At 39.0% G+C, this 576716-nt stretch overlaps 11 protein-coding genes and 3 pseudogenes across 24 annotated transcripts; 8 read left to right on the top strand and 6 right to left on the bottom strand.

Annotated features, from left to right (window-relative positions):
- Positions 1–7855: 7855 nt before the first annotated feature.
- LOC308508542 (uncharacterized protein) lies at positions 7856–60571 on the top strand (the record flags this gene model as incomplete). Its single annotated transcript, XM_081075419.1, has 19 exons — positions 7856–7960; positions 9901–10015; positions 11654–11852; positions 13141–13250; positions 14187–14323; positions 14912–15058; positions 16918–16989; positions 19395–19466; positions 22915–23140; positions 38695–38819; positions 41411–41659; positions 44558–44675; positions 50581–50779; positions 51632–51741; positions 54026–54162; positions 54302–54448; positions 55846–55917; positions 56988–57059; positions 60302–60571. 19 exons carry the CDS (start codon positions 7856–7858, stop codon positions 60569–60571), a joined length of 2682 nt encoding a protein of 893 aa, XP_080931545.1.
- Positions 60572–62387: 1816 nt separating this feature from the next.
- Positions 62388–84332, bottom strand: ANKRD22 (ankyrin repeat domain 22). The gene is made up of 6 exons (XM_081074211.1): positions 84070–84332; positions 71904–72095; positions 68911–69018; positions 66160–66237; positions 63664–63762; positions 62388–63389 (listed from the first exon to the last, which is right to left on the bottom strand). Exons 1-6 carry the CDS (start codon positions 84088–84090, stop codon positions 63312–63314), a joined length of 576 nt encoding a protein of 191 aa, XP_080930337.1. The 5' UTR covers positions 84091–84332; the 3' UTR covers positions 62388–63311.
- Positions 84333–115430: 31098 nt separating this feature from the next.
- On the top strand, positions 115431–160244 carry STAMBPL1 (STAM binding protein like 1). Of its 4 annotated transcripts, none has more exons than XM_081074294.1 (12): positions 115431–115871; positions 135449–135492; positions 139085–139167; positions 142966–143183; positions 145415–145490; positions 147177–147272; positions 149378–149531; positions 150841–150965; positions 154306–154443; positions 158100–158212; positions 159102–159201; positions 159910–160244. In XM_081074294.1, exons 3-12 carry the CDS (start codon positions 139138–139140, stop codon positions 159964–159966), a joined length of 1107 nt encoding a protein of 368 aa, XP_080930420.1. In that variant the 5' UTR covers positions 115431–115871; positions 135449–135492; positions 139085–139137; the 3' UTR covers positions 159967–160244. The 4 variants fall into 4 exon arrangements, with proteins under 4 accessions (XP_080930420.1, XP_080930418.1, XP_080930421.1 ...); XM_081074292.1 differs by having other exon boundaries at positions 149378–149735; XM_081074295.1 differs by lacking the exon at positions 147177–147272.
- A 13576-nt stretch (positions 160245–173820) lies between these two features.
- Positions 173821–405722, bottom strand: ACTA2 (actin alpha 2, smooth muscle). Of its 4 annotated transcripts, XM_081074814.1 has the most exons (12): positions 405674–405722; positions 401301–401388; positions 331800–331918; positions 203300–203419; positions 184800–184954; positions 183258–183386; positions 182345–182455; positions 180703–180787; positions 180184–180345; positions 178314–178505; positions 177144–177325; positions 174312–174600 (listed from the first exon to the last, which is right to left on the bottom strand). In XM_081074814.1, exons 5-12 carry the CDS (start codon positions 184926–184928, stop codon positions 174457–174459), a joined length of 1134 nt encoding a protein of 377 aa, XP_080930940.1. In that variant the 5' UTR covers positions 184929–184954; positions 203300–203419; positions 331800–331918; positions 401301–401388; positions 405674–405722; the 3' UTR covers positions 174312–174456. The 4 variants fall into 4 exon arrangements, with proteins under 4 accessions (XP_080930939.1, XP_080930940.1, XP_080930941.1 ...); XM_081074815.1 differs by lacking the exons at positions 331800–331918; positions 401301–401388; positions 405674–405722 and adding exons at positions 225047–225135; positions 225742–225861; XM_081074816.1 differs by lacking the exons at positions 203300–203419; positions 331800–331918; positions 401301–401388; positions 405674–405722 and adding exons at positions 186970–187111; positions 188675–188716.
- Positions 225491–253298, top strand: FAS (Fas cell surface death receptor). The gene is made up of 9 exons (XM_081074817.1): positions 225491–226210; positions 238908–239073; positions 243107–243244; positions 244311–244419; positions 246124–246182; positions 246332–246400; positions 247629–247684; positions 248897–248921; positions 249664–253298. Exons 1-9 carry the CDS (start codon positions 226181–226183, stop codon positions 249996–249998), a joined length of 987 nt encoding a protein of 328 aa, XP_080930943.1. The 5' UTR covers positions 225491–226180; the 3' UTR covers positions 249999–253298.
- Positions 384213–384595, bottom strand: LOC308507982 (cytochrome c oxidase subunit 5B, mitochondrial-like; annotated as a pseudogene). Its single transcript has one exon. The product of its transcript is annotated as a cytochrome c oxidase subunit 5B, mitochondrial-like (transcript).
- A 2614-nt stretch (positions 405723–408336) lies between the features above and the next one.
- CH25H (cholesterol 25-hydroxylase) lies at positions 408337–411795 on the bottom strand. Its single transcript, XM_081074812.1, has one exon. It carries the CDS (start codon positions 410036–410038, stop codon positions 409226–409228), a length of 813 nt encoding a protein of 270 aa, XP_080930938.1. The 5' UTR covers positions 410039–411795; the 3' UTR covers positions 408337–409225.
- A 1608-nt stretch (positions 411796–413403) lies between these two features.
- Positions 413404–451769, bottom strand: LOC308508345 (lysosomal acid lipase/cholesteryl ester hydrolase). 2 transcript variants are annotated; one of them, XM_081074810.1, is made up of 10 exons: positions 451574–451769; positions 448572–448680; positions 447104–447221; positions 434193–434391; positions 432933–433042; positions 431440–431576; positions 427317–427463; positions 426357–426428; positions 418962–419033; positions 413404–418101 (listed from the first exon to the last, which is right to left on the bottom strand). In XM_081074810.1, exons 2-10 carry the CDS (start codon positions 448677–448679, stop codon positions 417868–417870), a joined length of 1197 nt encoding a protein of 398 aa, XP_080930936.1. In that variant the 5' UTR covers position 448680; positions 451574–451769; the 3' UTR covers positions 413404–417867. The 2 variants fall into 2 exon arrangements, with proteins under 2 accessions (XP_080930936.1, XP_080930937.1); XM_081074811.1 differs by having other exon boundaries at positions 415877–418101; positions 447104–447189; positions 451574–451658.
- Positions 440017–444253, bottom strand: LOC308508196 (large ribosomal subunit protein eL42-like; annotated as a pseudogene). The gene is made up of 2 exons: positions 444222–444253; positions 440017–440347 (listed from the first exon to the last, which is right to left on the bottom strand). The product of its transcript is annotated as a large ribosomal subunit protein eL42-like (transcript).
- A 20692-nt stretch (positions 451770–472461) lies between the features above and the next one.
- On the top strand, positions 472462–494664 carry IFIT2 (interferon induced protein with tetratricopeptide repeats 2). 2 transcript variants are annotated; one of them, XM_081074809.1, is made up of 4 exons: positions 472462–472776; positions 486470–486597; positions 487532–487618; positions 491388–494664. In XM_081074809.1, exons 3-4 carry the CDS (start codon positions 487614–487616, stop codon positions 492796–492798), a joined length of 1416 nt encoding a protein of 471 aa, XP_080930935.1. In that variant the 5' UTR covers positions 472462–472776; positions 486470–486597; positions 487532–487613; the 3' UTR covers positions 492799–494664. The 2 variants fall into 2 exon arrangements, with proteins under 2 accessions (XP_080930935.1, XP_080930934.1); XM_081074808.1 differs by lacking the exons at positions 472462–472776; positions 486470–486597 and having other exon boundaries at positions 487424–487618.
- Positions 480555–482640, top strand: LOC308508541 (interferon-induced protein with tetratricopeptide repeats 2-like; annotated as a pseudogene). The gene is made up of 2 exons: positions 480555–480875; positions 481634–482640. The product of its transcript is annotated as an interferon-induced protein with tetratricopeptide repeats 2-like (transcript).
- A 961-nt stretch (positions 494665–495625) lies between the features above and the next one.
- Positions 495626–509632, top strand: IFIT3 (interferon induced protein with tetratricopeptide repeats 3). 3 transcript variants are annotated; one of them, XM_081074806.1, is made up of 3 exons: positions 497772–497852; positions 501896–502000; positions 506349–509626. In XM_081074806.1, exon 3 carries the CDS (start codon positions 506500–506502, stop codon positions 507802–507804), a length of 1305 nt encoding a protein of 434 aa, XP_080930932.1. In that variant the 5' UTR covers positions 497772–497852; positions 501896–502000; positions 506349–506499; the 3' UTR covers positions 507805–509626. The 3 variants fall into 3 exon arrangements, with proteins under 3 accessions (XP_080930930.1, XP_080930932.1, XP_080930931.1); XM_081074805.1 differs by lacking the exon at positions 501896–502000 and adding an exon at positions 499489–499535 and having other exon boundaries at positions 497778–497852; XM_081074804.1 differs by lacking the exon at positions 501896–502000 and having other exon boundaries at positions 495626–497852; positions 506349–509632.
- Positions 497683–524042, top strand: IFIT1B (interferon induced protein with tetratricopeptide repeats 1B). The gene is made up of 2 exons (XM_081074807.1): positions 497683–497852; positions 519159–524042. Exons 1-2 carry the CDS (start codon positions 497848–497850, stop codon positions 520588–520590), a joined length of 1437 nt encoding a protein of 478 aa, XP_080930933.1. The 5' UTR covers positions 497683–497847; the 3' UTR covers positions 520591–524042.
- A 23537-nt stretch (positions 524043–547579) lies between these two features.
- On the top strand, positions 547580–565982 carry IFIT5 (interferon induced protein with tetratricopeptide repeats 5; the record flags this gene model as incomplete). Its single annotated transcript, XM_081075418.1, has 4 exons — positions 547580–548919; positions 554009–554339; positions 554757–554821; positions 562975–565982. The coding sequence occupies 4 exons, from the start codon at positions 547580–547582 to the stop codon at positions 564416–564418; spliced, it is 3180 nt and encodes a 1059-aa protein (XP_080931544.1). The 3' UTR covers positions 564419–565982.
- Positions 565983–576716: the final 10734 nt, after the last annotated feature.

Below are 576716 nucleotides of genomic sequence, written 5' to 3'. Positions count from 1 at the left end.
TTGAAAAGATTTTCCTTTCCTCATTGAACTGCATTGGAGCCTATATCAAAAGTTATAAGATTACATAAAATTTGGTCAACTTCGGTACTATATTCTTTTCATGGATCTTTTTCAATCTTTTTGTCTTAATTACAGTAGCTTTAGAGTAAATCCTAAAATCATGTGTCTTCCAACTTTATTATTCTTTTTCAAGATAGTTTAGTGTGAAGATCTTGCTGGTCTTTTGTTTAATTTATTTCTTATTATTTTTTTATTTTTATACTATTTAACTCATGTTTTAAAAATTTTGTTCTGTCAGAATTTTTTGTTAGCATAAGTCAAACACTTGTGTTTCATATTGGCCTTATAACCTGATACTTTCCTGCATTCACTTATAACAAATCCTTCCACTGACTGAGGAAATTTCTATCTACTTGTAATTTACTGAGAATTTTTTTTGTTAGGAAAAGGTAGTGAGTTTCATCAAATATATTTTCCAGTTTCAAAACTTATTAGCTTCTATTTGCTAATTTAATTTCCAATTCTAAGAATCTTGGCTACCCAATTATCCACGAGAAAATTAACAGCAATTTTTCAGAAAGAAGAATACTCCATCAGCTCTGAGGGACACAGGAACAACTGCAGTGTTACAGCTCAGTAAAAATGTGTGTGAATGTAATTATGACCTGAAAACATTCACTTAAAATTGTATTTTTTGCAATTTTTAAATAGATAATAAATGGACAGTTTAGTAATATTTTCAGCTAAAAAGATTTAAAACCAGCAATGACAACAGCAAAAGTGTTTGGTAACAAAGCAAGTCTTATCTATCTACTTACCATTCTCAAATTTATTCAGCAAATCCATATTGTGGACCTACCATGTGTCTTTTGTTAATGGCCTACATTTCTATAAATGGTGAACGAAGAAAGTGTTTGCTATAAGTACAGTACCGTTCCTCAGATAATCTTTGTAGCACCCATATTCTGATTAGTCCAGACTTTGTGTTTTTATTATTCTAGGCTCCACACACTGAGTCATTTGAGCCAAAGTTTGTTTTCCTCTTCTCATTAACACAAAGCACCTTCTCAGCCTAATTGAAGCCTTTGTTGGTATCTAAAACTGATTAATCTGTGCTGTTTCCACTTACTCTTCTGTTCATTTACCTCAGAGAGAATAGTCTTATTTAGAAGCCCTTTAAAACTAAAGTGCTGATGTGGTTCTTCCTGCCACATCAGAAGGAAGGGGAGGAAGAAGGAAGCCGGGAAGAGGAAGATAGATGGAAAAAGGAGTAAGGAAGGAGGGTAAAAAGAAAAAAAGGGAGGAAGAGATTAAGAGAGAAGAAACTTTTTAGATGATGTACTACTATGGTCAGTAATTTCTCTTTCTCTTGAGTAAAGAAGTTTATCCCATTTTTTTAAATCTGAGGGTCAGAAATGAGGAATCCGGAAAGATGGCAACTTCTTTTGAATAAGAGTTTCAGTCTGTAACTTTTAATGTTAAATTATTGAAAATTCCATGAAACGTTGTCATGCTGATAGTCATTAAAAGAAGTGAAATGATACCAGGAATGCTCCACCACCTATATCAAATATTCACCTGGAGGGTACTGGTTAAAAATGCAGCCCTTGAGTTTTACTCTTTATCTTAGAATCTCAGAGATAGAGTTGAAGATTCGAGTATTTTTAACAATTATCCCAGGGATTCTGAGGTTTGAGAAAAGGAGTGAATGGAAATAACATATAAGGATCTTGGACCACTGTGGTTGCTTCTTCTTTTTATTTTCAATAATTTTGTTGAGGTCATAACTTGCATATTGTAACGTAATTACCCATTATAAGTGTACAATTTATAAGTTTTGACAAATAAATAAACCCATGTAGTAACCATAAGATCAATCTTGATGTTAAACATTTCTGTCACCATGTTTCTTTGCACCTAGCCCCAGCTCCCTTGATCCAATTTCTATTACTATATATTAGCACTTATTTTTTTCCTAATATTTCATATAAATATAATCATACTACATGTACTCTTTTGTGTATGACTTTTTTCTTTTGCTCAGAATAATGTTTTTGAGGTTAACCCATGTGGTATGGATAATAGTTTGTTCCTCTTTTATTGTTGAATAGTATTTCATTGGGTGGATATATCACTATCTGTTTATCCATTCCATTATTGACAGACATTTGAGTTATGTCTAATTGGAACCAATTATGAATAAAGGTGCTATGAATATTTGTTTAAAAATCTTATAGACTTATGTTTTCATTTCTCTTGGTAAATACCTAAGATTGTAAAATCTGAATCGTGTGGTTATTGTATATTGCATATTTAATTCTATGAGACTCTAAGTTGATAGCTAATTGTTTTATCTAGTGTTTACCATTTTGCACTTCTACCAGCAATGCATGAGAGTTCTAGTTGTACGACTTCCTTGCCAACAATTGGTTTTTTTAAACTGTATCTATTATAGTGACTGGGAAGAGCTATCTCATTATAGTTTTAATTTGCATTTTCCTATGACCAAAGATATGGAACACCTTTTCGTGTACTTATTAGTCACTTGCATATATTCTTTTGTAAAGTGTTCACAGCTTTTGTCCATTTTATTATTGGCCATCTGACTTCTTATTGAATTGTAAGAGATCTCATATATTCTGGACAAAATTTCTTTGTCAGATACTTCTTTTATAAATACTTTCTCTAAGTCTATGTCTTCACTTTTAAATTTCTAAATGTCTTTTCAGCAATATACATTTTTATTTTTGATGAAGGCAAATGTGTCATTTTTTCCTTTTATGATTTTTATGCCCTAATATATATTCGCCTACTCCAAAATGACAAGGACTTTTTTTGTGTTTTTTCCAAACTTTTATAGTTTTAGTTTTTACATTGAGATCAATGATTTACTTTTGACTTTCATGAATGGTGTGAATTAGGGTTTGAGATTGATTTTTTTTTTTTTGCATGATTCTAGCACCATTTTTGAACATATGAGTCTTTTCCATTTAATTACCTTGGAAGCTTTGCCCCACATCAATTGACCATTTATGTATGTGTCTATTTGTGGACTAATTATTGTATTTCGTTGAAGTCTATGTTTATCTTCATGACACTAACACACAGTCATTCTTGATTACTGTAGCTTTATACTGACTTTTGAAATCACGTAGTGTAAGTTATGCAACTTTGTTTGTTTTGAAATATATTTTGGCTATTTAGGTTATTTTAAATAAGATTAGTTGGGAAAATGTTCTTTTCTGTTTCTGAGGGATTGTTTTCTTTTAATAATTTCTTCCTTAAATGTTAAATAAAATATTTGCCAATGAAACCACCATGGCCTAGAATTTTTGTTTGTGTGTGTGTAAATTTATATAATTGCTCTTTTTCCTCCTATTCACTCTCTCTTCCTACATTTATTTTTTCATCCTCTGAGCTCATTAGTGAATAAAAGATGAAACAAAAAAATATTCATCACAGACAGGGAAGATATGATTATATATCTCTTACTAAAATTGTACTTGGCTTTCGTAGATGTAATTTTCATCCCAATCGTCATATCTCTTACCAGCTCTGAGAACATTATACACTTTATTTACAATTTATTGTGCGTGTTTATACTCGCTCTGTCTTGTATCTTTTATTTAGTGGTCAAGCAACCTGCATACATAGCATGGCTTTGTATTTCTAGGCTCTCTCCCATTTTCAATTTTGTCACTGATAAGAATTTTATACTAAAATCTTTTAAAGCAAAATCACTCATCTATTCTGATCTTTTACTGAGTTACATTCTGTCCAAACTTTCTAATGTCTATCAATACTTTGAGAAAATTTCATTATAGAATAATTTTGCAAAAAGAAGCAAAACTCAGTGAAAAGAATATGGAGTACAATGAGTCTTGTTCACTTCTTAAACTGACACTTTCTACCTGTGGAGAAATAATAATTGTGATGATTAAGCATATGGATGCTCAATCCATGGTATAAGAATTATAGATTAAGTAGGCAAGGTACTTTATGTAGTAAAAAATGAGAATTCATGGGAGAAGTTAGAAGCAAACAGAAATTCTTAACTGTTCTTATATGTTCCTATTTGAGAAGAGATGTTATTGTAAAATAGCCTGTCATTTATTCACAATTTAATTCAAAGAATTGTACCATATCTAGCCAAAGAAGTGAGAGAAATGAAAGTTGTAAACACAGGCAGAGTATAAAATGTGGTTCTTGTCTTTAAGAAGCTTATGGAGCAGTCAGGTGGCCAAAGCATACATATCTGAAATAATCCCTGACTAATAAAAGGTATGCTATAACAATAGCTTCCATTTGTTGAGTACCAAGCATTGTTGGATGTTTTATAAACATTATTTATCATTTTATTTATCTGAAGCCAACCCCACAGGTAAGTGTTATTATGAGCTCTTCTTACAAATGGCATCTTATAAGAGTCATGTTTTATAGGAAAACAGTGTGAATTGTTGATTTAGAGTGATAAACCAATATAACCTATATAGATTTCGTCTGGGTACTTTAGGCTAAAGGCCTCACCATGAAGAACTGAGAGTCTCTTGGAATTTATGTCTGTTCTCTTCTTAGTCTAACATCCTTACATCCGTAATGTGAAACAGCAGGATATCAATGTGGGGCACATTCATCAGGGAGCTATCATAGAAACAGATCAATGAAATAAGAGGATGTCGGAGTATCATTAAGGAGCGATACCTGAATCAGGCGGCCTTACCCAACAATTACAGTTAATAATGTGAGACTCAGATAGGGCAGAGCAGGTAAACACACCCCTGATGAGAAGTGCCTAAAGAAAGGCTATTTGCTTAGGACCTTCCACTCTTTACAAAATGGAACGCAGATTCCTCTTGCCTATGTGTGTCACCCTTCCATATTCAGATCCATTACACAGAAGAATGAAACCAAAGCAGCCGAGTGGGCTCTATGTCATGTCTACAAAACATGCCCTGTAATGACTAGTGCACTCTTGTGCCATCCATTGGGATTAGACTCCAGCTCTTTGTAAAAGCAGCACGTGATGCTAGCCACCTAGCCCTCCTCCCCTGCACCAGTACAAGCCCCACAGGCTCTCCAGTTCTTCCGTTTCAGAAGAGAGCTGGATCTGCTCAAACACAGGGGCTCCAGGTTCACTTGCCAGTGACTGTAACTCAAGAGGCCTCAAATGCCAATCACTCAGCAGAATTTGGAGCATCTAAGTGTCTTAAGAGAAAAAACCAATCTTGAAGAATTGCTCTATTTACTGCCTTCCCATAAGATAGTCCTGACCTGAGGACATAATCAACTCTCAAAGCCTGCTGTCAGAGAGGACCAATGAAGTGGGAGGAAATGAAACCAGGCAAGAAAGATATGATACAAAATAGTGAGTCAATTTGGGACAGTCTTTAAGATTAAATGATATTCTCATTCATTCTTTCTCTCATCTATTTACTTGACAAACACTTATAGGAACCTCCATGCTAGATCTCAGAGAGACAAATGAAAATGAAACAGTTTCTCTTCTTGTGGAATCTTGTCAGTCAGCTATTTTTCACAAATTGGAATGCATACAAACCACTTGAGATAATGGTTTAATTTGCAGATCCATAGTCACGCCCCCATAGATTCCCTTTTGGTTTCGCTGGCTGGGTTCTAAGAGTTCATTGTTTCTTACGGTGATTATGATGCCTGAGGTCTATGGGTCATAGGTAATACAAATCAGGCACAGAGCAGCCAGAGGGCCCTAGTAAGTCTATTCTGAATGGACTAAGACCATGTGCTTAGGAACTGTTCCTTTAGAGTCAGGCAACCTGAATTCAGATTCTAGTTCCGTCACTATCTGACCTCAGTCAAATGAATTGACCTCTTTAAGACCCAGTTTCATCTGAAATAAAATGGGGATAATATTTCTTATCCCTTGGGATTATTTTGAGAGTAAAATGAGATAACGTATATCTGCCACATTACTTGGCACATAGTAGGTGTTCAATACATAGTTGTAATAATAATAATTATTGTTGTTGTTGTTGTTGTTGTCACTACCATAGTGATTTACCAGAATTAAGCTATATCAATATTATATATAATCAATATTAGTTATATAAATATATTAATATAAAATTATATATTTACTACATAATTTATAATTATTATTCATATTAATTATGGTATAGATTATTTATATTGATACATATAGTTAACAAAAATTCAAGAGAAGAATTCATAGAATTTTCTATAATAGAATAGTGAAGGCATACATTTCCTGCAGGGTAAGTTTTGTCATCTCTTTTATAAGTTAACTTGATATAAAAATCCTATTCACAGTGGAGAATTGGAACAATTTGAGTAAGAAAGGGTGAAAAAAAAGAAAGAAATGGAGGAAGTGGTATTAAAAACAGAGGAGAGAAGAGTGACTGCTCTGCTTTATATAGCCCCACTGTATATAGGGGGTGCCAAAAAAATGTACACATTTTAAGAGATATTTCTATGTATTACTTTTTGAAGTTGAATTATATCAGCAATGTGTAGAATGACATTTGCTCAAAAAATAGCGTTAATCAAATGAATGCTAGTGTCATTCATTGTATTACAATTTTAATAGTTTTCCTTAAAATGTGTATACATTTTTTTTGGCACCCTATATATATAGTGTGTGGCTGGCATAGGCAAATGCATAATTCTGTAATAAGGGCATATGCTTTGGAGCTAAATTTGCTTTGGCTTAAATTTTGTCTTTATCTCTTCCTAGAAGAAAACAGAACAGATTAGCAGAGAGAGTGTTTTCTGACCTAATTTAAAGATCTTCATTTTGTAAAGATAATAGTAAATGGGAGGTCTCCTGCAAAATGCTCACTTCTGTTATTTTTGCAGTTGTTTGTTGTTTGTTATTAAACCTAGTTTCAAAGCCAAATGGGGACTATGCATAATATTTTTAACCTCCATAATTTTCACAATTTTCATCATTTCTGTTTGAAAATAACTTCTTTCTTATGATAAAGAAATACTGGATACAGAAAATTTAGAAAGTATGGAAAATCCTCTAAAATGAAAAAACAGTCAACCAAATATTCACCATTTAGATATAATCATAATTAAAATTCGGTACTTAGTCTTTTTTTCTTTGTAATTTGTCTTATCATTGAGCTCAAAATATATGCATAATTTACATTGTTTTTTTCCTTAATATTATATAATAGGAATTTCACATATCACATATAAACATTACTTGGTGTCTAAATAATTCAATTCTTCCTCACCTATAATTTATTTTACCAATTTCTTATTTTGGCAAATTTTACTATCCTAAGATATATAAAATAATTTTATACATAATACTTATACGTTATTTTCTTTTTGGATAGACTCCTGGAATTAGAATGACTGAGTAGAGGGTATGAATATATTTAAATTTGCAATACGTATTAATAAATTTCTTTCTATGAAGGCTGTACCAATGGCTCATTCCCACCAACAGAAGAAAAATATTAATTTACCTGATGACTAAAATTATCAAGTGTGATTTCATTAATATATTGGCCATTATATTTATTTTTCTGCAGATTATAAATTCCTTTCTTTTGTCCAATTATCTATTGGACACTTAATTGATGTTGGTTTCTTCCTTTCTTCTTTTCTTCCTTCTTTCTTTCCTTCCTTTCTTTCTTGTTTCTTTTCTTACTAAAAGGTCACCATTTCAGATTTTTCATGGGATGAGTCTTGAATAATCAAGTATGTTACTTGTTAAAGTACAAACTAGAAACATGTTTCTGCTCCCTCCTACAGTAGTATTATAGAAAGATTATACCAACTTTCAGTTTTAGAATTCTCTTTGATGATAAATATATTAAAATTTCCTTTCCCAGGCAGACCCAAAATGTGGCAGCTTTTAGCAGCAGCATGCTGGATGCTTCTTCTTGGACCTCTATATGGTTTTCACAAGAAAGGAAAAGTCACAAATCCTGAGGCTAATATGAATATTGTAAGTCATTCATTAAGAAAAAAATTAAGATAAAGAATTATTCATTTCACATCATTCAGATGTAATTGGTGTATCTGTCCAGTTTTCAACAAATCTAAATCGTTGTCTCCTACCTTGTTCCTTGGCATGGCTAACTAAGAGTTGAAAGACCTGACCCAAGTTGGGGCAGTAACATTCCCTTTCTTGGTAGTTTGAGCTGCCATCTGATGTGGCTTCCTGAAGACAAAGTTTATGAGTCAGAGTCTTACTGATGATCTCTATAGAGTATCCTTGAGTTCTTCCTGAGACTTTTTCTAGGGCGGGTTCTGTGATTTGTGAGCTATATGAGTGTACTCTTTTAGTTTAGTGAACTAGAGTTAGTTCCTGTTACTTTTAACCCAAAGTATCTTAACACGTAAGAATTCATACTAGAGGTGGATTGGAACAGAACAGAATGAAATACAGTGGAATGGAAGAGTGTTAGGCAAAAAAAAACAAACACACACACACACACAAAGAAAAAACAGGACAAATGACAAATGTCCACTATAAGCTTCATTCTAAATGGTATGCTCCATATTCCTGTATACATTGTTCACCACTGATGTCCTCACCCACTCCCATTTGTATTAGAACTTTAATAATCTTTAATAATAGAACTGTCAAAGTTTTCCAATTAGTGTCTCTTCTTCTTTGTCTTTAAAGTATCCAGCAGGAATCCCTAACCTCCTACCACACTGCTAAACTCACAGTCTGAATATATGCCTTCACATCCAAATTTTCCTCTTTCTCCCATATTCACACACATTTTCTTCTCCCTTAAGAACTTTTGGCTCTTAATTATTCTACAATGATAAGAATAATAAACATAATACAGCACTTACTTTGTGCCAGTCATTGTTCTAGATTCTTTATGTATAATCATCATAACAAATCTGTGAAAACATACTATTATTATCTTTATTTTACAGCTGAGAGAAATGAGGCACAAAAAGGTATAGTAACTTTCCCAAAGTTAATATGTAGCTAAGAAGAGGAAGAGCTGGAAGTCATGCTGTTTGTTTCTAGAGTCTGGGCTCATAACCACTGCTTTATATAGCCCCATAATGTATACACACCTCTTCTGTGCCTGGCATGGGCAAATGCATAATATTGCAGCAAGGGCATGTGCTTTGGAACTAAACTTATTTTGACTTTAATTTTGTCTTTATCTCTTCCTGGTTGTACAATCTCAGACAGATTATTAAATTCAGTTTTCTCAACTGGGAAAAGGTTGTAATTTTATCTGAAAGGCCATTTGTAAAGATGAATAAAACAGGAGATATAAACCATCTTCTATGCAGAAAGTGACCAATAAACAGTACTTCTCCTCTTCCTTATATGTCTGTGGTTGGAATGTCTTCTGTTTATCCCCCTAGATCCACTATGTATTGTTTTACACCTTAATTTCTCTCCAAGAGGTTGAGCTATGAGAACCAGATCAACACACTCCCTTGATCTTTGGTTTTCAGTTCAGTTCAACAAATGGAAATATTGAGCAAGAGATCAGAAGGAGGGAGGAGAATGACATCAGCTGATATATTGCTCTGACTCCCTCCATAAGGTCACCTTAGGCAGGCTATCTCTCTCTGCTAAAGGTTACAGCTCCTCTCAATGTGGCCCTGTCTCCTTGACTTTCTTCTTTTGGTTCTGGTGAGCACTCCCTCTCATCTCCCTTCAGGTAGAAGTTTGGTAGCAGCTCACTTGTTACCAGCCACAGAGTACTGCAACATTGCCCCTGGTTTCCCCCATTGGATGAGCAGATAACTTTTTATCTTAAGATTCCTGTTTTTCCTGCTATATTTTGTCCCGAAACATAGACAAAGAGTAGGTTGTGACTTAAAGTATTATGTTGCAATGCTGTATAAAAATCAAGAGTACATACATCATGAAGGTAGATATTTTCCTTTCCTCTTTTTCAGAGCCAGATTATTGCCTACTGGGGTTATCCTTATGAAGAGTATGATATTGTGACCAAAGATGAGTATGTCCTCAGAACTTACAGGATTCCTCATGGAAGAAGATGTCTGAGAAACGGTAGGACGTATTTTGTTATAAAAGGAATGTTGCCTAAAATTGAGATTCCTAGATGTACTGACAACAGCAAGGCAGCTTTTGTTCTGAAACAGAGCCCAGTGCCTTTTGGTAAAGGAGGGAAATCCTCTGCCACTGCTACTCCACTTCATTTGTATTATAACCCTTTGGAATTTTTAAAGCACTTTCATGTACACTGTTTATTTAGTCCATTCTCTTCTCCATCACTTGTCATTAGTTCTCCACCCAAGTCAGTGGAATATTTTTTAAGTAAATCTAACCCTATTAGTTCTATATTTAAACTTAGTTAAGGATCTGTTTCTAGCTCCCTATGACACAGGTTGATATCTGTAGAGAAAAGAGGGATCCACTTGGCAAAAACTCTTTACTCCTCTGATTTCATAGCTCCTTTTATTCTTTGGAGTATTGTATAACAAACTTCCCAATATAGAAAGGTTAATTATTTAAAGAGAAAACCTAGACTTCTAAAAAGAGAGGGGGACGAATTGGTGTTGACTTAATAGAACCTTTCTACTCCACCCAAATAAACCATTAGCTTTGTAAATATTCATGAGAATTTTGTTTCCATAAACTTTTATCTCATGATTTCTGCCAAGTAACTGACAAAATGCATGACAGGGAAAGCTGACTCTATGATGAGAAGCAGCTTGAGGGCTCAGATCAGAGGGGCTGAGGGCTATGACTGCCACGGCATTTGCCAGTACTTAACTTTAGCAGATTAGTAGTACCTCTGCTTTCTGTGCTCTGAAAAGGTGCATAAATGGAGATAGATCATAGTTCCTCGCTTCCAGATGGCTGAAGAACCAAAAGTGAACTGAGGGAGAGTCCTGAGATATGAACGCAGCATCACAAATGATAGAAGACAAAAATACTAGTCACTTCTCTTTTGTCTGTGTTTTCAAACCATTTCCCCACTTCCTTCATTTTATTTTCTGTTTCTTAGTCAAATTTTTCCAGTTCTACATTATGAATAGGATTTTTATATCAAATTAACAATTTTACATTGCATAACATTTCATTTAAAACTGTGCATTTTGCTTTCTGAAAATGCAAATTAAATTAAGCAATGTGTGTAAAACCTAGCATAGTTCCTGGCATTCAACAAATAGTATTTTCATGGTTTTTGTTATTGTTTTGAGAAAGACTTAGTTTTGCTATCAGATACTTCTTGAGAAATAAAGTGTTATTAATATGAATAATAATAGGGCCAATATTTATTGTGCTAGACTGTCTTTTATGTGTTTTAATTCTAATTTAATTTTTATGAACTACACTATGAGATAATGTGTTATTATTACCCATTATACAGATAAGTTAACTGAGGCACAAAGGGGTCAAGACATAGTAGAATAGATTTTGAACCAGGACAATCTGACTTCAGCACCTACAGAACAACACAATACATTAAATAATACAAATTTTACAAAGAGAAAAATAAGACATAGAGAAGATAAATAACTTGCCCAAGTAAGTAGTTCAGAAAGGAGGAGAACCTAGGTTTGCCTAGTGCCAAATATTATCTCTTAACCTCTCCTCTATACTACAGGAAGTGAGGAAAAAGAATTTTCTTGTTGATACAGAGTAAGCTGACATTAAATTCTTGTTGCCTGTGTTTTGCAGCTTCAAGACCTGTTGTATATTTGCAACATGGCTTAGTTGCATCTGCCAGTAACTGGATTTGCAACCCACCCAACAGCAGCTTGGCTTTCCTTCTCGCCGATAATGGTTATGATGTGTGGATGGGGAACAGCCGGGGAAATACTTGGTCCAGAAAACACTTGAAATTTTCAACCAAATCACCAGAATTCTGGGCCTTCAGGTAAGGAGATACGTAGTGATGAATAAAGTATGTACTTTGCTTATTTATATAGATGAACACCCTGTGATTTTTCCCTTTCTATCCAAGTGCTTTTAGTGGAATCCCCAAGAAGGAAACAAACATTTCCTCTTTTACCCAGGCTTTCTTCACAGAAATGCCCTTATTGCATTGATGTTTGTTTAAAAAACCCCACTTGGTGGTGGTGGTGATGGTGGTGTGTGTGTGCAAAGTATATATGCCAAAAAAAAAAAAAATCAAAATGCAAAGGTCAACTGTAGAAAGGTTAATTCCAGAACTAACACTTTGTCCATGTGGACCCCAAGGGAAGTTGACATGGGACTCTTATTAAAGAGGAAAACTGAAAGCGATCGAGAAATGGGACCAGAAACAAAGCTCCAGTTGAAAATCCTGAGAATCGGGCATTCATGATAAGCCAAGAGTGAGCCTAGTCCTTGTGCATAGATGACATGCAAATGTTTACTCACTGAGTGGCAAGGGAACTCTGCCCTCCATAGACTGGCAGTGCTAGAACCTGTCCCTGGCATCAGGTCTTGGGGATGTAAAGAGAAAGCCTGATGATAGAAGTATAAAAAAGCAGACTTTGCCAGCCCCAGCCCCTGGGATGCTGTTGGCTCTAGGAGCCAGGCCTGCTTGGGCACAGGGGCAAACCTCTGCACTTGTATAGGAGCTAAGAATTATATCTTGAATGTCACTGAAGCCATCTGTTCCTTGGCCTCATTTTTGCCTTATTCCTAGAAGCCATTTGCATGTCCTAATTCCACACCCCAGTGCAGGTGTATCATTGCTCTATTGGAAATAACATGATTCCCTAGGTGAGTATTTTCCCAAAAAGGAGCACCTGAGGTGATTGGTAAATATGCAAATGACCAGGCATCTTTTTTGGAAAGTCTGATTCAGTCTGGGCTAATGTCTGCAAATCTGTTTACGTTATTTTGTGTTTTTTTTTAAAAATAACATTCCAGGTAATTGTTCCTTTAAGGAAATTTGGTAAATCTGTTATATAATCAAGTGAAATATGACTAGCCTTAGAGGAAAAGCCTTTGCAGACCTTTGCAAGTCAGATTTTTCTGATTCCAGTTTCCTAACACTGTTACTCTCGCAATCAAGGTAACATCCTCAAAAGCTACAGAGATGCATAATAGCACATATTGACTCTCGTCTTATATTTTAAAAACTAGGTATCTATGTCTACAATGAATGTGTTTAAATATTGCAGGCCTAGCAAGGAGATATTTTTTCAAATTTTATTATTCTTTTTCTTTGGCAGTTTAGATGAAATGGCTAAATACGACCTCCCAGCCACAATCAATTTCATTGTAGAGAAAACTGGACAAGAGAGACTCTACTATGTGGGCCACTCTCAAGGAACCACCATCGGTGTGTTTGGGGCAAGTGTGATCTGAGAGTGTCAGAGAATCTTCTTCCATGTTCATGAAAGGGGTCAGGATTTCTTCCCTCTGTCCAGTCTCTATCTAGGGCATTTGAGGCGGGAAACCATTTCCTATGGCCGGTTCCTGAAAAGTAAATAAAATGAGGATGACAACACAGAGATTTTTTTTTTCCCCCTAGGGCTGAATTTGGAGACTGATTGATAAACCTGAAGGAGAGAGAATTATTCATTTGTGTACACAACAAACATTTGTCAGACACTGGGTTAGACGCTGGGGAAGCAGAGACAAATATGGTATTTATCTCTGAAATACCAAAAAAATTTATGGTATTTCCATTAAAGAGCTTGCAATCTAGTCAGGACATTAAAAACAAACAAACAAAAAAAAAAAAGCAAAGAATTGCAAATCCTGATGATTATGTGCCACAATCAGTGTGACTTTTAGTTCCTGGAATGCGTCGGGGGTAGCCTGGATGTGGGTGGGACCATGTTGACAGTGCCATGCGACACTTCACTCCCTTCACTGCTCCCCATTCATCTAGAGACCTCATCAATACCAACAGCATTTCCACCAGTCTTTTTTCTGTATCTTAATCCTAAACAGGTTTCTGGTATAAATTAGGTCTTTATGTGCCTGTACTATACTATGCGTCTTACAGATGTTCTCTCATTAGAAACTATAAACATTTGAAATCAGTATCATCCATATTTTACAAATGGCTGGATGTAGAAATCCTTTGTAACGGTGATAATGTCAAAGAATACCTTAAGTTATATATATACATAGAAAATCCTTCCCTACAAATAGTACTTACTCTGAGTTGTTGTTTTGTTTTTAATATAACTATAATACTTTTTGCTATCATTGAAAATACATTAAGAATTGTTTTCAATCTATAAACTAGTGTCATCTTCCCTTTCAGCTTTCATAGCATTCTCTACAAATCCAGAGCTGGCTAAAAGGATTAAAATATTTTTTGCATTGGCTCCAGTCACTACGGTGAAATACACCCGAAGTCCTATGAGAAAATTAACAAATCTTTCCAGAGCAGCCGTCAAGGTATGTGACGTCCCAAGTTTAAACCAGTAATAACTAAAACTAGCTCTATTTCCACTGATTTCAACCGCAGGAAACCCGAGACAAATGGCATTCTACAAACCTTTGAGACTATAGCAGGTGATTCAGGTTATCCGTGTAGGTTTACTGATGATGAGCAGTTTTACCCACAGCATCCAGGGAGCTCACGCTGATGCCACTAACCCTGTTGTCTTCGTGAGTGTCTTCTCTCCCATGTATTCTCTCCTCAGTTATAGATAAATCAAATGCTAATTTGATCAACTGATTTGTTTAATTTAGTAGGTTACATTTCTCTCCAGTGGCCCCTAGTTTCTCAGGAGCAGTACTGAGTAGTAGCTGAGATCACAACTTGAAGCCAGATGGCATGCATGGGGTTGTATCCTAGCTAGCTTGGTAAATTTTGGTCAAGAATGACAAAAGACAAAATTTAACAAACCTCCTGGTTTCACTGAGGACTAAGTACTAAGCAGATTTTACCTTCTGTCTAGTCCTTGTCTGAATTGCTGCTTATTTTCTATTCTTGACATGCACATCCATGAAGTTTGATGGTGTCTTAAATTGATCTTGCAGGTGTTATTTGGTGACAAGATGTTCTCTCCTCATACATTTGTTGACCAATTCATTGCCACCAAGGTGTGCAACCGGAAGCTATTTCATCATATTTGCAGCAACTTCCTATTTTCTTTTTGTGGATTTGACCCAAAAAACTTAAACATGGTATGTGTAAGTAGTCAGATCCGGGAAAACAATTGTTTTGTTGCACAGAGGTGAGGAGAGTTCATTCTGAATTGCAGGGAAACTACATTTCAAGGTCTTCCTTTTTGTCTCCTGGAACATAGTTTAGCCTGTTCATGGCTTCCAATCAAAGCTGAGAGTCTACCTACTTTAACGGGAAGACTTGAGAAGAAGGTTTTATTGCTGAAAATTCTCACCAAGTTTTGCTGTTGTCCAAAGTGCCACCATTGAAAATTCCTTCACTTTGATTAAAGCTATGGTTGTGAAATGTATTTTTCTGTGCCTGAGCCTTATCTCAGACCTACTGCAGTAGAATTTCAGGGAGTAAGCACAAGCATCTGTGTTTTTTAAATCCATTTTCTACTTTCATAGGTGATGTGGAAATAGCCATTTTGTGAACCTCTTATTTTTTTAATCCAAAGGGGTAAAGGGATGGCTCTTCAATGACAGCTACAGATTCACTGTTCAAGGGATACTGACAGGAATGCATTGGGGTTTTTCCGAGTCCTTTCCAACCTGAGATCCTTTCCTTTCTTAGTTACCACCAGCTGATCCACAAAATGGGAAGGGGAAAGAAGGGAAGTTATACTCTTTCCTCCCTAGCTACAGAGGAGGAATGTTTGAAACCAGAGGTGGAACAAAGCTGAAGTTGGTCACCATCTCTCTCACAGATTCTGCCCAGAGACTTGTAGCCTTCTGTCAGTGGAAGCACTGATTAACACTTTTCTCAGTTTTAGTCGAGATTTATAAAAAGCTGTTTAGCCTTAGCCACTGCCTTTTCACATTCTTTCCTACTTTCTCAATTTACTAGGGAAACTATGCTTGCCTATCACTTACAGGGAAGCATGTTATGTAGGCACAGCTAAGTAAAAAGGCCTTGAAGCAAACTCAGTAGAGATAACTTCAAAACTACCTTCTCAATATGGCCTAAGAGTTTGCTAAAGAAAGACTTCACAAAATGATACACTTGAATATTCACTGGGGGCCCTCATAGTACATTTATATAGACAGATTGCCCTTTTCTTTCTCACTGTGAGGGACTGGACTATGGAATACTATTACAATACCTGTAAGAACATTTCTTTTAATGGAGTATACCCAGGGATGCAGAAGTAAAAATAACACATGTCCAGAACTCAACTCTAGAGATTTTTGATACTGACTTAAAGGCATGGGTAGCTCATCAGTAGTTGTATTTTTTTTTTTTTTAAAGCTGCAAGATGTTTCTGATGCTCACTTTGGGAGAAAAGCAACTCTTTTTTGACCTCAAAAACAAAATGCAATTGAAAATCTGAAAAAGTCGAGGTGTTTTTGTTGTTGTTTTATCCAGAATAAATCTAAATGTTAACGGAGGTTAAAATACTGGATGGATTATGTGTGTCCCACAAACTTTCAAAGAGCCCTGTAGAATATTTGCCACATTTTAAAAATCAGAAAGTAAAAGGGAGCATTCAGATCTGTTTTCAACATCTTACAGTGAACAACTTTCTCTGAATGTTCTTTGGGACTTAGCACAAGGTGAAGAAGGTCCATGGGGCTTTTATCCCTTGTCCTCTTCTCCTCTTGACCTGTCTGAGATGAGACTGGAGAGACAGGTATATTACCTTCTGTCTTTGACCAGGGGGATGTCCTCTGTAGGCTTTATGAAGACACTGCTCAGGAAAGAAGAACAGAGCTAAGGGAGGGGAAAATTCTTAAGATGGGTTTCTTTGGTTAATGTATCTTCAGAGGATATAGTACATGTTTATTCCTAAAAGAGTAAAGGAAAAAATATTCAAATTTATTTGTGGTGTGATTAAATGTTTAGTCCCCAGTTGAGAAACAATGTCTTTACTTTGCAGAGTCGCTTGGATGTGTATTTGGCACAAAGTCCGGCAGGAACATCTGTTCAGAATATGCTGCACTGGGCCCAGGTAGGCGCTTCCTGTTCCTCAGGTGACACACACGTGTCTTTGCAAGATCCCCAAAAAGCCATCTCAGAGATCTTGCTTCCGAGTTTTGCAGGTACCTGCCACTGTCCGATTGATGTTTCTAGAATCAGCATTCAACTCACGTTGATTTCCTTTATTCCCTTCTATTCTTCATTTCCTCAGTGTCTGGTGTTTGGGTCTGGTTCCCAGATGTTCTGACTGAATTCTGATTCTTAAGATTACTCCAAACTGCCTTTTCTAGGGAAAGCTTGTATTTCTTCTTTGGGGAAATCATCAGCTCTAGTACAGCTTTATATAACATGATATAAGCTATTCCAGAAAGATCTGCTCATCCTCCAATGGGCAATGTGGGCCATTTCATAGAGTGGAAATAATGCTTTGTTCAGAGCAAATTTAATATTAGGGAGAGATTAAAATAGATTGATGGTTTCTGTTTTTTATCCTCAGTTTAAGTTTTTTTTTTGTTGTTTTTGTTTTAGTGTTAATGTATTACTCAATATTTGACAAGCTCAGACATAAGTCAAATTCAATTGATACAGTTTTCTGAGTCGTGTGTGTGTGTGTGTGTGTGTGTGTGTGTGTAGAGAAAGAGAAAGAGAGGTCTTGCCAAAGTTTTAATATATCTGAGATCCCTAGGAATTTGCATTTTAACTGATACCCTGATAAATCTGTTCCTTGCTTTAAAGTTGAGAATCACTGCTATAGATAGCCTGAAATACTAATTGAGGGTTTCTGAAATTCTTTAAGAGTTCCACCCCCAGGAGATAAGCCTTCAAATTCCTATAAGAAAAAAAAAAATGTTTAGGGCCTCCTACTGGTGAGGAGACAGACTCTATAATGGCCATGGCCTTCCAGACAATGTAACTTCAATTTCATATTTGAGCACTTAAACTATTCATTTAAATGATTTCATTCAGTCTCATTGAATTCATTCTCATGACAATCTTTCAATGAAGGCATTGGTATCCCCAGACTACAAATGTCACAGCCAATCTCTTAGGCATCTCACAGCTGACTTCTCCTTTTTTTTTTTAAGTATTAAGCAATTAATATCTTTATTAATAATTTTATACAACTGACTCCTCATAAAGAGCACTGATCTTTGATAGAAAGTCCTCTTCAGGATAGAAATAAGGTGGGAATAAAATATTTGGTCATAAGTTATATAGACAGCTAAAGCAAGGATGGTGATGACAATGATGGTAGTGATATTAGGAAAAGGAGAGATTTGTTGAGCATTCTTAGGTGCTGTTCATTTTTTATGCATTGCCCTACTGAATTTCACAACACTATGAAAAGAATGTTATTGTTGTTCCTATTTCACAGATGAAAAAAAATAGGTTTAGAGAAGATAAATATCTTGTCGTGGATCACAGATTCAATATTTTGTTAAGCCTGGATTCCAACCAGGTTTCTTAGATGCTAGAATCCAAGTTCCTAACTAGTATATTCTATTGCTTCCCATGGCCAAAAACTTGCAGAATTTCAGTAACAGCAGAGTACTGCCTCTGTCAGTATAAATCAGGTGGACATAATTGAAAACTAAAAATCAGGATTAAATGAATGAGTGTGGAAAAAAATACTTGAGATTCAAGTTAAGGAAAAAAAAAAAAACCCTTAGAGTAGTCCGAGAATAATTTAATGAAGTGTTTGTAGTAAAGGTAAAAATTATGTCTCTTCTATCCACATGGGTGGCAAAACAACAGAAAAAGGGACCCCAGGTGTGTGAATGTTTCTATTCTGATGTATGAAGTCTAAAAATTAAAATGCAGAAATGGGCATGCGCTGCATCTGAGACGCGCAGACATTGACCATGTTACTGACAACATGGCCACATGCTTAGTCCTGCAGATAGGAGACAGACAGCAGTGCTGCCTCTCCCACAGGAAGTGCTGAGGGCGTTCTGTGAATGCACATCCCTTTCAATAGTAACACAGCTGTTTAAGACTAGAGAGTATAATCATAATATCCTGGACCACCTAACAAGGATAATATAATAGCAGTCATTTTTTTTAATGTAGGAGATGTATAGCTAGTGTCTTTAAAAAAAAACATAAAAATGCCTAAAGCCAAGATATTTAAGAATCATTCAATTCAGCATCCTTAAAAAAATTTCTCTGTCTAGCATTGTAACATTTAAAGGTATCACTGCCTGAGGATTTTCATTGGAAAAGTATAGGGGGGAATAAAAGATGGCTCGTCAGTTCCAAAAATTAGTGTCAATTTCTATCATTTTTTATTATTTGGCTTCTTAATCTATTGAATTTTATCTAATGTGCTAAAGACTGAGACATAATGCCAATCTTTGTATATTTCTTATTTACTGTCTTTAAATGTATTTTTGTATAAATATTTTTAATGTGTGTATTATTTTTATTTTGTTATAGGCAGTTAATTCTGGTCTGTTCCAAGCTTTTGACTGGGGAAACCCTTATCAGAACATGATACACTTCCACCAGGTATAGCCATAACAGTTGTCCTCAGTTGCATACAGCAAATGAACTAATAAATATAGTATCCACTCATTAAGCACTTAGTAGGTCCCGTTCAAACTATGCCCTATATTTTATACCAATCGGATGCTATTTATTGGGATTTTACTGTGTATCATATCATTATTTTTGATCTTCACAATGACCTTGCAGGGTAAATATTATTGTCTTCATTTTTCCAGATGCTCAAGAGGTTAGGTAAATTGTCAAAATTATTTAGCTAGTAAAGAACCAGAATATGACCCAGGGATTTCTGGATCTAAAGTCCATTCTTCTCCCACTGTACTTATTTCTTCTCAAAAAATAGAAAATCTCAGCACTTAAGACCATAAAGATATATATTTTTTGTTTCTAGAGCATATTCTCTGATTTCTTACCCATCTCATAAAATGAGCTAACATTGTCCTATTAGTTCTTTGGAAAGTTGTTTACTACTCATTTAAAAATAACAACAATATAGGATCATTAAAGATACACCAAACAGAAATATCACCTTTAGGAGGAAGCAGTGCTTTCTGACAAAGAATGGTATGTCAAGATATTTCTTGACATTACCTATGAAAACTTTGGAGCAACATTTTCATATTAAAGGGAAATGTGTATTTGTGTTGTTGTTATTTTTTCCAGTAAAAAAAAAAGAAATTTAATAGAGATTTTGGCTTCTTGCTGATAGACTGAGCTCATATTAAACAAGTAGTCATCAAAGGTACACAGGTTTCACAAATCAGGGATGTGGAAATTTGAACATTTAAAAAAATTTTCAGTGCCATCATAGTAACTACAATACTGAAAATGCGTTAAGTTCAACTGGTGTGAAAATCTGATTTTTCTACTCAGCTGCTATAGTTACATGTTTGTGTGCCCCCACACACAAACATGCTATGTCAAAGTACTATTTACTCTTGTAATTAACCATTTGTCTTTGCAAGAGTATATAGCTGCTTTAGGAAAACCTTTTTAAAAGATGGCCTTACATGCTTGGATGAGAATCGAGTCACAGTTGTTGGCTTTATCATTATGCTTGTGGGTTCTAGTTTTAAAAAATGGTGATTCAGTTTCAACTATGCACCTTTTGTTTAGAGTTTTGGGCATAAAAAGAAAAACCCAAACAAACTGAGGGTGAACTGCATACATGTTTAAAAAGCAATAAACTTAGTCACAACTGTAAGTAATAACATTATAAATTAGACAATGTAAATAGCAATGTAATCACCAATCTCTTATTACTGAGAAAGTAAAAAATAAATAAATAAATAAAAATCATTGGCCAAAAGATACCATGTACCGCTTGGATCCTAATCTTAATCTTTTTTGCTTTGCTATCTTCTTCGCCCACACATCCCCCAGGGTATTAAATCATTGCAGTAAAAGTATTCTGATTTCAGGGGCTCCTTAGATCCCCCTTCCCCTTCTATCTTAAAGCTTGCTAATATTTGTTGTTGCCTCTGTGTTGTGTTGTCTTGTATCTTTCATCTCTATCTCTGCATTTAAATACTTATGCTTTATATTATTCTTTTGGGAAAACTATAGAGTGAGGAAAAGCATGTCTCTTCTGCCATCGGTTGCATTTTGCACTCGGGGCCCTGCTGCAGGTTTCCTGAGTGCATCTCCCCTTTCATGTCCTACTGGTCAGTGCCAGTCTGCACTCATTCCCTTCTCTGCCCTTCGCAGTGCCTTCTCATAGCTACACATTCTCATTTACCACTTGATCCTAAGCTCAGGTCCAATGCCTCCTAGTATTAGAGGGTACGGTGATCAGTGCTTCAAATATGTAGTAATGCAAAGACTCAGGCACCAACCCATCAACTGGCAGTAACACCTGGAAGGACTAGACCAGTGTGCTCTGCCTGAATATCACCCTGCTAAGGAAACTCGATGTGCACAGTCACCAAGTCAGGTCTGCCCCAGCCACATTTCTAGTCCTCTTAGAAACCTCTCCCTGGCCAAGGTCACAGCTTCCTAAGGCTCTATACCTTTGTCCATGTTACCTTTTCTTATTAATCTTGATGCCAAAATTGACTACAGTATATTAATCTGCTCAGGCTGCCATAAAAAAAATACTATAGACTAAGTAGCTTAAACAACAGAAATTTATTTCTTACAGTTCTGGAAGGTGGAAGCCTGAGATCAGGGTGGCTGCATAGCTGGGTTCTGGGGAGGCTTGCAGAGAGCCAGAAAGTGTCCTCACATTACCTTTCCTTAATTTTCTTCTCCTTCTTATAAGGCCACTGTTCCCATTAGATGTGGACCCAAACTTTACGAAATCCTTTAACCACATTACCTCCTAAAAGTCTTTTCTCCAAATACAATCATGATGGAGGTTAGGGTTTCAACATATGAATTTGGGAGGAATACAATTCAGTCCATAACATATGGTAATAGTTAAGACTCAGTGCCAGTAGCAGAAACCAACTTTTTTTTATCTATCTATCTATCTATCTATCTATCTATCTATCTATCTATCTATCTATCTATCTATCTATCTATCTATCCATCCTCCTTTACTAAACTTCACAAGAGCCAGGAACTTAAACACTGTCATCAGGACCCTCTTCCTCCCTCTCTCAGTTCTGCCTGCATACGGTATTTCCATTCTTAGGCTCTTTTCAAGACAGTAGTAGGATGGTGACTGGATGTACCTAGCTCATATAGTTCTTACAACCACAAACCCAAAGAAAAAGTCACTATTTTTCTTAATAGGGCTGGCAAAAAATTCCAGAGAGAATATGGGCCCAGTTTTAGTCATCTCTCATGAAGCAGTGTGGCCAGAGGAAGGAAGGACTAACTGGCCAGGCCTAGTCACCCTGGACCACTCTTGAACTGAGGGACTGCATTTGTTGAATCGGCACAGGAAAGGTGTTCACAGAAAGAAGTGGGGAGGGAAAACTTGGCCAGGAGATCAGCACCACAGACACAATTTCTCTACAGCAGGCTGGCTTTTTAACATCATATTTGAAATGTCTGTTTTCATGTATGGGTCTCAGTGCTCCCTGAAGAGTCTGCTCAAATGTCAGTAATTTCTCTGAACCCCGATTTCTGCATTTGAGAGGCATATTTATATTTATCCTATCCAATATTTTGTTTAAAAAGAACAAAGTCCCAGGCCACGCTACTATAAAGATGATTCCCCACAGAAATAAGAGCCCCTTTTCTCTAGGATCCTTTTCTATTTTCCCAAAAGGTGCAAATCAGGAATTAAATGGTTGTCTTTTAAAATTCACAATTCATTTTACTACACTAAAGTGCTTTCAAGTATTTCTAACATTTTAATGTTTGCATATCATTAAGTGTATCCTAATTGCACATTTTTAAAAATTGAAGAACTTGCTTAACAATGGATAGTTAATGTTACTTTTATAATGTTGTTTTTCCATGAAAACTCTTTTTTTTCCTGTCTCTCTTTAATTGAATTTAGCTTACACCTCCATTATACGACGTTACTAAGATGGAAGTTCCAACAGCAATGTGGAGTGGTGGTGAGGACCGTGTGGCTGACCTAAGGGACATTGAGAATTTACTTCCTAAAATCACCAGACTTATTTATTACAAATTTATTCCGCACTACAATCATGTGGACTTTTACCTTGGACAGGATGCACCCCAGGAAATATACCAAGACCTAATTAGAATGATGGAACAATGTTTCTAAAATTAAATACACCTTCCTTTCTCTAAGCAAGCAAGCGTTCCTAATAGTAATGTGGCACACATAGCCGAAGGTGACCCCTCCAATGATTTCCACCTCCTCGTGTCCATGCATTTGTGTAATCCTCACTCTTTGAGTCAGGGAGGGACCTGAGAGAGACTTGCTTCTAGCCTACAGAACTGGCAAAGGTGATGGGATGTCACACCCTCGATTAGATTATGTTTATGGCAAAGGTGATGGGATGTCACTCCCTGGTTATATTATATAAGAATCCATCTTAGCACACTGGAGCAAGAGATTCTCCTTGTTGGATTGGTGAAGCAAACACATATATTGAGGAAGCCCACACAGGAAGGGACTGTGTGTGGCTTCTAGGCCCTGCACATGGCCTTCAGCCGAAAACCTGCAAAGAGCCGGGCCTCTCAGTCCTACAGCTATAAGGAAATGAATTCTGCCTAAAACCTGAATGAGCTTGGAAGCCCATTTCCCCCAGTAAAGCCTCCAATTGAGAAAGAGCCTAGCCAGCACTTGGATGGCAGCCTTATGAGACCTTGAGCAGAGGAGGACTTAGCTATGTTATGCCCTGACTACTGACCCACAGAAACAGTGAACTAATAAATGTGTATTGTTCTCAACTGCTAAGCTTGTGGTAATTTGTTATTAGCAACAGCAAACGACTACTACTATTAATGATAATAAATTATTTTTGTTGTTATTGTTATTATTATTTTGTCTCTTTGGTAAAAAGCTTGAGAGACCCTGTCCTTGTTTCCCTTTGTCTTATTTCCTTCGTTGGATGAACTCCCTTGAACATTTCTTGTTTTGTAGATATGCTAGTGATGGATTCTCTCAGTGTTTGTCTGAAAAAGTCTTTATTTTGCCTCCATTTCTTCATTTTTTTTAATTGTTTATCGGTCATTTAGCGTGAGATCTGCCCTCATAATGGATTTTTAAGTGTACAGTCCAGCACTGTTAACTATAGGCACGATGTGGTGCAGAAGACCTCTAGAACATTTTCTTCTTGCACCACTGAAACATTATACATGTTGAACAACTCCCCATTTCCCCTTCCCGCAGCCGCTGGCAACCACCATTCTACTCTCTGCTTCTATGAGTTTAATTGCTTTACATACTTCATACAAATGGAATCATGCAATGTTTGTCCTTCTGTGACTGGCTTATTTCACTCAGCATAATGTCCTTTAGGTCCATCTACATTGTTGCATATGGCAGGATGTCTTTCTTTTTTATAGAATGGTATTCCATTGTGTGTGTGTGTGTGTGTGTGTGCACAGAGGGTGCAAAAAAAAGTATACACATTTTAAGAAATGAAAAAACTATTAAAATTATGCTGATGGTAACCACTTGAGCAACTCTTGTAGTTGCAGAAGTCAAATGTGACTTTTATTCATCTTTTGTTATCAGTATTATTATAATTTTAATACAGTTTTTTCCTTTCTTAAAATGTGTATACATTTTTGGTACTCTCTTTATACATATATATCATATACACACATATACATATATATCACATATATAAATTACACACACACACACACACACACACACATCTTACATTTTTCTTATCCATTTGTCCATCAATGAACATTTAGATTGCTTTCATATCTTGGCTATTGTGACTAATGTTGAAATGAACCAAGAGTACATATGTCTTTTCAAGGTCTTGATTTCAATTATTTGGGATATATCTATATATATAGATATATCCAGAAATGGGATTGCTGGATCATATGGTAATTCTATTTTTTGAGGAAACTCCATGTTGTTTTCCATAGCAGCAGCACCCTTTTGTATTCCCACCAACAGTGTATAAAGTTTCCAATTTTTCCACATCCTTGCCAACACTTGTCTTTTGATTTTTAAATAAAAGTCATCCTAACGGATGTGAGGTCATATCTCACCGTGATTTTGATTTCCATTTCTCTGATGATTGGTGATGATTAAGAGAAAGCACACAACCCTGAGACTTCTCCCACAGGAGGGAAGGAAAAAAGTGCATATCCATAGAAAAGGTTTGAGAGACTCCTAGAATCTTTAGTTGGGCTGATTAGTAAAGGTATTTTGCCTTCATTTCTGAAAGATATTTTTTTCTGACAATAGAATTTTAGATTGATCTGATTCATATTTTGTTGTTATTCTTTCAGTGCTTTAAAAATGTTGTTCATTGGCTTTTGGCATACATAATTTTTAGTAAGTATGTAATTTCTTATCTCTGTTTCTTGATACTTAAGGTAACTTTCTAAATTTGTTTTTAAATTTTCTTTTTATCACTGACTTTCAGCAGTTTGATTTGGGTGATTCTTATTGTGGTTTTGTATGTATCTTACTTGGAACTCTACAGGCTTCTTGGGTCTATGGATATGTAGTTTTCATCAAATTTTTGTCCATAATTTCTTCAAATATCTTCTGTGCCTTTACTTTTTCTGGGTTTCTAGTTACATATGTATTAAATCACTTGCAATTGACTCACAAATCACGGAGTCTGTCTTTTTCCCCTGTGTTTTTCTCTGTGTGCTTCATTTGAGATAGTTTCTGTTCCTATGGCTTTACATTGACAGATTTTTTTTTTTTGCACTGTCTAATGTGTTGTGACTATATCTCATGCATTTTTTATTGTGACTGCTGTACTCTTCATCTCTAGAAATCCCATTTAGGTCTTTTTTGGGTATCTCTCCTCCTTATTTTCATGTTTTTCTTTAACTCCTCTAACATCATAAGCATATTTTAATATCTAGCTCAACATACTTTCTGCTTATTTAATTATCTCTGTCCTTTGTGAGTTTGTTCTATAAATTGACTTTCTCCTGGTTAAGGGTTATATTTTCATGGATGCTTTAAAAATATTTATTGGATGCCAGACATTGACTTTTGCATTACTGAGTGATGAATTTTATTGTGTTTTTTTTTTAAATAGAGTTGGAAAATTTGAGGCATTCAGTTAATTTACTTGCAGCTATGTTTGGTTGTTTTGAGGCTTTTTTAAATGTCCCAAGCACAGGTCTAGAGTAATCTCTCCTCTAAGGAAGTTTTGCCCTACTACTGAGGTATGCATTTTCTGAGGTCTCTAGTGAATTTCCATGTGTTCAGAAAGGTCCCTTCCTGCTGGTTGGTGGGAACTCAAATTAATCCCTATGTACGCTCTAGAAATGTTTTACTTAGAGTTCTTTGGCAATTGTTTTTTCTGAAAGTCTTATTTTGTCTACTCTTGTGGAATTTTACCCTTTGCATGGGTAGATTATTATTTAGCCATAGGCTCGGGGGATGCCTTTCCACATTTCAAGAGCTCTTTCTCTTGACTGCTCCTCTTTGTTATTCTGGCCCACAGATTTTATTTTCCTTATCCTCCCTGTATTCCAGTGTCTGTCTCCTTACGTCAACTAAACCACTGACCTTTCTTTGGGTTCCCCTACCTTTGCTGTAATATGGAAATTGCTGGTAGGCAGAACACTAAGGTTTTCATGGGACTCCCCGTACTTGTTTTCTTCCCATTAGTGATCACAGTCCTTCCTGATCACCAGTGTCTGAAAACTGTTGCTTATGAATTTGGTTCCAATTTTCTAGTTTTTATGTTAAGATGATAATTCCAGACATTGCTATTTTCTCATGGTTGGAAGCAAAAAAAAAACAAGGTTCTTTTTAAAATTTGTATCATCCTGTTATGTGTAGCCAGTATAACTTGACATAAAGAAGGTAATTGTAAAATACTACTACTACTACGAAGAATACATAACTTGAAGTGTTTAAGTTGTTCTATATTCCATTTAAAATTGTCTATCTTGCCATCAGTATGTTGCAGGAAACTGTGATGGAATCCAACCCTCTGACTTTAGATAGGAATAAGCACAGTCATAGAGAATTTAAGTGACTTGCCCAAGGTGTATGAATTTGAGAGTAAAATAAGGTTAGAACCATATTTTCAGAATGCTGATCCAATGTAGTATTTCTACATTAATTTTTCCCAAAAAAAAGCTTTATTGCTTCCTCCCTAATATATTTGATTACAAGCCTTTCCACTGACCTATCTTCCCTATTACTTTTTAAAGGGTGTTTTCAACACAAAATTCCACTATACCAGAATTTACATTGACTCTCTGCTTTTTATTTTATTCCATCAAATCCTAACTCCTCCATCTATCCTTCAGAGTTTCCCATAATTTGATTTCACTTGCTTTTCCAGTTACATTTGCCTCTGCTTTCTTACCCAGATACACACCTTTTATTCAAAAAAGATTTGTATACTTAAATGTTCCCACACATCTTTCTCATTCTCTTTGACAGGATTTGTCCAGACTGTTTGCCTTAAACTGGAGTATAATTGAGATTAAATCACAACATTGCATTTCTTAATAAATGGGATTTTCTTGTTTTTATTGCTCTATCTTAAAAATATTCTTTTTTGATTTATAAGTTATTTTCAGTAGGAGTCTCGAGGTACATCACCATCACTCTCATCAGTTATATCAATTTAATATTTTTAGGGTGATTTTGTACTACATGTTCAGGATTCTGAACATTGGCAGCTTCTAGAAGGGAGAAAACTGTAACACAGAATCATTTTTCTGTTCAACCGTAAGCCTACTTTGTGCAGGACTTGGGATGTGGGCGGTCTCCTTAGTGATAAGTGGTCTTTGTAATCCCTGCCAAAGAAGTATTTGAACAACTCTTCAAAGTTACAAGTCATTAATTTAGAATTTTACCCTGCATCTCTTATATCTTAGAGGCTGGGGCTATGGTATGAAAGGAGAAAAACATGATTCCTACCCTTATAATTTATATATTGAGTTTAAACTACCATGTTTCCCCCAAAATAAGACCTGGCGGGACCATCAGCTCTAATGCATCTTTTGGAGCAAAAATTAATATAAGACCCAGTATTATATTATATTATGTTATATTATATTATGTTACATTATATTATTATATTATATGAGACCCGGTCTTATAGTAAAATGAGACTGGGTCTTATATTAATTTTTGCTCCAAAAGATGTATTAGAGATGGTCCAGCTAGGTCATATTCTTGGGGAAACACAGTATGATGGTGAATTTCAACCCTGTGAGGCTAGTAATTTAAATAACTAACATTATTTAGCACTTATTTTGCACTTATTAACTTATGTAGCTTTTGTTAAAGACACAGTGTAAGTCATTTATCCTTGTCCGTGTCTTTGTGATACAAGTACTATGCTTATCTATTTCTAGAAGAACACTGAGGCTCAGAAAACTTAAATACTAGCTCAGGTCAAATATTGAAGAATTAGAAGCAAATCTGAGTCTTGATTCTAGAGTTTTTCAATCCAAATCCTGTGCTTGTACCATTTCTTTGTTTTGTCTCCCAATAGGAAGCCCCGGATAGATTGTCTAGTCAGGAAAACTCCTGCTTATTAGAGAATTCTTAGGGCTCCATACAGTGGATAAGACCAGAAATTAGTACAGACTTAAAGTAAATAGACTAAATCAAAATCTATGTCAACAGCCTGCAAACCACACGGAGGCCCAAAGCATCTCTTACAATCATCTGTTTAGACAGACAGAAAAACAAACACCTTAGCTCTTTTAATATTGAAAAGACTCAGTGTTTCTAACTAATAAAAGACCTGAGAAAGACAATGTGAAGTACAGGAAATATTTAATAAGACATAGAGTTTTTGCTTCCTTGGCAGATTACATCAAAGGTAAAGAAAAATCTTTTAAAATCTTTTATAAAGAGAAAACCAATCATCTAAGATATCATCTAACAGTGAGAAAATTAAAATCTAGTGTTTTTTTTAATGAATTGAAACACTTTTTTTTTTAAAGATTTTATTGGGGAAGGGAACAGGACTTTATTGGGGAACAGTGTGTACTTCCAGGGCTTTTTTCTTTTCCAAGTCAAGTTTTTGTCCTTTCAATCTTAGTTGTGGAGGGTGCCATTCAGCTTCAAGTTGTTGTCCCTTCAGTCTTAGTTGTGGAGGGCGCAGCTCAGCTCCAGATCCAGTTGCCCTTGCTAGTTGTAGGGGGCGCAGCCCACCATCCCTTGCGGGAGTGGAGGAATCGATTGGCAACCTAGTGGTTGAGAGGATGCGCTCCAACCAACAGAACCATTTGGGAGGCAGCTCAGCTCAAGGTGCCGTGTTCAATCTTAGATGCAGGAGGCGCTGCCCACCATTCCTTGCAGGGACTCAAGGAATTGAACTGGCAACTTTGTGGTTGAGAGCCCACTGGCTAATGTGGGAATCGAACCGGCAGCCTTCCGAGTTAGGAGCACTAACCGCCTGAGCCACCAGGTTGGCCCTCAAATCTAGTTTTGTACCAGCACATTATTACGCAAGTCTGGCAAGTAGTTGGTACTCAGGAAACCTTCCAAAGGTTGAGTGAGGATGGCATCAAGGGAAAACCTAAATTGTAGGCAGTGACGAAGCTCCCACCCTAAATGCTTGGGGAATTTCCTGGTAAAGTCCCTGAATTAAAATTTACCTTCATTGTAAATAGTTCCTTGATCCTCCCCATTCTCCCTGTATTCCATCCTCACCCATTCCTCTCTACCTTCAAGCTGATAGGAACAGCTCCCTGTTTGAACCCTGTAGCTTTTTATCATCCTTTTCCCTATGGACCTAGCCTTTTCCTACCTTACAATGCCCTGATTTCTAGTCGTCTCCCAGAGAGAGACCACTTCAGTGCATGAACTTACTTTACCTCTCAGCAAGTCTGCAAGGAGATTCGTACATTTCTGATGCCCAATAAATGGTATCCCATAGATTTTCCATTGCTGATTTGCAGTCTTCATGAATGAGAAGAAAAGCCTTTCTCCCTGTCTTGATGGTTCACCCTTCTACCCATGTACAGAACCAACTGCCAGAAGGGGCAGATAGGAAATCGTGTCAATTCTTCAAGGGATGCCTCATGCAGAGCTAAGCAAGGAGCAGAAACGTCCCTGAACATCCTACTTCTTCCCTAATTGTAAGCAGGGTGGTGTTCTAAGGCAATATTTCCCAAACTTTAGTCATTCACATTCTTCATTTACAACATTTGCCATACCTGCATGCCATTTATAATACCGCTTATTTAAAAATCTCAAAAATTTGCCTATTAAAAGTCCTTATTAAAAAGGGATTAAAAGTCCCCTTTTAAAAGAAACTTTGTGTAGCTACTGTAAATGGGAAGAAAAGTATTATTTGCCAAAAGTTGAAGATAACCATAAACATAATAACAAAACCCAGATAATTGATAATAAAATGGACCAGTCACAGCACTTGAGTTTTAGAACTGCCTACCTTTTGTTAAATTTGTTCTCTTAATTTGAAAGGGAGAATTAGCAATTCTAGAAACGGAAATATAAACCAAAGACTTTCTCCTTGATGCACTCAGAGGTTGAAAGACATTTAATAGGGAGGCTATAGTGGGATGAATTATGGACCCCAAAGATGTCCATTTCCTAATCCCAGAAACCTGTGAATATATTACCTTATATGACAAAAAAAGAGTTTTTGCAGATGTAATTAAGTTAAGATGATTAAGAAACTTGAGGTGGGGAGTTGATTCTGGGATATCTGGGTGGGCCCAATGTATTGACAAGGGTCTTTATAAGGGACCTATAAAGGGAGGCAAAGTCAGAAAAAGGAAATATGACAATGAAGCACCCAGAAGGTGAAGTTATGCTCTACAGGTCAAAGAATGTAGGCAGCCTCTAGAATCTAGAAAAGGCAAGAAAACAGATATTCCCCCTCAAGTCTCCAGAAAGAATGCAGCCCTACCATCAACTTGATCTTAGATTTCTGATTTTCAGAGCTATGAGAGAATAAACTCATCTGATTTCAAGCCACAAAGTTTGTGCTAATTTGTTACAGTGGCAATAGGAAACTAATACAGAGTCTAACTCTCATGTGATTCAGGGTTATTTACTACCATGCCATGTATTGGCTAAAATCTTCCATAGGCCCAGTGGTGGGTGAATAGCCTACATTTGGGAATCACTGCCTAATCAACTTGAGTGGGTCATGAAGGGAAATGGTAGCAGAAAGCAACTGCTAAAGAATTTAGACCCAAGGCAGTGAAGCTAGTTGCTAAGATGATGACTGATTATAGGGGAAGCTCTGTGTGGTTGGTGTCCAGCTTCCTTCTCTACTTTGACCTCCATTTATACAATAGCATCTGAGCTGAGGACACACATTCCTGAATCAGCCCCCCTTCAGAAAATGAACTGTGCACTGAGGTAGGTCATAGCTATGGTTCTTTCTGCTCCTAAATCGCACTGCCTTTCTTTTCAATTAAAATGGGCGTGAGAATGTTCTTGTAAGTTAAATAAAAAGGTTTATTTTGGTTTTGTTCCATTGCAAAAGTAAAATCTGTTTTTTATAGACATTTTAGAAAATAGAGAGAAACTCTCAAAGAAAAGGATAAACAATGTCCTCTCCACTCAGAGCAAACTACTTGGTTAATATTTTGATAGATTTCGCTCTGGTCCATTTCTATCCATGTCCGTTTATAACTTTAAAAATATTCAATAAGTCCTGTTTAGTCGCTTTCATTTTCCCCATATATTATGAATGTTTTTGCATTACATGTAATATATTTTTAATGGCTTTGTCAGGATGAACCAAATTAAGCCATTTCTTTCAATGGCTATTTTTGCTGTTTACAGTTTTCCACTCTGTTCCTTAGAAATAATGTTGTTTAGCACTGATGGCTTCCAGAAATAAATTTCTGAATTAAGAATATTTAACTTTTTATACATATTGCCAAATTTCCCATCAGAGAGTTTACACTGAAAAAAAAATGAACATTTTTAAAGGGATTTACTTGCAAATTTGAGTGAATAAAAGAAAAGGGGAAATAAGTGTTAGTAACTTATTTTGGGAAAGAAAGAGAAGAATCTTTTTATTTCATATTTGATGAGAAAGAGAATATATTTGCCTTCCCCTTGACTTGACCACCAGTTGGAGAAAGAAGAAGGTGGAAAGAGGTATTCTGGAAATGGACTAACTTCTTAAAGGGGAAAAAAGGGAGACTAATTTTTCCTAGGGGTGTTTAGATGAATGCATAAACTCTTCTAGTGTCAGTGTTTGCAAAACGTGTAGCGGATAGACATTCCTCATTATGGCAAAATGGGAAAGGTCTTTTCAGCCTTTGCCTATTTCGGAAAAGTCTCATGGTACATGCTCAGCCTACAACAGATTTGCCAGTTTAATCAATAAAGACAATCACATCGTGTAGCCTTAAAGGAAATTTCTGCTTTGGCTGACTACACAGATTATTAGATGCAGAACTTCCAAATTACTCTCTTGCTAAGTGTTGCCGTGGCAAAACCCACAGTGGCCAGAGCAGCCCAGCACCCAGCCAGGCAGCTTTGCCTAACCATGCCTGCAAACGAGAACTACTAAAGGGCATGGTCTGTTGTCAGGATTGCCTGTTGCACGTTTCTTGTGCATTTTAACTGAAATATGAGGTATACAATTTCCAGCTTTGTTTTTAGTCTTCTCTACCTCCAGCCTACATAGTGATGTTAATTATAATAATAAGAATGGGGACACTAACTAGCAACCACACATTAAGTAGCTTCTACCATAGGTGGCAGGCACGATGCTATGCACCTCACACATATATTTTAATTAGGCTACACAGTAATGCTACAAGGAAGGTATAATTATTAGTATCCATTTGTAGGTAAAAAAAGGGAAAATCAGAAAATTGTCCAAGGGCCTATAGCTGGTGAATGGCAGAGTTGGGCTTTTGAACCCAGGTCTGTCAGATTTTACTATTCTCTATAGTGTCTTGTAGGCGGGATTCTATGCTAGGGATCGCTGTGGCTGGAAGCTTCACCTGGCATTTCCGGGCTCTATAAATAAACCTACACATCCTCATGCTTGCCCCTTTAATGGCGCTGGGAAAAAATTTAAAGAAACACAGTGACAGCTGAAGTCTTTTATGATCCTCAGTTTTTCTATCCTTCATTAGGTATATTACAGCTTTGAAAGAGCAGGAAAAAAATGTGTTTTTTTTCTTCCGCATATTTAAGGGCATTGTTTTAAATTGTTTATAAAGTTTCTGGATATTTTGTTGGTTGTTTTGATCTATTTTGTTTGTTTGTAATAATGTGTTTAAGAATCAGCTGCATACTCCTTGTTGGAAAGATTTACCAGGCATATCACAGACAATCAAATAAACAGTTCACGGCAGGAATACTTGGGGACAATCTTCTGGAAATAATGTCATTTGTCAGCATTAGTGACAAGAGGAAGTAGATGACCTGCTGCTGTGTTCTGGAAATGGGAAAAGGAGAGGCAGTTTCTGATTAGAGACACTTAGCATTTTATTCTTTTAAATGGTTGTTGGCTGGATGTCCCCTGGATGCTAATAAAGCTATAGAAGGGCCTCTATTGATTCTACTTTCTTTTTACTCTTTATTCCCTACTGCCCTTTGTTGCCTTAGCCTTGATCATGCTGAAGCTGAACTTAAACATTTGGGCAAGCTGTTTCTTCTGAGCCTGTTTTTCTTTTTCCTTTTAATTTTTCAATTAAGTTGGCATACAATATTATTAGTTTCAGGTGTACAACATAGTGATTAGCATTTATATAACTTACAATGTAATCACCCTGATAAGCCTGGTACCCACCTGACATCACACATAGTTATTACAATATTATTGACTATATTCCCTGCGCTGTACTTTACATCTCTGTGACTGTTTTTACAACTGGCAAGTTGTACTTCTTAATCGCTTCCCCTTTTTCACCCACCCAACCCCAATCAGGCAACCCTCAAAATGTTCTCTGTATCAATGAGTTTGTTTCTGTTTTGTTTGATTGTTTATTTCATTTTTTACATTCCACATATAAGTGAAATCATATAGTATTTGTATTTCTCTGTCTGACTTATTTCACGTAGCATAATACCCTCTAGGTTCATCCATATTGTCGCAAATGGCAAGATTTCATTCTTTTTTATGGCCAAGTACCATTCCACTCTATATATGTACCACATCTTCATTATCTAATCACCTATTGATGGACACTTTGGTTGTTTCCATATCTTGGCTATTGTAAACAATGCAGCAATGAACATAGGGGTGCTTTTCAAATTAGTGTTTTGGATTTCTCAGTTAAATATCTTCTGGGCCTGTTTTATCTGTAAAATAAACTAACTGATCTGCCAGGTCTTTGTCAACCTCAATATATTAGTCTCCTATAAATTCAATTATTTCCAAAATCAGAGTTGAACAACCATGTACTGCTGCACCCTAGAAGGGAAATCCAGGGAAATTGTAACCTCTGTGACTTTTGTGCCTTTGGTGACCCCTCCCATGATTTAGTTCCCCTCTCCTTTCATAAAGGTTTGTGGTGCTTCATGCGGCTCTCTGTCTGACCCTAAACCCTAAATTTGAATGCACCCAAGCCTGACTTCCCCTCAAGTGCTCCAGGACTGAAATAATCCCCAGCCATTTCTCTACTACTTACATCAAAATTTTCAAAATCTGAAAGGGTGACAACGTAAGTAGATATTTTCTAATTTTTTTAAGGGGACCCAGATATAATGTCAGAGGAGAGAGAGATTATAGAAACCATTTTGCCTAGTGATTTAAAAACAGTTTAGAGGTAACAGATCTTTTCCAAAAAAAAAAAAAAAAAAATTCAACAAGACTCCAAATATATAAAATAAACAGTAGATGGTTAATACATGTTTATCATATAAAATTCAAATTTATAACTTTGACCCATTATGAAGTAAAGTGATAAGGATGAAGCTACTTTGATGACCCCCAGATTAGAAATTATTACACGCAACAGTGCTCTAGTTCTATCAGTCTTGACTTACACATTTATGCTCTATTTTGTTGACTATATGATATGATAAAATCTGCACAGAAAAGTAGTTGAAGTCATAATTGTTGCTGAACTATTTCATTTCTCTTCAATTATATAAGATAGCAGAGGAAGTTTTGCTCTAAACTGCTAGCTTGATAATACAACATATACATTTGAGATTACATGTGAAATAAAGTTGTTTAAATAGGTAAAATTATACTTGAAAACAAAATTTAATTCATACTTTGGCAGACTATTTGGAGCCTTCTACTGAAACGAGGCTTCTACAAAATACTGCTTCAAAATTACGAATCTGGTTCCAACTGAAATTTACAGATTCCAAGATCTGGATGGGAAAAGTGACCTCCCTACAGTCACGCATCTTGCTAGCAAGAGACCCTAGACCCTCACTCCTATGCCAGCGCTCCTTCCACTTCACTTAAATGACTTGTTAACCAATTCTTTTTTTATGAGTAGAGTCTCAGGCCTTATGTCAAAACAAAATAAATATTTCATAGTTAGGAGAAGAAATATGTTTGGGAACAAGGGAATTGACTTAGGTAGTTCCTAAATTACTTGTCTATTTTGTTGGATAAATTAACCCTGCATCAGATTAATATTAGGTCTATTTATCAACATAAATTGACTCGCAAGTCTTATGTTGTTTTAAATTCAACATTTACACTTCTCTAGCTGGTTTATAACAGGTGTAAAAATTCTAAGGCCCTCTTTCTAATTCTGTTCTCAAACTTCTATAAGCCTGCCCTCACTAGCCAAATTTCCTGCTCCAGAAACCATGAACTCTAGAGTTAGGCCTCAAAAGGAGTCAGTGATTTGATACTCAATCCAGGGCTATTTGATGCCCTAATTTTTCTCTTTGAGTAATGTGTACTTGAAGAAATATTCCTCCTTGGCCCACAGTCACATTTCCAGCCAGGTTTCACATCACGCAAATGACAAATTGGTATACAGATATCAACAAGTCCCTAGGGTTAGAAGGGACCTCAGAGACACTCTGATTTCTGCTCTTCCCTTTCTTTCACCAAAAATGCACTCCACTAGAGAGGAGCTATGTCTAGCTGGCCCTCTGATTTTTCTTTTTCTTTTTTGACTAATTCTTTCATCACAAATATCTTCCTTCATGATTTGTAAGCATATATTCAATTTTCGTCAATTGATTTCAAATTTTCTTTCTTTTTTGGCATTTGGGAAACCATTTTGATGATAAAGATAATGAATCTATTTAAAGCTAAACAATTTGGAGTGCCATGATCTAAAGACTCCCAAATAACCTTTTTACCCCCTAACTGTTAAGTGTACTTAAGAAAATTATTTTGCTGTCATTGAAGCAATTTTGTAAGTTGAGGCCGTTCACTGCTGTTTTCATACCTCTGTTATCTTTGGATTTAAGTGACCTGGATGTTAAACATCTCTATAAACCATGGAAAGTTCAGTTTATCAGAGTATTTGCAAAATACTTCTATGGGTGGCATTAAGTGATTGACAGCATTTTCCACTTGGCATCATGCAGCCCAAACCCACGTCATCCTATTCTCTAGGCTTTGCTATATTTGTTTGTTAAATGCAACCCATTTTTATGATACTTAATTGATGCTTACGTCCATGTTGAGATAAAAGAAAACTGAACCAACATACAGCATCATTAACAGTTACAGAAATTAGTAACCTGTATGTTTTGTTTCTTCAACCCCTATAGTTTCTCCTTATACATTTTTAAAACCTCAAAGAGGTTGTGGTTATTATAAATCATCATTTTACTACATTTTTTTTTATGCTGGTGGATACAGGGCAAACTTTAACCCTAAAAGCTCCAGGCTTATTTCACTGTCTGTGACCAAATTCCTCTCTGGGAAAGGGGCCAAGCTGAAACAATTAGCTTTACAGGGATTAGAGCTTCTCGCCCTGCAGACAGGATGTCTGTAAGTGCTGCAAGGCCATGGCCTCCAAACCCAGCTCTTCCTCAGAGCCACTCGGTTCACTTGGTAAAAATATAAATTCCTGGGCCCCAAACCTGGAGACTGCTTCAGTGGGTCTGGGGTCTGGAACCACATTTCGGTTCCAGTGGGTCTGGAACTGAAATCAGCATCATCAGATGATCTCCAGTCAAGATTTTCTTGGATATAAGAGGTAAAGTCAAGTTTGAAAACTTTGTCCCTACGTGGTCTTATTAAAACCAGTGCTTTGAAGAAAATCACACAATGAGTATATGTATTTGTTGTCCAGAGGATCAAACAGTGTGTTCTACAGTTGGTGAAATTAAAATATTTCATTTGTGGAGAATAGGGAGCATCTTATAGAAATGACAATGAGGAAAGGTCACATTTTTCCTCACCTGAAAAACAGACAGCTGTTAGTTAAATCATGATGACAAGCTCATAGGCAAAGGTTTTGTCAACAGATAGAAAAAGCCAATAATTTTAAATACTGATTTTTTAAAAATGTGCATATACCTTCTCTAGGTAGGATTTGTTTTTCAGACCTATATCCATATATTGTGACTAAAGCCAAGATTTCTCAACCTCAGCATTCCTGACATTTTGGTTCAGTAAATTCAGTTTTGGTATCTATACTGTGCATTGTACTTAGGATGTTTAGCAGCATGCCTCGCCTCTGCCACTAGATGCCAGTAGCATTCCCTTATGGTGACAACCAAAGGTGTCTCCAGACATGGCCAAAAGTCCTCTGGGATACAAAATCACTCCCTGTTGAGAAGCATGCTCGAGAAAAATCAAGTAAGCTCTCTGGGGCTTCAAGATTTTGTAAAGGTGACGTTCATAGCAGTGTAATCAGGAAAGGCTACATAAGTGATACTGGCAAAATTAAATCATTACTTAGAAAACAATAATCCAGATTCAATACTGAAAAGCACAATTTAAATCATCCAGAGTTCTAAATGAAAAAAATTGGTGAAAATATAGAATACGTTTTTATAAACAGGAATTAAAGAAAATCTGTCAGGAAAAAAAAACACCTCAGAAAACCCAGAAACCAAAAATGAAAATGTCAAGACACTTAACTTCACAACATTTTAACACTTTTTAATGATAAATTCAATAGAAAAGATTGATGAAAGTAAGAGCTCATATTTTGAGAAGATAAACAAAATAGAGAAACTTTCAGCTAGACTAAGAAAGTGAGATGGCTCAAATAAAAATAAATCATAGATGAAAGAGGAGACATTACAATTGATACCACAGAAATACAAAAAGGATTATGAGAAACTGCTATGAACCATTATATTTCAACAAATTAGATAGCCTAGAAGAAATGGATAAATTTCTAGAAAAATCTGATGTTAATAGAAGAGTACTATACATTCTTGAATTTTCTAGAATTTTCTAAAGTGAATGTAGGGCATGAATATTTGTGTTTTCAGAAATTAACTCGCCTAAAAAAAAGTATACCTTCTATAATCCCAGCAACCACAATATTGCACAATTGTCATTTTAAAATTCTGTAGGTTTCCGCGTACCTAAACATAAACATAAGTACATTCTGTTAACTTGTACATTGTTTTGCAATAATGTACATTGTTTTTCAATGTTTAAAATATTTCCCAAAACTTCTAAGGTTTTAAATTTAGCAACTTATTTTAGGTTTTTGTAACTTTATTCTATGAGTAAAATAAAAGAATTTTACATTTTCTTTAAAAATAGAACCATCACATGTTGATTAACATAGCTAAGAGATATTGATTGGTGTCAAAATGAGATTTCTATATTTTCAGGCTTGTCTGAGAAACTGGGAGGGCAGATAAACCACGAGGCCATTTACATGAAGGCCTGGAGTCTCCTGGAAGACAACTTGTGTTGGGAGGAGTGGGGCATGAGCTTGATCACCACAGAAGTTTCGGTCATTTGATCATGGACTGATTCTGACAAGACCATTGACTTGGACTTTCAGACAGATTTTATGGCACAGCCCCGACTGGCTCCGGGCTTCAGTGTATAAAACCTGAAAAAATTGTTTTAATAAAATTCAATTCAACATTGGGGGAAAGGAACACTAACTTGAGTTGTCTTTACTGGCAACTCAAACAGAGGAGAAATTCTCTCCCAGTTTCAGGGTTTTTTGTTTTGTTTTGTTTTCTTTTGTTTTTAACTCTATATTACTGGTGTTGTTTGTTTGTTTTGTCCTGTTCACTTGTTGTAACTGTTTCAATTTTTATAGTGTTTACACACATTACATTTATTTGTAAGTTTTAATGTTGATTCTCTGTTCCCTTTTTCTTAGAACGTTTTTCCTCAATCTCTTTCCCATTTGACCTGTTGTTTTTAAGTAGTTTTGATATTTAATTGATTTATAGACAGTCCACATTAGGGAGGACCCATTTCCTTAGTTTCAAGATGTTGAGGTGTTTCAGATCCTTCTTTTTGTATATTGAGATGGTTAAAAAGCCATTTTAAAAGATCACACATTTCCTTGATAGAAACCTCTTTTTAAAAATCTCTCAGATAAACAATTCCAAGTTGGAGGTCACATTGGCACATTTGGGTCCCCCATCTCTCTTTATAGTACTGCTGATGCTTTCCATGGGTTATCGCTTTATTGCTGAGGTCATTGTTAAAATTCTGCAATGGGGAAAACTGTACTTATTTAACATTTGTTCAAAATTTAGTTCTTTGAGTTGGATTTAGGATATCACTTTCCTGCTTCCAAAATGACAGTTGTGAGCTCATAAAGTTACCTAAGAATTTGAGAGCCAAATCGTATTTAATTTTCTCTGCATTATGCTTGTACCCAGGGAGGACACAGTTTCTAAAGGCTGAAAAAAAAAAGAGAGGGTTGTGCACAGTGAGAAGTAGTCCTACTACCAAAAACGTGGGATTGTTTCTGAACTAATCAGTTTATTGGCATCAATGCTTTCATTAATAAATCTGTACAGTATTCACAAGTATATTAATCCAATGTAGGAGTTGATCTTACCTGAATATATTGGAGCAAATGTGAGTAGATTTTATTGGAGTAAATGTGAGTAGATTATAATGAAATTATTAAGAACTATTTTGAATTTTAAATCCAGAAGAGAACTTTAAAAGAGACAATTCACAGAGATTGATGTAATTGTTTTTACTAGCATGTGAAGTTTCTGTTCTTGAATGGGGAAGAGGATATGGAAGCATTACGTTTTTTCCCCATGTGGTAATACTACTAAACAATTAATTTAAATACCTGAATTTTAGTTCTGACCTTGCCACTATGAACCTAGGTAATGTTGGATAAGTCATTTAACATGTCTTCACATTTCTAAAAATGAAAGAGCAGAATGTGATTTTCTTTCCATCTAGCTATATAGCATCTTAAAATCCTAAAATGTCAACAGTAGGCTCCAAAGTTCTTTTCTAAAATTTCATTTTGTGTAACTTCAGATATATTCAGTGGATACTGAGGATATGAGGCTCTGCAGTGTGGGATAAATGCTCTCTCTGCTCTTCTAAATTAGGTCAACTCACTCCTCCTTAGCATGCATCAGATCAACAATGGTGGGAATGTTGAAATTGGTCCAGAGAAGAGCTGCAGGCTTACCTCATCATAGGTGCAGCCTGCCTGGAGTGGGTGAGGCTGAGACTGTGGGCAGATACTTTCTCACAGACTCGCCATTCCTGTTCCAGCTTGGGCTCCTTCTCCAACCACATTCCAACATTCCATTCTAATGTGGCCGCTGTTAGTTCAGCTCTAAAGAGTTGATGTAAAAATAAAGAAATATTTTACTTTAAGTAATATTTTTTCTTAAATTCTAACACATTCTTTACTTAAAATGACGATAATTCTATCCTCCTGGCTAAGGAATCGCTCACTTTGCCACACAGTTGATTGAACTGGGACATTTAGTTCACGAAAAATAACTGAGCTGCAACTCATTTTAGTTATCGAAGACAATTTAACTGGCAGGTATCCCTTAAACTAATCTCTCAGCAATTAACTAGTAAGTACAAACCAAAATGAAACATTTCATACAAGTCAATTTAGTTGAGCTAAATAGAAATGGCCTAAACATGGAAGATTCATTTTCTTCCAATATTCTCAACCATTACTAAAAATAGAAAATGTCCTAAAACTTTTTGACATTTTCAATAAAAATACTTATTACTACCTTGATCTTCAACCAAAGGACAGATCACCGGAGCCTTAGCACGTGACTATAGAAACTTGTAGTATTTCTGTAGACTCCGTATCTTTCTACCTATCAAAGAAGGATAAAAACTAAGAAAAAAAGAAAAGATGATCCTTATGGCCCTTATTACCTGCTAATGAAAAAAACGGGCTTTATGGGCTGCATCATATGCACATAACTCCAGGTTGCATCAAATTTACATATTTACAAGCTGAAGGATTGGTGACTGCAAGTTGTGTGAGGGTGTGGGAGGAGCCAGATAGTGTTGTTCCCATTGTACTTTGTGTTCTTTCATCTCTGTCAACCAAGCTTATTGAATTTGCTCCAGAATTTGGGGAAAGAATTACCTGAATTTTTAAACCTACAGATCCGTCTGACTTTAGAATTAGTTGTTATATCACCAGGAAAACATAAATGCAGATGTTGGACCATGTCAAAAATCTTGTCAAGAGAGTGGATTGTTTCACACAGAACTGAGATGTGGCTTCTGATTCTGGTGGCGTATTTGTTCCAAAGAAATGTGAATTCAGGACGTATGCCAACAAAAGATGTGGACCCAGAAGCATTCATGAATATTGTAAGTTGGGATTTTTCATAATGTTTTGGGGGAGATGAAGTGCCTTACAGGTTAATGTTTGTATCTGTGTATTATCTGCATTATATTTATATATGGTGGTAATTTTTGCTAGAAGAGCATAGTAATAAATTAGCATATTGTAAATGGAAAGTGCTAAACTAATAAATTGGGTGTGAGTAAACTGGGTTTTCCTCCAACAAATTCAGTCAGGCTAATCACTTAATCCCTTTGGGATTCAAACACAATTTAACATTTTCTTGAATTTTTTTATTTGTCCTATGAGCAGAGACATCATTGAAGTATCTGGATCTAGCCCAGACCCTCAATTATTTCCATTTTATCTGTGCTTTGATTCTTTTCCTACTTTCTTCCATATTACAGAGGTGTTAGCCCTCACTTATTATTAGGGCACTCACTTCTAATAGCATCCTGCATCATTCTAATCTATTCTTGTTATCCTATTTTGGACTGGTCACTTTGTTGACTGGCAGTAAAAGGACCCTAATGAATGCTAGAGAGAGCTTCTGGTGAGTGAAATTCATGAATGATGTGATAACTCTTTAGGTATCCCGGAGGATTTTTTTTTTTTTTGGCTTACTTTAAAATTCTTAGTTGAGTTTTAATGTCCACCATATACTAACACTTATCCAACAGCAGAATTGTGATGAAAACTAATTTCATTTCATCTTCACTGTCCTATACAGTAGGTAGGATAATCCCCATTTTTCAAATGAAGGAGCTGGGATTAAAGAGGTTAAACAACTTAAATTAGGCCACATCACTGGTAGGTGGTAGTGCTACAATTTATAAGCAGGCCTGTCTGAACACATCATTGTAACCACTATGCAGTACATCCTCCGGGGTGAGTAGGACTGTGTGTAGTGTTTGTGATCCATAGATTTGTCATAGATTTAGCATGCCTTCCTTTATACAGATTTAAGACCCTTTTCACAGTAGCCTTCTTTGAATGGATTCTAAAACTCTGACAAGTCATAGAAATAGTTTAAATCCTCATCATGCCAACTATCAGGTTTCATTTGATTATCCCAAAGAGTGACTATCTTTTGATGGTTTATCCAGTTTATTAGCACATTGGCGTAGATCCTCAGGAACCATCCTCTGGCCCTGAGAAGTTCCCACACAAGTTCCTCTGGGTTACTGGGTGGAGGGAATCTCTTCAGCTGTAGGCAGAGCCAACCTCCCTGGGCCTCACCCACTGGATGTGCCCAGCACCTACACACTCTTGACGCATCAGGAGCCTTAAAATGAAAATCCTTTGAATTGGATTCTGGCATTGACCTGTTATGCATGGAGAGATGAAGTAAACTAGAAAGTTCATATGATTACTGGTATAAATTAAATGATATAGAATAAAAATGGTTCAGAGTGTGAATGGGCCTCCTTCTATATGCTGATTTAGATGGACATAATCTGCTGTATATTTTGGTATACAGTTGGCTTCATTTATGTATTTTTCTAGTAAGTGTTAATTGAATACCTATTAGGCCCCTGATACTGTGTTATGCACTAAAGTTACAGAGAGATCTAAGAATATCAAAAGTCTGACTTCATGGAGCTTACAGTCCAGCAGGAAAGAGAGACGCTCAAATACTAATTACAAGAACAGTGAAATCAAAGAAGAAAACATGAAATAAAAGGACCTAATCCAGGAAATTTAGGAAAATTTTTCTGAAGAAAGGTTTCTTAACCTGAAGTCTGAAAGATGAAGAGGAATTACTTGAAAGGGTGGAGTGGTTTTAATTATAGTATTAGCTAATGCTCCTTCAGTACCTATTATATACCAGGTAACCCAGTTAGTATTATATGTGCATTATCTTTTTGCATTCTTTGCACTAATTTTGTGGAGTACAAACCATTGGTATATCTAACATACAAATGAATAAACTGAGCAATAAGGACAGGTTAAGTAAATTTCCCCAAATCACATAGCTAGTTTGTGTATTAGTGTTAGAGGCAGGATTAAAACTCAAGCAGTGAGACCTTAGGGCCTTTCTCTTGACTACTGTGCCCTTTTGCCCTGTATACTACATTGGGCATTTGGCACCTGATTTTCTCCTCTTTTGTTCCTTTTAAAGCAACTGATAGAAATAATCCCCTCCTTCTTTAAGTGATGACAATGGGCAAGAACGGTAAGAATACTTAGGAGATCTCTGCAGCTTCATATTTTAGACTTCCTACATGTAACAACTGCATAGAATAAGGATCCTTAACCAGGGCTCTATATATAGGCAACAAGAAACCTGAAACCCCTCAAATTCACTGAGGTATGGTTGACCTAAAAATGTTAAGAACTGCTGCTCTTGATGAGTCTGTGGTTTTAAAGCTGGAAAGAAATTTAGGGAATGCATGGTCCAGGGGTTCTCATAAGACGAGCGCCCCATTGGTTGCATTAGAATTACCTGATTCTTAACTCAAAGAGAGCCCAGGAACCCGTATGTTTAAATGCCCCAGATGATTCTGATGCACACCCAGGGTTGGAATCAGGATTGTGGTCCAGTGGTTCCCAAACATTAGAGTGCATCAGAATTGTCTAAGGAGCCTGTTAAAGCACAGATTGCTAGGCCTCATCCTCAGTAGGTTTGGGTAGAAACTGATCATTTGTATTTCTAACCAGTGTCCAAGTGATACTGATGATTTTAGTCCAGGGTCCACACTTAGAGGACCATCATTTTAGTCCAGTCTCCACATTAAAGGTAAAGAAAATGAGAACTGCGAAGAACTGACTGATTTTTCTAAGATAACATGATTAGCTAGAGAAAAGCAAGGAATGTCTTGTCTATTTCTTTTAATATCAAGGCATCTACTTTTTAACTTTTGGATCATTGAGGATATAGTCATACAGAACTTAACTCAAAAGAAATTGTGCTTTTTCCTTAGAGTGAAATCATCCAACATAAAGGCTATCCCTGTGAGGAGTATGAAGTCACAACAATAGATGGGTATATCCTTTCTGTTAACAGAATTCCTGAAGGCCTAGTGCAATTTAAAAAGACAGGTATGTTGTACACTATGTCACCCCAACATGGCAGTCTTCCCTACAGTAATGACTTCCTCGTGGTTTGAATGTGTCAAAGAGAGTCTGGGTTCTTAGTATAGACTGGGGCCAATTGTTCAGGCCAAAAGATGGCTTCGAGTACCCTCATAATACCCATTATCACCCCCATCCCCAATGATCTCAAATAAGCATAGTGTTTATTTTCAAAAAAGATCTTCGAGAAAAGTCCATTTCTTGACTTTTTCTAGCACTTTACCGATTCCCTAAACCTCTCCTATATAGATATCTAGAATATCCCACTAATGATCTCTTGAACAGACTGTACCAACCACTGCTCATGAAGAATGCAAACTCCAATAGGGTACCTGGTACTCACCCCTGAACACTCTATTTTCCCCATCCAAATTGCACTTTAAATATTTAAAGTGTTGGCCAGGTTTTCACTAAATATTTAAGATGTTGCCCAGATTCTTTTTAAGAATCAGACACTATATGTATGTTTTAATTTTTTTACTACGTTTCCATAGTTTATATAATCCCTTCTTTTTGCATACGGGATTTTCAGCTATTGCTGGCTTTTCAAAAATTCACTTTCATTACCCATTAAATTGTGCCTATCCATCATCTCTCTTTGGTTCTATTCCTTTTAATACTCTAGCTCTATGTTTATAGTAGCAGCCACGTTATCTGTCATGAGTACAGATAGTATAATTTCTTATTAAGTTCCATCTATATGCCAGGTACAATACTAAGTGCTTTATTTGCGTTAGTCTTATTTAACTTTCACAATAATCCTAAGAACTGCCACTCACAGAGGTTAAATAACTTGCCCAGAAAGTCTATGAGTACTTTGATAGTATGTTGCATGAGTAGCTCTCAAATCTAGATGTCTGACACCACAGCCCATATTGTGAACTAGGACCAGAAAATACTGAGGAAATGCCACTGGCCTTTGGTGTAAAGAAGCAAACCAGCTTTTTTTTTTTTTTTTTTTTTTTTTTTTAACACCAGCTGCACAGCTGTATATATGTGTTGAGTATACCCCTCCTCAGTGCCTTTGAACTTCAGAGTTCTCCCTCTGGACCACTATTTCATCAGATATGGACACAGTTTGTCCTGGCCTGTCTTTCACTTTCTTTCCCAGACCATCCTATTCAAAATAGCAACCGTTTGTCACCTATTGAGATCTAGCCCCTTATCCCGCTTACTTTTTCTTATAGTGCTTAACACCACCTGATATGTAGATACTTGCTTGTTATGTATACTTGCTCAGCCTCACCACAATATCAACTCAGCGGGAGCAGGGACTTTATTTTGTTCAAGGCTAGCACTAATGCCTAAAACAGTGCCAACCATATTGTAGATGCCAATAAATATACGTGGAATGAACAAATTAATTTTATATAAATAAATGAATAGGTTGGAGACAAAGAACTTTTCACTAAGCCCCACAAATTCTAGAGGGTAATCAATCAAGGCATGGATCTGCCAAGTAATCAAGTGACTGTAGCATTTCCTAGGGTCAGGGGAGACCCCTACAGCTCCTATTCGTGGGCGTTTGTTTTCTTATCCCGGGTTTGTTTACATTGTCCACTCATTGCCCAGGAGTTTGCAGTTCCGGGTGTCAGTCGGTGCAGAATACTCCCCTCTAGTGGCTGATGTTGTTCCTGCAGCTCCCATTGGCCTCTTCAAGGAGGAAATAACCCAGCTCTGAAGGAAAATAAAATTTCTCGACATCTCTTCAAAATGAGGGCCAATGAAAACGACTGAAAGATATCTATGAGCTTGTGACAAAAGCCTTTTAAAAATCTTCATCAGATAATCATTGTTCGTGTCAAATATTTACATCAAGAGAGAAAATAAGCTGGGCCATCCTCAAAAATGACAGCTTTTTAAAGAGTAGCTCTTACATATTCACCTGTTGGCTCTAATGTAAATGAAAGTCCATAACTCTAACGGATACTTGAAATGATACCAATCATGTATAAGCCAGTTCTCTCACTAGGTGAACCACAAGTACAAACTACTGCTAAAAGGGCCAACCTGGCCCCAGCCATGGAAACTGCCGTAGAACTCCAAAAGGGGAGCATTGATTCACCTTGGTTTGATCACATAGTATTGAGGTCATCTCCTCAATAAGAGGATGAACTCAATGACCAGATATAAAGGAAGATATAAAATAATTCAATTCCATTCTCTCTGTCCTTCATTAGCAGCCCTCATGTTTTCTCACCAGAGGGATAGAATGAGACAAATGGACTTCGTAAAGATTGCCCAGATGCTGGATGAATTTGTTGTAGAAAGACCTCAGTGTTATAAGGAGATTGCATATGGACTCAGTTCACTGAATAACAGGACCTACCATCTTCTAAGCTCTTAGGGAGCATGCTGAATGCTTAATGCACGGTATCTCAATTAACCCTCAAAACCCCGCGAGGTGGGCGATTATACCCTTGTATTGTTAATGAGGACATTGAAGCTCAGAGAATCACTGCCTTTGAAAATTACAGCACTAATAACAGCAGCAATAAAGCTTCTCTTTACTGCAGGCTTCTTGTAAGCCAGGTACTGTGATCTGGACATCACATTCTTGATCTGATCTAATTCTCATGTTTCTCCTCCTAAAGGTACAGCATTTTATTAATCATTCAGTGTTACTTGCTAATGTAAAAAATGATGTTCATCTTAATTTATTTAACGTTAGAATTCCTAAAAACCTTAATCCTTCTTTATCCCCTACTGATGTTTTTTTATAAATTTTATTTTAATATAATTTCAAATTTACAGAAAGTTTCCAAGAATCCTACAAGGAAAAAACCAACATATACCCTTTACCCTAATTCACCAGTTGTGAATTACCATTTGCCCCCATTTACTCTCTTTTTCTCTCTCTCTCATATTATTTTTTCAAAAATCTTTGACAGTAAGTTTGAGACATCATGCCTATTAATCCCTAAATACTTCAGTATGTATTTCCTAATGTCAAGGAGGAAAAAACGACTTTTTTTCCCCTACTCATTTTAGGTTCTCCAACTGGTGCCCTGTAAATTAGACTAACAAAAGACAGATTAAGAAGAGAAAAACAAGCGGAGGTTTATTAACAGGGGCATCACACATACACATAGGAGCACTCAGAGATGAGTAACTAAAAATGGTGTTTAGATTTGGGGGTCTATATGCCTAACTTAGTAGGGAAAAGAGAGTTCAAAAAAGAGCACTTATGGAAAAGCAAATGACTTTTTGAAAAGACAAATGGCCCTTAGGAAAATAGAGGGAGATATGATAGTTTCTGACAATGTCTCTCTGTTTGTGGTGCCAACATCTCATATCCAAGAAGAGAAGATTACAGTTGCTTCCAGGGAATTTAGGACAATTGAGTTTTTTGGGAGGTCCTGCTTTTAGGCAGACAAGGGATTTCAGGAACTCAAATGCCTTCAGCGTGAAATAATTCTTATGCCAAAGTGACATATTTGGAGGGGGTGGGGACAATATCCTGACATCCTTTACTGAGAATAAGGATATTCTATAATCATAATACATTTATCAAAGTTACAAAACTAACACTGATTGATATTAATATCTAACTCATAGTCCACATTCAAATTTTGCCAATTGTGCCCATGTGCTTTATAGATTTTAAAAATCCTGGTCAATAATCTAATTCATGGTCATATACCATATTTGGTTGTCACGCCTCTTTGTCTCTTTTCTAAATTGAAAAAATTCTTCAGTTTTCTTTGTCTTTTTTCACCATGACATTTTTGAAAAGTTTTGAACAGTTATTTTATACAATGCCCTTCAATATGGTTTGTCTGATGTTTCTTCATGATGAGATTCAGGTTATATATTTTGGCAGGAATACCACAGAAATGAAGTTGTGTCTTACCCAGTGCATTATACTCTTAAGCACATGATGATGGCTTGTTTTAGAATTGGCAATATCAGCTTAATTGTTCCTCAACTTTATTGATGTATAATTGACAAAATTATATATATTTAAAGTGTACAATATGATGACTTGATATATGTATATCTTGAGCAGTAATTACCACATTCAGGTTAATTAATACATCCATCACCTCACATAGTTACTGTGTGTTTTGTGTGCACACGCTCGCACACAAAAGAGAAAGGGAGAATGCTCTCAGCAAATTCCAAGTATACAATACAATATTATTTGCTATAGTCAGCATTAGGTCTCCAGAACTTACTCATCTTATAACTGAAGACTTGTACCTTGGACCAGCAAGCATCTCCCTGTTTTCCCTACTCATCAGCTCCTGATAACCACTATTCTAATCTCTGTTTCTATGAGTTCAACTTTAGATGTACCGATTTACTTTCCCACTCATAGTGTACAAGGGTTCCCTTTACTCCGTATCCTCACCAACACTGGCTATCCCTTCCTTTTGCTAAAATTCATTCTAACAAGTGTGTGAGGTGATTTCTCATTGTGGTTTTGATTTGCTTTTCCCTGATGATTAGCTCATGTACCAATTGTCCATCTGTACGTTTTCTTTGGCAAAATGTCCATCCATTCAGATCCTTTGCCCTTTTTTAAATTGGATGAGCTGTTGAGTTGTATGAGTGCCTTGTATATTTTGAATATTAACCCCTTATCAGAAATATAGTTTGCAAACATTTTCTCCCATTCCACAGGTAGCCTTTTCACTCTGTTGACTGTTTCATTTGTTGTACAGAAGCTTTTTAGTTTGATGTAGTCCCGCATGTCTATTTTTGCTTTTGTTGCATGTGCTTTTGGTGTCCTATCCAAAAAATCATTGCAAAGACCAATGTCGAGGAGCTTTTTCACTATGTTTTCTTCTAGGTTTTACATTTAAGCTTTTAATCCATTATGAGTTAATTTTTATGGGCGGTATAAATTAGGGGTTCAGTTCCATTTGGTGATATTTGCTTTGATCACTTTTTTGAGATGGTGTCTGCCAAGTTTTTCTGTTGTAAAGTTAGTATTCTTCCCTTTGTAATTAATAAATATTTGTGAGGAGACACTTTCAGGATATGTAAATATCCTGCATCTCTTCAAACTTTTACCCACTAATTTTAACATCTGTTGATGATTTTATAATGCCATCGATCTTTCTGTATTTATTAATTGGCATTATATTGTAAATAAGAGCTTTTCCTTCTCTCCTAATTGCTTGTTTGTTTATTTTTATTGATATAAATATTGACTCATGCATTCTTAATTTATACATTGGTATATAAGTTATTACTGTCATTATTTATTTTGATGCACAAATTTTCCCATATTTGAACAATGGGAAATACTTCAAGCTGACTTGGGGTCCTTTTGACATATTTATTGTATACATATTTATGTATGTAAATGTGTATATTAATATTATAATTCAATAATTATATATATAGCATTTATATAATTATTGATATTATAACATTAACATATACACATAGTTATATATTTATGTTTTATTGTATAGTAATATATTGTATTATATATTATAGACATACTGTAAATAATATAGTTTCTTATTCTTATTAAAATATATAATAGTTTTGATTATTATATATAATTATCTTACTCATTATATTATACTATCTCCTGGGGTGCCCAGACAAATGTAGTAATAATAATTAACTACACAAAAACAACAATGAAATAAGAATTTTGATTCTTTCTCTTTGCCAGATTTTGTGCTACCTGCTGCTCTTTGTGCACTATTTCATTTAGTCATAAGAAAAGTTCTATTTTTCTGATGCAGAAATCAAGACACAGAAAAGTTAAGTAACTGACCGAGATAATCAAACTAGCAAGCAGCTGAATCAACAATTGAATGCAAATTTGTTTAGTTTGAAAGCCTTTGCACATTAGGAGCTAACAAGAAAGGTGGATATTCCTTCCCACAGTTGAAATACTGTTTTGTAGGTTCCAGGCCTGTGGTGTTACTGCAGCACGGGCTGCTTGGAGATGCCAGCAACTGGATTTCCAACCTGCCCAACAATAGCCTGGGCTTCATTCTGGCAGATGCTGGGTTCGACGTGTGGATGGGGAACAGCAGGGGAAACACCTGGTCTCAGAAACACAAGACCCTCTCCGTAGACCAAGATGAGTTCTGGGCTTTCAGGTATATGAAAAGATTTCGAGTGGAGGTGAACATGGATGTCTTTGGAAGCACTGGGTAAAAAATTATGGCTTCTGGTATTTGGGTGATTTACTTTGATTGGCTCATCGGTATCCTAATACGGTATCCCCCCAATTATCTTAATTGACTAATGATTCTTTTGAGGAAGTAGTGGGGAAAAATGAGTTTCCCAAATAGATGGTTGGGTCTGGTGAATGGGGTGAGACCGGTGGTTGGTGTCAGGGAATCAAGACTGGAATGAGAGAAGCATACATCAACTTCCTTCTAAGATGGATATCCTGGGACCAACTCTTCTGTGAGTTATGACAACGACTACTACCCCCGGGAGGAGATGAGACCAAGCAACATTAAAGATTTTAAAGAAACTAGTAAGCCTTAGGGACTATCAATTTGACTAACATACCTCTCACACTCTTACAAAATATTTTTATTTAAATTACCTATTGACATTCAACCTGCTCTTTATCCCTTTCATCCTAGAAGGGTCCCTGTAGTGACTTTAATATTTTTCATAGAAATGAGTCTGCACGACCCTGTTCTGTTCTGCTGAGAGAATAACGGGACACCTCGGCTAAGAGGTGGATCATGTGCTCAGTAAATATTCACTGAAGATGATTATCCCTCTATGATAACATCTGCATGAAACAGCAGTTTGCTAACAGTCTGTGACCCCAGAGAAACTCATTTGAAACAAGTCCATTCTGAGTGTTGGGAGGGGCACATTAACCATCTGTTGGGGATCATAAGTCAAGGGCTTGTTTGTAAAACCCGGGGGCTGTTTTTGTTTATTTCTGATTATGACTTTTCATATAACTTTGTCTTTTCCTCCTGTAGTTTTGATGAGATGGCTAGGTTTGACCTTCCTGCAGTCATAAACTTTATTTTGCAGAAAACGGGCCAGGAAAAGATCTATTATGTCGGCTATTCACAGGGCACCACCATGGGTAGGTTCAAAGGAAAGCAGGTTTGTATACCCAGACGAAATGTGAGCATGTGGTATACAGCTATGCCTGGAATCAGTCATCTCACACTTCACTCATTCTCTTCAGTGACTCTAAAGGTTATAGGAAATGGAAATGGAATTGAGGGAGGCTTCTGGTATGGTAGGTAGAACAGAGGCTTTGGAGTCAGACAGACTGTGGATTTAAATAGTGGCTCTCCCACCTCTTAGGTAAATGTCATTGAGCAAATGACACCGCTGTGAGAGCGGTTCCTGGCACATAGTATGCACTCAATAAACGCATTGAATGAATGAAATCCTGAGTTCAGTGTCTAGCACATAATAAGCAAGCAATAAACAGTAAGCACTGTCATCATACTATAGATACAACTGATGGGGAGTTTATTCAAATCTCTTTTTTTCCCCTTCTAATGCCAGTGTCTGCAATTATGTGCTGGTGCCCTTTTGCTATTGATGAATTTATAAGAAACCTTAACTCATGGCCCCTGCAGGATACAGATCACATACTTGGGAAGATGGGAGCAAAGACTGGCTATTCTGGACCTCTATCAGACCAAAGTCAACAGGAAAAATGTGCTTGGTTTAGATTAGGCTGAAGGAAGATCAGGAGAGGCACAGCGTGTGCCATAAGGAGAAGGCTCTGTAGAGGGAGCTGAGAAGAGCTCTTTACCTTCACCCTGAGCCAAACTCAAAGTTGAAGTCCAGGGTGAGGGATTCTAAGGAGACAGGTAACTCAGGGTACAAGTTCAGTTGGTTCATTTTTAATTGATGCTCTCTAGTGAATAAAAAGTGTTTGATTTTCACATTTTCCTTTCTGGGTTTTTCAGTAACATTAACTGATTCCAGTGATGTTATGTCTCACCCTGCACTTCATACAAAGAAAGATTAAGTGTTATGCTTGCTCCAACTCTACTATCCAAAGGCCTTAAAAATTTGTTTTTCTCTATACTCAAATTGCTCCACTTGACATGAAGACACAGGTGCTAATGATGAAGTTAAATGCTATTTTGAGAAAGAAGAGGGGACAAGAAAGCATAGGATTATTCTATTAGTCAATCATGGAGCTATTAATGTAGAGAACTTGAATTTGCTTTGCATAAAGAGAAGTATTGCTGGGAGAAGTCATGTAGAGTTCTTACATCTTGATATTTGAGGGAAGTTGTATATAGTCAGGATTAAGCTGGAATATAGTAATGTATTTTCAACCCAGTCTGACTGAAGGTGTTGTTGAGAGAGCAAGAGCTACTACCTGGTCACTCTTGTGCTTGCCTTTGCACGTAGCTGGCAAACATAATCACATGGAGAGAAAAGAAGGGAAGGAATCGGTCTTGTTTAATACTTACTCACCTTCTCGGAACTAGACAGAAGTCGTGTGATTCCAGATGTTTTTGTTTTTCTTTTTGTTTTCCCAGCCTCCCTCCTCCCAACCTGCCACTATCAGCCTAAACAGAGAGAGTACAAGCTCTTTTGAAATAGACACATAGTATTTAAAATATAATGACCATGTCCTTGCTTTATACAATAGACGTTTTCTCTCAAAAGTTCCACAGAGATTGTCTCTATACAGTGCTAATTCAGGGAATTTGACCCTATTTTATAGGTATTGAAACTAAGGCACAAACTAACTTAATCAGCATCCCATACTTATCCTAAGGTAAAAGTAAGAGTTGGAATCCAGTTCATTAGACAACTTGTCTACATAATGTTATAGTTTGGGTTCCAAAAAAATTAGGGATCGAGGAAAATCAGCAAGACCCTGCTATCTCAATACCCATTATGTTACAGAACATGGTTATTATCAATAAACAAGGCAATTTCTCTTATTCTCATTTTTTTAACTGTAGAGATTTATTAAAAATACCTCATAAGTATTTGAAAATTAAATGAGGTGAAAACCATGAAGTCTCCAACAAAACGTCTAGCACATAGTTACCTCTCGGTCTCTCTGTCTCTCTATTATCTATCTATCCATCTTATATATTTATATATGTATTCTCAAAGTTCATATTTTCATATTATTGGACTCAATAATTTAATTCAACAATTCAATGAGAACGTACTACTGGATATCAAATAACCTAGAGATCAGAGGGAACACAAAGCAGTTTTTACTGCTGTTGTTTTTCCCTCACCTCAAAGAGCTTAAAATTTCATGAGTTAAGACTCAATCACATGTAATTACTGAAATATCTTGACAAAAGTAAAATATATATTTTATGAGTTTTGGGGTATTCAATATCCACACTGACATATTTCTTCTCTTGCAGGCTTTATTGCATTTTCCACCATGCCAGAGCTGGCTCAGAAAATAAAAATGTATTTTGCCTTAGCACCCATAGCTACTGTTAAACATGCGAAAAGCCCTGGGACCAAATTTTTGTTGCTGCCAGATATGATGATCAAGGTATGTGATTCCTCAGAAAATTTCTTGTCTACGTACAAGAGTCTTCCAGCCCAATATGCTAAAATGTACACTTTTCAATTAGAGTCACTTTTTTTTGACTCTAATGTAATCGCTACTATTTTGTTTCATATTTTTACAGGGATTGTTTGGCAGGAAAGAATTTCTGTACCAGACCAGATTTCTCCGTCAGTTTTATATTTACCTTTGTGGCCAAATAATTATTGATCAGATTTGCAGCAATATCATTTTACTTCTGGGAGGATTTAACACAAACAATATGAATATGGTAAGTGGGAGCCTAGAAAATTCTCAGTTTTCCGAAGCAAAGCTAGGAGTTATTAGTCTCACTCCTTGAGAATAAGCTATTGCCAGTGAAAATTTAGAGAAACCTAATCCTAGTAATTCAGTTTTCTCTGAGTCATACTAATATGCAGGAACTGCTTTAACATGGGCTAAGACCAGGTTAACGTAAGGGCACTGCTAGATATTAACTTCAGAGATTACAGATGGAAGAGATCTGAAAGCAGCTTTATACAGTGAATCAACAGATGGGGGAAAAAATGTGATTAGAACCTAGTAGTCAAAGGAGATTACTTCCATGTATCATCCACCTCTTCTTTCTTCTTGGGTCCTCCTGGTTTGTAGTTTAAGTCCTTTGATAGGATGTCTGGGAGTTTCCACTTGGCTTAGGCATAGCTACTAGTTGGTGGGTGTCACAGTGTGGGTTCCCAGGAAGCATACTCTGAGATGGAAATTAGTAGGCAGAGTAATTTTGGGTCATGCCCTTGGAATAACACCTAGAGAAGGGAAGAAACAGGATTGGGTAGACGAAAAGTCAAGCTGTGATGCAGTCTCAATAGGAGCCTCAGTTGATCCTACAGAAATCTGTGAAAACAGGATGACCCTTCAGAGCTGTCCTAAGGTAGTGTGGGAGGCCTGGGTCTTTATACCCCCACACCAACCAGTCATTTAATGCAGGTGATGCCAGTAATGGGTGGTGACACACTGGGCAAGGCAGTTCTATACACCTGGGACAATACCCCCAAAACACCCAACAGTAGAGGGCTATCTGCCAGCAGCATTCCCAGAAGCTGGAGGAATACATCTTTATTTCCAAGAGATTCTTTCTCTTTTCTTATATTATTATATTAATATGTATTAAATTATATTAATTATAATTATATTAATATATATTAAATCATTATATTATCAATATAATTAATAGCTGCCATTCATGAGCATTTATTACGTGCCATACTAAGTCATTCCCTGTAAGAATCCTATGTGATAGGTATTAGCAATATCCCTACTACACAGATTAGTATCCTGAGATTTAGTGGATTAAATAACTCACTTAAATCCACCAAAAAATTAAATGGCAGATCTTGGATTTGAATACAGGCCAATTCTATAGCCGTCATCCTTAATGACTCTAGTAAAGTTTTTTTTTTTTTAGAGGTCAGATCTCTAATGAGAAGCTATTCTCAGATGAAAAATATAGGTTCCAGAAACACATTCAGTAGCATTTTTTATTTATGTGCATGTGTATGTTTTTGTTTCATGGATAATTGTTGATAATTTAATGATGTTCCCATTTCTTAGTCTGACACCCTGGAGATTTGGTCTTGACAAGGTGTTTGTCTTATGAGTTTTTCCATGTCCCACAATCATACTTTGTTACAGAGCCGAGCAAATGTATATGTCGCTCATACTCCTGCTGGAACATCTGTGCAAAATATCCTACACTGGAGCCAGGTAAGAAATGTTGAATTTGTAGTTTTCCCTAAGTAAAGGTCTTTGCGCATTTTGCTGAAATAGCCACAGGATGTCCTTTTGACAGTCTGGCATCATTTCACGTTTATTCCAAGATGAAATGTGATCTAGAGCATTGAAACTTTTCAAGAGGGGTGGAGAAGTATTGGCCCACAGACCTCTTTAGTGGACCTTAAAAGTGTGAATTCAGATGGGCCCAGTGAGACCTTTCTCTGTCTCTTGCCACCTCAAACTGAGGCTGGAGGAAATCATTTTTGGCTCCTCCAACAGCATGATCAAGTAGTAACAAACAAGCTAAGGCAGGACTTAATTACCCAAAGGGGTTTCACAGGAGTCCTTTGTGCTACAGACTATCCCTGCAACACAGGAGGGAAAGTGATTACCAGTCACATGAAGTAGGGGCAGATCCGAGGTAAGACATTCAGATTGATTCAAGGACAATGTGAATGCTAATTATTATTTCTCACATATGAAGTGTTAGGGTCCGGAGTCAACCCCTCCTCAAGTGAACAGAAGTCACACGATAATGCAAGTCACACAGCGAGGTTTATTTCCAGCTAGCTGGGGTCCGAGTATCTGCCCGATGCAGCGGGTTTCAACAAGGACCCTAAACACTTAAAACCCAGGGTTTATATAGCATCTTCAAGGCACAGAGTAATTAAACTACAGGAATTACATAGCTTTAAGGAGTATGTGATAAACTGCAGGCCTTAAAGGCACACAGCAATTAAACTACAGGACTTACACAGCTTTAAGGAGTGTATGATAAACTACAGGATTTACACAGCTTCAAAGAGTATAAGATAAGCTACAGGGCCACTTGTCTCCTCGCTGTCACTGCCCACATCTTGGAATTTACAGTCAGGTTGTGTTTACACTTAGGTTGTGTTTCAAGCCAGGGGCCGTTAACCCTGACCTTAAGATAGCAGTTCTCACGCTAACAATCTCTTACATCCTCACCGGTTGCAGACTTGGTACCACAATTCCACTCCTTCTCCCACCCTTACCCAGTGATACATTTGAATGCCATGTAAATTTTTCTTTCCTTTTAGGCAGTGAATTCTGGGGAACTCCGGGGGTTTGACTGGGGGAGCGAGACCAAAAACCTGGAGAAAAGCAATCAGGTAAGAAAATCAATACCATTGACCGCATCTATGCACCCTTTGGAAGTACATAAGAGGGAAGTTGTAACGGCAGCTTGTTGTAGAGACGGGAATAAAATACAAGAATGCAAGTGGAAAATAGCAGTTCGAATTTGACTCCATTGGAAAATGGCAGTGTTCGCCGTTTAGCCGAGAGGTCTCTTGCTTTTATAATGAACGAGGAGAACTCTTTTTGATGATGCCGCCTTCATGGAGGAGGCACTGGGTTTCTTAGGAAAAAGATGGGGTAGGTTTGGTGAAGAAGAGTGTATAGTCTGTCGTGGCTACTACTAGAAGGATCCTTTTTAGGATCAGCAAATAAACAAACACCAGTGAGAAAGGCAGGGGTTTTTCATGGTACAGTAACAAGAGTATTAATTGGCAAGTGAGGATTACTGTGTTAGTCTTGCCTCTACACTGTAAACTTGCGTGGTCCTGGATGGGCTGATTTGATTGTGCAGGCCTTCATTTATTTTTTAAAATTATTGGATTAGATACTTTTTGAGAGTTCAGCCTGGTCCCACTTATAATGAACTTGTAATTTGCAAGTGAAAATTGTGGAAAAAGTGTTATCACATTACCTGAAAAATGTGTTGTCAGTACTACAGCATAATATTAAAAATAAATGCTGTGGCAAATCAGAAGTGGATATTAAACTCCTCTGAGCATAAAATCTGCACTGGAGATGATCAGTTAGGTTGTGTGTGAATGTAAACAAACGTTGACCATGCAAATTTAAAGCTGGGGGGAGCTGGATAGACAGGCAAACTTTTGAGAGTCTCATGGCGTACTTAACAACCATTCCTGTACATCAATCTCAATAGAAAAAGCTAGGAAGTTGGACAGACTGTGTAGTTCCCCTGAATAGCAAACTCTCCACAGGTATCAGCTACTCTTTTTTTTTTTTTAAGATCCATCTTCACTGTTTCCTAAAATATGTCTTTAAAGAAAGCATTCCAGTTCCAAGATAGTTTTAATTTATCAACATGTAATGTCTTGAGTTCTAGAGAAAGTGACTCATGCAGAGTAGGTGCCAGAAAATGGTCATGGAAAGGAAGAGAAAACATGCATATAAAAAGGTGTCACAGAACCTTAGCACTAGACCTGAATTCAGTTCAGTCTTCTCACCTGTAACACAAGGAAAAATATTACTGTCTCCATAGAGTAGTCTAAACTTTTATATCTAAGTTAGGTTATAAAAGCTGGTTCTCATCACCAAATCCTGATGTGTATGCGGCGGGGGGCGGTGGGGGGGAGGGTGAGGTTTCCCACATCAACAAGCAATTCTCTGAACACCAGCTAGGAGTCCTACAACTTAACTCAATTCTGACACTGTCCAGAGACAGCATCAGATCCCACAGGTTAAGACTCAGTCCCAGAAGACTGCCCTCCCTCACCACCTTCAGACACAACTCACAAGTCCAGGTTGTTACCTTTGTTTCTGATGGACTGGCTATAAATCAGACGTTCCAATGACCTCCTCCTTGGCACACAGATAAAAGATTCTATCCTATAAGATGTAGCCCCCCACCTCCACCCCACTTCAGATGCCAATCCCAAGTCCAAGTTATAACCTGTACTTCTGACCGACTGGCTATAAATCAGAGGTTCCCATGACCCCCTCCTCTGGTTCGATTAATTTGCTAGATTGGCTCACAGAACTCAGTGAAACATTTTGCTTACTATAGATTACCAGTTGATGACAAGCGGACAAATGGAAGAAACACATAGGGCAAGATATCTGTGAAGCGGCGCAGAGCTTCCATGCCCTCTCCAGGCGCACAATTCTTCACACATTTCCACTTGTTTACCAAACTTGGAAGCTCTCTGAACTCTGTTGCTTTGGGGTTTTTATGTAGGCTTCATTACACACACGATGGATTAAAACATTAGCCATTAGCGATTGAACCCAATCTCCAGCCCCTCTCCCCTCCCTGGAGGTTTGGGGGTGTGGGATTGAAAGTTCTAACCCTCTAATCACATGCTTGACTCCACTAGCAACAAGTCTCCATCTGGTTCCAAGTCACCTCAGTAACATTACAAAAGACATTTTTATGGTTCTCATCACTTACTGTGTTTCCCCAAAATGAGACCTAGCCAGACAATCAACTCTAATAGGTCTTTTGGAATAAAAATTAATATAAGACCCAGTATTATATTATGTTATATTATATATTATTATTATTATTATTATTATTATTATAAAGATCCGGTCTTATAGTAAAATAAGACTGGTTCTTATATTCATTTTTGCTCCAAAAGATGCAAAAGCTGATTGTCTGATTGTCTGGCTAGGTCTCTTTTTCAGGGAAACACGGTAATAAATTCCAAGGGTTTTAGGAACTCTGTGCCAGAAACGGGGATGAGGACCAAATATATATTTCTTATTATCATTATCAACTACAATATCACAAGCTATAACTCTAAATTCTTAGAAAGTCACAAAGTAGAACAAGGATTGCCTGGATTGGAACCTCAGCTCCAGGGTGATTTTCTGACTAAGAAATGGGCCTCATCCTTTCTATATAAAGTTCTGGGTGCTGATTAACTTCCAGGGCTCAGCGAGGCACTCTGATGTAGTAGCACTGCTTGAATAAGACTAGGTTTCAAGAACCGAGACACCCTTCTTTGGGCGATGGAGGGCTAGAGCAGGGACCTAAATTCTACCTTCCCTTGCTTCAAACTACCTGAGTTCCAGTGCTGTTGACTTCCCATGTTTTTGAAGACACAGGCAAGCTGGGCCAGGTTCAAGAGCTTTCTGTTATCATAGAAAGTCTCTGTGAAAACCCAGAGGCCTTCCTAGTAGGTTCCATGCTGTTGTCTTACTCTGGAGAGTGTCTCTAACTCTGGCCTCATGAAACATTTGTGAACTTATCTTTTAAAGGTGACTTATGTGTGAAATATTTACTAATAGGAAGAAAAATAATTGAAAATTAATGTTTAAAGTGCCAGGCAATTTACATGTTTTCTTATCTAACCTAGTAAGTGATTACAGATATTATCCCCATTTCACAGATGAAGAAACTGAGGTTCAGTGAGGATAAGTAATTTTTACCTTCAAGTAGAGGCTGGAACAAATATATAATGCAGGTCTGTTTGGCTCCAATGCCCATGCACTTTGCATCACAACACATGGCATTATTTAGTATGTTTACTTGAATTGTAAATTATGAGCTTGGAAGTCCAAATATTATCTACAGTTATAAACTAATCCTTTTTTCTAGCCAACTCCTGTAAGGTACAATGTTAGAGATGTGACAGTCCCTACAGCAATGTGGACTGGAGGTCAGGACTGGCTTTCAAATCCAGATGACGTGAAAACACTGCTCGCCGAAATGAACAACCTTATCTACCATAAGAACATTCCCGAATGGGCCCACGTGGATTTCATCTGGGGTTTGGATGCCCCTCACCGTATGTACAATGAAATCATACATCTGATGAAGCAGGAGGAGACCAGCCGTTCCCAGGAAAAATGTGAGGTCAGATTGTGAAGCATCTGATACTAACAAGTTTTAGGAAAAACCTCATGGAAGATGGGGCTGCGGTCCATGAACTGATGATTTTAAGGATTTCCAGAATGGGAAACCTATCATAAGTAGAAGGGAGATGGAGGAAGCAGGGCAGACATTTAGTATATATTCCTGTAGAATTCCTACATTTGGCACTAAAATTAGCATTTAAGTTTTTTTTCAGTTAATTAAACTACTCATTGGGTGAACATAGGTTTCATGTGCTACTATATATTCTACTACCGTGTTTCCCCGAAAATAAGACCTAGCCTGACAATCAGCTCTAATGCGTCTTTTGGAGCAAAAATTAATATAAGACCCGGTCTTATTTTACTATAATATAAGACCAGGACTTATATAATATAAGATCCGGTCCTATATTAATTCTTGCTGCAAAAGACGCATTAGAGCTGATTGTCTGGCTAGGTCTTATTTTCAGGGAAACATGGGACCTTGAAGGGTTGGTTGTACCTGAGAGCTTGAAATTATCTATGTCATTCAGGTAAACCCCCATAAAACATTTATTTTTTTCTATAAACCATATTTTTGAAGCAATAAAGTAAAATGACAAATTGGGACAGAAGTCTTGAATCTCTGGATCATTGTTGACTTTCACAAAATAAGCTAGATGTTTTCACCTTATTTCCATAAAAATATAACACTACCTCAGGAAGCCAAGTTGCTTTGAACATCCCCACACCAAAAAAAAACAGTGTACAGTATAATGAAATATATTTTAAATATTTTAAAAAAGAGCCAAGTTTTATATTTGCGTCTCAGAGAAGACAATTTTTTTAGGATTTTTGAGTTTTCCAATGAATGTATTATGCATTGCATATGGCATATATGTGTCTTTCAGTACCTAGATCCTAGTCCAAACTTGTGTGAGAGTTGCTAGAGGACTTACTGTCTGACCCAGCTTTCTGCCTCCCAAAATTAAAAGCTAGGGAAAAAATTTTATAATGTTATGAACATAATAAAACAAATAGTTATGTATTTTATCCTTTGATCTTAACAAAGTTACTGTTAGTCACCCCAGCTCATTCACAAATCTGGATTTATTTCTTTTAAAAATTGTTCAATTTTCATACAGTTTTAAAGATGACATAAATTACATGAGTAATAATACAATTTTGTAAAACTCTGAATTAAAGGTATACTGGTGTGTGTCAAAAGCATACTGATGTGTGAAATTCATTTTTTTTAAACTCTCATAGACACCTGGTCATTTAATTCAGTGTGCATGAATCTTCAACAATTTATTAAAAGACAGTTAAGGGCTTCAGACACTATATCTACACACCACACTACTACTTCACACACAATATATGGCCGTGTACATAGCTCAGTAAATATTTCTGGATTTGATTTTTATTAGAACTCTGTTCAAAAATGGTAAATCTTTGATGCTTTGATACATTTGTTATCACACATAGTGTGGCTTAGTCTATCTAAAGATATTCATGATTCAGTCTTGCTTTGCAGAATTCAGTTATTTTTTTAAAAAAAGTTTATTTCCACTCTGTCTCATTGACAAAGGAGTTAGACAGATATTTTGATATTCTATCTCTCATCTAGAAGTACAATCCAGATACCACCTCATCATATAGCTCCATTTCTTGTACAACAAATACTTTATCCAAATAAATCAAATTATCGATGAAAATAAACAGAACTAAGAAGTTTAGTATCTGCGTTGCATTCACAAGAGAATCAAAGGTATATATATATATATATATATATATATATATATATATATATATATATACATATATATTTTTTAACTTTTATTTATTTTAAGTGTGTTTTTCCAGGACCCATCAGCTTCAAGTCAAGTAGTTGTTTCAATCTAGTTGTGAAGGGCGCAGCTCGCACTGGCCTATGTAAGGATTGAATTGGCAGCCCTGGTGTTATGAGCATTGCGTTCTAACTAACTGAGCTAAACCAGCCTCCCCTAAAGATGTTTTTGAACAAACATCTTGATAGTTACATAGTGTTCAAAATCAAGATGGTTTTATTTGTAAACTGATACCAAAATGTCTAGCAGTGTGCTGGTAAACTGGCTCTCCAGAAACAAAACGAAAACCTTGATTTTAGCATTTGCCATTTCTGAGGTGTAAAACTGCCACCACTGACAACTGGTAAATATTTTCGTTGAAGTTGTTTTGCCAAAGGAACATTTACATATAAATCTCTAAAACCACACACATACACACACTATTCTGTACAAACGTACATAGTAGATTGGTGCAAAGGTAATTGCAGTTTTTTGCAATTATTTTTAACCTTTTAAACCACAATTATTTTTGCACCAATCTAATACTTCCATTCTTCCTCTTACTACTTAAAGGGGCCTGAGAGGAACAGTCTATCTCCTGGGGCATGATAAAGACAGGTAGCCTCTTTGTAAGAGCAATACAACTGAGAAACTGAGAAGGGAGAACACAATATGAGATAACACTGATCTTCAGGAGAGACTGAATGCGAAGCATCACCTCTTTATGATCGAAATGGAGAATCCGACAGCTTTAGTGTTTCCCCTAGAAGGATTATGGCCATGGTGAAGTCCATTGAGTAAAAACAAATATAAAGCTCTTGGAAAATATTACCCACGGCAACCATTATTATCCCCATAAGATTGTGGCCCACAGACCAACAGTCCAAGATGGAGATAGAATCCAGTCCTTCAGCTTTTCCACTTCTCCATCTGAGGCCACAATGATTATGATGCTTTCCTTAGCATTAGTTCAATCTGGGAAAATTTTAATCTCCCTGCAATATCCAGGGAACTCTCACCATGCTGAGGAGAAAAAGAAATTACAGTTACTTATCTCCAATAGAGTCAAATGTCCATTGCAATGGTCCAGTAAATAGTTTAGACTGACTGAAGCTTAGGCTTGGCAAGAGATCTACATGTCATTTAGTTCTAACAGTAATCAGTTAATTTTCTCATAAGGATGATTTTGCTGTTAACAACATCAGAGACAATTAATTTACTTGTACTCCAACACAATGCCAAAGTTAAAAGATTATGCAGACATAGGTACCTCAGACTATGGTCCACAGATTCTTACCTTATTTCTTATCGTGGGGTCTGCATGGGCTTCCAGGAGCAGAGGGATAAGACTCTGGTTTTTCATTTCGCAGGCATAGTGTAACGCAGTGCAGCCATACTGAAACAAAAGGACCAACACTGCAGCTCATCAGTGCAGCTCCTTTAGCCCTTCACATTCTGTACTGTACAGCTAAGCAAAACAGTCTGCAAACCGTCTATGTACAACTGTATTTCTTGTACTTAAAAAGTCTTTTTATAACTAGATCTTTTTCCCCAGAAGCTCTTGTAAGATCATAAGAAATAATGCTGCAATCACTCATTTTTATTAAGTGATGGCATGATGAAGTGAGATCTGGCTCTGAGTATATTATTAATGTCCTATTAATGTCCTATAAACCATTAATCTCTTCCTTTATCATGTTCAGTTCCAAACTAAGAAAAATGTAGTTTAAACGCTGATGCTGAATTATTCCAAAGTTTCTTTGTAGAATTCTCTCTGTCTGGGCAATCACCACCTTGATCATGTTACCATCTTTTTGCTTGCAAAGTCTCCACGTGGGCCTTTTTGTAAATATCAGCCTCTATCGTTCTTGATTAGAATCCCCACAGTCTGAAGAAGGGGCCAGTGCTCATGTTGCTAGAGCACACCTACAAGGTCAGTGCAGTTGGATGTGGAAATCTCCCATAATTGATCTGTTGTAGTTTACAGTATATATTATAAGACAATGGATCTACTCTGTCAGCACTAATTTAAAACATTAACTATAGGTCAAAGAAATTTATATTTGGGGCATTTGTGCTCAGAATGTTGCCTTTCAAAAAGCAGTCAAACAACCATGGTTTTGGTAAGTGAAGAAATAATACCCTTGACTAAGACTAACAGAATTAACTCTGGATCTTTTCCCCCAGAAGCTCTTCTAAGATCATAGGAAATAATGCTGCAATCACTCATTTTTATTAAGTGATGGTATGATGAAGGGAAGATCTGGCTCTGAATTTTTCCATGTGAAATAATGGCAGTCCTAATTACCTAAAAATACAGTCCACTGCATTACTTACAGTTGGAAAATGGATGTTAATATATAGATAGTATTTGAAAAATGGTGGGAAAAATATGTGTTTGTGTATACATGTATGTGCACATGTCTGAGCATGCACAGGAATATAATTCTCTATCTAGAGATGGAGATAGATGTAGATAATTAGAAAAATATCCTAGAGACATTTTTTATTCACAAGCAAAGTTTTAAACCTTCGAATTACCTTTTACTTAATTTTTAATGACATCTTACTTAATACATTTCAAAGTTATTTAAGAAAATAATGATTCATTGTAGTTACCCAAATTAATCCAAAAATCTTATTTGAAATAAAAGGAAAAACATACATTTTATAAACATATTCTCTTGTGTGAGTTCTCTCTCCTCTCTCTCTCTCTCTCTCTCTCTCTCTCTCTCTCTCTCTCTCTCTCTCTCTCACACACACACACACACACACACACACACACACACAGAGCTACCTCCATTTAAACATATGATATCAATGTAACCCAAACTAAAATGATGTAAATAATTAATACAAACAGGGATGGGGGCATTTTCCCTATCACAGAACATGGAATGGTAACACACATGCAGATGTTAGGAATCACAAACAGAATATTAGTTTTTTTGGAATCAAACTTCAGCTGGCCTACTTTTTCAGTAAAAAACTAGAAATCCAAACTTTCATTCAATCAATATAATCAAATAAAACTCCTTACAAGTAAACTTTTGACCCATTTGTGATCATATAAAGAAGGAGGATGAGTTCAAGTGTGTGCAGTTGTAAAAGATGGAAACCAAACCTTATGCTTATAAATAGGAAGAAGTTATCTGATGCTACTCCTGCTGTTATTACTACTCTGACCATCATTTGGGTTTTTCTTTGAACTTTGTCCTTATCTTTCTCTAGCTTACTTATGGGGACTCTCTTAGCAGTGGGTTGGGATCTTGGCTGCAGTAATAGATGCTAATGTTCATTGAGCACTTACTATGTGCCAGGCTCTCCACTAAGTGCTTTACCTGAATCAGCCCTGTAAGTTACCGATTTTCTTCATTTTACAGATGAAGAAACTGGTGAGTCAAATAATTATAACTTGCCCAAACGCACATAGGTATAAAGTGGCAAGCCTTGGTTTATACTTAGGCATTCTGACTCCAGCTTCTTAACTACCGAGGATGAATTTTGTTACCAGAGCCTCCATGTTCCTTAATTTCTCACCAATGGTGGAATAGTTATTTTTAAAATGTTCAATATTCAATAAATATTTTATTCCCACGAATAAAATGGTGGCAGTATATAAGCAACCTCAAGTTTGCCTGACTGGCACTGAAAAGAAAAATGAAAAAGAAAAAGAAATACGTAAGTGTCTAGGAATATAAAGCAAGCAACTGTATAGATGACAAGGACTTGTAGATTACCTACAAATACCATTTTGAACATTGTTTTAAAATGACTAAAAATTAAAACTTACACGGTCTGTAGCATTAACTTCAACGCCAGCATTAAGTAGCATTCGGACAAGATTCTCATTCTGCTTTGTCTTTGATACCTATTACAAATAGCAAGTACAGGAGAGGTTTATTTACAAACATTTTCTCCATCGTATGTCTGGATTACTGTAATCAGTAGGCTTCATTTTAATCTCAATACCTTTATGTGTCCGTGCATCTTTCTTAAAATTTCCCTCTCCTTCACACCCCACTCCAATGCCAATGAGTAAAGCCAGGGTTCTGAGAGAGTGACCCTGGAGTAGCAGTATCAGTGCCTCCGCATTTATAAATGCAAATTATGGAGCCCCACCCCACATCTACCAAATCCCTTTGAGGATGAGGTCCAGTGACCTGTCTCCCTTCCTAGCTCCAAACCTTTCAATGATGTCCCATTACTCTGAGGTCAAAGCAAACTATTCAGCCTGGCCTGTAAGGCCCCACAATTCGGCCCCCACTTAGGGCTCCAGCAGGCTACACCTCCTGGCTTTAGATGCAATGGCCTTTAGTTTTTCATTCCCACCAGACTCCCTAGTGTCATAGAATACCATGTTTCCCCAAAAATAAGACCTAGCCTGACAATCAGCTCTAATGCATCTTTTGGAGCAAAAATTAATATAAGACCGGGTCTCATATTATATTATGTTAGATAAGACCTGGTCTTATATTCTATTATGTTAGATAAGACCTGGTCTTACATTATAGTAAAATAAGACTGGGTCTTATATTAATTTTTGCTCCAAAAGATGCATTAGAGCTGATTGTCCGGCTAGGTCTTATTTTCGGGGAAACACGGTAGTTGCACTGAATATTCCTTCTGTCTAAAAGCCTCCTCCCTCCTTTCTTTACCTGGTAAGTTAATCTTCACTATGTCAGTCCAAACCCCTCTTCCTCCAGGAGACTTTCCCTGACCTAGCTGGCCAGGTGACATCCCTGTCTTCCGGGCTGTCATAACACTGATGATCTCTCTGTACCACCTACTTCTTGGTAATTTTGCATGTGTTTCTGTCATGATTTGATTAATGACTCAGTCTTCACTACCCTCTAATTCCCATGAGAACAAGGACTACTTGTTGGGTTCATCATTGTGTCCCTAACACCCAGCACAGTGCTTGGCTTATTCGGGGGGCCATAATAAGTTTGTGCTAAATGACTGAACAAAAGAATGAAATTAACTAGGTTCCTCAGAAATCCACTTTTCCTGCCTAGTCCCCTGAGATTCTGACAGGTTGAGTGTCCCCCCCCAACATCCCATTGCTTGCGAGGGTACAGCTCTCCTTGCTCAGGTGGGCCTGTCCTGGAGTTCAGCCCCTTTATCAACTAGGAAGCTCCATCCAGTTGTGTTCTTTCTTTGTACTTCCCTCCTGCGTCAGCTTCTAAACTGACTTTCTCTTCCTACCCTTCTCTGAAGTAGCACAGTCCTTTCTTGTCTCTTTACCTATAATTTCTTCTCCTGTCACTTATCCCATATACATCATAAATTAAGCATTTCAGACCTCATTAATAAATAGGGTATTTGTGCAGAGCTGGGTTATTCATTACAATTAGTAATTTTGCCTAAGCCTTCAGCTTTTAAACATTGGACTGTCTTATAAAGCAGTGTTTTGTGTCAACAAATTCTGAATGAGCCTTGCTAATCATCGTTGTGATGTTTTCTTCATAATCTCTAAAAAGGTTTGCAAATAATCAACAGATTCCCCCAGCCCCAAAACTACAAATATTCAAATTCTACATACTAAATACACAATTTTTAAAGAACTTTTTAAGTATATAAGCAGATTATGTGTTTATCAGTGAGTTATAGTTTTCTCTCTCTCCCATAAATCCTAGCATCAAAATCAACATGATCATATGTAGTTGTAGTTTCTCAAGTTCTGTAACATTTAACACCCAAGGAGGTAATAAAATTTCCAATTGGCAGACTTTGTTCTGGAGCTTCTGTTAACAGGAATAATTAAGATATATGGTCTATTAGCTACAAAGAGAAGGGAGATCTGACATTTAACTGGAGTAAATTACACATTTGTTGAGTCATCTCTCAAAAATGAAACTGGCCCCAAGCAGAACCAGATGGAAAAGAGTGAGTCAGGGCAAATCTGTCATTCTATTTGAAAAACAACAACAACAAAAGGAAACTCAAGCTGCATCTTCTACTCATAATATGACTGTATTCCTATACCAACTATATTTTTTCTTTATTCAAGAAAATTATAGCATGCCAAGGATTCATTCAAGTATGAATAAATTCATCAAGGTGACAGATGGACTGCAAATTCTCTATAAAAATCTGTGTTTGTCAGGTGCTAGCTGCAAATCTCTTGGGATCTGTCTTTAAAATCACAACCAGGATGGGTTCTTAACAATCAGAAACTCAGAAAAATATGTACAAAGACATAATCTCCTCTTACGAAAAAGGGAGAAAAAATAGTATAAGGGAGAATTATTTTTCCCAATATTAAGGAAGTTTGTGCTTCCTAATGATGATTCTTAAACAAGAATAATGTATTTTTCTAAATAAATATAGCACAGATTATTTTACCATTGGTTAACTTATTTGGCTACCTTTCTTCTTCAATCATAGCATTGCATGTGTTGGAAATGTCATTTATAGAATACAAACCAAGAACTTGTTTTCTTACTATTTCTCTACATCTCTGTGGCCCAGTAAAATTTGATGGGTCATGACACTGATCTCCTACTCATTGACCCTTTGCTCTCACAAGTGTTGTACTCACCATGAGGAAATACCCAATAAGCAGGACAGGCATTAGGAGGATAATAAGTAGATAGTCAAAGAAGGTAAATTTTTTCTTCACAGCATAATGCAAGCAGGTTCTCTCTTTCTAAAATATTAAGAAAGGAATCCTATTAAGAAAATATTTAATTTCAAATTTTGTGTTTTCAGATTAGCCTATCAAAAATTCAGTTTGTGCTTTTTATTTTTATGGTACTCATGCCTCCTTTTTCTGTAGAGTATGTCTGATTAATAAACCCACGTTTCCAATGATTAGGATATTAAACACAATACAGTCTGAAGAAAAAGCTGAGGGGAGGACCACAGAAAGACAACAGTTGAAATGTACATTTTACAAATCATCAACAACAGATGGATTCTCAGGCTCATTTTAGTTTTCGGGGGAAAAAATGCATTGAAACATAAATATAAAACTAAATTCAGTATGGAAATCTATAGTTCTCCCTTAATCACCAAGGGTATACAATTATTCATTTTGTGCTTCCTTCATAGGAAAATCTTAACTACATGGCAATTTTTCCATGTTCCTACATGCATACAGGCAGTGCTAGAAGAATAGGAATAACCCAATTTAATTATTCAAATATGTGAATATTTATCAGGTTTCTAGAGACTGTGGGGGATATAATGCTTCAGGGCTTCAGAAAGGGAAGCAGAAACATGCACAAATAAGTATAATGCAAAAGGCTGTCGTGATTGGAATACCAACCAAGTCAATGAGAAGAGGTAAAGCCAGAGGACAAAGAGAGGTTAATTTCCACTGTGGGAGGCATTGTTCTTAAATAAGACTTTATTTCTCTAATGTCAAGATGGATATGTTCTCTGTAAAAATTTTGTAAACTAGACAAAATTATGATAAAATGAATTTAAACTCACCCGTTATCAAATAGCCCATAGTTAATTGTTGACATTTTGTGGTATTTTCTTTCAATTTTTAAAAATGCATATATGTGGCATATTTAAATGTAGGTTCATACTGCATATGCAAAATCATATCTGCTTTTTTCAATTAACATTTAGAATATGTGTATCTTTCCATACCATTTAAAATTTTTAAACACATGACTGTAATGGCTATATGGCTTTCTAATGAATGGAACTATTCTAAATTATTTAGCTAAACCCTACATGTTGTACATTTGACTTTTTAACTTTTCATTTTTATAAATACTGCTTGAACATCCTCATTCATAAAGGTTAGTCAACATTTCTAAATTTATCTTTAACATAAGTTTCTAAAAATATAATTCCTGGCATAAAAGGTATTAATGCTTTTCATATTGTGCTACTGAATTATGCTCCAGTTAAATGATAATTACTTAAACTTCCTTTCTGATCAACATTTGGTTTTAGTTCTTAATCCTGGTCAATTTGACACACCAAAATATATCTATATATCTGTATCTATATCTATCTATCTAATTCATATTTATGTTTTAATTTGCTTTCCATAGAATCAATGCTCTCTATTCGACATGTACATCTGAATCACCACCAGCAGAGCTTTTTGTTTGTTTTTAAGGCCTTTTGTTCATTTGTACTTCTGAAAATAACTTATAAATATAGATTGAAGAGAAGAGAAAGCAGTGGCTCAAATGACTATTATAAAGATGAGCATTTAGGAGAAATGAAAAAGATTAAACATTTAAACAACATTTTAATGTATTAATGTAATTTCCTAATTTTAATAGGAAATGTAAACCAAACACTTATTCTAATAATATTCCTATTAATCTCAAGTATTCACTAAAGTCCTTTCCACTATTTTCTTAATAGGAGAGGATCCCAGCAGTCTGGCTCAGGTTCTCTGCAAAACAAAGATAAGGCCCCTTCTCAGCCTTGTCCCTATGGTGGCAAACATCTCCCACCTGCAGCTGCCTCATAGTAAAGTCTCTTGAGAGAGGATATGGATCCTTCAACATCTCTCTTCACCACAACTCCACACACATGATCCTCAGCCGTATGCTGGGAGATCGTGTTATATTCTGCTAAGCTACATATCTTTTAGATTCAGTACAGGCATGACTTGTTTTTAAACCCAATCAGACAACAACAACAACAGTAACAAAAATAGTAGCACAAATAAGAAAGTCCAGTAGTGATCCATTGTCTGATAATACATCTTTACTCCAAATGAGCTGGTCTTTAAACTGACTTAGAAGGGGCAAGTGGGGCCCTACAGGCTGTTGTTCCCCATTGAATAAGTAGATACAAGGCATTCATAACTATTACAAATAGTGACTTTTTATATTTACTCAGTGGACTTTATAGGTTGCCTTAACTATGAAGCAGACCCTGGAAGTTCCAAAGGGGTTCTGAAAGGATGTTCGCAGCAATCACACATATTCTGCTCTTCTTTCATCCTGAAGACTCCACATCAGCTGATCTTTGATCTTTAAGTACATTCTTTATGCCTTTCTGTGTGGCTTCAAGTAGCCTCTGGTTCATGAGCTTATTTGTCATTGGTAAATTTCTCATGAGACTTCTTTTATTCTATAAGCAAACTATAGGATCTTCTGGAGATCAGAACAGTGACATAGTAGGTAAAAATCCAACTAATGAAATAGCACCACCAGGTTAATATTTTCTTTCCAGGAAATATTTCCCATTACTTCTGTAATAGTGAGGAGGAGGAGCTGGGAGAGAAGAGAGAGAAGTCAAGGAAAAGCATAGAAAGGAGAAGAAGAAAGGAAGAAGTGCTATCCAGTCAAACGAGGGAACCATTCTCTTCCTTTTCAGAAGTAGAAGAACATAACTAACCACAAAATATGCCTGTTGACTGAACTGTGTTTTATTTTGCTTTCTAGCCTATTTAAATGTCCTCAGTATGTGGCAGTCTAAAATAAGGCCAAAAAAAGTTGGTATTAGGAGATATAAGCAATGAAAAAATGACATTCACTGCTTTCATTGATGCTAGGAGAAAGGTATTAACCATGATCAATTACTTTCTCCGCTCATGTGTCAGGGCCTCACCTGGTTTTTGAGGTTCACATCAGCATTTCTTCTTAAAAGGAAGGAAACGATTCTCAGGTGCCCTCGCCTGCAAGCACAGATCAGGGGAGTGTCTCCGTTAAAGCCATCTTGAACGTTGATACAGTTGCTGTCTTCCCTCACCCACCGCCACACTTGACCAAAGTCGTTCTGATAGGCTGCCTGGCAGATGGGCTGAGGAGAGAAAAACAAATGCAGATTTGGAAATGCAGGTTTAATTAAACCGTAAGAAGAAGAGAAAAATCATTACTCAATAACTTAAAATTCAAGTGTTTCCATATGGTATTGTATTACCGTATTGATGAGATCTCTGGTTTCAATTATGCCTAAAGTCTAGAACACGCCTAAGCTCATGAGGGACTTCTTAAGATGTCCTAAGAGGACATCTGTGTGCTAGCATGAGCACACAGAAGTGTTTATCGAATGGATGAAAGAGTGAAGAGATGGATGCAATACTGCAGATTTGACACAGTAAGGAAATTGTGTGTTGCGTTCAAGGATAGATGATGCCTGCCAGAAAAGCAGGATTTTACTGAAGATTAAATAGGCATAACAGAGGAGTTTAGGGCAGCACTAGGTGATAGGAAAAAGATGCATGGCCCCGGGAATCAAGGAACTGAGCAAAGTGGGAAAAGACCTATTTTAGATTAAAAATATACAAATAACAAATTATGTCATTAACTGCAATTGGATGCTTTTTATTTTAGAAAGCATGATAAGGAGCTTTGCAAAGCATGATGGGAGTTTAACAGCAAGACCCAAACAGATCTCATCTTGCCCAGTTTCCCCCTTCCTCTGCTTTTCTTCTGGACTTCTCTCCTTTTTTCAATAACTCATGTTTAGTTACTTCCATCCGGGCCTCTGCCCTTACGCTCTCTCTACATAAAACACGTTTTCTTCTCTCTCCTCACCTGGCTCACTGCAAATTCATCCTTCATGTCATAGCTTAATTTTCATTGTTTCTAAGTCTTTCCTGACTCCAGCACTCCTTCACAGCAAATGACATAAATGTAAATTTTTTTTCATTATTTATAATCATGCGTTTCAGGCTAGCATGAGTCAGGAGGGATTGCAGCAGTAGTGAGTGAGGGAAAGTCTTGAAGTTCAGCCTATAAACTCCATGTGCATAGATGCTGCATCATTCAATTCACCGCCATATCGCCAGCACATAACACAGTGCTGGGCACATGTAGCAAACACTAAACATTTTTAGATTGATTTTTAATTTGATAGTGTAATAAAAGGCACTTAGAATAATACCTGGCACGTGAATGGCATTCAATTGATGGAACGTAATATTATTGCTTATTAAGTCATTCTTTAATTTGATAACAAAGTCAAACCTCTACTGTGTGTCAGCCATAGTGGCTAGGGAGGAAAAGTATAAACTGTATTATTCTTAACGATGTGTAATTTATTTACTGGTTGAGGATATAGGGAGCATATGTACACACACACAGCCTAAATAATTTTAAAGGAGTATAGACTTGGGTATGCAAGAACCTGCAGCAGCTGGGACAGACCAATGAGAAAGTCAAGTGGTACATTTGCTAATCAACTCATGTTCCAATATAGCCAAATATCATAACCAGTGAGCTTTTAAAAGTAAAATACTTTTAAACCCAAAAATCTACTCACGGAAAAAACATCCTAAAGGAAAATCAACTCAATAGCAGATAAGAGGCAAACTTCTGTACCCCAAAATGAAGTAAGCATGACACAGGGGTTCCAACTTACAGTAAAAATGCACAATTACACAAATCACCCTTTCTATTACCCTATAATCTTCCTTTCACCAGGCCTTATCACCAGCTGGGCTCAGCAGTGTCTCAAGGTACCACCTGGATGACATAGAAATGACCAGGGCAGTTGAAAGAATAAGTATGTGATGTCAGAAAACTGGGTTGTAGTAGTAGTTCTGCTACCAACTCCTGGGTGACTGCAGACAATTTTCTTTCCCTCAGCATGTCTCAGTGTCCTCAGCCACAAAAGAAATGAGTGAAGCAGAATTTCCTTTGGGTTGTCACACTCATATGACCATCACTCTTCTGGTCATAGACCTCAAGTCTCTCCCCAACGAACACATCTTCCACATGAATTGCCATGGTCTAGAGCTCTAGCGTTACTGCTATTTAAACACAAAATTGTCGTTGTCTTAGCAGTGATGCCCAGACACTTAGGTTTAAAGAACAAGTAAAACAAAATTAAATACAACAAGATAACGTAAAGTCACCAGCTCTTAATTGTGTCAAACACATTAAAAGCAATAGCATCATTTCATAAATTAAAAGATATTTTAACATAAATAAAAGTTCAAAACAAGAATATTTTAACAATATATATAAGGATATAATCACCTGGGGGAAAGCGGTCCTTTATATTAGACAGATTTAACCATGTGGAAAAAATTATGTCGTTGTCCTTTTTTATTTTTTTTAAATTTTAGTATAAACCAGGGAAAATTTGCCGCTGATCACTAGTAATCATGGACCACTATTTGGAAATTGATGGTCTACTGTGCAGAACTTGAAAACAAGTGGCTATAGAGTTCATTTCTCTTTTCTTAAAATTTTAAATTACATTTAAAAAGCTTGAATATTTCATGTAGTAATTGGCTTTCCAGCTTCTCTTTAAAAATTGAAAGATTTGACAACACTGGGTCCACATTCCCATAAAACATCAAATAAAGCCCCTTCTGCTTGGGCTTCTCAAAATCTTTGCTGAGACTTAACTAGAAAAAGAAAAGAAAAGGTGGATAGTTTTCCTGCAAAAAGTCACTTGATGTCTTTGAGTGCTTTCTCAATCCTACTTGAGCGATACTACTTAAAATATTAACCTGATATTATCTTTCAATATTTTCTAAGATTCCTGTATCCTAGACACAGAGTTTCTGTTTTTGAAAAGTAAAGTGTATGCCTGGCTCAGTTAGACATAGATTTGTTGCATGAATTTTAAAAACCGCAGATTCTATGCTGTTATAAACCCTGTCTCCACTAGGGGGCAGCTCAACGTCATGAAAGCACTGGCAAGAGAAAGAAGGGAAGAACAATAGAAAAGTGCTGGTTGACAAGCTAGGAATGAGAAAGAGGAGGCGGGTGTCCATTTGAGTTGAGACAAGAGTTATTCTGAATTCTGTTGGCCTCTGAAGTTTCTGAAACTTGGGGGAACTCTGGGTGGAGAGGAAACCAGTGGAGAACTTGGAAAACAACCATGATCATTGTGTCCCCTAATACCGTACTCAGAATTCTTTCATCCAAACTTAATGCCAAAGTAGTAGTTCAGATCTTCATCATTCCCAACCGGACTATTGCAAAACTTGCCATTAATTGGCCTTACTTCTTCCTGTCTCACCCATTCACCTCCAACTCATCCTCCAAAAACAGCAGCTTCATATCACTTCCCTGGTGAAAATCTTCTGTGGTGACCAATCCGATTAGGATGTTGTCCCCAAACTGGTACACATGATTCTTCAAATATCACAAATCCTGTCTTTCCAACCTCGTCTCCTACCACTCCCTTGTCCATACCCTTGAGCTAAGTAAATAAAGATGTTAAGTGTTATTAACAGCTATCTCCCCAACTAGACTATAGGCTACATGAGAGCAGGTATTGTGTCTGTACTTGTACAACATTGTACGCCCAACATCTACCACATGCCTGACACAAAGTGGACATTCAATATATATTTAATAAGTAAATAAGTAAATGAATAAATTATAATATGACGTTTTATTGAGCACCTCATTTATTTCATTTTACTCACGACAACCCTGTGGGCTAAGTGGTATTATTATACCTGTTTTCTACAGGTGAAACTGAGGGAAGTTGTCTTCTTTGCCAAAGTCACACAGCTCATAACTGGCAGTGCCAGGAAACATGTCAAGGGGAATGACTGCAGAATTCGTACATTCTGGTTCTAATTACTTCAGACAGTTTGAAAAACAGCCTTCAAAATATCTTTAGACTTTGTGTTTGAGACTTTTGGTCATACTTGCACCCTTAATTAAGCTACAGCATACAGTCTCAGGAGATTGATCAGGTTTCTTCAATTCTGGTGTGCTGGTGGCCAAGGCTTCTTGGTTATAAATCCAGATTCTTTCTCCAAACTGACCTACAATTAGCAATATCTGCCAAGAGGTAAATAAACAGGTGGAGCAGCAGAGATCACCAGGCCAATCAGATTCAGGTTTGGTTGTGTGGGGGCGGGCTCAACACTAGAAAGATGGTGCCCACCTGTAGGCTGCACGGGAGCAGGACCTCACACAGGGAAAATGCCAACTCTCCTCCAGTCTTTCCCCCGAAGCCACACACCTCAGTCTGCAACCCCATATGTTTTTGACACCCGCTGAGTCACTGTTCCTCCACCGGAGATCACAGTGAGTGCCTGCGAGGAAGTGAGTCTGTGCATGAGCCTTTTAAGAGTATGTCTGGGGTGGGGGGGGGGGGCTGATATGTCTGGGGTGGGGGGGGGCTAGTTAGAGCACGGTGCTAATAACACCAAGAACACCAAGGTTGCTGGTGCGATCCCCGCATAGGCCACTGTAAGCTGTGCCATCCTTAAAAAAAAAAAAAAAAATGAGGACATCTGGGTTTCCTGCAGCCTTCCATCCCACCAGATGGTCAGAATCCCCACTGTTTTTCACAGCCAAATGTTGTTGCTGCTTCTTTGCCTGGCACCAGTACTCCAGGCTGGGGAGCCTGGTGTGGAGGGGCTGGGGTCTCTTGCTCCTCTGGGGACAATCTCAGCTGCTGAGATATCTATCTCTTCTAATTCTCAAGTGCCACACAGAGTTTGGGCCCCTTCTGCATCTCTGCCCCTCCTAGCAGATGTTGCTTCTTTATTTTAGTCATAGGACTGCTGTTCAGCTAGACTTCAGACTGTTCTCCAGGTTGATTGTTCTATAGTTTAGTTGTAATTTTAATATGTTCATGGAAGGATGCAGGCACAGTGTTTATCTACTCCACCATCTTGGATTGCTTGGAGCTTCTTTTAGAAGAGCACTAATCCCATTCATGAGGGCTCTACCCTATGACCTAACCACTGCTCAAAGGCCCCACCTTCTAATGCCATCACCTTAGGGGTAAGGTATTAATTTGGGGGGGAACACAAACATTCAAACCATAGCAAATTGTTTAACTACATATTGCATCCACAGGTTTGAAAGTTGAAACCACTTAAAAGATATGTAATAAAAAGCTTCTCTATTACTCTTATCTTCTTACTAATAAGACTTTCTTGTTTATTGTTCCAGAATCTCTTTATGTAATAAGGCATATTATAAACAAATATGACTATATAGTTTTATCTACTTCATTCTCATTTTTCTCTAATGACAACATACTCTAAGCATTTTTTAAGTTGTTTTTCAGCTAACAAAATATTTTGGTACATAAAATGCATCCTAAATATTGTTTTATAGCTATACCATATTGCATTATATTCATGTAACCTAACTTGTTTAACCAAAACACATCCTTTTATCATTTTTTGATAGGCATTTAAGTGTGCCCCATATTCGCTATTATAATGAATTCTGCAAATCTGTTAGCTTTCCTAAAATTAGAATTGGTGGGGCAAAAGGGATATGTATTTGTGACCTTCACAGATGTTGCCCTTCCTCATTCCTTGTACCATTTTATTCTCCCATCAGCAATGTACAAAGGGCCTATTTTCCCACCCCCACAGAATATGTGCTCAACCTTTTGGATTCTTTCCAACCTGAAAGATGAAAGATGGTCCCTATGTCCTATTTAAGATCTGAGAAACCATTCCCAGGAGCTACTCCAGCAGACTTCTCCTAGGTTAATAGGCCCATGCTTCAATTCTCCATACATACATTTCCTGTGTCTGGGACACTCTTTTGCCAAAACTACCAAGACTATATTCTCATTTCTCAGAGCTCAGCTCAAATGTCACTATCTAAGAGGAGTCTTTCAGATCAAATTTAATGATATATACACACCCCTCCATACCTCTCTTAGGTTTTTCTTCTCACTATTTATAATTATTTTTTTAATTTGTACATTCATTTTTTACATTAGTAGTTCCAAGAGGTCAGGGTCCACTTTTCTTTATATGTATCACTATATACCAGGGTCAGGGAGTACCTAACATGTAGTATAAGATTAACAAATATTGTTGATTAAATAAATGGCTGCGTGACTGAATGAATAAATGTTTACAAATTATCAATCTGGCTTCTGTTCATACATTATAGCTATCATTTCCTTTTTGAAATGTCACTTAGTAACACATTATAATTTGTAAAATCACGTATACTATACAAGGAAAGACTTAAGAAACCAATTGGGGTGGAAGCCCCCTGGTGCTTTTTTTGAATATAGAATGCCAAAAATTTGTTGGAGGTTCAATATCCAAAGTAGAGAGAGAGCACGAGACTATAAGGGAGGCAATTCTTTTTTCCAATTATCGTTGCCTTTTCTCTTCCCCTATCATTGAATAATACAATATTAAGTACTAGACCGGATCTCACCCAGCTCTCTTTTATAGATATTGAAACTGTGACTCAGAGAGATTAAGTGATTTCTCCCCAGATCCCACAGAGTTCCTGGAACAATCAGGACTAAATTCTAGGTTTTCTTGATTTCCAGTCCAATGGCCTTCCCATTATTCATGACTCTATTCCTGTCTTCCCTGAGTTCTCCTTCTCAACTGTACCAGCTCCCCCAGTAAGCACTGCTCAGCCTAAATTGCTTTGTCTGGAAACTGTACATTTCAAAATGATCCCTCTCCTCTTTGAGCCATGTGCCCTTTTGCTATAGTAATGTCTACTTCTCTGAAAAATAGACCCATTCCCAAAGGATTAATATTAAGGGTATCTGTGCTATGTGTATGCTCTATGTATGCACATATATGTTGTGTATCCCTGCTCTTAGATAACCTTGTCATTATGTCTTCCCAAATTTTAAGGGGATACATCATTATGATATAATTTTCAAGATATTCCTTTTAAAGCCTGTTTCCCCAGATGACTGTTTCACACATCTACAGAAGATTCTATAGGTCTGCTAAGCACAAATTTCTAACTTCTTTGAGTTAAGTTCTTATACATCTTCCTTCTTTCCAGATTTTGCATTACTTTGCAGTACCATGTTTCTTCTCTACAAAGCAGGAGTAGAATGTACTACATTGGATCCTGGATTTAGTTTACTCCATTCATTTCCCTATAGGAAAAGAGCAATAGTATATCCTAGTGGAGAGGAGTACTGGAAAAATAGTAGAGTGATTAAGACCAACTCCATTTTGGAGTATGACACCCCTGTTGAGATAGTAAGTAGATAAAAAACTTAGTATGCTCATCAGTGATATAAGCAGAATTTCCCTGAAAGTACATAAGTACATCTCATATCCCAACCCCTGGTCTCTAGCCAGTAAGTACTTTTTAGCTGCATAACTCTGAGCAAATTGCTTAAACTATCTTTGCCTCAGTTATTTCATTTTTAGAATAAGGATAATAATAGTGACTAACTTGCATGGTTGATGGATGAAGTGCATTAATACACATAAACTGTTTAGAAAATGGCCAGATATATAACGCCTTAATTAAATGTTTGTTATTGTAAATAGTGTGAACAAATATGTTTGATACAAGTTTAAATGAATCAGCCCTGTTTAAAAGACCAGCTTACATAGCTAGGGTTGATTATTCCAAGTTAGGTTCTCTCACCGAGCTCTAAGCATATCTTCTATCGCAGGTGTTAGAACTGACTCTGAGATGCTCCCGCATTCTCTCCTACTTTATTAAAAATATATTGGAGACAGTATAAATGCCCATTGACAGATGAATGGATAAAGAAAATGTCACACACACACACACACACACACACACACACACACACACACACACACACACATCCCTTGCCATTTGGTCCAGACAGGATGGCTGGACCTTGAGGGTATTAAGCTAAGTGAAATAAATCAGTCAGATAAAGATAAATACCATATGATCTCCCCTACTGTGTTTCCCCGAAAATAAGACCAGGTCTTGTATTAATTTTTGCTCCAAAAGATGCATTAAGGCTTATGTTCAGGGAATGTCATCCTGAAAAATCATGCTAGGGCTTATTTTCCGGTTAGGTCTTAGTTTTGGGGAAACACGGTATATGTGGAATATAAATAAAAAAAACGAAACAAACAAATAACTGGAGCACATGAATATACAGAAAAGCTTGGTGATTGACAGAGGCGAGGGGAAATCGGGGGTGGGGCAGGTGTTTGAAATGGGTGAAGGGCGTCAAAGGTAAAAATTTCCAATTATAAAATGAATAAGTCATAGGGATGTAACATACAGCATAATAGCTATAGTTATTAATACTGTATTGCCTATTTGAAAATAGCTAGGAGAATGGATCTTGGAAGTTCTTGTCATAAGAAAAAAAATTGTAACTATGTATGGTGATAGATGTTAACTGGATTTATTATGGTAATCACTTTGCAATATATACAAATATTTAATCATTACATTATACACCTGAAATTAATATAATGCTATGTCAATTATACCTCAATGTTTAAAAAATACCAGTGGCGCCAAAAAAAATGTATACACATGACTTGTATTCATCTTTTGTTATCAGTACATATCGAGTATTATAATTTTAATACAGTTTTTCTTTCTTAAAATGTGTATACATTTTTGGGCAACCTCTGTATATATATCATATATATCATAGCTATGAGCAATGTAAAGTTCTGAAGGGTAGCAGAATATTCACCCTAAAACATGCCTCTCAGCACAAAGATTATTCTTAGATGATGGCAACGGAGAAGAAGCAGATACAAGGAAAGTTCTCTGACCTACTCCCATTTAGCTAAAAGCAGGACAAAAATTTGTGAAGGTGTTCTCCCTTTTCTCTTTAACAGGAAGCACAAAAGTTACCCTTGTCAGCACAAAGAAGGCACCAAAGGAATTTACATAATAAAATTTATCAACTAGCCATTACTTTCCATCAGATCCTCCACATATTTGCCTTTTCATAATTTGCCACCCCTAGAAACTTAAAGTCTATTTCCTTTGTTTTGCCACTTCTCTAAAAATATATTGTTCTTTTGTTAAGATGCTATATGAACCTGAGTTCTAACCACCCCTTTGAGTTACTCATCCCTGTTTACTCCCATGTGAATGCATGAAGCAAGTGGTAATAAATGTCTGTTGTTTTTTCTCATGTTAATCTTTCTGTTGTCAGTCTAATTTACCAGCCAATGAACCTAAGATGAGTAGAGCAAAGAGAATGTTTTCCTTCCCTACAGCTCTAAGGAAAAATGATAAGCCTGTGTCCCCAATCTAGAGGAGCTTCCCACACTCTAAATGGGAAGTAGAACTTTATTAAAAGTTTAAATAAGAATAGATGCTTCAAGGCAGTCTAGGACCAGGGAATGGGACAGGACTGGCGGGCTTTTGCTCTGCTCGTATTTAGTGGTTCACATTCTTTACACCTAAGAAGAGCAGAAGGACCTGTACAGGACAAATGAGAGACTGACACATGAAAGATGAGTGGGATGTTTAAATATTTGAGAAATTACTCCAGAGCTTCTCAATCTCTTTAAAATTATAGATGGGAGAGTGTCACAGACAGTTCCACCCCAGGCCTTCTGTATCAGAACACCAAAGGGTAAAGCTAAGCTTTTTCTTTTTCTTTTTTTCTCCATTCACATGTAACTCCCAAATGTAACCGTAAGGAGCAGCCTAAGCTTTCTTCCAATGTAAAAAAACCCATTTCTCTTCAGCAGTTTTCATGCATTGCTCAAAGTCAGATTATTCTAATTCTAGACATTTAACAGCGTGTTGTTAGTCCAGGTATCAAGAAGTTGATGTCTGGGGATATTAAGGATTTTCAAAAATCTTCGGCAGAATCAGTGTAGCTCTGAAATCCATCACTCTGGGACACCATCAATTCTGTCAACTGAAAACGAGAAATGTCTAAACCTAGCAGCCAAACTGAAAAATCTCTGCGGGGAGTTCAGTGAAAACACCCCTCCCCTCACAGTAGTGGAATATCCCCTGGGTTCAGGGCTGATGGAGAGTGAAACAGCAGAATAAGCACACACAAACACATCCACTCCACAAACAGCATCCCTGCCATAGCTGTCACTCTGAAAGATTAAATATTTATTTCTAAAGCAAACCTGCTATTTTAACTAGTTTTGCAAGTACCTTTATATACCTTCGTTGATGGCTATTTTAGGAGAAAGAGGAAGAGGAGGGGTGGAGGGGGAAGATGAAAAAGTTGATATCAAGGGGGACATCCTGAAAATTAAGAAATTATTGGCCAAAAAGTTGGACAACAATCTTCTTTGCAGAAATGACTGTGTTTTCAAGTGTTTTGTGTTTCATACAGCTGATACAAGAGTAAGTAGACAAGTGAGCAGAATTAAATGGAAGAGCCTAGAATTTGCCTCCACTCGTGATACTGAGATGTATGGCAACAACATTTATTTCAACATTACCTTAGACTGTTTTTGATTCAATATTAATTATGAGCTTTGAATAATCACCTACGAACTTCTAAGTAAGTTAGGGTTTTCTGTGTATGTATGTGTGTGTGAGTGTGTGTGTGTGTTATTTGTTTGTGAATACCATAGTAAATTGCAAGTTGCTTTGCCCTCAATATAGCTGAAAAGTGAAACATATACTCCACTTCTGGGCATATTCTCATTGATACTTATAAGTAATTCAACAAGTCTTGCCTTGCCTTACTTTGACTCAAACACTTGCCAAATCAACACCCAACCAACAAACAACTGCACTGCTCAGGCAGAGACTTTTTTGGTAATGTAATTATACCTAGAGCCTCACTACAGCCTGCATAGTTACCTACTGGCTACTCACAGTGTGGTGTGTGGACCAAAGGCATAAACATCGGGGAGCCCGTATACATGATCTTAGGCCCCATCCAGACCTACAGAATAAAAACCTACATTTGAAAGAGATCCTGGAGTGATCTGTGTACACATTAAAATTTGAAAAGCACTAGTCTCTAGCAGTGTGTCTCTCCCATGGGTGGTAAACTGATCACCTGAACGCTCTTTTAAAAGTAGGTTTTTGAACAACTACCGTAAACAGGCTCTCTGGGGTGGGGCTACTTGAAACTGCATTTTAAATAATTTTCTCCCACTGACACTTAGGCAGTCTAAAGTTTGAGGATTACTAGAGAAGAGTTTTAGAACACATGTTTTGTTATTTTCATATATATATGAGCTCTTCACCATACCAAAGTCACTGGATAAGACATACCTAGAATTATAAACTAATCAAAGGACACACTGACTATAGAAAGACACACACACACACACACACACACACACACACACAACTGGCATCGGAAATAACTGCAAATGGGGAGAAACTGCTTTTAGTACTAGAAAAACCACCTAATGAGGTTCTGTTGAGCATTTGAAATGCAATGCAGACTAACCGGTTGTTACATAGGAGAGGGGAAAAAACAGTGTGTAATAATGTCATTACACCTCTTGTACTTGATTAAACATTACTCACTTGGACTCCTTTGAAACATTATTAAAAATTTATTTGATTCTAGTAGGTTACTTTCAAGACAGGAAAAAGCATTTTTTTTTTATCCATCAGATGTGAAAAGAAAAAACAAAAAATAAATCAAATATATTGCTTTTATTTCTCTTCTATGCAGGGAAAGTCTTTATTAATAATTACTAAAGGTGAGTTTCCTTTCAAATACCAAACTAAAAGGTATTACTTTATACATGTGTTTCCATAAAAAACAAACAAACAAAACAAAAAACAGTCTATCTTTTGTATGTTTATAAAATCCAGTTAGGTACTATTTTCACTTTTCCTCTGGATGTTTGATAGTAGAAAGTTCCATTTTGCAAAGTCCAAATTACCCCTGCAAACATCTGCACATCATGAAATGTGTGTCATATTCTTCTCTACTTATATCTAGCTAACATTTTAGAATTGCAAAATAATTTGCCTTAAAATATTAAAAATATCAAAAAGATTAACACACGGGACTTTGTTTTGACCCGATGCTCTCACAGAAAGTTAAACAGAAGAAAAGGAGGCACATTCACAGGGATAGGAAATTACATTTGAAAAACACGAGCGACTTGTAACTCTTTTGGAATCGTACTTTCAGAAAGGTTACATACCTCAGAGTAGAGGATTCCCATATTGGTGCCTCACAGACTTGCTTCACCTCCACAGCTTCTAGAATCTTCTGGAGATATTTCTGATTAACATCAAAATGCTTCCCAGCAGAGAGAAAGGTCTCTAGAAGCCCAGGTCGCAGGCAAACCCTTTCTTTCCACACCTGTGAGTGCTTTTCCAGTAGCATGGGCAGCAACACCACCTTCTAGGAGGCCCAACCCAGTGAAACAAAGGCATTAGTTTACTGTGTAATGACCCACGCTGTATCATCTAATATTACAACCCTGAGAAACCGGTTTCTGAGTCACATCTGCTCTACCAGTGGGAGCAAGTGGAAAGAAGGAAACCCAGTAGAGGAGGAAAGAAATGTTCTCACTTTGACAGGAAGGACTAAGGGTTCAAAGTAAGGTACCGTGTTTAGGACATTGCCTAACTGAAACCTGTTCTTCACTGGTTATTGAGAAAGGCGGAAAACCAACAAACCTTTAGAATCATATATGTCTGCCATAGGGCTTAACTTTCATGAAAAAGAATCTTCAGGACTGTTGCTGTGGCTATTTTCTGTCTTTAAGGATGGATAAGCTCATTATTCTTTGATGTTTTTGATTAATATAAACTAAAATAGCAAATTTAATAAATTAGGTCAATGTATAAGCTATTATACATATTTATTTATATACATAAATTATTATTTTGTTTTTTATAAAAATATAAATAAATAAATATATATATACATATATATATATATATATAAATGTGTTCATAATCACTTTCAAGGGCATCTTTGAGTGACGTTTGAGCAACTCAAACTGGAAAAACTAAACACTTTGAAGAATCATTCCCATTAATATCCTAGTTAAATTATCTTAAAAGGTTCAAATTACTTACAGCACTACTATATTTAATTTTCCTTTTTAAGCACTTCAATTCTGATCCTAATAAGTAATTATTTCCTAGCTAATTAAATGGTCTTATAATTTAATAAATTATACTAATATAATAAACATTAAGTTGTTTTAAACACTCTAATACTGTTACAAATTTAGCCAAATTATTTTATAATATTCCATTTAAAAATTGTAAGTCTAAAATCAATTACTCTTGCACATTTTAAATGGAACCACCGGGCCATTCGGTCAAACATGCTAATATGCTAAATCTCTTACACATTGTAAGCATTTTATACACTAAATATGATGCTAGATATTCTCACATTTTCTCTGAACTTAACGCCATCATAGCAGAATGTTAAATTTTCTCAGAATTGAAATACCTATACACCCATGAAAGAAACAGTTCAATCATTCCAAACAAATTGATGTGATTGTTTCCATCAAGGTTCTTTATTGGTCAAGATTAGGGGCCAGGATTCAAGTTCTCAGCCTATTCAGGGAAATTCTTCCTACTCCAGTGATGGACGTCAAGGGTCATTTTTATAATTGTTATAACAAGAATTACATACTTTACTGTGGACTTGAACTTGGGGCCAACCTTGCAGGAGTTTCAAAATTTGCTAATTCTGTTGGAGACGGAAGTCTGCAATGGCCTCTAAGATTGCAGCTGACTTCCTCTTTGGCTTGCTTTGATTTTGCAGTTCTTCAGTTTCTTGAGACATTTGAGCGGTTTTCCCATTGACTTAAACATTGTTATTTCCATTGGGTCCATCACTCTCTTATGTAAATCTTTTGTAACCTCTTTTAGCTTCTTTTGTAACGTTTTCAAAACTAACTTGTGTGGACAGAACTCTTCATTCTCATTACCTCTCTGCTAAATTGCTGCTAGCTTCCTTGTCCAAGCTCTTTCCTCCCTGACTGAATTTGAAGATTTCTTTAATTTCCTATCAGGGCAACAACTCATCTATTTGGATTCTGCATCTCTCTCTCTTCACTGCATCGTGAAGGGTAGCATATATGCCACTCTAAAATATGCATCTTTGGCATAAAGATTATTTTGAATTCATTATTTTTGAGCCACTGAAGACACACAGGAGAGTCTCTGAAAAAAGAGTAGCGTTTAACCTTTTGTAAGGAGTATTTAAATTTATTAATGAAATTACCATTTGTAAAGGTGTCTCCCAGTCTCTATTAGGAGGAGAAAGATGACTCTAAATCTCTGGAAACTCATCAGTGGAGGAAGCATAGACCCTGCATAACAAACCTTACTCATGTTTGCTATATGCTTTTCCTGGTAACCTCACATAACTGCCACTCCCCACCATCTTTCTTTTGTTTTTAGCTCAAGGTGGTATTTAAAGTGGCGGCGTAGGCCATTTCAGGGAGTTTTATTCAGTTTTCCTGGGTGTCTCTCAGGTATACATGAATTACATATATTATTAAACTCTTCTTTGTTTTTTTTCTGTTAATCAGTCTTTTATGATGGAGGTGGGGAAGTACCAGCCAAGAATCTAGAAGGGTAGACACAATGATTATGAAAGTTGAACTCTTTCAATGTAAAGTGGACTTTAAACCAATTAAAAAAAACTCATTGCAATTGGTAAAACACTTATATTTAACTCTAGGCCAGTGAATCTCAACCCAGGCATGATTTTGCCTTCAGGTAGGACTGTCAGATTTAGCAAATAAAAATATAGGATGTTTGGTTAAATTTGAATTTTAGAGACATTTCTGAAATAGTGCATGGATACACTTATACTGAAAAGTTATGTGTTATTTAACTGAAATTGGTATTTAACTGAAAATTTAAAATATTTGGCAATGTCTGGAGAAATTTCTGGTTGTCACACCCAGAAGTGGAGGCACGCTGTTAGCATCTAGAAAGTAGAAGCCACCAGAGATGCTGCAAAACATCCTACAGTGTACAGGACAGCCTCCGACAGCTAAGAGTAATTCTGCCAAAAATAGTGCTAAAGTAGAGGAAACCTAGTTTAGACCACTAGGGCAATTAAAGGTGAAGGAAGAGAACTTGATCAATTATAGTGTTAGAATGGAATATGGTTGTAGAGGAGGAAAAAATATTTTTCCTTCTACCTTTCTAGGTTCTTGGGGCTCTGTAACAAAAGACAGATCAACAAGAGAAAAACGAAAGTTTGTTAACAAGTATATTTCATATACACATGGGAGAAACTCAGGCATGTCTACCTCAAAAAGGTGTTTAGAATTTGGGGTTATATGAGTGTATCATCTTAGGAGCTAAAGGAAAAAAGGGTCTGGAGATTCTGGGGAGGGAAAGAAGGCAAGTTATTAAAAGGTGACCGGGAAAAGTATGGTAAAGAAGGGAAGATTTAGGTTAGTGCCTGTTCTATTGATAAGAGTTGCTGAGTCATCTACAAATGGAAATGTCCTTTTTTCCTTCTTCCCTTCTGGGAAGGTTCTTTGGCTGGCCTAATAATTAAATTGATAAAAGACAGATTAACAGGAGAAAAACAAATTTAATGATGTACCTATGGGAGCCCCATAACGATATGAAGACTAAAAGGAAACATACAATATCCTGAGCTAAGGAAAGGATAGAGGTTAGGGGTACAAAAGTCTGAAAGGCCGTTCCCAGGAAGGCTAGAGAAGCTGTTCAGAAAACAAAGGTCAGCATTTTATGTAGATGGATTTCTTAGGTAAAAAGGTATCTCTGGTAATAGCTCACTTTCTCATACAGGTCCATTTCCCAGTGTAAATTTAGGCAGTTGAGGAGGAGATAAAGAACTTTTCCTGAGTATGCTAGGTCTCGATTGCCTGTAGCTCAATATAACCCTCCAGCCAAAGTGACATATATTGGGGTGGGAAATTTGCTCCCCTTTACACTCACTCTTGCCATTGTCTGCAGAGTGGATGTGAGGCAGGCCAGAGAGAAAACAGCAAGCCCAGTTAGGAGGCTCCTGCATTGGGTCATCTGAGAGGTGATGGTCCCTCAGACAGGACAGCAGCAGTGAGGATAGAGAGAAAGGAGGAACTCTAGAGGAGTTTAGGAGGACTTTGTTGAATATGCATTGTTAGGCTATGTTGAAAAAAATTTGTAGGCCCAAGATAGAGCTTCTCCTGCCCTGGGGGGCCAATCAGCAAACTGAAACTTCTACAACTTTCAGGCCCCAGTAAATGCTGATTGACCAGAAACAGCCTATCCCCAACTGCCAAGAAGCTGTAATGGTTTCCTTATTTTAAATAAATTCACATATGTAACCCTAGCCAATCCATTTAAACAAAATATTCTTTCCAAATTCCCTGACTGACCTGCTAGCCTTACCAGGAAATTCCCGACCTCCTAGCCAATCAGGCAGCTTTGTGCCAGTCTCAGCCTATCTATCTATGTGTTGTGGCTGAATAAGCCCTGTGGTTCTTACTATGGTTGCAAGATGCTATTCAGCAATAAGCATCAGGCAACTGAATAAAATTAAGGTTATTACTTACAAGACCTGGAAATTACACAGCATACCTGGGGCCACAAAGTGAGGTGTGTGTGTGTGTGTGTGTGTGTGTGTGTGTGTGTGTGTGTGTGTGTTGGGGGGAAGGTTGGAGTGCACAGGCCTGAGTTTCTATTTTTATTGGGGTTAAGGGTGGGGCCTAGGGTTTCTTGGGCACACTCTTTATTGGTGAATTTAAAACATAAGAGAGAGAATTTAAAGTGTGGGAAGAGACAAAAACAAGTGGCCCAAATGGACAGTTATTGAAATCAACCAAGATCCCTAAAACACAGGGTCTCAGTGGGGGGACGCAGCTTGGTTCTCTGTCTAGTTGTGTGGCTGTCACTGTGTTTCTTCCAGAGAGCCATCTTTGAAGTAAATGCCTCTTTGAACTGGATTCCTCTTTTACAGGAAAATAATGTGCTTGGCCTCACATAGGAAAGAATTCAAATGTTGAGCCGATATAGAGTTTAAAGTAAAAGTAAGTTTATTTAGCAGAGAGTAAGAAAAGAACGGCCATTGCTCAGATAGAGTGGCGGTCTCTAATTGTTAGTGGAAGAGACCACCCTCCATCCCTGGGGCTAGGGTTTATGTGTGTTTTCTGTTTCCATGGAAAAATGTATTAGTATGAAGGAAAGGAGGACAGATGAATGATGGTAAGTTTATCTTTAACGTCTGTAAGATGTAAGAAGAATAGGGGCAGGTTTGCTTTTTCACTTTTGTAAGGAGCAGCCTGTGTTTTATTTGCAGTGGGCTTTACTACAGGAATGGCCATAATGGAATCTCTAGTCTTTGGGTAGTTTGTGCTATTTGATTGATTAACATCTGCCTGAGTTTTGTGTCTTACATCATGTAGGCAGCAGGCTTGGAATCCAACTTCCAAGTTTCTTCTTCTGTAAAAATAGTTCGCACACTCCTTCCCTATATCACCTCCACAATGAAAGCTTAAATCAGGCACTTAACATTACAAAGAGAAAAAAAAACAAAAACAAACATGCCCTGTTTCCTTCTTGCCTCTTCTAAAATACTCGCTTACTAGCTGTTGCCCAAATACCCTGTGGAAGACCCACTATGCTCCCCTTTGTGAGACGCTATACTCCCCTTCGATCCACGGATTGCTTTCCCTTGAATAAAGGACATCAAACCAATTACTAAGTTGTTTTAGTTTTATCATTTGACAGCTATGATCTATGGGCTCCAAGCACACTTCTCTATATTTTGTTCTGTGATGCTCACAGCAGCACTCCGAAAGCTGTACTTCTCCACCTCCCTCCCCACTGGTCTTTGGTTAGGTTCTCCCAATGGGAAACATTCAAGGGAGACCCCAAAGCTAGGGAGGGTGAAGGAGACCTGCTCACTTCTACATGTTTGCTGATTCTATCAGCAGAAGCCTAACATAGAGCTTCATCCTAGAAACAATAATTGTTCTTTTTTGTTTTTTCTGCACTCCCTGAACCAGCCTCATCATATCCTTCCAGAGGTGCCATCGCCAGCTATCTCCTTCCCACAACCCAACTTGATACAACCCCTGCTCTGAGCTTCTGAAGTAGCACCAACCAGACAACGGCCCCTCCTCAAGGCCTGGGTCCCAAGAATTTCAGGGTCCTTCCTCAAGCTCCTGAATTCTGATAACCCCAATCTTTGCTGTTTATTCCCCCAGTCCAAGTGGTGGTAGCTGCTCCTGCAATTCTCTGTTACCTCAGTGTTCCCTCTTACCTATTGAGTTCTCCAATACCCTCTTAACCTAATTAAATTGTTTCTGTTAAAATAACATGTATGGTTTTTGTTACTGGACCCCAACCATTATAGTACTTTAGAGATGTATAGAAACTAGAAATAGCAGGGATTCTCAATCTGATATAAGACACATGAGAGATGGCAAATCAGGAATAACATTCTTCTGGCTTAGGAAATCTGGTCGATTTTGATAACTTTGTCAACCAAAATTAATTTTAGATCATAATGAAAAATAAAAACATTTATTTGAGCAAAAATAGATGCAGCCCAGGAGACACAGATTCTGGTAGCAACCAAAAGTGAGTTCCACTGAGGCAAAGGAGCTTTCACCTTTTGTAGAGAATTTTCCCACCCACAGTTCCCATTTTGGTCTATATTATGTTAATGAGGTTTCCAAATTGTACAGTTCTGATTGACCTAAATTGTGCAGTTCTGATTGGTCTGTATAGAGGCAAATGAGGACAACATTTGCACAGTTCTGATTGGAGGGGGCAGATCTCAGTTCATTGGTCAAAGGACAAAACCAGGGCTTCCCTGTAGTGGTTGACTCAGACAGTGTAAACAAGCAGGGAATAGTGGGGGAAGCTGAGAGTTCAGTCTGAAGTTCTTCTCACTATACAGAGTATGTGAAGAGCCATTGTAAGCAAATGGCTGCTAGACTCTATTACTCGTAACATTTGGGAGCTTGGTTGACCATGGGGAGTCCACCTCAGCAGATAAATTCTTTCTCGGGGTTTACGTCAAATGAATCTTTCTTCTAGGGGTCCACACCTTTCACTAAAAGGCAGAACCCTGGAAGAGAAGTAAGATTAGGGAAGGGTCGGGGAGAGATGATCTCTTCCGGTTTGCATCAGTTGTGTTTAAGGGACACATCTGTAGCACATGTATGTGGAGATATCAAACAGGATGTGTGTTATGTGGTGCTGGAATTTTCGAGTAAAAGCAGTTCTAGAGATAAAGATTTTGAGAGTCATTAGCATATAGACCAGTCATCTTCAACGTAAGAAATGAGAGAGTTTAGGTACCTTATTAAAGTTTTCTATTTCCTTCTATGACCTGTATAAAGTCCTTGATTGTATTGAGTGATTACTTCTTTAAATAACACGAGGAGTTTTTCTTTTCACTTTACACCTTTAATGTTGACAATTGCTATCTAATCAAATAAGTATTTTTGCTAATCAGAATATTTGAGTTTCTGAACTTTATGCATTGGAGCCTTGTCATCCTTTTCTGAAACTCTCTGGCATGTTTACTTTTCTCATATAGTTTGTTCACTTAAAATTAAGTCCAGGATTCAGAGGCCGCATTGTAACCATTATTGTTTTGTACTAACATAGGGTCTTTATTCTCAAGAACAGAAAATCTTGTCAAATTCAAAATCAATTTTGAATTTTCCAGTCAATAGGAAATTTATGGTAATGGAGGAGGAAATGGGGTCAGCCAGCTCTTAAAATTAAATATATATATGTGCATTGTAATTTTAAATTTAAAATAGGTCGTTTAATTGTTTAGCACTTACGCAATGCTTAATTCCATGGTACATTCTGTTTCTGTGTCATGTACTCACAGAAATAGTTATTACTATGCCGCATTAATGGAAACACAAAGGGTAAATTAAGTATCATGCTCACAGTCTTAGTTGTTGGAATGTTATGATTTAGGTTTTCTAGTTTTTGAGACATTTGAACATGTCTGAGACAAGGGAGTTTATTTACATTTCTTAGTAAAAACAGAAAAGTAGCTAGGAAGTAACTATATTTACTGACAAATACGGTTACATTGGATGACTGTTTCAGAATATAACCACCTACTTCTGCAAATTGTCCACTATCTCTCCAGTGACTCAGGAATCTGCCAGATGACTTACATTATGAGTCTCTTGATTTTGCAATAAAACCAGTTTCACAGTATGAGACAAGCTACAGGGTGTAGGGTGTAAGTGTACTTGTCTGACCTAGGATGGAGGATGCTGTCTGCTTTACACCTTAAAATACAATTTTCTCTTACTCCTGGTGCCTTTTAGGAGTTAAAAAAAAAAGTGATGATTTATGTCTACTTCCTTGTGGGGCTTAAATGTTCATTGTAGTACATTCTACTCTGAGCCTATGAAATATAGTCTCAAGTTTTATAGGGTTTTGCTTATTTTGTTCTATTTCATAAAAAAGGGTTTTTTAATTTTTGTTTTTCTTAAATTAAGCTGTTGTTAAGTTCAAGGCTGTCAGCCTTTTGTTGGCCAGATTCCAATCCTTCCTCTTTAGAAGTTGATTTACCTCCCCAGTTCTTGGTAATGCCCAGACATTTTCAACCAACCATTTCTCATAGAATAAGGCAGGGTCCCAAGGCCATAGTGTCATATACCACTCTATCAAATCAAAACATTCTTTCTTTTTTTCTATCAATCACAAATCCACTAAAATAAGTGAACAGAACTATTCACTGACCTAAAATAAAACATCCTATCATGATAATGTTTTAAAATTGCTTTAAAAGTATTAAGAGTGACAGAATCTAAAAAGACTTCAAAACCGTAAGCCAATACTACATTGATGGCCAATCATTTTAGCACTCAGCCCACTAACTTATGGAAGATTTTTCCCCATGTTCTTAGCCTCTGTGCCCCTTCCCCATTTTATATTCTCCCCTCCCACAATTATGTTATGAGCCAGCTGTGTGATGTGGTGTTTAAAAAGACTAATGAAACTGTGACTGATAGGAATTCTGCATGACTTTTAGAGTGTAAGAAACATCACACATCTTAATTTTTTTAAATCAAATTATAAGTGGTTTAAACCTACTTTTAAAGGTTTTAAAGAAATTCAATGTTGATTCACTTCCCTGGGTTTTCCCTTTCCTTGGGATATAGCAGAAGTCTTGAAATATGGCTCAGAGTAATCACTCCGTGCATTTTTAGCTATCATTATCATTAGCATTCTTATTATATAATGTGTCTACTAAAATCTTGGGAACTTGTTAAAACATAAATTCCCCATATGCACATCACAGGTAATGACTCAGAATGTCTAGGTGAGGACCTGGGAACCTGAATTTTAATCAGCATTCCAGATGATTCTGAAGTTTGGGGTCAGGGGTCACTTTGAGAAATCATGATGTTCGATCTTTGTGATTCAGAAGCCTGAAGAGGATGTAGCAGAGTGACAAATTTAGCATTCTATCTGGCTTCAAATGCAGTTTTGCACTTACATCTAAATGTGTTTGAGTTTGAGGTTCTAAAAACTCTTCACATAAAATTAATGAAGCTGTATAGTGAATAATACTCCTTACCTTAATGCCTCTACTCTCTCAACAGCTACACTCACTTCTCAATGGGCATTTTTGGAGGCCGGGTTGCCTGCTTATTTCTATTCTAAGTATAAAACCTAAAACAGCCTCGATGGTGAATAACTCATGAAATAAGAATAGGTTCGTGCATGTGAATTGCTGGGGCCAGGCTTTTGACCTAAATTTCCTGCACACTAGCTCTTTCTTCCTTGACCATCAATATTTAGTTGTTTTTCTTATTTTAACTCATGTATTCTCAATGAGAATGATGTCACTCCCCACCCTCCCAATCCCCCCAACCTCCCCACACTCCCACCCCACCCCCTGCACTCCCAGAGACAAAATTGTTTCTTGGAAGGAGAAAAAAAAAAACTTACAATTTTTATGACTATAGCACAGATATACATGCAGTACATAAATGCATGTACAATATATGTGTGGTGTTAAAATTTCATGGAAGAGGGGCAATTATGGGGAAAAAAGGCTACAAAGTTGCTTTAGGGAGAAACAATGAAAAAAAGCTTGAGAAACACTGCTTCAACAGAGTTCAACCTTGATTTTTTTACTTTTTAAAATTAACAAATTTCAAATTCAGAAAATAGAGAAGAAACAAATTCCCAATAATCTTGCCAATACACACTAATATACACACGTAGCACTATCAAAACTAGAGATAGTCTTATTGTGTCTAAGTACTGTCCTTGTCAAAGGAACTCAGAAAGAGTCTGGAGGCTTTGCTAGAAATAAACAGTAGCGATTCATTCAAGGTTCTTGGAGTTTGCAAACTGGGAACACAGCTAGGCAAAAACCCAAGAAGTGTTCCAAAGAAGGAAGAAAAGTTAAAAGTTCTTATAGTAAGAAGTACATTCTTCAGAAATATCAGTCCTGCGTTCTTAGCCCTAGGACTGGCCCAGAACAATTATCAATCAGATGTCAGGTAGTCAGGATATGGTTGCCAGGTTGTCTGGAAAATAGATGCCGGGAGAGCTGGTCAGGCCCCAATGGTCTGAATAATGGATGTATACATGAGTCCATTACGGGGTAGTTAGGTGTCCTGGGTATGTGAGTCCTTCCGGGGATACTTAGAGGGTTACCTAGAGGTCCATATGTATATCCAGTCATTGATACAGGTCTGGGAATTTCAAAAAAGTTAAGTTCCGGCTAGTTAGAACAAGAATGGAGTCTTTCCTCATGCTTCAACCTTCATAATGTCGATAATTTTAGCAGCTTAGTTAAAATGACTTCATTTTATATATTCCCTATCTTCACTCTCTACTCACTCTTTACCTGTATTAATGTTAATACAGTATGGTCAACGGCCATATGATTAAATAGATTTAACAGATGAAGAGGCGAAGCACAGAGACAATAAATAACTTGCCTAGGGTAACACAGCTAATAAATGGTAATATGAGGATTAAGGCCTAAGACATTTAACTCCAGAATCTACAAGTTTAACCATTATAGCATATGGCCTCTCTTTTGGTATATATTTTTCTAGTCTTCTTCCTATAGATTTATAGGCACACTTTATTTATTTATTTGCAGAAAATGAGTTTTTCTGCACATGTTTTTGCATCTCATGGTTGCCCTTTAACATTACGTAGTGATATACTTCCATGTTATAAAATAATCTTCTATATCATTTTTAGTGACTCCCTATTCTTTCCTTGATATTGAGAGTAACAGCCCTCATTTATTTAGCTCTTACCATGTGCCAAGTCTTAGTCAGGTGCTTAACTCGTATGGTCTAGTTCAATCCTCATAGTAGTCCCTTGAGATGATCATTAAAAAAAAATAATAATGGCTACCATTTATTGCATGCTTACTATTCACTGGATACAAACTCATCCACATGACCTCATTTAGTGCTCTTTTACAATGGTTCTATGAGGTTGGTACTATTATTATCCCCATATTTACCAATGAGGAAACTAAGACTCTGAGAGGTAAAATTATCTGCTCAAAATCAGCAGTCAGCAGGTGGCAGAAACATAATCAAAAGCCTAGCTTTCCTGTGAACTGCTCTACGAGTATGCCCCTCCTACCTCTAAGAGACCATAGTGTATTTGGGTCTTAATGTGCTTTATAGACCTTAGAGGCAAGTAGACTTCCTGCTGCTGTGATGGTTCCTTGGTTTCCAGACCATGGGTCACTTCGGCTCCCCAGACATTACTACAACACTGAAACTCCACATTGTTATAAAAATTGTGAGCTCAGATTTTCTGCAGTTTTAAGATCTAACTTTACCAGCTATTGTTCTGTTGCATTACAACACGGGAATTATTAATGCTGACCAAACCAAATAAATGGTATGAAAGATACATCCATAATTCTTAGACTGTTCCCCTCTCAGAGACGGTTGTCCTGACACAAGCCCAGAGGCAAACAGCATTATTCACAAGTGATTAAAAAAGAAGGCTGAATTAGCCAGGCGCTAGTGTCACTTTTCCTGTATAGATTCTCAGCCTGTCACCTCAGGATTCCCCTTCTCCCTCTAGCTCCTGATCACACAGGGCAGGTAAAAAAAAAAATATATATATATATATATTTGTTGGTTTACCTCTGTCTCCTAGATGACTGAGCGTGCCCAAAGGGTCCAGCAGTAGGCAGGTCCTAACACTCAGAAGAGAGAATGGGAAAGTGCTGCAGACACAGCCCTGCAAGCTCAGCTGGATTGCATGGATGAGCTCAAGTGGCAATGATTTCTATGAGCCTTCCAACTCCTAAGGCTAGTATTGGACCTTGGCTTGGACTGTGGTATGAAAGGTTAGCCCCCTAACACCAGAACAGACACTGGACTTCCTGTGTAAATTTAAACTTACTTAGGCTACTATCCTTTTTTCATCTGTGAGATGAAGGGGCTGAACAAGATTATTTCTAAAGGCTTTGAACTCAAAAGTTTAAGTTTACCACTAAACAGCCAAATATTGCAAATATGGCTAACAAAACATTGCAGAAATGAGAGCTGCGGTGGCATAATTGAACCGAACACAGGCTTTGCAATCTAAGGGACAGAGATTCTATTCCTGGCTTTGTGACTAACAGGCTGTTGATGATTTTGGACAACTTCTCTGAGCACTAGTTTCCTCAGCTGAGAACTGGAAAGATAGTCATCAAAATTAACATGAGCTAATGATTTGAAGTACCACGTTATAGCAAATGTGGGAAGTTGTGTGCAAAGAAGCCACCAATTCCCCCATTCCTGCGCATGCCATCCGTATGGGATAGCCTTGTGAGTTGCTTTGACCGACAGGATGTGACAGTAGGGATGCCGTGCCAGTTCTGCACCGAGGTGTTTCTTTGTCACCTTCTCTTGAGATCCAGCCACGTTAGGAAGCATAGGCTAGACAAGAGATACCCATTTGGGTACCTGCAGTGGCTTCAGCCACCAGCTGATGCACCAGACATGTGAGTGACACTGTCTTGGGCGTTCCAGCTCCCGGAGATCCCAGTAGAACACAGTAGAACACCACATGTGTGATCCCACTTGACACAATGGCAATCACGAGCTCCTTCTAGCAGAGTCCACCCAACCCTCAGAATCAGGAGAGAAGTGTTTTTAATCCACTAAATAAATGTTGGAGTGGTTTGTTACACTGCAATAGAAAATAATTTGTCTTGATATGAATATTACTTAATGCATTTTGATCTCTAATTCCTTGCTACTAGCTCTTGGTTCCCTTATGTTTTCACTGGAAATTTATGCTTGTCAAGCTGACTGCTTCCCCTGACCAGTTTTCCCTGTCTTTTCATTTCTCCCCATATAGTCAGACTATATAACATCTGGATATGACTGTGGTATATATATTCACAGTTTCTTTACAGATACAATTTCTCCTAGAAACAGATGGAAAAGCCAAGATGACAAAAATGCACTTAGTATGAACTCTCTGGACTCCAGAAGAAGCTAAGTCTGGCTTGGTGTAGAAGGAACCAGCTTTGGACAGAGTCACTCACTGACCCTTAACGTTCCTTCCAGGTCCTGATTCTTTCATTCCTTAGGCCAAGAGCTGGGGTATTTATGTGGTGTAACCAGGATCTGAAATGTAGGGTCAGATATGCTTGTTCGGAATGGTGATAATACATTTGCATCACAGCATTGGGGAGAGATCCAAGAAATCATTTGGATTCCCCTTTTGATATATCTCATCTCCCTCCCCCTCCATTCCTCTCTGGTCTCAATGGCTCTTTTTGCATTTTCCTGTTGGTGGAACCTCATCGATGGTGTGCAGTTACTGTGAGGACTGAATGAAGCCATCTCTTTTCAGTGGTACCGCATACAGAATAAGGGCACGTGTTCGGGCTCAGAGCTGAATCCACTTACAATAAAACCTTGGACAAGTTACTTTCATGTATTAATTAATTCAGTAAATATATATTGAGTACCTATTATGTGCAAAACACTATTTTAAATGCTCAGAATACAGCAGCGAATAAGACTGACAATGTCTCTGACTTCATGGAATATATATAGTACGCTTCTCTTCTCACACCTGTAAAATGGAGATTTTAATAGTTCATAGCTCAGTGTTGTCCTGGGATTAAGAAAACATTATGTATAGAACTAAGCACAGTACAACAACTCAACAAATATTGTCTTATGAGTAATATTATCCAGTCTAGTACAATCAGAAATATATCAAAGAAACTTGTAATTTTTGTCTTGCTTGCTTTATTTTATGTAGATATATTTTATAAAGAAAATTTTTAAAGTAACCATTTCAATAGGAAAACTATTACACGTATGAAATTCAATATTTTTCCATATGTTATGTTTAAAATATTAGAAAAACAGAAACAATTGCAAAAGTTTCCATATTTACCTGTGAATTACTTTATGTCTCTAAGGAGAAGATAATAAAAAGTGCTATTTTTCAACTGTCATCACCTATATTTCAATGTCTCAAAAACTACAAAAAAGAGACAAATATGCAAATTTATTCCCTAAAAATTTATGATGTGGCAAACTTAGCGAGTTGAATTCTCCATGAGCTTTTAAACCTGGTTTGAACCTAATATTCACTTTTAGTTTATAATTCTGAGTCACTGGAAGTGACTCAGAAAGAAATCAAGCATGGGAAAAGGACAGAGCTCTCTGACAAAGAAGGGGGTGACTTAGCTGGGGCTAAGAAATATGAGATTTCCTGTATATACTTTCAGTCCACAAATTCAGTTAACCACACAAAGAAGTTTGATGATTCAAGATAGAAGATTACATACATCTTCAGAGGCTTAACATCCCTCAAAGTTTAACTCCAGTATGGATGGGAGTATAAATTGCTACAGCCTCTCTGGAAAATTGTTTGGAAGTATCTACTAAAATTCTACACGATTGTCCTGTGAACAAGAAATTATACTCTTAGGTATAAACTCAACCAAAATGTAAATATCAAAGACATACAAAAATGTTCAGCAGCATTATTTCCAATAGACAAAAGTTGGACTCAACCTAGATTCCATCAACTGTGGAATGGATAAATAAAAGTTGATATATTAATATAATGGAATACCACACAACAATAAAAATGAACACACTGTTGTTACCTGCAAAAATATGAATACATTGTACAAACATAATGTTGAGCAAAGAAGTCAGGCACAATAGAGTATACACTTATGAGTCCATTTTTATAAGATTCAAAAGAGCAAACTAATATATGATGTTAGAATCAGAGTAGTGGTTACCCTTGGAGAAGACAAGGAAATAGTAATTGCAAGTGCACTTGAGAGAGGTCCTGGGGTATTGGCAGTGTTCTAGTTCTTGATCTGGGTTACGATTTCACAGGTATTAATATATTGACTTTAGAATAATTAATTGAGCTTATGAGGTGCACATGTTCCTACATGTATGCTACTCTTGAAAGTAAAACACACACACACACACACACACACACACACACACACACACACACACACAGACTCACTTCAAGGCTTCTAACAGATGAATGGACTAAAACCTCTAACAAATATGATTTTCTAGGAACCTCTCTCCCAGTGCTGCTTCCTCATTCCTAGCAGCTGACCATCCTCTTAGAGCATCTTCCCAATTTTAGTCTTGCCCTTGCATTGTTATCCCAGGTGGTGGTGACTGAGTTCTACATCTGGTATGGCAGGCCTAACACATGCCTCATCCAGCCCTGAATTATCCTGGGCTCCATAGGAAACACTCTTATTTGAGAAATATGATAGGAAAAACTGGAATCTGGCAATGTCTTTCTTCTTTTCCTGGAAGAATTCTGGTGTGCCCTGACTTGCCTTTCTATCAACAGGCCATGAAAACACAAAAACAACTCAACCAATGGAGTTAGAAGAAAGCAGAAGTGTAATTACCACTTAGAGTGCCATCTGCTGTATTTTTTTGCCAAATGCCACAAACATTTCTGCTAAGAGCCATAGAGTTTAAAGCCTTTCCCTGAAGGATATTACACACCTCTTTCTTTGGATCTAACCTTCGACAGAGCTCTAAAAATTTCTGTTATGTGTCAGTTGGGGAAATATTGAATAACTACTGATGGAGTGCACATTTTTGCCTGTGGTCCTGAACGAGCTATGTTTGGAGACTTTCCCACAATGGAAACTGTGGAAAAACAAATGTTGAATCTCCCAGACTCCTTTCACATCAGACATGGGCACATGACCTAGGGTTCACCAATTAGGAGCACCTACCACCTGAGCTTAGAACTGGAGGCTCCAAAGAGAAAAGGCTGCTATTGCCATTTCCATTCTAATAACCACCTCCGGTTTCTACAGACAACAATGGGAACAATTCCAGCAGCAAGGTGCAAAAAGAGTGAGGGTCTGAGATTCTGCCCTACTTGTAAGCTACCAAGTGCACCTCCCACAGTTTCATGGAAGCTGGTAGAAGACACTAAACCCTTGGGTCAAAGATGAAGAATTGCATTACACATGGCACATCAAGCTGCATGACATCAGCATATGTACTAGTTCCCCTTGTCCCTAATTCTCATGGGAGCAATACAGATAGGCCCGGATAGATACCCGAACACACCGTGGTTATGTTACAGGAGAGGAACTTTCCATAGCCTGTTGATAGGACAGCAAGTCAGGACACACCAGAATTCCTCCAGGAAAAGAAGAAAGATATTGCCAGATTCCAGTTTTTCCTATCATATTTGTCTGAATCTTTTATAATGGGTACCTTCCCTTTACTCTAGAGGGAAATACTATCTCTACCTTCCAAGGCTTCTGCTCTGCTAATGACCTTGAAAAATAATCTGGAACAAAGCCAATCAGTGCTTCTGCTTACAAGACATGCAGAAATGCAAGATATCAATGGCGAATTGTCTCCTAGACCAGTGTTGATGGCATTGGAGGCATTCATTGCAGTGACTCAATTGAACAACGGTGCTAGTGGTATCTTCACCAGCCCAGTTTTGCAGCATTATTTCCAGCATTGGCCCTGGCTGCATTGTCTCTAAACCTAATTCTTGGACCCATCTGGAGTGACTGCGCTCTGACCAATATCTTCTGTTTGGTTTCTTTCACTCATTCATACCAATCCTGACTGATATATTAAAAGAAGTGGTGGTCCTTCACTGGAAAATACCTATACATACCCATTTCGTGTCCTTTATTTATTTGGTTCATTTAGTCTCTTAGATGTTGGGTAAATCATCGGCCTTCTCATCCACTAAAGCCAGGTGTAAGAGCTCTCCTGGGTCCAATCTTAAAGAAAAAAGAAGTGGTATCTGTATCACCCAGAGCTCCTCTACGTGAGGTCAAATCCCCAGAAAATATAGTTTCGAAAGGTGTCAGATCCTTGGCCTGCAAGGTACTGGAACTCTGGAGATTTTGTCTAAATCTAAGACAAAAAAAAAAAAAAAAGAAAAAGAAACGCAGCTTCACGAGACCACTGGTACGTTTAATCATTTGTTGATTGCTTACTCCACAGCAATGCTTTCTAGGATAGTGTTTCACAGTTCTTGCAAGATAGAATTGTTGTTTATTTATTTTTGGGTAATGATCTGAATTTTAATTTCTTCATTAGCATACGCTTTCATTGCTGAGAATCATTTTTTAAAAATGTTATCTTGAAAGATTTCCTCTCAAACAGCTCACACTTTAATATTGACTTTATCTAAAAATGTTTGTTATTCATCGTTTTTGCATTGTCCTGACAATAAAACAGATTTCCAAAATGGATTATATATATTGCATCATCTTCTCTCTAACACCAGCTACTTTGATTGTATTCCAACTCTACATTTCAAGTTAATGAAATATCATGTCTTATTCTCTTAATTTAAAGAATAATAAACTGTTAGCGTGGGAAGGGGTCTTAGAGGTTATCTCTGGTTTATTGCTCAATTTTAACAGAAGGAGAGAATCATACATGCTATAAATTCCAACATTCTTTCTGTTTCTTTTTAACACATACTATTTGTCAGATTTCATTTGAAGGAATAAAGTAATACTTATTTCTTTTAATTGGAAAATAAGGGAACCTGTTTTTAAAAAGTTATTCAAAAATAATTCACTGTTATGAGGGGGAAAGAAACTTTCCTCTACCCTTAAGGTTCTTTCCACTGGTTTAACAATCAAATAGACATGAGACAGATTAGCAAAGAAAATGATCAAGTTTAGTTACATACATATGTATGGGAATCCCATATACATGAAAGGTTCAGAAACAGAAAAGGAAATCGAGGTATATATGACATTAAGAAGCTAATTTCAGGGAGAAGGTAATGCTCAGTAATTATTAATTTGCCCTGCCGTATAGATAGATAAAAAGTCGTAACTCTTACCACAGGCCAGACCTCTAACTTAAATCCTAGATAGTTAAATGGGGAGGCAGAAGTTTCTCTTGAGCTTACAGGGTCTCAGTTGCTTTTTTATTTTTTAAATTATTTCTTTTTTTTTTTCAGTTACAGTTGACATTCAATTATTTTACATTAGTTTCAGGTGTACAGCATAGTGGTTAGACATTTATATAATTTATGCAGTGATTCCTCCCGAGTAGTCCAGTACCACCTGGCACTATATATAGTTGTTGCAACATTATTGACTATATTCTGTATGCTGTGCTTTACATCCCCATGACTATTTTGTTCAGTTGCTTTTAACTCAAAATAATCTGCATATCACTGGGGCACATCTTAGGGTGGCTCCTTCTGAACCCCTACCCTATCAACGTCTACATGCATTTTTCCTCAAGCACTTTATTTCTTATTGTGTGTATAGTTCACATACTTTAGATTAAAATGTATATTTTATTTACATCTCGGTTATTTTCCCACTTGTTGCATATCATTCTTTCTCTTAAAGTGCTAGTGCTTTTTTCCAAACTGGTGAAGAAAGTTAACAGTTTTATGAAGCAGTTTTCAGATATCAAGTTGCTTTCAAATTTGTTCCCCCATTTTATCTGTACAATCTGTTGTTAAAAATAATCTCTTCCTAAAAGTAATTTTAAATTGAAGTAGAGTGTAGATGGCTGTGATACAATGGAAAGTTAGATTTATATGTCTAACTGATGTGACTAGTTCTTTCTAGACCAACATGGTCACTAATGTGCCCTGGAACTATATGACTTCTGAGAAGAGAAAAGGGTATGGGAATTCCTGCTGGGACATGGAACAGCCATGTAGGATAAGGATGACAGATATCATTGGAAAGTGTGGTCATGACAAGCTTAATAACGTTATTAGTAATGGTAACGATGTTATTTAATATGATCTGAGTGTTTACCATATGCCAGGAACCAAACCTTAAATGCATTGTCTTATTTAATCATCACACCAACATTAAAGTAGATACTATTATCATTACTATTTTAGTATCGTTATTATTGATACTATCGTTACTATTTTAGAGATCTGGAAATTGAGGCTTAGAAAGGTTTCGCAACTTACCTCAGGGCAAAGAGCTTGTAAGTGATAAAAGCAGGACTCTAGTAGCGTCTACTCAGTGCTAGGCAATTAGATATCATCTAGCTACAATTTGCTGAGCTGACATAGTTGGATGTAAAAATTATGCTGTAGAAATATATTTAAAGATGTCCGAAAATGTTCACCATACATTAAAGGAAAACAAATGTTCACCATGCATTTTGTCTCCTTAGTCTAGCCGGCATTGCAAATATCTCTTATTGAGGAGCACGTATATTCTAATACTAATTTGGTAAAATAAACATATAGAGTGATATATGGTGTGTGTGTGTGTGTGTGTGTGTGTGTGTTTGCATATGTAGATGAATCTAAGAGCAAATAACACCAAGTTGTTAATTCTTTCTGGGTTATAGGATCCTTTTCTAGATCTCTATTTAGAAACGTTCTAGTTTTGTAGTTATAATAAAATAGTTGGCTGTTTGGTCCAAAAAGTTGGTTGGGTAACTAGTTCAATGGTGTAATTGGGTTCTCCAGAGAAACAGAACCGGCAGGGTAAAGACAGAGAGATTTACTATGAGGGATTGGCTCTCACGAATTTGGAGGCTGAGAAGCCCCACGCAATCTGCAAGCTGGAGGCCCAGGAAAGCTGACGGTGTAGTTTCAGTCTAAGCCTAACGGCCTGAGAAGCAGGAGAGACTAAGTGTGAGGGCAGGGGAAAATCGATGTCCCAGCTCAAATAGAAAGAGTGAATTTGCCCTTCCTCTACCTTTTTGTTCTGTTCAGGCCTTCAACAGATTTGAATGGTGCTCACTTACGTTGGTGAGAGTGATTTTTACTCAGTCCACCAATTCAAATTCCAACCTCTTCCAGAAATATCCTCACAGACACAAACAGACATAATGTTTTACCAACTATCTGGGCATCCTTTAGGCCAGTCAACCTGATACATAAAATTAACCATCACAGATGGTATCCTACAACACCTAAAGTGAGAGGAGAAGAATGTTTGTATCACCATAAAGAGGGTGGTACGCAAAGCAGATGTGAATACCAACTGTTTTTAAGCCAGCGTCTCAGTTTACATTTACTCTGCAAATTTCCACTGCGGCTTCTTAGTTTAAGGCAGGGCCTCAGAGACATATCCTACATCCCTCATTAGAAGACTTACTGGAGGGCCCTAGCTTTTATAAAACCTTCAGAACAATCAGGCCTATCTCCTAAAGCAAAGGCTTTAACCCGGCATCAGATATCTCTATCCTTTAGTGCCAGATTTTTTTTCCAGTGAGTAGGAAGACCCCCAAAACAGAACACATTAAGGATAAATCCAAACTTTTACCATCTTATGCCCAGACGCGTGCCTCCAGATTCTCTCTTCTCCAAATCATCTTGAACACAGTGGCTAGGTTTCCCTTTTGAACTGGCTTTTCACACTGGTGTGTTAGTAAGAGAGGCAATGTATTTCTTCTATAACGTAAAAATATTTTATTATACGAGTAACAGATTTTTTTTCAGAAAGATTGGAAAAATAAAGCATTTAGAAAAATGATGCAAAGAAGAAGAAACTCAAGATCACACATACATCCATCCCCTATTACCAAGAGCTTCCAGAATTCAGATTATTCTTGAGGCACTGACATAATGCCAGAGTAAGTTATTTCTATTGCAACAGTTTCCTTAGGCCAAGTCAATATAGATTGTAATCAAGCTAAATCAGATCTTAATGAAACATCTGCTGACAAATGCATTTTGTCTCCTTAGTCTAGCCTGCATTGCAAATATCTTTTTTTGGCTGTGACAAGTAGAGCACACCATTTTCCAGGAAAGTAAATGTAGATATTTGCACGCTAAATGGCCTGTAAGGACATAGATAGACTCTGTCTCCCCCTACGCCCCTGCCACACACACACAGCCTCATATTACTGTGTGGCTAATGATCTCGCAGGATAGCTCAGGAATCTCTCTCCATCTTACCTTGACTGAGCTGCTAATGGGAAATTCTCTTTCACCACTAACAGTAATAATGACTGTTTATTGAGTGCCCACATGGTACACTGATCCGTGTGCTAAATAAGCACTTTAGTATGCCAGCTCGGTAAATATTTACAGACTCCCTTTTAAGTATTGTTATTCCTGTTTTACAGATGGGAAAACTAAAATTCAGAGAAGTTTATTTACTGGCTCAAAGGTCACACAGCTGCAAAGTGAGCCAAGATTCAAACCCAGGTCTGTCCGATGCCAAAGCCCGTTCTCTTAAGCGTTGCAGCTAACAGCCTCACTTTCTGCAGACATGGCTCACGTTCGTGGTTCTAATGATCCAAATACAGAGGGAAATGCCAAACCAAGATAGTGTAAAGGGTCACCCTTTCAAAACTTAACTCCCTAAAGATTCCACCATGAGATTTAAAATTCAACACTCTGGGGTTAGTAATTGCTGCTTGGTTGCGTACAGGTGCTCGTTGAATTTTTATATTGGGTAAGACAGTCCACGTTTCTCAGAAGCACCTCTACCTGTAGGATTTCAAGTAAAAGGACTTCATATTAGGATGGATACCCCATATCTTTGGCTCTGTACTTTCCAACCTTTCCTTCTGCCTCAGATGATTGTTTGTGACAAGGAGACATGTTCATATATATTCTCAGTTTTCTACTCTTCTTTGACTTGGGGTGGTAATAGGAGGCAGTGAGAAGCTTCTTGCTGGCTGCGTTAATTCCTGAGCTCCTTTTCTTTGTAGGGAATCTAATCATGTGAGAATAAGTCATTGGAAAAAGTCTAGAAGGCTATATAGATTTACATAATAAAGAGAAGGGGCTTAGAGTAGAAGAGGAACACAGCAAAAACCTTAGAGTAACTGCCACTTATACAATACTAAAAATGAGGGGGGGGGGCAAATTTAACATTGCAAAAAGAATTCCTTTGGAATCTTTGTGACACACAGCAAAGTTTTAAATTGCTACCTAAAGTTTGGATGCAGAATGGATATTTCTTTGAAAACAAAAGTGTTCTGAGAGTTACAAGGTAGCAGAACATGACTCAAGTTTGTTTCTTTTCCTTCTGGAAACAAATTCTCACAACTACATTATTGATCCCATCCTGTCCTGCCTCCTTCAGGATCTTACTCTCTTTATGATCTCATTCCATGTTCCAGTCTTCCATCTCCCTCTTTCTACCAGGTCCTTCCCTCTGCTTCCCTACTTGGAGGAAGAAGCTCCTAGGCCCTGATGACACCCTGATTACCAATCAAGTTCTTGTTTTGCTGTGGGATAATGGGCTCACTCCATGACCAGTGACTTGTAAATGGTAAAATCAATCTACCTTTCTTTTAGACTTTGATCTTCTCCCCATCTCCACAGCATGTGGCCCTGTTTTTCATCCATTCCTTCTTGATATCCTTTCCTCCCCATAGTTCAAAGAGTCAGCTCTCATCATGGCTGCATCGCTCTATTTTCTCTGTAAAATAACGAAGGTGATGAAATGAGCTACCTCATTGGGTTGTGTGAGATAATGCCAGCAAATCACTCAGCAAAGTGCCTGGCATGGATATAAGTCAAGAAAGCTTAGCCACACTCAATCACACCTGAATCCCTTCTAAAAGATCATCCTTTCTTGATTTTTCTTCCTTCTGCTACCCCAGTACACATGGACATTTGGTGAGGTTCAATCTTTGGTGCTCAGGCCTTCTCTATTCTGTCCTTGAGACTTTCTCCTGTTCTCTGGGTTTTACTTACCACAACTCAGCAGATGATCCCCAAATCTATACCTCAAGATTAATTTCTTGGGGTTACTAGGCATTTCTATTTGGCTATTCTGCATTCATTTCAAATACATCATCATCTTATTATAGTCTATAATCTATATTGCTTTTTTTCATTTCTAGCAATGGTAACACCACTAGTTTCTAGGCCCGGCTCAAAAACCTCCTTATACCCTTTCCTGTCTTAGACATAGTGCTAGATGCTTTACAGATGCAATTTCATTTAATCTTTGTAAGAGTTCTATGATATTTACTCATTAAGAAACTGAGACTTGGAGGAATTAATCAATTTGCTTTAGAAGTCCAATCTGCCAACTAAAAGTACCTACTTTTTGTGTTTAACTACCTTGTCACTTAATACCCAACTTTCACAAATTCACTTATCCTTTTATAATATGCAACAGAGGCCCATTTGTTTCTATTTGGCATTTGAGTTCCACTTTAATAGTGACCTTCATTGTCATGTGTTTTGTAGATTTGCAGTCTTTCTCTCCTCTATTCCTTTCTGTGCACCACTTCTAGAAACATAACCCTTCATCTTTTCGCCTAAAACATGGCCTTCCTGTTTCACGGGGTTGTTCAGAGAACCACTTGACATCATGCATGGGAAGATAACATACACTCAGTAAAGGTAAAATCTAATAATAGCTAGTGGCAAGCTAATCAAGTTTCCTGACTGGAATGGAATAGACAAATGACTGTTCTGTAATGCAGTCTTTCAATGACCTTGGTAAGTCACCACCACTTGCAAGATCTCAGTTTCCTCTTCTGTGAAGTAAGGAAGTTGGACTAGATAATATCTTGTTACCTTGTGATTCTAAAACTTGAAGTTTCTGCTTGTTCAAAATATACCTTATTTTCCACCTCACGTAATGATTAAGATTCCTTTGATTACAAAATGATTAAGTCAGAGAAAGGCAATGTCAACAACTTCTTAGAATTTCCCCCTGCTCATTTTTTTTTTGCGGGGGGAGGGCGTGGGTCTTTGAATTTGAGTCTCTGAAAACTTAAGTAATATATTATGACAAAGTGATCTATGATGGCAAAGTTTGTTATTTAATCAGAGAAACTGAATAAATTAATGTGTACAATAACAAATTCATGATTATTTTGTCCCTGGGGTACAAAGAATGTAGTTTCTAAGAGACTCCTACAAAACTGTGTGGTTTCATTCCAGGTGAATGAATGTACTTACTTTCTATTTTGTAATTTCTTTCAAATGGCAAATAAGTTGCAATGGACTGAATTGCCCCCTCCCGCCCCACCCCCACCCCCGACTCCGCAGCCTCCCCCCCTCCCCCCCCAACACCGCACCAAAATTCTTGTTGACAGCTAACCCCCAATGTGACTGTATGTGGGATTTTTAGGAGTAAATGATGTTAAATGAGGTCATAAATGGAATCCTAATCCTATACGATTGGTAGCCTTATGAGAAGAGAAAGAGAGAGACACTTCTCTCCTCCCCTCCACCCCTTATTAGGACAGGCGAGAAGGTGGGAGGGCGTTTACAATCCAGGAAGAAAGCTCTCACCAACAGAAACAGCCAGCACCTTATCATGGACTTTTAGTCTCCAGAATTGTGAGAAAAAAAACTATGTTGTTCAAGCCATCAGTCTGTGGTATTTTGTTATGGCAGCCTGAGCAGACAAACACATAAGCGTTTTCTACATTATGAGCATTCAGCAGCGCATGGCTAAATGTATATTTAGAGATCTGCTATTTTTACTATTTGTCCTTGGAAAAGGTCATGTCTTTGCTTATATAGCCATAGATAAATTTAAGAGTTGTATTTTAAGGCCATTGTATTTAAAAAACTTGAGTGAGCACATTTTTTTCTACAAACAGTAGATTCTTTTTCTGCTGACCAAAGAAATTTTAAATAAGCAATAGAATGCTATCTTATGTGTTTTGCATTTTTTTCTTTTAAAAGGAAGCTGTTCAAACCTACTGAATAGCTGTTAAATAATGGCCAGGGCCTACCACGGAAGGATTCCCACTGCATTGAAGCAGCCTCAGGGGAGATGCCACTGTCACAGGACCTGTTCTGACAGGGGGGGTCAGAGGCTGCTCTATCACCTCCCTTCCCGCATTCCCTCCACCTTTCTGTCCTTCAACATACAGCCTTTGTATCTGTAAATAAGCACGCAAAAAAGAGTATTTCGAAAAAAATTGAACACCCCAAACACTACAGGCATAACTTGGAGACACTGTGGGTTCAGTTCCAGACCACTGCAATAAATCAAACATCACAGTAAAGTGAGTCACAGACTTTTTTGGTTTCCTAGTGCATGTAAAAGTTATGTTTAAACTATACTATCATCTATTAAGTGTGCAATAGCATTACATCTAAAAAACACCAAAAGGTGCACACCTTATTAAAAAAAACCACTTGATTGCTAAAAAAACACTAACCATCATCTGAGCCTTCAGTGAGTCATAATCTTTTTGCTGGTGGAGGGTCTGGCGTCAATGTTGATGAAAACGCAGTATCTGCGAAACGTGATAAGGTGAAGTGCAATAAAACGAGGAATACCTGTATTCATATTTGTTCCACACTTACCAACCTTTTATGTACCTTAATCTAAAGGATCAAATAATATCAGCTGAAGAGAGAATTTGCATTTTCATTAAATGTCTGCCGGGATATTGAAAAGTTTAATAGTAAGTTTTATATCTGCAAAGCACATTATAGTTTTCAAAATGCTTTCATACTCGTTAGCTTCGTAACTACTTTAAGTGTGATCTAGCGCCATCATCCACTGTTTCCAGTGGAAAAACTAGGGTCAGGGTGATGTGGCCCAGGCCAGTTTGTAAGTGGTAGGAGAGGAAAGTTTCCAGGAATTCTGAAACCTCGTCGAGCATATTGGCTCCAGGAAACATAATGGACACAGAATTCTCCAGGCCTAAAGTAACTCACAGGAAGAGAGCACCAAAACAAATCACATGAGTGGAAAAAGTCAAGTGTTCCTGCAGTTTCCACTCTTGAAGCACATGCTTCCTGCACTTACTGACATAGGTTAGTTGCCATAGTTATAATTTAATTTCTCAAATAAGAAGTAGGTTCTTCAAAACTTATTAGCTCCTGGATAGCATAGACCCAGTGGTTTTCAAATTTTTTTGGCCTCAGGATTTTTTTACACTCCTAAAAGTGACTGTAAACACTATTGAAGCCTCTAAAGAGCATTTTGTTTATGTGGGATATATCTATTCATTTTTACTGTATTAGAAAATACAACAGAATTTTTAAAATATTTTGTTAATTTATTTAAAAAATAATAGATTATGTGCTAAACTAAGTATCATACTTTTATTACAGTATAACTATATTTTCCAAAACAAAACAAAAATTAGTGAGAAAATTGCATTGTTTTATATTTTCACAAATCTCTATCACATCTGCTTTAATACGTGCCTGAATTCTTGTAAGTGTGTCTGCATTGTAGCTGTGGCAATGTCATTCATGTAGCTCTTTAAAACACCACTGTAAATCCATGAGAAAATAAGGGTTAAAAAGACAAATAATGGATTTGTGAAAGTTTTGACCTTGCAAACATGCAAGATTGAGAAGATTTCCAAGGTCACTGGGCCATACTTCGAGAAACTTTGTTACAAATAATAGTAATACCCCAAAACCAGAATTTTAGGAATACATGTTTTTAACAATATAATTCCAGAGGTACATGCTTTTAAGTACATAATAATCTCTGAGATAAGCATTTCTTCCAATAGAATCAGTTATGTATTTTAGTTCTTGTCTTTCCCTTGAATTTAAAGATAATCCAGAGCCATGAAATTCTAAGTCTGTGAAAACAAAGAACAAGGACTCCAGGCCATCTAGTCTCAGAAGGGATCCCAGTGAGGGCGGTTATTACCCCAGGTACCACCACTTTATGTGCAACCACCAAACAATTGTAGGAGTGCGTGAATGTAACTTTGGTTTCCTGATTAATGTAAATTCAACCTTGCACACTTGCTCTTTGTATTGTCAATTCCAACAAGAAAGACTAAAATGGGATGTGGACAGAGTAGGAGAGTAGAGTCTATTTCTAACTCTTGGACTCTTGGGTTAGTCAGAAAGTGGCAGACCTTCATTTGATGGCCAATCAGAGGCCAATCAGAAGGGGCCTCTTTGTCTTGAATACCAACACCCATGGGCTTTTTCAGCTTCTCAGAACAGATCTATCTCTGATGTTGTGAGACAGGAAAAAAGTCCGAGTGCTGGTTCCATGCTACTCATCCAGTGAAAAAAGTATTAATGTTTTACCACTTGTCACAGCTGGAAAATACTCAAATGCAGCACTACTTAATAAAGCAATTTAACATGTAATGTCCTGTTTTCTATATACTCGTATACCATCAACTGAGCAGATGGGGTGGTGGTGGTGGTGGTGGTGTCACAATCCCTTAACTCATCACTCTTTGTGGAAAGTGTGATCTCCCATCCTTCATTCCTTCCTTATTTATCCCTACCTTTGTTCTTTCCTCAAATATTTATTATGTACCTAGTAGGAATGAGGCACTGGGATAGATACAACCTCAAATTTTCTTGGTTACCAATTCCATTTATTTTTAATTATTGAATATTATTTTTCCTAAATGAGAGGAAAGCATGTCCATCAAGAAAAATTTAAATTATAGTGAAATATAAAGAAGGCAATTATAATTCCCCATAACTAATCTCTAGGGTATAATTTTAATAAATTCTCCTAGATTTTTTCCCTGTGTTTTTACCTATTTGAGATGACATGTATCATCAATTTTTTATCTTTCTTATTTGTTTAACATTGTGTCACAAGCCGCTCCAGTGATATTTAAAATTCATTATAACTTTAATGTCCAAATTTGGTGATAAATATCTCGATGGAGAAATCTTATTTCTCATTTTAGATTTCTTTAGGATAAATTGCTTCCTGGAAGTAGAATTACTTGGGGTGAAAGGGATGTGTACATTTCATAGCTTCTGTTAACATACAGACAAATTCCTTTCCTGCAGTGTATCAGAATTATACCACCAGGTGAAGGGACTCATTTCATTGTGAAGGGAAGCAAAGTTTGCCACCCTGAAATATGCCGTTTGGGATATGGATTATTTTAAGCTGGTTATTTTTAAGGAACAAAAGACTCAGAGAGAATCTTTGACCCTGCCTAAAGGAATTCAGATAGAAAAACCTGATTCAGGAAGAGAACCTTAGCATATTCACCTTAGCATATATGAATTAAGTGTGGCAGACAAGAAGGACCCAAGCAAAGGTCTTTTTTGCAGACTCCCCTCTGTGTCTCATTGTTGCTGGGTGGCCTGGCAAGAATTAATTTACCATGTGTTTGCTCATTCTCATCTACCTGTGAATTGCCACTTTCCCTCTGAAGTTCCAGACCTCTGCCACTCTCTCCTTAGGCCAGAGTGGCATATAAGTCTCAACTGCCCAGTGTGTCCTCAGGTACCATATTCTTAGGGAACTCCTATATGTACATCCATAATAAATTTGGTCATTATCTCCTGTTAATTTGTCCAATGTTAATTTGATTATGAGTCCAGTCAGAAGAACTTAGAAGGGTAGAAGGAAAATTATTTTTCCTCCCCCACAGTTTCACCCTCAACAGTACTGAGGATGAAATATTTATTTATATGCTATCTTTGCTAATACGATTGGTAAGAACAAAAAAAAAAACAATCCTGTCTTTAAAAAAATTTGCATTTGGGGTAAATATTGACGTAGAATCTTTAACAGTGCAGTAAAATCTTTAAGATCTTTAAGATAAAGGTTTTATAATACACTTGTGCCCACTTTTCATTCATTCAATTAATGAAAAGGAGGCAGAGTTTGCCTCACCCCAAAAGTCACTGACTCAGAGTTCTGGTGGCAAACACTGAAATCTATTTTGGAACTTAATCAGAAGGGAAATGCCTTGGAAGGCCATCAGGTAGCATACCAAACAGGAAGGCTGGAGAATCACGCTCATCAAACAGGCAAGGTAGCTTGGTAGCTGGAATCAGAACAGGTCATACCACCCAGCCTCTTAGGACACCACTGGTAGTGCCATTGGACACTCCCACCTCTCACCTCTGGCACTGCTGTCTATGGGCACAAAAACCACTTTACAGATAATGGAATTATTTATAAAATGTCTTCTTCTTTGAATCACAGACTCCAGTTGCAAAGACCTTGATAGGAGCCTCCAGTTGGCTGAACTTAGGTCACATGATGAGTCCCTAGTTGCTAGGGGGCGGAGACAGTGGGTACTGGGCTATTCTGGCTTTTAGGAGAGTTTGGATTTGTCCATTGAGCATAAATGAATCTTTGCATACATGAATCAGAGTGTAAATGAGGCTTTGGCTAGAAATAAAAGATAAAAATGTATTCAAGTCTTAGGGTTTGCACCCAGAAATACAACTAGGCAATACCCTAGTTTCAAGAGTGTTTCAAGAAAGGCAAGCTGGGGGTTTTTATAGTAAAAAGCATGTTCCTGAGAAGAATCAATCCTGCATTCTTAGCCTCTAGATTGGTCTGAGTTGGTAATCCTCTAGATAACCAGTGGTTTGATAATGGATGTCAGGTGATCTAGATATACGAACATTCTTTCCTTACTCCTTCAGGGGGTAACCAGAGGATTATCTGGAGGTTTAATGTAGTATATCCAGGCATTGACCCAGGACTGGAAAGTTCAAAAGTTTAAGTTCCCAGGCTAGTTAAAGCAAGAATCAAATCGTTTCCTCATACCTCAATCTACTTGATTTCGGTAATTTAGCAGCTTGACTTACAGTGACTTCATTTTATGTTTCACTCTATTCCTCAGATTCTAGACAGCAAGAGCATGATTAGTAACCACGATATTTATGTGGAATTCTCAGTTTCATAATACATTTTAGGAATCTGGTTAATCTCCTTAATTATCACGGAATTTTAGATTCTGTGGTACCTCACGAGATGATCTAGTCCAGAAGTGCAAACACCAATGTCTACCACATCCTCAAATGTGGTGGGACACATAGGGGGGTGGGGACTGTTGAAAATGGAAAGGCATCTCCCAGTCTAAAGGCAACACCTACTACTTGCATCTGGCTGATGGCTGCTAGAACCGACCATGGACCAAAGTTGCCAGTGCGTCCAACTGTTTAGAATATACCCAAAGTCTGAATTTTTGTGATTTTAAAACTTGGAACCAAATTCAAAAAAATTTTTGTAACATTCCTTTAATTCGTTTCAGGTGCACAAAACAATGTCATAGTTAGACATTTATCATTTATATACCTCACACAGTGACAAGCCCCCTCCATCCATCCACTACCCCTCTGACATCACACACAGCCATTACATTTCCACTGTCTCTATTCCTAATGCTGTACTCCCCGTCTTGTAAATATATATATGTATATGTGTGTGTGTGTGTATATATATATATATATATATATATATACATTTATATATTCAAAGTTAGAAAAACAGTGACACCATTGCTTCTTAAAACTCAAGTGCAGGCTGCTTCCAATAGTCAGAGCTCCCCATTTTAAAAACCAATGCAGGGAGATGAGGCCCAACCAGTTTAGCCTGAGGCTAAACAGCTCATTTGGTGTCAGAGCCAGGGCTGAAGGTTTGGTCTCCGGAGAAAAATTAGATTAGGAAAAACTGATGTTCCTCTCTCTGCAGTCACTTTTCTCACTTGGAAGTTACCTCCCAACCAAACTCAGGAAAGGTGGGAAAATGCCAGTGTCTCATCCAGCAGCAGCAGAGTTTGTAAAATGTTTATAAATTAACAGAATCTGCCAAGCTATTTCTATAGCTTTTGATGTCAGATCAGATTTTAAATCTTAACTTCCACTGTGTCTCAGTCACGGGGAAAAAATAAGAGTACCATTTAGAAAGCTATGGAGAGGATGAAATAACATTTCATGTTTGGAGTGTCTGGCACGGTACCAGGACCATACTAAAGACTCTCCACGTGCTAAGTATAATCACATCTAGAGGAAATCATAATAGTTTTCATTACCCATGGGGATGGGGAGAAATAGGACTAAAGTGTTTCATGGTGGGAGTAAGATATGGATAAATCTCAAGAGGGAACTCCTCCTAGGAGGGATAAGTGGCACTTTCGCCAAAACCTATCCTGGCCCGGACTCCAATGCGAGTTCATGGTCAAATCCAGCTATATCATGGCGTGTGTACACCGCAGTCTTAAAAGGCACCCATTCCTGTCCACTTGGGCACAACTGATCGTGGAGCAAAACGGGAGTCCAGGTGGTTCGGGGTTGAGGAGGGGACGCGCAAGTTTTCAGCTGAGAAGTCTCACCCTAACGTTTTACTCTCGCTCTGGGCCAACCGCAGAGACCCGCTTCCACCTGCGAGCTTTTTCTGCAGAATGCGGGAAGCCGCAGCCGCGGAAAAGGGGGCGGAGGCAGAGACGGAGGCGGCACCCAGGGGCCGGGGCCGGGGAGGCCAGGACCATCGCAGTGGCAATTTCTTTTCCTGCAGCGGCCGCGGGGACGGCGGCTGCAGGCTCGGGATCCACCGGCCTGCGCGTGGGTGTGAGAGCGCGGTGTTGTCACCCTGCGCTAGAAAGCCACGCGAAGAAGGGAAGAAGGAGAAGAACAACGCACGCAGCCGGAGCGAGTGGAACTGGCAAAGCTCCATCGGTCCATAGAGGAGCGGGGGAGGAGGCACGGCCCAAGCAAGTGAGCGGGCGCCTCCAAGCTGGGTGCCGGAGCTCCCGGCTGCAGTGCCTCCGAGCCAAAGCCAGTGCGGCCGGAGCTGCAGCGGCCTGACGGATGCCAAGGCCACACGGCGGGCGCAGGGACAGCCGCCGCAGTCGCCGTCCCCCGCGGACATCAGGGGTTGCTGGTGAGTGGGCGCGCGCGTGGATGCGTGAGTGTGAGCGCGCACCGGCACAGGCGAGGGTGCACGCTGGAGCCGTGTGCCTGGTGGCCTGGCGCGCCGCCGGTTCCTCTTCCGCTGGCGGCGTCGGTTCTCAGGCTTGTTCCGCGGGAAGAAAATGCGCTTTGCTGGCTGTTCACTTCCTTCCAGCCAGTCCCGCGATCGGCCCGCTCCGCCCGCGCTGCCTCTGCGCCCTCAGCCTGCCCCGAGGGGTGAGTTTCACCTCCGCGGGAAAGGCAGGAAGCCGTTGCTCTTGGTGGAAGAGCTCAAGGCGGAACCCCAGCAGTGACCTCTACGTGGGTTTCTGGTTCGGCGAGGATGTAGGCATTCAGAGAGACCACCGCCCTTTTTTGGGGGGTGCGTGTTATGGAGAAGGGAGGGGCGAGGGTTGGAGAAACAGCCCCTTACCCCTGCGGGACGTGTGGCGAGCCTCTGTACATGATGTTTATTTTATGCCATTTGTGAGCGAATCTTAAGACATTTCCCTCTCCAGAGTCATTTAAGCCTTTACAGAAGCCTTTAGTGAAATGCACAAAGAAGTGGAAATGTCACTGGAACAATTTTCCAGAACTCTATCAAACAACCCACACTGCTGATATCCAAGAGCCTAAGGTGCTATAATTACTGGGGGGGGGGGGGGAAATACGTAATTAGTGATTCAGGAGACAGAAGCTGATCTAGAGGATTGAAACAAATCTTAAGTGTTTGGGTGGCGTGGAGATGGGGGGGGTGCACCATCTGGAAATCAGTGTTTGGTAGTAAGTGAAACAGACATCTTTCAACGTAAGCTCCAGTGAGCACACTGCTTTCCCAACATCCTGCAAATCACTGAGAAGAATATGAAGTCCTAGGTTTTAAAGGGGTTTCCAAATTTATAATGAGTATCAGTAGGATGTTGATTTATGATTTCGTGATTCAAGGCCTTGTCAAGGTCAATATGGCAGATTTGTTCCAGCAGATAAATTATATCTGAATGTTTGAATTCCTATGGGAAGTTTTTGGTGGTAGTTTTCTGTGGTTGTTTTATAGAGATTAGCCACTGGGTTCTCCCTCCCCGCCCTCCCCCACCGTGTTGTAATGGACAATCTTATGTTTGGGATGGATGCTCAGTTGAACTTCAAAAATGTGCTCTATGACAGCATTATAGTAGGCATGTTGTAGCTAAAAGTATGTTCGTTTTTAATTCAAGTTATGTCTTTGAGAAATAGGTTCCTCCTGTTTACCATTTGCTCCATTACAGTTTCTCCATCCAAAGGCATGAAATGCTATTGGCGATCTACTTGGAGAAAGAACTGGCTGCTTGTCTTCTGTTCAAACACATATCTAGCACATTGTTGGCCACTTGGGAATATCAGCTGGGATTTATATATCAACTGGTTCTTGGAATTTTTGAAAGAAACTTGTTTTCTTATACTCTTTTATAAAGCAAGCACCATTTTAATTATCAGGCAGCAACTCCTAGTCCTTTACCCATACTGTGGTCTTCAGGGCCGGTTTTTTTGCCGTTTCATAGGATTCATTCATTGCCAGTGAAAGGCTAGGAGAGAGAAATGAGAGGAGCATGTCTGGAGGGTATCCTCAGCAGAGAGATTTACTCCTGGAGAAGAGAACGTCTCTGGGGTTGGCTCCTGAGAAGGACTGATAAAAATAGTTAAAAGAATTATTAGTAATAGTTACCTCTGTTTACTTTCAGCACCTAGGACTTAACTAAACCAGTTTGATCGTATTCCTCTTTCAAGGACTCTTCCCAAGCCTATTTATAACTACAATCCAGGGAGTGAGGTTGCTTTTTACAGAGAAGAAAAGCCTGGGAATTCTTGCTCAAAATGTGAGGAGTACAAGAAATATGTAAACACTGCTCAGGAAATGCCAGGTGCCTTTATGGAGATGTGTTTACCAGGCACATTTTAATCCACTGGATTTGTGATGCTCTCTATTGCTAGCGTTTCTTCATCAATGCTGTGAAAGATTTGTAAGTAACTTCAAATGATACTATGAGAAATGAGTCGTAGTCAGCCCTGAAAATATTAAGAGACAGCTTTCCATCCCTTAGGGCTAATGAATCACAGATGCTCAATAAATATTTGTTAAATGAAGTAACAATTCTAGGATGTCTTTACTTCCCAACCTAAGCACATCATGCCTTTTGGTATTGATTGTCTTTAGCCATAACTTCATACCAACCCTTTCATCATATTGAAGTCCAGTTGATATAGTCAACTAAGAAGACCAACTTCCTCCACTGAAGCAAAAATAAAAATCCCTCCAAAATAAAACAAAAACAAACAAAAAACACTGTATTAGTACCAATGGACTTGCTTGTTCTAGCTCTGTGAACATGTGAATTTTCTAGTTGGATGTGTGATTGTGCATTCAGAAACCCTGAGTTGACATCAGAATGTTCAACTCAGGAATAATCTCGATGTTGCTACATCTGGATGTGCCTTTTGTCAGAAATTATTTGCATTTCTAAGCAAATCACATGAACTTCTAGTGCAATCCTACATCTCCTCAGACAAAGTGGAAAAGCCAATTAAACCTTTGTCAAATTGCTAAATCTGCAAAGCACATGGTGTTTTATTTTCTTTCTAAATTTTAAATTAAGCCCATGTTGTGTTTGTCCATTGATGTGGCTGGCGTAGAGACTAATTCAGACTGGAGGTTACTTAGTAACTTGTGTTGATTAAAAGCAGCTCCTTTATATAAGCACCAGTAATTCATATGTTTTAATTTGCTCTAGTTAGCCATTTAAGGTCCTCTTGGAAATGGTTGATCTTGAGTATTAAGGGTGCTATGACTTCCCTTTTCTTTTTTTTTTTAAATAATTCTCACTTTCTATTCTCAAGTTTATCCTATGATTCATAATCTAATTTCAGATACAAAACTTAAACAGCTGTCTGGAGTTTGCCTGGATATTAACATTATAGTGCATATTAATAATGCAAATTTTCTGCCTGATATTCTTTCCTTTTTGTCTTCCAATCAAGCTTGTTTTCTTCTCACTAAAAATCAAATGAGATCCTTAGACATTTAAGAATTTTTTTCTAATGGGCTAGGTCCAAAATAAATAAATAAAATAAAAAAATTGCTTATCACTGTTTGGAAGTAATACGAACACTGCTGTTCTCTGCATAATGAAACATGGCATTCTTATCAAGTATTTATTTAAAAAGTAGGTACTTGAGCACTTGAACTAGAGTTAAAGGCATGTTCCTTCCATGCAGAAGGGAAAATTTCAGGCAGTCAGATATCAGGATTCTTTGTTTTATGTGGAGGAGAGATAGTAAACCTATGGCACGTATTCCACATCCATGGAAGACATCACCAATTGATCACAGCATTCTTTCCTGCTGAGCCCGGGTGTAACCTCAGAAGCTTGCAAACATTTGACAAATATTTAGTAATACTAGTTATTAAACAGGTGCTGTATGTCAGGCACTGTACAAAGCCTTAACGTGCGTGGTATCTCAAGGATGATGGAGTGGTTAGGAACATGAATTCTTTTTGCCATTTACTAGTTGTGTGTCTGTGGGTACGTTACTGACTTCTTGAGCCTCAGTTTCCTCATCTTTCAACTGGGACATTAGTTTCTATCTCATAAGGTTTGGGGGAGGGTTAAATGAATAAGCAGGTATAAATGAAAAGTGATTCGAAGTGTGTGGCAAAAAGTTAAGTGCTGTATGTGTTTATTTCTGCTATTATTATTGATTCCTAAACAACTTTATACAACAGGTACTATTTTACATACTAAGAAATTGAGGTACAGAGACCTAGATAAATTAATCAGGGCCATAGGCTGGTAGGTGATAAAGCTGTGAGTCAAACCCAGACAATCTGACTCTAATGCCTGCTTTCCGAATTGTCTCCTATACTACATGCCAGGTGCTGGGGATACTAATTAGAGCAAAGAAAGTGGGGGCTTGTCCTCATGGAGATTCAGGGTTCCAATCATCTACATTGTAGCATATGCCGTGTCCAGGCCTAGGTTGTCGTACAAAAGGTTTGCTATTTTTTCTTGATGTTTTGGTATTTTGTAAATAGCATTTTTCATTAAATTCTTTAATAAGAAGTGTTCCAATTTCTGTTTTCACATCAGTTTTAAAATACATTACTTTTTGTTTTTGCCTAGCAGTTGACATATCTATGCACTACTTATTCATTTGTAACATCTTTCCTTCTGTCCAGTGATTCTTTGCTGGAGGCAGGGAGGATATGTCTCCCTAGTATATAATATGTATCTCATGTGTTACATAAATAATGTGTAATATTATGTAATTATATATTATATACATTTTATATAATGTAGATATTACATGCATTATGCTAGGTATGCATTACATACATGTATATGCCTATAGGTATACATGGCATAATGTATGCATTACATATAATACAATATATAGTATATAGTACATTATATTAGGGAGACATTTCCATTATATATAAAGAACCACTGGGTATAAGGAGAGATGTTACAAATAATTATGTGTGCATTAAATTATTAAACATATATCAGTATTCTGAAAAACCTCTATGCCATCCACCTCTCTTCACACTCCCAGAGTCTCATATATCTTCCAGCCATGACTGATGGTGGAGTTATGATGACATTTTATAATTATTTTTATTCAGAATTATTTTATAGAGTAAATTTTAGCTGTTCTTTGACTTGTTGAAGTAATTATGTCTAATTATAAGAAGCCAGATTTTAATTATAGGTGGGAAGACTGCTGTAGCAATAAAGAATAAGAAATTCTTAATTCCCCCAGAGCTTCTTTAAAATGGAATATGCCATCACTGATTTCAGTATTTTAACATTACATTAGTCCTTATATAATTTCTTTTTCTCTTAAATAACTCAGAAATCTGTAACCAGTATTGTTTTTTTCTAAGGAGGCAAAAGCTTTTCTTGGTCTTGTATAAATTTTATGGGTAAAACATGACTATTTTAGTTGAGGAAAAAAAATTTTAAATCTCATCTTTAAAACTATAGTCTGCATCCTTTGACTTACCCTTGTGTGTCAATTACGTGTCATTTTTTAACTAAAGTTCAGTCCCTTTTTAAAGGAACTGTTTTTAAATTTTGTGAGTTTAAATTCGATTAAGGATGACAGAATTTGAGTTCTAGTGAATTTGTTTTCTGAACTTTTGCTATACTACGTTTCAGTGACATCGCAGTAACTGACCCACAGATTCTGTAAGGGCATATCTAAGAGAGAACTGTCTAGGGACCCATTACGTATTATTCATCTTGATTGATTTGATGACTCTGGGTGAATTTGGAAACAGGAAGCCAGTGATGACTCACTTTCAACCCTCCCTGGCACCAGGTGAGGGCTGCCTTTCCTGTGCTCAGTGAAAAACTCCAATGTGGGTCCACATTGAGAATGCTGCATTTCAACCTTGAGTGGCAGGGACAATATCAACTGTGTACCTTTTAATTAAAGGTGGAAGGAAAACTGCAATCAGTAATGATGATGATGGTTAAATTCAGCTCAGTTAAGAACCGTGTGATTGTATTTATCCCACGGCTAGAGCCATATCTTTTAACACTGGAAATACGCTTTTCAACCTCTGAGAAGAAATAGAGGGAGGGCTTTATGTACATGGGCTCATGCTTCCATATTCTGGTGGATTGACTCCAGTTCTTTTTCCAATCTGTTTTGTCCTTGAAAGGTTGGTTTATAAACTGTTCCACAAGGTACGTTTTCTTTAACAGGAGGAACAAATGGACATAGTGGATGGAATGAGATTAGAAAAGAAAGGCCTGGAATAAGTCCTTCATATGTTCGTGGTTTTGTTCAGTGGGACAACGGCTTATGGAATCCACATAGTACTTTAAGAAAAATAAATAAAAAGATGAAAATCATTTGGAATTATTAGTGGGTATGGAACTTTGGTTTTGCAATTAATGAAAAACTCAAGAAATTAAAATGCAGATTTCGAAATGTAACGACCACGTTCTTACAACATAAAGGTTGTTTTTCTTTGGCAAGTACAATATTGAAAAACTTAGAAAGGTAACTAGGGTAGTGCTTCTCAAACTAGTCTCAAAAAAACAAAGGGTCTTCCATCCATCCTACCCCCATAGATTATTATTCAGTAAGGTTGTATGGGTCCTGGGAACCTTCATTTTAACAATCTTCTCAAGGGATTTTGATGCAGGTGGTCAGTTAAACCACACTGAGAAAAACCTACTTATGTGCAAAAATCTAATTTTATATTCAGATTTGTGATCTTTTAAGTTTTATGTATTTATCCTCTTGATTTCCATAAATATTTTCATGCAGTGACATATACATCAAGGCTGCCTTGGAGTTTTCATAATGGCACTCTATACTGGTTTCATTATCTTATTAATGTCGGTTTTCTTGATGGACAAAATCAGGAAACCACAGGGTTGGAGGAAATATTTTAGGGAGGATGTTACAATCCTTCTGAATGGCAGATGTTAGGATAGGGCAGAGAGGGTTTGACCAAAAAGGGAAGTGGGGTAGATATATATTGGGGAGCAGTGGAAAACAAAGTCTAATGATGCATGAGAAGAAAAAAGGGTCAGTTCTCTGTCTGTAAAGGGCAGGTGAGGGTGTTTACCTCTTCTGGTAGGCACTAGGTTACAGCATGCATTTTGAGCAGAGGACTAACCTGCATTACATTGGAGCTGGGGACACACAGTACCTGGTCCAGAACAGAGAATTAAAGAACAAGTGGATTAAAGAACAACTTGTCTGTCACCCTAAAGGCAGGAGGGAGCAAGGGTGAGCATCTGGGCCCTTGTATTTGGTAAGACTGACATTGAAGGATTTGTTCAACAGAGTTCTCCAGCTCTGGGTTCCAGAAGATCTGTAGACAGTAAATTTGTCTTTCCAGACAACTGTCTTTCCGGACAAATTTTAGTTGTCTAGACACTAAGGCCACTCAGCTCATCCGTCAGGCCTCACCAGCCCCTCTGGATTTAAAAAGCCCTTGAATAACTACCACTACCTTAGTAATATGATGTGGCAAGGAGGGCACAGTTATTCTCACTTTAGACTGGAGAGACACATTCAGAGAGTAATTTAGCAAAGTTCACACATCTGGAAGCACAGATGTGGTAGGGCTAGGATTCAAATCTGAAGCCAGCTACTCAAAACTTACAGGCTTTAAAAAAAAGTATGATTTGTCTGATTACGAAGTGATACATACTTGTAACACTGTACAGAAGTGTAACATTGTACAGAAATGAATGAACGTGAAATTCTTCCTTGTCCCATCCTTGAGAGAACAGGTGAGAAAAATTCAGTGAATGTTCATACTTTTTTCTTGCAATACCAAGATACATTAATTAAGATACATTAATATATATGTGTTAGTATTCTTGCAATACCAAGATACATTAATTAAGATACATTAATAATATGTGTTAGTATTACAAAGATGTAATCATACTTTATATGTTATTCTACAACTTGCTTTTTTTTCGCTTAATGCTGTAACTTGAACACATTCCTGGTTCGGTGCATATAGATGTCTTTTCTAATGCCTTTCTCCACTATAGATTTCTTTATTTTAAATAACCCCCATTTGATGGCTATTTATTTTTAGTTCCAAAATTTAAAAACCATGCATGCTACAGTGGGAGTGTGTGTGTGTGTGTGTGTGTGTGTGTGTGTGTGTATGTGTGTGTTGTATTTGGGCAGGACAATCTATGGGCAAATCATCTTAGAATTGGAATTGCTTGGTCAACAGGAATGCATTATTTTTTAAAAATGGAAATTTTTTTTCCCAGTCTTCATCAATATTCTGTATGATTAACCATGTAAATGTTATCAAATAAATGAAAAAAAAACTGTTCAAATTCATAGTTTCTTAAGTACTAGGTGAAATTAAGCTTTTTTTTACATTACTCAGCCATTTATATTTCTCTTATGACTTGTTCATTCCATTTGTCCATTTTCATTTAACTCTTTACCTTTTTCTAACTGTTCTGCAAATGTTCCCTATGGTTTAGAGATAATACATGTTATAACTGTCACAAATGTTGCAAACTTCTTTTTTCCTTTTGTTGTCCTTTCTCTTGTTGAAGGGATTTTTAAGGTACTAATTGAACATTAAAAAATACTTTTATTTAAAATAATTTCAGACTTCCCAAGATTGCAAAAAGGGTATGCAGAGTTTCTGTATATCCCTTATCCATTTCCCCCAAATAGTAACACCTTACATAGAAACAAGTAGTTATCAAAATCAGGAAATTAACACCATTACAGTACTATTGTCTAATCTACAGATCTTATTCACATCTCATCAGTATCCTTCTTTTGGTCCAGGATCACACACTGCATTTAGTTGTCATGTCTCCTTAGTCTCTTTTAATGTGAAACCGTACCTCAGCCTTTCTCTGTCTTTCATCATTTTGACACTTTTGAAGAGCACTGGCCAATTGTTTAGTAGAAAAATCTCTCCATAATGGGTGTGTCTGATGTTTCCTCAGGAGGACGAGGTAATTAAGAGTGTAACCTAGTCTGGAGGTCGTCAAAAATATCTTGCCTGAGGAAGAGATGCTGACAGGCACCCTGGGACAATGCAGAGGAAGTAGAAGTGTGAAATGAGGGTGGGGCTCATTTGCATACAGCTTGCTTAGTCCATCTCAAAACTGCAAGGTGCCAGTGCGTGGAGGATGCAAAAGCAGGCTGGTGAGTTGGCATCTGGGTCAGACCCAGTTTTGCAGGACCTATTAAGGACATGTGACATTAACAGTGATTGAAAGTTATTATGGGGCGGCCGGTTAGCTCAGTTGGTTAGAGCGCAGTGCTCTTAAGAACAAAGTTGCTGGTTCGATCCCCACATGGGCCACTGCGAGCTGCGCCCTCCACAACTAGATTGAAACAACTACTTGACTTGGAGCTGATGGGTCCTGGAAAAACACACTTAAAATACATAAAAGTGTTTTTTAAAGTTATTAAAAGTTTTTAAGCGAAGGACAAACATTGTCTAATGACATACCTGTTATATGTAGAAATCATCAGAGGGGAGCCTGATGAAAAGTAGACCAGTTTGAAGGCTATCCCAGCAATGCAGACAGGAAAAGGTGGCATTGAATAGGGCGCTGTGAGAAAAGATGGTGAGCAGATACAGATCTGAGGGAGGTTTTGGAGTGTGAATCTGCAAATGTAAGTGGTACATTGGATGTGGACTTGAGGCAGGGAGCAGATGGGGGGCGGGTATTTCTAGGTTTTGCCAGGTGTTGCGTAACCGATTGGATGTTGGTACCATTCATTGAGAGGAAGGGGTTTTCTGTGTCAGTCAGAAGTGTCATTATCTCCAGTTCCCTTAAATGACAACATTTACAATATTTTTGCCTACGTATGCTCTTCTATCTCACTATGTCACTTAACTTCCAAGTCCTTTGTTGTTTCTTTCGTCAGAAATCTCCCCCAATGACTATTTATCTTTCTCCATTCTTTTTACCTCTCTCAATCCAGACCTGGGGTACCTCATCCCAGTTGCCTAATTGCCTCCTCTCTGGGCTGCCAATTCCTCTTCTCTCAGTAACTTTATCCATTGCTGCCAGACTCATTTTTTTTTCCAATTTTATTGAGGTACAATTGACAGAGACTATTTCAGTTTAATAAATATATATTAAGTGCCTAGTTTGGGAGCATCACCTTGTTGGGCAGAGTTGAGAATTAAATAAGAAGCGTCATTGAGGACACTCGGGGTCATTTTGCCTAGTGGTAAAAAACAAAACAAAACAAAACTGCATTCCTGTCTTACTCCTTACATACACATAAATTCCACACAGATCAAAGGTATTTATCCAAAATATCTAACCATAACATTACTGAAAGAAAAGATTGATGGAGATATTTAAAAAACATTTTTAGCATCAGTGAGATTGAAGACCTTTTGAAGACTGATGGAAAACCCAGATACCATAAAAAAAAAAAAGAAAGATCCTTTTGACAACCTAAAATTTAAAAATGTTCTACAAAAATTAAACAACCATCAAACAAAAACTTCAACTAATAAATGTAGAAGAAAGGCTGGGAATAGAAAAGTCACCATTTTAAAACACCACAGTAATAATTATTTCAGGTAAGAATCATCTTTGGATGCTGCTAAAATGAATGGGCAGAAGTAGATTTGCGTATGCTCAAAATCACTCCCTACAACATACGTTGTAATTAATTGCAAAGAACAAAACAGTAGCTTTACAGGGGAGAAACCAGGCCCACATAACTTAAACAAATGATCAAGGTTAACATTGCTGATAATGGGGCCAACCAGTGTCTCCTGATGCGCTAAGAAGGAAACGCCCTCTCCTCTGAGGTACTTTTGCCAAAAAAGGCATAATTCTGGCTGTTTCCTATAGTTCGTGTTTATAGCAGTTACTGCAGTTTTAATGATATAATTGTGCACATAATCGTTTAATATCTTTACACCTCTCTGCCCCTAGTAGAATGTAAGTTTGGTAAAATCAGATACTGTGTTTCTTTGCTCACTGTTGTATCACTAGCTCCTAGCACAAAATAGGAACTTAATTAATAATTTTGGATAAATGAATGAATTAATTTAATTGGCACTAACAGTATTTGTGAGTAAGATGTGTTTAGTCTTGGAACATCGTGAGTGAGAAATCACAGTTGGATGTCCCAGTGGAAATGGATGGAGGTCATTTGAAGACACAATGCTAAAGCTCAGGTTAAGCTTTAGTTGAAACCATGAAAAAAAAATGTATCTTATGGAATAAAAGTATGTTAAGAGTAAAGACAGAAAATGAATAGTTGAGGTGCAGGGTGAGGGAAGTAGGTGGGAAAAGCAAACATCTCTGCTTCACTGAGGCCAAGGCAGCCATTTGTTCTAAAATAGGGAATGTTCAAGTGATCAAGGCCAGGTATTTGGGGGTTATTTGTAACTGTCTGAGAGAAGTGTTATCTGATACAGTCAGTCTCAAGTTTTAACGTGCATAACGAGTTCCTGGGCTGCTTGATAAAATTAGAGATCCGTGGGGCACCCTTCTCAGAAATTTTGACTCGATGGGGCCTAGAAATCTGTTTCTTGTAATGGCCAATCCCTCCTCCACCAAATAATTATGATGCAGGTTGCCCAGGAACTACACTCAGGAAACTTGACATCCAAGTAGAGGGATGTCAGCTATGGGGAAGGAATATAGAGAGGGAGTGAGCGGTGAGCAAAGAGGAACAGCAGATGGCCTCACTACCAGCCTTGGCAGCCTAAGGGGTTCTCTATGCATTTTAACATGGATGTTGGGAAAAGTTATGGAGGGACACAGACTGTTTTGCTTATGTCCACTGCATTGAAGAGATTATCTACGGCAAAACCAAAAATGTGAATGCAGCTGTCTACTGGAGCGTGTTGAACAGTCAGGATTCCTGTGGTGGGGGAAAATTAGAGGAGCGGTAAATAAGTATTCTAGGATAGCTTTTGCTTTTCAGTAGTAGTGCTGGACTACATTCATCTTGTGGAAGCACTGTCCTTAGAAAATTGTTGAAAATTAAATAAAATTGATTAATAATGCCCAAGAACTGACTTCATCTCTGAACTTCAGACAGCTGGCAGGCAAGAAAATGATATTATTTTGAAAATTTATGTCTGACTCACTATGCTTCATTGAATTAGATAACTTCTGGATAGTATTTTCTTAAAAGCAAATTGCAATAAAAAGGGAAGTATGTACATTAGAGTTTAGCAGCTAATAGGTGACTTATCTTTAGAATGCATAATTTCCAGGAAATTTCAGTATTTCAACAGCAGGATAACAAAATTAACGTGCTCCTATGGCTGTATGAGGACAAAATAATTGTGTACAAATATGAATTTCTCCTTCACACCTCAAATTCATTTTCCAAATGTTTTTATGATGCATATTAATTTAATCATCTCATTAAAACAGAGAACAGAATTCTAAATTAGCGCATTTATGAGCATAGGAAATGCCTTTTGAATACCACAACTTAGAATTTATATTCAAAACCACCAAATATTTTGAACTGAACTGTATCATAGAATAATTATGCGTTTGAATTTCTTAACTACATATTCCAGGTGGTCAGTCCACAGACATGGAGTCATTCTGCTTTAGAAACAAGTGAAGAAAATGAATGCCCTTTTATTTCTTTGTCAGGGAGAAGGTTATGAATCAGAGATTTGTAATACTGAACTGAAATTTCATTTCTGCAGTAAATCCTATCCTTCTTGTCCATGGCCCATGGATTTGACCTTCCCCTGATTTGACCTTCAACTATTAAAATTAGTTGCCAGTATTGCTGTGTGACTAAGAGTATGAAGTCTGGAAACCTATGCACCTCATTTTGAGTCCTGCTCCACCATTTACTCAAGTTACTCATTTGAGGCTCTAGTTTCCTCATCTGCAAAATGGAGATAACTGTCATTTTTTGAGTGCTTATGACACCAAGCGTTGTGCTGCATGTTTTACAGGCATTATCTCACTTCACCTTATCAACAGCTCTTTCCTTCGTTACCATTACCCACCTCACTCTGCAGTTTGGGAAGCTGTGATTTTGCAGTTAGCGGTTGGAGGCAGAATTTCAACCCAGGTGGTCTGACCCCAAAGGTTCCATGTCTCATCTCTTGGCTCCACTACCTCCTCTGTGAGAAGGCTGTTGTGAGGGCTGAGATAATGTGTGTTAATGCAGTATTTCAGTTAACCAGGGAGGGACACCTTTCTGTCAGTATTAGGTCGGTACAAAACTCATTGCAGTTTAAAAGGTTAAAAACAGTTGCAAAAACCGCAATTACTTTTGCACCAACCTAATATTATGATAGCTCTTTTGCTTCGTTAAAAGTGATGTGTTGTCCTACAGTAATACCTCACCTGTCCAGAACTCAGCTTGCTCTTAGTGGAGAAAAACAGGTAAGACAAAATGCTTTCTGAGGAGGCAAGTTAGAAATCATGTAGCACATTCATTGCAATCTGCATATAGTTTACTCACAGGAGATCTCTTCAGATCCATGTCCAGTCACCACTTTAACTTTACATATAAATTTAAAGTATTTTATCAGTGATCTAAGATTGACTAAATGGGGATGGGGGGAGATTGAAATTAGAGAAGTTTAGTAAAGAAGTTGCTTTTTAATTGATTTTCTAAATGACAGCAATTAGAAATGGAAAGAAGGGTTGGTGTTAGCAGATACATTAAAATAAGATTGTGCATCACCAAGAAAGAGTTAAATAATATTTATATTTTAATCAAAGAAGAATGTAATATTATCTTAGAAGTATTTCTTTTGAAAATTGTTAAATCTCACAATATTATTATTATTAATTATTATTATTTTAGCTATTCAGAATCACCACATTTGAATTCACATAGCTAAAGATTTTCTTATATTGCCAGAGGAACCCAATATCAATCAGGAAGCATACTACGTAATCGCAAGAGTGCCTTAAACAATGGCATTTGTATCTTACACACCAGCAGTTCAGAGGAGAATGGTTGCAGGATAAGTTCAGCTGCTCAGCACTGTCAGCAAGGAGCTAGACCCATTGCACCATGCTTTGCACACCAACTGCTTCTTAGGCTTGACCCATCTGTGTTGCAAGATGGATGTTGCATTTAGTGTCTTACATGAAGACACATGTCCCACCGATGAAAAAGGCCCGTATTCTTCAGAATATCTGTTTGCATTAGAGATGAAAATCTCACAGAATCCTCCCAACAGATTTCCCCCTTCTGGTCCCATTGTCCAGGATTTGGTTACTTGCCAACTCACCACGTCCTGAGCGCAAGGGAGTCTGCAAAAGTGAATATCCCTGAGATTGGCAAGAAGTGGTGATGCGGAAAGTGGGTAGTTGTCAGATAGACAACTGACAATGTCTATCAAAAAAAAAGCAATTGCTGAAGCAAGTAGTTAAACATTAACCGTCTCCGATAGCTATAATAGAAATCAATGTTTTATTTTAGGAGAGGTAATTAACCTCATTTTTCTATAATCCTTTGATGTGAAAAGGGACTGATTTTCTTTGAGTTTCCTTCTGCCTGCCAGGAACTATAGTAGAACTTCTATATGTTACCTTTACATATTAACATATATATAATTTATATAACTTTTATATATTAATATAATTTATATAATTTATATTATACATTATAATTTATATATAATTATAATTTGCGTATTACCTTTAATATATTAACATATAAAGATGCTTCAGTTGAGTTCTTCTGGAAAGGTGTTATTTTCTCCCATTTAATGAAGATACAGTACACAAAAAGGTTAAATGAAATGCCGTAGCATTCCCAACTCTTAAGTGGTGGATGCTGGATTCTCCTATGGGTAGATACGGCCCCAGAGCCTGAGCTGTGGTGCCGAGGGTGCTCAACTGCTCTTCCTTGTGTCAGGATGAAAATTGTATTGCAACTATGAGAAATAATTATTTCATGACTTAAAGTGCGACTTGATTGCCGTTAGGATAGCCTAGACTTACCTCAAAGTAACTTAAAACATACATTGGGAGGGCTGATTTATTTAATAATCTTTCCTGTAGCCACTGCATGCTTGCTGATTGATCTAATCTAAGCCACTGTCATGGTGTGTTTAACCTGGAATATTCCTTTAGGGGTAAGAGACAAGCACCAGACACCTAGTAGGTACCCACATATAGTACTTATGAGTATACACAAAATGCAATAAAAGCTATTTTTAATATTCTGATCATGTTTCATATTTTGCATAGTAATATTTTAGTACATATCTTCTGGGTTACAGTATATTTCAGTTATTTGCAGTTATTACGGATGAGTATAAATAATCAAAGTAATCATTAGTTTTAATGTCTGAATTTTTATTTATTTTATTTGTTTTATCTTCAGACTTTATTTGTTGCTCAGATTTTTCTTATGTAGTATTTTTATTTCTCCACTATCTTTTAAAATTATTTTTATTTTTCACTTATAGTTCACATTCAATATTATTTTTAATTAGTTTCAGGTGTACTTATCTGAATTTTTAAATCTTTAAAAATGAACAGCAAGGGTAGCCTAGGTGGTTATTTTATTTTCTCTAAACTGGGTCCCAATCTGTATGGAGTGTCACTCAGGAGACTCAGGAGATCCTTTTTTTTGCCTCTGTCGTTTAAGGCTGGGGGGATGACCCTTTACCTCCCTTTATCTAAATCAGGTTAGGTCACTGCAGCCCACAGTCAGGTTATGATAATTTCCTTTATTTATCTCCAGCTAAGTACATTGTGCCATGTTTTCCCTTGAAAACACGAACTTTGACCCAGTGGGAGAAAGAAAGGCTGCTGGTTGGCCAACTAGAAATGAGACTCCAGGTGGTGGTGTGCAGTGTTTGGCCTCTCTTATCTGCTTATTATTTCAGTACAGCATTCAGGTTGGAAGGAGTGCCAGAGAGACACTTTTGGTGATGGCTCACAGGCTCTTCTCTGTGTACTTCCTCTCTGAGAAGGTTGTTCACTGTCTGGAAGGATCCTCTCTGTATTTAGGGACATACGGCTTTGTGTATGAAAGTGGGTCAGGATTCTGAGCTTAGCCACCAAAAAAGTATTTAGAAAAAAAAAAAAAAAGAAGAAGAAGAAGAAAAGGAAAGTTAAGGGAATTAAGGCTAAAACGGTGACAAAATAAACACTATGCTAGGTCAGATAGTTTTCTCTCTGTTCACCCTCCGTATTATTTGCTGCTGGTTTTAAAAGGCAGAATTGTAGAGCTGCTTCCACATTTCCTTGGAGGAAGTTGAGACTGGAGACATCAAATTGGGACCCCCAAATCAAAAGGATTCTGCTCTTGACTGTAAAATTGTGAGGGCGTAGGGAGAGTCAGCCTTTATAAACTCTGAGCTGTGAAATGTCAGTTCCTGCCCCTCCCAAAAATACTCATGGAAGACACTCCATTTTTGCCACATGCCCTCTGGGCACTATTGGGAACTGCTCAGTTGGTTCCAGGAGCTGCTTGTTAGGTTAGCTGAACCCGTGGGACAGGGGTTGTCTTCTGTGCTCATTGTCAACATGTGTTTTAGTAGTAGTAGTAGTAACAGTAGTAGTAGTAACAGTAGTAGTAGTCATAGTAGTTTCAGGTGTACAAAACAATGTAATAGTTAGACATTTACACCCCTCACAAAGTGATAACCCCCCCTCTCCCAATCTACTACCCCTCTGACATTGTACATAGCTGTTACAGTTCCACTGACTCTATTCCCTATGATGTACTCCACATCCTGTGACTATGTACATATATTAAATTATAGTTGACATTCATTATTATTCAGCTTCAGCTTCAGGTGTACAGTGCAGTGATCAGGCATCTACACCGTCCCTGAAGTGGTCTCCCGAACAAGACATGTGCCCATCTGACACCGTACAAAATCTTTACAACATTATTGATTATATTCCCCAAACTGTTTTTCATATCCCCGTGGCAAAATCTCACTTATATATGGAATCTAAAGAATAGAATAAATGAACAAACTAATCAGAAACAATCTCAGAGATAGAGGAAAACCTAAGGGTTGCTAGATGGGAGGGGTGTGGGGATGAGGGAGAAGGTGAGGGGATTAGAAAGCACAGTTGTCAACATGTGGTTTTGATACCTCTTTGGTGCCTGGTGTGAGAGGATTAACAGGAAGCAGACACTACCTTACTCCTCTTGGAAAGGTCATTCAAGAGGAAAATGGTTGTGTCTTTGGAAGCAACCATTTCTTCACTGTAGTGAGGAAAAGAGGCTAGAGGTAAAGGCGAGAAGACAGAAGCTCTAAAGCAAAAAGAGCTCTCAAGAGGTATATGACAGGTTAAATGTGTCACCAGGTTGTAGTTCAGATGTTATCACACCACAGGAATGCAGGCTCTACTGGGGGTGGAGAGTAGGGAGCAGGTTGAGATTAAATCAGTCATTCCTAATGAATGTTTTCAACAAGTTGTAAGCCACTCTCAAGTGATGAAGTGGGGCCATGATGAGCCCAGTGGTGAATGAGGAAAGTGAGCCTGGGAGGGTCTACAGGATGACTAGCAAAGGCTCATGGACCCACAACTCGCACCCAGGTTGACTCCAAAGACTGCCTTTGTACTGTGTGCCCCAGAGAACATTGAGCCTCCACTTTGAAAAGAAAATTTGTATTTTATTTGTGTCTGATGTTGAATATTTTCCATCTGCCTTTGGCATTCTCTGGGTATCTTGTTTCAGTATATTTCTGAACCTTCAAATTGCAATGTGTATCTTATCTTTAGCACTTGAGGTCATCTTCTACCTGTCTTCCCGCCATAGCTGCTGCAGTGTGAGCAACTAGAGAAGTGGGCCCTGCCAGCATCGTGCCAGCTCTCCTGTGCTGTTCAAGTTACACGGATTACTTCCTTCCTTGAAGTTCCATTTGCTTATAATCGTGGCACTTAATTCATTTTCCTTTCCTCCTGTTGGAAATGGAGAACCCACATGAAAATGGATTCAATTTCCTCAGCAGACACTAAACATTTAATCCTCTTGACCCACTGCTGTCACCACCTCCCTGTACCACCCAAGACACCATTACCTCTCCCCACTGATATCCTGCCTCCTCCCTTCCCCCTCAACAACACACCCAAAGGACTCTTTTTAAATTATACCATTTACATCACACCTTTGTTCAACACCCTAAATGGCGCCCCATTTCACTCCATGTAGAAGCCGGAGTCTCTGTGGTGGTCTGTGGTGGTCTGGAAGGCCTCCTCACCTTCTCTGATTTCTTTTGTCACCGCTCTCCTCTCTGCTCATCCTGCTCCAGCCACACCACCCTTCTTGTTTTTTCTCAGACACACAGATGTATTTCCACTTTAGAGCCTCTGCACTAACTCTTTCCTCATCCCTCACTTCCTTCAAGTCCTTGTTTCATTTTTGGTTTCAAAATGAGACCTACCTTGAAAACTCCCATTTAATACTGTAATCAGCTGCCCAGCCTCCACTGCACAGCTGGTTCCCTTACTTTGCTCTTTTTCTTTTTTTTTTAAGAGGATGTACTACCTTCTAACTTACTATGCAGTTTATTTATTTAAAAGGTTTATTGTTAATCTATCTCTCCTGACTAGAATGTAAACTCTAAAAGGCTAGGAATCTTTGCCAATTTTATTCATGTTCCACATACCTCGGTGTTCAGTTGATGTTTGTTGAGTGAATTTATGATTCAATTAATGAATAGACCTGTTCTAAGAGAATTAAATGAGTTACCTATAAGTTCTTGAAGACTGGTGCATTTGGGGACATATTTTAGCACAGATCTAGAGACAAATATTTACTAAGCTTCTGTTATATGCCTGGGAATGTGATGGGGAGTATACTCTAGACTTTAAGGGAATTACTTCATTCATTCATTCAATAAATCTATGTTGAGCCCTTCTTCAGTACCGTGTTTCCCCGAAAATAAGACCTAACCGGAAAATAAGCCCTAGCATGATTTTTTCAGGAGGACATCCCCTGAACAGAAGCCCTAATGCGTCTTTTGGAGCAAAACTTCATATAAGACCTGGTCTTATTTTCGAGGAAACATGGTAGCAGGCATTGTTCTACGCTCAGGATAGAACATAAATAATAACAAACGTACTGGGCCCAGTGGTGCTAGGTCCTCTGATTTTTTTTTTTTTTTAAGAAGCTGAAATCTGAATTTTTGTATGACTCTCCCAATTTTTAAATGTTGATAACTAACTTAATTTTTAAAAAAATCTATCATAACAGCCAAATTAAACATTTATAACCCAACCAAATGTTGCCTTTTGAGATGTATCTTCTATGTTTGAGGGATTATGTGGTATAGATTCCAAAGAAGTCTGAAATTTCTGGATGGATAACTGGCATGTCACAGTCGGGGCTGGATTTAGGTGAGCTGTGGGAAGAAAGGAGGATATTTGCGTTCCTCCCTGTACCTGGGCCAAAGGTGTGGAGGCAGCACAGGCCGAGTGTGAGGCAGGTGGGGTGATGGAGGATGTGTATTTCCTTATTGGTACTGGCAATAGTCTGCCCGGGCTACACTGAGTCCTTTCTAGGTTGAACTTACTGCATTTGTCAGGATACGGGTCCAGCTGCCTAAACAAAGACAAGGTATTAGACAAGATAGCATTTGTCTCTGTCATAGGGATCTGAGTGTAAGCAAACTAGACTGCTCCTCTTCTCTTCTTGCTTTGCCATGGTTCCTCCTTGTGACTGAAGATGGCTCACATGTGTGGCACCATTGCAAACGGTAGGAAGGGCAGAGGGGTAGGTAGAGAAGGCCGTGTCCTGTTCTTTAAAGGGTAGGATCCACAGTACTTCTATTCACACCCCATTGGCCAGAGCTTGGTGACATGGCCACACCTAACTCGAAGAAAGGCTGGAAAATGTAGGCTTTTACCTGGGTGGCTTTGTATCAGCTAAAACTTATATTTTTATGTTAGAAAAAGAGAATGGGTATTGCAGAATATACAGCAGTCTGCTGTATTTGCTTTCATGAGTCTCAGGTTGTATCAGGTAAGGTACCTCTTACTGTCCCCTCAGTTTTCTAATTATTTTGTCAGATCCTAGTAGGGCAAATGGAAGGTGATACTTGACATTTATTTCTTCTTATTTCAGATTCTTCTGAACCACTGGGTTTCTGGTTAGACTGAAATAGCATGGTAAGTTTTTGTTTTGTTTTGTATGTTTATTTGTATAGTTTATCAGGAGCAGAGGTTCTCAAATGTTTTGGACTTAGGACCTCTTTGCACTCTTAAAAATTACTAAGGACAATAAAAAGCTTTGTTTATGTCGACTATATATATTTATATATACCATATTAGAAAATAAAACAGACATTCACAAGAATATTCAAGTAAGAAAGAGTCCATGAACTTAGACCCCTGGAAATCTCCACTATACAGTTATGAGAGATTGATGGTAAAAAAGCAAAGAATGTTGTAGCGATATTATGAAAATAATATTGACCTCACACACCCTTTAAAAGGATCTGTACCACACTTTGACAGCTACTGATAGAACATAACCTGTTTATGTTAACTTTGGTAATTATTTATGTTGTAACTGATAAATGCGAGGACTAGGGATTAAAAAATAAAGAAATTTAAGACAGGACCACTGCCATTGAGTAGCTAATGGTACCCCCCCCCAAAAAAAAATAATAAACTGACCAACCTATAAACTTCTTTCATCTTAGATTTTTTTTATTAGTTTCAGGTGCACAAAACAATGTAATAGTTAGATATTTATCATTTATATCCCTCACACTGTGTCAACCCCCTCCCCCATCCACTACCCCTCTGACATCGCACACAGCCCTTACATTTTCACTGTCTCTATTCCTAATGCCGTACTCCGCTTCTTGTAACTATATACATAATACATATATGTATATGTATTATGTATATGTGTATATGTGTGTATATATATATTTATACACACATATACACATATAAACTTGTAGTTGACATTCATTATTGTTCAGCTTCAGCTTCAGGTGTACAGTGCAGTGATCAGACATCTACATCATTCCTGAGGTGGTCTCCCTAATGAGACAAGTGTCCATCGGATACCCTACAAAATCTTTACAACATTATTGATTACATTCCCCAAATTAACTTTTGTAACTCCGTGGCAATTTCATCTTAGATTTGAGGGGAGTTAGTTTCTATTTCTGAATTATAAATTTACATGTGGGAGTTAATAGTGATTGGCAATTTTTGCAATTTAATAAATCCTGATATTTAAGATATATTGAATTAAACATTTCATACATTTAGAAGCTCATTACAGAGAAGTTTGATTTTTGTGCAAACGTACCACTGTGTTTGCCCACCCAGCCCTGAATTTGCCTTTTCATTCCACCACCTTTTATGGAAGTGTAAAGTGCTAGATATTTGCATTTTCAGCCACTGTTGCAGCCAGGCTGCAGGCATGTGACCTAGGCTCTGCCAATCAGACACCTCTATCTCATACTTTGAAATAGAAACTAGTGACACGAAGAAATGTGAGGTTACTCCACATGGTTCCCAGGGCAGCAGCTGGTGGTGGTGGTGGAAGCTGCAGGCTCCCCTACCCATCAGACCAGTGGTGCTGTGTGATTTGGGGTGATGTTCCTGGATCTGTAGTCTCCAAGCCCGATTTCTCCGTCCCTCTGGAAATTTGTAATGTTTCCATTATCCTATGAATTCAGGAGTTGGTGCCTTTGCTTGCAACTAAGAATCATTCTTGATACCTTCACAAATGCAGTGCCTTTCAAAGTAGTGTTTGGAAACCTCATCTAATGGATTCAGAATCCTTGTGGGTGAGTTCCAGGAGTCTGCATTTTAAACAAGTTCTAGGTTTTGTAATTTTTATTTGAAGTCAAATTTAAGAACTGCTGTTCTAATGTTTCCAACTTTTTAAATTGCTCTTTTTAAAGATTTGAGTAACCCCCCAAAATTTTGCAAGACCCTAATCAATGACTAGTATTTCCTTGTTCCTTTCTCTTCCCACCCGCTCCAAACTCCCCATAAGCCTCTTTGTTCAGTCTCTTTAACTCTTGTAATGTCCATTTTTTTTCCTGCTTTATTTCTTTTCACTGAGAAGTGGTCATTCCCCAAATGGCATTGCCTATATTCAGTGGTGCCAGAATTAATTTGGGTTTTAAACTACACTGTGACTGTGGCTGTCTCTGGGTCATATTTCTCTTGTGCATTTCTGCAACCTGCAAGCTTAGATCTCCAGGGATCACGGGAGAGAATGAAGGGGAAAGGCTACAACATGCCAAGTAACTTTCCTTGAAGGGTTTTTCGGTCATGGATTCAGGCCAAAAAATAACACAGAAAGGTTGAATGATCTACTTCTGAGATTTCTAGAATCACGGAACACGACAACTTGAAAGAATTTAGCTTAACCCCCTCATTTCGTAAATGAGGAACTGAGGAGAAGATATATGCCCATCATGACATAAGTGATTGATGGAGTATAAAGCCTAACATAATTTTAGAAGTGGGAAGTGGTGATGCAAAGCTTGACCTAAACTAGTATAAAGAAGTGGGAGACTAACATTTATTGAGTGATTATTTAAACTTGGATATATTCACTTAATATCGCTGAGTCTCAACTGAAAGATAAAGATTCTAATACTAGCTAACATTTATATCATGTTGACTGTGCTAAAACCTATTCTAAGCACTTTATATGCTAACTCATTGAGTCCTTATCACAACTGCATAACTAGGTACTATTATTGCCCCCATTTTTCAGGTAAACAGAAAGGATAGATAACTTACCTGCAGACACACAGCTAACGTATTTGTTTTCTATTGTTGATTTACCAATCACCACCAGCTTCATGGCTTAAGACAACATCCATTTATTATCTCACAGTTTTGTGGGTGAGGAGTCTAGGTCCTCCACTCAGTGTCTTCACAAGGCAGCAATGGAGGTGTCGACCAGGGTAAGGGTCTCATCTGAGGCTTGGGGTCCTCTTCCAAGCTCACATGCTTATTGGCAGAATTCATTTCCCTACAACAGTAGAACTCATGTTGTCCAAGTCTTCAAGGCCAGTAGCAGAGTGTCTCCCTCTTTGAAAGGGCTCACCCGATTATTCCAGGCCCATCCAGGGTAATCTCCCTTTTCTTAACATTAAAAGGTTAAGGGCCTCAATACATCTGCAAAATCTCTTTGTCTTTGTCATATGACATACATAATATGGCATGAGAGCAATACCCCATCACCTTTGCTATGTTCTATTGATTTGGAAGCCAGTTACAGGTCTCGTCCACACTCAATGGGAGGGGTGTCCACAAACCCGTGGATACCAAGGGGCAGGAATCACAGAGTCATTTTAGAATTCTACCTCCCATAGCCGGTAGGGCTTAAACTAAGCCCAGACTGACTCCAGGTCTGAGTCTAGGGCCTTAGAGTCCATGCTCTTAACCACTATGATCTTTCTCCCTTTGAAGAAAGTAAAAACCACTCTATAACTTCGCATAGAATTCTAAGGAAGATAACGTCCAGCAGACTCTGCATGCAAGGCAATGAGTCTTCCACATCTCCACTTTTAAAGAACTGCTTCAAGAAACCATAACCACCTGCAGCTTTGTATTTTCAGGAAGTGATTTCCAAGGGTCTCTCTAAAAACTGAGATTATTGAAGTAATTTCAATATGTTCATATTCTTCTGAAGCAGAAATAATCCTGCGGTTTAAGATTTGACATTGGAATTCTTACAAAATAACCCTAACTCTGCTTTTTGTCTTTGAAACAGATGAAATAATTGAGAAGAAAGAGTGAACACCTTCATTTTGTAGACAGGACAACATGGATCAGCCATTTACTGTGAATTCTCTGGTAGGTAGCAGCAAATGATATTTTACATATGGTCAGAAAACCCAAAAAAGAAGAACAGAAACATACCAAATGTGAAATGAATCGCAATTACTATAAGAAGTTTAGCATTTGTTGTTTTTTTCATCCATCTGTGTGGTCCTCTCCTTTGAGGAAGTGACTAATGAAGCCATCTTTGCTGGAATTAAAAATAATTTTTCCCCCAAAAGTGTGAAATGTTAATTTATCTGGTTAGATTTCAGGGGTATAATCCTTTAGTAGAACACTGGAGAGAAGAACTTTGCTGCAGGTATAGGTCCCTCTTTGTGCCTCAGCTTCTTTACAGATAAAAATTAGAGGCTTGCCTTGTGTGGTAATGACCAAGGAAACCGTTTTATATTTAACACTTAAATGTTGCTTTGGGATCTTGTGTAAGTGTCTGCATACTTGGAACTCTTGTTCTTTTCACTTTTCCCCTTTCAGCCCAACATGGTGCACATTTTCTCTAGCAACATCTTAGAAAAAGTATTGTGCTGGAAAGGAAATAACAGGAGCCTTGGGATCACATGGGCAGATTCTGTGTCCCAGATCAGCCTCCAAGTGTGAATATAGGCACATTATATAATCTCCATGGCCCTGTTTTTGTACTTTGTGCCTTATGACAATTGGAAACAATATTTTTAATGTTCCCAGCCTATCATGGGGGCTTGACAAATGAAAACTGTCGTTATCACTACTTTCCTCCTGATGACCCTCCCCCACCCTCTCACTGTGGGTAGCCCTGAGAGCAGTATACTGAATACCCTCTACATACAAAGCTTAGCACCAAAACATGAAGAAGTAGAGGGCCTGGTTCTTGCTCTGAAATAGGTTATGACCAATGTCCTCTCTGTGCCAAGAAAGTCCTTCACAGAAGCTCAGTTACTTTGAGAATATGTTTGGAGGGTGGACAATTGTAGGAACTTTTCCATTTCCTGATGTTGTAGGATAATAAAATCTGCTCCATTTCCTCTCCTCTGTGCAGAGGAAAGAATCATTCCTATGGAGCGTCTTGTGTGGTTTTCTAGAACATTATTTAGGAGTAATTAAAATTTTAGTGGACACATCAGTGTAAAAAAGAACACTAAGGCTTTTTCATCTGGAAATTTTGTATTTTCACCCAAGAACCTCACGTGCAAATTAAATTCTTATAATTTGATGAAGAATTTAGGCTATTTCCCAGTTTATCTCTGAAATCAATTTTAAATTTTGGAAGGGAAGGACTATTTAATAAAGGAAAGATAAATCTTATTTTTATTTTCAGGTAAAAAGATAATCTATAATAATGTTGGTCCCTTTTCTCTTTTTCTCCTTTACTTGGTAAATTTATTGATTACTATCTGTGTTGCCTGAAGTATGATATTTCCTAGAGAACAGGAATAAATGGAAAATTATTCCTTTCCCTCAAGGAGTTCATAAGGAATGGAAAACACTTGTGCATAAGTAGTTACAATTCAGTGTGGACTGTATAGTAATAACAAATGGGCAAATTACTTTTGTACATACAGGAGCCTGGAAGCCCCCTTTAGAAAATGTCCAATTTCCATAGACTTTCCCCCCTCCCAGTCATTTTCTGATGTCATTGAAGCATTTATCTGTGATCGAATAACAATATCTTCATGTAACTCTGTTGAGCTCCATAGGTGAGTGTGATTGGAGAAACCTGGATATGTTGCTGTGGTGCCTGAGACTTCTCAGTTGGAAAAGGTAGTGTACACCCAGGCCTGAGGCTCAGAGTTCTCAGGCTTGGATACCTGCCTTTGCCGTGGGGAAGGCTCCAACAGCGTCTCTGAAATTAGAAAGCCTTTCCGAGAATTGGAAGAGCAGCATGACAGGGTTTGGTTCGATGGAAGTGTGAGTTAATTTAAAATGAAGTCCCTTAGGAAGGGTCTGAGCATTGGTGTTGGTGCCAGTCACACCTCTCTGATCACAGCATTCTGGACTAAGTAAACATAGGGTTAAGCTGCAAGGTGCAGATCAAAATCAAGCGCACCCTTTAGTCCTCGAAACTTGCACCTGGAGAACATGGAAGACTGATAAGTCTTCTTATCCCTTCTGTTCTAAACTGAACTAGTTACAGCAGGGATAGCTGGAGAACTTCAGTGTGACGAAGCCCAGGCTCTGAGAGCTTCCTCAGGGAGAAAGAAACAGGGAAGAGGACTTGCCCACATTGCTTCAGGCAAGGTCAAAAGAGTAATAGAAGGTATCAGAGGCATGATCTGCTTTTCACTTCTTGGGGCCTTGAGAAACGCATTTATGGCTGTCTGGTTATGTATTAAACCTTTTGAAGCAAGAATCATTCCAGGTCTGTTCAGGTTCTATCTGCTATAAAATTACCACCAACGTAGACCAGATAGCATGAGAAAAGCTGCAGATATCTAATTCACCATCCACATCCTGTTCCTGAAGGTTGGTTCAGTAATTCATGGCCAGACTAAAACTATGTCAACCTTGATTTCTTTTTTTAATTTTTCTATAGACCTTAATCAAATGCTCTGCCCACACTGTAGTCAGACTTTCAACCTATGCTGACTGACTGAGGGGGATTTGGGAAGCTAAATTTGCTCTGGGCTAACTCCATTCTTGGACCATCAAAGGATGGTAGAGTTGTCTAAGGCCGTGCTTCTCAAACCATAACATGCATAAGTGCTTCTGGGAAACTAGGTAAAACTCCAAGCCCACCTGTAGAGATTCTGAGTCTGTCCATCAGAGGCAGGGCCTGTTAAGAATTTGCATTTTAGAGACACCCAGGTAGGGATGGTACTGCTGCTGATACAGGGTCCTCACATTGAGAAGCACTGGTTGGAAGTAGGAGTCCATAAACTATGGTCTGAGGGTCAAATTCACCTGCTTGTTTTTGTGAATAAAAATTTGGAACACAGCCAGGGTCATTTGGTCACATATTGTTTGTGCCATCAGAGGTGAATGGCTACTGTGTGACCTGGCAAAGCCTAAAATTTTATGCTGTATAGTCTTTAAACAGAAAAAAGAAAAAGTGTTGATTTGTTTGCCTTTCTGAAACACTTTTTACTGAATAATTATCTTGAATGTATATGTTCTGTGTTTTTCTAAATGTGTACAGATGCTGTTTTTATTAACAAAATACATGTGTATTAATATCACTGACTTTTTTTCTTAGTAATAATTATCATTATTTTTCAGTCAGTGTAATTAGCAGTGTAATTACTATTATGTGAAGGTTTAAGTGTTTTTTCATGTTTAAAAAGGGGGGCGGGAGGTGTCCATATGCTTGAAAAGGCTTCTCTAGGACTTACTGGTTGAGTTTTATTCACTTTGTGAAGATGCAGGTAGGCCCTGAAACTTCTTATTAAACTAGATACATTCTGGAGAAGAGCTGAATCCTTATAGTAACCTCGAATCCAAGCTCTCTCTTAGAGACCCTTCAAAGTAGAGTGACATGAACCTTACCCTGGCAGGAATCCCTCTCTTGGCCTGCTTCACATGGCCCAGGAGGGAAATGTCCAGGAGGAAATAAGAGCCAGTGATATATTACTTAAAATGACTTACAACATTTGCATACTCAGGAACTGCTACCCAACAGAGGTCTTACCCCAATAAAAATGTATGCTTACCCTGGAGATGTGTGTGTTTTTGGTGTGTGGATCACATGTGGAAGCTAAAACACCTTGCTTTTATCATGTGAACTCTTACGAAAAGCTTTCCTGATGTATTGTTGTCAGGTATTTAGTACAGAAACTACACCCATAATTTTCGTCATATTCATTTCTTCTTCTAATCAGAGATTCACATTTTGCTTTGCAGAAAAAGTTAGCTGCCATGCCTGACCATACGGATGTTTCCCTCAGCCCAGAGGAGCGCGTCCGTGCCCTCAGCAAGCTTGGCTGTAATATTACCGTCAGTGAGGATATCACTCCACGCCGCTACTTCAGATCCGGAGTAGAAATGGAGAGGATGGCCTCAGTGTATCTGGAAGAAGGAAACTTGGAAAATGCCTTTGTTCTTTATAATAAATTTATAACGTAAGTCTTGTGTTTTGGAGGTCTCTGAAATGAGATAATTGGGAAAATAATTTACGTGATATCTTGATGAGGCAGTTTGGGTGCCAGGAATGTTTTCATGTTTAGACCAATTTTACAATCTCCAAAAACATTCAATGTGTAGGGTTTTAAATTACCAAGTAAATGTCCTCAAAGGCATCTCCACACCCTCTGAGGCTGAGGAATGGGAAGAATGTCAGGGATGCGATGAGCGATGAGCTCTGGGATATAAGATACCCTCTCAAAAGGCCAACATGCTCACCTGCGTGTCCCTGTCTTTAATACTCTGCAAATAAAATGTCTTGTTTCATGCCATTCCTCCCCCACAGGAAGGTAAGCTTTATGAGAGCAGGAACCATATTGCAGCTCCATCCCCAGCACCGGGAACATGCCATGAACATTTTAAACATTTGATTTGATGGGTTTGAGACTAGGGGGTAAGTTGGCAATCACAGGCAGGATCTGATTCAGGGATAGAGTGTAGCAGCCAGTTTCACATTGTAGTTTTGTGTTTTTTGTTTTTCTAAATTTATTTAGCTGTGTAATAATACTATGTATAAAATAGCTTCCAAAATGTTGAGTGAAGACGACTACCTCAAAACAGCCATGTGAAAAGATACTTCCCACAAGATAGATATTGTTAGTAACACATCCTAGTTTAAGCATTAACAGAAAAGAGATTTAGATTTTCCTTACCAATTTGCCAACTTACTGGTTGGGAAGATCTATTACCAATAATTATTTATTCTAAGCTGAAACTTTTCTTTTTGGTTTAGTTGAAAATCACGTGTTGATTAATTTCACTAGTTCAGCTGGGAACTTAACCTGAGAACTTTGGAAAAGCTGATGTTTGGCAACATTTGGCATACCTAGGAAAATCACTTGTTTCTAGAAAGTTAAGCAATAAATATGAAATTTGAGGTTATTAATTGTCATTGATAGCACACGTTTTCCAAAAATTTTAATTTCTGAACTATTGTAAGTTAGTTACCAATCGATATGTTTCTTCTTCACCTTCTGCTCGAGTTTTGCACACAGTCTTCTGGAATTCTTAGGTATAATAAGGTTAAAGGCCACTATACTCTCTGAGTTACTGAGTAATCAGAATATTTAATTCTCATCTGTCATTAACCATGTGATAATTTGTAATTCACTTATCTTCCTTGGGCCTCAATTCCTTATCTACAAATCAAAGACTTATGGGTGAATATCTCTGAGGTCTCTTCAACTAAATGTTTTTGACTTTAATCCTTAGGCAACCAACAATTCGTGTAGCCTTTTTAAGTCTTAATTATCTCATTTGAGAAATGAGAGTTATGGTACCATTCCAGTGTATCCTATAGGTGAGATGATGAACGCTTGTGTGATTTGTGAACAGCAGAGTGCCAGTAATTATAAGGTATCACATATGAGTTGATCAACACTAGTATTTACAGCCCATCATGATCTATCAAAGAAGGGCTATTCATTTATTTATCAAATATTTATTAAGCACTTATTATGATCTGGACACTATTCTGCGGGCTGGGGAGACATGAATAATAAAAGGTATGGAAGCATTATCTTATGGAAGCAGTATCTTCACTTTATCTGGAGGTGATACACCTGGTTTGCTCTAGGGATTTCCCTTTATTTCTGCTTCCCTTGTTCTTCAAAACGATGATGAAAAATAAGTCCTAATTAGCACCACCTAGGAATTCTGGCTGTCATTTCTCTTAGTTATGAATTTTCAGTTAAGAGCTCTTGATATACACACTATGGCACTACAGATTCATCAGTGGTCTTTTGAGTCTTTTTCAATGGTGAGAAGGGATTACGTCAATCTTTCCAAACTCATATTTTTAACCGATCCTCTGTGTTGCCCGCTGCACACTTAAGTAAAAAGGAAAATCCCACTAATCGATATGTATGTATATTTCATTTCTGGGGGGACTAAGTACCCAGGACCTGAGAAAGACCAAAGCGATGTGGTCTATTTAGGCCACCTCCTGACCCTCTTAACCTCAGTGCTTAGTGTGCTGAGCTTAACTACGCTGTAACACCCAAACCATACTCAATGTCAACATTTGATGGAAAGGCAGGTGAAATGAGTAAAGGTTAAATAATTTATTAAACATCTCCTTTTTGAAAAGGAGGCTCATTCTCATATTAGAAACCATAATTGAGCTCTTTCTGTCATATATTGCTAAGAACATGTGTTTTTTCTTCTCTAGCTTGTTTGTGGAAAAGCTTCCTGGCCATCGAGATTACCAGCAATGTGCAGTACCCGAAAAGCAGGACATTATGAAGGTATTGTGGGGTCGATTCTCCCTTGTGGGATCAAATGCTCCACAAGTATCCATTATTGATTCACCACCCCCCTTCCTTTCCTCCTGCATCTCATCCTCTTGAGAGCTTAAGCACAACAACTTCATTCCATTAGCCATGATGTTTCGATTTCTTCTTAGACGTTTAATCATCATTACTGAGCCAGTGTGGGATATCTAATCGAAACTGGGAGGCGGAAAAAAAAAATATCAGGAATGTACTCTCAGTTTATGGCATGAAGAAAGAATTATCTCACCATTCCTCCCAGACATTGAGAGAATGGTTATATTTCCCTGTACTTGTTTGAGACAGTCATTTTGTCTGGTTTTGATCATTCCAAGAAGTCCTGAACTACAAAACTATTTGAAAATCACTGTTGATTATTAAGGCAGCCACAGAGTTCTAGTTATTTTCTTTCTAATAGATAATAAAGTGCCTAGGGGGTGGCCTGGAATATTCTCAGATAAGCAACATAGATAGTTTCAAATATCTTTAGCTGAGAATATATCCTGTTAAATAATATTTAAAAATGTGTTTGTCTTAAATAGTTTGAGTTGATCTTATATGAAGGAAGGTAAATAATATATACAAAGCTAATCACAGTATGAAATTTTAAATAACTCTCGAAGGATATTTTACCATGTAATGGAATAAAGGCTCTCTTACCCGTTATGTCAGGCCTGAGGCTGCTTGTAAACAGAACTCAAATTTTGTCAAATGGTTATCTACATTTTTTTAAAATTTCTGTACACACATATCTGAAGGGTCATTCATTTCCATGCCTCTGTGTAGCATTTCCCCTCAATTCTGTTATTCGTTCAACTTCAGAGAGTTCTGTTTGGAAACCACAGGTCCCAGCCTGTCAACGTGACTCTTTTAATCTAACTTAGAGTTAGTTTTAGTTTTACTTGTAGGAAAAAAAATCACCCAAAGCATGTACATTTTCTTTGTTTATGCTTGTTGGATGAATGGATGGATGACAAAAGAGTAAGAGAACAGAAATTTTAGTGGAAGAGCCTAGCTAGAGTCAGGAGTTTTTGATTCTAGTCATAACGGGACCACTAGTTAGTTCTATGATACTAATCTCTCTAGGCCTCTGTTTTTCTCATCTCTAAAAAGGGGGAGGAAGTAAGGTGGTGCTTGGAGTAGATCAGAATTCCCAGCCATTAAGAATCCCTGGGAAGTTGTTTGAGATCCAGATTCCCCAACCCCTTCCCTTCTTATAAACATGTTGATTCAGTAGATCTGGAATTAGGTCTGGGAAGGTATAGTTTTATGAAAAGCACCTCGGTACTTTTTATAGTCTGTCAAGCCTAGGAGTCCCTATCTACCATGTTATTCGGTATCCCTTCTAACTATGATGACATATCATATACATGCTGTGGAATGTGCAGTTACAAACCCACTACCTAAAAATGGGGTACCTATCTAATCAAACTAGCCAATGGAATCAATAAAGGTATTACAAAGGGCATAACTTTTCCCCTTCCCTACTGACAAGTTATATTTTGGAACCCTAGAAAAGAGAGATTTATTTTTCCACCATCATCTTTGGTTACTTGTGTCTTGATTTCTAATACACATACCAGCTGTTTTTTTTCTCAGCTGGTGATGTGAAAGACTATACTGAAAATCCCACTAATCAATATGTATATATATTTTTAAAAGAAACTGAAGGAGATTGCCTTCCCAAGGACAGATGAATTGAAAAAGGACCTTTTAAAGAAATATAACGTAGAATACCAAGAATATTTGCAAAGCAAAGTAAGTTCAATTGGTACCTTTCTTTCGTGACTGTTTTCTGTGCAAATATTTTTTGAATTTCATTTCCACATGAGTTTTCCAAAGGTCTATGCATTCAAATTAAAAATTAAAGATGCAGTGATGTAACACCAATAAAAAATTCATGTTGATGTCCAGGTTAAGCACTTGCACCAAAGATGTGGTATTTTTATTTCCCTACAACATCTAATAAAGTGATGCCTTAGAAAAATGGATTTCCCACAATGATTTAAATAGAGCTTTTTGACCAACTCTTGTCAATGTAACCTTGAGCCGGGTGACTGCTCTTTGCTGATGAAAGGAGGCAGTAGGAGGTAGGCGAACAGCATGTGGTTTCTGATGTATCTAATTATGTAGCCCTTGGAAATGTGAATTCGATTCTTGAATATTACAGTCAGTATTACATGGAGATGGAATAGTAGATAACCATATGAGTGAAATGTAATTGTATCACCAAAGGGTGGTGGCTTCTGCTTTCTTATCTCATAGTGAAAACGATAAGATTGAAAGACATTGAAAGGAGAAATTGACCAGTCAGTCTATAGGATACTCAAGATCAAGTCATGAATTCTTAATGTTTACAGCATTACTATAAAGGTTGTTTTACTTTTTTTTGTCTAAATATGATTTTATGTGCCCTGGAAATTGTCACCTTGACCAACTCTCACTTCCATTCACTTTCATAAACTCTGAACATGGTCACAGAACTCAGCTTTTCTTTGGCCATAGCCAGAAGCCGGGTTTGAGTGAGGTGTTTTGGCTAAGTGACAGACGGAATGTTGAATTCAGAAGATTCCCTCAAGTGTGCGTATTGGTTTGATTTGAACTATGACAAATAAAAATGATTTGGGAAGCTCAGACAAAGCAACAGCAAGGGAGAGAAAAACCCAGTTGTCTCCCTGCCATGCTCAGCAATATGTCTGGTCGTCCCCTCAGGACCTCCCTGAGGGAACGGCCTGAGCAGCTAGCTGTTTCACGGTCTGCCTTTGGTGATACCAATCACTTCACAGTCCACAGTAGTATTCCACATATATGATATGTGGAAATCTCGGGGGAGAGAGCGTGGCAGCTTTTATGCCTTGGAGAGATGAACAGACACACCTCAAGCCCTTGCTACAGGCAGCACCAGTATTACCTGGGAGCTTGTTGGAACTGCAGAATCTCAGGCCCCACCCCAAACCTGCTAAATCAGAATCTGCCCTCCAAAACCCAGGGTGGTCCGTGTGCTTATCCAAGTGCAGCTGTAAGCCTTGCCCCCTCCCCCCACTACCTTACCATAGCTCCCCAAATCTAGTATGCCTCAAAATCATTTGAGGAGCTTATTAAAAATCTGTATTTTCTCACCTAATAATGCTTGGATATTTTTGTGAAGACTGGGGAGCTTGGGAATCTTCATTTTTAACAAAATTCCTGATTGGTTCTGCTGGAGGTGATTGGACCACATTTTGAGAACTGTTTCTTAATCATCTTCCTTCTCCATAAAGTTCCAGCAGTATGAGGTCTAGAGTCAAATGAAAAGGATTCTAGAGCAGCACTGTCCAATGGGACTTTCTGTGATGATGAGATGTGCTATGTGGCGGTACTCTCTGGGATGGGAGCCAGTAGCCACGTGGTATTTAAAATGAAGCTAGCAGGATTGAGGAACTGAATTTCTAATTATTTAATTTGAATATATTTAAATGTAAATAGCCACATATGACTAGTGGCTACTATATGGAACAGGGAAGTCTAGGATGAATCAACTATTTCTGAGACATTTTGTTCCATGTGGTTTGGCCGGTCAGGCTGAGCAGACCAGCCTGACCTTGATTTTCTGATATTTAAAAGCGCAGGGGGATAGAGGGAACATGATTGTCATGGCCTGTCTCTGGTAAACTATGAGTGGATTCAGAACTGCTGCCTGCATCAGATGAAGGGGCTTTTACCATGATGTTATATATGTTCCTCACTGTCCCCTCAGTGTCCCTGGGGGCAGATTGGGTATCTGGCTGTGTCTCGCTGTCTGCTAGAAGATTGAGTGTCTAATCCCAGTTGGATGTTTGTGCCTTGGAAACTAACCTTTTATTTTGACAACCACATTTTTTTAGAACAAATATAAAGCCGAAATTCTCAAAAAACTGGAGCATCAGAGATTGATAGAGGCAGAAAGGAAGCGGATCGCTCAGATGCGCCAACAGCAGCTAGAAACAGAGCAGTTTCTGTTTTTTGAAGATCAGCTCAAGAAGCAAGAATTAGCCCGAGGTCAGATGCGAAGCCAGGAAACCCCAGCGCTGTCTGAGCAGATTGATGGGAGTGCTTTGTCCTGCTTTTCCACACACCAGAACAATTCCTTGCTGAATGTATTTGCCGATCAACCTAGTAAAAGTGATGCTACTAATTATGCTAGTCACTCTCCTCCCGTGAACAGGGCCTTAAAGCCAGCTGCTACCCTAAGTGCTGTTCAGAGTAAGTGAATGAACGTGCCCCTGCAAGACATTGACTCTCTTCTAATGGAACCATATTTCTGTAACATCTGGGAGGGTTCTTCTCCTCATTTCATAATCAGTTGTGGTAGGACACATCATGTGTCCTCCGTGATGTGTACATGTAGACAGAACGCATCTTCCAATCTCTTATGGTTTTTACTATATGTCCCTTAAAATTCAGAAAACATCATGTGTCCCCCGAGAGAGCAGAGACTCTAATAAATGGGACTGTACTAGGTCGTGGTACAGAGATTTTAAGTGAGAAGAATTCCAAGCATTTTTTTTCTTTCATGTTATTTTAACAGAGAAACACATGGATCTTAAAGGTAAACACTTACGCCAGCGAGGAAAACAGATGTTGAGAAACTTGTTTGTCCAGAACTTGCTCAGCAATTTGAATTTAAAGGGTTATCCTTTCCCCAGGCCAGGAGGATCTCATACACCTGGGTAGTTAACCTCCAAATGGATTCCTTACTTTTGCCAACAGTTAGTGCTGTTTGCTACTGTCATCAGTGCTGGCAAAGTTTTCAAAGTCAAATGGGGAATTCTTCCCAGCAGACACTGTCAGATGGAGTTTGTGTTCCCGTTTATGTTAAAAGACATGATAAGCAACCATTTTATAAATTTACTGCTAATTATTTCTGAAAACATTATCCTTTTATTTATTACCAACTTTCATAAAGATGTAAGTAATATATGGGAAACACAATGAAGAATATTCATCCCATGTCTTCTAGGATATGAGATATGTTTTTTGCAGCCTATGCACTTAATAGTATATTTGCTTTGTGCCAAAAGAAAACTCACACATACCTGGAAATCGTCCATCTAGGGCATGAAGATATAAAAGTGCTGGCATTTTGCCACTTGTTTATAAAATAATTTATATGCAAAAGGTAATTTTACCTTCCTCCTAGTCAATATTTACATTTAAGAATATTAAACTAACTAACACGTGGAAAGTAGAGCACTGGATAATTTCATTTTGGGTATTTGTATTTACTTGTAGTTGCTTGCCAAGAACATTTTTGAAGGATGGGATGTAAATTTGTTTTTTAGCTGCTGCTTCCTTTTCTGTTTCTTAGATTTAGTGGTTGAAGGACTGCGATGTGTAGTTTTATCAAGAGATCTTTGCCACAAATTTCTGCTACTGGCAGAATCGAATACAGTGAGAGGAATAGAAACCTGTGGAATACTCTGTGGAAAACTGGTATGGTCTTTGTTTTATATCTCTCTGCACAGGATACTTTTAAAAGTAATGACACTCTCATGCTAAGCAGAACAGAATAAAAGCAATCTGAAATTTGTAAATATTATGAAATTAAATTGGCGTAGATTGACTTCATAAAACTATTGTCACTATTCATGGAATTATCTTTCTAGAAAATATATCATAAATGTATCATAAAATTTTGGGGATACTATAAATGCTTGTTGTAAAGAATTAATCAAAGTGTAAATTAAATTTTTGTTGAGAAAAATGGTAGGTTATATGTCTTCAGATTTCCAAAGCCATCTAGTTCCTAAATCAAATTTTTGTTGCAATTGTTAGTTTCACATACATTCATTAATTAACTGCACTTGCTTTTATCTGTGGCAGGTATCATTTTGCCACTCTTTTTCAGGCACACGTGGAATAAAACTAGGGTTTTGTTGTTTTCTTTAAGACTATAGTTTCAACAAACTGAAATCTTGCATATATAGCCATATATAAGTATGGAAGTTTTTTTAACAATTTTTATTGAGATACAGTGTGTTTTTTCAGGACCCTTCAGCTCCAAGTCAAGTTGTCCTTCAATCGAGTTGTGGCAGGCGCAGCTCAGCTCTGTTTAGTTGCCATTTTCTTGTTTTTTTCTTTTTTTTTAATGTCTTTTTTCTAGCTTTATTGAGATATAATTGACGTATAACATTGTGCAAGTTGAAGGTGTACAGCACTGAGACATTTGTATATTGCAAAAATTATCACCATAGTGTTAGCTGATACCTTTATCATGCCACATAATTATTACCATTTATTTATTTATTTATTTATTTATTTATTTATTTATTTATTTTTATTAGTTTTAGGTGCACAAAACAAAGTAATAATTAGACGTTTATCATTTATATCCCTCACACTGTGTCAACCCCCGTTGCCCCATCCACTATCCCTCTGACATTGCACACAGCCAATACATTTCCACTGTCTCTATTCCTAATGCTGTACTCTGCTTCTTGTAAGTATATATATATATATATATATATATATATATATATATATATATATATAAACTTGTAGTTGACATTTATTATTGTTCAGCTTCAGCTTCAGGTGTACAGTGCAGTGATCAGGCATCTACACCTTCCCTGAGGTGGTCTCCCTAACAAGACAAATACCATATGATCTCACTTACATGTGGAATCTAAAGAAAAGAATAAGTGAATGAACTAATCAGAAATAGTTTCGGAGACACAGAGGCAAAACTGAGGGTTGCTAGATGGGAGGGGGGTGGGGATAAGGGGGAAAGTGAGGGGTTTAGAAAGCATAGTCAGTAAGCACAAGATTGCCATGAGATTATGAAAGTTAATTTGGGGAATGTAATCAATAATGTTGTAAAGATTTTGTAGGGTATCCAATAGTCACCATTTTCAATCTTAGTTGCAGGGGGTGCAGCCCACCATCCCATGCGGGAATTGAACCAGCAACCTTGGTGTTAAGAGCGTAAAAAGCTCGCCCTCTAACCCACTGAGCCATCCATCCGCCCCACTGGCAGCTCGTTGTCTTCAATCTGGATGTGGAGGGCGCAGCTCACTGGCCCATGTGGGACTCAAACCGGCAACCCTGTTGTTCAGAGCTCGCACTCTAACCGGCTGAGCCATCCAGCCGCCCCTTAAGTATGGAAGGTTTTATCAGGAATGTCTGATGAAAGACAATGCCAAAGTAGAAGGAAATAAGAGGGAAGATGCGTTTAATTTCCCACCTGCAAGAAAGATGAATAGTTTCTTTGGAAGTTCCCTTTCATAGTCTCTTTTAGGTTTACAGTCTGTATTTCTGGGTCCATGCACATTTTCAGTACTAAACATTTAGCTTGGGAACTGTTGTTTAATTGAATATATAATGTGTTTTATTCCACACACATCCTCCTGCTGTATTCCAGTGTTGCGTCATCATTTTTCCTGCAGGAGAGAGGTAGTACAGTTACAAGCACAGGAGAATGACCTGCCATCTCCTCTCCACAGCTACCTTATTTATTCAGGGGACAGCGTACAATGGATGCTCCTTCCTAAGGACCATATGTTGTCCTTAGTTTCCTTCCTTCTTTCCTTTCTTCCTTCCTTCTTTCCTTTCTTCCTTCCTTCCTTCCTTTTTTCCTTCCTTCCTTCCTTCCTTCCTTCCTTCCTTCCTTCCTTCCTTCCTTCCTTCCTTCCTTCCTTCCTTCCTTCCTTTCTTCCTTGATCAGACAAACATTTACTGAGTACCTGTATGTACCAGGCACTGTGCTAGGTGTTGTAGTAGCCTACAATAGCCACAGTTTTTGCCACATGACGCATACACAGTGCTTGGTGATCAAATGGGGCTGGGTATACTCAGTGGAAGTGCAGGGTATCATGGGACGTATAACTAGGAAACTAACCTTGTCTGGAGGGTCAAGAAAGGCTTCCCTGAGAAATGATGTTTACACTAGGCCTGAAGAATACATCCAGTTAAGCATGAAGGAGGAGGATGGGATGGGGGAAGATTTGTAATGAAGGCTGAAGGAAGAGTGCCCAGTTTGCAAGAAAGCCCTGGGACTAGAGAGAAGCCTTAGGGCTTTTAAGCCCTAAACGAGAGTGCTGTGGAGAGATGGGCAGCTACTCACAGCACACATATCTTTTACCTAAGGATCCTACCACCACTTCACACCCTCTTCCTTTCAACTCTTATCTTTTACCTGAGGTCGGTAATTTGTTTTTCCTTTCTCTTGCCCTAAGTGCAAATCCAAAAGATTACCTTAATTTGGGGAAAATCCCAGGAAGTACCTCCAGTAGTAGAAAAAAGCCGTAAGTTTTGACATAAAATTAAACATAATAAAATAAAAACAAGACCATCAACCTTCAGAAAGCTTATAAAAAAGTGCTCACTTCGGCAGCACATATACTAGAAAGCTTATAAATGTCCTTCAGTAACACCATAAAATTATTTAACTGGGATCTCCCTCTCCAAATAAACCTGCTGTTATTTTGTTCTGATTTTTCCATTACAGATGTAAAATATCAAAGCATTATGTGTTAACTAAACTTCCATGGGGCCAGCCTGGGATGCTAAATTCCTATTTATGGTACATTTCCTATCATGAAAATGGGTTTCAACATCCAAACAGCTGACTCAACATTTTGATGACAAATCCATTTTCCAGTTTGGGACTTTGTTTTTGAAATGCGATGGGAGTGGGAGGGTGATGATGCAAGAGATAGGACACTGTAGTTTTGGACGAAAACATTGCACTTCCTGTTTAGGTTTTTTTCCCTGTCAAATGCTTGTTTCCCCCTCCGTCAGTAGATGTCATTCTTTTTGCTAATTGTTTTTTTAGACACATAATGAATTTACTATTACCCACGTGATCGTGCCAAAACAGTCTGCAGGACCAGACTATTGTGATGTGGAGAATGTAGAAGAATTATTCAGGGTTCAAGATCAACACGATCTCCTCACGCTGGGATGGATCCATGTACGTTTGACCTTTTGGGTCTCAGTTTATTTTGTGTGTGTGTGTGTGTGTGTGGTGCTGTTTTCTTCCTTGAGGAAGTTCAGTGTAATTTAAATAGTTTCTTACTTTTCAATTTCTTCGCGTGTAATAAATGTCATCGTAGTAAAGCATTTTCTTCAATGTTAGGCCGTGTCTAAATCCATCAAATCTGAATTTGGAGAGGGAAATACTACACTTTTTTCTACCACGTAAAGGAAAAAGAGGGAGAGATGTCTAGAAATTAGTGACTCGTTTTGATGATTTTACACAGTGTAATGGAGGCCTAGTCAGATTTTTAACTAATTTGACTAGACGATTACTAATGTTCTCTTTCCCTTTGCCATGGGGCTAAACGAGATTAAGAAAATTTTGGAAAACTTTTCTTTTCAACAGGTGTTTGTACATATCAAACAGGGGCCATGCACTCCACTGCACCTCCCCTACAGACCAGGGACATATACACTGTATAAAGAGCCACAGAGTAGGACCAAAAGGATGGGGCCCAAACCATTCAGTTCTGACATCCACCAGGCCATCATAGAAGCAAGAAAGGAATTAAAAGACAGGATTTTAAGTCGCAGCACTGCTAAGAATTCACTGTAAGAGTGCTGGCAAGTTATTTAAGCAATGGGAGCATCAGCTGTACCATCAATAAAACAGGGATCATAATAATTGACTTCAGGTAATGGCGCGTGTTAAATGAGATAATGTCAGTGAATTGCTTAGCACATTTTTCTAGGGACTCAGAAATTTGTGGCTGTTGGTTTTGGTGATAATACTCAATTTTTCCTATCCTTGGTTTAATCTATCTGGGGGACAGTTTTCCATTCAGTCTCACACATCTGTTGTAGGGACAAGTCATCCCACTGTCACGGGATGCTGGCCAAGATATCCAGGATACATTGTGGGGAACTTCAAGAACCCCTGACGAATGATAAGTGACCATTTTTTTTTATTTTACTTGCTTTATCGAGAAGTACTGGGTAAGGGCAGGACACACCCCCACATCGATACACACACACACACACACACACACTCACTCACCAAGCATTTGGTGTTCTCTAATTTAAGAGGGTGGAGGAGACTTAACTTTCAGCTCCATCTGTAAATTACCATGTGCCCTTGGTCAGGACTCCTACACTTCCATGTCCAGGTTCCCTCATTGACCAGATGAGGCTAATGCAAACCTTCTCTCCCTCACGAGCTTTGTGTGAGCTATAAACAAGATACCAGATTTGAAAGCCTTTTAAAAATTATAAACTGTCTCTCACATACAAGAAATTATTTATAAGGAAGAGTTTACAAGCTTTTCCATCTCTCTCTATTTGTTTTACTTAACAGTAAGTAATGTGCCTTACTGTTTGCTTAGAGGTTGCTGAATTTTAAAGGCATAATTTAGTTTAACCTAATTTTCTGTAATAAGAATGCATTTTAAAGCAAAAAAAGAAATTTTAGCAAAGAAATTGTAACATAAACTTAGATAGAATGACAGTCCGTTAAATCCACTTACATTGAAAAGTCAATGTTAATTTAAAGTTTTTCCCTAATGACCTGTATATATAATGTGTGCAATAATGACAGTAAGTCGTTTAAATAATGACTTTGGCATAATTCTAGAATTCCAGGATTTTACTTTTTGTTTATTTCACCATATCAAATGTTGTGGTTCAATGATAACATTAAAATGTTACATGTCTAAACTTCAATGGTTGTAATGACTTTTTGTGATGATTTTTACTGACATAGTAATAGCAGCAAATTCCAGAGCTAATTTTTTTTTTCGATATAAATCAGTCATAGAAAAGACAGGCTCAAACAGAAACAGACAGATCCAGATTTGAGTTTAAACTTCCAGCTTAACTAGCTTTATGACTCTTAGCTCAGTTTCCTCATCTGCAAAGCGGGGATAATAATAGTGGGGATGATATAATAATTATCTCATCTTGTTGTTATAAGAATTAAATGAGATAATTCATGGGAAGTGATTAGTTCAGTGCCTGACACATGATTTAGTTGCTATAAATGACATCTGCTAAAATCATCACCATCATCATTATCATCATCATCTCTATTTCCTTAGAGGAGGTTGGGGGGAAGTACCATTCTCCCATGGGAGATTTGCCCTCGTGGACTAGAAGTGATTCCTCTTGGCAGAAATGAAGGGCTCAGAATGTCTTGCGGTGTGTGTTCCGTCTGAAAAGACATTGACGGGCAGAGTGATTTGTCTGTTTCACAATCCGCTTGCAGCACCCACAGCACTAGAGTTCCTTTGGATACTCCTTATTTTCTCACCACAACATAGGAGGCTCTATGTATTAAGAGACAGTTTCCGCTGAATCAGATAACAGGCAATCAGACCCTCCCACTCATGCCTTCTCTAAAGGTTTGGGTTCTAAAGATTAGGATATTTTCCATTCTTCAGTTGATCTACGTCTTTGTAGACCAAGAGTTATGTTTTCCTTGCAGGGCACTTATCTTTCTGTAAATAGATATTAACAGATTTTATCTTATTCTAGTAAATAAAGTAGAAAAGAGTTTTAAAATCTTACATTTCTTCAACAAACCATGGTTGTATGTAAAGGTGTGAAGCCATTTCTATGGGCTTGTGGCCTTTAATTAATAAAAACGACACGAAAATAACAACAGCAATAAGAGCAACTAATGGTTTTGATCTTAATATGTGCTAAGCACTGTTCTAAGAATTTTATATTTTCATAATAATCCCATGAAGAAATAATTATCCCTATTTTACATTTGATGAAATGGGCATGAGTTGGTTAGGGAATCTTCACAGTGTCATAAAGCTAGTGAGTGATGGAGGCAGGACCCAGACAGAGCTTGCCTGGGACCTTGGCTTCATGATTTAAATAGTCACGTTCCTTGTTCAGGGATAATCAGGGTTGACTGAATTTTAAAATCACGGGTGCATGTATTTTTCATACGCAGGTATGAGCCTCTGTTGAGTCTCTCATAAACACAAGTTTGTATATAGCCCAAAACCTGGAAGATAATTCTTTTAACGTATAATCTCCTCTCCCTGCTCATCATGTGGGTATTTACTTGTCATGCAAGATGAGTCCCAAACACCTTCAACAACTTGGAGACTTTGATTCTCTCATTTGTAGGGGATGGTGATCCACGAAAAGTTACACAGCACCTTGTGGTAAATTTAGTGAAAACTTTCTTTTTTGACCATGGTTTTGTATAAAGAATCTCTGGGTTTCTAGTCCCAGCTCTGCTCCTGACCCGCTATGTGGCAAGTTACTTAAAGGAACCTGAGGATCCTTGTAGGTAAAATTGAGATACTAATATAAATATGTCCTAGATGAGGTGGGATGATTAAATGGGGATCTAATTAAAGCCTCTGACAAATTGATTTCCAGTTCTGTCTTTCTCAAGAAAGGACATGAACACTCCCAAGAACCTCTTCTCAAAGTCATCGTTACTCCAAAGATGCAAAGAGAGAAGGAGTTTTTTAGCAAGAGATTTTTAAAAACCCATATTTGATTAATGATGGTAAAAAAAAAAAAAAGAAAGGAAAAGGAAAAGCAAATAACAAGAGTTTTCTCTTAGAGTGGGCTGTGGTCTTGGCTAAGACTCAGCTACCCCAATAAGATTGTTCTCTTTTCTTTTTATAGACACATCCAACCCAAACTGCGTTCTTATCCAGTGTTGATCTTCACACGCACTGTTCCTATCAGCTCATGTTGCCAGAGGCCATTGCCATTGTGTGTTCACCAAAGCATAAAGAGTAAGTGTAACTTGAGGGGATTCAAGTAGGGCTTGGTCTGGGGCATCTGGGTTCAAGGGTGTGCACACTCCAGGTTGTGGCCCTCAGGCAGACACACCATACCCTTGGGAAAAAGAGATTGTGACAGCCAGCTCCAGTTGTAGCCCTTCTGTCTTGCTTTTTAAGGCCCATTGGGTGGTAGAATAGTTGGTTCCCTTTCTTCAGTTAGCATGACCTTGAAGTGGATGAACTGGACATTATTCCAGTTTGCCATTTGAGATCTTACTTCTACTGTATAATTTCCTGTTGTAGGAAAATTTCCAACCTTAGCATAATTACCTCCAAAACCTTTCTAGGTTTGGGAGACAATGATTATTGTGGAGGGATCAGAAGCAGAGGAGTCAGATAAACATCTGTAGGAATCCCGTCTCCACCCTCAAGTGGTGCGTTTAGCAGGATAACCACAAGACGCGCAGCCTCTTCAATCCCACAAATTGATATGAGGATGACACTCGATGATAGTCTTTGTAAAGGGCTTAACATAGTACCTGACATTGCAGCCAGCACTCCATAAATTTTTGCTGTTGCTCTCACCACTATTAGCATTATTAGAAAAATCAGAAATATCTGCCACCTGTAATTTCCTCCATGGGACCTCAGCTTCTCCTCTGTGGTCTCACACAGCAGTTCAGCTGCCTATTTCCCATTATGGTCCTGCAGGTGCTTGGAACAGCACTGGCCCCTTTAGTGTTTCTCTCCTCTAGGCCAGTCATCACCAGATTGGTTTAGAAAGTCACCACAGAATTTCTAGTTTGTGGTTAAGGAATATGTATGCTTGTGCCATTCAAATAAAACATCTGGAAAACCCAAAGGATCCTTAATTTCATACTTTTATTTCACCCTGAAACAGCACTGGCATCTTCAGGCTCACCAATGCTGGCATGCTAGAGGTCTCCACTTGTAAAAAGAAGGGCTTTCATCCACACACCAAGGACCCCAGGCTGTTCAGTGTGAGTAGACAGCGTTGGTTATTTTTCACAGATATGTTTTTCACCTCCTCTTTTTTTTTTTTTTTTAATCAGTGTAATATGGTATAAAACATGGTACTGTTTAGTTTGGAGTTTTCTTATCCAGAAAATTAATCAATCTTTGTAATTCTGATTTCTTCTCATTATTGGTTTATTTACAAGGGAATACCAGCATTTCTATAGGAGAGTTGATTGTTCCTTAAGTTACCTTTCCATGTATGTATCTTGATGATATTTAAATACAGTTTTCTTCAGACTCCAAGTAAGCAAACAATTATTAAAGAAAATGATATTAAATATCTCAGGAATGATTTCTACTTGATGTGGCCACATTACCTTTTCATAGCAGTTTAATGAAAACTATAATCAGACTTCTTGATTAGCTTTGTATAGCCCCAAAGAAACATTATTTAACTACATTTTTTTTCTTTCTAACTACTTCCTGGTGGTTCTTTGGCTGTAACATGTGAGAAACATTATTTTGAAGTTAGTATTTATTTCAAATGAAAGTTACTTGGCAACCTCTGTAAATATTTTCTTGTTGTTGAAAATGAAGAAACATGATCCTATTTGTTGTGATTAGAAGTATTTTCAAAATTAGGTACATTCCTAAATTAGCTAATTCATATTCCCTTTCTAAAGAGAGTTATGTGAAACATTATGATGTAAAGACAATTTTTTCTTTCCTAGATATGCAAACATGTGTTGGTAAAAGACATAAAAATAACCGTGCTGGATCTGAGGTGATATGTTCTGAAGATTAGCACCATCAATACCAGATGTCTACTTATGGACTCGTGGTTGCTGGATTTTCTTAAAATGTTTCCAGAAATGACTGATATTTTATATTTATACATTTTAGATCAGAAAGTTTGATATTTATTGCTCTTGCACATTTTGAAGTTTTCTTTTTGGGTTGTTCTGTCTCAAAAGTGGTCACACTGGTGTTAAATCAATACCTATTAATGTACCCAAATACTATGACCAGATAATAAATTGTGCTGCAAACAGTAACATGACCAGTATTTATAGAAGCCTCTGCATATGTTTTCAGAGCTTTAGATGTTTTGCTGTGTTTATTTCTTATTCCTATAAAATGTAATTCCAAACAAGAAATTCTGAGCACGAAGTGCTCTCCAAGAAGGCCATCTGTTTCTTCAGCCTTTTCCTATGGTAGAAGATGAGCAGTTTCCATATGTGAAAACAAGCATAGCTGCAGATGGCAGAGCCAGTCCTGTATTTTCAATGTCGTCATGTCCCAGGCTCAGAGATTGTGTCTGCAGTAAATCTTAGTTTGGGATGCCAGAATATCTACTCAGGGATCAGGTGTCAGAGGGTTTGGGTAGCAGACAGTTCATTAACTTGATTGAGAGGGCTAAAAGTAGAGATGCATGGGAGAATAATTAAAAAAAAAAAAGACTCAGATAAAAGTGTAAAGCCTGTTAGTCAACAGCGGTGACAGGGAAGAGAAATGAGGCATAGGAAATAACTGGTAATTCTCAGCCAAAAGGGAAAAATAAGAAAATAATTTGGAAAGAGCACTTGTAATTTAAAGTATCTATATATATATCGTGTTTCCCTGAAAATAAGATTTAGCTGGACCATTAGCTATAATACGTCTTTTGGAGCAAAAATAAATATAAGACCCTGTCTTGTCTTATATAATATAATATTTTACTATAAGACCGGGTCTTATACAATATAAGACAAGACCGGTCTTCTAGTAAAATAAGACTGGGTCTTATATTAACTTTTGCTCCAAAAGAAGCATTAGAGCTGATGGTCCAGCTAGGTCTTATTTTCTGGGAAACACGGTAAATCAATGCACAGGGAATAGCAAGAAAATTACATTTAAACTGGGGCAACATAAATACAATGTTATGGTATTACTAAGGGCTTAGAGTGGGATTTGTGATTGTACTCAGATAATAAAAGTATTTGCCTGGATCAAAAGATATGGATTAACTAAAAGGAGTGGAAGACTTACGTGCTATGTCGGCAAGTTGAATTGGTAGGAACAATCTGAGGGTGGAAACACTGTAGAGACATTTACCTGCAAATATAAGGAGGGAAAGATGAAATGATATTGTTGAAGGAGCAAAGTCCAGCCATTGCAAGGAGGTGGATACTTTCTTCTGAGAACCTACAGAAGATTGACGGTGATGACACTGAACTATCCCATGAACAAGTGAACATCATTTTTAGCTAAAAGCAGATCATGATAAACCCTGGACTTGCCTAACTGATTGTTTAATTTCTCTGTAGAGGATTTAAATGTTAACCAAAAAGGAAATACAAATGGATGTTGCGTTGACAGAAACGTTGGAGAAAAAGGAATACATCGAGAGGTGTCTATAAAGGAATTGTTTTGGGAATACAACATTTCCAACGACTCTATGGGGGTAACTTAAAAGGGACTAATGAGTGAAGCATATAGGGAAGTCCTTAAGAAATCAAATACAGGCTATGGCACCCTAGCAGTCCCAGTGAGGTGAGCACAGAAAGGCAACACAGAAACCAGCCTGGCAACCCAACGAACTCATTGTTATGCCTGGGTTTCAAAGGAGCCTGTGTAAAAGCTGGAATGCTCAAATAAAGCCCAAGAACAATTCTGAAAGTGATAGATAAAAATTGGCAAGTAGAAAAACAACACAGGATAACAAAACTAAAACACTTAGTAACAAGTTTCATGTTCTATATTCAAAAGAGAACAATCCATGGATTGGGGGAGTACAGTGCCTCACAGAGGGGGAGCTCTACCCAGGGGATATTTGGGTGAGGGCAAGTTTATGGAGCTTTAGAAGAGGCAACCCAGAAACAGAGGTTGGCAAGGAGGTTGATTGGCAAGGAGGTTGGGGATTTCCTTATAAGGCCGGCGGGTCCTGTTTTTTAGAGTAAGGTGAGCCAGCTAACGCTGAGTTGGATGACCGTGATTGGGGTAGGTTTGGTTTCCTTGACAGGTGTTTTCTGTAAGTGCGGACTGACTTAGGTTTGGATTTGTGATGTGGGCCACTTGGGTCAGCCTCCATTTGTGGGTCCTGACATATGAATTGACTTTATCAGAATTAACATATCTTCTCTGAGAACAATTTATTCCACACATTTCTATTTCATTAATAAGTAGGGGTATTATTCTACAGATCAGGAAGGGGTGCAGATGTGCACAAAAGCAGGACAGCAGAGTTTTATGTTCTACAGTCAGAGCACTTGGGTTCAAGTTCTAATTCTGCCATATATAAGACAATGCTTTATGACAGTGTGAAAACTAGAATACAAGAAGCTAGTAGGCAGGGCAACTTCTGGGATATGGGCCAACCATGTAGCCCACCTTTCCTAGTTTTAAGTGTCCCGCTTACTGGGGTATTTGCTCTATCTCACTTTGCCCTTGTTTCTAACTCTTATACAAGGTAAGCCCCTGAGATACTGTGATTTATAAGAAAAATGTATTTGGTCATTCAGATGACCAAAATATATTTCTCATATATAATTTGTCTTCCTTCACAGTTCCTGGCTCTTAGCTCCCAAAACCTTTAGAATTTTCTGAGCTTATATGAGTGATGGGAGTATCTTTAGTTATAATATTTGGTTTCTTTGTCCTCAGTTCCTGAAAATACTTCAGAGTGATAAAGGCGAAATGGGTATTTTTTTATTCACGACAAGCCCCTTTCCACCACAACTGGATTTATGTTAGTAAGGTGACTTTCGGAAATCACCTAAGCATGGGGCTGGTTGCCAGGGGAACCAACCATGTGATTAAAGAGTTGGAACTTGCAGTTTCCACTCCCTGATTTCCTGGGATGGGGAGAAAAGCTAGCTGTTGATTTGATCACCAGTGACCAATGATTTAGTCAATCACACCTATGTAATAAAACTTTCATAAAAACCGAAAAAGAGGAGTACAGAGAGCTTTCGGATTGGTGAACCAGACTGTTTCCACATGCTACTGAGCCCCAAACTCCATAAGGACAAAATTTCTTTTGTTCGGGACCTCACACTATGTATCTCTTCATGTGGTTGTTGATTCATATCCTTTAATATCCTTTGCAATAAACTGTTAATCTAATGAGTAAACTGGTTTTCTGAGTCTTGTGAGCTGCTCTAGCAAATTAATCGACCCCAAGAAGGGGTCGTGGGAATCTGATTTATAGCCAGTCGGTCAGAAGCACAGGTAACAACCTGGACTTGCAGTAGCCATCTCAAGTGCGGTTGTGGGGGCACTCTTGTGGGATGGAGACCTTAATCTGTGGGATCTGAGACTGTCTCCGGGTAGATAGTGTCAGAATTGAGCTGAATTGTAGGACATCCAGCTGGTGTCCAAGAATTGCTTGGTGGTGTGGGAAAACCCCATACACGTTGGAACTGGGGTGCAGAATCCTTTACTCCTGTCTTTGAATTCTCAGCATTCTCTTGATTACTCAGAACATTTGTGGAGGGGGTAACTTTCTATTGCAATATAATTTTAAATGTGTAGAAAAGTTGATAGAATTGTATAAATAACTATCCTTTCCCCTATTCTCAGATCATCAGGTCTCCCACTATATACATGTTGCTCCATTTACTTTACCATTTCCTCTCTCTCTCTCTCTCTCTCTCTCTCTCTCTCTCTCTCTCTCTCTCCATATATATATATAGAAATATATATATATGTATACTTTTTTTAAAAATTTCTTTTTTCCCCGAAACCATTTGAATAAGCTGGCTGGATATATTAGGTGTTTCTTTACCACTAAATACTTCAATGTATATTTTCTAAGAAAAAATGATTGAACCACAGTAAAATGATCAAAATCAGGAATTTAATATTAATATATTAATACAATACTATTATCAAATCCATAATCCTTACATAATTGTCATTATTTCTCCCAATAATGTCCTTTGTTGCTCTTTTCTTTCTGGCCAGAGTCCATCTGGAATCATACATCACGTTTAGTTGTCATATTCCTTTAACTTTCTTTCATCTGGAACAGTTCTTCAGCCTTTCTTTCTTTTTTCTTTTACTTTTTTTTTTTTTTTACTGTGAAATTTCTAAAGAGTAAAGGACATTTATTTTGTAGAATTATTGTTAATTTATGGTCAGCTCATGTTAGTTCATAACTAGATTGTAGTTATACAGCTATGGCAGAAATACCACAGAGGTAATGTTGTATCCTTCTCAATACATCATATAAGGGCCACGTAATGTTGGTTTGTCCCAATTTGGGTCGTGTTAACTTAGATTATTGGTGAAAGTGGAGTCACCAGATTTCTCTTGTATAAAGTTACTATTCCCCTTTGTAATTAATAAGTAATTTGTGGGGAAATATTTTGAGAACATGTAAATATTCTTCGGGACACTGGAGACTGGTTCACCGGGCACACCCTTATCTCAGCAGGTATTTTTCCCAGGCACCTCAGGAATTCCTGAGTTTGGTGGCTGTCCTTTTCCTTGATCAGCAGTCTTCTGGTCATCTCTTAGTCTCCCTACTCATCCTTCATTGTCTTACCTAAGTCTAGCCCACCTTTCTGATTTCTTTCCAATGTTTGAATTTCCTTCTCCTTCCATTTTTTCCCTGGATCTCCAGTTTTTTCCTTGACAGGGTCAAGCTAATCCCATCTAACCTTCACTCTTCCCTATGTCTTCCATGCCAACCACAGTTTTTTCTCAGACTTTGCTTTCTTCCTGGCATTATATCTGAGTTGCCTAAACAACCTTGTTTGCATGTAGCAGCATCCACTTTTTAGCTCAATGATGTCTGCAGGCCAAGGAGAGGTATTCCCTATAATCTGTGCGTGGATGAGGTAACAGTCCTCCCCCACTTATCTATTCCCTAATACTGGTGTCCTATCATGCAGATGCTGCTCCAGTTCTCATTCATGAAGAGCCTATTACAGGCAACTCAGTTATTTCTTTCTGCCTTCTGACATCTTGTTAGCTTGGAAAGTTCAGATCTCAGGTTCTGGATGTAGAGAGTGGCTTGCCTTATACATGAGGACTTGAGTCTACAACTACCACCAGCTACAGGCAGAGGAACTCTGCAAGGCTGGCTCCACAGGTAACCCACTCTTCCCTGAGCGTTGCTGTCCTCAACTTCTTAGCTTCTGAGGACACCGTGACATTCTGACATACTTGATCAAAGAAAAAGGTGATTTCATTTATCCAAGTAAAAATGACTGCTGGAACTAGGGATAGTTGAGAAATGAGTGAGTCCTCATAGCATAAATTGAAGATATAGTAGTAGACCAAGAAGATGCAAAATAAGAGGAATCTGATGAAAAAACTAAGGCTATTAAATTGTTCCTAGAGATAGGCTCGGTGGAAAGCCAAGAACATTTAGTTTCTTAGATTTCTGGAAAGAACAGAAAAAGCAGCTATGAGTATGCAAAGAAAATTGTATCCCTTCTGAATAGCAAATTACAAGAGGACCCATTTTTTACTAAAAGGATAATATGTTGTATCCACTGAAGCCTGGGGCATTATTGGCGTTTTCATTTTCTTGCAAGGAGAAGCAAAATCTCAGGCCTGAGGTGAATTTTGAAAAGTCATTCGTGAAGGGGATGTGGTTTTTTTACTGACAAGTACAAAGCTAATTAACCAGATTTCCCTTCCCACAAGGACCTTGTCACAGAACTAAAGGATTCTGGGAAGCAGCAAACGAGTACCATGACCTTGCCTGGCAGAATGAGTCCCTGACCTCTGTGTCTGAAAGAAGAACCATCAGAAATGTGGTCACACCACTGAGGGATGGGCTGACCAGGTGGTAAAACCCATGTGAACCACCCTGGAAGTCCAGGGTGTGTATCCATGTGTGGGTGTGTGCAAGTGGGTGTGTGCATAGAGTGTGTGCATGTGTGTGAGGGGGTGAGTGCATGACCACCATGTTCCTTGGATGAGCTTCCTTTGGAAGACCTCATTCACAGTAAGCTGTGCAGCTCCCTCATTTGAGTATGAATCAATCCCAGAGCCCTGTTTGCCACTCCCTTGCCTCCTAAGGGAAAGATAATTCATTTCCTTTTGGATTTGTGTTGCTGTAGAAAATGAACCCATGAAGCCTGAGATTCCTTCTGTTTTTAATGCCAATCTGTTCTCAGTGCCTGGCACCTAGTATGTACTGGTCATGGGCTGAATTGTGTCCCCTCAGAAACTCATATATCGAAGTCCTAACCCCCAGTACCATCAGAATGTGACTGTATTTGGAGATAGAACCTTTAAAGAAGTAATGAAGTTAAAATGAGGCCATTAGCATGGCCCCTAATCCAATATGACTGGTGTCCTTATCAGAAGAACAGATTAGGACACAGAGAGAGGGAAGACCATGTGAAAATACAAGGAGAGAGGCCTCAGAAGAAACCAAACTTGCCAATAACTAGATCTGTGACTTCTACCCTCCAGAACTGGGGAAAAATTAACTTCTGTTGTTTAAGCCATCTAGTCTGTGGTATTTTGTTATGGCAGCCTGAGCAAACTAATACAATACTTAATAGTTACTGAGGTTGTTTTCTTCTTTCTCACAGTCTGAATGGAAATGACATTCTTCGTCTTCGTGCAGAAAAAATTCTCTTCTCTTCTCTCACAGACCTTGTCAATTATTGAAGAGCGAAGCAGGATGTTTGTGGGTTATGCCCAGCTACTGAAATTTGTTTCTGTATTTTTTTTTCGTAGAATTCTGTTTGAGGAAAAATTGGCATTACATTTGAGATACAATGTCAGTTAACACTGAAACTAGTGTTGGTTTCAGTGTCTCCCCCTCCAATTTATTCCATGCGGCAACCACATCAGTCACGCTGGGGGCTGTATTTATTACAGTGGTTTGGATTTAGACTGAGGTTTCTGTTGCAAAATTAGTGGCATTGGTCCCAAAAGTAGAAAGCAGATATTTCTCTCTAGGCATGTCTTGCAGAGTTATCTAGCAAGAGAACGTATTCTGTGATGCTTGAGAAATGTCATGTATTTGGTAATGATAAAAACAGAAAAGTAAACTTATAGCTCCTTGTTCTTAGAAGAATTTAGCTTGCTATTTATTGTGAAGATAACAGATATGCAAAGAACTCTCTGTTTCTTTAAGAAACGCATTTCCTCTTCTAGTATTTTGGCTCTTCAAGAGACAAGGATATATTTTCCTTGGGTACAGCTGACAACATTATTTAGTGGCTCTTAGAGAATCGTTATAGTGATGTCAAAGGAGACTTTTTTTTAATTATCCAAAGGCATGTCTTCATTGGTTTGACAAAAATACTGTAAACCAAGTGGTTTAAACAACAAACATTTATTTCTTACAGCTCTGGAGGCTGGAAGCTCAAGACCAGAATGCAGCTTCTTGCTGTGCCCTCACATGGTAGTGGAGAGAGAGCGCATCTCTTGTGTCTCTTCTCATAAGGCACTAATTCCATCATCGGGGTTCCACCCTCATTACCAAATCACCTCCCGCTGGCCCCATCTTCAAATACCGTCACATTGGGGGTTAGGTTTCAACATGAATTTTGGGGGGTGAGGGACACAAATATTCAGTCCACAGCAAGGCAAGTGCCAAAAAGTTTTTTTTTCCTACCTGTTTTTCAATGCTGTATGGAAGCTCTGCTGTACATATGAGATCCCACAGTTATATTACAAAGCACCATTCAGGTGAGTATTTGAATAGCTGTTATTGTATTCCTTCTGATCTAGTGTTAAAATACCTTCAAATAGATTTATGGAATTACTCTTTAAGAAGATGGTGTTCAGAAAGAATTGCCAATTGATTAAGTCATACTAGATAGTAGATTCTAACTCATAGAAAAACAAACTTCTTGAAGAGAAAGAGTTTAATTCAAGCAATATATTTTCATGTTAATGCTGTTCTATAATTATGCTTTTAATTTCATACAATTTTTATAATTAAAGGAGTTTAATAAAATTCACATTGATGTTTATGTTTGAATAATCAAAGAAGAGGTGGTGGTGGGGAAAAAAAATGCAGAGAGCCAGAAAGAGGACATTAGTTAGAAAGGAAACTAAGATCTTGAGATCTGTCACTGTGGTTGCCAGAATTCTGGACGTGGTTGAGGGATGTGGCAGAGGATGAGGGAGAGAAAACCGAGAAGGACCGTAGAGGAGGGAGGGTAGAATAAGAGTACTGCAGACTCGCTTTATTTAATTTGTTTGTTTGCAGTAAATGTCTTGGGCATTTTCTAGACCAAAAGACTTTCTAAAACTAAATGGAGATAATCAGTTTAGGTGTTTTTTGTTTGTTTTGTTTTTGTTTTTAGCCTCCATCAAGGATGATTAACTATATATCTGCTTCTTACTCAAATTAGTCATTGTCCGGGTGGGTCCTGGATATACTAATGGAATGAGTGGAGAATCTGTTCTTGATTCTGAAGAGGAGTTTAAAGTTCCTCTCTGCAGTTTTTCCAGAACACAAAGCATTTACAGATTGTTCAAGAAATAAGCTCCATTATTACCTCCTAATACAAAGTCTGATGAACAAGGAATAGAAAACAACCAAGTAGATGACATTTGTTCTATTCTTGACTTTGGGCAAGATTTCCTTACCTATAGAAATGAGGTGTGTGAATTACTGATTTAGCAGGTTCCTTTCAGCAATACAATTTTTTATTGTATCATTTTTTTTCCAGGGAAATACATTATTTTTGATTGTTTTATTTTTAAAACATAACTTCTTGAGGTGAAATTCACATAACAGAAAATTAACTATTTTAAAGTGAAAAATTCAGTGACATTTAGTACGTCCGCAATGTTGCATAGCCACCACCTATATCTAGCTCCAAAACAAGTCTGTCACTCCAAAGTGAAATCCTGTACCTGTTAAGATATTTCTCCCTATTCCCGTCCTTCACCTCCTGGCAATCTGTATTTTGTCTCTGGATTTGTCCATTCTGAATATCTCATATAATTGGAGTTATGCAAATATATGACTAAGTGACTTCTTTCACTTAGCATAACATTTTGAAGGCTCCTCTACATTATACCATGTATCAGTCCTTCATTCCTTTTTATGGCTCATTAATATTCCATTGTATATACATATACAAATTGTTTATCCATTCATGCAGTGGTTGAGGTTTTTGGGCTATTTTTACCTTTTGGCTATTGTGAATAGTGCTGTTATGAACATGCGTGTACATATACTATTTGAGTATCTGTTTTCAATCCTTTTGGGTATATGTTTATAGATTTATATATATATATATATATATATATATATATATATATATATATGTATATCTCCAAATATATTTATATTTGCAAGGTCATATGGTAATTCTATGTTAACATTTTGAGGGACCACCAAACTGACTTCCATTGCTGCTGAACCATTTTATGTTCCTGCCATCAATGTAGTAATATACAAGGGTTCCAATTTCTTCACATCCTTGCCAACACTAATTTTTAAAAACTGTATAGTTATCCTAGGAGGTGTAAAGTGGTGTCTCATTTTGGTTTAGACAACAATACATTATGAAGTTAATTTTTTTTGAAGTTAAATTTTTCAAGTTAAATTTTAATAATAAAATCAGAGTTAATGAAGATGCCTGAAGCTTCTAGAACCCCCTCTCATCGCACTCTTATTGTTGTGGAACACCAGTTCCGCAGACCTTAATTAAGTTCACTAGAATCATGTTTAAAAACAAAATTTTATTTTATCACAGATGGTCAACTCTTTTGACTGGGTAGAATTAGAAATACAAAAGGGAACAACCAACAAGAGCCACCAGTAAATAGCACTCTAAAATACTACTTTTGCTTTCCACTGAGCTCAGTGCTTTATGCATTCATAAGGGAGAAGACTGACTAAAATGGAACATCTGAAATTATAAGCTTTTTCTTTTTTTAAGAACAGGGGCTAGTCATACATTTGTAGGATAGGTTTCACCTGCTTAACATATGTTTGCCTGAGTAGATGATGACATTTTGTAAAGGAAGACTGAAGTTAAATGATTTTAGACCATTTCTTAAAGAGTTTCAGGTTATAGCATATGCAGAGAGGTCTAAAAAGAGAAAAAAGTAATTGATCCAATGAAAGCACATAGCTTAAAAACTATGAAAAGCTTAAAAACTAAACATGGAGGGGAAAAAATAGAAAGCATGATCTAAGATTATGAAAAGAACATGTTTAGATTTGATCTGTCCACAGCATCACATATTTCTCTCCAAGGATAGGAAATCTACTTAAGGGCACCTGACCTTTAAGTCTCTGAAAAACTATTATTAACTACACGGTGTAGGAACTTGTTTTATCATTGGTTTTCCTTGAAGATAACTGTCGTGTGGGGGACCCTGCTCACTGAGCCATTTGTCGTGCAGAGTGGCCTGTGGGCTCTCTGGTCCCGCTCCCTACATAAGAATGCAGGATGTGGTGAGGCCAAAAAGGAACACCCACGGAGCCATAGATAGGGGAGTCATACCACTATATTCTCACTGGCGGCTGGGTTGGAGACACAGGAAGCAGGAGCCACTCTGTCCGCAACCTGCCATCCTAACAGCACTCCGCGCTTGCCAGCCACCGTCTTCTTGCTAGCCCCCATTTTCTGCTAGCATAGCCACAGCAGTTATATTAGAGGTCAATAGCTCACTGGTTACAGCTGACGGCCAACTAGCCACAGTTGATGGCCATGCAATCACAGTTGATGGCCATTTACTACCTGAGCCAGCACCTTTCCACGTGAGGCCGAGAACCTGGAAACTGCTCTCTGGGGCTCTGTCCCCACAATAACATATGTTTACAAACCCAATCAGGCAATCTGTGATCATTTATATTCCCTTTAATCTTTAAGGGGCATGAAGTTACTACAGGAAGAATATTCTGGAATAGCTGTAGCCATTAGGAACAAATTAGAGTGAGAGGTGGTAGCATTGGGTGTTCATTTCTGAGATATATTTCTCAAAATGAGATGAAGAATTTAAACTGCAAGAGGAAACACTTGGAATCACAAATGAATCAGAGGTACCAAATTTTTCACTCAAAATTGCCTTAATTGCTTGTAATTGGTGTCTGATTTCAAGACAGACATTTCACAGAGAAAATGTTATGAACTCTACTTTGGAAAATCATAGTCATCATAGTCACATTTTTAAAGTCTACGTGTGGTCAAATTCTTTGAGGTTCTCTTTTCAGTTCCACATCTGCAGCACACTCTCCCATTTCTGGGCCTCTGCCTGGAGTATGCTCCATGTACCACAACCTCAACTCGTTGCTTTCCCCCTTTTCTTGGTTATCTCTTATTCTTTAAGGCTCTGCTTAAGCACTTGCTCCTTAGGGAGGCCTCCTGTGGAGATGGAGTCCCAGAGAGCAGTTTGCAGGCTCTCAGGCTCATGTGGAAAAGTGCTGGCTTGGGTGTGACTAGTTGGCCATCCGCTGTAACCAGTTAGCCAATTAGCCACTGATACAACTTCTGTGGCTACACTGGTTGGTTGGTTAGTTAGTTGGTTGGCAGGCAGAAAAGCGGACAGCGGATTGTACCTAGCAAGTGGGGTTGGTTGGCAGGCAGAGAAGTGGCTGGCAGGCTGCAGATCGTGTGTATCCTGCTTCCTGTGTCTCCAACTCAGCTGTCACTGAGATTATAGTGGGATGAATCCCCCGTTCATGATTCCGTTGGTGTTCCTTTTTGGCCTCGCCATATCCTGCATTCTTATGTGGGGAGCAGGACCAGAGACCCCGCATGACACCTCCCTTGAGCCCCTGGTTATATAAGAGATGGCATTCCATATATTTCCACTTTTGTAATCCTCACAGTACCCCCTAGCTACTGTTTTAATGCCCATCTTCCACAATAGGCTGTCATTCCACCCAGGCAGAATCTTTCCTTGTTCTTTTTATGTCATTCACATGTATCCCTGTCATAGTTCAAATTCTGTGTGATGTGGATCAGTGTTATTAGAAATCCATGTTGTCTTCTGGGGTTGCATACATCGGTTGTGGGAAAATTGGTGGCCATAGAAGGATATTAGAGTCTGGGTTGCCATTTTTAGGGGAAAGAAAAGGATTAAGGAGATTGCCAAACCTCTATTTTGCTGGTTTTATCTCCTGGAGATTGACGGGAGGGTCGTCAATGAGATTTTGCCTCTTGACCAGCCCCCTTCAAGTCACTGGGCATCTTGTGGAATCCAGGGGAGCAGTTATTGGTCTTTGTCTGGGAGAAGGTGCCTAGGCACTGCAGCTGGGTGCTCACAAGGACCGAACGTTTCACTGAGGCACATTCAGTGAGTGGTGTTGGATTTCCTGATTTTTGCCTGTTTCAGATTCTTTGAGATTATTCCTAGCACTCATTCCTTTATCAGAGAGCTTACGCCCTCTAGTGGTAAATGAAGTACAACAGTACCCATAGTACTCGTAGTATTATTACATTATGTAAACCCTGTAGTGATGACGGGAGTGGTTGGTGCTTTTTGCCTAAATTCTGAAAGTGATCTGTTGCAAGTATCTATACACTAATCCTTAAATTTAAGTCTAATGTTTATGGGGTTCCCTTGCCTGATAAGCATAAATTTGCAACGGGAAAATTTCCTTCAATCATAGCTTGTTACAGTGGTTCTCAAATTTTGACGTGCAAGAGTCACCAGAGAAATTTGATTAAAATTCAAGTTCCCAGCCTCAGCTCCAAAAGCTCTAGTTCAGCAGACTTTGTATATGGCTCAGGAATCTGCCCATTTAAAATGATCCTCTGGTGAAGTTGATCTGTGTGGCCTGTTCTTTGAGAAATACTAACCTAATGGCTAAGAGTATGGGGTTTAGAACCAAGCTCAAGTCCCACCTTTGCAGTAGTATGATGTTGGGTAGATTCCTTAACCACTCACAGCCTCAGCTGCTCCATCTGTAAATAGGCAGTAAGAATACCAAGTCCATAGGGCTGCTGTGAGGTAAAATGAGATCCTAATACAAAGGGTTTTGTACAGAATTTGGTCATGACGCGTGCCAGCACATGCCAGCTCTTATTGTCTGTAGTATTAATTCTAATTTGCTGAAACAACAAGGCTAGAGAAGACCAGGAGAAGCTGGGGTTTTCTGGACCAAACAGGCATTACATCTTAGGCTCCAAGATCTCTGCAGTGACATCCTTTCATGGACAAAGACCTCTCACACCCAAGGACATCCAGCAGCTGACCCCCACTCAGATGTTTAGACACAAGAGGACCAGCATCTCCCAGCTGGAGAGCTGCCAAGGATGCTGAACAGCCTGGGTTGCAAGGTGCTTTGAGACCAGGACCCTTAAGAGCAGGGAAGGTGTTTTCATACATCTTATTACCTCCCAGGTCAGATGGGGAAAAGAGAAGTTGAAGTTGGCAGTTCCTCTATATAATGGTATTAAGGGAACAACTTCTGTTTCTTCATCTATAAACTGAGCATGATAATATTTTCCACCATATAGCTCCGAAGAACAAGTGAGTGAGGTTGTGTGTAAACCCCTTAGTATGATGATTGACACCAGTGGTCCTTGGAACGTGTTGTTATCTGTCTCACCCCTTCTGGTGTGAATATATCTGTAGTATCCTTTTCAGAGACAGACGTTAATCAGGAGAAGGGAAATAAATGATCCAGATGTATAGTGAGATGTTAGAGCTGTGTTTCTTAATTTAAAAATAAAATCTATTCCCTCTGATAAACTTAAAAGTCATACCTTTTATATGTTAATATATGTTTATTAAGCTTAGTATGTTATATATGTTAAAAGTTATATATAGGGGTCAGACGTGTGGCTCAGTTGGTTAGAGCGCGAGCTCTGGGCAATGGGGCCGGTTCGATTCCCACATGGGCCAGCGAGCTGTGCCCTATGCAACTAGAATGAAGTCAATGAGCTGCCACTAAGCTCCAGGGTGGCCAGGTGGCTCAGATGGTTGGAGCATGGGCTCTCAACCACAAGGTTGCCGCTGCCGAGCTCCCGGATGGCTCAGTTCAATTGTATGAATGTCCTGTGTATTTTTTAATTCTTTCCACTGACATTTAGTTGGAATTTCCCATGTTCATGTGATTCTACCCTTTCCTGGGAATCATATCCATCTTAGGTGTGTCATGACCTCAGCTTCACCACTAGAGAGAGCCATTCTGTAACAGGTGAGGTCAACCTAATGGAAATACGTGACAGCTAGGTGCTGATCAGAGCCCAAGCTTACAGGTTACAGGTAATATATTTCAGATTTATTAAAAAACACATAGGCAACAAGTCAGAGCTTTGGCTAGGAATGATTTGGAAAAGAACTGAAGGCATTATTCCACAAAACATTCACAGTTGTGTGCTAGAGGCAGAGAGCAGGGAAGTGTTCTAGAAGCATTTGCGGTGGACAATGGATGGCCCGGCTTCGTCGTACTCCTGTTTGCTGATCCACATCTGCTGGAAGGTGGACAGAGAGGCCAGGATGGAGCCGCCGATCCAGACAGAGTATTTGCGCTCTGGAGGGGCAATAATCTGTCGGTCAGGATGAGAAAGAAGGGCCGTTAGTGCACTGGGGCAGGGCCTGGATGTCCCACCATGGTCTAGATTTGGTGCAGCTGACTGGGGGTTCAGCCTGGGCTGTTAGTGCCCTAACCTGAACTCTAACCTTAACCCTGACCCAAGGGGTTGGGAATAGACTCTAGATTTAGAGATTCTTTAAGGAGCACGTTTGTTTTTCTGGCTTCCTTTACAGAACCTATTCCAAAGCATCTGTGACACCTGCATTGCAATCAGTCTACTGTTGCACAAGCCGAAAAGTTCCCTCCCAGTCCTGCACGGCCCCCCCCTCAGAGCCTTGATGATGTCTCTGATTTCCGTAAGTGGGGCCTCAGAACTCAGCCCAACATACTTTCTATACAAACAACCGCCAGCATCTCCAATGAGAAGTATTGATTGGGCCAGAACTTACTGTACAAGTTTCTTCCAGCTGATTAAGTCTACTGAGATGCACTGTTTAACAGTGAGGGGCTCAGGGTCCCTTGCTGGGACGACCATTTCCCTCGGGTAGATCCCAGTTAGCTGCCCTGACTGGCCTTTCCCACTGCACAGGCCTGACATGCAAGGGCATGCTAATTCTTCTTCGATAAATGAATGATTTAGGCACAGAGAACAGTGAATTAGGCCAGGTTTCTTCTCTACCTTCAGCAACCCCCAAAATAGGCACAGTTGGGCATTTTCAAATTCCTCTCCAGACTTGGATATTTCAACCCACATACAAGGTGTTTCTGAAGCACCTTGGTGAAAGGGTTTAATTTCTGTTTATCCCTCAAGTTCTGATTGAATATTTATTTTTAATACAAGTAGTTAACATTTACTTACTATGTGCCAGGCACTATGCTAAGCATTTATAGTAATCTGTATTATTTAATTCTCATAACCACTTTGAAGAATAAGTATTAAATTACTCCCAGATTGCATATGAGGAAACAGACTGAGAGGTTAAGAAACTGGCTAGCTCACACTTGTTATGTACATGTCAGACCCTGTATTCAAACCCAGACCTCTCCCAGGTGTTTTGTTGTGATGGCTGCTTAGTTTTATTATGATTTAGATGTAACCTTTTTGTTTGGGGATAATTTTAGATTTACAGAAAAGTTGTAAAGATAGTGCATAGAGTTCCCGTAGATACCTCATCCATTTTCAGTTTCGCTTCATATCATCCTCGTAGTGTCTCAGATGTCTAATGGTTTTTCTCTTACCACACTGGAGCCCGAAATTACACATTCATTTCTATTCAAGAAGCCAAGTTTGGAGAACTAGGAACTACCGAACTCGAGCTACACCCTCTCTCTATAATATAACCCCAACTTAGGTTGGCTTTGTCAGTGAGCCCAGCAGCTGGTTTCACCTTCCTCCCTTCAGTGTGAGAGGAAGAGGGGGAAAGGCAGATCAAAGGGGTATCTAGGAAAGAGTCCTCAGAAAAGAGTCTCTCCTCTCACCCTGCGGTCCTTTAGAACCTATAATGCAGAGAGACAGCATGCTTCAGTCTAGCACTCTTACGTGACCTGCATACTCTTTCCGGGGGAAAAAAAAAGAAAGAAAAAGAGAGAGAGAAAGGAAGGCGGATATCAGAGAACTTGTTCAAATACTTCTTACTTGTGTGAACTGCACCTGGCGTGCCCCTTCTCCTGCTCCCTGTGATGGGTCAGAGGGCCCCAGCATGGCCTTCTGATTTCCCAGAGTGATAATAGTGTTTGAGAAGTCACCCGACATATGTAAGGTTGCCTCCAAAAAATGATCTCCATTTAATCTGAGTTCCCTTGACTGGAACTCAAAACTCACACAATACAGGGGTCCTGGGTGGCTCAGGGACTGAGCTTAGTCCTCTCTGAATCATTCTGTGCTTTTGAACACCTGTATCAAAAGGTGTGCCAGACAGAGAGCTGAAGATAAAATTCTCCTTCCTGGCCACTGAGCTGTGATCACGTTTAGTAGTGGAAGAAGAGTACACACTGTTGAATCTACAGGTTTAAACCTCATCAGAAATACGTTTGGCTTTTCGGTCTTTTTTTTTTTTTATGTTTTACACGAGATGCACTATTTTTATGATGAAGGAGAACATCAGAATATATATTTTAAATAGATATGGACACCTGGGCAGCTTTGTTGACCTCTGTTGCAGCTTCTAGAAATAGCCGATAGACAAGGATACTTATACCGTGCTTCCCCAAAAATAAGACCTCACCGGAAAATAAACCCTAACATGATTTTTCAGGAAGACATCCCCTGAACATAAGCCCTAATGCATCTTTTGGAGCAAAAATTAATATAAAATCCAGTCTTATTTTTGGCGAAAGGTGGTAGATCAGATTTTGGACAAAATAATTCAGTTTCTGTTGTAAGGTGGATTGATTTATATCCTGTAAAGTCTGGAACTTGTGCACTTGGACACACTGCCTACACTTAGAACCTGTGAGCATGTGTGACCCAGATGTGGCCTCTGAAGAGTCCTTCAAGTCTGGTGATCGGCTTGGCCCACCAGCAGCATAGCCATAGGGTCTGTCACGGAACTGTACCTTGATCTTCATGGTGCTGGGTGCTAGGGCTGTGATCTCCTTCTGCATGCGGTCAGCAATGCCAGGGTACATGGTGGTGCCCCCGGAGAGGACATTGTTAGCGTAGAGGTCCTTCCTGATGTCAATATCACACTTCATGATGCTGTTGTAGGTGGTTTCATGGATGCCAGCAGACTCCATCCCTGGGAAAGAGACACAGGCCATGATCCTTGGGTGGTGAGTAAAACCCAGGTCAGATATGGAAAACCTGTGTGAGCAACTGGGAGGTCATACACTGAACTGAAGTTAGGGAGGCAAAATACTCTAGAAACCACCCATCTCAGAGACCAAAAGGTCCTTGTATGGAGGGAGGACCTCCTTATGTCCTCCCACCTCTTGTCTAGTGAGGATGCCCTGCTGTAGCATCTCCAGGGCGTGGGGAGCAACAACATCACATCCCTGATTTTTAACAGATTCACTACTATGTATCATTCAAATCAGGGGCAAAGCCTTCGGACACCCTGTAGAAGGTCTCACGCTGAGCCAATGTCATAGCCATTGCTCAGAACTCTCCCAAGTCTCTCCCTGGCTGCTGCCTTGTTCTCACCCCTCAAAGCTTAATGGTGCTGAATCATCAGAAAAGTGCTTCATGCTATTTGGACAAAGACTCATTTTTCTTCATTCTTAATACTTTGTTGTCTGAACTCAGGAAAGTAGAACTAAGACTCAAACCCAGGCTCATCCGTCCCAGAACCTGCACTCTAAACAACTATACTAACCCTTCTCCCAAGGTCAGTGCTAAGGTCGGAACAGACTCTTCCACTTTTCTCTCCCTTGCCATTCCCAAACTCTCCGCATTAGCACACCCGTCCCATCCATCCGGTGGCTCCAGTGTGTCCTGAGCACACAATATTTGCCTCACCATATATGAAGAATGCTTCTGGCTTGACTACAACGTCATATCATAGATAGTGTTTTCTTAGCACAAAAAACTTCTTTCCTGGCCTCCTTATTAAGTCTTTTCACCTTTAATATGTGACCCTCTTTCCCTTGCCCTGGTTTAGAAATGTGTTTGGCCATGTGTCCCCATCACATATCCCCACATGCAGAATGGTGTTGGTGGCCAAGGGCTGGCTGGATAGGGGAGGACAGGGTGATCTCCCCTTCCCAGGACGTGACGCTGTTGCCTACCGATGAAGGATGGCTGGAACAGGGTCTCCGGGCAGCGGAAGCGCTCATTCCCAATGGTGATCACCTGCCCATCAGGCAGCTCATAGCTCTTCTCAAGGGAGGAGGAGGACGCGGCAGTGGCCATCTCATTTTCAAAGTCCAGAGCTACATAACACAGTTTCTCCTTGATGTCCCTGACAATCTCACGCTCAGCTGTCAAGATACAAACATTCAGGTTTTCACAGGTGGTAAAACTCCCATCCACCTGCCCCAGTTTAGTCTCTCTCACAATATGGGTTCCTTCCAAAAAGTAAGTTCAATATTCTGCAACCAGCATGATGGTAATTAAATTAGGGGTCCATGAAAGAACCACTTCTCTTCCTAACAGAACGCCTCACATATAGTAGACCTGGAGTAATTATTGCCTGGAAAAAACATGACAGGGATAAAATGAGCTAGCCAGAGAAAAGCACAGAGCAGGAAATCCTTGTGAACATTTTGTTTTGCAGGATTAACTGATCACTCTCTGTTATAATTGTTTTATAGTAGTTTTATATTGGATTTTCAGTTGACCTGGAAGTCTTATACCGAAGCAGCCCCTTTTGGGCCCCACAGTTTTCAAAAAGCTCCAGAGATCCATGTTGCCTGGCCCAGATAGATTCCAGTTCAAACCGTTGGCATATTCATTGCCTTCCAGAGAGAGGCAGGCGCTGGCTCGTGACCAGTCCTAGCCTAGGAGGTTCCAGTGCAGGAAGGAAGTCCTGCTGAAGGAAGGAATGAAGGAAGTCCGGAAGAATGGGCGGGCAGATACCTTTCAGTCTCCTGCACTCTCAACCTCTAAACTATTGGTTCCATCAGAGTCTCTGGGAACCGTTTCGAGTATCTGGGGTTCTTTATGGGGAGCAGAGACAGGAACAGAATTAATTCAACTCTCTACTCCAAAAAGAGACTTCAACATCTTCAGGGCTCAAATTTGGAGTCTAGAACAGGGGTGTCCAAACTGTGGCCCAAGGGCCAACTGCGGCCCGCAATCCATTTTTAATTGGCCTGCAGCAAATTCCAAAAATATATTTAGTAACCCAGGTGAGGCAATATGTACTTCACCTTGAGTGAGTGACCTGGCTGTTTGTGTATTTTACTGCATATGGACCTTGGTAAGAAACTTTGAAAAAAGTTTGGACACCCCTGGTCTAGAACATTAGCCTCAGGCATTTCCAGAAACCTAAACATTTGGATGATACCAAACTGGTGACGGGAAAGCAGACATGAGGGCCAAGGGCACTGAGGACATCCCAATGTCTCTAGTAATAGCTGACCCTGCCTCTTGTGGGTGAAAGTCCAAAGACATACCACTTCCTGCTGGATTGGTATTAATACTGGCTAGTAATTATTGCATGCTTACTCTGTGCTGGATATTCTATGCACCTTATTTAATACAACAGTCATTTAAGACATGGCCCATGATTACACCCATTTTACAGATGAAGAGACTATGGCTAGCAAGGTAGGAAAACTTGTCCAAGGTCACACAGCTAGTGAGTGGCAGTACTGGGAACCTACTATCTGGATGTCTATCTGGATGTCTCCAAAGTCTCTGCACTCTCTTTTCTATTTGGGAATGGAGGAAATTAAAAATGTTCAAATACTAACTCTGACTAGCTCATCATACTATATGGTTATAACTGATCTTCTTCCGGAAACAGTATCATCATTTGGCACTTTCACATAGCAAAATTAGCTGTGCTTTGCTCTGGACACTGGAGTCAACAGGGCTTGCTATGTGCAAGGCTCCCTCCCATCATTTATTTGGATAATTACTGTGGTCCTGTAAGTTACTGTAAAGAACACACCGTCCCTACACCCTCTTCCCTTTATCTCCTGCTGGCCTCACCGGTAGTCACGAAGGAATATCCACGCTCCGTCAGGATCTTCATGAGGTAGTCGGTGAGATCTCGGCCAGCCAGATCCAGACGCATAATGGCGTGGGGCAGGGCATAGCCCTCGTAGATAGGCACGTTGTGGGTGACACCATCACCAGAGTCCAGCACAATGCCTGGGGGACAATGAGGCAGGAAACAAGTCACCACGGCAGCTGGCATGTGGTTAGTTGCGGGTCTAGTAGAAGGGGAATTCCTAAGCCTCTTATTTGAAAGGAAATAAGGCATTTGGTAGGATAGGAGAGGGCTTTGGGAAAAGAAAACAGGAAGAGAGAAATAATAGGACAAGTCCTGCTGGAAATACAAGTGGAAGGGCTCATTTTTAAAGGTGAGAAGAAGACCTTTCAGGGCTGGGATTAGCTCTGTCATTTCTAAGTAAGCCCCAATCAGTCACAACCCGTGTGTTTATAACCATCGACTCCTATAACTGATGGTATATACAGTTCAGGCTCCCATTCCTCCAAGGTACCTACCAGTTGTACGTCCAGAGGCGTAGAGGGACAGCACCGCCTGAATAGCCACATACATGGCTGGGACATTGAATGTCTCAAACATAATCTGCAAAGCAATCCAAAGAGCTAAGTTAGTGATGCTGCCAGTCTTACCAAGACAGTTCAAGAAAGTGCCCTCTTCTTGAGGAGAACAGATTTTTGACCTCTCCGGTATAAAGAAAGAGACCTTTTAAACCTGAAGTTCAGACTAGTTGGAATTAGCCCAGTTCTGTGGTGTGTCTGAGGTTTCATTTAATTGGGTCCACTTTTTTTATGTAGTTTTTGGGTCAATCCCAGCTCCAGAATCTGAGGCCACTTTAGCGACAGTGAAAGGAGCCCTGATTCCTGGGAAATGACAACTTCCAGCAGGTAACAGAGGACCACGTACGATTGCCAATACCCTAGCTCATGTAGTCCAGGGAAAAGATTAGAGCCAGAGCCCCTCCAGGTCACTTGTGAGAAGTTTTTGCACAACGAGATACCCGTGGGCCTCCATTTCTCCATCTGCAAAACCCTCTTGGGGCTATCTATTCACCAGAATGTCTGACATCATTTGTTAGAGAGCCGTAATTCCCAACTATATTGCTTGCCTTCATACCATTTACAGGAACAATAATGCCCATCAGAGACATTTCTTGCTACATGGAGCAACTCCTAGGTACACACATGTTCACCCTTAGAGAATAAATGCTTGTGTGTTGGTGTCAGGACCAAGAGCTCTTCTGAGGAAAAGACCCTGCATTTATTATTCTCCAAGGCCGAAAGATCATGGGTAAAGACCAGGCTCTGCCACTTCTAGCTGTGGGACCTTGGCAGAATCACCTAATGGATTTAAGCTTTGATTTCTTCGTTTACATAACCTAGCTAATAATAGGTCCTGCTTCACATTTTTAAGATTTAAAGAGACAGTGCATGTAAAGTGCTTGGCATAGTGCTTAACCACAGCAAGCATGAAATTGATATTGGATGTTTTTATTGGAATGCTCATCCAAACCGGAAACCTCGTCTGGCTGGTGGAAGGATGATTTCCTGCTAGAAGATCTTTGAGCGCCAGACAAGTCACAGTAACAACAATAATAGCTATTATTTATTTGTTGAATGTTTATTATACCAGGCACTATGACACGTATGTAATATTTTGCCACATTAATCTTCACATCAATCATTTGAAAAATGATAGTACTAATATTATTCCCGAGATAGAGACAGGGACACTGAGGCTGTAAGACATTAAGTGGATTATGTAAGGTCATATAGCTAATAAGTGACAGATCCAGTTTTCAAACCTAGATCTGTCAGACTTCAGAACCAAAATTACCCACTGTATATTATCCTGCGTTTTGAAATGACTTCTCCTTAGTAGTTCTAACCTCAACACATTGCTTTTTCAATTTAATCTTTTAAATGCCCTATTTGCTCATGGAGGTCAAAGGAGGTAGTTCCTGCGGCAAGAATATGAGTACCATTGGGATGTTCCTGTCCTGTGGACGCCCCGAGTTCCTGAAAAGTTGTCAGTCTGCGAGTGGACTGCTGGGGTGGGCCATCTCTCTACTCTCCTGCACAGCCTCATCCAAACAGGACTTGCCCCAAACCCGAAGTCCTGGGTCCTGGAGTGGGTATTTACCTGGGTCATTTTCTCCCGGTTGGCTTTGGGGTTCAGGGGTGCCTCGGTGAGCAGGGTTGGATGCTCTTCGGGGGCAACACGAAGCTCATTGTAGAAAGAGTGGTGCCAGATCTAGCGGGGGTGGGGGTGGAGAAGAAACACAATGATGTCATGGGGACACTGCCAACCCCAAAAAAGGACCAGAATGAGCTAAATGAAACTAGGAGAAAATAAAATGTGTCTACATTTTTACTGATGCAGAGACTGAAGTTCTAAGACTGTTAGTAACTTACCCAAGGATTCTTATCTAGTAGATGAATGAACAAAAACCCAGAGCCAGCTCAGTGAGGCACGATGGTGTAGTGGTTAATAGCAGAGGCTCTGGAGTCAAATGAGTTTGACTGAGTTCAAATCCCACCTCAACCAGTTCTTGGCTGTGTGGGCTTAGGGGAATTTTGACACTTCTCAGCTTGAATCTCACCATGGATAATAAGAAGGTAATTAGTATGTCTTTGTGAGAATTAAAGTAACCCTGGAGTCACTATTTAGCCCAGTGCCTAATCCAGAGTAAATATTATTCAAGTATGATTTAGTTAAGTAAAAGAACAAATGAAAACATGAATGCATGAATGAAACTGACCTGAAAACCTAGTTCCCGTTTTTCATACTTTTAAGGAAATTTCCCTTGGCACTGTATGTTAAGAAGAGGACAGGTCACCCTGCTTCCGGCCTCCATTCCCTCCATCCCCTTCTTTTCTCACCAGGGCTGGGAGAAGCCTGTTTCCATCAGCTCACTCTAGCTCTTCCATTCATGCACACACATTTGGCCTTCAGGTGAGCCAGTTATTTTCCCTAGTAGTACCATGATGTTTTGAATCAGTGGCCACGGGAATTATGCCGCCTGAGGGCTCAGTCTACAGTGAACCTCCCGTACCTTTTCCATGTCGTCCCAGTTGGTGATGATGCCGTGTTCTATTGGGTACTTCAAGGTCAGAATGCCTCTTTTGCTTTGTGCTTCGTCACCCACGTAGCTGTCTTTTTGTCCCATTCCCACCATGACTCCCTAAAAAGATCCAACACATAACAAGTCAACTTCTTCCAGACCTTATGAATTGATTACAGTCCAATCACAAAGGGTTACATTATTGCAAGACAGAGTTCCTCTTTTGGTACCAAAAGCTATATGCTGAGTCTTATGGTCACTATGCTCTTAAGCAATGCCCCTCAGATGATTGGAAATAGGCCCAAATTGGCCTCCAGATGACAGAGGACCCTGTGGGTAATGCACCTTCACATGTGTGTTGTATTTTCTGTGTTCCTAGGTGATCTCTGTTAGGGCAGAGATTGTGTTGGTCTGGTTCTCCACTATAACAAATTGCCTGGCACATATTTGTCACTCAATAATTATTTGTTGAATGAATGTATGAAATTTTACATGTAAGTTAAATGGCATTTTACCTCTTATAAATCCCTTAAACTATACTTGGAAAGCTCTTGTCTCCTCAAGAGTGTGTGAATATGATTTTCTAACCATTATGAGCAAAAGCATTATATCAACAAATGACCACTCAGTGCTTAATTTGTGATGGATACATCCATACCAATCAACATCAAGGTATCTGTCACATGTATTTTTTTAATCATTAAGGTGAAACTTAAAAGAAAAGAAAGAATTCTCATTACTGGAATTTTAATTTTAATTGCATTAGAGTGACTGTTCTAGAATTGCAGACCAGTCACGGCTACAATGAGCTGTATGTAAATAGTGGTTTGTGCAAAATTGTACACAGTTCAACGAAGAAACAGAGTTCATTCATTGGGCAAGTATTTTATTATTTGTTCTTATGAATATATGCCAAGCTGAGAGCCGTAAATATTAATCAGATAGGCTCAATGAGCAAAATACATTTCTGATGTGAAGGAGAATTTCTGAGATGAAATTCTCAGTTTTTACCACATAGCTGCCACCAAGACTTTGTTTATACATAAAGTTCTGTAAAATTATCATGCAGCTGTCCAGATATATCTCGTTGACAGCTAGCAGTAAGTAAAATTACATTTGGTAAAAATGCTTACTCTCATCTAACATCAAGCTCTTTGGGAATGACTGATGTGGGAATGACTGATGTGGGTTTTCAGTTTCATTTCTCTCCAAAGAGTAGGTATGACATACATCAGGTAACTCATAGTGTTTCTGATGATGATCATGACAATGATTACATTTAGATGAAAAGAACTCACGAAAAAGGGACAGATATATCTGATAGACACCCACCAGATAATCTGTCTACAATGTATATGAAATTGGCACTTATCCCTTGACATTAATCATCAGAGATGTATTTTTAGCAAGGTTACATAATTTCTGGACAGAGAGAGAGCAGTAGCCAGTCTTTGGATAACTATAGACACACAGACATAGAGGTACCTAGCCCATAGCCCTGTTTCTCTCTGTTCCAAACAGAATTTTGCTCACCTGGTGTCTGGGACGTCCCACAATTGATGGGAAAACAGCCCGGGGAGCATCATCCCCAGCAAAGCCAGCCTTACAGAGCCCAGAGCCATTGTCACACACCAGGGCAGTGCTGTCCTCTTCTTCACACATCTTGGCTGGAGCTACTTCACAAGGTCCTGCATGGAACAGGGAGGAAGCCACCCCAGCTGTAATCCAGCAATCATAACACTTACCTGACCACTCTCACCTTCCAGGCTGGGTTTGGGACCCCAGAGCTCTCTCAGCTGACCCTTGTCTAGCACAGCATTTATTTCCAAGTACTTTAACTAAACTGGAAGCTTTTTATAAGCCCAAAGTCTGACTTCCATGTTTATACAACTGGCCTCTAGCACAGTGGCTGGCATATCACATGTGCTCATAAGCATTTTCAAGATTGACTAAGTGAGCAAATGAATGAACAACTGAAGAGCACAAATGAAAATATCAGACAATGAGATCAGATTTTCACACGCACAGGTCACTTGTCATAGGTTAAAGAACTGTCTGGAATTTGCAGTCAGTATCCACCCAACCTCACATTTTTCTACATATGTTATAACTTTAAAAAATTTTTTCAACCAGTAGATTTTGAGCATGTAAAAATATGGAAATGTTGAAAGGCTGAAAGGTTTAATGCAACATGCTTACAAGAAAAATCTCTTTTGGATCCTGAGAACTTTTATTTTACCCTTGGTAAAACATTAGAACCAATCAAACTTTCTAAGACAATGCTTTAAATTTCAGTGGCTGTAGTTATTCTTCATTAATGAACATCACTGCTAATCTGTAAATCCAACAAGCCAGGGTAAGTCAGATAAATTACACATCATGAAGTAGAATCCTTTGCTGCCATTGAGAAAGATAAGTAAAAGGACAAGCCACAGGTATATTCTTATGTAAGAGTAACAGGTTTAGAGAAAGTCACATTGTATGGTCTCATTAAAATGCATTTTTATACATTATAAAAAGAGTAGTAATATTTACCAAGATGCTAATGGGGGTTATTTTGAAATGGTGGGTTTTGTAGTTGTTTTTACTTATCTTCCCTGGGGTTTGTAATGTTTTCTAAGCCAAGTATCTATTCTTTTACTAATAAAACAACATTTAAATATCCCACTCTTAAGCTTGGATTCTGTAACAAAATTTGAAAGGCTAGAGCAAAAGTAACAACTTATAGATTTGCGAAATTGAAGTCCTATTAGAAAATATTTTCACCCAATACTCGTATTTTTAAAAATGAGGACGAAGTGATGTGCTCAAAGGCACATAGGGAATTAGAGGGAGAGTTGCATCAGGGATCAGATCCCCTTGGCTACCCCCTTGGTTTTCCATCCAGATTCCCATCCATTGCCCGAAGCAGAATTAGGAGGAAATAATTCTGTAAAGAGAGGGACACCCAGAGTTCTCTGCCTGACTTTGAGATCTTAGAATTTTAAGTTGAGGAAGATTCTTCTAAATTGGTGAACCCATTGCACACAGAGACATAGATATAAAAGGCAACTCTGTTAAAGAAATTTCTGGGAAGTAAGAAAGGAAAACAAAGCTATTGCAGTTGGAGTTCTGTCAGACGATTCCCATGAAACCAACGCTGCATCTTTCCAAATGCCTAGAACTTCCAGAGCAGGGCCTCATGTTGCATGACCCTCTATAAAGAACATGAACGTCAATTGAGATGATATATTTTTAAATCCAGGGCATGTACTATTATCCCCAACTGACAAAAATGGAAACCAAGACTCAAGGAGTTGAAGCGACTAGTCCAGGATTGCAAAACTGGTAGAGTTAGGACAATGGAGATTACAGAGCACGGTGATCAGAAGCTTGGACTCAAGTCAGACTGCCTGGTTATAGATCCAGGTATCACCACTTAGAAGCTGTGTGACATTGTAAATTATTTAACTTCTCTAAATCACCGTTTCTTTATCCATAAAACAGCAATGATATTAGTACATAGAGTTCTTATGGGGATTAGATTTTTTTAAAACATTTAAAATAATTTATGGAGGCATATACATTTTGAGTTCTCCATAAACATTTGTTTTTAAATGATTATGATGAATATAATGATGTGCTTATCATTATGCAGATCTTTTTATTGCTGGTCTTTGCTTTCTTTCCATACCGCCTCCAGGTTTGGGATGGCAGCCCTCACCTTGTGGATTCCACTTGTGAGAATGGAACTGGGTCTTGTAAATGGCTTGCCCTGTCCTTTCTCATCCTTTCCTTCCTTTTCCAGATACTGCATTATGTGGGCCATTTCTGTGATTTGGCTTCCGTCCTAGCAGCATAAGAAGCTAGAAGAGAGGTGAGATTTGAAAGCAAGGGAGACAAGACAGAGTAGCAATAAGAGTCCAAGGCATGTGTCAGAGGCAGCTGGCACGAGGATCACAGGCTCTCTGTAGATTTGCTAAGCAGATTTTCCAAACCAAAACTAAGAGCTGAAAACAGGATAAAATATTTGGAATAGGACACTCGGAAAATGTGCCGGGATGTTCACCATAAACGTCCTTAACAACTCTTGTGTTGGGCAGGGAGGATTTAGGGGAGTATTTGAATATACTGCAGAAAAAGTAGGCATAAGCTAGCATGCAGAAAAAAAAATCTCAAAATTCAGTAAGTCTACTTTTATTTGGCAAAAAAAAAAAATATATATATATATATCCAGGAGGGATTTTGTCATCTCTAAAATAAGCACTGTCATTATAGAAGAAGTCTGTGTCCCCGGAAAGGAGTTGGTTCAGTGGTTCACAACTGTTATCTAACCTGCATGAGCAGCGCAGTTTGGAGCAAAGCATTTCCTAATTAGGTAAAACACACTCAAATGTCTGCTTTTGGAACTGCACCCGGGTCAGGGGTTTTGCTCCAACAGACTAGAGTGCATCTTGTGCCAAAAATGAGTCGTTAGTGGGAGGAGAGGGGGGAGAAGAATGCTGTAGTTTCCAGTTCCATCGGTCTTGAAACGCAAACCATATTTAGTCATGAATCACAAAATAGAAGGAAAAATCTCTGCGTGAAAACTCTAGTTTTGGGCTGAAGCTGCCAAGCCCTGATTTACAGCGAAGTTCAGCCTGGGGTGGCAGGGCTGGCTCCACAGTACCACTGGCCTCATCAGGCTGAGAGAAATGCAAACCAGACACCCAGTAGGCTGAGACACAAACAGCTGTCAGATCCTCGCTCAGCTCCCTCCCTCTTTGTTCTCAGAGAAAGATTCAGTTGGTTTCCAGCTGCAGTCTGCTGCACACGACCCAGTGACCAACCGCAACACACATCCTAAAGCACAAGCTCACCGAGGCACTCACACGACATGCCTTTCCCACAGAAGACACTACCAATTAGAGCCAGAGGAACCCAGAAGCAAATATACAACTAGCCAATACTAAAGACTTGGTGTGTTCTCTTCTAAAATCCACTGCCAGACACCTTCACTGCACCAAAAATATACTCCAATGAAGAACCTCCACACCAAATCTGAACCCCAAATACTGGAGTTTCCAGTGTCTAAATATTTTTTAAAAAGTCTAACTTAGCAAATTATAACAGTGCAAACAACTAGACTGCATCCTTAGAGTATGCTACAAGATCTGGGCTGTTGGTTTCGTATAAAAAGATTTTACAGGTAACGCAGATTTCATTCCATCTTCCTCTCCCTCGCCTCCCCCACACCAAGCTGCTTCCTAGCTGTCTTTTTAATGTTAGATAATTCAAGCCAAATGCTACAATCATTTTAGTAGTACAATTTTCATTCAAAAATTTCAGAGTGCATGAGCCCAGGCAAATCCCTTCAGACATCTGATGATACTGGGTAAAATCAGAGCCTCTGGAATCTGTAAGTCACATCCCTGGGCAGTGCTACTTACTCTGACAGTGCTGGCTGGGCTTCTCCACTCTAGGTGGTGTTCAGGGAAGCTGAAAGCTGAAGGGTTGGTTATATAGCCCCTTGGCCTGCTCCCCTCCCACTTGCTTCCCAAACAAGGAACAAAGACAGACTTGAGCCCTGCGTTCAGTCTAACACAACCATATAGGGACCTCAGCACAAAACTCTCTAATCTGGGTGGCCAGAGGCCTGGGTCTCTTCCACTGCATTCCACAGCTCTGCTCATGAAACGGGAGGCAGTTCAGCTGCCCGTGGGAGATAAACACCCCAAGCCTTCAGAACAACTGCAGAACCCGCCCAGAGATACTGCCGGGGTGTAAGGGGTCAGAGAGAGGCACGGATTTGCACATTCCTCAGAAGATGCCAACCTGTTGTCCCTGCGGCATTTCAAGGCAGTTTCTAATGAGCCAAGAACAGAAAGGAGCAGCCTTTTAAGAACTCTCCAACAAAGGTGGCCTACAATAAATTGGCCTTCAATTGTCCAAAAATAAATTGAGGGAGTGACAATTTTACGGTAGTCACGGTTGTGTTTATAAATCGAGTCCATGAGCGCTGTTAATGGAATAGGCACGGAAGTGGAGACAGGGTTGACAGGCTGTGTTTCACAGAGGAACTCGGCACTCAGCATTATCATAACTACTTTAATCTTTTGGTCTATTAAATATGCCTACTAATTTCAGCAATGTAGCAGCATGATTAGGGGCTATCCTTTGAGCAGAGAGCCTCTGTCCCAGAAGCAGTTTGAGAGAGAAAAGAGCATGCTCAAGGGAAGTCTCTCTGGACCTCCTTCCTCTCCAGTGACCCATTTGACAGGTGATAGAGAGACCAGGTGATCCAGGCAGTTCTCAGAGATAGGTAATGAATGAACGAACACACACCTGGCCTGAAGCTCTCACTACCAAGTGTCAACAGAGAGCTTCAGTGATTTTCCATTTGTCTACTCCCCTCCTCCAAGCCAAGGTTCTAACTAAATTCATGATTGAAATACTCTTGATGGATACCATGAGTATTTCTAGACTGCTGACCTCTGAGAAAAATCCCAGAATGAATGACTTTATTTTATAGTTGTGGCCAGTTATTCACTCATGTTACTATGTCTGATCTGTTTGACATGTGGTATATATACACATACACATATATTTCTCTTGTAGAAATTGCACTCTTGATTATTTAAAAATTTCGAATAGCTGAAGACTACATGATCGCAGATTTCTCTGTGTTTTTCAGGAATTTCTCAACTGTGTCTAGTTTTTATCAACTAGAAAACCCAACTGTCTGAATGTTCAAATATGAAGACAAGACAGTACAACATAAAATTGAGTATTTGGGATTAATTCAACGGTTTTTCTCACAGGGATCATGTGAAGTAAAAATTCCGTATTTTTCTCGTGAAGGGGATGCCATTTGAGTAGAAGTGGGATCCTTCCTCCCCCAACTTCTGTTTCAAACAGTGCCTATGGAGTTCTTGGTAATTTTACAAAGTGAATGTTCCTTTAAACACCAACAAAAGAGTTGGGTATTTACCTTGATGTTTCTTACGTCATTTCTGCCTTGATTATAGTAGTGTATATCCACCACCGTGACAGTAATCAGGTGACATAAACAGACATACAAAAACATGACTTGGGGCTGGCCCAGTGGCTCAGGCGGTTAGAGCTCCATGCTCCTAACTCTGAAGGCTGCCCGTTCGATTCCCATATGGGCCAGTGGGCTCTCAACCACAAGGTTGTCTGTCTGGATTGACTCCTGCAAGGGATGGTGGGCTCCGCCCCCTGCAACTAGCAACGGAAACTGGACCTGGAGCTGAGCTATGCCCTCCACAACTAAGACTGAAAGGACAACAACTTGACTTGGAAAAAAGTCCTGGAAGTACACACTGTTCCCCAATAAAAGTCCTGTTCCCCTTCCCCAATAAAATCTTAAAAAAAAACAACCAACAAACAAACAAAAACATAACTCAAGGTTTAGTTTTTCTTACAAGCTTTCTTCCTTTTTCTTTTCTTCCTTCTTCCTTTCCTCCCTCTTCTTCCCTCCCTCCTCTCTCCTCTCTCTCTCTAATCTATGACACTAACCAGGGAGGACCTGTAACTGAAAATAAATTTCTGAGCAAGAGATTAAATGGTCTCATTGTCTGGGTTTGAGATTTATACTTTCATACCCCATCCAAGTCTCTTCAGTGAGAAAAAGCAGCACTGGATGAGTATGTGTATGTATAAAATAATCTTCAGTTGAGTGGCCAGATAGCTTCTGGGGCTCTGAGCCATGTATCCAAGGAGTTATGGGCAATCATAAAAATAGTAGTGTCTGATGACTTAGTTGCAGTTCAGGAAAACTATAAAATAAATTTTAAACTATAAGCACATAGTCAAGAATCATCTCCAGACATGTTGTTCTGCAAACATCATACACCATTTTTTTAACATTATTTAGTGATGATTTATTATAAATTCCTCGAGATCTGGGACAATTTTAAAACTCTGGAGCCCAGTCCAGAGCTGAGCAAGAAGTAAGTGCTTAACAATTTCTTGATTACTCTTTATCTCCAGTTCTTTGTAGATTTCAACCAGGCCATGTCAATACTGGCTAATACCCTTATAATACCATGTTTTCCTGAAAATAAGACCTAAACAGAAAATAAGCCCTAGCATGATTTTTCAGGATGACATTCCCTGAACATAAGCCATAAGGAATAGCATTATTCCTTTTTATAGGTGAAGAAATGGAGGCACAGATAAGCTAATATCTTGCAAAAGGTTTTATAGCTAGTAAGTGGTAGAGCAGGGACTCAGACCACTCTGGTCAACATCTCAGTTGACCAGAGACGGAATTGGAGCACATGCACCGAGGTGGAGGTAATGGCCAGTGCCACCATCCACCAAGCTAGCTGGTAGCAAGAGGTTAAATCATTATGCAAAGGCAGGTGACTTCACTGTTTAACATCCCTGTCTCATGAAATTCTGGGCACACAGGACACTATTGGCACCAGCTGGCTTCAGTTAGGGACAATGTCCCCAGCATCAGCTCCTCCCTCCTATCCTGACTAGACCCAAAACTCCCAGTTCCCTACTGCTTGAAGCTCTTCTTCACAAAAGCCCTGGGTCTCTAGGGTGACTGTCATGGTTTGCCCATGACGGAGGGGTTTCCTGGGACATGGGACTCTCAGTGCTTGAGAAAGTCTCGGGCAAACCAGGACAAATTGATTAATCTTCAGCAATGATTAAAGTGCCTTCTCTTGTGTATTATTATTAGTAATCTTTAGGGACTCTTCCTGTCAGAGGCTTTTGGAAAAGGCCACAAATATCCCCTCTATACCAGTGATATAGGCCGGCCCTGTCCGACAGAACCTTCTAAAATAATGGAAATGTTCAGTATCTGCACTGTCCAATGCAGGAGCTGCTAGCCACATGTAAGTACTGACCACTGAAATGCGGGTGGGTAGGAATTGAGTTTTTTATTTTGTTTTATTGTAACTAAATTTAAGTAGCCATATGTGGCTTGTGACTGACTACCGTATTGGACAGCACAGGTATAGAAGTGATTTTTAAACTTGAGTGCATCTAAAACCACCTAAAAGTGATTTAAAAAAATTCCAATGCCCAAGCCACACTCCAGATCAATTAAATCAGAGCATCTGGAATGGGACGCAGGCATCAAAAGTGCAGCCATGGATGAAAACCTTCAGAACAGAGTTTCTCAAAACATGGTCTGTGAATTGCTTGCATTGGAATCAACAAGAGAGTGTGTTAATAATACAGAACCCTGAACCCTTTCCCACCCAAACACACCTCCTAAATAAAAATCCCTGGGAGAGATCCCAGAATAATTTTTTAAAATAAACTTTTCATTTTAGAATTGATCTAGGTTTGTTGAAATGTTGTTAAGATAGTATTTTCCATATACCCCATACCCAGTTTCCCGTGTTATTAACTTCTTACAGCAGTATGGTATATTTGTCATAATTAAGGAACCAATAATGATATCTTTTTATTAACTAAAGTCCATACTTTATTCAGATTTCCTTAGTTTTTAACCTAATGCCCCCCTTTTTTTCGTTCCAGGATCTCACCCAGTATACCACGTTACATTTAGTTGTCATGTCTCCTTAAGTTCCTCTTGGCTGTGACTTTCTTAGACTTAGAAAGTTTCTTAGACTTTCCTCATTTTTAACGACCTTGACATTTTTGAGGAGTACTGGTAAGGTAGTTTGTAAAATGGTCCTCAGTTGGGAATTGTCTGATGTTTTTCTCATGATTAGACTGAAGTTATATGTTTTCAGGATGGAGACCTCAGAGGTAAAGTGTCATTCTCATCATTCATGCTATCAAGTTAAAGTACACTGTGATGTTAATCTTAACCACCTGGCTGGAGTTTGTCAGCTTTCTCTCCTGTAAAGCTACTCTTCTCTCAAGCCCTTCCATGTTCCACTCTTTGGAAGGCAGTCACTAGGTACAGCCCACACTTAAATGGGGAGTTACACTCCTCCTCCTTGAGGACAGAGTATCCACATAAGTTATCTGGAATGGAATCTATTTTTGAAGGAATCCTCAATGACTCTTATCCATACCGAAATTCGGGAATCACTGGGCTGAAGGGGCAGAATCACATGATGTCCTGGGGTTCCTTCCAATGTGATGACACTCTGATTCTGAGTGTGGATGACATGGTGAATGGGTAGATTTGCTGTGTTTCTGTGGAGACTGATAGGCACTTATTTAGTCTAGAAACCAAGCCGCGGATCTTCTAGACAAATTAGTGAATAAATATAGAATTGTTGATATTACTACCATGGAGTGTTTTGGAATTGGAACTCAGCATGTCAGAGGAGAAAAAAGCCATATCAAGGAGGATATCTATAATGCTTTGGACTGGAGTCATGGACACCGTTGAGGATTCAGCTAAAGAAGAGAAAGTTATCAGCTATATCAACTAGAGAAGTGGTGCTATGGTGGAGCAAAGGATCCTGGGAAATATAAGGTCATGTGAAGTGGGTCACATGGCACACAAGCAGTATAGGACACTGCAGAACTATAATGGCATCATTAACAATAACAGCAAACATTTATTAAGCCATTCGCATGTATCAGATATCAATCGTACTATTGATATATTTATTCATTCTTTAAATTAGAAAACTGAGGCTGAGTTTAAGTAGCTTATCCAAGGTCACACCATTACTGAGTGATAGAGTTAGGATTCAAACTGAGGTCTGCATGACTTTGAAGCTAAGGTTAAGGCAAAGGATTAGACTAGCTGTATTCTTAGAGGGAAAGGATATTCCCCCAAATACGCGAAGGATATACTGCACGTACAACAGTCAAGAAGCAACCGTGTTCCCACTCAGGAAGGTGGAAAAAAGAAGTATCCTTATTAAAGTCACAGACTTCAAAGAAACATTATAAGAATATATATATATATATATATATATATATATATATATATATACACATATATATACATATATATATACACATATATATACACATATATATACATACATATATATATATGTATATATATATATAGGAAATGATATAGGAAAAGCAAGCTGAAGATGAAACCGTCAGCAAGAGTTTTGGCACATGAACTGTGGAAAGAGGTGACGGTGTACAAGGTAATTCAAAACTCATTTGTCACTAATGGAAGCCTTGAACTAGCAACAAAGCCATTGCGCCAAGAGGAAAGTGTCTTATAATTGTCATTTACAAGCCACAGAACTTTTCTTCAACCTGGATGCCTTTTTGGCTTCAGAAGCCTGCAGTTAGAGACTGGACCTCTATGTTTCTCAAGGCATCAATCCGCAAAGTGGCACATTTTAATAATCAAGGAAATGGCCAGTGATGTGTGGTGAGGACTGTGAGAGGCCCAGAAACCTGGCCACACACAGGAACAGCTCTGAGTAACTGAGAAAGTTTAGTCAGAAGTAAGGACTCTAGGGGAAACACTGCTTACGCACTAAAGTGCTGTGAGGGAGGAGAGTGGGCATCTGTCATATCCTTTGTGAAAGTACAACAGGACCATGGGTTACATCTGCCAGGAAACCGATTTCAATCACTTTCACCTAGAAACTCAGGTTAAAGTTTCTAACGAGGCAATACAGGACAGATTGCCATATGGGGTAGAGAGTACCTTGTCAATTAAATTATTTCACTGGAAGCAAGATAGTTTCAGGGCTATTACAGAATGCAATTCCTGCACTATGTGGGAAATTTGAAGAGACTTTTATGTAGCCTTTAACTGTTTGACTCTCCAACCTTTTGATACAGTATAAGTGTCTTGGGTGAGTGTCTCTGCCTATCTCTGTTCCTTAAAAGATGAGAGATCAATATTTGCTGTTACAAATATGCAATATACAGCTATAACAGTATGTTGCTTTTGCCAATCTGGCTGATTTACACACATCAGACGAAAACTTAGTACAGGCAAGCAGAGAACAGCCACAGTGTAAAAGAAAGACACCTGGTGTGGAAATTCCACAGTCCTGACTCTCCCACCAAGAGGCAATTGTAACTTGGGACAAGATGTTTACATTTTTGGATCTCTAACTTATTTCTAAAATGAAAGTTTCAGCCATTTTGCCTCTCAATCTTTTTCCTCTGGTTCTAACATGCTATGTGATCTTCCCTTTGTCCTTTTTTTCAAATAGTTTGCTAAATCTCAGTGAGACAGTACTAGGCATTACCATTCAGTGAAAATCACCAAGACTTGAGGCTAGGGTTTGCTGATGATGCTCCAGAAAATATAAAAGACAGGATCACTACAACTAGATTGACTGACTATTCTGTGTCTTAATGTCTTTAAATGTGCACAGCCTACGTATGACATTTTTGCCATGTGTCAGTCATCTATGTCCCAAAGTCTAGGGCAGGTTTTGCAAATCCACATACGTATAGAGGCAGAAATGACTGAAAAGGCCATGCGATACCTCTGATGAGCGGGGACCCAGGTATCCCATAAAGGGATCAGCCACCACTCAGCTCTTGTCCATTGTTGATATGTTAGTTCAGAGTTAAGAATTTCCACTATTTGGATACCTGATCATGGCATTGTACACCAGAAGCTAAACATTAATGAATGCCAACTATAATTTTATATATATAACGTGATGGTTCAGTGTGAGGTCGGAGGGATAGTGGATGGGGGGAGGGGGGTTCACAGTGTGAGGGATATAAATGATGAACGTCTAAGTATTACCTTGTCTTGTACACCTGAAACTAATAAATAAATAAATAAATAAATAAATAAAAGAATTTCCACTATTTAAGAGAAGGCAGAAATTGCCATTTTTATGAGTAATTTTTATGTGCGTCAGTTTTAAATGATGGTAATTAGCACATTATAAAAAAAATAAAGCTAAAGAGGCTAAATCAATCCTTTCTGTAGGCCTTCTGTGGGCCTTCAGTTCATAAACTCAGACGTACAAAGGATAATAGTGACCAAGCCAAGCACAACTCCAGTGGTCCCGGGCTCTGTACCCTACAGCATTTCAATGAATCATTCATTTGAAACCAGGAGGGAGCAGAAGTATCAAGTGCTATAGAGGGTTAGTTTAAAGAAAATGCTTTACATGATATAACAGAATAGGGGCTAAAGTGCAACAAATTCGATGACGAGGAAGTCTCAATTAAGAATATTTCAGATAGGCATCCTCCCGACTGCTCTGTTATCAGCTTTTGAGATTTGATTTTGAAACTTTTCTTTAGGAAGGAAGCAGTAATAAAAACTCTGAGGTCAGTGTCACTGACGATAATATCACAGATGGTGGATATCCTGAATATGTAAACATAAAAGTGCCACACGCTATTTCAGTGTCTAAAAAAAATGAAAAATGACCATCTAACCAGCAAGTAGAATCAATTGCATAAGGAAATCTGGGGAAATATCCAGGAGGTTTATCCTCTGGGCTGTTTTTTAGGAGCACAGGATTTACAGTAAATGCCCCATAATGTCTTAGGTGGTTTGAATTTAATTCCAAAGAGTCACAGGGGAACAGAACTCATGTTTAGTGCCTGGCATGTCCCCAAGCATCAAACATACGTATGACATAGGTAATAAGATGTATGAAATAGTTTCTTACCCTTCTGAAGTAAGGGATTAAACAGCAAGTCTGATTTACAAGGAGAGGTATGATTAGAACCTAATGAGAATTTTTATTTAACGCTCGCCAGAGTTTACATAAGCAGGCACTTTTTGCCCCTGTCCTAGAAGCCACCTTGGGAGGTTAAACTACTTTACAATGCCCACCATTGCTCAGCTCTTCCAGACCTATAAACCAAACCCGTAGCAAATTCTTTTGGATCACTCTAGTGTTGTCAAATTTCTGTCCTTTGAGCGTGGATTTCACTTTTGTCTGTAGCCAAGTGTCATTCTCATCAAAGACTGGAAAAGGTGGTGAGTGGGCAAGCTTAGGTATTACCATTTTGGGTCGAAGCAGAGATAGGTTCTGGAGCAATCAGACTGATATCCTTGTGTGGCTTATAAAAAACCTGGATGTACAATATACATTTAGCTATATGAGTACATTTTTGCAGGTTTTCTTAAAGGTCTCTTTTCTCCGTGCCCATACTTGACTACAATGCTACAGTCTTTAAATATCTTCTAGCTAAACAACACTTTCTTACTCTGCCATCTCGTTCCCGATTTCTGCGTTTTTTCACAGGCCCTATGTAAGTTTAGACTATGCATCTATGTATTTTGCATATAGTAGCTACATAGTTTGTACCAACTGGTCTCTTCCCCACCGTGCAGTTACAAGAATTCAACCTTAGGAGAACAAAAATATTCAAAGAAGATTCCCTTCCACCCCTCCCTTTTGTCGCCCCCTTGCAATTATTTTCACTCCAAGATTCACAAATTATTTAATGCCCTAACTGTCCCTTTCCCCACAGCACACAAATTCATACAGCCCAGCCTCTAAGCCCTCATGCATCCCATTTCCAAAGCCTGAGAGACCTTCCTACCTATTATTCTGCTAAGTCACGTTCCTGTCTTATTTCAAAAGCCTGTTCAAATAAACCTTCTTAGGTTAATTTCTCCATATGGAGAATGTTCTGTCACCCCAGTGATACCCTTATGATATTTAAGCTCTTGTATTTTTTCATGGGTGCTCTACACTAACCATTAGATTGCAAACTTTGGGAGGCAGCTGGTGTGTTGATATTTCCGTAGGGTATACTGCCCTTTCACATATAGTAGGAAGTCAGGAGTGCAGTTAACTAAGCAACTTCCCATTTCCCCCAAACCTTAAAAGAGCTGCAGTGACCATCTCAGACATTATTATTTTAAGTTTGCCTAGCTTACTTTAAGAAAAGAACAGATGCAATGCACAAGATAAGGAAGTTCTCTGGCTCTAGGCTTCTTCAGCACATTTCAGGATTATTACAACATGACAGCTTTGCCTTTTCCTTAAACGGAGTGTGTCTGTCTAGTATTCTAGCCTCAGGAGGTCAAGCACACTAGGTCTGTCAATACACATCAACTGCCAAAAGCCAATGCACAGAACAGAGCCCTTGGCCAAACCGGCTGGACCAGTTTGGGAGATTAGGTCATTAGGCAAAGCAGCCAAGGGTGGCCATCATGCTTCTCTTTGTACTTCTACAAAGGGCAGATTTTCCCAGAGATTGCTGAGTGGAGGGGTCCCTTACTAAAAGAATAGCAAACTCACTAGACGAGTGTCTGTTTTATGATCCACTATTCAGGCTGATATACTGCTAAACAATTACTGATCACCATTATAGCCAGTCTCCAGGACAGCCTTACAAATAGCAAATTGTTCCTTAAATGAAGTTAACCATGTTTTCCCACCTCAGTCCTTGAAACTAGTGAGTTACAGCAGTTTCTTAAAACATAGCCTAAACTTATAGAACCATAGTCATTAGGTCACGCGCACAGTTTGTCAGATGTGCATTCCTGGGGCTCTCCTGAGCCACATTCTCTGTTGTGTGGGCTGAAGATGTATGTTTAAACAAGAGCCACCCAGAAGCACTGGAACAGAAGGTAGGGGGATAATCTGACAGAACTCTTGTAAGTGTAGAAAACGAGTGACAGTTGGTTCATCATTACTATTATTATCTTCTCTTGTTAGATTGTGGGTCCCAAGTATATATCTTCAGAGAGCTGAGTGGATAGCAGGTATATACACAGGAGAAGGTGATTGGACAAGACCAGACACCTTTGTTCTAGTTTAGGCTCTGCCACTAATTGTATGTATGGCTTTGAACAGTTAACTAACCTTTCTGGCCTTGGTGTTGTCATCCATAACTATAAAGTGTGTGGGCCTATATATTTTAATGTCCTTTTAATCTCTACCTATCTCTGATATAAATATTAAACGCTCCCAATGGCATCTATGAGGTCCTAGGATGAAGAGGTGATAGTTTTCACAAAAGTAAAGTATGACTCAGATACAGTGGCTGTAATTTTGCCCCAGGAGTCAACACCTTATCATTGACTGGCTGTGTGTATGACTTACACCTCAGTTTCCTTATATGCAAAATGACAATGACACCTGCTCAACTACTTCACAGGGTTCTTGAGCTTATAGAATTTATAGAAAGACATAAACTGCTCAAGTGTTTGGAAAACTATAAAGTGCCAACCAAGGGGACATAGTATTAGTTGTCACCTAAATTAGGGTTAATTCAGGTGAATATCAGGTGTCTGGGAGATGCTTAAATGGTTCTTGTCCAGAGTAATGTAGAAAGCACTGGTAATGTACATTTCCATTAGAAGATCCTGGGGGTTGAGTGAGAAGATGCCATAAAGAGCAAAGTGTCCTGAACAGTGCCAAGGGAGGGCAGGCTGTGTGCCAAAATCAGCCCCGGAGTTTACACAACACTGTTTTTAGCATCAGACATACTTTAGCCCCAAGAAAAGAAAGTGAACAGGAAGGACCCTGCAAGATATCTTTGGATGCTTCAAGAATTCTAAAAGCTGCAACTTGGAATTTGAGGCATTCACTTCCTCTTCAACAAAATTGAGACCCTATAGGGTAATTTCATACTGAGGAGCTCCCACTTCTTTGAAACCTGATTAGAATTTGAGGTCTTTAGAACAGGCCAAGACTCATTCATTCTCTATGAAGAAAGTAAACATATAGGGTCGGAGCAAGCGTGTCAGGTTTAGAATCAGGTTGTTCAGGTGGGATTTAACTGCCAGTTTTCCAACAACTTATTTTGAGTCATTGGGCAAATCATCCAGCATCTCAGCCCCTCAGTTTTCTCATCTGTAAAACGGGAACGAGGTCACATCTGCATCACCAGATTGTCGTGAGGACTGACGGGAGAACACAGTGGAACACTGAATTCTGGTGACTTTCCGTATAATCTTCCTCAGTATTACTCCATTCTTACCTGCATTTTATCATATTACGTGCTACCTAAACACAAATTGCTAAAGGCAGCACTTCCTGGCAACCTTCAAACAAACACAAATAAGCATAAGAACCCTTGTTTCTTGAACTTTCAAAGAAGAAAGGTAAACATATAAAGTAGAACATAATATTTTATAATTTTCTTACTATAAGCTATGTCCTGTCAAGACCAATTAAAAACAAAACAAAACAAAACAGGCTGAATCTCTCTGAATTACTACAGCCAGTTCAGAAGCAATAAAGGTTCACACACCTGAATCCATTTTAATCATCGCTAAATTAAAAATAGGAAGATGGTTGACAAAGGTTTTCTTCCCCCAGCCCCAAGTTTGGGTCACAATTTGAAATAAATATAAATTTGAGTTTTTTAAATGAATGCTATCTCAAGATTTTGTTGGTATGATCATCGTACTGCAAGCTTATATTTATCAAACAACTATAATGTCCAGACAACAATTGCTTTTTTTGCTATAACATTGTCGTGCAGGGACTCTGGTCCCACTCCCCGCATAAGAACTCAGGACATGGTGAGGCCAGAAAGGAACACCCACGGAGCCATAGATAGGGGAGTCACACCACTATATTCTCGCTGGTGGCTGGGTTGGAGACACAGGAGGCAGGAGCCACACAACCCACAATCCGCTGTCCACTTCTCTGCCAAACGACCCCGCTTGCTAACGGCAATCCACCCTTGCGAGCTTAGCCATGGCAGTATATCAGTGGCTAATGGCTAACCAGTAACAGCTGATGGCCAACTAGTCATAGCTGATGGCCATCCACCAGCCGAGCCAGCACCTTTCCATGTGAGGCCGAGAGCCTGGAAACTGCTCTCCTGGCTCTGTCCCCACACTCTACCCCCAGGGTCTCGCCTCACAATCTACATGACAAGTGTCTTCTGCAAGGGGCCCTGTGCCGTATTAGCCTATAGGCACCTACGGGCAGAAAGAAATTGTAGTTTTAGGATCCATTAATAGCAAATCCCTTCCATCTGGGAGGATACTTGCTAGCTTTTTGTCCTGGGAAAGGAAGGTTGCTGCTACTGGCACCTTTCCCGGTTTGTGGTACCAGACTTTTATGGCAGTGCTTGGGGTCCCTTGCATGGTTTCAACATGTAACAGAACAGGGGATCCCATAATAGGCCATAGTGAGAGCACATAGGTTCCCTGCAAAATTGTCCCGGCATCGGGACCTCCATATACCACAGTCACTCGCTGTGGCCACTCGGCCTCTGGCGTCACTTGCAAAGCATGGGTCAAACCAGCCCCCCTCATGGAGCTATCAGGCCCAACCACTGACAGTGGGGGTTTTTGACCCACCAGGACCAAGTCCACTGCTGCCATTCCCTTGCTTTCAAGCATGTGGGTGCTGGCAGCAAAATGTTTCCATTTCTGCTATAGCCTGGCTTTAACAGAGACTCACTTGTGGTAACCTGTAACTGAATGGGAGCAGCCATTCAATGTAGCAGAGCTTCTACTGGTGTGGGCCCTACCTTCTGTGGTCTCTCATTCAGGACTCTCAAGACGTCCCACAGACGCGGCCCAGTTGCGCATCATGGGAAGGTGTTTTGACACTTGGAGGCCTTGCTTCAAAAGGCTATTGTAGCGTTCAATTATGCCAGCTGCTTGTGGATTGTACAGGGTATGAAACAACCATTGTATGTCCATCCTGGCAGCCCAGTGCTGCAATGCTTGCCCCTTAAAATGAGTACCCCTGTTACTTTCAATGACTTGGGGGCTCCCATAGAGGGTGCACAGCCATGTAAGATCCACCGCTGTATGCTGCTGGTCCGCAGCCAGACTCTGCCAAGCAAACATCAACCCCGTAGCAGTGTCCACTGCTGTAAACGCGTGTATTGCATTGTGGGCCTTAGGCAGGGGTCCAATGTAATCCACTTGCCAGTGTGTGAGGGGCCCTCTCCCTCGCGTAGTCTGCTGTGTCTCCCAGGGGAGCCTCTGCCTTTGGGGACTGTCCTGGGCACAGACGGCACAGTCATAGCAGGCATCTGCTGTCTCGCAGACACCAGCACCTGCTCGCCTGCCACAGGTTTGGCTTCTAGCGTGCTGCAATTTCCTATGGAGCCAATGGGCCACATCAGTGGCAGGAGCCCGTTCTAACCATCAGACCCGTGCTAGGGCATCTGCTTCATCATTACCTGGGGACACTAAGGGGGAGTGACCTGTGGCATGCATTAGGGTCACCTCCTTTCTCTGTCCTAGGTCCCAGAGGTCCTGCCACATGGCTTGACCCCACAGTGGACGGTGTCCTACCAACCAGTTTTGGTGTTTCCATGTAGGGAGCCACAACGTTAGGCCCCGGAACACCAACCAGCTGTCAGTACAAATAACTAGGGGCCCAGGCTCATGGCTGATTATCATCCACACAACCCGTAGCTCAGCCCACTGGCTACTCTGGCCTGTCCCAGTATCAAACCAAATAGTGTCTGTTTTGGGCTGCACCCAAACGGACGCAGCCCAAATGGACGCAGCTCCCCGGCTAGAACCATCAGTAAACCAGGCATCCTCAGGTACTGGGAGCTGTCCTTCTCTGTAGGGTGAGGTCTCCAAGTCCTCCCCATTAAGCAGAACCCAGACTCAGCCTGAGCTACAAGCTCCACAGGCCCCAGGACCTGTTGCAGCTCTGTGCTCAAAGGACTTGAACTAATTGTGCTACATTACTCCCAGTAGGCACCCCACTTGTTGAAGGTGGTGGTCTGTGCCACCCCGTTTTAGGTCCCTGGGTCCACGTACGGACCCACCCCAGGACAGGATAGGTTGTTCGAACCAACACCTGTGCCGTTCCTGTGATGGCTTCTGTGGCCACTAGGGCTGCGTACAGCTGTTTCTGTATTAGAGAGTAGCAGACTTTCGCTCCTTTCCACAATTGGGACCAAAATCCCACTGGCAACTGGAGACGTTGCCAGAGGCCCCAACCATGTCCCTCTTGGGTTACGTGAACATCAAGTTCAAACCGGGCGACTAGGGTGTGCCACTTGCAGAGCCTGTGCCTGCTGCACTGCCCGTTTTTTGGCAATGAAGCCTTGCTCTATAGCCTCTGTCCCATCCCATGAGGCCCCCTTTTTTATCATGTTATACAAGGGCCTTGCCATTTATGCTAAATGGGGTACAAACACCTGCTAATACCCCAGCAGGCCCAAATACGTCTGCAGTTGGGAGACCTTGGTCAGCCGGGGAAAGGCTTGTATTTTGTCAATAATCGCCTCAGGTATGACCTTTGCCTTACCTGACCACACAACACCCAAAAACTTGACAGATAAGCCAGGGCCTTGGACCTTTTCCTCGTTCACCACCCAGCCACGTGACTTCAGGTGGCATAGAAGAGAGGGAACTGCTTGCTCTAAATCTGAAAGAGAATCAGATGTTAGTAATATGTCATCAACATAGTGAAACAAGATCACAGAGGACGGGTGATCCCACTGTGCCAGTCCTGGGCTGCAAGCCCATGGCAGACAGTGGGGCTGTGCAAGTATCCTTGCGGAAGGACTTGAAAAGTGCACTGCCACCCGTCCCAATTAAAAGCAAACTGCTCTTGACACTCGGGTGCAATGTCAATGGAGAGAAAAGCATTGGCCAAGTCCACTACATAGTGATACGTTCCCAGGTGGATAGTCAGATGGTCCATCAAATCATGAATTGAAGGCACCACAGCGTGCAAAGGTGGTGTCACCTTATTTAACTCCCTATAATCCATAGTCATTCGCCAGGTCCCATCTGGCTTCTTGACAGGCCATACTGGGGAGTTAAAAGGACTGTGCGTCGGCCTCACAATATGTGTCTTCTCCAATTCCAATATTGTAAGACCAATCTCCTGGCAGACGGTACTGTCACACTGTAATCACGCGCTGGGGCTGCAGCAACACTTGAGGAGGGTGGTGAGCAAGCCCGCGTGTCATCGCTTTCACTACCTGGATCCGGAGACGGAACTCTAACCGATATCTGTAAACTGAGGCCATGTAGCACGTCCACCTCTAGAATATATTCCGGAATGGGGGAGACATACACCTTGTAGGTACGGGGAGGGGTGGATCCTTCCTATACCCAGTGGTAAGGAAATAGCTTTTACGGTCATAAACATATACTAATAATTGAGATTTTCCAGTTGTGACCTTAAAGTGTGTCATGGTCCTGACATTTCTTCAGAAGTAAAATATTCAATTCACAGTGTTTTACGTATATAATTATTGGTATTTAACTTGTATGCTGTATATTAAATTTTTATTTAAGTCTTGGAAAACTTATAAGTCAGGTATGTTAGATTTGGCAACTCTCATCTATCTAGAATATCTAACCACAATATTTAATTATGTTTTTGCGTGTTGCATCTCTGCATTTAACAAACTTCCTTATTTTGCAGCAATTGTCTTACATGTATTCCTTAACATACAGGGTCTTTGGTCACCTTGAATTTAAAATTCATAACAGAACAATTGAAAACATGTTTGTTTCCCTTTATCCATGACAACGAACTTCGTCCAAAACCCAGCTGTGGATTCTGGTAACCAGGCACACCATGGATCTGAAAGAATGCATGCTAGGTCTGCACTTGGCATGCGTATTTGTCGATGGAGTCCTTTTTTTGGAATAGAGGAACAGAAAATCCTGGCTTCTTTGGAGAACTGGAGGCAGGCAATCCCTCCTCCAAAAGTCATCAAAATACCACTCCAGAGAACCTTGACTTTATAAGGGAAGGCAGCTTCTGAGTCAGAGAAGCCTTTTCCTGCTTAATTCTCACTGGCTAGCCTGGAATGAGGCTCTGCTAAAAATGTTGCAGGCAATTGTTGACTTAGGAATTTCTGTTCTCTTTTCTAGTAACAGAATGTATGTATTATGGAGCTTCTGCAGGTCTCTATATCTCACTGACCCCTTTTAAAGCCTTCTTCTTGGGAAGGGCTTGTGGATGGAAGAATTCCCACGTTTTGAGAAGGAAAAGGTTCTTTCTGTCAGAACCCTTTGTATGGGTTTGGTATTTGGGGTAAAACATTACATTATGGTGTTTTTTTTTTCTGACAACATACAAATGGAAAAATGTGTCTGGGTGGAAGATCCTTCTGAATAAGGAGAAACATCCCAGAAACCATAAAGTGGTAAGGGTTTGGAAACTATTATCTGTGTTGTATTAGGACTATTTTTTCTCCCACATCAAATAGTACTCAAGACAATTTTATAAATGGGATCTTGATTATTTTTTTTCTATTTTTCTATACTTTAGTTGTATTTTCTTTTTTTTTACTTTAGTTTTACTTTCTTAAATAAATTAAAATATGGTATAGCTCATACTTTTAAAAGTCTCTCACAAAACTCAGAGGGCAAAATTTTTATTTTTTTCTTGGCAAATATTTAAGTGATTAAATGAAGTGATTGTATGGATTCTATTATTTATTTATTTATTTATTTATTTATTTATTTATTTATTTATTTATTTAATCTTGATTATTGAACCAAGAAGTAGAACCTTACATGGTGAGAGTGCTGGAAATTGAAACATGCTATTGTTTCCATAAGGTTAAAATAGATTTTTCTAATGCCCTGTTTGCCTTGCCATTTCTTTCATTTGCCCCCCAAATTTATTGACTTTCGTATGACGATTCCATCTTTAAAAAACTGCTTTGGAAAAACTGAATATGTCCACACTCTGGTATGTTTGGAGCATCAGCTGCACCTGAACCCATGTTGTGACCTGAGCAGTCACCCTGCCTCAGTGTGCCTTTGGTGTCTCTCTTTGAAAGGAAAAATGATGCTGAGAATAGCATATTGCGTGTTGTGCAAAGGTGACTTTCAAAGTTCAGGTTTCATCTGCCATGACCATTTTTTGGTTAGTTTACTTCTAACTCAAACTTTTCAGATCTCTGAGATGATCAATTTCTCAAGGATGCCTTCCCTGACCACCACACACTCTCACAACTGGATCTTGTTATTTGATTTAATAGCTCTCAACGTTGCCCTCGTAGTACTCATCAGTGTTGGTAATAGCATACTATATACGGTTATTTCGTTACTATCTACCTTTCTAACTAGGCTAGGGCAGACAGCTGATTGTTCATCATTGTATCTCCAGTGTGTATGCCTAGGGCATAACAAGTGCTCAATAAATGTCACTCATATGGATGGTGGAAATTACAAATTTTGCCTGGGCCTTTATGAGAAATAAATGTCTCTAATCCTTCAGGAAGTAGGCACTTTTTGAAAAATATGCTGATAGCAGACCACACTGATAACTGGAAAGAAAGATGAATTCAGTTAAGCTTTTAGAGATAAAACAATGTTCCCAATACTCAGGCAATCCATGAATTCCTTATGTTTAGTATTAAAATAGTGGATACGATGCATACTTTTCTTCTTTTTTTTTTTTTATAACGTTTATGTAACTGGATCAAAGAGCCTACCAACTCTTTCTCCACTCACAGGCAAAGTCACCACTCCATTCAAGTAGACCTATTTCTCCAAGAAGAGTCCCTCCAAACTCTACCTTCTATTCCACTCTGCAGAAACACCTGGGAATCCCAGTAGTCTTGTTGACCTGATTGTCCTCTCCACTGAGTTCCCTTTAACTTCCATCACTACTTTTATCCCAAGGTTTCCTTGGAGCTCGGGCCCCTGCTTGTCAGAGAAAGTATTCAGAGAAAGTATACTGGGAACATCTCAATAGACTTAGTTCTAACTAAACACAACTCAGACCAGCAGTGAGTGGTAGGAGGTGGGAAGAACATTGTAACAGAACATTAAAATTGCATTTGGACACTCCGGAAATGAGATAGTCTGCACAGGTCCAGAATGAAATAAGTACAGATAAGAACAAATACAAACACAAAATGAGCAAACCCTATACAGGGTGTTTTGTAAAGGGTGTCAGTAGGACGGGAGTTACATCATTCTGTTTCAATCTTTGTCAACATAAACCACTACATTCAAATGAGGATTTGAGTGTTTGGAAATGTAGAATAAGCTAAGAAGGAGTGGGAGATAGATTTCCTTAAATCCCATCTGCTAAAGTTTTAGGTCCAAATCTCATTATCTGACTAGTTCCTTCCTCTCTAGACAATTTGGATTTGATTTTTTTTCTGATCGGTTTGCCAGAAGCAGATGCAATAATGCTAAGCCTTTGAAGAGTTGTTTGTTTGTTTGTTTGCTTTTACTAATAGGGCATTTGTAAAAGCAGGACTATAATACAGACAGGAACCTCAGCATGTAGTCTTTAGTAACTTGTGCAATCTCTCTCTTCTCACCCTCACCCATTTTTTCCTAGAAAATAGCCAAGAATGGGTGTTCAAAGGGTGGCACTCACATGGAAAGCTTCCCCAACAGTTTAAGCCAGACTTAATTATTTCTGGAGAGCTAGAAAGCTCTTGCCCAATGGAACCACTTATTAATTATCAATTTCTAGTGAAAAAGACAAAATTGTCCATTGCTAACAATTAAGAGGTGTTTAAATTCAGCTATTGGCTGGTCTTCAGGCAGCAGAAAAATAAGCGATTGGCTACTATTATTTTTAATAGTGACTAATGTCACTATTATTGCTCTAGAGCTTACAATATACACCCTTAAATAGTCACAGGCAACTTAGACTTAATATTGTAAAATGTTGAAACCTGACAAGTATATAAGTATACTTACTACCTCTTTTTTTTTTTACAAGGTACATTGTAAATCCCATACAATAGCATAAATTTTGCTTTTATAGTCTCTGCATTATTTCTATTTTAGTATAAGTGTTGTCAAAATGAGTACCCCCCCCATCTTTTGATCTATGTCCCCAATATCTATTTGAACTGAGAATCCTAAAGGCAGTTTTGTAGCATTATAGGTGTTTTAGATGGCAGATATGAAAAGAGAAAGAGAGAGAGAGAGAGAGAGAGAGAGAGAGAGAGAGAGAGAGAGAGAGAGAGAGAGAGCTAAGTCATTGAAAAGAGCCATTGCAGAATACAAAAGCAGATTGAACCCACACAGAGTTTGTGGTTGTTTTATTTTAAAAGCTAACTTTGTAAGTCTTTAATCTTTCCAAAAATAAATTTGAACTTCCAAGCTGCATTTTTCTATTTTCATTTTGCCTGAATCTTCCCTTCCATCCCCCTCCTCCTATACTCCGCGTGACCCACAGAGTCAGAAACTCCTTTCTGTTGGGCTAATTTCTGGCATTGCTTTAGAGACAGAGCCCATGAAGACTAAGCCTGGAGATAGATCCCTGCTGGACCTAATGGATTCCCACCCTCAGGGATCTCCTGGTCATCATTACCATCTAACCAGCTTTAAGAAACACAGGAAATGGAAGTCCTAATGGGGAGAGTTATAAGGCAGTCCCAGAGACTGACGGAAAAATTAAGAAATCTTTTCACAGAGTTCACAATAAAGAGAACACTTTCTTATTAGAAATTTTGTCTTCCTCTTCCTTTCTAAAGAAAATGTATTGTTTTATCCTGATTCATCAATTTATCAAGTACCCATGGATATGAGGCAATGAGCCCTGTGTAGGACTGTTTGAAATGCAATGCTGTGCTTATCCCCCATCTCTGTGCCCCAAAACCCTCTTTAAAATGGACCATTCTTTCTTCAGGTACAAAGTGCTTAACTGAACAAATCCCAAAGGTCCTCATTAACTTACAGACACTTGAATACAATCTATATTCATTTTTGCAATTGAACCAAAGTGATCTGGCAAACTAGTTTTTGGTAGCCCAAATATTCAAAAGCATATATACACATGCATGCATAATTACCTGATATTGCATATTTACATAAACATATGCCCTCAGAGCTATAGATTTGCATTACATTTACAAACTAGGACTAAACCTGGCATTGAGATGAACTAAATAGAGCCTGACTAAAGGGATATTTCATTTGGCTTGACTCTTTGGTTCAAAGCCCAGGCTCTAGAGACCCTTATTTAGGAACCCAACAGCAAATAGAAGAATGCTCTTGGCATTTCTGAAAATAGATGTGCAAAGAGTTTGCACTTTAAATTGGATGCTTTATGTATTACAAGCGAGATTGAAGCTAAAGCCCTACCCGATTAATTTGAAAATATGAGAAAAACAATTGCCATAGCATTTAGTAATTTAGTAATTTACTTAAACATTTAGTAATTTACTTAAATGTTGGTGGTCTTTTCCAAAACAAATTCCTCTGGTAGTCACTAGATCAGTTCATGGTTATTAAGTTAATAAAAACTTTTTTTGTGAATTCCACCTGACCATTGACCTTGGCATAACTCACTTAAGACTCTGGTAAAATAAATCTCTTTCCTTCTAATTTGGATGCAATTTTGGGAACTTAACTAATGCTCTATTATTGTGGGTCAAAAAATATGTGGAATGCGGGCCTTCTTTTCAATAATATTCTCAGTGATTAGCAGGTGCAGGGCAACCTTCTGGGACAAACAGCAGAGGGTATAATGATCTGGAGCTCAGTCTCAGGAGTTAGCTGAGCTGGTTTCAAACCCCAGATCTGAGACTTGCTGGCATTGTGGCCCTGGGCAATTTACTTGATCTCTCAAAACTGCATCTTTAAAGTGGGGAAAATGCTGAGGTTCTTTTGACAATTAAATAAGATCATGCAAGTTGTTTAGCTCAAGGTTCAGCGTGTAATTAGTACTCATGTATTTAACTATCATTACAGATTATATTAGTATCACATTAAATTACCAACTGAAGTCAAAGTGAAACCAGTGTTTCAAGTCACCAATTAAACAAACAAATAAACAAATAAAACTCTCAAGCAAGAGCAAACAATGACATAACCACTGCATTTTCTAAATCTTTGAACATTGGGGTATTTTAAGGTCTGTGAAGAAGATTGCTAAATCTATAATAAGGGAGGTGATAAATCAGAGGCAGAAGAAGACTCCTGCAGATCAGCGTCTACATTTCAGTGAGATGAGAAATCAGGTAAGGACAATCGTTCTGTGATTTTTCTTTTTCCTTTCTAGGAAACTGAAAATATTGAAAGTGATTTTTTGCTTGTTGTAGATTAAGCATAACAGAAATCTTTCTGTCATTCCTTGTTTTCCAGAACTCTGTTAAGTCAAGAATCTCAGGTGGAAAAGCAGGGAGACTAAAAAAAGCAGCATGGAAAGAAAGAGATAGGAGCCATTAGAAAACACATTTGTGGATTCTGAACTCTGTAAAATGGGGACAGGCCTGATTTTCCCCTGAATTTTAAGCTGTATGAGGATAGGAAGATTTTTTTTTCAATGTAGCATCTCCAGGACATAAAATAGTGCCTGGCACACAGTGAACTCTCAATAAAAAATTCTAGAGTAAAAGCAAGGACCCAAACTGGGAGAAACTAAACTGTAAGGTAGTAAGAGCCTGTCTTCTTCCCTTAGATTTGGGGAATGTTTACTGTAGTATTACTGTATAGTACTAGTACTATAGTACTAATTCTATAGTGTTACACCACAGTACTATACAGCTATAATTCAATGAGTTTAATTTAGAATCAAAATTTGTGACAGAGACCTCATCTGGCTCCTTTTCATGAGATTCTTTAATTAATTGTTGCCAAAATCTGAGGTTCCTCTCCATTTTGAAGCCAAAGTTAAATGGTCCAGTTACTGAATTTTATGAGTTCTGACAATTAAGTTTGCGAACTCGTCCTAGAAAAAGTGCTACATACCTCATTGCTGAATATCACCTTTGAAGTACTCCCCTTGGGGAACTATGAACCGATGTCAGCACCTAGTCTACCCTTCAAAGCAAGTTTGGAACTCTTTTTCTGGAATGGCCATCAGAGCTATCGTCATATTACCCTTGATGTCCTGAATGTCATCAAAATGTCTTCCTTTCAGTATTTCCTTTATCTTCAGGTAGAGAAAGAAGTCATTGGGGGGCAGATTGTAATTTTAAATTAGTATCATTATATTTTATTAACATTTCAAAATGTCTAGTTATAATTAAGAAGGCTATGATAGTAAGAAAATGTTGAACAGAATTTCTTAAAAACATTTAATTAAATAAAGCAAAATGTAAATGTCCAGGCACTTGGATAGAGTTGAGGTTTGAAACTTCAATGATTAATTTTTTATTAAACATTACTAGACCCTCTTAAAGGCTTAAACCAATACCAATGTTTGTAGAAGATGTTTACACTGTTTCAGATGCTGAACTCTGTTTTCTGAATGTTGCCTATGTCCCCCAGATTCCTTGGGATAAACAGCAAAATGTATTCCTATGGATTCCAAAGGAGAAACTTATTCCTTGAATCTTTGGTCTCCAGTGAATTAATACTTTTGTGGATTTATTAAAAAGCTCAAAAAACGCCCCTACTCGCCCTTTTACATAAATAACTGAAGCTGAGAAAACATTAACTGTCGATACAATTGTTTTAACTCTACAAATCTGCACAATCTTGTTTTCTGTGGACACTGAGAGAGCTTCTCTCACACCTGCTCTGACCTGTCAGCAAGTGGTAGGAGAGAGAAAAGATGCTGTTCTATTGGAGCTCAATCATGGAGGAAAGAAGAACCGACAGCCAGTCAGGCTCATGCTGAGAGCTGGGTCTAGGCATCAGCCGAGCTCAGTCTGTTTGCACTGCAGCACCAGTTCCCGCTACTGCTGGGAACCTGAGGATCCCCCTAAGAGGGGGAATTTATTAAAGTGAGTCTTCTCTCCCACGAGTGCATGCTAAATTGTTCCACCCCTAGCAGAAGGTTCTCCACCAAGACTTCTATAATATCTGAAGCTAAAAGAGGTATCACCCTTTTGGGTCTCCTAGCAATTTTGGCCTCTCCTATATTAATAATAACACTAATAGTAACTAATATTCATCAAGAAATTACTGTGTGCAACACCCTCTCCGTGAATTACCTATACCCTCCTAACAAGCCTATAAAGCACATTCTGTTATCATCTTATTTATACAAATCAGAAAACTAAATGCTCAGAAAAACTAAGTAACTGCTCTCTATCTACATAATAAATGCGGATGGAATCAGAATGATTTTCAAAGTCCATGCTATTAGCCCGTAGATTATACTGGCCTGCCTGTGTTCTTCTAGGGGACAGGACCCCTATCCTGTTCATCTCTGTATCCAAAATCTTCCTTTTCCCCTGTTACTGCAAAGGGGACTTGCCAGAAATTCAACAAATATTGTTGGAAGTAAAGCCCGGAAGTGACTTGGTCTTCAGGTTTACTCCTGGGCCAGGACAGACTGGCCTCTTGTTGATTCCTCACTGAGGAATATAAAAGTGGTATGTAGCAAAGTGAGTTATTTGGATACAAAACTGAATATGAAAAATTTGTCTCCATATATCATATACCTTCAGAGAAGTGAACCAAGTAAAAGCCAAACCATGGTTGGTTTTCAGGGTAACCTAGAATGTTCCTCTTCTCCCTCATCCTGTCTAATAAGCTGAATCTATTTTCACTGCATACACCCGGAATCCCACCATCTCCCCTAAGATAACAGCAGAGAAAGACCCTTTTCTACAAGTGGGCCTTTGGAAGCAGTAAATGAGGGGAGAAATGGCTCCTACAGTTGGAAGGTTTAGTCCTTGGAGGATGCCAGCCCCAGACAACCTCCCATATCTGAGCACACTGTTCTTTCTTTCCCTGTCCTGATCTACACCCACACTAAACAAGCTGTCCCTCTGGCTCCTCTGTTTACTGGAGGAAAAATGGGATGACCGGAGGCAAGAGAACGGAGAGGGAAAGAATAAATGTGAATCAAAACATGGGCATTAGTGAGAAAGAAAATCAATACCAGGTTGTTTCATGTTTTATGTTCCATGGCCCACTGCTATTACATTTTATGTTCCATGGTCAACTGCCATGGTCCACTGGTTCTAATGGGCTACACCGGCGTGTGTGTATGTGTGTGTGTGTGTGTGTGTGTGTAGGGGAGCAGAGGGAAGGAGGTGTGAGCTAAGATAAAGGAAAGAAAAAACGGGGTCAGCCACTTTCCAGACTCTGCAGCAGAGTGCTTTGGCAGCCCAGGCTGCTAAGGAAGCCAGGCCTTGTGATTCATCACAGACCAGATTCTTACTAACTGCAAAGAGAGATGTTCACAAGAAGATGCCAGCATTCAGGAGGGAAGAGAGTCTGGCCAAATAATTGTCAGGAACTCTTAAAATGTAGGCTAGTCATCTTGGGATGATCTTAACCTCTGGTTAGTATAGGTGGCAATAACCCTAAAAAGAATGGGAAAGAGAGCATGATGGTTATAACCTGGGGCTAAAATCTCTCTCCATCTCTCTCTCTCTCTCTCACTTTCCATTATTGATCATGTGATGATGACATTGTTATTGTTGTTCTTAACATGCCTGCAAATCTTGAGAGATAGGGAAGGATGTCATGGATGTAATTGTTTTGATTTTTCTGTCACAAATCAGTATGACATTCAAATTCCTTTCAATCAGAAAAAGTAAAGGCGCTTGACCTTATAGTTTGCTTCGCTAGCCATCCAGTTCTGACTCCACAGTCAAATGCTGAGTAAGTCCATACAGAAACAGAAAGGCTATTTTCAGGGTCTGGGTCCTCATCACACACCTCCTCACACGTGCAGAAAGCTCCTGTAAGACTTTGGAGCAGACCCTGGCAATCTGAAACAGTAGATGATACACTTCTTACGTTGAAGGAGCTTCCAATCTAATTAATGAGATTGACAGACACAGAAGAAGGAAAGTGCAGTTAAAAGTCTGTGGGTTCAGAACATGGCCAGATGGGCCTAAAGTGGACTTCTTCTCACTTGAAATTTTATTTTATTTTTTATTTTGTTCACTGCTTCCAACTTCCTCACCCTTCTGGTCTGGATGAAAATAAAGGAGCTCAGTTTTAGACACAAACATGTTTGAGGTGTTATGTGGAAAATGAGAAGGAATTAAAAATAGTGCACTGGAAACTTAAACCTCCATCAGAGCATGAGGTAGAGATTTGAAAGTCATCTAGGAAAAGGTGATGGTCAGAGCTTTAGGGCATCTTTGAAGAAGTGAGGGGAACAGAGCGTGCTGAAATAATGATGCTTAGTGTAACCAGTGTGAAGACCACAACAGTGGTGTCTGGTGAACCAAAGAGAAGCATTTCTCAAGGCAAGGAGAGGTCAGGGCTGATTATTAGAGTCACCTGAATGTGTTGTCCCCATTGGTCTTTCAAGTCCACGAAGACAGGGACCACGCTTGTCTTTCTCACAGCTATTCCCAGGGTACACACAGTCTGAGCCACAAAGTAGGTACTCATAAATATTCATTTAATTAAAGAAGATTGTTGGGATCCAGACTTCAGCTCAAAGCCTCCATTCAAAGACAGTGCAAAAGAATGCCCTCCTCTCCAGCAAACTGCTTTCTGATTGGCAATGTATCTCCTGCCATATAAAGTCAAGTACAGTTACAAGGCAATGATACATAAGAATGCAGTAGTTCAATTCCAAATTGATAAGGATTTAGCTGAAGTGTAAATTTTTTAAAAGAGATAGTTTTCACATACTCCAAATACGAAATCAGTCTCACTCACTTGTCCAGTGCGCTGAGAGAGTTCTCAGTTTGGAAAGGTCACAATGGGATGAAGTGAGTCAGGGAAGGCTCTGAGTTTTTGACTCTGCCTTATATGAAAAGTGGGATTGAGATTGTCAAAGTGGAAGAAAGGATTCCTTCCAGAGAGGGGCGGTTTGGATGATGAGATGGGGACAGAGTGTTGGGAGGCCGATTGCAAGGAAGCGGGCCTAAGAAAGGGCACAGACAACACACCACCAAAGAGAGAGTGGGGTCCGTTTGCGAAAGGGTAAATTAGGAGCCCCAAGACCTGTGTCTACCCCAGCTCTACCACACATTGGTGTGCGATCTCAGGCAAGTTACTTCAATTCACCAAACCTGAGGTTCTTAATCTTTAAAATGAGGATAATGTTAACTATAAAGATAATGCGAGGGTCAAATGAGATTGTGTGTGCATAAGCACTTTTGTAAGGCGGTGACACGCTTGATAAATGTTAGCAATGTGTTAATCTTTGGGCTGTGAGAGGGATGACTTTTTTTTTTTTTTTTTTTTTAAGAAAAGGCCCACTGCTTCACCCTTCATCATTGTGGTTTATGGACTTTCACTGTATTCACAACATGGAAAAGAAGATAGCAAATTTTATTTTAGGTAAGGGCCAGAGTAGTATCCAAGGAAAGGAAAGCAAAATGAAGAAATGTGATCCCAGGGCATGGATCGCTCCAAGGGAAGGCAAGAGAAGGGCATTTTCCAATTTCATCCAATGTCTAATGTGTTAGGATGTCACAGGAAGAGGAAACCATGAGAGATGTGGAAAAGACAAGATGGGGAAAAGGGTGGGAAAAGGTTAGGCAAGGTGTTTCAGACCCTTCCAGAAAGTGGTCCAGTGTAGATAATACGTATTCTAGTCTGTGCCCGGGTATATGCAAAGGTTTCAGATTGGCCCTCTATAAAAAGAAGGGCAAGGCAAACTGTCTTACTCACTAAAATGGTGGGGGATATCAAGATATTGTGCAAAGAAAACAGGCTTTAGTGTCAGACCTGGGTCCCTTGCCTTGGGAACTTAATCAAAATATCAGTTTATGTGAATAAGAAAAGTTGTGGGTATGATAATTAAATGACATAATGTATGTAAAGGGGCCTGATGCATAATGAATGCTCAATTAACTAGTATGTGCTGTCTCAGGAAGAGGGTAGCACTTTGTTAAAGTCAAGAAGCAATTGTTTGGTTCATATCCCAGCTCTGTAACTTACCTTCTGTGTGACTACTGCAAGATCTTTAATTGCTTGGAGCCTCAGTTACTCACGCCTATATATTGGGTATAAGACCTAACTTACAGGATTTTTATGAGCATTAAATGAAATCCTATTTATAAAGCCCTTAGAATAGTACCCAGATCATACTAAGTGTTCTAAATGTGTCAGATATTATTATTAAAAGATAATCAAAAGTTGTATGTGTACTAAGTTAATAGCTTTTAACATAAACGAATAGATTTATAGATTTTTGCATGAGACATCCCACCAAGCTTTTTTTTTTTTTTTTTTTTTGAGAAGAGGAAAGTAAGACATAAAAGGCAGAATATGTGGCACAGAACTGTATGATACATGTCCCCACGACGGAAATAAAGAAGGCAGAGATTCACTGAGGGGGGAATTCACGGACATTTATGGTCACATTATTCTGATTGGCTGAGGGAATAAGCAGGCTTCTAGCCAGTTTTCTTTCTGTTCATGGAAATAAAAGCTCAGTGTGCTTGAAATGAACTTTCTTCTTCTTTTTTTCTTGCTAGGAAGAATTTATTTATGTAGTCAAAGCAGACTTGTTTCTGCTAAGTGAAAATTTGGTCTAAATAGTGAAACAAATAGTAAGTTAAATGGCAACTGGGTAGAAATATGTTTATCGTGACATTATTTAGTTTGTTGATTTTTCCTACATTTTCCTCCTAATACCACAAAAGAATTAATCAGATAATAACGCCACTGGCCAAAATGTTAAAAGCAGAGTCAGCTTGTTTTCACCTGTATGAGATAAAAGTGGATTGATGGATGGTTTCCATGAGCTGACTAGACACTTGCCAACACAAGTGTCCTTTCAGGTACCATCAACGTCATGTGAGAGCCTATGAGAAACACAGAATCTCACGCTCCTCTTCAGACCTACTGAATTAGAACATGAATTTTAATAATGTTACCCAGTGATTTATCTCCATAGTAAGGTTTGGAAAGCACTGACTTAGAGTGTGGAGATACAGCCACACAATCTTAATTATTACAGTCTTTATTTCAATCCAATTTGCATGCGCAAGATTCTTAGAAGGGAGAATGAATATAAACAGCAAAATTTATTACTCTATAGAATTACTCAGTGCAATAAAGAATCCCTTAGCTCCCAAAATTACGATCAAAGTAAATAAAGCCTGACATTAAAAAAAATAAAATGATGAAAGTATGGCATTAATCAACAGAAAATCCTGTGTTCAACAGCACCACAAAATACTCAGGTTTTGTACTTCCTGGGGAAGTTTGTGACTTTATTATAAGGCGATTGTTGTAACTTTTTTGAAGAGGAAGTGGATTCATCATGGATTTCAGAAATTAACCCTTGCTACCTAGTAAACAAGTGGCATCAAACTAGTTACTACATATTTCTCATATATAAGCATTAGATATTACTATTAATGGTACTTTATTTTTGTTTGATTTCACAATTCCTATTTCCTTAAATGATTTGTCCCAACATATTTTCATGGCTTAAGTAAAAATAAATTTGAAGAAAATTTTAGAAGAATGTTGATAAACGCTTCGGATAACTTGGAAATTCCAAGGGGATTTCAAGCCAGAGCGGAGTGAGGAATGGCTGCTTCACATTGTTCCTCAGTGTGGAGGCTACTATTAAAGTTTCAATTCCCTTCCTGACTCAAGGAGTCAAGATGACTCATTTTCCTTGTTGCCTGGATTAAAAAACTCTTAAGCTGTGGGTTTGAGAAGGGCTTGTGGGGAGGTTTCAGATGGCAAAATTGCCTCTTCCAACTTGGAATTGAGGGGATAGTTACTATCACTGGTTTTCACAGGTTTACTATCGCTCGTTTTTCAAATTGTTACCTATAAAATATGTTCTTTGCATAGTGCCTGTTGAGCAAACACTTGTCAAACTATAGAAAGTTATGACATCAGGAAGAACCTCAAATCATTGGAAAATGTTCTGAAATGGAATGAACTGCCTTGGGAGGTATTGGGAGCCAGCCCTGGAAAGATTCAAGCTAAGGCTGGCGCTTGGTTCCTAGGGCTGTGTAGAGTAGTCTGGTTTAAAGTGGAAGGGGTCGACCTGGTGGTCCCAAAGGTGTCCCGCACCCCAAGATTTGTGACTGTAGGTCAGAGGCTATCAGGAGTGGGTCACAATGGCCCAGGCCTCACATATACCAGGGTGCCAAAAAAATGTACATAAGTGGACACTGATCAACGTTGCTCAAGCAGTAGTTTGCCATAATCAGAAGTGTCTGGATGCTGATGGTAACCACTTTGAGCACCTCTTGTAATTGCAGAAGTCAAACGTGACTTGTATTCATCTTTTGTTATCGGTATATATTGAGTATTACAATTTTAATAGTTTTTTTCCTTTCTTAAAAGGTGTATACAATTTTTTGGCACCCTCTGTAGATCTTTGACATAGCCCCACATGAGAGTCTGCATTGAAGTTTTAGTGTTAAAAGCATCAATTTACTAAATGGAAACACTTGAGACATTCCACAATTTTTGTCAACCCATTTCCATATTTGTGTTGATTTTTGTTTGGTTTTATTCAACATATTAGGAGAACTTCAAAAGGCAGATCTAGCCCAAGTTCTCTGAGTCAGGTCTCTCTTGATCTCTGACAGGTCTTGTTCTAAGTGTACATAAATTTCTGGGGTCCACTGTCCCCTCACTCCATACTTCTGTTGGGTCCCTTCAATGTTCTATAAAAATCCAATCCAACCAAGCATATTTTGTCCACAGAGAGAGGACCCTTCAAACAGGATACAACGCAAAGCATTTCTTTTGAGAAAAAAATCCCATCAGAGAGGTCTTTCCCCAAGTCGTTCCTCCTGACCCCACATTGACATCACCTCTGGTTCCTGCCTCTCCCCACCCTTACCCCACCCACTGACCCACACTCCCACTCTAAATCTCCCACTCCTTTCTCATTCAAGGTCATTTTGTTCAGTCCCAGTCTTTCCAAACTCGCAGGCTCATACCCACTGTGACACTTACGAGAGTCTTCTAGAGACCCATCCTTCCTAGAAGGTAATGTGTGTATGAGAGGCGGGAGTGCTTAGAAATTTAAAACAATTTATAATCATATGTCTATGCCACTCTCCTTTTTGGAGGCATTTCTCATTAGTTTTGAAAAATGCAGTTTGCATTTAGTTATTCATGAAACCATTGGGCCTTTCTAAATGGTCAAGCCATATATATACATATATATATATGGAGAGAGAGAGAGAGAGAGAGAGAGAGAGAGAGAGACAGCTCCTCACCTTCAGACTACAACAGATTGGAGGCAACAACGGATAATCATGGGAACAAAAAGCCTGATTCAATGATTCATTTTTAGTTCTTTTCCAGAAACTTTAGAAAATACTGTTTTCTTTGTGGAGAAGTCAAGATGGTGGGCTGCAGGCAATGCTTACTCTCTCTAACCTAGTGAAAGAGGAAAGCAGTACAGGTATGTAAAAGGGCACTGATGTTGGTAGCTATAGGCAGGGCCCACCTAAATTGTCACCTGTAAAAGGTGTCAGTGATCCACATGGCCTTGAGAGGACAATTTGCAAAGTGCAAAAATAAAATAAAATAAAATTACAAAATGCAAGACCAATTCCCAGCCAATCATTATTACTAAAAGGGCTGATGTTTACCACGTGAGAAAATTGAGTCTGCGGGAGCTTAAATATTATGCAAAGCTTCTCACAGCTACTGAAGTAACTGAACTAGGATTGAAATTCATGTGTCTATTCTTTGCACTATTATGTATTAGTTGACTAAGGCCATCTTCTGCAGAAAACCATCTACTTCTTCCTTCTATCCAAGTACTCTATGCTCTAAATTAGCCTCCAGCTCCTACTCTGTCGCTTCCACCATCCGACTCCACATTCTCTATTTCTCTATTTAGCAGGACTTGCTGTAGCCGTCCCCTCTTCCCCATCTGTCATCTTCCTAAAGCTGTCATTCAGCCTATTCTAATAGGGAAAGGCTGGTGTCCTGGTAGTGGGCACCCCCCAGTCTCACTCCTCCAGCACTTCATGAGGCTTGAGAGATAATGACCACTCTGACATCTTCTCCTTCCCCTGCAGTCTCCTGGGGGGAGGTTCTGGGGCCCAGGTTTGTTGGTCTTATCTCTAGCAATCAGTTGAGGGCAGGGAGGAAGGCTAAAATGGAGAGAAGACTACCATGCCTTAAGTCAATTTTTACAGAAGTATAGTTCCCTTACCACTGGTGGTTTGGGAAACAATTTTTTGAGGTATGTAGGCTAATATTTTGTTTCAACAGTTGTGCATTTATTTTTATGGATACCACTTTTCTTTGGTAAGGAATGCTGATTTTCCATTTATGGTTATAATGTAATGTTTTATTTTAAACATAACATTGCTTAAGCAACAAAGTAAGTTGATTTAAAAATATGTATTAGTTAAATGAAAGTACAAGCAGACCACAGAAATGGCAAAAGGTGTAGTGAGGTTTAAGAAACATTGCCCTTGGGAAAGGATATTTGCCAATGATATATCTGATAAGGGATTAATATCACAAATCTATAAAAAACTTACTCAACTCAACTCCAAAAAAATAAACAACCCAATTAAAAAATGGGCAGAGGACTTGAGGAGACATTTTTCTAAAAAGGACATACAGAAGGCAAGAAGACATATGAAGAAATGCTCAACCTCACTAACCATCAGAGAAATGCAAATAAAAACCACAATGAGATACCACCTTACCCCAGTCAAAATGGCTATCATCAATAAATCAACAAACAACAAAATGCTGGCACGGATGTGGAGAAAACGGAACGCTAGTGCACTGTTGGTGGGATTGCAGATTAGTGCAGCCACTATGGAAAACAGTATGGAGGTATCTCAGGAATCCGAAAATGGAACTACCCTATGATCCAGTAATTGCACTCCTAGGCATCTATCCGGAGAAATCCAAAACTCCAATTCAAAAATCTGTATGCACTCCTATGTTTATTGCAGCACTTTACACAATAGCCAAGACATGGAAACAACCGAAATGCCCATCGGTAGATGACTGGATTAAGAAACTGTGGTACATTTATACAATGGAGTATTACGCAGCCATAAAGAAGAAAGAAATCTTATCATTTGCAACAACATGGATGGATCTAGAGAACATTATGTTAAGTGAAATAAGTCAGAAAGAGAAAGACAAGTACCATATGATCTCACTTATTTGCGGAATCTAAAGAAAAGAATAAGTGAATGAACTAATCAGAAACAGTTTTGGGGACAAAAAGGAAAAACTGAGAGTTGTTAGATGGGCGGGGGGGGGGGGATAAGGGGAAAGGTGAAGGGATTAGGAAACAGTCAGTAACCACAAGATGGCCTCAGGGTTTTTGTAAATTAATTTGGGGAACGTAATCAATAATGTTGTAAAGATTTTGTTGGGTATCCGATGGACACGTGTCCTATTTGGGAGACCACCTCAGGGATACTGTAGATGCCTTATCATGGCACCGTACACCAGAAGCTAAACAATAATGAATGCTAACTATAATTTTATATATATATATAATGTGATGGCTCGGTGCGAGGGTGGAGGGATAGTGGATGGGGGGAGGAGGGTTCACAGTGTGAGGGATATAAATGATGAACGTCTAAAAGTCTCTTGTACTTCAGATCAACACTTCATGAAAAGTGGTCCTTATCTTTTTACATGTCAGTTCTGAACATTTGGAGTGAGCAAACTTCTCATGTGTGGATTCATAGAATATCTGCTTTCAGAGCTCTCAGGGGGTAGTGCCCAATTGAATTATGAAACCTGGGCCTACAGAAGAGCAATTTCTCTAAACATTTGCTGCCCAGAATGTTTTGCATCCTAGCTGCTCTGGTCTAAATGCTCTTTCATTCATTCTGTTCTCCAGGTTCTTGCTCAAGAGGTAGATTAGTACACTGGGTTTCACAGTGGGAGAAACTGGGAAATTGAATAACATGCTCCACATCTCAGTGGCCAAGCATTGTGGCCCTGGTCAGCCAGGCTCCAAGCACTTTTCCTTGGGCAGGACCTCCCAGCCTATGAACAGTCATATAGGAAGTGGTACAGGAAAGGAGTTGTACACTACTTCACTTGTCTTTCTTTCCATCTGTACTGTGACCCCAAATTAGCAACCTGTCCTGTGAAGGCACCTCATGTAGGATGAGCAATGCAAAATAGTAACTAGTATTTATTGAGTGTGTTAAGCGCTTTGCATATATCATTTCCTTAACCCTGAAAGACATAATACCTTCTCAGGAAAATGACAATGTCTATGTGATCAGATTCTCAGATTATCTAGCTAAATCACAGCTCTCCCTCCTCTCTTTTCACTCTCGCAAGAACTGAAATAGATTCCTATTAATTGACAGAAACTCAATGCATTTTTTTTTTCTTCTCACTTGGCTGAGGTGGTTTCTGGCACCCTCTAGTGACAGAAAAATTCTCTGGCAGAAGTAATGTCTAGATCTTGCGCCATCTCCAGACAGTTATCCTTGCTTGAGGCTAAAACTGTAATAGTTAACTTGTAACAACTTAATTTTGGGAACAGGATTTCTTATGCTGATCATAAGCTTTGATGATATATCAGTTAGGATTCTTTTAGTTCTAAGAATCTGATGTAAGCAAAAATTGATAGTATATCGAGTTGGGTAACTGGATAGTCCAGGGTTCGATTTCAGAACTAAATCAATCCAGGAGTCAGGTGACACTACCAGGCCCTCCCTGCCTCTCAGCGTGAGTTGACCCTGCTTTCAGCTCTGGCAGGTCCACAAGCTCTCTTCATGACCACAGCAGTTTCATACTTCACATATTCCCACTATAAATCCAGTGGAGAAGAAAGAGCTGTGTCCTACTGTTTCCAGCAAAGGCCACAAAGTTTACTCCAGTTGAATGGGATATGCTGGCTGCCTTCACCAAATGGAGTTCCCTGTCCCCTTCCTCCTCCCACCTACATACACACACAGGCCCTGGGATTGGTGTCAATGCCACTGTAATGGTTAATTTTATGTACCAAGTTCGCTAGGCCACACTACCCAAGTATTTGGTACTATTCTAGATGTTTCTGTGAAGTATTTTTAGATAGGATTAATATTTAAATCAGTAGATTTTGAGTAAAATAGTTGCCCTCCATAATGTGGATGGGCCTCATCCAATCAGTTGCAGTTCTTAAGAAAGACTTCCCTTGAGAAAGGGAATTCTGCCAGCAAACAGTCTTTGGACTCAAACTTCAATTCTTTTTCTTTTTTTAAATTAAAATTTATTGGGGTGACAATGGTTAGTAAAGTTGCATAGGTTTCAAGTGTACATTTCTATAATACATCATATATAAATCCCATTGTGTGTTCACCACCCAGAGTCAGTTCTCCTTCCATCAGCATTTTATTTGATCCCATTTACCCTCATCTACCACCCTCCCACCTCCTTACCTCAGGTAACCACTAAACTATTATTTATTTCTATCCGTTTTTGTTTCTTTGTTTCAAACTGTAATTCTTCCCTGGGTCTGCCAGCTACCTTGAAGATTTTGGACTTTCTAGGTTCCACAATCACATAAACCAGTTCCTTCAAATCCACCCCCCTCCCTCTGTTTTCCTTACAAACCCTGAATAATAAAGCCACCCACAGCAAATAATTAAAAAGAGGGAACAGGGGCAATTCTTCCAAAGGCGACTTGGAAGTGCTGTTACCAGAAAGGAGAAAAGATGTAGGATTAACAGTCATAGATGTTCACTACAGTTGGGAATCATTAAAATCAACTTATTGCTATAGCAATTTGGTGGAGAACAATTTTTAAAACATTAGGTCCATAGGGAGAAGGAATAAAAATACTCTTGATGGTAAAAAGGTGTTGAAGGTTTTCTTCCCCCCAGCTTTTTACATAGTCAGCTATGTGTTTAAGTGTTATTCAGAAGGAGATGTTCCGTGGCAAGGGTATCTTTAGAGTAGAAGAAACAAGCTTTATCTTACCTGGTGTGTTTGAGTAAAATCAGGATGGTTGGGTCCAAAATATCTCCCACATCTGGTAAAGTGCCTGAAATTCTATTATTAAAATTGTATTTCTTTGTTCTTGAAGGATTGGAGGTCCTTAGGAATGTGTTGTTAACATAAAAATGCCCAAACTATTTTCCCCAGAACACCAGCATTCATGAGGTTGATGATTAAATAGGTGATTTTCAAAGGACTACATAAAGAAGACAAAGAAGTTTGGGGAACAGTATATATCAGTCTCCTCTTAGATATTCACAATGCACATTAGCATATTAAAAGTTCTGAGGATTTTTGGATTAAGAGGCCTGTTTAGAATAAATTAACTCTGGGATGGCCGGTTAGTTCAGTTGGTTAGAGTGTAGTGCTAATAACACCAAGGTTGCCAGTTAGAACCCCACATGGGCCACTGTGAGCTGTGCCCTCCTTTAAAAAAAAAAATTAACCCCAAATGTTCTAAAATCCTTTGACCATGAAACATGTCTCCCCACAAAGCACCTATTACTACCTATTACTATCTCATTAAACTTGAGGATAATTAGGTGTTGATGAGGGTGAGGGCTGTGTGTGGGGGGGAGAGGGGGATGGTTAGAAAGGGCAGGGCCTCAGGAGCAAAAATACCTAAGTTTAATTCCTGGCTCTGCTATTTATTAACTAACCAACTTTGCCAATGTTGCCTTAACTTTTTTTGGCTACAATTCTTTATTTGTAAAGTATGCTTAATAGTCATTCATCTCACTGGGCTAAAAAGATAATTATTAAGATGCTGGCTCATAATTCACTCTCAAGAGATGTTGATTTTGTCAATTCTCTCTCTCTCTCTCTCTCTCTCTCTCTCTCTCTCTCTCTCTCCCCTCCTCTCTTCCCTTCTTCCCTTCCATTCACTCCTTTCATATATATATTTCAATGAACTTTTTATATTAGAATAGTTTTAGAGTTACAGAAACATTGTAGAGATAATACACAGAATGCCCGTATACCATAACCCTGATAAATTGAACTGGCATCTTAAGATGCTTAACCATAGAGCTGGGAGGACTATAGGGGTGGAGCTGGGCCCTTTCTTAACTCTCTAGTCTTGACTTCCTGTTGACCTTTGTGGTAACTTCCGGGGTGAGGGATGCCAATAATGGGCGGAAGACATGTTGGGCTTGGCCCGTTTTTTTGTTTTTTGGCACTGTGGGCAGCCGTTTGGGACCAGTGGGCGAGTGTGTATAGACACACTCCTTGGTGGCTTTTTTGTTTCTTTTTCTTTTCCCAAATAAACCGTTCTTTCGGTGGCTTTTCTGGAGTTATTATTTTTCTGGTGGACATCCCCTACCTCCATTCACTTTTTGGCTCTATTGCGAGGTGGAAACTGTAGGCACAGGACAGGCGTGGGCAGGGTCTTCCTCACAGCGCTAATAATTACTGGGAGGCGAAGCAGAGAGAAGCCTATCAACACCAAGTCTGGGCAACAAGTGCCGTGCAAAACACAAGTCGTCATACAATCTGCCCTGTTGTAAAATGTTTGCCAACTAAACAGAAAGAGCTACTTTTCCAAACCAGTAGTGACTTTGAGCGGTGTTAACCACAGTACTGAAACATTACATTTTTTGATAAAGGAAATTGGCCAGGAAATAATGAGTAACAAAGGAGGGGAAGTAATTGTGAACGTGTAATACAGCTGGCGCTGTGTGATTTGTCACACGTAGTTGAGTGCGTTCCCTTGAGAAGTACAAGCGAAGGGGTCCTCCCTTTTTAGAGTCCCCGTAGCACAATATCTGCCCCCTTTCGGGTGATAACTGTCACTTGGTGCACTCGTCAGGGCCCCTGTGAGCCTCTCGGGTCGCAGCCACAGCGCCGGGATCCGAGCCCAGGACAGGTCCCCCTCGGTCGTTCCCGGCCAAGGCTCCTGTGCGCAGGCAGGACGTGGGCACTCAGCGCTCCCATCCCTGCTGAGGTCCTCCCCGGCCTCCCCAGTTTGAATCACAGAGGAGTTTCGGAAGGACAGCCAGCCGCTGCCCGGGGCCTCACCTGAACGGGACACACCGGAATGCTGCGGGAACGCCCCAGAAGACGGAAAGCCAATTTGTGCACCGAGCCCCGATCTCTTTCCTTATCTCTTTCCTTTCCCCCCGCTCTTGCCCCCCCCCCCCCCGCAGGCCGAGGAGCTGAATCAAAGTCGCCCTCCCCACCCCGGGCGTTCCCCGGCTTCCTCCCCTCCCAACTGGCCCCGGGCCATATCTTTAAATCGCCTCAGGGGATTCAGAGGAGCCACACACAGGTGCTCAGAGACACTTCTGGAGGGAGAGGAAAGAAGCTTGACAGCCACCCTGCGTGAGCGCCTGGGGCGGGCCCTCGTGAGAAACACCCATCCCGGCTCGGGAGGGGCCTGTCACTCCTCCCGGGGTGGCAGCCCTATTCGGCTGCAACTTTGAGAGGCTCTTTCACTTCGGGGGACTGCGCCCCAGCCATGTCCAGGATCGGGATTCTCTTGGCTCTGGTGAGTCCCTTGCTGCCTGAATGGGGCTCCAACGGGCCGGCCCGGGGCGGGCGCTGTGTGTGGGGCCGGCGGCGCCCGCCCCGGGGGGTGGCGGCCAGGGGATGCCCGAGCTTGGGTCGCTGCACGCGGCGGGCGGCGCGGCGGTCATTGGACAGATGGCCCCTCCGGGTTGCTAGGACTTGACCTCCGGGCGGGGACTCAGGAAACCGGGCACGTCGCTTTTCTTTAGGCTTGCTTCGGAACTGCCACCCCGCAGGGCAGATGGAGCCGCTCCCGGGGCTCCCTGGGGGTGGCTGTGAGCCACCGAGAGAGCAGGCGTGGACAGGGACCTGGAAGGTTTGGGGTCGCTGGAGGGGCCGCCGGGCCAGAGAGAGGACGGAATCTTCTGGACGAGTCCTTACAAGTCAGCCCAAAGGTCCGCCTCTGGGCGGGGGGTGTGTGCGCGCCGGGAAGTGCGCGCTCCGGGAGCTACTATTGCACTTTTCCCCGCAGTTCTCAAAAGGAGGGAATAAATCAGCGCGCGACAGCGGTTAAACCGGAGGCTTCGGACCGCACTGTCTGTTACTCGAGAAAAGTTAGCTTGGTGCTGAACGCGCCTCGGGAGGCTTGTTTACCTTCTTGTCACGACTTAGCAAAAGAAACTTTTTTTTTTTTTCTCCTTTCCGGGAAGACCTCTCCTTACAAACTGTAAATCACGGTCTCCGTTTGTTTGTTTTGCTGTGTTTTGTGTGTTTTCCTCCTTTTCTTCCTGCCCTTCGTTTTTCGCCTTGGAATCTTTCCTAGCTTGCACTCCTACGGTAGTTCCTGAAGCCCGGGGCCCGAGGGCACCTCCGCCTCCCTGTGGAGGAGGTGGCACCGCTCTCACGGCGCACGCGCCCTGCTGCCTGCACTTGGCCCAGAAGCTAGAGCAGCAACGGCCACCTCGTTGGGAGAGTCCCTGTCTCAGAAGAACCGGCTTGAGGATGGCTAATCCAACAGATTTGGCCTCGAGAGCGTCATTTGAGTTCCGAAGCCTCTGACAGCCAATGGATTCTTTATTTTATTGGGCCCCACCAAAGTTCCAGGCATGTGATCTCAGTCAAGTCTCATGGAAGCTGTGTAGTGAGAAAGATGCCCTCATCTCCATTTTACAGATGGCGAAATGGGGTTCTGGAAGTAATTAAGTAATTCAACCGAGATCGGACAGCTAGTAAGTGGATCTGGGATTTAATGTAGATCTAATTCCAAAGCCCAGCAGTTTGATTGTTGATTGCACCAGATATCCAGACTACATCAACAACGGGAAGGGAAAAGAAAAACCAGTAATGACTGGCATCACCTTCATGGGAAAAAGAAAGAAAAATTCTCCCTGGTCCCTTCAGAAATAATATGAAATGTTTGGGCTCCTTTAAAAACTTCCACAGAGAAAATTTAATATTCAAAATTGGGAAACCATTTACATAACCTCAGACCTCCCTCTTCTCTTCCTCATCATTAACTACTACATTATTCCAGTGTTAATCACTTTGAAAATCTTAGTTAGTGGGACAGCAATACTAATATGTGTAGCAAAATTATCAAAGCCCAGAGCTATGCTTATTTAACTTTTATACCATCTTAACCAGAGATGTATATTTAAGGCACAAAGGAAACTTTGTTTTTCTGAAAGAATGTATGCACATGCATACAGACACATTCATATATACACATACATTGATATATATGAAATATTTATAATATAAATTAAACATAATTTGTTACATTTATATATGACATGGTCTAGGAAATTAAGGTTTATTAAATAAAATTTATAAATGCAGATGAGTATAAGAAGATAAAAGTCTGACATAACCCTATCACCTAGATAATCATTGTTTACATTTTCTGATATATTCTCCATTTCTCCCATCTAATGTGACTTAAATTTAGTTACACAGAATCCTGCCTCCTGCTTTGCACCTACCACTTGCCCAATATCACACCTCTTTTCTTGAAGGCGTTTCCACACTGTATGTCATCTCGTGTGTCTTCAGAAAATGCTTGCGTTTATGCTCTGCTTCTATTCCCTTCCTTTTACCATCTTGGAGTTAATTTTCTTTCCCCTGATTTCTGGGTGTTGTTTCCATGGCAATTACAATAAATAAGTTTGAAACTTCAAAACAATTCACAAGTGTCTGAAGGAGACAGGAAGAGTCAACCTTACTTTAAAAATGTGTGTGAGAAATAGCTGTGGGCATTGCTTCTTTTTTTTTTAATAGCACATGGCCTTTAAAGATTTTGTCTTGTACTATTTAGGTCAGGCAATTACTAGTTAGCCAGTTTCTTCTCCGTTTCTTGAAGCAGTCGTCGCAAAATATAGTTGAGGAAAAAGAGGGCATTTGAAAAAGAAACCTAAGAAACAAAATGGGTTGCAATGTGTTTCTATTTATTTTCATTTTTAACAGGTTTCACTTATATAACAAAGCACTTGAAAATTTTTATGAGTAAAATAAAATTATGAAATGTAATTTAAAACATTAACAACCAGGATGGAAAAATAAACATTTATAAATGAAGGCAAGATTGCAAAGCAAAAATAAAATTAATATATAAGAACTTCAGGGCCCCCTACTAGCTATAATTAGATGAGATGAATGAAAAGTCGTCTATTTTGACATCCCTGAAATATAATTACCACCCTTAATGAGATTAATTTAGAAAAATAAGTTTAACTTCTTGCACTGAGTTTAGAGATAGGAAAAGGTAAATACAGAAACAGAACCAGTATTTAGATGCTGTTTGTTAGTAAATCTCTTTGGGACACTAGCCAAGTAATTTCCTTCTAAACAGTTTTTATAGTGAAAGTGTCAGTGTTTTAAAAGAATCTCTCTGAAGGCTACTACTACACTTTAGGGGAGCCATATCACTATAGCACAACTGCCAGTTGGAGAGAATAACTGTTTTCTAAGAAATGATAAAAAACCTGAGTAAGGGAATCCCCCACTTGAAAACCCCTAATGAGTTAAATACCTTTTCATAAATTGTCTTGGGTTCCAAAAGTCCCTTAATGAGCACATGTTTTGTAATAGGAAGTAAGGACTATTTATTTACGGTGAAAAATAACAAAAGGGCATAATTTAAAACTTGATCCACATAATAAAAAACAAGTTAAACCAAATTTAGAACAGTGATTCCATCTCTTCTTCTCTTGAAATAAGTAAATATAGACAAATTGATCATTGATGGGAAACAAAAAGTAATTCTTAAAAAAAATAAAGTCTCATTATTTCACCACCTAATACAATAATTTTTTATTTTACTTGTAGCCTCCTAGCCTTGTCTACACATACACATAATTACATATTTATTCAGTGCTATGTATAGTCTGCCTTTTGTCACTTTATGTATACACAAATTTTTTTCTTTCCACAAAATTTTCATCCTATATATTTTTTGGATGCCTTGTAGAGAAGGCATTTATTAAATGAACTTGGATTACTACAATTTCTACTATTTATTATTTTTTATTAACTATTTATTATAATTTATTATTACAGAGGAAACATTCCTTAAATATACTAGAATATATATGTGTATATATATATATATATATATATATTTACCAATACCTTATAGATATTTAAAAATATAGAACCATTGTAAATGCCTTACAAAAACTTTTTTAATCCTAGTAGACTGTTTATTCACATGTCTATGGATTTAGGCCTGATTACCAAAATTGGGCCCACACTGCCCCAGTCTGTGTTTTGGTTAGCCCACATGGCATTGATACATATAGTATATAGTATATATGTATGTATGTATATATGTATGAATTGTATTGTTTTTGGTATGTGTGTGTATCTGTTCACAAATGTGGAAAAACGATATTTAACTACATAAGTTATTTTCATTTCCTGGAAGACCCTTGCTTTAAAAAGAAAAATGAAGTATCTTTAGCTTTTTATCTTGTTGGATTCCTAACACCAATTAAGTATCTTTGATTCAGTCTTAAACAGGAACAAATAATTCAATTTACTAGCCTACCTTATTTTCTTTGAAGTGAGAGTACGTGTAGTGAAGCCCAAATTAGAAAGAAGTGGATCATTGTAGATTGGAAAATTCACCTTCCCCGGAAGGAAATGAACTAGTTCTCCCCCTGGATCACAGCTCCCTTCTTGATTTGGAGTGAACTTTTGCGTAACCAAGCCAGCTCCTGTCTGTGGGCCTTTAGAAACAGCAATCACAGCTATATCGGACAACTGGTACGAGTTCCACTAAGTGGGGATGATCGTGAATTTAGTATGAAGTTATGAATTTTGAGCAAAACAATCTTGTAAATTAGCAAATCTACTACAAATTCAATTGGCAGATATACTCAGTCCGGCAAGGCAAGCAAGACTACTGTAGGTTTTGTTAAGCTCCGAACCGGGATAAACTGGCAAAATTACAATCAACTTGTCATTGGATTCATTAAGGACAGGCTGTCCTTTAGTCAACTTATGCAGCATTATAACATTATAACACAGAGCATAGAACCTCTGTGTTCTGAGAGGCCATAAAAATATAAGATATGAGAAACATCAATACTTTTGATTTTTGAGGGCAAAGATGTGTGTGTGTGTGTGTGTGTGTGTGTGTGTGTGTGTGTGTGTGTGTGTGAGACAGAGAGAGAGAGAGAGAGAGAGAGAGAGAGAGAGAGAGAGAGAGAGAGAGAGGATGAGATCGAGAATCAACTTAGTGCAGGTAGGTTAAAGCTTTTGCCCTTTGCTGAAATTGAGCTTTTGTTTTTAGCCATCCTCACAAGTTTCCCTGATGTTAGTAGACTGTTTTTTCACACGAGTGTAGAATTTAGGCCTAATTTCAAAAATAAAACACAGGGCAGACTGTGTTTTGTCTGGCCTGTATGGTATTGATACATATGTATGTATGTGTACGTATGTATTTTTAACATTAGGTGCCACCATTTAAATGTTGGAGGATTTTGTTTTCTCTTAAAAAACGGAAGATCTGGGCCTACATGCCACATAGCCACCACTTCCCTGACCAAAATGGCTGCCCCTTTCTTCCAGGAAGACCTTGCCACTTCGACAAGTCCCTCCTACTCTAAGTTTTCTATTCCACCTGAATGTTTTATGCCTATGTTACCACTGTGGCTCCTGTAAGCATGAGGATTCTGGTTTAGGATTTCGTAGTCCTCCCATTATCCATTTCCTTCACCAAAGATGACTTCTTTTCTGGCGTATTTTTGGAAGGGTCATTATTTCTCCATGAAAAATCAAATTCTGATTTGCAAGTGCAGAACACAGATGCTTTTAGTTTATAAAGCTCTTATCTTCTCACATTTAAATGTGGTAGCTTGCTAACCACCGATTTTGCTTCCTCTAGCCCAGTTGTTCTCCAACTATGGAGAGCATCAAAATAACAGGGGTATTTGTTAAAGATAATTACAAGGAGAGCCTCATTCTCAGAGCTGCTGATTCTTTAGGTCTGTGGTACAACTTAAGCATTTTTTGTTTTACTGCCACACTACCTGATTCTGATAGCTGTCAGGGTTTTGAGAACTATTTTTCGAATGCTAGCACTAAACTCAAAATCTAATTCCACATGGAAATTTCTAGATTCTCTCGTTTTATTTTATTTATTGCTTGATCAGTCAGGTGTCTAACCAGTCACTTCCTCCCACTGCCTCAACTGTCTCTTTCCTGGTCTTCCCAGAAACTAAATTTGAGAAAGAAAGAAGACATTACTGGGATAAGATTACCTTGCATTTTTATTTACACATTTTGAAAAAATAAGAAAGAATGAAATCTTTACTGATCTCTTTCATGTAGAATTTTTTATTTGTTTTTTTCAATAATGTACCTACTACAGAATGTCATTACTATTTTTTTACACAAATATATTAGAGATGCATTATATAATTAGAAATGGTGAACAATTAGTGGTCTTTTTAGCATTTTATTTTCCTTGAGTGTTGATAAGCAAACATGGTAACTTTCTGGAGTACTGGGGGTTAGGACTTCAATTTAAGAATTTGGAGGTGTAGGAGAGAAGATTCAGCTCATCGGAGAGCCCTTAATCTATTGAGTTAGCAGTATGCCGTGGACAAGTCACTATACTAGTTTGGGGCATAGCTTCCTCTGTCAGATAAGGGGCTTGGGTTGGGTCATCCCTAAAGCTTTTTCTGCTTTAAAATTTTAAATATAATGAGATACCAAATTTCAGGTTATCTGATCTTAGGAATTAGCTGGAGGCTGCTGGTGTCAACACTAAAAAAAAATTCTCACTTTCTGTTTCTACCATTCTCCCAAGTGCCCCATTGCTTTTTGTTACCTCTTAGATGAAATCTGAGAGAGGATTTGCATGGTGGAGGGAATGAGGAATCTTCCCTAGAACCCCATAATCCATCTATTCTCATTAATCTGTTTGAAATTCAGAGCGAGGGGTTAAAAATATCCACTATAAATTTGAGATATCTAACTTTTAAATCACTCTATTAACATGCATTTTAAAATGATTATTTAACTCAGTGTTTTATTATACTTGTATATTGGGATAAATATTACTCTTGTATTATAAGATACAGTTTTAAAAACACTGGGTTAAATTACAAAGTGATATTCCTGATCTTTTAAAATAAACTTTCTAGAATTTATACATACCCTGTTTCCCCAAAAATAAGACCTAGCCGGACAATCAGCTCTAATGTGTCTTTTGGAGCAAAAATTAATATAAGACCCAGTCTTATTTTACTATAACACTATATTTTACTACTATTTACTATATTTACTACAAGACTGGGTATAATATAGTATAATGTAATATAATACCCAGTTTTATATATAATATATATTAAATGAATGTCTTCCTCCCACCCCAGAGTGATCTCTACGGGTGACTAAACAATCAATACAGTAGTCCCTGTTTTCTTCAGTTTCAGTTACCACAGCCAACCACAGTCCAAAAATATTAAATGGAAAATTCCAGAAATAAACAATACATAAGTTTTAAATTGAATGCTGTTCTGGATAGTGTGATGAAATCTTGTGCCATCCCATTCCAACTCACCCAGGACATGAATCATCTCTTTCTCCAGCATGTGCTACCTTCCTGTTAGTCACTTGGTAGCCATCTTGATTTTCAGACAGACTATCAAGTAACTGTTATTTTACTTAACAATGCCGCCGAAGCACAGAAGTAGCCTAATGATATGTCAGTGTCCACATCATTCATCTTACTTCATCTCATCACACAGACATTATATCATCTCACATCATCACAGAAAAAGGGTGAGTACAGTACAACAAAATATTCTGAGAGAGACCACATTCATATGATTTTTATTACAGTATATTTTTATAATTGTTTTATTTTACTATTAGTTATTGTTAATTTCTTACTGTGCCTAATTTAGAAATTAAACTTTAGGGTAGGTACTTATATATAGGAAAAAGCACAGTTTATATAGGGTTCTGTGCTATTCTCAGTTTTAGGCATCCACTGGGGGTCTTGCAACTTTACCCCCTCACATAAAGGGGGACAACTATACTGCCTTATTCATTTTTTTAGTCAGTTTATTAGCCTTACAAGAAAGTCAGTCCATGCACTCTCTAGATGTGTATAAATCAACATTATTCTGAGAACTATATCTATTTATTCATAGTTCAGCATTAGCACATAGTTCAGCTAAAGTATGAGATACTTTTTATTTGTTTTTGTGTTTAATCATCTCACTGACGGCACAGAAATTCAAGCGTTGCATTCTCACCATAAGAATCTATCACAGTGTGCTGCATAAGGCATACTTCTCTGTTAAGTATTCCTTAAGAAAACAAACCAAGATTTAATCAGGGAGACCACTGCAAACTATAGTTACCAGTTTGTGGGGATATATAACCAAGCTTTCAATTACATAAATTAAGTTCATTTAGTGTGACATGTCTCTTCATACAGTTTTATTTTAAAAATAAAACGAAATTTCCTCATCATCAAACAACTCTGCCATTATGACTGGTGATATACTTAGTCTCAGTTGACCAAAGGTAAATAAAATAATCCTGATACCACTAGTTTAAGGAAATACATACAAGTAAAGGTGACTGTTTATGTTTGATTTAGTAAAATTATAGGACTACTACAGAAACCTAGAAGAGCAAAAGATAGAACATTTATACAAAGGAGTAAATGCTAATAATTCAAAGATTTAGAATATGTTCCACCTTCCAAATACGAGGCTGCTATTATAGATTCACTACTATTATCCAGATTTTCTAATCTTATTGAAAAAGAATAGCACAAATGATAGATAAATCAATAAAGATATTTAGGTTTAACACAGTCTTGCTCCTCTAAAATTGTCCCTTTTGATTTTTTTTATTACACAACTAACACATATCCGTTGTAGAAAAAAAGAGATGAGTTAAGCAAAAATGTAAATAAATAAAAATGTCACTCATAGTCTTGCCAACCAGATATAAATACTGTTAATATTTTGTTGTGTAAAAAATAATGTCCTGCTGAAACCTTTTTCTTGAAATGTCCTCCTTTTATTCTCCTTTCTGTTTTCTTCATCCCTAACCTTCCAGAACTGAACCGTCTGTATCCCCATTATACTCCCTGATCAACAGAGCATGTTTCTGCAATATCTGAGCACAATGGCTGTATTGAATAGACTCCCTTCTGGGCTTTGGTTAGAAATACAACACTCTTCCCCATGATTACTGTAGAGCTTGTAGTCAGAGTGAACTTTGCGGTCAGTTTGCAGGCTATGCTCAGTAGTGAAAAATCTCACAGTTCCAGGCATCTGTCTGCTCATTCTTGCCATGTTAAGGGCTGCCGGGCCTCCCTCCACCACTGCTTTTAAAATTCATTTTCCTATTTGCTTTGAATTTCACTAAGAACAGAATATAGATGACTTTTTTTTAAAATTCTTTTTCAAATCCTACCTCATCTCTCACAGCCAATTGCTTCACTGATTTTTTGGAATAATCCTAAATGGGAGTTTCATGTTTTCCAAGTAGTTGTTTAATTCAATCACTGAGATGTTACTTTATTTGTAACTGCCATGTTAGATCTTGAGTGTTTCTGGAAAGTGGGGGGTGGTCATCAATTTCTAGGACTGGCCATGCCTGCTTCATTTCTTCTATTTAGTAACCTGGTTGGCTATGAAAAGTGATTTATCACTGATGCAAAGAATTAATGAATATTCAATTGTTCTCTCTGTTTCTCATCATCTCATACAAGGGAAAAACTCACGTAGCCCTGTTTCTGAGTGTTTCAAATGGAGCAAATGCAAAGATTCTAATGTTGGAGGACTTCCGGTTCCTAATTATTTTTGCATTTCAGATCCCCACCCCTGCAAGAGACTGCACTCAGTGAGCACCATGGCTGTTCTCAGATGCTTAGCATACACACTGGTTGGAGGGAAGCTCTGTTTTTCCTCAAGCTACAGACCAAGGCTGGGATGTTCTGCCTTCTTGCCAACCAGAAGCCCAGCCTCGAAGGTTCTGCTACAGTTTTCTCAGACTAGAGGGCTGGGGGATGACTTCTGGTTTTTAGAGAATTCCTGCCAGATCCCCCCACACATACACATACATGCACACACACACCACCCCCAACATGCATTTGCTTTGAAGGTCCATTGTATAACTAACACTCAGGCTTCTTGCCAACCATTGTCTGAAAACAAACTGAGTTGTTTGTGTGCCTAAATGTAGGAAAAGTAATTAGTATATTAATTTACCAATCTGAAACAGAGTTCAGATTTGGAACAAAAGTACCAAGTCCTCCCTTAGCTACTCCTAATTGTGGGTTCTTGGACAAATCAGTTCATATACTCTGACCAACTTCCTCAACTATAAAATAAGACAGTATTAATTCTCATGCATAGGTTTACTGTAACTTCCACAAAGTGATATATGTGGATGAACTTTGTAAAAGGCCAGGCAAATGTCATGAGGAAATGGGCAAATGACCCTGTAGGAACTGTTGCTATTCCTTAACATTTTTTTCATGAATGATTCAGAAGGAGAGAGAAGCAAATTTTCTGATTTGCAGAAAATCCTGTAGATACTGAAAAACTCAAGGAGATTCATTTGAAAATCTATCTTGAAGCTGAGCAAACACCAGGATTCTAGATCACAGCATGTATGGTTATGGTTGGCCGTATGATCCCACGATGGCATCCACCGTTAAAATCTTAATTACCTGTGTGGTTCAGGAGACATTAATCTCTGTTTATGTTAATAGCAAGCTGCTAATGATGTTTTTGCTGACTTTAGATACTTTCACACTTGGCCAAGCCAAGCTCCTCTAGGTGTGACCTATTTGGGAAGGCCTTCCCGGATATTCATCCACATAGCTAGCTACCACCTGTATTTCCATCAGGTCACTGCCCAAATGGCCTTTCCAGATCATTCTTTCTACAACAGCAGTGCCCCACCCCTCATACTCTCCATGACTTCAAGCTTGCTTTATTTCTGTAAATAGCACTTATCCCTCTCTAACATATTGCATATTTCTTTGTTTATTCATCATCTCCCCCTATGTGATGCTTAATTTTATGTATCAATGTGACTGGACCATGGTGCTCAGAACATTATTCTGGATGTTTCTGTGAAGTGTTTTTTTTTTTTTTTTATAAGATTAACATTTAAATTGGTAGACTTGAGTAACGTAGATTACTCTCCCTAATGTGGGGTGAGCCTCATCCAATCAGTAAAGGCATTAATAGAACAACTGAAGAAGGAATTCCTTCTTCCCCCAAGGAATTCTGCCTCCAGACTGCCCTTGGACTAGAACTGTAACTTTTGCATGACTCCCCAGCTTGCAGGCCTACCCCATCTGATTTTGCACTTGCCAAGCCTCCACTATTGCATGAGCCAATTCTTTAAAATCAATCTCTCTCTTTCTCTCTTCACACACACGCGCGCGCTCTATTGGTCCTGTTTCTATGGAGAACCCTAACTAATACATTTCACTAACATATAAGGCCTGCAAGTGCAGAGTCTTCATATGTTTATGGCTCTGTTCTAAGGCATCTGTTTGTCACAGAGTACTTAACTTTTAAATTGGTACTTAACAAAGTATTTGTTCAATTAATTAATTGCTTAATGGAGTAGCTAATATTATTCTCAGCAGAATAGGCAATGGAGGTTTCTCTGCCTTTTAAATCTATGTTATGACGTAGATTTAAAATTCTTCTTCCTCATTTTTTTTCCATTTGGTTATCATTTGCCTTAGTTTATCCCTATTTCAAAGCTTTGATTTAACTTATTTTCTGGCCTTTTCAAAATGTTTTCTGTAAAACATTTTTGAGCATTTGGATCATTTAGTTCTTTGTGGGTTTCCTGCCTTGTCACAGTCAGTGTGCCCGTTTCTGCCGGGAAGGTTTGGGTTAAATCTTTGCATACTGCAATCTTGAGTTAATGCAAAATTTTTTAAAAATACAAGCTATATGTAGCACGGCTTACATCTCATCATGTGATAGTCACAGCATGCTCTTTAGAACCATCTTTCTTTTTTAATTCTTGATACAATTCTTTGATGCTGAGCTAAATAAGGAATGTTTTCAGAAATCCAACTCCGTGAAGCAGGTGTGAGTAAAACGACATGAGGTTGGTGCTGGTATCTGAGTGTCTCGACCATGATATTTGTGTCTCTTCACTGTTCCAGGTTTCACATTTCTCAAATTCTGAATGTATTTTGGACAGTGGATTTCGATTTTCAATAAAAAACTTCAAAATAAAAACAAAGTGAATTAGAAAGTACATTTCTTTTAGACAGCTTCAGAAAGTGGAGTATATGCACAGGTTTTCAGAAATAGCACTAAGGTAACAATCCATAAATGTAATATATGCTACTCCCTTGAGCACGAGAGACAAAAATTAAATACTAGGAAACTCGAGAAAAGAATCAATTGGAAATTAGCCCAAATGCTCTCAAACATGTTGCGGTGATCATTTTTCTAAGGAACTCTTGTCTATAACTGACTAAAATAAATTTAACACAATGTCACTTAGACTTAAGTGCTTTTATCTCCAGAAGTAAGGACCCAAAAATAGATTAAAGATTGGTCCTCTATTAAGTGAAGTTCATTTTTTCTGAGTAAAGGTGAAGGAAATCTTATTGGATTTATTGTATGACTGGATAACCAGGAAGGATTCATCAAAACTGTTGATGCTGTGGCTCTGTGTAAGAAGGGAAGAAATAGAACATGCTGTTGTTTTGAAATGTCTTGTTGCTTTCTACTCCATTAAGTTGCCCCTCACTGGAACTTTATGATAATAATAATTAATAATACCACATACTGGGCATCTATTTATTATGAGCCTTGAATTGTACTAAGATCTTTAAGTGCATTATTCCATTTGATTATCACAACAAACCTGTGGAGAAGAGATTATTTCTACCTTATAGATAAAGAAAGGAAGACTCAGAATTTAAGTGACTTTATCCACAGTCATGGGGGTAGTAAATGGGAGCCAGTCTTCACTTCTGAGCCTAGAGCCCTTTCTCCTACCATCCATGGTGCTGTTTCTTGGGCAGTTTGGAGAATCCAAGATCTGGACTGTCATTCAATTGGTCTGCTCCTTTTTTAGAGATGAGTGGGCAGGAGGGTGGAGCCCCACATTATGTGCACTGTGGCAAATACAGTCGTTTTGGGCAGCTTATCCTTGCTTACCAAGTAGCTTAGTTCAGAAGTCAATAAAATTTTCTTCATGCTTTTCTTTTGCAGATACTTACCTTTATTGCTAGACTATTGTCTCAAGGTGATGATGCCCAAGTGACTGCTATCAGCCCTGAGGTGTTGAGATTGCATAAGAACATTACTAAAATGGAATCTGAGTGCCCAAAAGGCCAACACCGTGAGGGCGAATTCTGCTGTCAGCCCTGTCCTCCTGGTATGTTACACAATCCATCCAGCAATTTGAGTGAAAATCAGGGTGAGGAGTAGCATGTAGTAACAATGAAGAAAATAGTTTTACAGTGTTTGGTTGTCCTGCATAGTAACATTACTGAGGGGGAAAAAACTATGAAATTATTTTTCCAAGACCAGTTTATCACACTTGTTTGATGTGGACATAAATGAATATAATTTACAAGTGATATATACCTATGAAAATGAGAGGATTTATCTATTTAGTTCCATTTTTCAGTTGCAAAAGAAGATTCATTTGTGGATATTAAAGCTTATCACATCAGAACTGATTAGACTATGTCATAATAATTGAGGCACTCTGAAAGCAAGTCTCTCAGTACTTCCCCTCAATCAGAGGCACAGAAGCCTGCAAAATACATTTGCATTTTGCAGCTTAATAACTAGCTGAGCTAGAAAAATAACAGACAAAAACCAACAGTTTTTTAAAATCAGTATTTTGAAATGCAAACCAGTTTCAGATCGGAAATCCTTCGAGTAGGAAGCTAAGCAAAATGTGATTGTGCAGAGTTGTTATCAACATGGAGTAAGCTGACTACTGTTTTGTACAGATCTGAATCTCTCTCTGCTGCATTGTGAAGTAAGACAGGAAGATAAAGGAAAACAACACATGGGTGTATGCAATAGATTACTAGAATCATAAAGTATTGGATTGGAGGAGGGTTTCATGGTCCACCTCCCAGGTTCCCAGCACTCAAGCTGCTAAACAGGCCTGGATCCTGTTTATGAAAAGATGCTGTCATTCTCCGTTGGCCTCCTGTCCAGGTTTTAATAACCCTTATGGAAAAATCTCCCTTATAATCCAACCCTTTTATACTTCAGCCCATTTACACTTACTCTTCTCCAAATGGGAATAAAGAATGGCTTTCTGACTTTTTATAACTTGTTAAACACAATCAATTTGTCCTGTGAATTCAGGTCTTTACTCATATTTTTCAAACCTAAAATGTAAAACAAAGATGATATGCTTTACATATCAAACTGTCAAGGATTTTGTCTGTTTGCTTTTTTTATTTTGCTTCATTTTACAGTCATTTAAGGAGTGATCTCAGTTCTGGTGAGTTTGTGAGATAAGAACTTTCATATACCACTATTTCTTTTTAAGAAAGAAATTTGGATATGTGGGTCAAAAACTTGAAAATGTTTTTACCTACTGATACAGTAATCAATTCATAGGAAAATGTCTTAAGAAAATAGTCAAAATAAAGGAAACTACTGTACATGTGACATTTCATTATGATACCCAATGATGTGGAATTAAGTAAATTTTGGAGTACTAAAGGCTGGAATATTATGTTCAATCAAAGTCTTGTTTTCTGATATATTTCCAATATAATCCTCAATGTACATAAATTCCCTTATGGGATTTCTAACTGATCTGCTAGCTGAATTAATTGATTCTCTGCTCCATCTCTAAAATAGCCTGGATGGTGCCCAACAAATGATGAACACTTTCCACTTCTTTTCCCTCTTGTTAAATTTTAGGCTTATCAGTATTCAAATATTCAAATGGCTTCCAAATCTGTTTATTCTTATTGGTGTTATGATATAAATATATGATTTAATTAAATATTATATAATCCATGGTACATGGATACAGAGAAAAGACAGATTTTATTTCTGTGAAAACTAGTTTGAATGCTTTAGAGAATTTCAGTAAATGTGAATTGCTAAATTGAGTTGACGAATTAGGTGAGGGCAAAATCAATGGGAAAATCACAAAAATCTTGAAAGCCTTTCATACAGGTTATTGGTGTCTAAGTTTTCTTTCTATCAAAAAGGAAAGAAGGAAGGGAGGGAAGGAAGGAAGGAAGGAAGGAAGGAAGGAAGGAAGGAAGGAAGGAAGGAAGGAAGGAAGGAAGGAAGGAAGGAAGGAAGGAAAGGTGTGTGTGTGGGAGAGAGAGAGAGAAAGAAAGGGAAGGGGGAAAGGTGATGTATTTTGCATGTGACTGAAGTGAGAAAGAATCTGGAATTCTAATAACTTGGTTCTACATTACAAGATTGGCAAATAATTATATAGCTATACTTCATAAATTAAAATAAAATAGTTATAGTATTTTTTCAGTGATTTGCTATGTAAACTGACATTTTTGATTAACTGACCAAAAAAGTCATTACCACATCACTATATCCAATAAGAACGATTTTACAATGTACTGCATATATCATATATATAAACACCTGTACTTATTACATATACATATACTCACATGTATATATGTGTATATTGGTATGCAGAAGAGTACACCAAAATGATAACAATGAATGATAACAAAATGATAACAATGAGTACTTGATGTATAGGTGCTATTTATACTTTTCTGCCTTTTCCAAATTTTCTACAATGAGCATAGTACTATGATACTCAGGAAAAAAAATGTATTTTAAAAATCTTTCATTTTCATGAAAATACCACTCATTCTTTATATTTTGATAAAGTTTGGTTGTGTATGCTGGAAGAACAAAAGAACCTGTGATTTCTTGTATCCCTGTCATGCTATAGGCATTGTGCTAGGCACGTTCTGCCAGATATTTTATTAAAGAGGCCAATTTGTTTAGAAACCAGGATAAGGCTACTGGCAAGCAAATAAAATTGTACTTTGGCTTGGTTTTATTTAAATCTTGCCACAATGTTATAGAGCCATAATGCACACTGTATTTGAATTAGATTCTAGGTTTCCATGGGTGGCTTATTTTTTCTATTGATGGAATATTGTCTTTGATTACTAAAATATCATATGTTTAAATAAATTTGATTATGTAATAAGTATTTTGTTTTATCAAAGAATCCTCTGAGGTTATTAAGAAGGTCATAGACCTAAGAAAGACAGCATAAATTATTTTTTGCTGTACATACGAGTGAGGCAGATTAGACTTTGCCTATTCTTAATTAGTTATACCATTAAAAATTAAGAGTGACTAATCATGCTTTTCTCTTAGATTTCCTTTTACATTTTCTCTTTCTTCTTCACTCTCTGTCCCTATGCCCTAATCTAGTGTGTCCCAAAGCACTTACCACCACTTGACATCATGTATTTGTTTGTGTGGGTGTTGCCCTGCTTCCATCCTGAGAATATGAAGTCCTTTAAGTCTTATTCCCTGCAATACCTCTAGCTCCTAGAAAATTCCTGGCATTTAATAAACACTTGCTAAATAAAGGAATTTTCCAGAAGACATTGTTGTATAATGTTTACTAATAGCAATATCATGACTCACTTTATTTTTAAAGTAAAAAGCAACTGTGAATATGTTTTAAAATTGTGCATATTAAGAAACCTGGTAATAAATATGTTCATGCCTGCCCATCAAAACGTACTCTGACCCTTAGTGGTAAAGGAATAGAAATAAAGAGGAGGGAAAAGGGACTGTGAGTGCTTACTAGGCAGGTCCTATGCAGCTCTGGTAGCAATGCAAGAGAAGTATTATCTCCATCCTATGGGTGAAGAAATGTAAGCCTGGAGAGATTAAGCATTTTGTTAAAGATCATGGGGCTACTAAAGATTTGACTGAGGTCATTAGAACTTCCAATGTTCTTTTCCTTATACTATACTATCTCTTAGGATCTGTGGACTTTGGAAAATAAAATAAGAAGCCAGAACAAGGTGAATTCTTTAGGTCATCTCAGTGGCTAGTGGCAGCCATCTCCACCATGAATATATAGCTACCAGCTTCTTTCCTCTCCCCCAAGAAGTTGGTAAGGCATATTTTCCAGTGCATTTGGTCATTCTAGCTTCTTTTGTTTTCTTTCACGTCTTCCTCTTGTTAATCATCCTATTTCTGTAGGCCTATTCCTTCAGTCACTTTCTTAGCTTTTTGTCTTGGGAAACTTTCTGTCTCTTGACATGATGTTTACAATAATCTTCTCCCCTATTGTCTTCATAGATCATTAGCCTAATCCTCCCTGTTTTAGCAGTGTTTTATTACCATCCCTGTATAGGTCCTATGCTGTTGTATGACCACCTTTTGTTCAAACACTTGCTCCATTTTTTCCTTGGCAGGCACACGGAAAGCTACTGACTGCACAACTGAGGGGGGTAAACTAGTCTGCGAGCCCTGCCCAGAAGGGGAGGAGTACACAGACAGCAAACATTATTCTTCTGAATGCAGAAGATGTTCACATTGTGATGAAGGACACGGTAAGTGTCTTAAAAAACAATTGAAAGAGACCAATCGTGGTACTCCCTGTAGAACCATTTATAATACAATTTGAAATTGGGGCCTACTGTGGTGCTATACTGGCATACAGAAAGGGACGGAATGGGGCTGACCGGGGTGAAGCAAGACCAGTTAATGAACTAATCGCTGGTCTAGACATTTACAGGTCATGTGTAGGCAATTTTCCCAAAGGTAGGAGACTAATTAATATGAACCCTATGAAGAGGGTTCATCAGTTCCAATCAAAACTGCAGAAAAAAAATTGTTTGCCTTGATTTATGCTTGTGTAATGGCTCTTGTTCACGGCCAGAAAGAGTTCAGAAACCTTCAGATCCAAGGACAAAGGATCTCGAGAGGTGGATGGAATGCTTCACTTTCTTTGGGGATCTGGTTTGTCCTGAGTATTCCAACTGGGGCCCTGAATTTTCATGGATATCTCAACCTATTTGGAGGGCCCAGATGAAAATATAACCAAAGTACTCCCAGTTTTGTTTGACATCAAGAAATCTCTGAATATAAGCTTTTCCTTCTCCCTATTCAGGCTCGAAAGCAATGTTTCTCAACCATGGCTGCATATTAGAATCACATACGGAGCAATGAAAAATGCTAACGTTCAGGTTCCACCTTAGAGCTATTAAATCAGAATCTCTAAGTGAGGGCTTTGACATTGGTCTGATTGACTAGGTCTATGGTAGGCCCTGACAATCTGCAGTTCTCACACGTTCCCAGGTGATGTTAATGCTGCTGGTCCACAAGCCACACTAGTAGCCAGGTGTTAGACGATAGGAACGGGAGCCATTTAAGCGAAGGTGGGGTTGCCTTGGTTGGTAGATTGTCCACTTAAAACTCTGCCAAATGATTTCAACCATTTCAACTTAGGGTTGCCTGTTTTGCATTTAAACATTAGTTGTGTTACTAAAGGCGTAATGGTGTGGCCGCTGATAATAAGCAGTGGATCTCAAAAATCTAAGCAGCTCCTGCCCATCCTTTTCATAGTCCATTTATAACTAGCCGCTATAACTAATAGTCTGCACATTGGTTTTCTAGGTTTCGAAGTGGAAAAAAACTGTACCAAGACCCAGAATACCCAGTGCAGATGTAAATCAAACTTTTTTTGTGACAGCCCTCCATGCGAACACTGTAACCCTTGCATGAGGTACGTTTTAGTCTTTTTCTCATTAAAACACCTTGAGAGATAATGTTTTCTAGGGGGAAGCAACACAGGCTGAGAGTCAAGAATTTGGGTTCTAGTCTTACTTTGCCTCTAAACTGCTAGATAACCATTTGTTCACTCAGACATCCAGTCTCCAAACATGTATTGAACACCTCCTGTGTGCTTGACACCGCTGGCTGTTTAAACTAACAGTATGGGCAAGACACATTCCTGGCATCAGCGCTCTCAGAGTCAAAAAAGGCGTGGTTATTGTGTCAACACCATGTGGCAAGCATCAGAAGAGATGTGTGTGTGTCTAGGGTGTTATGAGTTACGTAGGAGAACTTTCACCCTGCCTGAGAGATGCAGTGAAGATACAACGCATGGCTTGAGTCTTGAAGGAAGGTGTACATGGATTTAAAGGACATTTCAGTTAGGGAAACTGCAGCTGCAAAGAGACAGAAGAAACTCTGGAGAACACGGTACCTCGCTGGAGTGTAGGAAAGACTGACAAGGAGCCAGAGCCGGATCATGAAGGGCCTTGTCTTTCATGCTAAAGAGCTTGGATTTGACCCAAAGATAGAAAACTTGATTGTGCATCTCGCTTTTCTGCTGATTAACTGAGGGAGTCTGAGCAGATCACTTAACCTCTCTGAGCTTCAGTTTCCTTTCTCATTAGGATGCAGGTAATAGTCACTTGTCCTATCAGCCTCATTTCTGTGAAAGTCAGATTGGGTAATATGTGTTATAAAAATAGCGATTGTTTTGTAAGGCATTGTTTTAAATACATGTAAATATAATTAAGATTACATTAATGTGACTCTCTTTATACTTGTAATTCAGCTTAGGAAACATTTAGGAGTTCACCTAATAGGCTTGAAAAGTAGGGGCATGATGCCTTATGTCTCTTATTTACTGGAAAAAATTAAGGTATATGCATTTAACCTAGCTTCGTCTTTCTAGCCCCAAGTATCTAAGAAAGCCCTTGCCATGACGGTAAGTAGGGACTGGGGGAGAGACAAACTTAAATAAGTAGTTCTGAATACTTCATAATTTTGATTTAATTTTCTTCTCACCATAACCTCTTTAAGCAGATAATATTATCTCCTGGTTATTGGTGAGAAAACAGGCTCATGGTGGTTAAGCGACTTGCTCAAACTCACGTAGTTAGATCATGGGCAGAGCCAAGCTGTAACTCAAACAACTGGACTGTCAGTGTTTGGCTGTCTGAAGAAAACCCACAGGAACCTCTTGAGTGTCCTCATCACAACTTGATGCTAAAAGGGGAAACCTCTAAGGAACCTCCCTAGGTAGCATCATGGCTGTTGTCTGGCCATTTTACTGTTCTATGAGACTGCTTTGAAGTTGTTCTTGGCAGTTTATGATTGTCTCCAAGTTTTTTAAGAGTACCGTTTGTTACCAATTTTAAGTTTATTTGGGGGTCTATTTCATCCTTTTCCTTATTTATCAATATTTTATTACCTTTCTTTAACTCTAGACATTTTGAAACATAGTCATTCTTTATTCATCCAAATTCTGTTATGAATTTGTACCAGCTTTACATGCTAATCTAGAAATATTTGAGGCAGTGTGTTTGTCAGAGATGGAAAGCTGAATAAAATGGCCCCAGATTTAGGATGTGTCATTGAAAATGATCAAGGAAACAATCCACCAGTCTTTTTCAATGTCCTCTCTCTTTTTTTCTAGGTGTGAACATGGAATCATAGAGAACTGCACACCAACCACTGACACCAAATGTAAAGAAGGTTAATATTATTATTTTTTTAATTGAATATACTCTCCATTCTCCCATTCCCACAGTAAAATATGAAGAAAAGCTAATCCCTCGGTTCTTTGAGAGGACCTTCTTAATCTTAAAGACTGCTAGTTTTCATATAAAATGTCCAATTTACAGGACCCAGACGTGAATTGCTGTGGTTGTGCAGCCTGATCCTGATTCCAGCAGTTGGCCTAACACTTTGCTGTAAGTTCTTAATTTTTGCTCAAAGCGCAGATTGAAATCACTTGGAAAGTACTTGTTCAAAGAAGTTCTCTCTGTCTCCTACCTATAAAAAAATGTTCTACCAGATAGGTAGCTCTGTTATATATTTAATTTCTGCCACTAAATGCACACCTGACAGCTGGCGAGAATAGATGACATTAGCCCTCAGCTACTGCTTTGGAACAACCATTTTGGGGCACTGAGTGGGTCGTCCCATCCTCCCTATGAACAAGGTTATTTTCATCCAGGCAGCAGCTGAGTTCACCAAGAATCATAAGTAATCCTTCACTGATCATCAAGATTGACCCCTGAACTAAGAGAACACAAGAAGCAAAGGCCTTCCTGGGAAAGGTATTGCAGGAGACACTTGATACATTCTGCCCCCTCTGTGCCTCCTCACCCCTGTCTAAACTTCATGATTGTTTGTTATTTTTTCACCGTAATTTAAAATACTGTACAATACATTTTATGCAAGGGTTACCTAATAAAGTCAGCAGATAAGCCAAAATTGGGTATAATCATAATTACTCCAGAAAACCCCTTTAAATCATTCATAAAACAAAGGGTGGTGCAGCTTTCAATAACTCTGAAGCATTCAATTTTTCCTTGTCTGTTGGAATAAGACTGTGTTTCTCCAGTTCAGCTGAAGATAAAAAGGCCGTCTTGCCTTTAGAGGTTGTTTAGCTAAAAATACATACTCAATGTTTTAACACTATCACTGTGCTTGGAGACTGACAAATTCCTTTCTTCCATCTCATATTGACTTCAAAGCATATACTCATTGAGTATGTCTACTTGAGCTATTTGTGAGTGCATTTACTTGAATTTCTGGGCATTAAATGGCACTCCATGGCAAGTTGGTGTCAATTTTCCATATCCTGTGCTTCTTCTGTGCCTTGCTGTAGCCATGCCGTCTAGCTCCAAGCTGGTGAGAGGGAATGCAGATGCCCTACAATAAGTCAAAAGCCAGCTTCAGGCTGGCCAGTGTGTGGTGACTGTATGTTTCCATGAAGGTTTGGCATATCTCTAGAACACTTGACCTGGTGGAGTGGGATTGTCCAAAATCAGGACAATGCTGTGTCTTGGGGTGTTTGGTCACTAAATTTCAATGAATTTCTTCTTTGTTACACTTCTCTTTGTGTGAGACTAGTTCTCACGTGCTTTCTAAGACTGAGACCTGAGTCTGATAGAAATTTCTTTGATCTTTTAGTGGTGAAAAGAAAGTGCAAGAAGAATGATCATCGTATATTTACACCTTCAAATACTGTAAGTGTTGAAACATGTATCTGCTTTCTTAAAAACATAGAGAAAGTAGTAATTGAACTTTTTGTTACTTTTATTTTTTGTTAAACAAACATTTATTGTGTTTGTGTGTGCATGGGTTTGAAAGCATCAGAAAGGAATTAAGATGTGGTGCCCAGTTGATAAGTAAGTTCCACACCACAGAAGTTAACAAAGGACCTAAGTAGGAGTGTGCTCAGTGTGAGTTAGAAAAAGGATGTGGCCAAGCTCCGAGTTCCACGTTGGTGTCATCCCTACAGAGGACGTGCAAGGCATCCTTTACCAGATGGAGTCAGTGTCCAAGCCCAGGCACAGATATAGCTCTTAAAACACATTACAAAGGCACAGTTCAACTTTCTCCAGCCAATTGTTATCATAGCTCTCACCATATTTTTTTCCAACATGGGATCGAAGAATTTCAAATAGCAAAGGATACACTGGGAAGAAAAACCAATTCACAACATAAAAAATGACTTTCTCATTTGGGGCCAGAGCTCAGGGAGTTAGGGTTCTTTAAATCATGAGGGTACAAAAGAATTTCATTTTAAACCATTTTCTCATGTCAAAAATAAGAATAGTTACAGTAAAGAGAGTTTTAGAATGTTTTGTTGGTTTTCACTAGTCCACATGAAAAATAATCTCAGCACATTCCATGAATTCCCTAGGTTCCTTGGCTATGTGAAAAATAAGCCAATATTCCTTAGTTTCTGGCAAGGCTGGAATCTTTCAGAATAAAAATTTGAACAATGAAAGAATCCTTCTTAATCGCTTAGTCTAGTTAGTTTTATGCATCAAGCAACTGACTGTACTCCCTTCAGTAGTAAGGAAGAATTGAAAGATTACATTTAGATGACTCTAAATGTATTTTTATATTTTCTCTTCTCCATCCATATTATTATTTTTTTCAATTGACAAAATTGAAATATGGATCTAGATTAGGAAAATTATTATTTTTTTAATTAAAGTTTATTGGGGTGACAATGGTTAGTAAAGTTTACCAATGGTTATTAAACCTACCATACATAGGTTTCAGGTGTATAATTCTGTAATACATCATCTATATATATCACATTGTGTGTTCATCACCCAGAATCAGTTCCACATAGTTGATCCCTTTTACTCTTATTTACCACCTCCCTCTCCGCTTATCCTCTGGTAACCACTAAACTATTTCCATCCATATTTTTTTCTATCCAGGAAATGGTCCCAATGAATTTACCAGGTAAGGCTTTTATCATTTTACTTCAATAGGGATGTCTTCCTTAGGACCAACAGGCCAATTTTAGAGTAAAATAATGTTGCTAATTTCAGTGACACATTGCAGGGTCTTGCTGTTCCTTGAGTTTACCATCACCATCTTCCTGCTCACCATCAAGTTTATCATGCAGTTTGTTTGAATTTATAACTAATTCCTAGTTAAAAATAAATCAGGTAAGAATAGGACACTGTATTCTGAGGCTTAGGAAAATTTTCCTTTATAAACATTTAGGTATATTATAGAACTCCTGCTTCAGCTGACGTAGAAGTTAATCTGAATTGTAGATTTAGTTATAGGTGTATTTCAATTCTGTAACAACATTCATGATACTACTCAGTTGTCTTCTTTGACCTGTGATTCAGATAAGATGATCATAAACTCCTTGCCTGTCTTTTCGGTCATTGAACATCAGATCCATAAGGGATGTTAAAAGTGATCCTTTCCAACCCTTTTATAGAAGAGAAAAAGGAGATACAGGGATGTTATGTATCTTGCTGAGGTTGTAGAGCAAATTACTAGGGACATAGGAGGAGTTAGGTCTAGAACTCAAGATTGTTTCTGTTTTCGTGTTTCCCTATCATCTCTTTAGATCTTAAGGTTTTACCTGTATTCTCAACTACTGTAAGAGGAGAAGTAAACATGGTTTGCAGTCATAAAAATTTCATTTAGAAGAATAAATTTTCAGACACTATTCTCTTTCTTTCAGACATTGACTTATGTAAATATATTACCAACATTGCTGAGCAAATGACGATAACTCAAGTTAGAGAATTCGTTCGGAAGAATGGTATCAATGAAGCCAAAATCGATGAAATAAAAAATGACAATCTCCAAGACACAGCTGAACAGAAGGTCCAACTGCTCCGTAATTGGTATCAACTTCACGGGAAGAAAGACGCATATGACACTTTGATTAAAAGTCTCAGAAAAGCCAATCTTTGTGCTCTTGCAGAGAAAATTCAAGATATAGTCCAAAAGGACATTAGCGAACAAGAAAATACTAACTTCAGAAATGAAAATGAAAGCCAAAGATTGGTCTAAAGTGAAAAACAACTAACTCAGTTCTGAGTATAGACAACCAATAGAAAGAATTAGTGTTTGAATGTTTTTAATAGGGGGAGGCTGTAAATATTGTTTGACTTTTTACTGGGTGTGTTTTCTTTTTTTCATTTATTAGATTTGTGGAGCTAATATAAGTTTCCCATGATTCTGCCTTTAAGGATGTTTGAAATCTACTTCATAAGGCAGACATAGTTAAGAATAAATGCAGTGACATGTTAAGTATGCAAATAGGAGTGTTTGCAAAGACAAAAGATTGGGATCACACTTTACTATTTAACATGATTCTGTAGCTATGAATGTAATTCATGTATGTGAATACAAAGGTCTGTTTACAGGCTAACTGCATCTATGAATCAATAGATGCTATTACCTCTTGTTGCAATGTCACAATTATTGGAAAAACGACTACCTGTAAATTACCTCCCTTGCTCCATGATGATTCTAGAGATTTTACTGTGTTTGTAAACTTTGTTTGCAACTCTGAGAGGAGCATATTCAGGGGAAGCTTACATATAACTCTGAAAGCAGAGTTTAAATGGTTCTACCTCAAAAATCTTTGCATCAGTTGTTGCATTTGTGAAATATTTCAATTTTGAATTCACACAGAAAATGCAGACTCAATTAAAATGCTTTAATATTTTATATTTGTATAGCAGTTTACTTGATCAAAATAATCAACTACTTTCTCAGGTTTCAAAACATTTCGATCAGAAAAGTAGTACTAGAGTATTGCTACCCCTTCATTTTCTCCTTGATGTACATCTAGAAAGCCTCTACACCCACAAACCTGGAAGTACTGCCTGTGAAACACAATGAGCCAGTAAAAACTATTGCTGCTCTTAGAAACTTCTAGCCTGCTTTGGTGAGATTTGTTGCTCTTACGTAAGGTAGCTACGTGGCATATTATGAACCTATATCTACCACCAAAACTGATAAGGTCGATTCTTATTTTGCCTTGTTTCCCGTAAAAAGTTCTCTTGCTACAAATGGAGCAAAGATGAAATCATCAGCTTTTAGGAATTGCTCTTGTTATTTCCTGCAGCTTCTTAGACAAACAAGCCTCTCTCCCCATTGCAACTTCCCTACTTTTACATTTAAACACTTCTGAAATTTTGCATTAATATAAATTTTAATATTTATGTTTATATCGATGTAAGCTAAAGATAGTTATAAAGTAGATAGAGCTACCTAAAAAGCCTCCATTAATGGAAGGGTTTTTTTTCTTATGTTTGGAAATATATAGGTAAAAATATTTAATTCAAATCATGTTTTTGGTATTTCTGGCTATCTCTTTGTTGGTGGGGCCTTGGCTTTTTTGTTTTATTTTCATTTTCTCTAACTACTACTAAGTGTTACCTATTTATAAGTCTTTAAGGCTTCCTTGGTCTCTCAGGAGGTATTTCCTTTTTAAAGTCTTTTCAGTAGCTACAAAATTCCCTTCATAGGCCATTACTGTCAGGAAAATCCCTCCCAAACAACACATTATTATTTATTATGTGAGAATGTATTATGACAGGATTATATGCTGGGCACTGGAAATATGGATAAAAAAGTAAATATTTCAAAGGGCAGGTTTTATTCATAAGAAAGCTAAATGGAGATTTTGAAATATTCTTTCCTGCATATTTTCTATTCTGGCTACTTGCTGACTGCTGGACTATCTCTCTTTTTTCTAAATTTAATTTTAATAATATATCTTATTTAACCCGTTGTTCCCAAAGTATTGTCATTTTAACATGCAATCAATATGAAAACTATTAATGATATCATGTGGTGTTTTTTTTCTGTACTAAAGTCTTCACCATCTGCTTTGTATTTTAATTACACTTACAAGCACATCTCAGTTTGGGCTGGCCACATTTCAAATGTTCAATAGCCACCCGTAGCTAGTGGCTAGTGCGTTAGATGGTTCAGGCCTATGTCTTTGTTAGGACAGGCTTAGCAGCCTTAACTCTATGGTAGCCAGTTGAGCCTAGCTACTAAAGTCCAGCACTTCCTGGGTCTGTTCAACCAGGTCTCTTCACTCTGGTTGGTTGGAAAGTCAAAATCTTCCCGTCCCATGTCAACTGTGGGCATTGTTTGTCTTATATTGCCCCGTAGTTGTTTTTTGCCTGGTTCTTGGCATCTTACCTCCATATGTGCACCCAGTTTTCAGCCAAAGTCTCCAGAGAACCTCTGTACAGACTCCTGGAGCTCTTTTTCTGCATAGCTTTTATCTTTTCAGTACACTTTTCTGGCAAGTCTCGCCGTCTCCATCTCCTGAACCTCTGCTACACTCAACAAGTTGACGGCTCTGCTTAGGGTCCCCACCTGTGCCAGGGTCTGGAGGGTGCCTCTGGACAGAAAGTCTGAGAGCTCATAGGGCTCGTCACATTGGTTTCTCTTCTCTGAAGGGTCACAGTCCGTGCTAACCTATGTCCCATTTTCTAACTGTAGACAGCAGGAGGGCAAGTCTGGCACTAGTTCTTCTTCCTAGCCAGAAGCAGAAGTCCTACTTTGCATAGTGAAAGCGAGTCAGAGAACATCCCTTGCCCACTCTCTGCGTTTCCGGCAAGAACTTCACATTCCTTTGAGAGGAGGCACATTGAGAAGGTCTTTGGACTTGATGGTATGGCTCTTCCCCTCATAGTTTCATCTGAGCAGCACTGCTTTCGTGTCAACTATCATAGTCGTGTTCCCGAGTTTGAGGCTTTTAACTAATCATTCTTTTACTCTTTCCCCTCCATTTCATCCTGCAAACAGCAGCCACCATGATCTTTCTAAATGGTAAATTTCATTATGTTGCCTCCTTGCTTAAAGTTCTCCATGGTTTCTCATTGCTCTTGAATAGAGTCTATACTTGATTGACGAAGCCCAGTGAGCCCTGGGCATATGTACCTTTCTAGTATCCTTTCTCAATACTTTCCCCTCTTCCGGGCTAAAGCCATGTCAAACCACTTTTTGTTCCTCAAAGCTGCTGTGCTGTTTGTTCTTCCCTGCCTCGGAGTTTTTGCTTTCTTGCTTCTTCCCCCATTTTGCCTCACTACTTCCAATTTATCCCTCAAATCTTGGCTTTAAATGCCATTTCCTATGGGAATTCCACCCTAATGTTGTCTAAACCATGCACCTCTGACATGTTGATGTATAATGCTATTTTGTACATAGTTATTTGTCTCTCCTTTGCTAGGCCATAAACCACCTGAGGGAAGAAATCAGGATTAACACAGAGTATTGGGTATTCATTCAATCAATATTTCTTGAATGAATCAGCTAATAAAGGAATAAATGTATGCACTAGTCATTTGTGTTGACTTGTGACTGCCTTTGGTAGGGAAGTTAATAGTGAGTGGCTAATCATTCGCTATATGGGGAGCCTGACCTTTTTTCTTAAAAAATGATCATGTCATTAAATTATCACCTGTATTCAAGGCCCTTTAAGATGCTTCCCCTCCCTCTATGTCATTCTAGCCTATTTCCCACTGCTTCCTCAATGCCCATATCTTCTTGTTTCTCACTCTATATACTGTCCTTGACTACTTGCACCCTGTGCTCCCTCCCTCCCAAAAAACCATGTAGCCAAATTCCACCCCATCTCAAAGGCCCAGAGAAAGCACTCGTTCCCCCAAGAAGTCATCAGCAACTCTCTGAAAGCCTGGAGTCTCTTCTGAAGTTATTTGTAACTGTCTTCAGGACCTCCCCTGGCATTTCAGCAAGCACCCTGTACTATTTGATTTGTTGTGTATTTGTGTGTTCATGTGTGTGTGTATACATATTTTTGGCACCCTCTGTATATATGGAAATCCACATGGAATTCCATATATACAGAGGGTGCCAAAAATATGTATACACATTTTAAGAAAGGAATAAACTATTAAAATTGTTATACTCTATATATATTGATAACAAAAGATGAATGCAAGTCATTTTGACTTCAGACATTTTTGATGATTACTACTGCTTGAGCAACGTTGATCAAAGCGTATACAATTTTTTGGCACCCTCGGTATATGTATATATATACATATATATACACATTCCCCTGATATAAGGTCCTTCAAGGCAGGAAAGAAGCCATAAAGAAAAGGTTAAAAGGGCTGCTTCTGAAGATAGTATATTTGGTCTCTGCCATTCTGAGACATGGGACCTTGCCACCATGGGCAAATCACTTAACCTCACTAGGCCTCAGTTCCTTCACTTCTAAGAAAGGGATAATAATTGTAGCTGCCATGTAGTGCTGCTCTGAGTTTGAATGAGATACCCACTTAGAGCCCATGGAATAGTGTCTGGCACATGGTAAGTGCTAAATCTAGATTTTCTGTAATTACACTAATCTCTGGTGTTCCATAGGCAAGTGAGTAATAATAACATGTGATTCATGAAGTTGGATGCTTGAAAACACCACACGGCTAGTAGTGATGTCTTTCAAAACTTTGAGGAGACCACGCAAACAGCTACAAGTGATATACATCGTCTTTCATGCAAAGCTTTGGACTTAACAGAATTTTTCAGGCTATTTGCTTTGGAAATAAAATATATGAGCCGGCAGTAGAATGCATTGAAATGGCCACGAGGGGGCAGTCAAAGACTATAACAAATGAAATGGTCACAAGTGAAAGGTTAACACTGCCCTCATTTCATGAGGCTGTGGCAGATGGAAACAGATTGTTTCCACATTACTCAGTGCTGGCCAACCAGATAACGAGGTCATTATAAGGAAAGAAAGACCATCAGTGCAAGAAACTTGGTCTAGCCACCCAAATGAATGAATGAAATGAGAGTAGCCAGGAACTATTTCTTTTCCTATGAGGCGTGCTCCTACCACCCATCACAAACCCTGCTTTCTGAAGTATACAGCTTGGATTATGGATGGCAGGAACTTTAGATTCGTCTCAAATCTGGCATCAAAAGCTTTCTCCTCAGTGGGCTCCCAATCAAGCATATCTCATTTGAAATTCTCTCCAACAATTCTAACAAATGGTCCAGCCACCAGACCTAAGGATTACCTCTTCTCTGCACTTTTTCTTTTATTATTTTTAACCTGGAATTTTCTTTTCCCACCTACAAAGGACCAATGCCACTCCTGTATCAAGACTTAGCTGAAGGCCGCCTTTTTATGAAGACTTCTCTAGTATCTCAGGCCAGAGACACCTTACTCCAGCATTCATGGAGCTTGGGCCCCATCTCCATATCAGGGCTCATATGCCTCCATCACTTTTTGTAGCATGGATTAGAGATGATTGTGTGAAGTGCCTAGCTGAGTGCCTGGCTCATGCAAACATGGAACCTGTTACTGTATTATAATTATCACTCTCTTTGTAAAAAATCACATACGAATATAAAGCTTATCACCCTAAGAAAAGAGTAGGAGTTATGTCAGACTAATCTTGCATGTGTAAGCATTCAAGAAAAGTTTGCTGCACAAATGGCCACAGAAATTAATGAGCCAACCAATTCCTAATTCATTCCTGAAACAACATAAGGAGCAAATGACTCCTGTGTTTTTGTGATGATGATTCTGAAGTACAACCCAGCAAATGCATTCATTGTTTTTCTTCCTGGATTATGAAGCCAACACATAGTCATTTAGAAAATTTAAGTAATATAGAAAAGTGTAAAGAAGAAAGTGTAAATTCACCCAATCTCATGGAGCAAAAGTAACCACTAGTGAATTTCCAGATATTTACACACACACACACACACACACACACACACACGCAGGGTTAAATAAAAGTGATCATATTATATATGCTTATATTTTGCATTTACTCAATGATAAGTCATGGCTGCTTTTCTATATTAATAAATGTAGCTACTTCCTTTACAGTATAATGTCCTTTCTGGATACATAGTATCCTATCATTTTGAGGTATCATGCTTTATTAAAATAAAAATGTTATAATTTATTTTACAAAAAATAAATGTTACAAAGGAATGTAAAGACATTTAACCACCATGGCCATTAATACTTTAGTTCTTACTTGACTTGTTTAACCTTAAACTGAATACTTGGTGGAGAAGTGCAAGGGGGCAATGACCCAGAACGTGGGCACTGCTAGGGCAGCAGGCCCAGGTAAACATGGCATCTCGACGAAGCTGAGGAATGGGGAGACCCTGGACAAGGTCTGAAGGAGAAAAGGATGGTGCTGAAAATGGACTTTTCTAAGTAACCATGTTTGGGTCAGCCCTACCTAAAGGTTTGGGCCTCTTTCACTCGCAACTCCCAATGCAAGCCTCTGCCAAGTTCAAAGACGCCAGACCTGGAGCTGCCCTGAGCAGAAGGAGAGTGTTTCCATATTGCTCAACGCTGGCCAACCAGCTAATGAGGAAGTTACAAGGAGGAAGAAAATAAAAAGAAAATAGACAAGGCGGAACTAACTCTATTGAGTGCTTACTATGTACCATGTTATACGCTTATGTGAAAAAGCATTTGACAAAATTCAACACCTATTCATGACGAAATTTTCACAAAACTAGGCAAAGAAGGGAGCTTCTTCCATCTAGTGAGGGAGGCCTAGGAAAAACCTGTGACTAACATCATACTTAATGGGGAAGGATTAAATGTACATTATCTGGCAACTCCTTCCAATGGTCCTGTATCCCCATTTTACAGATGAAGGAGGTGAGGGTTTAAAAGGCCAATGAATGCATCCACAGTCACACAACCAGTAACAGACAGAGTATTTTCAGAAATTATCACGTTGTTGTCAAGGAAAATTGCAATTTTTCAAGGTCTTGCTAGGACTCTAAAATTGGTATCTAACTTCTTCCTACCTTGAAGTTTGTGTTTAGATAAATAGGGTTTAAGCAGCAATTTTGAGATACCTGGCACTAAACAATCTCACAAATATATAATTTGGGAGATACGATTTGAGGAGTGTAAGGATAGACTGTTTAATCAGAATTAACCTCACTTATTCATTCATTCATTCGTTCATTCAATAAATGCTTGTTGCACATTTACTCTGTGCCAGACACTGTGCTTGGCTCTGGTCTATAAACACCGTTACCTCCTAGAGACTCCAGTTCAGAAGCAGACATTAACAAGATAGTGACACAACCAAATGCTAAGTCACAACTTTGACCGATGCCATTAGAAGGAAAAGTAAAGGGGTAGCATGATGACAGGAGGATTTGCCCTATAGTGTATGAGGTCAGGAAAATGACTGATCTGAAATATGAAGGAAAAAATAGCATGCATAAGGCTCCTGTGGCAGGAATGAGCAAGAGTAGTGGAGCGATTCAAGAAAAAGCAGTGTTGTGGAGCAGGGGGACCAAGAGAGGCCTGGAGCCTTGGGGGTGGGGGAAGGATGAGGGAGCGCAGTGGCGGGCAGCAGTAGGGGGATACTGGCTGTAGTTCTTCTATGCAGCAGTTTGGAAAGTTTGCCTTTGAAGGCAGGGGAAGCACGGGTGAAGATTTCTAAAACAGGACTGAGCAGTGATTGACAATTTAAACGGATGCCTGGGGCGGCTTAAGCAGATTTTTGGTCATCTGGGAGGCTGATTGTTTCATGTCTACCTGACCAGATAACACTGGCTGTTTGGGGGCTGTCTGGATAGTCCTGTGGTCTGTATGATGTATCTGCCCCATGACCACCCCCTACGATGATTTGCATATGAGTTTGCCCAGGTCAGTGTGAGGGAATTGAAGGGAGGAGAGGAGTGGCAGATGGGGGAGCCCTACACCCCAACACTAGATCACCTTGGTTTCATTGGAAGATTTTGTAACCATGACAAAATAAAATTTAAACCAGTAATTAGAATTTAAAAATAATAAAAAAAGACTAGAGACTTAGAAATCTAGGATATTTGGGGTCCAGAAAGTATTTCACCCAGGGTGCTTTGGATCTGCTGGTTATTGTACAGCATTAATACTGATCCTGTGGTCCCCGCCCTAGATGAGGAAATTAACTTCAGCCAGGGAAAAAAGTCTCAGCTACCAAATCCAAATGACCATTCAGCTGTATCAGAGGAGAATGACGACGGCTCAACACAAACCCATCGCAGATGAACCAAGGTGAGCAAGAGGAAATGACCCCCCTGTTCAATAACAAGGCTACTATGTTTTCAGGCAGCCACAAACAAGATGACAGTGTTTCTCTTAGTACTAGCTTTTTTTTCCGTTGCTTGTCTATAACAGTTATCCCTATGAACATATACCCCAGTCATATCATATTTTGATTTTTTTTTTTTCCTAGTAGAGGAGCAGCACAGTTGGGGAAGGTCAAGGATTGGCTCTGGATTCATGCAAATCCTGGTTCAGATTCTAGCTCTGCTACAAATTAACTGTATGGCTTGATTTAACATCTCTGAGTTTTCATTTCCCACTCTATAAAATGAAAGCATATCTCACCTGCCCTTCTTATAATTGTGAGGAACAAGACAAAAAATACCTGTGCAAGTGTAATAAGTCATAATGTATGATGACACTGGTCCTTAACCATGAATGTGCATAGAAACCACCAGAGGAGATTTTTTAAATGCATATTCCCAGGTCCTGCTCCTAGAGATGTTTCAGTAAGTTCAGGGCTGTGCCTGGGAATCTGCCTGTTACCAAACACCCTTGACAATTGTGATGCTGAAGGCCCTTGGACCACAATTTGAGAAACTGCACCATGCAAATACATTTCAGTGCAAGGAGAGAAGTTATTCTTAGCAGAAGTTAGAATAACAGAAGTTATTCTTAGCTTCCCTTATAATGGAATTTATTATATTCTATTTTTGAATAAAAATTTTACAAAATCTCCACTACACATAGTTTAACTAATAAAGGCAGAAATCTGTATTCTGGTCATCTTTGTATGTTCATAACAAGTACTTGGAAATAGTTCTCGGGTGACAGTCCGACCTGGGACATCTGGAGAGCATTCCTAGACGTTTCACCTCACTTGTGGGAACATTTGGGTAACAGGACTTGGCAGCCTCAACAGAATTGTCCTGATCTTCCTCTTTGGACTCTAATGGGCTTATCTTTGCTTCCAAATTCATTCTGGCAATGGCTGAATCATGGGCTTCACCCTGCTGAGACAGGTAGGTGGGCAGGAATAACAATGAAGTTCCACAAACCTCCAGGAGCTCACCATCATGGCTATCACAGACCACCAGGGTGTCTTGGACCAGTTCTGGCAGGGTTTTCACAATTTCTAAGCAAAGACTCGGCCCCTTACTCCTCAGAGGATGCTCTCCCACTGGGCTGTTGCCCCAACATGGGCGGTTGCCCCAACATGGGCGGTCTGATTCAAAGGGTGAATATCACAGGAGAAACACGTGTCTGGCCCCTTGGACCCATGGCCAGGATGCAATAGGTTGGGTGTGATAACGCTAGCACCTGAGCCTAGGTGTCATGCTCTTGTCTTAGGTAACAGCAAATAGGGCTTTTAGCAAAGTTTTCAGAAACTTGCTTCATGTGGAGCAACTTGCTGTGTTCAAACTTCACACTGATTGAGAAAAGAAGGTATTTAAATGGAACTGCGGGATTATTAGTCTTTCTGCAAATATTTACTGAACAACTGCTATTTTTGAGCTAGGCACCATTCTAGGCTTTTCATTGAAATGTTAATAAAATGTCCAGACTGCCACAGTGGAGCTGAGATTCTAGCAGCGGGAGACAGACAATAAACAATATGGACTTGATTGCCCTTTGGAGGGTCTACAAAGACCATTTGTTGAAAAATCTGAAGACGGCATCAGTACATGGGAAGAGTCTCAGTGCAGTGCTTGCTACACCCCATCCTGCCACGTCTTTGTACACAGCACGCTCTGCCTATCAGCATTTTCTCCACTTCTCCAGCACTCAGCTTTTCAGTGATTGACCTATGCATCACACCTTACTCATCCTTTCTCTAAGAAAGGACTTTCTTAAGAACTTGGAATTTGGAAAGTCCCTTTCTGGTTTGAATGGGAATGAAATTTACATAACATAAAATGACCCATTTTAAAATGTACAGTTCAGTGGCATTTCGTACACTCACAATGTTATGCAACTATCATCTCTATCTAGTTCCAAAACATTGTCATCACTCCCAAGGAAAACCCTGGATCCATTGACAGTCACTTTTCACTCTCCCCTCCCTCCTGCCCCTGGAAACCACCAATCTGCTCTCTGTCTCTTGGAGTTTAACTATTCTAGATATTTCATATAAATCGAATCATAAAACATGTGGTCTTACCTGTCTGGCTTCTTTCATGAAAGTGTATTTCTTGGCACTAAAAACATTCACATGAAGCTGCAGACTTTAATTACTGTACAGTCAGAAAAGGAAATGCAATGGCTTACTGCCTGACAGTAGCAACCAAAGGCTTTCCTGATTTCTTCTGCTTCAGCAGGTGACAAAATGAAGAAAATGAAACATATATAATGCTTGCCAGTGTCTATTTTCTAGGACTAGTTTTCTCTGGATAAAGATTCAGAACACAGATGACAATAGTAATAGCTTCAATAGATGACCTTACACCCTTACCTCAATCTCTGCCCTTACTGTAAACAAGAGCAAGGGTTTGAAAAGGAAATTTTACTGAGATGGTTTCCTGCGGGGAGTGAGGATGGGGGGTCTCAGATATGGAAAGGTGTGAACTGGTCTTACTCTTCCACTTATGGCGTATTATCATTGGTCCATGCAAGAACCCTTTTTAATTTTATTTTCACCAATGTATTTTATTCCCAGATTTTATGGCAGGTATCATTAACCCCATTTTAAAGATGAAGAAACTGAGGCTCCAAGAAGATAAAATTTGTACAAATTCATACGTCTTTCTACTGACAAGTCAGACTGAGGTTTTGTACTCTAAAGAGATTCCAAAAATAAGGAGTGATGGCATTTTTAAGAAAACTTTGTCATACCTTCACTAGAAGCCTAATGAACTTTCATTGAAAACCAACATGAGTCTGGCATGAGCTCTAGAGTTATCTGAGGTGTGTGCCTGCCCCTACCTACAGAAGGTTCTCAACTGACACTTAATAAGATGACCCAGAACAGGCTCAAGTCAGCCATGTATCTTCTATGCCTCATATCGCTTTTCATAAAGTGTGTGTGTGTGTGTGTGTGTGAATTCTCTATTCTGTTTCAAGTTTACAAAATGCAGTGATTCCTAATAAGAGCTATTATGGCATTCTTTGTTTCCCCACGATTCTTTCAGGATTGCACTTGACAAAATGATTGAGATAGCAGCTAAGTAGCTTTAGAAACACACCAACATAGACCATTAAAACTAAATTTTCTTAACCCAAGAAATATGTATTGAATATTTATCCAACTATATCCCTGCGCTAGGAATACAGCATTGAGTTTATCTCATGGTAGAAATAACACAGCAGAAAATATCTACAGTAATTAAATAATTTCTTCTCTAATAAGAGATATCAAGAAAAGTATGAACTGGTACAACAGGGAAATCTAATCTAGACTGGAGTGGGGGGAGGAAGTCAGGAAAGGTCTGCTTGAGGATATGACCCCAAACTGTATACCTACCAATATCTAAAGGTATCTCTATATAGATATGAACAGACATTCATGAAAACTTAAAGATGATTATCTCCAGGCTGTGGACATTAGAATTATGTGGGATTATTCATATATATATATATATATATATATACATATATATATATATATATATATATATATATATATATATAAAATTTCCACAAAAGTTATTCTTCAAAGGCATTTTCTAGGCAGATAAGGTGTGTACCCATTTTTTGAAAGCTGGATTTTAGCACAATCAAATCAAATCTATAAGTGGGTTAAACTTTGCCAATTTTGTATCTTTGAACTTGTAGCTTTGACTCAGTAAGGAGCCATCTGATATTCACAGAGGGACTTGGGAAATCTCAAATGTTTCATGTTTCTGAGTAATGGATTGCAAAATAGTCATTACAAACTCAAATACAGACAGTGTCTGCTGGACCCTGATTGAAACCATCATACGGGGTGAATTTTCCTGTAACGCCAGGCAGTGACGCTCCTTTTTGAAGTACCCACTCAGGTCCAAGCAGCTTCGCTGTGCAGGTACACAAAGGAAGACGCTGGGCAGAGCTTCCACCACTTGGGGGCTTGCTGTCTAGTGGGAAAGACAAGCCCAGCACAGAAAAGCACATCCTTCCTGATGCACATGGGCTATATTCACTCATTCCTGTAAATAATCCCGAATGTCAGAGCATTTTAACAGGTCATTTAACCTCTGCGGTAGAGAGTGCACACAAGGCAACAGGCAGGGTAAGTCTAAAATGTAGAGGACTGTTTTCATGCCCAGAGGTTTACATACAGAGGTGCAGCACAGAAATCTGAATTCCTAGTATCTTTTTCCAGTAATAAATTCCAGTGATGACCCTTTGGGAAACACTGACGGATCTAATGGACCTGTGGATGGTCTTTAAGGGGCCTTGAATCTTTTAAAATTATATATTAAATCGAGCTTGCATGTAAACTTGTCTAGAACATGGTCCATTCTGTTCATCAGCTTATCTAAAATTCATGTTGAAAATGGTTAAAAATCATCATCTCTGTGGAGAGTAAATATTGCTGGATAGTTCCTGGGTGCCAGGTCTTCACCTAGGCACATACATGCACTGTCACTCCAACAAAAACCTGTGAACTAAGTATTTTACAAAGGATGAAACTGAACTCAAAGAAGTTAAATATTTCCTCCTCCCCCTCAACACCCCCATACAATTCACCCATTTAAAGCGCACAGTTCAATGGTTTTTAGTATATTCATAGAATTGTGCAGCCATCACCATTATCTAAATTTAAAACATTTTCATCACCATACCTGTTAGCAGTGAGTCCCCATTTCCCCACGCCCCGCCCAAGGCAACCATTAATCTGCTGTCTGTCTGTATATTCTGGACATTGCCAATCAATGGAATCATGCAATATGCTGCCTTTTGTGACTGGCTTTTCTCATTCAGCATATTTTTAAGGTTCATCCATGTTGTATTAAGTAACAGTACTTCATTTCTTTTTCTGGGCAAATAATATTCCATTGTATGGATATATCATATTTTCTTTGTCAGCTGATGACATTCTCGTTGTTTATGCTTCATGATGTTATGAATAATGCTGCTATGAACATCTGTGTACTCATTTTTGTGTGGACATATGTTTTCATTCCTCTTGGCTCTATACCTAGGCGTAAATAGAATTTCTGGATCATACGGGAACTCTGTGCTTCACATTTTAAGTGTCAAACTTTGTTTCAAAGTGGCTGTACCACTTTACATTTTCAGCAGCAATGAATGTGGGTTCTAATTTCTCCACATTCTGCCTAACGCGTTACTGTTTGTCTTTATGTATTATAGTCATCCTAAGTGGAAACAGGTGGTACCTCACTGTGGTTTTGATTTGCATTTCCCTAATGACTAACGGCACTGGACATCTTTTTACGTTTATTGGCCATTTGTATATCTTCTTTGGAAAAATGTCTGTTCAAGTCCATTGCCCATATTTTAATGGGATTATTTGTCTTTTTATTATTGTATTGTAAGGTTCTTTGTGTATTCCGGATACAAGTCACTTACCAGATATATCATTTGCAATATTTCTCCTACTCTGTGGGTTGTCTTTCATTTTATTAATGATATCATTTGCAGCTTTTAATTTAATGTAGTCCTCTTAATTTTTTAATGTAATGTAAGGGCTTATGTATGAACACTTAATTCTATTCTATCAATCTATATATCTATCTTTGTGTCAGTACTACACTGTCTTAATTATAGTACATTTTGAAATAGGGAAATGTAAGTCCTCTAGCTTTATTCTTCTTTTTCAAGGTTGTTTTGGCAACTCGGTGGTCCTTTTCATTTTTATATAAATTTTAGGATCAGCTTGCCTATTTCTGAAAAAAAAAAAACGTGCAGCTGTAAAATGAATTTTATACTTTACTTCCCTCTTCTTGGTTAGACTCAAAATATACATAATTGGCAAACATGTTTTTCAAGATGTTGTGTTATTAAATAATGATGCCATATTCAATTCTCATCAAACAAAAACCTAATTATAGCAGTCAAAGATGAAAAAAACATAATATCTATAATATTATTCAAAGCTTTTGGAGCTTAACAATTTACATTGGTATGGATTTTAATAAGTGTTATTCTTCAAAGGCTGTTATACTGTCTTGCTAATTGATTACTGTATAGTAGTTTAGGTTACATGCTTAGAGTTTAACGTTTGAGATTAAGAAGTCAGCTGGTTTATTGTTAAACTCTTAATGATTTGGTTTTAAATGATGAGGTGGGGATTCAAGTCTGCTCTAAGTGAGTACCTTTTCACAAATAATAGAGTGTAGGTGAGAAAAGTATTCATACCAATGAAATATCAGGTTGCGTATAATTGAGACTCCCTTTTTTTTTCTTTTAGACTAAATTTTTTCAACATTCAGGTGCCTAGAGTCCTGTGTTGTTTTTTTTTTTTTTGAATAATTACACAGTAAAAAAGTTGAGGAGAAAGAATTGCATGTATAACATTTTTTCCCGTAATGGAGCATCTTATTTAGTAAATTCATTTAAGTAATACTAATTGAACACATACAATGAGACAGACACTGTATCTGTCTTTGGCAATGGAGGGGGAGTAGAGCAGACAGGGCTTCTGAACTCCATGACGCTGACAGTCAAGTGGAGGAGACTGTCCTCCCAGCCTGCCAATTTAGTTCAGTGACCTGTAAGTTCCTTCCAAATTTCTGCATTCCTTCAATGTGGCTTTGGCCAACACATGTACCTTCTCATTTCTTTGCCTGTAAAATGTGTGTAGGGTTGTGAAGATTAGATAATGTGAACGTACACCTAGTATGCAGCAATGACATAGAAAAGAAGAATGGATTATGCACGGGGCACAAATCTTAGGTACCCCTTCAAATTCCTTCAACTCCACCTAGCTCCCAGGACCCCAAATACTAGCCCACCTGTCAGTACAGTGCCCTATACTCTGCTTAGCCCTATCGTTTTGCTGCCTAAGGCAACCCAGTAACTTGCGCTGAGTGCATTATGTCTGCTTTGGCTGCCCACCTACACACTTGGAGTTTCTGGTTTTAATCTCCATTTTGTGGTTTATATAAAATTCCACAAGGGCTTGGGATTTAGAATACTTAGAGGTCACTGAAGGGACTGGATAATATAACCCAGAAGCGCAAGGCATTACCTTCTTGTGCAGAAAAAAATTGACCATTGGGAAACATCACTTGGGGGGAATCTGGGCAGATGAATTCTCTCTCCTTCCTCTTTTCTCAAAGGATAGCTTCTCCTTGCCATTCAAGTGGAAAAATTCCCAGGAAGATATGCCTGTTAACCAACCCTCTGTGTCTTTTCATGGCTTGTTATGGAGCAGTAAACATTTCAGATGACTTTACATCCATCCTTGCCAGGAATTCTCAGACACATTTCAGCAGAGTTCAGGTCTAAATTTGATTACCATCACTTCCTTTCTTGGTCAAAATCTTTTCTCATGTTCATTTTGGGTAAGAAATTGCTAAGACCTTTAACATATTACAGCAGTTAGTTGGTACATTAATAGGAAATTCATGCCTTACACATGTTCCTGGAAGCCTCTTCTGCAGAATATCAGGCCCTCTGGAAAATTAGAAATGATAACACAAGAAACATGTCAGCTGTTTGTTCCATCTGTCGTGCGGGGTGTCCGGCGGGGCAGCCTGCGGGGTCTCTGTTCCTGCTCCCCACATAAGAACGCAGGACATGGTGAGGCCAAAAAGGAACACCCACGGAGCCATAGGTAGGGAAGTCATACCACTATGGTCTCACTGGAGGCTGGGTTTACACGACGTGCGATCTGCTGTCCGCTTTGCTGCCAACCGACCAACTGTCCTCGACTCTCCTTACTCTTCTTCAGTCTCCTCCTTCACTCTCCTCGGCTCCCCTCTGTAACCGTGGCAGTTATATCAGTGACCAATGGCATAATGGCTACAGCTGATGGCCAACCAGCCACAGCCGATGGCCATCCACCATCTGAGCCAGCACCTCTCCACATGAGGCTGAGAGCCTGGAAACTGCTTTCTGGGGCTCTGTCCCCACACCATCTTAGTGAGGAATCGTTGAAGCTAGAAAACGCAAGCATCCCTGCCTTCCTTTTCTTCCTCACTTTCCACATTCTATCACCCATGCTGGTCAATGAAACTTATTAATATTTTTAATCACTTCCTTGCTCTTTGTCCCATTATCAACTTATTCAGACTCTACTTACACTCTTCTAAATAAAACCTTAGAACTCCTGTCAGCCAGCCGCATTCTCACCCTACTTGAATCCATTCTCCAGGTTGTTACCAGAACAGTTTTTCTAAAATATAAGGCAGGTTGCTATGTTCCTATGCTCACAAATCCTTTGTAACACCTCACTGCCTTTTAGAGAAAGCCTTCAGGTTAAACTCATTCTGTGACCATCTGCCCTTCCTCCACCAAGAAAGTACTGAAAGTCCTCACTTCACATCATTGATAGGTTGTTGGAAACTACGACTTTAAGTGAAATGATGTCTAATGGAACCAATTTTGCCACAGGCTAATTGATATGAACAAGAGTTAAGTTCCTACAACTTATTTCTGGTCACAAAAACATCACCAAACTTCTAATGAAAGTCCCAAAACACTTATAATATTAAACATTGAAATAAATGTGAGCTATACAGACATTTGAGAAACATGAAAAAAGCAAGTAAAATAATTCTTTCTTAACCCACTTATTCCAGTTCAAGGTTGCGGGAGCCAGAGCCTATCCCCACAGCTCACGGCACAAGGCAGAACCTAACCCTTAAAGGACTCCCTTCCATTACAGGGCACACTCACACCCACAACCACACTCAGACTGGGACAGTGTGGACACACCACCTCACCTCACATGCTCCTGTCTGGGGTGAGGGAGGACACCAGAGTACCCAGAGAGAATCACAGACCGGGGAGCATGTGCAAACTCCACGTAGACAGTGGCCCCGGCTGGAAATTAATTTTTTTTTCTTCATCAACATTATAATGAAAAAATATTGAATGAAATGACATTAGTCGAGGACCTGCTGTCATTACAAAAGTATGATACATATTGAGGAGGGAAATGCTAAGTGTTACGAGAACAGAAGAAGAATTTTACACTCTGGCTGGGATAGTGGGCAACATTTAAGAGGTGTTGATATGTGAGCAATGTTTTTTCTGAACCTAGATTTTAGAAATGTCCAAACCATTGACTCTTTACTGTTCTTCCTCCATACAGGATGCTCACTTTAGCAGATCAAAATATTGCTTAGATTTCGCAGATCAAAATATTCCTCCCCACTCCCTCCTGTGAGAGAGTTATGCATGCACACCTTGGAGACCTGTGCTCCTCCTTAGAGCAGGGTTATGTTCCTGCCCAGATTGAATTGAAGTATGAGTGGCAAGGTGAGCCTCTTCTGAGTAGAAGCTGTAAAAGCCATAGTGTGGTTCCTTCATTTCCTTTTTTTCCTTTACTATGAGGTCACGTATGAGGTCAGGTAGAGTCTGCTCTTTCGTCCTGGGTCCAGAGCAAAGACTATTTAGAGGAGAAGTGCTGTTGACCCATAATGGACAAGTGATTTGAGTGAGAAATAAACATTTGCTGTTGTAAGTTTCTGAGAGTTGGAAGTTGATTGTCACCCTAGTAAAACATTCTAAGCTGATCCATATATTTATTTACAAAATGTTTCAGTTATCTATTGCTTACAATCCACCCCAAAATTAATGGCTTAACACAACAACAATTATTTAGTTTGCTTAAAAATCTTCAACTTGGGCAGGTTTGGGGACTTGGCAGAGTTGCAAATAGCTTCTCTCTGATCCATGTGGTATAAACCAGTGCAGTTTAGTGGCCAAAGGGTGGAAACCTAAGATGGCTCACTCAGTCACCTCCCAACCTTTCTTTTCCTTCCTTCCTTCCATTTGTATTGATTGTTTGTTTTTACAGATCTTGCCTCAGGTTTATTTGTACAAATAGCATAGGAGGACACTAACGGCATGCAGACAGCTGCCCAGGGGGCACACCAGTCCTTCTGCTTTCACAACAGCAGACAGAGACTTCTACTCATGAGCCTTGATGGGCGTCCAGGCACCTTTGGGTGCCTGAGCGGGAGCTGCAACTTGGGCTGAAGGCTGGGTCTTGATTTGAGCCTTGGCCTTACTTAGCCTTTGGTTGGCAGCGCCTGAGACCCTTGGCAATGTGAACAGAAGCACGTTTCCTGAGCTTGAGGTGGGTGATGTAGGCAAGTTGACTGACAGCCTTTGGATCCTGGGCTTGACCTGTATGAGCTTTACAAGATCTTGGTAGCCTCAGCTCGTGTATCACGGCTTCAGCGTTATTGGTCTGCATCTTCTTCAGGCATTTCTTCTGCAGCCTCTGTTTTTGTTTTTGTTTTTAACGTAAATGATTTTTCATCCCTGGAAAATTAATACTAAAATATAAATTGAAATTTCAGATTTACCATTTGGGTGCTAGGTTTAAGAATAAGCTTTGTAATCAATGGAGTAACTTCCCAATATTTGAATTTAAAGGGTTTGCAGTGGCTAAGAGATTTTGACCTATAAGCCTAAATAGATTTCTAATCATGTAATTGATTTCAGAGTTCTGGAAGTGAGTTAAATGTAATAAAATAATATGTCAAAAATATGTAAATTATACTGGGATGTTTAAGGTAATTTGAGATTAACTATATTTGTAAGTTAATTTATTAGGTATATGATTGTTTAAGTATTTGGGGAAAACTTGATATTTGGGGTGGCAAATTTTAAAGTAACATGAAAATTAAACAATAATTATAAATGCATTTAAAATATTTAAATAATTTATTAAATTTGTGAATAGTTTAATATGTTTAAAATTAGATTATCAAACATTAATCACTTTCCAAGAAATAATAATTCTTATTTTCTATAACACATACTCAATTAGTAAACTTACAAGGTTGACAAAATATGTAAAGGCTTATAGAAAACTAAGTTTCTACATTTTTACTAATAAATTGAATATTAATTTAAAACCCAAGTAGATTTAAGTAGGTTATTTAAATATGAAGACAAAATTGACATTGATAATCTGGAAGTCAGAGACTAGATTTCCAAATTAATAAGTAGAGGTATTCCACGTCAGAAACCATTATAATTGGATTCAAAGTAACATTGCATATGACGGAATTAAAATTTTTCAAGTTGGATAAATAGCTGAAATGTATGACTAGTAGTGTTCAGAGGTTTCTCTTGTATTTCTACTTTATTCTCAGTACTGAAAATGTGTTTCTGGCACCACATTCTTTATTCCATTAATTGGTTGGAATCCATGGCCATTTTCTGAGTATACCTTATAAATATTCTACTGGTAATAATCTATTAAATAGTTCTACATTGTTCTCAACAGAAAAAGTTGAGAAGCATATGATTTCACTGATATGTGGAATGTAAAACTGAAAACAAAGGAACAAGACAAACAAATACAGATACAAAAACTGATAGATACAGACAATAGTTTAGTGGTTATCAGAAGGTAAGGGGGGAGGGGCATGGTAGAAGAGGGTAAATGGGATCAAATATATGGTGATGGAAGGACTCTGGGTGGTAAATACACAATGTGATATATAGATGATGTATTACACAATTGTACATCTGAAACCTATGTAACTTTACTAACCCCATTGTCACCCCAATAAACTTTAATAAAAACATAGTTCTATATCAACAATGGTTTAGCTCTATACATAACTTCAGCTACTAGTCTGTATGAATTACAAAGAAGAGATTCATAATTTTAATTACCAAGGAACTTGCAAAATTATTTTTATAACAAACAAAATTATATTGGTTTAAGTCATTGATCACCCTATTTCCTTTTTTAATTGGGAAAAACTAATAACCCATTCAGAGACAAATATTCTCTTTCATCAAGACATTTTCCATATTCTATTTCTTTGAAGACCAAAGAATGTGTTAAGTAAGCTTAAATTATCAGTAAGATCTCTAAATATGCATATAAAAATATAAAGTAATATGCTAAAACGTTAATTCTGAGTGATGTACTTTATGTGAATTTTACTTCTTATGCATTTTGTATTACTATTGAAATTATGTCTCATAAGTATATATTAGTTGTATAATCTGAACAAATTAAAACATTTTAAATTGATGTATATAATATTCTAATTGCCACATAAGATAGTCATACTTATACAATACATGACCAGCAAGAACCAACTGAAAGAGCTCTCAATGGCCAAAGCTGAAACAATTTGAGCAACAAAATAACATAGTATTAGATTATAACCCAAAGCATAAAAAAAATATTCGGAAGTCCATACTGACATAAAAAAAACAACGGAATTAATTAATAAATGAAAGAGACATTTTCCTATGTAGAAAAATAGTTCCAAATAATTGATGTAGATACTCCTCACTCCTTAAGTGTAAACTGTGTATGGTGACTTTTTTCCAAAGAGTAGGGTATGGAAATGGAGTGGGGAAAAGAACTTTACAGTGGAGAAACTAGATAAATACTATCTCAGCCAGGAGATCAAGGTCAACATCAAAGTCATTAATTAAGCATGCTGATAGTATGTAACCTTGATATCATCTGGTAAAAATGGCACATTACCTATGTGATGTTCCTTCCCCAACTCATAACCCCTGTTTAATCATGAGACAACATCCGACAAATCTTAACTGAGAAACGCCTTACAAAATACCTAACTAGTAGTCCTCAAAACTGTCAAGGTCATTAAAGAATAAAGAAATTCTGAGAACTTCCACAGCCAAGAGGAGCCCTTGGAGTTATATGGCTAAACGTAATGCGGTATCTTGGATGGGATCCTGGAACAGAAAAAAGATATTAGGTAAAAACTAAAGAAATCTGAATAAAGTAGACTTCAGTTAATAATAACATATGAAATATTGCTTCTTTAACATCTCAATTTTTCTGTAAATCTATAATTCATTCTAAAAGCATGAAGTCTAGTTTTTAAAAAGGTCCCATTGTCCTCCAAACACAAAACCAAAAATGGACATACTTCCATCAACTATTCTGATGGGAATCCAGGTCCAGCTCCTGAAAGAGGAGGAGAACCTACATGCTGTGATGTGGGAGTGACTCCCACAGAGTCCATGCCCCCAAACTATTATTCTGAGAGCCAGTCACTCTATTTCTTGAGTTCCTAAAGGCTTTTCTGAACTTGAAATATAAACGTCTCCTTGAAGATCTATGCCTTATGTGTTTGGAAGCCTTAGAGAGAAGTAGGAAAGAGGAACAGTGAAAAGTGTGCAATTATACTATTGCTTCTTTTTGTCCTCTGGGTGGTGCGTTTTACTGGTACAGCAATCTGATTTTGTTCAACTGCAGTTAGAGCTTTGCCTTCCCTTTTATAGTGAAACAATTTTGTCAAGCTGACAGATGAGCTTGTCAGCCCAAGCTCATCTTTTTCACCTTACTCTTTCTTGCTGGGTTGGATTTAAGTTATCCTGGGGTTTGCCTCAAATGTTGATGTTGGATGCTGGGTTGTAACTGAATAGTGTTCCTGGTGCCAAGAATTTGGGAGTACGGCAAAATGTTTGTTTTAATTTTGAAAATGTTAAATATAATACAATACTATATATAGTTTATATATATTATATATCTGGTACATATAAATATGACATAACATTACACAATACAACACAATAAAACATTCATGTACATACTATCCAAGTGTAAAATATATCAGCAGTCTGTCATATGTGTTTCAGATATTTTAATAAAAGAAAATATGTAAATATATGCCCAGAAAAAAAAGCACTATAAAAATACACACACACACAAAATTCCATTCTAAGTATTTTTCACTGTGCTTTGAATCGAGTAGGAAGTTAAGATATCTAGCCTCAGGAAAAGAAAAAGAAAAATTAAAGTATGAAGCTCAGAGAAATAAGAAATTAATAGAAATCTGTACTTTTAAGAGGAGGGGAAAATATCACGAGTTTCCTCTTATTGTGTCAGGAAGTAATTTACTTCAAAAAAATATGGAAAGACAAAACCACACCTTGAGTCTATGCTTCCTGGAAAATTACAACCACACACACACACACACACACACACACACACACACACACACACACTCATTTGCCCCAGTGTTTTTTCGTCCTGGAATTTCCAAAATTACCAAGAGGCCAATTTAGTTTGCTTCTGATTTCTTTGGCTCTTACTGTCTAAACAATCGTCACTTTATCATTTACTATCATATTCCTTAATTTAGACAGTTGACTGGTCTATTACACAACTCTATAGCGCTGTTGGGTCTTATCACTAACTATTTTATAATATCATATCTTAATTCTACAACTGGATTGTAAAGTCTTTAATAAGAGTTTGGGTGTTACTATGATTTTGGAGCTCCATAGCTCAGTGATTCAAGAAGTTGTACACATTATATAATCTTCAGCAAATATATATTGCTTGATTGAATTAACTGATATTTTTAATGTATATAATCAGTGATTGGTTTGTATTTTTAAACTTCCTGTGCTAACTCAGAACAAATATCCTCTATTCTTGAGAACATCACTAAATTCTATTAATATGTCAAAGGCCATCACAAGTCCATACTTCCGTAATAAGACTTTGCAGGCATTCCAAACCATAGGCATTGACATTTTTAATCCATACAGTACATTTGGAAACTTTGGGGATAACTTTTACTTTTTCACTTATGTAATGCATTGTACTTACATTTAAGTAACATTGTAACTTACATTTTCACATTTTTACCTTTTGTGATGATACTATGAGAAAGTTGACAGCAGAGATCACAGAAAGTCTGCATCTGGAAGACAGAGGCCAGCCACTAACTGCTTATCAGACCCTGATGCCATGCATGCTTGGTGCTCCATAAAGGTTTATGAAATAAATGAATAAATAACTTATATCCTCCTACTCTGTTTCTTTATCTCTTAAAGAGGTATAACTGCATCTAACCTAAAGGAATACTGGGAGCACTAAAAGACAATGTGCTAAACGTAATCATGTATAACGTATAATGTTAATTTCAGGACATATCATTGGCATGTGCCTGTGTTTTTGTCTCTCTCAGATTTAGTGTGTTTTCTTGGATTCCCAAGACATCATTCTCTTTGCCTTCGAAGGAAAATAAAACCAGTTCATCTATTCCTTCTCTTGCTGGGTACCTCATTTACTTCCTTTAGGCCACCTGTTGTGATGCATACTTTCTGATGTGCCATCACTTTATTGTTAGTATCTTTCTCTAGACATCCAAGCACGGTGTGTATTGTTCACTTCTATGACCCACTTGCACTTTGCCCTGAGCCTGACAACCCATTTGGACTTTCTTCTGAGGATTGTCACATTCCAGCTGTATAAATGTAGACTGTGCTCCTGGGTCACTTGTGTGAGTCAACTCAGAACAAAAGGAAACAGCTCTCATCCCACTCAGTTCTCATCCCACTCCTAATGGTGAGATAAGGAGAATGGACTATCCTTTCCTCTGAGGGATGTCAGAGGAACGCTGGCAGGAATAGGTGGGAAATTCTTCCCATGGGCTGGCAAATGCTGTGACTCCCAGGAAGGTCTATTAACTCCTTTAGGATAAAAGGACTCATTTCTTAAGGACTTTATTAAACAGGAGTTGTCTCATATTTGAGTGCATGAAAATATTTGATTGCATAAAAATCACAGAAGTTTGTTAAAAATGCAGATTTCCCAGGCCCTACCTGGGAAACTAATTTGTTGGGAGACTAATTTGTTATGCGTAGTACCCAGAAATCTGCATTTAACAGTCACAACTCTCCTCCTCCCCGTTATGCAGATGGTACTGTAGCCCCAATTCAGGAAGAATTGTTAGGCTACCAAGAATTCTTTTCTCCAAAATTTTCAGTACCTTCCTTGGCAGGGCCAGGTCCATCCAAAAGCCACGTATAACACTGACTGGGCTGATTGAATGATAACTTTCCTGCTCAATTGGTTGCTTTGACAACATAAATTCTAGAACCAGAAGCAATCAATAGATTTAATCATTCAGATCCTCAGCCATTTAAAAGATGAACTCAAGACCCCCAAATACTGTCCCGTTCTAGATAATACACTTTTAGAGTGTTCTAGCATAAGTCCAGAAAAACAACATCGAGATGGTGAAGGATTTAAAAACTGTGATGCATGTGGAGTGTCTGAAAGACCTGAAGCCATAGGAAATGGAATGGTCTTCACAGAGTTGTAGTTTTGTTGTCATAATTTGGGGTAGGTAGAGGGGCATTCATTCTGTGTGTCTCCAGAAGGCAAAACACATTCATTTCAGTAGATTTGATCCTAATCTATTATACCTCACCAGTGAATTCAACTCAATAATTTGTGTCACAAACATCACTGTGATCATGATGACATGAATTATAGCAAAAATAAATTCAAATAATGATCAAAATGTGGTTAAATCTTTGAAGCTGAGAACAATACTTTACAATGCAGTAATTCAAACTTTTCCTTCTGTTTTCCTCATTCCATCTCCAGGTCTTTGCTCACTCAGTTTCCACTCTCTAAAGTAGATTTCCTCCTACTTCTCTACCGGTGGCCCATTTGTTCTTAAAATTCAGCAGCTCTTCTAGAAGGCCCTTCTTGATTTCCCAGCAGAGCCCTTGTGATTCTGCATGTCTTATGAGTGAGGCACTAACAATCCTTTTGCTTCTGGCTGTCTTTTCAAGGATGTTTATAAAGACAGCAGACTTTGAAGATATATATAATGCCTCCCTCTGAAGAAAATGGCAAATTTCCTATCTGTGTAGTATGAGAGATTCAGGTTCTCTAAACTCAGGGGACCTCAGCAGTGAAGCAAGCCCATTGCTTGTGCCGCATCCATCCTGCTCCCTCATGTCACCCTGTGGGAATGGCTAGGCAACGGGAAGTGATTCTAACATGATATTCATGTTGTGTCATAAGTAATAGAGTTCCTTGTCATTGATCCAGGACTGTGGTATCTTCTGCCAGTTTCCATGAAACTGTTAGATTAGTTCATGAGTTTACAAGGAGGATAAAAATCTCACATCCTTCACAGATCCTGATAAATGATCTCCCTGTGACTTCTTTTATCATAGGATCATTTGCTTCTTATATTGAAATGATGAGCTTATATTGTGATAGCCTCAAGGGAAATGACTGTCCCTGATTCATCTTTGCTTTCCCATTATCTAGCAAGTGGCAAGTACTTTCACTATAGATAGAGGAGTTTCTACTTAAGAACATGTGGAGTTTCAAAAGCCTATATACCTAAGGCTATTTGCTTCAAAGTTTAACGTGACACTGTTGATTGAATGATAACAGTATGTGTTAGTAGTGGAAAGAGTTGCTGTGTGTTTGCTTGTATGTGTAAATTGTGTGAATCAATGAAAGTTTATAAATTTAAAAAAATCTATAATTAGAGGAATTTGGTTGACCTTAACTGAACTGAAAACTCAATAAGTTGCATTGAATTAGATTAAATAATTATTATTTACAATTCCTCTCTTTAAATGCACTTGTTGAAAGTAAAGAAACTTCTTAGAAGAGAGAAGAGCAGTAGGGGTGAAAGTGAGGATGAAGTTAAAAAAAAAAAAATCAGCAGCAATTTAAGGACTCATATTTAGGCCTAAGATAAAGGTCCCTCAGGGAATGAAAAATGGGTTGGTTCAAGGGAACATTATTAGATCCAACCAGCTAAGATGCCAATGAGAAACTCTCTGCTAATAGTTTCCAACTAATTTTTACCTCTAGTTATTTCCTAATGGTCATTATCATCAAGCTCCCATACCTTCCTTAATTTACACCATAAGCAATAAGAACATATGATCCTGGGTGGCCGGTTTGCTCAGTGGTTAGAGTGCAGAGCTCATAACACCAAATTCGCCAGTTAGATTCCCACATGGGCCAGTGAGCTGCATCCTCCACAACTAGATTGAAAACAATGACTTCACCTGGAGTTGAGCTGCATCCCCCCACTACTAGATTGAAAACAACAACTTGACATGGAGCTGATGGTTCCTGGAAAAAACACACTGTTCCCCAATTAAAAAAAAAAAAAAAAGAACATATGATCCAGAATCAGAAGTATACTTTCCCCAACATCATTAATGAATATAGACAAACTATCCTGATATTTTTATTTCTAAGTCATGAAAAAGAATGAAACTAGACTGCTACTTGTCACCATACAAAAAAATTAACTCAAAATGGATCGAAGACCTAAATATAAAATTTGAAACAATAAAATACATAGAAGAAAACATAGGTACTAAACTTATGGACCTTGATTTTAAAAAAGATTATATGAATTCTATCTCAAAGACAAGGGAAGTAAAAGCAAAAGTAAAGGAATGGGAATATATCAAACTAAAATGCTTCTGGACAGCAAAGGAAACCATCAAATGAAACCAACTGAATGGAAGAAGATATTTGCAAACAACACCTTTGATAAGGGACAAATATTAATAATATATAAAGAACTCATACAACTCAACAACAAAAAACAACCAATTCAAATAAAAAAATGGGCAGAGGACCTTAACAGACACTTCTCCCAAGAAGACATACAAACAGTCAATAGATAAATGAAAAGATGCTCAACTTCACTAGCCAATAGGAAAATGCAAATTAAAATCACAGTGAGATATCACCTCACACATGTTAGAATGGTTATCATCAACAAGACAAGTAATAACAAGAGTTGGAGAGGCTGTGGAGAAAAAGGAATCCTCATACATTGATGGTAGGAATGTAAATTGGTACAGCCACTATGGAAGACAGTGTGGAGGTTCCTAAAAAAATTAAAAATAGAATTACAAAAAATAGCAATCCCTCTTCAGGGTGTCTACCCAAAAATTTTGAAGATGTTTATTCGTAAAGATATATGTACCCCTATGTTCATTGAAGCATCATTCATGGTGGCCAAGACATGGAAACAACTGAAATGTCCTTTGATAGATTATTGGATAAAGAAGATGTGGCACATATACACAATGAAAGACTACTCAGCCATAAGATGAAATACTGCCATTTGTAACAACATGGATAGCTCTTGAGGTTATGATGTTAAGTGAAACAGGTCAGCCAGAAAAAGCTGAAAACCATATGATCTCACTTTTATGTGGGATAAAAAAATGAAACTAACAAACAAGAGAAACAAACAAACAACTCATAGATACAGAGAATAGTATAATAGTTACCAGAAGGAAAAGGGGGGAGGGGGAAGATAAGAAAGGGTAAAGGAATCAAACATAAGGTGACGGAAGGAGATTTGATTCTGGATGGTGAATACACAATGCACTATACAGATAACATATTATAAAATTGTATACTTTAAATCTATACAATTTTATTAACCAATGTTACCCCAATAAATTTAATAAAATTAAAAAATAAACCAGGAATCTGTTTCTCCACTTAGTTGTCCAACTGCCCATTAGCAAGAGGAGTTGATACATGCATTAAACCTATACGCCATCCCAGAAAAATCCCTCTGGAATAACTTTTTTTTGAATGAGATAGAAACAAATGATAAATCCCCGTAGAAGAGCAGTCCTGAACAAATAGTAAATCTAGTCACCCTGGACCTAATCAGACAAGTAAATTTTAGGATGAAGAACTAAACTCCTACAGAGGCCGGATTTCCTACACAGTGAGACGCACTTGACCCCAACAGGTCAACATCTCTTTGGCTCATGCACTTTCTTTGCTTTTCCTACTGCTTTTTCCTCACCGAGAGAAGAGGCAGAAAGAAGAATGTGACAGGGGAGAATTTCCCATAATATGAGAAACACACTAAAGGAAACTCACTGAGAAGCAATGTCTCCTAAATGGCCTCTGTGGCACTGTACACACCACTTCTGAAGCTACTGAGGTCCTTAGGGAAATGCATTGTATATCACTAGGGAAAACTATCAAATGTGGTTTAACCACCATTTGGTGTTAGTGAGGACAGGAGAAATGGGGGAGCTGGGTTGTTTTCCAGATGTCCTCAACAGCCTTGTACATCATGGTGTTCTTGCCCATCAGACCTATAGCCTTCCCATGGAGGGATAGGTGGACCTGCTGCCATCTGCTTGCAGCCCACATCGTCTGCTCCAACAATGAAGCATTTTGGGTAATCATCCAGCAGTCAGATGATCTTAAGGAAGTAGCTGGACTTTCAGGTCACCCTGTCCGCCCTGGGCATCCTCGTGGTGTGTCAGGGATGGCCATGGAAGGTTTAAAGATGTTATTCTCACAAGGGTACCTGGTGAGAGGAGTCCCAACATTTTCAACCAACCCGATACTCAAGCATAAAAAAAGATATTTATTTACAAGAATCTTTGCTCCAGCATTACTCAGAACAGAAAAAAATTTTTTTGAAAAAAGTCCTAAATTACCAATAAGAGGGGTTTTGTGAAATAGTTTATCTGATGCCAATACATTGGAATAGTACTATGTATTTTAAAAGTCATGTTCAACTGCAAATTTATTCAAGTGAGAAAATATCTCTGAAATATTGTTAAGAGACAAAGAAAGATACGTAAGAATATGTATAATTGAGCTCCATTTATGGAAGAGGTGGAAGATATTTACACCAAAATATTTATTGTGATTATACAAGATGATTGAGATCATGAATTAATTTTTATTATATTCTCTTTTCTTTTTTGTAGCTTAGAAATTTTTGTACATTAAATAATTATTACTTATGCATTCAGAAAAAACAGGCATTAAGAAAATAGTGATACTTAAAAATTAAAATAGTATTGATCTACTTTTTAACCTGCTGGGAAGAATGCCTAATAAAACAGTTACTAAAATCATGTTAATGGCTAAAAAGACTCTATATTGTAAAAATATCCCTTCTCCTCAAATTGATCTATAAACGTAATGCAAATCTAATCAAATTCCAAGCAAGTTTGTGTGTGTGTGTGTGTGTGTACCTGTAGAAATTAATAAGATACCTTTATAATTTATGTGAGAAATGCAAGAAACCAAGAACAACTAAGACAGTATTGCAGAAGAAAAACAAACCACAAGATCTGACACTATTGGATATCAAGACTAGTTATAGAGCAGTTAAGCAGTGTGGTAGTGGTTCAAGTATAGACAAATAGACAAAGGAGAGCCCAGAAACAGAAAGGAGAGCCTAGAAACAGACCCACTCTTCTGCAGTTACTTGATTACTGCAGTGCAGTGAGGCAAGGGAAAGGATGGTCTTAATAAGGCATGCAGGATTAAATGGATATTCACATAAAAAATGAATTTTCACCCCTACTGCTCACTGTAAACAAAATTAACCCCAGATGGACAGCTAGTATTACAGATAAAATAATAAAATTTCTAGGTTAAAATACAGAATGTCTCTATAACCTTGACGTAGGCAAAAATTATATAAATAAAATACACTAAAAAGCACTATTCATAAAGAGAAACAAAGATAGGTTGGACTACATTTTAATCAAGAATGTCAGTTCATCAGAAGACATCATTAAGGCAGTGGAAAAGACAAGCTAAAGAATGGGAGAAGATATTTACAAAACAGATAGCCCCACAGGGGTTATATGCAATATATATTCATATAAATGAAGGGGAAACATCAGATAATGCAATAGAAAAAAGTGGGCAAAGGTCATGAAAAGATATTTTACAAAAGGAGATATTCAAATGCCCAATCGACATAGAAAAAGGTACTCAACTTTATAGGTTATTATGGAAATGCCAATTTAAAACAATTTCAATATCATTTCACAATTGCATGACTGGCTCCAAGGAAAAGACAGGTAACCCCAAGTGTTAGTGATATTGCAGATGAAGCAGCACTCTCCTGTACGTTCACGGTGGGAGTGCATGGTGGTGTAAGCACTTTGGCATACATTTGGTGGCATCTAGTAAAACTGAACATGAATATTCTTTATGACCCAGCAATTTCATTTGTGAAAATATGCCCAGAAGTAATGCATACAGGTTACTACCATAAAAATATGTACAAAAAATGTACAAGACACAATCATTTGTAATAGCTCCAAATTACAATAGCTCCAAATTTACAATAGCAGTAAAACAATATTATATGCAACAATGTGGATGATTGCCGTGCGGGAGACCCTGCTCGCTGTGCCCTTTGTCATGCGGGGCGGCCTGCAGGGTCTCTAGTCCCGCTCCCCACATAAGAATGCAGGATATGGCTAGGCCAAAAAGGAACATGCACAGAGCCATAGATAGGGGAGTCATACCACTATAGTTTCACTGGTGGCTGGAGCCACACGACCTGCAACCTGCCATCCACTTCTCTCTGCCAACCAACCGACAGACTTGCTAGCTGCAATCCGTCGTGCTAATTGCAATCCACTCTCACTAGCTTAGCCACCATCTTCTTGCTAGCCCCCATTTGCTGCTAGCGTAGCCACAGCAGTTATATTAGTGGCCAATGGCTCACTGGTTACAGCTGAGGGCCAACGAGCCACAGCTGATGGTCATCCAATCACAGTTGATGGCCATTTACTACCTGAGCCAGCACCTTTCCACGTGAGGCTGAGAGCCTGGAAACTGCACTCCTGGCTCTGTCCCCACAATGATTTTCACAAATGTTATATTGAAACAAAAAAGCCGTTATACCGTACTATTCCATTTATATAAAATTAAACAAACAAGAAAATGTAATCTATGTGTTATACACCAGGATAGTAGTTATCCTTAGAAGGGTAATGTCTGCTAAAGGGGAATGAAAGTGTTGGCAATGTTTTATTTTTTGATTTGGGTGCTCGTTACATGGTATGTTCACCTGTGAAAAACTCATTCAGTTGAATACCTGCACATGTGTTACACTTTAATAAAATGTATATTTTAAGAAAACTTGCAAAAGAAACTATTTGCATGTTACATTAAGCTATCTGGTGGAACAGTGAGTTTGACTATAACTAAAAAGAAAGATTAAAAGTAAATCTAGTTGCCAAAAAAACCCAAGTTGACCTGAAGCCTCTATGTGTGTTGAAGTCTTGAAACCTAGGCAGGACACAGGCTCCAAACAGTTTTTTCCTCTTCAAATTTCCTGAACTCTGACTTGGCCCTTCCAGTAAGTTCTTGACTTGGCCCCTCTTGGTAGCTATGTGATCCTGGAGCTCCAACCCTCAGCTTCCTGCCTCACCTCAGCTTGGCTCAGTCCCATGTGTAACCCCAGGTCCCTGCCCCATGGGTTGACATCACATCCAGCCTATGGCTTCATCTCCTCCATTTTTGCCTTCACATCAGCAGTTTCTGCTGAGCTTACAATCTGAGTTGATGAATTACTATTCAGATAAATAATAATATTAAAGAAGCTTTATTTTTCAGACCACAAGGGTTCTCTCTCTCCATTCTGGCTTTTGCAAAGCTACCAGAAACAAAAAGCATAGGATCTCCATCACAGAAAAAAAGGCAGTAAGGCAAGTGTTGTGAATTCAAATGCCCAAAGAATCCAGGCAGATTAAAAAAATGATAAAATTTTTGCAAAAATGTATTTTCCTAGTAAAAGGAAAATATATGATCATTTTCATCTTTTAAAAAAAATTATACAGCTCTCAGCGTAAACTTGTTATACAGAGAAATACCTGTTTACCATACATATGAAGAGTAACAGTGTAAATAAAATCATTAATGACAACTTTTCTTAAGGCAAACACGTACCGTAGTAAAGTGTAGGGCTCATGCCTTGTCTACAATAAGTAATTTATATTCTGTTCCACCCATGTGATACTGTGGAGAAATACAGACCTAGTGAACTAAGAGACAGAACCTATATTTTCAGGTAAAATCTCCTGCCTCATCAATTTTAATTTAAAAAACTTAAAACACTGTGAAAGTCAATTAAAAATGCTTGGGACTGGATGTCCTGCGGTGCGGCCTGTGGGGTCTCAGCTCCCGCTCCCCACATAAGAACGCAGGACATGGTGAGGCCAAAAGTGAACACCCACGGAGCCATAGATAGGGGAGTCATACCACTATAGTCTCACTGGCAGCTGGGTTGGAGAAACAGGAAGCAGGAGCCACACGATCCGCAACCCTCACTCCGCCGCTTGCTGGCTTAGCCACCATCTTCTTGCTAGCCCCCATTTTTCTGCTAGCGTAGCCACGGCAGTTATATAAGTGGCCAGTGGCTCACTGGTTACAGCTGACCGCCAACTAGCCACAGCTGATGGCCATCCAATCACAGTTGATGGCCATTTACTACCTGAGCCAGCACTTTTCTATGTGAGGCCGAGAGCCAGGAAACTGCACTCCTGGCTCTGTCCCCACACTGGATTTAGCCCATGGATCATTATTTTTTAACCCCTTTATGAACCAGTTACATATTCATTAACTTCATCCCTTCATTAAAGAAATTCATGATGAAAATAGCTAGACATCCTGGTGCTGCATACAAGTTTGGAAAGGAAGGAAGAGTTGTGTCAACCACTTTTTCTGAGATTCAGAAACAGAACCAAGTTCAGAAAGGTGAGCCAATTCACTCATTTATTCATTCACTCCATGAACATTCATTGGGCAGCTGCTTTCCAGATGGACTTCACTTTGGTTCAGTCTGAATTATTTAATTATTTTCAAATGAGCAACCCAATGTAAGCAAATTTACAAACCAAGTAAGGTTTTGGTTGAATGACGGGCCTGGACTTAAGATTCAGGAACCAAGGTCCCTCTCTGGGAAAACTTTTTGGCGTCAGCTTTTATGGTGGTTACTCAAGGGTTAGTCATGGAATCTAAAAGTTAAAAGTGTCTGAAAGCTGACCTTTGAAATTAAAGTCTTGGCATTGCTCAATTCAAATTCAAGACAGAGAAACAAAAGATAGAGAAAAGGCTCACAAGACACAGTTAAATAAGTGAATCACGTGAAATCATATTTGGAAGTGAAAATAGCAGTTAGGGCTAAGATTCTAACCGCTAAGGAGAGAGATCCAAGAGCAAAATTTCATGTATCGCTAAGAGGTTCCCCTAGTGCACTACCCAGTTTATTTTTGTTTTAAAGGGAAAACTACACAGAATAAAATATCTGTTATCTCAATAGCCTTTTCTTTCTTTCCCCTAATAGGAGGAGAGTTGAGGTCACTACTCTGTTGTTATTGTTGTTACTGTCTCTGGGGTCTAGTTTTTCCTTACATATACAGGCCAATCTTAAATATTTTTTTCTCACAATATCACTCAAAGAACCCAAACATTAATTTTTCAAGTGACAGCAATTACCGTTTTATGTAACATCAGTTCTCTAAGCTACTTGGGGGCTTCCCAGAGAAGATGTGGAGGCTGCCAACTCAACCCATATTGAATTCAGAATACTTTACTGGAACCAAAGTGTGTTTTTCTGAACTTTGTTTACAGAATTAATTTCTTCTCTTTTCAGTTCCAACAGAGCTTGTGACAAAGACATATGAACACATTCTTTAGCAAGTCCAAGGTCAAGATCATAGGATTAAAGGTCCCTGTGGTTTGTTCCTTCTTATCAACATTTGTGCAGATGAAAAAGGATTGCTAAATTTCCCTGTATTAAGGTAGTCAAAATCATGTCTAATTCAGAAGAAAAAAAAAATATTGGAATGGATTTTGTTTGCCTAGCCCTCATCCTCATACAAAGAAATGGAAATGTTTGGCAAACTTTCCCTGTCTGCCCGTAATCTTCCCAGGCCCATATTCCTTTCTCCATACCTGCTTCTTCTAGCCCAACATCTGCTGATTTATGAGCACAAGATGGTGCCTTGGTGAGCATAGTCTCCCTGTCTCCTAGACTTCTCAGCAATGACATTATCTAGAAGCAGATGGTCTCTGAGGGTCACTAGTATGATGGAAAAAACCTTAGATTTGTAGTCAAAAGTCTAGCTGGACAAGTCAATTGCAATAGTGTCAGTTTCTTTATCTGTTTAATGGGGATAAGTATCTATATCACATAGACATAGTAAAAATTAAATGAGGTATATGAAATACCAGAATAGTACTCTGTGCAAAAAAAGTTCCCAATAAATGAAGGTTGAATTTGAATGCCTAAGAGAACTGGCATCTTGAACAGTGATTACAATGTTGTGTATGATTCACAAAATTCCAAGAGAACAGGCAACCTGAATTATTTATCAATATGTCTCTTTTCTTGGTTTGAAAAAGCCTGAATGTTCTAGAATTTTACTAAGGTATATATTATTTTTTCAAAACAGACAGTCTCCAAGTTGTGCTGCTAGGAATACCATCACAGAACTCAAACACATTCCACGCCGCCCCCCACACCGCCCCCCCCAGTGAATACATAAAAGTTTTGAAATTCCAAATCCAACTACCCAGAAAATTAATTTAAAGGTCAAAACAGGACAATTTTTTGCTAGTTGAAAGTCCTGTTTATTTTTAATCCAAACATTTTGTAAATCTGAAAAAAATGGGTTGATTATATTTTAAATATTCACTTTGGTCTATTTGGTTTTTATTTGGTTAAAGGATTATGGGATCTGGACAGGCTTTCCCCCCAGAATCAAGGGTCACTCTCTGTAGAAGATCAAGTCCACTAACTGTCTTGACAGACTGACAGTCTGTACTGTTCACTGAGACCCTGCAGGAAAAACTGCACGTGTGTACTTTATGTTTAAAAATAATTTATTAACATATAACATACCTGTAGAAAAGTGTGCACATCATAAGTATAATGCTCAAATAAATTCTACAATCTGATCACACCCATGTAATGAGTACCCAAACCAAGACACAGAACAACAGCAGCATCTCACAAACCCCCTGGGGCCCCCTCCCCAGCACTGCCCATCCCAGGGTAACCTGATAGCATAGAGGAGTTTTTACATGTTACATAAAGTGACTCATACAGTAGGAAATCTTGTTTGCTCTGCCTTCTAGCTTAACATTACCATGGTGAGACTGATCCATATTTTTAGGCATATCTGTAGATTAATGTAGCATTTCATTATGTGAATATATCATAATATGTTTACCTATTGTGCTGATGGATATTTGGGGGTTTTTTCTTCCAATTTTTAGCTTTTACAAATAGTGCTGTAATGAGCATTTTAATACTTGTCTATTGGTAAGCATATATACATTTCTGTTGGTTATATACCTAGAAAACATATTTAAAGTTGTTTTAAAAATCATGTCTTTCACTTTACTAGATGATGCCTAACAGCTTTCCTAGGTGGCTCTGCCAAAATATACTCCTCCCTGAAGAATATGAGAATTCTCATTGATCAACATCCTCATCAATACTTGGTATTATCAGTCTTTTTCATATTAGCCAGTCCTCTGAGTTTGTAGTGTTATTATGCGGAAAACACATGTGTATTTTGAAGCAAATTTATTTGTATAAAGACAAAAATGATACATCATCTGGCCCTGAAGAAATATTGGCAGAGAAGTGACTTTCAGCATCAGGAATCAAACTCCCACAGAGATGAGCTTTCTACATATTCTTCACAAAGTACAGACACAAAGCTTAGAGGTTTTTGAGACCAAGCCTCTAAGACCCAAATGAGCTGGTTAGCTTCATAAAGTAAAACTCTTCCTGCCCAGAAGTGGCACACCTAATGTTTTCTAGCAACCTTGTAAACAGAGGTTGGTCATTCCCAAGGCCTGCGGAATAAAGTGGGTGGATGGATCACCACAAAATCATCAGGGAGATCAGAAAAACTCAAATTTGTGGACTTTTCCAATGGTACCTCTATAAAATTCATCATTATATACTTGATATAAGAACTACTTTTACTATATTGGGGTACTGCATCAGCATAGAATCTGGAACCAGTCTGCCAGGATCTGACTCCTGGGTCTACTACTTACTAGTTGTCTGATCTTGCCCACGTTTCTAAGCCTCTCTGTGTCCAGTTTCCTTGTCCATAAAATGTGGATAACAATAATACCTATCAAAAGGGTTGTCATGGAGGCTAAATGTGAATAAAATGAATTTATGTAAAGTGATTAGAATAGTGCCTAGCTCATGGCAGGCATTATATAAACATTTGCCATTATGCCATGAAACTGTGCTCCCTCACCTCAGATAACCCTTCAAAAGTCCTTAAAATCTGTCATCATAAGTGGACAGATTCTCCTTCCAGAGAAGTCCATGGGCAAAAGAAGAGTAGGTACTTGCCTTAAACCAAGTTAGGACTCATGAATTACTGAGTCAATCAGTACGACTTCTGAAATCTCTTGCATCTGTGAGATTCTTCAATCCTGAGGTGGGTGGGGCCAGGAAGTGAGTCTTAGAACAAGAGATGTGGCTTAATATCTGGGCTTGCCTATTTCCTGAATGAAATAGATACCTTGATGAAATAAAGACCTATTCTTGGGAACTTTTCCAGAAGTCAATCAAGAAATAATGGTTAGTCTAGATCAGCAATTGTATCTGTTAGGATGTATTGATGAAAATACTAATAGAAAACTCAACTCAAGAATGCCAAATACCAGGGAAATTTAGTGTTTGTGGATAATTAGGCGTCAGGTACATTTTGATCAATGCTCTAACCTCATTTCTCTGAAATTCTTTTTGTAATGCCTTTCTCCATGCCTCCAGACGGCATGGAGAAGAATCATAAATTCAAGGAGGCTACATGTCTCCTTGTTCACATCCAAAGACAGAGAGCATCTCTTCCTGCAATCATTAACCCAAAGTCCTAGGCAGTATCACAACTGAACCTGCAAGGTTGACACTGAGGCAAGAGCTATGGTGAAAAGGATAGAAATAATCTAATACATCCAGGGCACACTCTGTAACTCGGTGTAGGGTAAATCACACCAAAGTCTCATTGTTGCTATGTTTGGGGAAGTGTGAAATAAATATGGAGGTGGTGGGGACAAAAATGATGTTTACATTATCAGAGAAGGTCACATCATTAATTTGGATGTGGGAAACTGAGCAGGGAAAGTTAAGATGGAATCAAATTATAAAAGGGCAAGGAAATGTTTTAGAGATAAAAAGAGAAGGGTAAAGATCAGAATCCCATAGAGATCATACCTGAGGCCAGTTTTATTTTACCTGTTCATAAAATGTTTTGGAGGAGAGAACCAAGATTAGAGATTGCAGGAACCCTCCAATTTGCTGATTAGTAACTTATTCTTGTACCAAAACACGTATGTGGAAAGTAAACTGTATATAGGGAGACTGCTACATTGATGAGTGGGCAGAAACATTACAGATTTGTTTCAAAATGGTCAAGGGCTTTCGGAGTTAAATAAATACAAGTCAAATTGTTTTGAGTATGCTCGACTCTTCCTAGGCTCTGGGTATGTGTACACACGGAGTTAGTTCTCTGTGTCCTGAATGCCCTCTCCTCTACCTTTCCGCTCGGAAAACTCTCACACATCCTTTAACACCCAATTTAACTGTCATCACTTATATGACTTTTTTGATTTTCCCAAGGTAAATAGTCACTTCAGCTTCTGTGTTTTGTAGCAATCACTGTATGCCTCTACTATAACATTTCATTTACTCTATTAAAATTATTTATATAATTGTCTCCATGGCCTAGATTCGCATTAACTACTAGCCACGTGAGGCTACTTAAGTTAATTAAAATGAAAACTTCTATTCTTTAACCCGGCTGGTCACATTTCATATGTTCAAAAGCCACATATGTCAGGTGACTATTACATTGGACAGTACAAATATACACGGTTTCCTTCATTGCAGATTCATTGCAGAAAATTCTATTGAACGGTACTTCTAGACTATAAACTCCGCAAGGATGTTAACATTATTTTATTCATCTTTGCATACATAGGGCTTAGCTCCACATCTTGCACATAGTACATCCCAAGTACATATTTGATTGATTGTTGACGTACAAAAATAATACTAGTAATACTGTTAAGTATTACTATTAGGTTGGTGCAAAAGTAATTGCGGCTTAAAAGGTTAACAATAATTGCAAAAACCGAAATGATTTTTGCCCCAGCCTAATATATGTTAGGCACTGTGATAAGCACTTTACAGAAGCCACAATTACCATAGAAGGTAAGTACTACTTTTATTTCTACTTTATAGATGAGGTAATAAACTCAAAATCTATCCATATTTCACAGCCCAATTAATAAAAGAATAGCCTAAAAAAAAAAAACACAGAAATTTCTATTTGGGAAAGGTAAAGCCTAGAGCAATATGACCTTGGTTTAAGGAAACCACAAAGGGAATGAATAATGTAGAGAGAATCTAGTTCATGAAATAAATCCTCAAATATTAGCCCAGGGCAGTATTGACACTTATTAGAACTTTAAAATACTTGCCGTGGACAGTGCTGTGCACCCAAAAAGCCAAATGAAAGAATATGAATGACTCAGTTGAAAGTAACCACATAGTTAGAAAAATCAAGACCTTGTCAAAGAGGAGAGTTAGACATCTTTTACAAGATATACTAATTAGTCATTTGGAACAAATGTGACAGATAAAATAATAGACAAGTTGTCATCATAGGTAGTATATATAAGAAATTACCACACTCAAAGAATAAAAAGTAAAAAAAAAGAAAGAAAGAATAAATTACTGAATGAATAAATAAATAGGTTTAACAGTATAAATATATTCAGAAATCACCCTTGGGGAATTGGAAGGTCTGGGAGTCATCCCTTATTCTAAGTATCTGGTCTACATTTAGCACTGGATAAATCACAGCCTGGAACTATTGTGGCGTTCCGTTTCATTAGTTCCAGTTTGATCATTTAGAAGCAGTATGAACCTTGTCCCCTTGCCTGTAAAATAATGGCTATACTGTCTGCTCCATTGGGCTGTGAGGATTAAATATAAATATTACAAATGATGAAACCAACACCTTTTTCAGTTTTGTAGGTAAGGAAAACACAACGGTCTGTGTGGACTGGTTCCATTTGACACTGTGTAGAAATAACATAGCTAAAGTCTGCTGTGAATCTAAGCCTCAAAAGAGGCAATTTACACTAGGAAAACCTCTTTCAAATGGTCAGAGAATGCAGCTTCAACACCTACATGGGACTATAAAGTGCTCAACTTTAGACAGGTGGTGTCCAGATGATAGAAAGCAGATGAATTAGCACAAATCCACTCCCAGTCTAACAAAGACTGATCTGTTTTCCATCAGACATTGTTGTTTAACTAAAAGAGAATATGTCTTTTGGCGGACACTTCAGGTTGGACTGACAAAATTTAGAGACCTTAGGGGGCCAAGGAATCATCTGAGATGTGAGAAGGCAGAGGTTTTAGCCCTGATCTCTACAGGCTTTCTCCTTAATACATTTGCTTTATTTTGAAGTTGCCTGTGGAATAAGGTTAAGAAGTGAAAGAGAAAACCTCCAAAAACCAGCGAGGTATTTGGGCAGTTCCCAAGTTTTGACAAAACAACTGGAATGTGGGATCCAGCAGTGGGATGTGTCCCCAGAGGCTTCCAGTTAGAACACTGGAGGGCCACACTGTGGGATCAGGGTCTCTGAGTCCTGGAGAATAAGCCTCTTTTCTACCTGGCACTTAGTCTCAGAGGTTACGAGGTAGCCTGATTATTTAGGGTCTTAGGCTAAAGACTTTACTTAGGCTAAACAGTTTCCTTATTATTTAGGGTCTTAGTTCTATTGGCAACTTGGCTAGGTTATGGTGTCCAGCTAGTTGGCCAAACACTAGTCTAGATGTTGCTATGAAGGTATTTTGTAGACGTGATTAACGTTTATAATCAGTTGACTTTAAGTAAAGGAAATTAACCTCGATAATGATAATGGGCCTTATCCAATGAGTTGAAGACTTTAAGAGCAAAAGCTGAGGTTTCCTGGAGAAGAAATTTGACCTCAAGACTGTAGCGTAGAAATCCTACCTGAATTTCCAGGTTACTGGTCTAATCTACAGATTTTGGACTCAGTATTACAACCTCAACTCTTACCTGAGTTTCTATCTGCCAGCCCTGTAGATTTCAGACTTGTCAGTCCCCACAACTGCATAAGCCAGTTCCTTAAAATCTTTCCTCTCTTCTCTCGCGACACGCACAGTTCTGTTCACGTTTTTTTCTCCAAGAAACCCTGGCTTATACACCCAGTCATCAAACCTAAGATGGCCCTCACACAAAGAAGATGCCTTTAAATATGTCTGAATTCTTAAGGTGCACAAAAAATAGGACCTCGTTGTGGGAAACTCAATATATCACGATTTACAAACTCACTGAAGGTAAGTTTGCTGAATGAGACTGGAAATGCCACCGTTTCAGTAGGAGGCTATTTCAGATTAATTTAGTAAATTTAAAGTTGAGTTACTTAACCAATCCATTTATAGCAGAAATGAAAGGACCAGGTGATGACTCCATCTAACATAGCTGCTTATACAGCTGCACTACTGAAATGGTTATTTTCAGACCAAATTGCTTACATTTTAGCCTCATTTATAAACCATTTTTAAGGTTTCAGTTTGTATTATAGACAACATTTATTTTATTTAGTGTCACCGCCCACAAAGAGTATTGCTGGGGTAGATTCAATTTAAGTTAAAAAACTCTTTAATTACTATATAAGGTATGACCATGTTGAGTGTGGGAAATTAAGCTTGCATTTTGTAGCCTAATTTCCGCAAAAACGATGAATAATATAAAAGCTGTATATAAATGCTGATATTCCTTTATTGAGCCAATATGTAAAATTTGTTTTGAAGGTATCCATTTTTTGTTTAAACATCCCTTCTTCTGTTTTTGCAGCTGTTATACAAGTTTGTTATTCATGGCAAGGCCCCTTTGGATTACTGCTCCTTCCACCCTTTCTCTCCATCTTTTTCTCCCACTGTCTCCCTCACCAGTCTCTTATAGTCTTTCTCATCTTCAATATGTGGGATGGATCCTTCTTAATACCATTTTGAAATCAATTAAAATAAAAGCTACCCATATTTCAAAAAACACACTATGTTATGAACTATCCACCCTGAAAGACTACGTTCAGGAAATGGAATGTTAGCTAAAAAATATTTTTCATTAATATGCTGTCTATTCTTCACAGTTAGAATAAAAGCTGGAGTTCTGATCAACATGTAAGCTCTCACGAAAACAAAGAGTTGTTATATTTTACTATTTAATGGATATTTGAGTTTCCCCCTGCAACTCAAATATAACTTCATTATGGACTTTAATGACTGCACAAAAAACATTTTTACATTTATCAACATTAACAAGTCATTCTAGAATGTTCTATGTGTCAGGCAATGCACATTACATTTGTGATATTACATTTATGAATGGAGGGACGACTCCATAAGATTGGGGAGGGGCTGGCATGTATGGAAAGAAAGCAAATCTCGGGGGGATACTGTGGCCTATGTAAAGTGGATAAATATTTTTAAATTCATGGAGGAGAAAATGGAACAGCCATGAAGGGCTAATGCAAATGTGAACTATTTGAATTCATCAGAGATAACATAACGTGGCTCCAAGCAGTGGGCAACTTCAAGTTAGACCGGGTAAGACAGGTTCTGAACCTGGGGATTGCAGTTTAAAGAACCAGTAAGATATAGTGGAGTGGAAGAGCTATAAGGTGGCAGCTTAGGTAAATGCTATGCCTCGTGCCTCCCAGGATCATCAGAATTACAAATAAATTATAGAATAATCTACCTCAAGAATCATCTGAAGACCAGGTGAACAGAACCCTGATAACTAAGACTATAGAGAAGAGGCCACACTGAGACTGGTAGGAGGGGTGGAGATGTGAAATGGGCTGATCCAAATCTACAGATAGTGATTGAGCACCGGGAGGGACACCTCGATGGCGGAGGAGCCCCCAGAAGAGGGAGGGGTCCCAGCATCACACTGGGCTCCCCAGCCCAGGGGTCCTGTACCAGGGGGGAAAATTTCCCACAAAATCTGGCAGTGAAAATCAGTGAGGACTCTGTCTGCCCATCCTGTGAGACGGAAGGCAGCTGAAAACCCAGACTCCCCCTTGAAGGGCCCGCATACAGACTCACTAACTTGCAAATCCTGACCCTGGCCCTGGTGGAGGGGCGGCAACTCGAGAGACATATTGGGATAGACTGAATTGTGTGGCTGTTTGGCAAGGACTGAAGGGACAGAAGCCGTTATCCCTGTGTGGGATCTGCCTCACAATATGGCCGTCCCCATACATAGTTTTCTGTACTCAGAAAATTGTAAGATGCTGAAGAGAGAAATTAAAGAAGATACAAATAAATGGAAACATACACAATGCTCATGGATAGGAAGAATTAATATAGTTATAATGCCCACACTACCCAAAGCAATCTGTAGTTTCAATGCAATCCCTGTCAAAATACCAATCGCTTTTTTTCACAGAACTAAAACAAATAATCATAAAAGGTATATGAAACCATAAAAGACCCCGAATAGCCATGGCAATCCTAAGAATGAAAATCAAAGCTGGAGGGATCACGCCACTTGATATCAAATTGTACTACAGGGCCATAGTAATCAAAACAGCATGGTACTGGCATAAAAACAGACACATAGATCAGTACTGTGAAGGAGATACAATTAGTAGCCACACTTAATGGTTGAGGAAACTAAGGCAAAGAGAGGTTAAGTAACCTTATGAAAGTGCCACAATTAGTGTATAGCATCCTCAGGCTTCAAAACATGATAATCTGACCCCAGGACCATGGTCTTCACCTCAGCGCTAAACTTCCTCTCAGAGAACAATTCAATAAATGGTAGCTGTTGTCATTAAATGCAAGGACAAGTGTTTCAGAATATTCAAAGAGCAGATTAGGCAGAAAGAACCCAGGAGATGGGTAGCTCGACTCAAAAACCTGAGAAAGCAGCTGAAATTTCACATTCAGGAGAAAACACAGAAATTTCCTGTGGGTTATGTACAGGGATTAGAGCCATTAGGAGAGCATCTTGGACGTTAAAAGTCGTGAGTCTGACTCAGAAAGGGAAGACCCTCGTTAAAGACGGCATTGTAGCCTTTTGATGTGGGACCACCTCCTAGGCATGATGCCTGGGCAAGATTTTTAAACACTTGACACAATATTGTGACTTTTTACTCAAACATGAGGGCTTTCAGGGTAAGTTTTGGCCTGGGACTCGCAAAGTAAGGTATTGTTTTTGGCTAGAGAAAAAAAAAAAAGAGCACTTACCAAAATGACATATACCCTTCTCTCTGTTTCTCTACATTTAAAAATTTTGTTTCAAGAAAAGATCCATGACTTGAAAACAAGTCAAAAGAGCCAAGCTTGCATCATATCCCTGGAAAGGAAAGAACAGCTCTCTCTGCACATGACACCTGGAAAACTGTCCCACCACTCAGGGCCTTGGGAACACTTACTATGAGTCAAGCAAAAATAAGTTATGAAGGAGTGAAATAGTAGCCCATCCCTTCTAAGGTAAACAAATGGTCAGAACATTTGGTTAGAGGACAGGAAACAGCAGATAAAGGTAATTTTGTTTGGACTCATGCTTCGTAGTTACATCCAAAAAGAGTTTCAAAGGAAGCCACAGCTGATGTTCAGATAATCCGCCAATAGTGCTAGCTAAGACTTAACAGGAAGTGACATGAAACTGTGAATTTTTCAAGGAAAGAGAAAAAATGGATCCCTTGACCACTCCCTCGCTCTGGGCCAGAACATGGAGTGAAAGAGTATAAATAATATGTAGCAAGCTCTTTTCTTCAAAAGGTAGGACTCACTTTAAAAAAAAAGCAGTGAGAATTTTTTAAATTGGAGAACGAATTATTTTAAGGGTGACTATAGAGCATTCGTAAGTTTTATTTAATTTCAGAAAGGATTCTGTTAAGACATCAGAGGTCCCATTCATCAGAAGTTTGCTTGGAATCATGGCATTGCAACTTTTTGGAGCTGGAGAAGACATTGGGGGCCAGAACAGATCTGGGAAGTGTGGCTTGGGGATTAGGGACCGGGGAAGGAGGTCACGCTGTTGTTAGTAAAATAAAGTTTTCCTTGATCATATTTCTGACTGGACAGGAATAATATTGGGACAAAAAGTACACTACATATGTCATGAATTTGCTTCTTTCCCTAACTAATGGTTGTGGTTTGGAAGAAAAGTGCACTAGAAAATCCTGTTCCTGAAATCCTCACAATGTATTTATCAAATTTCCCTCGTCCCAAAGCAGATCGGAGGAAGCTCTTTATATCTGAAGAGAGACTACATCAAAGTCCTGGTAAAGAAGTGGGGATCGCAGAGGTGTTGAAAACTTGGCATTTTATGATTTTCTTTGAGTACTATTATATCGGGAGTTCACACTTCCCCACCTGAATCACTATAAAACATCTAAACATAAACTCTTTGAGGGCAGAGTCCAGTCTGCCAACTTCGCATCCCTGGCTCTGTACAAGGTGCTCACCCAGCTGCCAAAAATACTGAATGGTAATTGATAACACTTTCTAGGATGTCAGCTGTGAAGGCTCAGATCAGCACATCCACAGCCTGCACTTCTCACAACCTGAGCAAATCGTACCCTCATCAGGGGTCAAAAGCATCCAAGGAAGGTTCTTTTGGAGTCCTGGTCGATTCATGAAAGCATGCACCCATCAGTTAACTAATTGATTTATTTAGTGGGCACCGTCATTTAGTGAGCACGGCCCTGTCCCACATGCTCAGGATGAAAAGATAAAACAGTGTCCCAAAAAGGGCATTTTTTTCAACAAGAAAACATGAATCAATTTATAAAATTTCTGTGTACGTTTTACTTACCAGAAATACATCTGTTGCCTACAGCTATGGACATCTCTAGTCAAACACACACACAAACAACAAACTACAAGCTCTCAAAGTCTATCACTTACCTATGTGAAGAGAATATCTCTCATCTTTGCAAAGGAAGTAAAACACACATAAATGGCCAACCACAGCACAACTGAAACAATAAATATAGACACTGTTCAAAAATGGTTCTCAGACTAAAGGCTGGGGTTCCAGGCTTATTTTCTCACTCACTGGGCACAACAGCGTGGGCAAGTAATCTGTAAAATGAGTAAATGAAAACTGCCCCACTATACTATAATCTTAGCACTTAGCCGACAGTAAATAAACAATAAATATTTCTTAAATAAATCACTGAATTAAATACTTATCTCATCTGCACTACAAAATGTCTTATTTTCTTAGACTACGAAGAGCCTGAATCATTATCCTTTGGAATATGCATATGAAATCACTCATTCATTCAACAAATACTTTTTGAGCACCTATTACGTGCTAGACCTTGCACTGGGTTCTGTGGATCTAGGGGTAAGCAGCCATGGACTCACTCTGAAGGGAGGCAAATTATGAGATTATTACGGAAATCAAGGTGATATCTGGAGCATTATCGCTTATTTCAAAAAGACTTCAAATAATATGCAGTCTGTCCCTGGAGTTGCTTCATCATTTTCCCTCATGAGTGGGAAATGGTGAAGACTACGATTTCGAGAAATGATCCTATAATAATTTTAATATAATAATTTTACTTCTCTTTTTCTAATCCTCTTTGTATCTTCTGTATGTTTTTTGTTCAAGCCTTCTGCATTGGAATAATTTTTTTTAAGGATAATATTCAAATATATTTTAAATGGTATCAAACATATGGTGATGGAAGGAGAACTGACTCTGGGGGGTGAACACACAATGTGATATATACAGAGGATGTATTATAGAATTGTGCACTTGAAACCTATGTAACTTTACTAACCATTGTCACCCCAATAAACTTTAATTTAAAAAAATTCAAATATATTTTACAATCAGCATAGTTGAGGCAACAACCTGACGCAGGCAGTGGGCTAAAGCCTCGTCCTGGACATCTTTTGCTTTTCTGGATGTATCTCTTTAGACACCGGATTAGGAGGAGGTTCTGAGAAAGGTCCTGGGGAGGGAGCTGCAGCAGCAGGGTAAAGGGAGGTTCATGCTCAAGACAGCCTCTACCTACCCCAGCTCGAAGGTAGTATTTCAACACTTCCACAATTGGCACAACCAAGCCAGATGTCAAATAAAGCATCTGCATAGCTAGTCTCTGGCTACTACAGAGCTCCTGGTAATGCTAAGCTTTAGGAACGTTTGCTCTGCTTCCTATACTTTGCAAAATGAAACTGGCCACCACTGCAACCCACATTTCAAAGTAGCTGTGTATGGACTTGTATACAAGATCTTGGCTTTTTGTTAAAATGACAATTTCTAGTTTGTGTCAAACCTATGATTGGATAGCAATAGAAACTCTTTGCTCTTTCCCTGGAAACGGTGGTTGAAAACTTTTATGCCTTTTGTACTGATTACACCCATGGACTTAGTTACGTGGATTTCCCAAAATGGCAAGGCATGCACTGAAAGTTCTAAGAAGCTGATATTTCAGTTATTGTTATACCTTGTTTATGTAGATAGTTTTTAATTTTATTTTTAAAATATTTAAACATTTTTCAATTATAGTTGACATACAATATTATATTAGATTCAGATGTACAAAACAGTGATTAGACATTTATACAACATTACAATGTGATCGCCCTGATGAAGCCAGTACTCATCTGACACCATACATAGTTATTAGAATACTACTGACTATATTTCCCATGCTATGCTCTACATCCTCATGACTATTTTGTAACTACCAGTTTGTACCTCTTAGTCCCCTCTCCCCTCACGTATCCTCCCATTGCCCCCACATCTGGTAAACATCAACATGTTCTCTGTATCTAATGAGCTTGTTTTGTTTTGATTGTCCATTTATCGTGTTCTCTAGATTCCGTATGTAAGTGAAATCATGTGACATTTGTCTTTCTCTGTCTGACTTACTACACTCAGCACAATACCCTCTAGAGCAGGAGTGAAAAAACGTTTTACAACGTTTTTTACCAAGGGCCATATGCGGTAAAATACACAAACAGCCGGGCCACTCACTCGAGGTGAGGTACGTATTGCCTCACCTGGTTTATTTAAGTAAACTAAATATATTTTTAGAATTTGCTGTGGGCCAATAAAAAATGGATCATGGGCCGCAGTTGGCCCCTGGGCCGCAGTTTGGACACCCCTGCTCTAGGGCCATGCAGATTGTTGCAGATGGAAAAATTGTATTCTTTTTTATGGATGAATAATGTTCCATTTTATATAGATAGATAGATAGATAGATAGATAGATAGATAGATAGATAGATAGAGATATATAGATATGGATAAAGAAGATATATATATATCTTCTTTATCCATTCATCCATCGATGGATTGCCAATTTGGCTTCATATCTTGTAAATAATGCTGCAGTGACGTGTGGATACATCTGTGGTTACATATGTCCCTTCAAATTCGAAGTAGTTCTTTGGATTTCTTTAGATAAATACCCAGAAGTGGGATTACTGGGTCCCTCCTTGTTTCTTGGTATTGCCTTTGTTTTAAAGCCTATTTTGTCTGGTACAAATATTACTACCTCATCTGGTTTTTTCCTTTCCATTTTCATGAAATATCTTTTTCCATTCCTTTCCTTTCAGTCTCTGTGCATTGTTCAGTCTGAAGTGAGTCTGTTGTAAGCAACATATGAAAGGATTTTTTTCTTCTTATCCATTCAACCACCCTATGTTTTTTATTGGAATATTTAATCCATTTAATTTAAAGTAATTGTTGGAGATCCAAGATAGTGGAGTATTTACCTGAAGGAACCCAAAACACTAATTCAAAGGGTTATGTGCGTCTGTGTGTTCATTGCAGCATTATTTACCATAGCCAAGATATAGGGACAACTTGGGTATTCATAAATGGATGAATGGATAATATACAATGGAACCTTACTCAGCCATAAAAAAGAATGAAATCTTGCCATCAGCAATAACATGGGTGAACCTAGAGGGTATTATGCTGAGTGAAATAAATCAGACAAAGAAAGACAAATGATTTGACATATGATATCACTTATGTGTGGAATCTAAAAACCAAAATAAATGAACCAACAAAATAGAAACAAACTCATAGGTACAGAACATTTTGATGATTGCCAATGGGAAGGGGGTTGAGGAGATGGGTAAAGAGGGGGGAGAGATTAAAAGGTACAAATTGGTAGTTACAAAATAGTCATGGGGATGTAAAGTATAGAATAGGGAACATAGTAACATTATAATAACTATGTATGGTATCAGGTGGGTACTTGACTTATTGGGGATCACTTCATAAATTATATAAATGTTCAACCACTATATTGTACACCTTAAACTAATGTAATATTGCATGTCAACTATAATTGAAAATTTTTTAAAAATATATTTAAAAAAAAAGAAAGAAACAAGTTTTCTGGGCAGTTTCATAACAAGAGTTAGTTGCTTTTATCAAGTTTTATCTCTCACCCCATGGCCACTTTCACAACAGATTGTTTATTAGTTGACAAGACTTGACATAGTGATGAGCAGTGAACAGAAAAGTCAGATTTATTCATTTTTTTCAGCAAACATTTATCATGTCAAACACTGTGTTGGGTACCAGGGATTCAACTGTGAACAAAATAGGAATAATTTGTGCCCTGGCAGAATTTACTGTCCATTGGATACTTAAGCTGCTCAGATTGTCAAATGGGTCAGACTCTCCAAAGTTGAGTGATTCCTCCAGGATCTGATTCAAAACTTTAATTACGACATGTCATGGAAAGCCACTGTCTCTGGCTGAAAACTATAGAAGTTAAGGTTATGATTTCTAATGTATACTTCATGGACATTTAAATCTAAGCAGTTAGTACATCCAAAGCATTTAGGAAGATGGCCTTTTCTTCTAGAATCAATGTAACTTCCTTATATTGGAGAGGTGCTTTTATATGCAGCTTAACTTTTTAGCCCATAAAAAATAATTTAGATGTTATAATTTTCTCTGTTCATTTCTGTAATAACAATTAAAGAGAACCCCCCAGGCTCAGACAACTGACCTATATATATTTAGTAGAGTATGTGGTAGGACTTATTTTTTCTAAGAGGACATAAATTTGCATTGTTTGTACCACACTCGTTGGTCCAGTTTTCTCTGTGGACAATAGCTAACATGTGGAAGTCAGCTCATGGTGTGGCTTATGGTCACATAGCTGCCCACACAGGGCTGGAAGCAACTTGTGGTGTGTCTGGAGCCACTGTACAGTTTGTTCCTGAGCTCACTACAGGGTGGTTCTTGCCCATTGAACTGCCTGTATGCAGGACACTCAAGGAGCAATGGCTTCGGGCATGACCAAAACAAACAAAAATCATTTATTATAACATAACATTGTTCATGAAATTATTGAACCAAAAAGGAGATCCAAGGTGAAGACTCTGGGAACATTGAAGCCAAAAAGAAAAAAGGGGTGTGGGAGCAGAAGGGGATAACAGAAAGTCAACAACCCAATATCAGAACCAGAAAGCCATCCAGGAGAAGTCTGCCACAGAAAGGGAGGCAGACTGCATTTGTGCAGAGCCAGAAGTACAAAGGTCCAAGGATGGGTTTGCGAACACCAAGCATTTGTAAAAATTCTTGTGCCTTGACACAAAATGGCAGACCATAACAGTACATAGAAACAGTGGAAACAAGCTAGAAAACAACTGAGCTAATCCATAGGGATAATATGACTTGCTCTGGGAAAAATTTTGCATTTAGTATCCCATTCTCAATTTCTGAACTTCCAGTTCCTGTTTTCTCCCCTTCCTAAGGCACGTTATACCCGTTGTAATCATGAGGAGAAAGTTCTTAACCATTTTTTGTCCCTTTATTTGAGCTCCTGAATGTAATTTGAAATAGTGGTAAAAGGACAGAATAATCTCAATAATTGTGATCATCCAAGGGATGGAGATCAATAATGCTCTCAACCTAGATACTCGAAGAATAAATCATAGAATTTTGTCTCTATGCCAAGAAAACATCAAGAAGATTGAGTGCACTTTCCATTTCTCCAAGTTCCCAAGGAGAATTCTCTTCTAAACATTTTTTTTCCAAAAAAGCAAAACAAAATGGTCTGACATTTTATCTATTTAGAGAGGCTTGTGAGGAAGTTTGATGAACAAGTTTTAAATAGACCAAGACATCTTCATTGTCTGACGAAGACCTAAACCAATCAACCAACAAATAAATAAATAAAAGCTGCATTAGGTGAATCAGTGGTCCCTAGCCTCATATTTGAATATACTGTTAATGTCAAATAGCAAAGCTTGACCTAATATGTAGCAGAGGCTGGGCATTAGGAGACTCAAGTAAAACACCAAGGTTGCATTTCCTGGCTCTCTCAGTAATATTCTAATTGAGTTTCTTGCATGCCTGTTACAGCACATGTCACCTAGTCTTATATTTACACATGTGGCAGGAGTATATTCCAAAGTACTAATAGATGTATCCCCCACTCCTTTATGCTTCCTTTTACTCAGGAGTTGGAGGTTGATCCAAGCCCTTTATTTGTTCAGGAAATCATTTATGTATCACCTATTGCCTTAGGGTAAGATCTCAGAGCAAAACCACAGAAGAAGCATCTTTGGAATGTGAATTTAAAAAACTGAGAGGAAGCAGTAAAATGGAAAGATCTGGAAGATAGAGGAACTGTTTTCTCCTTTACCTAACATTTCCAAGACCAAGGAAAGTATTCCATGGACTGGGGGAGAAAGAGAAGAGATTCGAGGAAAAGGGGAAGGTATAAATGGAGAAGAGTGAAGTTAACGTGAAGAGACAATCCACCTTCATGAGATTAAATATTGCTTGTTGATGGCACCAGGGGCAACCTTCATGGGGGTTGAGTCCCAAGCTGCCAAAGTTAGGATCTACATTTGAAGACATTGCATGTGTAGAGTTGGGAGCTACATGAATTTTCCTTTTATTGTACTCCTCTGAAAAGCATTCATAGATAGCAGCCAGCACCTCATCTGATGCTCATCCTAAAGGATACGTGCCCACCAGTGTTCCAAAATTTTTCTTAGGACCTACTTCCGGATCTTCTCACTTCGTGTGGACAGCTTTTCATGTGATGGCTCAACTCATTCATAAATCATCTATCCTTCGCTTCCCTGGACACTTAGATTGGAGTTCACATTGTGGAAAGAAAACCCCTCTCACAGCTGAATAATCTGGGAAGAGATGGACATTAGATTTTATCGTGAGTTATTTCTGGTATAATTTCTAGTGACTTCTTCATTTCACTGAAGTTTTCGGTTATTCACTTGTAATTATTAATATTACCTTATTATCTTCTTAACTCTCTGCTTTATTTGGAGTTACATACTCCTTTCTTTCATAATATTACTAACGTGTGGTTTATCTAGAGTATGGTCTATTTTGTTAGCTACTTAAAAATAAATAAATAAACAAGCTTTTGCTGTGTTGTTCTTCTCTATTGCATCTTTATTTTCTATTTCATTGATTTCTAATCCTATTTTATTATATCTTTCTCTCTACTTTTGGGGCTTTATTTTGTTTTTGTTTTTTCTTTTCTTTCTTCTTAATGTGCACAGTTAACTCATTACTTTTCAGTCTTTCTTTTTTTTTTTAATACAATTATTTATGGCTACATATTTGCCTCAAAGAACCATTTTTTTCTACACCCCATAAATTTTGCCAGTCTTTTAAAATTATCATTCAGTACTTAGTGTTTTAAAAACTTTTTTATGATTTTTTTAGACCATAAATCATATAGAAGTTTATTTTCTGAATATATGGGGTTTTTATATTAGTATATTTTAAGTGAATTTGTAACTTACATTTATTTATACTGTGGTTAAATATCATTGTCTGTATGATACCTATTCTTAGAAATTTGTTGTAGCTTTCTTGGCCACCTGGTATATGACCAATTTTTAAATGTGTTCTATGTGTGCTTGAGAAAAATCTGTATGTTCCCATTAGGTTAAGAATGTTTTCAGCATTATTTTAGATATTCTACATCTTTGCTGATTAATGTGCATAACATTAATAATGAAGAGATTTGTATTGAAGTTACCTACTATTATGGTGGGTTGATCATTTTGTTCCTGTAGTTTTATCCATTTTGCTTTATGTCTTTCAAGGCTATTTTATTAGATACATACATGTTTAAGATTTCTGTATATTCTTAGTGACTTCAAACTTTTGTTTTTATATAGTGATGGTCTTCATCACTAATAATATCTTTGTTCTGTTTTAAAAATCTATTTCATCTGATACAAATAGAGCTATATCAGCTTTTGTGGCTCCTATACCAGCTTAAGCTCTTACTATTACCCCCCACCCTTGGAAGGAACTGTTGTGGAAATAACCCCCAACAAGTGCCTGTACACACACACACGCACGTGCGCGCTCACATACACTCTTGTACACAGACACAAACCTCCCCAGTGAATTCACTGGAGAAATGAATTTTAACTTTGGAAAACTAAAAGAACATTTGGGGTGACTTGCACCAGGCAGATTTACGTTGTGCTATTAGTGTGCTTTTTTTTGTCCCTCTAAGTCCTCTTCCTTGTCTAGAAATGAAATGCTTTTAGCGTTGTGGTGTGCTATTATCTACTCTAGTATTGCTGTTTAACTCTCACATGTACATGTTCCAATTCTCCAACTAGACTTTTTGTTAGAAATTCTAGATAGGACTTCTATGACCTCATGTTTCCCATAAATTCTGGTGTAATAATATGAGGATTTGTCCCCTTCTCTAACCACGCTCATGGCTGCCAGTATCCTATTTTCAACTTGAAATTGCTCTAAACTCTTTCTTTTTGAATTGTTCTCCTTTTTAAAAGTTTTCTCTTCTTTCCATCCTATTGACTTTTTTGAAAAGAAACTCACCTTCTGGATTTTTTCCCTTTATTATATTTTTTTCCCTTGGTTAATGGAGTTTCTTTTTTTTTAATTTATTGGGGTGACAATTAGTAAAATTACATAGATTTCAGGTGTACAATTCCGTATTACATCACCTATAAATCCCATTGTATGTTCACCACTCAGAGTCAGTCTCCTTCCATCACCATATATTTGTCCTTTATGACATTTTTAAAGGTTTTTGTTCTATTTTAAAATTATATAAATAATGAATAAAATAAATAGAATATTTTAAGTACAGAAAAAAGAATACTAATATTAGCAGCCATCACACCTCGAGAGACCACCATTACTAATATTTTGCAATATCCCTCCTAGTGATTTTCTTTTTTTACAAAACTGCCATTACTTTCTGCATTCTGTCTTATGACTTCCTTTCAAAGATTATATTCTAAGTTTTTTTCTGATGGCAATAATACTCTTAAGGACATGTTTTTACGTTAGCATTTGGTTGCAATTCCTATTCAATCATATGACTGGACAAGAAGTTATTGAGTCTCTGTCCTATTCTTGGATATTTGGGCTGTTTCCATTTCTTGCTATTGGGGGAAAAATGTTGATATGAACATTCTTACTCATAAATTCTTGCATGCATCTCTGATTGGTTCCTTATGATAAAAAGTAGATTTCTGCCACCTTGTTTTTTTTTTTTTTTCACTTCACTGATATTCTCTGGTTTTGATTACTTCTTTTGAGAAATAAAAACCAACTCAGGCTTCTGCAATATTGTGTTCCAACTAGAGTCCATGATCTCATCAGGCCTCTGTCTGGGAAGGAAGAAGGGAGGAAAAAGTCATAGCAGATGCTCCTTTAGATTTCATTCATGTGTAAGTCCTTTTTTGATTACAGATGTTGACTGTTCTTTTATAACACCAAGTTTTTAGTGAGAAATAGTGAAAAGAGGTCCTCTATAAATCTCCTTGCCTAACACCCAATGAGGTGCGAGTGTTGCCCATGTTAACTGCTGTGATCCTGTGCCTGGTTATGAAAGCCATGGCTAACCATCATGACTTCATGATCATTTGAACCATTTGCATCCCACATTTTTTTACCTAGACACAACAGCCAGAACTTCCTAGTGTCCTTTCTATCTATAGTTAAAATTTGGGCTGAGCCTTATCAGGAAATTAAGGAAAGACTATATTCACCTTTTGACCCTTCCACTGGTCTGATATGCAGGTTTGAATAGCTAGACAGTATACTTCATGTTTTCCCATTTGGGGTCAGAATTGGGGCCTATAAACAGTCCACTGAAACCAATTAATGTCTAGGGCAGGGGTCTCTGACCATCCAGTTATACTGCCCTTCTGCATCATACCCTGAAGGTTCTGTTGTCCATGTTAAGGAAAATCTATGGATATAATGTACGTGTTAAACTACAGAACAATAGTAATAACAATAGTTTCCATTTATCACACTCTTTCTTGTGTCAGAAGCTGCATTCTATACTTTACGAGCCATCTCCATCAATCCTCTCAACATCCCAAAACACCTATGGGGTAAATATTATTGTTACCTCTATTTTACAAGTGAGAAGACTGAGGACAAATTAGGTAGGTTATCTGGTATAAGACTAACTCAGGAGAGGTACTATGGTTTAAAATAGAAGTTTGGGAACTGTCAACCACAGATGATTGTGGATACCCCAGATGCACAAGATAACAAATGAAATAGAAATTGAGAGAACTAAAGACCAAAATTTGCATAATATTTAAAATGCAGGAAGAGAAAGACGAGTCAATGAAGGTAAATGCAAAGGAATGGTTAGATTAGTGGAGTACCTGAAGAAAATGGCAAAGGAGAAATGATTTTCAAATATCAAATGACAGAGTAATAATATAAGGCCTAAAATATAGCTATTACTCAAAGACAAAGTATTGTCAAGTGGAGATGAATATCCAGCTCAAATCAAAACCAAACAATTATAACAGTACCAATTTGCATTTTGTGTGTGTGTGTGTGTGTGTGTGTGTGTTGCAGTAAGTGGTTGTAGGAGTAGAGAAAGCAGATAGTTGGATGATGCCAAGGTTTGATGTTTGCAGATACATAGGGAGGGAAAGAGCACTGGAATGCTGGAGATTCTGACATGAGGATAAAAGGATGCGGCATCAGTACAGCCAGTATAAACAGAAGAAAAACCAGAAGAGGGGTAGAGTGTGGAGAAGAAAAGGTAGTTGCAGAGCAACTAGAAATCTTGATTAGATAAAAGCGATGTGTGAGTTGGGGAGTAGAAGGGAGAAACTATGATCAGAGAATGGTATACTAGTTTCTGCCATAGAACATTTCCAGTTGGTACAAAGAACAGGTATGGCCATAAGTAAATATAGCAAAATGGAAACAGAGGTCACTGCAATACAGAATATCAAGGAATTTTTAAATGAAGGGGCTGCCATCTTATCTACACACAGCAAAGGGGTCTCCATACTATCTACCAGCAGGGTGCAAGCGAACTGTTGGTGGCAGCAGCAAGGCAGAATGGACTTGCTTCATTAAACCAGATACTTTCTGCCTTAAAAAACAACGTGGTGATGTAATCTAAAGAAAGTGGAGTGGGAGCTGAGAGTCTGATGAATCTTCAAGCCTCATGAATGAGGCAAGTTAATGATGTAAACCAAGGATTTGGGTGGAGTAGCTGGAGGACAGCTAACAGCCCAGCAGTGAATCATGGTAGCTCTTCATAACAGGCCACCAGGATTTTACCACCCAACCTCAGCCCTGACTGGCGGAAGTTCTAAATATATTCAAGAAGGAGACAGCACTACTTGTGGCAGACTGTATTCCTCTCTTCCTAAGTGTTTCTGGAAATATGGGAACAAATATCTTGTAGATGCTTGATCAATGTACTGTACACCTGAAGCTGAACAATAATGAATGCCAACTATAATTTTATATATATAACGTGATGGCTCGGTGCAATGTCGGAGGGATAGTGGAAGGGGGGAAGGGGGAGGGAGGTCCACAGTGTGAGGGATATAAATGATGAACGTCGAAGTGTTACTTTGTCTTGTGCACCTGAAACTAATAAAAATAAGTAAATAAATATAAAATTAAAAAGAAAGAAAAAAAATATCTTGTCTGGCCTCCGGAAGAATGTTCTAAGTCTAAGCTGCTTCCTGTCTTGGGAGATGCTAATATCAAAGACTCATTTTCTCCAGTCTTTGGAATCTATTTAAGTTTGTACAAGCTTTGTTTTTAAGCTTTTCCAATTTCCTCAAACGTAAGAGATCAAATCTCTTCCATTTGCCTGTCTCCACCCAGCTACACGAGGCAGCCCTCAGGGGAAGATACTGTCAGTTCCCGTTTGTTAATAATATCAGTAATAAGTAACTCTGTTCTTCTTAAAGACACAGCTTGTTACTGCAGAGCACACAGACTGTACACCCAGAATAGATACAGGAGAGAGGATGGAGAGGAAGGACCATGTGGTATGGCTTTGTGCAATGGAAAAGATATGAATCCCAGAGACAGATCAATTGGAATTTGAATTCTGGCTTTGCCACTGATAGTTTTACCATCTTCAGAAATTAACCTTTTTTGAGCCTAAATTTCTTCATCTGGGAAAAGGAGACAATAATATTCACTTTACAAAGTCCATGGCAGGATTAATCATGATAACGTGTAAAATGCCTGGCGAGTAACAGCAGATGATCAGATAATAAGTCCATTTGTCCTCATCCCATCACTTCTTTTTTTGCTTATATAAGTGCCATGTCCTAGAGTCTGTGACAGTATAGAATATGTCACCTTATATTCTACTAATAAATTCCTAAGACTACAATAAACTCATAATTTTTCTCCTGTGAATTGATTTTTTAAAATATATTTTCAACTGTTACTTTTTTTCCAGGTTTACTTCCACCTCCTTGCATCTTTCTGGATTCCATGTCCTGCTGTTAAATGGTGTGTATCATGGAAAGACAAATTCTTTGGACTACTAGCTTCTGGAACCCATAATAAGATTGCTAGATATTATGTCACAGTCAAACACATACACTGCATACCCAACGGTTTTTGAACCATCCATTCTTTTGGAATTACCCTTTACACATATAAATTAATGCAATACAAATGCAGATAGCTATGACTGGTTCCTTAAAGCATATATGTAATCTTGTTCCTTTAGAAATCCAAGCATTATATACCCCCAAATATTTACTTATTATGAATAATTATCCTCCAGATATTCTTCAATCATGCATCAAAAAAAAAAAATCTACTTTTGAGGACAGCAGTTCTCAAATTTTGCTGCACATGGAATTACTTGGGAATCTTTAAAAAATCCAAAATTTTCTTTGCCATTCCCAGACTTTGCAACTTAATTGATATAGGATTTGACCTGGGCATCAGGATTTTCCCAGATGATTCTAATGCACAGGAAAGACTGGGAACTGATGTTTGAGGCTAGTATCTACCCCAAGGGCCATCACAGAAAAGATGCTTACGTTGGTACATGCATGTTTATGTTAATGTTACTCAGCTTGAGTTCACCGATTCGTTCAATAAATATTCATAGAAGATACTGGGAGATAACACTGTTAAAATATATTGTTTTTAATAGTACTAATTATCTGTAGTTTCTTTTATAATTAGGGAGAGCACCTCAATGCAAGATGAAGCATAGAATTTGTTAGTCAAATGGAACCAATTTTGGTTTTGTTTTTTCAGTGAAAAGTAAACCTCACAAATTATATGATAGAGTAACCTACATCACTTTCTCTTTTATTTTTTTCTCTCTCAGGATACTCTGCTTCTAGCCACATAAAAAAGTACAAAAGCAAGCCAAGTAGAAGGCTGTGTGTGTGTGTGTGTGTGTGTGTGTGTGTGTGTGTGTGTGTGTACATATTTTTGTCTAGGGACAGCCAGGCTTACTATGGTTTATAAAAAGTCACAATGACAAAATTCTCAATCTCCTTATACTTTACTCCTCTCTACATTCTTCTCATCTTCTACTTATCCAAACCCTTTTTTTATCTTCTATTTCTCTCTTCCTAATCTCTACTCTTTGTAGAAATGGCAAAGCATTCATCACGCAGGGGATTGTGGAATGAGCCCTCATGTTTCAGACTTAGGTATTTGACTGGGTGTGGTGGCAGAATAAAGTGTTGGAATAAATTTAACATGGGCTTTGGAGCCAAAAGGTCCTGTTACCTTCAATATTCGCCTTAAGCATTAGCTGTCTACCTGGCTACTTAAGGGAATTATTTGAAAAACCTTAAAAAAAAAAAAAAAAGTGCCAGGGCTCCACCTCTATAGAGTCTGATTCAGTTGGTCTTGGTGGAGTCCAGACTTAAGGCATTTTTGTTTTGTTTTGTTTTGTTTTGTTTTTCTTCTTTTTTAAAGCTCCTTAGGTAATTGTAATGTGGAACTTAACACGAGTGCTGGAAGGAAAAGGTAATATATTGCCAGGCAGAGATGGATCAAGGAAGGAAACAACACTGGGAAATATACATGAATGCAAGTACCTTCACAGATGTAGCTATAACACAAAAGAAAGTGCATTTGTTTGATTAAATAATATGAAATCATTGCTTTTGTGTATAATCAATTCAAATCATTGGCTATGGGGTCAGCACCTTGGTGATACTACATGCTCTTTGTTACTCCTCCATCACAGCTGCCTACGTGGGTCAGTTGTCATTCTTTCCCAACTGTGAATCTTTGATTTGAGTTGTCCTCAGCTTTCTTTGTGCCCTCAGGGTCTGGCCAATAGAGTCTCACACAGAGTTGGAGCTCACCGTTTGTAGTTTGAATGCAGAAGTGAGCAAGTAAATGAAAATGCTGAGTACCTTGAAACTTGCAGAAAAAGACACAGCTGGTTCCTACTTTCATAGAATTTAGAATCTAATGTGAGAGTCATGGACCATATATCCATGACACAACGATAAAACAATATGGGACATCCTCTCTCTCTCAAAAAATAAATGTAATGACTAAGGCAATTGCTGAAGAAATCAAGAGGAGATATCTTTGTGTGGTCAAGAAGGGGAAAAGTAAACATAAGACTAAGAAGTTAAGGAAGAAAGCTTTGTGAAGGCAACGAAACTTAAAGTGGATCTGGAAATTGTGGCAGAATTTGAAGGGTGAGACTAGGCATTTCGTAAAATGAGTATTAAACATGTGAAGATAATAATGATGGATGCTAATTGGTAACATCTGAATAAGGAACTTGAGGTCTATGCAACTGGTAATAGTAACAGAGTTTCGAAGAAATCAGGTGACATTAAACTCTGGATGAGTGGGATTCATTCGTCACTGTATTTCTAGTTTCCAGAAGAATGTCTGGCTTATAGTAGTTTCTTCATAAGAACTTGTTGAATAAATGACTAAATAAAAAAAAAAAAATGAAGGAAGGAATGAAGAATGCAGTATCCATCAGGCATTTACGCACTGCTCAACATTTTTTAAGCACCAACAAAATACTTGGTTACATGCTAGAAACTAGGGACACAAAGATGAATAAAAATGTAGGCTTTATTGGTCTTATTTATATATTTTATTGGTAGTATATTGCTGTGGTTCTCAAATTTTTATTTGTAAGAATCATCTAAGGAACTTCATAAAAATTCAGATTCTTAGGATTCACTCCCTAGAAAATCCCAGAGATTCTAACTGAGAATGAGGGGAGTGGGGCTTGGGGATATGCATTTTAATAATTCCTTCCACTGCTACCAGGTATTCTGATGCCACTGACCCAAGGATTATATTTTGAGAAAACTTCGCCTAGTAGAAAAGAGCCAACCACCACCACACCAAAGAAATTCCCCCAAATTGTGGCTATCGGGTAGTAGTAGGTGCTACAACTTAGGCTCCCTCAGGTAATGAATGATAAGATGCTGTCACTTGAACGGAGTCCTGAGGAATGAGTTGGAGCTTCCCAGAGAGTCAGGAGAAGAGATAAGATACTCCTGGTAGAAGGAACAGCAGGGAGGTGGGAAAAAACATAGAATATTCAGGAAATGGCAGTTGGTTTGGTACAAGGATTTGATGTATTTTGGAATTCACAATTTCTCTCAACACCACAAAATATTTCGGCAGCTTGGTTTGGTGTTGTTAGGACAGAAAGGACAAACAATATTTAATTTTTGTCAGCTCAGATGAACCAGGTCAGAACTGAAGAATGTTATGAAACAGAAACCTGTTCCTGAATGTTATGAAACAGAAAGCTATGGTTATGTTTCTAAGAATCTAACTCTTTTACTGCCTGCATTTGGGTTCACACATTAGTACAATCCATTAAATATTTAGTTTCCTGATTACAGGACCTTCCGTTCCCCAGTTGTGAGGACACTGGGCTGAAAAAGGCAGAACAAAACATTTTCTTAGCACGACTTCCTCTGTACCAAGAATAATTTTTTGTTGTTTAAAGACAATATGCCCTTTCACCTCAATTTTTAAGAAAAGAGCAAGTGATTTTTCCAACTAAATACAGATCACTTTGATATACTTTCTAAAGGTGGATTTGGGGCTATTTACAAAAGCAGTTGAACACATCCACAGATAACTTTTCGTCACCCACACAAATCGGTTAGGCTAATTTCTAACTTTATTGTCTAAAAAGAACACACAGAACATGATCCCAACAACAATACTAACTGGTTTTTCATACTGATGTTCCTAATTCTCCCTTTGACATGAAACCTATGGAAGGTGATTTGTGTGAATTATGCAAGGAGAAAGAACCTAGTTGACAGAACACTACCTTTCAGCGTGAGAGTCTTCTCTCCTCATCCTCTTGAATAATTCGGCTATTTCAGCTCAAGCAGCCTTAGTGATTACTCAAACATGAGACACATTTGGGAAAAAGACTGTCAACCATAAATGTGGGGCATCCTGAGGACATAAGTTCCTAGTCTACCCATCTGTGAAAACAGTTATTAATTTAAAACTCAGAACTATTCTAAGGCTTCTATGCCTGCAGAACATTTGGAGGGCTTGTTTTCTTTCTCAGCCCAGCACCTCAGATGTGGGGACAGTACCTCCTCAGCTTCCTAGAGTCGATAACCACCTTTCTAATCCAGTCATGCAAGGGGCTGGCAGTACCAGTGTGTGTTAACAGGGCCCCTGGGAGGCTAGGGAAGGGGAACTTTTATTACCCCAATTGTGGCAGAATAGATTCCCAAGTGACCTCAAGGCAGGTTGAAGTTCTTCTGCCACATTTGTACTCTGAAAGCAAAAGCCCTGCCCTCTATCACTGACCCTCCTATCTGGGAAGAAGCAACATTTAGTGATGGCTGTCCCACCTCAACTTCTCCCTCCAAGCTTTCTGTCTTGTGGGGCTGCAGCAGCCCATCCCTCCAGCCCCCTGTAGCATTCCATCCCTTTTTAAGGGACAAAATAGTTTCCTTCACATGTACAACCTGCCATACCAAAACCAAAACAGTTGTTTCTACCTCATAGAGTGTTTTCACATTTTTTTTAACTTTTTAATTTATTTATTCAGGTATGTTTTTCCAGGACCCATGAGCTCCAAGTCAAGCAGTTGTTTCAATCTAGTTGTGGAGGGCGCAGCTCTCGGTGGCCCATGTGGGGATCGAACCGGCACCCTTGTTGTTAAGAGCACCACGCTCTAACCAACTGAGCTAACTGGCCGCCCCTACACATTTTTTTTTTTTAAACCGTCTCCTATTTCCACACCAAACGTACTGGGTTGTACTGTGTGGCAGAGATGGCACTGTTCATTTGTATCCCTTTAAATTTGGAAGCGAATTAGAAGACATAAGTTCCAACTTATTTGGGGGAGGCTGAGCAAAAGTGAGGTCTGCACCCCGGTCCCTAGGACCCAGTTTGTGGGCTCTACCTCGAGGAGCTGAGTCACGTACATGAAATAGACATTTCTGAATGTGACTTCCCTTTTTGGTCTTGTTCCCTATCATTGCTTCATCTTTCCTCTCTTCTTCCACTTGAAGTGTTTTTATTCATAGCGAAATCATGGGAACATGGAGGGTGAAGCAATCATTTGATCCTTTCAAGTCCCAGTGGGGTCTGATTTCCCAAACTGTGCTTCACAATATTTTGTGGTCTATTTCTCTGCAGGAGTCTTACGAATCATATAAAAGTCTTTTCCCTTCATGTGGTTGTTTGGTCGGCAACCTGGCATACATGTCGCAGTGATACATCACCAACAACCTTTGAAATGCTATCAGGTTTTTCTCCCCAAAAGGCACAGCCATGAAGACTCATAATTCTCAAGGTTGGACCTTAAAAGCCTAGAGTAATGGGCAGCCTTTGTTTCTCAATCTCCAAGGCCCGGGACCACATAGCAAATGCTATATGTATACTGCTCGCCCTGAAGAACATCTGCAGACAGTTTTATTCAGGGTGATGGATTCCTGCAGCTCTTGACCCAGGAACATTCATTCACTTATATTCAGCCGGTGCATAGGACAGGCAGGAAGGGCCAGGAAGTAAGGTCTCAGGAATGGCCCTCAGCTATTGAAGAAGAGTCAGCAGTGAAGTGTGAGCAGACAGTACAAGGTGAAAACTACATTCATTGAAAAACCTTTCTTCTGTAGGTGACTGATTTTTATTGAGCTCTTTTTTTTAATGTCATTTTGTGGTTGAACCAAAGTAGACTACAATTATAGTACAGAGCGATTACATGAAATAGGACCTGGCTTGCTATTTGATATGGTTGATTGAAGGCCATTTGTTGCCCCTGAATCATAAGATAAATTATCCTCTTGAATGGTATTTAATCGCTTTATTATCAGCTGCCACAACCTGAGCACAATGAAGGGAGAATTCAAGCTGTTTTTGCTATCATTTGTCATGCATTTGGTCAGAACTTTAACTTTCTTACTAGCATTACTAAATCATTGCCTCAATTCGTTTCTATGGTTTGCATATGTTCACAAAATGAAAAAGAGGACTTCAAGAAGACTAAAGAGGTCCTTTAGATAAAATAGGCCTATGAATTTATCAACTGCAGGACATCTTGTAATTTCCATAAAATGTATTAATATACCTCCAACAATATTATAAGAATGGCAACAGAGAAACAAGCAGAGCTAACTTACATACCAATGATATATGAACTCTCCCTCATTATTTGGAACACTTCCCTCCCATATAACAACAACAATCTCTCACACAAATAGTGAATTTACCACTTACATCTTGAAACTACTTGATTTTTATAGTCCTGAGAACAACACAATGATAGAATAAATGTAGGAAGGGCAGGGAATACATTAGGAAGGGAGACCTGGCCAGAAGAATTTATACAACAAAAGTCAAGATTGGATCATATTGATGAAACTATCATTCCAGAACAAAACAAAATCTGAAATATCCAGACCGGTTTTCAACTGAGGTCTGAATTGACTCATTCAGTCTGAAGATTTTCTCACTGTCATAAATTTATACTGTGAAAATAGTTGTTCCTAAAGATCCTATCTTTTCATCTCAAGCATCATTGATTCATAGTTAAATCGGCATTTGGAAAGTTTTGCTCAAGGCATATTTTTGCCCTTCAGGCATATTGTGAAAAATATGGGAAAGATACACTCCTTTTCAGTCAAATGTATTAATTACTGTGAAGAGATGAATTAGTACCCAAGATGACTAAAATGATAAGAGAGGAATTCTATAGGATAACTTCCTTGGCAGCCGGCCTATGTAGCTCGTAACCACCTTCGCAGCAGGCCCTGGAACTACTCACCTGGTCTTTCATTTTGAAAACTTTTCCTTAAATGGACCTTCCTTGTGTTCTCCAAAGAGGTACTTTTCCTCTCAGAGCTTTTAGTCTCTTTCTTATCCCGATTATTAGGACACTGGGTTCTGTTAGCTTTGCCTGGTGTTCTTTTCCTGATTACAATGCATCAACAGAGGGCACCTGGCTACTGAGTGATGAGAAAGCTCTCTGACCCCGGCTCTAAGCAGCTTCAATTTCTCACATACCAATACCTCAGAAGATGCCATTGGAATCACTCCTTAAGTTAATTTTCACCTGTTTCCACCTGACTTCAAAGGGTCAACTCAAGAAGTCTTATTTTTCTCATTCCACTGTGATAGAAAACTCAGAATAGGTGAGATTATGACTTGAGAATGGGGACCATCGCATTCATTTCCATACTCATATACCCAATAGGTTGCCTGATGTGGGAGGGGTTCAGTAAAAGTTCAGTGGAATAAAAATAAATAAAATGACAATATTTGATAATGCTAAAATGGAAAGGAGAAAATGTCTAGAAAGTAGAGACCAGGAATGCACCTTCTCTACCTTTTTGCTAAAGCTGGTACTTTAGGTTCAAACTCACTTACTAGACACCTCCATCTACCTTCTGGTAACATGCTTCCAAGAGTAAACTGCCCTGCTTTCTAGGCACCATTCCTCCATCCTCTCTAGTAGATATTCTTGATAATTGAGATGTTTCTCCAGGAACTTGGATCTGCAAAGATTTGCATAAGCAGAAAGTAAATTCTGGGAGCAAGAAGGAACAGCTCATCTTACAGGGCATTAGAAGGATGCCCTGCAATCTTTCTAATCTTCCTTTTAGAAAGGTAAAAGGAAAGGAGTCAGAAGTATGGCTGGCAGAGTCACTACATATCTCCGGGGGCATTTGTAACTTCGCAAAGAATAAAGCACTTTTAAGGAAATCAAAGCCCAGATCCTTGGATGTTTCTACCAACTTTAAATTTTTTTAAGCTTCAAAAATACAAAATAAATTCCCATATGCACTTCACCTAGATTCAGCAATTGTTAACATTGCCACATTTCCTCTCCCTCTCTTTCCTCTACACACACACACACACACACACACACACACACTTTTTGTTTGTTTGTTTTGTTGTTCAAAGTTTGGTCAAAAGGTAGAAACTTCCAGTTATAAAATAAATAAGTCCTGGGCATGTAATGTACAGCATGGTGATTATAGTTAATAATACTGCATTCTATATTTGAAAGGAGCTAAGAGAGTGGATCATAAAAGTTCTCATCACAAGAAATGTGTATCTATATATATGGTGATGGATGTTAACTAGACATTGTGGTAATCATTTTGCAATATATACAAATATTGAATAATTATATTCTACACCTGACACTAATGTAGTGTTATATGCCAATTATATCTTTTTTAAAAAAAGCTAAATTGAATTCTAGTATACTCAATAATCCAATGAGTATCTTTGCTTGGGGAAATATGACACATAGAGTTTAGAGAATTTTGACTCCTGAGGAGAAATTTAAATGCTGATGAACCAAGTATGTGTAATAGCTAATGGCAGTAAATCAGGCATATTCCACTGAGGAGCAGTTATGCTTTCCTGTTTGGTTTATTTAGAAATCATTTCAACCTATTAGAAACTAAGAATATGAATGAATTAAACATGACTTGTAATCTCAAGCTTATTAGAGAAAAAATGATATCACAGTTGTTATTTCAATACAGGCTATTAGAATGCTTTAATAGACTGTTAAACCCTAGTGACCAGGAAGGAGAAAGCAAGACAAGTATAACTATTCTTGACAGTATATATTCAGTCTGGGGCAATAAGAGGGTCAATTCTAATATAAGGTTTACAAGGTTTCAGTGGTAGCTGGAATCAGAAAAAAGATTAAATTAAATTTGTAGGAGTAGAGTTTGATGGAAAGTTTGATCTTAATAATCATGCCATTCCCTTCTCTGGGTCTGATTTCCTTTTCTGTAAAATACAGCTTAAAACATGAATTCACAGAATTGTAGAGGATATGCTCACCAAGAATATGCTCACCAAGCAATAAATATAGTAGACCTTTATTTAATTTAGCTACCAAGTATCCCATGAGAAAGAGTGCTAAGTGGAAGGATTCAGGCAAACCTTAGTTTAACCTTAATCTGTAACACCTAAATTAATTTTTTAAATGATTTTATTAAAAATATACCTAACATACAATATTATGTTCGTTTCAGGAATATATCATAGTTAGTCAACATTTATGTACCTAAAGAAGTGGTCATCATGATAAATCCAGAAACCATGTGAAACCATGCCATGGTATCACAATATTATTGACTATATTCCTTGTGCTGTATATTACATCCCTATGACTTATTTGTTTTATACCTGGTCATCCCTATGGCTTATTTGTTTTATACCTGGAAATTTGGACCTCTTATTCTCCTTCACTTTTTCACCCTTTATTATTTCAATTACAGTTGAAATGCATCTTTATTTCAATTACAGTTGAAATTTGAGGTGTACAGCACAGTGGTTACACATTTTTATAATTTAAGAAGTGACCTCCCTGACCAATCTAGTACTCACCTGGCACTATACATAGTTATAACTATATCACTGACTATATTCCCTATGCTTTACATCACCATGACTGTTTTGTAACTATTAATTTGTGCTTCTTCATCCATTCACCTTTTTTACTCTGCCTCCCATTCCCCTCCCATCTATCAGCCCGATAAATCTAGAACCCATGTGACACCATACACAGTTAGTACAAGATTATTGACTATATTCCTTATGCTATACCCTACATCCCCATAACTACTATTTAACAACCAATTTGTACTTCTTAATCCATTCTCCTTTTTCGACCCACACCCTCAACCCGCCTCCCATCTGGCAACCATTAAAATATTTTCTGTATCTATGAGTTTGTTTGTTTTGTTTGTTTATTTTGTTCTTTAGATTCCATATATAAGCGAAATCACATTGCATCTGTCTTTCTTTGTCTGACACCCCACTCAGCACAATGCCCTCTAGGTCTATCTATGCCACCACAGACAGCAAGAATCCATTCTCTTTTATAGCTGAATAATATTCCATTGTATATACAAGCTGTGATCAAACAATATGGTGAATGTTTAAATAAAAAATATTTTTTATAGTAAAAGATACATTGCCATTAATCCCCCTCAAAATATTGTCCCTCACTTTCAACACACTTATCCCATCATTCTTGCCACTTTCTGATGCAGTTCTGGAAGTCTTCTCTCATGAGTGTCTTTAGTTACACTGTCATGGCTGCCTCAATGTCCTAAATCACTTTGACTGGGGAAGAATCAGAAGTCACATGGTGCCAGATCTGGTGAATAAGGTGGATGAGGACACCCCATAATGTTTTAATTTGACAGAAATTGCTGGACCAGAAGTGATATGTGACACGGAGTGTTGTCATGATGGGGGATGATTTACAGCACATTTTAAAACACACCTTCTCTCAACTGTGTCTCACACCCAACTGACTGCACCGACAAGTTGAAACTTGTCACACACTGTTACTAAGGTTCTACGTGACGCTTCCCATATTGAAGATCTCTACCTTTCTGTTGGATGGCACTCGGCAGCAGCATTCACCCTATTCTGTGATCACAACAGAAAGGCTCTATGTCACACATCGCTTCTGATACAGCAATTTCTGTCAAATAAAAACTTCATGGTGTATCTTCATCCATCTTATTCACCGGATCTGGCACCATGAGACTTCTGTGTCTTCCCCAAAGTTACAATGATTCAGGACATCAAGGCAGCCATGGCAGCACAACTAAAGACACTCATGAAAAAGGACTTCCAGAACTGCTTCAGAAAGTGGCAAGAATGGTGGGATAAGTGTGTTCGAAGTGAGGGACAGTATTTTGAGGGGAATTAATGGCAATGTGTCTTTTACTGTAATAAATTTTTGTTTATTTAAACATTCACTGTATTGTTTGGTCACACCTACTATGTACCACCTGCTCTTTCTCCATTCTTCCACGCAGAGACACCCAGGCTGCCTCCATGGATGCTCATGTCCCTTTGAAGAAGCATTTTGGGTTTCTTCAGATAAATACCCCAAAGTAAGATTACTGGGTCTTTTTTTCTCTCTTCCTATAGCCTTTTGGAAAAAGTCTATTTTGTCTGATGTAAGTAATGCTGCCCTAGCTTTCTTTGTTGTTTTTTTTTTAATTTCCATTTTCATAAACTATACTTTTGCATCCTTTTGCTTTCTATCTGTGTGTGTGTCTTTCAATTTGAAGTGGATTTCTTGTAGGCAGCATATGTAAGGGTCTTTTTTTCTTATCCATTCAGCCCATCTACGTCTTTGGATTGGAGCATTTAATTCATTTACATTGATAGTAATTGTTGATAGATATGTAGCTATTGTCGTTTTATTATTTGTAACCTTGATTTTTTTTTTCTATCTTAAAGAAGTCCCTCTAACTTTCCTAGTAATACGGGTTTGGTGGTGATGAACTCCTTCAGCTCTTTCTTGTCTGGGAAGCTCTTTATCTGTTCTTTGATTTTGAATGTTAGTCTTGTCAAATATATGGTGATAGAAGGAAAACTGACTCTAAGTGGTGAGCACACAATGTGATATATAGATGATGTATTATAGAATTGTACACTTGACCTATGTAATTTTATTAACCATTGTCACCTCAACAAATTTAATTCAAAGAAGTTAATCTCAGAAGAAACGCAATTTCAATGGTATGAGATTTTAAAATTCCCAAAGAAGATAACTTTTATAAAAACATACAGGAAATGAAAATTTTGTCTTCGGTAATGAAAATTCAAATGAAGTAATTCATGCATGTGTCTGATGCAGTAGCTGGAATGTGATAGACATTCAATAAACTTTCATTTTTAACCCTCTACCTGAAATTGACTTAGATAATATCTAATAATTACTGGGTAATTACACAGTGCCAATTACTGTTCCATCCTTTTTATATAAATTGTCTAATTCAATCATTAACCAAACTGCACAAAGTGAGTACTAGGTTATTTCTATTTTAGGGATGTGAAAATTGAAACAGGAAGATATTTATAATTTGCCAATGGTCACACAACTACTAAGTAAGTGGTAGAGCAAGATTGAAAGTCTGGCTACCTCCAGAATGTGTGCTCTTAATCTGTATATTGTGTCTCCCATCCTGCAAAGTTATCACTCTAGCTTGCAGTAGACAGGTAAGAGCTTCATAGAAGAAAGAGTATAAGTTGGGTCTGTCCACCAACCTTGTGGCTACACCAAACATTGATATGAACGTTAGAAAATTCAACCAGTAGGGCATGATGGATAGCATTCAGCTACCTGTCAGACACTCAGGCTTCGGCTACACTGCCAAGCATTAAATAGATATTACTTAAATTTCCAAATTAGAGTGTAAAATTTTGGTTAATGGATCTCTGACAGAGTCATACCTGAAGAAATAAAATAGACTTTTTAAGCGATATATATGTGTATATATATGTAGTATATATATGTGATGTATATATGTGATATATATGTGTAACATATATTATTATCTACAGAAAATCAAAGGGTAAGAGAAAACTTAAGCGCTCCTCAAATTCAACACTGCTTTTCCTCTGGAAGCAATATCATAGGTATAATTGCCTAAGGTACAATTGGTAACAAAACAAATATAGTTAGATGATACTTTTTCAGCAAACATCTAGTCTTCACTAACTTAGGTCAAAGCATTCTGTTTGGGGAGACACACGATAAAAATTTAAATTAAATAGATTTCTATGCTACACAAGAAGTTTAGAATCTTTAGTTTATAATAAAATGAGTTCACTGATGGCAGGAATCCAGGGCAGTATGCTAGATTCATTGATATATTGGTAATTATCGCAAAAGTAGTACAAGGAGCAATATAACTTCAAAGAAGGGAGAGAGATCACCTATAATAGGCGAGATCAAAGAATAATCAAGGTCCCTTTGAGCTGAGCACTGAAGAAATGAATAATATTTGGAGAGAAGCTTTCAGAATAAAAATCCAAGCATTAAGGGATAATGCAAACAAAGGCATTCTGGTAAATAAGTACTGTAACTTAACGAAACCCTAATGTGCCCATATTAAAGTTTTACCACTTATTTCACTAATTTATTTCATCAATTTTTTAACAAATCTAACAAGTAGATTTCTACTGACTGTTTATGGAATTCATTCATTCAATTAACTCTTCTTATTCTGTATCAGGAAATGTGGTAGGCCTTAGAGATAAGGAGATAAAAGTCCATCTCCTGTCCTCAAGGAAATTGATTTGTTTAGTGGGGAAGATATATAAGTAAACATTGCTAATCAAACATATAGTAGCAAAACAGCATAATTTAAACATTTCTGGACTTGGGAATAAAAGGTCTGAAAGGAAATAATTCTTAATGTTCTCCCTCAAAAAATCTATTAATCTTCAAGGTTTTTAATTGTTATTATTATAATTTTTTTTTTTTGGCCTAGAATAGAGAACAATGGGCATGAAGGTCAAAGGAACTCAAATGTCTAGAGTTCGAGGAAAAGGAAAATGAGTCAGAAAAAATCATTAAAAGAATTTGGGGTGAGTTTTTGTTTGAGAAGAATAACAATTAAGAATAAAAAAGAATTCCTGGGATCCAGATAAAAGACTTTATCCAAAGAAAATATTGTAGTGTCCAGAAAGCGGGAAAGAGTCAAATCAAATGAAATAACTAGCAAGATTATGTATTCCAGGAACTGGTGTGCATGTATCACCTTGTAATGTGATTTGTGGGGTAGAAAATTAAACCTAAATAATATGAACTCTATATGATTATGATCATACATTCAGATCAATATTTCTTTATTCATATTATACTTATTTTATTGTAATTTTTCACATAGTAATACATCTTGGAGATCTAGGTCAGTACCCTATTTTGAAATATATTTAATTTATTTTGATTTAATTTTTTTATTAGTTTCAGGTGTATAAAACAACATATCAGATTAATATTTCTGATGAATATAATTTGCATGTTAGAAAAAATTTATTTTGACTACAGAAAAAATATTAAGTAGATCGAAAACAGGGAGAGAACCTTGAAAATAGAATAATTCAGTTAAGAATTCAACTGATGGTAGAAGCTGTGAATATGATTGAAATCACCAAGGCACAAAATGTAGACTGATCTTTTAAAAAAGCAAATCCAGAAATAAGCTCTGAGAAAGAAAAACTTCAGAAAGAGGGAAGTTAAAGATAGAGAACCTTTTATAAAACGTTTTTAAATCATAAAAAACATTTTTAATCATAAAAAAGTTCAGATATTCCCAAAAGTAAAGAGAACAGTAAAATGAATCTTCATGTATTCATCACCAAGATCCAAAACTTATCAACTTTCTGATGCTTTATTTTATCTATTCTTCCATCAAATGTTTTTTTCTTTTGCTGGAGTATTTAAAATCAAACCCACTGAAAACTATAAAACATTGATGAAATTGAAGAAGACATAAATAAATGGAAAGATATTTTGTGCTCATGTATTAGAGGAAATAATATTATTAAAATGTCCATACCAAAAAAAATCCAAAAACCCTACAGATTCAAAGCAATCTCTATCAAAATTCCAATGGAATTTTTCACAGAAATAAAACTAACAATTCTGAAATTTGTATGGAACCACAAAAAAAAAAACCCTGAATAGCCAAGGCAATCTTGAGAAAGAAGAACAAAGATGGAGGCATCATGCTTCCTGATTTCAAACTATATTACGAAGCTATAGTAATTAAAACAGGAAAGCACTGGCATAAAAACAGACATATAGATCAACAGAACAAAATAGCACAGAAATAAACCCAGGCATATGGTATATGGTCAGTTCATTTATGACAAAGAACATACAATGGAGAAAGGACAATCCCTTCTATAAATGATGTTGGGAAAACTGGATAGCCACATGTGAAAACATGAAACTGGATCACTAATTTACACCATACACAAAAATTAACTCAAAATGGATTAAAGACTTGAAAATAAGAACTGAAACCGTAAAACTCATAAAATAAATACAGGTGGTAAGCTCTTTGACATCAGACTTGGCAATGATTTTTTTTGGATTTGACACAAAAAGCAAAGGCAACAAAAGTAAAAATAAACAAGTGGGACTACTTCACACTAAAAAGCTTCTGCACAGCAATGGAGACAATCATTAAAATGAAAAGGCAACCTACAGAATGGGAGGAAATAGTTGCAAATCATATATTCTATGAAGGGTTAATAGCTAAAATATATAAAGAACTCATACAACTCAATAGAAAACAAAACAGAAATCCGATTTAAAAAATGGGTTTAGTGCTCGCTTCAGCAGCACATATACTAAAAAATGGGTTTAGGGTCTGAATAGACATATTTCCAAAGAAGATATATAAATGGCCAACAGGTATATGAAAAGGTACTCAACATTAGTAATTGTCAGGAAAATGCAAATCAAAACCAGTGAGATATCACCTCATACCTGTGAGAATGGCTATTATCAAAAAGACAAGAAATAACAAGTGTTGACAAGGATGTAGAGAAAAGGGAACACTTGTACACTGTTGGTGGAAATGTAAATTAGTGTAGCCACTATGGAAAACAGTATGGAGGTTCCTCACAACATTGAAAATAGAAATACCATATACTCTAGTAATTCTACTTCTGGGTATTTATCCAAAACACAAACAAAAAAACACTAACTCGAAAAGATATGCACTCCCATGTTCATTGCACCAGTATTTACAATAGCCAAGACATGAAAATAATTTAAGTGTCCAAGAGTGGATGAATGGACAAAGAAAATATTATATATATATATATATATATATACACACACACACACACATATATATACATATATATGTATATATATGTATATATGTATATATGTATGTATATATATACATATACATATATATACATATGTGAAAATATACATTCATTTTACATATTATATGTGCATATTATTCAGCCTTAAAAAAAAGAAATTCTTGCCATTTGTGACAACATGGATGGCCCTTGAGAGAATTATGCTAAGAGAAATAAATTAGACAGAGAAAGACAAAACCATATGGTCTCACTTAATGTGGAATCTAAACAAACAAAAAAAACCCCACAGAGGTCAGAATTATTCTAATTAATTAAGATCAGTTTTTTCTTGCTTTTTGAAGATGAGTGATCTAATCAGGCCAGAGCTGGAAACTTTTGTTCCATCATAAGAGGCAAATGTCTGCAGTCATTTCTCTTTTCAGAAATAGTAAGATGCCAAATGGTGATAGACGAAGTCGAGCAAAAAGACTCTGTGTGTCACATTGAGGAAGTGGTTCCTATAATAATTTTAGTGTAGTCAGCGGGGAAAGAGTGTTATCATTTCCTCCCCTTCATTTGTTTTCACTCTGTTGAAACATAATTCTAATACCAAGATTTATCTATGAATAGTAAAACATTAGGTTCATGTCTCTGATCTGCAAAAGTGAGATTTCAAAGAAATGTAAAAAGTACAAAACATACTTTAATAAGGGGCGGTGGGGGAGAGAGAGAGAGAAACAGCTGTGCAAGCATATTCCGAGCATCATTCCAAATAGTTGGTACTATTTTGCAAGTCAACTCTAAACCAGACTAGGATTACCCATCAATTTTAGAGAGATAGCAAGGCCAATGCAATCAATTTAGACAGCACAGAGAGCAAATATTTTTGATGACAGTCTGTACAGAATTGGTGCATGACTTTGGACTTCCCATGGTATCAAGCAACTAACTCTGCAGCTTGTTGTGTATAGGTCTGTCACTAGCCAGAAACTCAGAGCCTGGGCAACCACTCAGGATTATATACAAGAATTAAAGTCTTTTAGAAATAATACACTAGCTTTGTGATCTGATATATTTAGAAACCACAATACTTAGTTTTATGACACTTGGAAATTGTAGACATTTAATAGGCTCTGAGGTTTGACAAGGAACCCAAGACCAAAGTTTGACAACTCGCTTATTCAGAAGAATGATTAAGGCAGTAGGTGTTTTTTGAGTCTGATTATTTATTTTGAGTCTGATTATTTATCTAGCTCTGTACAATGGAGTTTTAAGAAAAAAATAAGGTATGCGTCTTATTCTTCTCACATATATTTAGCTATCAAATACTAAACTGCATAGAACTGGTTATAAATGTTTAGTAACAGAAGAGGTCAATGAGGGTAAAATAGTCAGGGAAATCTTTTTGGAAGAGATATGAGGCTAGAAGAACTGGTAGAATTTGGTTATTTGGATGTGTGGAGAGAAGGAAACTGACTATTCTGGCATGATGTGTGTGTGTGTGTGCGTGTGTGTGTGCCTGTGTGTGTATGTGATGTTCACATGTGTTCTTGGGGTTTTAGAGGGATAGTAATGGCACTAATTTGATGAGAAGAAATAAATAGTGCTCTGGTGCTTACAGAGAGGTAAGTTCAGACAGAGGCCCCGGAATATAAGGCATAAAGGTGGGGCTTTGTAGGTCAGTCATTATAATTCACTGAGTAGGAGCAAAATATGTGTATTACTTTTCTATGGCTGCTGTAACAAGTTACCACAAACTTAGTGGCTTAAAAACAACTCAAATTTATTATCTTACAGTTCTTGAAATTAGGAATCCAAAATGGGTCATACTGGGCTAAAATCAAGGTTTAGGCAAGTCTGTATTCTTTCTGGAGGCTTTAAGAAAGAATTTGTTTATTGGCTTGTTGCCTCTTCTTTCATCTTCAAAACTATCAATCACATAACTCCAGCCTCTACTTCCTTCTTTACATCTTTTCTGGCTCTTCTGCCACTCTCTTTCATCTTTTAAGGACCGTTGTGATTACATGGGGCTCACCTCGATAATCCAGGGTAATTCCTATATTAAGATCCTTAACTTTATCACATCTGCAAAATCCCTTTTGCCATGTAAGGTGACATATTTGCAGGTTCTGGGGATAGGATATGGACACTTTTGGGGAGGGACCATTATTCTGCTTACCACACATAGTATGGTGGCTTAATCTTAGTCCTGAACCAGTAAATTGTTGCCAGTTTTTAAAAGTTGATGCCAATGTAAAGATATGAAGCAGGAATATAGAGCAAGCTTCATTCCTTGTAATGACTGCTCTTGGCACCTCTCTGTGTTTCTGATGTACGTATCAATTCTAGAAAGCACCAGCAGAGAAGAGAATACTGTGGGCCTATGACATACCCTTTCCTTTATCCCTCACCGCAGACAATTCAGATTGGCCTAGCACTACAAAATTCTGCAGGCGTAAATAACTTGGGAGGGACAGGATCTCTAGTGAATGGAAAACTGAAGGACATTAAGACTTTAGGAAATAACACAGACGTATCTAATGTGAATGACCACAGGAAGGAACTGCGTCATGTTAACCAATTCAGTGAGTGCTTAATTTTACTTCTCCATTTACATTAGGTTGTTTTTTGTTTTTTTTTCACTTCATAAGTTATCAGTGTAAGTTGTTATTTTGGTCACATGGATGGAGAAAATGTCCATGGATCTATTTTATTGCAACGAGAAGTAGTAATATTTCTAAATGATTTCATAGCAGTAACAGAGCTGACTCATTTTTTTATCAAATATATATTGCAAGTCAATTTAGTATCAGGCTAAAGACAGAAAAATGGCATTTAGTCTATAATCTCAAGGATTTCTAGTAATCCTCACAATAGTCATGTGAGATAGATGTACCATTCCCCACTTCCAGGTCAAAGACAATGTCTCAAAAAGGTTAAATAACTCATCCAAGGTCACACGCTAAGAAATGACTGGGCAGGAATTTGAATGCACCTCCACTTGAGAGTAAGGCCTATCATGTTTTCACTATGCTATGTGGCTTTCTTCTGGATTCAAACCCTTTTATAAAAAACACTTTATATCCTGACATTTTGGTTCATATTCTATCAAATGCTTATATTCACTAAAACAGAGTGCATGACTTTGCAAAAATTTTCAAGCTTTTTTATTCGATCAGTTTCATGTAACATGGCCCTATAATTGTGAAATTAACTAAGTTGCCTGTCAACTGTGGTTATGGTATGTTCATTCCAACTTACACTAATGTACATTGTTAACAATTTTAAAAATAGTGAAGAAAATTTTACAGTCAGTAAATGTTACAGGAGCTCAGAGGGGGCAGATAGAACCATGGCCTGGAAGGAGGTCAGTGAAAACTCCTAGAAGGAGGTCAGATTTGAACCGAGTCTTAATAGGTGGTTGGGATTTAGATAGGCAGACAAGGTAAGAAAAGTCACCTCAACTAAAGGATAAAAGGCATGAAAGAAAAGAAGCACATAGGATTTCCAGAGGTAATGACACAACCAGTTTAGAAAGAAATATTGTTAATGCAAATGTGGAATGTACTCTTAAGAGTTCTGTGGAAGTTCGTTCCATTCCTTCCAGACAGGATTAATCCTTTTCTTTTCTGTGTTCCTATAACTTTTAAAAATTATATTGACATTGTGTCATTTAACACTTTCATCAAAATTGTTTGTGTGTGATATCTTATTGTCTATTAATTACGGGGCTCACAGTAGGAGATCAAGAAATTATTGATTGACTACTGAATGAATGAATACCTCTTCCATTGGTTGTGAACTCTATTGATAAGGCTTGTGTCTTCCTCATCTCTGTATCTTCAGCCCTGAGCCAACACCATAGGTTCTCAGTAAATGTTTATAAAAATGATGTGCTCAGTCAAACTCCAACTCACTCTTCAAGGGCCCCCCATTCTATATTTTCCCCCTCCCCCTTATGTAGTCTTTCCTGATAACTAGCCAGACAATTGTAGAACACACACACAAAACTAGGCACTGCTCCCCTCTGCACCAGCAGCTCCTCATGCACTATATATAATAGTGAGCCAGAGCCATCCATACCAGATTCCTGACAGCCAGCCAATTATAAAATATGGAGGAACTTTGCAAGTCAGCTGTTAAACCTGAATGAATTATGTAAACTTAAAATTGAATAAATTATGTTAAAAACATAGATGATAAATACTCAAAAGTCATCACTTCCTAATGTGACAACCCTTGGTCTAGATTTAAGAAAGCAATGGAGAAATGTTAACAATGCAGATTAAACTTAAAAGTGTGCCATAATTGTTATATTGTTAATAGCACCAAAAATTGAGAATTAGTTTTCTATTGTTCTAAAACTATTATCCAATTCAACAAGAGAGTCACTCATATAATTGATGAATGAATGAGATTCCAATACATGTCTTTGTTGTTTCACTTTGATCTTATTCATTAATGTATGTGAAAATATGAATAAGCATTTCTATCAGAACTACATCCCTTTGTAATTATAACTACAAGTTAATTACAGATATAAGAGTTCAGCCAAAATCAGTGAAAGCATTTTTTGAGAATTAATTGGTTATATGGAATTTACCATAGAGAGTATGTATATTTAATTACTTATTATTTTATTATTATAAATTGTGTGCTATACATTCTTCATACCATTAAGATTTATATTAAATGCATATCCATTCAAGTGCTATCTTGCCTTTTCTTATCCTTGGTCCTCAGCTGTAATTCAATCTCTGTTACTTAGATGGTAGGATTTAGTCATACCTGAGTTCTGTGGTCAAATGACACCACAGGGACCTCAATCCCAAATCAATATCTGAAAGACAAGTTTTCTGAAACCTACCTCATGACTAATACAGATACTGAGGAGAGCTGAAACTAAATTCTGTGGAGGAATAAAAATTGTTTCTGCAATAGCTGAAGTCTTTAAATGTCTTGTTTAGAGGAGTTTTATTACTATTTGGGCTACCATTCTTAATGCAGTCGTCTTTTACTCTGTGGAACCACAGCTGGCTTGATTCCTAGAATGGGTTAAAAACCAAAAGACAACAATCTGGAATACATGGGAGACATGGCATTTGATCACTCACCCTGTTCCTCTAGTTTAGGAAGTCATTATCCTTGTCAGGAAAGACATTTCTAGTTCATTTAAAGTATCTGAGATTAAAGATTAGATAACGGTTGGAACTGAAATGTAGTGTTGATTAAAATAGTGGTTGAAGAAAAATCTTCACCAGATATAGAGGATGGGAAAAAAGATAATAGGAAGAAAAGAAAATCACCCTGACTGAGGCTCAGCTTCAGCACAGTCTTGACCACCTCTGCATAGGCTTCCCTAGAAACGTTTCTAGGTGCTGCTGAAGAAACCCAGGTCACATTCCCTTAGCTCCACTGCATCAGAAACAAGACTCTAGTTTGGCAGACACCATCTTGTATTGTCATTGTTTTCTTGTCTATTATTCCTTCTGTGGACAACTTGGCAGTAAATGTGGTGACCTATTTACCTTTATAATCCAGTTTGTAAAATAGCGTCACGTTGCACCACCTAGATGTGTGAAGTGAAATTAGAGTGCTCCTGAGAGGGTTGGCTTACCAGTTTTATGTCTTGTTATAATTTAAAAGTCTTACCCAACAATACCATAAGAGCAACGAGGCAGAAGTGATTAAAATAATTTTTCTGAAGTAAAAACTGACACTCAGGGAGCTTGAGTATTTGCCCGAAGTTACAAAAATGGTAGTTAGAAGATTCAAAAATAAACTCCTAAGATTAAAGCAAATTTGAGAATCCTAATCATGACATAGGCTCAGGAAATTTAGGGACACAAATAGAGCATAAATTCAGTAATCATGGATCATGGAAGTTGAAATTGTTGGGAGGCTGGTTTAAAAAGAATAATCAATTCTTCAATTTTGAAGAAAATAATGAGTAGTTTTATTTTGGTTGCCTCAAGTAGTTAGATGGCAAAAATTCCAATAAATATTATCATTCCATATGGACCATATTAAGGAACAGGTTCCTTTTGCTCTGCTTAAGGCAAAATGATTATTTCATCCTTTTAACAAGGATGTATTTATTTGATGACCACAGCGCATTCATTGCCAGCTCTCTGGTTAGCCACGGAATGCAGGCCAGGCATACAGAAAAAGGGGTAAGAAAGCCGTGGTTCTGTCTAGAGAAATAGTGCTCAACCTTGGCTATACATCAAATCACCTGAGGGATTTTTAATAACACACATACCCACGGTACAAGCCAGAACAATTATATCAGAATCTTTAGGTGTGCCACGCAGGCATAATTATTTCTGAAAGTTCTTTGGGTAACCATAATATGCAGCCAAAGTTGAAAAATCACTTCATTAGTGGATCTTAAGATTAATTTATTGAATCGCAACCAGCATTTTATAAAAGAAAAGGAAAATAAAATATAAAAGGATATTCTGCATAATAAAGGAAGGATTTGTTTTAGTAAAACTTTTGTTTTAGTTATGTGTGTGTGTGTGTGTGTTTGTGTGGTGTGTGCTTGCACTGTGTTGCAATGTAAAATATACTCACTATGTGTTGTGGTCCAAAACACTTGATAAATCCTGATTTGTGTGGATAAGACTGTGTGGTCATGGGTCCTAGCAGGAGAAATACATAGATAGGTCAGTGCTCTCATTTCCTTTTCCATTTTACTTAAGATCAGGTTTGTGGATTGGTCATACTTCAGAAAATTAGACATACTTCATGGATTGACAAACTTCCCCAAGACAAAGGGTCTGTCTCAGTCTTGGTGGTATAGGGAAATATTTGTGCTTCAATAGAAAACTATGCATTGTCTTTATCACATCCTTCCAGGATAACTTATTGTAATTCTGTGGAAGCTATTTTACAATTCCGGATATTATACATAACTGATAAAAATGAACACTTGTCTATAAGCATGCAAATTCTGTCCTTTCCAAGAAGTTCAACTGACTTCCCTCCCGACTTGGAAGAGGCTAGTGTTATGTCCCTATGCACATTCATTTCAACATACCTTTACTTCATATATATTTGTGCTTTTTTCCTTTGAACCAATTATAACATCAATGTGGTTCTCTCATTATGAGTTAAATAAAATATTTAATACATGTTTATTTTTCCATTTCTATATGTCATGATTTTATGCTTTTTTAAAAAAACTAACTTTTAACAGATAACTCTCTCTTTAGCACAACATGGCAGGTATTTTTGTTTTGTGGTCTCCTATCTGTGGGCCAAATGGCCACCATTTCCTGACCCTGTACCACCCTTGCAAGCTGCTTCAGTCGAGCCGCAAACAGGATCTGAACTCACCACAGATGTCAGGCTTGGATCTGACCCAGGAAAATCATGCCCATGGTTAAGGTTAAGTAATACCATATCATATCTGTGGTTTTATGTAAAACAGAATATGTGCTGATGAAATCTTAGAAATCAAATGATATATAAAATTAGCAAACTGCTGAATTTACTAATTCACCTCTTTTTTTTTTCCCTAATAGACTCAAATTTCAGTGTACTTTCCCAGTCATGTGACATTCATTTCAACACACATTTATAGGAAACTTCCTTTTCTGGCATCATGATAGAAAAGATACACTGAAAAATCTTCCACTATAAAATACCTACAAATCACAGGAAAAATTAAACAAACATCCATTTAAATATATAGCTAACGTTAAAAGAAAATAGAACAAATAGTGTAAGAACAATTAGACTTCCATGTATAAAAAAATAAATTGAATCTAGACATAGACCTTATACCCTTCACAAAAATTAACTCAAAATGGATGATAGACATAAACGTAAAATGCAAAATTATAAAACTCCTAGAAAATAACATAGGAAAAAATCGAGAGGACCTTGAGTATGGCTTGACTTTTCAGATAAAACACCAAAGGCACAATCCATGAAAGAAATCATTGATAAACCACACTTCATTAAAAACTCCTGTTTTGCAAAAGATACTGTCCAGGGAGCAAGAACACAAGCCACAGACTAGGAGAAAATATTTGCAAAACTTATCTGATAAAAGACTATTATCCAAAATGTACAGAAAACTTAAAACCAATCAATAAGAAAACAAACAACCCAATTAAAAAATGGGCAAAAGATCTCACCAAAGAGATACAGATGGCAAATAAGCATATGAAAAGATGCTCAACATTGTACGTCATTAGGGAATTGCAAATGAAAACAACATTGAGATACTACTGCATGCCTATTAGCATTATCAAAATCCAAAACACTGACAACACCAAATGCTACTCAGGATGTGGAACAACAGGCACTCATTGCTTGTGAGAATGCAAAATGGTACAAACATTTGGAAAAGAGTTTGGCAGTTTCTTACAGAACTAAATATACTCTTATACAATGCAGCAATCATGCTTCTTGGTATTTACCTAAATGAGCTAAAAACTTATGTTCACACAAAAATTTGAACACAGATGTTTATAGCAGCTTTATTAATAATTGCCAAGATGTTCCTTAGTAGGTGAATGGAGAAATAAACTGTACTGTATCCAGACAATAGAGTTTTGCTCATCACTAAAAAGAAATGAGCTATCAAGCCATGAAAAAACACGGCAGAGCCTTAATTTCATATTGCAAAGTGAGAGAAGACAATCTGAAAAGGCTATAGATTGTATGATTCTAACTCTACGACATTCTGGAAAAGCCAAAACTATGGTGACAGTAAAAAATTCAGTGTTTGCCAGAGGTTAGGGGAAGGGAGAGATGAATAGGTGGAACACAGAGGAATTTTAGAGCAGTGAAACTATTCTGTCCGATACTATAATAGTGGATACATGTCATTAAACACTTGTCAAAACCCATAAAATGTGCAACTCCAAGAGTAACCCCCAATGTAAACTGTGGGCTTCGGGTGATAATGATGTGTCAATGCAGTTTCACTGATTGTAACAAATGTACCACTCTGGTAAGGGATGTTGATAGTGGGAGGCTGTGTAGAGCAGTAGGGGCAGGGGGTACTTGGGAACTTTCTGTGCTTTTCTCTCAGTTTTGCTGTGCATCTAAAATTGCTCTAAAAAATAAAGTCTATCGTTTAAAAAAGAAGAAAGAAAACAATAGAGAAATTAAATCAATCCTAAAATAATCTTCCGACAAAGAAAACACCAACCCTAGACAATTTCCAAAGGAAAGTACATCCAAATACTCAAATGACAAATAATTCTAACCTTATACAAAATGTGCCATAGCACGGAAAATGAAGGAACACTCCACAGCTCACTTGATGAATCTAGCACAATCCGGACACTAAGCCTCGGAGAACAGAAACCATTAATGCTCACACACTCACCTGGACATTGAACCAATCCACATCTCAATGTGTGTATTAACATGACTTGTACTATTCCATTGTATTCATTAGCATAACTTTATTCTTCCGGGAGTCTCCTGCTCAAGCAAATGATTGCTTGAGTTATAGGAATTTCCTAGAAGACGCATCAACTCTTCAGTGACAATTTGTCAACAGACAATTTACACCTTAAGATTTTTTAAGCCCTCGCTGTCTTTCCACCAGTCCTCAATTGTTGTATCTCAAATATTTACCAAGTCCTAATCAGCCCTGCCTTCTTTAAAAGCCCTACCTTTAAATCAAGCTTTTAATTCAATAAATTCTGACTTTACCTTCCTCTTCTCATAGACACTGCCAAAGCTCTGTCGAGCTGGTGTTCTGTTATGGTTGTCAGCTTTGTCTCATCAACAGGCAGTGTTGGTAATGTGTGAGGAGCCAGATTTTGACATTTCTGAAAGACAGTGGTAAAAAGGAAGATTACAGGCCAATCTCACTCACAAGCATAGATGCAAAAATCCTAAACAAACTCTCATATAACTGAATATATTAATGTATAACAAGTAATGTGTGGTGACCAAATTCAGTTTATCCCAGGACTATAAAATTAGATTAAAATATCAATTACTATAATTTAACACATTCATAGATTAGAGAAAATTATACGATTAACTCAGTAGATGTAAAACACGTTTGATAAAAATAAATATTCATTCAAAGAAAAGCAAATCTCAGGCCAAATTTGACCACAATTACAGACATTTATTAAATATTATTTATAAGCAGATTAAAAATAGCTTATATAACCTGTTCTAAGCCTTGTACATGACCAAATGGTCTTAGGCAAATATATCACTAAGGACATGTAGAATCAACATACTAGTAAAATGCTGAAAAGTTTTCCTTTTAAATCACACTGAGTCAGGGTGCCTGTTATTGTTACCTTTTCTCTTCAACATTATATTAGAAGTCGTAGCCAATGAGTAAGGGAAAAAAAGGTATAGATTAGAAAGGATGAAATGCAAATCTATCCAATTAGATGATAAAATTATAATTTCAGAAAACCCTGAAGAATCTTAAAAATTATTTGAAATTATAAGTTTATCTGAATATAAAATCAGAATAATTTTATTTATATACAACACACAGTGATTTTAAGAAAAAAAAGACTGCCATTTACAATAACTTCCAGAAATGTGAAGTACATAATAATAAATCTGACAAATGTGTATAAGATATTTATGGAGAAAAATTAAAAATTGTATTCAAAAGCATTAAATAGAGGTTAATAAATGAGATAAAGCACACTCAATGGATTAAAAGATTTAATATCATAAAATCTTAATTCTAATTCTAATATCATAAAATTCTAATATCATAAAATCTTCATTCTCCCCAAATTCATCTAAGGATTCAAAGTGATTCTAATCAGAATACCAATAGGTTTTTGTTTTGTTTTGCTTTTTGGTAGAAACTGACAAGGTAATGCAGAAAATAAAACTGCTAAGAATGGTCAAAACTCCTTTAAAATCAAAGAACAAGGAGAGGTGATATCTCTTACTTATCTAGCTTATTCTAGGCACATAGAATTATTATAAAGTTGTAATGATTAACACAATGTATTATTAACACAAGAAAAAGGAAAGTATCAATGAAACAGAATAGATAGCCTAGAACTACATGCATATGTATATGAACATTTGATATATGTGGCAGTGCAAATTAGTAGGGATGGATTTTTTTTTAATGGTGTTGAGAAAATTGTTATCTATATTTTTAAAAAATAAAATTGGATTCCTGTCTCAATCAAAAAATCAATCAAAATTTTAGTAGCTTGTTTGTAAAAATTGAAAACTGATCCTAAAACGTATGTGGAAATTTAAGAGGCCTAAAAGAGCAAAAACAGTTTAGAAAAAGAAAGACAAAGTAGGAAGACTTACACTACCTGATTAAAAGATTTACTATAAAGCTACAGTAAGTAAGCCAGTATGGTATGGATGTCAGGACCAATAAATAGATCAATGGAAGAGAATAGAAAGTCCCAAATAGACCCATATATATAGTCAATTGACAATAGACAAATTGGGAAATGGAGAAATAGGGAAAGAATAGTCTTTTCAACAATGATACCAGAAACATGAAATATCTATATGGAAAACAATGAATTTCAGCCCTAACTTCACAGCATGCACAATAATTAACTCAAGTTTCTAACAATATATAAAGCTTCTAGAATAAAAATAGTAGGGTATCTTTGCAAATTTGGGTTAGGTTTTCACAGATAGGACCCAATCACCATAAACCATAAAAGAAAACATTGATAAAATGGATTTCATCAAAATGTAGAATTTCTGCTTTATGAAAGTCTGTTGAGAAAATAAAAAGACAAGGTACAGTAGAAAATATTTATAATAAAAATATACAAAGAACTTTAAAACTCAATGAAAAGACTAAAAATGTATTAAATATACAAAAAATTGAATAGATATTAAAAATATATGAAAAGCTATAAGACACAAAAAAGATTGTTACCATTAGTCTTGAGGAAATGTTATTTTGAAACCACAGTGAGAGACAACCAAATGCCTACATCAGAGATCAGATTAAAAACACTGATAACTCCAAGTTGGTGAGAACATGGAGCAACAGGAATTCTCATACATTGGACAAGGATATGCACAATGGTACAAACTACTTTGGAAAAGAGTTTAGATGTTTCCTAGAAAAACAAACATACACCTACCTTTAATAGTTTCACATTCTTGATATATCATACAACACGGCTCTTAAAATATTTTTAAAAGTATATGTGATATTAATATGCCTACTGATTATACTTACAGTGATGAAATTTAGAAAAAAAAATCACTTACCATATGACTCAGCAATTTAACATATAAGTAATTACCAAGATAAATAAAAACGTGTCCAGAGATCCAAAATGGCAAAATAAACATTCTACCTGCTCCCTTCTGTGAACACATTAAAATTACAACTAAATTATAGAACAATCAACCCAGAGAATCATCTGAAATCTGGCTGGACACAAGTTTTATAACAAGGATATAAAGAAGAAGCCACATCAAGGCTGGTAGGAGGGCCAGAGACGCAAAACAGGCTGGCCCCAAACCTCTGTGTGGTGGTTGAGAATCAGGAGGTATATCCTGGCCGTGGAGGTTACCCTTGAAGGAGCAAGGGACCCCAACCCCACACCAGGTTCCCCAACCTGGAGTACTGGTACTGGGAAGAGGAGCCCCCCAAAACATCTTCCTGTGAAAAACAGTGGGGATTTTGGCCATCCAAGTGGGACAGAAGGCTGTGAGAAACCCAGATGTCCTCTTAAAGGTTTTGCACACAGACTCACTCACTCACAGGCACTCACTCTGAAAAGGTTCCAGAAAAGGGACAGTGACCTGGGCCATGTTGGAGGCATACTGGTAGCAGACTGAGGTGTGGGGCTATGGTGTGAGAGATGGAAGACAGTCCCTTCCCCATTTTCGCTGTGTGAGATCCATCCCCAGTGTAGCTGGAAGGTGGGCACCATCTTTTCTGTGAACCCTCTCCCAACACAGCTAAATCTGAATCCCAATTGTTCTGGTGAGCTCCACTGGGACCTCACCGCATCCAACTCCCCCAATGCTGGAGGTACTTTCTTGGCTAGTAGCCACACCCATCTGCATTGCACTCTTTCTTGGAAAACTATTAGAGTCCATGAGCCCAAGGTAGGTGGTAACTAGCCTTGGTGTACTCTGAGACTTTTGTTGACTTGTTCTAGGCTCAGCACTGTCACCAAACCAGAATCTACAGTAACCCGGTGTCCACAACTCTTTCCAGACTAGTGACTCCCTGAGCCTCTGTCTCACCCAACTCACGTACCACACAAAGCTTTATCAGTGGCTGATCCTTGAGGAAGTTGGCAGGTGGCAGCAGTCCTCAAGGTGTCCTTATTTTTGCAGAGCTATCCAGGCCAAGCACTGGTGGCAATTATTCTCAGTTCACAGCCTGGCCTTTTCCACACACCTCCAACAGGCAGCAAACAACCACAGATCACTTTGTAGCTCCTACCATCTAGTCCCTGGCCAGGCATAAGTAGTGGGTGACCTGGTTCTGCACCAGAGCCTCTCCTAAGAGGCCCCAGAACCAACATATTTGGAGGTTAGCTTTTGGCCATAGCAAACCCCACCCACTTAGGCCCACAAGAAACACAGAAAAAAGGCTTTCTGAACAGGCACCAGAACCCACAAGGGTGAATTCCACTCAGTGGGGTAAGCCCCCCAAATATCAACCTGTAAGCTGTGGACAGGGCCAAACCACACAGCCAGTCAGCCTGAAGGTCAATCCCATGCACTGAGGTGCCAATGGCAATCAAGGCTCACCTATAACAGGAGGGTACACACAACCCTCACAAGGGACACTCCTGGAGCACCTGGAGCTGGTGACCAGGGAGACTGTGGCAGGACCCCACAGGGCACTTACTACTACATAAGTCCACCCAGCCAAGACTGGGTAACATAGAAGATCCAGCTAATACAGAGGGGAAAAAAACACAGAGAGGCAGCCAAAATGAGTAAACAAAGAAATATGTCCCCAGTGAAAGAACAGGAGAAAATTACAGAAAAAGAACTAAATGAAATGGAAGCAAACAACCTACCAGATACAGAGTTCAAAAAAAATGGTTATAAGGATGCTCAAGGAACTTAGTGAGAACTTCAACAGAGAGATAGCAAGTGTAAAAAGAACATAGAAACCATAAAAAAAGGACCAATCATAAGTGAAGAATATAATAACTGAAATGAAGAATGCACTAGAAGGAATCACCAGCAGACTAGATAAAGCAGAGGATCAAATCAGTGATTTGAAAGACAAGGTCGCAGAATCCACCCAATTGGAAGAGCAGAAAGAAAAAAGAATCCCCCCCAAAATGAGAATGGATTAAGAGATCTCTGGGACTACAATCAAGTGTAACAACATTCACATCATACGGGTACTAGAAAGAGAAGAAAGACAGCAAGAGATTGAAAACCTATTTGAAGAAATATTGACTGAAAACTTTCCTAACCTGGTGAAGGAAAGAGTCCAGAAAGTCCCAAATAGGATGAACTCAAACAGGCCCACACCAAGACACATTATAATTAAAATGGCAAATGTTAAAGACAAAGAGAGAATCCTTTGAGAAAGGCAACTAATAAATTATAAGAGAGCTCCCATAAGATTATCAGCTGATTTCTCAAAGGAACTTTGCAGGCTACAAAATATTCCATGTGATGAAAGGTAAGGACATACAACCAAGGGTACTCTACCTATCAAGGCTATTATTTAAAATTGAAAATAAATAAATAAATAAATAAATAATAAATAAATAAATAAATAAGTAAATAAATAAAATTGAAAAACAGAAAAAGAGCTTCCCAGACAAGAAAAAGCTAAAGGAGTTCATCACCACCAAACCAGTATTACAACGAATGTTAGAGGGACTTCTTTAAGATAGAAAAAAAAATCAAAATTATGAATAAAATGGCAATAGCTACATATCTATCAACAATTAGTTTTAATGTAAATGGATTAAATGTTCCAATCAAAAGACATAGGAGTGATGAATGGATAAGAAAAGAAAACCCTTACATATGCTGCCTACAAGAGACTCACTTCAGATTCAAAGGCACACAAATGGAAAGTAAAAAGATGGAAAAAGATAAATCATGAAAATGGAAACAAAAAAATAAGAACAAAAAAAGCTGGGATAGCAATACTTATACCAGATAAAATAGACTTTAAAACAAAGGCTATATAACAAGAGACAAACAGGAGCCCAATAATCTCACTCTGGGTATTTAGCTGAAGAAACCCAAAACACTACTTTGAGGGGATGTGAGCATCCATATGTTCATTGCAGCACTGTTTACAATGGCTGAGATAGGAAACAACCTATGTTTTCATTGATGGATGAATGGGTAAAGAGTAGGTGTAATAGTTATATATATGTATATACATATATGTGTGTGTGTATACATATATATGTATATATGTATACACACACACACACAATAGAATATTACTTGGCCTTTGAAGGGGATGGGTTCTTGCCATCTGCAGTGGCATGGATGGACTTGGAGAGCATTGTGCTGAGTGGAGTGTCAGACAGAGAAAGACAGATGTAATGTGATTTCGCTTATATGTGGAATCTAAAGAACAAAATAAGCAAACAAAACAGAAACAAACTCATAGATACAGAAACCATTTTGATGGTTGCCAGATGGTAGGTGGTCTGGGGGTATGGGTGAAAAAAAAGAGGAAGGGATTAAGAAGCACAAATTGGTTGTTAAAAAGTAGTTATGGGGATGTAAGGTATAGCATAAGGAATATATCAGTACTATTGTAGTAAGTATGTATGGTGTCAGATGGGTATTAGATTTGTTGGGGCGATAGATGGAAGAGGGTTGGGGGACAGGTTAAAAAAGGTGAAGAAATTAAGCAGTACAAATTGGTAGTTACAAAATAGTCAGGGGGATGTACAGTAAAGCATAGGGAGTATAGTCAATAATACGGTAATAACTATGTATAGTGCCAGGTGGGTACTAGACTAGTCAAGGGGATCACTTCTTAAAGTATATAAATGTCTACCAAACTATGCTATATACCTGAAATTAATATAAAATAATATTGAATGTCAAAAATTAATTTAAAATAAAGAAAAGAAAAACATATGTCCACACAAAGAACTATTTTTCAATGTTCATTGCAGCTTTATTCATAATAGCCCCAAACTGGAAATAACCCAAATGTTTGTCAATTGATTAATGAATAAAGGTATTTTATTGTGGCCTTTCTATACAATGGAATTCTTTTTATCAGTTAAAAGAACTGACTATTGATATATACAACATAGATGGATCTTAACAATATTATACTATGTGAAAAAAAGTTGGCACAAAACAATCTATAAAGAATTTTTCCGTTTGTATAAAACTCTAGGAAAGACTTTAATCAGTTGTGGTAGGAAGCAGATCAGTGGTTTCCTGGGACCCTGGTGGGTGTTATGGTCTGAATGTTTGTGTCCCCCACCAATTCAAATGTTGAAATCTTAACATCCAATGTTATGGTATTGGGGGAGGTCTTTGGGAGGTGATTAGGTCGAACCCTCATGAATGGATGCGATTAGTGCCCTTACGAGACGAGAGCTTGCTTCAGCTCTCTGTTCCACCATGTGAGGATATAATGTGAAAACAGCCATGTGTAATCCAGGAAGCAGGCCTTCACCAGACAATGGATCTGCCAGCGCCTTGACCCTGGATTTCCTGGCCTCCCAAAAAGGGAGATAAAAATTTTTGTCATTTAAGCCACCTCATTTATGGTAATTTGTTACAATTACCCAATAAAGCAGCATGAACCAATTAAGACAGTGGGGGTGAGTATTAACTGCAAATGTGTATAAGGAAACAGTGTGAAGTGATGGATACATTCTGTTTTGTCTGTGGTGGTGGTTTCATGACTCATACACTTGTAAAGAACCACAAATTTTATACTTAAAATTGGTGAATTAATTGTAGATAAATTGTACCTCAATAGATGAATGGAACAGAATAGAAAGTTCAGAATTAGACCCACTCATATGTGGTGAGTTACTCTTCAGCAAAAGTAAATTTGACTAAAAATAAGTATAATATAATAAAGATGAAGTAAAATATTGTGCAATGATATGCAAAATTAGTGACAAGATTTAAAGCATTCTAAGGTCATTGTACTGTTTAGGTGGAGAGTATAGATATAGATGCTAATTTACTTGACTTTCTAAAGTGAAGTATACTTTTTAAAAATTTATTTCTCAACTACAGTTGACATACATACAATATTATGTTAGTTTCAGATGTACAACACAGTAATGAGACATTTATAGACCTTATGAAGTGTTCACCCCAATTGGAATATACATTTTTAAATGTTAAGTTTAAATACTAAAATAGAGTACCATAAAAATAAAATGTATGACTTCAAACCACAAAGGGAGATAAAAGGAATTTTTAAAAAAAATTATATCCAGAAGAATGCTAGAAAAATTTTTTAAAAAATAAAGCATAGAAAAAGAGATTAAATAGCACAAAATGAGTACTAGTAGAAATAAATGCCAATATATCAAAAATTACAAAATATGTAAATGAACTATATTTGCCCAGTAAAAGACAGATAGTGTCAGATTGGAGTGCCTACTATGTGCTGGAGATTGTGCATGGCAGGAGGGATAGAAAGGTAAGGAGCTCATGGTGAAGTGAGAAGTCAGAGCCATGTCCAAGGGCAGAGGTTCATTGCGGGTGTCACAGGAGCACAAAGGAGAGGGGCATGATCCTCTCTGTATCGTCACATGTCTTGGTGAAGGGAGACACTGAGTTGAGTTACCCAGGTTAAGAAATAGGGAAAGGGAATTCTTGGCAAAGGGAACAACCTGAACAAAAGCACAGAGGAAAGAAACAGCCTGCTGTTCTAGGGATAATAAACAATTTCATGTTACCAGTCTGGGAATGAGAGTTTGATGGATGATGAGTCAGTAAACTCTTTTACACCTACATTTTGGAGACCCATTTCGTTCTCCATCTCAGCATTGCAGCATCCCGGAAGAGGATCATTTTGAGGTCAGTTGCCTAACTCAGTGGAATCAATCCAAAATGGAAGTTACCAGTTATTGTCAAATAAAGATCTTTACTTTCAAATATTCACATGCCTCCAGTGGTTTATATAGTTATCCATAGTTCGTATATTTGCAAATTGGTGTATTTTGATGATTCACTTCTATATCCTACCTAACTCTTAAGATTGAACTCACCATGGCCTCCTCCATGAATTTTTCTGAATGAACTTTTCCTCTGAGCTGTTAGTGTAGTTACCTCTTTAAGAAATTTTCAGTTTTCTCCTTCATTCTTTACTTATTTGAACCCTCACACTCCTGTAATTACTTGGAAGATAGAGTCCATGTCCATTTCATTTTAGTTACAACACAAAACCCAGAGGGAGATAAATACACATAATGAGTGTGTGCTTTGAACTAAGAGGATGTAATGATTGCTTCACTTTCTGCAAATTATTCTTTCACAGATCATTTTAAAATGATATTTTGCTTGCAGTTATTAATGATAAAATTAGATTATGCTTTTATATGAATTTTAATGATTTTGGTATTTTCCAGAATAAATGAAAAGAAAACGTTAAAAATATATCTCTACATATACTATTTGAAGACCTAGGAGTTGACATAGTGGCATTTCAAGATGGCATGAATAAGGGCCTCTAGCAGACACTTCTACAAAGATGGCCGTAGTGCCACATTGATCTGGAAATCAAAGGGAGTGTGGCTTGCTGCTTCAGTACCAGTGAGTGCTGCCTGGAGAGACCCTGACAGCTCAAGGATGGCACTAGCAGTGAGAAGCTGGGAAGTAGACTCTTTCCGCATAAACTTCTCAGGATTTCTGAGAATATCACCATCCTCACTCATCCTTCTGGTATTTCCTACTGTTCAAGATAGAATTTTTTTCTGTGATTCTTTTTATTCTCCAGCTATGCTTCTGTCTAAACAAATGATACGGCTATATTCTGGATACTTAAGATGCTTCTCTTTTTTTTTTTCCATTAACACGTTTCATCAAGTAACCCCAGAGTTGCCTGCTTAATTCATTGGTTAGGGGAACAGGAAAGCAAACATGTATGGAGTGCCTCTTCTAGGTAAGGTGTTGTACTGTGCACTTTCACATCTTTACCTCAATCAAGCCTCACAACATCCCTGTAGTAATATTATTAATATTAAGAGCTAACATTTATTGATCTCTACATGGATTATCTCATTTGATTTTTCTACCAACCATATGAAGTAGGAATACTATTCTCCCCATTTTACAGATGAGGAAAGAAACACTGAGGCTTAGCACAGTTAAAAACTCAACAAGGAAGTCATGGCAATAAGATTTGAACTTGTTAATCTTTCCAGTGGCCACACTATTAACCATGATGCGGTACTGTCTCCCTGCAAATTAGAGAGCATTATCTCCATTTTAGAGAAGTTCAAAATGTGCTCAAATCACACATTTAATAAGTAGCCAAGCCATGGGTAAAATCCAACAGTGTATAACCCCCAAATCTGAGTGCTGCATCTTGCACCACACCTCACTGATTCAAAGAGCAAGTTTTCAGGTTGACTTATGTAATGAGTTCGGCTGTCTATTTCTCCATTCTGGGCCTATAGGTGGGAATAGCTTTGAGTTGTACTACAGAGGCATGGACCACAGCGAGGCTAAATAAGAATGGGTTGGGATGAGCCAACACTTTGTCATGACTAGAAAAGCATGTCTGGCCCAGACACTCTGAGGTGGCGCCATAGGAGAATCTTGGTCTTTCAGATGGGCCTGTGATAGCACGTGCTTCATGCTGCAAACTGGCCTTGGCTTGCCTTCCTCAAGTTTCTTCTTGCCAGAAAGCAGAAGAGATGGTTGTTTCCCTTCCTCCATTGCTTCTTTGTGTCTCTCTTTTACTTTGGTTTTCTAATCTGTGGCCCATCTAAGAACATGGGAGGACATATGGCGCAGTAGAAAGAACTTGGGTTTTTTCTATTCAGTACTATCAGCAATTCAGTACAATCCACACAATCTGTTCTAGGCTCTTGTTACCTGTTGTGTGGTCCAGTGCCAGCAGCCTTGGCTTCTCACAGGAAAATGTTAGAAATACAGACTCTCAAGACCCAGCCCAGATCTACTGAGTCAAAATCTGCATTTTAACAAGCTTTCCACACACTGAAGTTTAAGAATCCATGGTCTAAAGCAGGATCACTAATGTGCCAAGTCCCAATTTCCTTGTCTGTTAAATAAGAATGATAAGCAGGGTATTTTAGAGGGTGAAAATAAATACAAAGGACCTGATACAGAACCTGACTTACACTGGGTATTTAAGGAAAAAACCAATTACAATTTTGTGGTTGTTATTATTATTATTATTATTATTATTATTATTATCCCAATTCTCACTTTTTTGGATGTTTTTCCTCCTCTAAGTATCTTTTCTGCTAATATACAAAAATATGTTTGGGATTTTTTTTTTTTCCTCATCAGGATAATAAATAAATAAAATCTGATCCTACTTTGTCTTCATCACACATTTGTTTTCTCTCCTTCCTTTTACAGCCCAATATCTTGACAGAATTATCTGGACACACACTCCTTGTTTCTATCCTTTCTTTCTTAAAACCACTCCAAGTGGATTTTCTCATTCCCTACATGCTACTAAAAATAGTTTTTCTCAAGGACACTACTGACTGCTATGCTGCTAAATCCAGGAGTCATTTCTCCATCCTCAACTTGCTTACTTACTGTATCAGCAGCATTCTTTCTATTTTGAGATATGTTTTCATTTTAATCCCAGGACACCACACTCACCTGGTTATGCGCTTACATTTCTTGCTATTCCTTCTCAATCTCTTTGGCTGGTACTTTATCATACTTGTAAATATTCGCATGCTGTAGAGCTCAGTATCTGGACCACTTTTTTTTTTTTTTTTTTTTTTTTTTTTTATAATCACTCCCTGGTGACCTCATTCAATCTACTGGCTTTAATTTGATAACATCTATTCAGTGATGACTCCTCAATTGTATCTCTAGCCTGGAACTTTTCTCTTAAACAACAAACCCATGTAGACAACTGACTACTGCCATCCACAGTGATCTGCATAACTTGCTACCTCACTTCTTTCATATCCTTACTCAAAAAGTCACTTTCTCAGTGAGGCCTGCCCTGGGTATCCCAAAGTGCCAACTCCCCCAACAAACAATTCACATTTTCTTTTTCTGTTTTACTTTTTTTTTCACAGTATTTATCACTAATATATTACATATTTATATATTTTATTATATATTTATATATGTATATATTTTTCATTTATGTATCCTTATTATTTCTCTCCCTAAACTTGAATGTCAGCTCCATGAGGCAAGGGTTTTTGGTTTCTTAGTTCTCTACCATATCCCCTAGAATAGTGCATGGCATATAGTTGTTGCTCAGTAATCACTGAAGGAATGTATAATCCCATACGGTATTTGAAAGAACAAGTTCAGGATGAGAAATCCCATGGTTACAGAGCTAGTAAATTGCAAAACTGTGGCTTAAAGGCTATTCCGTCTGACACCAACCTCTTACATTGTCTCTATATGAAAGAGTTTTACATGGTCATCTTAATTCTTCAGCTTTCATTTTGGTCAATGATAGTTTGGGAGGACACAGGATTATCCTGTTGAGCAGGACTGCATTCTCTACTAAGACATGTTAAAAACATGGCCAAACAATAAGGAAGTATTAGAATGACAACTTGCCTGAGTCATGCTGTTTCTAAAGTGTCCTGTTTCAAAGATTGATTCAGAGAAACAAAAATGTGTAATGCTTCTGCTTTATTCTTTCCTGTCAACCCCAATCCCTTTTCTCTGCCTCCACAAACAGTTTTAGGATATTCTTCCCACAGAACGAGCATAGAAAGTAGAGATTTGACATTTTCTATGGCTCCCCTAAAAAGAAGGTTGGGTTTAAAATATCAGGAAACACACTTGCTTCTTTCTCTGACTAGAGAGTTAGAAAATGCCCTTGCCTTTTCCTGCCACTGCAGCCACAAGACTGGGATGAGTGGAAAGCAAGGACAACTTGTACAAAAGTATTACTCTTGGTTCTGCCATTTTCCAGCAGTGCAATCTAGACTTCTCTGAGACTCATTTTCTGTATCTCTAAAATGGAAATAATAGCACTGCATTGGAAGGTTGCTGCAAGTACTAAAGATAACATACACAAGAGCTTAGGGCAAGGCTTACAAGCTGTTATGAAAGTCTGCTTGTTTGTGACGGCAGTAAAACCAGATCTCATTTGTAGGATTTGTTGCTGCTTATTCCCTCCAGCAGATGGATTGTCTCCCTTGGGGAAAAAGAAAAGAGCTTTACAGAGCCCTTGTGTGAGCCATGTTGCTGTGTAAACACTTTGCACATATTAGCTCTAGTTCTCACAACGATTCTGTAAGATCAGTGGAATTAGCTCCATATCAGAGATGAGGAAACTCAGGTTCAGAGATGGTAAAGAACTGGCGCTGGCTCTTATAGTCAAGTAAGTGACAGAGTGAGGATTCCAACTCAAGCCTAACTCCAAAGAGCCCATTTTTTGTACCAGAACAGCATCTCCATCATCCCACAGACCCAAAAACCATACTGCCCCAGTCTTCCTTGTGGATTTTTATGGTGTGCTAACCACATACTGTGAGTATGCCTAGATATTTTTTGAATTCTATTTTTATGTATTTTTTTGTAAGGACCAAAAACAACAACAGAAAAGAATTTATGAGTAGACACCTCATAAGCAAAAGGGCCAATAATCAATATTCCTTGATTTTGCCTCTTCTGAATTTCCATCTTGATCTCTCTAGCTTTTCCCTGTACCTCAGGTGATATGCATAATGGGCAAGAGCATGGATTCGGCGTCAGACTTGGGTGTAAATCCAGCCTCCCTGACCAGCTGCTGGCGCCTTGGAAAATTTAATCTCAGTGCTCTCATCTAGAGAATGGGAAAAATAATCTGCCTGGTACTGAAATGATAGATGTAAAAAGCTTAATACTGTTCCTTTTACTTAGTGTGCTTACACTACATGCTTATTTGGAGGAACAATTTATCTAAATTTGCTTTATACTTTGATATTGATGCCACAAGAGATTTAGAAGGAAGAGTTAACCCTCCTTTTCAGTCCAAAAGCTATGTCATTTTGAAAGTCTCTGAGCTTTTTCCCTTCCCATTTACTCTTAGGTTTCTCTTTCTCCTGAGAAGGGGAGTGGCCATCTATTTACACTATTCAAATCCAGATGTTTCAATTTAGATGTTTGTTTCATGGAAAATTTATTCACATTTTCCAACAATTTTCATGGAGTTTGTGGCTGAATATTTTTAGTTCATCTATCAAAAGTAGTTCAAGCAGAAGAGATACAAGATGGCAGAATAGATAAATACTGTGTCCTTCTGTGAACACATTAAAATTACAACTAAATCGTAGAACAACCAACCTGGAGAACCATCTGACATCTAGTCAAACAGAAGCCCTATAACTAAAACCACAAAGAATCCACGTCGAGACTGGTAGAGGGATGGAGATGAGTAACGGGCCCAACACCTCTGTGTGGCGGTTGAGAATCAAGAGGGATATCTTGGACCCCTTGGTTCTTCCCAGAGGAGTGAGGGACCCCAGCCCTCCACACCAGGCTCCCCAGCCTGGAGTACTGGTGCTGAGGAGCGCCCACAACATCTGCCTGTGAAAAACAGTGGGGATTCCAACTGTTTGGGTGGGACCGAAGGCTGCAAGAAACCCAGACATCCTTTTAAATGGCCCATGTACAGACTTACTCACCCACTCTCATCTTGAGCTCCAGCAGAGAGATGGTGACTCAAAGGGCCTTAGAGACATATGGGGCAGACTGGGCTTTGTGACTTCAGGAAGAGGACTGGAGGACAGTGGGCATTTCCCTGGTGAGGGGTCCATCTTCCCTGCAGCAGGCAGGCAGATGCCATCTTTCCTGTGTTCAGCCCACCTCCTCCAGTGAAATCTGAACTTGATTGGCCTGGTGAGCTTGCTGTTCCACCCTGCTGACTCACTGGGACCCTGCCTCACCTAACTCACACTACTGAAGACACTTTCTCCAAGAGTAGCCAGCCCCACCCACATTACATTCTTCCTTAGAAAACTATCAGAGTATGGCAGGCCTCAAGTGGGTGGCGACCGGCCTCGGTATGCTGAGACTTTCGCCAAGTTGCTCCAAATTCACTCAGCAGTGGCACCAAACCAGATTTTACATTAACTTGGTGACCACAATTCTTCTCACTCTAGTGACTCCCTGAGACTGCCTCACCCAATTCTTGTACCACACGAGGAGTTACCATTGGCTGAACCTTAAAGGAGCTGGCAGGTGGCAGCAGGCCTTGGGGTGTCCTGGCTTTTTGTGGAGCTACCCCAAGCCCGTTACTAGCGGCAGCCATCCTCAGTTCACAGCATGGCCTCTCCCATGTGCTTCCAGGTCCAGCACAGGAAGTGAACAACTGTGGATCACTTTATAGCTCCTACCAGGTAGCCACCAGATGATCATAGGCAGTGGCTGACCTGGGTTTGCACTGAAGTCCCTCCCAAGAGACCCAGAACCAACATACTTAGAGGGTGGCTTCAGACAATAGCAGAGCACTGCCCAACTAGCCCCACAAGCGGCACACATAAAGGGAGGTCTTAAAGGAATCAGACCCCAGTGAGGCAAACTCCACTCAGTGGGATAAACCTCCTACATAGCAACCCATAAGCTGTGGATGTGGCCAAACCCCACAGCCAATTAGCCTAAGAGTCAATCCCACCTACTGACATGCCAAGAGCAATCAAGGCTCAACTATAACAGGAGGGTAATACACAACCCACACAAGTGACACTCCTAGAGTACCCGGCTCAGCTGACCAGGGAATCTGTGCCAAGGCCCCATAGGATACCTATTACATAAAGCCACCAGGCCAAAAATGGGAGACATAGCAAATTTACCTAATACATAGAAACAAACACAGAGAGGCAGCCAAAATGAAGAAGCAAAGAAATAATAATGGAATACAACCAATAAGATTGTGATAGCACAGTATAGTGTCAGATGATTGCTGGACTTACATTGGTGACCACTTCTTTAGGTATATAAATGTTGAATAATTATGGTGTACCCCCGAAACTAATATAATATTGTATGTTAGCTATATTTTTAATAAAAATCTTTTCTAAAAAGAAGTAATTGAAGCAAAACCCTCCTTAATTACTGACTAAACTATTAATCAGTATTACTGATGAAATGGTGATTGAACCATTCCTATGGAGCAATAATTTGCAAACTTTGTCTACTATCAAATTTCCATTAACTTAGAAAATACTGACAATTAGCAGGAATTCAATAATAAATAAATGAATAAATCTACAAATGCACTTTTTGACAATGTGCCTCTATGGGTAAAAAAAAATTTGAGTAAGCACCCCTAGTATATATACATTTATATATCAGTTATTATATTTGTATATTATTTTATTAATATACTATGTACACTAGAAAACATACACCAAACAGAAACTAAGAAGGGTGAGGGGAAAAAAGTAAGTAACAATAAAGTTCTAATATTGTTTTCTCATGTTCCAACAGTTCTCTCCTAGGACTTCAGAGAAACAGAGGCAGGAGGAGTAAGAGAAATACCAGCAGTGATCCCGAAACCATTGTTTTGCTTCTTAGCAATCCATGTCCAGAAATTTAAGCTCCCACAGTCTCCAATCCTGTCACTCTCTTCTCCCCTGCCCCCAAAGGCCTTTGCAGAACGGATATCAAGAAGGTAGAAAATTACATACCTTCCAGATACAGGATGTATTACTATGTGAAAAAATTGCACTAAAATATGTATAACATAACATAATTCTATCTATGTGCTTAATATTCATACAATAACACTGTATACTTCTGTGTGAGAGTGTGTGTATCTGTCTCTTTGTGTGGAGAGAGTAGGATTAAATCATGTGAAATTGCTTGTATTTGACCATTTGTGACCTGCAAAAACAGCAATTGTATGTGATCCAACTTAATAATTGTAGAGGAAAAGACATGGAAGAACATATATCAACTAACAACAGTGGTTATCTCTGGGGAAGGTAGTGGGACTAGGGATCGGTGCTCAAGAGGACATTTTGATTATCTGAATTACTTAAATTTTTATAATATGAATTATATATGTATTATATAATTAAAACTAAGGTGAAATTTACATTTAATAATGGAGGAAGGAAATAAGATAGGCCAGCAGGCAGACAGGCAGACAGGAAAATATCATGCATACTAGAGGTCCAGAAATATTGGGGAGCCATGGAAATAAGGAAAAAGGATCATTTTGAAGATAGAGACATCAAGGATGAGATAGATGATTCAAGAAAACTTTAAGGAAGTATCGCTGTGATCTATATATGTTCTGAACACACCTCAGATATTTCTTGCAAGATTAAACAAGGATTTAAATTGAATTCAATCAACAGGAAAAAAATAATAAAGAAACAAAGACAGCAGAGGCATCTGATCTCATTAGGCAAGAGGAAGCTAGAGTTAAAAATGCAGCTGCCAAGTGATCATTGCTTTGGGGTAAGTTTCAAACAGATTGTTATATGAGTCACATATAAAATGCTAATCGTCTCCGGGGGAGGAGTAATTCTGATGGCAAGACAGAGAAAAGAATCACGCACACTATATGAGTAATTGGGACATGTGGGAGAAAACTCTTAGGCAAGTCTGTTAATTCCACACATCGTAGCGTCAGCCATTGTCACCAATTGGACACCACAACCATTGCCTCTTAGGTCATGCTCTGGAGCCCGCTGTAGTGTGTTATACATATAAAGGCTCAATAAGTAAGGGTTACATTGATTTTATTTATGAGCACTTAGCTTTTAAGTTTAGTGGCTTCTTTTGGGGTGAAAATGTCTTTGGAGTATTAAAAGGTAACTGAGAGCTAGAAACTGTATCACTTTATTAAGTGTTTCCTATGGGCCCCAAACACAGGGATTGGCACATTACATGTATTATTTCATGGAACTCACCCAAAGATCTTACCAGAAAGAACTTAACAGTGGTTTCTAGATGAGAAAAAATGAGGCTTAGAGATATCAAGTAACCTGCCCAATGTCACACAGCAAATATAAAGTGGTTGGAAATTGAATACAGATCTGTCTAATCCAAAGCATGGGTTTTTCTTGACAAGGAAATCAAGTTCAAGATCACTGGCGCTACACCTCCAGTTTATAAACTATCAAGGTAAATTCTGACTGTGTCCCACCCAGGGATCCACCCCTGGCCCATGTCTTTGTCCCTCTACATCTGTGGTAGACAATTTTGGGAGCCTTTCAACCCATGTAGGATTTAGATGGGGAACTATTAACCTGAAGATATATACTTACAATGCAGTATCTGTCTTTTATTATAATGTAATGAACATATACATTTATAAACATGTACTTCATGTGTTCAGATATTGATAAAAGCCATTACATGTGATACCTTTATAAGTTTGTGAAAGAAAATAAATATAATTATGCACATACACAGGTACAGCCACAGGTACAGTTACGCGTATTAACCCTTCAGACTCCAACTCCATGACATTATATGCTGTCCTGAACCCTCATTTGGGGATGGTACCAGGTTTGCATACATGTGCATTTCAGGAAATCCTGAAATAGAGAAAGTTGTGGATTGATGATTAATTCGTTAGCCCAGTTAAATCAAAAGCTATTGGGTTTTCAAATTGGGTTAGCTGAATGACACTTATCTGTAAAGCCCAAGGGAGAAAGGAAACTACCGTGTTTCCCCTAAAATAAGACCTAGCCAGACAATCAGCTCTAATGCATCTCTTGGAGCAAAAATTAATATAAGACCTGGCATTATATTATATTATATTATATTATATTATATTATACTATACTATACTATACTATACTATACTATACTATACTATATTATATTATATTATATTATATTATATTATATTATATTATATATTAAAGATCCGGTCTTATAGTAAAATAAGGTCGGGTCTTATATTAATTTTTGCTCCAAAAGATACATTAGAGCTGATTGACTGGCTAAGTCTTATTTTCTGGGAAACACGGTAGATAAATAATTCTTCCCAGGTGAATCAGTATTGGGCTTTTCCTCTGGGACTCACTGATTTAACTTAGATTTGATGTTGTAGCTGATAAGGTGCCAAGACCTACGTTCTTTCCCTCACCTTATCCGTATTTAGCCGTGTGAATTGAACCAACTCACTTTTCTCTTTGGATCTCATTTCCTCAAAAATAAAGTGAGGGATCCGAGCTGGCTCAATGGTTTTCAAATGATTTAATTTCAATTCCACTTAAAATCACTTTTTATGGTGATAAAAAACACATAACATAAATTTACCCACTTAAATTGTTAAGTGTCCAGTAAGTACAGTATTGTTAACTATATGCACAACAGAGCTCTAGAACTTTTTTCATCTTGCATAACTGAATCTCTATACCCTTTGAACAACTCCCATTTCTCCCTTCTCCCAGGCCCCGGCAACCACAATTCTGCTTTCTGTGTCTAAGAGTTTGATTACTTTAGATGCCTCGTGTTAGTGGAATCAGGCAGTAATTGTCTTTTGGGGATTAGTTTATATTAGCATAATGTCCTCAAGGTTAATTCGTGTTGTAGCATATGACAGGGTTTCTTTGTTCATAAAGCTAAATAGTATTCCATTGTATGTACATACCACATTTCCTTTATTCACCTGTGGAAGGATGTTTTCATATCTTCGCTATTGCAAATAATGCTGCAATAAAATGGGTGTGCAAATATCTCTTTGAGAGCCTGTTTTCAGTTCTTTTGAATATATACCAGAAGTAGGATTGCTGGATCATACAATAGTTCTATTTTAATTTTTTGAAGAACCTCCATTACTGTTCTGCATAGTAGCTGCACCATTTTACAATCACACCAACAGGGTGAAATTGGAGTTTGTAAAGTTGGATAGGTTCCAGTTTCTTCTCAACCTCACCAACACGTTACTTTCTTTTGTCTTGTTTTGTTTTGTTTTATAGCAGATATACTAACAGTTGTGATATAATATTTCACTGTATTTTTGACTTGCATCTCCCTATTGATTAGTGATTTTTGAGCATCTTTTCATGTGCTTATTGGCCATTTATATTGTCTTCTATGGAGAAATGTCTGTTAAGTCTTTTGCCCTCTTTGAAATCTGGTTGTTTGTTTTACTGTTGTTTAGTTGTAGGGTAAAATACTTTAAACAAAAAAAAAAATTGAGATCCTTGTGTTATCTTTTAGATTTAAAAAAACAGTATTTATTTCTAGGTTGGTTTAGAGTAAAACTGGAGAATGCATATAAATCACATAGATCAGTCCCTGTTACATGATAAGTATTCAATAAATGTTAGTCATTTACTTTTCTTTTGCATCATATAGACAAACTGATTTCTTCTTTGCAAGCCTTAGGATAAAACTCCTCCAACTATCTTTATGAATGCATCATACTTCTTACACATGTGTCATTGTTAAGAAAGTAGCTTCATGTTGTTTTGAAGAGTGCAGCTGATGCTTATCTGCTCATTTAAACTTACTAGTGAAGTACTACAGTACCACGTGACATCTCCCAACACTCAAGTAAATGAGTGTTACTTATCTGCTTTTCTCATACCATTACATATGGTTGTGCAATAAAAAGTGAGCTCCAAGTATGTTAACCCATGTATTCCTGTAGGGGTCAGAGCCCCAGAGAGCCGTTTCCAGGCTCTTGGCCTCACATAGAAAGGTGCTGGCTCAGGTAGTAAATGGCCATTAACTGTGATTGGATGGCCATCAGCTGTGGCTAGTTGGCCGTCAGCTGTAACCAGTGAGCCATTGGCCACTAATATAACTGACATGGCTACGCTAGCAGAAATCTAGCATAAGCAATCTAGCAAACTAGCAAGAAGATGGTGGCTGAGCCTGCAAGGGGCGCAGTGAGGGTTGAGAATTGTGTGGCTCCTGCTTCCTGTGTCTCCAACCCAGCAGCCAGCGAGAATATAGTGGTATGACTCTCCCACCTATGGCTCCGTGGGTGTTCCCTTTTGGCCTCACCATGTCCTGCATTCTTATGTGGGGAGTGGGAGCTGAGACCTCGCAGGCCGCCCCACATGACAATTCCTGATAGTATTTATCACACATTTTAGTTGCTCACCTGACATTTATAATAAATGATGCAATCGCTTGTGAAATGTTGATGATTCATTCAATTGCATCACAAAGATTTCTTATCAGTTCTCATTCAAAATGCTGACATTTTGTGAAGTAGGTACTATTTATATCACCATTTCACATGTGAGGAAATTGAAGCACAAAAAGTTTAAATTATTCCCAAGACCACACACCTGATATGTAGTTCAGTGAAGCCCTCTCCATTATGTCTTCCCCATTCTAGGGGAAAAGACCAAAAGACCATCAGGTCAGTAGGTACTCAAAGAGGTACAAAAGGTTACCCCAGAAGAAGGAATAAAGAACTGAAGTGACTATTTCATTTACTTTTCAGCTTTTCCTGAGGTCACATGAGGAAAAGAACTGGAAAAGGGGCTGGAGATAAGAGAGGAAGGTGAATTTAGGGTGAAGCATGGTACCTGACTAGACTTGGTGCTATAAACTAGAATGAGACTGAAATGGGAGCCTGGAAACTGCCAGGGAACAGTATGAGGAAACCCTCAGAATTCGGAAGTAGAAAAATCGTTAAAGGACAAAGAAGGAAGAAGGGACAAACCAACTCACGTCTACCCAATGATTTTTCCTGGGGTTAACACTGCCTAAAATAATCTTTTAATATAAAACATTATCACCCATCAATAGAAGCCAGAAGATTTGTTATAGAGGCCTAAGACTGTATACAACATGAACAAAAAAACTTAGAAATTATATTTAACAAGCATTTATTAACATAAGTCTCTAGGCTAGGCTTTGGGAAAAAATGTGAAGCCCATACATCTTAGATTCTTTGTCAGTATTTCTTTTGTAATAAAATTGCATTCTAATCAATAAAAGTAATTGGTTCCATGTAAAGTATTTTTAAAAATTTGCAAGCTTTTTCATGAAATAAATTCACAAATTGGAAATAACTTCTTTGTTTTGCTTGGAATGTAATCATTAAAATCCTGACTGTGAAATGTATTAGTTCTTAACCTTCTGAGCTACAACTCTTTCATTGTTTAAACAAGGATAATAAAATATTTTCTGCCTCTCTCCTAGTGTTCTTTTGAGTATCAAAATAAGATAATATGCCTGAGAAGGGTTCTAATGGATGGATGGTACAAAGAAACCAATGTAAGGCATGGGTGTTACAGCTGACAGATCCATTCACTATAGAGCAACCCTGGGCAATTTTCTTAATCTTTCTAAACCTCAGTTTCATCAACTATAAAGTGGTGATAATAACAGGAGTTTCTTGAAAGAATTAAATGATGTAATGCAAATATAATATAGTATCTGTCATACAGCAAGTGCTCAAAAATTGGTAGCTGTCATTCACTTATTCATTCATTCAGTATTTATTTATTGAGAATCTGTTATGGGACTAAAGATATAACCAGCAACAAAATATAATCCCTGAATTCAAGGAATTTATATTATAATGAAAGGAGATAGGCAATAAACACACAAACAAATAAATATCTAATATGTTAAGACATAGTAAGTGCAATGAAGAAAATTAAAGAAGAAAAGAGAGTGATAGGGAGTGAAAAGTTCTAGTATATACCAGGTAATAAGGGAAGGCCTTTCTGATGAGGTACCATCAGAACAGAGACATGAAGGAAAAGAGAGAAAGAGCCATGGGAGAAAGAGAAATCCCAGAAGAAGAAGGAGTGAGTGCATTCAGCCCTCAGTGCAAGGGCTCTGAGGCAGGAGTGTGCATGATGTTTTCCAGGAACAGCAAAAAGGCCAGCATGACTGGAGGAAAATGTACAGGCAGAGGGTTGTAAAAAATGGTTTAGAGAGGAACAGGGAGCAGGAACAATGTAGAGCCTTGTATGCTATGGAAAGGACTAGAATTTTACTATGAATGAAATGAGAAGCTTTGAGATATTTTCATTTCAAGCACAGTGGGAAACAATGGACAAATTAAGAGACAATCGTAGGAGCCCACATAAAAGGTAATAAGAAGCTAGACTAAGGTAGTAGCAATAGAAGTGATCAGATTCTGAATATATCTTGTAAAAAGAGCTGATAGAATTTACTGATGGATTAGATATGGAGTGAATGAAAGAGAAGAGTCAAGGGTTCGTTTTTCTAAACTGAGCAAGTGGAAAAATGGAGGTGTCATTTACTGAGATGGGAATGACTGTGGAAAGGAGTAGACTTGAATGGGAAAAACGGCAAAGAAAAGTTTAGTTTTGGATATACTATGGTGGGAGACGCCTATTGGACATTAAAAAGGTGTTGATTAGGTATTTGGGTACATGAGCATAAATCAGAGTGTAAATCCAGATTGGAGATACAAATTTGGGAGCTATCTGCCATGGGATTAGATGTGTTTACTTAAGGAGTCTGCTGATAGGGAAGTGAAGAGATTAAAGGAAGGAGCTCTGAGGCATTTCAAAGCTTAGTTTGTGGAAATAGGAACTAAAAAAGGAGAATGAGGAGGAGAGACTAGTGAGATGGGAAAAGACCTATGAGAGAGCAAGTTGTGGAAACCAAAGGATGAATGTGTTTCTAGAAGAAGGAAATAATCTGCTAGTTCAAGTATGGAGGGTAAAGTGAAGCCTGAGACCTGATCATTGAATGTGACAATGTAGAGGTTTTTAGTGACCTTGAAAAGCCCAGTTTTGGCAGAAGGGTAGGGATGAAAGCCTTGCTGAATGAGTTCAAGAGAGAAGGAGGGAAAGGAACTGGAGACAGTTTAGACAACACATTCAAGAAATTTCACTGAAAAATAAATGGGGTATCTGGACTGCATGCAGGGCTGAGGGATCAAGGAACAGGTGTTTTTTGTTGTTGTTGGGTTTTTTTAAAAGATGGAGACTGCTAACGCATGTTTGAAAGCTGATTGGAATGATCCAGTAAGAAGAGGAAAAATGAGTGATAGGCTAAAGAAAGAGGACACAAGTGCAAGAGCCATGTCTCTTTGAGTAGGGGAGAGAAGATGGGATCCAGGAGAGAAATGGAGTGGTTGGCCTTAGATGGGGATGTGGATGGCTCATCCTTGGAAGGAAGGAAAGCAAAATATTAGACAGCTGGGTAGAAAGATGTGGTGGTGAAAATGGAGAAAAATTCTGTTCATATTGCTTCTTTTTTCTCAGCAGAACAAAAGAAAAGGTCATCAATTGAGAGTGAGAAAGATAGAGTGGGTCTTGGAGACTGAGGAAGGAGTAGACTCACCTCAGACACTGGGTTCATGATTGGACTAGAGAAAAAAAGGGTTACTGGTCTGCACTCACTGTCCTTTTGGAAGTGGTGAAGTGTTACTTATATGAAGTAAAAACATTAGCCAGTGGCATACTAACATTTTTGTTACTAAGTTTGTGGTTTTTAATGGAATTTTCCACACTAATTTAAAACTCATCCTTAGGAAAATTTTCTCAAAGAGTAACTAGTTCTGTAGTTGCTACTGAATGTATAAACTGGTAATCCTCAGGAATCTAATTGTAATATGTTGGAAAATATGTCTTTATTTCATGGATGTTTAGCAAATTTTAAGACTTGGTAATATAGATTTAAAAAATTGTGTGCTCACTATTCCATTTGTTCATCTTTCTATTCTGCCCTTTTCCACATTCTAAGCTTTAATCTTTTCAAAACTTCTCTCTCTCTCTCTTTTTCTCTCTCTGTCTCTCAGTATAAACTAGTGATAACTAGTTCTATAAGATAAACAGACTTCAGAGATTGTTTCTACATCCCGTGAATATAACCTTAACCTCTAAAGAGTCCGTAAGTTTGAATGGTTGTCTTATTTAATAATATTATGCCCCGATAATATTTAAATGTTAAAAAAATATTTAAATGTGCATCTCTATTTCCTTAAAGGAATAAATATTTGAGTTTCCTTTGTTAAGTTTCTTCTTTGGAAATTCCCTTTTCTCTATCACTGATGGAAGTTAAAAATCAAATCTATGACTATTCCAATTTTAGTATATGTACTGCCGAAGCAAGCACAAGTCTATGATTGCTGTGTTTCTTCTTTACACAAAGAATTTAAAATTTTAATTTTATTTAAATTAACAATGTTTGACTCAATAATAATAGAATATTTTGATAATAAAAGACCTATGTTAAAAATTGTTTTTCCTAAAACAGAGTGAGATTAAGCAATTGTAGAATCCAGACCATTTTGTTGTCTAATTTTTATGAGATTCAATTCTGAAAATTAGTCTAATAGATAGAGAGCTCAATATGTTTTTAACCTTCAGAAAAATCCTGTTAATACTAATTTAATGATCATATTTAATAAAGAAAATAAACTCAAAAATAGATTCTGAGAAGTGTTGGCATAGAAGGCCCTTTATACTTTTATATATTTTAGTATTTTAAAATATTTATTCATTTGTTGTTTTACAATAAGCATATATACTAACATGACTAAATTCATTCATGCTTTACGAGTGCCCATATTTTATTAGCTGCATCAACATAACTTTTTGCCATACTTTTAAGGAAATGAGTCTCTTTACCAGGAACTGGGTTGATTTTATTTGAGGAGAAGAATAGAAAGAACATGAAAGGCTGATTCCTGAGCTTGCAAAGCAACGAAACTGAAAATGTAAAGCACGTGGCTTTCACTGCTTTCCAAAAACACCCACACATGTTTAACAGGGGAATGAATGAGAAAAAAAATGACCTGGCTCCAGCTTCTCAATACGGCTGACTTTTCTGCTTCTAGCAAGAATGAGATCAATTACTTGCAGATTTTAGAGCCACCTGGCTTCAAGGAAAACAAATCATTAAGACTGTGTGCACCACTAAAATGAGGAAGTCCCAGTTCTATTGATCAGTCAGAATCCATGGACCATTATAAGAACATGTTTATACAATTTAAATAAGCAGATTTCAGGTACATGTGGAAGATGATTTCAACGCAAAAGGCATGACCTAAATAGATCTGAATAAGTCATAACATGGCTATGGCCAGTTTCCATACATACAATAAAAAATTTGGATGTTTTATGCAACTTGATATCTGTTCATCGGAATGAAAAAAAAAAGGGAGGGAGGAAGGGAAAGAAGTAAGGAGGGAGGGAGAGAGGGAAGGAAAGAAAGGGAAAAAGAAAGGAAGGCCAGCTAGAAATGAGACAGAAGAAAGATGATTTAGAAATAGGTAGGAATGAACTCTATGGTGATCTCAACCTTTCATGGCCTATAACCCACCAATCATTCCATCAAAGATACCTAGCAAAATTAAGAAAAACTGAAAATTGCAGTGTACCAGGTACTTTCTACATATTATGTAATTTAATCATCACAACTCCATGACTCGCTTTTAAAATTAACTTCATCTTCATGTTGAAGATAAAGCCTAAGAGAGGGTAAGTAACTTTTTCAGAGTCACGTGGCAAAATTAACAAAATCGAGGTTTGAATTAATTTGCCAAATGCCAATGTCTTTCTTTCCTAATCCTTACAGGAATGGGACAATTAGCTATTCTACCTCCTTCAGCTTTTCAATGCTGTAAATACTTTAATAATTACTAAATGATATCTACAGTCAGCCTGGAAACTTGCTTCCACTAAATTATATGTACGGTCGTTAAGACACAAAGTACTAAAAAATCTATGGTTCTACTAACTTCGTTTTTGAGGAGAAAAGGAACAATCTGCAAATATCATTAATATATTTCTTCCCTCTGATAAAGGCAATTAAGTTTTTAATTAGAATCACAGACCTGGAAAGCTCTTAAAAATTCCCATGCCCGGGCTCCACCCAGACCAATTAAACCAGACTTGTTAAAATTTTCAAATGTAATTCAAATGTATGTCTCAAGTTAAAACATATGTATCTAGTACCCATGTTTGTCTTAATGCAGCTCAAGAAGATAGCATTAGCTGTTTTGGTAGCCACATCATACTTTTGAAGGATTTCGATCAGAATACTTTGTTTTTAAATCACATTTTCCTCCACTCTGAACTTGTGCACACGCTTTTTGGGATTTCGGACCAGATCTTACCTTGAGCACTGCTGCCTTTTCTGTCAGTAAAGAGAGTTTTCAATACGGTTTCTACCAATTGACTTGACATGTTTCTCAATTTCATGTGATACACAAAATCAATCGTCATAATTTACATGGGCTTATCTAAGTTACTAATATAAAACAGGGTTGAACCAAATACCCACCTGGATTTTAGTCATGGGTGGTCTGAGAATCTAGTTCTTTCCAAAATTGGTTCATAAATAATTTTATTTTCAGATAAATGCTTTATTGTGTGGTGATTAATAGCACAGGGTTTTTCAGTCACAAAGATTTTTACTGAACACCTAACTCTGCCTTTTTGTACCGCGTGATTCTTGGCAAGTTATTCTCTAACTCTTAGTTCTTTCATCTGTAAAATGTGGATATTATACCACATATCTGGAAGAGTTGTGAAAAATGAGAAAGCATTTAGCACAGGCTTGGTACATTAAAAAAATAATAATAAATGTCAGTGTGGGGACAGAGCCAGGAGTGCAGTTTCCAGGCTCTCGGCCTCATGTGGAAAGGTGCTGGCTTAGGTAGTAAATGGCCATCAACTGTGATTGGATTACTATCAGCTGTGGCTTGTTGGCTGTCAGCTGTAACCAGTGAGCCATTGGCCACTAATATAACTGCCGTGGCTATGCTAGCAGAAAATGGGGGCTAGCAAGAAGATGGTGGCTGAGCTAGCAAGAGAGGATTGCAGTTAGCACGGTGGATTGCAGCTAGCAAGTGAGGTTGATTGGCAGACAGAAGTAGTTGTGGATAGTGTGGCTCCTGCCTCCTGTGTCTCCAACCCAGCTGCCAGCGAGAATATAGCGGTATGACTCCCCTATCTATGGCTCCATGGGTGTTCCTGTTTGGCCTCACCATGTCTTGCGTTTTTATGTGGGGAGCGGGAGCTGAGACCCTGCAGGCCGCCCCGCATGACAATCAGCTACTCTGATTATTATTTGATTTTGAAATAAGTGTCACTGCAGTCATTTTCTGTACTGTTAGAAACCTCTTACTATTTAATTCTATGTTTCTTGGTTGATTAATTTACTGTTGAGTTAGCTAGATTGCCTTGTTTGGTTCACATTGGATTGATTTCTATTTTCTGTTTGAAAAGTTTAAGGCAAAACAAATTATTATCCACTAGAAAACTCTTTCAACTTTGCTAGTATATACCATAAAACCCATTATATCACAGCTCTGGTTTTCTACTAACAAATGAATGCCAAAATGTTTTGTTACTTGCCTCCTACTAAAAACTGTTGATTTCCAGTATAGTACTACACCTAGAGTTTTAAGTAGTGGCAGAAAGTAACACAGTGCCCTGTTTGTTTTCTTAATTTTTACTGTAATTATAGCATTATATGTAAGATTATCTGTAAAATTTTTTGTCTCCTCCATTAGATATAAATTTATAGTCACCTTCTGTTCTTCTAGCTGAAATAATCTTTATCCTGTTTACCTTTCCAACCTTCCTCAAATACTTTGCAGTGTCATCGAGCACATATTTGTTGACAGCTTATCATTTTCCATTGCTTCAAGTATCTTGAAGTGAGTAATCCCCAACATCATTCATACATTACAGATAAAGACAAACTCCTCTGTTGGAAAACTTGGTGGCTCCCACTGCTTACAGAACAACGCTAAAGCTCCTTGGTTTCATGTGCAAAGCCCCTCTATCATCTCCTACCTCTTAGGCGTCAGCCAATTTGCACTCATTATTCAGCAAACATGTGTTGGGTGCCCACCATGGACCAGGCACCGGGTCGTGCATCAGGGACAGTGAATCAGACGGGCACCCTTCTCATCCCTATGGCGCCCACTGTCCACACTCTTCCCCAAACACTCGCTGGGGTTTTTCCACCTGTGCCTTTGCTCTTCCTGTTACCTCCTCTCATCCTCTCATTGGAAAATGACCACTTATCCCTTAAGGTTCTCTCCTCGGAAGTTGTTCTTGATTTTTTTTCTCCCCTGTCTGTTTCCATAGTACTTCCACTAGCCAGTTTTTACAACTCAGATTTTTCAAAACACTCAGTTGTAAACTCCTCATGAACAAGAACCATATCTCACTCATCATTTAATCCTTGCTACCTGCCATAGTGCCTGGCAACTGTGTAGGATGGACAGAGATTTGCTGGACTCATGGGGGCAATGATACTGTCTTTGGCCTCCTGGTGCTATGGTCAGGCTCCTGATTTCATCTATATATATTTTTTCTCATGTATAGTGACTAATGTCTCTTTCAGGTCCAAGAAAATGTCCATTGTTCCTGATGTAGAACTCATACAATAGCTTGAACATGGGGAGTTTTCACTGAGAAACATGGGGTTAATGTACACCTGATTTTTGAGTGTGTTCATTTGTCAGTGTTTATTATTATTCTATTTACTTATTCTGATAAGGAATGTTGGCTTTTTCCATGTCCATTTTTTTTTTATCTTTAGCTCTCAGCAACTGCTTTGAGGAGAATGAAAAGAATTTCTTCCAAGACAATAAAGTGAATATTGTGTGGAGGGTAATCTCTAAAATGTATTGCTCATATGGCTGCTCAAATGACCTAGCTATTAATGTAAAACATCCTTTTTATTTCAAAAACTATTGACTAGACCTAATTGCTTTTTTATTATAATGCTAGCTAACTATATTAATACTAATCATCATGGATTTTATCATTTGAAAGAGTGAGGTATTTATTTCTGTTTCAGTCTTGAACTAAACAAGGATATGTCCTTCTGTAAGATTTTTCCTTAAAAAATCCATAATCACATATTCACTTTCATATGTTAATTCAATTGTGAATTACATGAGACCTTCTTTACTTGCACATTTTTAGAATTTTGGCGATTGAAAATTAAAATTAAAGTCATCTCTATATGTCTCTATCTCTATCATCTCTATCCCATCACATCTATCTATCTATCTATCTATCTATCTATCTATCTATCTATCTATCTATCGGTAATATGTACTCATCCATCCATTCATCCAGCTATCCATCCAATCATCCGTCCTTCCATCTGTCCATCTATTCTAATTATCTATAGAATTAGAAGCAGTAGGATGTGCATTTTAAGAGCAGAAACTCCATCTCTAACACAGTGGTTCACAATAGATACTCAATAAATATCCCATGAATAATGAATGGAATGTCTGTTGTACATCTAATGTATGCCTTGAAATGACTTTTTTTAGAACAATCTTACAAGGTATATGTCATTATTCCTATTTCACAGATGAAGAAAATGATCCCAGAGTTGATGAAATGAAGACTGAAGATGTATGACCTAAATTGTAGCTTTGACATCCTAATCACTGGTGGCAGAGGCATGACTGGCCCTGGGTACAATGTAGTAAGTGTGGGTCTTAACTTGGCATTTCTCAGGGGCAACTGACCTTTACGCTTTCTAGTAAATCCAATCTTAGTGGTTTCCTTTACATAAAGTAGAACTGGGTCTTGTACCAAACAAGACAACAAGCTTTATGCATAATCTCAAGAAGATAAAATAGACACTCATTTTCCTTGTGTACAAGTGATCAAGACCTAACCTCAAACTGGATTGGAATTCTATCCAATCTAATCTGGCTGGTGGTCAACTCTTCAAGGACAAATAGATTATAATTCAGTCTCAGAAAGGGAAAATAAGTAGGTGTCTGAAATAACAGACATCACGTGCAAGATGAGTTATTTTTTCCTGCATCTGCAGGCTTTCTGTTTGTCCTGGCTCCCTGCTGTGCATTTGTACCAGGTGGGCTGGAAAACAAGATTTGTCAGGAAACTGAAACTTAAAAGCTAACAAGAGAGGCCACTTGTCATATAGCATGTCTCAACATTACTCTCTAAGCAGCAGAGTTACATAATCCTCTGTTTCTGAAATGGATATAAATTTGAATTGGTAATGATGTTACGTTTTGATTTCATGTCACCTAGTAGAGAGTTCTTGATTAGAAATTCTACTTTTGGTTCTTCCAGTAAGTTTGTGGTATTAGTAGCCTTTTAGCTTCTCCAGGAATTATATAATCTACAAAGCCAACCTTATAGAGAGTTTCAAGGAAAAAATAAATTCTGTCTATGTGAGAGAGCAGAGTTTGCTGGAAAGAAGACAACATGCCTACTCATGGTGAGTAAAATGGAGCAAATGACTGCCAGGGACTGTTGTGGATGCGTTTTGGAAAGCACAGGAGGCAAAGGACAGGATGTGGGCATCAGCCAAGTAGAACCTGGTGGGAAAAGAAGGAGAACTAAATTAGAGCAACTGCAGAAAGTGCCTAGCAGGTGGGAGTTGGGGGTTGGGTTGGGTACACCAAATCTAATGAAGGTATTTTCCCTGGAATTATGCCAAGGATATGGTGATTGCTATAAATGGGTATAAGAAGTAGACCATGAATGGGAAGAAAATTTAACAGGACAAAGCAAGAAAATAGTTTTAAAGGGAAAAGAGCCAAAAAAAAAAAAAAAGGAAAAAAAGCAGATTCTGGTCATTGCACCGTCTGTGTTAGAGAATAAAGGCGCTGTATAATCCGAGATGAGGGTGGTGGTGTGGAGAACTTTAGGACTCACTCACAGAGAAAGACATTATCAGAGGAAGAAACTCCAGAAAGTCACCACAGGAAAAAAAAATACTGGGAAGCATTTATTAAATGAAACTAAAAGGAGTTAGACACCATATTTCCAGCTGCAGATGTCCATCTGCTAAGGCACAGAAAGAGGGACATAAGTAGAATACTTCTGAATTCTTCACCCAAAGAGACAAACCTAATGCCATGAATATCTATACTATTTTATTAAATGGAATTCATAACCAACGTAATAGAAAGCTATTCCTTTTCCAAAAGCATAGATCTGATCAGGATTGCCGGGCAGTGTGATGAGGCAGAGGTAGAGGGCCGTTTGATCAGGATGTCCGAGTTTACATGAACAGTTTCAGCAGATGCTTGGCAGGAACAAGAGAAGACCCTAATCGTACAATATACGCACATGTTCAACTTAGGAATGTGGTTGACTGCAAATAGAAAACAATGTTTTAAGAATTTGAGGATTTTATTGGTCTCCTAGAATCTTGCTCTTTTTCCATTCTACTATATTTGTCAAAATAACCATTGCAACTGAAGCCTTCATGTCCCCATTTCAGGTTAAAAGAAACAGAAGGGTAATGCACAGAAAGCCAAGGTTGCTGCTTATTTTATTCAAAATGAACCTCCCTCCCCCAAAGACATCTGGTACCTTCATTGCACAAAGCATTGTCATAGGCTACCCTTACTGTCAGGAAATCTAGTTATTCAGTTGGTCTCACTTCTACTCTAAAAAAAAAAATTATGTTTAGACTCAGACAAAATGACTGTTGCAATAGAAATTAATAATTCAAATAAATCCCATAATTACTAAAATAATTCTTTTTCTCTATATGAAAACCTATATTTTAAAAAATATAACCAATTAAAATATACCATGATTTTTAGCACTGTATTTTAACGTTTATCATTTTTAAATAATTCACTAACTTCAAAAAGTTTTAAATAGTTTGAGTCTCTCTCAATCTCTGAAAGATGTTGACACTGACATAAAGACAGAAGATTATACAAGTTTGTATAGATAGAAGAAATGCATAAATCTGAGGATAGGGAACTAGAGAAAATAAGAAAGTATAGGAATGAGTAAATAAATTCTAGAATTCTCACCCACCAGATGGAGGACATAAAAATGTATTCCAGCCAAAGACTGCTAAATCAGCAGAGTGAAATATAGTGGCAACAGAAAACTTCTCCTATTCGACATCTAGTTAAATTAGCTAAAAGAGAATAGAATACGCTTATGACCTTAGTTTTGAAAATTTAGCTTCAAAGAAAGTGAAAGTTTTAAAAAATGAAAGCCGTAATACATCACTTACTATATATCCCATTGTGTGTTCACCACCCAGAGTCAGTTCTCCTTCCATCACCATATATTTCATCCCATTTAGTTGAAACCTATGTAACTTTACTAATCATTGTCACCCCAATAAACTTTAATTTAAAAATAAAATGAAAGCTATTTCCACAAAGAGGAAATAGAACCATATATATATAGTCAACTAATCTTTGACAAAGGAGCAAAGGCAATACACTGAAGAAAACATAGTCTTTTCCACAACTTGTGCTGGAAAAACTGAACATCCACGTAGCAAAAAACTAACGAATCTATAGACAGACCTTATGCTCTGCACAAAAATTAATCCAAAATGAATCACAGACCTAAATGTAAAATGCAAATCTTTAAAAACCCCTAGATTTCAGAGTAAAATATCTAGATAACCTTGGGCATGGCAATGACATTTTAGTATAACACCAAAGATACAATCCATGAAAAAAATCATTGATCAGCTGGGCTTCATTAAAATTAAAAAAAAAAAAAAAAAAAACTTCTGCTCTGCAAAAGACACTACCAAGAGAATGAAAAGACAAGCCGTAGACTGAAAGAAAATATTTGCAAAGATATATCTGATAAAGAATTGTTATCCAAAATATACCAAAAAAGCTCTTAAAACTCAACAATAAGGAAATAAAAAGTGAACAGACACTTCACTAAAGAATACATACAGATGACAAACAAGCATAGGAGAAGATCACATGTCATTAGAGAATTGCAAATAAAACAACATGGAGATGCCACTACACACCTATTAGAATGGTCAAAATCCAAAACACTGACAACACCAAATGCTGAAGAGGATGTGGAGCAATAGGAACTAATTGCTGGTGAGAATTCACAATGTTACAGCCACTTTGGAAGATAATTTGTCTGTTTCTTACAAAACTAAACATAGTCTCACTGTATGATCCAGCAATTGTGCTTCTTGGTATTTATCCAAATGAGTTGAGAACTTATGTTCATACAAAAACCTGCACACAGATATTTACAGCAGCTTTATTCACAATTGCCGAAACTTAGAAGCACCCAGATGTCCTTCAGTAGGTGAATAGATAAAACATGGTCCATCCAGACAATAGAGTAGAGAGTATGCAGCATAAAAAAAAAAAATGAGCTAACTAGCCATAAACGTACAGAGAAACCTATATTTCATAATGCTAACTGAAAGAAGCCAATCTGAAAAGGCTACATAATGTATGATTTAACTCTATTGCATTCTGGAAAAGCCAAAACTATGGAGACTGTAAAAGGATCAGTGATTATCAGGGGTTATGGGAGAGGAAGGGGTGAATAGGTAGAGCACAGAGGATTTTTAGATCAGTGAAACCATTTTTATGACACTATAATGGTAGATACATGTCATTATGCACTTGTCAAAACACATAAATATACAAAACCAAGAGGGAACTCTTATGCAAACTATGGAGTTTGGCTGATAATGAGATTCAATGTAAAGTCATTGATTTTAACAAATGCACCACTCTGGTATGGGCTGTTGGTAGAGAGGGAGATTGGGAGAGGGAAGATGGGATATATGGAACTCTACTTTTCTCTGAATTTTTCTGTGAATACTGTTCTAAAAATTAAACTGTTAAAAAAAAAAGTGGTAAAGAAAGACATGTAAATTCCCCTAGCAAGATGTCCAGCAAGATGTAACATTTTTAAAGAAATTCAGACAGCAAATTTATGTGAGAAATAAAGAAGATAGCTAAAGAAACCACTGGGGTTAGTTAAGAAGCTCTTTACTACGTTCTGATTTTTTGAGATCAGCTAGATAATATAAAAGGAAAATGGTACATAATAGACCTCTTAAGAACAATCTCAAAAAGCTAAAGCTCAAGCAAAATCTAGGGTCAAGAAAAGAATTTTTAAAAATTTTATTCATTTTAAAGCAATACAATTCATTGTAAAAAAAAATTTGAGTATGCATATAAGCAAAATGGAAAACAAAATCTACTCACAATCCCATCACGCATCAGCAATGACAGTTAACATTTTGACATCTCTCCTGCAAGTCTGCTCTTTAGTATGTTTTTACGAATAATGTAATTTAACTCTCAATTGCTTTTCAAGTTCTTTTTCATTCAGTAACACATTGTATATCTTACATTTTGTCATCAAGCATCAATGTGCATTTTAATTACTGATTATTATTGTGAGGCTTTAGCATATTTAATTTAAGAAATCTTCTACTATTAAGCTTTTAAGACGTTTTTATGAGTAATGCTGCAAAGAGCATCCTGGAAGTGGAAACTTGTCACATGTGGGATTACCTCATTAAGATCAATATTTGACATTGCACATAGCCATTACAGTTCCACTGTCTCTGTCAGAGGGGTAGTGGATGGGGGCAGGGGGGTTGTCACTGTGTGAGGGATATAAATGATAAATGTCTAACTATTACATTGTTTTGTGCGCCTGAAACTAATAATAAATAAATAAATAAATAAATAAATAAATAAATAATTTTAAAAAGGTCAATATCTGAAGTGCTATCGCTTGGTCAAAGGAGATGCTATACTTGAGGTGCCAAATACCTTCCAGATAGTTTGTGTCTTCAAATGAGCCTTGAAAGCTGTATTTAGAACAAGAAGATGTTCAAGGAAGGTGTGGGCCTCTCAGCTGGAGACAATGGTTTAATAGGACAAGATTATAAAGGGACAATGAAACTGTTAACACTTATTTTGCTTATCTCTTTCAAAGAGAAGGATTTTTAGGGAGGAAAAAGAAAAGTGGTTAACTGGAAGTTAAAAGCCATTAGAAAGCACATACATATTCATGAAGGACTTATACTGGAGCTGAAACAGGTGCCAGGAAGCCAAGAGAAAGTACAAATTTCATTGTTGGAACCAGTACCTATAAATTATGGAGAAATTATGGAGAATGGAAGAAGTGCTAGAAGAGTGGAGAATGGACAAAATGAATTCTGAAAAGGGTGTGTTGAATTTGAAATTGAGCCCATCAGAAGTCTAGTTAGCAGCAGGTATTTAGTAAATGACGCAAGAGAAAAGTGACAACCCCCAGAGCAGTGTAAGTTCCCCCAAAACAAGTTATGTAATTTAACACATTACCAGACAGTAGATCAGGGATATAGTCTACCTCAATTTATATCAGGTGGAATATATCAAGAAGAGGCCATGTCAAATGAAAAGGATTATTTCAGTTTCAAACTCCATAACTCTTCCCTCTCTGCCTGCTTTATTATTTTTGCTTTTCTTAGCCCTTAATATGACTTAACATACTATATATTTTTCTCGTTTATAATTCATCTCCCCGACTAGGAAATAAACATTAAGGCGGAGATTTTTGTTTTTTAATTTACTTTTAATCCCAGAGCCTAAAACACTGGGCACATATTAAATGCTAAGAAAATATTTATTTGTTGAAAGGCTTGACAGATTGACCAAATGAATGAATGTTTCCATGTAGTTTCAGAAGCTAAAACTGGTACCACACTGAGAGACAAATTTTGGGCTCATATAAGGAAAATCTTTCTAATTAGAGATGCCTAACACCAGAATAGGGGGAGCATGATAAGCCAAAGTCCCTATCATTAGCGGAAGCTAGATGATTAGAAGACTGAATGGCAATTGAATTCAAAGACCTCTAAAAATTTTTCAGCTCAAAGATTCTATGCTATTTCATAATGACTTTCACGATACCTAGTGGATGATCAGAGTTCATATGTTTTCAGCAACGGTCCATACGAGTAACTTTGTGCTGAATGGTGGCTGCGTATGAATTGGGAAAGAGGGCTCTGATGTCTTGCTGTATGATCAGATTTCAATATGTCAGCTGTTGTCTTGGATAATGACACAGAGACCTTGCTAGCCACATCTGAGTCTGGCATGAACTAGAAAAGATGGTAAATATTTAAAAGAAAGACAAGTTCTAAGAGATTTTGACCAGCTGAAACAAAATAGGTGCGTGGAGGTGGGAGAAATCAGGAATAAGCATTTGCAATCACGCAAACTCCGTGTTGTGTTGAAGGAGAAGGTAAAAGGGGATAGAGGGATGCTTTTCTAAACTGACTCATCAGAGAAGATGCAGAGGTCCTAGCTGGATTCGATGGCAAGAGCCTGATAAGGTTGAAGTCATCTAAGCTGGGACAAGCCTGTAAGAGAGAAGAGGCAGAGGAAAAGCCACATTGCTAGAACTGCAGTGAGTCTGAGGCTCTCCACACACAGAGAGCGCATCTGTACATTCAGGTCCAGTTTAAGGGCCAGCTCCTCTGGAATGTCTTTCTTAACTTCTCCCACCCCGAACACTGACTTGGAGAGCCTCTGTGTGTGCTGGTGTAGTACCTCTCTTACTCCTATTATAACCCTTACTGCACAGTATCGCAACCATCAGCTCTCTTGTCTCTTTCCCCACAAGTGTGAAAAATGCATCAGGGCAGGTTTGGACCTTATTCACTGTCATTTGTTGGATCAATGAAGCAGCTTCTCATGCTACACAACACAGTAATGGCACCACTGAAGAGCATTAAAGCCAAGGATTAAAAGGAAAGTAAAAGAAAGTGAAGGAGGATAAGAGGGAAGAATTGGAAGAGTTAGAAGGGAAAGAGGATAATAGGAGGAGAAAAAGGAGGAGGCAGAGGTAACACTACTTCAGAGAAGAGAAACAGAAGTCAACTCCACCTCACAGAGTATCATGACAGACATGTGGCTTGTCCCTCAGCTGGAGAAGAAATGCAGGACAGAGAGGAGGAGTGCAAGCATTTCCAGGTTCAGATCAGCAGCCTCCTGGGATGGGAACAGTGGCAGCTCTGTGGAGACCTGATGTGGCCACTTGAGATGTCTTCCTAGAGTGTGTTCATGTGAGCTACCTGATCCTACTGAGTCAGGACAGCAGACAACACTCTCAGAAGAGTTTGAGGGACAATAAAGTTCGAGTACAGGAAACTACAGGAACTGCAGAGCTATACGGAAGACCAACATGGCACCTAATGACCTAGGTTTGAATCCTAGTTCCCTTATTTACTCGCCAAGTGGCCTTTGACTAATTATTGCATTTCCTGTAGCCTCAGTTTCCCTACCTGTAAAGCAGCCTTAATAACACCTTTCTCTTTGGATTGTAATGAAGATTCAACAAGATAACATATAATTAACATAAAATATCCAGTCCAATGGGCTTCTAGTATGTAGTAGTCACTCAACAAATATTTGTTCCCTGTCTCCTTCTTGGTTACACAAAGGGTTTATTTTTTTTTTTATTTCTCCTTACAGACATTTGGGATTCAAGGCAAACAATCTGGGAGGGGAACAGCTGTTCCACAGATGTAGAACAACTGGGGAGACACACCAGTGGGATCTGTCCTCAGTGCTATTATGTTTTACACTTTTTCTCCAGTGGCTGAAGTGCAGTCAGAGAGAGCCTGCATATCAAAATGGACAGGACACAAAAAGCTAAGTTGAATAGGATCCAAAAAGAGGCTAGTCAGCTGGAGGAAAAGGTCAAGTTTAAGGAATGCACATACAAGAGTAAGTGTAAGCTCCCGTACCTGGCTCCAACATCTCAAGTGTGTAAAGATACACATCGTATCTAGATTGAAGAGACTTATCCCATCACTCTATTCTGCATTTAAGGAGAACATACATCTAAGTTTCCTTTCTGGTCCTCCATTTACAAGCATAATTTGGAACATGCGGAAAAAGCTATGCATTCATATTTGCTAAATTTAAGTTGAAAATTGTATTTTAGTACAATTGTATTTTACATACTAATTTGTATGTAACATGAGCACTTAGCCCCGCACAACTATTTGGCACCTTGGATAGAGTTTGAATTTATGGGAAAAGCAAAGTGAAGACTGCGCCCGAATGATTCATATGAAGAAATGGTCTCTTTCATTTTCCCCAAATATCTTCCGGCTATTCTAACACAACACAGCCAAGATGACGCAGAAGATAAAGCAATGAGCCCTTTTCTTGTACATGAGTCTCGTATTCCTGATTACAAGAAATGCTTTCTTATAAGCATGAAAGACGCTAAGAATCTAGACTTGAAATCTGGAAAAAAATGTTTCTGAGATCAATTATAATTATGAGTGACCAAATGCTGCTACTACGATAGAGCAAAGAAACAAACCATATAAGAAAATATCTCTCCTTAATGCTGAAAATGAAAACTAATGGTAGTTTCTTCAGGGTGATTTTAGAGATACATGAATGCTACAGCCTCATTTTCCCCAAAGACTAGGAAACAAGGGAAATTAGGTTGCCCTTTGAGAATAAACTTTACTTTTAGGATGAACAGGCAGAAAATACTCTAAGTCGATAAAAATAACTACTTCGGTAGAAATGGCTACCCAGATGGATGAGGACTATCAATTCAAGTAAAGCAAGAATGTACCAACTGATGGGGATGGGAATTTAGAGTACAGTTTGCAGACGCACAGAGGAGGCAAGGATAGCTCAGCAGGAACAAGGTGGCACTTGCCAGGTGGCTCAGTATTTAACAAGCAACCACCTGATGCCTAAGTCAGCTTCCTAGGTACTGAAATACTAGGCATTGACATATGAAAACCTGTGTGCCCTGGAAAAGAGTGTCTCTTTTGTATGTACTTATAGAGAGATTTATTTTAAGGAATTGTGATTGTAGACACTGTCTTAAATCTGTAGGGCACACTGGCCAGCTGGAAACTCAAGCAGGATTTTAATGTTTACAATCTTGAGGCAGAATTTCTTCTTCTCTGAGAAATCTGTTTTCGCTCTTGAGGCCTTTGACTGATTGGATGAGACTCACCAACTGATTGGATTGAGGGTGATCATTATTGAAAGCCAACTGATTATAATAATGTCCCTACTTGTTAAATAAAATTACTTATATACTTATATATTTATGTATGTTTGATATATATATCTTTTCATGTGTTGATATACATTTAATCCATTGGGAGTTGTCAGTAAAGCTAAGAAAGCTGGTAAGTCCAGAATCTGAGCTGTATATAGGATGCAATGCAGTAGTGATTCACTGTGAATTGGTAAATATTGAGCCCCATATAGCCAGCATCATGCCAGGTTCTGAGAACAAAGTTATAAACAAAACAAAGATCCTGTTCTTATGGAGCTTGGTCTTATGGACCCAATGTTGTTCTGTAGGATTTCTTTATAGGCAGCCAGTTGCCTCCCCAGCAACTTCGCAATACCAAGCACCTTCTTTCAGTACACACTAATGATGTTAAATCTGGTTAAAATTTCCTGGGGCATTGATGGCCCAGGCAGATTATTGCATTCTTCTATCTCACAGAGAGCTCTTTTGCATGGCAGGTAATAAATGTATGATATTCTGTAGCCCTAAGCTATGGCACAAGAGAAAAACTAACTTAGTTCAAGAAGAGATTCAAGGAAATCAATATATTAGACATAATCCTGGATAATGAGGACACAAGAGACTGCTGCAGTGGGGTGGGATGGGGGATGAGGGAGAAACAGAGGCTTCCTCTGGTGGCTGATTTCAAGACACACAGAGTCCCCTCTCTTCAAACACCTCTTAATGCAGGTGTTAGGCATGGAATATTGGACTGCATTCACCAGGGATTATCTTAGGGGCTTGTTCTCTCTGAGGTTCCCATACAAACCCACCAGGAAAGCATGCCTTCATCCCTTATTTTGTGTAACGAAAATAGTAAAATAAAAATAACAAAATGTTACTGCTGCTGGGTATGTGTTGGCCATATAAAGAATGTGGAGGCATAAAAAAGAGTTTGTAAACTAGGGACAAATCATGAGTCTGATTGATAAGGGAATTCTTACGTTTTAGGAAAGTAGCAAAGTATAGTATAAAGGAACATCAACTTTAGAATTAAAAGTCCTGGCTTAAGGCCGAACGCCACCACTACTCACTGTGCCTATTATAGATTTTTTGGAGGATTTCTTCATCTGGAAATACCTTGTACCTAATTTGAAGTAGCCATTTTACTTACATAAGCATAACATTAAGCCTACTTCTCTGTTAGACAGGACAATTCACTTTGAGAATGAGTCTGGATAATTGCATGGGGTTGCAATAGGAAGGGAGGTAGATGACCATAACCTCTCTTACCTCAGAGGCCTTCCCCACCCATCCCTCTAATTAAGTAAGCATAGGAGTCCAAATGTGTACAGCAATCTACACTTGGAAAGAAAGCCCTAGCAGGCTGCTGTCACTGAAGAAAAGGATTTAGGGAAGGAGCCTGGTATGACTTCTGGTTGTACTAGAAACAGAGCCTCAGAACACCTAGCAAGGGGTCTACCCATAGTTCCAGCTCATCAAGAGAAACAGCAAGTCTGTTCAGTGCCTGACATAACATGACTTCTCTCCAAAAAATGTTCAGTTGGAATTATAGCTTCAAGGGCAGGGAAGTCTGGAAGCAGAAATAAATCAGAAACTGATGTTGGAATATTATTTGCCAAGAGATGCTAAGATACCCTATGCAAAAAGCATTCTCTGGTGCAATAAACTTGGGAAACTGCAAACTAAATCACCCCCTTTAAGATTTGCATTTCATAAGAGTACATTAAATCTCTCCCCTCAGTTACTACTTTGATCCAGAATGGCCTACTTTTGGTTCTTCAATCACACCAACATATTTTAGGATTTTGAATAACTCATTTCTTCTTCCTACAATCCTCTTCCTTCTAATCATCACATGACTGCTTCCTTCCTGTTATAAGGATCTTAGGTTAAATGGCAAAATTTCCAAGAAACTTTTCTGATTACCAAATTTAAACCAACCATAGACCCACTCTATCAGATATTATCGATGGCTATTTTAATTTTATGTACGGTAAGTAAGCTCCACATAAGCATGAACTTTTCTTCCTTTTTGTCATTGAATCCCCAGTACATAAAAATGTTTGGCACAAATGTATCATTCAGTAAGTTTTTGTGAATAAATTGTTGAATAGACATCTGCTGTTTCATATAGTATAGCTTGGAATATAATATCTAGTTTTAACCTTTTCTTTTATACACGCAGGTGAGAAAATATTTGTCCACAGAGGTACAGTGGCTTGCCCAAGTCATGGCATTCACTGTAAGCACAAGGAAAAGCAAGACAGACTTAAATCCTAGAATGAGGAAGAAAAAAATCAGCATTTATTGAGTGACCCTTATGTGCTTAAAGTTTTTATCATCACTTAGTACTTACAACAACTCTGCAAGCGGGGCCTTATCGTGTATATTTCTTCGGTTGAGGAAACCAGGGCTCAAGATAATAAAAGGCAGGACTTAAGGTTGAACCCAGGGTCAAGGGAGCCCAGAGCTCATGATCATTATACTGCACCCCTTATTGGAGGGAAGGAGTCTTCCATGGCCTTAATCATCAGTGGTAAAAAGTGGAAGCATACCCTGGACAAGTGAAATGCAAGTGCTCGCTCACTGGCACAGAAGTCTAAGGTCAAAGCATGCCCAGGAGCAAGCTGCTGAGTTAAACCTTCTCAACTGCCTGCCTTTTGAGAACCGCACTGGTCCCAAACCAGGAGTCAGTATTAGTCTGCAGATAGGATCCAAGTTCTTCCCACGTGGGGGGTTTCTAATGTGGTAGAAAGGAACAAGGTAGGTCATCATAAAGACCTACAATGGAAGCTGGGGCAAACTAAGAAGTTAAAACCCTCTGCAGATATTCTGGTTTACTTATTTATTCAATTGGCATATAAATAGGCAATGTAAGACTATGTCATTCATTTACCAAGTACTTAATGAGTGTTTGCCACATCCCAGGCACTGTGACATATGCGGTTAATACAGTGGTCAATAAGACAGAGAGAGTCCCTGCCCTATTTCATCAATGTTTCATGAATGAATGAATGAATGAAGGAAGGAATTAATGAATACAGCTAAAGCTGGGTAGGGCTTCCCGGGTTACTGGCTATGCTTCAAGAGGCATACCCTTAGCTTTGGCAAAATATGCATATACATATTTCTGGGAGGGAAAAAGCAATGGATTGCCTCACTATTTCTTATCGAAAATCAATTTACCTTGAGTAAATTTGGTTTTGACTTCTTTTCCAGAGGAAGCTATTCTATTGTGCTTCTGTTTAATAAGGCAGATTGAATCAAGCATCAGCTACCACCTGCTTCTTCTAAACCCTGGTAAACTGACACTTGAGAACCTTATCTGAACAACTTTAATTTAAAAGCCTTTTTCACTTTCAGGAAAAGATGTGGTATGACCTCTGTCAGGGTTCTCCAGAGAAATAGAACCAATAGAATATGTATGTATTTAGAGAGAGATTTATTTTAAGGAATTGGCTCATGTGATTATAGACACTGCCAAGTCTTAAATCTGTAGGGCAGCCTGGTCGACTGGAAACTCAGGCAGGATTTTAATGTTTACGGCCTTGAGGCAGAATTCCTTTTCTGAGAAATCTGTTTTTGCTCTTGAGGCCTTCAACTAATTGGATGAGGCTCACCCACATTATTGAGGGTAAGCTCCTTTACTGAAAGTCAACTGATTGTAATAATTATGTCCATAAAACACTTTGACAGAGACATCTAGACCAATTGTGTTTGACCAAACCACTGGGCACCAAAGCCTAGCCAAGTTGACATATAAAATTAACTATCACAATCTCTTAAGTAGTCAAAGCTTTTTGTGTGACTTAACTAAAGCATTTGGTTACTTTATTATTATATGTTCCTCAATTATAAAGTCAATTATACCTCAAGGTCTTATTCAGAAAATCAAACTTGTGAAGTTAACTAGAAAAGCAGAATAAAATTGTGTTTTTACTGTTTACAGAGATGCTGCCCCAAACGCCATTGATCACCAAGGGATTGAGTGTGTGATATGCATTAAAATAAACCACACTGAAAAATAGTGAACCAAATGAGCGCAGTCACCATAATAGCAAGGATGCCAGAAAAGATGATGAATTATCACGGGACGATGGCTCCCTTAGCGAAATCAGGCCCAAAGAAACTATAGAGGAATATATAGATGTTAGGAATTAAGGAGGAGTAAAAAAAAGATAAAGAGAAAGATGAAAAGGAGATGGAGAAAAATGAAAAGAAGGAGGAGAAAGAGGGGAGGAAAATGAAGGAAGAGGAAAAGGAGAAAGGGGGAAGAACAGAGAGGAAGAGGGTGAGGGAGATGAGAAGATACTTGGGGGATAGAAATCTGTTTTGAACTGGAGTGTGTGTGTGTATGTGTGTGTGTGTGTGTGTGTGTGTTGGCAAGTGCAGCAAGTGATGGCTACAGCCTATAGAGGATGGCTAGCACTGTGAGAGGATAAGTTGAAACAAAGCAGCATAAGTTGTCCATTCTCTTGGGATAATCATTGCCTGCTCCCTCTTTGCAGAAATCCATGTCAATAGTCAGAGCCCAAATGCAGGAGTCTTTGGGAAAAAAATCACAGCAGAGCAGAAGCCAGCTAGGGTGAGGAGGTAAAACAATAGGTAAAACAATGGGTAAAAAATATATGGTGATAGAAGGAGAACTGACTCTGGGTGATGAACACACAATGTGATACATAGATGATGTATTACAGAATTGTACACCTAAAACCTATGTAACTTTACTAACCACTGTCACTCCAATAAACTTTAATTTAAAAAGAAAAAGAAAAAAGAAAGAAAACAATGGGACTGAATGGCTTTAGGAATCCACCATACCTACTGTAAGCACCCAGTGCTGGCATTTTAAAATCCCTCTCTGCCCACCCATTCTCTCTGATGGTTTGAAACACTAAGCCCTGGTGATCAGAATCGCTGAAGGGTGATTCCAAAAGAGATTGATTAACTGATTTTTAAAGTTCTAGGGCTCATATCCTTCTCTCTCCTTGAACTTAATCAGGGTGGACACAGACTAGAGCAGGTTCTCAAGCGCATCAGTGTTGACATTTGGGCCAGATAATTCTCGGTTGTGAGAAGCTGTGCTATACATTGTAGGATATTTGGCAGCATGCCTGGCCTCAGCCCAACAAATGCCAGTAGTTCACCCAAGCTGTGACAATCACAAATGTCTTCAGACATTGACACCTGTCTCCTAGGGTATACAATTGCCTCTGGTTGAAAACCTGCACTAGAGTCTGTCCTCTGGCCCTACCCAGGAAGAGGCACCAGAGCAGGCAAACTGAACTCACAGGCAAGTGAGACATCTGAGCAGGATGACAACCTCAAAACGAAAGCAACACACTGGACGACACATAGTAGTGAAAACAAAAGAATTAGAACCAGGGGGAGAAAAACCAGTAATTTAAAGTGAGAATTAGAAATAACTTTAATTTTCTTAAAAAAGAAGAAAAGAAGTAACTAAAGGAGAAAAAGGAAGGTCTACTGGAAAATATGACTAGGGATTGTCTCTAGGGACGGGTTCCGCGGGATGAGGGACTGGGATAGGAAGTCCTATCCCAGGATCGGAAGTCCTGGGATAGTATATGTTTTCTTTTTTAAAATATTTTCATTGTAACATGCAGCGTGTGGACAGAAGAAAATGTAAAAACCATCTGAACGCCTCTTTTAGTAGTTACTTCAGACCAGAATAGCTTCCCTTTCCCTAGACGGAGCCATTATCCTGAGTTTTATTATTATTTCCTTGTTTTTAATATCTACTACTATGCATGCCTCCCTGTACAGTATAGTGCAGTTTGGCCTGTATTTGAAATTTATATACATGGAATGTTATTACATTTATTCTTTTGTTCAACATTAAATTTGTAAAATGTATACATGTTGTCACATGTAGCTGTTGTTCACTTTTATTGCTGTGGAATAATGCATTGTCTGAATATACGACAGCTTGTGTACTAATTTCATTCTTAATGGACATGTGGGTTATATGCATTTTAAGGCTATCATGAAAACTATTGCTATATACATCCTTATACACTCTCCTTAGATGCATATCTCTAGGGCTTACTGACATACATAGAAGTGGAATTGTTGAGTTATAAGAGCTTCCTAAGTTCGTTATTATTAAGGAGTCCAAACCATTTCCCTAAGTAGTTTTACAATATACAGCAGTCCCCCCTTATCCATGGGGCATATGTTCCGAGACTCCAAGTGGATGCCTGAAATTGCAGATAATACCAAGCCCTATCCAGGCATACCTTAGAGATACTGCAGTTTAGTTCCAGACTGTGCAATACAGCAAATGTTGCAATAAAGCAAGTCACATGATGTTCTTGATTTCCCAGTGATATAAAACTTATATTTATACTATACTGTAGTCTATTAAGTGTACAATAGCATTATATATTAAACAATGTACATAGCTTAATTAAAAAGTGCTTTATTACTAAAAAATACAAAACATCATCTGAGACTTCACTGAGTCATACTCTTTTTACTGGTGGAGGGTCTTGCCTCAATGTTGATAAGAATGCAGTACTTGGGAAGTGCAATAACGCGAAGCTCAGTAAAACTAGGTATGCCTGTACATAAGCATTATTACATACTACGGCCGTAAGTTTTTCAGTTTGAAGTGCAACCGCAAAACTAGTATGCATTTCTTTTTCCTTCACAATTTCATGGATGGAAGATATGTTTTTCACATGGATCTCAGCAACCTCAGTATATGATTTTTTCTTTCCTTATGAAGTCGAGAACTTTCATGTTTTCACTTAAAGGAAGCATGTTACGGCTTCTGTTTGGCATATCTGAACTGTCACCATCACTACACTTGCACTTTGGGGCCATGATTAAGTAAAATAAGGGTTATGTGAACACAAGCACTGAGATACTGAGAGAGTTGATGGGTCAAGGGCACAGCTACTAAGTGACCAACGGGAGGGGAGGGTGTACAGGGTGGAGTCAGCGGCGGCATTGCTCTCTGGTAAACAGTAAAATTGACTTCATACCTTACACAATGTCAGTATATTTTATATGTGTATGTATGTGAGAAACTACTCACAATTCATCACAGCAAAAGACTAATCTCTCCAATATACATACAGAATTCCCAGAAATTGTTAAGAAAGAGAACACAAAAGGAAAATGGATACAGAATACAAACTGTCCATTTGTGGAAAAAGAAATACAAATAACTCTTAAGCCTATGAAAGAATGCATACCTTATAATAAGACAACAGTTCATTGAAACTACATTGAAATATCATTTTTTACCCATCAGATTAGAAACATGTAATAGGTTTATAAAGGCTACAGGACAAACAGGTATTTCTGCACATTGCTTATGGAAGTACAAGTTGATACAATCACTATGAAACACAATTTGGCATGATGTAGGAAAATTACAAATGCAGAAATATACACTTAACCTTGAGCAGACTCTGTACCTTGACTTCTTATTAAAAACAATAGAAGAAACATTCTGCTAATAATGCTGAGAAAATGGTTGTTTAGGTACCTAAGAAAAAAAATAAACTTATATCTTTAACTTTTGCTGATATGAATTTAAGAGGTTACATGAAATCTTAAGTGGGCTACAGTATTAAAAAAAAAAATCACAAAGAAAATGGAGTAGGTATTGGGTGGCATGCTCCAAAGGTGTTTTTCAATCCTGAGATTCTGTAATAACAAAAATATCCACAGGTCCAAATGTTGACATAGGAAGAATCTCTTCTGGCTTACCCACTACCCTTCATTCACAGCTTATTTTAAGGGAATTTGTGTTAAAAATCTCATTCCTAGTTAAAGAGAGAGACAGAGAGACAGAGAGAAACAAAGAAAATATACTGAAGAGTTAATATTGGTTGTATTAAAACGGTGAGTTCAGGAACTGTTTCTCTTTTTGTCTCCTATCCTCAATTATCTTTAGTGTGTCTATATTAAATATATTGCATTTTGTTTTCTAATTTAATTTCTAAATCAGTATTACATTTGTATGATTCAAAAATATTTCATAATGAATACAGGAAAATCTCCCACACACTCCTGCCCCCATCTGACCATTTCCTACCCGCTGTCTTTCCACTACAGAGAACCACTGTTATTTTTTCCCTGTGAATCTTTTCAGTCTCTTTATACATATGTAGGCAAATATGACCATATACATATCCTTATTTTCCCTCATTTTTACACAAAATGTAGCATCTTATTCCAAAAACTGCTGTCATTGTTTCCATCACCAGTATCATCATATTCCTAGTTCTCAGTTCTCTTGTCAAGTCCCATGTAGGCAACTGACTGATCCACTAGATTGTATGCTTCTGAGTGGAAAACAAAGTGTTTTTGGCATGTGTGTGTCTCTCGTGGTATCTAGCTAAATGCCTAACACTCAGTGGTACTCAATACATATTTGAATCGAATGAGTATCTCATCACCTTGGAAGACAGGAGTCTGGTCCTGCAGAGAGGAAATGCAGAACAATTAAATTCAGGGTAGAGGGAGAATGTTACAGCAGCAACCCCTGATGGTCTAAGGAACAGCCAGGGAACTAGAAGGGATCTAACATTTACTGGGCAGCCACTGAGTATCTGCACATGAATGGATGTGCCAATCCCTCAGACAGTAAGGAACACAAATACCTGTAAGACAGCATCCAGGCTGTCTACTTTGGGAAACCAAAACAATACGAAGCTTCACACCTACCTTAGAGATTTATCAATGTAAATAGGCAGGTAAGACATAACTGAACAGACGTATGATGGGACAGGTCTCTAAATATTCACAAAGCTAGAGTTGACCCAAACTGATGCCAACCCCAAAATTTGTCATGCTCCAATAAGTTGTTGGATTGGAGCACAAAGTTCCCATGTGAGAAAATACAAGATGCTCAGACAAAAGGGTAGATTAGGACATTGTGTAAGAAATGGCCAGTGTCCACATGCCAGAATTTACAGCAAACAACAAATCTTAAAGGCTAGAGGCGGAAACCAATTTCAAGGCTAAGGAGCCAACTGTTCAGAAATTGGCAGACAGCTCCTGACTGGGTGGGAAGGCATTTTGTGATAAATTATTAATGTCTGTGAGAGGAGGATGAGGAAGTCATTATCATGCACTGTCATGCCAGCCCTGTACATAACCCAGTTTACCACCCTCAAAACTCAGGGAAAGTCATTACTGAAAGCACAGCCAAGTGGATTGAATGGGACAGCAGACGTCGTCATTTCATTGGGTCTTTACCAGTAAGAGAAATACCATTAGTTCCTCTTTAATTATAAACACACACTAAAAACACTTTCTGGCCCCAGAACATTCCTTGTGAGCTAAGCTTTCCTTGTAAACTATGTGACTCTTCCATTACTTTCTCTGAAAAACTAGTGTTAGTCACATGTGGTTCCTTGAATTCTTTTGTGACAGTCATTTCCTTTAAATATGTCTCGTTTTCTCTGTCACTGAGGGCACATGTCATATTAAAATTTTAAGCCTGGTCTGAAGACAGAAGGAAATGAAGCCCAAGGTCATTCAGTGGGATGACTGCACTCTGCCACCATCAGCTTAACTCTCCAAAGGGCATAGTTTCATACCAGTATGCCCTTATGCCTGAGCACACACTTTCCCACCCATATACCACACACACACCCCACACAAATGCAAGAGCAACAGACTATATACACCACACACAGGCATAAAACACACACAGAGAAACACATACACGTGTTTCTTCCCCCTACCCCCCACACACACCAAACACAACTCCACACATAACTCCTTGACATAATACCACACACAAACGCCACACCACATACACTATTCTCTCTCACACACACACTACAAACATAACACCATCCACTTGCAAATACACCATAGCATACACATGCACAAGAAAAAAATGCCTTTCATAATTTATATGTCTTCCTCTCACACACTATTATAAGCCCAGAGACATCTCGTTCATCTTTTATCTTTCTGACCACCTGGAATCTAATTGAATATGGCTGCTTAGAGCATAGTTTTTCCTCAGCTGCCACTTTGAAAGTTAAAGGTGAGATTTCTTTTTCTAGGTATGACCTAATACTAAGTATAATATTTTCTCTGATGTATAGCTGTTGTGCCTCCCAAATCCATTCATCTTGAGCTGTGTTAGAGGTAACCTCAGATAAAAATGACAAACCACATTAACAGCAGTAGAGAATGTAGATAAAGGGCTGAAATGCACTATATGTAGATTCCAATCACAGCTCTGAACTCTTACTACCCTTGTGGTTTTGAGTGAGCTGAGTAATATCCTCCAACTTCAGTTTTCTCCACTTTCAAAACAAGGATGATACTTCTCCTACTAGTAACTTCTCCTAACAGTTGTCAAGATTAAGTGTTATGATGTGCTACACTAAAGGGCGTGGCATCTTCTATAGTGAACACCTAGTGCCCAACAAGCGTTAGCCATTTTTATTAGTTCTCAAAAGATATCAGGAACTTTAGAAGCCAGCCCACACAACTCCTGACCTTCATTTGAAAACAAGCTGAAATCATTTCTGGAAGAAGAAAAGTCATTGTAACTCCAACATGTAATGAAAATTTGTATTAGCCTCAGGAATACCAAGTGTCATTTGGGGTTTGTGTCTTATTCCTGAAAAATACATTCACGGGTTGAACACTGCAGAGGAGTGTACAACCCAGAAATGCAAATTAAGGAAAGGGGCATAGGAATAAAAACCTCCTGGGGAAATCTGTGGACAACACTCAGTCAAATGTTTTCAACAGTATTCAGAGAAGATGTTGAGGCAAAATTCTCTCTTACATTTCTATGTATTTGGAACTATTTTCTGCACTTGTCTTAAAGACGAGACTAAACAGCAGCAAAATCAGTTTTGCTGATTTTGCTAAATTCATTGTAATTTTTTTTATATCCCATGAGAGAGGTGTGGGTTGTACTTTTGTTCATTGAGAAGTACTAGAACGAGAAGAATCTTGCTCTTCGATTCCGGATGGTCTATCTTTAGTAAAACTCACGATGACCTTCAGTATTTCTTTCGTTAACAGCTGGAATTGCCAAGATAAGTTCCCTGCCTTGAACCGTAGTCACCTCCCAGAAGCCACACAAAATGAGTGAATTACCATCATTATGATGATGTTCTAAGCTAATTTTTTCATTTCACAAAAAGGCTTGATCGTTTGTGGTGAGGAATGTGAAGAAAGACTTGTCTGGAAACACCACCTCAGATCTACTCCTTGGATGAACAAAATATCCTTCGAGCAAATTTTAGACCTAATGCTGCCTTCTATGGTCTGAATTTTTGTGTCTCCCCTATCCCCCCAAATTCATATGTTGAAATCCTAACCCCCAAAGACAATGGTATTAGGAGGTGGATCTTTCAGGGGTTCTTAGGTCATGAGAATGGAGCCTTCATTAATGGGATTAGTGTTCTTATAAAAGAGGCCCACAGAGATCCCTAGAGATCCCTAACACCTTCCACGACGTGAGGAGACTGGAACTTAGAGGGTCATCACAGTGCTGGTAATTTACTCATTTTGTGTGGCTTCTGGGAGGTGACTACTGTTCAAGGCAGGGAATTTATCTTGGCAATTCCAGCTGTTAACGGAAGAAATACTGAAAGTCACGGTGAGTTTTACTAAAGATAGACCATCCTGAGTTGGAGAGCAAGATTCTTCTCGTCCTAGTATGTCTCAAGGAATGAAATTGCAAGCCATACTTCTCTCATGGAATGTAAAAGAAATTAGAATGAATTTAGCAAAATTGATTTTGCTTTCTTTTAGACAGCGAGAAGGCGCTGTTTGTGAACCAGGAAGAGGGCTCTCACCTGAGCATGCTGGAGACTTGATCTTGGACTTTCCAGCCTCCAGAACTGTGAGAGAGACATTTCTGTTGTTTATAAGCTACTCCGTGCATGGTATTGATTATAGCAGCTCGAACACACTAAGAGACCATTCCCAATAATGTGTGGGAGGATCCTGGTTCAAACTTTGTTTACCTATTTGTTCCATTTGTTTCCTCAGAGGAAAAGAACATGAAGAGGCCATGGGCAAAGCTTCCCGCACTTTACCCCCAACGCTTGGATCAGGTAGAGCACGTGTGTGCATGCACGTGCACACACACACACACACACACACACACACACACTCACACATATCCCAAGATCAGTTGTGGGAAGCTGGCACAGTGGCCAAGGAAACAAGAGAGTCACCCTGTACAAAAAGTCAAGAGAAGCAACCTCAAATCTCAGAAGGCAAACCTCACATCAGAGCACAGGAAGGTTTGCTGAGGACAGTTAGAATGGTGATCCCATACGGGGCTACAGGACTCCTTCCTTAACTTGCCTCTGTGAGGACATATCTAATTTCCTCAATGGAGGGAGCTGTTGATGGAGGAGTAGAACCTGGCTTAGATAATCTAGGTCCAACTGGTTCTGGGAACCAGTGCCCATCAAAGGACCCTAGAGAGAGACCCAGACAGAGAGACCACAAGTGGGAAGCTGAAAGTTGCAAGCACACCCCGGGAGATGGAGAGATCTAATTGCTAACATTGCTCTAGGCCCCTGAATACACAGAGAGAAATTAGGGAGTCAGTGCAAGACTGGCCAGTGACAACACGGGCTTAAACTCTCCACACTGTGCCGTGCAGTCGTCCTTGGACAATCTGTAACCCAGTCTCACAACCTACCCTATGCTCTTGGGGAAATATTTTTACACCATTTGTCATATTTCACATCAAATAGTGGAAGACTGGGAAGCAGGCCAATCTTATCTGGCATTTCTATCACTCCTACACAAGTTTGTCAGAAATCCATTGTTTTCTTTAGCTTGATTTGCAATCCCTGATTTATTGTTTGGAAAGGAAACATTTTCCGGAAATATCAATGTCTTGTCATTATTTTGTCCATATGTTTTACAGAGAAAATTGGGGTAAATGAGGTTTGCATTTAGCACAGGTATGCAATTTCTATAAATTCCTTTCTTTGCCCACTCGTTGTAGAGCTTCTGGATCTCAAATCACTCATGCTGTTTTGAATGGCTATATTATTCACGTGGAGATTGAGGTTCTAGTTTTGTGTATTAAATAGGAAGCAGGAGACTTTGAACAAAATAGAACCAAATAGTTTGTTGCAAGAAGGAGAATTTTAGCGACAATCCCAAAAGAGGCAATATGCTTATGTCTTCATGATGCTGTGTTCTAACCCTCACCACCTATTCAGACCCCATCTCCTAGATGCATGCCTCCCCGCCCCCTGCCAGCCTCTATAAACCAAAAGGAAAAGCAACTCGTGGACTCATCATTCATCAACAGGAAAACCTTTTTTTGGGGGGAGAAAGAGCCAAAGCAATAGCTAGCCTTTATTGGAAAAAAGAAACCTTACAGCACATTGTGAGTGAGTGAGTGCAGGGGTTCAGTGGGCCAGCTGGTGGGGCACCAGCTTGTAATGGGTTCCACAGCTAGGGCAGCGCTGGGTCTCACCTTTGTGCAGCCAGAACCAGATGACAGCACTGTTGTCCTCTTCACAGATGCAGCCCACTATTCGCTTGTTGGTGATGGAGGGTACTAAATTAGGGTCTTCCTTCGTGCTGGAAGCTGCCTTTGGGGCTAGCATATTGTATGGGTCCTCCAGATGCCATGGATCGCACTGCGGCCACTGCACTGGGACCGCGGACCCTGAGGGCCTGTACGGCAAGTGCTCCCACTCAGCGAAGTAACCTTGAAGCCCAGGAAAACCGTTTTTTTTGGCAAGGATTTCATTCACCTCCATGTCCTAACTGAAGCCTGACTCTCTTCTGAGAATACTGCTTCCCCTGCAGCCCTCTAAAATGCTGCCCTCCCAACTGTGTATCCTGGATCTGAAGCTGGGTGAGTAGGTGCTTTTCTTGCTCTTTACTGCTACTTCCACCATTTTCCCTCCCTCCATCCTAAAATCACCTAGCTTTGATTCTCATGTCATCAGAGTTTACCATTCTCTATCCAATCTTGTTATAGTCATCTGTAGATCCCTGGGGCACTTCTCATTCCTTGAAGATTTTTAGCTCCTGCATCCCTGTCATTCTTCACAAATCTCAATAAAACATCATCTTTCCAATTCCTTGATCTCTCCATTTCATGACCTCCAGTCTTGCAATGATCTTGTCCACCACACTGTCTTAGCCACTCACTTCCATAGTCATAACCTAGACATTGTCAATACCAAGAACTGTTTTCCCACCAGAATCTAATTTCAACCATCCCATTTTTTGATGACCCCACCATCTATCTTTGCACCTCACACTCCCTGAACTCCAGCTCTACAGTCCTTTGACCCCACCAAGATCTTTAATCCACAAGTTCTTCCCACTTTCCAGTAGCCTTACCCAGTTGTAGTCTCATTTTCCTCTTTCCCTAGGAGAAGTGCAACGGTCAATTTTTATTATAATCCTTCCCTTGCTTTCTCCCTCATTTTCATGACTCTCTATGTGACATAGTTGGTTGGCAAAACTCCAAGCTTTGTTCAATCCAACTCTCCACTCTCACTATTTTAAATGCCCCCTGCCCCAAGCATAGTGACTAGAATTCCTAAGCACAGAAAGGTTGTAGCGTGCCTTATGGAGAAAATAAACTTAGTTCAGGCATGCATATAGTGCTGTTGGCTATGAGTTCAGTGTTAATGAATCAATAATATATCTTAAGTGAGGTGTCTTTAAACAGAAACACACATAAAACAAGGTTATCTATGCTTTAGTTGACAAAAATGTTATGATCAAAGGCTCTCAGAACCTAACTAACCCTGTATTTTCCCTAGGAGCAATGGTTCATTGTTTTATAACAATCTTCATGGCAACTTTATAGCACATAACCACCACAAATAATGATAATGAACTGTACTTCCACATTTTCTAGTAAATACCTATTAATCCTATACTCTGTGTCCTCCCCGTGCCTTGGCTGAACTGTTCTCTCTCCCCTCACCCTATCCTTCTTGATTTCCCTATTATCTATCAACAGAAGGCGCAGCAGCACCCTCCAAAACAGGGTAGATAACCATTCTGACTGGTTAGTATATGTACTTTCCCCAGGAAATATCATAAGTCCTCCATTCAGCAGAAATCACCAAAAGAACTTTTATTCAGTCAACATTATATGAGCGCTCTCCTTTCAAAGAGAGAGAGGCAACTCACAAGAAAAATAAAGATTTTGTGCAAATAACTAATTTTCCAACATCCATGAATTTCCAGCCAATATTCCAGGACATCTAGGGTCCTGACAAATAAAACTGACTTTCAAAATGATGTTTCTTCTGGTTTGTTCAAAAGACTAACTTCCTGGGGGTTCTAAAATTTTTTAAAAAGAATAAAATGGTCTGAAGGAAAGAAAAATATGATCATTGAGATAAGAATCCAGAATTTGCCATTTATTTTAGTGGTTAGATCCCATTAGGTTAGATCCCTAGGAGAGTACTAGGATTTGACATAAATGTAAAGTTGAATGGTTTTCCTGATTCTATTATATTAATGAAATTTAAGCCAAAGCTCCTAGAGTCAGAAAGCACTTGGGTTCAAATCCTGACTTTACCATATATTTCCATACATTTACCATATATTTCCTTGGGTAAGTAAGTCACTGGACCTTGATAATTTTGCTTCTGAATGGGTTAAATATAGACAATGCAAGTTCCACTCTCAAAGGGTATCTGGGGGAATTAAAACAGACAACATATGCAGAGTACCAAGCCCAGAACCTGGCATAGAAAAAGGTCTCCATAATTGTTAGCAATTATCATTATGCTGTTTTTGAGTAACATTTATATTTCTCTTAATATAAAATAATATAATATTATGTTTTGAGAAATTGGAAAAGAAAGAAAAGAACCTAGGGAAAAAGCAATTCTAATCTTATTACCTAAAGATTAACTCTGTAAAAAATTTAGTGTATATATTTTAGACTTAATATATTACAAACTGTATCCTTTTTTAAAAAATCTATGAATGTAGACACTGCATGTAATTTTAGTGTTAAAAAACATGTAATACAATTTTTTGATGAGGAAAATAATTAGTTTCCTAGTGACTTCCTATTGTAGAGATTTTTTTTAAAGTGTTGTTTGTATTAATCATAAAAATTGGCAGGCAGATACAGTCAAGGTCAAATTTCATACAAATGTCAACAATTATCTACAAGGAACTTCTGGCCCTATGACTCGTCCTGCTATTTTCCTGTCTCCATGAAGCCTTCAGTCTATATTCTCATTGTTTAATTCCAATTAATCATATCACACAGTGACAGGATGACAGTCTAGCTGGCATTCCCAAAAGAGCAAGAACCACTCCGTCCCTTCCAGAACACACACATCCATTTTCTTCCACAAGTACTGCTGCAAACTGCCACAGCCTAGGTGCCAGGGAAAGAAAACACTTCCAGACCTTTCCCATTACAGTGGATCTTCCATCATGAATGAATTTATTAGCATCAGTTATTTGAGCAAAACTCAAATTTGGCTCTATAGTCATTTAGATATTCTTGCATGCGTTCTGTTGAACGCATATCAGATCTTATCTAGATAATAGACTAGCACTGATCATGACTCTTGATAGTTTTCTCTGTTCCTTCTCATGCAGTGTTCTTGTTCTCCAGAGTCCCATCTGAGAAAATTATCTGACTGGGAAACAAGCCAAACACTTTACATTTCCCATCAGTCATGATCACAATTTATAACTCTGTTGTATAATTCTGTCGTACTCTCATCAGAGCTGAAGAGAAAAGCAGAGCTGAAGGTTCATAAATGAAAAATGAGAAAAACCAAAGAGGGAGGTGAATTGTGCAAGGCTATATATGGTGGGGTAGGGCCATGGAGATGAATAAAATGCACCATGTTTTTAACTTCTGCTCCAGAGTTCTTTATCACACAGTTTTATTGTATTCCCTACCTGCAGAACATTATTTTTAAGGATACTTGTTAGAAGATTTCATCTATGAAGAGTGATTCTCAAAGAAAGAAGGGAAGAGGAATTGAATTGAAGCAAGATGGAATTTGAGATGTAAATGTTAATTAAAAGGGAGGAATACGTTCCCAAAAGTTTGAAAAACATTGTTCCAGTAAGAGAACTCAAAAGGCTTCTTAACAGTCATCTTCAGTCCCTTAGAAATGTGTACAAATTATATTAATAGATTTTATAAGTTTTGTTGCAGTGTTTCGCATTCAGCTATGGCTGAGTAAGGTCTGACAAGATTAAGGGGAAGCTGGGATGACAGGCCTCATCAATAATCTGGAGATATTTGGACTATAAAAGACTGGTGGTTCAGTATTTTGTTGAAACAAAGATACTGTAACTGATTTATTCCAATGACACATGATGGGACTAATTTACACCTCTAGTAAAGATGCCATTGTTGCTCAGAACATTCCGGAGGTATGGGGTAGCAAGGAGGATCCCTTTTCAATCAGCCTTCATAGGCTTTTGTTTGCTACATATTACTTCAACCATCCTCTAAGGTATTAAAAACACTTTTTTTTTTAAACATTGGAACTGATTATGGAACAAACATCAATTAAGATTATATTTCTTTGTTAAAAAAATTACTTAATATTCTAAAATCTTATCAGCCATACATACCTGTTAAGGCTTCTTTGTGGAGTAACTGATTAGATTAGCCTTTTGTAAACACTTATTATACATAAGTGTCAGTTGTTATTACTATGTAAAGGTCATGCTTTTGTAGTCATAATATTTAGCAACTACCAAAATATCATAATCACAAAGGAATTCAGTTTTTCCATTCTGTCCTGATGATAGATGTCAATAGACTGCTAATAAGATGGCTTTCTTTGAAAGAATGTGGTTACAGAGATTTGCATTGTATTGTTCTCTCATTCTTTCCACATTATTTTGAACACATTTCAACTGCTACTTGACACTTTTGGGGCTAGTCCAGTCTTTGAATAAAAATGTGTCAAAAATACCTAAAGCAATATACAGATTCAATGCAATCCCTACTAAAATGCCAATGGTATTCTTCTCAGAATTAGAATAACTAATTCTAAAATTTATATAGAACCACAAAAGATCACCTGAATAGTCAAAGAAAACTTGAAAAAGAAGAAAATGGGAGGTATGATTCTCCCTGTCATCAAACTATATTACAAAGATACAATTATCAAAACAGCATGATACTGGCATAAAAACATATATATAGATCAATGGAATAGAATGGAGAGTCCAGAAATAAATCCTTGCTTATACGGACAATTAATATATGACAAAGGAGGCAAGGATATATAATACAATGGGGTAAAGAAAGTCTCTTCAATAAGTGGTGTTAGGGAAACTGGACAGATACATGCAAAAAAATGAAATTAGACCACTCTCTTTCATCATATATGAAAATAAACTCAAAATGGGCTAAAGACGTAAATGTACAACCTGAAATCATAAAACTCCTAGAAGAAAACATAGGTAGTAAACTCTTTGACATCACTCTTAGCAATATCTTTTTAGGTATGTCTCCTCAGGCAAGGGAAACAAAAACAGCAAAATAAACAAAAGGGACTATATTAAACTATAAAGGTTTTGCACAGCAAAGGAAACCATCAACAAAACAAAAAGACAACCTATTGAATGGGAGAAGATATTTGCAAATCATACATCTAATAAGGAGTTAATATCCAAAATATATATATATCAAAAAAACCTATACAATTTAACACCAAAAAAATAAACAATCCCATTAAAAACTGGGCAGAGGATTTGGAAGGACATTTCTCCAAAGACGACATACAGATGGACAACAGACATATGAAAAGATGTTCACCACTAATTTTCAGGGAAATGAAAATTCAAACCACAATGAGATATCACCTCACACCTGTCAGAATGGCTAGCATCAATAAATCAATAACAAGTGTTGGCAAGATATGGAGAAAAGGGAACCCTCATATGCTGTTGGTAGGACTGTGAATTTGTACAGCCACTATGGAAAACAGTATGGAGATTCCCCCAAAAAATTAAAAATAGAGCTGCCATACAATCCAGCAATTCCACTTCTGGATATTTAATTGAAGAAACTAAAAATACAAATTCAAAAAGATACAGAGTGTGATCAACAATATGGTGAATGTTTAAATTAAAAATATTTATTACAGTAAAAAACACATTGCCATTAATCCCCCTCACTTCAAACACACTTATCCCATTGTTCTTGCCACTTTCAGAGCAGTTCTGGAAGTCCTCTCTCATGAGTGTCTTTAAGTTGCACTGTCATGGGCAGCCTCAATGTCCTGAATCACTTTGACTTTGGGGAAGAGCCAGAAGTTGCATGGTATTAAGATAGCATCTTTGATCAAAATGGCGGCGTGAGGTGAGCCTCTGGAAATCTCCCCTGGAATTTACAACATATAGAACAACTATAACTTCACAAAGTACTCCCTGCACAGCAGACAAGCAAGACGAAGAGGCTCACTACTGAATTCACCTACAGGTGAACAAATTGCTAGAGCAGGGGAGGAGGGAAGGGAGAAGTGCAGAGACAGCGACGCCCAGGCACAGGACGCAGACCTAGCTCAGTGCACCAAGCTTGCTGCATCCCGGAACTACCACAGCTGCGGGAGAGGGAAGAACTCAGAGAGCTAGGACTCCACTTATGGCCCACAGGGCTGCGGGGACAGCATATAACACAGCTGAACCCAATGCTCACAGCAAAGATCTCGGAGCAAAGACTGAGGGAAGAAGGCTGAAAACGGTGGTTTAAGCCCTCACTGCTGCAGAGAACAGAAGCCTTAGGGACTGAGACTAGCAGCCCCCATCCCTGCCCTCCCAGAGCACGCCCCACCTCCACCTGCCCAATGCTAGAAGTGGAACAGTAACAGTGTCTGATCAAAAGAACAGAATATTTGTAGTTATGAGAATTGTGGTCCGCAGACACAGATTCGCAGCCCAACTAATTCCGGCAAAGGGGAGGGAGCTGTGGAAGCAGAACTGGCTGTGGTGGTGCTCACTGACATTGCTCTATGACACCTTTCACAACTCACCCTGCCCCTGTCCCCACATATCTGGGCAAACCCCTGCAAGAGTAAACAGAACTGCTGAAACACAGGGGATCTGAATCTGGTGAAGGAAGAGCTTTGGTACTTCAAAAGCTCTCTGCCTCCCCACAGGGATGCGGTGCCCTATGACACAGGCAAACTGTTAACAGAAGAGAAGCCCGCCTTCCAGGGAATCCCCCCATTGTGTGAGAAGCTGGAATAGTGCAGAGAAATAACACTACAGTGTGAGAGAGAAAAAAAGGCTGCAGTCGGAGAGAAAATAAAACACTCTACCAACATGTACTGGAAAACAAAAGACCACTTCCTATCAACCTGTTGCAGAACCCACTCCTGCAGATGTCTAGGAAGAGAAATAATAAATTATTAATTGCCATGAATAACCAAGGCAACAAGACAGCTCAGAAAGAAAATGAAAAGTCTCCAGAAAATGAACTTAAAGATATGAAAATATGTGACTTAAATGACAAAGAATTCAAGATTGCAGTTCCAAAAAAACTCAATGAGATGCAAGAAAACACAGAAAGCCAGTTTAATGAACTCAGAAACACAATCAAAGAACAACATGAACATTTTACCAAAGAGATTGAAATTTTAAAAAAGAACCAAATGGAATTTCTGGAGATGAAGAACTCAATAGAAGAAATGAAGGATGAAGTAGCCAGCTTAGGTAGTAGAGTTGACCAGATGGAGGAAAGAATCAGTGACATTGAAGATAGAAACCTGGAAATGACACGGATGGAAGAAGAAAGAGACTTGAGACTTGAAAGAAATGAAAGAACTCTACAAGAATTTTCTGACTCCATCAGAAAGAGCAATATAAGAATAATGGACATACCAGAAGGGAAAGAAAGGGAGAAGGGAACAGAGAGTATATTCAAACAAATAGTTGATGAGAACTTCCCAAACTTGTGGAAAGAACTGGATCCTCGAATCCAAGAAGCAAATAGATCACCTAATTATCTCAACCCCAACAGGCCTTCTCCAAGGCACATTGTATTGAAGCTGTCAAAAATCAACGACAAAGAAAGAATCCTCAAGGCAGCCAAGGAAAAAAAGACAGTAACCTACAAAGGAAAGCCCATTAGATTATCATCAGATTTTTCAGCAGAAACTCTACAAGCCAGGAGGGACTAGAACCAAATATTCAAACTATTGAAAGAGAGAAATTATGAACCAAAAATAATATATCCAGTAAAGATATCCTTTAGATATGAAAGAGAAATAAAGACCTTTCCAGACATACAGAAGCTGAGGGAATTTTCTAATACACGACTTGCACTACAAGAAATACTAACGGAGGCTATTCAACCACCATCAACAGGGACAATTTGTGGCATCCAAAACATAAAAAGGGGGAGAGTAAAGGCCTGAACCAGAACATGGGAATGGAGAAAGTAAGCATGCTGAAGAAAATTGAATACTCTAAATATCAAACTTTCTTTTACATAAACTTAATGGTAACCACTGAAAAAACATCCAGAACTGAAATATGTACCATAATTAAAGAAGAAACAGAAGGAAAAATCATAGAATACCACCTCACAGAAATAATACACAATAACAAAAAGGCAAAGAAACCATGGAGACATAGTCTTACTAGAAAACTGAAGACAGAATGATAAGAAATCCTCACATATCAATAATCACCCTACATGTAAATGGACTGAACTCACCAATAAAAAGGCACAGAGTACCAAATAGGATCAAAAAACTAAACCCAACCATATGCTGTCTCCAAGCGACACATCTCAGCTACAAGGAAAAGCATTAGACTCAAAATGAAAGGGTGGAAGTTTATACTCCAAGCCAATGGTATCCAGAGAAAATCACGTGAAGCCATAATGATATCAGATAAAACAAATTTCAGGGTGAAAAACGTAACAAGAGACAAAGATGGACATTTCATAATGGTAAAGGGGACTATACAACATGAAGAAATAACAGTCATCAATATTTATGCCCCCAATCAGGGAGCACCGAAATATACCAAGCAACTACTAACAGAACTAAAGGGAGATATTGACCAAAACACAATTATACTAGGGGACCTAAACACATCATTGACAGCTGTGGATAGATCATCCAAACAGAAAATAAATAATGAAATAGCAGCCCTAAATAACACATTAGATGAAATGGACATAATTGACATTTATAGAGCACTTCATCCTAAAACATCAGACTATACATTTTTTTCTAGTGTACATGGAACATTCTCAAGGATAGACCATATATTAGGACATAAAACTAGCTTTGGCAAATTTAAGAAGATTGAAATCATACCAAGCACATTCTCTGATCACAAGGCTTTGAAATTGGATATCAACTATAAAAAGAAAGCAAGAAAAACTACAAATACTTGGAGATTAAACAACATACTCTTAAAGAACGACCCGGTCAAAGAAGAAATTAGAGGAGAGATCAAAAGATACATGGAAACAAATGAGAATGAAAATACATCATACCAAAATTTTTGGGATGCAGCAAAAGCAGTTTTAAGAGAAAAATTTATACCATTACAGGGCTATCTCAAGAAACAAGAAAAATCCCAAGTAAATAAGCTCACGTTACACCTTAAAAAACTAGAAAAAGAAGAACAAATGAAACCCAAGGTCAGCAGAAGAAAGGAAATAATAAAAGTCAGAGCAGAACTAAATGAAATAGAGAACAAAAAGACAATAGAAAAAAATTAATGTGACAAATCTTTTCTTTGAAAAGATTAACAAAATTGACAAATCCTTGACTAGACTCACTAAGATAAAAAGAGAGAAGACACTAATAAACAAAATCAAAAATGAAAAAGGGAAGGTTATAACGGATGCCACAGGAATACAAAGCATCATCCAAGAATACTATGAAGGAGTATATGCCAACAAATTCAATAACCTAGAAGAAATGGACAAGTTCTTAGAAACATATAGCCTTCCTAGGCTGAACCATGAAGAACTGGAAAATCTAAACAGACCGATCACCAGTAACAAAATTGAATCAGTCATCCAAAACCTTCCCAAAAGCAAAAGTCTGGTACCAGATGGCTTCACTATCTAGCCTTGGCAAATTTAAGAAGATTGAAATCATACCAAGCATTATTCTCTGATCACAAGGCTTACTTGAAATCATACCAAGCATTATTCTCTGATCACAATTCACTAGTGAATTCTAGCAAACCTTCAAAGAGGATCTAATACCAATCCTACTCAAACTCTTCCAAAAAATTATAGAAGAGACAGTACTCCCTAACTCATTTTATGAGGCCAATATTACCCTGATACCAAAACCTGGTAAGGAGAACACAAAAAAAGAAAACTATAGACCGATATCTCTGATGAATACTGATGCAAAAATCCTAAACAAAATTCTAGCAAATCGAATGCAACAATGCATTAAAAAGATTATTCATCACGACCAAGTGGGGTTCATCCCAGGGGCATAAGGATGGTTCAACATATACAAATCCATCAATATGATACATCACATAAACAAAATAAAGGACAAAAATCATATGATTCTATCAATTGATGCAGAAAAAGCACTTGACAAGATAAAACATCCATTTATGATTAAAACACTTAATAGAATAGGTATAAAAGGAAAATACCTTCACATAATAAAGGCCATATATGACAAACCCTCAGCTAATCTTATAATTAACAGTGAAAAACTGAAGCCCTTTGCTCTATGTTCAGGAACACGACAGGGCTGTCTCCTATCACCTCTGCTTTTCAACATAGTGTTGGAAGTCCTTGCCAGAGCAATTAGGCAAGACAAAGAAATAGAAGGCATCCAAATTGGGAATGAAGAAGTTAAATTGTCACTCTTTGCAGTTGACATGATGCTATATATAGAAAACCCTAAGGACTCCACCAAAAAGCTTTTAGAAACAATCAACAAATACAGTAAAGTTGCTGGCTACAAAATCAACATACAAAAGTCCATTGCATTCCTATATGCTAACAATGAAATCTCAGAAAAAGAAATTTAAAAAAAAAATTCATTTTGCAATTGCAGCAAAAAGAATAAAATACCTAGGAATAAACTTAACCAAGGATGTGAGAGACCTATATGCTGAAAACTATAAGACATTTTTAAGAGAAATTGAAGAAGACACAAAGCAATGGAAAGACATTCCGTGCTCATGGATTGGAAGAATCAACATAGTTAAAATGGCCATATTACCCAAAGCAATATACAGATTTAATGCAATCCCCATCAAAATCCCAATAACATTTTTTAAAGAAATAAAACAAAAAATCATCAGATTTGTTTGGAACCACAAAAGACCCGGAACAGCCAAAGCAATCTTAAGAAAAAAGAACAATACTGGAGGTTTCACACTCCCTGACTTTAGCTTGTACTACAGGGCAACAATAATCAAAACAGCATGGTATTGGCAGAAAAACAGACACGTAGACCAATGGAATAGAAATGAGATCCCAGAAATAAAACAACATTAATATGGATAGATAATTTTTGACAAAGAATCAGAAAACATACAATGGAGAAAAGACAGCCTCTTCAATAAATGGTGCTGGCAGAATTGCAAAGCCACGTGCAAAAGAATAAAACTGGACTGCTATCGGTCACCATGTACCAAAGTTAATTCAAAATAGATCAAAGACTTAAGCATAAGACCTGAAACAATAAACTGCATAGAAGAAAACGTAGGTACTAAACTTATGGACCTTGGGTTATAAGAGCATTTCATGAATTTGACTCCAAAGGCAAGGGAAGTAAAAGCTAAAATAAATGAATGGGACTATATCAAACTTAAAAGCTTCTGCACCGCAAAAGAAACCATTGACAAAATAAAGAGGCAACCAAGTGAATAGGAGAAGATTTTTGCAAACAGTGCCTCTGTTAAGGGGCTAATATCTAAAATACACAAGGAACTCATACAACTCAACAACAAAAAAACAAACAACCCAATTTAAAAATGGGCGGAGGACCTGAAGAGACATTTCTCCAAAGAGGACATACAAATGGCAAATAGACATATGAAAAAATGCTCAACATCACTAATCATCAGAGAAACGCAAATAAAAACCACAATGAGATATCACCTCACCCCAGTTAGGACGGCTATCATCAACAAGACAAATAGTAACAAATGTTGGAGAGGCTGTGGAGAAAAAGGAATCCTCATACACTGTTGGTGGGAATGCAGACTAGTGCAGCCGCTATGGAAGGCAATGTGGAGGTTCCTCAAAAAATTACGAATAGAATTACCATATGACCCAGCAATCCCTCTCCTGGGTATCTACCCAAATAATCTGAAAACATTTATACATAAAGACACCTGTGCTCCAATGTTCATTGCAGCTTTATTTACTGTGGCCAATACATGGAAACAACCAAAATGTCCTTCAATAGATGAATGGATAAAGTTGTGGTATATATACAAAATGGAATACTATTCAGCAGTAAGAAAAGATGAAATAGGACCATTTGTGACAACATGGATGGATCTTGAGATTATAATGCTAAGTGAAATAAGTCAGACAGAAAAAGCAGAGAACCGTATGATTTCACTGATATGTTGTATATGAACCAAAAACAACAAAAGAACAAGACAAACAAATCAGAAACAAAAACTCGTAAACACGGACAATAGTTTAGTGGTTACCAGAGGGTAAGGGGGGAGGGGGGTGGTAGATGAGGGTAAAGGGGATCAAATATATGGTGATGGAAGGAGAACTGACTCTGGGTGGTGAACACACAATGGGATTTATAGATGATGTAATACAGAATTGTACTCCTGAAATCTATGCAACTTTACTAACAATTGTCACCCCAATAAACTTTAATGAAAAAAAAAAGAAGTTGCATGGTGCCAGATCCAGTGAATAAGGTAGATTCATATAAGGTAGAGGACACACTATAATGATTTTATTTGACAGAAATTGTTCCATACCAAAGCAATGTGTGACACGGAGCATTATCATGATGGAGGATGATTTATGGCACACTTTAAAACACAATTTCTCTCAACCGTAGCTCACACCCGACTGACTGCAGTGAACAAGTTGAAACTTGTCAGACACTGTTACTAAGGTTCGACGCACAGCTGCCCGTATTGAAGATCCTGCCTTTCCATTGAACGGCACCCAGCAGCAGCATTCACCATATTTTGTGATTACACCAGAAAGTTTCCATGTCACACATCACTTCTGGTACGGCAATTTCTGTCAAATAGAGACACTACAGTGTGTCCTCATCCACCTTATTCACTGGATCTGGCACCACGCATCTTCTGGCTCTTCCCCAAACATTAAACCTTACCATGAAAGGTAAACATTTTGAATTGATTCAGGACATTGAGGCAGTCATGACAATGCAACTAAAGACACTCATAAAAGAGGACTTCCAGAACTGCCTCAGGAAGTGGCAAGAATGATGAGATGCATGAGTTTGAAGCAAGGAGGAGTATTTTGACGGGGATTAATGGCAATGTGTCTTTTACTGTAACAAATTTTTTTTAAATTTAAACATTCACCGTATTTGTTGATCACACCTCGTATATGCACCATTCTGTTCATTGCAGCATTACTAGTAATAGCTAAAATACGGAAGCAACCTAGATGTCTATCAACAGATGAATAGATAAAGAAGATATGGTAAACATATATATATTATATTATATATGTATAATATAATATATATATATATATATACACCATGGAATATTACTCAGCAATAAAAAGAATGAAATATTGCCATTTGCAATAGCACGGATGGACCTAGAGGGTAATCTGCTACGTGAAATAAGTCAGACAGAGAAAGACATATACCATATGATATTACTTATATGTGGAATCTAAAAAAAACAAAACAAATGCATAAGCAAAACAGAAAAAAAATCCATAGATATAGGCAACAAGATGATGGTTGCCAAAGGGACCATCCTCCCTCCTTAGGATGGGAATAAAAAAAGAATGCATCAAAAGAGCAAATTCAGGCTACAACTGCCATTGGGGTCATCTTCCCAGGCCTTGATCCCTGCAAGGGGTGAGATGGAAAGCCTGCAAGGTGAAAGTTACCATTCTGGGAACTTCTAGAGAATGTGGGTGGTTCTAAGATCGCCTTCAAGATTGGTGCTGAGATTTGCCTAGAATTCACAAAATCTAGAAGTGTGGTTGTGACCCTCAAGAACAAACAGTTGTCTTTCCTCTCCTGCATCTTTCATCCAGGGATAAACATTTCTCAAGTTTGTGGTGCATGAACCATTAGTATAAGGACTCCAAGTCCCTACCCCAGACCTGCCGAATCAGAACATCTAGAGTACAGCCCAGGAATTTATGTTTTTTAGTTTCCTGGAGTGATTTTTATGTATTCTACAATTTGAGAACCATGGATTTACAAGTTCATAAAGCCTCCTTCTAGAGTGCTTATGAAGTAGGCCTGACGATATATCAAAGTAGTTTCATTAAACTGGGAGATTCATTACATATTTTGAATACGTGTTACGTATTTCATTCTTCATGAGGACCAAATAGCAAGAGGTACCTCTCCAGGTAGGCACTTATGAGGATATCAAGACACATAAGGCCCACATTCATTCTCCTTAATACACTTACTATCCTGTACTCCTTTGGTTTGAGGTACTTTTGTCACCCAAAAGCAGATTTTTAAAAATATAGTTATTTATTTAACAAATTGATAAATTAATTCACACCTGCCATGAGATAGGTCCTGTCCTTGTCTCAACAACATAGAAATGAATACGTTAGGTTCCTGCCCACCAAAGAGTTCACAGTCTAAATCTTTCTTCCTGGTCTCCTCCAGCACTGCTATGGAACAATCCTCCATCTCATTCTCCACAGAGAATTTCCAGAAATGTCCTAGTCCACTGGTTTTTCACTGTGTTCCTTAGAGCTCTGAAGTGTCTCAGATGTTCCGCAGTGGATGTGTGGGTGGCCAATAAGTAGGCTCTGTATCACTACTTCCTGTTCAACCATAACAGCTCCAGTTTTCTCTACTTATTTTTTATTACATGTCTACATGAAATTTCAAGACAAGAAAGTTTGTAAAGTATCACTCTAGAATAGATATATTTTCAAATATTTACCTCCAACATAGAGTTTTCAGTGCTGTATTTCTACTCTTTCCTTCTTGTCTCCTTTTGATGTTTCTAGTTAATCAGAGATAACACCTCAAATTGGTGCTGACATGTCATAAATTTCCCACCAGCAATAATTTGATGAAGGCGGTTACCCTCAAGGGAGCTGGAAGCAGTTAGAAACACTAACTTTCAGTGAAACTACTGCTTTGGTATTTCACTTTGAAAAGAAGTTCTTGAAATGAAGTCAAGCCACACAGGAAATTCAAAACCACAAACCTTAACTCTCCCATTTCCTGAATTCTCATTCCAACCTGCTCCAAGCTTAGTCTAAACTGATTTCTTTGCTAAACTCCCCATTGAACTGTAGATTAGCACCTGCTTCCACTGTATTAAAAGATACTTTCATTATCTAAAATAATACTTGCTTTTCACATCGAAAGCCTAGCTTCCAGTTAGTTCAATTGTTCACAAGAACCTAGGAGTTGAAAGAGACAAGAAGGGCTTCTTTATTTATCATCAATTAATGATGTACATTAATGCATATGCTTCTATCAGCATACACATTTAGACACAGAAGAGTCGTGCTTCCCCCGCCCCCATCCCAGAGACCACATTTTAAGACAGGAAGTAGTAGAAAGGAACTCTTGGGCGGTGTAAGCACAGATTTCTGAGAGGATAAAATAATGTCCAAGTCCCTGAGAATGAACACAGAATATAATCTGGCTGGGGGACTATAGGCTGGGCTGTGCGCTCTACCTGCCTATACCTCTGTAGGCCAATAGGGGGCGCATGTTTACGTAAGGGTATAAATACTTGCTTGGTCTTGGGGTAGTTCTTGTTGAAGCAATTCTTACTGGACAGCAATTGGAGGTCTGCCCCTTACTGTTTGTGTTGGCACTTGTAGCTGATTAGGGTTACAGGAAGGGCTATTTCTGGAGAAGGCAGTTTACAAAGACATAGGTTTATTCTACTGCAATACTCACTCAATTATAATTAGTCTAAACTCACTATAATAATTTGGATTGGTTTTAAATGACCCCGGATTATAGTGAATCTTTGGCTTTAGAACCTGAAAAAGCAAAGAATTTAAGTCTCCACGACTTCCAAATGGATACAGTGATTGCTATGGTCATTCTGGGAAGAAAAGCTCAAATAGGGTTCCAGACTCTTCTCGGCTTTGTGAACTTGGACATCTTGTTTGACATCTCTAGCTTCATATTCCAGCTTTCTCTTTTGCAAGACATAATATTACATATCCATCGAACCTCACAAGGTTATGATGTGGATCAGGGTCCCTGACAGTGAGAGCATTCTATAAAACCCTATATAAATGTAAGGGAAGTATAATGAACTTTTTGTAACTATTACTGAATTAAATGAAATCATTAACTGGACCCAGCTCAGACCATAGACCCTTCTCAGATCCACTTAAAGTTAGTTTTTCTACTACCTCAAGCTCTCAGAGTGCAAACACCATTCTTAAAGTGTAACTGATAGAGAAAGACCTCTGTGGACCATAGCATTTAGGAAGTTAACCTAGTGAAGAAGGAAACATGCCCAAATGAAAACTATTCATGTTCTCTCACTTATTCCTAAATTCATATCTCCTCTCACATATGGATAAAGGCACAGTCAAAGGCAAGAGCAATGCTAAGCTGCATTTTCTGGAAAATGAGACATAAAAGGGTTCATCTCATGGGAGACTGCCTCTAAAACTTACTGGCTTAAGCACACACAAGACTTAATGGCTTAAGCACACGCAAGCACATGAAGGAAGTCATCCAAAATTAACTCAAGGAAAATTGCCTGTGTTATAGCACCATACTGCCAAATCCAACTACGCAATTTCTTTCACAGCATTTTTGGAAGGTGGCAGGCATGTAGGGGCACATGAAAGGTAAATACCCAAAGACTAGTACAAATGCAGGCATATCCATTACCGTCTTATTGAGAAAAATCACTCCACATCGTGAGAGGTAGTATGTCAGGTCTCTTCAGGTCATTTACTCAGAGTTATAAAAGCATGGAAAGCACCTTCAAGAAGGTGATTGATTGAAAGGAGAAATGCAGGAAAGACAATGTGGTTGTCAGCAAAATCTTCTCTCCTCACTGAATAAAACACATTAGCCGCACCAGGGCCTTCTCATACATATCTCTGTAAGTTATGCTTTTCATGCCTCCAGGGGGGCACCATTTATATTGATACCTATGAAAATGACACTCCCTGGAGTTGTTCAATGTACAACCTGCATGGCTGTACATAGCAGACCTAGGACAGCCTGCCTATCATTTGAAGGAGGGAATGGAGGGAAGGTATATGGACGAAAGAGACTTTACTTACAGATTGAATTCATATCCTGGTTTCCATATACACTCTGGACGTTATCATGGGCAAGTCACGTAACCTCGCTGAGTTTCGATTTCCTCCTCTGTAAAAAAGTGATCATGAAAAGATTGCTGGGATAAATAAGAGCTAAGTGACATCATGTAGATAGAAGTGCCTGATACATGGAAGGGACTCAGTAGCTGACAGTCACAATCACCACTTAACCATGGAGAAACATTCTGAGAAATGTGTTGTTAGGCAATTTCATCCTCGTGCGAACATCATAGAGTGCACTTCCACAAACCTAGATGGTCTAGCCTCCTACTGTAATTGTATGTACTATACTTTTACAGCACTAGCCGCTCAGTAGGTTTGTTTACACCAGCATCACCACAAACATGTGAGTAACGTGCTATGCTACGACATTAGGAGACTACAACATGACCTCGGCTACAACATTAGGCCAGTGATGTCTTTATAATGACTACGACCTTATGATGGCTAAGACTTTAAGACAGTGATGATGTCACCAAGCAGTAAGAATTTTTCAGCTTCATTATAATTTTATGGGCCCACCATCGTATACGTGTCTGTCCGTTGACCAAAATGTCATCGTGCAGTGAATGCCTGTATTAGCATTGACTCAGACTGCCACGCAGGTGCTGGAGGAAGGAGGTCTCTTTTATTTATAGAGATAATTATAATAATAATACCCTACATTTAAGTACAGTTTCATGTATTGCTATCAAAATAATCTTTTCTGTAGGTATTAGTAGTAGATCCATTTTACAGATTAGTTAAGTCACTTTTCCAAAGTTGCAAAGTAGAAAAGTGAAAAATCAAATTCCTTCTTTTGATTTAAAGTCCAATGCCTTATCTCTGAATAGCTCAGCAAGAAACAAAGGGGGTGAAGGAGGCACTTGAATAAAGATCGTTTGGCAAACTGGGTTGGTTACTAAGCCTCTTTGGCAATGGATTTTATGAACTCACTAATATTTACTTAAGATACTTCCTTTTTTCCTCATCAGAGACCTTTTGACTGCTTTTATACAACCCAGGTATAAGAAGAGAGAGATCAGCTCTCAGGCCACATACAAAGCACCAAGAGAAAGGAACTGAAACATATGGAGATTAAATGTTGACTCCAACCTAAATTACTTCCATTTGGCAGGAAATGTGTTTTGTTTTCTCATCTTATAACAGATGTGTATGATATGGAAGATATGATGTGTATGATATGGAAGATATGAACCAGTTTAACAATTACAACAAAAAGCCAGATTTTCAAGGGAGCTTATAATCTCATCATATTCCTTACCCTGATCCTGACCAAAGTTAGAATCCCCACTCCACACCTAAAATACCAAACTAATCAAAATTGAGAATTCTGAAATCTAACTGCTTGATGTTTTATCCTGCTACATAAAATTTTGTGCAAGGTTCTTCACCACTTTGTGTGCCAGTTTTCTTCTTCTGTCTAAGACTGAAATAGTAAATACAGAATAAGCCCTTAACAATAAAGGACTTTATGTATGGAAAGCATGTAGAAAAATTCTTGTTACATAGGAGGTGCGCAATAAATTAGGAGTGTATAATAATCCTAACTGTTTCTATACCTCATATAACAGAGTTCAAAATACATGAAGCTAAAACTGAAAAAGAAATAGACAGACATATCTACAATTATAGTGAGATTTCAGATACCCGCTTTCAATAATTGATAGACCAAGTAAAAAGAAAATAAAGATATAGACAACTTGGATAATACTTTAATCAACTTGATGTAATTGACAATTTTGGAACACTCCACCCAACAGAATACATATTCTTTACAAGTACTGTTATAAACTGAATGTGTTCCCCTACCTACTGCCAATTCATACTTGTATGTTGAAGGGCCCCAGTGTGATGATGGAGGTTGGGCCTTTGAAAGGTAATTAGTTTTAAATGAGGTCATGATGGTGGGGCCCCCTGATGAGATTAGTGTCCTTAAGAGAAGAGCAAGAGAGGCCAAAGCTTGCTCCCTCTCTATCATGTGAGGACATAACAAGAAGGTGGCTATCTGCAAGCCAGGATGGGGATCCTCACTAGGAACTGAATCTGCCAGCCCCTTGAGCTTAGACTTTTCAGACTCCAGAACTATGAGAAATAAATGTCTGTTACTTAAGCCACCCAGTTTATGGTATTGTGTTATAGCAGCCCAAAGCTAAAATTCAGAGCATGAGGTCTGGATTAATTTATCATCATCATCATCACCATTATTATTTAGTATAATTGACAGACAATACACTACACATATTCAAAGCATACAATTCGGTCAATTTTGTCGTATGTATATACCTATTAAACAAGCACTACAATCAAGATATGAACATCTCCATCATCCATGAAAATCTTCTCGTGCCCCTTGGTGATTAATCTTTGTTGCTCCTTACCCTCCCCCAAACAACTACCGATCATAATGGATTCATTTGCATTTTTCTAAAGTCTTATATAAACAGAGCCATATAGCACACACTACCATGTTTCCCTGAAAATAAGACCTGGTCGCACCATCAGCTCTAATGCGTCTTTTGGAACAAAAATTAACATAAGATCTGGTTTTATTTTAATATAACACCAGACCAGGTCTTTAGAATAGAATAGAACATAATATAATATAATATAATTACCAGGTCTTATATTAATTTTTGCTCCAAAAGACTCTTTAGAGCTGATGGTCCAACTAGGTCTTATTTTGGGGGAAATGTGGCATATAAATAGACCACATAGTGCACACTGTTTTGGCCTGGCTTCCTTTACTTGGCATAATTAAGATTCATCTTTGTTGTAGCATGTAGTATCAATGGTTCTTTCCTGCTTATTGCTGAATTGTATTCCATTGTATGGATGCTTTTAAAAACATTTCCTAAACAAAGAATTTCAGAGTTCACAGGGATAAAAGTTCACACCAATTACCCACAAAGTCATGTGGCAGGCTAGATCTTAGCAAAATTTCAAATAAACACTCCTCTCAAGTTGCTACAAAATGATCAGAGCTGTTTATCTTGTATTTGTGCAAATGATTAACAAACAGTATGGATTACAACAATCTAAGCAGTGTCCCATAACCACATTTCTACTACTCAGCAAGAGACAGCCCCATTGGCTCTGAGGAGCCAGAGAGTGGGGGGAAGCAGCAGGAGAAGCATAAAGAGCATAGGTCTTTGAGTTCTAGCCCAGCTGTGTGATTCAGGGAAAGTCCCTTTTCATGAGAGCCTCAGTTTCCTTACTCATAAAATAGGAAAACTGGACAGTCATGTCTCAGTCTTAGCATTTATGGAATCTCGGCCCTTGACGTGTTAGCACATGAGCTACCTTCCCTCAGCAACGCTTTATCTCGGGTAGATCAAACCCACTGCCAAGAATGAGTCCCTTTCCTTTTGTCCACCTCACTGGGGACTCAAACTGCCTAGAAGGAGATGACTTTTTTCTAGTTAGTATCCAAACTACAAGAGACTCCTTCTTTCAAAAGCTCTTTGCTGCCAAATTCTACTTATATAGCAGGCTGCCGCTCTTGGCTTGGAGCCCGTTTTTTGGCACGGAAAGAAGGGCCCTCTTCTGGTGTGTTTCAGATTGACACAACTTCTGACTCAGTCACAAACACTACTTACTGCTCTGGCTACTTCTGCAAACTGTGCTGTCCTGGGGCCCTCTTCCTCTAACTCTGTCCCTGTGAGGCATTCCTTCCCTCCTATATTCTCCTGAGACTCAGCAGGGAAGGAAGAACCAGGAGATGCAGAGGAAAGGAGGAGAAGGAGGGTAAAAAAAGAGAAGAAGGCGGGTACGGAGCATGAGAGGCAGTGGCTGCATCAAGGAAGCTGTGAAGGAGTGTTGTTATGGCAGAGATGGAGGGAGACTTGAGCGGTAGCACCTTGATGTCTTCATAGATACCTAAGGTCCACATTGTCACTGTCGGCATAAAGAGCATTCACTCATCCACTCGGCATCCTACTGCCCTATCTCATTTGATCTTAGGCAGGGCCAGTTGTTATTACCCCACCGCTCCCCATTTCACAGAGAGGGAAATTAATGGTCAGAGTGATTCAATGTTTTCCCTCAAAACAAAAAATCAGGCAGCTCAACCCAAGCCTCCTCAGGCTTTAAATTCTAGAGCCTACATCTAGGGACATTTATTGTGCTCTTTCCAAGTGTCAGATCTTTGAAGGAATCAAAGATCTGTAAGACATGGCATCTTCTTGCAGACACATTTCTCTCAGTAAAGAAGGCAGAGAATAAAGTTACTCTAAGAAGTGCCAGTGAAGTAGGCATGAGAAGAGGGGAGCAAGGAAATCAGGAAATCTTCCAGGTACGGGGAGGAAGGAAACCTTGCTCTAACTTTGACCTACCATTTCAGGGACAGAAGAGTCACAGGACCAAGCAAGACCTCAATGGGAGCTGTGGAAGAGAGACAACTTAAGTTTCTCTTCTTGTTTTGAATAATGATCAAAAGATACCTGAAAAAGGAAATAAGCAAAATATTTGCTGGGGTTGGGGGAGGAAGGGGGGAGAGTACCCTTGGGCCTTTGTCTAAAGAACTTCTCTTCACACTAACTTGCTTTTTTTTTTTTTAACTTTTAAATACAAATTAATGCATCCCAGCTGAAAGGGAGAAAGAGAGGTACACTGAATGACTGACCTCTGGTTTGGTACCCAAAAACGTATGAACTTGGATTATAGCTGCAGTGGGAATAAATTCATTGAATGGGGATGGAAGTTACTTTCTACTTTCTACTGTTCTCTAGCATTTAAATTTTTTCCATGAGCATGTATTACTTTTATGACGAAAGAAAAATCCATTTCTTCCTCTCCACCTCATCTCCACTTGTTTTGGGACAGGCATATTTTCTCTCACCTGTAATCATAAACCTTTTGTAACAACTTGTAACAAAAGAGCCTCTGTCTACAGAGTGTTTGCTATGGGTGAGGCAGAGTGCTAAATTTTCTAAATATCTTCCTTAATCCTCACTACAATTCTAAGGGTAAGTACTACCACCATCTTTTTATACGTGAGGAAATTGAGCTTCAAAGAGATTAACATAGTTAAAATGTCCATACTACCCCAAAAATCTATAGAGTCAATCCCGATCAAAATACCAATGGCATTTTTCACAGAACTAGAACAAATAATCCTAAAATTTATATGGAACCATAAAAGACCCCATATAGCCATGGCAACCCTGAGAAATAAGAACAAAGAGAGAGGTATCACACTACCTGATATCAAAATATACTACAAGGCTATAGTAATCCAAAGAACATGGTGTTGGCATAAAAACAGACACATAGATCAATGGAACAGAATAGAGAACCCAGAAATGAATCCATGCCTACAGTATATGGTCATTTAATTTATTACAAAGGAAGCAAGAATTTACATTGGGATAAAGACAGTCTATTTAATAAATGGTGCTGGGAAAACTGGATCACCTTCTTATGCCATATACAAGAACAAACTCAAAATGGATTAAAGACTGAAATATAAGTCCCAAAACTATAAAACTCCCAGGATTTTTCCCTTACCTGAGGAGATACATCAGTAAAAATATCACTAAGGGTAATGTCTGAGAGTTTATTTCATATATGTATATAGTAATGGGATATAAAGTACAGCATAGGGAATATAGTCAATGGTATTGTAATAGCTATGTACAGTGTCAAAGGGGTAGTAGACTTGGTGGGGTTATCACTTTGTGAGGGGTGTAAATGTGTAATCATTATGTTGTTTTGTATACCTGAAACCAATAAAAAAATTTTTTAAAAAGCAGACCATCTTGTGAAGGGTTGAGGGGAAACTCCTTTTAAAAAAAAAAGAAAGAAATTGAGCAGATTTTTGTAAACAAAAAAAAAAAGAGAGAGAAGTACATGAAAATGTGAACAATTTCATTATTATTATTATTATTATTATTATTCTCTCAAACTATCTGAAAAATTGCTCATCCTCGCCACTCCCCCACTTCCACCTCCCAAGATTTTAAAAACTAATAAGACATCTGACTTTGTGAAAATCTTTCTAAACCCAAATGATTTTCATGTGTACAATGTGTCTCAAATGCAAAATTCCCGACACAGTGAGGCAATACGACACCTGTTTTAAATTCTTGGAGAGTGAGCTGTGCTCTATTGTCAATTGCTTTGGGGTGCCTGGTGCTGTTCAAAACGACCAGTATTTGTGTCATATATTCCATACCTGCCTGTTCATCTTTCTTTTCTTTCTCCATTTAGCATGTTGACCATGATATTGATATATTACCTCCAATGCAGCATTCCCCCCTTGTATCTCACCACCTGTTTGTGTGGATTTTGCTTTTATACCTTGGTATAACCTTTCAGTCCCAGCATGGTCTTGCACAGAGGGGGAGATGACTTCAGGAAAGGAGCAAAGAGAGCACACACATTGGGAGGGAATGTGAGAAAATGCCTGTGAGCAGCCAAGCATTCCGATTGCATTTTGCCAAAGATTTGATGGGCCTGAACACATTTCTCAGGAGTTTCATTTGGCAGACTTGGGAGATCAGGTCTTTAGGTGGGTTTTTCACTTTTAAACAAGATAGTGTGATTCATGTATAATGAACCTAGAATTACATGCAAACTGCCATTCTTTATACTTTCTGTCTAAATTGTCTTAATTTTTAATTTCACCCTATCTAACTTGGTTACAAAGATAAAACTAAGACAATTAGGCAGCCGCTGGACGGGGTACGTGATGGGTGACAGGTGTGTGGTCAGTACTAGGGACATTTACTGTCACAAGTAATCTTTAAGAACATCTAAGACACAATCTCCTTTTATAGATGAGGAACCACGGGTCTAGGGTCACGTTTTACTTTTCTTCTTTAAGAAAGGGTTATGCAATTTACATGTTTGTCTTACTTAAGAAAAGTGAATACACAAAAATCCCAGATTATAGAGGAGATGTGCATGGGGGCCATTTACACTAAATGGCTTAATTGAAAGGGGAACAATACTCAGAAACGCACATACTTGACTCATCAGTTTTACAAAGCAAGGTACTCCATAAATTATATTCATCCCCTAACACCATCCTCCCCACAAATAATCAAATAGTTGCTCAGTGTTACTCTCTCTAAAACTTTGCAGAGCAATTCTTTCAATTGCCTGTTATGCAGAAATCAGCTGAAATACATACAGAAGAGTGTTTTTTCCTTTGTGAAATCTCTAGACCAAAGCTATCAATACACCCCTTCCCCTGCCTACTTCTCTCCTGCCATTCCTCCACCCCCATGCCGAAACACCAACTCCAGATTTGTCTCTTTTCATGGTAAGGCTGACAGAGGCTCTGAATGATACCTGCTATCCCAGTTCCCTCTTCCCATTTTAGTTTTTGGCAGGCAAAATGCCAGTGAAACAGGAGCCAGTACTTGTTTCATTTAAGTTGTTTGTTTTTTAAGTACAAATCACATTTCTGTCGATATAAATATACAGTTCTATGAAAAAATAGAAAATATACAATAATCTTAGTTACTGTCCAGCAGGAACATGCTTCCTCGTTTATAGAGTCAGAGATCAGATTCTCCATTAGAAATATGTTATTTTAGGAAATTCCTTGTCCTACAAACAAAACCTTCTAGAGATGAGTTAAACACACCCGTTGTGAGGGTCTACAGCCAGGAATCATGGCTATTGAAGTGAGCTAGAATCCGACACCAAAAATACAAACTTTATATAAATTAGTTTATCAGGTGGCAAAAATACATCAAATTTTATAAATTTCCATTAGGTAATAAGTTACTTACTAAAAAAAAAAAAAAAAAAAAAAAAACTTTACAAAATCTCTGGTGTGTTTCTCCTGATTCAAGCGTGAAACGCACAACAGTCCTGAGTCTGAGCGGCACCCACTGCCCACTGCAGCCACACCACCACACGGGCAGGGGTGTGTGTTACTTGGCTTGGGCAGACCGCAGAGTTCCCAATATTTTGTCCCAGTGTGTGAAATAAGGGGCGAAGTTGCAGTTAAACTGAGAGTGATGCAAGTCGTGGTGGGCCACGCCCCCGTACCACCCGAAAGGTACCAGTCTGTGCGTGGACCAGGGGAAGTCATAGCCCGAGTGATCCTCCACCGACAGCCAAATGTTGCACACGTGGAACACCAGGACGGTGAGCGGGTGGCACTCCAGCACTATGACGTTCAGCATGTCAAAGAAGCCCAAGGAAAACAGCTCCCAGACGCCCATGTACTGCGTGGCCAGCGCGAACGAGGGCGAGTTCTCGTGGTGCTTCTTGTGGAAGGTCCGGTACAGCCAGGGCACCTTGTGGTGCAGCACGTGCCACAAGAAGAACTCGGCATCGAAGAGCAACAGGCAGCACACGACGTGGCACACCAGCTGGCGCAGCTCCGGGGCTTCAGAGGGCAGGAGGGCCGGGCCGCGGGCCCAGTGCAGCAGGGTCACGGGGAACACGAACACCAGGTGCTGGTAGAGCGTCTGCCCCAGGCAGGGCAGCAGCTGCCGCGCCGTCGGCCAGAAGCTGGAGTGGATTTTGTAGCGCCGCAGCGCGGGCACCCAGGGGCACAGGAGGTCCAGCACCACGAAGGGCAGGCAGAAGCCCAAGTAGGTGGTGATGGAAAAGATGGCCGGGAAGAAGGGCGACTGGGTGAGGGCCTCCCGGGTCCTCAGGCGGTCCCAGAGGGGCTGCAGGAACAGCTGGCCCGAGCTACAAAGAACCTGGAGCTCAGAGGTGTTGCGGCCGCTCATGGTGAGGCTGCGTCAGGCGGCGACTGCTGCTCGGGTCCCAAGGACTTTTCTTAGGACTTAGGCCCCGCCCCCAAATGACATCAGCCGCCTTTTCGCTCCTTTGACTGGCTGCTCGAAGTTTGCATAAACATGTAACCCCCCCAGAGTTGCGCTTAGTTGCTAAAATACATACCTGCAGCTGCTTTTACACATGCACTACGCAATGGCACTTAGTAACCTTTCAAATGCGTGCAGAATTATGTTCTGATTTTTTTTAAATTGTACAATTCTTACACGATACAACCAATGCACAAATCCTCAGTGTCGTTTCGACGAGTTTGGACAATTCAGTTCATCTGTGTCACTTCCACCCTCAAATAAGATAGGAAATATTTCCATCACCACCAGAAACGGCTCCTTTGCCATCAGGGCACAATTGCTTGTCTTTTTGAATGCATACATATAATTGCGTCTATATGTTTCCATAAAGACGCAAGTATAACTGCATTTTTAAAAACTTTTCAAAGTGGCGTGCCTTCTGTTTCGGACTTTTCAGTCTGCACACCCCGTATCGATCCACCCAGCAGTGAGCCGCGACCTATCCTTTCTGAAGGGAATCGCAGGTCTCCAGCTGCGCGCGGCGGCGATCAATGTAGGAAATCAGACAAAACCCGCTGGCGGGACCGGAACGTCCTCCAGTTCCAGTCTCCGGAGATCTATTCCCGCCGGCTCCCAGCAATCTCCAAATCCCACCGCGTGTAGACTCACCCGGGGGAGCCAGCAAACCCCGGTGGTTGGGTCGTCCTTACGCGTGGCGCCCCGAGCGCGCAGACCAGCGAAGGAAAGGGAGAGACCTCGCGGTGAAAGAGGGGACCGCGACGGTTAAGCTTCATTTTACCCAAAAAAAAAAAAAAAAGTGCTGGTTTTAACCCCCAGCGCCTGCCTAGTCCTGGCTAAAAAGACCTTGCATCTCAATTTGGGGGTGGAAACAATGAAATCTGTAAAGCACCCACTTTGTTTCTCAAGGGAATATTTACGTGTTCCTGAAGAGTCACAGAGGCTGTTGGTTGAGATGATGTTGCGCCTACCCTGACTTTCCCTCCGCTGGCTTCGCTGCGCCAACTTGCCCCTTGTCCTTGCCCCCCTTTCCTCCAAACCATTCCAGGTGCAGAGAGCCCGACTGCGAGACCCACCCCATCCCTGCCTTTCTCCGCCATCAAATTGGGGTTGACGCCGGGTAGCAAGCATAAGGAAGTCGGTACTAGCAGCGCTCACGGAACACCTCAGAACCAACAACAAAAAGATCCTCAGGTTTGACCAGGGTAGCTGACACACCACACAAGGGACACTTAGAGGATAGAAGTTTTGGACAAAGAAAAACTTTGAAGCGAGGGACCAATCCTAATCCTAGTTTTGCCTTCTCTGTCTATGAGGTTGGAGCAAGAGCTTCACTCCTTCAAGTTCAGCATTTTCGTATCTACCCACACCTGAAGGAAAATAATAGTAGTAGCTATCTCACCTCATGAGTCTATTTTGAGCATTAAATAGGAAAATAATAATAATAACAATAATAATAATAATGCTACCATGTAATGTCTGCCAGGCATTAGCTAAGTGTTTTACTGGAAGTAATTTCACCCAATCCTTAGAAGGGCTTGGTTCTCCACACTGCCAAGAAATGGGCATTACTATTATTGCTGTGATCTTACAGAAGTACAAGCCTATGCCTGGCACACAGTAAACATACAAAATAAGACACATATTATTTTAAATTTGCACTCCACATTTTACCTAAAGAATAATTGAGGAAGCTTGCAATTAAAGTCAAATGGAATTGTGGAAAGAGAAATAAAAGCTATAAAGCCACATATTACAAGGAAATAATAAGTACAACAAAAATATAGACCACTATATGGGCCTAGAAATATAACAATATATAGGACATGTACATATCCTACTATGTACATATTACACATATATAATTGGCCAATTAATATGTAATTACATATTTATAGTTATAGGACATATATGGTATATACAGGAATATACATACACACACACACACACACACACACACACCTATAATAGACCAATTCATAATTCAGAACCTCCTAACTGGTTCATGTCCCTGAACTGCCACTGATGGAATATGGATATTCCTTAGGTGCCCATTCTCTGGAACCCCAAGCCTCTGGCTCTACTGCAGCCTTTTTTTTTGAACCTCAGTGTGCCTGTCATAAGATTGTTGATATTCTGCTTGTGTTTTGAGGAGATAAAGTTTCAAAGGAGCTTTTAGCTTCTTGATAGCCAATGCAAAAAACGAAAGAAGGTGGATTTTCTAATGTCTTGGAAATACAGATAGTAGTGGAGATAGGTACGATGCAGGCCCCTGGCCTCCCTGCTGCTGGGTTTCTTCCAATTAGACAGCCTGTCCTTCCTAGGCTCCTCTTCAATATCCCCCCTTCACTCCCCGCAGTGATCTTTCCAACGCACCTGTAGTGCAACCTTGGGACTTTTTTCTTTCCCATTCCTGACGACATTACCCTGCCCTTGAACTTTGTATGGCCAAAGTAGCATCTGAGAGAGAAGAGGAAGGGCTTCTTCTCCTTCCCTTTTTTATTTTATGATTTAAAATTTTTTTAAAAAAGTTTATTTGAAAATTAGTTACACCGCACTATTGAATGTATCGAGTACCATTTACTAAGCCTTCATTCTTGGCCTTCGCAGTGCTCCAAAGGAACCACCAAAGCTCACCTTCTCAGGCTTACAAATGAATTCTGCTCAGAAGTATGAGTACAAGTGCAGCTATCTTGGGGCAAGTGGTCAGTTAAAATCTCATCAGTTGTCCATTCCATGTCATGGAGGGCACTGAAAAAGCTGGCACAAATTGTTGGGTGACCTACAACAGCATCACTCGATGGACCCAAATCAAATTGAACCCTCTTTCGTCTTGACTAAAGTGGTGTCATTTCTTAAATTGGCAAATGTGCACCTTTAAACACTTTTAATTTACACAAAATTTATATAACGGATTCTAGATGAATAGGTCTTTTTAGGTCACAAAGTCTGTCTTCTAGAATTTTTTCCCCACAGTGTCAAGCATTATACCTTGTACGTACAGTGTTCAAAAGATATTTGTGGACTCAATGTATATTTTAAAAGATATCGGCTCTAGGGTGGCCAGATGGCTCAGTTAGTTAATGTGTGAGCTCTCAACAACAACGTTGCTGGTTCAATAGGCCATGGAGAAACACACTGTTCCCCAGTATTCCCCAATAAAAACTAAAAAAAAAAAAAAAAAAAAAAAAAAAAAAAAAAGATATGGGATCTAAATCAAGACTAAAAAAATTGGTTTTTATTGTTTTTTTGTTTGTTTGTTTGCTTTTGCCCTGATTATATAGTTTAGGTCTACTTATCCACAGGGGTAGTTTCCGTAAAAGGGGGCATTTACTGATTTGATATTAGGACTTTGGCTACACTATTTCTCGTACTTCTCCAGTTGACTTTGACTTCTTGTGTATCATTATCTTGGCATGGTCTTTCTGACAGGGTTGGGGGGACAGGAATCCTTTCTTTGCCAGCTATCCCAGAGATCAAATCATTTTTCTGAGTACAACAACCAGGTCTTCACACATGTTTAACACAATCTCGAAGTTATTGGTACCAACTCACCAAATGACTTTGGACACTGCCCCTTCCCCAAAAACAGATCATGTAGTTGGCAACACCCATTGTCTATGACATAATCTGTTTTATGATTCTGTGTGAGCTTTATGATTGTTTCTTTCCAAAATGAGGTGAGACTGTCTTGGCATAGAGCTAACCAAAACGATTATTCCTGGATATCAGAGATGAGAAATGTAATGTCTTACAATTCTAACACATAAGATTCAGAGAGAGCGGAGTAATCTCAAAGATCAAAATCTAATTACTCGTTGTAAAGATGAAGACTCACCCTCAGAGAAGTTAAGACTAGCTAGGATTAAATAGCAAGTTCCAGCCAAACTGAGATCAGAACATGGTCAGTGTCAGTTTCAAGGTAGGTGCCTCTACAGGAGTCTGAAGTTAGGATGGGGCATTAAAGTTGCATTTATAGGGCAGTTTGCAAAAGACTCAGAAAACATTAATTACTCCTCAAAACAGGGGAAGCTGATGAAGAATATGGGGGCTGTTAGCTCCCCCAAGAGACTCCTTTTTAACAGATGCTGAAGCATATTTGGTTTTAAACACTTTATATTTTTGATCCATCTGGGTCACATGGATGCTGATATTTTTGTGATTCTCATCCAAGTCCTTAAAATATTTAAAATATATAAAATTATCCCCATTAAAAGGCATGACATTGCTTGCAAGACAGAGAAAATGCTTGCCTCACCTGACAAAGGGGTTGTTGCAAAGATCAAAGCCTCATGAGAAGGCACAATGTAAAATGCAAAGTATTTGTGTTAATACTACTAAAAAATGTGGGCAGAGAAAGTGTTTGCTGCTTCGTTTGGAATTGATCTTGAAATCTGCCCTTAGCACAATATCATAAGTACTCAATAAATAGTCTTGAATGAATTACTATAAACTTTTCAAAATCAGAATTACTGCAATCTGATGTTGCCTTTCAGGGGTCACAGTTTAAAAATCTCTCCATATATTAAAAAAATAAATGACGAGAGTTAAACTTACAGTGTACTTTAAATGTTTACATTGAACAAATTAAGACCTTTAATACCCACAAACACAGAATAATCTTCATTATTTGGAGATAAGATAAATAGTCTAAATTTTGTTCCTTAGTAAGTGTGAGGCCTAGGGTTAAAGACATCTCTACTTCGGGCCCTATGTCTGAGGTTCTGACAACTCAATTAGGCAAATTTTTATTTGCATGTCACATTTGGGCACAGGTATTCTTTGGGAACATTTTTCAGATGTTATGCATTAGACATAATCCTAGAAATGACCACAGACATGGTTGATCTTACTAGTCAGTCCTCAAAGGAGAAATCAACAAAGGTCTCTGCCTTTCCTAGAGGAAGGAACTACAGAAAGCCTCCTTACAAAAAAAGTTTGGAAGTAAAGCCAAGAGTGCTCTCTTGTGGTGAATGAAAAGAATAACTTCGTTCTCAGTTGTGACTTCATTTGATAGCTTTGCCCATGTAAACAGGCAAAGATTACCAGTTCCAAGTTGGTTGAAAAGTAACTAGTTGCCCTTGCCCTAGAGGTCTGTGGAAATCTTTGTAATCTGCTTCACAGAACATATAGCAAACCCAATTGAAAAGAACAGAGTCAGAACTACAAATTTGTTATAGGACTCCTTGTGGTACAAGATCCAGCCTCGTTCAGCAATCTCGGCCAACAGTGAAAAAAACCTACAATAATGCAGACCAGGTTATAAAGATATAAAAAATGATATAAAGAGCCTATGCAGCTTTGTCAGGAGCAAGAAGCCACCAGCAAAGGGAAGCATACGATGTAACCCAACGTTAGCACGAACAGCAATGCAACGTCTCTACCACTAGACTGGCCCACATACTGAAGAAATATACCCAGAGAAAAGTTTGGAAAGGAGGTGAAAGAGAAACACTCCAATGAAAGGTGGGCTCTACAGAATGAAGGCCCTGATCATTCCCATGGTCTGCTGTGTGGGAGCTTTAATGACAAGTTCTCAAGGGCATCTACGGGGGCCTCCATGGCAGCAACCAAAGCAAGAGAAACCAAGTCACCTATGGCACTGACCCATTCTTTTCCCAAGCTCTTGCCCACTGCTGGTGGAAAACAGCAAACAAAAATACCCACTCAGTGTCCCTTTCTTTCTGGCCCTGCCCAAGAATCTTGTACCTGGTTGGCTAAACCAGTTGCCTTGGTCAAAGGAGAAAGAAGTATTTTTATTTTGGGGGGACATAAGGCGAGCAAGGAGAGTGGCACCCTCCTGGGGATGTATGTCCTTTGCATTTAGTACAATTTTATTCATTCCTACGGTTACTATGAAAAAGCAGATTCCATTTCAGTCCTTACACCTTTCCAGATGTTATCTGTGCATCTACTTTCATTTAGATAAATGACAAAAAGTCCATCGTTTTTCACATTTTGTCAGTCCACATATTTACTGACTATATTCGTGTTAGATTCTGGGTATGCAGAAGTGAGTAAGATGTATCTTCTGCCTTCAGTCTCACAAAGTAGTGAGAGAGATCACTTTAGACCCCAATATCTAAGTTTTGGGGGCCCAAACGTATGACTTGTTTCTGCCAGCTTCAATTGTTTTGTTTGCTCAAAGAGGGAATTGGATGGAGAGTCCTTGAATCCACGGTCCTGCTACACCAGCCACCCCCTGCACATGGGGTTCATCACTGCTTACTCACCACTCAAAGCCTCACTCAGTGGACCCTGCAGGATAATGTCCAAGGCCAGTGTCTCCAAACATCCCCCAACCTTCCTTATGTTTGAGACCACTCTCTGCTCTCCATGAGAGATCAAACGTACACCGGCAGTACCAGTGAGGGTGACAAGGAGAAAGTCTGAGGGGGCGGGGGGTAAGATGAGAAAGAAAAGCATAAGTCCTGCCAAAAGAGAAAGGAAGTAGAGAGTGACTATTAAATAAAGGAGAACACACACATACACACAATCCTTCCAGCCTATGAAGCTCACTGAGTTTTACTGAAAAGTTTAAATAAGACTTTATAAATGTTACAAAATAGTATTATGCTGTCGCCACATATTAGCTAATACAAGGTATCGTTCATTATTGCAACTAAAGTAACTATTATCAGAAGAACATATCAACTGTCATTCTGTCCATCTGACAGTATTGCAAGGAAACGAGGCTGTGAAAAAAGCAGGTGAATGTGGGCTTCCTGACACAGGAGTGCAAATCAAGTGTATTACAAATATGGACACATACAAAACTGAAAAACACAGCGATTCCCTGAGCTTTAATCTTAAAACATTCACATTCATATTTCTTTTGTGTAAAAATGAATTAGGACACTGTTCACGGGCAGCCTCACGGCTTTTGCTTCACACACGTTGTCACGGAGCTACAGCAGCTGGTTAGGAAAGTACACTCATTTCAGGAAAAATAGTGGTATCACTTCTCCACGGGACTTTTCTTCTCAAACGAGTAGTTTGATGACCTACCACACAAGACTTCGTGAATATAGACGGTTGGCTATATCAGCCTTCAAGCTATTTAAAATAGAGTTCTTGTTTTTAATGAGTGGAATTTCTTTTTGAATTCCACAAGTCATCTGAGCAATTTAAACATTTGCTAAATAGCAATGATCGCAGATAGATTGGATAAAATTTATTATAGAATCTTTATAACTGGCATGGCTGGGGTGTCACTGGATTTCACTCAGCACTGACTACATGAGAACACGAGAAAGGGTCATTGGGATCCCTAATACAAGGCGATTCCACTGGAGAGCCTGGCAAGGCAAAGAGAGGAGAACTGGGTGCTTATCCACCGAGCTTTCCTCAAGTCAGTGTCAGACTACTTACCAATGAACAACACAGTTTAAAAATTGCAACCCATACATCAATGTGTCCTGTGTGAGGGTAAAAAAGCAATATAGTGTATTTTACATTGTATGGATAAACAGAATGGTTATGACCTTTCACAAGTCAGTCAGATTTTTTAAAGACTTATATGATTGAGGCACTAGCTTCATATCTGGCCGTGATTAAACAAAAAAGCAAGTGAATATCTAACCATAACTGGGCATCATCAACACCATAATTTTCTGAGACATAAAAACACAAAAGGCCTGAGAAAGAAAAACAAGTATTTCAGAGAAATTACGCCAACAAATTTGAACACAATTCAATCACTGACTTGACGATAAATTTCTCTAGTCTGGCTTTCACTGGTATTTCCTCATTAGATTCACCATTTTGTTATAGAGTCGCCAAGGGGCATCCAAGCCCCAAATAAAGTCAAGATGCTCCCATTCAGGAATGGCCTCATGATACACCAAGTTGGTGATCTGAGTCAGTAAGATACTGATGTCCTTCACATCCGCCAGCCAGTCCTGATTCCCGCTCCACACAGCAGTCGGCACAAGCATGTCTTTCACATTGTAAGTGGGAGGGTAAGTCTATAACAAAAACCCACAGAAACTTCTGTTGTGGTTGTTTTAATTTACAAAAACACAATCAACACTCTCCATTAAACATTAGTTAATTTGATCCGAGACTAAAAGACGGTATTTTGTACATCGTTCTCAGTTGACTTTTCAAGTTACTGTTACCAGAACAAAATGAAACCTAACTCACAGTGCAAGAATACTAAGTAGTCCTGCTAGCTACTGAGCTGGGACCCTGTGCTACCACAGTGCCGAGTGTCTAATCCCCTGGGAGGAAGGCATCCTCCCAGGGAGTGCACGCAAAGCAGCAGAATCGAGGGGTTGGGAAGGGGCTTTAGAGTCCATACTCTCCTACTTTCCCTCTCTCTGGGGTGTAACACAAATTACAGAAGTTCTCTGAGGCTCAGTTTCTTCCTCTTTAATAATAAGCATAATCCCACCTATGTCACAGGGATATTGTGAGAATTAAGAAAAACACAGGCAAAATGCCACATACTTTAGAGCACTTTGCACTAGAGAAATGGTAAATTTATTGTGTAAGGGAGAAAGGGCTTAGGCAATGTAAGTTGGCCAAGGCCGTCCAGCTACCAGGTAACACACCTAGGTGGGCTTGCCTGACTTTAAAATCTGTGTTCCCGATCTCTATGAATGATGGATGACAGCGACAGTTGTTAGACAGAGCAAGGGAAAGGACAGAAAGGGGAGGTCCAGTCTGCAACACTTAGGTTGTTCTGGAATTGAGACACTGTCGAGTCAACTCTCCCAAACATTTCCACAGCACCTGAGCCCAACCAGAGGCCTGATAACTCAGGCTGGCTTCCTCGATGACTTTTTAGGGCCTATTTTAATTGTAAAGACTTTGAAAACTTTACCTGGTTGTAATGAAAATAATTCTTGGCACTGCTTCCCCAGTCAAAGGCTTGAAACTTTTGTAATTTAAAAGCCTGAAAAGAAGATAATTTCGAAAAAGTTATCTAACACAGATGTTTGAGATAATACCACAGATATCTAGTTAGCCACATCCACAGATATCAATTTTACACCAACACCCAGATTTACTCTTCATTTGCAAACTGTGATTTAAAATAAACAGCATTATTTTGCTCTCCTTTACTAAATGACTCAATTTCTCATTGTATGATTGGAAAGTAGCTATTGTATGACACAATAAAGCAGCTGTACACGCATGCCTTGAATTATACTAGATCAATGGCTATGCCTGTTAGATAAACTTTATGCGTACATTTTTAACTGAAATTTAAATCTTAAACTTTTTCAAAGAGTTAACTATCTTACTTGGGAAATAAATATATATATTTAATATATATTATATATATATAACATATACTGTAGATTAATATATACAAAGGGTGCCAAAAAAATATATACACATTTTAAGAAAGGAAAACACTATTAAATTGTAATACAATGAATGACGCTAACATTCATTTGATTAACACTGTCTTTTCAGCAAACATCATACTGTACATTACTACCATAATTCAACTTTGAAAACTAATACATAGATAACATCGCTTAAAATGTGTACTTTTTGGCACCCCTGGTATTTATATGGATTAATATACTTATATTAAAATACAAACATTAATTTTATATTCACACATCTATTAATTTAATCATTGCATATTTATATATGCTATATATGGATTAATGTATTTATATATGCTTATATCTATAATCTCCATATTTTCTAGATATCCACTCTACTTGACTAGTTATATTATTTAATATTTTAATGATTTTATTGATGTAACACTTTTTCTTGAGTACCAGTTTGCAGTATAATCACCAATTGTACTATACACCAGCACAATTCTAACTAGTTGGAAATACTAGAGCCATGAAATAATATCACATATGAAATGTAAATATATGCATATTTAAACAGTAGGATTTAAAAGTATTAACAAAAAGTCACTTATTTTTAAAATTTGAAGCAATGTAAATTCATATCTCCTCTATATCCCCAAATTTAAAAAATATGTCAAGAATTAAATCCAAAATTAGCATGCAAAATGAACTGGAAACTGTTCTAGCTTTGGCCAGAGGGTGGCATCTGGTAAATAGGAAAATCCTAGACATTTTATCAGAACCTCTTTTTATTTATGTCAGGTTTCAGTTCTTACTAATTGCATAAAATTCTACTGTTTGATGTAATAAAAGACAGCATGGGATTGAAAACTGGAGGGGATTTCTACAGGAGAAATGTTTAGCATCTGCTTTAGCTTTTGCAAATTACATGTTAAATATCTGTGGTATATTAACAAGCAGAACAAAATAAGGATTTATAGCACCTGTTAGTGCATCTGTGCTGTAGCTCTAGCTGTCAGTGCAAATATATCAATGCAAGCTGTTCTGCCACTGTAGACAGACAGTTCATCACTTTCTTACATATGTCTTTCAGCATTTATATAAAGTACTCGGAGTAAATATGGAATATAAAGGAAAAACTTGCCTAGGGCTCAGACTGAACTTCTAAACTTGACATTTGTGCTCAGAGTCATAGGACTTTAAACTATCCACTTGAAAGGGAATTTCAGAAGGAGGGAAATGTGAAGGTGATTATTTATAGTAACAAAAACATGAAAATAAGCGAAAGTCCAATAATAGATATTTGATTAAATATGTGGTGTGATCAAAAACTATGGTGAATGTGTAAATAAAAAATGTACTACAGTAAAAGACACACTGCCATTAATCCCCCTCAAAATACTCCCCCTCACTTCAAACACACTTATTCAATCATTCTTGCCACTTTCTGAAGCATTTTCTGGAACTCTCTTTTGTGAGTGTCTTTACTTCATCCTCCATCATGACAACGCTCCGTGTCACCCATCACTTCTGGTACAACAATTTCTGTCAAATACATTACAGTTCATCCTCACCCACCTCATTCACGGGATCTGGCATCATGCAACTTCTGGCTCTTCCCCCAAAGTCAAAATGACCATGAAAGGAAAATGTTTTGAATCGATTCAGGACATCAAGGCAGCCACGACAGCACAACTAAAGACACTCACAAAAGAGGACTTCCAGAATTGCTTCAGAAAGTGGCAAGAACAATGGGATAAGTGTGTTTGCAGCGAGGGGGAGTACTTTGAGGGGGGATTAATGCCAATGTGTCTTTTACTGTAATATATATTTTTTTAATTTAAACATTATAGCTTTTGATCACAACTCGTGGATTATATTACATCAATATACACAAGTTTGCAACTTTTGTAAATATAAATATAATAAACTAGAAAGAGAAAGCAGTTTATAAATAATGTTTATAAATAATATTAAACAGGAAAAAGAAAATGAAATGAGAGTGAACAAGCTCTATGTTTACACTTATGTGATAATCCTATATGGATAAAGATCAGGAGGAAATATTTATAATATTAGGATATTAGGATGGATGGTATTTAAAGTGACATTTTAAAACTTATTTTTAGGTATTGAATGGTAATAAAAATGTCAATAGTTTCAATCTTTCTAAAGTACAATACGTATCAGAAGTCTTAAAGACAGGCCTACTCTCTGACTACTAAGTCTACTTCTACAACTGTATCCTAGAAAATAATCTGCCTAATGTATAAGGACAGATCTCTAATTCAAGAATATTTGTGCCACGATGGTTTACTGTTAAAAAAAAAAAAGCCATCATAGTAAAAATAATAACAATAATAATTCAAGCAAAGAAAATCTGTCCTCAGTTACAAATATTTTAAAATTTAGCTGTTGACCTGAAAAGGTATTTTTGATTATGACAGAGAGTGGTAATTGCCCCCAGTGCCCATTCTTGCCTCTTTCTTTCACTGATAGAATCCCTAAAGCTTTCATGCTGCCAGAGTGGGAACCATATCCCTTATGTGCTTCCTTCATGTGGGCTGGAACACGCATGGAGGCAATCCAGCTTCAACCAGGCAGAAGAGGACAGCATGCCAGAGACACAGCGCAACAGTGTGGAGGGAACTGTGACCCTGAATAACCTCCTAGAATACTGTATCACAAACACACACATACACAATTCTGGGCCACCTATGTCTGGATTGTATTATGAGAAAGAAAAACTATGTATTTAGAGGCTGTGTTTTGGTATCTCTGATACAGCAACTTAGCCTGTATCTAACAAATATAATGCTGTTTAATTAAATAAAAAAGGAAGATACATGCATGTAGTGTGATCCGACTTTTGTACTGGAAACAATTATACCAAAAAATATGCTGCTTTGGCCAAACTGATTATTTAGAGTTAAGGACACTTGAAAACCAGCAGATGTAAGGAGGGTACTCTGACTGCCCTTCTTTGTAAAAATCAAGAGATAAAATTCCCATGTGAAAGAAGCCATCCCTGCACCAGGAGGAAGAAACCTTCTTGTCACTAAAGACAGAGGAGCGGCTGAAAGAAATCTGTACAAAAAGACCTTATTTAAAAAAACCTCTTATTTTTCTTAATCTCCCATATTTATTTTAGTTACTTTTCCACAATTGCTACACTTTGTTCAACCTAGTATATAAGCTCTTAGGCCTAGTCACTTCTTTGGGTCTTCATTTTTTTCTTGTGAGACCTCCCATGCACATGTAAATAAAATTCCTGTGCTTTTTCACTATTAATCTGTTTTACGTCAGTCCCAGTCAGACGATCTAAGAAAGTAAAAGAAAATTTTAAGTGTGCCTACCATACCAAAATTCTAATAATAGTGGGCATATGGGTGATTTGTTTTTTTCTTTGTACTCACATATTTTTAATTTCTTAATGATCATGTATTACATATAAAATAAAAATTATACTGAATGTGTTTTTACAATGCTTTAAAGGACCTACCTAATGTACATTTATTTTCGGTTTCTGAGCAGTAGGTTTCAAACAATAGAGAACACCAGAATCACATGAAAAACTTACTACAATGCAGATTCCAGGGACACACCTCCAGGAATTTGTATCCTCAGCAGGTCATGGGTAGGCCCAAGAACCGGGATTTTTTATAGCACTCTAAGTATTTCTGAACCACACTGCAAAGATATGTGAGGACCAGCCTTCTTCAAATAGGAGTGAGCCCCTGGGCTCTGAGTATGGCCCGCAAGGGTAGTAGAGATTGGAACAAGAGTCTTGGCTCGGGGTTTCTCAGACTTGTCAGATTTACAAAAACAACAGGAAGATTTGTAAACTAAATTTAAAGCCCAGTAAAGAATTAGGTTTTGGAACTGTTAAAAAACGGAGTGCTAATTATTTAAACAAAAAAAGTAAACTTCTAAATGTAGTATGAATAAAATGGCATTGAAGGGAACCCCCAAACTTCACACCTGAATTGTGGCTCTCAGCTTGCTAGCACCCGGGACCAAACACCTTCAGCAGACGCCTTTCCCAGCAGGTACCAGGGCAGTCTGCACCAGCATGTCCTTGACAGACAGAGTGGCAGCCCCTGGCCAACCCAGAGGAGGGAAAAATCAAGAAAAGCCTATGGAACAGCTGCACAAAGCAACTAGCTTCTTGACAAGGGGGTGACAGAGTGAGCAGAAGAGCAAACGGCAGGACTGCTTTCCACAGTAAATCTTGTCTACGGAAATGTTTATGAGGCACATTCCAATATGGTTAGAACCTAAAACCACAATGGGGCCCGAGAGAACCTCAGCCTGCAGCCTTTGACCCCAGCCAGCTGCTGGATAAAAGGAACTGGAACAAGCGCAGAAGCCTGGATGGCAGCTGATCCCAGAGCTCAACTGCAAACCCAACGTTCAGTGGAGGCCTGCCACACAGAGGGGTGAAGCAACACCGCTCCATAATACCCCACAGGGTAGTCTGACAGCCTCGGCTGCCACAGCCCCAAAGGCCCCTGAAAGGTGAGATATGGTGACATATGGTGGCATGTGGCACATCACACGTGGGCTCCAATGGTCACTAAGCTGCTGGGTAGCTCAACATCTGCCTTCAACTCAGCTCGGTCATCCTCCACGCAAAAGTGCACTAACTCCTGAGGTGCCAGAAACTGGGCCTTTTGGGGGGAAAAAAGTGTACGTTAGGAAAGAAGGTAAAAAAATGCTCAAAAAGGTAGGAGTATTTTGGTGACAAGGTATACGAAGAAGACAAGTGACCATAAACAGAAATGTGGCTAGGAGAAAAGCAGGGACCTGAATGAACATTTGTGAACTTGCAGGACTTCTGAAGCTTTCAGGACATTCCTTAGAGGTAAATGTGTGCTCTTCAGCATGTCATAAACTACCCATATTCCAGATGCTCCTCATCTAAGCCATAGAAAACTCTGGCAATGAGGCGCTGAAACTTAACATTGGGCCTTACAGTCACTACAAAGGGCTCAGACCTGGTCCTGCCTGGTTCCTTACTGATGAGCCCAGGGACAGGTGAACTCTAGCACTCCCAACAGACAGGGTTCCCGAGACAACTAAGGAAGGATACTAAAGCATCAGTGATGTCCCAGATTGGTGGTTCCCAAATCTCGTTGGGCAGAAAGAATCTACTGGGCAGAATTTCTTAAAAATACAAATTCTTACCACTCAGCAACAAAAAGGAATGAACTACTTAATGCACATAACACGAATGAATCTCAAAATAATTATGCTGAGACAAGCCACACAAAAACAATATACACTGTATGATTACATTTACAGAAGCTCTAGAGAAAAATAACCTATAGCGACAGAAAGCAGATCAGTCATTGCTTGGGGATGGAGAGGGAGAGGGTGAAGAGGAGGATGTTAAAAGGGGGTATGAGAAAACTTTTGGGGATGATATGTTTATCGTCTTGATTGTGGTGATAGTTTCACGTGCATAAACCTATATCAAAACATACTAAATTGGGGCTGCCCCGGTGGCTCAGGCGGTTGGAGCTCCGTGCTCCTAACGCCGAAGGCTGCCGGTTCGATTCCCACATGGGTCAGTGGGCGCTCAACCACAAGGTTGCTGGTTGGATTCCTGGACTCCTGCAAGGGATGGTGGGCTCAGCTCCTGCAACTAACAAAGGCAACTGGACATGGAGCTGAGCTGCGCCCTCCACAACTAAGATTGAAAGGACAACTTGACTTGGAAAAAGCCCTGGAAATATACACTGTTCCCCAATAAAGTCCTGTTCCCCTTCCCCAATAAAATCTTTAAAAAAAAAACATACTTTAAATATTGTACGTCACTTATACCTCGCTAAAACTGTTTAAAAAATAAAAAGAAAAAATTCTCCAGTCTAAATGAATTAAATTCTCTAGCATTGGGACACAGGAGTCTTTGTTTTTAAAAGCCTGGATTGCAGCCAATCAAGCATCGCTACCATGAACCCAACCCCCCTTACTTTTCTTAAACAATATTTTATTAAAAGGTATACTTTTAAAGGCAACTCATGTGATTCTGATGCAGGCAGTGATTGCCCAATGTTTGGAAATTGCTATCTAAGACATCCATAGAATCTTGGTTTGGAACCTGAATAGTAGTTAGTTCATATTTTAAAAAGAAGTTAAGGAGGAAAATTGTACATAAGTAGGTCCTGAAGTAGAAATAAGTTCCTTACATATTTTTAGGGTAAATGGAAAGCAAGTTATAAAACAGTAAGTAAAAGAAAATAAATTAATCTATTTCTACAACTATTATTTCTATCTGTATGTTTAACGACTTCTTTCTGAACTGATATTCAAGAAGAGGTATAGAGTAGAATGCAGAGACATTTCATATCTCTGGATACACATTTTCTATCTCTGTGTGGGATTACAGAATTATTTTATTTTTAAATCTTAAGAGAATATTATTTTTTGTCTATGTGTAATTTCTAAATCTTTCAGAATAAACAAACATGTATTACTTTTGTGATATGTGAAAAAACAATCAAATTCTACTTTAAAAGTTCGTGGCTCCCATTTACACCCATGATTGGTTTAGCTCTGATTTATCCACCAATAGTTCAGGCATATTTTGTTCAGTTCCATTGAAAGAGCAGCTTTTTTCTCCAAAGCTGCTCTAAAATCTTGCTGTATAAAGCAACACAAAAATAAAATAAATCTAGGACTCAATGAAAAACTGACAGAGGGGAGAGAAAGCAAAAGAAAGAAAAGTCAACCCCAATAGCTGTTTGGTGAGCATATACATAGTACAGTTTTTCCCAGGGAGGATAACAAAAGCTTCACACACACAATGACCGGAACACAGCAGCTCTGGGGAAGGACTTGTGAGCAGGGTTCACAGAGAGGTGCTTCGTGGGACGCACAGATCTTTCTAACACTGATTTTCACAACCCCCAGTGCACTCTTGGAATGCCTACCTGTCTCCAGTGTATCATATTCTGTACAGAAGTTCCAGCAGGAGAGTGTGTTATATACACAGGCACTCTAGACTGCAAAATAAACATGTTGAAAAAAAGAATAAAAACAGTGTTAAGGAAGCTTTGATAATAAACAAAATTTTCCCTTCAAAGCATTAAACACTACAGAGCCACAAACTCAAATATATGAGATTAAGGGCAGGAAAAAAAATTCTTTAACTACATATAAGTCCTAGAAAAACATGTACAACCACAGACACACCACACACAGTGTACATATGAAAGAAGGACGTACAGCAACATGATAACTAACCATGGGTCTGTATGAGTTGAGATTACTGCTCATTTTTATTTTCTTCTTCATACTTTTCTGGATTTCCAAAATTGTATATATGTACACATGTATGTAACAAGAATACCTCACTTTTATCGCCAGGAAGAAGAAAAATTAACATCACTTAAAAAAAATTCCCTAGAGCATTCATTCCAGAATTCTAAAACCTGTTCTCAAAATGCAACATTACAAACTACAAATATATTTAGAAACGCCTGCATATTGCTGACCAAGGGCTTACATTTTATAAAATAAATACATAAATGTGCATACACACATACGTGTGTATATGTGTAAATGGATATTCCAAATTTAAACATGTTTATAATATTTTTTTAAAGAAACAAATCACAAGAATAAATATAAACGTCAAGACTTAAGTTGTGACTGATCTCCTCATTCAGTAGTTTCCGTATAGATACAACACGGCAATGACAATGCCTGGCCTGAGGACAGCAGCAGACGGTATCCCAGCCACTTGATGAAACTGATTCTGGTGCCTCTTCCATGAGAGCGCTAATGATTTCTTCCCACCTCACCCACATCCTCCAACACAAAGGAGCACATTCATAGGTAAAACACAAGCAGTGAAAGCTTAAAGGAAGTCTTACTATAAACATACATACCATATTTAAATTTCTCTCATTAAATCCACAGAGAACAAAGAAGACATTTCCACAAAGCTCCTTCAAAATGACATGATTGCAAACATGCATACTCAGCCACTTCAAAACTGCATTCTGGGGTAGAAATTGTTTGACCCCAAATACATCCTACAAAATAAAAAGAAGCCCAAGAATATCTCAGCATTTCATTCTGGTACACGAACCTCCACGACCCACCTCAGAAGCAGAGACCAGTGCCACATGCCTCCACAGATGGCCTCAGGAGAGAAATGGCAACCAGTGGGTTTTCAAACTAGGACACCTACGCAGTATGTTTACTAAGGCAAAAGCAGATGCTATTTAAATGCTTTACTTATTTAATAGATGCTTTAAAAAGCAGGTGTGTATTTAAAGTTTCAAGTGAAGAAAAGGAGGCAGAAAATCACATTTACAGCAGACTTTTACTGTGGGAAATGGTCTTCATAATCACTCATACCAGGGCCAATCCCAAAGAGGTTCACCTGACTGATGGATTGGTAGTGACTTCTAAGAAAGATACTACACTGCTTGACCAGCAATGCGTCTGCCTAGGGCACAGCCAATCCATTCTCTTGGCTAGGGGGGCCAAATCCTGCCCAATGCCTACTGGGTTTTTTTAATCCCTTTTTTTGTAAATTATTATTGCTATAGTAGAACACACATAAAACAAAATTTACCATTTTAACCATGTTTAAGTGTTCGGTTCAGTGGCATTAAGTACATTCACACTGCTGTGCACCCATTACTACGATCCATCTCCAGAACTCTCTCAACATCTCAAACTGAAACTCTCTGACCCCCTTAAACAATAACTCCCCATTCCTCCTCTGCTGGCACTGCCTGGTTTTATATATGAAGTTTATTGGAACACAGTCACACTCATTTCTTTACACACTGTCTCTGGCTGTTTGCACACTAAGGTGGCAGAGTTGAGTAATCGCCACAGAGACCGTTATGGCCCACAAAGCCAAAAATATGTACTATGTGGACCTTTACAGAAAACGTCTGCCGACTCCTAGACTATATCAACCGTGAGGAACAGCTTCTGAACCTGTGCTCAAATATTTCGCGGGCAATCACTGGAACCTCAAGGCAGATCTCCACAGACTTGCACAACAGGAAATAGGAAAAAGACCTTCCTTATATTAAACCCAAATTTGTCCCCTTATAATTTACTACTCTTGCTGACGCCTACCCTGTGGGAGGACAAGCAGGAATGAAAAATTCAAACACCTACAGACAGTTTTATGGATTGAACTGTGCCTTCCCCTATCTCACCCCCCAAAAAGATACATTGAAGTCGTAATCCCCAGTATCTCAGCATGCGCCCTTGCTTGGAGACGGTCTTTTCAGAGATAATCAGGTTAAGATGAGGTTCTTAGTGTGTGTCCTAATGCAATATGAGTAGTGATCTTATAGAAAGGGGAAATTTGAACACACAGGGAGATTTGGACCCACAGGGAGAACGCCATGTGAAGATGAAAGCAGGAATTGAGGTGATGCTTCTACAAGTCAAAGAATGCCCAGGAAACCACCAGAAGCTAAGGGAGAGGCATAGAACCATAGAACCTTCTTCACAGTCCTAACAAATTAATACAGGCAGGCATGTACACATAAGTGACTAAAACAGCAAATAGAAAATGCCAGCCTGCCCAGGGTGCTGAGTAGGGAGTGACGAGAACTGGTGAACTGGAAAGCTTATGCTCAGCCTAACATGTGCAACGGCTTTGTGGTACACAGCTTCTTTTTCTTTCCCCCCAAAATAATCAATTATCAAGATGTCAATATTAAATAGCCTGCTTTTTAAAAGGTACAACTAAGTTAACGTTAAAACATTTCATGGGCTGTATTCAACATTGCTTCAAGCCAATTCGGTCCACATACACACCGCCTGGGATCTGTCTTCTACAAGATAACCAATCAATATCTAAAACCAGATATCAGGTCACCTTAAATGTTCTCTTCTCCATACTAATCACGCTAAGATTATCTGGGGAGAACCAGGAAGTAAATGCCAGATGCAGAGAAGGTTGCATGAAAATGTATCCGTTTCTAAAACTGCTGACTTTGACTCTACGTAATGGTTACATGTGGTAAATGCATATTGTTTTGAGCTTCTCTACCAAAAGTAAGTTAATAGGATGATGCATTACTGATTTAAATCACAATAAGCCAAGCTTTCCTTTTGACTGACGAAGGATGTGGAATTGATCTTATACTTCAGGATACTTTGTTACCCAAACACTACTGTGGCAAACTCCACTGAAAATTATGTCAAAGCAGGACAGTATTACAGAAAAAGAAAATTCACCTTACACATTTACAGGCCCTCCTCATATCAACTTTGATGTCTTATAATTTACACCTTTGTATTCTCAGAAAGAGTTAGGATACTCAGCTTTCACGGAAGCAACATATGCTTTCCATACCTAATTTAAAAATATTATGGACATTTACTCTTTCACTTTGTCGCTTGTCCAAGATATTATGAAACACCGTTGTCTAGAAAAGTGATTCCCAAATACCAGTCTGTTTAGCCTACATTAGAATTACATAGGGTGGTTGGTAAAACCACAGATCCTGGGCCCCACTCCAGATTTAACAAAACTGGAGTTTTGTTAAACCTCTCCAAGCTGGGGAGCAGGAGTTGCATCTTTACAAAGCTACCAAATTACAATCTGCAGGGATTAAATGAAATTGAAAACATTCCTATGAAACAGCAATTTCCGTTCTCCATTAAAAAAATAAAAAATAAAAACGGGGGTGGGGTAGAGGGGGAGGGGCAAGGATGCAGCCACAGCAAATTAGCAACAACCTAAATATCTACCATAGGTTTCTGGTTAAATAAGTTCCTACATAAGGTGGCTCCTTATAGTGGAAAACTTACAATGCAGCAGTTAAAAAGACTGTGATAGAGTTTTATGTATGAACTTGATAGTTCTCCAAAAGTAAAAAATGCAATCTGCAGAACAATACGCATAGTAGGAAGCTGCCTACATTAAAACAAAACATTTCTCCCCGGAAATTCTCACACAAGGTCTATAAGAAAAGATCCCCACTGAGCACTGTGCTTGATTCTGAGGAAGGCACTAAGAGAAGCCCTGACAGTTAAAGGGGGCTTTATTTGTAACCTCTAAATTGTGGATAACAAAAATTGATGCTTCTATTACCCAAGACATTAAAAATTAATTTGGTTTGAGGGGGTCACATCTTATCTACAGTCTGGTCACCTATGCAGAGAACCCATCTTATGTGAGGCAGATATGAGATCAAAGTACAGTCTGTATTTCTTGTAAAACTCTCTTAAATGGCCAGTAGATATGTGATACCTTAAAATATGTGATTTTAAGTATATATTTCTATATGGGATCTTGTGTGTAAACATATCATATATAAACCATAGTGCATGCATAATGGACCATATGGCTTCAACTGGCTCTCAACTCCTCATACAAACTGCTTCCTCATCGAACAGAGTGTGGGGGTCACATAGCTCCAGGGCTGGCCCCAGTGAAGTTACTGGCTTGTGTAATAGGGGCCATATAATAAAATCCCATAATAGTGTCTGTAGATCAACCTCAGTGTGATCAGGGGAACGGTTCATTTCCTGTCTCCCATCTCCTGACGACTCCTACCATGTTTCCCCGAAAATAAGACTGGGTCTTATATTAATTTTTGCTCCAAAAGACACATTAGGGCTTATGTTCAGGGGACGTGATCCTGAAAAATCATGCTAGGGCTTATTTTCCAGTTAGGTCTTATTTTCGGGGGAACACTGTATGTACCAGTTCACTGAGTAGAATAAAAGGCAACTCCAAGATGGTTTACGTTATTCTCTCCCAGACTTTGCTGTGCTCTCTTTGTATGGTGGGTGGAGGTTTGCACTGATATGTTAACCAGGAGAACATGGAGCTCAGACGTAAAGTGAATGATACTCCTTCCCTCACTTCCCACTATCTGGAAGAACCGGTGAAGATGGGGGAATCACGGAAAGAGATCCCACTTTCCATTGATAGCAAAACATAGAGGAGGAAAGAACAGATTCTCCCTCTAATGGCCAATTCTTCAGATTTGAAAATTTGAGGGCAGGGAGCTGTTCAAGTACCTTAATGAGAAGATCAGGTAATCGTCCTAGTTTAGTTATAGGGCTAGTAGCGAAGGTGATTGAAGCCACAGGAGCCAGGGCAAAAAACATTTTAATCTTTTTGGCCAGCGCCGGGATCCGTGAAAACGCTATAAAACCTGTGGGAACAAAAGGAAGATAGGTAACAGGAATTCGATCTTCTGGGACTTTCTCTGAGAAGGCAAGGGGGTAATGCGTGACGCCCTCTAGTGGCAACCTGAGAAACATGCAAGCAAACACTTGCAATGGGGTCCTCTGAGCTTCTATGTGAGGATATCCTGAGTTTAACTAAACTAGTAAATCAAGCATTTGTTAAGTGCTTGTTTCAATTTTCAACCTAGATATGCACTGGAAGAAACCTACCTTGCTACTAATATAAATCGAGCTAAGGAGAGACTGTATACCTAACAGCTCAGCCTGACCAGCCCCATCCCCCTGTGTCCCTCCCCCCATCCCTAAGAACAATTTACAGAAGCATCCAAATCAATCACCACCGACTCGAAAGGGACTTACACATTTAGCGTGCCTTAGCATTAAACTAGCTCTTATCTTCCTCTCAGGTCACTTCTAGCCTTAAACTTGGCCCCAGAATGTCACTTCAGAAAGCAGTGTGGCAGAGGACATTAAGTAGACAAATTATAGAGGTACGAATATAAATGAAGAAAAATGCTTAATTCGGTGAATAAAAAAGGCAAACGTTACTTTTTGTTTGTGGCCTCTCAAACTGGCAAAGACTGGTGGTAGTGAGGGTGAGGCAATTTAACCACATTTATTAAGACACTTAAAAGCATTCTTGTATTTCACATAGAAATTCTTCTAGGAATGTATTTATTCTAAGGAGATTGCATGATATGAGCACAAAGATATTAGTCCCAGTAAACACTAAAAAAGGGAATTATATAAATTAGGAACAGGTTCCTAGTCCCTAATCAAAGGAACTCTCGATTTGCTAGAATTATGGGCAATTTTTGTTTTCTTTAAACTTTTACTAAATTTTCTATTTTTGTTTACAATGAACACACATTACTTTTACAGTCAGCATAAATAAAAAATGCATATGACTTTTAGAAACTATTTATACATGGCATCTTAGTAGTTTTATTCTACTTAACTTTAAAAGCAGTGTACTTTCTTGTTTGCTTTTTTAAAATCTCTGCATTTATAAAACCCTCTCACATCCCCATATTGCTTAACTAGAAAAATACGTAATAGGCTATGGCTTGCGCTAATTCCTTTAAATTCAAGAGCACCACACAACATGTTTATCCATTTATATTAGAGTCTGAATTTCCAGAGAAGATGAAATACTACCAAAATTCCTTGCCCTTGCTCTAATTATTATTTCTACTTGGCATTAAAAAAATAAATAAAATCTATTTGAGATAACATTTTTAAAATATATTTTACTTTTCAGAGCAAATGCAAACTTGGTAATAACACATTATATCAACTTTCAATCTTCATTACATACATACCTATCGTAGTGCCTTGAGAATGTCCCACATAGTATACCTGTTCTTGGCCAGTTTTATTCAGAATGAAGTTAATTGAAGCTGGGAGGTCATAATGTGCCATCTCATCATAACTGTAATCCAAAAATGGAACTCTTTCACTAAGACATTGCATACAAATACAACAGCACACAAATAATAAATGTGTGGTTTGATGACTAATCAAAAACTGAACACAGCTGGGTAAACCAGGACTGAGCGCAGGAAACAGAATATTTCCGGGACTGCAGAAGCTCCCTGGGCTCCCTTCTAATCCTGCCTCCCAATAGTAATCATTATCCTGATTTTTACACCATAAATTAGCTCTTCCCATGTTTGAACTTATCTATAAATGGGATCAAACAGTATGTATTCTGTATTGGGCTATATCCATAGTGTCTCACATAGTTGTAGATTGTTCATTGTGTAAACACACTTAATTTGTCCATTCATTGCTGATGGGCATTTGGTAGTTTCCAATTTTTCACTATTACAAATAATATGCCAATAAAATCAATACATTCTTGTACATGTCATTGGTAAAAAGCTCTCATTCTTGCGTTTCATGTGCTTAGGTAGGGTCTGGTTTTACAAATGGGAATCAAGTCTGGAGGATCCATAGCCTGGTCTTCTCTATACCTGGTACCAAGACAGAGGCCCCGGACCCATGTGCATGTGTGTGTCTGTCATCAGGAGATGGATGAGTCAGTTGTTACCACCACTTATGATGTGCCACATTCTTTCCCTGTATCCTCTTCTTTAATCCTCCAATAATCTTTTAAGATAGGTATTTATTATCCCCATTTTACATAAAGAAAACTGAGAACCAAAGGGCTACGTGACACGCATAGTCCTTTGTGTCTCAGGTATTAATTAGGTCACACAGGTATTAATTAGTAGAGCCAGAAATAAGAGGAAAATTTCTAGATATAGAATAATGAACATTTAAAATGTGTGTTTATGGAGGAAGAAAGGTTATGGGACACAATTTACCCAGCATTCCACACTACCAGGAATGCCAAAATAACTAAAAATTCCTAATTGAATCTAATTCTTAAATGCAGTCATTTACTGATAGTTTACCTTATTGCTATTTATTAAATCCCTAAAAAGGTTTAAAATCTTTCATGATTCATCAGTTTCCCCTTTCACGTGATCGTGAGTTATCCATCTATTTGCCTTGCCATGTGTCTGCATTAAGGGTACTAAGAAAATAGACCCCTGTCATAATCAATTCAAATTTACCTGAAGGCCCAGAATTCATCCTGAGAAACAGAAAGCGTCTTGTGTTTCCGAGACCAGGTGTTTCCCCTGCTGTTCCCCATCCACACGTCAAAACCAGCATCTGCCAGAATGAAGCCCAGGCTGCTGTTGGGCAGGTTTGTGACCCAGTTACTGGAATCTGCCAGCAGGCCATGTTGCAGGAACACTACTTGTCTGGGACCTGAGAAACATCCATGTTTAGGAGTTAGCAGCACCTCGCTTCAAAACGAACGCGATATTTTGCTATAGAGATAACGTAGGTGAATAATGAAATAGAAACAAATTAAAATATTGAGGTAGCAATGCACACCTATATAACACTAGTAAAGAATGGTTTTTAATCATTCATTCGTTTTTTAAAGATTTTAATTAAAATATAGATAACTACAATATTGTATTAGTTTCAGGTGTACACCATAGATATTCAACATTTATATACTTAAAGAAGTGATCACCATGATAAGCCCAGCAACCATCTGAAACCGTACAATATTATTGACTATGCTCCCTATGCTGTACATTATATCCCCATGATTATTGCGTAACAACCAATTTGTACTTCTTAATCCTTCCCCCTTTTTCACCCAACCCCCAACCTCCCTCCCATCTGCCAACCATCAAAATATTCTCTGTATCTATGAGTTTGTTTCTGTTTTGTTTCCTTTGTTGTTTAGATTCCACCTGTAAGTGAAATCACATTACTGTCTGACATATTCCACTCAGCATAATACCCTCCAGGTCCATCCATGCCACCACAGATGGCAAGAACCCATTCCCATCTGTGGCCGAGCAATATTCCATTGTATATATGTATGACCTCCTCCTCTTATCCATTCATCCATCAACAGACACCCAGGCTGCCTCCACGTCTTGACCATTGTAAACAGTGCTGCAATGAACATATGGATGCACGTATCCCCTCGAAGTAGCACTTTGGGTTTCTTCAGATAAATACCCAGAATTAGGATTACTGGGTGCTTCTTTGTCTCTTGCTGTAGCCTTTGTTTCAAAGTCTGTTTTGTTTGGTATAAGTACTACTACTCCAGCTTTGTTTGTTATTGTTTCCATTTTCATAAACAATCTTTTTCCATCCCTTTACTTTCAGTCTGTGTGAGTCTTTCTATCTGACGTGAGTCTCTTGTAGGCAGCATATGTAAGAGTCTTGTTTTCTTATCATTCAGCCTAAAGAATATATTTTTAAACAGCGCTGGCAAAGCAGCAACTGGGTGATTTTTGCATATATAGTAACAAGACACTTTTTAAAATATATTTTTCAGAATGTATGAAATGTTTCTACACTTTGCTCCAGTAATAGGATTTTTCAGAATGTATCCTAACAAAATAAGCCAAAAGAAAAAAACAAAAGATCACACACACAAATTCATAAATATATATACACATACTTATTCATATAGACATACATACATATATTTATTCAGAGACATACATACACATATATAGAGGTACATATATATATACACACACATATATATATATGTGTATATATGCAAATTTATCTGCTACTCATCTGTACCTGAGCCAGTGATATAAGTGGAAAAAACAAAGACTTGAGAGCTAAAGAAACCTGACTTCCAGCTGCTTACACAGTGTTAATGTTACTCAGTCATTCATTAAACAAGCATTTATTAAGTACCACCTATGTGCCAGCATACCAGCTATATGCTGGGGACATAGCAGAGAACAAAAACAGCAGCAGGAAAAAAAAAAGTTCACCTTCATGGAGCTGACATTATACTGACCATGAGTTTTAGAGTCAGACAAACCTGGGTTCAAATTTGTCTTCTCCAAGTTTTGATGTGCCACTTTGGGCATGGAATTTCAACATCCCCGAAATTGATAACATCCCCTGAAGCATGGAAATGTAATACGTAGCTTAAAGGGAGTAATGAGATATGACATATTATATGAAATAGTTCTTAGCAAAGGGTCCGAAACACAGTAGGAGTTCAATAAACATTAGCTCACATTTTTAGGTGGATAACCAGTCTGAGTTTCAGTTCCATAAAAAATCGTTAAGAGAAATAAATGAGACAATTATCTGGTATAATGACTAACGCATAGGTCAAAAAGAACAAATTAGAGCTCGCTTTGCCTTCTGCCCATTCTTCATAATAGTGAAACACTAGAAACAAGCTACTTGTTGAGTGGTCAAATAATTAGTCTTATCCACTTGATGCCATAATTAAGCCATCAACAATGACAAGGATTGCATCAGCACAAAAAAGCTTATACTGTAGCCTTGAAAGGGAAAAAAGAACAGAATACAAAATTACAGACTCCCTGGACTCTGGCTATAGCATTGATGTCCCACAAATGAGAAGGAGTGTAAAATATCAAGGACAAAGGAAAAGAATGATTCATCGGATAGTCAGATGGGAAGTGAACTGACAAACTTTTATTTCTGTTAATGTCCTAACATGGATTTGGTAACCAATAAATTGCTTTTCAATGACTGTCCCTCTGATGCAAGGTGGCCTCTACATATCTGACAGCATGAATGGTACCCCCTGGAGGGATGAGATGTGGGGTGTTGCTCCTCTCATTGTAAAAACAGTGGGACCAAGCAAAGGTCCCAAATGGCTATGATTTTCTAATCCCAAAGTGGCAGCCCTCTGCCAAGGACCTATAGGTGACCTTCTGCTAGGGGGAGGAGAAGAGAAAGTAAAGAGGCCAAGATCGGAGCAGCTTTCTGTGACCGCTTTGCCTCCGAATGTTTGGATTAATGCTCCCTTCCCAAGTCTACATTGACTGTGAAAGTTCTACATGTAAGTCACTGCTACAACATCTTATGAATAGGCTCCCTGCCTTCCGTGAAGATAATAACCAGTTGGAGAAATAAGAATCATAAAAAGTTCAAAATTATACACTTCAGTGTAAGTGACAATAATAATTACTGAAAGGAATTCATTTTTAAGTTGTAGTCGATGAGCTGTGTTTTAAATGAGTTCCTCCTAAACAGAGTTGCCTCAATGGAGGCATCACAACATGCAGCGCTGTGGGAAGGGCACCCAGAAGCTGTGCGACGGTGCTAACATCTCCCTTGGCATGGTAAGACATTTTTCACCCATCTAAGGTGCTTTGGGGCTGGAACATGAGGAAGAAGATATGACCTTAAAATATGAGAAAATCAGACTGACCGAAGAAAGATTTTGGCAGCATACGGGGACCACTGGGGCAGGACTGCCTTGCTCCAAGAGGCTCTCCTACTGGTCAGCGGTAACAGAACCACATGTCTCCCTGTGCAGTGGTCTCCCCTAGGGAAAGTGAATTAGAGGGGAGCCAAGGACAGCATGGCAGGTGGCCACATTCCCTGCTGCTTGTTCCAGTCTAGGCCTCTTCAGACACTTAGTGGGAAACCTGAAGCTGCTGAGTGAGCTTTTCATGGCAGAATATTGAGAAAGGCAGAGATGGCTTAAATGTGGGATGGAGGAGAGGAGAGGAGGATAATGAGTGCGGCAGACAGGATGGAGGTTGTAGTTCCCTACCTTTTCTTGATGGGGAATATTTTAAATTCCCTTGAAATCTCTCTGTACTTCCTTCCTAACCCCCCAAGAGCTTTAAAGCAGACATGTGGGAGATGGCAAGTTGAAGATACAGCAGGAAAACCTTTAAACACCATAACTCCTGGATTCCCATGGGTAGCAAGGAACTGCTGATGCTTTCTTAGGAGGTAAGCATGCTAGGAAATGCAGGTGGCCAACTCCCGCATGTACTCACCACACATCTGCCTTTTATGGCAGTTCAGGGGCTTCTCACAATATCTGTAAATACCCCTATTTCATCTCATACCTAACCATTTACTCTGGCACAGGAGTTATTTCAGGGAGTGACTCTATCCTCCTAAGGGACTTCTCTCACTCTACTCTCCATAGAAGGGTTTCCCAAAGCTTCTATATTTGCCCCATACATTAAATTTCTGTGGACTTGCTTTGCCTGAAACAACCACTAGTGCAATCCAGGTTATAAACAGTCTGTGTTTAACAGAAAAACAAAGAAATAACAGTTTAGTTAATGGGAATTTGAATAAATTTACATTGAGGGGTCATCTGTGGGTACTCCTTACCTCTGACTCTCTGCCACAGTTGGGTAGCTACAAAATCAAAGTGACTATGCAGAGAAAGAGAACACAGCTACACACATATATACATGCTAATATGCAAAAACAGATCACTGTGTAGACCCCAAAGTGACAGCAAAGCCATCCAGCATGTGTGAAGGGAAGGGGTGGTAGACAAAACACAATGATGTGTTAAGACAGTTGTAATAAAGAAAGGGACAAGGTAGAAGCCATTGGTTTTCTAATTCTCCTTTTTGTTTGTTGGGGTTCCATCATCCCTCACTTCAAGCTGAATACAAAAGCTCAATGACTAACAGATACAAAAGATGGCACCAAGCAGGAAGGAAACAGTGAATTTGCTCTTTAAAAGTTAGATATTTTCAAATCTGGAGGACCTGGGCCAAGAATTGCAAAGGGTATCACAGACCCCATTGCTTTCTCATGGGGAATGCCAGCAGGCAAAGAAAGGGGTTGACATACAAAGATGAATGGCTGACAAGTGGCATGGCCTGAGAGCAACCTGGGCCACTCACCTGTGTCTATTCATTCATCAGAAGAATTATAACTGAGAGCCTGCTATATACTAAGCAAAGCACTGAAAGTTAAAAAATCAAGAAGTACGCACAATTGAAAACACACATTACATTTTGTGTAAACCTTTCCTGGTATCCAGGACATAATTAGCCACTATGCTATATGCAGGGAACACAATGTGAGTAACCCATGTTCCTTCCCCAAGGAGCTCCATTCTAGTCAAGGAAACAGACATACAATTACCTTCTAGTTCAGCGTGAAAAAGGCCAGACCACCACCCAGTAATGCTCAGAGGAAAGACAAAGTTACTCAGCCGGGGGCAGGAATATTTGAGCTGGATATTAAGTGAGAGACAGATAGCCCTACAAAGGGTTCTGGTGAAGAAACAGGAGCCTGGTAGAGAAAATTAACACTGCACCCCAGGCTTCAGCTGGATGGGACCCAGAATGCACATTATATTTCCCTGTGTGAGTCTGATAACCACTGGTAAAGTTCAGTCTGGGGATAGAAGGGATATGAAAGACTTCATGGAGTGCACATCCTTCCAGGCTGGGCCTGTTTCCTTTCCTCCCAGAACAAAAGGGTCCCTCTGAGGAGGGAGCTGCTGAGGACGTAACCCATTGGGCTTCCAGCACCCATGATTCCATTAGGCCTGATGGGTCATCAACAAAAATAAAATAGTAACAATCCCGTTCGGGGTGGAAAATGGGTACTACATTGCTTGTCCCCTCCTTCTGGCACTCAGTGAATGAAAACTGTGTGAGAAATCAGCTGAGGTCCAAAGAAGAACCAAAAGATCAAGGAAGAAGTCACAAAGATCAGGTCACCGGCATGAAACAGACTTGGTTCTTACTAGCTCTGAAACCTTGTGGGATTTATTCAATCTCTCTCTCAAGTGTAAATGTCCTTTTCTAAAGGGGGAGGGATGATATAGCGGCTGATATATAATAAAGCTCAAAAATAATAGTAGCTCATAAAACAACAAACAAAGGCACTGGAAACAGGCCCACCCAGTTGCTCCCATCAAGGGGAAGAAGGGAAGGTATGATGCCATTCTTTCCCATCCCACTACCAATCAAAGATTTAAAACTTAAAAGAATATTCATTGTAAACCTACTGTCATTCACATCTTCCAGTGAATTATTATTTTTTTATCCTCAAGATTTTATTATCTTCATGATAAAAACATGAAGCCTAGAACTGGATCACTTGGCCCTTTCTCTTCTTATCTCCTCCCAGTTCAAAATGCTTGCATCTGTTAATAGCCAGCATTCCCTTAGATGTGCAGTTGGGCTCAACACATTGAAGCCTCGGGACGATCTTTGTAGTTTTAGCCTTTCTGTGGAAAATCAGCTTAGTCTGCCCATCATAACCACTCTGCGTCCTGTCAAAATGCCGTTTTCCCTGCGCCTACAGAGAATCCTTGCCCTTCTTGTACTGTGTCACTTTGTGGGGTTGGTGTTTGCCACACTTCTTACAGGAAGTCCGGTGGGTTTTGGAAACGCTCGTCGTGTTTGTGAGAGCACTACCAGCAAGGAAAGAAAGCCCAATGAATGATTTTATTCAAAAATTTTTTTTCACCTAGCTGAGAGAAGCTGATTGAAATAATAGCTAGCTATTATCATGTGCTTCTAAGCTCTAAGGTACTGTGGTGGAAATCCTGGGACATTGGTACTATTACCATTTAACAGACAGGGAATTGTGTCTAAGAGAAGTCAAATGATTTGACCAAGGTCGAATGAGAGCTAGCCAGTGTGGGAGTTGGGATACGAACCCAGGTACGTCTGATGCTAGGGGTCCACGCTCATAAATGCTTTACTATGGGTTAGCAGGAGAAAAGTCATTCTAGACCATACAGAAAGTCCTCAGAGAGTAATAGCCCAAAGAGGGCAAGTGATTTTGGAGAGCGCTGGACCAAGGGCTTGGAAGAAGGCAATCTCTAGGAGATGGAGGAGACAGAGATTGGGAGACAGTACATGAGACTCAACCTTGCCTGCTCAGCAATGCTTCCAAGGACCAGCCTGGTCCATGCCCTAGAGCACCTGAGGCTTGGTTTGTCTGAGCCACAAACCAACACAACAGGACAATGGCTGACTGCCCCAGCTGTGCCTACACGTGATTTATTTATCCCAAACTGGCTCTAGGGCTGGGGGCTACGGGAAAGGCCAAACAGCACCGTGGCCCAGAGAGGGCACATGATGCTATCATCGTCACTTAAATAGTTAGCACAGAGCCAGCAAAGAGAAGTAGCCCAGTAACAGCCCACCACATGCTGCCTGCCCCACTGGGCCCAAACGTGGGTGGAAGTGAGGAGGGGATGACTCAGGCTCCGAAAATGAATCTGCTGAGCCCACAGTCTCCCAAGAGGAAGATGATCAGGTGGACAGGGAAGTTCCTCCTGCCTCCAAGGCACTGGCCTTCTCTACAGGGGCAGTGTCTGGAGGCCCCCACTAGGTTCTAAAACTGTGTGGGAAATCAGCTGAAATCCAAAGGAGAACCAAAAGATCAAGGAGGAAGTCACAAGGATCAGGGCACTGGTGTGAAACAGACCTTGGTTCTTACCAGCTGTGAAACCTTGTAGGATTTATTCAGTCTCTCTCAAGTGTAGGTATTCTTTTCTAAAGGAGGGATGATATAGTGGCTGATACACAGTAAAGCTCAATAAATAATAGGGACTCATAAAAAATAATAAATGCATACATGTAATGAAATATTATTAGAACACAAGCATAGGCAGGTGGGTCAGAGTGAGCAAGAGACAAAAAGATGCTACCCTGCTGGCTTTGAAGATGGAGGAGGGGGCCAGAAGCCAAGAAATGCAGGCACCTTCTAGATGTTGGAAAAGGTAAGAAACTATATGATGATAAATTTGTGCTGTTTTAAGCCACAAATTTTGTGGCAATTTGTTACAGCATCAATTGGGGCCAGCTGGGGACTAGCTTTTACTCCCATTTTTCTGATAAGGACTCAGAGGCACAATGTAGCTAAGAAATCTGTGCATACCGTGTTTCCCCGAAAATAAAACCTCGCCAGACTATCAGCTCTAATACATCTTTTGGAGCAAAAATTAATATAAGACCTGGTGTTATGTTATTATGTTATGTTATATGTTATGTGTTATGTTATGTTGTATGTTATGTTATGTTATGTTATGTTATGTTATGTTATGTTATGTTATGCTATGCTATGTTATGTTATGTTATATAAGAACCGGTCTTATTTTACTATAATATAAGACCGGGTCTTATATTAATTTTTGCTTCAAAAGACACATTAGAGCTGCTGGTCCAGCTAGGTCTTATTTTGGGGAAAACACAGTAGTATTTGTCCTAACGGCTACCCATCATGTGACCCACACTTCTCTTTACAGCAATTTCACTGTTGCAAGAGAGCTGTCAAGATCCACCCCATGTTGAAGATAAAATAACTAATGCCTGAAAACAGAAATTAAGTCACCTGCCCTAGAATACTCACTTAGCAGGGAGCCAGAATTGAAACACAAGTCAGCCTCATTCTAAAGCTTTTAACCACTACTCTCAATAAAAATTCATTAGAAAACAAAGTGGTAGGGGAGATAAGGTGTGCATATAAGTATTCCATTTGTACCCAGCCATTTTAAAGCAAGCCAAGCACTATTTCCCAAAACGGGTTACATATCAAAAATCACCCGGGGCACTTATAAAACATACACGTTTCTGGCCCCAGATCTGATTCGTGGAATCAGGAACTCTAGGGACAGAACCTGGAAATATTTATTTTTGACCAGCTCCCTCGGCTCTTCTGACGCAGCTCATCCATAGGGGTGGATGACACACCCAGCCGTCAAGGTGTTGCCCCTGACGAATCTTTGCCAAAGCAAAGTTCAAAACAACTGTTTGTGTACACTGAAGGCAGTTATTCACATCCCAGAATGTCATCAGAGCAGCCCATCAGATGCAGAACTTTTCAGATACTATTGCTGATTCATTTAACAACTGCTTTATTGGACAATTTATTTCCTAACTAGGCAAAAGGGAAGTCTGATTTGTTGCTGTTTTATGTACTTAAGTCAAGGCCTATATGTATTTCCTTATTTTAGCCAAATAAAATATTCTGACTATCATGGGATTAACTTGCTCAATACTTATTACACAAGGCCGCGTTCTCTAGTTTAAAGAACTGATTCTGGAAGTAGACTGGCTGGCCCACTATCCGTTCACCTAAAGCAAATTCCTTTCCCTCTTTGAGCCTGGCAGGCTCACCCACTAAAATGAGGGTGTCTATCTAGAACACAGGTTCCTAAACCCAAGGATTTCACTTTGGAATACACAGGGGAATGTGTTAAAAATTTAAGTTTCAAAGTCCTTGGCCCAGGGAGGACTCTGAGATCCTTCTAGAGCTAATATCCCATGACTTTCTGAAATAAGGTAAAGCAGATAAAGAGAACGACTTCCCTATAAATTATGAATTTCTGAAGTTCAATTCCCTTATGGAGTTAGTGCAAAGCGGGGGTAGCTCAACACTTGATAGAGATTCTGCTTAATCTCTAGATAGAGAATGCTTGCTTAACATTGAGAAACAGCATGCTCATACTCTACAGGTAGCCAAGAGCTTTCTAAATATGGGTTCCAAACTGCCTTGTCAGTAGAGGTTTGCCCAGCCAGACAAATGATGGTCTAAATCATGGGATTCTTTACTGGGTCTATAAACATTCTACAAACACATGTAAAATTTGTGTGTGCGTGGGTGTCTATTTTATTTTACTAGAGAAAAGGCCCATTGCCTTCATTCGGTTATGTACTCCAATTCTGACGGCTGCTCTAACTCACTCAGGCTGCCCACACAGAGGACATGGTGTTGCTAGTTGCTATGAGGGATACAAAGATGACAAAGACACAGCCTCTGCCTTCAAAGAGTGACTAAGGGAGAGTGTGGGAGAGAAGTATAAGAATAAGTCAACCTCAAAGCAGAATAAGAAAAGCACCTAAAAAAGGGTGTTAGCAAAGTATTTGGGAGCAGGAAGGAGACACACATTCCCTCTGTGTGTCTCCTTCCTGCTCAAGCAGTCAGGGAGAACAGGCAGTTAAGCTGGGCTTGGAAGGATGGAAAGAATTATTTTTAAAATATATAGAGAAATGAAGATGGTGGGCAGGGTGAGTAGCATTCCAGAGGTTGTGTTCACCAGCTTAAGACCATGGAGACTTTAGCAAAAAGAAAATAACTCATTTGGATTTGAGAGTGTCTGAAAGTTCTTTGATACTTATTAACATAACAGATAAAAACTTCAATTACATTATTCATAGTTTGGCTATGGTTCCAATTTAAACCTGTGCCGCTGATAAATGATACATGTTCCTTGGATAATGGGTAAACACAGCTGGCAACCTTGTGAAAGAGGTATTCTAGCCCACTAGACTCACTTATTTGGAGAGTCGTGAAGCTCTGTGCACATGGTGACTTTCAAAGGCTTGGTGCTGTAGAGAATGGGGGTGAACAGTACTGACCACAGCTAGGACAGAATACTAAGGAAAGGTGTGTAGCTTCCTTTAGTAGGCCCCTGAAGATGGTTGAATGGCAAAATCACATAATTATGCCTGGCCTCTAACAAGCTTAATCCTGCAAAACTACGTACGATGGAGGAGAAGAGGGAGGCTGGCGGAAAGAACAGCAGTTGGCATGGGTAGAGGAGTCATGTGGCTAAGCCCTGTGATCATAAAAACCTCCAATAATCTCCAAGTGAAGCTCTACATACAATCAGAGAGGAGCACTGCGACAGGACTGAAGGACACTCACTATACAGCTTTCAACACCGCAATAGAGGGGGAAAAAAAAAACACTTTAAAAAGGGTAAGAGGAACAGTTCCACTTCATCTCCAATAAATGAATCACATTTTAATGTGTCTTGCAATGACTTATAAATAGTACAGATGTATGGTGTTATCTTTGTGTGTATTAAAAGTATTAATTTCTTAAAAGACAAGCAAACTGAATTTTCATATTCCTGTTTTGAAAGTCTTTGATTTTATAATTTGTGGGAAGCCTCAAAAATAGAAACGGCTCAAGCCTCTCTCGGGTTCTGAGTTTACTTCAGGCATCCAGTTAAAGGGTAACAAGAACACAGGGTAGGTTGGTGGTCCAGCAAAGAGAAGGAAGGGATGAACCAAAGCCATATAACATGGGTGGCCTGGAATACTTGGCAGCTACTTGAGAGTGGGAGTCAAGAATGATTCTGCTGGGAGGCCTGGTGGTTCAGGTGGTTGGAGCGCTATGCTACTAACACCGGTTCAATTCCCACATGGGCCTTGAGCTGCACCTTCTACAGTTAAGCTTGTGAACAAGGGCTCTCCCTGGAGCTGGGCTGCCATGAGCAGCCGGAGCTCAGTGTGAGCTGCCATGAGCGGCCAATGGACTGCCTCAGCCGGGAGAGCGCAAGGCTCATAACACCAGCATGGGCCAGGGAGCTGTGTCCTACACAACTAGACTGAGAAACAATGGCTTGAACTGGAGTGGAAGTGGGGGAGGTGGAAGAAGGGGGGGGGGGAGAATGATTCTGCCCTTTCCAGTCAAGGCCATTAGGAGGGTGAGAGTTACTAATAGAGGAGGAAGTGGGGAGAGGAAGCAGCATGAATGAGAGGAAGACAAATGTTGTGTTGAGTGTGAAGGACCTTATGAATTCTTTTTGTCTGTTTGGCTTAGATGAGCCAAAGCAACTCCACTGACAACACTGCTCCTGACTTGGAGAGAAGGATGAGGAAGAGCCTCTTGCTTGGATCATGGAACTGCAAACCAACAGTTGGAGAAGGACGCACGCACTTCTCAAGAAAACCACAGATTGCTGTAGATAATCGAGTCACTGGTCATAGATTGCCTTTAAAATTCCCCCTGAGCTCAGCTCACAGCAGGTGTTACATATGTGCCACTGATCCCTTACAGGGAGGCCTCTGCAGAATAGAGGAAGAAGATGGGACCTAGTGCTATGACCAGATTTAGAGTACTTTCAGTCTATGTTCCCCATTTTGAAGGTCAAAGGTATCATAACCCGGCCACAACCCTGCCAAAAAAAACCCCAAAAAACGAAAAATCACCAAACAGAATGTAACCCACAGAATGTAACCCACAGAATGTAACCCACAGAAGCACAGGGTGATAAAAACTAAAGGAGAACTTTGACATCATCCCAGCCAATCAATGGACTGTTTTTACAGATGAAGAACCCAAGGCCTACAGATATGAAAGCACACAAGTACTTAGAGGCTGACACAGACCCAGCACTGAGTTCTCCCAAGTCTTCTTCCTACCGCCTGGGAGCAAATCAAGAATCATGTTCACTTTCCTCATATTCCAGGGCACAGCACCTTCCCTTGCAATAGTCATGATAAATACACATAGGACATGTGGCACTATTTACTTTAATTGCTGTATAGACAGAGACTCCTGGAGGTGGCAACAGAAACAGAAGAGGAGACACATTCTCTAAGCTTGTTTTGACTGCGGTCCCCTGCATCTTTTAACAAGGACTCACATTACTAATTATATTAGTCAAATAACCACTTTTAAGAAAAACAATATCAATACATATTTTTCTTTATATGCGATCTGAAACCAGTATACAGGGTTTACTTTTAAAAACAGGAAGGAAACCAAGATCATATGATCACTCTGGAATAAAATATATGTTTTGTGTGTTTGGAGCAAAAGGAAAAATAGAAGCCCTCACTACTGCTCACTATTCATTTTTGTAACAGTGCTTATAAGAAGGAAACTTAATAGCATGTATCTATAAATCATAAAAATCTCAAGAATTAGAAATTAAATTTCAAAAAGAACATGGGCTGTTTTGGGCCACTTAAGCATTATGAACAGCCATGTTACAGTTAGAATTTATGGCAGAGGAAATAAATAAATCAGATTATATTAAGACTAAAGCAGATAATGATACAAAGCTCACATTAACACAGAAGGTTTTTTAAGTTTGCTTTGAATAATAATTTGGGAAAGAATTGAGGCAAAGGCGGCCCTTCTGCTCATATACAAATTTAATTGAAGAGAGAGTTATCCAATTAACTTCATCTCAATCTTAACTTACTATGGCAGGTTTCTAGAATCAGAAAATGTTAAGAATCAAGCTACATGTGAAGAGATAGTTGACTAAAGTTCAGATTCTTAGTCTGATATTTAACAATTTATCAAGTAGTCTCTCTAAAAATTCCTTAATCTGGTTACTGACATAAAAACTGGCCAAATTCCAGCAATGCAATTACTTTTCAAAGCTTCCCTATCTCAATACAGAAAACATCCATACCTGTGTCAGAATGGTTCTTCCTCCCGTGAGGGATTCGGTGGAGGCAAAGAATATATCCATCTTCTGTCTCGACTAGATGTTCCTCACTAGGAAATCCCCAGTAAGAGATAATTTCACTCTATAACAATAATGGAAATTCTATAGACAGAATCTGACAAGATATCCCAAATTAACAGGCAAAAGAGAAGACAGAATGTCAATGACATTCTCCAGGCTTTACTTAAGAAATCAAATGTGAGTGAAATTTTAGTCTGCTGAATCCTAGTAGCTCACTCATCACAAGACTAATTCCTCCATTTGTTTTTATCCATGGGTTCTCCTCACAGGTTTTGGTTAAACTTTGATTTCATCATTCTAGCATGTTCTACACCAAGGGTGTCTAATTTTACCATAGCTTTGGACCTCTTTGTCTCCATCCTGGCTCCCAGGCACCAATAAACACTCTTGTTTCTTTCTTTTTTAAATATGCCATTTAATACTGTGATCTATCACTATCCTTGTTTTAGGAGGTCTCATCCTGGGAAACAAAGCATAAAAGGCATTAATCAATGAACTACTAAAATTACACTAATAAAACAAAGAATGGCAAGGTGGAGTCGAAGAACAAGAAAAGATGAAAAACAAGGAATGTGATGGATTCACTTCTACGAAAAGATCCATGGGGCAATTGTTAACGAGGATCTCAGTAGGACATGGGAAACTCAATTATCCAGAAGAATTAACGTAATTCAGTGCTCATTATCCTCTCTACCACAATACATGAAAGACTTTTATCATTTTTAGAGAAAAAAAATTGAACCTTAAGACCCTGGTGTCAGGTCATACTCTCTTGGATCACTGTGAATTTATCTCAGTCTCTGAGGTTGCCTGATTCTTCCGTTGGTCACTGCACTGTATGTTTTAAAGTTGCTGTTTTCTTTAGTAATCTCTATTTTCCTAATATCTTATGCCCAAATGAGATATCAAGATTTTATTGTTTCCTTGGTTAATTACTTTGAAATATTTTAATGACTCAAGGGTTTATTTTTGCTTATTCTAATAAAATTTTTTTCAGATATTTTGATTTTTGTATTCAACTGTGCTCCCTAGGCATTGCTAATCACAACCCTTGTTTGATATATTGTAAAAGCAGCACTCAGTAGTAACATTCTTACAAACTTTTGATTCTTTTTTATTGTTCTTTAAACAGATTTAGCCAGACTTAAAAATGAAACAAATTTATAAAAAATATCGTTTATCTCATGAAAAAGTATATAGCTTTAACAGTAAGATGAACTCTGTAAAATATACATTACCTGGTGGGAAAGCCTAGCGAACTGAATCTAACATTCGGAGAACATGAAAAGCACAGTGAGATATAAAGAGATTAGAGTTTGTGGCTCCATGTAGCCCACATAACTGAATTAAAAAAAAAATAATTAACATTTGTCACATGCATTTTTAAAGCTGGTGACTTTGAGAAACTTACCACATTCATATTTGTTTCAGGATCCACTGTCAGCTTCCCTCTGGATGTCTCAGAATGCAGGGTCCCAAGGACCAAACAGAACACCAAACCCAAGAGCCACATTTTCATTCTGTATAAAACAGTCTGTTGTTATTTATCCAAGCTTCACTACACATAATTATGTTGGTAAATTAATGTTCCCATAAAAAGTTCTGAAGCAAGTTTAGGGCAAATAAAAGTTAAGTGAAGGGCAAATATGAAAGAAATGACTCCAGCCATATCTGGAAGCAAAAAAGGGAAGAATTCTTTTTCACTAGGAAACCTCCCCACCAGTCACCCCAGTTCATATGCTACTCTTGGAGCTCAGCACATCCACTCACCTCTTTACCCACAGGTTAAATAAATTGTTTCTGGAGAAATGACAGAAGAGAGGACTTAGAAGAAACTAAGCTGAGAAAAAGAAAGATCTACAGAAGTCCAGAAGCCTGTTAACCTCCCAACTTTTCCTCTCCAATTGTGATTTAAACATTTTAATTTCTGCAAATACTGGCTCTTGCCCCTCACTATCTACTCACTTCCATTTCTACCCAAAATCGTATGTCAGGATTCAAATTTGCCACCCAAGGGAAAAAAAGTAAAAGAAAAGAGAGCCTGCAAGAGAAACTGGGAAAGAGGACCACCTCTCTCTCCTCTCTCTCCTGAGACCCTCCAACCAACCACCAACAAAGACCATCTAGATTCTGGCCGCAATGGCACACAATCACAGCGGTGAAGACTTGGAGATGGATGTTAAAGGCAAAGTGAGGTGACAGCCAGATGGTTAGAGCAAGGCTGGGACTACAGCCCAGGCTGTCTACATTTTTTAAAATAAATATAATCACTTAAAAAGATGCTTTGATGCATGTCCATACAAAAACTGGTATAAGAATGTTTAAAACAGATTGTGTATAGTAGCCCCAAACTGTAAAAGCCCAAATGGGTGAATAGATAAACATATTATGGTATGTACATACTACTCATCAATACAAAGGAATAAACACACCATGACATGGATGAATCTCAAAATAATTATGGTGAGTAAAAGCCAGGCCCCCCTCCCAAAAAAGGATAAGTACTTATGATTCCATTTATATAAAACTCTATTGACAGAAAGCTGATCAATGGTTGCCTAAGGAGAAAAGGGGTGGGAAGAAAGGATTACGAAGGACTATGCACAAGGAATCTTTTGGGGGTGATGGATATGTTCATTATATTGAATTTACTGATGGTTTTACAAGTGTATACATGTCAAAAATTATAAAATTCTGCATTTAAAGTAAGTCTTGTTATTGTATGTCAATATAAACACAGCTGCTTTTAAAAGATTATGCTTAAACTGAGCACAGGCATATCTCCACAATATTGCAGGTTCAGTGCCAGACCACTGCAATAAAGCAAGTATCGCAATAAAGCAAGTATCGCAATAAAGCTTTATTTATTTATTCAATCTGGAATATCTCCGAGGTTTGCCTGATTATTCCTGGAATCTTAAGAAACTGGTTCTCAGGAGATTGTAAAAGGGAATCGACTCCCTTCTGTTGATGCAAATCCTGCTGGTGCTGAAGTTATTTCTCCAAGCAGTGGTGAATCCTGAACTTTTAGATGGGGGGAATATTACCTTAGGTCTGCACTGGCAAAGCAAGCCCACGTGTGTTTATTTACAAGTTTGTATTTCTTTATGGTGGTTAGAAGGGCTGAACCACCCTGGGCTACCTTTTATCATAAATTCAACCTTCCCAAAGCCCTTTCTTACTAGGGAATAATGAGTAGGTTGAAAAGGAAAAATGAAAGGTTATAAGCACATTGTAAAATTACGGAACATCTGACATAGCTGTTTTCCATTCAGCACCTATCCTACAGAAACCTGGACCAGCTGTCCACAGAGGAGTCTCCGGGAGGGATTACAGCTGAAGCTACTCAACAGGAAAAATCTCCCAGCTAATTTTTCCTTTCAATACAACACTAAGGAAGTGTCTCAATCTACTACTCAAGTGATTTTCGTAAGGTTGAAAACTGACAAGTGCAAACAGAGAAAAAGCCCCTTCCCGGCGGGATTCCCTGTGCTTTTCCCCGACTCTCTTAGCAACTTTATCTCACCTCTTTCTATATTGTAACACTCCGATTAAGTGTTTGTCTGCCCTCGTTTCACTCCAGCAGGAGGGCAGAGTGGGTGTCTGATTCCACTTTGAACCCACAGAACCTATCCAAGTGCCAAGCAAATATTATAATGAGGCACCGCACAGATTTTGCAAGGTGGGATAGGGTGGGTCCAACAGTTTAGCGGCTGAAGAAAAGCCCCCAAAGTAGCTTGTCATTTAGCTTAATAAAAATTACAACAACAACAATAAAAATTTCGGCTCCCATTTAAGCTCTTGCTATGCGCCAGACCTCGCAGGCAGCGCATAGGCCCTGCAAGGCTCATTACTCCTCTACAAACCCTATACAGTACCCTTAAATCCTTTTTTGAGGACACTGAGATTCATCCGGGTTAAACAGTGAAAGCAAAGTGCCAACTGGTTAAACAATATCACCGGGATTTTCACAGGACCGGTGCCAAAGTCCAGGCTGTGAGCAAACAAGTTAAAGAGGTCGGACAGGCTGCCAGAAGGAGCTAACGGGAGTCGAGGACAGAGAGGAAGGAGGGAAGCTGGGAATCTGGAATCGCGGCTGTCACCGCAGCCCGAGGCCTCTGGGCAGCTTTACTGAGTGGCACCTGCGCCTGTCTGGGAAGTCGGAGGGCACCAGCGCAGGGCGGACAGAGCCCCCGACTCCTGGCTTATCGGGCGGTGCCTCCAACCCGCCGCAGGTGTTCCAGGCAAGACGCGCCGGGGTTGGCCAAGCCTAGAGGGTGCGGCTGGCCCACGGAGGCTCGGGGGCAGCGGGACTGAGCCCCGGGGGCGGTGCGCGGCCCTACCCTCGGAGCAGGTGGAGGCAGATCCGGACTGCCGCATCTGCACCTGGCGGCCCGGAGGGGGGGCACTCACCTGGAGCCTTCCACCCCGGCCGCGGTCCGGAGTCGCAGTGCCGGCTTGCACCGGCGGTTGCGCCCGGAGGAGACCTGGCGGGGGCGGAGACAGCCGACCCCAGGGTAGGCGTCCGCAGTTAGAGCCGCCAATCAGAGCAGCAGGCCGCAGGGAAGTTCCGCGGAGACTCCGCCCCGACTGCACGCCTGCCCCCCCCACCCCGGTCCAAACCACACGTGGGCCCCAGCGGAGCATGCGCCGTAGGCGGGCCCTAGAGGTGCGGCGGCCAGGCCTCCACCTCCCGTTCCGCAGCGGTTCCCCAATTCCACTTACAGGCTGCAACAGCCCGGTATCTTAACTGTGGCCCAGGACCACCTGCCGCGCCAGCACCCTCTGCTCCAAATTATAGGCTCCATAGAAAACCCTTAGCGTTGTGCCTGATGCAAAGCAATCTTGCTGTACATTTATTTATATCATGCAAAGGCAATACACATACACAGAAACATATGATTCACCAGAGTTGCTTGAGAAGCAGATTGACAGAAGTGCTAACAACTTATGACGTCAGTAAACATATCCATAAACAGAAAACCATTTATGAATAAGGTGCAAACAGCCTTAAACTGTATGACCCAAGAGCTACAGAAAGAGTGCTCTTGTTCTTGAGGACTTGAATTATTTTATTTTTCTTTTACATTTGTAAAAACTATTCACTGAGTCAACGAATATCTGCGGAGCACGCATTATGTGCAAGGGCTGGTGTTAAACATGAGGAGAGATTGGAAACTCATACAAGATGTTGCCTGTGAGCCTGGGTAAATCTAGCAAGCAGCAACCACAGCTCCTAGAAGTTCTGTCCATCAACAGGCAGGAATCTGTAGACCAGTGTACACACGCGTAGAAGAACTTCCAGACTCCATATACCCACTGGGTCATACTTTGACCCTGGGAGAGTTCGAGGGCAGCCCAGGGAGACTGCCACAGAAGGTATCCAGCCTGTTGTAAAGGAGAATGTGCTGCTGAAGCCAAAGTCTGAAGTTCATGCCAACATGCAAGAGCAGGCTTTCTGTCTTTAAGTCTCTAGGGACAAGACATTTCTGGTGACAGTTTGCACAGCAGGCACTATCTGGTGGACTTTGCCTGCAGCCTCTTCTCTTTCCTACAGCCGTGAGCCACTAGGTCCGCAGACACCTCTCTGCCACCAGCATCCTTCCTAACAAGGCAGTTTCCTCAGCCTCCGTCACTTCAGTGTTTCACTGGGTAGGGACGACCCAAGCCTTCACGATTCCCACTTTGTGAGATCGTCTCTGGAGGCTGGAGGGGAGTTCTGCTGAGTCTCAGCAATGATCTTCACGGCTGTCGCTTTCCCAGTCGGGATGTGCTGGGCCAGCTTCACCGCAGCGGAGTCGCCCTAGTCCGCGCGCTCGAGGAGACTGCTGCCAGAGTGAGCCTCTGCTCGGCACAGATGGCTGAGAGGCCCGTGCGAGGCCCTCCGGGCTTCCTGCCCTGCGTGGGGTCACGGTGTCCTCACATCAGCTTACATTTGGGAAACGCTGGTGAGAAGCCCTGCCCAAATCACCTCAAAAGAAAATCAGTTCAAAGCTCACCTGATGAACTGGTCTTTAGAATGGAATCAAAACACTATGCTAGACAAAAATAAAAATAAAAATAAACTAAATAAATACTAACAAACTAAAAAAGAAATGAGTAAAAAGAATGAAGGAAAATGGAGAAAAGCTAAAAGAACAAAGAGAACAATGAGAAAAAGAAAGAATAAAGAAAAAAATGAGAAAAAGAAAAAGTAAAGGAAATAACAAACAAGCAAAAAAGACAAAATTGCCAAAGCAGAAAAAACCTGCTTGGGTCAAAGTCCCTCAGATCACGGAAAAGCAGATTTCTGAGCTAGAAGGACCCACCGCTAACCTAGGCCCAACCAAGAACTTAGGTGCTTGAAATTCCAAAACAATAGTTCTGTGTGAGGTCATAGGAAGACATGGACCGATCACAGCTGGATATAATCCACAGTGATTTTCTCAGTTGTGGGTCTCCAAAACCCCTTACTCTTTAATAATAATAATAATAATAGTAATAATAATAATAACCCCAAAGAGCTTTCTTTTTGTTTATGTGGGTTGTAGCAATTGATATTTACCTTATTAGAAATTAAAAGCTGTAGGATGCTTTATTGACCTTTCCTAGTTTGAAAAGCCTGCAATTATTTCTGGCTTTTGAAAAGGCTCATAATGTCTACACTTCAACTATGCAGTCCCTTTTTCTTTGAAGTCTGAATGATTGGTTTCAAAAGGATGTCACAATTTAATTGGCATTATGATACTGTGTGAAAATGTTCTGTTGCATAAGACCCAATAAGGTGCATTATTAATACCTATAACGCTGAGGGAAAGCTAGCAGTCATCATATTTTCATTCCTTATTTACAGATTTTCCCAGTTTCTTTGGAATATATTCTTCCCTTCCCACACTCCCACCTCAGGGCTCCACACTAGCACCTACTTCTCTGCATGGAACGTTCTTAGAGATCCACATAGCTGACTCCCCCACCTCCTTCAACTCTTTTCTCCAGTGTCGCCTTGTCAGTGATCACCTCCCCTGATCTACCTATTTAATCTCACAAAACCCCTTGTATGTCTTATCAGCCACCCCTATCCAAAAGGTTGTATTGTGGGAATTTTCAAGCAAATTTTAAAAGTATAAAGGCCCTTCCTCACATATATCTCAACCATCATCAATAATTAGCAATATTTTACAATCTTAGTTTATCCATACATACTTCAGTCTGCATCTTTAAATAAATACTTGTATTTTAGAAACACAGCCACAATGCCATTGTCAAATCTAACAAATTAATAGTATCATGTATATTCAAATTTTCCAGTTGTCTCACAGCTATCTTGTTACAGTTGACAAGGTGTATGCATTGCTTCATAGTTTTTCCAAAGCTCTATCACCGTTCAAAATACATCTTCCATGTATTTGTTTACTATCTGTCTCTCTCATTAAAATATCAATTTTGTGTAAGCAGAGAATTTGGTTTTGTTTTTTGTTGTAGCTTCAGCACCTAGGAGAATGGTTCTTCAGTGGATTAAGCATTCAATAAATGTTTGTGGAATGAATGAAGTTGGCAACAAGGATACAACAGTCAAAGGGTATGCTGTGTAAATCTTGTCAAATGTGTGGGTTTCTAGCTTTAAATTTGGGGGTAGCTTTTCTGAGCCTCGATTTTCCCATTTGTAAAATGGGACTAATGACACCAACTTTGCAAGGTTGTTGTGAGAATTAGACGAAATATGTGTAGAGTGCCTGGCACTTTTAATGTAGCTACTATTTTTATTTTTCATTAAGTTAAATATCTTGAGATGAAATCATCCTGGATTTAGGATAAGCCCTAAATCTTATGATAATGTCTTTATGACAATAAAGGAGAAGACACAGGGATACACAAGGAAGATCATGGGATGATAGGGGCAGAGAATGGAATAATGCAGTCACCAGCCTACTAACACCAGGAGCCACTAGCCTTGAAGAGACAAGAATGGATTCTTCCCTTCAGCCTTCAGAGGGACTGTGGTCCTGCCAACACCTTGATTTTGGACTTGAAGTCTCCAGAATGGGAGATAATAAATTTCTGTTCTGAGCTCCAATTTTGGGATGACTTGTTACAGCAGCCACAGGAATCTAGTACACTTCCCTCTACACTGATACAACACAGGGCCCCACGTCAGGGCTCAGCCAGTTCGATTATTTGAGTGATTGATGTCCTTTCTGAATCAGCTTCATCATACTCTCCATTGATTTGAAATTCAACCCAAATTGCTTCTCAGTCTTCATTTCTCTCTCTCTCTCTCTCTCTCTCTCTCTCTCTCTCTCTCTCTCTCTCTCTCTCTCTCTCTCTCGTCTCAGTATATCTCTCCCCACACCCCCCCCCACCTCACTCTCCTACCTTTATGGTAATGTCACAGGCACCAAAAGATCTAATGATTTCTTCTCGGCTTGTTCAGAGGGTTATGTCAATAGGACAAAAATCGGAGAGACTATGCCTTTCTTATTTGATGCTGTACAAACATATTTTCCATTATCCTGTGAAAGGTCAGGAGGGTGGGACTGGTAGGTGACCAGTAGAATGTCAGCAGTGACTGGAGATAGAAATAATTCACATTGACAAATCAGTGTGTGTCATATACACAGACTTGTGTGTGTATGTGCCTGAGTGTGTATGTGTGTGCATTTATATGGGTGAGTAGTGTGTGTCTAGACAAGAGAAACGGGATCTCAGCTTCAAAATTTAAGTAGTGGAGTCTCTGACCCACCATGCCATTGGGCCATTATAGGAACAATTGGTACTGGTGTGCCACTGAAGGGGGTGGTGCCCTTCTGGGGGCCACTTTCAGAAATGATGGGGGGGGGTCTCCTGAAGGAGAATTTAAGGTAAGGGAAGAGGGAATAGGACAACACAAATTTGGTCCAAGGACCATGGCTAGGCATAAGGCTTTGGGAGCATTTTGCATTCTAGATCTGCTTCCCTGCTTCCTGTCTGAGGCACTGTGCCAGGAAGGGCCTTGAGGAATGGAGACTGAAACACAAGTGTGCTAGAGCTTCTCTGTCACTGCAGTTTCTATATGTGGCAACTTCGCTACATGAAGGGAATCAACGCAAACCTTTGTCCCAGTTGCCTGGGGAGCCGGTGGCCTGGCCAAGGACCAGAGCAGCCCACACCAGGCTTGGTTTGGGCTTTGGAGGGAGCAGTTACAGGAGAGCAGCCATATTCCATGGAACAGGGAGAAGAAACCCTGCAGATACTCCTTGGAGCTCCCTGACATATTTAGGAGTGGGGGTGGGCTAGGGCAAGGCTGGATTCTGTTCTTGTGGGTGGAAATGAAGCTAGACAAAGAGGGTTTTGTTTCTCTCTTTTATTTCTAGCATGGGGATCCTCGTTTTGACTCCAGACTGAAGTAAGCTGGGAAACTAGTGACAATAGGGGTATAAAGCCATATATGTTTATTGATAACCTATTATGGCTGGAGCTCATTGAAAACAAGCTTATTTTAAAAACTCAATAAAAAAACTTGTAAGACTTGTTATAATTTAGTGAATTTGATCAATAAAACTAATTTATGTTGATGTGGGTAATAAACTTGAATTACAAAATAAATCTCCAGGATTAGAACCCATTAAGGGCATCTCATCCTTTCTTCTATTTCCATCATAAACTTGCTGCCCTCGGTCTCGCTCGTCCATCTCAGACCTGGTCTGGGAACATTTCAACATCTCCAGTCAGGCCTCCATGGACCCAAAAGCTGCTGTCTTTCCGGAGCTGCTGGGATTCCTAGAGATCAGAGAATCGCACTGGGTCACCTTTAACTGTGGGGTAATGGTCCACCTTTTCAGTCAAGTACTGTGGTGACTGAGCTACCATGTGCAAGGTGATGTGCTGGGCAGAGCTGGGAAATCAGCAGGGCTCCAACACACCGCCTCTACCCTTAGGAGTATTTGGGGCTCCTTGACACCTAGTTGACCCTACACTGTGTAAAGGAACTGCCAGCCCAACAGTGGTGAGGGACCTAGAAAAGTGTAAGAAAGGTGCTTCAGAAAAGCATAGGTTCTCTGAGGGGTGAGACTGGAGTGTAGGGCCTTCACCTGCCTGTATCTGCAACTAGGTTGCTGTGAAAATGAAAAGAGATAATTTATAAAAAGCATCTAGACAATACTAGCAATTTAGCAATACTAGCACATGCTAAATGGTAGCAATTAGTATTACCAAGAGCAATAAGGCAGCAATTCCTGGAGGGATTAACTAGAGGAAAGAGATTTAGGGATCAAGAGGAGCTTAGAGAAGGTACCATCAGCAGATGGGCTGTGAGATGGCCTTGAAAATGTCATGAGAACCTCACTAAATGATGACAGGTCTTGAAACAATAGGAGGCAGCCTTTATTAAAGAAATGTGACTTGAGTCCTACAAACCAAGGAGAGTAGGAGGGGTTCCAAGTGCTGGTTGCAAGGGGAGGGTGCAGCCTGGAGGAAGCCAAAGCCCAGAGGCTGGAAAGTTCAGGTGCTCAGGGAACAGTGGGTAAATGCCACCCCTCCCCTAGTTGGAACTGAGGTTTGGTTCTAACTGTAAAATTGCAAAGAGCTGTCTTATGAGACTGTGATGAAAGGAGAAGAGGACCCCTAGAGGCCAAGAGCTGCACCCAGCGGGAAGCCACATGGAGGGTGGTGTTGGGGTAGGTGGGGTGAGTGGGGGACTAACCAGGAGAAGTATTTCTCCCAGTCTCGCTGGAGTGTATACTCCCCTCCTGCTCTGTGCTGGTTCCTGGAGCAGGCCATTGTCCTGATCTGGTAATGTCCTGATGTAAGGTAATGTCCCATACGTGGTAGCATTCACATACTAGTAACCATGACTATCCCCTTTTTGCCGAGTGGTTTGGGAATCCATTATGTCTTGTAGCCACCCAAGATGTACCTCATAGGTAAGTTTCTCTTAATAAACTCAATTCATTAACAGACTGGAGTGGCCAGCCTCTTTCTTCAGTCTTTACCTGCCCTCCGCTTATAGAGGTAGATCTTCCATCTCAGGACCTTTCCCTGGGTCTGCGTGGACTAACAACATCCTTCACCTAACATGATTATCATTTTGTAGTGGTATTATACTTATAGTGAGAACATTAAAGCTCTATTCCATAGCGTCTTTCAGCATCATTAACTATAGTCACCATGATGTACAATAAATCTCCAGAACTTATTCATCTTATAACTGAACGTTTGTACCCTTTGTCCATCTTCCCATCTCCGCTACCCTTTATCCCCCGGCAACTACCATCCTACTCTGTTTCTATGAGTTTGATGTTTTTAGATTCCACATATGAGATCATACAGTATTTGTCTTCCTTTATCTGACTCATTTTACACAGTATAATGCCTTCAAGGTCCATCCATGTTGTCATAATTGGCCAAATTTCCAAATAATATTCCGTTGTGCATATATATATATATATATATATATATATATAATTTTCTTTATCCATTCATCATCCATCAACAGACACTTAGGTTGTTTCCATGTCTTAGCTATTGTAAATAATGTTGTCATAAACATGAGGCACAGGTACCTCTTCAAGATAGTGTTTTCATCTCCTTCAGATAAATATCCAGTAGTGAGTTCGCTGGATCACACGGCAGTTCTATTTTTCATATTTTTAGGAACCTCCATACTATTTTCCACAGTGGTTGTAACAATTTATATTCCCACCAACAATGCACCAAAATCCCTTTTTCTCAACATCCACACTGGCATTTATCCCTTGTCATTTTTATAATAGTCATTTTAACAGGTGTGAGGTGATATGTCATTGTGATTTTTGATGCACATTTCCCAACAGTTAGCCATCTGTCTTCTTTGCTTGTTTTTTTGCTGTTGAGTTGTATGAATTCCTTTTATCTTTTGAATATTAACCCCTTATCAGATATACGATTTGTATATATTTTCTCTATTCCATAAGTTGCCTTTTCATTTTTGTTGGTTGTTTCTTTTGCTGTGCAGAAACTTTTTAGTTTGATGTAGTGTCACTTGTTGGTTTTTACTTGTTTTGCTTGTTCTTTTGGTGTCAAATCCAAAAAGTCATTGCCAAGATGGATATCAAGGAGCTTTTTCTGTAAGGGCAATTTTAACAGAGTGGAGGGAGCTAACAGGCTGTCCCACTAGGGGGCGAACTTGGCCTACTAACCCACCCCTCCTGAGCTGGTCTGCCTTGCCCCTCTGAGGAGGCCCCATACATCCTGTTTAAAAGTGAATGCTTTAAAACAACAGAAAAAAACTCAATTTTTATTTTGTGTGTGTCTTATTTGAAAAAGAATACACAGAAAATTGAGAAAATATCAAAAACTACGAATAAAAACACAAAAATTATGCACAGTCTCAGAACACTGGGATTCCTTTAGCAATTTAGTGTGAAATGAGTTGAATTTTCTTTTTTTTAATTAAAGTAACAGATGGCATCAGAATTCCTCTTGTGAGGAGACTTTGTTTTTTTATATTCATTTCTTTTTTTCTCTCTCCCTTTTTTTTCCCCAACAAATATAAACTGACACATTTTCTGGATTCAATGTGGGAGAACATCTTGACCCTTGGTATAGGAAGGAGAGAGATGGAGTCGCGGGGCTGGGTGTCTTCTGACAGAAGGGATACAGGGCACCTTATGTTTCACCTTCATTGCATGGTGTCAAGCATGCTATACAGGTTCAGTACATGATTTTAACAAACATAAGATTTAAGTCAATGGGTAGACACACCCAAATTTACCCATGCTTCAATAAAAACTTTAAGAAAACAGAGCTGATGACTAACGTTTTTGACACGCAGGAAAGAGATCTGCTAAGAAAAATTGGTGTAAAATGGGGAGCTGCAAGGAGCCTGCTAAGGAGAGGAGGGAGCCATGATTGGCAGGCCTTTATTGTTAAATTAGTCAACAGATTTAGCCAATGTATAGACAGAGATGGCACATGTGGGGTATTCAATGAGATATTCCTGAGCCGAAGATCTTTCGTAGTAAGAACATGAATTTGAAGTAAAAGGAAGTAGAGTGAATAACAAAAGGGCCATTTCCTCAAGATGCTCTGTGAACATAAAGAATTTATTGGGTGACATAACAAAGATATTAAAAAACAGTCACAGAGATGTAAAGTACAGTATAGGGAATGTAGTTAATAATATTCTAGTGACTGTGTATGGTGGGTGTCAGATAGGTACTAGACTTATCTTGGTGATCTCTTCATAAGTTATATAAATGTCTAATCACCATGTTGTACACCTGAAACTAATATGGTGTGAATATGAATGTCAACTGTAACTGAAAGATTAAAAAGTTTTATTATAAAAAGAAACCTATAGCACATAGGCTCAATACAATCTGCCACCTGCTTTTGTAGAAAAGTTTCATTGGAACATGTATTATCTATGTCGGCTTTTGCACTAAAACAGCAGAGTTGAGTAGTTGACACAGAGACCATGTTTTCCACAATGCTGAAATGGTTCCCATCTGGCCCTTAGGCAAAGTTTGCAGTCCCTGCTAGAGAACAGCATTATAGCCAAGATGCAATGCCCCGGGATCCTTGGGAATCACCAGATGATAGGAACGGCTGGAGATGGAGTGCCAGGGACCCCTGGACATAAATGCAGATGGCCACTGGGGGATTTTTTTGGTTATTTGAAATGTTTCAGTGTTGCTTGTGAGGTAAAATTTAATTAAACAATAATAAGCATCTAGAATAGAGCAAAGGATTGTCTCTGGTCTTGCATACTACCGTAAAAGTATTTGCGCACTTGTTGCTGTCTATTGTCTCTGTTACCGAAAAGAGAAAACCCACCTTTTGGTACCCAAATGAGAATGGAAATTATGTATATATATATCTATATATATATATATATATATATATATATATATAAAACCATCACTGTCAGTCACATGACCTTGAGAAAGAGGACCCAGGATAGGATACGTCCATAGTGCTGGAGTCTAGGCAGCCTTTTGTGTTGGCCCCTCCTAAAGGGGGGGATGCTCAAGTCTCTGCTTGGCTTAGTACTGAAAGCAGTGCAAAGTTAAAACAAGAGACCTCTGCATTGGACAGCTCAAAAATGAGGGCAGATCATGTCATTACAGAGTAGGAAATAAAGGGATTGGAAAAAAAAAACCAAAATATTTTTGACTGATCTGCATCTTAGATCTTGCACTCATTGATTCATAAAACAATATTCTTTATTGCTATTGAAATCTAACAAAGTAAAGATATTTCCCCTGATCTTTGTACCATGACAAGGGGCTCTGGATAAGGATGGCTACTGAGGCTCCCAGCAGGAACCAGTATTTCCATATCTGATTGAAAGGAGGTAACTTCTCTGGGGACAGACTTTCTTGGGAGTTTTCTGTTAGGTCAGCTGCGGGCATGGATGCTGCCCGTTGGGGCCCAGGCAGTCCCCCGCCAAGAGCCAGGCTGGACCTATCAAGTAGGAACCCCTGAAGGTCGAGATGGTTGTCATCGCAGGGATCAGATGCTCCAATGTCTCCTGGCTGGCCTGTAGGCAGTATCCCACAGAGTTGTCAGTTTTGACAAGCTTAGGGAAATTACCCAGAGTCCAGATGAGAATCCTGCAGTCTTCCTTAATCAGCTGACTGAGGCCCTTATTCAGTATACCTGTCTGGACCCTGGGTTCCCTGCAGGTGCCACAGTACTGGCCACCCATTTCATTACGCAGTCTGCCCCTGACATCCAAAAGAAATTATATAAGGCAGAAGATGGCCCTCAAACCCCAGTCCGAGATCTAATGAATATGGCTTTTAAAGTTTTTAATGCTTGGGAGGAGCAGGCAGAATCAGCCCGAGAAGCGCACCTCCGGCAGAAGGTAGATTTGCAAACACAAGCCTTGGTAGCAGCCCTGCGGCCTATGGCACCCGTGAGCAACCCCGGTGGACCTGCGCACGGTGGGGGTTCCATCAGGAGACCTGCTTCAAATGTGGAAAAGATGGTCACTGGGCGAGGCAATGCCCCCACCCTCGGGATCCCACGAGGCCCTGCCCGGCGTGTGGTCAGAGCAGCCACTGGAAAAGTGGCTGCCCCTGGAAGAACAATGGACTCTGGGCGCCTCAACGCGGAGGGACCATTCTTCCAGGGAACGACCCGCCACTGGCCTTGCTGGGATTGGCTGACGACTGACGGTGCCCGGACTCGACGACCCCCATCACCCTCGCGCAGCCCAGGGTAACACTCCAGGTAGCAGGTACGTCAATCTCCTTCCTGGTTGACACAGGGGCTACCTACTTTGTCCTGTCCTCCTTTTCGGGCCCCCTTTCCCCTTCCACGATCTCGGTCATGGGTATTGACGGCAAGCCCACCTGCCCGCTAGCCACTGCACCCCTTCCTTGTCTTCTAGAAGGCACGTCTTTAACCCACTCATTCCTAGTTCTCCCTTCATGCCCAGGCCCCCTCTTAGGCCGAGACCTCCTTACCAAGGTTGGGTCCACGCTGCAGTTTCCCCATGGCCCCTGGACTTCCCTACTCCTTACTCTCCTCCCCTCCCCTTCTCCCCACAGAAATCCTGACCCCCCTCTCCCTCTATCTTTAGTGGCCCCGGCAGTCTGGGATACCTCTACTCCTATAGTAGCAAGACATCACGTCCCTGTAAAAGTTACTCTTAAAGACCCAACTTCCTTCCCCTCTCGTCCTCAGTTCCCCATCTCTCTTACCCATCGCCAAGGGCTCAAGCCCCTCATCACCGGGCTACTTAGTCAAGGACTCCTAATACCCATTAACTCCCCCTGCAACACCCCAATCCTCCCAGTGAAGAAACCAGACGGGACCTATAGGCTAGTTCAAGACCTCCGACTAACCAATGAGGCCGTCATTCCTATCCACCCAGTGGTTCCAAACCCCTACATCCTCCTTTCACGTGTCCCGCCTGGTACCACCCACTTCACGGTGTTAGATCTCAAGGACGCCTTCTTCACCATCCCTCTCGATCCAGACTCCTGCCACCTTTTTGCCTTTACCTGAGAATACCCTGACACACAGACTTCCCAACAATTGGCCTGGACAGTTTTGCCTCAAGGCTTTAGAGACAGCCCTCACCTATTTGGCCAGGCCCTAGCAAAAGACCTTCTGCAATACCCCCTACCCCCTAGCACCCTCCTCCAATACATAGATGATCTCCTCCTTTGTAGCTCTTCGCTGGACATATCCAAAAGGCACACAGCAGCCCTCCTTAATTTCCTAGGGGACAAAGGGTACCATGTTTCCCCTGCCAAAGCACAACTGTCCAAGCCCACTGTCACCTATTTAGGAATCTGTCTCACTCCCCATTCCCAAGGCCTAACATTAGACTGGGCACAGGCATTAAGGGACCTACAGCCTCCCACCTGTGCTGAACAGATATTGTCCTTTTTAGGACTCGTTGGATTTTTTCGGCATTGGATTCCAAATTTTGCCCTACTGGCAAAGCCTCTTTACCAAGTCGCTAAAGAGATGCCTGTCGGCCCTCTTTCATCCTCCTCTGCTGTCTCTAAAGGGTTTTTCCAACTCAGGGACATGCTCCTAAATTCACCCCCCTCCCAACATCAACAAACCTTTTCATTTATATGCTGATTGTTTTCTCTGTGCCTCTCTGCAACGCCCCCTTTTAGCGGCTGTACCTTTAACACAGTTTGCTCCTAGTGACAACTCAGGTATCTTCCCCCATTGCCAAGATACCATTGTACCTTCCCCCATCTAACCTCACCTTACCCATATGCTACGGTGCTTCTAACCAGTCCTTATGCAATACAACCCGACCACTCTCGTCCGCTCTTCAGGCTCCCTCTGGCACATTTTTCTGGTGCAACAAGACACTCACCAAGTGTATAAATACCTCTTCCCCTACCCCGTACATTCCGACAACCATAGCCCCCCAACTAATGTTCTACAGCCAGGCTGAATTCACAGAACTGCTGCCTCACTATGAGAAAATTTCCACTCCTGTTCAAAAGAGGGCTGCTTTCCTACCCCTTATCCTTGGGTTTCCCTAGCCCCCTCCTTTGTAGCTGCCGGTTTAGGCACCGGTGCTCTTGGGCACAGCATCCACTCTGCCCAGGACTCAGAGACACGCCTACAGGTTGCCATAGAGGCCTCCTCACCGTCCATCGCATCGCTCCAGGGACAACTAACCTCTGTAGCCCAAGTTGCTTTACAGAATCCATGGGCTCTGAACCTGCTAACCGCTGAGAAAGGAGTAACCTGCCTCTTCCTCTGGGAAGAATGCTGTGACTACATCAACGAGTCCGGACTGGGCAAGGAAAACGTGCAGACCCTGAATAAGTTACAAGAGGAGCTCCAGCGCCGGAGAGGGTCCACCAACCCTCTCTCAGATTGGTGGCAATCACCACTGACTGACTACATGGGTAATGCCACTAATAGGCCCACTCGTCCTAATCAGTCTCCTGCTTCTAATGGCCCCCTGTTTTTTAAAATTTCTACAGAACCACCTGCACGGGATGTCCCGAATTACAGTGAACCAGCTTCTACTCCACCCATACTCCCAGCTGCCCAAGAGCCCTTCTGTCGCTGACCAGGCCTAGTACCCCTCTTCACCCCTTGTCAGCAGGAAGCAGTAAGATTGACCTCGCTGCCCCTTTATAACCAGAAAGGCCGGAATGTTAGGTCAGCTGCGGACATGGTCAAAGCGGCCGGAAGCCAAGTCAGACTCCTCTGCCAAATTAGACCCCTCCCCAGGAGCCAAGTCATTCACCTTTGCTAAATTAGACATTTTCTCACCTGACAGAGACTAGGGCCCCTGGCGTTTCCCAGAAAAGGCAGCAGACCGCTGGTGCGATAAGCAACTCTGGACCCAGCCGCTCGCGCCCGATCTGCTGGTAGGGGGGCCTGCTCATCTGCCACCTCACTCAGCCAACCCCCTCCCCCAAAAATCGCATATATGCCTCCCTCCCTCTACCCTGGGCGCGACTTCGCCACCCCCGTCTGGGGACCGGTGAACCTCGCCCCGGAGCGCAGAATAAAGCACTCACTCTTCTCAACCCGCCTGACTAGACTCCTTATCTCGCCGCAAGCCTTACATTTTCTTCCTCTCAGAACACACATAAATGCAGAATGACTTAATTTGTTGGTGCTGCTGCTAGAAGAGAATTCTGGTTCTATGACTTCTGCCATCATCCCGGAAATCAAGAATGCATTTCATTTTTCAACAACTTCTTAAGATGAAAAGGCATTCAGTCTTGGACGGCATTCCTCAGAGGCTTATATAACAGTGACTCGTTTATGATGTAGAGCTGTGAACTGGGGGGGGGGGGCTTTGTAATAAGTCAGATAGGCTAGACTGAACTGTGTTCCCCAGAAGTTTCTTTCCGGTATGAGTCAGGAGACATTTAGGCATGTTATATGGAGGGTGGAAAAGAAGCAAACGTTTTGCTTTTTATACCTGGAATGGCAGGGCAGTTGTTTCTGTAGCTCCTGGCACACTGGTGCTTATCTCCTGGCTCAACCTCCTGGTATGTCAGGCCTATGTACCTGTATCCTGCTCTACCTCCCCTGGATCCCTTTCCAGTGTCTCTGAATCCTGGGCCAGTGTGTGGTTAGCTCCATGATGAAGGACACCAGCTCCTCCTGCAAGATCCCCGTGTCATCAGTGTTGGAGGAAGTGAGAGCTGACTTGGATTCCAGCCCACTGTTGTGGGGAGCACACAGGTGTCCTCGCTCTCCCCATATCACACCCATCCTCCCTTCTCTACTGCCTACCTATGGATTTTAAGCTCCAGCATCAGGCAGGAAGACAAGAGTTTCACAGAGAGTGCTTAGCCAACTCCCACAATTGCTTAAAATCAAATTCCTATAAGAAATATATTTATATACTTCTTAGTGGCTCTTCTCTCACTGACCGCTAATACACAATTAGAGATACTTCGTGAAACTAGGAATTAGGAAATCAGCGATGTAGTTCCATTTCTGTTCACTCTGATTCTGTCGCTTTGTAAAAATTATTTTATTCTTTTAGGCCCCAGTGTCTTTAAAGCACAGGAGTTTGACCAAGTGATGAACTTACATCCCATTCCAGCTCTGGGGCTATCACATGACTTGATGACTCTATGTCAAAGTATTCCAGATGTTTCATAAGTATCTCTCTAACTGCAATGTATGGAGAGTGTACGACTTTATTTCTTTCTACATTAACTTCAAGCCTGAACTGCACAATTTGTGTGACAGCAATGCCATCTCAGGGCAGAGCGTGACCTTTCTACTCCATAGTATAATTTTGCAGAGAATGTTCATCTATAAAGTGTTGCCACACAGCAGCCTACCCGTCTGTCCCCTCGTACCTGCCCCCAAAGAAAGGAGAGTCTGTGAGATGGATCCTTTCAGGGACTTTGCTTCACCTTTGTGCTTACACCTTATGTCTCCCTGTTTGGCCCCAGAAAGATGGCTGGTTAGTCAATGAAGGGTAAGATTCCCCACGGGGGGCGGGGGGGGGGCAAGGGACAACTCAAGCCAAGCGCAGTCGAATGGGGACCAACAGGAGAATCCACAGGGTTCACAGAGGTGGGCACAGCCCCCCCACCCCCCCCAAGGAGAGCTTCTGCTTCCGTGGCTGCATTTCTTCCCAAAACCTGCAAGGGAAGTGATTCAATGATGTGTTCTCCATCTATTCATATGCATAAAGTTTTGTCCCTTGAGGAATTACATACATCCTGAGACTAATGGTTCAGCTGACTGCAGGCAAGAGTGATTGGCTTGAATCAGTTTCCTATTATGATGTATAGAATTCACAGATCTTAAGATTGACAAGCTTCATCTCCTTTTACTTCCTCACCTAACTAATAAAAGCTGATGCTAGGCCTGATTAGGCGCCCAGTCCTTGAGGCTGCAGTCCCTTGTCCCCCCCCACCCCCAAACTCTATTCATGGCTACTGTCTTTTCTTAACCCTGCACAGCCCTCCTCCCCACAATTCTCTGAGACGAGGCAATAAAGGGCAGAATTTAAACCATTGGCACTGGACAGGGCCCAGACAAGGCAGGGTAAGGGGAGTGAAGCCCCAAAGGCACATCACTGAAGGAGACACTCCCAGGGTCATGCAAGTGCAGGGTCAGTGTTCATACCAGGAGAACAAGTTTCTCCTGAAATTTTATAGCCGAGGTGACTCATTCACCTCACTCTAGTCCTATTTCTGGTTCTGGAGCCAGACTACTGCGTTTGAAGCAAAGGCCTACCACTTTCTAGTGTGCAATCTTAGGTAAGTTATTTCATCCCTTTGAGTCTATTTCCTGATCTCTAAAATGGGGATAGTCATAAAATATATCATAAAGATGTTTCAGAGATTAAACACACAGTATACATAGAACAGCTAACAGTTTCTGGCACTTAGTTAAGGAGCAATTAATGTTAGCTATCTTTATTTATATTTGTATTATATTCTAACACTTAGAGGCACAGAACAATGTCTGACCCATGGTTGAAACTGAATAAATGTTGATTAAGTAAATTAATGGATGAATAGAGATGGCTGGATGGATGAACAAAATATTTATTCTTAGTTCAGTGTCCCTGAATTTCCCCTCAGCCATTCAGAAAAATACAGACAAAACAAAGGGAACAATCGATGACAAATTTATTAGTTTTCAATGAAGGAAACTTTTTAAAGCCACCTTTGCTGCTCATGATTGGGTTTAGGGATATGACTGGGTTGGCAGCAGAAAGGTGCCTTCTCTCATATATTTATTAATTTTCTAAGTAAAGAAATCACAACCTGCAGTTTGAATTTCCCCCGTGCTTTTACTTTATGGTTATTTTTACACAAATAACCCTCTTCCCACTCTCCTTATGGCAGCATGCGTTTATTTTTTGTTTGTTTTTTTCTTGGTGGTTGTTATTCTTGTTGTTGTTTTTAAGTGTTCCAGTCTCACTTAGCTGTATTAAAAAGATAACTTGGAAATACAGAGTGCTATATAAATGTGAGGGGCAAGAGACGACATGCTGACGATTTAAGAACCTACTATATGACCTGGTCTCTTTTCTTCTCTCTTTCTCTCTTTGATCAGAATAAGTTCTTAGTGTGAATCAGGCTCAGGGCCAAGAGTCTTAGTGAGGTCAGCAAGAGGGTGACAACAGGAGAAAGAACTATTCTTACTCAAATAGTTTACTGAGTTTTTTCCTCAGGAAACATAACAAGGCTCCTTTCGTTTTCTCAGTTCTAATGACTTCATATCTATGCTGAAAGAAAAAACAGGTGATGAGCTTAGTGCTCTCCTTCCACACAACTTTTGACAAACGAAAGAGACCATAGCTGGATTGACTCCAAAAGCTAAAGTCCAAAACAAGACTAGATGGGATTTTAGTCACTGTGCCCAGAAAGTCTACAAGCAAGACTTGGGAGATAACTCTCTCCCTGCTTCAGTGTGTCAGGGAGGCGTGGAGAAGAATCCACATAATGACCATGCCATCATACAATGTAATTAACACTTACTAACAGCTTACAATTTGCCAAGCACCACCCTTGGGGTGTATCTCGGTTTATCTCATTTAACCTTTACAACAAACACATGTGATAGAAAGCAGAGGCAGAGAGGTTAAGTAACTTTTCCAAGGCCACACAGCTAGAAAGTTGCCCTACTTTATTTCAGAGATAGAAGACGTGACAATTAAAATTGTTAGTTTGGAATATTAGCCATAAATAAATAAATAAATAAAATTATAAAGACAGGCTCCAAATAGTTCTTTATGCTTTGGAAAAGCAAGAAATCTCATAAGATATCACTGAATTGTGAAAAATATAGTCTTTAGGTTAAAAAAAGTAATAACAGAAGCACACAATACATATTACTGATACACTCATACAAATTATGTAGAATATGTAATAGAATATTATGTAATATATGATAGAATGTTATTTTTATATATTACATATAAAATATATCATACTATATAAAAATTGTAATATATTGATATATTTTATTGATATAAATATTTTTCATATTTGTTATATTTAAGTATTTTATAATATATTTACATATAAATATTTATACTATGTAATTTATAACATTAATTTTATATATTATATAGCATATAATTTAAAAGAATATATGTATTATTTTAAATATGTTACAATAAATAAAATATATTATGAAAGAACATATACATACACATGTAATGGAAACACATAGAATGCGAGAGATTTTTGTCAACAACCATTTGCTGCAGCTCATATAAAATACACTTGAGAGAACGGCTTCTGTGAAAGATCAGTTGTTACCAAGGATATGATATGCCCCCAGAAAAATAGCTGCCCCTTTGGATACATTAATAGAGTAGCCCCCAAAAAGGAAGATGAGAAATGTTCTAAGCTAACTGGTCATGAGATTCTGTTTGATGTGACGTATCCAGTTGAGACTCCAGTGATTTAAGGATTGATGGGGAAACTAACCTTAAAATGGTTCGCTGCCGAGTGGAACTGAGCTAAAATGGTGGCCCCCCAGTGGAGAGAGAAGTCTTCAGCCTAAGCCCCAGCCCACTTCTGCATAACCCCCTTCAAGCCACACCTTGAGCCAATCACCAGACACCTACCCCTTCCCCAACTCAAGGAAGTCCCCAACCCATAAAAACCTTCTCAAAACCTTGCTAGGGGCTCAGTCTCTTGGGAAGGATCCCGCTGAGCCACCCCGGGGGGGGGGGGGGTAAGGGGGGTGGGTGGGTAATAAAGCTGACTCTCCTGACTCTCTGAGTGCCGCTTGGGTTCTTTCCGGTCTTGGATTCTGCAACAGGATGAACAGAAACCGGAGTCTCTCACCACTCTCCCTACCCTTTTCTATGATACATCCCATCTCCTTCTCTTCCTCCTAGCTTACTGAGAGTTTAATCTCCAATGAGTTTAGTCAAAAGGGACTGTTCTCTGGAAAAGGGTGGATGAAGAGTGTGGGGGAGGCCCTGAGCAGTCAGAAGGCTGCAGGGGAGTTTTGGAGAAGTATCCAGGGGTTACCTTTCTGTCTGAGTGGCAGGTGGTGGGAAACATGGCAAGAGGGGAGAGGAGAAGGCTCCCGTCTTCAGGAAGGATTTCAGATTTCCAAATGCCCATTTCCTGAGAAATGAAACCTGCCCATTTCCTGAGAAATGACTGTGAGCTGAATCTTGAAAAAAATGCTTTAAAATTCTTTGGCCTTGAAACTTCAGAAGAAGCATGAAGAAGCAGAGTAGAGATGTCATTAATACAGGCATTGAAGCAAACCCCACAACTGCAAGATATATTTGATAGTATGGACAAATTTTAACACAGAACAGGAAATCTGGAAAAAGCTCTGAATTATTTAAAAAGGTTTGTGAATTCTTACCAAAAATAACCTGCAACTGAAACTGATCTGAAACTACTCTGGGGAAAAAATGAAACAACTTTAAAATGCAAAAACATATGAATCAAATGGGGAAGAACAAATCATACAGACTCTAAGGAGGTGTGCTATAAATTATTTTCTTTAATAAGATGTCTTTATGTCTTCGTCCAGTTTTATTGAGATATAATTAATAGACAACATTTTAAGGAGTACAGCATACTGATTGACATACATATATATTATGAAATGATTACCACAATGAGGTTAAGTGACATCCATCACCTCATATAATTACCAAAAAAAAAATTGTTTTCTCTTGTGATGAGGACTTTTGGGACCTACTATCTTAGCAAATTTCAAATATACCATGTAGCTTTGTTAAGTACAATCATCCTTTTGTATGTTATCCCCCTAGTACTGTTATCAAACTCAAGGGGTTTGTTCTGCCTGCATGTATCAAAGCCAATGGAGACACAAACAGGAGTTTGCCGCAAAGAGAATAGAGGTTTATTTAAGGAAATGGCACCAAGCCCAGAGACATAGTGAGCTAGTGCTGTTAAGCCCTGGCTCCCCGATGGCATGGAAGTTATAAATTATATAGGGCAAAATCATATATTGGGGTTCTGCTGGGAGCTGATTGGTTGAAGGTGAGGCAAGGGTAATGAATTATTTATTCAGGTTTGAGGACAGTTCAAAGGTTTTTTTCCAGAGTTCCTCTGTCCAATCTCATGGGAAAGTAGCCAGGGGTTCCAATTTAGGGATCAGGAACTGAAACATAACTTTGGGTAGATCAAGATGTTATCTTTAGCCTGCCAGAGGTCTGGGCCCATGTGACCATTAGTCAGATCTGGGCTGTTGTTTCTGCTGCCTCAGGGGTTGCTGATTATCTGGAGGAAAGGCTAGGTCTCTGAGGAGTGTAGAGAGCGAGAGAGGGATATGATTTCTAGACCTGGATTTAAAACTAAATTTAATCAAAGTCATAAGGACCCTTGGTTTCAGTACTTACTTTATAACTGGAAGTTTGTACTTAAAACCACCTTCACTCAGTTGTCCTACACCCCTGACTCAGGCAACCACAAATCTGATCTCTTTTTCTATGAGTTAGGGTTTTTTTGTGTGTTTTTTTTTAGATTTCACATATAAATGAGATCTACAGTATTTGCTTGTTTCTGTCTCACATTTCACTTAGCATAATACCCTCAAGTTCTACCCACATTGTCACAAATGGTAGCATTTCCTTTTTAAAGCTGAATAACATTCCATTGCATATTATATATACTACATTTTCTTTATCATTTATTCATTTGTTAATGGATAGTCTTGGCTATTGTAAATAATACTACAATGAACATGGGAGTGCAGATATCTCTTCAACATAATGATTTCCTTTCCTTCAGATGTATACCTAGAAAAAGAATGGCTGGATCATCCAGTAGTTTCATTTTTAAGTTTTCGAGGAAACTCCATATTGTTTCCTGTAATGGCTGTACCGATTTACATTAGCACCAACAGTGATAAGTGAACCCATGTAGTTTAGATGCAGAAAGTCCTTGCTCTGACACCCCACAGCTAAACAAGTGATGTGCTAGAGTCAGTCAGACCTAGACTTGCCTCCTTGGGCATGTTGCCTAAGCTGTCTCAATCTTCTCTTAGTCCTGAGGCAAATGGCCATGTCTTACATGGGTGTCAAATGGAACAAATTAGGCGAGTCCTATAAAGCCCTGAGCAAAGATTCTCAATCCATATTAGTTAGTGGTGTTACTGGTGACAGCTGCTCTCCTGAAGCCACGCAAGTCCAGGGGTCACCTAGATTTCTAGTTCTTTATCTGCTACATTTCCGGTCCTCCCGCTGGTAAATTTTCCTCTACCTTGAACTTCCTGACACAGCCTTCTTCTAAAATCATTTCATTCTAGTTGAGTTCCTAACCAGAAAGATCAAAATTCTTCTTGCTAGAGTCTCCTTTTCCCCCAGCAGGAAACCATGGTAGCTGAAAGTTGGCTGTGCTTGCCCAGATAAATTTCTGTGCCGTATTTGCAAATACACACAAAGGTTCATCAACAGCACGGGTGCTTCTTGTCCTCAGGCATCTGCAGACAGCTCAGGCAGATTCTGGAAAAGATTCTGCAGATTCTGGAAAAGATTCTGCAGATTCTAAGGCATCTGCAGACAGCTCAGGCAGATTCTGGAAAAGATTCTGCAGATTCTGGGAAAGATTCTGCAGATTCTGGAAAAGATTCTGCAGATTCTGGAAAAGATTCTGCAGATTCTGAGGCATCTGCAGACAGCTCAGGAAGACTCTGAGGAGCAAATCAGCCTTTGCAGGTCAGCTGGGCAGCACTCTGCTGACGACCATGAGGTAAAGGCTTTCTTTTCTTGTATTGATCCCTTGAAATTATGCTTAGTGTCTTGGCAAATTTCAAGACAGATTTTTTTTTTAAGGGCTAGACTGCAGCATCTGCTTAAATATTTAACAAACCTTAATCCAAATAACAATTGTTTCTGCATTTTATATTCTGTAGCATTTCCAGACTCACACAGTCTCTCCCTAATGGAAGCTTTTTGAAGCTCTATCCAGGAAATGAGCAGAGGCTAGAGCGGGAAGGAAGGGGTGCAGGAGGCTCTGGGGATGGGGAGGGGCAAATTTATTTCATTTTTGTGGCAGGCAAATTTTCATCAGTTAAGGAGGCAAACCAGGAAGAAATGTTCTTAAGGGCTTTTATTTTTCTGTCTTTCATTTGAAAGGAAAAGTCAGGAGTTTGGGTTATTTAATTATAATTTTCAAAGGAAGCCTACATCTTTGTCAGAGCTCAGCATTGGCTGTCCTCGTAAAGGATGGGCTGGATTTAACTAATTCTTACCCCAAGCAGCACAGTCAGGCACTAAACCAAAATCTACCATCTGCAAGGTCCCCCAAAGCCTCCGTAGAAGCTGGGCTTGATCCATCCTGGTGCCCATTGTCCCTTTTCTGTTTTGTTTTTAATCCTCCGAGATCTTTAAACAAACATACAACAACAAAATTTAAAATTATGAAGGACTGTTTTCAGGATAAAAATACTATCAGCATACTTAAAAACTTTGGTAAATACCAGCTAATATAAAGGGAAAATTCATATCATCTATTAGGTAACCAACCAGAAATAAATTCAACATTTGATATATATGTACTTTATGAAACAGATTTTGGAGAAAAAATATTTTTTTAAAGTCGAGGGTATATGTTACATATAGTTTCATCTTATCTTTTCCCTTAACATTATATTGTGAGAAGTTTCCCATGTCATTAAAATTTTTCAATATTATGAGTGTTGAAGGCTTCATAATAATGTTGCAAAGTATGGATGTATCATGATTTCTTTACCTTCTTTCTTTCCTTTTGTTCTTTCTTCCCTCTCTCCTCCCTCCCCCTATGAAATCCTTCTTTCTTTCCTTCTTTCCTCTCTCATTTTCTTTTTCCTTCCCTTCTTTGCACCTTCCTTCCCCTCCCTTTTCTTCCTCCCTTGTTTCCCTTCTGATGTCTTCTTTTATATTTTAATCAAATTTATACATTCCAACCACTTAAATAGTCAACGCCATCTACAAAGTAGGAGAAATAGCCGTTCCCCACCACCATCCTACCTTATTTCCCACTCCCCAGAGGTAACCATTTGTAATTCTGTTATTTATTATTTATTGCCATATACTTAAATAATATGCGTATATGGAAAATTCTGGAGTTTTTTAAAAATTTAGACATTATCTTTTGACTTTCTACTGTAGAACTCCCTCCAACACACACACACACACACACACACACACACACACACACATCTCTCCCACATCCTCCCATCCCAATATCATTTGTAACTTTGGTTAGATTACTATTCGGAATTTAAATAGCACATAAATGCTATTCGCAACTGAGCCATGTTCTGTACTACAGTGACTTTCTTTGCCTGTGATTTGTCTCGTTTTCTCTGAAGTTAAAGGAAACAAATAAACAAAAAAGTGGTTCTGTTCTTTGTTTCTTTTCTTAGGTTTCTAAGTACTTGCCTCCATATCATCCCCAAATCCTCCTCTAGTTGAATAAATCTCTACTCCATTTTTTTAGACATTAGGTAAGCTGTCATTTTCACACGTGATTTCTGTGGAAATCCCTCACAGGACATTTTACCTACTGCTGTCTGCACCTGTGGCTCTTTAAGCCTGTTGCAAAGTAGCAAATATTTCCTCTTGCAGGAGAACTTCTCTTGCACTGGATGCTGTGTTTCCCAAATCGCATTTCTTTATTTACCTGGGTTTACTCCAACTTTTGATGGGAAATCTCCTCTCAGCTTCCTGGGGAACAAACAGTGCATGTAAAGAATTTTTTTTACTTACATGTATTTATTCTTTCTCCCCACTTAAATAACTATTTGGCTATATTTAGAATTCTAAGTTAGAAATTTTTTTCCTATAGTATTTTGATGGCATTTCTTCATTGCCCTCTAAGTTTTAGTACTGTTGTAGAGCAGTCCAATAACATTTGGATTCTTATTTTTTAATATAAATACTCCCCCCACCCCACCTTCCTGAACTTGTAGAATTCACTTTGTCACCAGTGTCATAAAAGTTTACCATCATGTAATTGGTAAAAGTTTATTTTTATCCATTTGGAAATGTTTAGCTTTCAGCACAGGGACATTTTATTGGATTTTTCTTGAATAATTTTTATTTCTTTCATTTTCTTTAACCTCTCTAGAGCTCTTATTATTTCGATGTTGGTCCTCATAGACTGATCCTCTAATTTTTATATTTTATATGCCCTATTTATCCTGTTTTTATCTGTTTGTTTTACTATTTGAAATATTTTTTTCTAATTTTTTCTAACTTTTCTTCCAATCTTTCTTTCCAATTCATTTCTTGAATTATTGCTTTAATTTCCAAAAGTTCTTCCAAGTTTTTTAAAGCTTCATTTTTTTTTCATAGAAGTTGTTTCAATTTTACAGATACAATATCTTTTTCAATATCTCAACTTATTGATGATAGTTTATTTGTTGTTGTGTTGTTGTTTTAATTCTTCTTCTCCCTTCAAGTCAATTTTACCATTTGCTTGTTTTTAGCTGATGTCCTCCATATTAAAGGCTTTTCAAAATGTCTGGGGATACTTGGATGCCAGCTTAGAATTAATACTGAAACACAAAAAAGCTGGCGTGAAGCTTGGGGCTTGATGACTGGGATTCCTTATAAGGTGATTTCACTGCGCCATTTTATTGAAGAACCTTGATGTTTGTATCTTTAAGCTTTTTCTCTTGGACTTCCGTGATTCCCTCCATAACTGTCTTCTCATCTCTTCCCTGGAGGGAATCAACCCGGCTATAGTATTTTTGGAGCTGAGTTGGGAAGAAGACGTGCTCTCAAAATTCAATATGTAACACTTATCTAACCCTTGTATTCTTAGTGTAGTGTCTCAGACTTCAACTGTGCCTATAATCCCCAACCAAGGCACCTCTATTTTTATCCTCTTTATAGAATAAGCCTACAATCTTCTGCCTAGATTAGGAAGTGGGAATTGCAGGGATCACAGGCAGAGTCTATAGGTACAGCTTCTTCTTAAACTATTAATCAATTCTCTTATCTCAGCTCCAGTTTACACACACACACACACACACACACACACACACACACACACACACACTTATACAGCCCCTCCGTGCCACTAATTCCTTAGCCTTTTGGGAATTCTGCATTATAAATTGGGTTGATTCTTGCATTTCCCCCACTGCTGACAGATGTAGTTTCCTCAGGTTTAGTACACCATAAGGAATTACCACTTCTCTAGCTCTTTCAGAGTTTCCAAGATTCTGTTGCCTTTGCGTTCTCTATTCTTTTTTCCTAATAGATTTAAGCCTTCACAAACTGTCATTTTAGTAGGATTTAAGGAGAGCGCTAAAACAGACTCAGGTTTTCAATTGATAGTCCCATAATACATTTAAATTTTTTTTTATGAACCATCATCTAGTTTGTTTAAATTTTTAAGCCATTGTAACTAATCCTGCAATTAACATCCATTGTTCATAAACCCTTGTATCAGTCAGAGAAGCAGAAGCAGTGTGATATATATATATATATATATATATATATATATATGCATATTATATACAATATAGAGAGAGATATATAATATGGAGATATATAGATATAGATATATGTATATAGATATATATAGATATATATAGATGGCTTTAATGCAATGAATTGGCCAATGTGATTCTGAGGGCTAGCTAGTCAAGTCCAAATCCAAGTCCAAATAGGACAAGCTGTCAAGAAAGACAGGCTGGAACTCTGGGGCGCGTGCATCAGCTGCTGTCTACAGGCAGAATTTCCTCATTAGGGAAGCCTCAGCTCTGTCTTAAAGCCTTTCAACTGAAAGCCTGATTGAACCAGGCCCACCCAGATTATCTCACATAGACAAGGAACCAGAGAGGGGACAAGTTACAGGAACTAAAAACAGAGTTGTAAACTGACAGCGGGGCCAACTGACAGCAACTGTGGACTTCAATAGAAGGAAGTTCTGCAAAGTGGACGCCCAGAAGTAAATATTTGAGGACACTGCTCCCTCTCTCTGATCTCTTGTTACATCTCCTTTTGGCCAAATCCACTGGAAAGCCAGAGACGGGATCTCACTGATGTCTATAAAGGTTGGTGGAGAAGGATGGAGGTTGGATCTGAAGGGCAAATGGAAACCATCTAGTACTGATTCCATGAACTTATGACACAAACATTACTTGATTTTCATAAATACATGCTCAAAAGCAAAATCTTAGGGAAAGAGAAACACAAAGGTAAATAAAAATGAAACGTATTGCTAGAGTTTTGGAGTTTATTTTCCCTAAGAAGGAAACGTATCAAACCACCCTCATCTATCACTGCCAAATCTTCAGCCTGCCTAAATCTGTGCCCTCAGCCTCACTTCCCTTCTGTGATTTTGGAAGAATTATCCCTACTGTTAAAAAAAGAAAAAACAAGTGAAGTATCACAATTTAGTTCTCCTTCACATCCCATGTCACCTACTCAAACACTTCTTTCCAGCAATTAACTATCAGCTCTTTTGTGTCACCCCTACTAAATCACTCCCATTAGCATATAAACATTCACTACTATCACCCAGTTTCAGAAATGATCTCCCCTCAGCTATCTCCAGCTGTACCCTCCCAAGTTTCTCTGTTACAGTGAAACTTCCTAGAATTGTCTCTTCATTTCTCATTTTCTCTTCGATTCATTCCAACTGAGCATTTGCCTCCATCACTCTTGACACCCATCTCTTAACAAAGTTACCAATGATCAACATGTTGCCAAATCCAGTGGTTACTTTTCTTTCCTAATTGGTGTCCTTCCCTTTCTATCCTAACTTTTGCCCTAGCTTTTGTTTTCCCAAAAACTAACTTCACCATTCCCTCTTTGAAACTTTTTTTTTTCTTGCTGGTTCATAGGGCAGCACCACTTCTGGTTTTCTTTTTCCTTCACCGACCACTCCTTCTTAGCCTCTTCTGCTGCTTCTCATCCTCCATCCAATCCCTGAATGTCACTGTACCCCAAGGCTCTGTCTGGGCATGCCCTCTCTTTTACAGCTACCATACGAACACTCTTTCTATAGGTAATGACACTCAGACAGAAGGCTTTCAGAACTACCTAGATGCTGAAGACTTCTAGATTTATCACGCCAGCCTTGACCTCTGAATTCTTGACTCATATATCCAATTATTGTCTTTACACCTCCCCTTAGATATTCAATAGGTACCTCATTTTAGCAATTTGAAAACAGAGCTCTTGTTTAAATCTACTTCTCCTGTTGTCTTCTTCATGTCAGTAAGTGTTACCATGGTTAATCCAGTTGTTCAAGCCAAAAATTTACTATAATCCTAATTTCTCTCTTTACCTTATTTCCTAGATCCAATCATCTGCAAATCCTGTTGATTGTACCTGCAAAAATATGCCCTAAATGTGTCACTTCTCTCGATGTCTTCTGCTATCATACTAGGCCTAGCCTATATCACTCCTTGCCTGGACCTCAGCAATAGCGACCTAACTAGTCTAGCAATTTCCACACTTGACTTCCATTGTCCATACAGCAGCCAGAATGATCTTTTCAAATATACATGGAATCAAGTCACTCCTCTGCTTAAACTCTCCCCCAATACACACCCCATCTATTGGCTTTCTACGTCACTTAGAACAACATCCAGGCCTCCTTATTCCATATGACAGGTTCCAATGTGATCTGGTCCCTATCTGTTTCTCTAACTTACCTCATATAACTCTCCCTCTTGCATTAGCCATATCAGCCTTCTTTTTTTCTTAAATACGCCAAGTTCATTTCTGCCTTAGAGCCTTTGCAGTTGCTCTTCTATATGCCTCGAAAGGTGGCCCCCATCCTCCAGGTCTTTGAATACCTAGTTTTTTCTTGTCATTTAGGTTGCATCTTAAATGTTTCCTCCTCAGAGAGTATTTTTCAAACTACTCTACCTACAGTAACTCTAGCCCACCCCCTACCCCCAATCACATACCCAGGCAACTCCTGACCAATACTCTTGGTTTTAATTTCATCAGAAGAGCAGTAATCATGACTGGATAGTGTCATACAAGGGTATTTTCTTGGATGGTCCCACATGTGTAGTTTATTGCTGTCTTCTCCCACTAGAAGGCGAGCTGAGATATAGCAAGGACTTGTCTGTGTTCTTCGTTGCTATATCAATAGTACATAAAATGGTACCTGGCCCAATATCTGTTGAACAAATGAATGATAAAGATATAGATAGCTACATAAATTTGCTTACTTGTTCAACAAACATTTGTGGATACACATATGTGTGTGTGTGTGTATATATATATATATATATATATATATATATATATATATATATATATTCATATGTGTGTGTACTTGTATTTCAAATATTTGATTAACAAGTGATTACGTTTAGTATTTAAGAGTGTAAGCTTTGAAGCTAGACTGCCTCGGTTGAAATTCTATCTCTGCCATTCTATACGACCCTGAGCAAGTTACTTAATGCCCCATCTGCAAATTGGGGATAATAATAGCTCCTGCCACTTAGGGTTGTTGTGAGGATTATATGAGTTAATACAAGTAAAACCCCTAGAATAGTGTCTGGCATGTGATTAGTACTCAATATATGTTACCTCTTGGTGTGTTTTTTTATCATTATCTATCTTGTTTCTCAAGGTTCTATTATATTTTACATATGATAGAACACATGATAGCCTGCATTTGTCTTAGTGATAGAGCTTGAACATCTCCTCATACCAATTAACATGCCTCTGCATGTTACATAAACATCCTTAAAACGCACACCTGCTACTTAGTGAGAAGAGAACATACTGTGTACCTCCAGGAGGTAAAAAAAAAAAAAAAATTCAAAATATTATACAACAACGTAGATTCAAATATAACATTGAAAATCAAAATCATTATTTGGGCATAGAGTGAATCTGTGAGCATTCCTCTTTACTTATAAATGTGGTCATCTACCCTGGGGATGGTTACTTGCCAAAAGCAAACGATTCTCTCTCACCCTTTCCTCTTTCCTTCCCCTCTTCCTGACTCTGTGTGGACATGCGTTTGTCTTCCATTCTCACTCTCTCTTCCCCTTTTGCCCCCTAACTGATATGCATTCATTTAGAAAGAGTGGTGGGGAAAAACTAACTATTCAGTCAAATCTAGGAACGAATCTAATCTGGGTAGACAGGAATAATCTGTTGCACATGTCCTGACCAGGACTGACCAGGACTGCTGAGCTTATTTGCAGCCAAAATTCTTCAGGATGAGTGCCAGCTCCCTTTATTAGTACAAGAATTTATCCTTCTCCCTGTCTGATTCATCATGTGATATGCTCACACCACACCACCTCCTCCTAGGCAACTTGGAACAGCATGCAGAAGAGGCCACAAGACTCATGGCTTACATTACTAGTACTTGAGGATGACTAAAGGACTGTAAGGTTGCTTATTTTTATATCTATATGTTTAACCCCTTCTCAGAAATGGTCAGGTGGCTATGCTCCAATCAGTTACTTTATATGTCAGCTCACTCACATACCAAAATGTTCTCTTTTCTTCCCCTATTGTCAAATCACCAAACATATTTTACCATAACTGAAATGCCATTTTACCTGGAATTTACATGATGAAGAAAGTTTCTTAGAGGATTTAGAAAACAGAGTGTGTGATTGGGTGAAGTTTCTAAACACAGTATTCAAAGCAATCATGTACAGTCTGTTTGCCTATGGTACACACCTCAGAGAGCAGAATGAGATGGCTCTGGAATACTTACAGTGAGCAGAGGAGTTTATCCTGCATGAGCATGCCCACCAAGGCAAAATCCGAAGTCTGCTCACTTGAGGAAACTACATCTACTATCACATGGGCAGACTTCAGGAAGCACAGGCTTACATTGCAAAGGTGGGAAATCAGGCCAGCCTGGTGGCTCAGGTGGTTGGAGTTCTGTGCTCCTAACTCTGAAGGCTGCCAGCTCAATTCCCACATGGGCCCATGGGCTCTCAACCACAAGGTTGCTGGTTCCACTCCTCGACTCCCGCAAGGGATGGTGGGCTCCTCCCCCTGCGACTAAGATTGAACAGGGCACCCTTAGCTGAGCTGCCGCTGAGCTCTCTGATGGCTCAGTTTGTTGGAGCGCATCCTCTCAACCACAAGGTTGCCGGTCCAAGGGATGGTGGGCTGTGCCCCCTGCAACTAACAACAGCAATTGGACCTGGAGCTGAGCTGCGCCCTCCACAACTACAATTGAAAGGACAACTTGACTTGGAAAAAATCCTGGAAGTACACACTGTTCCCCAATACAGTCCTGTTCCCCTTCCCAAATAAAAAATCTTTAAAAAAAGTTAAAAAGAAAAGAAAAGGTGGGAAATCTTAGCAAGAAGTTTGCCTCAGGTGATTGGAGTGCCGTGCTCCTAATGCTGAGGTCGCTGGTTCGATTCCCACGAGGGCCAGTGAGCTGTGCTCTCTATAGCTAAGATTGTGAACAACAGCTCTCCCTGGAGGTGGGCTGCTGTGAGCAGCTGGAGGTTGGCATGAGCTGCTCTGGGCTTCTGAGTGCTGCCCGGTGGGCTACCAGCAACCGATTGCCTCAGGCTCATAATATCAACATGAGTCAGGGAGCTGTGTCCTACACAACTAGACGGAGAAACAATGGCTTGAACCACAGTGAAGGGGGGAAGAAGTTTGTGAGCTCCTACAGAGTTTAATGCCCCCCAAGTGACTGTGAAGAAGGGTGGGCACTTTTAAAATGGGGAGAAAATTATTATGAGTAGGCTAAGGAGTGTTTTGAGAAGGCTCAGGAAAAGAAACCCACCAACTCAGAGTTCTCCTTAGGATTGGCAATCACACTCTATCGTCTGGGTGATAAAGCACCAACAGAGACCACCATTCACCTTCTGAGGTGGGCCACCCAGCTGAATCCTGACAACCAGTATATTAATGTTCTCTTGGCTCTGACTCTTCAAAAGATCAAGAAGAAAGCAGAAGGAGACAAGCTAGGGAAGAGGCCTTGACGAAAACACCATGTCCAACTGATGTACTCTGCAGTGTAGCCAAATATTACTGCAATAAAGGTACTCTGGACAGAGCTATAGAATTACTTTTAAAAGCTTTAGAATCAGAGACAAACAACATCTACCAACATCTCCAGATCAGATGCTGGTACAGAGCAAAAAAATACAGAGGTCAAGAAAGTGTTCAACTAATGAGGACAAAGAAGAGCTACAGGAAATGATGGAAAATGCTGTGGATCATTTTAAGAAAGTTGTTGAGTTGAATATACACCTGCACAGTTCTTGCCTGCCTCTATGCCATAATGGGCCAGTATGATGAGACAGAATAGTACTTCCAGAAAGAATTCAGTAAGGACCTCACTCCAGTGGAGAGACAAGTGCTCCATGTGAGGTATGGCAACTTTCAGCAGTACCAGAGGATGTGCGATGACACTGTCATCCACCATTACCCGGAGGGCTTGAACATCAATGGGACATTGAATGAGAAGGAAAAGCTGATCATAAACCTAAGAAGAATCGCCAATAAATGATGCTCTGAAAATGCCTCAGACACTGTGGTTTGGCTACTCTCTAGATCCATTCGTCAACTGAATAGAAAACAGCAACCAACAGCTGACAGTTCTGAGAGAAATCCGGGATGCCTGTTGGACAATCCAGGCACAGACCTTAGCAGATGAATCCCTTCTGCCTCCCTGGCTAGAAGGGAAGTAAGGAAATGGTAGAGGGTGCAGGAGGGGCCCACCACTCAGAAGAGCAGAAGGCCCTAGAGGGAGTCTATAACCAGGCCTCTGGGCTTCAGAGAGAGGAAACAGAGAGCAAGAAAGAAGGGTAGAAGGCCTGGTTTGGTGCTCATGAAGGGGAGGGAAATGGGGAGACAGATAAACCACAACTCAGAGGAGCTGGGCCAAATGGCTGGGCTTTTCATTTTTTTGTCTCTTTTTCCAGGTTCCAAAAACTCTCTCATAGAGATCTGGAAATTCAGAATCACTTCTCTTCTGTCATACAGATATTTTGAGCAAAAATTTCTTTGAGAGAAAGCACTTGCTTTGGGACTATGTGATGTGGTTTCTCCACATTCCCTGACTCTCCCCCAATGCCTTGCCCATGGCCTGGCACACAACACACACTCAGTATTTGCTGAGCGAATATAACACCTCTGACCACTGGTCCTCTTTCCTCGCTCATTACACTCCAAAATGAATTCCATGTAAATCAAACTTCTAAATGTTTAAAAATAAAAATTATAAAATTACTACAAGAATCCTTGAGAGAATCTGTTTTTTATCATGGTGTCTGAAAATTGCACATATGAAATGAAACACAAAAGGCATACAATATTAAGTTCAACTACATTGAAAACATACTGTATAGAAGAGATACATTTAGAAAGTCCAAAGATAAATGACAAACTTAAAAATACTATTTCAACACGATATTGGATAAAGATTAATTTTCTTAATGCTGAAATAGTTCCTGTTAATAAAAAAAATAAACTCAATGGAATGATAGGCAAATGTCAGGAACAGAGAAAAAAGGGAAATGGCTTCTAAACATATGAAATGATGGTCGATGTCACTCTCATTGCGAGCAAACAAAGCTAATCAACACTACAAGAAAGACTATCTCTGGTCAACAAACGCTCCTAGGAGTGTACTAATAAGGATGTAAGAAAACAGGTTCTATCATGCACTGCTGTTGAGATTATAAATTGTATTGCTGGAGAGAATGTGTTTGATAATTACTGAGTGTATGAATCTTTGCGCTAGAGATTTCACTCTTCTTAATTTATCCTGTATTTGCATATGCATGCAGAGACACACACAGGAATATTCATGAAGCTTTGTTTATAATAACAAAGGACTGAAAACAAACGTCCCCCATTAGGGGACTCATTAATTCAATTTCAGTGTTTCATACATGGAATAGCATGCAGCTATTGTAAAAACAAAACAAAACAAAAAACTAAGGCAATTTTAAGTGTAAAAATATAGAATACTATCTCGGAGATATATTTAAAAGTTTAAAAATGTGCAGAAGAGTGTGTAGAGCATGCTAACATCGTCCAAAGGAAGGAAGGAAGGGCAGGAGGGAGAAAGAAAAAAGAAAAACCATATCACAAATACACACAGACTATTTGGGAAAGAAGAAAATACCCTCTGGAGTAGCCTCTAGACAGGGAACTGCACATAACTGACCGGTCTCTATTTCCAGGTCTTTCCCCATGCCTTGAACTCTACCACCACCCACCTGCTCACTATCCGCTCCCCAAACATTCACAAAATGCCATCCTACTTTTTTCACTGATCCATAATTGTATCCATCAAAACTGATTTTTGAAAATTTCACCTCCTCCTGGAAATTTGCTCTACCCACTCTCCTTTCTCTGTTAGGGAAGTGACTTTTCGTACAACAACCTTTACTTGCACTCCCAATACATACATGTCAAGTAATGTGATACATGAGAGTCTACCAAGATAGAAGGCATACATCTTTTAACAGTTCACACTACAATACTGTGCTTCTGTTGACAACACACACTCACACCCTTCAGTTGTCTCATTTCCCAATAATAGATTCCTCCATTCCATGTGCTTTGCAATTTTGAAGGACTTTTTCCTGTATAGTAGATGTATATAAGTTTAAACTTGCAATCAGTTTAGAAAGTCCAGAAGGGCAGGGGCCGGAGTTATTGTTTCATAATGATACTTACCTTCTCTGACGTGGAGGGGCAATTTTAGCCTACATTGTGTGGCTTTGCATAAGTTTGGGGATCTCTGCCTGTAGTCCTTTAGCAAGTACAAAAGGAGTCTAAACGAAGGTGCAAAGTCTGGTTGGAAACCATGAAGTACCCTAATAGCTTTGTTCTCAGAGACCTGGTGAAGTGGCTGATGAGAGAGGTGGAAATGTTCCTACAGGTAATTTTAAAAAAAAGAAAAAATCAGGAATTCATATACATGCAGAAAACACTTAATCCACACATATCCTCTGACTACCTTTGCTGTCTCTGGTACCCTTATGTTGCCTTTTTCATCTCTCTTTTACCTACCAATGCTTCTATGATCACTTATATTTAAAACTCTTTTTTATTCTCAGAATGAAACATTGACAAATATTTGAGGCATTCTTTGAGGACATTAACGTTTTGAATAAATGCTTTCCTAAAGGATACTATTAATAAGGTTCTATATGAACATAGGAGTCTCTGGGAGCACCCATGGCAGAAGAGAGGAGATTAAGAAAGTAAATGTAAAAAAGGACTTTCCAGAGGATGGAGCCAGGGATATGGAAACAGTGGCAAGATAGTTCCCATCAGTAAGAAGAATCAGGGTCTAAGAAACTTCCACCATTGCCAGGGTAGAAGATCTTCAATGTGCCTAGCCAGAGAATTTCATCATTGCTACAGATGCATGACCTCTGAGGTTCCTCCATGTTTCTTTTTTCCAATTGGAAGTGTTTATTATGGTCATTATGCCCACCATTACATGTACACATGAGTTATCTAATCTCACCTAGTCCTTTAGTTTAGTTTTCTTTCTTTCTTTTCTTTTTTTTAACTACCTGACCACTGCTAGAAACTGCTGATTCACTTGGTCTAGAGAGGAGCCAGGTTCCCAGGTGATGCTGATACTACTGCTGATTTATGACATATGAGAATCAGTACATTATACCACTTTATAGCTTATGCAGCCCCTTAAGATGGAATTCCTCATTCGGGGAATAGCAAACAAGGACTCTCTTAGTCTAGGCTGAGACAGGGGCTGTCTACGGCCAATACTAGGACACGGACACATAAATGTTTGTAATAACCTGAGTGGTCAGAACACTCACTGTTTCCTTTTTCTTAACAATAGAAATATTGCAAGGAGAGAGTTGGTTTTCCTTTCCAGTTTCTATTTTGCAATCACACTGTGTATTCTCACACTACCCCAGCTGCTAGATAAGCTGATTCTCCCGTTGTGGTAGCATTATACACAGGCACATGCAGATTTCTAAAGAGTGAATCAATACCTCTAGGTGCTTCAAAACACAGTGAATATGTCTTTTTTCTGTGCTCCTCCCCTACTAGTATCTTTATTAATAAGACTGAAACACTTCTGTCCAATAGTTTTCTTGAATGCAAATTCTAAAAAATAAAACAAAACCCACAGTGTTCCTAGTTTCCTATTTCAGCATTTCTTACACATTTAACACACATTTCTAGAAATACATAATAGAACTTGTAAATAGAATTAGAACTTGTAACTCTTGACTGAGACCTAAAAGTAAGGATTTCCAATTGGGATAGGCTTAGCTGTGTATCCTAATAAAAAAGTAGAGGATTATCAAGAATCATAGCTTCCACCTTGCCCTGGGAAGAAAAATCCACAATAAATAATGCTTTCTCCAACACTAAATAACCTGCCTTAGAAATCTCAGTTTCACTGAAGCATATGTTTCACCTATGCTCTGTATAATTTCTTGTCCTCAAAGATACCTGGTGCTAATTAATACCTTTTTCCCCCTTAGGTCTATGTACGTTGTAATTTTTTTGTGATGAAGCATATGAATAAGGAAAAAGCAAAGAAAATACACTTTCTCTGTCACAATAAACTACTACAGCTGCCAATTTTGGTGTGCAGGTGCTGAATACCAAGGTAACCCACAGGGATTTAAAATGTTCTGGAGCTCGAGGAAACCAAGAATGTGTAGAGATGTTAGGAATTGTTTGGCTTAAATTAGTGATCATGATAGATCATAGAATGTCAGAGGAGCTAAAGCTCTGGAAAAGGCAAACATTAAAAGTTTCCCTTCTGATCTCTTTGGTCAATGATTTTAGTTATCTATTAGAATAAAAACTCACATTTACTTATTGTGTGCCAGGCATTATTCTAAAAACATTTCATGTATTCACCCGCTTGATCCTTATAACACCACTGTAAACTGATAGATTAATATCCCCATTTCACAGGAGAAGATACTAAAACATGGAGATGTTCAATAATTTCCACAGTTACAGCATGTAAACGCAGCCCGGTTTCCAATCCAGAGAGACTGACATCAGAGCCCACGGTTCTCATCATGTATTCATTTATGCAACAACTACTTTTTGAATGCCTGACACATGCCAGCTATTATTGCAGGAACTGGAGATTGAGCAGTGGATGAAATAGATGAGAAACCTCTGCCTTGTGCAGGTCACATAAGTGTTCCTTACAATAGCCTGTGAGTCATATAGGTGATAAGGATAGGCAGTGTGAAGATGGGTTATCATCTCAATAATGAGGCGGGATGCTTGGGAAATGCATCCTTCTCCAAGTTCTGCTCTTTTGGTAAATCAGCTAATCTAGAATATCAATACAATTCACCAAGTGAAACTTCTTCTGACTCACTGCATAAGAGGGTGAAGGGTGGGGGGAGGCAATGGGCTTGGCTCTTACTCAACATCCATTTCCTCTTAGAGCCCTGCCTATTTCACTTTCCGGTTTCAATTTTATTTCTCTAAAGTCAGTTGCCAGAAAGCAAAGGAACCAGGTGATGTTTCCACCAGGTTATGCTTCCATATATAGGTCTCTTTCACCTTTATTTAAGGCAGAGGAGGAAGGTTTCTGAAGAGCACAGTCGCCTGAACTGCAGCCATTCAGAAGAGCTGAGAAGTAACTAAGAAGTAACCATGAGGTAAGCATTCTCTGATTGTGTTGAAACTGTCCAATCAATTTTGTTGTGAAATGCAAATCCTGAGCAGCCATGATCCTAAATGGCAAGTTCCCGAACTGCTTTCTTTTGTGTTTATAACTTTCACCAGGCATTTATCTCCATAGGCTGCCTATTTGTTATACCAATCCTAGCCTCTTTACTCCTACATTATTTTCTGCCTCATACCCATCAAGCTTCCTAAGAGCTTGTCACTGGGTAAGCTGAGAGCTGAGTTCAGAAAGGAGTGACACAAGAAGGAAGAGGGCAGAGAGAAATTTAATAAGGTGGGTGCTTCATTTTAAAGGTGGGTCCAGGGGAATTGCTCCTGGAGACTGCTTCTCTTTTGTTTCTTATTTGAAAGGACTACGTGAGGGGCTTTTAATAAGATTCTCATTTAACAAAAGATCTCCTTTGAGCAGATATTGTTTAACATGTACTCAGAGTCCAATCCATGTTAAAGTGGACTTCACTTTTAATGTGCTCAGAATTCATCTCAGATTTATATTAGGGCTGTAAAATGTAGTCATTCATTTAACATAAATACAGTTTTGCCCCAAAATTCTGATTGGCTAGAGTTATTAAGAATTAGATTCTGATTGGTTAGAGTTATTAAGAGGCTATCTGAAGTATGAATGGGAGACAGAGGGCTTGGAGAAAATAGTTCCCACTTCTGAAACCTTCTCACACCCCAGAAACATAAGGTTGCCCTGGGGAGAAAGTGTTAGCTCACTGGGTAGGAAGGGAGCTATTTTCTCCAATCTGAGAATGGGATGACCAGACTGGACGCTTAAGCCTCAGCCTTGGGAGCTCCAGGATCCAGGGATACCAGTCCCAGTACTAACTTCCTAGAGGACACATTGCCCTCCTTCTCTAAGTTTCCTGATCTCTCTTCTTGAAAAGTATTTTTCCTGCTAGTCCGACTGATAGAAAGAAAGAAAAAAAAAGATTTGAGATAGTTCCAGATGTGTTTCTATAGTAACACAGAATCTTTAGAAACCTTGTTTCTACTTGTTAGAATTTTAGCACAGTCTTCTCATAGAATCTTTCCCCTGATAATACAGACCTGTCCGTCTCTCTTCGTCTCTTTTTTGCTTGTTTAGCTTTAAGCACTGTCACCACACATTGCCCCTGTGCTCTAAATACAGTGGTTCACAAATTTGAGCACACATAAGAACAACCTGGAGAGCTTGTTCAAGACAGATTTCTGGGCTCAACTCCCCACCTTCACCCCAGATTCTGATCTGGTAGCTGTGAGTTGAGGGCGATGAATGTGCATTTCTCACAGTCTCCTCAGAGGTGCTGGTACTGCTCGCAGACGCTGTGGGGGCAGCATTAGCTCTGAACTCGGTGAGCAGTGTCATTGTGGCTTTCACTGAGAACAGAAGCAGGGCCAAAAGAAAAAAATCGTTGTTGTGTAAACAGTCAGAACTTCTAGAGGCATCAGGAGTATAAGTCTCACAAGTCTGAGTCCAGGAAGCAAGTATCCGGGACGAGCTTCTGATTTACCAGTGGAAATAAAATTCATAATCACACAGTGAAACTGAATGCCTTTTGAATGGCTGATCAAAGGGATTTTGCGTAAGTATGTACATCAAATGTCTCCTGTAAATGCACAACTGACTACATGTTTTATATGTTGGAGATAGTTTCAACTGTATTTACTCTCTCTGTTTCTTCTGTAAAATGAGAAAGGAGCCAAAGAGCTCATGTGCTTAAGGAAATCTTCCTGTGACCTCACTGAGAAGGAAGACAGATTACACCAGACACAAATTTTTCAAGAGGAGGCTGCTATCATTACAATACAGATAGCAAGCCAGGCACTCTCCTGCCGGTCCCCTCTCCTACATGTCATATCAAGAGTCTCAGACAACTTGGATCTTCACCAAGACCTGCCTAGAGCTTTGAAAGGACACAGTGTCCTTCCGTGAGTGGCAACTCCTACCCGTTTTCCTTCCTAATTTTTGTTTATTCTGCTTGGGATAGTTATGTTTCCATTTGTTTCGAATAGCAGAAATAAACAGGAACTGATTTAAAATTCCTATAATGGCTCACAGAACTACAGCAATCCCAGAAGGACTAGCACAGGACACTGGGGAGCTTGGGGGACTGAGACTCTGTGTCTTCTCCAAGTGCATCGGAGTCATTCTCTCTGCAGCACGTAATACCGAATACGGTCGGTCGCCATCAGACGCCCAGCACGCACAGCTCTCTTCTTAACATGTGAAAACTGCCTCTGGCTCCTTTACTCTCTCTCAGTTCCATTTCCACTTCCATTTGAGTTTGAGTACCCAGCCACGGTCCAATCAATTGGGGGGTGAAGGAAGAGGGGTCTGAAAAGTAAAAGGTAGGGAGCAGGAAGAAAATGGGACATATAACCTTCCATTTGGACAAATACTTCCAAAGTGATCCTTGCCACATTACATGACTTCCCAGCTATCTATCAGTTGTCTATGTCAGAATTCATAATATTTAGAATATCAGCTCCTGATAAAAGAGCTAATTACTATATACCACGAAAAAAATTGAAGCGAGAAAAAGCAACATTTCAGAGACTAAAATACATAGGCAATGTAGAAAAACAATTTTGGGCTATGGATGATTTTTAATCTACTTATCTTCAATGTTATTCATGATAAGATTTTTGTTTATTTGTCTGTGTGCTGCTTCTGTTTGGTTGGTTTTGCTTGCTTGTTTGTTTGTTTTGAGGCCCAACACCAAAGGGAATGGAAAATCTTTCCAGAAGAGTTGCAAGGGCACCTTAAGTAAGTGAGAAAGAGCATTTCCCATAAGAGAAGATGCTAGCTGTCTTGTGAGCCGCCTCCTGTAGCCACACATCTAACCTCCTGTTATTAAAGAAAACCACAGGAGAGTAAAAATCACATTTCAAAAGAAAATTAAAGCAACAAATGCAAAATTATTAATAAATCAACTCAATGAGACATATTAAGAAATCACCAGTCTGTGGGGGATGGGGTTAAGGGAGTGATTATATTTACTCCAAAACAAAAGTTTAAGAGATTGCTAACACATATAATAATAACCAAGTTAAGAGGTTGAATAGTATAAAAGTAGGAGAAATGAGTAAAAATTAAGGATGACTAAAAATAAGATTTAAATATTCAAATGGAAAAGTTCGAAAATATAAGAATATAGAATGTCAAAATAATAAAAAGGACAAGACAAAACTAATTTGATAAAAAGGCTTGGATTAACAATAGAGAAATTAAGGAATTAAAGGAATTTAATTAAGGAATTAAAAATACAAACAATAAAATGGAGTTGACTATGAGAGGGGTAACAAAGACATTAAAATCAGGATGGCAAAACATTAAAAGAAGAAAAGTTTACAAGATTAAAATTTTCAAACTACAAAGGTAAATGCTCGGTAGGAAAAAACAGATACAAAAAACGATTAAATAGCCTTACTTCTTAAAAAATACTGAAAACCTCTGCTGACATCAGTTCCCCCAGATTTGGCCTCTGCAGAGACCCTCACAAAGAGAAAGCAGAGGGCCAGCGTTACCCAAGAAAAACTGCCTTACTTAGGTTAAACGTGCCTCAGCCATCTTCCTTCTCTATAATTCTTCTGCTCGCCACAGTCACCTGATCATTACTTCCCTATGCATTTAACACATGCCAAAATATAGAAAGAAAATGAAAAAGGTACATACCCTTTCTGAGGAGAAGAATTTCTTACCCGGTGAATCTGTGCTATGTCTCAAAATGTCCATCCTTCTGCTTTTCCCTATAGTGAGACCACTAAGAACTCCTTGGAGAACAGCCTATGGCAACTGAAATGCCATTTCACCTGGAACTTGTTAGAGGGAGAAAATTCCTTGGATGACTTTGAAGATAGAGTGTGTAACCAAACCGTGTTTCGGAGCAGCAGATTCAAAGCCACCATGTACAACTTGTTGGCCTACATAAAACACCACAGAGGCCAAAACGAGGCAGCCCTGGAATGCTTACGGCAAGCTGAAGCCGTAATCCAGCGAGAGCACGCTGACCAAGCAGAAATCCGAAGTGTGGTCACCTGGGGAAACTACGCCTGGATCTACTACGACATGGGCAGGCTTTCAGAAGCTCAGGCTTATGTAGACAAGGTGAAACACGTGTGCGAGAAGTTTTCCAGCCCTTATAGAATTGAGAGTCCTGAGATAGATTGTGAGGAAGGGTGGGCACAACTGAAGTGTGGAAGAAAGAACACTGAAAGGGCGAAGGTGTGTTTTGAGAAGTGTCTGGAGAAGAACCCGAAGAATCCAGAATTCACTTCTGGATTGGCGATCTCAAGCTACCGTCTGGATAAATGGCCACAACCTCAGAATCCCATTGATGTCTTGCAGCAAGCCATTCAGCTGCATCCTGACAATCCTGACAACCAGTATGTTAAAGTCCTCCTGGCTCTGAAGCTGCAGAAGATGAACGAGGAAGGTGAAGGACAGAGGTTAGTTGAAGAAGCTGTGGAGAAAGCCCCGCATGCAACCGATGTGCTTCGTGCTGCCGCGATGCTGTATCGAAGACAGAATGACCTGGATAAAGCTATAGAACTGTTAAAAAGGGCTCTAGAATACATGCCAAACAATGCCTATCTGCATTGCCAAATTGGGGCGTGTTATAGGGCAAAAATCCACGAGTATCAGAATGTAGGAGAGAATGAAATGTATGGGAAAAGAGAGGAGTTGCAGGAACTAATAGGACAAGCTATAAGTTATTTAAAGAGAGCTGATGAGCTCCATGGAAATCTCACCCACATCTGCTCCTATCTGGCCTGCCTCTATGCACAGGTAGGTCAGTATGAAGAAGCAGAATATTACTTCAAAAAAGAATTCAGCAAAGAGCTTTCACCTGCAGACAAACAAGTGCTCCATCTGCGATATGGCAACTTTCAGTTGTATCAGATGAAGTGTGACAAGAAGGCTACCCACCATTTTATGGAGGGTGTGAAAATAAACCCGGAGTCAAAGGAGGCAGAAAAAATGGAAAACAAACTGCAAAGAATTGCCAAAACCAGGCTTTCTAGAAATAGAGCAGATCCTGAGGCTTTGCATCTCTTGGCATTTCTTGAGGAGCTGAATGGGAAAAGGCAGCCTGCAGAAGACACCTCCAAGAGGGGTTTGGACTCTGGACGCCTTGTCCCTTCAGCGTCTTTAACTGAGGAATGAGGAATCGGGATATGGTGTCCATAGGGTTACTGCTGGAAGAGAGCTGAAACCCCTCCACCAAGTTGGTATTCAAAATATTTAACAACGGCTATGGCACAGGCATGGACTACGATACTAGACCACAGTACTGGATCAGGAGTATGGGAGAACTCTGTTGGGCCAAGAGTTAACACTTGAATTGCTCAGGGAGTTCTGGGAGAGGGACTAGATTGGGGGGATAGGTCCTATGTCTTGGAAAAAGGGGCTATTTCCCAACTGACCTCTCAGGAGCAGTGCACTCTGTGACTTCTCTTAGTCGTCCTCCATGGGGAGTGGTTTGTTTCTATGTTTATATAAAGCAGATTCCTCACATCTGTAACATGATGGTCCATTTTTGCAATGTTTTTCCGTCCTTGAAGTCATTTGAGATCCTACACAGGAAAGTGCTATGTCCATCCAAAGGCTGGGGAACCAAGCTTAGATAGGGTTGTATGTCCTCTCTTTCTCACTCTGCCTCCTCTTTCTCCCACCACAGATAATCCTCAATCTAGACTGTCCTACACAACAGGAGTTCAATTGTCCCGTTAACTGAAGTGGGAACATAGTTTGAATAAAAGAGAGCAGAGACTAGGTCCAGTCCAGAAGGGAAATACCTCGGACAAGAAATGGAGTCAGGCAATCAATCACAGTACAAGAGTTTTAAGAGGCACATGGGGAGAATTTGCCTCCATACTGCTTTCCCTGTAATCGTCATACATGTGAAGAATTAAAAAGGGGGGGGGGGCGGGGATTCTGTACAATATGCTAGAAACCAAACGAATACATTTCTTTAAAACTTGTGTGGAAAAATGAATGTCTCACCAGTAGGCATAGGAACAGAGTAGTAGGCAAAAGAGAGAGAGGAATGCTGGTTTGTCATTGTAGATTATAATCATATGGAGAAATTTTCACTGTCTTAGCCTCTGTCAGGAAAATTTCTTTACAGAATGAAGATTTACTTTGTTAAAAAAAACAAACAAACAAAAAAAAAACTTTGATGAGCCCAGGTTCAAGATGATAGGAAAGAAGCAGAACAAAAGTCTTGGGAAATGACATCAATAATGGAGGGTTTCTCCCCATTAGAAATGTATATTAGGTGACATAAAACTTCCTTTAACTCTGAAAATGTTTATGAAAACCCTCAAATTCATACTATGTTTGGGGCAATTGGGATTCTCTAGGTAGATCTGACTAGCCTACCAGGTTGGTGTGACCAAAAACAGTCAGTGGACCCAGCAGGAGGCTAGTAGTCAGTCACCCTCTGGCTTGCAAAATGTTTGCCTGTTTGAATTAGTTTAAATTGAAATGGTGGTTAACTGAGGCTGGTACTAAGTGGGGGAATAGAAGAGATGTTGTTTAAGGGAAGAAACTTGCAACTAGTATAATAGATAAAGATATCCTGAAGATCTAATGCACAGCACAGGGGATATAGACAACAATATTGTATTATAATCATCAGCTTTGATAAGACACCAGATCTTAATGATTTCCACCACAAAAAAAAATAATTATATGGCATGAGAGACGTGTTAATTATTAAAAAATGGCAATCCCATTATAATATATAATTGTATGAAATCAACATGTTGTATACCTTAACTTGACACAATGTTATATGTGAAATGTGTTTCAATAAACTTATACATTAACAGTTTTATTAAGCAATTCAAACCTCATATAAAATTCAAGGCTTTTTTAATTAAAAAATCCAACTACTGCCACAACGGTTTTCATGTTATTTTCTGCATTAAATATAGTGTTGTGTGCTCTTGAGATCATTAGTGTATGCCCAGTATGTAGTCCTGAAAAAAGTCACAGATTTAATTAATAAATAACTTAGATGTGATGCAACACAAAGGTATGTTCTTGTTTTTCTGAAATTTTGCTGTAACTTCAGTTTTCCAGACTCAGCTGTGGGTAAACGAAATGTCACACTGGGTATGAACCGGCTCCAATAACCCAGACTGATTTAACCTCATAGTCACTGAATAGAACATTTGTTTTTTTCTACAGCCTTCTTAAGATGCCGGGACTTCAGATTACACCCTGACACCCACTGCCATGCACCCTCGTGCACACAAACACCCTGTCCCCACACCAACAGTGGATGTGCTACTGCCCTTTTCCCTGTTAAATCTTCCATCCACATTCTCTCTCCCCTTTGACCTCCATTATGAGAAATGAGGAAGTGTCCCCAATTCTGTTTTATGCCGCATCCTGGAGGCAGTCAAAACCATGTTGGAGGGGCCTGCCCCGTTGCCCCAGTGGTTGGAGTGCTGTGCTCCTGATGCCAAGGTCGCAGGTTCGAGTCCCACATGGGCCAGTGAGCTGCGCCCTCTACAGCTAAGATAGTGAACAACAGCTCTCCCTGGAGCCCGGCTGCCATGAGCAGCAGGAGATTGGTGAGATCTGCCATGGGCAATCCTGTGCTGCCAGGAGCGGCTGTCTGCCAGCCTGAGCAGCTGGCAGCTGGTGAGAGCTGCCCTGAGCTGCTGTGAGCTGTCAACTGACGACCAGCAACCAACTGCCTCAGCCAGGGGGAGCGCAAGGCTCATAACACCAGCATGGGCCAGGGAGCTGTGTCCTACACAACTAGACTGAGAAACAACGGCTTGAACTGGAGTGGAAGTGGGGGAGGTGGAAGAAGGGGGGGAAAAATGATTCTGCCTTTTCCAGTCAAGGCCATTAGGAGGGTGAGAGTTACTAATAGAAGAGGAAGTGGGGAGAGGAAGCAGTATGAATGAGAGGAAGACGAATGCTGTGTTGAGTGTGAAGGACCTTATGAATTCTTTCTGTCTGTTTGGCTTAGATGAGCCAAAGCAACTCCACTGACAACACTGCTCCTGACTCGGAGAGAAGAATGAGGAAGAGCCTCTTCCTTGGATGATGGAACTGAAAACCAACCGTTGGAGAAGGACCCACACACTTCTCAAGAAAATCACAGATTGCTGTAGATAACCGAGTCACTGGTCATAGATTGCCTTGAAAGTTGCCCTCTTCATCTTCCTTCCCACCTCATGTCAATTGGCTCACACAATCTGTGCCCAGTGTGACTGCAGTGTGGCAGGGTTAGAATAACACAAATAAGACGATGCTGGCATCCCTTCCATGTGCACCCATGTATATTGGATTTCAACCTGGGAAATGTGGGTTCCAACGAGAGACCATATGCTCCTGTTTCCTCCTTTCTTCCCTCTACCATTTCCCCCATCATTTCTTTATTTTGGAGAAGAGGGAGTAATTTGGTTTGACAAATTAGAAGTTTTTCTTATGATTTACAGTGTGGCTGTCTGTCGTGCGGGGCGCCCTGCGGGGCCTCTAGTCCCGCTCCCCACATAAGGATGTAGGATATGGCTAGGCCAAAAAGGAACACCCACGGAGCCATAGGTAGAGGAGTCATACCACTATAGTCTCACTGGAGGCTGGATCACACGACCTGCAACCTGCCGTCCGCTTCTCTGCCTGCCAACCAACCAACTGACCAACCAACGCAACCACAGCAGTTACATCAGGGGCTAATGGCTAACTGGTAACAGCTGATGGCCAACTAGCCACAGCTGATGGCCATCTACTACCTGAGCCAGCACCTTTCTACATGAGGCCGAGAGCCTGGAAACTGCTCTCTGGGACTCTGTCCCCACACTGATACATGCTACAACATAGATGGAATCTCAAAATCATGCTAAGTGAAAGAAGCCAGTCAGAAAAGGTTACATACTGTATGATTCCTTTTATATGAAATGTCCAGAGTAGACAAATCTATAGAGCCAAAAGCAGATTAGTGGTTGCCTACAGCCTGGGAGGCATCTTAGGATTGGAGGTGACAGCAAATGAGGTGTGGGGATTCTTTTGGGGGTAACGAGAATATTCTGAAATTGATTGTGGTAATGGCTGCCCAGCTCTGTGAAATGCTAAGACTATTTTCGTACTTTAAATGGGTGAATTGTCTGGTATATGACTTATATTTTAATATAACTTTTAAAAAAGAATGAGTACTCTTATTACAATTGTATATTTAAAAAAGCTAGCTTTTCTTCTATCACCTTCTATTTTTAACCTCTAAGATTGTTTGCATTGTTATGTACCTATCTAAATTCTTTTAGGTAGTTAAGAGAGAGGTAAAAGCTTGAGTTTTCTTGCTCTTAATTGGCCTCAGCTCAAAGAGAGTGGCCTCAGTAGTCCACATGCCAACGTGGCACATTTTGGGGAAGTTCATTCTGAAACCCTTCAGAAATTTTATTTAAAAAAATTTCTTAGGATAATATTACTTCTTTAGAGCTCAAAGCATAAATTCATAAATTTATTCGGCTAGCTAGCCAGCCATTAAACAATATTATGTGTCACTGTTTCCCATTTTACAGCTGGGGAAACTAAATGATTGATTGCCTTAGATCTCAAAGATTTAAATTGCTCCAGGATTATTCCAGGGATTGGTTTCCTATAATTAGTATGAGGCAAAAAGAAAATTCAGCCTCAGTGATTTGACTCATTGCTAACCCCAGAGCTAGTAAACTAAACATACAGAATTAAATCCAGGTCTCCAGGTGCAAATTGTCTCCCACAGATAAATTTACTTGGTGAAGTTTCTTTTAAAAAAGATTTCTGGAACAACTTTTCACATCATGTGGAGGTGGTCCCAGAAACCCCTCTATGTGAATCTCCTACAGACTTTATTAAAAATGCAGTTTTCTGAGACCTACCCTAGATATGTGGTCAGAAGGAGAGCTGTATGTAGTTTGAGTCATGATTTTAAACAACGTACTTCAGTAAGTCATAACAGATCTCAATCTTCAGTTTTCTTTTCTTCCTCTTGATTTAAAATCAGTTTCACTTTCCAGTTCCTCGTCTCTTTCATAAAAGGCAATCACTCAGAAACAGGGAGAAAACATCAGCTGATGCCTTCCCCACCACACCCATTTTCCCTCTATATAGCTCCTTCAGCATTTACCTGAGGCACACTAAGAAGATTTCTGAATAGCAAATCAGCTTGGATCCCAGCTTTTCAGACCAGCAGAGAAGCAGATTGCCATCATGAGGTCAGTGAGATAAAAATGCATAAACACCTTTGATCTTGAATGCAAATCGTAACTTGAGTTTCTAGGATTCAGACAAGTTCCTGAGTTTGTCCTGTTACTTACAGAGTCAATGTGCCTTTATCAGTCTGGACACTTTTTATTTCTGTGGCTTTTTCTGGTATGTGCCCTCAGCTCCTTAAACGTGTAGAACTGTTCACTGGAACAGCTGGAGGAGCTGAGAGCCAGGAGAGCTGGGATGAAAGGAAGGCTTGGCAGAGGTAGTTAGATCTAGTCAGGCACAAAGTTTGCTGATTCAACATTAGACCTAAAGGAATGACTATGGGTTTTTGTTGTTTTTCTCTGAAGGACCAAAAAAATTTTTTTTCTTGTCATTTCTAAAGGAAGCACTTCTTTTCAGCAGATATTACTAAGGATAGAATCGGTAGTGTGATAGGGCAAACGCAATTCACATTGAAGGGAATTTTGCCGTGAAAGTTTGTTCACTTCAAGATGTGAAGTAGAAGAAATGATGCTGACAGATGTGCATTTTCCCATTTCTTATATGAAAACAAACTTAAAGGTTAAAGTTGATTTTTATTCCTGTGATGAGAGCAGGTGAGGAGCAGAAAATAATTTCTCTTCAAAATATAATGACCTAATCTCTTTTCTAATACTGATCTAATTTCTGGTGATGGAAAGCAAAGCAATGTTTGCCAGGTGGATGGTGGAGGATGGGGTTGGAATTGACTAGGAAGATACGGGGGGATCTTTGTAGATGATACAAATAGTCTATAAGGAGATAGTGGTGGTGGCTTCAGAGGACTATACATTTGTCAAAACTCATTAAACTGTATGCTTAAAATGGGTGCATTTTATAATATGTAAAGTAAAATCTTAGTAAACTTGATTTTGAAAAAATGCATATAGACCTGCCATCACATAGAGCCTAAAGAGAGATAGAACTGAGAGAAAAAGAAGGCTTTCCCATCAAACACCTAGGAGGAAGGATTGAGGAGGTTGATAATCTGGGGAGGAAGGATCCTGGTAACCACTCAGGGAGTGAGGAAAGGAAGACCCAAGGGTTCCCAAATGCTCTGCCATATCAAAGTAGGGATGGGGTAGGGGATAGAAGGGTAAAAGGAATTTACTACCAAGTGCCTTAGATTACCCTTTTCTACCTAATGGGCTCCTGGTCATGCATGAGTAGGGTTGACCAGAATATCTGGTCCTGCCAAGAGCCTTGGTAGCCACTCTGCCCAAGTGCTTGGCTGTGTCCAGAACAACTGACCCAAGGAACTCTGAGGGGGGGAGTTCTCTGGACTATGATAGACTGAAGTCCACATCAATGTGCCCTGTTCCCAAAGGCTGTAGGGACCACAGCAGGTTGATTGCTCCTCCCGAGTGGTGCTACAATCTGTCAAAGCAGGAAACCACCTGGGGAAATGCCTAACACCAGCCTGCTGGCTGATGGGTACCTTCCTCTCTGCCCCATCCTCTGAGGAACTCTGTTGTCCCCTTCACGCACTCAAAATTCACTTAAAATTATAATACTGATATACCAGTAATTGTGGTGGTAACAGTTTCTGTGTGATCAGTAGTTGGTAGTGTACTCTGTTAAGTGCTTTACATTTATTATCTCATATCATTCTCCCAATAGCCCTCAGAAGGAAGAACTATTATTTTTTTATTTGCTTCATTTTCTAGGTGAGTAAAATGGGGCTCAGAGGGCAAATTACTTGCCCAAGGGTTAACACAAAGAGTAGGTGTAGGAGCAGGATCATTACTGAAATGCCGAAATCCAGTGTTAAGCATTTTCTGGCTCTGTGCACAAAGAACAACAGGGTAAAATGTCTTAATGCTTTTAGTTACGCTCACATTAGAGAGAAGTGGCCAGGACAGGAAGGACCAGGCCCTCAGGGTCCCCATTTGGAGAGTGAGGATCACTCTTTGATGGTGACCCACTCCTTAGGGCCATACCTTAGATGAAGGTACAAGGGATCTCGCCACAGTATAATTTTCCATACTTTGGATGGAAAGTAAAAGACAATTCATTCTACGCCATATTGAAAGTAAGGAAGTGAAGCTAAATGATGTGATTCAAGAAATATCCCAGAGCTAGTGAAAGAGATACACTAAATCCAGGTGTCTCGTGGTTATTTCCCTCTCTTCTAGATGGTCTGACTCACTGTTTGGCATATGACATTAACTCCCACAGTCAATAGGAAATTGCTTTTCTAAACACCTTGAGAACAGTGTTTCTCAAAATGTGGCACAGAGACTCCTGCCACAGAAATTCCAGGGTGCTTATAAAAACGCAGGTTCCTGAGCCCAAGCCTCTCCCCCGCACCCCCAGCCCCTCAGCTTGCATCAGAATCTCTGGGAGGAGGGCCTAGAATCTGGCAAGTGTCTACAGTGCTTTTTTTTTTTTTTTTTTTTACAAACTTTCAAACACATTCTCAGAATCTGTGTAGAACAATATTCCCAGCCGAAAGTAAACTCAGCTCTCGCACATCCAGTTTCAATTTCTCCTCAAGGGGAAAGTTGGCAGCTCTGACAGTGTCAGTTTCATTGTCCTTTTCTGCTCCATAAAAGCACATACCAAAGGGCTCTAGCACCCTGGGTGGGAACCTTTTCAGCTCTTGCTTTCAACCTATAAGCAGAACATGGCATCAGCCTAGATACCAGCTATTCAGAATTACAAGGAAACAGCCATCATGAGGTAAACAGGCCCTGCTTCTCGGAAAGGAAGTGGAGCATTTCTCACAGATCTTGTTCTTGCGTGTATCATCCGGCATTATGCTGATTCAGTGTTTGCTTATCAGTTAAGTATGCATTTCTCTAACTTGATCATGAATCGATCTTCCCAATACATGCATTTTTATTTCTGTGGCTCTTTCTGTTTAAAGTCAGGTAGCCTGAGGACACTGAGGGAAGTGTTCCCAGCAGCGCTGACAGCTGGAAAGGGGCTGGAGCTTGTTTGAGAGCCTACAGGGAAAACCTGCTCAGATCCTTTCAGGCAAAATTTGGGCAATGATTGCTGAGGCCTGAAAGACAGTTACTGGAGGTCCTGGTCCCTCTTTTGTTTTACAGATTAAATCAGAGGTGTTTATGAGTTCTGTTTTGGTGGTTGTGGTTATTGTAAAAGCATGCTTCCTTCTCAGCAAATGTGCTAACAACAAATTCATCACTGCAAAACTCCAATTCATATTTTGCAATTTGCTTTTCAGAATTGAGAACTATATCTTTTTATTGACCTGCTAGACCCCCTTGTGAACAGGGAGAAAGTATTGCAGACTCTCAAACTGTGTTACAGATGCCCAGTATCACAACCAACCAGAGTGCCCTGTGTTGTGCGGGGTGTCATGCAGGGGTCTCAGCTCCTGCTCCCCACATAAACACGTAGGACACGTTGAGGCCAAAAAGGAATACCCACGGAGCCATAGATAGGGGAGTCATACTACTATATTCTCACTGGCGGCTGGTTGGAGACACAGGAAGCAGGAGCCACACTATCCGCAATCCACACTCCACCTCTTGCTAGCTCAGCCACCATCTTCTTGCTAGCCTCCATTTTATGCTGGTGTAGCCACAGCAGTTATATTAGTGGCCAATGGCTCACTGGTTACAGCTGACGGCCAACTAGCCACAGCTGCTGTCCATCCAATCACAGTTGATGGCCATTTACTACCCGAGTGATCACCTTTCCACGTGGGCCGAGAACCTGGAAACTGCACTCCTGGCTCTGTACCCACACCCTGTTACAATGCAAATTTCTGGGCCCTGCAATCTGAAATCCTAATTGAGTAGATCAGAAATAGAGCCTGGGGTGGGGGGATAAGTATTTAAAGAGGATCTCAGTTTCTATGAACATTCAACGCTCCCTGCCTTGTATGTGTGTACGTGGGAGTAGAGGAAGCCCAAAATGGGTGGGGAGTCAGAGGGATGGGAAGGATGTTGACCTAAAGCGAGTCTTGTCTATTTAAGGGATGTTTTAGTGATGAAAAACTAGTGATTGGAAATTACTTCCAAAAAGTAAGATCTTCCTGCACCCTTGCTACTCACAGTGTGGTCTGAGTCCAACACCCCCTGAGAAGTTGTTTTAAAGGCAGCATCCCAGAATGTAGAAGTGCAAGCTCCTCGGGTGATTTGGTCCACGTGCACATTAAAATGTAAGAAGTACTGCTCTGGAGAGTTCCTTGGCTCACTTTTTAATTTTTTAATTAGTTTCAGGTGTACAAAAACCACATAATGATTAGACATTCATTCCCCTCACAAAGTGATAACCCCTGCAATCTACTACCCCTCTGACATCATACATTGTTATTTTATCACTGACGATATAACAATATCACTGACGATATTCCCTATGCTGTACTTTACATCCCCTTACATGTGACTTTATATATAGGTATATATTTAATTATAGTTGACATTCAATATTATTCTACATTAGCTTCAGGTATACAGCACAGTGGTCAGACATCTACATAATCTATGAAGTGATCTGCCTGATAAGTCCAGTGCCCATCTGACGCCCTACGTCATCTATACAACATCATTGATTACAGTCCTCATACTGTATTTCACATCCCTGTGACTATTTTGTGACGACCAATTTGTACTTTCTAAACCCTTCACTTTCTCCCCCATCGCCCAATCCTCCCTCCCATTTAGCAACCGTCAGTTTTTTCTCCATCTCTGTGTCTATTTGTTTTGTTTGCTCTTTTATTCTGTTCTTTAGATTCCACATATAAGTGAGATCATATTGTATTTGTCTTTCTCAGTCTGACTCATTTCACTTAGCATAATAGTCTCTAGGTCCATCCATGTTGCCGCAAATGGTCAGACTTCATTCTTTTCTATGGCCAAGTAATACTCCATTTTATAAATGTACCACAATTTCTTGATCCAATCTTTTATTGATGGGCATTTTGGTTGTTTCTATATCCTGGCTATTGTGAATAGCGCTACAGCAAACATAGGAGTGATATATATATATATATATATATAATTTTTTAATTAGTGTTTTGGATTTCTTTGGATAAATACCCAGGGGTGGAATTGCTGGGTCATAAGGTACTTCTAGTTTAAATTTTTTGAGGAACCTCCATACTGTTTCCATTGTGGCTGCACCAATTTGCAATCCCACCAACAGTGCATGAGGGTTCCCTTTTCTCTACATCCTCGCCAGCACTTGTTGTTTGTGGATATATTGATGATAGCCATCCTGACAGGACTGAGGTGATATCTCATTGTGGTTTTCACTTGCATTTCTCTTATGATTAGTGACATTGAGCATCTTTTTATATGTCTTTTGACCATTTGTATGTCCTCTTTGGAGAAATGTCTATTCAGGTCCTCTGCCCATTTTTTAATTGGATTGTTTGGTTTTTTTGTTTGTTTCATTTTCTTTTTTTAAATTTAATACTTATTATTATTATTTTTATTTTATTGGGTAATATTGGGGAACAGTGTGTTTCTCCAGGACCAATCAGCTCCAAGTCATTGTCCTTCAATCTAGTTGTAGAGGACGCAGCTCAGCTCCAAGTCCAGTCACTGTTTTCATTCAATCTTTAGTTTTAGGAGGCACATCCCACCATCCCATGTGGGAATTGAACCAGCCACCTTGTTGTTAAGAACTCACGCCCTAACCAATTGACCCAACCAGCGCCCCGGATTGTTTGTTTTTTGGTGTTGAGTTAGTTATATAAGTTGTTGGTTTTTTAAAATAAATTTTGGATGTCAATCCCTTATCAGATATATCATTGGCAAATTCTCCCATTCAATAGAATGTCTTTTTGTCTTGTTGATGGTTTCCGTTGCTGTGAAAAAACTTTTTAGTTTGATTTAGTAGTCCCATTTGTTTATTTTTTCTTTTGTTTCTCTTGTCCCAGGGGAAATATCAGTAAAAATATTACTAAGGGTAATGTCTGGGAGTTTACTTCCTATATTTACTTCTAGGATTTTGATGGTTTGGGGTCTTACGTGTAAGTCTCTAATCCATTTTGAGTTTGTTCTTGTATATGGCATAAGAAGGTGGTTCAGTTTCATTTTTTTGCCCAATTATCACCAGCACCATTTTTTAAATAGACTGTCTTTACCCCAATGAAAATTCTTGCTTTCTTTGTCATAGATTAAATGACCATGTAGGCCTGGATTTATTTCTGGGCTCTTTATTCTGTTCCATTGATCTATGTGCCTGTTTTTATGCCAGTACCATACTCTTTTGATTACTATAGACTCGGAGTATAATTTGACATCAGGTAGTGTGATACCTCCAGCTTTGTTCTTATTTCTCAGAATTGCTGTGGCTAACTGGGGTCTTTTGTGGTTCCATATAAATTTTAGGATTATTTGTTCTGTGAAAAATGTTACAGGTATTTTGATAGGGATTGTGTTGAATCTATAGATTGCTTTGGGTAATATGGACATTTTTAACTGTATTAATTCTTCCTATCCATGAGCATGGTGTCTGTTTCCACTTATTTGTATCTTTTTTAATTTCTCTATTCAATGTCTTATAATTTTCTGAGTACAGGTCTTTTACTTCCTTGGTTAAATTTATTCCTAAGTATTCTATTTTTTGATGCAATTGTAAAAGAGATTGTGTTCTTAATTTCTCTTTCTGATAGTTCATCATTGGTGTAAAAAAACTGCAACTGATTTCTGAATATTAATTTTGTATCCTGCTACTTTAAATTCATTTATCAGTTCTAATAGTTTTTTTGGTGGAAACTTTGGGGTCGTGGCTCCCTTTTTGAAGTGATGGGCTCCTTGAGTTGTGACTGTTACGCCCCACTAACTAGTCCTGCGGTCTGCCTGTACCCTCATGTAGTCCTCTGGAACGTAACCAGAGCATCTGTAGGACAAGCTGCCTCAGAGATTTCCCTGGAAATTCCTACTCTTACCATTTAAACAAGGCCTCTTTCTGAAATTTTCAAGGTTCTACTCTAGTAGTGGCTTTGACTAGACCCTGGAAGGAGATGTGGCATGTAGTCGACAGCACCAACAGGCTGTCTGTCACCATCCAGGTAGATGAGCAGGAGAAGGAGAAAAGACTATAAATGGATCAATTCTGGATATTTCCTTTCTTAGTACCAGTGCTGCTTTTTATCTGCTCTGGACAGCAAAACCTCATGTTTGCAGTTTGAGGCCATGAGAAATCTCTTCCTGGGCCATAGGGACTCCCACTTCCTCAATGCTTTCTACTAGATACACACTCTCCAGGTAGGAAAGGCATTCAACTCCTCATGTTTCATCTGAAAATAGACATTCTCTTTGTCAAGTTACGGCAGCCATCATTCTACCTGCTTGCTTGTCTTCCCTTTAAAGATCTGAATTTAATTATTGTACAGTAATTTAGTAAACTTTGTACATATACATATAAAGAGTATTTAGAGCAACTTTCAAACACACAATATAAATTAGTAAGTGAGAAAACCTTGGTAAATGGCATATTGACTTTTAGAAAGGCAATAGTATTTTTTCCAGAAACTTCATCTATACAGTACAGGGTTATCAACTATAGACACCAGTTATACATTAAAACTTCAGATCTTCTTCATCTCATAGCTGAAAGTTTGTACCCTTTTACCAACCTTTCCCTGTTTCCCCCACTCCTTATCCCTGGTACATATTTATGTACTGTGTTTCCCTGAAAATAAAACCTAGCCAGACCATTTGCCAGACCATTTCCCTGAAAATAAGACCTAGCCAGACCATCAGCTCTAATGCATCTTTTGGAGCAAAAATTAATATAAGACTCAGTCTTATTTTAATATAACAGAAGAACCGGTTTTATATAAGACCTGATATGATATGATATGATATGATATGATATGATATGATATGATATGATATGATATGATACTGGGTATAATATAATATAATACCAGGTCTTATATTAATTTTTTTCTCCAAAAATGGTCCGGTTAGGTTTTATTTCCAGGGGAACACAGTATTTAGAATGAGCTAGAGAAAATGGGATTTATCATGAGAAATTGGGTGACGTAATATTATGCAGGTTGAGACATGCCATGACCCACTGTCTGCAAGATGCAGACACAGGAAAGCCAATGGTGTAGTTCCAGTCTGAATTCAAAAGCCTGTGAACTAATGCAGGGCTAAAGGTATTGCGCTCCAGTCCAAGTCTCAAGGCTGGAGAACCAGGAGTGCCAATGGTATAATTCCCAGTCTGGGGGAAAGAGATGACCAATGTCCCAGCTCAGCAGCCAGGCAGAGAGAGCAAACTCACCCTTCCTCTGTCTTTTTGTTTTACTCCGGCTCTCAACACACGGGATGTTGGGGAGGGTAACGTGCTTCACTCAGTCTACTGATTCAAATGCTATTCTCTTTCAGGAACACCGTTATAGACATGCCCAGAACCAATGTTTTAACTAGATATCTGGGTATCCTATGGCCTAGTCAACGTGACACACACAATTAACATGTAATTGTAGCTCAGGGTGCAATGCTTGGCAGCTGCACTCACAATGACCATGTTTATTTTCTCCACAGTGAGGTCAATACGAGCTCTCTGGAGAAAATCCTTCCACAGCTGAAATGCCATTTCACATGGAACTTATTTAAGGAAGAAAGTGTCTCACATGATCTAGAAGCTAGAGTGTGTAACCAGATTGAATTTTTAAACACTGAGTTCAAAGCCACCATGTACAACTTGTTGGCCTACATAAAACACCACAGAGGCCAAAACGAGGCAGCCCTGGAATGCTTACGGCAAGCTGAAGAGTTAATCCAGCGAGAGCACGCTGACCAAGCAGAAATCCGAAGTGTGGTCACCTGGGGAAACTACGCCTGGATCTACTATGACATGGGCAGGCTTTCAGAAGCTCAGGCTTATGTAGACAAGGTGAAACACGTGTGCGAGAAGTTTTCAAATCCTTACAGTATTGAGTGTCCTGAACTTGACTCTGAAGAAGGGTGGACACTGCTTCAGTGTGGAGCAAAACGAAATGAAAGGGCGAAGGTGTGTTTTGAGAAGGCTCTGGAAAAGAAACCCAACAACCCAGAATTCTCCTCTGGACTGGCAATCGCGATGTATGGTCTGGATGAAAAACCACAGAAGCAGTACTGTGCCAGTGTTCTGAAGCAGGCCATTGAGCTCAATCCTGACAATCAGTACATCAAAGTTCTCTTGGCCCTGAAATTGCAAAAGATAAATAAAGAAACTGAAGGGGAGCCATTGGTGGTAGAGGCCCTGGAGAAAGCTCCTCGCCAAACAGATGTCCTTCACAATGCAGCCAAATTTTACCAAATAAAAGGTGATACAGACAAAGCTATTGAACTGTTTCTAAAGGCGTTGGAATCCATGCCAAACAGTGGCTACATCTGTCACCAGATTGCACGCTGCTATAGGGAAAAAGCCAAACAAATTCAGGACACAGGGTACTCTGAAATTAGCAGGAATAGAGAGAAGTTTGAAGAACTAAGTAAATATGCTATGGACTATTCGAGTAAAGCTATTGAGAAGGGACTAAGTCCTTTGTATGCATATTCTGATCTCACTGACCTGGAAACTGAATGTCATCAAACAGCTTTTAATAGGAAGCTCCCCGATACTGAAAGGAAACAACTCCATCAGGGCTATTACAACTTACAGGAGTATCGTGAGACGTCTGAAGACACTCCTGTCCAACAACATTTAAAAGGTTTGTCCATAAGCACCAAATCAACTGAGAAGGAAAAGATGAAATACCAACCACAGAAGGCCGCTGAAAATCAGCTTCCACAAAATGCACCAAATTCTTGGTACCTCCAAGGATTAACTCACAAGCTGAACGGAGATCTGTGGCAAGCAGCCGAATGTTTTGAGAAGGAACTAGGCTGCCTGCTAAGGAACAGCCCTTCAGGCATAAGCAGGTTTTTCCTGCCAACATCAGAGCTTGAAGAAGGCAGTGAGAGAGTAGGCCAGGGTGCAGAGAGCTCTACTCTCGGAGAGCCTCTCGACTACTGAGCTGAAACAGAGAGGAGAAAAAGGAACAGATAAGAGGGAGCCTGGAATAGTGGTTGTGAGGGGGAGAAAGGTGGGAAGGCAGCAGTTCCCAATCTGAGATTGCTGAGCAAATTAGTCTTGCTTATTGCTTTAAGGTACATTGTTAGAGAGTTGTTTGCTCACATCTGTCTCCCCTGTCCATACCAGCCATACACAGTTCGCTAGTCTGCAGATCTCATGATGAAAGACTACCAGAAATGGCACTTCAGACCTGCAGGATGTGATTAGTTCTCAGTTTGCACTGAGTTCCCCAGAAATCCTTTATTTTTGCTCTTCTTGCCAAGGGTCATTCCTGGTGACTGCCTACCCACAGAATCTTACATCCTTCATTCCATTACTATTTAACCTTCTGGGCCTCCTGGAAGACTAGCTTTTGACTAACCCTGCAATATTCCTTATGTGTTGCTCCATACATACTTCAGCCATGTATATATACGTGTGTTCTTGACAGTGATGCTACAAATATATTCTACAATACGTTCTAAAATGTATTCTAAAATATGTATTCTACAATAAATTAAAATTTTTCCACTCAAGAATGAAGTAACTGTGTGGCTTGCATGTGTGACTAAGAGTATTAATTCCCAAAGTTTCTCTTGCTAAGGAAGGTGGGTAATTGCTACAGCCATGCCATGCTATTCTCAACATAGTCATTTTAGCTCCTTGTCGCGCGGGGGACCCTGCTCACTGCGCCATTTGTCGTGCAGGGTCTCAGCTCCCACTCCCCGCCCAAGAACGCAAGACACGGTAAGGCCAAAAAGGAACACCCATGGAGCCATAAGTAGGGGAATCAAACCAATATATTCTCGCTGTTGGCTGGGCTGGAGACACAGGAAGCAGGATCTACATAATCTGCCTAACAGCAGTCCGCGCTTGCCAGCTACCATCTTCTTGCTAGCCCCCATTCCTTTCTGCTAGCATAGCCACAGCCGTTATATTAGTGGCCAATGGCCTATGGGTTACAGCTGACAGCCAACTAGCCACAGCTGCTGGCCATCTGATCACAGTTGATGGCCATTTACTACCCGAGCCAGCACCTTTCTATGTGAGGCCAAGAGCCTGGAAACTGTTTTTTGGGGGCTTTGTCCCCACACTCCTCTTTGAAACTAACACTCTCACTCTGTAGCCAGCCCATCCTAGGACTGTGGGAACTCTGACTCTCATTCCAACTCGAGCCTCAGCTGAGCCCAGTGCCCAGGTGGCAGCTGCTGCTGTAGACCAAGGTTGCTGTGCACCCAGGAATACCTTGGCAATTGCCTCCCTGCCAAATACCATTTCACTGCCCCCACCCCCAACCTGCCACATGCACACTCACTCATGGTTATGGAGAAATGCTGACTCCAATTTGAGATAATCAACAGAAGAGTTTTGATGTCCCTGCTCCTTTCTCTTTCCTAAATTATGTGGAAACATACCCGCAACTGGGATCTGCCAGAAAGTGGACACTTACCCCAGGTTTGCCCGAGAATGATGCTGTGTCCTTAGCCAGTATTCCCATGGTTTGGGAATCGAAGGGCAGCCAGCCATTTGTGGAAAGAGACTCTCAAAAAGCAGAATCCTCACAGAAAATTGGAAAGGTTGAAGAGAGATCTACTCAGCCAGTCTTGGCCTGTCCTTCTTTTCCTTTGCTTCACCAGATGGAGTTATCATTTCCTAATAGCTGCTGCATTCTTGTTTTTTTCAACGTGAATGCTAAGATGTTGGCACAATCCGTAGGTCTGGTGATTTTCACAAGTGGGACTCACAGGCCTCAACATAGAGTCATACTCATGGCTAAGATTTATGATACAAAAAAAAAAAAATCAGCACAGGGAAAAGTCACGTGGGTCCAAGAATAAAGAAAATGAGGCACAAATTTACCAGAGTTCTTTCCCAGTAGAATCACATAGGATCTGCTTAATTCCTCCAGCATCAAATTGTGACAAACCCTTTGAAACTCATTGGAGACTCCACGCCCAAGGGTTTTGTTGGAGACGAGTCACACAGGGACCCTCTACTTTGCATGTACCAAAACGCCAAACTCCCGAAAGGAAAGCAGGTGTCAGCATTAACCACGTCATTTGCACAAACAGTTTCGGCACAGTAAACCATACTATTGGTTAGGGAATGGTGGGAACACTCAAAAATCCAAGTTTGCAGATGTCAGCTAAGGGCCAACTTTCAGGCAGGCCTTTCTAAGGATCATAGTCTCTGGCCTGATGCTTTTCTGCACAGTCCATCCCCTTGGTCTTTACCCCAGGTGTCTTTACAGCCAAGCTATTATGAGGAGGATCCCACAGGGCCGGGTGAGATCTTGCCGTATTGACCTCAGTTATGCCCTTTAGGGCTCCTGACTTTAGCCATCCTACTAATTATAAGTGTCTATTTTGGAAGTCCAGGTCCCTTCATCTTTCAGTGTCTGTACAATCATGTTTACCAGGTAGCACAGCACAACCCTGGCCCGTAAGTTGAAGCTGACCTGGCTGCTTTCCTGGGCTGACGCATTGTTACGATCAGCAGGTACAACCATAAGAAGTATAATCCCAGAAGACACACACACTCGGTTCCCCTGGAAACAGAGTTTACAATTGTTCAAGTAACCCAAGCAGGGCACACCTGAGTCAGGCAGTCCAGGTTAACAGGCTCCGCTGTGTGGTCTCCCCCGGTGCGGCCTCCCACTCTCGGGTTTCCAGCCAGGTCTGAAAAATTCAGTTGAGTCTTTGGTTTTAGATGGACTGCCTGACGGTTCCAAATATTTGCTCACCCCTGAAACAACCCTACAGCAGACAGCCCCAGGTTTCAGCTTGGAGTCACGTCCAGGAAGTTAGGATCTGTGCATTCCCAGATTTCAAAAGAGTCAGCTACTTGTCTTCCAGGAGCAGCAAAGCCTAGACCCTGCCGGGCCAGCCAGACATGGGACAAGCAAGGCTTTCCTAAGCCCTTTTTGCCTTGTTAGTTGTAGAATCCTAACTGACCCCCTCAAAAACACACACATTAGGCTGGAAAGCCATCAGCCTCTGAGTGTCAGACATCTGATTTCACAAGGGTTCATTAAGCTTCTTCAAATTCAAAACTGTATCTCCATCTGGATGTGGATGAAAAAGGAGTCACATAAACCTCACAAGCTCAGGGGTAGCCAGCATGGCAGGCCCTCAGAGACGGAAATTAACTACACATGATGCTCTGAACATAAAAATTCCTTACTAAAAGCAGGTTATGCTGGGTAGTCTCATCCTGGGCCTGTAACTTTCTTGACAAAGGTCAATCTACCTTAAGTGAGGCTGTCTGTTGCCTTTTTGCATCTAAGATAACATACTCTTGGAATATCAGAGTAATCCCTTTTTCCAGTTTTCTTAGGGTACAACCCACCCACCAGAGTATGAGACCACAGAACTCACTGTTATCTTGTTCCCCCAAATACCATCTCTATGTGCTATAAATGTTAATTATTTACTATCATGTACTCACCAATGTAAAAGAAGTATGTGTCTCTGTGTTTACTTTTTATCCAATCCCAGAAATTTCATTGCTTTGCTTTCTCCCACCCCCTTAATCTACCACCAATGGATTTCATATAACTCTTTTTATGTCTCCTTCTTTTATTCTAATGTATAAAACAAGCTGCAAAACTGCCATTCTGCAGAGCATCTTCTCAATCCACTGAGATTTTTGCTTCCCAGCAATTGTCAGTTTGACTCAGATAAACTCATTAAACTTCGCTACAGGTTTGGACATTTCTTATGTCCATAGGGAGATTGCCTTTCTTTTTATGCTGTCTCCCTTTTTCCAGAGGCTCCAAAAAAGTGAACATCATAGGAAAAATCATGAATTACAGAGACTTGTTCCATTGCCAATACTCAAAAAAATTGAATTCTAACCACCGCACAAACTGCAAAAAGCAAGAAAGTTGTGTCCCATTAATACTTTTTTCTTTTATTTTAGCAGCTTTCCCTGATTGAGATGTTCCAAACAGGATTTATGAAATTATAAGCATATAATAGTTTATATATAATGGTCATCGTATATGCCAATGTAATAGCTACAAAACATAAAGTCATCTTTTTTTCCTCATTGCAAATTTACTGAGACTCCTCAGTAAATTCAGCACTTACAGGGTTAACTTTAGCTGCCTGAGAGGACTTGGGCTGGGAGCCAGTGTTTGGGGTGGGTGGGGGGGCAGGGGAAGGAGGAGTAAGGGAGTGGCAATTAAAGCAGTGGTAGCACCACACTGAAGAAATGAATGGAACAAGTTGTGCTTTGTTTGTTTGTTTTCTCTCCCTGGGAACTAATTAACCTTATTTTCCTCCTACTTGGAAAAAGAGCAATACAAACTTTTAATATTTTTGGTCCCTCCAAAGTTCACCTTTAGAAATGTTTCAGCTCTTTCTCCTCCCACTGGGAGGGAAGAATAAAAACCGGAGGCATTTCCCTGGCTGCAAGGTTTTTCCCCTCATTCATCAGCTGGGCCAAAAGCAGCCAGAGAGAGGCCAATTCTCTTAGGGTTGGATCTCTCAGTTTCAAACTCCATAAGTAACTTAAATCTCTTATCACCAGATAGTAGCTTAGCTGCTACTGCATATCACAAATGATTGTACAGCCACCAAGCACCAAAGTTTTGTCATCCCCTGGCCCTTGTCCTTCCCTTTCCCAAACAGTGCTTGCAACATATTTCGTGAGTCAGCATCCTTCAAATATGGGGCTGAGGGAACCGAAGAACACTCTCAGGTTTGCTCATTTGCTTAAAGAACTGAACAGTTTCAGCATGTAGTAATAATCATCAGTAAGATTTATTACAGTCTGTTTTCCTCTTCCCTCCCAGGTTCTTGGGCTAGGGCCCTGCAAATTAGATTGACAAAGAAGAATTAGCAAGAGAAAAACAAAACAAGCAGAAGTTTATTAACATGTTCCTCACACATAGACACAGAATAGCTCAGTGACGTAGATAGATAGCACAGCACGGGGGAGGAAAAAATCCTTTCCCCCTCTACCCTCCTAGATTCAATGGCTGAGCCCATGAATCAAATTGATAAGAGACAGAGAAACAAACAAACAAAAAAAACAGTTTTAATTACATCTAGAGCCACAAGAGTTCACAAAGAAAAATGTGGCTCCCAGAGGTGGTCCGATGATGGAGGCTTATATACCATCATGCGGTGTTGATAAATCATTGGCAGATCTAATCCCTTTCAGCGGGTGTTCAAAGCTGACAGAACAAATTTGCTGCCATTATGATGTTGATAATTTTTGCTAAGGCTTCATAGCCTAGTGTGGTGTCTTCTGTCTCCATGAACACATGAAGCCCAGAGAGGCCAGATGTGTTGGAAGCGGGCTGCTTCAGTGGCAACACAAAGCACCTGAAAATTCGGAAGGGTGCTGACAGTGTTGAACTTTCCCTGAGCCCTGTGCTCCTGGAAAACAGCTATGGTCAAATAACCCCTGCCCATCACCCCCCCTCCCCTACTAGAAATGTGGAGAGTTTTGCTAAGCTACTCCATAGTATTGCTGCCTCACTATCCACTTTGTTTGGCTAAGCAGCCTAAGGAGGGCCTGAAACATTGTCCCCCCTACCCTCCAAGCAAGTGCACGTCCTAGATAAAATACCTCTAGGGTCACAAGCAAATATAAGTTCCTGATATGACTTCCTCTACAGCCCTTATGATCAACAGTTTCCCCGCCTCCCACAGCCTTCCCCTTGTGTATTCCTTAGCTAGGACTCTTGCGGAGCTTACCACAACTCCATTCTTTTTGGTTTCAAGTGCCTCATGCAGCCTTATCCTGGGAACACTAAAGCATTTTACCCATGGAGCGTAAATAAGACATGTGCCCCAGGTCCTGCCTCCCTCTCTCTGCCTGGTCCTGCCTAGCTCTGTGGCTCCAGGACCTTTGAGTAATGAACCTGTCTGTTCCAGCTTCCCTTCTGGCCTTTGGATAAACTGCCAGGAATCACCCTTTCCCCTATTGTTTGGCTAAGGCTCGTCGTGCCCTCCTTGTTTACCTATGACAGGGCCAAACACAAATCCTCCAAATTCCCATTCCAGTTCTCATAAATGGTTAGGTGAATGATTTTTCTCCACTGACCAATCAGCATAAAATGCCTATAAATTTAACTTGACTAAATTTCTCTCCTACCCTACAGGACCCTGAAAGCTGGCTCACCCCTCAGATTCAACAAGCACTGGAATGCCAAACAGTCCCTCTCAAAATCTGGCTGAGGACAAGGAAACATTATTTCCTACTTAGCTTTTGGATCTCCCCACCTGCTCCTGCCTTCCCTCACACCCAGTTCTTTCTAGCCTTGTTTACTCCTCCATAGACAAGAAAAGCTATTTTCTGACTAATCTTTGAGACATTTGCAGATCTGATGATCAGAACCTTCTCCCTATTCCCATAGTCACCTTCCCCCTATTATGGTAGTCACCCAACCTTATTGCAATAGTCTTTTTTTTTTTTTTGCAATAGTCTTTTTTTTTTCACTTAGTAAACTTTATTTTTAAAGCACTTTTAGGCATATAGAAAAAAATGCACAGAAAAATACGAAGTTCTAAAATATCACCCCATCCACCTGCTCCCTCCTTATACAGTTTTGCCTATGATTAACATCTTGCATTCTGTAGCGTAGTAATTCCTATTGATGAACCAAAATTGATACATTATTACTAACTGAAATCTATTGTTTACATTAGGGTTCACTTTTTGTATTGTACATAACATTATGTATGTACCACTAGACCATCATAGAAGAGTTTCACTACTTGAAAAATGCTCTGTGCTCCACCTACTCTTCCATTCCCCATTCTCTCTATTCTCTTGGCAACCAATGATCATTTTTTTTATTTCTATACTTTGGCCTTTTCCAGAATGTCATATAGTTAAAATTACATAGTGTATAGCCTTTGTAGATGCTTCTTTCACTGAGCAATGTGCATTTAAGATTCCTACATGTCTTTTGGTGGCTTGATAGCTCATTTCTTTTGACTGCTGAGTAATATTCCGTTGTCTGGACACACCACTGTTTATCCTCTCACCTGTTGAAGGACATCTTGATTGCTTTCAATTTTGGCAATTATAAATAAAGCTTCTCTAAACATTTATATACATGTTTTGTGTAAACAGAAGTTTTCAGTTCATTTGGGTAAATATGTGGGAGCACGATTGCTGGATTGTATGCTAAGGGTATGTTTGTTTAGTTTTGTAAGAAACCACCACAGTCTTCGAAAGGGGCTGTACCATTTTGCATTCCCACCCGCAATGAATGTGAGGCCCTGTTGCTCCACATCTTCACCAACATTTGGTGTTGTCAGTATTTTGGATTTTAACCATTCTCATAGTGTGCAGTGGTATCTCATTGTTGTTTTAATTTGCAACGTCCTAATGACATATAATGTTGAGCATCTTTTCGTATGCTTATTTGCCATTTGTATATCTTTTTTGGTGAGATGTCTATTCACCAAAATATGTGTGCATTTTTTAATTGTTTTTTTTTTCTTGTTGAATTTAAAGAATTCTTTGTGTATTCTGGATATAAGTCTTTTATTAGATATTTGTTTTGCACATATTTTCTCCCAGCCTGTGGCTTGTCTTTTTATTCTCTTAACAGTGTCTTTCACAAAGCAGAAGTTTTTAATTTCAATAAAGTGCAACTCATCAAAAAAACTTATCACCCTCTTTCATGGATGGTGCTTTTGGTATTGTATCTAAAAACTTATATCTGAACTAAGGTCACTTCAATTCTATCCTATGTTATCTCCTAGAAATTTTACAGTTTTGCATTTACAGTTGGGTCTATGATCCATTTTGAGTTAATTTTTGTGCATGGTGTAAGGGCTGTGTCTAGATTTTTGTTTTGTTTTGTTTTGATTTTGCATGTGGATGTTCAGTTGTTCTAGAACCATTTGTATAAAGGACTATCCATTGAACTACCTATGCCCTTTTGTCAAAGATCCATTGGCTGTATTTGTGTAGATCTTTTTCTGGACTCTGTATTCTGTTCCCTCGATCTATTTATTTCTTCTTCTTTGGCCAGTACCATACTGTCTTAATTATTCTAGTTCCATAGTAAATCTTAAAGTAGGGTAGAGTCAGTCTTCTGAATTTGTTCTTCTTTAATATTGTGTTGGCTATTCCAGGCCTTTTGCTTTTCTATAAAAACTTTAGAATCAGTTTGTTGATAGCCACAGAATAATTCATTGAGATTTTTTTTGAGGTTTAAAAGTTTTATTTCTATAAATCATAGCCGATGAATACCAAAGCCTTCACACATCAAGACCATGTTCCAACTCAAACCTGAAGTATCACTCTGCAAGAAGAGCTACTCCCAAAAACAGGGAGTGGTGCAACAGGCAGATACCTGCGAAGTCCAAACTCTTGGGTGGAAAGGGGTCAGGGCCGCAGGGCCTCAGCCTGAGCAGCCCCGGGCAGCCAGCTGCAGTGCATGCACTCAAAGATCTGGTCCACTTCCAGCTTGCTTTTGGGGACTTGGCAAATAAATTTGTCCCAAAATTGGTGTCCCATGTCTGAATGCACCACAGGCAATATAAGTTCTCGTACCTCTGTTTTTTCCATTTTGCTAGAAGCTTTCCATCTGATACAGGACTAGAAGGGGATAGCTGACTGGAAGTGACCCCCTTTTTAAGATCTCTTGTCCCCCTGCACAGGCCAGTCCCTCCTGGGAAAGGCTGGATGCCTCTCCCAGGCTCTGTGCAGGGGCGTGTCAGTGGCTCCTTGACTTGGGCCCTATGGTGGGAATATCTAAATCGCCCTAACTGAAGCTTGCAGCAGAGTACCCCACTTCAGCAGCTGTACAGTCAGAGTTATGACACAAGGCACTTCTCGATATCCCAAACTGACAATGGCTCTCTTGAGTATTCCTTTAGGCATAAGCCACTGGCCCTGGTTCAAGCAGCTTCCATCACAGACATCCCTGAAATCACATCTCTGGGGCCATTGTTGATAGTTACATATTAGACAAGAATTTGACATGTTCCACAAAAATCTATGTCTCTGTCCTCCATGGATCTTTCACAACACTGAAGTCATCAGAAGGCCCACGTATCCTCTATCTCCTAGGCCACAATGACCTAGGAGAATCTGCTTATCAAAACTGCTTCTCGCAAACCTCCTCTCTACTGCCAAAACTGAGCATGTACTGATAGTCAAAGCAGAGACAGCCTTCCCTAAGTTTCATTTTCACCAAGATAGAGCCCTACTAATTTTATTGGACCTTTGGGGTGTGCAAAATACTTATCTGTGAAACCGTAGAACTCTGAGGACCAAATCTGAGAACTGAAATTCAGTATAATTTTCACCCATCAATGCATGGCACCCTGGCCCTCATTAAATTACCCAGAAGGAGGAGGGCTCCTTTCTACTTCTCACAAATGCTCTGGCTGGGCAGAGGTGCAGAGATTAAGGTACATGTGTAAGTCATGGTGATGTAATGTACAGCATCAGGAACAGAGTCGATAACATTGTAGTAACTATATATAGTGACAGATGGTTACTACAGTTGTGGCGATCACTCTGTAAGGTCTGTCTATAAATGTTGAATCACTATGTTGCACACTTGAAACTAATATAATATTGTATATCGATTATAATTTAAAATAAATTAATAAAATAAGAAAACCTGGAATGGCTCATCCCCCAGTATTCTAGCAGTTTCCTCAAGCCATGTCACTCTATGTGAATGATCCTTCTGGTGCAATGTTTGTTCTCATACCATGAACTGCAGTAGGCAGAAGGGGAGCATGTGCGTGCACAGCTCTTCCTGATTCCATTTCCTTTTGGGGTGATAACTGTGCAGGTGAGTATTCAATGAACAATTTTGATTTTACTCACTCCTGATCTCACTCCCTCCAACGCAACACACACACACACACACAAGCTTCATTGGGTAATATTTCTTGGCCACAGTTAGGTGGTGAGAAAGTTCACTGAATCTCCTTATTTGAGTGGTTGGCCACCCAGTCATGCCTTGTAGCAAGAACAGACTGGGATCAGGACGTCACCTCCGAGGCCTGGGGAAGATGACTTACGAATATGGGGAGATTTTGAGCTAAAGACTTGGGGAGAAATGGGAGACTTATCATGAGCTGCCAGTTATATTTGCAGAGGCATCAGTAAGCCCGAGAGTCTCTACTCACCTGGATTTGTGAAGTTTCTCTCTCTGTCTCTATTTTAAAAGGGAATGTTTCATAATCTGTTTATGTGATTAGATTATGGTTAGACACTGTGAGTTAGGATGGTAAGATTTATATGAAAGTTGAATCCATTGGGATAAAAAACAATTCATAAAAGATCCCCTGTGGGATCCTTCCTTGTGCCTAATGAGGAGGAGAGATATCAAGTATGGGATGTAAGATAATTGGTTGAAGACTCAGAGGCAAATATATGTACATAGGATGTGAAGATGACTTTTTCAAGTATTAAGACATTTTTTTTCACTCATGATCTAGGAGGGGGAATAGGACTTTAGTTCTATTTCACAAGAGGATGAAATACTGGAAGGACCTTCTGGTCTCACTGACCCAATATTATTCTCTCTTCTCCATGGGTAGTTAAGAGATGACTGTAGTTGTTGAGATTTTGAGTACTGTCATCCACTAAGCTGCAGGTTACCTGACATCAGGATCACTGAATTACAAAAATGGCACTTGCTACTTCCTTGCATAAGCACATCTGACCTCATGCAGTGTTCACTCATCCCCCTACTTCCGTTCCTGTGCAGTAAGCCTGGCATTATGAGGTAGTCCCACCCATTTTTCAATCACTCTAGAATGGGTTGAGTAAGTTCATACAGGCTTGGAAGGCAGCATGGTACCACCTTCTCCATTCCAGCTTAAGCATGCATGAACACCATCATTTGGAACCATATGTGGCTCTCACATTTTGCTCAGAACCCTTCATGGAAAGTGAGAAAACCAAACTGTGTTTATGTGTTCGAAATATGGAAAAGATTAGTAAGGAATCTACCTTTGTATGGACCCTCTCTCCACATTTCTTCAGACAGCATTAGAGATGCACTGCAGTGTTGAAAAGGAGCAAAGGAGAAGGGATTTTCAGTGGTGAGGATGGTGCTGAAATTATTTCACGTTAGAAGAATGAATGTCTTTCTGGTTGCCTTCACATAACCTTCATGTTAAAACCATATGTTTTCTCACGGTTTTTAAGTCGACCTGCTTTCTGTCTTAATGACCCAATCATAGACCCCTGGGAGGGAACAGGTTATGAAGGCAGGGACATTAGGGGTTAATATTTGACTATTCAAAGTGCTGGCTGCATTTCCACTGGACTGAATGCTCATGAAAAATACAATTAATTGTTGTCTATTTTTACAGTGATGAATCAAATGGGAATCTCATTAAAGATAGACTTGTTCAACTGAGATGTAACTTTACATGGAACTTGCTAATTGAAGATGTTGAAGTGCCTGATTTAGAAAACAGGGTCTTCGATGAGATTGAGTTCCTAGACACCAAATACAATGTGGGAATATACAACCTTCTGGCCTATGTGAAACACCTGAAAGGACAGAATAAGGAAGCCCTGGAGAGCTTGAAAGAAGCTGAAGACTTAATCCAGCAAGAACATGCCAATCAATCAGACCTGAGAAGTCTGGTTACCTGGGGCAACTATGCCTGGCTGTATTACCACATGGGCCGACTGGCAGAAGCCAGGATTTACCTGGACAAGGTGGAGAACACCTTGTCCAAGAAGTTTGGCAGTCCTAACTGCTACAGAATGGAGTGTCCTGAGATGGACTGTGAGGAAGGATGGGCCCTGCTGAAATGTGGAGGAAAGAATTATGTACGGGCCAAGGCCTGCTTTGAAAAGGCTCTGGAAGTGGACCCTGAAAACCCTGAATTCAGCACTGGGTATGCAATCGCCACCTATCGTCTGGATAGTTTTAACAAAACACAGATCAGTCAGGCATTTTGTCTACACTCCCTAAAAGAGGCCATCAGGCTAAATCCGGAACATGCATATATTAAGGTGCTCCTTGCTCTGAAGCTTCAGGATGTGGGACAAGAAGCTGAAGGAGAAAAGTACATTGAAGAAGCACTGACCAGCGAGTCCTCCCAGACCTACGTCTTTCGCTATGCAGCCAAGTTTTACCGAAGAAAAGGCTCTGTGGACAAAGCTCTTCAGCTCCTAAAAAAGGCTTTACGGGCAACACCTAACTCTGTCTTCGTGCATCACCAGATAGCAATTTGTTACAAGACACAAATGATTCAAATAAAGAAAGCTACAAATTGGCAGCCTAGAGGACGGGATAGAGAAGAAGTCCACAGATTGCTTCAGCTGGCTATATCTGAACTTGAAAAGACTTTGCAGCTAAAGCCCACAAATGAGATGGCTTATGTTGAACTGGCTGACATGTATGCAGAAATTGGCCAGCACAGAGTGGCTGAGGACATTTTTCAGAAAGCATTGTGCCTAGAGGTCTGTAGTCCTCACCTACAACAAGAGATTTATTACCGCTATGGCCGATTTCAAGAATTGCAGAAGAAATCTGAAGCCAATGCAATTATCTATTATTTAAAAGCAGTAAAACCAGAAGAGCCATCATTTACAAGAGATAAAAGTATCAGTGCTTTGGAGAAACTGGCTCTAAGGAAACTTCGGAGAAATGCCTTAGACATAGAAAGCTTGAGTATCCTTGGGTTCATCTACAAATTGAAAGGAGAAATGAATAAAGCCCTGGAGTGTTATGAGCGGGCCCTACGGCTGTCGGCTGACGTTGAGAACTCTGTGGGATATGATTGGTAGGCGCTGAAATATGGAACACTCTCATATTTCATTAGATTTTAGGTTAACATGTACTAATCATCTTTTCTGCTTGCTGCTTTCAGAAACATATTGTGTAAATTTTGAACAATTACTCAAACCCGGTAATATATTAGTTGTATTCAGAAATAGTGAAACAGAATATATATGTCTCTATGTGTGAAAGAAAGGTACCATTTCTCTATGAAGGCTCTACAGTAGAAAAAAAAGTTTGTTAAATATATTTTTAGCATATAAAGCACTGCACTTACATAAAATAAAATGTTTAATTCATTAATTTGATGAGTAGTTTTCAGTACTAGATACTAAGAACATTATGGTGATGTAAGGAAAATTATTTTTCTTTACATAGCTTAGGTTTATTGACTTGGGCCCCATAAATTAGACTAAGAAAGGACAGATTAACAGAAGAAAAATAAACAAAATTTCATAAATATGTGCATCTCACATACACATGGTACCCGGTGATGAGTAGCTCAAAGGGCTGGATAGAACTTGGGCTTATATAGCATCTTAACGAAAGAACAATACATTGGGCCGGACGGTGTGGCTCAGGCTGTTGGAGCTCCATGCTCCTAACTCTGAAGGCTGTGGGTTCGATTCCCACATGGGCCAGTGGGCTCAGCCACAAGGTTGCCAGTTCAACTCCTTGAGTATCACAGGGATGGTGGGCAGCGCCCCCTGCAACTAAGATTGAACACAGCACCTTGAGCTGAGCTGCCGCTGAGCTCCCAGATGGCTCAGTTGGTTGGAGCGAGTCCTCTCAAACACAAGGTTGCCGGTTCAACTCCCGCAAGGGATGGTGAGCTGTGCCCCCTGCAACTAGCAACGGCAACTGGACCTTGAGCTGAGCTGTGCCCTCCACAACTAAGATTCAAAGGACAACAACTTGACTTGGAAAAAAAAGTCCTGAAAGTACACACTGTTCCTCAATAAAGTCCTATTCCCCTTGCCCAATAAAATCTATATAAAAAAATACATTTTTAGAACAGTGATAAGACAAAGGAAGAAAACGTTGAGTTTCTAAGGTGGCAAATTATAAGAAGGTAAACACTGTGGGTGCCCAAAAAATGTATACACATTTTAAGCAATGTCATCTATAAGTTCGCTGTAATTGGAAATGTCTGGACGCTGATGGTAAACACTTTGAGTACCTCAAGACAAACATGACTTGTATTCATCTTTTGTTATTGGTATATATTGAGTATTACAGTTTTAATACAGTTTTTTCCTTTCTTGAAATGTGAAAAAAGGCCCGCCCGGTGGCTTATGTGTTTGGAACACCGTGCTCCTCACGCCTAGGTCTCTGGTTCTGTCCCCTCATGGGCCAGTGAGTTGCGCCCTCTACAGCTAAGATTGGGAACAACAGCTCTCCTTGGAGCTGGGCTGCTGTGAGCAGCCAGAGGTAGGCATGGGCTGCTGTGCGCTGCGGTGAGTGACCATTGGACAACATGAGTGGCTAGCAGCCAGCGAGAGCTACCGTGAGCAACTGCCTCAGCTGGGGGTAGTGCAAGGCTCATAATACCAGCATGAGCCAGGGAGCTGTGTCCTATACAACTACACTGAGAAACAACAGCTTGAACCTGAGTTGGGGTGGTGGGGGGGAGGCTGAAAAAGGGGAGAAAAAAAATGTGCATACATTTTTTTTTGACACCCTCTGTATATGGGGGAAACTAATGGAAGATAAGGGCTAGTTAGTAAGGTTTGTCACATAGATTCCTCTGGTGGTGATCCTGGGCTGATGAGGGCCTGGAGTTGTCTCAGGTGATTACCTTCTGTCCAGGTAGAGAAGGGAAGGGGAACACCTTTAGAAAATCCTGTCCTGCTTTGTGGCAGATGGGGGGATGGCAGAGAGCTTTTCTTCTATATGGTTCTCCCCTATCCAAAAGCAAAGAGTTCCTGTGAGATCTTTCATGAGCCAAAATGGCATAAACCTAAAAAGCAACTACCTTAGGAGCCATTTTGCTAATGGAATAGAGATAAAGCACAGAGGCTCACAGACACAGCTCAAAGCCACGGCAGTTTCATGCTGAGATGCTTGAGTGTACTTCCCAGGGAAGAAACTTGGCAATGCCACTCTCGCTGCTGGGGTCGTGCACTGCTTCTATTAAAGCTCCCTACAAAACAAACAACGAACACCATTCTTTTGCCATTTTTCGTAAAAGCGAATGCCTTCAGAACTTTCGATTGGCAAAATAGGTACTTTTTTGTAAAAGCGAGGTGGCATAAAGCGAACTTTTGAAAAGTAGTGGATGCCTGTATCTGCTTCTTCTCCATTGCCTTCAGCTCAAAATAATTCTTATGCCAACATGGCATGCTTTAGAGTGGTATATTGTACTATCCTTCAGTGAACAAAACAGACATTTTCTCCAAACCTCCTGTGATTTACTGTTAAGACAGAGGGATTGTAATAGTGGCACTAAGTCTTCTATTTTGAGATTTGGATCTCTGGTATAATTTGATTTAACAAGCATAATTTAGTTTGAGACTTTTTGAAAGCTTTCTTTTCTTTCTTTACCTCTTAATAATTCTGCTTCCTATACAGTTACTATGCAGATCAGTTTCAATGTTTCTATTTACTTTGGCCCAGTGCTGGCCCTGGGACTTGGGAGAGGTTTTGCATCTCTCTGGAATCCACTCCTGGCTCCAACTTAAATCTACATAACATATGGAAAGGTTGTGATAACCAGCTTAACTGCACCTTCCCCCACCCCAAGGGACAAAGCTGAACTCAACAGAAACTTCTACTACAGGCGGAAGCTATTTCCATCCTGGTTAGAAAAGATAAAACTTGAGACCAAAGACTCTATGCAGTAATTTGCAGTAGTTTTCAACAGAATCTGCCCAGCTGACCCTTCTCTTACTTTAATAAACCTTCCTTCTGTATTTCTACCTGACTCGTGAATGTTTCACAGCCTGTGAGCAAGCAGACACAACATTTTCAATCTAGTGAGAGAGACAGACGGTAAAATAAGTACAGTCATGCAGTGCTTAACAACAGGAGACATTCTGAGAAATGCATTGTTGGGTGATTTTATCATTATGCAAACTTCAGAGTGCACTTACACAAAACTAGATAGTATAGCCTACTATACGCCTAGAAGTATAGCCTATTGGTCCTAGGTTACAAACCTATACAGCATATTACTATATTGAGCACTGTAGCAGTTGTAACACAGTGGTATTTGTGTATTTAAACATATCTAAATATAGTAAAGGTACCATAAAAAATGGCAGACCTGTATAGGGCCATTACCATGAATGGAGTTTACAGGGCTGGAAGTTGCTCTGAGTGAATCAGTGAATGAATGGTGAGTGAATGTGGAGGTTTACGACATTACTGTACACTACTGTACACCATGTAAACACCATACACTTAGGCTACAGTATTTTAAAACATTTTATTTCAATAAAAAATTAACCTTAGTTTATCGTAACTTTTTTACTTTACTGTATAAACTTGACATTTTTTTAACTTTTTGACTCTTTTGTAATAATGTTAGGTAGAAGTTAGAAAACGTAGGAGGAGGGATGGGAGGGGGTCTACAGTGCCTACAGAAAAAGCTCATAAAAAACTTTGGTTACCTGTCTCCAGGCAGTATCTCTTTTTACAGCAAGAGTTGACAAGAGGTGGTCTGGAGCAAGATAAGGATCTGAGTCAACAGACTTCCACCCATCTTAGGGGGTCACGCCCTCCCTTGGAAGAGCATGTACCATATTTCCCACTAAATCAATATGTAACTCCCTCACCCCACCCAGCAAACTAGAAGTCCTTGGGACATGGGCTCTCTCTCTTTCTGGACCTCAAGAGCTCTCTCTCTCTCTCTCTCTCTCTCTCTCTCTCTCTCTCTTTCTTTCTCTCTCTCTTCCCCTCCCTCTCTCCATCTCCCACCTCACCTACGTCTCTCTCTCCTACCTCGGCCAGGCCCGCTCTTTTCCCTGAGAATGTATTAGTAATAAACCCTCCTTGCATATTAATCAGCTTGCTGACCTTTGATGCTTCAGTGAATAAAAGAACTGAGACTCCTGTAACATTTTGGTGCCATGACTCAATTGCATCCTTTGTCTCCAGCTATTTGGAATGCAGTGAGTACAGATCTGCAAGCTTTTCTTGCCTTTCTGTCTTTTTTGACTCCCAGAAGAACGTGGGAACCACCAGGACTCTTTTCAACCCCCAGAAATCCAGAAAAGGGGTGGGACAGCCTTGCTGCTGTACACCACCCCGGGCGACTTGTCTTGCCCCAGCCAATTTTTCCCTTTTCTAGATGGGGAATCAAGAGTCCATTCCCACTACATCCTGGTGAGATGTATCCTTTCTAATTGGTTGCAATTCGATCCTCAAAATTAACAATAAAAGCCATCTCATCCTTTTTGGTAACACAATCCGGCTCCAATACCAACTAGAGGAAGGGGAGGGTTGGCCCCTTAATGAGGCCCTGAGCTATAACACAATTCTACAACTCAAGCTCTTTTATACATGTCTTGGAAAATGGTCAGAGATTCCTTATCTACAAGTATTTTTCTATTTGAGGGGCCATAGAGATTTATGTAAAAGTATAAATTTAGCCTTACTAATGGTACTTACTGATCTCCAAATGCTCACTGAACCAACCACAGCCCCAGGGACCCCAGAGAAGGCCCTTTTGCTGCCTTCTTCCCTACCTCTGTACCCAGGGTCCCCAGCACAACCACTGGCCCCTGCTTCTCCTGCCCCTAAAGATGTGATGACAACTAAGCTCTTGCCCCTGATAGAAACAGCAGGAGAATTCAACCCCAACTAATACACAGACCCTTCTCCCTCATTGAGGTCAGGCAAATTGAAGCCGACCTTGGGAACTATTTGGACAATCCGGACAAATATCTGGATGCTTTGGCATATGGACTGACCTAGAAGGATGTGATGATAGTTCTGGGGCAAACTTTGTCAGACACTGAACAGGAAAAGGTAATTAAAGAGGCCAGAAAACTTGCTAACAATTTACACCTATCTGACAACAAATACCATATAGGAGAAACAGTGGTCTCACCCATCGACCCTGAATGGGATAATAACAGAAATTCCCAAAAGTGAGAGAGAAACCATTTCTTCCTCTGTATTAAGACGAGACTCAAGGCAGGCAGTCAAAAGGCCATTATTTATTCTAAGGTGTCTGCCATTAGCCAGGTTCCGGATGACACTGCTATTACCTTCTTGGAAAGGCTAAGGGAAGCTCTCATTAAACATACTAACCTAGATCTAGAGTCTTACGAGGGACAAGTAATATTAGAGGACAAATTCCTAACCCAATCTGCTTCTAACATTAGAAGACAGTTACAAAAGTTTCTCCAGGGACCTGGGGTTTCCTTGGATGAAATGCTGACCACCCCAATGTGGTCTTTTACAATTACGACCAGAAGCGGGAGCCCAGGGCTCAAGAGAAGGAGGAATGGAAGGAGGCTAGGACTCCCTGAAAGCCCTGCAGGACCTGCTCCAAAAGACACTAAGTGTCACATGTGCCGAGAGTCCGGGCATTGGGCAAAGGAGTATCCTAGTGGTAATAAGCCTCCTCAAACGCCCTGCTACAAATGCAGGAGTGCAGGCCATTGGGCAGCCCTCTGTCCCTCGGACCAAAGGATCCCTGGGCCTGAGGCTGCGACTGCTTTGCTGATGGTAACTCAGGACTGAAGCTGTCTCCCCTCCCCCAGTCGGCCCCACCTCAAGAGGTCACCATTACTGGACTGGAACCTAGGGTATGCATGGATGTGGCATGTAGGACAATAACCCTTTTATTGGATATTGCGGCCACCTATTCTGTCCTTATTGCCTTCTCCAGACCTTTTTCCTCCCAAACTCGCACTGTCCTGAGTGTGGTGGGAAAGCCCACCACTAAAAACTTCACTCCTCCTTTGGGCTGTCTCTGGGATGGATATTATTTCATTCATTCCTTTCTGGTAGTCCCTGAATGTCCAACTCCCCTCCTTGGGTGTGACCTTCTCCAATTGCTAGGAATCAAAATAGTTTAGTTATAGGAAAAAATCCTGTCCTAAAATCGCCCCTCCAAATGTTAGTTATACAAACTGAAGACCATCAGAATACTCTCACCCCTACATGGGAGAGTCAAAATGACTCAGCAGTCTGGTACACGGGGTTCCTGGACAGGCTGAAAAATGCTACTCCAGTCCTCATTACTCTGAAGGATCCCTCAGTTTCCTCACAAGAAGCAGTCCCTCTAAGGCCTGAGGCAACGGCTGGGCTTCAGCTTATCATTTCTAACTTTCTTTCTCTTGGGCTACTTAAACCCATCAGTTCCCCTTGTAACAATCCTGTATTAGTGGACAGGAAAAAGGACAAGTCCTATAGACTAGTAATCCACCACCGCCTATCACAGAAAATGGCTGAATCATTAAAACTGGAAACGTTTGGACACTCCAAGAATAACTGGACTCATTAGCTGGAGTCGCCCTCCAAAATCAAAGGGCATTAGAACTCCTCATGTTACAGCCTCAGCTGAGGAAACATGACTATATATTAAGAAACAGTGGTGCTTCTATGTTAACAAATCAAGACAAGTCCAATAGAACATTCAGAGCATCCTTGAATCCTCATCTAGGATCAAGACCTCAGCCTCTTTCTGGGATTCAAATGCATGGGTCATGTCTTTACTTCTTCCCTTTGCAGCCCCATTATTAATCATACTAGTGTTTTGGTAATCAACTTACTACTGTGTTTCCCAAAAAATAAGATCTAAGCAGAAAAGAAGCCCTAATGCATCTTTTGGAACAAAAATTAATATAAGACCAGGTCTTATTTTCAGGGAAATATAACAGGAGACATAGCAGCCCTACCTAATATCATATTTCCCCGAAAGTGAGACCGGGTCTTATATTGATTTTTGCTCCAAAAGACTCATTAGGGCTTCTTTTCCGGTAAGGTCTTATTTTCAGGAAAACATGGTAGCTAAATTTATCTCTTCTAGAATAGAGGCTACAAAGCTACAAATGGTCATAAACAACTATTGACCCTTGGGACCTCAAGTTTCAGATACTTATCATGGGGCAGATGGATGGACTCTTCCCTCCGCCTCCTCTGATCAGTAGTTAGCAAGCAGATGGAACCCAAAGAAGTCTCAACATCCCTTTACAGCAGGAAGCAGCCAGAGCGGTCATGGCCTCAAAGTCCCCAAAGATTTGGTTCCTAATGTTCGAGGAGGGAAAATGTTAGGTAGATGTTGGAAAATGGAGGAGGAGGAGGGTTGGGAGGGGGTCCATAGTGCCTACAGAAAAGGCTTATAACTAGCTTTGATTACCTGCCTCCAGCCACTTATCTGCTTTTTCTACAACTGGGGACAAGAGGTACCCTGGAACAAGTCAAGGATCTGAGTCAACAGACCTCCACCCATTTTAGGAGGTCACGCCCTCTTTTGGAAGAGCATGTACCTACCACTTTTCCCTCCAAATCAATATGTAACTCTCTTACCCCACCCAGCAAATTAGAAGTCCTCTGGACAAGAGCTCTCTCTGTCTCTCTCTCTCTCTGTCTCTCTCTCTCTGTCTCTCTCTCTCTCTCTCTCTCTCTCTCTCTCTCTCTCTCTCTGTTATTCTCTCTCTCTCTCTCTCCCTCCCTCTTTCCATCTCCCACCTCGCCTAAGTGTCTCTCTCCCACCTCGGCTAGGCCCATTCTCTTCCCTAAGGCTGTATCACTAATAAACCTGCTTGCATAGTAATCAGCTTGCTGACCTTTGATGTTTCACTGCCTCAGCAAGAAGAACAGAGACTCCCGTAACAATAACACCACCTTAAGACACAAACACATTATTATATAGCTGTGCAAAAGTACTTACTTCTTTATATACTTATTGTATAAGCTTTTTCATTTTTTAAATTAAAACTTTTGTTTTACCTTTTAAACATTTTATTATAAGTTAAGACACAAACCCACACATTAGCCTAGGCCTACATAGGTCAGGATCAGCAATATCACCGTCCTCCACATCCACATCTTATCCGACTGGAAGGTCTTCGGGGCAGTAACATGCATGGAGCTGTCATCTCCTATGATAACGATGCCTTCTTCTGGCATACCTTCTGAAGGACCTGCCTGAGGCTCTTCTTGAGGAGATGCCAGTCTTTTCAAAAATATGGCTGTTTGCGTGGTTTTTTCTCTTTTTCATCATTGATTTGTTTATACGAGATAATGCACCATGAACATTCCTCTCTATTAATGAAAACTTTTCAGTGTTGGGGCCCATGTTTTCAAACACTTTTAAGAGTGTGTTGAGGTCTGCAAAAGCTTCTGCTAACTCCTTCACTGTGAATTTCCTCGGGGGTTCTTCTTCTCCCACAGTTTCCTTTTCTCTTGCCTCATCTTCAGCTATGTGTTCCTGTTTCAGTTCCAACAACTCCTCACTAGTCAATTGCCCAGTCAATTGCCCACTAGTCAATTACCTCTAGGTCATGTTCATCCACACCCAGATTAAAGTTGTTTGCCAGCTCAGCCACAGCCTTGTTGATTTTTTTCAAGTTCCCCATCCTTGGCAAATACTCTGAAGTCATGGATGAACGTCTTGAGTATATTCTTTAAGATACCATTCATACATTCCTTGGTATATATGAATCCAAAACCCAAGCAAAGCTCTTGATGTAGTCACAGATGTTCTAATCCTTCCAGAATTGTATCGCTGTCGTCCTCGTTTGCAGCAATAGCCTGCACAAAGGTCCTCCCCAGGTAGTAGTCCTTAAATGCAGCTATAATTCCTTGATCCATTGGTTGGATCCAAAAGTGGTTAGAGGGAGAAACACCACTTTGATATTGGGATGTAGATCACCAATAAAAAGGGGACGTCTAGGAGCATTATCAACGATAAGCAAAATCTTGAAAGGTATGTTATTCTCCGAAGAGTACCTCTTCATTTTGCTGGCAGAACAATTCAGGAGGGCATCTTGGATAAAGAGATTGGTCATCATGACTTCTTACTGGTCCTATAGTACACTGGCAGTGTGTACTGACCGATATGCAGGAAGGGCCTGAGGGGGGGGTGTGGTCTCACTGTGTCAGACCACAAAGGGTTTCAATATGTAGCCTGCAACATTGCCCCGAAGCAAGACTGTTATCCTGTCCTTAAAAGCCTTCAAAGCCGGCATTGACTTGGCATTGTCCTGGCATTCCCAACTTCTCTTCATCTGTGTTCAACTTTTTGTCTAAAACCTGAAATCCACCTCCTATCTCTTGCAGACTGCGCTATGAGGACTAATTTAATAAAACAGAACAGAACAAAAACAAATTAGGCGTATACCTGAAGGTATTATTTGAAGCAGTCACTTTCAACTGAGGTGGGTGGAGGGTAAGAAGGAAGAGGAGGATCTTGCCCATCAGGGCACAAAGAAGCTGCATTCGGCAACCTCTGGAGACAATTTTGCAGTTGTCACAACTGCAGGGTGCTACTGACATCTAGAGGGTATATGCAATAATGCTGGGTAAATATCCTTGATGACAGCTTCCCACAACAAAAAATTATCCAGCCCAAATGCCAATGATGACAAAGCTGAGAAACTGATTTACGTCAATCTCTTGGATGAGTCATTAAGTTACTGAAGTTTCAGTTTCCCAAGCCAATTTTAGATCAGTTACCACGCTTCACTTTCTATTTCCCCTTTTCTGTAGTTGCTGTGTCTTATATGTTGAAAAAAGAAACTCAAAAGACAGTAAATACACCACTGTTTTTACCAAGAATCCATCTAATCCAACAGTCTGTGAAAAAGAGGTTGATATTCAAATTCTGTCTAGTAATTTCAGCATGTTCAACACCCAGTCAACAGTTAGGTCTTTGTTTCTTCTCAATCCTGAAAATGTATATTCCTTTAAGATTTTTATAGGTGGCTTTTGTTTTTCTGCATTTTCATTTCTAAACAATATAAGTAGATAACCAGGAGTTTTGTGGGTTTTTTTTCCTTTGACTTTTACCATTGATTATTTACTTGTTAATAAGCAAAGATTATCTCTTGGCCCAGTTCCAGCTGAGAGAAAGGAAGGCAAAGAAGTAGAAACAAGGAAGGAAAAACATGATCAAGGCACTGGGCAATTTTTCAAACATTGGAGCTCTGTTCAATTTTTTCTACAACCTTGGTAAGGAGGAAATTCTGGACTTATTTTTCTACCCAAAATAAACCATTCAGTGCCTTTTCTAAAAGGTGGCCTCCCACTTAAGATAAACATTGTGACTAAAATACACAAACTTTGTATTGTGACTATAATAGTCTATACGCCCACCACCTCTACATTACGTCTCTGACCTCCAGTCTTACGACTTCCCCCGCTCTCCATACTCTGCACACAATCTGCAGAGGCCAGCTATGCTCCCACGTCCAGATCTTTGCATGTACTGTTTTCCCTGCTAAACGCTCTCCCAGAGCCCCATATCCACAGTGATCACTCCCTCACCTTGTTCACATCTTTGCTCAACTGCTACTTTCCCTCACCCAAATTTTTATAATAGCACAACACCCTGACTCCAACCCTCATATTTATTAGATTTAAACACCAGAAAACTACTAGAGCACGAATATTGTCTTTTCCTTGTCAACAAGGTGTGACTAACGTGAACTGTTTTATCAATTAATTGTACTGATGGTCTTCTTATGCGATAACAAGAACATAAGTTGAAGGATAGATGGATGGATGGACAGATCTGTAATAAAGCAAATTTGTAAAATGTGACTGTAGAATCTAGGTGGTTAGTGTTTGTTGTAAAATTCTCTCAACTCTTCTGTTTGACGATGTTCATAATAAAATGTTAGGATGAAAAAGTCAAAGACAATATCTAAAAAGTAAATCAAAGTGAGGCAAATATACCAAAATATATATGGGTTACAGGATGAAACTACATGGAGAGGAAGTATTCCAGGTGACTTTTAACACAGTATAATTTCACTACATCTCTAGAAGGATACATCTTATGGATGAAAAGGAAACATATATATATATATATATATATATATATATATATATATATATATATATATAAAATATATGTATATATATTATATATATATAATATATGTATGTATCTTAAACTCTGTTCAGCAATCATTTGGAAGGTGCTTTGTTAATTTTGTTATTCTGCGACTGTTGTTAGTGTATTGTGGAATAAATCATGAAAGTTATCACTTTGAAAAGCGATATTGAGCTTGGAAAAAAAGACACACAGATGTAAGATCAATTAGGTTAAGTAAAATCTTGTAAACTTGCATTTGTAAGATGAACTCATGATATATTTTATCTTTAAAATATACACACAATACCAATGTCATTTTCCTGTTTTTGATATTGTACAATGGTTACACAAGATGTTGCTCTTGCACGGGAGGGTGAAATACTCTTTCTGCAACTTCCTATGAGTCTACAACTGTTACAAAATAAGCCTGAAATATGTGCTTGACTATGTTGAAGTAAGCCGAACTGTGGGTCAAGGTGGGCTGAGTGGAGCCTTGAAAACCCATGACAAGATATGAAGATCATCAGACCATTCATAACAAAGGACTTCTGGTGTCTTTGAGTCGTTCTCTATGGATGTGATTGGAAGTATTTAGGAATAATCTCAAAAGCTAAATGCATACTTTTTATATAGTGTTCAAACCACTAGAAATTCCATTCTTTTTCCATCCCTTCCTGGGGATCAGGAAGAGACTGAGGAGTTAATTGCCCACCGTGCAAGTAGGGAAACAAGGCAGAGTAATGAAGATACTGAATCGGCTTCACACGAAGGGAAGTACACCCAGGGACTGAGTCCCAGATTGCTCATTCAGGGAATTTCAGTCATACCGTTTCCCTGAAAATAAGACCTAGCCGGACAATCAGCTCTAATGAGTCTTTTGGAGCAAAAACTAATATAAGATCTGGTATTATATTATATTATATTATATTATATTATATTATATTATATTATATTATATTATACCCAGTCTTATATTAAAATAAGACCAGGTCTTATATTAATTTTTGCTCCAAAAGACGCATTAGAGCTGATTGTCCAGCTAGGTCTTATTTTCAGGGAAACGCGGTACAATAGACACCAAGGATGATCAAAGTTCTGGTTTCAGCCCACATGTACATCAAAATCACCTGAAGATTTTTTTCAATATTGAGGTTGGGGGCCAATTTCCAGAGATGATTTCAATTGGTCTGTGGTGGGGCCTAGTTAGCATTATTCTTAAAACCTCCCTAGGTGATTCTAATATGCAGTAGGGATTGAGATCCAACGCTCTATTCCAAATCACTTACAATTGCTTTTTTCCCCAGTAATTCTTTATCAGCTGAGGAAAGTGAGGCTCACAGAGGTGAAGTGGCTTATCACTGCTGGTGACTCACTCAGGGAGCTGGTTTCAGACTCATACCCCAGTGCTGAAATCACACACACACATGCACGTACACATACATGTACTTTGTTGCCTTTTTCTCTTTCCTTAATGCTGCTCTGTCTTGTGTGACTCATGGGTCTGTATATCCCAAGAAGGCACTGGGCAAGATTCTGAATGCCTAATAAGCCTGAGCCAGAGCCCTTCGAATCAAGACCACTGTCAAATCCACAGCAATGACAAGGTAAACATTTTGTCTGCCTTGCTGCATTCTATCCAATGCATTGGAAAGTTACAAACCCAATTGCTTTTTCCCCCAATAATTCCAAAGACACCTTGTTCCCAAAAAAGAGAGGTTTTCTAGTTCATTTCAGCACTTGCTTATACGCGAAGCCTGAACATTTATCAGAATGCATGAATAAACCTGTCTTATTTATTAAGAAATTTTTATTTGTGCAGAACTTTCGGATGTTGTAAACACAATAGGATTGAAAGGGTTGCTGAGTAGTGAAACTAACCATCTTTGCTGAGCTGTCTTGCAGAACAAAAATTTTCTCTGAAAGGCTAACCAAAAGCCATAGTATTTTGTTCCTGTTGAAACCAGATAAGGATGCCTAAAAGAAACAAAGACTGACCCTGCTTCACTAGAATGCTAAATTCTCCTCCCCAGGTAGAACTTATTCACTATTTTCTGTACATGGGAGGTATGATAAAGTATGATTCTTTACTGTGCCTGTGCTAGGATGAACCAGCCCCTACATATGTATATAATGACTTGTCCCTTTTTGAAGAATATGCATAACTAGTCCCAGTAAAGGTGATTTCCCTTTTCTATTCTGGGAGATGCTGCTTCGGGTAGATGTTCCCAGTGCTCTCCTTACTTGCTACAAGTAATAAATTTTCTTTGCTTATATACTATCTTGGTTGAAATTCAATAGGTGATGCCCACGAAGAGATGAATCCCTTGCATTCAGTAACAATGTCTCAGTGGAAGCTTAAGAATTGGTGAGATAGGAGATGAACTAGGCAGGAAGGACTGAGTGGAAACTTTTTAGATCTAGCCTTGTGTCCATTGTTTCTAAGAGGAAAATACTCTTGCAGCTCCTCTGTTTCTTATTTTCTTCTGTTTCTTATTTTAAAAGACGGAGTACAGTAGGTAGCTGTTTTTAAAAAGAAAGCATTACTTTAACTTGATGATTATAATCGTCATCGTCATCACCTCTAGCAGGCTTCTATGTGCCAGGTAGTTGCTAATTATTTAAACTCGAGTTCCACAAACTATAGTTAAGGTTGAGTTAGAATTTGACTCAAAATGTGGGTATCCATGCTAGAGAAATAGAGGGCTTTCCATGCCAAACCACAGCACCTTCTCTTACCTCCTACCAACAGTGATCAGGGATTAAGAGACTCTCTTGGGATTGGGCTTATTTCCTTCATTCCTGAACTAGGTGGGTTACTTATTTCTTTCAAGCTGAAACCCAAAGTAACAGTAGTATCCTGGTTACTTAATTAGGAGTAGGTTTATTTTATATTATACATTTACACAAAAGTAGATTCCTTCCATATATAGGAGGCTAACTGAAAATGGGCCTACCTTTTCTCAAATCTTCCTTTTCTGCGCTATCATCCAGAATCCAGCCGCCAACCTCCATGACAAGCAACAATGGGCTGAAGTTCTTCCTTAGGGTATGAGGCAGATCTGATTCTGAACTGGGTTTCTATAGCACTAGTAACACACCTCAATATAGTCCCGTGTCCAGTCATTGGTAATCTGGTTTCATACAACTCAGAAATCACCTGGAAACCTCATAAGACACACTTCTGGTCTTTGTCCTTTGACTCTTGATGGTGAAGCTGTGGACAAAAGATACCATCATAACTTTCCATTTTTTACCTCAAATTCTCTATTTCTCTCAGCTCAACCATTTGATACTCCTCTCTGTGATTAAACTTCCTTGGTTTTCATTATTTTCAGGCCACACGGAAAAACATGGCTGACAATGGTACCCAAATATATATGTTACAGGTCCAATACTTCCCAGAATCAGCTTTCCGGTGAAGCAAATCTATTTGTCTTCTCTCAATAAGCACTTCCCCATGATTAAATAAACTGTGGTGGGGATAAATTTGCTTTACAAAAGCTGCTGGGGAGTCACCACATTATCACAGGTATCAGGAGAGTGGGGCAATTTCCATTGAAAAATGGGGAGAAACAGGAGCCCAGCAGACACCAGTTATAGTAGACTCACCTGTACCCAAGACTCCAGTCTCAGCACTTATTTTTCTCCACCTCTTATCACAAACACCATGAATACAGAAGATGACATGGGCCAAGTTGGGTTAGGCCAAACTTGGGTACCATGGGCAAGAGGACCGGACAAGGCTCTTGCATAGGTATGACAATCAAGTCTGGTGAATAAGAATACTTTAGATAACTATAATAGAGAGCATTAAAAATGAGAAAATGTTATCACTTAGACCTAACATGCTTTGTTTGAAGTCTCAAGATGGTAGCACATGCATTTTCTCTGTTTCTCTGTATAAGGAAGTGCTTACAGGCCTCTTATTCTTATGACCATTCTCCATAAGGATATGCCAAGGCACAGAATTATCAGTAAAATACATGCTCTCAGCAAATAGGAGCAAAGTTGGGTTAAGACTCCAGTTTAGAGGTTTACAGATTTTTATATCCTAAAAGGAGCAACTTCTGTTTCCAGATGAGCAAACAGAGGCACAGATCTGGGGCATGACTTGGCAAATTCAGACAGCCAGTCTTCCCAGGTGTCCTTGGCTCCAGGTTCAGTAGACTCTACATACTGTCATGCTCCTAGCTCCCCAGGTTTCTACAAGGCCAGCTAGACTCTGACAGGAATTAGCACATCATTAAAACTGCTTTCACCAGCTTCTCCTCAGTTTTCAAAACAAAGTGAAGAAAGCAATCACTTGTTTAAGTCTCATTTTCCTTATTATTTAAGTTCATGAAGTTGTCGTGAACTCTGACAACTTCAGTTTCAGTTTCAGTTTCAGTTTTCACTTTCGTTTCCCATTTCCAGCCCACAGATTATCATATTAGGTACTGTTTGTCTTCCTTATATAGCCCTGTCATGGGGCTTAAATTTACTTGAAAGTCCACAAGACAGGCTGGCCAGATCTCAGAGGAGCCCATCCAGCTAAACTTAACACTGCAGAACTGCTGCCTAATTCACAGAAACCATGAGGTAAGGATTTCTCCTGCTTCTCTTTCTATCTAAAGTTTTTTTGGGGGAAAAAGTTAATCAATACTATCTCAACAGACTTAGTTTCAGTGATGTTGTCAAGTTACTTTACTCTTCTATTTGAGCATCTGCTTATGGACTCTGTGTGTGTGTGTGTGTGTGTGTGTGTGTGTGTGTGTGTGTGTGTACACACACATTCATACACACACATAAACTGTTTTACTAATTCTGGTGTTTTTATTTTTGTTAGCATTGTCCTAAAGAAGCTTACCTCACACTAAAGCCCGGAGAAGGGGAAAATGGGAAAAGAGTTTTGCAGGAAGGGAGAAGATGACCCCAATCTCTGAAATTGTTTTCCACCAAACTCACTTCTGTCTGACACAGGGAGGGAATGGACAGTTTGTCTAGATAAAGACATTGCTTTTAGCTGGCTCCTCCCCATGGAGGAAAAGTAGGACCTGAGCCACAGTCTTGTGGTCTCTCAGATGTCTTGAGGGAAATATTGCGGGATGTGGTGGGAGAAGCTCACAGCCTAGAAAACAAAGCCTTCCTCTGTAGGCTTCTGTTGTCACTCTCTGCACCTCTGGGCTCCTATGGCAGGCCTTCTCAGTCTGACTGGATTTAAGATAAGCAGATTACTTCTCCCCTGGGGAAGCCAGGTGGTCTGCAGATCTTTGATCTCCTCCTGTCCATGGGACGTGGCTGAAGTTCTGGGCTTGGGTACAGCCACATCTTCCTTAGCTAAAGGACCTAATATGGGAATTTCTATATTGTGTACATTGAATCTAGATTCAAATAACCCCTGATATCCACAGATTAAATAAAAAGAAGACAATCACTATTAATCTGCAGATTTCCCCTGAGTGTTCCAGTGGGCAAAATTTCGAAGGGTCATAAGTTCCAGAAAATGTACAATTACAGACCTTTGATTAATTTGGTCCACAGATAGAGTGGGTTGTCACTGATAATTAAAATAATTATTATTTATCTTTGTTATAATTACTAAAATATTGTTATTATTATATAAAAGTAGCTATCACTTCCTGAATGCTTATTAAGTGCCAGCATAGCTTCTAAAAGTATAATCTAAATTATTACATTTAACCCTCAAAAAAATCTGTGAGGCGGGTATTCATATTATACTCATTGTGCAATAATGAATCTTAGATTTAAAAATGTTAAGATCACACAGATAATAAGTGATAGAGCAGAGACATGAACTACAGTCTCTATTCAATAATACCTTTTTAATCTTTAAACCAATGTTTCTTAGAGGATACAGTGGGGATCCAGGAGGTTATTTCAGATGGCATACTAATTAGCTCTTATGTTTTAAGGCTTTTGTGTTTATTTCAACATGTACTAGAAAAAAAAATTTGTTCAGGTGAGTGATATGATTTTTTTATTATGATAAAATACACATAAGATAAAATTTACCATTTTTAACTATTTTTAACTACACAATTATGTAGTATTTAGAACATTTGCAATATTGTGCCACTATCACCAGTATCTACTTCAAGAACATTTTCATCACTTTCAGGGGAAACCTATTAAGTAGTCACACCCCACTCATCCTTAGACCCAGGCCCTGACAACCCTTAATCAATTTACTGTCTCTGGATTTTCCTATCGTGTATATTTCATAGAAACAGAAGCATGCGATGTGTGGCCTTTTGTGTCTGGCTTATTTCACTTAGCATAATGTCGATTGAGATGTTCATGTAGGGTTTTTCCCTTCATTCTGTTAATGTGATGTATTAAATTGATTGATTTTCATACATTGAACCATTCTTGCATTCCAGGAATAAATCCCCCTTGGCCATGGTGTACAATCTTTTTATTAGGTCATTAAATTCAGTGTGCCAGTATTTTGTTGAGGATTTTGCATCAATATTCATAAAGGAAATTGGTCTGCAGTTTAATTTGTTTTCTTTTTGTCTTTGTTTGGCTTTGGTATAAGGGTAATGTTGGCCTCAGAATTCGTGAGTGTGGAAGTACAGTGTTCTTCCTGTTTAATTTTTTGGATAGTTTTAGAATTGATGTTAACTTTTCTTTTATGAGGAGTCCAACGCCTGGCTTAAAATCCACATGTGGTTTTTCAGCCCTGACCATAGGAAATTACAAAGGCTTTCCTGACAGATCTTTTGGGGGAAAGCTGTCTTTCACACAACAGACTTGAGGCACAAGCAGTGAATTGCAATCTCTGAAGGAGGTTAGTCAAGGACTTAGGCCCCTCTGGCTCATCACGCTCTGCACTTAATTTGCTTTCCTAGCGCAGGCACTTCCATCTCTTGGTTTCTTTATTTGAGGCATTGGGCAGAGGTCTTCTTTAGGTATTAGGTTGGTGCAAAAGTAATTGCAATATAAAAGGTTAAAAATAATTGCAAAAACCGCAATTACTTTTGCACCAATGTAACACTTCGGCTGAGATCTCCGTTAGCAGGGATAAAAGGGAAAACTTGAAAACACTTTTCCCCATTATGACTCTGTACCCAGTACTTTTCCACTTCTAGTCCTCACCCTCATGCTTCCCTGGACTTCAGGGTCCATTAACTACCAGAAACTTTTGTTCAGGGCTCTCAGACAAGTCTGCGCTGATCTACCCGAACTTAAACTGGTGTGCCATTCTGTGGGGGAAAATGGAACAGTGGAGTTGGCGTTTTCTCCAGGTTTATACCCTTGCTTATTTCGTCATAGTAACAATAAATAAAATGCTTAACTCTTTCATCTTGGGCTTGTTGCTTTAATTGGCTACTTTGATACCTGGCAGCTCAGCCCTCTCTCTCTCCCAGCTCAGCTGTACTCCTTACACTTAAAACAGATAGTGGAATTCACCATACAATTCAGGGAAGCCATCTGGTTCTGAGCTTTTCTTTGTTGGGAGCATTTTAAATTTTTCATATAGGCATATACCTGTATTAGCTAGATCATCATCTAATGTTTTTATTGTTTGATTAGATTTTTTTTGCATTAAGCCATTTACTTTGAGTGGAAGTAATGGTAGTTACTTATTGAATTTGAATGGAAGGTGTGGTAGTTACTCATTGAGATTATTCTCTACCCTGTCTGTCTCTTTCTCATCAGAAGTGTGCAATGAGTAATGTAACTGAAATGGCCAGAAATCGCCATCCCTGGGCCACATTTTGACTCAGCAAAAGGCAACAATTTCTGGCTTACTTGGACATGCAGAGTGTTTTCTTCTCTTTGGTTTCCTTTCCCCAGTACAGTAGTCCTGTTGGGGGCAGTGCCTGTCTATACTAGGGAAATCTACCACTCTTTGGTAGCTTGTCCAAAGACTGGCTGGATCAATTCAATATGGTGTGTCAGATCAATGCATTCTCCACGTTCTCCAATCCAGCTCTACCATTTGAAACCTTGGGTAGGCCTGACTCTATTCTGGAAGTCAGTATCCTACAGAGGAGGAATAAAGGGAAGTGTTCTTCCCTTTAAGTAACAAAAGAAATTGCCTTACCTACAGACTAAATGGATAACATGGGGAAAGAAGCAACAGTACCTTTCCTCTGTCTCTCTCTCTCTCTCTCTCTCTCACACACACACACACACATACACACACGCACACACACACATACACACACACACACATATGCCTTCAAGGAGAATCATTATTATCATTTTTCTTGATTCCATTTTAGTAATGGGAATGGAATAAGTCATATTAAGATTTGGGCAAAGAACTTCTGCCTCCAAAAACATAGAGTAGATGTATATTTCCCTTTTTCTCTTGCTAAGTAAGTTAAAAACCCTGCATGTAAGATTTAAAACAAATATAAGAACACATTGAATAGTGGATAAAATAAGACAGGTCAGCTGAGAAACTTGGGACTCAAGGAAAGACAATGCAGTGGATTTTGTGGGCTTTCTCTTTTCTGCGTGTATCCCAGAACGAGTACTGGAGAAGCCAGCAATCTAGTAATGCCAACAGGCATGGACAGAACAATCCCATGAAAAGCCTGCTCTCTCTATCTAGCAAAAGGACCAAGAGAGAGACAGCCTACGAAGACAGAAAATTTATAAATAACCATTCTACTCCAGCCAAACTCCATAGGAAAATAAATGAATGAATGAATGAATGAATGAATGAATGAATAAATAAATAAATAAATACATAAATACATAAATAAAATGGTAGCACCATTCTGAACACTACCAGCAAATGCTGAGTGGGAAGCCTAGACTTCTATCCTTCCCAAAACACCCAAATAGATAAGTATCCCAACTCTCTCCCTTCTCGTGCCCTCACCAAGGTGATGCTAGAATGCCAAGTGGAGTGAAGACTTTCATCCCCACTCACGTGTTCACAAGGATCCCTGTCTCTGTCGTGTCATCTAACACTGTTCCTTTCCCTGCCTTGCTAAATCCCTGAGACCCCACCCGACCCAACTTTCATACACACCCAAGCCGCTTCCAGTGGGTTTTCCCTATAAATGGCTTGTCTTGGGCCATCTCTCTCTCTCTCTCACACACACACACACATACACACACGCACACACACACATACACACACACACACACATATGCCTTCAAGGAGAATCATTATTATCATTTTTCTTGATTCCATTTTAGTAATGGGAATGGAATAAGTCATATTAAGATTTGGGCAAAGAACTTCTGCCTCCAAAAACATAGAGTAGATGTATATTTCCCTTTTTCTCAAATCTCTCAGACTTTCCTAAAATCTCTCAAAGGTTCACATAACCCAAACAAGCAGCATCTGGCTTTGGCATGTCCTGTACCTCTGGCTGAGCAGTCCTAAGACCAGCACTAGCAATAGCCACCTCAGTTCACAACTTAGCCTCTCAAGGCACCTCCAAGCCCAGCACAGGTGGCAGCCATCTTCAGATTGCTTTGTGGCTCATGCTAAGTGGCCCCGGGCAGGGCTCAGGCTGCAGCTGAACATGGTCTCCAGTGGGTCTCCTCCCAGGAGACACAGGCCTGGAATGTACAGTGGCCGGTCAGACCTAGCAGAAGCATCACCCAGCCACCTCCAAGGACAGCACACCCAAAGGGCAGATTGGGCAGCCATCAGAGCCCTGCTAAAGTGAATCCTGCTCTGTAGGGTCAGCCCCTACACCTCAGCTCCTCCATAGTTACATCCAGTTCTCACAATAAATCTGTCCAAGGATCAATCCCTTCCTTCCATTTATGTGCATACAGCAATGAAACCTCAACCACAACAGGAGGACACACACAACCTACAGAAGGGACACACCTGGAGCATCCAGCTTTGGTCAACAGGGAGGCTGTGCCAGTGGGCCCCACAGGACACCTACTACATAAGGCCATTCTACTAAGACCAGGAGGCATAGCAGTCTGACCTAATGCATAGAAACAAACACAAGGAGGAAACTAAAATGGGGAGATGACGAAACATGTTCCAAAAAATTGAGTGCAGTTTAAGGGGCCTCTGGGACAATATCAAGCGTACCAACATTCGCAATATAGGGCTACCAGGAGAAGAGAGGGAGCAAGGAATTGAAAACCTATCCAAAGAAATAATGACAGAAAACTTCCCTAACCTGGTAAAAGAAATGGACATACAAGCCCAGGAAGCACAGAGAGTCCCAAACAAGATAAACCCAAAAAAGCCCACACTGAGACACATCATAATTAAAACACCAAAGGTTAAATACAAAGAGAGAATCTTAAGAGCAACAAGAAAAAAGCAGTTAGTTACCTACAAGGGAGCCCCCCCATAAGACTGTCAGCTGATTTCTCAACAGACACTTTGCAGGCAAACAGGGAGTGGCAGGTAATATTCCAAGTGATGAAAAGCAACGACATGCAACCAAGACTGCTCTACCCAGCAAAGCTGTCATTTAGAATTGAAGGAGCTTCCCAAACAAGAAACAGCTAAAGTTGTTCATCACCACCAAACCAGTATTACAAGGACTCTTAGAGGGACTTCTTTAAGATGGGAGGGGAGGTTAAGGACGGGTGAAAGGGGAAGGGATTAAGAAGAACAAATTAGGTGTTATACAATAGTCATGAGGAGGTAGGTTATAGCATAAGGAATATAATCAACAATATTGTAATAACTAGGTATGATGCCAGATCGGTACTAGATCTATCAGGGTGATAGATGGGAATGGGGTTGGGGTCAGGGTGAAAAAGGTGAAGGCATTAAGAAATATAAGTTGATAATTAATACAGTATGGGGAATATAATCAACAATGTTGTAAAGATTATGTGAGGTGCCAGACAGGCACTGTACTTATCAGGGGATCATGTCATAGACTGTATAAATGCCTGACCATTATGTTATACACCTGAAGGGGTGAAGTAGAATAATATTGAATGTCAACTATAACTAAATATATAGGTATATATAATCACAGAATGTGGAGTACAACATAGGGAAGATAGTCGATGATATTGCAACAGCTATATAAGATGTCAGAGGGGGGTGGGTTATCACTTTATGAGGGATTTAAATGTCTAACTATTGCATTGCATTGTACAGCTGAAACTAATATAAAAAATTGAAAAAAAAAGAATTTTGCAGCATATTTGCCATATACAGCTGATGCTAAATTGTGGGCATTTTGTAATGTGTCTTTTAAAATAGGATTCTCTTAACTTTCTTGAATACATTTTCTTAATGGACTTGTGTCATATTTCTTCACTACCTTAGTTATGAACATATCATTTTTGTAGCTCACAGGTTGGGCGTTAAACAAAGCAAACACAAAAGTTATATTTTTCAGTTAAATATTGATTATTCCTACTTACCTGATTTGTGGCACAGAGATGAGGCTGATGAAACTGAAAAAGAAGGATAATTCTGTCTTTCCATAGTAGGTGTTAATGGTGGGATGTGGCATTCATCTTCAGAGAGGCTGTCCCTTCAGTTCCCGAGAAATAACTCAGGCTTACCCTACTTTCCATTTCCCATTGAGTATCTCAGATGTGGAGGAAAACTGGTGTGTCTGACTGCTTAGGCTTGGGTAGCATTGTGAAGAGGATAAAGATTGTTTTCGGAGACCTTTCATCTCTCTTCTGCACTTTCTTCCACGTTTACTTTTCTTTTCCTTTTCCCAATAGGAAGAGGCTGGATGTGAGGTCACACTGATTGGCTGAAAGGATTCTCTATTCCTGGATCCTTTTTCATTTTCAAAGAATTTCAAAGAAAGCACTGATAGTTTATGGTATTGAAATTTCAGATAGTCTGATTCTTTATTCAGAAGGTTCCTGGTTGTGGTGTGATCCTTGTAGAGCACACATATCTTTTTGGGCTCTTCAGATCTCATCACACGCATCTGCCAATTTTATCTCAAAGCCAGCTGATTGTGGAGGCAGTATACGGACTGTCAAATGCTAAAAAATTTAGGACGTCTTTATAGGATTCTCTTGAAACCTTAATCTTTGACTTTTTCTCCTCGCCTTCTTGGTTTTTCACCATTTTGTACAGAATATGCAAAAATTTGGTTTATAATTAGAAATGTGCAATCTAAAAATAAATTAACATTGAGAGTGGATGGGAAGTTTCGTTGTATAATGGAAGATGGTCAAGTAATGTAAAACAATAATGAATCACTGGAAGAAGGAAAAACTGCTTAGATGATGATTAGAAGCTTACAAGTTACTAGTTTTGAGTACTACATATTAAACATTTAAATTCAATGAATAACTTAAAATAAATTTATAAGTAAATTGTACTTTTAAATGTAATATGCTAATTACAATTTTGAGAAAATGTAATAGATTTACTTCCCTAAGTGAAACAAATTTAAATAATATAAATAAATAAATAAATAAATAAATAAAATGCCAAATGTTAGAGCCAAAGAAAGAATCTTAAAAGCAGTAAGAGAAAAGCAGTTAGTTACTTACAAGGGACCTCCCATAAGACTGTCAGCTGATTTCTCAACAGAATCTTTGCAGGGCAAAAGGGATTGACAAGAAATATTCAAAGTGATAAAAAGCAAGGACCTACCACCAAAACTACTCTACCCAGCAATGCTATCATTTAAAATTGAAGGACAGATAAAGAGCTTCCCAGACAAGAAAAAGTTAAAGGAGTTCATCACCACCAAACCAGTATTACAAACAAGAAATTTTAGAAGGACTTCTTTAAGACCAAAAAAATAAAATCAAAATTAAATGGCAATAACTATATACCTATCAGCAATTACTATCAATGTAAATGGATTAAATATTACAATCAAAAGACATAGAGTGGCTGAACGGATAAAAAAACAATACCCTTTAATATGCTTCCTATAAGAGACTGACTTCACTGAAATCTATGTAATTTTACTAACAATTGTCACCCCAATAAATTAAAAAAAAGAGAGAGAGACTGACTTCAAATGGAAAGACACACATAGACTGAAAGTAAAGGGATGGGAAAAGATATTTCATAAAAATTAAAATGAAAAAGAAAAAGCTGGGGTAGCAATATTTATGCCAGACAAAACAGACTTTAAAACAAAGACTTTAAAACAAAGGCTATAACAAGAGTATATAAACACAGTAATCTCACTTCTGGGTATTTATCTGAAGAAACCCAAAATGCTACTTGGCGGGGATGAATGCATCCATATGTTCGTTGCGGCATTGTTTACAATGGCCAAGATGTGGAGGCAGCCTGGGTGTCCGCTGTTGGATGAAAGGGTAAAGAGTAGGTGGTACATATATATAATGAAATATTGCTCAGCCAGGGAAGGGAATGGGTTCTTGCCATCTGCAGCAGCATGGATGGACCTGGAGGGTATGGTGCTGAGTGGAGTATGTCCGACAGAGAAAGACAGATGCCATGTGATTTCGCTTATATGTGGAATCTAAAGAACAAGACAAATGAACAAACAAAATAGAAATGAATTCATAGATACAGAGGACATTCTGATGGTTGTCGATGGGAGGGGGTTGGGGGTGAATGAGAAAGGGAAAGGGATTAAGAAGTACAAATTGGTCATTACACAGTAGTCATGGAGATGTAGGGTATGGCATAAGGAATATAGTCAATAATATTGTAATAATATGTATAGTGTCATATGGGTCCTAGATTTATTGGGGTAATAGATGGGAGGGACGGTTGGGTAGCAGGATGTAAAAGGTAAAGACATTAAGAAGTACAAATTGGTAGTTACAAAAGAGTCATGGGGATATAAAGTAAAGCACAGGGAACATAGTCAATGATATAGTAATAACTATGTATAGTGCTAGGTGGGTACTAGACTAGTCAGGGGGATCACTACTTAAATTATATAAACGTCTAACTACTATGCTGTACACCCGAGACACAAAATCATATTAAATGTCAACTGTAATTGAAAAATTAGAAAAGAGGGGAGGGGAAGAGGAAGGGGAATAAGAGGTTCAAATTTCCAGGTATAAAACTAGTCATGGGGATGTAACACCCAGCATAGGGAGTATAATCAATATTATAGTGATAGCATGATACAGTGTCAGATGGTTGCTGGACTTATCACGGTGACCACTTTTTTAAGTATATAAACATTGACTAATCATAGTGTACCCCTGAAACTAATATAATATTGCATGTTAGCTGAATTGTAATAAAAATCTTTTTAAAACACCTTATTAGGGAATAAAAAGATAAGCTACCCACTGAGAGAAAATATTTGAAAAGCACACACCTCACAAAGAACTCATATCTAGAATCTATAAAGAATTCTCGAAACCAAACAATAAAAACAAACAATCCAATTAGAAAACAGGCAAAAGATATGAAGATGTATTTCACCAAAGAGGATATGTGAATGACAAATAAACATGTGAAAAGATGTTCAACACCACTAGCCATTAGGGAAATGCAAAGTAAGACCACAATGAGAGATCACTACACACCTATTAGAAGAGCTAAAATTAAATTTAAAAAAGTGAAAATACCAAATACTAGTAAGGTTGCAGAGAACTGGGTCATTCATACATTGCTAGTAGAAATGTAAGATGACATATAACACTGAAAAATAGTGGCAGTTTCTTAAAAATGTAAGCACACACTCAACATATAACCTGGCAATTGCACCCCTGATCATTTACCCCTGAGAAAGGAAAATCTATTTTGTTTGTTTGTACAGGCAAAATCCTGTACACAACTATTCATAGCACCTTTATCTGTAATAGGCCCAAACCGGAGATACCTGAAATGTCAGTGATGAGTGAAAAAAGCCAATATCTAAAGGTCACGTACTATAGAACTCCATTTATGTGATATTCTTGACATGACAAAATTATAGAGATAAAGAACAAATTAGTGGTTATCAGAGACTAGGGATGTTTGGGGAGGAAAAGAGGAGACACGTGACTATAAAAGGATAGTTGATAGATATTTGTGAAGATGAAGTAGTTCTGTATCTTGATCAAGGTGGTGGTTCCATGGATTTACTCATGTGATAAAAAACATAGAACTATATACATATGATACCAATTTCAATTTCCTAATTTAATATTGTACTATAGTTGTGTAAGATATAATAATTGGGAGAAATTGAGTGACGTGTACATTGAAACTACGTACTACCTTTACAACGTTCTGTGAATCTGTAAATATTTCCAAATAATAGATGCAAGAAAATAATTGGTCAGAATTCTCTCTTTTAGGTGACCTTATTTTGTTGCATAACCTGCAGACTAAGGCCCTGATGTTCTGCATTTCTAAATGGGCTCTGTCCAAATTACATTAAAAGAAAAATAGGAAACTCTTATCTAGCACTTTATAGGCTCTCAGTGCTTTACATATATGGCTTACTAAGCCTTACCAACCCCAGTGTGATAAGTAGTATTATTATCCCTATTTTACAAATGTAACTTTGAAGCACAAAGAGGTTACCTGTATAGAAAGTGCTGGAGCCAGCATAGGGAGCCAAGCAAATTACATTCAAACTCCATGCAGATCTTAGAAATACAGCTGACCATTGACAAACATGGAGGGTAGGGATGCCAACCCTATCCCTCACCCCCCATCTTCACACAGTCCAAACTCCACTATAACTTTGAACTGTACAATTGGCCTTGTGTATCCTTGGATGCAACCAACCACAGATGGAAACAGTAGTATTTTCCATCCACTGTGGGGAATACGAAAATACTATTTTCCATCCAAGGTTGATTGAATCCCTGGGGGCAAAACCCGTTAGGAAAGGCCAACTGTGTTTATTGAAAACAATCCATGCATAAGTGGACACACCCAGTTCAAACTGATGTTGTTCAAGAGTCAACGATAGAGAGACTCTAAGGAAATCAAAGCAGGGATGTCCTTTTCAAGGCAATAAATATAAAGAGTTTTACCTGGCATCTTTCCACTGGCTGTTCCTCACCTAACAAAGAAAATCTGGTTTTGTTTTCACAGTAAGCATACTGCTGAAGATAAGATCAAAGATGGGCTGGATCAGTTGAGATGCCACTTTACGTGGAAGTTGCTAATTGAAGACACTGAAATGACTGATTTAGAAAATAGAGTCTTCGATGAGATTGAGTTCCTCGACACCAAATACAATGTGGGAATATACAACCTTCTGGCCTATGTGAAACACCTGAAAGGCCAGAATAAGGAAGCCCTGGAGAGCTTGAAAGAAGCTGAAGACTTAATCCAGCAAGAACATGCCAATCAATCAGACCTGAGAAGTCTGGTTACCTGGGGCAACTATGCCTGGCTGTATTACCACATGGGCCGACTGGCAGAAGCCAGGATTTACCTGGACAAGGTGGAGAACACTTGCAAGAAGTTTGGCAGTCCTAACTGCTACAGAATGGAGTGTCCTGAGATGGACTGTGAGGAAGGATGGGCCCTGCTGAAATGTGGAGGAAAGAATTATGTACGGGCCAAGGCCTGCTTTGAAAAGGCTCTGGAAGTGGACCCTGAAAACCCTGAATTCAGCACTGGGTATGCAATCGCCACCTATCGTCTGGATAGCTTTAACAAAACAACACAGATCAATCAGGCATTTTGTCTGCACTCCCTAAAAGAGGCCATGAGGCTAAATCCGGAAGATGCATATATTAAGGTGCTCCTTGCTCTGAAGCTTCAGGATATGGGACAAGAAGCTGAGGGAGAAAAGTACATTGAAGAAGCACTGACCAGCGAGTCCTCGCAGACCTACGTCTTTCGCTATGCAGCCAAGTTTTACCGAAGAAAACGCTCTGTGGACAAAGCTCTTCAGCTCCTAAAAAAGGCTTTACGGGCAACACCCTCCTCTGCCTTCCTGCATCATCAGATGGGGCTTTGCTATAGAACACAAGTTTTTGAAATAAAGAAAGCTACAAACTTTCAGCCTAAAGGACAGGATAGAGAAACTGTTGACAGAATAACAAAATTAGCCATATCTCATTTTGAATTTGCTCTGGAACAAAAGCCCACACTTGAAATTGCTTATAAACATCTGGCAGATATGTACATAGAAGCAGGCAACTACAGAAAAGCTGAAGATACTTATCAAAAATTATTGTGCTTGAAATCACTTGAAGAAGAAAACCTGCAAGAGATATATTTCCACTATGGCCAATTTCAGGAATTTCAAAGGAAATCTGAAGTCGATGCAATTATCTGTTATTTAAAATCAATAAAAATAGCAAAACCTTCATTTACAAGGGATAAAAGTATCAGTGCTTTGGAGAAACAGGCTTTGAAGAAACTTTGGAGAAATGCCTTAGACATAGAAAGCTTGAGTATCCTTGGGTTCATCCACAAATTGAAAGGAGAAATGAATGAAGCCCTGGAGTATTATGAGCGGGCCCTATGGCTGTCGGCTGACGTTGAGAACCCTGTGGGATATGATTGGTAGGCGCTGAAATATGGAACACTCTCACATTTCATTAGATTTTAGGTTAACATGTACTAATCATCTTTTCTGCTTGCTGCTTTCAGAAACGTATGTAATTCCCTGTAATGATGTAATGTTTGGACAGTTATTCAAACCTGATAATATGTTAGTTGTATTCAAAAGATAGTGAAACAGTAAGTATTTCTGTGTGTGAGAGGAAGAGAGAGAGAATCCATTTCTCTGTGAATGTTATATAGTAGAAATAACAGTTTGTTAAGTAGATTTATAGCAAATAAAACACTGCACTTACATAAAATAAAATGACTCATTCATTTGATCAACAAATAGATTTCAGTGCTAGATACCAAAAATACTATGGTGACGCAGGGGAGGAAAAGTTCTATTTCCTCTACCCATCTTAGGTTCATTGGCTGGAGCCCCATAAATTAGAGTGACAATACACAGATTAACAAGAGAAAAATAAAATTTCATTAATATGTGCATCTCACATACACATCAGAGTACCCAGTAATGAGTAACTCAAAGAGGTGATTAGATTGTAGGCTTTTGTAGCATCCTAACAAATGAACAATAAATTTTTAGAGAAGTGATAAGACAAGAAAAAGAACTTTGAGTTTCTAGGGTGGCAATTTTTAGAAAGGTAGATATATGGGGAAAACTAATGTAAAATAACCGTTTGTTACTAAGGTTTGTTATGTAGATTCCTCTGGCAGTGACTCTGGACTGATAAGTGCCTGGAGTTTTCTCAGGTGATTAACTCTGTATTCCCTGGTAGAGAGGAGAGGGGGGACACCTTCACAAATTTATGGGCTGCTTTTAGGCAAATGGGGGATGGCAGAGAGTTTTTTTTATATCTGCTTTTCAATTGCTTTCTGCTCAAAATAATTCTTAATGCCCATGTAGCATATTTGGGGGTGGCATATTCTGCTTCTCTTCAGTGAACAATGCAGACATTTTCCCAAAACCTCATGTAGTTTACAATCTAGTGAGACAGACACTAAAACAAGTACTCAGTCAATTAAAGGTCAGCTTGCTCCATGAATATGTTTGAAATTTAATACATTGTGAGTTGTTTCAAGCAGTTTCTCTTGTGTTGTGCCAGTTGGTCTGAAGTGCTATTTATTCAGTCATTTGCTAGTATTGATCTAGTTAGAGCTAAATGATCTGAGAGACCATCTGTCGCAATCATCTTTCATTATGACATTTTATTAAAAGGCAATGCACAGTAATATTTTTAAAAAGGAAAAATAAGAAAGCAATGTTATTGTTTTTTCATTGTTATATGTTTTGGGGGAGGATATATTAATTTCCTATTGTGGCTATAACAAATTACCACAAACTGGGTGGCTTAAGAACACACAGATTTATTATCTCACAGCTTTGTAGCTAAGAAGTCTGAAGTAGGTTTCACTAGACTGAAATTAAGGTGTTGGCACAGTCATACTTCCTCCAGAGACTCCAGGGGATAATCCTTTTGTACCAGCTTCTAGGCTCCCTGCGTTTCTTTGTGGGAACCTCTGATCTGTGAGAATACACATCCTCAAGGAATTTTCAGAAATATTGGTCTGGGCTTTGGATTGCTACTGAAATTTTATAGAAATTAGAGTGAGCAAAATTTATATCATTGCAGGGCAGGTGTCAAGAGTTACATAGAAGCAATCTTCCCAACTTTCTTATCACTAAAACAAGAGATTTATTAGATTTCACAAAGACAACACCTTAAAGTGTTTGTGTTTGGGGAAGGAGGCTATTTGGTTCTAAGATTAATCTAACCACTGCCAAGTCTCACAGAGTCAGAAATATTAAAAATAAACAATTGTTGGATTGGTCAATACTAGGCAACTCTTCCCAGGCATTGTTGAGCATCATTTGCACCCAGAAAGCAGAGCTAATTAACGCAAGGTAAGTCTCAGGATTATGAGTGTGTTTGTGTGATGCGTGTTTGACAATCTCCAGAGATCACGGTTGCTTACTGTGTATTATGACCTAATACCATCTCTCTGTCCCATCATTCCAAACTCTGAAAGAGATCTCTACACTTCCCATAGCTCAATAAAATTAAAACGGGGGGAAAACCTGGATGCTTGCAGAGAAAAACAACAAAACAGTAAATCCAGAAAAACAGTTACTCTTTTGTATTGAAAGACTTAACACGCTATTGCCAAACTTAACACGAGTATCTCCAGGCATTACCAATAGGTTTCTTTAAATTGATGGTTGAATTTCAGGAGCTTGTTATGCCCATGTAAATGACTGACAGAACCTCAGTTGGTGTCCTTATTTAGAGTTCCTGCCACTGAAGAATTTCGCCAAATACACAGGGATCAGGCCAAGCCATGGCTCTTGGCATTCACTGTTGTGATAGGTGTTCCTGTCCAGGTGTTTGCTAATTGCTGTCTGTATACGATCGCAGGCTCCAGCTCCTTGGGGAATCTCCCCGGCCACCAGTGTCTCCATTCTCATGATGCTGCTAGAGGTGAAACTGCGTTGGGACTCCAGGCCTCTACCCTATATCCTGCCCCAGCTTGGATTACCACCATCAGTGTGTCCACAACTCTGTATCTTTTCCCCAGCTAGACCACATGTGATACAGACACCTCCACTCTGGAGTCCCATGCTGAAAGGAGAATGCCTTCTCTGACATTCCCCTTGATGTCCATCCTTTGACCCAGGCCTCCTCCTGAGTTCCACCACTATTCCTTCTCTTCACCTGCATTCAATATTTCCCCTCCTACCTAAGTCCACTTTCTATTTCTTGCAGGCTGTGCTATGAGGACTAGTTTTTTTTTTAAAGGCATATGTGTATACAGGAGAGCATGAGGGTATTCCTTGTAGCCCTGATTATTTGTAGCACTGAGGGAGATAGAGAGTAAGAAGGAAGAGAGGGATTTTGCCCCTCGGGGCACAAAGAAGTTGCACTTGGCAACCTCTGGAGGCAATTTTGGTTGTCACAACTATGGGGTGTTATTGCCATCTAGTGGGTATACATAAGAATGCTTTGTAAACATCCTCGATACACAGAACAGCTTCCCAAATGACAAATTATCCAGCCCAAATATCAATGGTGCTAAGGCTAAGAAACTCGGACTTACATTCATCTCCTAGAAGAGTGACTGCCAATGAGTGTTCTGAAACACTATCTTGAGGAGTACCTACCTATTCCTTAAGTTTCAGTTTCCCAAGCAGATATTAGATCAGTTGCCATGTTTCACTATTTCCCTTTTTCTCTAGTTACTGTGTTTTACACGTTGTTGAGAAGAACTTCAAAAGACAATACACTACTGATTTTACCAAGAATCCACCTAATCCAACAGTGTGTGAAAAAAAAGATTGATATGCAAATTCCATCTAGTAATTTCAGCATGTTCAACACCTACTCAACAGATCTTTGTTTCTTCTCAATCCTGAAAATGTATATTCCTTTAAAATTTTTTATGGTTGCCTTTTGTCTTTCTGAATTTGAATTTCTAAACATATAAATAGAAAAACCAGGGTTTTTTTCCCTTTGATTTTTTTTACCATGGATTGCTTACTTGTTATCCATTTAAACCTTAATAAGCAAACACTATCTATTGGCCCAGATACAGTTGAAAGAAAGGAAAGGAAAGAAGTAGGAACAAGGAAGAAAAGGCACTGGAAAATTTTTCAAACATTGGAGCTCTATTAAATTTTTTTACAACCTTGGTAAGGAGGAAATTCTGGGCTTATTTTTCTACCCAAAATAAACCATTCAGTACCTTTTCTAAAATGTGACCTCCCACTTAAGATACATATTACAATAGCCTACAGACCACCATACATACATTGCTTCTCTGACCTGATGTCTTACAACTTTTCCCTGCTTTCTCCACTGCAGCCACACCATTTGTCAACTATGCTCTTCCCTTCAGGTCTTTACGCTTACTGTTTCCCCGCTTGGTACACACTTCCCTAGTTCCATATCCACTCCTACACCCCCTCAGATCTTTGCTGAATTGCCACTTTCTCAATGAAACCTTCCCTCGCTCACATATTTATAATAGCAAAACACCCTGTGCTCCCATCCTCTCTATGCTTTTTCTGCATAGCATCATCTGACACATAATGTTTTATTTGTTCTTTATCTCACACACTGGAAATTAACTCCAGGAAAATAACTCCTTATGTCTAAGTCAGTGCTATTATTAACAGGACCTGAACAATGTAGGGCTCCTAGCAGTTGCTCAATAAAACTTGTTGAATGAATGAGTGATTGAAGTACAAGTAGACAAAAATTTTAGTGTATGGATGTTTGGCATTTTTCTGCCTAGATTCCCAATACCACCCCCATCTTTATTGGGAACTTATTACAGAAAGAACAATTGGCAAGGATACGGAAAGTGAATACTCTCATACAATTGTTAAGTGGGGGTGTATAAACCTTTACAAAGCTATTAGGCAGTATCTACTAAAATTTTAAATTTATATACATTTTGACCAAAAATATCGCTCAATTTACCCAGTGGAAATAATGGCACCAGTGCACATCGTTGCACTGCCTATTGAATGAAAACTGGAAGTGGTAGTTCCGTTTCAATTTAGGATGAACAAAGCTGGAAGGAGTATCACTGCCACCTCTACAACAAAAATAACGCTGAACAATCTCCTGTCATTTTATTAAAAAAAAAAAAAAAAGCACGCGGATTCAGGGAGACCAACGTCCAGAGGCCTAGATGCTCAATTCAACTCTAAACGATCTCGCGTTTTGCAAACGTCTCCTGCGGGCCCCTCAATCCAGCCCGGGGGATGGGGAGGGGGGTGGTCCCCACGCATCCCTTCCAGAAGTTTCCGTTTCCTGGAGCGGGACTCCGCCTAGCCCAGGATCAGATTTACTTTCTAGTTTCCTTTTCCCGCTCCGGTCCTGCCTTTAACAAAGACACATGCCCTCGCAGGGACCTAACGCTGCAGACGCCTAGTGGGAAGCGCGCGCCCGCCAGCCCGTCCAGCCCGCGGCGCACGCGCACACGCCCGCTCACGCTCCCACGCCCGCGCGCATCCCGCCGCTCGGCTGCGGGAGAGTCCGGTCCTGAGCTGAAAGCCTGCGGGGTCTGGCCTCCTTCCTGGAAGGTCCTCAGCGCCCAGCCGCCATGAGGTAAGGGCTTTTCCCGCTTCTCCGCCCACACCGGGGAGTCCTTTGTTTCAAACGGATGCTTTCCTTGTATTCCGTTACCCAACGCCGCGCTGCGGCTCGTGTACTAAAGAGGCCGAGCTCCCGGTGCCCGGCAGCCAGGCGTCTGTGTTGGGACGCTTCCCGGGCGCCCTGTCCAGGTCCCGGGCGTCTGAATCCGGGCTGGACCAGGGTGGTGTCCAAGCGGACGCTTCCCTGGAGTCCCTGGCGCCCCTCCCCGGCGCCCGCAGTCCGCACTGTCCGGTGTGGCCAGGCGACGAGCCCGGGGAGGTTTGTCCTCTCCCGGCGCCGCAGTGGTGACCGTGCTTGGTTCGCGCCCCCCCAGCCTCCCCACCCCCGGTCTCCCCACCCCCCCAGCGTCGTTCCGCGCAGCTCTACGTGGCACTGGGCTCCTGAGGCCCATCGCCTTTCTCTCCTCCCCAAGCCTGCAGCTGCCATTCCCTCCTTTTGGCAGACGCGGTTTGGCCGCAGCTCCAGGCGGCCCGTTTGTCTCCTGCCATTTTGCCTTTCTGCTTTCTGGGTCGGAGTTCTGCCCTTCCTGCGAGCTCCCTGTGAACCACGGACAGATTGGTATTGTTCCACCCAATCCGCTATTTTATCAGGATTTCTTTATCTGTCTCCTTTCCTAGTTTATGGTGATGGCGTCCTGGTCCCACCTTTTTTTTTTTTTTTTTTTTGTATCCGCAGGGGCTCGCACCCTGCCAGTGTGTGATCCGGGAACCATTCCCATTTAATAAGTTGAGGAATGAGAGGTGAAGGTCCTGGGCTCCTGACGCCGATAATCCTTTGTGCTGCTAGTTGGGTGACCCAAAGCAAAGTTTCTGAAACTCTGTGAGTCTGTTCTTACATGTGAAAATTAATGGCATCCATCTCTCAGGACTTTGGAAAGGGTTAATTAACTGCTTAGCCCATGATATTTGCACATGTTGGCTATTGTTAGAAGCAAAAAAAAAAAAAAAAAAAAAAAAAGAATAAGTCCCTAACTTTTAACGTTTGTGAGAAGGGAGGGTGGTATTAGGAAGGGCCTGAAGAAACAAAGAGGAAAAGGAGGGGTGCACTGTGTGTGTAGATGCAGAATGGGGTGGAAGAACGGTGGACCTCGTTGGGGATTGTCTCCCAAGGACATTGAAAGACTGCTTCTTCCTAGACAAAAAAAATTTACTGAAACATGAATGTTGCCTCCTCAGACATAATAGCCTCTCTCTGCCAGCTTCCCAGAGACAAGGCTAAAAGTGTAAGCAGACAAAGTTTAAAAAATACAACTTCTCCTGGCCTTCCAGTTGTGTGTAAATTTCACAGAATCTGAGCATAGCACTTCAGTGGCTGACTGTCTCTTTGAGATCTCTCAACTATATTCATAATGCCCAAGGCAGCCCTCCTCATCTTTTTTTGGGGCCAGGCTGGTAGAAACCTTCAGAACAGAGACCAGTGGTTCTTTTACTCTGTGGATGGGCAGAGTGCTGGTAAGCCCGTATTGTTGTGGATGTGAGCAGGCTGTTAAGGCCATGGCAATTCTTGCCCATGATTTTGGTGCAGTTACACCAGAGAAAGAAACAACTACCAAGAGACAGTCATGCCATGTTTCCCCGTGAGGACCATAGGAAACAGTTCAAAACCTATTTTCAAAATCCAAACATGGAGCCAGAGACAGAGCCTGTCACATATAAAGACAAGCGGGATAAGGAAGACTTGAAGTGGGAAAAAGGTTGGAACCATTTGCAGAAAGGGAAAAACTAGCAGGAATTCCTTCATCTGATATTGAGGTGCTTTTTATGACAGGCATATACCTAGGCTACTAGTATGTAATTGCATTCATTCATTCAACAAATATTCATTTATTGAGCTTCTATTATATACCTGAAATAATAACAGATGCTAGGGACACAGAGGTGAAAAAACAAAATCAGAACAAGGTCTCTGCTCTCATGGGGCTTTACATTTAAATGGGGGAACTAGACGATAGATCGGTGAGTAAATAATCAACATAATTCAGAAAGTGGTAAGAGCTATAAGGAAAATAAAATAGTGTAATGGCCTAAGGGAGTAACCTAGAATGGAGGGGTCTATTTTAGATAGCTCTGCCACAGACAGCGTCTTAAATAAGGAATATTTGAGCTGAGTTACTAGTCATTCAAAGATTAGGGCCAGAGCATTCCAAGTGGAGTAGAAACAACAGGGTGTAAAAATCCTCGAACTTGATATGTTCGAGATAGGAAGAAGATAGGTCTAAAACAGTGAATGAGGAGAGTGTGAAGGAGAGTACTAGAAGGTTGGATGGATAGACAAGGCCCGCTCCTTTAGGGACTTGTAGGACATAGCGGGGCTAGATTAATATCTAAGGGTATTGGGAAGCCATTGAGAGATTTTAAGCCAGAAGACTAACATAATCTGGTTTACATTTTCAGAAGTTTACTAGTAAGTACTATGTGGGAACCAAAAGTGGAAGCAGGGAAAGCAGATTTTGCCTCAGCTCAAAGGAAAGATAATTGTTGTTTAAACTAGGAAAATAGCAGTAGAAATGGGGAAAAGTGGAGGATTTGAGTTGTATCTGGAAGGTAGAATTAACAGGATTTAGAAGAAGGGTTGAGAGAAAAGGAATCAAAGATTATTCCTCTGTTACTTGGTCTGTGGAACTAAGAGATGCCAAATAAAGTGGGGAAGACTAAGGAGGGAACAGAGTCAAGGAACTCAGGTTTCTGTATTGGATGTTTGTTTGGGATGCCAGATGAACTTCTGATTGAAGGTGCATGTGAACTAAAAATTAGGTAAGTCTGGAATTCAGGGGAGAGATCAGAGATAGAGGAAATACTCTGGGAGGTCATCAGCATATATAACAACATGCTTAATTGGATTGTGGGGAAAAGTATTTTAATTCACTTAATGATAATTATGTCTTTGAAACCTAAGATTCTTGCACCTCCTTCAGATCACTTTTAACATATTTTTACCCAGTTCTTTTGTTGTTTGAGAGAATCACTAATCATCCTTAAATAAATAGATCTCTCTGTCAAACCCTATCTAAAGCACTCTGCACAGCACATCCTGGTGAGAAGTAGCTCCATCTCAAAACAACTCCAACAAAGTAGAATATTTGTGACTATTTGTAGATTGAGGGCTCAGATTTGAAATCACTGGTTTCTTAACCCGAGATGTTTAAATATCTGGCATCTCTTCCAATGGTTGTCACACAAACCGCTTACCTGCTCTTTAAACTGCTCTAAAATCCCTTTTTGTGTTCTTTTTAGGTCATCCTGAGGCAAAGTGAATTTTACATGCATTAGATATATCCTATGTTTTAAAGCAAATTATTCTATAAAACAAGCTCCAATTTTTATTTTAGAGGTAGTGCAGTATTATGGCTGAAAGGCCTAAGCTTTTGAGTCAGGCAGAACTAGGCTTGGCTCTTGGCTCAGCCACTCAGATGTGTAACCTTTAGACATTTAATTTAAACTGTATCTGCCAGTCCTCATCCATAAAATTGTGAAAATAATAAGAGGTTGTTATAAAAATGAAGTGTAATTTATATAAAGTGCTTGGTACACTGCCCAGCATGTAGTAAATTATCAATCACTGTAGATTTAGTTACTTACTGTGTTTTGAGAACTCATCTCATTCTAGATGGTATATTATAAACAGTGTACATTTATACTATTGAGTTGAATCTGCAGTGAACCCAGGTCATGTACATAAAGTTGTTTTTTCAAATATATCCTTGTTTTCCATTTAATTTAGCTCTTCACCTTGAATAAAATAGCAGAACTTTCAAGTTAAAGGAGAGCTCTAACCTGTTGGGCTTGAGGCCTTTTTATCCATTAAGCCCTATAGGCCCAGTGTCTCTAATTGTCCCATGCAGTAGCCACCAGTCCTATATGACTACGTTAATTAAAGTAAATTAAACTAAAAACTCACTTCCTCCATTGTACTGGCTACATTTCAAGTGCTCAGTGGCCATATGTGGCTGGCGTCTACCGTAGTGTATAGCATGGATAAGAGCATTTCATCATGGCAGCAAGTTCTATTGGAAAACTTGTCTAGAACCTACAATCACTAAAATGTGGGATCTTTATATATGTGTATATTTATATACACAAACAGAGAAAGAGAATAAATATGAAAACATTATAAAATTGAAATTAATAAGCTAATTTAAATTGTCTACTAAATATAATACTTAATCAACTATTAATGTTTACATTTAGTATTTATTAAAAAATGAAAAACATTTCGTGAAGTACTATATTAGATTACAAATATGAAATGGTTGTATTTTCCTAATCAGTACTGTTAATTGAGCAATTAATCCAGTTCTCTAACTTTTCTGTCACTTCAGGCTATTAGGACAGCCCCTTTCCAGTTTCAAAAGACTCTGTCCAATTCAGTTTAAAACTTCAATCTCATGTTTGATTCAAAGCACTCTTTTCCTCCTTCCTAACCCCAGCAAATATTGATACAAGTGCTGTGAAGAACAGGAAAAAGACTAGACTTTAGGATGGTTGGCAAGGTGGGTGGGGGTGCAGCTTTACCTAAGGTGGTCAGGAGTAGGCCTCTTCAGAGAGGTGCGATTTGAGCCAAGACCAGAATTACAAGAATAAGCCCTAGAACTCTCTTAGGAAGAGTGCACAGAGTAAGGGAATAAAAAGCAGGTACAAATGCCCTGAGGTAGGTGCATACTTGGCATAAGACATAATAAACAATGAAGTTTTTTTTAAAGGCCAGTATGGCTGGAGTGCAGTCCATGAGAGGAAAGGGGTACAAAATGAGGCTTGAGAAATAGACATGGGCCAGATAATGAAGGCCATAGCATAGGTTAGGGGTTTGGGGCTGGAGATAAAGATTTGAGTATTAACAAGGAATAGCTTCACTTCTGCTTTATAGTCCATCTTTCTTGCAATTATTCTCCCCTCTCTCCTACAAGCATCATTTCTCCCTTAATACTGGATCATTCCCGCTGGCATATCACTGAGTCATTAAAAATATCATGATTTTTTTTGTTTACAATTCCTCCAGCCTCCCTCCAGCCATAGCTCTACCTCTCTACTCCCTTCATAGTAAAATTCCTTACAAGAGCGCCCTATATTCCCCATGTCCACTTCATCACCTCCCATGATTCCTTCAACCCACTCCAGTAATGTTTTCATCCCTTCCATTCTATTAAAACTTATCAAGGTCCCTCACAATTTGACTCCTGCCAAAACAGTGATCTCTTCTCTGTCCTCATTTTCTTAACATCTTAGAATCATTTTATACATTGAATAATATCTCTTTTTTGAAATAAACATTTTCTTCTTTAGCCTTTCATGACAATGGGTTTCTTTGTTTTCCTATACCCTCACTGGTTATTCTTTCTTGGCCTCTTTTCCTGGTCCTTCTATTCTGATTGACCTGAAGTGAATTACAACTTAGTTTTTGACTTTCTCTATGCTCACTCCTTAGGGAATTTCATTCTAGATCTCCTGGTTTTAAAGTTCATCTGCATGCTGACTCCCAATTTTATATCCTTTGTTCTACCTTCACTCCTCTTCATCTCCAGATTTTTCTTCATTAACATTCAACTATATACTTGACATCTTCACTTGAATGTCTAATAGACACCTCAGTTAACATTTCCAAATAGTTCTCTTGATTTATCCACTCAGTTCCTGAAGTCAAAAGCAGAGGAATCATCCTTGATGTCCTCTTTCCATTCTGGCCCTCCCCATACCCAATCCATCAGAAAGACTGGTCAGTTCTGCCTCCAAAATACAACCATCCAGTCCTCACTAATCCTCTGCTACAACCCGAGTGTAAACTGGCATCGTCTCTTCTTGGATTCCTTCATTACTTGCCTTCATATCTCTTTCAGGGGAGATTTGCTCTGGCCATGCTATGTAAGTTGGAACTACCTCCCAGACACTCTGCCAGCCATCCATTTCACTCTCCTACTTTATTTTTCTCCTTAACACTTATTATCATCTCACATACTCTATATTTTCATTTATATTTTTGTCTTAACGGCACACCCCAACCCTGTTAGAATGTAAGCTACGTGAAGTAAGGATTTTTTTTTTCTATTTTGTTCTCTGCTGTATCCCCAATACTTAGAACAGTGTCCTGCATATAGTAGGCTCTCAATAAATATTTATTGAATGAATACTTCCCCCACCAGTTTCCCAACTTCCTCTCTTGACCCTCTACGGTCCATTCTCCACAGAGCAGCTAGAGGGATTTTTTTTTTTAAACCTAGATCAAACATTTTCATTTCCCTACTTGAAATTTTTTCTCCAGTGGTTTCCCATTGCAATTAGAATAAAATTTATATCCCTTATCATAGCCTATCAAGCCCTGCATCATCTGTCTCTTCCTCCTCCTCCTCCTTATCTCTTGCTATGCTTTTTGTTTATGCTTCCTTCTGTCTCCTGAATACTCCGAATTTGTTCTGACATCAGGGTTTGCACTTGCTGGTACCTGAGCCCAAACGAGGGCTTCTCACCTCAGCTTTACTGACATTTGGGGCTAGATCATTCTTGATTGTTGGGTTTGACCTGTGCATCAGAGGATATTTAGCTGTATCCCTCACATTGATCCTGTAGATGCCAGTAGCCATTCCTCCTATAAGTGGGGACTTATCAGAATTGTCTCCACACATGGCCAAATGTCCCCTGGGGGAAGGGCAAAATCCCCACGCAGTTGATAAGCTCTGGCTTAGACCATTCTGCCCTCAGATCTTCTGTGCCTCCCTTTCATTGTTGAGATTTTACTTCAGTGGCCCTTTTCACAAGAGCTAGTCCTTGACAGTCATAACTAAGTACCCCATCCCTACCACCACTTAATCCCATTGCTCTGATTCTTTTCCTTCTTAACACTATTACTGTCCGGAATTACGTTGTTCGTTGATTTGTATACATGTTTATTTTCTGTCAACACCTTTTGTTCCTTTCTCTCCCAAAATGGCATTACCATGAAGAAAGGGCCTTTTTCTGTCTTGTTCACTCCTATATCCACTACAACTAGAAAGTTTTCTGGTATGTATGACGTGGGATGGTCAATAAATGTTCATTGATAGACATATTACCGTAGTTCCCATAAACATTTATGCAAATATGTATTTACATTGTATATACAAGGGGGGTAGTCCTGTGTGCAGCATAAAAGGAAATACACGCACACTACACTGTACACTGTTTATTTCATAATTAGAGCATTTCCCTCTTTGAGAAACCCTAAGTATTTTTTTGTACATTTCTGTGGCGTTTAATTACGGCCAGTAGTAGATTTAGAAATCTTTCCTGATTGCCTAACCACCACCATCAAACAAACAAATAAAACTAGGTATATTAATCAGGACTTTTGTCAGTTGTAGACAGTAGAAACCCAACTCAACATTAAGCAAGAAGAGATTTGCTTAACTAAACATAAGTCCGTGGGTAGACAAGGAGATCCAGGCAAGAATGGATGCAGGTATTTCGTCAGTGTCATGAGCTGTCTTTCTTTCTTCCTGTCTAAGCTCTGCTTTCCTCTATGTCACATTCTCAGGCAGGCGCAGATTTCTCAGGCAGGCTCTCTCCAAGAATTTGGAAAGATGGCCACTCCAAGCTTATATTCTACAAGTGTAAATTTTTTTGAAGGAAGAGATAATTTCAGCAAAATTATATTTGATTGGACATTCTCCAAATCAATCACTGGAGCCAGGAAATGGCTGGACTGTCTTGTGCCTTCCCGTAGGCTGAAATGAAGGGTAGACACCCATCCAAAATCACATGGACTGAGAGTAAGGGGAAAGGTTGTTCCACAAAGAAAAACCAAAAGAAGGGGTCCTCACCAAGTAAGAACCCCAGATGTCCAGAACACTGGCCTATAATATACCCTTCCTGGGTCACTTCCATGGAACTTAGTTGGAATGCGGAGTTATAGCTGACTGTGTACTTATAATGTAAACTCTGTATAAGCAGGGCTGTGTCTTGTTCACAGTTACATTCCCATGGTTGTTCAGAAGGTCTTGCACATAAAAGGCTCTTATTAATAAATAACTATTTCTTACCCTTTCCTTACCCCTTCTTCTTCCTAGTTTCAGAGACAGTGTTTCCAACGGGCCCTGCAGAGGTTACACTGTCTCGCACAAAAGGAGCTCAATAAGTATTTCTTGTGGTGAAGTGAATATTAGGGGCAACGATAAGTTAACAATAGGCGTTAGCCTTTATAGCCCACAACCCCAGAGGTCAGAAGGATGTGGCACTTACATCAAAAACTACTAAGCTTCCTTTTGGCTTTTCCCCATCTTTATCTAAATGTTTGTTGCTCCCTCTTTTTATCTCTCTTAAACTTACGTTTCTCTCAATCTCTTGGTATACCTGTTGCTGTCTGTATCTGTGCCTGTTCTCTGTAGGCTTTCCTTTTTTCCTCCTTTCCTCCTTCCTTCCTTCTCTCTCCTGCTTCCTTCCTTTCTTTCCCTGCAAAAATGATATATTCGTGCAGCTTCTCTGTCTCCCTTAATGTACTTCCATTTCTCATTTCTTACCTTCTCTTTTTCTCTCCCTTACTACTCATAATACAGAAATGAAAATTTTATATTAATTATTGACTGTATATATTTATTCTTAATTTTCAAGTCTAGGAAATAAAACATCTAAATTGCCCCTTTCTAAAAATAGGTGGTCCTTGTGGGTTAGTGACTGCCAAAAGGAAATAGATACCCTGTAACAGAAAACGCTGTCATCTCCAGAATTGGTTTTGTAGTAAATAATGAGTTTCATGAAATATTTCTAGGACATAACTGTACACAGAAGAAGCTAGTATAAGGTTATAGGAACCTATAACTATAAGATCAAATAAAAGATAAAATTGGTTGTTAAGCAAAGAACAGTGTTTAAGGTTTAAAAATTGTTTCCTTTATTTCTTCAAAAATTAAAAAGTATTTTATCTTTGACAGTGAAATTCCTAAGGACTCCTTGAAGACCTTTCTGTTGGAGTTAGAATGTCACTTTACCTGGAATTTACTTAAGGAAGATATTGATCTGTTTGATGTGGAAGATACAATTGGGCAACAGCTTGAATTTCTTACCACAAAATCCAGGCTCACTCTTTATAACTTACTGGCCTATGTGAAACACCTGAAAGGCCAAAATAAAGATGCGCTGGAGTGCTTGGAACAAGCAGAAGAAATAATCCAGCGGGAACATTCAGACAAAGAAGAAGTACGAAGTTTGGTCACTTGGGGAAACTATGCCTGGGTGTATTACCACATGGACCAGCTTACAGAAGCTCAGAAGTATATAGACAAGGTAGGGAATGTCTGCAAGAAATTGTCCAGTCCTTTCAACTACAAGTTGGAGTGTCCTGAGATTGACTGTGAGAAAGGATGGGCACTCTTGAAATTTGGAGGAAAGTATTACCAAAAGGCTAAAGCAGCTTTCGAGAAGGCTCTGGAAGTGGAACCTGACAATCCAGAATTTAACATCGGCTATGCCATCACAGTGTATCGGCTGGACGATTCTGACAGAGAAGGTTCTATAAAGAGCTTCTCCTTGGGTCCTCTGAGGAAGGCTGTTACCCTGAATCCAGATAACACCTACATTAAGGTTTTCCTGGCACTGAAGCTTCAAGATGTACATGCTGAAGCTGAAGGGGAAAAGTATATTGAAGAAATCCTGGACCAGATATCCTCCCAACCTTATGTCCTTCGTTACGCAGCCAAATTCTACCGGAGAAAAAATTCTTGGGACAAAGCTCTTGAGCTTTTGAAAAAGGCCTTGGAGGTGACACCGACCTCTTCTTTCCTACATCACCAAATGGGACTTTGCTATAGAGCACAAATGATCCAAATCAAGAAGACCACACGCAACAGACCTAAAGGAAAAGATAAACTGAAAGTTGATGGGCTGATTACATCTGCTATATTTCATTTCAAGGCGGCTGTGGAACGAGACTCTATGTTTGCATTTGCCTACACGGATCTGGCCAACATGTACGCCGAGGCAGGCCAATATAGCAATGCTGAAGACATTTTCCAGAAAGCCCTTCGTCTGGAGAACATAACTGATGATCACAAACATCAGATCCACTACCACTATGGCCGCTTTCAGGAATTTCACCGTAAATCAGAAAGTACTGCCATCCACCATTACTTAGAAGCCTTAAAGGTCAAAGACAGGTCCTCCCTACGTACCAAATTGACAAGTGCGCTGAAGAAATTGGCTACCAAGAGACTTGGTCACAACGCCTCAGATGTGCAGAGTTTAAGTGCCCTCGGGTTTGTTTACAAGCTGGAGGGAGAAAAGAGGCAAGCGGCTGAGTACTACGAGAGGGCCCAAAAGATAGATCCAGAAAACGCAGAATTCCTTACTGCTCTCTGTGAGCTTCGACTTGCCATTTAACTCCATACGCTAGGAAATCAGTTCTAAAGCTCTTCTCTCTATTTTGGGTTCTTATACTTTTGTTTGTTTTAATCCATGGTTCATTACAGAGCCAGTTTTTATTGAATGGTGGTTGTGTCCCAGGCATCATTTAAATACTTTATATACGTTATGATGAATCATTTACTGTTTTCTATTTTTTTTAATTAAAATACTATAATCCATTAAGAAACAGCAACATTCCAGCTGTTGTAACTTTTAAAAATGGCATGGCCATTATGACTTTATACCCCTTATCCTGCTATTTATAATAATTTTCTGATTATTTTCCATATTACTTACGCAGTGAGTATAATCTACATAAGCCTTTGACACTTAGGTTAGGAACTCTTTCAGGGGTACAAAATTATGTTAGTTAAGCTCTTAATTATGTACCTTGCAAAAGGTTGAACTTTCCAGTTATAGGTGTTCTGACTTCAATGAGGATATTTAACTGTCAAGCAGCTAGTCACCTAAAGAATCCTCTTTGTTGGAAGAAAAAAGTTCATAATAAAAAGTTTGTCATCTCTGATGACTTCAATAAAAGAAAAAACTAGAACATGAGAAAAGAAGATTTCCTCAAATATAGAACTTTAGGGTCCCATGAGAAATCAGAAGTATTAACTCCCAAAATGTTCATTAAGTAGCTAGAAATAGTTATGAGAGAAAAATGAATAATAGAAAATCATTAGTCTCAAGTTTCTCTGGTTCTTTTAACTAGAAGAATAAACCCAAACTGAGTCTAGGTGGAATTAGTTTTTTCCAGTTAGAATTGCAGTATTTTTAGGTTAAAATAATTGATATGGAAAGCAGACCAATTGAGAAATTGGGAAAATGGGTAAAGTAGATGTCCCTAACCTATATCCCTAGAATACCAAGATTCAGTGAGTTAGTTTTGGGTCTGGATTGGGTAGAGTTGTCATACCCCCAATTTCTGGCCTTTGGTTAACTGCTTTAGTATTCCATCTTACTTCTGTGAAGCTTTTTCTTTTGTCTGAAGTTTTCAGATTGACATGTTTTCCTATAGATCCTCCAAGAATAGGTAGGTCCTGCTTTCAGTTTTACTACCTAATTTAAAGGGTCATTGCTAAGGGCTCTTACCCCAGGAGACTTTTTAAATTGGGATGTTGCTAAAAGGGGCTTCTCTAATGTTTCTTTGATTATAGACTATACAATTGTATTTACCACCACAGTATTAGTGCGAGAGTGTGCCATGTGATTTAATTCTCTATACCTCCAATGTAGCTCTTAAAACTAATGTGTATGTGTATGTGTTTTACTTTTTGTTACTATTTTTATTTTTTAAATTTCTATTATGATTTTGATTATTATAAAAGTAGTGAGTTCTCATTGTAAAATTTCAAATAATGCAGAAGTATATGAATTTAAAAGTAAGAGCACTTCCTTCATCCTGCCCCAATTCTACACCCCCAAGGTAAACTGTTAACAATTTGATATGTATCCTTCCAGATATTTTTTTCTATGCATATTCGAACATACATATATACTGCAATGTATTTCATGAATTAAAATTTTTTAAATGTTTTACTTAAGTCCCTGCTGTTTTTGTTTATTTTGCTCATTTTTTTTTTTTTTTTTTTATTTAAAAAGGGAGAACAGGGAAGGGAATGACCTTTACTCAAATATTGTAGAAGTTCAGGACTGGAAGTCCTGACCTATTAGTAGAAGATTTGTCACATTTTGCCGCAAATATTTTATTTTGCAGCAGGTCATTTTTTCTCACTGGAAATAATGTAATCAAGGTTATATTCCCAAGTAGGCACTTAACATGTAATGAAATAGTTAAGGTATCAAAACAAAGATATAACTATCAGCCTCTATATTTAGATATTAGACCATAAGGTCTATTAAATGACTTTAAATTCAATAGATATTAAAACATTGAAATATATAAGAAGTTATAACAGGCTAAGAAAGCAAAAAGCAGCATAAGAAAAACTACAACTAAAATATTGAACTAAAATTACTATGTTTATAACTTTAAATTTTGTCAATAATTATACTGCTTTACTAAAGTTTATAACTATTTAGAGATAATTTCATACTCTTGGGTTTAAAAAAGAGCTCAGAGTTGACTGTTCTCAACTGTCAAAACTTCCAAGTTTTGATGGCTTGAATTATCTTCCTAAATGATAATTTCATCTTCAGATAGCCCTTATTCTTAGAAATGTATTCCTTCCATTTAACTAAAGATTTACAGCTTGGAGTTTACACATTTTGGTCTGTCTTTCGTGACCTCAAAGATCTAATCTTTTTCGACAAACCAAAAATAGGCCCAGGGAAGTGGTTGTAATTTCCCTTCAGGGTCATCTGACCCTTTGGGAAGAGAGAAGTGCCTCTTTCCCAAATCTTCAAGGTGCTCTTGGAAACTATTTTGTTCTGTAAAGCTATGTCACCAGCCCCACAAAAGCTGAGGAAAACCCTTTCCACAGGTGAATCAGCTGGCAGGAAAACTGCTTCAGAGTAATGGAACTTTTAAACACATTTTCTGTGTTCTCTGGGTACAGAACTAGTCACGTGCTATCCACCAGAGTTTCAAAGACAGTATAGGCAGTCACTATTCCTTTCAAGATTGAGCCCATACAAATTATTTCAAGAAAAACTGCATAAAACCACAGAACTTGAGAACCAGGAAGACCCTGAGAAAACGCCTGCTCCCACCATCTTTACTAATAAAAAGGTTGGGTCCCGGATTGGTGATGTGACTTAAGATTTCACAACACTGGCACCCATCATTGCATTTGAACTGAGGCCATGCTTCCCAGCATGGCAGGGATATTAACTCAGGCCCTGACCTAGAAAAGGCAGAACTCCTGACAGGTGACTTGGGCTCAAGGATTCCCCACCAGCCTTCCAAATTTTCCTTAAAACTATACTGTAGTCTAAGATGCTTCCAACCCAACTTTTCTTCCTTCTCTCTCTCCTTGGACTTGGAGTCAGGTCTGCGTCACAGTCCAGTGGCCCCCCAGCCTCTCCCTGCTCCCTTCCATTTTCTCTCATGGGTGTGGCCCTAATAAATTTCTTGTATTAAATCCTGCCTTGGTATCTGTTTTGGAGGTCAAATTAACTCACCTGGTGAAATAAATGTAATTAGATGATTAATTGGCTGTAGGGTAAGTCACCTTTACATACTATAAATGCTACTTATTGTTTTTCCAATTTTGGCTCAGTAATTATGGTTAAATAACAACATAAATCTTTTCAACCTTGTAATATTTAATGTTTGATTTGGAAAAGAGAAGGGGGAAAGAAGTTAAGGGAAGGGTAAAGACCCCCCCAAAAAACACCTCATCTTACAAAAAGAAGTTAATAGATAATAGTTAATACTTGATGAAATAAAGTTTTGAGTGTTATTGTAAATAAGTGATAAGAAATGAACCATAATAGTTTAAAAAATGGCAGGAATTGGAATAGGGTTTCTTTAAATTCAGTAATTAATCCTCACTTAGCAGAAAATCAAGTCTACATTAAGTAAATCAAGAAATAGTATTATAAGTACACCATTGCCGGTTCAGATTGCCTCCTCCCCCAAACCTGACGTTTCTTCCTCCCTCCCCACAAAACAGACCTACTATATTTTATATTTAATGGCCACAGCCTTTTATCACTTAACTTTCTGCTGTAACACTCCCTCTTCTCCTCTCCCCTACTTCTCTTCCAGGACCACAGTTTCTCATTCCTCTCCTTCTCTTCTTAGCCAAGGTTCCCTGGTTCATAGAGAGGTGGTTTCCTCTTAGCTTCCTCTTTTCATGTAATCAAGCCACCCATGTGCACCTCATCTCCCACCCCAAAGAAAACGCCCACCTTCTCTGGCAGTTTCAGAGATAAATGTATTCATTAAGCATTTTGTTGTACTTCACTTTAAGTGAATTTAAAAAACAGCATCTAATTACTAGAAACATGCACAGAAATGCCACGTATATATTCCCATGTCTGCTCTGAACCTACCTAGAGGGGTCCTCTATCTCTCTTTCATGACGGCACATAGGCAGAGTAAACACAATAATGAAGGTGAGATGTGTAAGTTTGGGGAAAGCCATACCTCATGGGAGCACACAGGTGCCTCACAGATAAACTCTGCAGGACAAACATGGCTTGATGTCACTTGCTTGGGTTGAACATCGAAGACACTGAACACATTGACCTTTCCTATCCTTCAGAAAAAGCCAATCCTCTAAGCTTCCATTCCTACATCAGAGGCGAAAAGAGGGTAAGGATAAAGAAAGGAGATGAACACCTAAGAGTTGGGAAGTGAGCTTATAGCAGGTTCCCTCTATACATATCCCTAACTCACCACCAGATTGAAGCAAAGCCCTAAGAAAATGCTAGTTCAGCCACTTCTCTAGACCTGTGACACATGAATAATGGTAGCTCTTACATAGTGTACCGGGTACTGTACTAAGTGCATTACATGTATCAAACTTATAAAATCCTCAAAAATCCCTATAGATAAGCATTTTTAGTATTTCCTTTACATGAGTAAAATGGAATTTAGAGAGATTAAGACACATTGCTACTATGAGGTGGAAAAATGACTTAAACCCTGGGGTCTGGTGCTAAAATCTAGCACTTAACCACTATATAGTATTTTTTATTACATTTATTTAGGTGACATTAGTAAAATACAGGGTTTCAAGTGTACACTTTTATAATACATCATTTATATATTGCATTGTGTGTTCACCACCCATTCTCCTTTTATCACCATATATTTGATCCCCTTTTCCAACTCTTCTACCTCTCTCCTCCCCCTTACCGCTTTTTTTTATTTATTTATTTTTTTTTATTAATTAATTTATTTATTAGTTTCAGGTGTACAAAACAAGGTAATACTTAGACGTTCATCATTTATATCCCTCATACTGTGAACCCCCCTCCCCCCATCCACTATCCCTCCGACCTCACACTGAACCATCACATTATATATATAAAATTATAGTTGGCATTCATTAATGTTTAGCTTCTGATGTACAATGCCATGATCAGGTATCCACAGTATCCCTGAGGTGGTCTCCCAAATAGGACGCATGTCCATCGGATACCCAACAAAGTCTTTACAACATTATAGAATACCTTCCCCAAATTAATTTTCAAAAGAAAAACCCTGAAGCCATCTTGTGGTTACCAGCTGCTTCCAAATCCCTTCACCTTTCCCCTTATCCCCAACCCCCTCCCACACACCCATCTAACCACTCTCGGTTTTTTCTCTGCGTCCCCAAAACTGACTCTGATTAGTTCATTCACATAGTCTTTTCTTTAGATTCCATATATAAGTGAGATCATATGGTACTTGTCTTTCTCTTTCTGACTTATTTCACTTAACATAATGTTCTCTAGATCCATCCATGTTGCTGCAAATGATAAGATTTCTTTCTTCTTTATGGCTGCGTAATACTCCATTGTATAAATGTACCACAGCTTCTTAATCCAGTCATCTACCGATGGGCATTTTGGTTGTTTCCATATCTTGGCTATTGTGTAAAGTGCTGCAATAAACATAGGAGTGCATACAGATTTTTGAATTGGAGTTTTGGATTTCTCCGGGTAGATGCCTAGGAGTGGAATTACTGGATCATAGGGTAGTTCCATTTTCAGATTCCTGAGATACCTCCATACTGTTTTCCATAGTGGCTGCACTAATCTGCAGTCCCACCAACAGTGCACTAGCGTTCCCTTTTCTCCACATCCGCGCCAGCATTTGTTGTTTGTTGATTTATTGATAATAGCCATTTTGACTGGAGTGAGGTGGTATCTCATTGTGGTTTTTATTTGCCTTTCTCTGATGGTTAGTGAGGTTGAGCATTTCTTCATATGTCTTCTTGCCTTCTGTATGTCCTTTTTAGAGAAATGTCTCCCCAAATCCTCTGCCCATTTTTTAATTGGGTTGTTTGTTTTTTTGGAGTTGAGTTGAGTAAGTTTTTTATAGATTTGTGATATTAATCCCTTATCAGATATATCATTGGCAAATATCTTTTCCCATAGAGTAGGATCCCTTTTTGTTTTATTGATGGTTTCCTTTGCTGTGAAAAAACTTTTTAGTTTGATGTAATCCCACATGTTTATTTTTTCTCTTACTTCGCTCGCGCGAGGGGATATATCAGTGAAAATCTTACTCCGGGTAATGTCCATGAAGTTTCTTCCTATATTTTCTTCTAGATATTTTATGGTTTCAGATCTTACTTTTTTTTTAAATGTGTTTCTTTTCTTTACCCTTTATGTTATGTATAAGTGTATAGTGCCTTATTTTGTGTGGGGGTTTCCATTTCCTGCTTTTGTCTGTCTGTTAGTAATCTTGCTCATGGTTTTATATTCTTTCGTGTTTTTTTTTGGTTTCAGGTCAAATAGTCAACTTCAGTATTTCCTGTAATGCACGTCATGTGTTAGAAAATTCCCTCAGCTTCTGTACGTCTGGGAAGGTCTTTATTCCTTCTTCACATCTAAAGGATAACTTTGCTATCCTCATTCTTGTCTGGTAATTTCTTTCAATAGTTTGAATATTTGATTCCTCTCCCTACTGGCTTGTAGAGTTTCTGCTGAAAAATCTGATGATAATCTAATGGGCTTTCCTTTATAGGTTACTGTCTTCTTTTTCCTGGCTGCCTTGAGAATTCTTTCTTTGTCATTAATTTTTGACAGTATCGATACAATGTGCCTTGGAGAAGGCCTGTTGGGATTGAGGTAATTAGGTGTTCTGTTTGCTTCTTGGATTCAAGGATCCAGTTCTTTCCATAGGTTTGGACAGTTCTTGTTGACTGAATAGACTCTGTTCCCTTCCCTCTTTCTTCTCCTTCTGGTATACCCATTATTCTTATATTGCTCTTTCTGATGGAGTCAGAAAGTTCTTATAGAGTTCTTTCATTTCTTTTACCTCTCAGGTTTCTTCTTCCATGTCATTTCCAGATTTCTCTCTTCAATATCACTAATTTTTTCCTCCATGACTATTTCCTAAGCTGGCTATTTCATTCTTCACTTCTTTTATTGAGTTTTTCATCTCCAGAATTTCTATTTGGTTCTTATTTAAAATTTCAATCTCTTTGGTAAAATATTCATTTTGTTCATTGATTTTATTTCTGAGTCCATTAAACTGCCTCAGTTTTCTTGCATCTCATTAAGTTTTTTCAGAACTACAATCTTGAATTCTCAATCATTTAAATTACATATTGCCATGTCTTTTAGTTTCATTTTCTGGAGATTTTTCATTTTCTTTCCGAGCTGCCTTGTTACCTTGGTTATTCATAGCAATTAATGAATTATTATTTCTCTTCCTGGGCATCTACAGGAGTGAATTCTGCAGCAGGTTGATAAGAAGAGGTCTTTCTTTTGCTTTCCAGTAGGTGCTCGTGGAACATTTTATTTTCTCTTGCATTATTCTGGTTTCTTGCACAATGGGAGGTTTCATGGAAGGTGGGTTTTTCATCTGTATTCAGGTTGCCTTGGTCTCAGAGCACTGCCCTCATGGGAGAATGTGGTGAATGATGGGGTTCTGAGACTCTGAAACCCCAGTGCTGCCCCTGCAGCCTGATCAGCAGCCCTGGTTGTCCCTGCAGGGATCAGCCCAGAAAAGTGGGAGCAGGGTGTCCTGGGAGAGGTGGCAGGTGTGTTTGTGGCTCCGAGCAATAGGGACTTCTAGCCCACAGCTGTCTCGCCCATACAGCTCCTTCCCTGTCACCAGAATTAGCCACACTGTATCTGCTGCTCCAAGAATGTCTCTCCAATTCTCAGGGCTGTAGACACTGTTTGTTAATCTGACACTGCTATAGTTTCATTTGGAGCCCACTTCTAACACTGGGAGGGTGAGGGGAGGCAAGCTCTGAGAGTTTGGGAGGTGGCCAGGCTACATGTCTTTGTTTTCTGCCTGGCAGTGAAGGCCTAACCTGCAGTTCTCACCCTCTATATTTGGTCTTTGCCCTGAGGTTTCTGCCCTGATCACTAGGGTATAATATGCGGATCTCTCAGGCAGGATTGTCGGCCACAGGGAGTGCACCGACAGCCTGAATCCTTTCCTCTCTTGGGGCTGCTGAGTCCTGTGGCTCCATGGCCCGTGTCTCTACACTTCTCCCTTCCCTCCTCCCTTGCTCACCTGATTTGCCCACCTTTATATGTTTCGATGCACAGATCTCAGATGTGTTTATGTGTTGTGTAGGGTATCCTATGTTGAATTATAGCTGTTCAATTTGTTGTAACTTCCAGGGGAGATTTCATGGAGCACCCTCACACCGCCATGTTTCTGATGTCACTCCTCAGTATTTTCTAAATAGTATAAAATTTGGAATGAAGGCTATAGAAAGATAAGACCAATCTTTATAGAGACTGTAGGGGAATGCTACAAAGGATCATACTGAACTGAGACATCCTGCAATCGTAGGGCACCCAACACTGTTTTACACAGAGTCCCAAAACTCACGGGAAGAAACTGTGAAAGAGAACTAGTTCTCCACATCAGCTGCCCCTTGATGCTGGGATTAAAGCTGCTCTGAAACCCCTGGAGAGAATGGCCTAAGAAATCAAGGGACTCAGTCTAAGAGAGGGGCTTGTCTCAAGAGTCAGATGTGAGAAATCAGAGATTTGGAACACATTCCTCAAACCTATTTTGGAAGGCCAAAGAACCAGTAAACAATTAGAAGCCCGGACACCCGGTTCTTTGTCCTTAAGAGGAAGGATACATCTCCTATGCACATACCAACCAGAATCAGAATCTTCCCCCAGTGTGGAGAGCAACACAAGGTGAGGAAGAAGAAGGCTTACCACATGTAACTGCCAGCAGTAGGCTCGGTCACCTACTTTACCTCCCCTGGGTTTTCCTAGAACCTCCAAGTCAGGGACTTTGGAAAGTGCCTCTGAGCCCCTAATTCCACTGAATATGAATTAGTTGAAAAGTAGCTTCACCTCTCTTCACAAGCTTCCCCTTTTCCACACCACATGAACTCCAGCAACTTGACGCTTCGATCTCACCAAAACAAACAACAACAAAAACAAAACCCCCAAAATAAAAATCACTTAGAATTTGTGTATAAAAACCCTTTACTGAGAAGATTTCAGGAAAGAAGACTCTACAGCTTAAAACTTAATATCAGATAATCCCTGGGTTTTTTTGTTTGTTTGATTGTTTTGAGAGAGAATAGGAGAAAATGGGGGAGAGAGAAAGAAGGGGGAAAAAAGGAAAGAGGAATGGAGAAAGAAAAAAGACCCTCAAATATCCTTTGATGTCCCTGCCTCTTTCCATGATTCTAAGCCTTACCTCTTTCCCTATGTATACACTTCTCCCTCTGAAATGAGAACCAATTCTTCCATTTTCCTTAAACAGTAATTTAATTCTCTCTACCTCTTCTCCTCATATTTAGCCACAGACCCACCTATGCATAACCAATTTCATGAAGCTATTTAGTTCAACAAAAGGGTCTTTCATTTTAACACGATATACTTTCCTTTTAAAGGAATTCTTGTCATAAATAAATAGAATTCCTTACAACTTCACATGAATAACACATTTTAAAGTAAATTCAATCACTTAATCAGTCATAATCTGTGTACAGTATAATAACATGATGTTTTATGCTTCCAAATTGACACAAAATATACTCCCCTATGTCATTTGGTTCCCACATTTCTCAAAATTTGAATTTTGATATGTGTTTGAGATTCTGTGTGTTACACTTTAACTCAATCCTTTATTGGCTCATATCAAATCAATTAACACATTGGTAGGGGACCAAGAATGGGACCCAGGGGCCGGCTTGGTGGCTCAGGTGGTTGGGCGCTGTGCTCCTAATGCCGAGGTCGCCTGTTTGATTCCCACATGGGCCAGTGAGCTGCGCCCTCTACAACTAAGATTGTGAACAACAGGTCTCCCGGGAGCTGTGCTACCGTGAGCAGCTGGAGGTTGACGTGAGCTACCGTGGGCTGCTGCAGTGGGCTGTGAGCTACTGCAGTGGGCTACTGAGTGCTTGTATGAGCTGCCGTGGGCTACCATGCGCTGCCATGAGTGGCTGGCAGCCAGCGTGAGTGGCTGGCAGCTGGCAAGAGCTGCAGTGAGCTGCTGTGAGTGGCCAACCGACGACTAGCAACCCACAACTGGCGACCAATTGCCTCAGGTGGGGGGAGCGCAAGGCTCATAATACCAGCATGGGCCAGGGAGCTGTGTCCTACACAACTAGACTGAGAAACAACGGCTTGAACTGGGGTGGGTGCGTGGGGGAGGCAGAAGAAAGAGGGAGAAAAAAAAGAATGGGATCCAGGATAGCAATCTGAATTCCTAAGGAATGCAGAAGACTCAAAAAAAAAATTTTTTTACATTAAATTTCACCAATGGTTATCCATAGTCAAGTCAACCAAAATCATTATCATGTTAACTTTGATATTTCACATAGAGAAATGACCTGAACAATCAAAATGCTGAAAAACACCACACAGCATCCTTATCCCTCTATTTGTACTTGCAAGAGGATAAATGTGGAATGGGTAATGAGCAGGACTGGGGACAAGAAGAGCAGAGAACAATAATATTTGTTCGAAGTCTGGCCTTGTCCAGTTGAACTGCAATTGGAGGCATCACGCACTTTGGGGAGGTAGACTCCCTAATTCCAGCAGATGGCAGTGCCGCATAACATGTCAATAAAAAAATGAAAAAAGGAAAAAACTTATCCGAAGCTCTAGACTCTTTAAGAAAATTCACTAATCATCAGGGAAGTGCAAGTCTAAACCACAGTGAGATACCACCGCACACCAGTCAGAATGGCTGTTATCAAAGAGTCAACAAATACCACGTGTTGGAGAGAATATGGAGAAAAGGGAGCCCTTAAGCACTGTTGGTGGGACTGCAAACTGGCGCAGCCCCTATGGAAAACAGTATGGAGAATCCGCAAAAACCTAAAAATAGATATACCATCCAACCCAGCAATTCCACTTCTGGGTATTTATCCAAAACACAAAAAATCAAAAACACCCACAAAAATACTAATTCAAAAACATATCTGCACCCCTATGTTAATTGCAGCATTATTTGTAATAGCCAAGATATGGAAGCAACCTAAGTGTAGACAAGTACCATATGTTTTCACTTATATGTGGAATCTAAAAACTAAACAAAACAAAATTCATAGAAACAGAGACCAAAGGGATGGTTACCAGAAGGGAAAGGGTGTGGGGATGGGTGGAAAGGGGAAGGGGAATATAATCAATAATATTGTAGTAAGTTTACACGATGACAGATGATTACTAGAATTAGTGGGGTGATCTCATTGTCGGGTATGAAAATGTCAAATCACTGTATTCTATACCTGGAACTAATATAATCAATGTAAGATTGTATAACCAACTATATTTAAATAAATTTTAAAAAGGAAAACTTACGGATGATCCCTTTTCAGAGTTGAGAGGTTAATATTGAAGTATAGCACCCTAAAAATGCCCTAAAAATTTGTTTTCAATTTAGAGAAGTCAAGTGCAGCCGCAAAAGTCCCAGACACCCTTATGAGTCCCCTCACCAGAACATTTATCGGTGTCAATCTGTGTTTTGTTCTGCATTAACCTTAGGTATCTTCCAGAACCTCAGGCAGCCACATAAAGCTGCTGTGCCACATTCGTTTCCCTTATTCCCAGCTTCTTCCCCTGAAAAGAGTAGAGGCTGATTCCAACCCATTCAATCCCATACCTGGTGTCATGCGGGGTCTCTGGTCCCACTCCCAGCATAAGAACGCAGGATATGGTGAGGCCAAAAAGGAACACCCACGGAGCCATGGATGGGGGGTTCATACCACTAAAGTCTCGCTGGCGGCTGGGTTGGAGACACAGAAAGCAGGCTCCAGACTATGCACAATCTGCCATCCACTTCTCTGCCTACCAACCCCATTTGCTATCTGCAATACACTGTCCGCTTCTCTGCCCGCCTGCCCGCCCCCCACCCCCGCCCCCGCCCCTAACCTCACACCCCACCCCTAATCCCCCATCCCCCACCCCTGCTCAGTGTAGCCCCAGCAGTTATATTAGTGGCTAATGGCTAAGGGGTAACAGCTGATGGCCACCCAGCCAGAATGGATGGCCATCTGATTACAGCTGATGGCCATCTAATAACCAAGCCAGCACCTTTCCACATGACGCCGAGAGCGTGGAACCTGCTCTCTGGGACTCTGTTCCCACACCTGGGTTCTTTGGAACCTCCTCAAATTTCTCCAGCCCGTAATGGCTTCTTCTTCTCCTAACCCCCAGAATATGCAGTGTTCTTAGCATTTAAAAACATCTTGGTGTTTTTCTCACCTGCGTT

This window comes from Rhinolophus hipposideros, assembly GCF_964194185.1.
Source record: "Rhinolophus hipposideros genome assembly, chromosome: 15".
In the NCBI taxonomy this organism is placed as follows: Eukaryota; Metazoa; Chordata; class Mammalia; order Chiroptera; family Rhinolophidae; genus Rhinolophus; species Rhinolophus hipposideros.
Note: the sequence above shows the minus strand (reverse complement) of the source record. Positions and strands in the feature narration are given on the sequence as shown.

Bases quoted from the DNA above. Each gene is read 5' to 3' on its own strand.
- CH25H (XM_081074812.1), bottom strand. From the start codon at position 410,038: ATGAGCGGCCGCAACACCTCTGAGCTCCAGGTTCTTTGTAGCTCGGGC.
- ACTA2 (XM_081074814.1), bottom strand. From the start codon at position 184,928: ATGTGTGAAGAAGAGGACAGCACTGCCCTGGTGTGTGACAATGGCTCT. The intron at 183,387-184,799 runs GTGAGCAAAATT...GGATCTTTTTAG, and splicing joins TGGGACGTCCCAGACACCAG to GGAGTCATGGTGGGAATGGG. The intron at 177,326-178,313 runs GTAGGCAACAGC...TCTCTTTCCCAG, and splicing joins GTTCCAGCCATCCTTCATCG to GGATGGAGTCTGCTGGCATC.
- ANKRD22 (XM_081074211.1), bottom strand. From the start codon at position 84,090: ATGGGAATCCTCTACTCTGAG. The intron at 72,096-84,069 runs GTATGTAACCTT...TTCTCTCCTCAG, and splicing joins TGGGAATCCTCTACTCTGAG to CCCATCTGCCAGGCAGCCTA. The intron at 66,238-68,910 runs GTGAGTACAACA...TATTTGTAATAG, and splicing joins TTATTGGGTATTTCCTCATG to GTATCAAAGACAAAGCAGAA.
- LOC308508345 (XM_081074810.1), bottom strand. From the start codon at position 448,679: ATGAAAATGTGGCTCTTGGGTTTGGTGTTCTGTTTGGTCCTTGGGACC. The intron at 431,577-432,932 runs GTATGTATGTAA...TTGTTCCCACAG, and splicing joins TTCTCAAGGCACTACGATAG to GTTTTATAGCGTTTTCACGG. The intron at 419,034-426,356 runs GTAGGCATTCCA...TCTTCTTTTCAG, and splicing joins ATATGATACACTGGAGACAG to GCTTTTAAATTACAAAAGTT.
- FAS (XM_081074817.1), top strand. From the start codon at position 226,181: ATGTCCAGGATCGGGATTCTCTTGGCTCTG. The intron at 243,245-244,310 runs GTAAGTGTCTTA...TTGGTTTTCTAG, and splicing joins ACATTGTGATGAAGGACACG to GTTTCGAAGTGGAAAAAAAC. The intron at 246,183-246,331 runs GTTAATATTATT...TCCAATTTACAG, and splicing joins TGACACCAAATGTAAAGAAG to GACCCAGACGTGAATTGCTG.
- STAMBPL1 (XM_081074292.1), top strand. From the start codon at position 139,138: ATGGATCAGCCATTTACTGTGAATTCTCTG. The intron at 139,168-142,965 runs GTAGGTAGCAGC...TTTGCTTTGCAG, and splicing joins CATTTACTGTGAATTCTCTG to AAAAAGTTAGCTGCCATGCC. The intron at 154,444-158,099 runs GTACGTTTGACC...TTCTTTTTATAG, and splicing joins TCACGCTGGGATGGATCCAT to ACACATCCAACCCAAACTGC.